The sequence below is a fragment of the Labeo rohita genome, chromosome 23 (genome assembly GCF_022985175.1).
Source record: "Labeo rohita strain BAU-BD-2019 chromosome 23, IGBB_LRoh.1.0, whole genome shotgun sequence".
Taxonomy (NCBI): Eukaryota; Metazoa; Chordata; class Actinopteri; order Cypriniformes; family Cyprinidae; genus Labeo; species Labeo rohita.
In genome coordinates, this window is record NC_066891.1 from 24508688 (window position 1) to 24961307 (window position 452620).

At 35.2% G+C, this 452620-nt stretch overlaps 10 protein-coding genes across 19 annotated transcripts in view; 5 read left to right on the top strand and 5 right to left on the bottom strand.

The window, feature by feature from the left end:
• Window positions 1-927: 927 nt before the first annotated feature.
• Window positions 928-80539, bottom strand: slc2a4rg (SLC2A4 regulator). 2 transcript variants are annotated; one of them, XM_051096310.1, is made up of 9 exons: window positions 80134-80539; window positions 77727-77947; window positions 33201-33301; window positions 20853-21088; window positions 11980-12080; window positions 11308-11563; window positions 8288-8395; window positions 6091-6212; window positions 928-5996 (listed from the first exon to the last, which is right to left on the bottom strand). In XM_051096310.1, exons 1-9 carry the CDS (start codon window positions 80338-80340, stop codon window positions 5885-5887), a joined length of 1464 nt encoding a protein of 487 aa, XP_050952267.1. In that variant the 5' UTR covers window positions 80341-80539; the 3' UTR covers window positions 928-5884. The 2 variants fall into 2 exon arrangements, with proteins under 2 accessions (XP_050952267.1, XP_050952268.1); XM_051096311.1 differs by lacking the exon at window positions 8288-8395.
• Window positions 80540-83275: 2736 nt separating this feature from the next.
• Window positions 83276-162202, bottom strand: LOC127154642 (uncharacterized). The gene is made up of 7 exons (XM_051096312.1): window positions 161917-162202; window positions 116745-116909; window positions 106397-106451; window positions 106215-106302; window positions 102288-102829; window positions 97222-97341; window positions 83276-88201 (listed from the first exon to the last, which is right to left on the bottom strand). The coding sequence occupies exons 2-7, from the start codon at window positions 116846-116848 to the stop codon at window positions 87737-87739; spliced, it is 1374 nt and encodes a 457-aa protein (XP_050952269.1). The 5' UTR covers window positions 116849-116909; window positions 161917-162202; the 3' UTR covers window positions 83276-87736.
• Window positions 162203-174747: 12545 nt separating this feature from the next.
• Window positions 174748-260909, top strand: nkain4 (sodium/potassium transporting ATPase interacting 4). Of its 2 annotated transcripts, XM_051096314.1 has the most exons (7): window positions 174749-175062; window positions 203927-204064; window positions 211535-211615; window positions 219660-219857; window positions 238053-238113; window positions 251503-251587; window positions 256531-260909. In XM_051096314.1, the coding sequence occupies exons 1-7, from the start codon at window positions 175009-175011 to the stop codon at window positions 256538-256540; spliced, it is 627 nt and encodes a 208-aa protein (XP_050952271.1). In that variant the 5' UTR covers window positions 174749-175008; the 3' UTR covers window positions 256541-260909. The 2 variants fall into 2 exon arrangements, with proteins under 2 accessions (XP_050952272.1, XP_050952271.1); XM_051096315.1 differs by lacking the exon at window positions 251503-251587 and having other exon boundaries at window positions 174748-175062.
• A 455-nt stretch (window positions 260910-261364) lies between these two features.
• Window positions 261365-277397, bottom strand: birc7 (baculoviral IAP repeat containing 7). The gene is made up of 8 exons (XM_051096313.1): window positions 277332-277397; window positions 274581-275150; window positions 271832-271931; window positions 268221-268302; window positions 268095-268134; window positions 265759-265971; window positions 262450-262503; window positions 261365-262257 (listed from the first exon to the last, which is right to left on the bottom strand). Exons 2-8 carry the CDS (start codon window positions 275143-275145, stop codon window positions 262055-262057), a joined length of 1257 nt encoding a protein of 418 aa, XP_050952270.1. The 5' UTR covers window positions 275146-275150; window positions 277332-277397; the 3' UTR covers window positions 261365-262054.
• ddx23 (DEAD (Asp-Glu-Ala-Asp) box polypeptide 23) lies at window positions 276677-289096 on the top strand. The gene is made up of 17 exons (XM_051096304.1): window positions 276677-276814; window positions 277354-277535; window positions 277623-277736; window positions 279125-279218; window positions 279303-279368; window positions 279448-279586; window positions 279754-279887; window positions 282852-282964; window positions 283193-283336; window positions 284604-284829; window positions 284989-285134; window positions 285231-285408; window positions 287403-287645; window positions 287752-287903; window positions 288001-288109; window positions 288202-288376; window positions 288481-289096. Exons 2-17 carry the CDS (start codon window positions 277354-277356, stop codon window positions 288702-288704), a joined length of 2439 nt encoding a protein of 812 aa, XP_050952261.1. The 5' UTR covers window positions 276677-276814; the 3' UTR covers window positions 288705-289096.
• A 5228-nt stretch (window positions 289097-294324) lies between these two features.
• cacnb3a (calcium channel, voltage-dependent, beta 3a) lies at window positions 294325-341645 on the bottom strand. 5 transcript variants are annotated; one of them, XM_051096308.1, is made up of 15 exons: window positions 341169-341641; window positions 338980-339072; window positions 312489-312608; window positions 312183-312305; window positions 311925-312043; window positions 310877-310956; window positions 310558-310577; window positions 309437-309517; window positions 309302-309360; window positions 307460-307560; window positions 307089-307240; window positions 306856-306951; window positions 303617-303787; window positions 302719-302765; window positions 297699-297764 (listed from the first exon to the last, which is right to left on the bottom strand). In XM_051096308.1, the coding sequence occupies exons 1-14, from the start codon at window positions 341247-341249 to the stop codon at window positions 302736-302738; spliced, it is 1326 nt and encodes a 441-aa protein (XP_050952265.1). In that variant the 5' UTR covers window positions 341250-341641; the 3' UTR covers window positions 297699-297764; window positions 302719-302735. The 5 variants fall into 5 exon arrangements, with proteins under 5 accessions (XP_050952262.1, XP_050952263.1, XP_050952264.1 ...); XM_051096305.1 differs by lacking the exon at window positions 302719-302765 and having other exon boundaries at window positions 294325-297764; window positions 341169-341645; XM_051096306.1 differs by lacking the exon at window positions 302719-302765 and having other exon boundaries at window positions 294325-297764; window positions 310883-310956; window positions 341169-341643.
• Window positions 341646-354718: 13073 nt separating this feature from the next.
• On the top strand, window positions 354719-423321 carry adcy6a (adenylate cyclase 6a). The gene is made up of 24 exons (XM_051096302.1): window positions 354719-355009; window positions 360279-360486; window positions 364061-364988; window positions 400589-400738; window positions 406608-406729; window positions 407691-407802; window positions 410266-410393; window positions 410855-411013; window positions 411107-411248; window positions 413114-413242; window positions 413410-413438; window positions 413529-413676; window positions 415012-415109; window positions 415487-415574; window positions 415666-415782; window positions 416357-416515; window positions 416600-416775; window positions 417727-417750; window positions 417849-417878; window positions 418790-418922; window positions 419053-419316; window positions 419432-419636; window positions 420789-420913; window positions 420996-423321. The coding sequence occupies exons 3-24, from the start codon at window positions 364062-364064 to the stop codon at window positions 421122-421124; spliced, it is 3594 nt and encodes a 1197-aa protein (XP_050952259.1). The 5' UTR covers window positions 354719-355009; window positions 360279-360486; window position 364061; the 3' UTR covers window positions 421125-423321.
• A 1817-nt stretch (window positions 423322-425138) lies between these two features.
• On the bottom strand, window positions 425139-427096 carry LOC127154269 (testis-expressed protein 49). The gene is made up of 4 exons (XM_051095691.1): window positions 426965-427096; window positions 426803-426868; window positions 425714-425849; window positions 425139-425623 (listed from the first exon to the last, which is right to left on the bottom strand). The coding sequence occupies exons 1-4, from the start codon at window positions 427044-427046 to the stop codon at window positions 425575-425577; spliced, it is 333 nt and encodes a 110-aa protein (XP_050951648.1). The 5' UTR covers window positions 427047-427096; the 3' UTR covers window positions 425139-425574.
• Window positions 427097-427102: 6 nt separating this feature from the next.
• On the top strand, window positions 427103-435790 carry LOC127154268 (polypeptide N-acetylgalactosaminyltransferase 6-like). Of its 2 annotated transcripts, none has more exons than XM_051095689.1 (11): window positions 427103-427488; window positions 428539-429024; window positions 429114-429286; window positions 431502-431651; window positions 431934-432168; window positions 432269-432386; window positions 432608-432808; window positions 432912-433043; window positions 433132-433233; window positions 434973-435143; window positions 435290-435790. In XM_051095689.1, the coding sequence occupies exons 1-11, from the start codon at window positions 427361-427363 to the stop codon at window positions 435401-435403; spliced, it is 2010 nt and encodes a 669-aa protein (XP_050951646.1). In that variant the 5' UTR covers window positions 427103-427360; the 3' UTR covers window positions 435404-435790. The 2 variants fall into 2 exon arrangements, with proteins under 2 accessions (XP_050951646.1, XP_050951647.1); XM_051095690.1 differs by having other exon boundaries at window positions 428640-429024.
• Window positions 435791-436070: 280 nt separating this feature from the next.
• g6pd (glucose-6-phosphate dehydrogenase) overlaps window positions 436071-452620 on the top strand; it is a 17185-nt gene continuing 635 nt past the window's right edge. The window contains exons 1-14 of one of the 3 annotated variants that reach the window (XM_051096621.1): window positions 436163-436301; window positions 436617-436649; window positions 437770-437888; window positions 445564-445601; window positions 446624-446732; window positions 446822-447039; window positions 447154-447312; window positions 447492-447617; window positions 447961-448054; window positions 449318-449504; window positions 449918-450153; window positions 451751-451827; window positions 451929-452021; window positions 452111-452620. The exon at window positions 452111-452620 is cut by the window's right edge and continues 635 nt beyond it. In XM_051096621.1, coding sequence (XP_050952578.1) covers window positions 437775-437888; window positions 445564-445601; window positions 446624-446732; window positions 446822-447039; window positions 447154-447312; window positions 447492-447617; window positions 447961-448054; window positions 449318-449504; window positions 449918-450153; window positions 451751-451827; window positions 451929-452021; window positions 452111-452201 — 1542 coding nt within the window. In that variant the 5' untranslated portion in view covers window positions 436163-436301; window positions 436617-436649; window positions 437770-437774 and the 3' untranslated portion in view covers window positions 452202-452620. Of the gene's footprint in view, window positions 436106-436162; window positions 436302-436616; window positions 436650-437769; window positions 437889-445563; window positions 445602-446623; window positions 446733-446821; window positions 447040-447153; window positions 447313-447491; window positions 447618-447960; window positions 448055-449317; window positions 449505-449917; window positions 450154-451750; window positions 451828-451928; window positions 452022-452110 lie in introns of those variants that run through there. The other 2 variants (XM_051096618.1, XM_051096619.1) reach the window with 2 other exon arrangements.

A 452620-nucleotide genomic window follows, 5' to 3' on the forward strand; every position in this document is an offset into this window, starting at 1 on the left:
TGAGGAAGAAGGGTCTTGTATAGCGAAACGGTCGGTCATTTTTAAAAAAAAATTGTTTTAGTAGTGATTCGTAGTAGTGATGGGAAGTTCGGATCATTTTACCGACTCGGACCTTTGAGTCTCGTTCAGCAAAACGAACAAATCAGTCATTTAGATCATTTTAGCAAAATATAATTAAAATGTTACGTGTTGCTTCCCTAACACATGTACTGCTTACACAAACGCTGATCACACTACAAACAAGACAAAACTATAATGCTATAAGAAACAGAAAAGATTAATTCATTGTTTACCTGGGTCTTTAGTCTATGATTAGCTCACCTCACCTCTTATCTGACAAGTTTTCGTGTTTGAGTCGTTCATTCATCACGTAAGATGAATGAACGACTCGAAAAACCCAAAGACACAAAATATGTGAACTAATTCCAGTACAGAACCTAACAGGATGTTGCGCATGCGTGACTGAACCAATCACTCCCTGAGACGACTCGTTCTTCCGAGTCACATTAAAGATCCGTTCAAAATGAATGAATCATTCAAGAACGCGCATCCCAGGGTCTGTGCTACAGGTGCTTAAAATGTATACACATTTTTAGTTTTCAAAATGACCGATCGTTTCACCAGATAAGACCCTTCTTTCTCAGCTGGGATCGTTTAGAGCCTTTTGAAGCTGCATTTAAACTACATTTTGGAAGTTTAAAATCGGGGGCACGATTGAAGTCCATTATATGAAGAAAAATCCTGAAATGTTTTCCTTAAAAACCATAATTTCGTTACGACTGAAGACAGAAAGACATGAACATCTCGGATGATAAGGGGGTGAGTGAATTATTTGTACATTGTTGTTCTGGAAGTGCAGCTCTCCTTTAAAATAAAACATAAGTCTGCACAAATAAATAAGAAAAAAAATATCATTCCAATCAAACATCTTTTTGAAATCCATGTTTATTTCAATCTCCACATTACAGCCACAGAAATCACACTCTCATCACCAACCAACCAACCAACCAACTAAAAGTCAACACCAGAAACACCTCCATCCTCTCGTTCATTCACTCAACTCTAGACACGTCACTGTCAACTTCTGAAAAACAATAATGGTTCCAATAAAGCAAGATAGTACAAAGATGATACAAGACATGCATCAAATTTCAACCAAAGAAGAACAATGAAAAAAAAAAGAAAGAAACGGCTTGACACAATGACAAGACCTCAACAGTTAAACAAGGCTGAAAGAGTTCTGAAAAGAGAGTCGTATGATGGTTACAGCTGTACTGAATAGTAGGATTATTATGATGATGATGATGCTTTATGAACACTGAAACATTCCGAAAATGTTACAAAGAAAGAAAGTGGAGTTTTTACACATTTTCTTGGGTGTTTAGCTTAATATCCTGGCCGAAAAAGCAACAGGCAGTCAGTGAAGTATATCGAATAGCGGGGAACGGATAGACAAAGGCTCAGACGAACTAACGTAAAATCATCTATCGGAATGTGCAGGGCAGAATGACGCAATGATCCACATAGTAACGTCCCTCCTGCCTCACTATAGTACATACGCCTTGATGTACACACTCTCTTATCCACAAAACAATGAAAACGCATCAATGCAAGCGCCAAATGAAAATGAAACGAAAGAAAAAAAACACTGAGTGGTTCTAACTACTTGATATGAAAGAAAACTGAGAAAGAAATTTGTCTGAGACAGCCGATAAAACAAACTCAGATTACAGGCGTTTCATTTTGTAGATTTTACATTCGTTGATGCTTCTTTTTTCTCCCCCGTTTCCCCTCAGCCCAAAATATACAATGAATATATACACGTTATATTCACTACAGTGAACTTTAAAAACAAAAAGGCATTCTGGATTTGAATTCGTATTATCAAAGCCATGAAATTGATAAACGCATCACTGCCTGATTTTTTGACGGCTAAAATCCAACTCTTTTCCTATGGATAAAAACACACTGTTGCACATAGGAAATGATCTTTATTTGAAATCGAGACAGTGACGTTCCCTAAAAAAAACAAGCCTGAATGATAGTCACCTGCAGTCACGTGACCGTCGGCGAGAAAGTCAACGTCACCGTCGCCGTCACGCACTGCGAGGCCCAAACCAGCACGACGCTGCAAAGTACCGCCACGTAAGCTTATAGTTGCAGGGTCAGCGAAAAGACCCCATCCCTGACCCGACGAGAGACCCATGGCGGTCGCCAGACAACCATTAAGCATTTGCTTTTTAAAAACTTCAATTTCTGCGTTAAAAAAAAGGTACATAAAAATATACGTTTTGTGCAGTACAAGTTAGTGCAATTATATTTTTTCCCTCTTGTTCTTCTCATTGGCACTTAGTGAAAGTTATGATTATGAGAGGGACGCTCTTTCCTTTCTGACCACTGCTAAAGAGAAGACAAACCTGCTCTAAGCTGTGATTGGATAATATTTGATTGGCAATTACGCACTTGCCAGACTGTTTCTTTGATTGCCATTGTTAATAGTTAAACTGCTACATTTTTTTTTTTTTTTTTTTTTTTTTTGGGAGCTACAGTTCGATTGGCAGTTTTGTTTGGTTTGATGAAAGCTGAAACATGGTTTTATTACTGTAAAATATTTGGAAACTAAATGCTATCAGTTTGGGTTGGAATTAGAGTTTTTTTTTTAAGGAATAATTAAATGTTGTAGAAGAAAAATGGCATGTTTGAACGACTGCTTTATACATACCTTAAAGGGAAGGTATTTTGTTAGCACAAATTCTCATCATTCCTCAATACCTGTGTGACTTTTTGACATTTGTGAAACACAAATACAGCATCTCTGGTATTTTTGTCTGGTGATTTTCGAGTGTTGTTTGTAAACCCCTCTGACTTCAAATGTATAGACAAAAAACATTATTATAATATCTTTCCATGTTTCACACAAGTCAAGCAGGTTTGAGATGATTTGAGGGAGAGTAGATGATGTCAGAAAGCTCATTTTGGGGTGAACTGTCCCTTTAAGGTACAGATCACATTCAAACATCCAATGACAGTGTTTCATGGGTTCACTGCAAGTCTTGTTTTCCAGTGCAAATATTCAAACATTCTTAAATTAAGATACATTTACTTAGATTTTATGAAAACATGTAACAAAAGTAAGTGAGTATATGCTTAAAACCAGAAAAAAAAACCTGTCAGTGGGCTAATTTAAAATTGTACATTTTAATTTAAATTTGACATTTAAAATTTTAAATCTAAAATTTAAATCATTTAATTCTGTTACATTTTTTCAGAAAACAAGTCATATAGTAGATATACCTTGATTTAAATGTAAAAAATAATTTAAATAATTTGTACATTTTTAAATTAGATTTTTGACATTTTTGTAACAAAAGTGAGTATATGCTTATAACAAGAAAAAATATAATTACGAATTAATTTAAAATTGACGTTTGAAATTTAAAATTTCAAAATTTTACATTAGAAATTTAAATAATTTAAATTTGAATTTTGAAATTTGAAATTTAAAATTTTAAACAATTCAAAACAGTCTTGTTTTAAGCATAGTCGCTTAATTTTGTTACATTTTTTTGGAAAACAAGTCATTTTCATTCTCAAGTAGATACATTTTGATTTAAATGTAAGAAAAATAATTTTACATTTTAAATTTAATTTTAATAATTTTAATAATTTTTATTTTTTAAAGTTTAAATTTGAATTTTTTCCATTTTTGTAACAAAAGCAAGTGAGTATATGCTTACAACAAGAAAAAATATCTGTCAGTGGACTAATTTTAATTTTTACATTTTAATTTTGACATTTGAAAGTTTAAAATTGAGTTTAGAATTTAAACTTTGGATTTTGAAATTTTAAACTGAATTCAAAACGTTATTGTTTTAAGCATAAAGTGACTTAATCCGTTACATTTTTTCAGAAAAAAAAACATTTTTTCATTCTCAAGTGGATATATCATGATTTAAATGCAAAAAATAGTTTTAAAATTTAAATAATTTCAAAACATTTTACATTTTAAATTTGAATTTTTACATTTTAAATTTTAAACTCAATTCAAAAAGTTATTGTTTTAAGCATAAAGTAACTTAATTTTGTTACTTTATTCAAGTCATTTTCATTCAAGTAGATATATCTTTATTTAAATGTAAAAAAAAAATTACATACATTTTAAAATTGAAAAATTGAATTTTGAAATACATTTAGTCATTTAATTTTGTTACATTTTTTCAGAAAACAAGACATTTTTATTCTCAAGTACATACATTTTGATTTAAATGTAAAAAAAAATACATTTGAAATTTAAATAATTTAAATATTTTAAATATGAATTTTGCAATTTTAAACAATTCAAAATGTTCTTGCTTTAAGCAAAAAGTCACTTAATTTTGTTACATTTTTTCAGAAAACAAGTCATTTTTATTCTCAAGTAGACACATGTACATTTAAATGTAAAAAAATGACGTTTTAAATGTAAATAATTTAAATATTTTAAATTTGAATTTTGAAATTTGAAACAATTCAAAATGTTCTTGTTTTAAGCATAAAGTCACTTAATTTTGTTACACTGTTTCAGAAAACAAGTCATTTTCCTTCTCAAGTAGATGTACCTTGATCTAAGCATGTTTAAATATTTGTATACAGGACAAAAATATACAATAAATCACAATTTGCAGTGTAACAGCTCAGAGCTCCTTCGCGCATACTGATAGGGTCAGACAGCACAGTGCACACCAGCCGCGTGTGTCTGTTTACATGAAGACATCACAAGATCACCTCGATACGACAAGAAAGCACAGTGGAAGACCTGTACACGTTATCAGAGCAAGCGTTTCCTTTACGTGAGTAATATCCAGAAGCAAATAATTCCTTAGGAAGCATAATGCGGCCTGAATTTGCGTTTGTGTGGAAAACACTCGATTTATGGATCACATTAGACTGGGATGTCCTGTTGGGATGACAGCAGATTGTCGGTTAAATCTAAAGTGTGGCCGGTTAAAGTGCCTGCCGTTGAATTAATACTGCGGACTGACGGGAATAAACCTCATAGCTTATGAAGAGGCAGTTGATCTGTGAGGGACAGAATAGTTTGGGTGCGTTAGCGCAGAGAGAGGCCATTTTTACATTCCTGCACTACAACTACTCGCGCTGAAGTGCACTAAAGGCTCTCTCTGAAAGGCTCATTCTTGTTTAGAGGTATTACTTTAGCAAAGTGTGTTGAAACAGTTCTTGACTACTTGCTAAAAAGATTCGACGCGCTAAACTGCACTCTGCTTGATCAAAATATAGAAATGGCTGTTAAAAAGTGCTTGTAGGCAAAACGAAGCGCCAAGTCCAAAAACGCTTAAATGATGTCTGTATAAGTGAATTTGAGTCGCTCGGTAAGCGCAACCAGGTTTAGGAGGGTTAACTGTTTAAAATACTCAATAATACCCATCAAAAATAGCTTACAGAATTTTTTTAACAGTAAAAACTGCTATGTATAAAGTCTGCCACACTTAAAATCATGGAAAATCGTAAGCTGCATTCCAGAGAACGCACACAAAACATGAAAGCATAATAGACTGCCTGAAAAATCTGCTTTGAATGTTTTGTTTCTGGATTACTTAAGAAAACAACTTCTCTTTGCCTTAATACGCAATGCAGCGAAAGCTTTTTTTCTAAATCTTTTTCTCTTTTTTGCTTTTTATCAGGTTTTTATTTTTCTGAATAAAAGTCTCAGTGTTCCACTATGAAAGCGGTAGGAAAAGAGCACCCCTTGTGGCCTAGAGGAATCAGCGACATTGAAAATGCCACGTGCCTCAGCTCATGAAGTTCACTCCGGAGACGTCGGCGCTCGGTCCGTGGAACACCCGCGATAAAAGAGCACGTTTTGAAGTGGGTTAAAGGATAGAGCTCAGTCAGTGAAGCGCTGGCAGGCCTTCTTCCAACGGCACGCTGTGCACCACAGGTCCCTCTTCTCCATGCCGTACACCTTTCGGCACTTCTTGGCTTCGCCACGCGGTTTCCTGAGAAAAAATGTCACGTAGTTTCGGTTTTAGCTGTGATGCGAGGCTTCAAAATGTCATTAGACATAGAACCAAAAGCATCCGGACAGCTTACCTGGTTCCAGTAGTGGGTTTGGAAGTGGAGGTGGTGTTGGTGTGTGTTTTGCTGACAGTGGTGTGGTTAACAGGCTGTCTCTTCTCACCGATGCTAACAGTGCGGATTTGAGTCATCGGGCCCTGCAAAAGCATTTCAGACGTGTTCACATCTCAGCTGACACTTGTACTGTTTAAAAGTTTGGAGTCAGGTTCTTAAGTGTCACATGATCCTTCAGAAATCATTCTAATATGCTGATTTGCTGCTCAAGAAACATTATTATTATCAGTGGTATAAAACAGTGCTGCTTAATATTTTTTGTTGTGTGTTTTTCAGGATTATTTCATGAATAAAAAGTTCAAAATAACAGTATTTACTTTATAAATATAAAGACATTATAAATGTCTTTACTGTTACTTTTGATCAATTTAATGCATCTTTGCTAAAGAAAAGTATTCATTTCTTACACACACACAAAAAACGTATTGACTCCAAACTTTTGAACAGTATTATCACAATTAGTTATAAAATTTAATTGTTGTTGTTTATGCTTTATTTTTCACTCTTGAGTGTTTTATGCCTGATTTCACACCATTCTATTCTATTCTATTCTATTAGAAAAATAAAGTGATTTTCTGCAAAAAAACATAGTCAAACATAGTCAAACTGTGAAAAAAAAATCTTGTTCTTCAATCAAATCTCACATGAAGTTTTGGTTTTTGCAACTATAATAATATATAATAATAAAAAAAATACTGCTTAATTGTTCATAGTTTTTTTTTTTACTCTCCTGTGTTTTTATATTATATTAAAATATATTAAAATATATTATGTTATAATATATTTTATATTAGAAAAATAATGTGATTTACATTTTCTGCACAAAAAAAAAAAAAAAAAAAAAACGAAAGTCAAATGTAGTCATACTGAAAAAAAAAAAATCTATAGTTTTGAAAAAGATATATAGTTTTGGTTTTTGCAACTATAATAATATATAATAATAAAAAAATAAAAAATGTAATTGTTCATAGTTTCTTTTTTACTCTCAAGTGTTTTTATGCCTGATTCCACACCATTATATTATATTAAATATATTAAAATATATTATATTATAAGTCAAATGTAGTTAAACTGAAAAAAATCTTGTTCTTCACTCATATCTCACATATTTTGTAAGATATGAAGTTTTCGCAACTATTTTTGCAACTATAATAATATTTAATATAAAAAAAAAAAAAAATACTATTTAATTGTTCATAGTTTATTTTTTACTCTCAAGTGTTTTTATGCCTGATTCCACACCATTATATTATATTAAAATATATTCTATTATATTATATTATATTAGAAAAATAATGTGATTTACACACACACACACACAAAAAAAAAACAACAACAAAAAAGTCAAATGTAGTCAAACTGAAAAAATATATTGTTCTTCAATCAATTGTAACAGATTTTGTAAGATATGAAGTTTTGGTTTTGCAACTATTAATAAAAAAAATTACTTTGGAATAATATAGTCTGTATATTTATCACAATTAGTTACACAATTTAATTGTTGTTGTTTATACTTTATTTTTTACTCTCAATTGTATTTATGCCTGATTAACACCATACTATATTATATTATAAAAATAATGTGATTTTTACATTTTCTGCAAACAACAACAACAAAAAAATGCAAATGCTGTTTGTGCAAAAAATGTTAGTGTGTTGTGGGTGGTAGCTATGGTGTTGTTATGCAGTTGCTAGGGCATCTAGGTGGTTGCTAGGGTGTTTCGGGCGATTCATTTTCATGCCGACTTTCCAAGGCAAAATAACAGTAACAGTGATGCTTTCTTAGCAAAAACAGCAAATTATTGGTCTGTAACAGCATTTCCTGATTACAATATATATTCATAACTAGTTCATAATAAACACTTTCTGACAGGCACTAGATGTCTGCAGCTCCTTTGCTGTCAACCTGTAACAAGGGTTTGGAAGCTACGATCTTTGTTTTGCAAAAGCATCTGAGACAGGAAACCAAAAGTCATGCAAGTGCAACTTCTGAAAGACCCCAAGAGACAGAGAAAGACAAGCTGGGAGTGACAAATGAGACTCAACCAGGCTTACAGCATCACTGCCCTTTCAACATTTAGTGAGCCCAGTGTTTTACAAGGTGATAAACGCTGTCGACTACAGAAGAAAAGAAGAAAGAAAGAAGTAGCCATCTCACCGGTAGACCTTTATATATGACAGGGGGCGACTGCCAGGATACACTAATCCTATCCTCACTGTGAGGCGGTTCAGAGGGCATGCTGGGAATGCTGACAGGGGTTGTAGCCTGAAAAACACAGTGTGTGTAAGAAGCGGTATTAGCAAAGCCAGCAGAGGGAGAAAGAGAAAACACTGTTAAATGCAACCGCAACCCACCCATAGCCAAGAAGAGCTGCTTCAAAATCATCGCAAGCCAGTGACCTCACATTAGAAATGTCTGAGCAGCAGAGGGCAGATGCTCAACCTATCCAACCGGCTCCTGAAATCACGGCCTTCGCCGACCTCGTCACACCAACCCATAAATACTTCAACAAAATGCACTCCAGCAATTAAAGAGACACATGTGTATGCAGTAGTCTGGCTTTGATATTGAACAGAACCCTCAATCTGGTGAACCCTACATATAAATCTCTGGCTGTTTGAAAGATTTCAGAAACATCATTCATTCCATTTGGGACAAAATTTCTCACAAAACACCAAATATAGTCAAACTGCAAAAAATTCTTGCTCTTCAATAAAATCTAATAGATTTTGCAAGGTATGAAGTTTTAGTTTTGCAAAAGAATACATACTGAATTAGGTTTTTCTATCTACAGTTGAGGTCAAAAGTTTACACCCCCTTTGAGAATCTTTAAAAATGTTAATTATTTTACCAAATTAAGAAGGATCAAATGATCATTGTTTATTTAGTACTGACCTGAATAAGATATTTCACATTAAAGTTGTTTACATATAGTCCACAAGAAAAAATAATAGCTGAATTTATAAAAATATAACCCTGTTCAAAAGTTTACATACACTTGATTCTTAATACTGTTGTTACTGAATGATCTACAGCTGTGTTTTTTTGTTTAGTGATAGTTGTTTATGAGTCCCTTGTTTGTCCTGAACAGTTAAACTGCCCGTTGTTCTTCAGAAAAATCCTTCAGGTCCCACAAATTCTTTGGTTTTTCAGCATTTTTGTGTATTTTAACCCTTTCCAGCAATGATTCACAATGATGGTTTTGAGATCCATCTTTTCACACTGAGGACAACTGAGGAACTCATATGCAACTATTACAGAAGGTTCAAACGCTCACTGATGCTCCAAAATGGGAAAATTATGCATTAGGAGCTGGGGGCGAAAACTTTTGAACCGAATGAAGATGTGTACATTTTTCTTATTTTGCCCAAATATCTTTTTTTTTCATTTAGTACTGTCCTTATGAAGTTACAGAAGATACTAACATGTTTCCCAGAAGACAAAATAAGTTCAATGTACCCTAATCTTCAAATTCAAAAAGTTTTCACCCTCTTAATCCATCTATTAATACATAGTGTTTCCTTCTGGAGAAACAATGAACAACTATCACTAAACAAAAAATCACAGCTGTGGATCATTCAGTAACAACACAGTATTAAGAATCAAGTGTATGTAAACTTTTGAACCAAGTCATTTTTATACATTCAGCTATTATTTTCTCTTGTGGACTATGTGTAAATGTGTTTATGTGGAATATCTTACATCTTATTTTGGTAAAATAATTGTCATGCAATTGTCTCTGCAAGGTGTAGGTAAACTTTTGACTTCAACTGTATATCTATCTATATATCTATATATCTATCTATATCTATATCTATGTCTATATCTATCTATAAAACATTATAGCTTCATTTAAAGAAAATGAATCCTGTTTTTAAGGTCATAAATAGTTTCCTATATCATTGCCAACAATTAAGCAAATTACAAATTATATATTATTTAAATAGTAAAGTATTATTAAAGTATAGTATATGGTTTAGTATATTGATGGTAGTATTTATGCTTTAGTTTTACTTTAAGAAAAATAAATAAATCACTGCATTCTAGTATTTTTGTATTGTTTAAAGTGGGAAGTTGTAATACAGTAGTACATGTTGCTACAGTAGTAGAAATCTAATAAGAATCCTCAAGAATGAAAATTACAGTTAAAAAACCTTTCTTAAACACAAATGAAGAAATTTTGAATACACTCTCATAATTCTGCCCATTCATCGTAAGTGCACACAACCACAAATCTGGATGCTTTCTATTTGAATAAACTCCATTCATCATACAAAGTGGTTGTTTCTCTTCAGATGACTTGAGATAAACCGTTTGTTTAATATGAATTAGATTTCATTGGATTGTCTTTTTGTTAAAGTTTTGGTTGCATATGAATGATTGATTTAATGAATGATGAGAGAATCTTATAAATATCTTATGTTTATAAGATTAAAAGATAAGGTCTCATAGGTTTGAAACGACACGAGAGTGAGTAAATAATAACAAAAGTTGTTTTAATTCTGGAGTAAACTACCTTTTTAACACATTATGCTAATGACAGTTTTGGGGGAACTGCAATTAACTGTCATTAAAATAATGTCATAATGGCAAAATAATGCAAAATGCTTCTAAAATTGGATTTAGCTTCTTCATAACAAATATTTTTCTTTTGATTTTGAATTAATAGTCATGCAAATTAAAAGCACAGTTCACCCAAAAATTTCCCCTTAAGTTGTTTCAAACCCAAATGAATTTCTATCTTCTTCTAAGCACTGAAAAATAATGGTAACTGAGCAGTTGATGGTCCCCAATGACTTCCATGGTGTTCTTTCCATTCATTTTGCTTTCCATTCATCATTGTGTTTTCAGCAGAGGACAGAAATTCCTACAGATTTGCAACAAGGGTTAAATAAAGAGAGAATTTAAAATTTTTGGGTGAACGGCCCCTTAAGCTCAGTTGGCTCTGATGGGGAGACATTTGAGTCGCGTTAATGACTAAAACAGCCTTGCGTGGGAGATTTGAAAGAATAAGATGTTTCCAAAGTATAAACATGCACCCACACACGCAGACAAAAACACTGTTCGAATGTGTCCACCTCAAACCCATAATACGATACACACACTCCACTGTCTGCAGCCAAAACTGAACCCGGGTAGTGAGTAAGACATGTAGATGCATTAAAGAGTGATGTTACCTGGTAAGCGTGGTCAGTGCGGATATGGCACAGCGCCGATGGTGCTGACTGGCTGAGTGGGGTGTGAATCATGTGGGTGGGCTCAGATCGAGACACATCACAAGTCAAGACGGGGAAGACGGGGGCCGGGCCGGATGTAGTAGGAGAGGTGGGCGTGAGGTTGGACAGCCCCTCCGAAAGAGTGTCCATGTTCACCTCGATTTCAGAGTAGTAGAAATCCTCCTCGCCATCGCTGTAGTCCGAATCTCCATTTCGCCTGAAAACACAGAATACTAAACTCAGGCCGGACCTCTGACTCTGGGATCAGTATGCTTGTGTGCAGGCGGCCAGCAGGGGGCAGCGGTGCCAACACATTAACAGAGTTTACATGGGAAGGTCAGGTAGCAACAAGAGGCTATAAAAACACTCTTACTACATCCATCAGAATGTGGTTCCCTCGTTAACTCCTGTTATGGTGCTCAGAAAGGGAGTGAGCTCCCTGAGCTGCCCCATCTTTAGAGACTGACAGGCAGTCCGGGCCCCTTTAGATTAATCTCCAGTCCAAACTTCCATTTGAAAGTTAACACTACATTTCTCTTTTAAAAAGAGAGCCAATCTGTAATTTGTGTGTTGAAGACTACAGAACAAACGTGTGCACCTGTCCCAGGTGTGATGTGTCTGAGTGATACTTACCCCAGGTGGACGGTGCGGATGTGGCGCTGGATCCCTGAGGAAGTGCTGAGGACTTTTTCACAGTTCTTCCACAGACACTTAAACATCACCTTCATGGAGTTCTGGAACAAACAAACACATGATTTACATTTTATAAAGTTTGCAAAAAATAGTGCTCAAGCTTTAGAGAAGTTTCGCTTTCAGGTTTTGTTTCAGTCTTTGGACTGTGACCGCAGCCAATTATCAAACAGAGAATTTTTCAGTGACATTTTTTGAGTATTTAATGAAGGCAGTGGAAGTTTTTTAATATGTAATCTTACATTTTAGCTTATAAACAATAGACAGCACACCTAAGTCTGAATCTTGTTGGTGTACAAAGCGATTTAACCTGAATTAATTGAAGAAATTTGATATGAAGACAAACAGGATGTCCAAAAAAATATCAATATAGTCCTATGTAAGTGCTATAAATATAAAAGGCACTTTATAGACAAAATATGTGAGAATAATAAATAGTAAGTGCATCTTTAAGTGTTTGGAATAAATATCTGAGATATTTTTTAGCAATGTTATTTTAGTATTACAGTATTTATACACTTTTTTTTATTATTTTTGAATTAGCATTTATTTTATATTTTCATTTTAGTCATTTTGTTATCTACTTTTGTCATTTATATTCATTTTTAATATTTCTATTTAGCTTCAATTTATATTTTATGTCATTAAAAAAAAAAATGCTATAAATATCATATAAAACCCACTTTAAAGATGAATTATTAATTATTAATTAGATTAATAATTAGTAAGTGCATCTTTAAGTGTTCGTAATAAATATGTTCTGTAGCAACATTATTTTTGCATTACTTATAGTACTTATTTTTTAAATTAGCATTTATTTTATATTTTCATTTTCATTTTAGTCATTTTGTTATCTACTTTTGTCATTTTTATTCATTTTTAATATTTCTATTTAGCTTCAATTTATATTTTATGTCAGTTTTAGTTTTAGTAATCAGTATAGTCCTGTCTTATTGCTATAAATATCATATAAAATCCACTTTAAACGAATTATTAGAGATTAATAATTAGTAAGTTCATCTTTAAGTGTTCAAAAATAAATATGTTTTGTAGCAATGTTAGTTTTGCATTATTTATAGCATTTATTATTATTATTTTAATTAGCATTTATTTTATATTTTCATTTTTATTTTAGTTTACATTTTTGTTATATATTTTTATCAGTTTTATTCATTTGTAATATTTCTATTTAGCTTCAATTTATATTTAATTTAGTTTTAGAAGATGAATTATGAGAGAATAAAAATTAGCAAATGCATCTTTAAGTGTTTGGAATAAACATATTTTGTAGTAATGTTATTTTAGTATCATTTATAGTATATTTTTTATTATTAGAATTATTAGAATTAGAATTAGAATTCATTATTATTTTTCTGAATTAGTAATTATTTTATATTTTCATTTTTATTCATTTGTAATGTTTCTATTTAGCTTTAATTTACATTTTATTTCAGGTTTAGTTTTAGCAATCAGTATAGTACTGCCTTATTGCTATAAATATACAACTTACTTTATAGATGATAATTAGTAAGTGCATCTTTAAGTATTCTGAATATAAGATATTTTGTAGCAACGTTACTTTAGTATTATTTATATTATTTAGTATTATTTATACACCTATAGTATTTACTATTATTAACATTTCTGTTATCTACTTTTGTCATTTGTATTCATATTCAATATTTCTATTTACTTTTAATTTATATTTTATTTCATTTTTAGTTTTAGTAATCAGTTCCTGTAATTAGTAATCCTGCCTTATTGCTATAAATATAATATAAGCCCACTTTAAAGATGAGTTATGAGTTATTCTGTAACAATATTTAAGTATTATTTATACCCCTGTAGTACTTATTATTATTTTTGAATTAGCATTTATTTTAGATTTTCTTTTTAGTTTATATTTTAGTAATTTTGTTATGTACTAGTCATTTTTATTCATTTTAAATATTTCTATTTAGCTTTAATTTTAGATTTGATTTCAGTTTTAGTTTCAGTAACCAGTATAGTCCTGCTTTATTGCTATAGAATTTCAGATTTGCAATTTTAAATTTATTTTTTTTATTTGATTTCATTTTTATTTAAATGAACAACAACAACAAAAAAATGAATTAAGAATAACAGCCCTGTTTTGTAGGGTAAGTAAACCATCAAAGAGCCGTATATAGCAAGCAGGGAAGTGACAGATCAAATCAAGTGTGGTATATAAAGAGTAACAACAAGGTATAAGGCGATCTGCTGTATTTGCAGAGTCTGTGATCGGCAGTGATTCAGAGGTCTGATTGCATAAGTCTCGTGTGTACATGCACTAGAAATTCCCTTCAGCCCACTGCTGCCCCAAAGGCACAAAGGCTTTTCACTGCCGCAGTGAAAGAACGATTAAAACACTTCAAAACAACAGTGACATTACCAGGTGACAGCATGCGAGTCGTGTGTGGGAGATTCACACCTCCTGCGCTGTTCTGTCACTTTCACCAGCGCTCGCTTCACCTCTCGCTCTAAATCTCATCTTTGTTTATCTAACAGATTTTTGACTTTCTACAGGTGATTCAAACGATGAATCAGACTCTCACATACTTTACCACAATACACTGTATATTTATAGCCAATGTCTAAAATTACACTCAACAAGCATCAAAATACAGCAAAAACTTGCTTTAGAAAGTACATGAAATAAAATTACTCAGTTACATAATTTTGGCTTGACAATAAAAAAGAAAGAAAAGAATATATATAAAATAAAAACAGTCATGTTGTGACTTTTTTAAATACATATTTAAAGGATATAAAATTATTAAAATATATTAAAAATTATACATTTTTTTTTACATTATAGTGGTGTTTTTACATTGCAGAAATTTATTCCTGTGATGCAAAGCTGAATTTTCAGCATCATTAATCCAATATTCAGTGTCACATGATCCATTCAAACATGCTGATTTGCGGCTCAAAAAATGAAATAAAAAAATAAATAAATAAACAAACAAACAAATAAATAAGTAAATTAATAACAGTTGTTCATAACTGGTAATGGTAATGATTTAAACACTTCAAATAATGAAACAGTTTTTCTTTTTATGAAAGCTTTTGATCCATTGAAAATTCAGCATTTGAAAGAGAAATCTTTTGCAACATTAATGTATTTAGTGTCACTATCAATTTATTAAATCTACTTTAGTTTGTCAAAAACAAAACAAAAAAAACCCTACTGACCGTACATAAATTTTTGCTTGATAATAAAAATAAAGAAAATAAAATATATATAAAAAACAGTCATATTGTGAAATATTATTAGAATTTAAAAGTTTTTTTTCTTTTTAAAATACATATTTAAATTATATTAAATTATTCAAATATATTTAAAAAAAAAAATTCGCATTATAGTGGTGTTTTTTTACATTATAAAATTTATGCCTGTGATGCAAAGATTAATTTTCAGCATCACTACTCCAATATTCAGTGTCACATGATCCTTCAGAAATCATTCAAACATAGTGATTTGCTGCTCAAAAAACGAAATTAAAACATAAATAAACAAACAAACAAATAAATAAGTAAATTAATAACAGTTGTTCATAATTGGTAATGGTAATGATTTAAACACTTCAAATAATAGAACAGTTGTTTTTTTTTATTAAAGCTTTTGATCCATAGAAAACTCAGCATTTGACAGAGAAATCTGTTGCAACATTAATGTATTTAGTGTCACTATCAATTTATTAAATCCTACTTTAATTTGTCAAAAACAAAACAAAAAAAATCCCACTGACCGTACATACATTTTTGCTTGATAATAAAAAATAAAGAAAATAAAATGTATAAAATAAAAACAGTCATATTGTGAAATATTATTAGAATTTAAAATGTTTCTTTTTAAAATACATATTTAAATTATATAAAATTATTTAAAAAATTATAGATTTTTTTTTTCACATTATTGTGGTGTTTTTTTACATTATAGAAATGTATTCCTCTGATGCAAAGATTAATTTTCATTACTCCAATATTCAGTGTCACGTGATCCTTCATTGCTGCTCAAAAAAAAAAAAAAAAAAAAATATATATATATATAACTAATTAATAAATTAATTAATTACCATTACCGATTATGAACACTTCAAATAATGAAACAGTTGTTTTATGTTATTTGTTGTTGTTTTTTTTAATTAAAGTTTTTGATGCATAGAAGATTCAGCATTTGAAAGAGAAATCTTTTGCAACATTAACGTATTTAGTGTCACTATCAATTTATTAAATCCTACTTTAATTTGTGAAAAACAAAACAAAAAAGTCCTACTGACCCCAAACTATATATTATATTTAGTTTTTTTTTAAATAATAATAAATATAAAAAATAATAACCATAACAATACAGTATATAATTACACAATATTATAATTATTATAGAAAATAATAATAATTTAAACTAATATTTTGTAAAACAGAATGTAAACACAATGCCAACAATGCCAATGACCACAGTTTTCTCAAAAGTTAAATTTGAACCCTGATTATAGTTGATATCCTGGAGAGCGTGCGTAAATGTTTAATAGGTTATATAATGTGTCATATTCCCAGAGTTCAGACCAGTGTGAATGAACAGCCCTCCAGAACAAACCGAGATTATATTATCATTATAATTATAATTGCGATCGTTTCTTCTGATAAATCCAACCGGGGACTTAATTTGTGAGAAATATTAGCACATTAACTCTGAAACGTAAAACATGCCCGGACCTGTTCGCCGCTCTCATCAGAGTCAATGAGTGGGTGTGTGTCTGCTCACACACATACAAAAACAAGCAAACACTCCTGCTGTTCTCAAGGCCAGTCATATTAACCCTTTCGCAGATCACATGAGCCTTTTGAAACGCTTCCCATTAAAGCCTCGTCAAAGAAGAAGTGACAAGTATTAACCAAAACAGACTGAGAAAGCGAGCCAGATAACTGGCGAAGCGGGCTGGAAGTGTATGTTTCCATCTGTCTTTATGAATGAACAGCTAGTCCTCTTGTGTTACACTTCACCCAGCTGCTCAACATTTGGCTCGGCTCGCTTCAAAGAACTTTGTTGCTTTTTCTCGTCTCCTTCATTCGAAGTGGTTTTTATTGGCTATAGCAGGACATATAGGTATGCAGGGAGGCCTCTGGGTGAGCTGAAATAATAGAGGAGGTAGCCAGCGCTGTTGCCTAAGACAAGCACTAGCAGTATGGGACACATCCATCTGTCTCTGTACTCACTCAGAAGTGCCAAGAAATGAGCCCAAACAATATGAAACATTATGTAATGCGCACCAGTGTAAAATAAACAACTCTATTTGTTTTAACTCTTTCTTCAACATCTACTGGAAGATTTCACAATTTAGTATGTAATATTGACAGCTAGCAGTCAAAACGGGTACTGCAGACCAAATTAAAAATATTGGACAGAGTTTTTTTCTCCCGCTCCCTTTTCCAGGGTTGCCAGATTGAGGACACGCAATGGGAACGTGTGCAATTGACCCTTCACAAAGACCCGCCCCCTTTGTTACTTTTGCAATGTCCGACAATCCATGGCGCTCTCACGACACACATTATGTTCTCACGCAGTGAAAAACACATCGAGGAGCAAAGAGGAAACTGGCAACACACCTACAGCTTTCTAAATTTGTAAATTTTTTAGAAATTTAAACAATAAAATATTTTGTCTCTCTTTAATGTGTCATGACAGATCCCTGTAGCATCTGTTCAAGCGGTTTTACTACTAGTTATAGCACAAAATAAACATTAGGGCCCTATGAAATCCGTTTTATTTTTTCCTAATTTCTATTTTATTTTTTTCCAAATCCCGTTTATTCCATTTTTAATTTTTCTGGATTCCATTTTTTCCTGTATTAATTTTTCTCAACTCCTTTTTAATGGTTAGATTAAATTTTATTAATCAAAGAGCATGTCTAATTAATTAAAATCATGAAACGTATACAATTTCACATCAATTTAATAAAGGTTTAACAAAAATGACATGTTCAGGGCTCTATGAAATGTTTTATTTTTCTCACCATATGTTTTATTGTTATCAAATTCTGTGTTTTAGCATGTCTAATTATTTGAATGCATACTTCATTTATTCACATTTATTCTTAAAATAGCCTTATGAAAGGTTTTTTTCATAAGGCTCAGAAATTCTGTGTTGTATATTTAAAATGTTCTGGTTATCAAAATGAAGGCATAATTGATTCATTTTATTTATCTTTTAATTATTAAAAATTAAGTTTTCAATAATTTAAGTAAACTTTTTTTTTGGCAAACAAAGGGGAATTTACTATTAAAATTAAAACATGTAAAGAATGTTTCGTGATTATACCATAAAAAATAATGTTTGTTTCATTTTAGTAGTAGTAGTAATAGAAGTAATACAGTATATATCTGGCACAATGTCTTCCAGTTAAACTGGACTTTTATTTTGACGGGTTGCCGTATCTACCTTTACATTTCTGTGTGTATATTCTAGTCCATATTTAAGTGTTTTGATTTTTGATTTAAATGCAATGACCTACTTTTTACCATTAATTCATTCAAACTTTGACAAATTCCGTGACATTTTGAGCTTTTCAGTAAATTCCAACTGACAGTGAAAGGTCTTAAGCCTTAAACTGTAAGTTAATAAGCTGATTTAATCGTGTTTTAATATCATAGAAATGTTTAGGTGGATACCGAGGTGCCTTTTTAGGTGCGATCACTGACCTAGTTTCGTGTCCATGGCTGCAATACACTGTTTTCCACTAACTGGTAACATGGGGTGTCGAAACGCTATTGGGTAAACTGGCAGTGGGCGGAATCACACGGACCAAAATAAAAACATTCCGACATGGAACGCACATTTCAAGCAGAATAACTGGCAGTAGCATTGTTTTTTGGAGAAACATATGTGATGCATGTTATCTAAATACTATTATTATGCTTTAGTACAGTCAAAATTATATACAGCAACCTTTACTTATTACATGCTATATAATTATATTACTTAAAGGCACAACATGTAAGATTTTTTTAATAAAATTTCCAAAAACTACTAGAACTATATATTACTATATATTTTGCTGACTTGTGTACTTACGTTATCCCAGATGTTTTGAAGAATGTCTAAATCCAGAGAAATAAGCAGTTTTAACTAGTGTAACAGACCGTGTCATTGCCAATGACGTCATTTACCCTTGATTTTTCCAGTTTTATTTTGTAGAAAACATGGAAGCCCCAAAGACGCTTCAATATGTTATGCATTTTATTAGACAGGTGATGATATATAGCATTATAACAACACACTCAAATGTATCTATTATGATAAAACAGAGCTTTTTCCTACAGATGCATGACTGGAATGAGTGGAAGCTGTCGACTGTGGCATAACAAAAGCGCTGCTTTCAAGCCGCGTATTGTCTCTCATTAGCAATTGCTTCAACAGCCTCATTTCGCTTCCACGACTTTCAGCCCCACCCTGCTTCATACTACAGTGACCTTAATAAGTCTTTAATACATTAGCTCATCAGTGAACATGATTTCTGCCCGAGTCCTTTTGGATTGCATCGGCTGTGAGGATGAAGACTACAACTCCCATGATTCCACACTCAATCACAGCCTCACCAAACTACGCCTTTGTTTTTTTGTTTGTTTTTAATATGCGCCCTTTAGCGGCGAAAACTTACATATTGTGTCTTTAATTAAGTTACTCTATATTATGTGTAATTTTTGTATCTATATGACGTGTGATATTTGTATCTATACTACTGTTCAAAATTTGGGGTTAATAAGATTTTTTTTAAATAAATAATTTTATTTAGTAAGGAAGAATTATAATCATCAGAAGTATTGCCTGCAGTATGCACTTTTACTGATCCCAGAGCTAACATAAGACAACAAAAAGACAAAACAAAACTACCCACAATTAAAAAAGAACTAACAAAACAAAAGCAAAATAATATTTTTTTTTTAGTAAGGATGTATTATAATCATCAGAAATGCCTGTAAAGACAGTTCATAAATACAAAAACTGTTAAAAAACTGTTTCTAAAATCATTTTAATAGATGCAGCCTTGCTAAGCACAGACTTCCTTAATAAACATTTAAAAACAACCCCAAAAATGTTTTCTGTGCGAAACATCACAGATGTTCAGCTTAAGTTGTCCTGAATCCAGAAGATTCCTTTTAAATGTCTGATATCACTTATGAAAAGTTTTCTGTCCTGTTTCTGCCTTATTTATTTCTCTGTCTAATATGTGGAATTGCAAAATCAGAATTGAGAAATATTCAGCTTTAAAAAAAAAACCCTCATAAAAAGTAAACATATTTCACTTTTTTCTTTTCTTCAGGGAGAGGCGTGTAGTCGTGACAGGATCTGTTGTATACAATATTGTGCAATTGGGAATTGTGTGAAAACGTGCGTCACAGCGTGTATAGCGTTGAGAAAGGACAAGCCTGAGTGGATCTATAATGGAACACACACACACACACACACACACACACACACATCCTTGGCCTCTCCCAAAATAAGGTGAACGAGCAGAAAGACTAATGGCTTCCTGACATTGAAACCACATTCTGGAGTGAATCCACACTACAAAAAAAACTGAAAAGAAACAACAAACAACTAAAGTGGGAGAGCAAAAACATTCCGTCACTTTTTCAGGTGCAAGGGTGACAAGACTTGTTGGTCCAGAGCTTGTTAGAGGTCTTCAATTATTGAAGGCAAAGATGGGCAAATTCACTGAACAGTCAAGCCACATTTGTGCACAAAAACTAACCAGCAGATCTGTTTTCTCATATGCCACGACCTGACCCCCTACCTTTCTTTTTCGGGGGATGGGGTCTTCGAACAGGAAGTGTGTACTCTCGGTTTCCTCAATGTTGTCATCACTCTGGGAGGAAAGCAGGAAGCTCTTGCCGGCATCGTTGGAGAGGGGCGGGGACGGCGTGGAGGGCACTGATTGGTCGCTGGCGTCCCAGCTCCAGTTCCCACTGGTAGAGCTGCTGTAGCTGGCAGACAGGCTCTCCTTCCAGCCCTTACCAGCCAAATCTGCACCTGAAGTGAGAACATATCGATTTAAAGCAGGAAAAGACCTCTGACATTTACACAGGCCTGTTCGGCTATTGCCTGCAGTATGCACTATTCCCTATTCCACAGTACAATACAATGCAGAATTAGACATCCACAGCAACCACATCCATAGAATGAATGAATGAATGAATGAATGAATGAATGAATGAATGAATGAATGAATGAATGAATAAATAAAGAAAGAAAGAAAGAAAGAAATAGACAAAACAAAAACAAAATAGAGCAGAACAAATAGAGCAGAAAAAAACTAAAGACAACAAAAAATGAAATGAAACAAAAATGAAACAAAGAACAAAATAAAGACAACAAAAAGCAAGACAAAGTAAAACAAAATAAAAAAAAACAACAAAACAGAACAAAACAAAACAAAACAAAACACAAACAAACAAAACAAGTGAAAAACAAACCAAAAAACAAAAGACATAAAACAAAAAAAGAACAAAGCCAGTCACAAAAAAAACAGAACAAAACAAGACATAGCAAAACAAAACAGAGCAAAAATTCTAAACAAAACAAAAGCCAAAAAAAAACAAAGCAAAAAACAGAAGACATAAAACAAACACAAAATATAACAACACAAAAGACAAAACAAATCAAAATAAAACAACAATAGACATAAAACGAAGCAAAACAAAAAATAGAACAAAACACAAACAAAACAAAAACAAAAAATAAACCAAAAAAGGACATAAAACAAAGTAAAACAAAAAATAGAACAAAACAAAAGACAAAAAGGAAAACAAATCAAAACAGAACAAAATAAAAGAACAAACAAAACAAAAGCAAAAAAAACAGAAGACAAACAAAAAATAGAATGCAACAAAAGACATAAAACAAAACAAAGAAAAAAACAAAATAAGACAAAAACAAAACAAAAAGGTAAAAAACAAAGTAAAAAACAAAAGACATAAAATGAAGCAAAACAAAAAGGAAAAAATAAAAAACAAAAGACCTACAATGAAGAAAAACAAAAAATAGAACAAAATAAAAGACTAACAAAATGAAAAACAGAACAAAACAAGACATAGCAAAACAAAACAAAACGAAATAAAAAAAACTAAAAGCAAAAAACAAAAGATGTAAAACAAAAAAACAAAACAAAAGACAAACAAAACAAAGCAAAATGAAACAAAAAACAGAACAAAATATGACAACAAAACATAAAAAAAAAAAAAAAAAAAAAAAAACAATACAAAATACATAAAACAAAGCAAAACAAAAATAGAAAAAAAACAAAAGACAGCAAAACAAAACAGAACAACAAAAAACAAACCAACAATACAGAAAACTAATACAAAATAAAAGCAAAAAAACTGAAAAAAAAACAAGATACACAAAACAAAACAGAATAAAAACAAAAGACATAGCAAAACAAAACAGAGCAAAACAAACAAAAAAAAGAACAGAACAAAAAACAACTACTAAAGACAAAGAAAAGCAAAACAAAAAACAAAGAAAACCAACTTAAAATGAATGAAAACACAACAAAACAAAAAATATAACAAATATAAATATAACAAATATAAATATAACAAATATAAATAAAACAGGCATATTCAAACCAATGACCAATTAATAATTATACTGAATCCAAAGCCAAAATGGTATTAGTACAACCATGTACTTGTATGATTGATCACTTTTGTTGCATCCTAAGTTATTCACTATTCCAGGAGTGGCCCACTTCAGTCCTGCAGAGTTTTGCTCCAGTCTCAGACTCACCAGCCGATATCTTTCTAGTAACCCTTAGACCTTGATTAGCGTGTTCAGGTGTGTTTGATTAGGGTTGGATGGCACTCCAGGACTGAAGCTGGACACCGCTACACTGCTCCAAACTGATTTTCAGTTGAAATAGCGTGATTAGTGTTCTAAACATTCTAAATTGCACTTCAAATGCCCAGACGATGCCCACTTACACAACCGAAAACATAGTGTGGAATATTGGACACTTCATGCACTCAACTGTCACAGCTTCAATAAAGTATTAGAGGCCGTCAGACTCCGACGGTAAATGATAAAATAACCTTATAAAATTAAAAACATAGTGCATAGAATAAGTGCATAGTGCATAGTGTGTCATTTGGGACACAACTTTGGTTATTCGGAGGCTAGGTCAATTTCTGTGAAGAATCAGAATCAGATACACTTGAGCAGAATGCAGGAACTTTGGCATTAGACTCTGCGTGATAAATATCGATTTGTTTGTGCATATTTTATATTGCACGGCTCTCTGGAATACTTGATTGTGATTGGTCATTCACGGCATTCTGAGGTGTGTTATTCCCCGATAACAACCGTCGGCATTAGAAACGCAGAATAACACCGCTCATTCAGGTATTTGAGGCTGGGATTTCCTTCCTGTCTCTGATATCTCTCTCATTTCATTCAAACACAACTGCTGCAATCTTGTGCCTGTAATTACTGTGACATGTAAAGAGCTAATAAAATATTTCAACTCAATCAATACTGATGTCTAATTATTTACTTATGTGGCAAGTCGTGGTGAAATAAGCAGGATAATAAACATACAGGAGGTTGTTATCGCAAGATAAACCCCTTCAGGTTGATACATGCCCCTTATCGCTATTTATTCTGTGATAACAAGAGCCTGACTATATATTATTTCCATACTGTTTAGTCCCATTAGTTGGTGTGAACACACCACCACACACAAACATAATGACACGCAACACTGGGTAAAGATAAAAATAACACAGCAGCACTCAAACCTGTACAGGCATTGTTTTATTTCACTAACGCATGATAGAAATTTGTTTCACACCTTGTTTTGTTGCCTGTGGCATTTTTAGTCAAATAAATACTTTATAAATTGCAACACATGACCTAGTGTGCACTCTAATAGATGCAGAAATTAACAGCTCGCATAACTGCTTGATTAAATGTGTTTACATGAGTTTCATTTGTCAGTAGATCTATAAAAAATGCAATAGTTTAAATTTACACAAATGGACTGTTTAAAAAATGGTCTAATTAGCAAAAAGAAAAAACAGCTGCGCTAACTGATTCACTAAAAATCACATTACAACACGGTTTAATTCGTTAGTTTATGTGTGTGTTATAATAAACAATGACTAACAAATTTAAACAGCATTTATTAACACACTATAGTTCATTGCTAATTCATGTTGTTTATAATACATACATTAATTTAAACACCTTACTGTTAAAAATATATTAGTAAATATGCAGTTTTTATTATTACTATTATTAATTAATTATTAAATAAACTTTATTTTTTAGTTTTGGCTTTAGGCTGAATGAAAACATTATTTTCGGCTTCAAAAAAATATATATGCATACACGATTTTTATGTTTTTTGTTTTCTTATGCTCATCAAGGCTGCATTTATTTAATCAAAAATCCAGAAAAAAACTGTAATATTGTGAAATATTACTTCAAAGTAAAATAACTGCTTTCTAGGTGATTACATTTTAAAATGTAATTTATTCCTGTGATGCAAAGCTGAATTTTCAGCATCATTACTCCAGTCTTCAGTTTCACATAATCCTTTAGAAATCATTATAACATGCTGATTTATTATCAGTGTTGAAAACAGTTGTGTTGCTTAATATTTGATTTTTTTTTTCAGGACGTTACATAAATAAAAAAAAAAATTAAAAGGAACACCATTTATTTAAAACAGACTTACGTTTTAGAAATCTTATCTTAAACAATATAAACTTCCATTTTAAAGTTTGTGGATAGTACATTTTTAATTATTTATAGAATTTTTAAAGGAGTTAATACATTTATTTACCAAGGCTGTGTTAAATTGATAAAAAGTCATAGCAAAGACATTGTTAGAAAAGATTTCTGTTTTGAAAAAATGCTGTTCTTTTAAACTTTTTATTAATCAAAGAATCCTGAAAAAGAATCACAGGTTCCAAAAAAAATAAAATTAAAAAAAAATAAGCAGCACAACTGTTTCCAACATCTATAATAAATTTAATAAATCAGCATATCAGAATGATTTCTAAAGGATCATGTGACACTGGAGTAATGATGCTGAAAATTCAGCTTTGCATCACAGGAATAAATTGTATTTTAAAATATATTTAAATAGAAAACCATTATTTTAAACTGTAAAAATATTTCATTATATTAGTTTTTTCTGTATTTTTGAACAAGTACATGCAGCCTTGATGAGCATTAGAGACTTATGTAAAAACATTAATAAAAACTTACTGATCCCAAACGTTTGAACGGCAGTATATATATATTATAGACACACTGTCCAGCTGGCGTTAAGCAATAATAAACCTTGAACAAACTAACTTCTAACTTTCAAACTAAATCTCTAGACTTCAAGACATGTCACACAACCTTGAGCAACAGTACAAACTGTGCTGACCTTGCATGACCCCAAACAGGCAAATCACCCCCATTTCATAACCCTTGACCTCTCAGGATTACGGTCTGATTACGGTCTGGCTTCTTCAAGCATGTGCGCTCTTGCCGTTTAGCAGATGTTTTTCATTCAAAGTGACTTACAGTACACTAATTACAGGAACACACTCCCTGGAGTGGCATGATTTAGAGGTTAAGTGCTCGACTCAAGGGCACAAAAGCAACAGGAAAAAACTGTAATCTAAGTAGCCCTACAGTTTGAGCCCTAATCCTAACACACCAGTTTGACTCTTTTCCCAACATCAGTGTTTTATTGTGCTCAAATGTATTTCAGATAAACCCAGACCGTGGTTGGTCGCTTTACAAATCCATCAGACAGTCTCTTCCTGTCAAAGTGGGCAGTGCTTGGTGAGAACATGCTGTGGTGTACACCAGACCTCATGCTGTTAGTCATTAGGCTAATGAAACTACTGAGCTACAAGCAGCCCTTATTTATTCATTCTTTATCTATTTTCTAGCGGGGAGGAAAGGGACTGTTCTCTGTTATTTGTGCAGCCATGCTGATACTGTACAATAAGTCTTTAATTTCCCAGAAGGGCAATGCGTTTGCATTGAAGATATTAAAAAATGACAACACGCAAATGAAAAACACATAAAATCCAATCCCAAGGCCAATGTCCTAGATTAAATAGTAATGGAGAGTGGGGAAAGCTGTGCCACTTTTTATTTCAGTTGTCCTCTAGGCAAGAGTAATGAGATGTAATATTATTTAAGGACGTCTGCTATCAACCGAAAGCATCTATACCGAAGAGACATTGAAAAATAACGTACAAATGTGAACATGAGAAAAACAATTTACTAATGTCATTTCAAAAATTGATCTTGCCGCACATTCACTTTCCTAGAAGTGTTCCAGCTCACCAAGGCTGCATTTATTTGATCAGAAATACAATAAAAACTGTAATATTGTGAAATATTATTATCATTTAAAACAACTGTTTTTTATTTTAATAGATTTAAAAATATTATTTATTTCTGTGATGCAAAGCTAGACTTTTAGCATCATTACTCCAGTCTTCAGTGTCACATGATCGCTCAGAAATCATTTTAATATGCTGATTTACTACTCAAACATTTCGTATTATTATGAATATTGAAAACAGTTGTGGCGATTAGTACTTCTGCTAAAACTGTGATACATTTTTTTCAGAATTCTTTGATAAATAGAACATTCAGAACGTTATTTTGTAACATTCTAAATGTCTGTCACTTTTGATCAGTTTAATGTATCTTTTCTGAATAAAAGTATTTATTTCATTCAAAAATATCAAACTAAATCTCCAAACCTTTGAACACTCAATTGCACTCAATGACACTCCATTATCCCTTATATAATAATGAATAAATCCTTCATCCATAATTCAATGATGTAAACTTGGCTAACTAAAACAGCACAATATAAATCAAAGAAGGTTGTTTAAGATCACATCACGCAGCTGATCATTTGAGTTACTCAAAAACCGAAGTAACAAACGAGAGGGAAATCCTCCATGGAAAGAGTTCAGAGGATCCATTAAAACAGTCTGCTCCTTCCAAGACACAAATGTAAGGGACTGTGGAGGTACACTAGTTGTTTTGAGAAAAATCGCACTTTTCATTTTGTTCCAGAATCTCGGAAAAGGTCAGAACAAACGCAACACAAGAATGCTTTCACCACAGTTCAGTTCATTAAAAATCCTGCTCTTAAAAAGAACAATATTTGGTTACAGTTCTTAAAGAAGTAGTTCTGTTCAATGAATCACTTGATCTGGTTCACAAAAATGAATCATTGCATGGAAAATAGCATCCACTACATTACTCAAAATATTTTCTTTTATCTCATGCAAGTTTGGAATGACATAAGGGTGAGTCAATGATGAGAAAACCATTTTTATATTTGGGTAAGCTATTCATTTAAACACAAAATCTGTGTTTGATTCAGTCTAATAAAACATCAATGAGAGAGTTCAAGGACTTCTGTTGTTGCACAATGTCTATTGTCTTTTCTTCTGAAACTGTGAACGTTCTTTTGGTTTTGAAAGCCGTGAGCTGAAGGAAGGACCAGTCACTGCACTTACCCATTCAAATGTAAGTCTGGCTTTCCTTACATCATGCCAAAGGTGAAAGCAAATGGAAAACAGAGTTTGTCGTGCACTTCTGAAAAAAGATGACCATGTATATATGTGCTAATACAACAAGCTCATTAACATATGACATCCCATATTTACATATGCACCAATAATGCGACTATTTCCAATAATCAGAGTAAGGACTTAAAGGGATAGTTCACTCAAAAATAAAAATTCTGTCATTAATTACTCACCCTTATGTCATTCCAAACCCGTAAGACCTTCGTTCATCTTCAGAACACAAAATAAGATATTTTTGATGAAATTTGAGAGCTTTCTAACCCTGCATAGACAGCAGTTTAAAATCATCCATGTGACATCAGTGGTTCAACTGTAATTTATGAAGCTATGAGAACACTTTTTGTGCACAAAGAAAACAAAAATAATGACTTTATTTAACAATTTCTTCTCTTCTGTTCTGTGTCAGTCATGCATATGACCACATGCTGTAAAAATACAATTTAGGTATTTTACATGCCTGCGATTAAAATAGGCGTACGCCATATAGTTTAATACGATTATAAATACTATGATTATGAGCTTAAGCGCATTACGTTAATCAAAATATTAAGTTTAACCAAGGTAAAGTTTAATCGCAATATTGCCAAAATCCCATAATAATGGCATTATGAGGGTGTATGTAAACACACTCAGTTTCTTTGTTTTCATCACCCTGTTTTTATGTGCATTTGAAGTATTACATCAGAAACGATTGATGGAAAAGCAAAATTTCGGAGGAAAACAAACTTAATTTATGCTTGCTTGAGGTGCTTTTTGACTTGTGCGAAAAAGGGTTAAGACGTATCCACAAATTTCCTACGGCCCATGAGGCCTTGCGTCAAAAGTGGGAGCGTCTTCCGGTTCGTGGTAAACAGGCGGGACGTGACACGCATTCATTCAACAGTTGACAGTAGCGATGGGCAAATGAAGCACTGACATTTTGCTCTGACTGTTTCGGCAAAAGATTCAAAGCTTCGAGTGTGTCGAAAACAGTGCGATCTGGTGGTTAGTAAAAAATAAAGCAGTCAAAAGCCCGTGGAAGAAATACCGTTGGATGAAACATTCACGCATTCCACAGACTGACTCATGTTACCTACACAGATATAAGTCTAACAGTGTGTGTTTGTTTGTTGAAATTCTGTCTCTGATAAATTAAACTGTGGCATTAAATGCTAGTACGAATATCTGTATGATGTAATAGAAGAATAATGTACACATTAAGTGCACATGGCAAATATTTAATTTTCCTGAAATAATTTGTATTTTTCATATTACTTTTATGACTGTGTATTTTAAAATATAAATGAATAAGTAAGATCTGGGGGTTTGAACCAACACACAAAGTGAATCGCGCAAGGGACTGGAGAGGAAATGAGGCTTTGTTTGTTTCGTGATTTTTCTATGTTAACAACACAAGCCTCGAATCGAGGCTTCATCTTGCACACCCCCTTAAAACAAGCCCGATGCCTCAGTTCAAATGTCACATCACTAGTTAAAAGTCATTCAACTTTTGTTGGATTTAACAATCCAAACTTGCTGACGATGTGGGAGCACAGCTTCGAACAGCACATGTTGTCCCTGTGCACAGTAAGGAGATCTCTCATAACAGTTTGCAACTTTATGAAGTAAACAATGATTCGAAAAACACTTAGCCTCTTGCTAATTAGAACACAAAATACCATTGGTATACTACTACTGCCGCCTCACCGGAAGTTGTACCCACGTTCTTTTTTACAGTAGCGCCCCTCGGAAACTTGTGGATAATGAGAGATGGAAACGCATTTGCCAATTATTCAGCTGCTAATGAACAATTGTGTGAACTATGCTGGTCTGCTGCTGAGATTAGCCAGTTAAAGCAGAGGTCATTTACATCTAGAAGTCTTAAAGGTACGGTAGTAAAAACAGCCTGATTAATTGTACATGATGGAGTGTTAAAAAAATGCCATTTAAAAGTAATTCCAGACCATTTTTGAAGCAAGAACTTTGACTTATATTACAAGTGATAAAATTAAATATTTTTTAAAATACTAATGTGTTTGGGGGAAAAAGTCTCTTATGCTCATCCAGGCTGCATTTATTTGCATCATTTTATTGTGATTTTATTGTGATTATTGGTTATTGATTATAATATTGAGATTATTGTGATATTACAAAATAATACTAATAATATAGTAAAAACAGAATTACAATTTAAAAAGAGAACACGTTTTCTATGTTAATATATTTTAAAATGTAATTTATTCCTGTGATGCAAAGCTGAATTTTCAGCATCATTATTTCAGTCTTTAGTGTCACATGATCATTTTCTTAAATTATTCTAATATGCTGATTTGCTGCTCAAGAAGCATGTATTATTTTTATTAATGTGTATAGCTTTTTATTTTTGTTGAAATACTGATACTTTTTTCAGCATTCAGCAATTATCTGAAATATAACTTTTTTTGTAACATTCATTTTTAAAAATAAAGGTGCTTCACGATGCCATAGAAGAACGTTTTTTGTCTAAATGGTTCCATAAAGAATCTTTAACATCTGAGGAACCTTTCTGTTTTACCAAAGGTTCTTTGTGGTGAAAGAAGGTTCTTCAAATTATAAAAAGGTAAGAAAGAGATGTTTTTTTAAAGAACCTTTGACTGAATGGTTCTGTGTGGAACCAAAAATGATTCTTCTATAGCATCTGTGTGAAGAACCTTTTAAAGCACCTTTATTTTTAACCCTCTATGGTATGCATTATGTTCTAACCACGAAATATTTTTTCACATAAGTTTTTATTACATGAAATAGCTTCAAATATAATTATTTTTAGGAAAACATTGCCATATGGCAACAATGTACCACAATGGAAAATGGCCCGGAATTACTTTTTCTATTAAATTATGATTTACTTTTCAGTTCAAATGCACATTTCTTTTAGAAACTGATGTATCCAGTCTTAATTTCCATCAAATTTGTGTGCCACACACACACACAAACACATAAACACATGCACAAACACACTCATTATTACGGTCAGTGAAGGCTAACTCATCCTCATTGTCATCGCATGGAAGCGGCAACTCGGCACTCCTCCTATTGCCTTTTCCGTAAAATATTGTTGTATTCATTTTTTGCAAAGCCTAAATATTTTCCTTATTTATACATAAATACACATAAATTACAATAAACACTTCAAATAAATAAATAATTACAATCAAATTATTGATGTTACTATCTATAAAAAAATCCCAATGGGGAAATACATTACTTCAATTCCACTGTGGTACAGTGTTGCCATATGGCAACATTGATATTTTCTCATTTTACAGAAAAACTATGTTAGATAATATTGATTTCTGAATAAAAATATGTAATTAACTAACCAAGGATGATGCAAAAAAATCTCCCTTGAGAAGAGACATTCAGAAATTAGGTTTACAGAGCAATTTCTGGAGCACTTCAACAGGTGTCCTCCATGTTGGGGTGACAGTGGAAAAAAAGTGTTTGGAGGAACATTCAAATGTTATGTGGCTTAAAAACAGCATATCATTGACTACCTTAAGGCCGGCCTTTTAATTAAGATATTGCATTATATTGTATTTTAGAAATTAAGTAGAAGTACTTAAGTAGAAATATAAATTGTAAGTAGAAATTAATTGTTGCCATATGGCAACACCGTATCATAGAGGGTTAAGAGTGTAAATCTCTACTGCCACATTTGATCAATTAAATGCATTCTTGCTGAATAAAAGTGCTAGTTTCTTAAAAAAAAAAAACTGTTCCCAAACTTTTGAGCATTAGTGTAAGTAAAAAATTATGATATCAAAATCTCACGATACAATATTGCGATATGAAGTCCATGATACAATATTTATTTTGATATTTAAAAAAAAAGACAAATGAAGAATTAGAAAAAAATAAAAATTTTCAAATGCATTTTGAGAGTTCAAAATAAGAGCTCCAATACATGTTGTAAACTAAGAAAACTTCAGTCAGAAAAAAGTCAGTGAATTGACTTGTACCTGAACTTTAAAGGTGACTCAACCCTCTTCTTATTTGTGGTGTACTGTCTCAGTCTAATTTACATTCACACTGGTGATTTGGAAGCCAAACAAATTAGAACATAATAATAATAACAACAACAACAATGACAGTAATAGCCATATATTGTAAAACAACTGCACTGCAAAATAAAGTTATATTATATATACATATTTAGATATATTAGATATATTATTATTATATATATTATTTTGGGGAAATTACAATACTTCTTTCCTAATTTCTACACTTGAAAGAGATATCGTGAATTTGGACTGCAGAAACGTTACCCATTTTAACCGCTAGCTGTCAGCAATTCATACTGCATTTTATTTTTGCTTTTATTTTGACGGAAACGACAAGAGAGCTTTTATTTTGAAGAAAAAAACTCCAGCTTCAGTGAAAACAGGCTTACAAAAATGCACTAAAAATCTAGTGAAATGCTGTAATCATCTGCCGTGAAAATAAAGCATAACTGGTGGCCGTTGCGTTACCAAATGTGTGCTAAACTCACAGCACATGCAATAAACAAGTTCACGGCATTCATTCACTGTGAACGGAGCCGTTCTGAGGCGCAGAAAACACCGGATCATGCAAAAACAGACTTTATAAAGGGATTAAGCCATATTTTGCACTTTAAGTTTTAGTTAGTTTGACAGATACTGTGTCAGTATAAGCATAATGGCCCAAAACACATCGTTAAAGACCTTTTATGTTAGAATAAGACGTTTAAATATAGTTTAAAAACTACTAGGGCTGTCAAATGATTAATCGCAATTAATCGCGTACAAAATAAAAGTTTGAATTTGCGTAATATATGCTTTTGTACTGTGTGTAATTATTATCTATATATAAATATACACAAATTAATGTATATATTTAAGAGAAATATGTTATTTACGTACAAAAAATTATAATAAATACATATACTTGTGAATATTTCTTAAATATATACATGAATGTGTTTGTATTTATATATAGATAATAATTACACACAGTACAGACACATATATTAGGCAAACTCAAACTTTTATTTTGTATGCGATTAATCGCAATTAATAGTTTGGCAGCCCTAAAAACTACACTTTTTGCCCGGAAGACCTATCGTTTCATATTGCCATGTGACTACGATAATATCGACATAGTCATGAAATGACGATATTGATAATATTGTTACATCCCTATCTATCACACAACCATACACTATCATATCAAAACATTTGTTTGAGCAACCTCACATTGGCTCAACCAATGGAGTAAGTTTGGAGCGGGAATATGCGACTCGAAAACCACCATTACGTTTGCAACTTTGTTTGGCAGCAGAGAAATTACACACTTCATTACAGCCATTTTCTATATAAAACAAATAAAAATGGAGAAAGCCCGAGTTCCTTTTGGGCACTTATGGAGGTTTAGAGCCTGTTTGACAAGCTGTCATTCAACCGGAGCGCTCTGGGATCTGTCAGGTAACAGGGAAGCGGGCATTAGCATGGCAGCACAGGAGAAGTAGAGCGAAGTTAAACCTGAGGCACTGGAGGAAGGGTTGAGCACCAACGGGCTGGTGGACAGCGTGGTCAGGACGGTGGCGGCCAACACCTCTTTATCAGCAAGACCAGAAGGCCTCCTGTTAATAAAGAGAGAGAAAAATGAGGTTTACAATTCACTGACATCTTAAGACCTGGATCAACTAAAACCAATTACATCAAGTAGAGCCAGATGCTTAGCGCACTCTCACAACAACATAAAACAGCACACATTTGTTAGGTGGGCCGCCTGGCCTTCCTCTCTCTCTTTCTCTAGGCCAGAGCGCCCGTTCTCTCTGCATCCCACAGTAAACACTTCTCTCGGCCGTATCGCAGCTCCCTGCTGCACTGAACTCATCACGGGTAATGGAAAATTCCAGCGCAGTAATAAACACTAGTGCTCGGCCTCTGGTGTATGCCCACACAGCACAGCTCGATTATCAACTGTATTTATTCAGCGTGTGTGTGGGAGACAGTTTACTCGTGTTTGTAAATCAACACCGGGATTTAGTGTGCGGCTGAATGAAACACTCTGTTAACCGTTTGGTGTCTTGCTCACAGGTGAAATTCAGCTTTGAACTGTGTATTTATACTGCATGTACATGATTGATGGCTGTTATATTGGATTGCAGTGAAAGAGAGGGAAAAGGGGAGGGATTGTGGGAGATCAGAGAGAGGGGAGAATGAGTGAGTGTTGGCAGACCTTACATTTAAATATTTATGCAAATTAGAAATGTTTAAATAAGATTATGGCACATGGTGGGATTGATGTGAATGCAAAAGCGGCATGTTGATTCAACAAACACATCTACACAATATTAAACAAAAATTATGTTATAAATTCGTCTCTTGTCAAATGTAAATAATTTTGTTTCTAGATCAAAAGGATCATTCTCCAAAAACTTTATATCAATTTATTTATCTGTAAATTTGCATATGGTTTAATGAGGCACATTAAAATGTGGCAGTGCCTCCTCAAAATATTGGCTGAGAAAAAAAATCATAGTACAAACTCAAAACAACGCTAGTTGTGAGCAGTATGAACAATATAATAGCGTTAAAGTATACAACTCACACACTTTGATATAACCACTTTGTTACATCAAAAAAAGACTTAAAATGGCATGAAAACATGATCTGTAGGAGATTTTATTGAGTAATCAGCTTGGTGAAATATCTGTGACCAGTATTTACCAAACTCTGATGGCTGATGATCTGAAAAATTCAAAACTAGTTAAAAGTTAACATGTTATTTTTCATTTAGTACTGACCTAAATAAGATATTTCACATAGCTAGAAGACATTTATATATAGTCCACAAGAGAAAATAATAGTTGACCCTGTTCAAAACTTTACATACGCTTGGTTCTTAATACTGTGTTGTTACCTGAATGTTTTTTTTTGTTTAGTGATAGTTGTTCATGAGTCCCTTGTTTGTTCTGAACAGTTAAACTGCCTTCTGCTCTTCAGAAAAATCCTTCAGGTCCCACAAATTCTTTGGTTTTTCAACATTTTTGTGTATTTGAACCCTTTTCAGCAATGACTGAGGACAACTGAGGGACTCATATGCAACTATTACAGAAGATTCAAACACTCACTGATGCTCCAGAAGGAAACACAATGCATTAAGAGCCGGGGGGTGAAAACTTTTTGAATTTGAAGATCAGGGTAAATTTAGCTTTTGTCTTCTGGGAAACATGTAAGTATCTTCTGTAGCTTCTGAAGGGAGTTACTAAATGAAAAAAAAGTATGATATTTAGGCAAAATAAGAAAAATGTAACCATCTTCATTCTGTTCAAAAGTTTTCATCCCTCAACCTCTAATGCATCATTTTTCATTCTGGAGCATCAGTGAGTGTTTGAACCTTCTGTAATAGTTACATATGAGTCTCTCAGTTGGCCTCAGTGTGAAAATATGGATCTCATAATCACACAGTCATTTTTGGAAAGGGTTCAAATACACAAAATTGCTGAAAAACCAAAGAATTTGTGAGACCTGAAGGATTTTTCTGATGAATAGCAGCAGTTTAACTGTTCAGGACAAACAAGGGACTCATGAACAACTATCACTAAACAAAAAAACACAGCTGTGGATCATTCAGATAACAACACAGTATTAAAAATCAAGTGTATGTGTAACTTTTGAACAGGGTCATTTACAAAAAAAATCAACTATTATTTTCTCTTGTGGACTATATGTAAACGTCTTTTATGTGAAATATCTTATTCAGGTCAGTACTAAATAAAAAAGAACGCATTTTGTATGATCCCTTTTATTTTGGTAAAATAATTAACATTTTGCGGATTCTGCAAGGTGTATGTAAACTTTCGACCACAACTGTAAGTTCACAAATAAAATACGTTGTTTAAATTGTTACACTAACTTTTTGCACTGGTTGCACAGGTGCACCCAACTTTTTTTCTTAGGTGCACCACAACAAAAGTTAGGTGCACCCAAATTTTCGACCGTATCGCATTTAATCGCGATTGACATTATTCTAATTCTTATGTTTGCATGATGAATGGATGTTTTTTTTAACAGCAGATTCAGCTGGGTTTCACCCAGTTTAAGAAATTTCTGATCGTAAAGTCTTATTTTTATATTTTTAATGTATTGTTTTCGTTATAATGTACTGATTCAAATTAGTAATCAATAATAATTCTTATTTTAATACTCGGCATGCCTCCCCCACATTTTAGAAAATGTAGTTAATATTTGCGTCATTAATGATTTATCTCAACCACCCGCGACCCACCCGCAAATAATCAGAATGCATTTTTTTATTACCCGACCCACCCGACCCGCAAATTATCCGCAGCACCCACGGATATAACCGCCATCCGCCCATCACTAATTGCCGGCCATGTTCTTCCCACACTCCCTTCACTATCTCTGACTGGTTTAGACCACGATATGGGGCTAATGTGTGTCTGTTCAACCACAGTTGCGGAGACTTTTATTTTTTAATTTTTGCCCTCGAACGGCTGGTTGCACCGGTGTGACCTCAAATTTTTTTTAGTCGCACCATTGAGAAATTAGGTTGCACGTGCGACCAAATTGGTCGCACTCTAGAGCCCTGCTTGAGTTATTATTTTTGAATAAATGTAAAATGTTTAAAAACACTAATTTGATGAGGTTCATACTTGGCTTTAATAAATAAAATTTATTAAGACAGATTTTCCCCCCACTTTTTCTGACATTTTCTGATAACCAAGATGAGATATTATTAATAAAAATTACAACAGAACATAACAAAACCATTAACATTAAATTAAACGGAAAACTTTAAATAATTAACAAAAACTATAACAGTAAATAAAACTAAAATAACACTGGTATGGAAGCAATATGAAACATGATGGCCATATGCGAATGAAGATTATCAGTGAATAATGATTTAAATTTCGGTCTGTTTGTCACACAGTATCCCAAAAGTCATATGGACAACCTTTATTTATTTTCAAAATTTCAAAAGCCCTCTTGCCCATTCATTTCCATTGTATGGAAAAGCGCAGCCTGAACATTCTGCCAAACATCTTCTTTTTACCAGATTAGCAGAACAGCCTAGTTGTTGTTTTCGTTCAAAAACAAAGTCATACAGGTTTGGAATGAGATGAGAGTTTCACAATTTTTTAGTGGTGAACTACTCCTTAAAGTCAACTACCTATTTCAACATCCGTAATTATGTAATTTTTGAGCCATGCTAGAGAATCATGGGTTATAAGAAGCGTTCGGGTAATGAGATTCTTCCCCTCAACTGATCCTCTCCGCCCTGAACACAGCAGCACTGATCTAAGCACAGAAACCGACACAATGCTAAGCTGTGTCTCTGTGTTATATAATCAAAAAAATCCCACTCGCACTCCCTCATATTCCCTCATAATTTCATGAAATATGCTCCCTCTGCCTGACACACACACTCACACACACAGATGCCGGGTTTCTGCCCCCCCGCCTGCCTGCTTTGGCAACCCAACCAGAGCAAACTGGTTTGGAGTCGCTCTGAAAGCCAAGCCCAGAGACTTGGCAGGGCTGTCAAACTTTTTTCCTTTATCTGGGTCAACTTCCAAAAATCTTTCTATCGCTGAAAGAAAAAAGAAAAGAAAAGAAAAGCAAGCAGTGGATTAGAAGCAGACAGACTAAGGAACATAAATAAAATATGAAGTTCTGCCTCGTTTTTAGAGAGAACAGAGAGGAATGACAGAGACAGACTTTTGCAAAGAGAAAACGACACAGTTTTCGGGGGGAAAAAAGAAGAGAGGAGAGGAGAAGAGAGGAGAGGAGAAACTGTCTGCCTCTAGAGGCAAAGAAAATGACACAGATGACAGTACTATGTCTGTGTGTGTGTGTGTGTGTGTGTGGGTGTTGCTTTCAAATATGACTTGCTACATATATATTCTTATGCAATACTAAAAATACCAACATAATCCACCTCCAGGGAGTGTTTTGATCAAGACTGTCGGAAACAGAGAAATGCAAACATACACCTACATATTCACATTGACTGCATGTTCACACACACACACACACACACACACACACACACACACACACATATTTACCTAGATATACATTACCAGTCAAAAGTTTTTGAACAGTAAGAATTTTAAATGTTTTTTTAAAGAATTCTCTTCTCACCAACCCTGCATTTATTTGATCCAAAATACAGCAAAAGCGGAATATTGTGAAATATTTTTAATATTTAAAACAGCTGATTTTTATTTGAAAATATTTTAAAATGTAATTTATTTCTGTGATCACAACAACATTTTCAGCATTTATTACTCCAGTCTTTAGTGTCATATGATCCTTCAGAAATCATTTTTTTCATAATTCTTTGATGAATAGAAAGATCCAAAGATCAGCATTTATCTGAAATAAAAACCATTCAATAGTGAAATTAATACTTTAATTAAAAAATTAATACTTTTATTTAGCAGGGATGCTTTAAATTGACTAAAAGTGATGAAAAAGACATTTATAATGTCACAAAAGATTTCTGTTTCAGATAAATGACGTTCTCCTGAACTTTGTATTCATCACAGAAACCTGAAAAAATTCTACTCAGCGGTTTTCAACATAATAATAATGATAATAAATGTTTTTTGAGCAGCAAATCCAGCCATCATGTGACTGGGGTAATGATGCTAAAAATCCAGCTTTGAAATCAAAGAAATAAATTACATTATATTCAAAATATATACAAATAGAAAACAGTTATTTTAAAGAGTAAAAATATTTCACGATTTTACTGTTTTTGCTGTACTTTGGATCAAAAAACATTAAAACATTAAAAAAACATTAAAAATCTTACTTTCCAACTGGTAGTGTAAGTGAATCATAAAAATGTAAAATTAAAATAAATCATTATATTCATTACATTCATATATCTATCTTTGCTTTTGATACATTCCTTTTTGTTGTTGTGGTTACTGTTGTTATGGTTGTTGTCTACTGTCATTTCTCAATTTGTCACATTTTCAATGAAAAAATAAAATAATAAAATAAAATAAATCATTATAAAATAACATCCATCAATATATATATAAAAAAAAATAAATAAATAAAACCCTCACAAAAAAACCTGTGAATGTCCAAATGTTATACGCACTGTAAATATTAATATATTTATTTTAAAATTTCATGGGGCTTCAAGTAAATATATTAGGTAAAAGAGGTTTGGCTAACAAAAAAATATGGGAATGCCTCTATTACATGTAAATAAGAAATAGCATGAATTTGTGCATTTTAATGTGTTTGAAAGACAAATGCCTTCCAAAAACATAGTAATACATGGTTAAATAACCTACTGAGTGATAATTCAAATATAATAATTAATTACTACTACATATATTGTAAAAACGTTAATTTGGTATAAAGTTGCTTTGCAACGATATGTATCGTGAAAAGCGCTATACAAATAAATTTGAATTGAATTGAATTGAATTGTTCATCAGTGGTTGATGCAATGCTGAAACACTTTTAAACCTGAAAAGATTTTTGTAAATCCAGTGTTGAAATGTTGTGTCGCAAATGGCTAGACTATGTGTAAATGGCTTTCTGACTGTACATAAGCGACAGACTATTTTAGAAAGAAACACTGAAAAGACAAAAAACCGGACTTAGGCAGAATCAATAAATTATTCAGAATTTATTACTATTGTGTGAATATGTAATCATGTAATCCATCATGTAAAAAAGTAACTGTAGTCTGATTAGTTTATAGTACTTAAAAAAGCAATTTAATCTAATTACAAACACTTAATTTTTGTAATCTGATTATGTAATCCAGATTACATGTAATCCATTACCACCCAGCTCTACATAATTTTTTTTTTTTTTTTTTTTTTTCAGATTTAGCTAAGTACTACTGACTATTTTGTCATTTTAGTTCCCAAAGTAAATCCACAAAATGATTTGGGAAAGACTGTGAGGTTATCAGAGATTCTATCAAATTCTAACACCAGCACCGTTTTCTCTGACCGTTTCCCTCCCACTTTGTTTCTCTCACACTCACACACCGCCTGCTTTCCTGCCTTCCCGCTTCTCTGCGCTTTTCCCGAAAAAGCTCTTTATCACATTCAGCTGTATGATTCATTCGTTACCATATTCACACAAACACATTCATAAACGTGCCGAGGGGGGCTTAGCAAATCTGTGAATGTGTGTGTGAGAGATAAAATGAGACTTACTGGAATCTAAATTCCAGCATTAAAGTCAGATTTAACCGTGCGTGTAATGTTACACCACTAACTGTTAGTGGGATGAATTAACCCACATCCTCTAATCACTCTGGTCGACAGCATCTGCAGGCCTGTGTAACACAGTGTGTAGATTTTAAGTGAGCAGAACAACATAATCCAGCAGTCGACACTTGTTGATTGTAATGGGACTGATCTAGTTTTGTGCTCATTTGCAGACGGCGTGTAAATGCACAGTGGACTGCAAATGTAAAAAACGGTTTTGACCAAGTGAATTTAGCAACGGCTTGGCCAGAGGGCTTGTTTGTACTCCCGTCGGAAATAAACGTACACGTCTACGGTCACATTCCTCCAATCCGAGTCCCACAGCTCTAGTGAAATGAAGAAAAGATTATGATTGAAGAGCATCTCTGTTTGGGTTTTTCTCTCGGTTAGCTCTAGGTTATATTAGCTGAGAAACAGCAGTTGTGGTTTGTGCTGCGTTACAGCTATGTGCCATTGTTACGATGCTGCGATGACAGTTTTGTGTTGGCTCGTTGGAAACAGATTTTTTTAGCCAACTCTGGTAAGAGGCGGTCTGGAAACACAACCAAAGTTTTCTGTCTGATCCAAAAGCAAAATTGCCTAGAAAAAAAATTCTAAAACTCAAATTTCTTACACTTACGGCTATATTCACCCACATATGTGAATATCATTTACTCATACCCATGTCGTTCCAAACCTGTAAGACGTGTTTTCGTCTGTGGAACAAAAAAGATTAATTTCTGAAGAATATCGAAACTCTTCTCTTCGTTATAATTTATACGTGAATGGAGAGTGATGCTTTCAAGCTTCAAAAAAGAAGCATACGTATCTTAATAGTGGTTCATACAACTCATGTGCTGTATTTCCAAGCCTTTTGAAGTCATATGATAGCTTTGTGTGTGGAAGAGACTGAAATTTAAGTTGTATAGACCACCTAACACAGCACCAGTTTTCATTCACTTTCATTATGAAGAAAGCGGCCAGGATATTCTTCAAGAATCCATCTCTTGTGCTCTATGGAAGAAAATAAGTGAAGTGAGTGACTAAATGATGACTAACAAAAAATGAATCACGCTAGTTTGCAAATATCAATACAACATTTCAGTCATTCAACCTTGGTCAGGCATTGTTTACAAACTGGAAATCAAACAAACCCAAATTTAAATTTCAAAACAGCCAATGAGAACATTGTTACAATCAAGGGGCCAAGCACAAACAGAGGGAAAATAATTCAATTCAAATTCAAGTTTATTTGTATAGCACGTTTTACGATACAAATCGTTGCAAAGCAGCTTTACAGAAAATTAAAGTTTCTACAATATATTTTGTAGTATCTTACTAAAATTAGGAGCTAAGCATGGCATGGAGCGGCAGACCAACTGCAACAATGAGTAATTAAAGACATTTTAGGATGATTTTAGTCAAAATGGCTGAAAAATCATAAATACAACCTCTAGTAATATGATTTAATGAAATACCAATTTTGTTATCAAATCGATGTGTTGTGTACTGTTTGAGGTGACAATAGCACACAGAAAGTTTGGTGTCAATATATCAAAGCTTTGCAAAGATTTAGCCTCAGACGTAGTCTGGCATCATGCCTTAAATTTGTTGCATTGCTATACAAAAACGGTTTTGTCTATCAACATGAAATCCATAAATTTTCGTCAGAATAGTCTGAAGAAGATCTGATTTAATTAATGAATGGTTAATCGCTCTTGGCCGATAGGCGGCGCTGTTACCAAATTGATGTTGTGTGGTCAGTGTGAGGTGATAATGGCACACACTGGTGTTAATTGGTGTTAATATGTCAAAGTTTTGCAGAGATACAGCCTCAGACGCTGTTTGGCATAATTCCTGTAAATTCGTTGACGTGTTAAACAATAATTTATATATTGACACGAAATCCACAAGTTTTTGTCAGCATGGTCTGCAGATGATCTGAGGCAAATTTGGTGAAAATTGGACCAACGGTCTAGGAGGAGTTTGAAAAAGTATTTTCAACATGAATAAAAATGGCAGACAGGAAGTTTGGTTGACTATGGCCAAATTGGTATTGATGTTCTCAGCATGACCCAAGGAACATACTAAGATCACTTTCATTACAATATGCCAATTTTAATCTAATTTTATTAGCTTTTTAAAAATTTCTTTTTAACTTTTGAGCACAAGGTGGCGTTTCCCCCAAACTTTTTGAGTACTGTGAGAGCATGGTGCCGAACATACATACCAAGTTTTGTAGTGATAAGCTGATGTGTTCGTAAAATATAACATTTTACGACAAAATTGAGAATGGGCGACGCCCAAAATATGGGTATCTAAAAAATCTAAAGAGTTTTTGACTTTTGGCCAAACCATTCAGAAGTTATAAGCAAAAAGAGCCACTTTCCAAATTTCAGGGCCACTAGGTGGTGCTGTTCTGAAACTGTGCAGGTAGCCTCAGGTCATGGTTGTTATAATACACACCAAGTTTTGTGTCAATACGCCAAACTGTTGTGGAGACATAGCCTCGCATCCATTTTTGCGTGCTCTTCGTCAAATTTGTTCACACGTTATTCGACTAAACACCTGTCTTTCCATAACTTTTTGCCATCATGGTCTGATGATGATCTGAGCCAAATCTAGTGAAAATCAGACAAACTGTCTAGGACAGAAAAAGCTTTTCGAACCATTAAAAATAGCTAAACCGTACGATTTTTTGGAGCCAAGGAGCCAAGGATGCAGAGGGAAAAAGGGAATTTTCCTTCTAGACCTTATGGTTCAAAAGTTATTAGCATAAACTTAAGTGAAAATTTGGACAAGCGAGAGACTTCAAACTTGCTATGGTTAATGTTGAGACTGTCCTCTGTCTGTGTGCCAAATTTCATAACTTTCCCGCAAGTGGATCTATGGGCTGTCATAGACTCAAAAGTAGAAGAAACGAAAGAAGACGACAAAGAAGATATTGATATTGATTCTCAAATGATATTGATTCTTAAATCCCAAGAATCAATTAGTCTAGCCTGTTTTCAGTCAAAGAACAGAACACTGTAGTGCACCTTCCATCCAATAAATCGCAAAAAGCTTTGTGCTTTGTTACTTTTGATAGGAAACAAAGTCTCAGATTTCAAATTCTGTCCATTTTGTTACAGTATTCAAACAATAAATGTTTTGGCGCTGTTTAATGTGGAGTGACAGATTGCAGTAGGACCTCAAGAGACTACAACTCCCATGATTCCACACTTTGTTTTCTTGTTTGTTTTGAATAAGCGGCCTCTAGTGGTGAAAACGTACATATTGTGCCTTTAAACAGCCATTCAAAAAATTATAACTGCCAATATAAGAAGTAAATCAATTGTTATTTTCTCTCTTTTTTTTTTTTTTTTTTTTAATTTTTGTACGTATTTGTTTGTTTGCTATATAAAAACCTAATACTACATAAAGTAGTGCTGTCACTCCTGGAAGATAAAAATGCATGTGAGAGTCTGCAGACCAATTCCTAACGGACTCAGACTTATCAATGACTCCATGTGACTTAATCAGGTTTGGATGAAGCTTATTCAGAGCATGTCATGGGAAACTACGTGTGGTCATACAGATCAGTCTGAGCGTAAAGATATACAGACAACAGTTCATTTGTGTATAAGCTGTTTTGTCTGAATATGTCTTTAAATGTGTTTTGTGTGTGTGCAGGATGGAGCAGGCAGTGAGAAGCACAGCTATAACTCCCACGCCTCCAAGCTCCAGTCTCCGCCCTGCTGGCCTGCTCTGTGTGTATATGTGTGTGTTTTCTCCTCCCCTCTAAGCAGGGCCTGGCTGCACATGTTCACTGATAGAAGCTCAAGTAAACAGAACCGGCCCTGCCTGATAGCACTCCAGAGAGCAGCTCCATTACTGACGAACAGCCGCTATTGGCTGGAGCGAAGCCAGCAACTCACTGTGAGCGAGAGAGAGACGCACACAAGATCTCTGTTCCATCATGTTATACGATAATCATTTCAGTTACAATAATAAATCTGACTAAATTCTAATTTGCATGAACAACATGTTTTGCATTTTTAAAGTAAACACACTACTAGTCAAAAGTTTTTGAATATATCGTTTTTAATGTTTTTTTCAGCTCACCAAGCCTGCATTTATTTGATACAAAGTACAGCAAAAACAGTAAAAATTCTGAAATGTTTTTACTATTTAAAAAACTGTTTTCTGTTTAAATATATTTTAAAATGTAATTTATTCCTGTGATTTCAAAGCTGAATTTTTAGCATCATTACTCCAGTCACATAAGCCTTCAGAAATCATTCAATCAATTCCATTTATTATAATTATTATTATTATTATGTTTAAAACAGATGAGTAATTTGTTTCAGGTTCTTTGATGAATAGAAAGTTCAGAAGAACAGCATTTATCTGACTTATAAATTTTAACATCACTTTTGATCAATTTAAAGAATCCTTGCTAAATAAAAGTATTATTTCTATAATTTCTTTCCCAAAAAATGAATAAATAAATAAAATAAAAATACTGACTCCAGGCTTTTGATTGGTATGGTGTCTAATGTTACAAAAGCTTTTTATTTCAGATAAACGCTGATCTTTGGATCTTTCTATTCATTAAAGAATCCTGAAAAAAAATTACTCAACTGTTTTAAATATTGCTAATATTAATAAAAATGTTTCTTGAACAGCAAATCAGCATATTGTAATGATTTCTGAAGGATCATGTGACACTGAAGACTGGAGTAATGATGCTGAAAATTCAGCTTTGATTACAGGAATAAATGACATTTTAAAATATATTCAAATAGAAAACAGCTATTTTAAACAGTAAAAATATTTCAAAATTGTACTGTTTTTGCTGTACTTTGAATCAAATAAATGCAGGCTTGGTGAGCAGAAGAGACTTCCTTAAAAAACTTACTGTTCAAAAACTTTTGGTGGTTGTTTTTTAAATATCAAAAAGTTAACTATTCGATTAATTCAGTAATGCAGTAATATATTTGTGTGATGCAAAGCTGAATTCTGAAGGGACCTTCAAAAAAACACCCCAAACCTGCTCAGCTGTGTAGTATGAGAGAAGAGCAAAACAAAAGGAAAGAAATGTGAGAAGTATGAAGTGAATGAGTCTTCTGTGTTTGTGGTTAGATAGTAAACAGATAATATTTATCTGTGAGGACTGTCATACTCTCTCTGAGGGTCTGTTTACAGGACTGTGTGGATGTGGGTCACCTCACTATTTATAACCAACCTGTATGTGTGTGCGAGTGTGTGTGTTGGTGTGTGTGTAAATAAGGTAAGCGCTGTCACCCTGCATGACAGACACACATATATATACACACACACACACACACACGTATACAGCTGATCCCTGTCCTCAAATTGCTTGAGAGAGTTTTGACTGTCACTGTTTATCAATTTAATGCAACCTTTTTGGATAAAAGTATTAATTTCCTTTAAAAACTGTTCAAAATGCTTTTTTTAAAACTCAAGTTGTAATTATTTATTTAAACTTTCTTCTAATTGTAATGCTTTTAATATTTACTTGCGTTTTTATTTTTATTAAACAAAAAAAATGCAAAACAAAGCATTTTCACTAGTGGTCAGAGGTTTGGAGCCTTACTGCAGTTCATGCTTTCATTGCGCTGCCTCATGCATTGGTCTGGTTTTGTCTCTGTGTGTTTTTCAGGAAGCAGATATGTCACGCCGCTTGGCAGAGATCCAGACAGAGAAAAGCTATCTGGCCTGCAGAAAAGCGCACAATAAGCACTGAACATTGTGAGCGGTATGCTAAAGTTAGCACTGCAAACACACACACACACACACATCATTCTTCCTGTGGTGTGTCAAAGACACTCAACCCCTTGTGTGACATAGAAATGCAGTTTCTTCACAGTGTTGTCCTAACTGCTGATTTAGGACTCTTATATGACACGGTTTACTTAATAAAACAATTTTGACTTGTCCATCAGTTTGTAAATACAAGCTAAATTCCTATTAGCATGATCTGAAGTCATTTGTAAGATAATAATAAGAAACTTTTCTTGAGGAGAAAATCTGCATGTTAGAATGACACTGAAGACTGGAGTAATGATGCTGAAAATACAGATTTGCATCACAGAAATAAATAATATTTTAAAATATATTAGCATAGAAAACTTTTTAAATTGTAATAATATTTCACTTTAAACAGCTATTTAAAGTCATTTGATGCAGAAATATAATATAGTTAAAGTTATATATCTGTAATCTAAAAATCTATATTGCTAATAAAATATAATAAAATAAAAGTCTGCGTCAATAGCAGTTATTTATTTAAAATATAAAATATCTCAATATCTATATCTGTAATCTAAAAAAATGTATATTGCTAAAAAATAAAATAAAATAAAATAGTCTGCGTTGATAGCCTCGTGGGCAGCGCACCGACGTGCAGTTATTTAAAATATAAAATATCTAAATATCTATATCTGTAGTCTAAAAATCTATATTGCTAAAATTAAATAAAATTAAATAAAATTAAATATCTATATTGCTAAAAATAAAATTAAATAAAATAAAAAGTAAAATAAAATAAAATAGTTTGCGTCGATAGCTTCATGGGCAGCGCATCAATATAGTGCAGTTATTTAAAATATAAAAGATCTAAAAATCTACATTGCTAAAATAAAATAAAATAAAATAAAAAAATAAAACAAAATATCAATATTTCTAAAATATAAAATAAAATGAAATAAAATAAAAACAGTCTGCGTCGATAGCCTCGTAAGCAGTGTGCCGACATATGGCGCAGTTATTTAAAATATAAAATTACCTAAAAAGCTATATCTGTAATCTAAAAATCTATATTGCTAAAATAAAATAAAATAAAATAACAAAATAAAATTAAATATCTATATTGCTAAAAAAAAACAACAAAACAAAATAAATTAAAATTTTGTCCCGAGTTCGAATCCTGCCTCGTGGACCTTTCTCAGTCCCGTCTTCCTCTCTCTCTCTAACTCACTTCCTGTCAGATGTTCACTGTCCTATCAAGCATAAATTCCAATATCATACAGCCCTAATCTAGCAAATGTTTTGAGCATTTATGTGTGGTTAGGACCACATTTTAACAAACTGAAGAATGCTTTGACACTATTGGATATGGTAATCAACAGCATACCACAGATGCCATCAACCATATTCACTTGTAAATAACCCAAAATATTCCTTTGATACACACTGCTCCGGGCACGTCCACTGTTGGTTATCAGAAATACTTCAAAGCTGCTGTGAGAAGAGCGCATAAGGGTCAAAACTGCAGTACCACGGCCTGACCTCAGATTAAACTAAGTATGAGAAAAAAAACAGCACGCATGACAGAACCAATCATCTGAGCTAGTTATTAAAGTGGTGTGCCAGGGTACATCTGAATGCCCTTTCGACGAAATTGTGTGTTTATTTGTGCAATTTTTCCCAGAGGTTTTATGCATGTCGACCAGCCGTCCTTGTGGTGTCAACCAGACAAGGCCTTTGGATCTAGTGTGTGGGAAGCATGTTTGCTTCTTGCTCTAAAGTCCACTGCGTATGACCTTGGCAGAGTTAGAAAGCGTGGAGCATTCCTCCCTGTAGCTGGCCAGTGTTTTCTTTTATTCATTTCTTGAGCACATGTTAAGATTTGAAACGTTCGTAGCTCCACGTGAGCAGTGAGTGTTTCATACATGATCTCTCTCTCTCTGACATGTGTTTTCATTTGTCTCCCTCCCCCGCGACCCTTCTCTCCCATTCAGCCCCTCATTTTCACTCCATCCCTCGCTTTCGCCGGAGAGCGGAGCGGCGCTACACCTCCCCCATCCCCTCTTGCTCAATGATGATGGACGGATAGTCACGGATGAGATCCAGCAATGTGTTATGATCCATTAAGAGCCACTTAAACACAATAAGTTGTAGCAGAACTTATGGGTAAACCAGAGATGTACTATTCATTCGTCATTGTCATCAACATTGATTTTTTTGGAGTGCAGGTCTCGTTCTGTTTAACTTAGTCATGTTTTCTAAACGCTGTCAATTTAAAGGGATAGTTTTCTGAAAAATGAAAATTCCGTCATTAATTACTCACGTCATTCCAAACCCTTAAGACCTTTGTTAATCATCAAAACACAAATTAAGGTATTATATTAGATAGCAATGCAACTGACACATTCAAGGCCCAGAAAGATAGTAAGAACAGATACAACATATTTTCATAACATCACGCTTAAACCACTGATGTCACATGGACTGTTTTAACGATGTCCTTACTACCTTTTTGGACCTTAAATGTGTCTCTGCAGGGTCAGAAAGCTCTTCAGAAATTTCATCAAAAATATCTTAATTTGTGTTCTGAAGATAAACGAAGGTCTTACACACTGTAAAAAACTATTTGTTGAGTCAACTTAAAATAATTTGCTGCTTGGCTGCCTTAAAAATTTAAGTTCAGTCAACTCAAAAAAAAAGTTATTTCAACTTGAAATGTTAAATTATACTAAGTGACAACTTAGATATTTGAGTTGAATCAACTTAAAATTTTAAGGCAGCTGGGTTACTTACCCAGCTTTTAAGTTTAACAAACACAAATATCTAAGTTGTCACTTAGTGCAACTTAACATTTCAAGTTGACTAAACTTATTTGAGTTGACTGAACTTAAAATTTTAAGGCAGCAGGGTAACAAATTATTTTAAGCTGACTCAACAAAATGTGTTTTTGTTTTTTTACAGTGCAGGTTTGGAAATATTTGAGGGTGGGTAATTATTGACAAAATTTTAACTTTTGGGTGAACTATTGCTTTAAAAATTTGTCAATAACTAATGTAACATATAACATTAATTATTTACAGAGATGCACCAATACCTTTATCTGTCCAATACTGATGAGGTATGGCATGTGAGGTATGCATTTTTATTTTTTTCAGCAAGTATGCATTGAAATGATCAAAAGTGACTGTAAAAACATTTTACAAACATTCTACTTGAAACAGATGCTGTTCTCATTAACTTCCTGTTTATAAAATAATTCTAAAAACTACAGTTTTGTATTGCAGTTTACACAAAAATCAGCATAATGGTTTTCAACATTGATATTAATAAAAAAATATTTCTTGCACAGCAAATCAGCATATTAGACTGATTTCTTAAGGATCATATAACACTGAAAACTGAAGTAATGATGCTTTGCATCACAGAAATAAATTACATTTTACTATATATTTACATACAACATATTTCTTTTCAATTAAAGTAATATTTCACAATATCACTGTTTTTACTGTATTTTTCATTAAAAATCTTAAATTCCATTTGTGAACAATAAGTAAATACAATAATATACAAAACTAAATTTTGTCAATGCAACAACACTGTAAAAATTCAAATTTTAAGTTAAATCAACTTAAAAGTACAAGTCATTTCAACATGCTAGAAATAAATTAAGTTTAAATTACTTGTACTTTTTAGTTGATTTAACTTATTTTCAAGACAGCTGCTAAACTTAACTTTTTAAGTTGAAACTGGTAAAAACTTTTTACAGTGAAGTAAATTTAGGTATCACAACATTATAATGTAGAGAATATAAATAGGCTATTCATTTGACTAATTAATTGTTTTGGCAAAGATTGCAATTAACACTTATTAAATTATTCGTGATTTTAATCAGAATAATATGAAAATGGACATAACTGAATAAATATCCATTACTGGCCAATATATCCAATATCGACCAATAGTATTGCAATTAATATATTAATACAGTTGAGGTCAGAAGTTTACATACACCTTGCAGAATCTCCAAAATGTTAACTATTTAACCAAAATAAGAGGGATCATACAAAATGCATGTTATTGTTTATTTAGTACTGACCTGAATAAGATATTTCACATAAAAGACGTTTACATATAGTCCACAAGAGAAAATAATAGTTGAATTTATAAAAAATGACCCTGTTCAAAAGTTTACATACACTTGATTCTTACTACTGTGTTGTTACTGAATGATTTACAGCTGTGTTTTTTTGTTTAGTGACAGTTGTTCATGAGTCCCTTGTTTGTCCTGAACAGTTAAACTGTCTGCTGTTCATCAGAAAAATCCTTCAGGTCTCACAAATTCTTTCTGCATTTTTGTGTATTTGAACCCTTTCCAGCAATGACTGTATGATTTTGAGATCCATCTTTTCACACTGAGGACAACTGAGGGACTCATATGCAACTATTACAGAAGATTCAAACACTCACTGATGCCCCAAAAGGAAAAACTATCCATTAAGAGCTGTGGGGTCAAAACTTTCTGAATTTGAAGATCAGGGTAAATTTTACTTTTTTGTCTTCTGGGAAACATAAAATGTACACATCTTCATTCAGTTGATTAATTGATTTATTGACTGATTGATTCATTGTTAATATTGAGTGCAAAAAGTAATAATAAACCTTAAAATAAATAAACTTTATTTTAGGGGCTTTTCTCAACAAATACTGACATTAATCTGATTTTTCACTTTACAGCTGAGCAACTGTTTTTCCTCATTCTGTTTCATTTCTATCTTTCAGCTCTTTCACATGGCTCCTGTGTGATGTATATCAGCAGCAGAGCATGCTCCTATCTCTCTTTTCCATCTATATTTTCATCTCTTTTTCTCTCTCCGTGCAGTTCTCTAATTATAGCTGTCCCCACCCCCTCCCAGCACACCCAGTTAGTCTCCGCCTGTTTTCCACCACACTGTTATGTAATGCCTCGCACCAACTCCAGACCCACATGCACACACACACACACACACACACACACACACACTGGTAGGTGGGACAGTGTCCATGTTTACCAGAGGATAAGGCTCCAGCACAGCAATAGAATGATAGATGAGTCGACTTTAATAGCACACAACATTGTGATTTATAAAAGCCCTTCTTATGCAAGTTACTGTGTGTCTGACAAACTGCACTGCCTTTCAACCAGAGCACAATGCCAAACTCTCTCTCTGTCTCTCTCTCTCTCTTTCTAAATGCACACGGTCTCACACATACACTTATGTAAGTTACTACATAATAATGTAATACTATATAATAATAAAAACTGCTCTCTGCATAGTTCCACTATAATTTTCCCAAACAAAAAAGCTGGACTGTCTGCCAGTGTCTCTTCACATTTGATTTATTAAAAATAATTCTATTGTTTGGTTTATACTAGCATTCAAGTTTGGGGCGAGTATGTTTTTTAATGTTTCTGTCACTTATGCTCGCCAAGGCTGCATTTATGTGATAAAAAAAAACAGTAATATTGTGAAATATTATTACAATTTAAAATAACAGCTTTTTATATGAATATGTGGTGAAATTTTATTTAATTCTGTGATGCAAAGCTGAATTTTCAGGATCATTACTCCAGACTTCAATGCCACATGATCCTTCAGAAATCATTCTAATATGCTGATTTGCTGTTCAAGAAACATTTATTATTATTATCAATGCTGAAAACAATTAATATTTTTGTGGAAACCATAATTTCAGGATTCTTAAATTAACAGAAAGTTCAAAAGAACAGCATTTATTTGAAATAGAAGTTTTTTGTAACATTATAAGTGTCTTTACTGTCACTTTTGATTAATTTCATGCATCCTGGCTGACTAAAAATAATAATTTCCTTCCAAAAAAAAAAAAAAAAAAAAAACACATCAAACCAACATTTTAACAGTAGTGTATTTCTATATACAGTTGTATGTGACAATTTGGGAACGCTTTGCACAATCTGTGAAAATGTAAATAATTTTAACAAAATAAAAGAGATCATACAAAATGCATGTTATTTTTTTTAGTACTGTCCTGAGTAAGGTATTTTACATAAAAGTACATAATAGTCCACAACACCAAAAAATAGCTGAAATTATTAAAATAACCCCCTTCAAAAGTATTTGGTGTTTTTTTTGTTTTGTGACTCTCCAGAAGGAAAAATGATACATTAAGAGCTGGGGGGTGAAAACTTTTGAACAGGATGAAGATGTCCAAATTTTTCTTATTTTGTTGAAATATCAATTTTTTCTATTTAGTACTGCCCTTTGGAAGCAACAGAAGATACTTGCATGTTTCCCAGAAGACAAATTAAGTACATTTTTCCTTGATCTTCAAACTCAAAAAGTTTTCACCCCTAGCTCTTAAGGCATCGTGTTTCCTTCTGGAGCATCAGTGAATGTCTGAACCTTTTTTAATAGCTGTGTTTGAGTCCCTCAGTTGTCCTCAGTGTGAAAAGATGGCTCTCAAAATCATACAGTCACTGCTGGAAAGGGTTCAAATATGCAAAAGATGTTGGAAAACTGAAGAATCTGCAGGATCTGGAGGATTTTTCTGAAAAACAGTGCTCAGTTTAACTGTTCAGAACAAACAAGTTCATCCAGGTAACCACACACAGTATTAAGAACCAAGGTTCCCAAACTTTTGAAGCAGGTTATTTTAATAATTTCAGCTATTTTTTGTCCTGTGGACTATATGTAAACATGTAAAATATCTTACTCAGGACAGTACTAAATAAAAAATAACATGCATTTTGTATGATCTCTCTTATTTTGTTAAAATTATTTACATGTTCACAGATTCTGCAATGGGGATCCCAAACTTTAGTATAAAACTGTATAGAGCCATTTCAACAGTCAGCAACCACCTAACAACAACATGAGCAACAGGCTAAAACTACTAAAACATCCTGACAACAACAATTTCAACCCACATTTCTTCTGAAATGCAAAAATCTAGTTTATGCATTGTAAATTGCATTTAGTATTTGACATTGGTTTAAAAATAAGCTAGTCAGCCTGAGAGACCAGGCAGCTGACCAACTAAACCCACTGAACACCAGGCTAAGAGAGCAGCAAGCCAGATTAGTTTTCAGTACACAACAATAGACAAGCAGATACACCAGCAGTAAAGAACTTCACACCCGCATGACAAAACACCACTTCCTCACACGTCCAAATTTAGTTTGCCGAGTCTGAAGAGAAACATCCTCACATGCTTAAACTCGAGAAGCCTCTGAACTGCGCCATCAAAATAGTGCTAAAACATTCATATAGCGTGACAAAAAAAAAGCATCACAATAAAAAAAAAAATTTAATCAGCAGGCTGACTGAGCACATTGAGGCCGAGGAGACGCACTTTGCCATTTGAGTGTTGAAGCAAACCAAACAAAATGGAGGCTATCAAGTTGCGTAAACAAAGTTTGAGAGCAGTCCACTGAGGGACGATTAAATGAGTGTTTTGTTGGACATGGTACATAGAAACGTTTTCCATTTGAATCTGAATATCAAAGGAAAAGCCCTTGATAACACACACTACAGGGCAAAAACAAGCCTCATTTAATACCTCTGAGAGGAGACGTGCTTACTCTAACATACCTTACCTGACAACTCAGATGACGTCTAGAGCTACATTAATGCTGTAAAGTCCTGAGGGTTTAATCATACACACACACACACACACACACACAGACAAACACAGTTAGCATTAACGATGTGATAATTTAGTACATGTACTCTAGTTCATCTGGGTGCAGTATTATGCAGTACACAAGCCTTCACAGATTGGTGACCTTAAACACAGTTTCTGTGATGTTGTTGTCATTCTGCTGCACTAACTCCCAGCTGCGGCTTTAGCAACATGTTTGACAGCCTTAGAGGCAACTGTGTAATAAGCCATCTCTGAGTTTTTCATTTCCATCTGAGGGCGAGGGGAAACCCCACATCGGCTGTTGTTGAGAGTGTGTGTGTTCGTGTGAACTCATTTCACTACCGGTGAGGGCCAAATCAAGGGACTAAGTCATTAGTTCACATGTAAATATGCCAAGTTTATGGTTGGATTAGTTTATGGTTGGGTTATATTAATTTAAAGTCTTTAGTGGTCAACTCTTTTCATTGTTTGTGCACTGTGGGCGAATATGAGTGTTGCAGTACAGTTGCTAAGGTGTTCCATGTTGTTGTTCTAATGTTGCTAGGGTGTTCTGGAGGCTGTGAGTGTTAAATAACTAGATAAGTGGTTGTAACACTGTTAGAACGTTGTTTAAGTGTTGTGGACAAATACATGTTTTTTAGAGTGTTCTAAGTGTTTGTTAGAATGTTTCTAGGGTGTACTGAGCAGTTGTGAGTGTTGCTGACTTTTTCTAACTTGCTGTCAGAGCGTTGTTCGGGTGTTGTGGGCAAATGTGAATGTTTCTACAGTTGCTAAGGTGTTCCAAGCTGTTGTTATCATGTTCCTAAGGTGTTCTAAGTGTTTGTTAACATGCATTTTAGGGTGTACTGAGTAGTTGTGAGTGCTGATAAGTTGTTGTAACTTGCTGTTAAAACATTGTTAAGGTGTTGTGGGCAAATGTGAGTGTTGCTCACATCTTTGGGTGTTGCTATGCAGTTGCTAAGGTGTTCCAAGTTGTTGTTATTATGTTGCTAATGTGTTCTGGAGGCTGTGAGTGTTACTATGCAGTTGCTAAAGTGTTCCAAGTTGTTCTCATGTTGCTGGGGTATTTTGGAGGATGTGAGTGTTGCTGTGAAGTTGCTAGGGTGTTCCAAGTGGTTGTTCTAATGTCGCAAAGGTGTTTTGGAGGCTGCAGGTGTTACTATGCAGTTGCTAAGGTGTTCCAAATTGTTGTTCTCATGTTGCTAGGGTATTCTGGAGGATGTGAGTGTTACTATGCGGATGCTACGGTGTTCCAAGTTGTTTTTCTTATGTTGCTAGGGTATTTTGGAGGCTGCGAGTGTTACTATGCAGTTGCTAAGGTGTTTCAAGTTGTTGTTCTCATGTTGCTAGGGTGTTCTGGAGGATGTGAGTGTTACTCTGCAGTTGCTAAAGTGTTCCAAGTTGTTGTTCTAATGTCGCTAAGGTGATTTGGAGGCTGCAGGTGTTACTATGCAGTTGCTAAGGTGTTCCAAGTTGTTCTCATGTTGCTAGGGTGTTCTGGAGGATGTGAGTGTCACTATGTGGTTGCTAAGGTGTTCCAAATTGTTGTTCTCATGTTGCTAGGGTGTTGTTGGAGGCTGTGAATGTTACTATGCAGTTGCTAAGGTCATCTAAGTCGGTGTTATCATGTTGCTAGAGTGTTGTTAGTGGCTGAGAGGTTTGCTATGCAGTTTGTAAGGAGTTCCAAGTTGTTGGAGGCTGTGAATGTTGCTAAGTTATTCTAACTTGCAGTTAGAGCATTGTTCAGGTGTTGCTGGAGACAGACTCTGAGTGTTGCTATGCAGTTGCTAAGATGTTCTAAGTGGTTACAATGTTTCTAGGGTGTGTTGGATGGCTAGAAGTGCTGCTATGCAGGTTGTTCTCGGGTGTTGTTGGAGGATGTGAGTATTGGTTTGCACCTTCTAACTGGTTGTTAATGTACTATTGAGTGTTGTAGTCAGTTGTAACCATTTTTATGTGGTTGCTAAAGAGTTCCCAGTAGCATGTTGTTAGGGTTTTGCAAGTGTTGTGAGTCAAAATGTTTAATCATTTACCAGACAAATATAAGACATGTGATTGTTTAAAAAAGTAATATGTTCTGGTCCTCAGGTTATGAACTATATCAACAATAATAAACATGTGTCAAATTGGTTCTCGTCTCTGCTAGTGGGACGTTTCTCAATAGGCATCAAAAACAGTCACGGCTGGCTTTAAACATGGGAAAATATAAGAGAATCGGATGCATCCAAAATACATCTGCTCATAATAAGGAACACAGTTGTGTTCTGTGTTACAGTTTTAGTATCCGACCACAATGAAAAATGACCCTTTTTAATCCACCCATATGGGAATTATGTGAACATGTCTAATTCTGCTTTTAAATGTGTATTTGGGGCCCCACTCAGCGTCCCCAACTCAAGTGTGTAAACACAGCACAGGAATAAATAGTGATGAAAATATCTGAGACGAAACAGCTGAACTAATCAAACAAACAGGCCTTAAGCAAACCTCACCAACCACTTCCCGCAGAGAGAGAGACAGACCCGAACAGAGTGCTTTCAGCTACAGGGCGAATGTCTGCAAGAGAGCACTTTGTTCCTTTGTATAAACGGTTTCACAATTTTAAAAACTGTTTATTCCCGAAGCAAAATTCGAATTTTAGTTTCAGATTTTTAGTCTGGTGTCAGACTTTTTGAACTACACTGTATACGGAGCTATTCTTAAAGAGACAGGAATCTACAGGTGACCCATTTGATAGAGAAAAGCAGAGATTTGCTATATACAGCAAATAATAATGTAAAACAATTAGTGCTGTCAAACGATTAATCGCGATTAATCGCATCCAAAATAAAAGTGTTTGTTTACATAATATATGTGTGCGTACTACATATATTTATTATGTATATATAAAAATACACACACAACATAAAACATTAACATGTATTTACATGTATATAATTGTATTCATATAATTAATATTACATATAAATATATTTATTATATAAACATATTTTTACGTGTGTATTTATATATATTGTGGCGGGAGGAGCAAAACGACAGACACAGTGGGCGTGACGTCAGGCCTCGAGAGGCTTTTATTAAACAATATAAACAAAAGTGTCCAAAAAGGGGAATAAAAGTGTCCAAAATAAATGGGGGATCTGGTGTCCTCAACGTGCAGGGGTTCCGTGAAGGAGGGGCAGTGTTCAGAAGGGAAGGGTCCAGGTAAGGGGCGGAGTCCGGCGGCCGCACTCGCTGCCCGGCGAGGTCCGCGGCACAAGGGGTAGCGGCTTTCTTCAGCGGCTTCATCCACCTTTCATCGTGGCACTTCCTGAGGCGGGTAAATCGGCCCGGCATCCTAGCCCACAGCCGTCTGGGTGCGGCTTCACGTCCGGACCGCGGGTCCGGCAGCTCGTCCATCATGTTTCAGCGCCCCTCCTCTCTCGCACACCCACTCCCGTCGGGAGCCTGATGAAGGGCGGCGATTACGGACGGGGTGACGATGATAATTAGGGGAAGGGAGCTGACTCGTCACACATCCACCACCTCTGGTGTCCTCGACGTGCAGGGGTTCCGTGAAGGAGGGGCAGTGTTCAGAAGGGAAGGGTCCAGGTAAGGGGCTTCCTTAAGCGGCTTCATCCACCTTTCATCGCGGCACTTCCTGAGGTGGGTAAATCGGCCTGGCATCCTAGCCCGCAGCCGTCTGGGTGCGGCTTCATGTCCGGACCGCGGGTCCGGCAGCTCGTCCATCATTTTCGGCGGCGCTCGTCCCTCTACGCTCCCTTCCTGGACCCACGAGGACACCAGCGTGCATGCACGGGGAAGAGACCGGTCTCCCGAGGAGAGGCGCGCTCGGCATTTTAACAGCGGCGGTGATGAGGCTTCATTCACATCAGGTGTGCCTCATCACACGCCGCCAGACCTGGCTGTTTCCTCTCTCGCACACCCACTCCCGTCGGGAGCCTGGTGAAGGGCGGCGATTACAGACTGGGTGACGATGATAATTAGGGGGGAGGCAGCCACCTCGTCACAATATATATATATATATATATACACACAGTACACACACATATATTATGTAAACAAAAACCTTTATTTTGAATTTTAATCATGATTAATCGCTTGACAGCACTAAAAATAATGTAACAATTCAACACACTCAATATTATTGGGTTTTTAGATATTTTGAGCCAGCTGAGTATTGCAATAACATACATTCAAATCCAAATTTTGCCAAAGGAAAACTTTGTTTACATCTGTTTTATCTAACAGGATAAACTTCTCAGTCTGTTCATCTCCGATCTTCTTGTCTATCTCCATCTCCATCCTTTCCTTGTTAAAAATTTCCCTTCCTCGTATGTTTGCACACGCAGCTCAATGTAGTTTTTTAACGGGAAAAACCTTACAAACACCCTGAGGAAGACCAATGTGACACTGTTTATTTAGCACTGTTTATTTAGCTTTCTCTAAATGATCCAAGATCAGATATATGAGAGAATGTGCTTCCTTTCAACAGCTCAGAAAAAGAGAAAGATGCGGTAGAGTCTAACAGAAAGATTTTAGATCTGTTTATCTGCATTATAAGCGCTGAGCTTGCAGAATTAATACAATCCTGTGCTGAGGCCCTGATATAACATCAATACTTGGCATTTGTGTCCTGATACAAAATTGGCAGGCAAAACATTGTGAATGCAATGCCATAATGATTTTCTCCCACCTTTTAATATATAATAACATTACAATGTAACTGTAAAGTAAATATATATTGTGTAAAATTATAATGTCTGAGATGGCAGAAAAAAACTGACAAAAATATGATTACAATATGAGTCTTAAGAAGCACTAATCCTGCACATTAACCACAATACACATGAATAATGAGTCAGATTTAAAAATCACCGTTCATCACCTCCTACTCTTCAATATTACTTATATGTAAACTCATCATGTAAGAAGTTTATCATCACATTTCAGTGAGTAAAATGGCAACACTGACGTTATAAGATCTAAGGTCTAACACCTTGTCTTAACCAGGTGTGACACAGTTTTCACAACTCATGACTTGAAATATAGAGCATGTGTTGTATGGACTACTTTTATGGTGTTTTTTGTCCTTTTTTTTGCAGTATAAGCAATGGTTTGAATTATTGTTGTACAAAAAAGTGTTGAACAGCTTTTGTGTGAACTGTTCCTCTTCGATACACATGTTGCTGGTGAATTCACAGCCACATGCGAATCAAATGGCAAAAACGAATAACCTCACTCTGAACGTCTATTTAAAAATGTCACAAAAAAGGGCCTTAAAACTTTAGATACCTGTGGCAGCAGGCCTGAGAAGCAAAGCACAGTTTCCTAGAAACCAAAGCTTGGTTTCTCCAGTGGGACTTTGTAATTTCATTTTATTTCAAGCTAAATGTAACATGCAGTATTTTATGTTCTTTCACTTCCCTTCCCTATATCCCTTCCTTCCTTGAACTACACAATTATGCTGAACTGTACACACAATAAATATAGCTTTGCACTAAATATGAGCTGCAAAAACATCAACATGAAGGGCTTTTGTATGCACACAAAACACACAGCTGAGCTTTTCTGCCAATTGTTCATTTGGTTTCAGTTCACTGCACAAAATTATTGCTTTACATGCTTGCAATTACACCAATAAGCATCCGTGTGGATTTTTGTGGATTGTGCACTTAGATCCCATTCATTCATTTTATTCAGCAGAACATGAGCAAGAGAAAAGGGAACATTAGGCAGACTTACTTACTACTTAATGAAGAAAAGCACATAATACTTCTTAGAGCTGTTCATGACAGATGTCATACGAAGCTGCACTGTGTAAATAGATTTCATAATTTTAATCTAATGAACAGCATACACAAACATTTAAAATTGTTGTGTTCATGAAGGATAGTGCCAGTTGGGATGCTTGGCTCATTTCACACAGCTGGAGCGATAAACTTCTCTTTCATCGGGATGAATTCTGACTCGCTGTATACAGATTTAGATCAGTGCTCAGTTTGGGGAAGTGCAGAGGAAATCAAATCTGATGACAGAAACATGGACTAGCTGAAAACGTAGGACATCTGAGTATTGAGTGATTAATATCATGATAAACTTAGGCTTCTGGAGGGAAAGTCATGTGGATTTTTGTATTATTACAGCCATTACATTCCAGGTTCTGGGGACTTTTTCCAATGAAAAGCTACAGTATATGTGATGTACAAAAATTATTGAACAAAAATCCCCATATTCATAGCGGCTCACAATGAAAACTCCCAAAAGTGCTATGCAGACATTTCCCAGAGAGATTTCGCAACAATATGACAGCATTATTTACACTGCAAATTCATTAGTAATGCAGTAAACTGGAACAATCCTTACTGAGACTAGTAGAGAAGTGAAAACCAAAATATAAGTAGTCTATACCAACACGACTGAATATTTCATGGTTCTTAGTAACAATCTAATTCAAACAAGTTCAAGTAATTAATAAAGTAAACAGTACTAAAATAAAAAACAAAGATACAAGAAAAAGCACCCAGAGGCTTTAGGAAAACAAGCAATACGCATTCAGAGTGGTAAATATAGGTCTATGACGTATCCTGTTGCCAACAGGTGGCGCTACAATTATAACTGAGTAATGGCGTTTAGATGTCTTCAGGCCAGGACTCTTATCAAACATTTAAAGTCTAGTGCAGAATGGACATTGCATGTTTAAGTTAGTGTAAAACAAGTAATTTCCTGTTGCCAGGAGGTGGTGCTATGATTATAAAGGAGTATTGGCCTTTAGATGTGTTCAGGCCAGGACTCTTATCGAACAGGTAAAATTTGGTGCAGATTGGACCTTGTATGGCTGAGTCAGAACAACTTCTATTCCCATGGCGAGACATTGAACTTTGTCAGACCGCCACGGACACGCCCTTTAATGAAAACTTAAGATCTTTGCATTTTAACATTACAAAGGCCTTTAGAGTAGACTGATCAAATATAATGTTCATGTCATTAAATCTCTATAAAGAGTTTGTTAGAGCATAAAACTTGACATTTCCTCTTGGCAGCAGGTGGCGCTATGACTATAAGTCAATATGGGCATGGGCATGTGTTCACAACAGGACTCTTATTAAACATGCAAATTTTGGTGCAGATCGGACATTGTATGCCTGAATTTTAACAACTTCCTGTTTCACAGTGAAACAGTTTGTCAGGCCGCCACGGAAATGCCCTTCAATGGAAACTTAAGATCTTCACAATTTAAAATCACAAAGGGCTTTAGATAAGACTGACCAAATTTGGTGTTGATCTGTTTAAATCTCTAGGATGAGTTTGTTTAAATACGCCTGAAATGGCAAAAACGGCACAAAACTTGCTGAGAAAATTCAAAATAACAGACTTCCTGTTGGGTTTCGGACTTCATACCGGGGGACTTTTTTGTAGGTATTGGTGTGTTACATATGTCTACCGAATTTCGTACATGTAAGTGAAATGTAGCTCGAGGGGCACTTCGGTGAAATTTTATAGGTGGCGCTATTGAGCCAATTTGAAACACCCATTTCTAAAACCCATATCAGATGTAAATTTTCACCACTTTTAGCGCGCGTGCAAAGTTTCATGAGTTTTCAAGCACGTTCAGGCCCTCAAAAAGCGATTCATTTTGGAAAAGAAGAAGAAACTGAGCGATTACGGTGCTCGGGCCCTAACAACAGGGATTAGGATTTGAAGCTATTAAATATCAGTAAACAACAAAAGAACAAAAATCTGCTCAAATTACTAGAATAGTTTTCATGGTTATTATTATATGATACATCATTAGATATTAAAGCTTACTAAAACTTACCCATTTAAATATTTGTTACATTCTGGAATGTATTTTAATGTTTTTTTTTAACTTTAAACTACTGATTTCTGAAACTGAAAGAGTAAAAGCAGCTTTGAAGCAATTTTTTATTGCATAAAGTGCTATATAAATAAAATTGACCATCTGATTACATTCACTCATGACATAACTGGCTGCGTTTACATTAATATCCTGCCAAGACAAGCATTTTGACCGAGAAGTGCATTTGACCGTTCATGCGCACAGCCACATTACTGCTCTCACATGCAAGCAAGCACTCATGGGAGCTTAAAAGCAGTAGCTTTTTGCAAAATTAAAAAAGCTAATAAATTGCAAACAAAATGAAGATTATTAAAGTATGTTTTGTGCAAGAAAATTCAGTCTTTCTGCTAAATTTCATGTTTAATTCAGTGTGTTTCTTACTGCTCGTTTGTAAGTATTTAATGAATTTACTAGCATTTTCTAAGTGAAAATATTTTCAGAGTAAATCCTACACCAAGTGAGGTGACATTTCTACCAGTATTTTAAAATTAGCACCAAAGTGCCAGTACTTTTGACATCTTAGTAAGCCTAGTAGTGATGTGATTGGATCTGACCATGGTTGTGTTTGGCCCATACACTGATCTCCTGGAGTTGGGTCAATGATTATTGCTCACTGACTATATGTAAATCCAGACTGCCGTCTCACCCATTGTAATCCCATAATACTGTGGCAAATCAGATTATGGGGTAATCACAGTGAGTAGCCAAACCATGCTGAATCAACAGTTCAGAGAAACCACGCTAACTTAATCAAATTTGCAGCAGAGACGTGTTTCTTCAATCTCTGCACTGTGTAATTTCACAGTATCACACAGATGTGACACTAATTCATGTCATATTGGGATGAAACAGTCTTGTGATGTGGTTATGTGATAATAGAGGCCAAAAAAAACAAAGTGGTCATTCCACAAGTGAGTTGGTAGGTGTAGGTGTTAGTAAATACTAGATGATTTCAAGTAGTTCATTCATGGTTTGGTCCACCTACACAGTAGACCTTGACCCTCAATCCAAGTGCCCTGGCGTGCAAGTCACGCTGCAGTGTGGTCTAGTTTTGCTTTGGGTTTTTTTGGACCCTGTGGTTCAGACGAAGAGGCCGCGACTCAGCTTCTCTAAATCCACCACACTGGGTGTGGCCGTAAATACCGCTAACGTTTTCTAGGAACTCAGCAGAGAGTGTATTTAAGTGTGTTTGTGTGCATAATGTAGTTTGCCGGGATCACAAGACAGCAGTCTAATGTTTAGAGCGAATGCACACAGACAGGAGATAAAGCAAACGGTAGAAGCGGAAACCAGCAAAACCACCCTGACTTGTTCCAAACTCGACAATGGACCACAGTCTTAAAGGTGAGGGGGTCAGTGCTGAGCGAGCACAACAATGCACGTTCAATGCTAGAAGAAACAACATGAAGGAATTTTCCAGCTTCAGTACAAGTCAAGCTCAACCAACAGGATTTGTGGCATTAAAGGGATAGTTCACCCAAAAATTTAAATTACCCTCAATTTACTCACCCTCAAGCCATTCTAGGTGTATATGACTTTCAGAGCTATATTAAAAAAATGTTCTTGCTCTTCCAAGCTTTAAAATGGCAGTAAATAGCTGTTGAGTTCTTGAAGGGAAATAAAGTACATCCATCCATCATGAAAAGTGCTCCACATGGCCACAAAGTTTAAACATGGATATTTTTCTTACACAAACACATTGATTCACTTCAGAGGCCTTTATTAACCCCCTGGTGTTGTGTGAAGCACTTTCTATGATGGATGGATGCATTTTATTGGATTTTTAAATCTCAACACCCATTCACTACCATTATAAAGGTTGGAAGAGCAAGGACAGTTTGACAGCATAGCATTCAGTGCAGAATTCAAATGGATCCGATACATTTTATGGTCTGCACTGACTCGCACATGATCCATTCCGTATTATTGCGGTTCTGGACCACACTGTAAAAAATAAAAAACACAATTTGTTGAGTCAGCTTAAAATAATTTGTTACCCTGCTGCCTTAAAATTTTAAGTTCAGTCAACTAAAATAAGTTTATCCAACTTGAAATGTTAAGTTGTACTAAGTAACAACTTAGATATTTGTGTTTGCTAAACTTAACAGATGGGTAAGTAACCCAGCTGCCCTAACATTTTAACTTGACTCAACTCAAATATCTATGTTACCTATTATCTATGTTGTCACTTTGTATAATTTAACATTTCAAGTTGAATAAACTTGTTTTGAGTTGACTGAACTTAAAATTTTAAAGCAGCCAGGTTACAAATTATTTTAAGTTGACTCAACAAATTGTTTTTTACAGTGCAGAGCAGACTGTGCCCGCTGTGGCGGTTTGTGTGAAACAATGCGAAACCAGACTTCATTCGCCCCAGTGAAAAGCATATTTACACTGTCTGAATCATTCTCTGTACCTTATATAGTGCACTATGTGCCATTATTTGTCTGAAAGAAGAAAGTCATATACACCTAGGACAGATTGGGGGTAAGTAAATCAACAGGTAAATTTCATTTTTGGGTGAACTATTCCTTTAATACGACAAAAATGTGTTTACACTTGTTTCTTCTTTTCTTAAAAAAAAAATAGATTACTGTGAGGTACTTACAATCGAAATGATTAGGGTAAATTCATACATGTCCAAACACACACATGTATATTTTAACATGCATGTTAAATGATACATTATATTTTTCAGGCAGGATAATGAGCCATGAACTTACCACAATTAATTTTCATGTTGGTTTTAAAGACAATGAGTTACTGAGTGAGTTACTGAGCAAAACAGCCAAATTAATTTCCCTATCCTCAATGTGAGAAAAAAAAATGCATACTAACCTTTTGTGTAAAGTTATATCTAATTTTACATCTTTGTTGCATGAAAACATAATGCTGTAAACCCTAAAATACTGTCAACTGACCCAAAATATTTCTTTTAGTTTTAAAAAAAAAGCACAATATGTATTGCAAGAAATTAGTGCCAATAGTGTCAATTATTATTCAAGATAAAACTTAATCCTGGATTAATTTTGAAAGCGACATCTACAGTTAAAGGAATAGTTACCCAAAAATGAAAATCAACCCATTATTTACTCATTATTAACTCATTATTTACTAACTTGCATCCTATGTGTATATGACAATTCCAATCTGAGTTATTATTAAAAACTGGTATGGGTGGGTGTTTCTCTTCATCAGTCCAAAACAAGTCAAACAAAGTCACAAAGAGTGCCTCACAAGGCTCCAGGGAGTGAATAAAGGCCTCCTGTAGTGAATCGATGCATTTTTGTAAGAAAAATATCCATATTTAAAATGTAATCACTTTAATCTATCTTGCGCCAACTGGTCGTACACAGAAACCTTTCCGGGTAGATGACGTTGGCGTTGCGCATGCACCAGTGAGTCTCTCACAAACCAACGTTTGTTTACAGGAGCAAAGGAAGCAAATTTCTTCCAGTCTCCTCTTGGTTTATATCCAAATCCTCCAACATTTTTCTTCACGAATCCTTGTTTTGAACTTCGAATTTGAAACCAGTGCTGTGTTTACCTCGTCACATCTTAGTGACTTATGTGCAATGGCGACGTCCTATGTCATCTGCCTGGAAAGGCTTCTGTGTACAACCAGTTGGTGCAAGCTAGATTAAAGTGATTGTTATGTTTTAAATATCAATATTTCTCTTACAAAAATGCATCGATTCACTACAGGAGGCCTTTATTCACCCCCTGGAGCCGTGTCAGGCACTTTTTATTATTAATGGATGCACTTTATTGGACTTGTTTAGGACTGATGAAGAGAAACAAAGAGAAGTGCCAGGATCATTTTTATTATAACTCAGTCTGGATTCGTCTGAAAGAAGGAAGTCATATACACCTAGGATGCCTGGAGCGTGAGTAAATAATGGGCTAATTTTCATGTTTGGGTAAACTATCCCTTTAATGCTATAAGGTTCTGTCTGTTTGTTTCAGAAGTCAGAAGCCAGAAAGAGCTTTATTACCATGTATGTTTACACCCGCAAGGAAATTAACTTGATGACAAGAGCTTCCAGTGCAGAAGAAAGTATGGACATAGTGCAAACATACATGACATAGGAATTACACAGCAGATACAGTGTAATTCCTGCTTTATATTGAAGTGACTTACTGTTAAAAATTCTTTTTGAAAGCAGAAATTATTTTACTAGGATTAAAGTAATCTTTGTGCAAGTGTGTGGGTTTGAATTAATCATAGCGGCCTAAGACAGCAAAACGGCCTTGATCCTGGAACGGGGCTCTCATATTGTAGGGATTTGGAGCTGGATCTGGTGCCATGACCCGGAGCAAAGAGTAGAGGCCACTGGGTCACCGCGGCAAAGACAGAATTGAGGATAAAGCATAAAAACACTAAGATCTCTACAATTTTCTACAATATTTCCCCAAGACTAAACATATCAAAGAGCACATGATTTCCTGAGCGTCATGGAAAACCAAACTCAAATCGGCCGGGTTCTTTATGACCCTGCAGAGGTTTCGGAGAGAGGCTGCTGGAAGCATGACAGATTCATCTGGAAAAGGGGAAACTGAGAGAAAAGGGAGAGATCAAGCTGTTTTTAGAAGTCAGAGTAGGCTGCCATTTATTCCCAAGAAGAAGTCGGGAATTCTTCTAATGATTATGTAAGATGTGGGTGTGTGAATGGTAAAGAAGAGAAAGGGCCTCAACGGTGCTTTCCTCCACTTCTATTGTATCTATCAAGATTTTAAAAGCCAAGAATCATCATGCAATGACAATTTACAACTGGGCCGGGAGCAGTAAAATCAGTAAAGTAATCCACACATGCACATAATGGACTCATTTCATAGGAATAAATATTAGTAATACATATTCTGCGTGCCTCTTGAACTCATAAGAAAGACTCATAAACAACTTAAAATAAACGATAACATAAAAAACATAAATGATAACATAAAAAACATAAAATAATGATCAATGTGCCCAGGAGCAAGATACACACACAAGCTGTTGAACAGAGACGGAGGCTGAATTTCTTCACTCGGTGCGGCACACCACAATCTGCGAAGGAGCTATAATGACGAGTAAAATATGAGCAAAATAACAAATGAAAACTATAATCAAGAAAGTAAACAGCATAGCTTAGGGCAATCGAGGCAGTACAGCCAGTAAAAACATTTGATTAACCGGCTCTTCGTCTCCCTACAGACAAACAACGAGTCCACAACCAGCATTCCTCGACAAGAGTTCAGGTCTGGTAGAAAAAACAAACTTGTTTTCGGTTCTGTCGTTATTTCTTGCACGCTGCATTGGACGAACCATGCTGATGTCTGGGGTCAGAGTCGGCGTCTGGTGCTGAATTTATGGCTGCCAGAAATTTCACAATTGTGGCCACAGCCTCAATTTAGACCATAAAAGCTTCAAAGTTGCATTTGGTAAATTCAGTACCAGAAAACGTTGCTTTAAATGTACTGAGTGATTCCCTTGGGCAGCATAAATTGCGTAAATATCTGCTGTTATATAAAAACAAAAGGGCGATCCAGAGTTACAGAGTAATAGGGATTTTTCAGATGGTCTAGTTGAATGGCAACGGTTATAAAGCTCATGCTGCAAGCCTTTTTTTGTGCGTGTAGTGTAGGCATGCAACAAGGCTATCAAATCGCAGCAGGAAGCTTTGATGAACAGCTTCATCTCATTTGACTGAAGATTAAAACGGGCTTGTTTTGATGCCTATTTTAGTTAGACAAGAACTAAGGTTTAGTTAATTTCCATATTGTTGTATATTTAAAGGGTCATGAACTAAGAAACCAAAATTCCCTTGATCTTTTGACATATAAGAGGTCATTGTACTATAAAAACATCCTGTAAGTTTCAGAACTCAAAACTTTCTCATTAGTCTAAAAACAGCTCATATTAAAGACAATCTATGATGTAACGACTCTATGATGTAATACTGTGGCTAAATACCACCTCCGCAGAAAAAAGATCGACATTGCTGCCTGCTTAGCCCCGCTCACCAATTCACGTTTGGTCTACGTGGAAATCATACAATAAACACGGCTCCACAAGCAACAAGACGTGGTGCAGGGTCAAGTTGATGAAAAACAGCCTTCTGATCCCAGTGTTACGAAATTGTGGATGAACTTTTTTTTATAATGAAGTACCAGACCGGTTCATTTTACTCGTTTACAAACAAGGCACAATTCAATGTGGAATTTTCCGAAAGATTAAAACTAAGATGATGCTGTGCCAAATATATTGGATCCAACAGTAATGTTGCACTACACAAGTGTGAATAATCGTTTTTATTACGTGGTCACTATTGCTTTGTCTGTTATGACAGATACAGTATTTATCCATTTTTAACTCACAGCTGCTTCCATCTATGAAGGATGTAGGCTATCAAACATACACAAGTGTTAGCCAATCATAGCAGTGGGCGTTTACTTTCGAGTCTACAATCCACCACGGCTATTCACGGATGAGGGGGGTTAAAAATAGGACAGAAAATAGCCTATTACTCCTTAATTATGCTTTTGATGTAAAAAAAAAAAATAACATTACAAGTGGACCTCAGTACAAAATAATTTTAAAAAGTCAGTTCATGACCCCTTTAGAGGTAAACTAAATTGTTTTAACTAAATTCTGGAATAAGTGTTACATATCACATTCTCTTACAAGTAAAACTTCTATAGAAGAATAATTTTTATTTTACTTTAAGCATTCTGGTCAATACCAATTAGCAGTAACAAATGAATGCCATTAAACACCTGATATTAAAATGGTAAACTATTTTGTCTAAATAAATACAGAAAATGTCTCAAAAATTCTAAAAAATAATTTTGGCATGAAATTTGGCACATTTTTGTTTTATAAAATTATTCATCTATTTAAACTTTAAGTGAATGTTTGATAGTTTACATTTTAATGAAATGTAAATTCATGTCCCAGTCACATTTTCTTGGTTAAATAAACATAAACTTACACTACCATAAAAAGAAAAAAATCTATATTTTTACTAGGGCTGTCACACAATTAATCACAATAAATTGCAAACAAAATAAAAGTTTGAGTTTGACTATGTGTGTGTATTGCGTGTAATTAATATCTATATATAAATACATACAAATTAATGTATATATTTAAGAGAAATGTGTTACTTATAAACAAAACATTTTTATTTTTATATAATATAAATTCTATACAAATTATAATAAATACACATACTTGTAAATATTTCTTATATATATATATATAAATGAATATGTTTGTATTTATATATATATATATATATATATATATATATATAATAATTACACACAGTACACACACATATATTAGGGAAACTTAAACTTTTATTTTGTATGCGATTAATCGTTTGCCAGCCTTAATTTTTACATTAACAATGTAATCAGTATTCTATTTATTAAAGCCATGTATGAATCTCATCAGGTTAATGTTTTAAAGCATTTCATTTAATTCCAAAAGAATAACTCAAGACAGTAACATTTTAAACAATTTTATTTGTGAGCTTATGCTCAGCTATTGTTTTTAATACTTAACTATCATCAGTCATCAAAGCTCTGTAAATATTGGTCACAGACAAAGAGATTTACTTCAAATTTCACCAAGCTGATTACTCACTAAAAACTCACATAGATCAGTTTTCATGCCATTTCAAGTCTTATTTTGATGTAACAAAGTGGTTATATCTAAGTGTGTGAGTTGTTTACTTACTTTTTTTAAGTAAAAAACGCCATTAACGCCATTATATTGTTCATTTAGACTGATTTGCAAACATGGAACGCACACAAACACAAGAGGCGGGATTTATCGCATGAACCACATCGTCACACCCGATCATAACCAGTCATATCCAGTCATAACGTGATGGAGGCACTGCCTCCTCTCATGTGACTTTCCCCCATTCATTCTCAATTACCCCCCACCAAACTCACCGTTCGCTTTAAAACTCAATGGGCTCAGGGGAGACGAGAGAGACGCGGACTCCCGCTGTAACTTCACCTGCTAGTGTTGCAGTTGGACAATCTTTCCTTAGAAAAACAAGTGATTTATATACTTTTTAATGTTATATTTTGTAATACTGGCGTTGTTTTGATTTTTGTACTACGATTTTTTCTCATCTAATATTTTGAGAAGACACTGCCTCCCTTGCCTCCTCAGAGAAAACACCCCTGCTATATATATATATATATATATATATATATATATATATATATATATAAGACACAGTATATAGTCATGAAATCTGAGAGACCCTTCCCTAGAAAATCATGACGAAATCTAATCATGTGGTCACTACAGAGGCATCTGAAATAGACATCGTTGTAAACATCAGCCTGCTATGACTGATCATATGATATGAATCCTAAAGTCAAAGTTTAGTCACATAATCACAAGAACCACAAAGATTAAGAAGTAAAAAAGCCTGATTTCAAACTGACTTGTGTAAATGAGGCCTAAATGAGGTACTTTCTCAAGCACCAAAAATCCTTCGTAAGATCATGTCAAAGGGAAAGAGCTAAAAATATGACGAGTCCTCAATCTTCTGTTTCTCTTTTCCATATGCGGAACATAACAGCCAATTAAACTGCAAGCATCTGAAGCGCGTCCCCTCAAATATCATCTGAAAGTTTTGGTTCCTCTCTTCGGTTTCATAGACACTCATTCTCTGCTCCGTAACTCGAGCCATGATGAGCGCGCCGCCTGCACTGTTATCTGTTGTGGCTTCTGATAATATCAACACAACGAGTCATAACAGAAGTTAATTACAGCAAACGTATCAAATTGAGGCACAAGGGCATCCGTCGTTCTCAAGCGGTCACAGTTTCACCCTAAGCTTTATGTGCTTGGCCAAGCCAAAGGAACGCTGTAGGTGAGTTATAGATGGACAAAGAAATGCCGCCCACTCACCCTTTGGCTTCCTTCAGATGAACAGCTTGCTGGCCGGCAAGACGGGAGATACGTGCTGGTTGACGTGAACACATGAGTCATTCCTGTGTCTCTTATATGAGGGGGCCTTTGACCCCGTAGATTTCGAAAGCAGAGGTCATGACCCAGTGAGATGTTTCAGGGTGACACACTCAAGTCAGCTGCAACCACACATGCTGTAACCTCTTAAGTAAACACAACATGGCTATTAGTTTGATTAATTATAAAGAACTAATGATCGCAATTCACAACTCTCAGTTGTGTTATGTTACAGTCTTCAGTTTTAATTAAATACAGAACATACATTACATTAGTACACTAGTCTCTTATTTGATCAAAAACAAAGCAAAAACAGTAATATTGTGAAATATAATTAATTCAAAACAACTGTTTTCAATATGAATATATATATTTTTAAAAGTAATTTATTCCTGTGATGCAACGCTGAATTTTCAGCATTATTACTCCAGTCTTCAGTGTCACATGATCCTTCAGAAATCATTATAATATGCTGATTTGCTGCTCAAAAAAAAAAAAAAAAATCTTATAATCAATGTTAAAAACAGTCAAGCTGCTGACATTCGTTTTTGTGGAAACTGATATTTATACATTTTTCAAGATTCTTTGATTAATAGAAAGTTCAAAAGAGCAGCATTAATTTGACTTTTTTGTAATATTATCAATGCTTTTACTGTCACTTTTGATCAAGTTTATACTCATTTGCTTCATAAAACTATTAATTTATATTTAAAAAGCCTAAATGTTGAAGGTTAGTATATATAAAAATGCTATGTCAAACAATATTTATACATGTAACAGCATTTTATAACAAATGATATCCAATATTGTTGTCACATGCATCCAGATATCGCCTCAGAAATAAACATGTTTTAAATTTACCATCTTTTAGATTCAGTATTTGTATATATGTGTGTGTGTGTGTGGATATATATATATATATATATATATATATACACACTACCGTTCAAAAGTTTGGGGTCAGTAAGACTTGTAATAGTCTTTAAAGAAGTCTCTTATGCTCATCAAGGCTGCATTTATTTGATTAAAAATATAGAAAAAAACAGTAATATTGCAAAATGTTTTTACAATATAAAATAATGTTTTTTATTTTAACATACTTTAAAATAGAATTTATTCCTGTGATGAAAAGCTGAATTTTTATCAGCTGTTACTCCAGTCTTAAGTGTCACATGATCCTTCAGAAATCATTCTAATATGCGGATTTATTATTAGAATGATCAATGTTGGATAATATGAACAGTTGTGCTGCCAAATATTTTTTGGAACCTGTGATTTTTTTTTTCAGGATGCTTTCATGAATAACAAGTTTAAAAAGTATAGTGTTTATTCAAAATATAAATATTTTATAACAATGTAAATTATTTATTATTAACTTTTAATAAACTTTTAATTATTAACTTAATACATCCTTGGTGAATAAAAGTATTAATTTCTTAAAAAAAAAAAAAAAAAAAAAAAAAAAAAAGAAACAATAAAAATGTACTGACCCCAAACTTTTGAATATATATATATATATATATATATATATATATATATATATATATATATATATAAATAGTGGTCCAATCCAATAATTAGTCAAAGAAAAGGATCTGAAATCACTTCTGATTCATTACAGGATACAGTACTGTGTGAATCATTCTTCAACAATTTTCTATACATACACTTCCCTCCAGAAGTTTGAAAACACCCCTGGCAAAGTGTTGTTTTAGATGCTATCAACATAAATCCTTATCATTTTTTGGTGCAAATACATTAAAGTAACTTGATATTATCATTGAAGACCAGCAATAATATTTTTCATTTTGATTATATTTTTCTGCAACAGCTGCTAATGGTGGATATTTTGATGAATCGAAAATGTTTTTTCTATGTATAAACTGTTTATGTAATAAAATATGTTTTTGTAGTTTGCGTTGTCCCTTATCCGTGAAAAATTATCACAAATTAAAAAGGATTCATGCCAATATTGTCCAAAACCCCACTTTTCTAGGGCATTTCTAAACTTTTGGAGGGCAGTGTATATACACTACCAGTCAGAAGTTTTTGAACAGTAGGATTTTTAATGTTTTTTTTAAAGAAGTGTCTTCTGCTCACCAAGCCTGCATTTATTAGATCCAAAGTACAGCAAAAACAGCACAATTTTGACATATTTTTGCTATTTAAAATAACTGTTTTCTATTTGAATATATTTTAAAATATAATTTATTCCTGTGATTTCAAAGCTGATTTTTTAGCATCATTACTCCAGTCACATGATCCTTCAGAAATCATTCTAATATTCTGATTTGCTGCTCAAAAACATTTATTATTATTATGTTAAAAACAGCTGAGTAGAATTTTTCATGTTTCTTTGATGAACAGAACATTCAGAAGTAACATTATAAATGTCTTTATCATCACTTTTGATCAATTTAAAGCATCCTCGCTAAATAAAAAAAAAAATTCAATTCTATAATTTCTTTCCAGAAAACAAACTGACTCCAAGCTTTTGAAAAATGTACTCAACTGTTTTAAATATGGATAACAATAATAATAATAATAGCAAATATTTTGTGAACTGCAAATGAGAATATTAGAATGATTTTTGAAGGATCATGCAACACTGAAGACTGGAGTAATGATGCTGAAAATTAAGCTTTGATTACAGGTATAAATAGTAAAAATATTTCACAATATTACTGCTTTTGCTCTATTTTGGATCAAATAAATGCAGGCTTGGTGAACAGAAGAGACTTCTTTAAAAAACATTAAAATTCCAAAAACTTAACTGGTAGTGTATACATATTATATGTATATTATTAGATATATATCATTCTGTAGTACAGGTTGAAGACATACTTTAAAAATCCACAAGAAAAAGTATAGCAGCATCACGTTATTTTTAACGAACTCAGACTCTGGTACCATCATAGATAGAGGACAGCGAATATACAAAATTGTGAGTTTCTTCAGTTATAAAGGAACCGTTCAATAACGGATGTACAGGAAGTCCATGAAGCATTGTTCTTTCTGAATGCCGTCCAAGATCAAGATGACCACATGACTGGACGTGTTGATATAAAACCTCAATTTGCTGACTTCACCTTTTTATTGAAGTCTATTTCAAAGGCTTGCACAAGCACATACAAGACCATTTCAAAAAGCAAGGGATTTAGTCTGCTGGACTTTTTACCTTCCACCTTGACTTTTGTCTCTCTGTTTACTTTAGATGAATGCTGATAAGAGAAGAAAAGATTCAAGAGTAGACTTGCTGCCAGTGTGACCTATAAGCCACAGTGTAAAGCAGAGACTTTTCACGGATTTGTCAGGCAAGCCTAGACATGTCAACGAAAAACTAATGTGTGTGGAGCTATTCAACAAGTGTATGGTCACCAGTCCTTTTATCTCCTGAACACATGTGCAAACACACTAAATTATTGATGTATTTGCTTAGTGCACAACATACGGTCATGTATGAATCCATAACGCCCCAGATTTGAATGGTGAGGTTCATCATGTCTATTTCTCCAACTCAGTTCAAATGCAATCTTCCCTAAATGACCTAAGTCTAAATGCTAACAATGTCCAATTCTCAAACTACTAGTCTAGATGGCATCACATTTGCAAAAAGATGTTGCAGTTCCTGCACTCTAGAGAAATAACTCAGCATGAGCACAATGCATACTGACGGCTTTTTTTTTCCTGTCGTTTGCTTGAATAAAACCATTGTAAATCATGAACTGAACATTTCATATTATATTATGCATATAATAATAATAATTAAAAAGTGTACAGTTATGTACAGTAATTCCATCTAAAGCTCTGGATCATAAAACTCTGCTATAGCTGCCAACACACATATAAACACACATAAAAGACGGCAATGTGACAGACGTAAAGCAGAGAAAGAGCGCCGCAGGTGAATAAAAGAGTTATGGAGGGGTCATAAAATACAACAGGTAGAGTGTGTGCTGGATTTATCTGACAAACAGCTTTTCTCACTGGAACACTGCAGTGAAGAGACAAGCCATTTGCCTGCATATCAGAGAGTTTTGCATAAATTTACAAACCCTTAGGGAGTGTGAGATCCAGGTATCGTTTAAAATTAAAATCTAGGCCACACTGATGTAGAAACACAAAGTGACAACTGTAGCTTCACAGTTATTGCTGCAATACCATCAGTTGACAGAATAATTAGTGCAATACATAAAAGTATGCATACATAAGGGCATAAGTAGCACGGTCATATTTGTAGCAATAGCCAAAAATACATTGTATGTGTCAAAATTATAAATTTTTCTTTTATGCCAAAAATCTACAAGATATTAAGTAAAAATGACATTCCATGATGATAGTTTGCACATTTCCTACTGTAAATATATCAAAGCTTAATTTTTGATTAGTAACATGCATTGCTAAAAACTTCATTTGGACAACTTTAAAGGCGATTTTCTCAATATTTAAATTTTGCACCCTCAGATTTTCCAAATCCTAACACTGTCCAATCATAACAAACCATACATCTATGGAAAAGCTTATTTATTCAACTTTCAGATGTTGTATAAATTTCAATTTTAAAAAATTGACCCTTATGACTGGTCACATTTAAACTATTTTTTAAAAAATAAAAAACGTAAATTAAAAGTAACGTATCATTTTTTAATTTTAAAATACTTCTATCCTAGTTTAATATGCAGAGTTTGTGGTGCTATCAAAACAAGCTCTGTGTGTTTAAGTATCTCCACCACTCTGACACAGCAACAGCTCAACCAATGGTGTGAGTTTGGAGGCGGGGCTATCTGCTTAGCCAACCAATGGCTGAGAGGCGGAGTGTTCAGAAGACTTGTTTAAAAATGACTATATGAATATGTACTGAAGCACTAAGTCATAAATTCAGTGAGCATTATAAAAACCTTACTGTAAAGTCATTTGCCTGAACTTGCTATATCAGCACTTTTAGTTCAACACACACAAACACGTTGTCAATTCACACTCTGAGAAGCATCCCTCGCACCCACATTGAATTACAACTGACCTATTTATCTGTGCTGAAGATGGTTTGTGCACAAGAACAGATTACATATCTCTTAAACACCTTTCCGGGCCCAAGCCTCAGTTTCCTTTAATAATCAACCCTGGATTGGTAATGTGTCCTTGAATGGCGTAGTTCACCAAAAACCCGTTTGACTTTTGAATCGTTTGTTTGACGAGTAAATGATAACAGGGTTATTACGGGTAAACTATTCACATAGACGTATTTGTGATGAATATAATTTAAAAACCAAAAAATGATGAGAATGAGAGTACAAAAGATAGAGAAAGACAAAAACAGAGACAGAATGCTACATCTCATCAGACATTCCTCATAAACACGGCAAAAAAACGAAGGTTGCATAAACACTGACTGAACGCTGACCAAGCAGGCCGTCTGTCTCCTCCATGCCATCCTGTGCCATTACATTACTATTAGCCTCTGGTATGCTGAGGGTCATGTTAGCGGTGAAATAGCCACTGGCTACAAGACACTCAATGTAGCTTCTGTCTTAAGAATGATTACTAATGCAATTCACCATAAAGGCTTGTAAGCAATTGTACGCAAGCAAGCGGAATGACAGTTTAACCGAGGAACTGATTAAAACATGTCTGATCAAGCAACACTTCATTCCACTTAAACAGACTGAGCCATTAAACCTGAAGAAAAAAAACATGACAGTCAAATCAATGGGAGTACAAGTGAGATCTAGGAAGACTTGTGTAAGGCATGCCTTTGATGTTTCCCTCAAGGCCAGTTTGAATGAATTCAGCACAGCTTAACTTACTCTACTGCATGTGAATAACTATAAAACTACACTATTCATTAACGCAGTAGTGCCCACCCACTTTTTCAGTCTTTGGTAAGCATTATAAGCCTTGAACCAAATCAACTAACTACAAAGTTGAAACACAACATTTCAAACTTGCATCTGAAGCAAACATGTATTTGAAAATCAACCAAAACGACAACGGTACAAGACTGTGAACTTTAGTAAGGGAAAGAACTACAATCCCATGAAGCTTTGCAAATAATTCATAATAATGGAGAAATATAAAATTATTCAATTAAAGTTGTTGATTATACCTTATAGAAAATATATTTTAAGTTGACTGTAAAATGTGCTTATATATGCAGTATACTAATAATTACAGGGGTCATTGGATGCCCATTTTAATATGTTTCTTTAGGATCTTAGTGAAAAGTCTATAATATACTTTGGTTAAAAATTCTCAATGGTAGTGTAAAACAACACCCTTTTTTTTACCTTGCCAAAATGAGCTCTGCAAAAATCATCTCATTCTGAGGGATTGTTCCTTTAAATGTTAATGAGCTCTGTTCGCCCCGCCCCTCTCTTCTCTCTGTGGAGTGACGAGCCTGTTTACTTTAGCTGCATTTAGCCACGTTTAGGCGCTAAACTTGCTAACTAGCCACTGTTATTGGGAAAGATGATCGCAAAGATTCATAAAAAAACCCCTTATATTCACTTCTGCTGTAAGTGAGGCTGGATCACGAATGATTTGCGTGAACATAGACGGATATATGTAAATCGGAAGCTGCATTCCTTTCACAAACAAACGTAATCTACTGAATCTTCAGTGGCTCAGATGTCGGGAGTAAATGACGACCACTACGTTCATTATTACATCCAGCAACACAACACCTCAATCGCTCAATCGGAGATATTCTTGTCTAACTTACATCCCTGCTCCGGCATCGAAACAATGGAGGTCGGACTGTTACAGCTGATCTGAGGTAAAACGCTCATGTCAATCATGGGAGCGGCCTCTGTGGGTGTAACACCACACCGACAGGCATCTGAGAATGGCTCAATTCGAAAAAAGGGATATTATTTTTACAGATTAATTAAAAACCACTTTTTATCATTATAGGGTAGATTTGTACATACACTATCAATACACATTAATGTTCAAACAACATGAAAATGTGAACTTTGCATCCGATGACCCCTTTAAGTGTATTGACAGCATAGCTTTTTTCTGCAGAACATTTACCGCAATCTGCTCGTCAAGACTCTCCGATTGGTGGAATTTCTGCACAGCATCATGGGTAATGTAGTTTTTCACCACAAATTCAAATAAGTTGAAAATATGGGAATAAATGGCGTCAACAAAAGCATATACCATCAATTAACAACCCTGGAAATCACAGTAGGTCTGTCTCATAAGCTTTATGGGTTGTTGTAAAAAATCAATTTCCCTATGGAGAAAATGAAATGAGTTTTTACTTCCAAGATCCGACTGTTGCAATTATGCCTTTTTGAAATAATATAAAATTCATCATAACTATTCAAAAAAAAAAAAAAAACTAATAAAAATTTGTGAGGTATCGAGGTATGAAGTGACCAAAAAATATAAAGTTATTTAGGCTACTAATTTCACAAGGTGCAATATGGGAAGTTTTGGGGCATTAGTAATATAGACAGACAAATAGATATAGATAGACCCAAAATCCAAACTATGTCGGTCTGCACAGGGCTCAGATGAGTTTGGTGACAACTATCAGAACTGACCTGTCATGTGGGACGGGGATGATGGAGGACGTCTGCGGATGTGGTGTCTCAGGAGATGGCAGGCGACATCCTGGCTCTCCAGGCCCTCTCACTGGGCTCCGAGCCTCCATGTGGGTTTGGTCTTGTAGCCTGATGCCGTTCAGGATCAGGCGATGAGCAGGGCAGCCATGTTTAAGGACCCCACCTGAGATCTGTTCATCCTCTTCTCTGCCACATGCAAACTGAGAGCAAAAAAATTAAAGATATAATTTTGGTTTATCAGTTACAACATGTGTCCAAAACGACTGAAACAAGAATTCAACTCGTTTTTTAATTGCATAGTAATATTGTTTTGGTTATATTATTTACGATTGGTGTTTATAGATCTAAAGGCCTGAAGAAAATGTTTGACAAGCACAGTCTTTTCTCCATGTTGACCTCTTAAAATAGAAAAGCCAAATGTGAATCATGATTTGCTTATCAGCCAGAGGTGGTATTAGGGACATTCTTTTTTTGGAGAACATTTCACTGGATAAAAATTTGGAAAGTCCAAGATGAGTCATCAATACTTTTTATCCATTTTCCAGGGTTGTTATAGTTAACTAAAATCATTTAAAAACTGTTACTTGAAATAAAATAAACATATAAATAAATAAACAGATATAGTTTATATACACATTTTACAAGTTTTGGGACAGTAAAAATTACATTTTAATTTAAATCAAGTCTGCATTTATATGATCCAAAGTACAGCAAAAACAGTAACATTTTGAAATATTTTCACTATTTAAAACAACTATTTTCTATTTAACAGTTATTTTAAAATGTAATTTATTCCTGTAATCTGTGATTTCAAAGCTGATTTTTTTTTTGCATAATTACTCCAGTCACATGATCCTTCAGAAATCATTCTAATATTCTGATTTGCTGCTCAAAAAAAAAAATATATATATATATATATATATATATATATATATATATTATTATTATTATTATTATTATTATTACAAAACATTATGAACAAAATGTTTTGTTCAAAGAAACTGAACAAAAATTTAAATTAAAACATGGATGATCTATGGCAGGAAGTGTCAGCAGACTTCCAAGCTGGCTGCAAGATGACTGAAACCCATTTAAATTAATATGATTAATGATTAATGATTACTGATATAGGAATAATATATGAAGATCATATTTCACCCCTCACTAACCCTTTTTTACTGATAAACATGCAGATCTTGAGACCTCTGGAATCACCAAATTAATTGTGATTAATTTAAAATATCAGACTCCCAGTTCCAGTTAAAGCCACTGACTTATGTAAAAAAAATAATAAAATGCTCAAAGCTAACAAACATGGTCTAAAAGCAACAAAACTTTAAAACTGATTGTTCTTTATCTCAAATCGAGGACCAAGATTAAATTTAAAATGTATTCTTGCATTAATGATGCATCCTGTCAGTTTGAAATATAACTGTCTGATGATCCATATCAAATAATGAGATATTACTCATTTTAACTGCATACCTTTAATACCAAGTACTTCTTTTTTGACTTTAAAAAAATGTTGCACTTCCTAATCGCTTACATGGGATTGAATAAATGCACGCACACCCCCAAAACATTGCGATCATGCGTGCGCACAGTCAGACTGTGTACGTGCACAGTCAGGGTTGCACTGCGTTCACTGCACAGCTCGTATCGATCAAGTGCACGTTCGCCATGCGCTGCAACCCACTTCAGACCAGATACATTATTCTATGACGCGTCATCATGGAAGGGGGCGTGTCCCTCACTCCTACACTCTACTCAACGCAGGCAAATTAAACGCACTTCAACAGTGAACACTGAAACTTTTGAAGGAACTGAACGACGCTTATGGCTACTTCATCCATGTACGACGCATACACCAACTGTGAATGAAATAATGTAACTTTTTCCAAGCCACAACGTAAGTTGCATATAGAAACACTCGTTTTAAATCAGTAAATATCCTAGAAAGCCATCACGCACTGCTGAGAGGAAAAACTAAACGGTGTTCCTGTGAAAACAAACCTTTCCACCGGCTTCAGCTCGCGTTAGATACACCATGGGGGAGGGGAGAATCGGTTAAATGTACCAACCCCCTGCTTTTTTTTTCGTTTAAACTTTGAACATGCAAGTTAAGTCGCCATCTTAAACTACGTGCAAAACAGTTACCGCCTCGCTACATTAACGTAGACCCCAGTATAACTGCAAGCATTAAATGAGACTGCATTTACCCCACAAGCAATTTCTCCATGCAAACTTGAGTTTTCATCGACAGGCAGAACTGTCATCGTACAGATGCAGCAAAACTGTCGATTTGACTTGTTTGTGAATGCAGCGAACTGTCAAAAAGCAAAAAAAGTGAGCGTATGCAAAACTTAAATAAGTATGCACCACTTACTTTTTTATGAATGTAGTGCCTCTCTCTCGTTGAGGTATAATAATGTCCGTTTGGAGAGATTTCCTTGCCGAAATTCCTTAAAGCACCTTCATGCAGCGCGTTCGTTTTAAACGCTTTTCCAGTGACAGGCTCTCGTTGCCCGGCGCAGCCCCCCTCGTGCGTGCTGTCGCCGGCTCGAGGCTGCTCGAGAAGGCGTTTGGAAGTCATTTTCAACCTGGATCAAATGTAACTAAAGCAAAATCACCAGCTGTCGGTAGATTTTAGTGCTGAGCGGGATAAGATGCATTTAACAGTATTGTGTGGACTACGACTCCCTGCCGAGAGTGTATTTCACTACGGACCCTAAAAGCAGCCGGTAAAAAGGGATAAAAAGGATTGTTTTGCTTTTCTCTCTCGCCGAGCCCGATGCCACGCCCACTCTAGCCTGCGCGTGCAGCCAGGCGAGATTCGCTCGGCCCCGCCCCTCATTGATTCTGATTGGCTCTCGGCGTACATAAACATTCTATTTAGGCACGCGGCCATCGCAGGGCTGCAGCTGATTGGTCGTTTCTGAAACGTCGGAATGATTTTTTTCGAGAGTTTGGGAGGTGTGTCTCGATGGTTTGCCGGCCGGTACAGACAGAGAGGAAGAAAAAAAAAACACCGGTAAAAATTGACGCACTTTCTAAAAAGAATAGTTTCTAAGCTTGAACGGCGAAACAAATCATTGAATTACTTTATCGTCGACCGAATATGAATGCAAACATGACCAGGAAATACTTTTGATGAGATTTCATGCGAGCTTCGCTTGCTGAAAAAACGCATCTCAAACCAGCCCAAACTGGTTTGCTGGTTTTAGTTGGCCTGTCAGTCCAAACAGGCTGTTTTAAAGTTGTTTCAGCCACATTCAGATCGTCAGAGCCAGGCGACTTTCAAAATGTACTTAAAGTGCACTATTTTCACGCACTAATTTTATACTTAATATGCTAAAAATATTCTTTAGTACGTTTGTAGTACACTTGAACACACTAGTGTATGAAAGATATGTTTAAGTGTACTCCAAGAGCAAGTAAATGCCTTGGTAATGCAGAGATAGTATGTTAAAAGCACATTTAGTTCATATTCATGGTGTCCCAAAATAGCACACTTCAATACACTTACATTACCAGTCAAAAGTTTTTGAACAGTAAGATTTTTAATGTTTTTAAAGAAGTCTGATCATTTGTTTGATCCAAAATACAGTAATATTACAGTAATAATGTGAAATATTTTTATTAGTTAAAATTGCTTTCTATTTGAATGTATTTTGAAATGTAATTTATTCCTGTGATCAAAGCTAAACTTTCAGTATCATTATTCCAGCCTTCAGTGTCACATGCTCCTTTCAGAAATCATTCTAAAATGCTGATTTGCTGTTCAAGAAACATTATTATTGTTATTATTATCAATATTTAAAACAGTTGAGTACATTTTTCAGAATTCTTTGATAAATAGAAAGATCCAAAGATCAGCATTTATCTGAAATTAAAAAAAAAATTGTAACATTATACACTATACAATTCAAAAGCTTGGAGTCCGTAGAATTTATTTATTTTTAAAGAAATTATAGAAATGAATACTTTTATTAAGCAATGATGCTTTAAACTGAACAAAAGTGATGATAAAGACATGTATCATGTTACAAAAGATTTCTAATTCAGATAAATGCCGTTCTTATAAAGTTTCTATTCATCAAAGAAACCTGAAAAAGATCATACTCAGCTGTTTTCAGCATAGTAATAATAATAAATGTGTTTTGGCAGCATATCAAAATGACTTCTGAAGGATCATGTGACTGGAGTAACAATGCTAAAAATTCGGCTTTGAAATCACAGGAATAAATTACATTTTAAAATATATTCAAATGGAAATCAGTTATTTTAAATAGTAAAAATATTTCAAAATTGTACTGTTTTTGCTCTACTTTGTATCAAATAAAATGCAGGCTTAGTGAGCAGGAGAGACTTCTTTAAAAAACATTATAAATCCTACTGTTCAAAAACTTTTGACTGGGAGTGTAGATGTTCTTAAAATTATCTTAAGAAGTACTAAAGAATAACTTTTCGTACATTAAGCACAAAATTACTGCATGGAAATAGATCACTTTAAGTGTATAATGGAAGTGCACTTATTTTTTCACCTGGGCAGGCTGGGAGACCATCCTAAACCAGCCAAGACCAGCAAAGTCAAGCAAACCATTATTTATATATATTATAGCCTGTTTTTTCAGCTAGTTTTTAAAACCACCCTATATGCAATTCTCACATAAAACATTGATATCAAGCAGAGAGCTTAACATTTCATTTATTGCACATTTTGTGGACCTTTTAAAAATGTATGTATTTGTGCAATAGATAATCATTTAATAACCATTTCCAAAGACTTAATAATGTATTCTCTCACCTTATTAACAGATTACTACTGAAGCCTGTTTCCGCCACATCATAGGAAAACAAACCAGGTAATTGCAACTTTTTATCTCACATTTCCGACCTTTTCACACAATTCTGAGAAAAAAAGTCAGAATTGCAAGACATAAACTTATAATGCTGACTTTTTTTCTCTCAATCCTCACTTTTTTCCTCAGTATTCTCAGTTTTTTCACCACAGAATAAAAATAAAAATAAAAAAGGTAAGTTTTTATCTCACATTTCTGAGATGAACTCAGGTGAGACGTAAACTCAGAATTGTGAGATAAAAAGATCTTTTTCTATTCCAAGGCATGCATGCTATTTTGCAGTAGAATAACCAGCGTACAACCAGCCATAAGGTGCAACTTTATTAAAAAAGTAAAAACAAATATTTATATGAATGATTTTTTTATAGAAAACATTACAATCTTTTGCACAGAATTTTACTAAACAGATTTCTTTTTTTTATACACCACACTCTGTGTTACACTTTAGGTGGACCACACATAAATTCAGTTAAGCCAAGGACATATGCTGGGGAAGCAGTGTTACTATGTACACACTTCACAACATACAACCTAAAGAGCAGAAGTAGAAACCTTTCATTACTTTTTAAAACATCAACACCAGAGCTTTTCTTTTATAATATAGTTATGTTGCATTGCAGTATGCTCTATATACATGCGATTTGGTCTGTTTTGTTATGGTAGAAAGTTTAACCACACATGGTCGAGTGAACAAGAAGCATCACGTCAGTCGATACGTCTGTCGAACGCAAGCAGATGGATTTTTAATAGATTAATATTTACACACTTGCCAATAAATATCATACTTCGGGCATGTTATTTCCCTGCCTCTTTTAAGAACAAACATGGTTGAAAAACCAATAAACCCTTGTGCAATCACACCCCGAAAGATCTCGTTTTCATCAAAAACAATGCTAGGCCGGACGATCGGAGCTTTCAACCTCTCAACATCAAAAGCGCCGATCCGCCCTACAATACAAAGCGAGCCCTGTGCTAGACGGACAGATTCAGGAGTGGAAGGAACCGCCAAGCCAAAGCTAAAGTGGAGCACACTTCCTCCCTCAATATGGCAAACGTCAAATCTCAAGGACACATGTTAATAACGGCAGGGAGGGCCTACAGTTGCTTTGAGACCAGATCCCCGCTGTTTTGGACGAGTCCTGGACCAGATATGTGCTTTGTGCTCCCTGAGAAGATCCATAACCTCTCAGCAGCAGCAGCCACCTATGGCGTCTCCACTTCCCATTTGGTGACTGGTATTCCGTTTTTGGCACTATGTCTTATAGCGAGAGGCACGGGAATGAATTATACATTACATCTGATGCACCAGAAAGGATAAAGAAAAAAACTACAGCTTTTTTGTTTCCAGAAGCATGCATTGCGAGCAAGGAAATAGTTGCAGCCAACTCGAAAACTGGAACGGAACAGTGAAACACGTGAATGGCAGTGATAGTAGCTTTTTCAACCATTGCTACAAGTGGAAACGAGTTAACCAATACATTTTTATAAGAAAATAGAGTGCCATAAAAATCTTTCATCTTGGTATATATTAAAACTGACAGGACAAACCCAACGTTTCTCACCAGAGGTTGCATGTGACATGGATGAGGACAGTATATTGGTTATTTCTCCTTAAAGAACTCTATCTACCATCCCTGAGCTGATAATTTGGCCCTCTCAAATGCCGAAATCCCTTTCCTCCGGGCCTCTCCTGTAGCCCTCCAACAGACTTTAATGATCTGTATATGCAGTATACTTGGTACGGTAAAATCACCAACCATGCATCGGAGTTGTTTTGTATCATTTCGGAAGTCTTTGGGGATCATCCCGAATGGTTTCCCCCTGCAGAGGTTGCGTTATTGTGCTATTATTTTCTGTGATTCCTAATCCAAGCTCCCATAATGCATGTGGGAAAGGCATTGTTTACAATAGGATCAAGTCGCACAGACAGCCCAGAATATGAGACGTCCTTCCAAAAGACATTTACTAGCAACCATAAGCCTTGTGCTGTGTTTTCCTTGGACACCGTCTCCATGAAATGCTGCTGACGGCTAAGCCAGCCGGAGGCCCAGCGAGCCGGGGAGCGGTCCTGGCACACACTGACCTGAGAACAGTGGATCGAGAGCGGCCCAGGCCAAACTAGAAGCCTTTATTGCCCTCCGTATGCACACCGCAACGTTCCAGCACACTGACGCTACAAGCCTCATAAACTCGGATGTTAACAATGACATGTTAACTAGCTAGGCTGAGGCATCCCGAAAAATCCTGTTTCGCTTTTTTCCATTTCCTTTATGTTCGTATTGCAAAAATGTCAAATCTTGTGAGAAACGAGCGGTATATCACTAAAACTACCTGACACATCCAAAGATTGGGCAGAAGTGGCATGCTATAGACGAAATAATCAAAAATCAAAAGAAATTTTAGAGCTAATGCACTTACACAGCCATAAAGTGACCTTTAAGCAGGCCCACATGGAATCTGCACCCGCTAAACACAGAAAGCTCTGCAAAATAGTTTATTCATTTTTTTAATTATTATTTAAATAGAGAGAGATACCCACACCACTGTTCAAATGTTTGGGGTCAGATTAAATTTTTTTTTTATTATTATTATTATTTTATTCAGCTGATATAATGTTACAAAAGATTCCTGTTTAAAATAAATGCTGTTTTTTTTAATCTGTTATTCATTAAAAAATCCTATCAAACATTGATAATAATAAACAAATGTGTCTTAAAATTCTGTGTTTTTATAACAGGAATAAATGAAATTTTAAACAGTAAAGCTGTTTTGACTGTATTTTTGATTAAATAAATGCATCCTTGGTGAGCTTAAGAAACTTAAAGGATCAGAACAAAAATTTACAGGTAATGTACTCACCCCCTTGTCAGCCAAGATGTTCATGTCATTCTTTCTTCAGTAGTAAAGAAATTATGTTTTTTGAGGAAAACATTTCAGGAATTTTCTCTATATAGGCTTCTATGGTGCCTGTGAGTTTAAACATCCAAAATGCAGTTTAAATGCAGCTTCAAATGGCTCTAAATGACCCCAGCCGAGGAAAAGGGTCTACTTTTTAACCCCAAATGCCCGTTCTGTCTAGCTCTACGATGCACATGTGGACTCTGTGCACTCCGGTTCAATGCAGTTAGGGTATGTCAAAAAAACTCCCATCTTATTTTCTCCTCCAACTTCAAAATCTTCTTGCATCTTCTTACATCAACCCAGTGTTTACAAAGTGAACGTGCAAAGAAGATCAAACGCCCTTTACAAAAAAACAGTGATGTAGGCCGATTTTGAAGTTGGAGGAGAAAATGAGATTGGAGTTCCTAACTGTATTGAACCGGAAAAAAACGGAGTACACACAAAGCTAGACAAGATGAGCATTTGAGCTTAAAAAGTGTATAAATTCTAAATTTTTTAGAAAATAACCAATCGTTTCGCTAGTTATGACCCTTCTTCCTCGGCTGGGATCATTTAGAGCCCTTTGAAGCTGCATTTAAACTGCATTTTCGAAGTTTAAACTCGCAGAATGTTTTTCTTGAAAAACACAATTTCTTTATGACTGAAGAAAGAAAGACATGAACATCTGGATGACAAGGGGGTGAGTAAGCTATCTGTAATTTCTGTTCTGGAAGTGAACTACTCCTTTAATTATACCCGTTTTAACAACATTAAATCTATTAAATACAAGTCAGCAGATTCTTCTTCAAGATGCAGAAAAAAATGCAGATTCCACCTGGCCCTGACTGCGAGTTACATGCGTACTGAAAAATGACCAGACATACTGTATGTACACCACCTAAACTGTCGCACTGCATACATAATGTTTAAGGTGGAAAACAAGAGAAGTTAACTCTGTATTCTGTTATTTCAGCTAAACTAACACTGTGGTGGTGGCTGGCCGGCTCAAGCTGAGAGAACCAGTCAGGTGTGTTTTCGAAGCGGGAGGGGAGGGGACGGGACGGGGGTTTAGCTGACGACTCATGTGATCCCTGTGTTAATGTGCAGGTAGTGCTCACATGGCAGTGGGACTGACCGACAGTGTGTACATAGTGATTTTACACTACCTGTCAAAAGTTTGGAATTATGCTGACCAAGGCTGTACTATTGATCACAAATACGGTGAAATCAGTAATACTGTGAAATATTATTACAAATTAAAATAACTGTTTTCTGTTTGAATATATAGTAAAATGTAATTTATTTCTGTGATGCAAAGCTGAATTTTCAGCATCATTACTCCAGTCTCCAGTGACACATTATCCTTCAGAAATCAGTCTAATGTGCTGATTTGCTACACAGTTATTTATAATGACTCTTGTTATTATCCATGTTAAAAACAGTTGTGGTGCTTAATATTTATGTGAAAAACTGTGATAAAATTTTCTCAATTTTTTGATAATAGAAAGTTCAATGAACAGCATTTTATTTTAATTTATTTTTAAATAGTACATAAAAGCACAAAAATGTTTCACAAATGTACTAAGCACCTAAAGCTGTTTTCAACATTGATAATAATGTCTCCTGAGCAGCATATCTGAAGGTTCATGTGACACTGAAGACTGGAGTAATGATGCTGAAAATTCAGCTTTGCATCACAGGAATAAATTACATTTTAATATATATTAAAATAGAAAACTGTTATTTTAATATGTAATAATATTACACAGTTTTACTGTATTTATGGTATTTTAGATCAAATAATTTCAGTCTTGGTGAGAGACTTGTTACAAAAACATTAAAAATCTTAAACTTTTGGCTGGTAGTGTACATAATTATTTGCAAACTCTCCTGTGCTACAGTGAGTCTTAAAGTCATATTGATTTTAACCCTGCAGTAAACTATGATTAGTGACTGTAGCATGGTGGAAAAACCGGTTTAGATCCCTGGATTTGGTGAGCATGCCTGTCAGCTAAAAACAGCCGGGCTGCAGGCCTGGTTCTGCCAATTGAGTGTTGTTTTGTCTGCATGAGTGTTGCAGCTGATTGTGCACTCCTATGGTAAGAATAAATATATATTGGTTGTGTGGTTATGTAGGTTGGCGTGTGTTTGGCAGCTGTAGGCTGTGTATCTTTTTATTTGTCAGAGGGCTGAAGTTAGTTTTTTTCCCCTTTGTAGGTGTTTAATTCGACGGTTTAAGTCAGGCGTTTATAGCCCGGTAACGTACATTTCCATGCCGTCGTTAAAGGTAAAGATAGTGGTGGTGCTCGCTGCGTTTGCTCCCTGCTTCACATCACCGATAGTCTCGTAAAAGTTCTCGCAGGTCATAGCTCTGCCCGGACCCTGTACGGGTTTCTTTTTGGGCTTCAGCGTGTTGCTGGCCAGCTTCTCTCGCTTCCGGTGGGAATCGATGGTGGCGTAGGCCGGGTCTGACTCTTGCGCCAGGCCCCGGGGCCACGTCTTCTCGCCCACAGGTTCGTAGCAGGGCTCCTCCTGGGTGCTGCTTCTCCCCCATTGTTCCTCCCCTGAAGCCCCGGCAGCGGGCCAGCCAGCGCCGCCCCGATCCGCCTCTTGGGACGCAGCAGAGGCCGTCGGCCTGCTATCCTCCTGGCTTTGACCCTGCTGGTGTCTCCTCTTCAGGGTCTTACAAACAGTAGAGTACATGTCAGAGATCTGAGGACAGAGAGAGAGAGAACCACAGAATGAGAAACACTCAAGAGCCTGCCAAGGTTTAGCTTTGCCAAAGTGGATTTCGTAATAATAACCGTCCTGGAGCACATTCTCAGGTTACAGTTATAGTGCTGAAGGAGTTACAAAAAACACACAGATTTCAGAACTTGCAAAGTTAATTTCCACCAGCGAATGCTATCTACAACTTGCCTGTGCAAATACTAGGGTGTTCTGGATGGTTGCTAGATTGTTATAAGTAGTTACTACATTGTAATGAGTGGTCGGTTGTTCTTTGTGGTTGCTAGGGTGTTCTGTATGGTTGCTGGATTGTTATAAGTAGTTACTACACTGTTCTGAGTGGTCGGTTGTTCTTGGTGGTTGCTAGGGTGTTCTGGATGGCTGCTAGATTGGTATAGGTAGTTGCTATGCTGTTATGAGTGGTTAGATGTTCTTGGTGGTTGCTAGGGTGATCTGGATGGTTGCTAGGTTGTTATAGGTAGTTGCTATGCTGTTATGAGTGGTCGGTTGTTCTTGGTGGTTGCTAGAGTGTTCTGGATGGTTGCTAGGTTGTTTTAGGTAGTTGCTAGGCTGTTCTGAGCAGCCAGTTGTTCTTTGTGGTTGCTAGGTTTTTTTAAGGGAGTTGCTAGGCTGTTCCGAGTGGTTGGTTGTTCTTGGTGGTTGCTAGGGTGTTCTGGATGGTTGCTAGATTGGTATAGGTAGTTGCTATGCCGTTATGAGTGGTCAGATGTTCTTGATGGTTGCTAGGTTGTTATAGGTAGTTGCTAGGCTGTTATGAGTGGTCGGTTCTTGGTGGTTGCTAGGGTGTTCTGGATGGTTGCTAGATTGGTATAGGTAGTTGCTATGCCGTTATGAGTGGTCAGATGTTCTTGATGGTTGCTAGGTTGTTATAGGTAGTTGCTAGGCTGTTATGAGTGGTCGGTTCTTGGTGGTTGCTAGGGTGTTCTGGATGGTTGCTAGATTGGTATAGGTAGTTGCTATGCCGTTATGAGTGGTCAGATGTTCTTGATGGTTGCTAGGTTGTTATAGATAGTTGCTAGACTGTTATGAGTGGTTGGTGGTTCTTGTTGGGTGTTCTGGGTGGTTGCTAGGTTTTTCTTGGTCATTGCTAGGTTGTTTCAGGTAGTTGCTATGCTGTTAAGAGTGGTCAGTCATTCCTGGTGGTTGCTATGGTGTTCTGGGTGGTTGCTAGGTTTTTCTTGTCGTTGCTAGGTTGTTGTAGGTAGTTGCTAGGCTATTATGAGTGGTCAGTTGTTCTTGGTGGTTGCTAGGGTGATCTGGATGGTTGCTAGGTTGTTGTAGGTAGTTGCTAGGCTATTATGAGTGGTCAGTTGTTCTTGGTGGTTTCTAGGGGGATCTGGATGGTTGCTAGGTTGTTTTAGGTAGTTGCTGGGCTGTTATGAGTGGTTGGTTGTTCTTGCTGGTTGCTAGAGTATTATGGATGGTTGCTAGGTTTTTTCAGCATTGCTAGGTTGTTTTAAGTAGTTGCTAGGCTGTTATGCGTGGTCAGTTGTTCTTGGTGTCTGCTAGGGTGATCTGGATAGTTGCCAGGTTTTAGGTGACTGCTAGGCTCTTATGAGTGGTTGGTTGTTCTTGGTGGTTGCTAGGTTTTCTTGGTCATTGCTAGGTTGTTTTAGGTAGTTGCCAGGCTGTTATGAGTGGTCCGTTGTTTGTACTGGCTGCTAGGGTGTTATGTATGGTTGCTAGGTTTTTCTTGGCCATTGTTGTTAGGCTGTTATAAGTGGTTGGTTGTTCTTGATGGTAACTAGGATGTTCTGGATGGTTGCTAGGATTTTCTTGGTCATTGCTAGGTTATTTTAGGTAATGGCTAGGTTTTTATGAGTGTTTGGTTGCTAGGGCATTCTGGACGGTTGCTAGGTAATTTTAGGTAGTTAGTTCCTAGGCTGTTATGAGTGGTCAGTTGTTCTTGGTGGTTGCTATGGTGATCTGGATGGTTGCTAGGTTGTTTTAGGTAGTTGCTAGGATGTTCTGAGTGGTCGGTTGATCTTGGTGGTTGCTAGGGTGTTCTGGATAGTTGCTAGGCTGTTATGAGTGGTCGGTTGTTCATGCTGGTTGCAAGGGTGTTCTGGATGGTTGCTAGGTTTTCTTGGCCATTGCTGGGTTGTTTTAGGTAGTTGCTAGGATGTTATGAGTGGTTGGTTGTTCTTGGAGGTTGCTAGGGTGTTCTGAATGGTTGATAGGTTTTAGGTAGTTGCTAGGCTGTTATGAGTGGTTGGTTGTTCATGCTGGTTGCAGTGGTGTTCTGGATGGTTGCTAGGTTTTTCTTGGCCATTGCTGGGTTGTTTTAGGTAGTTGCTAGGATGTTTTGAGTGGTTGGTTGTTCTTGGTGGTTGCTGGGGGGTTCTGGATAGTTGCTAGGTTTTCCTTGGCCATTGCTAGGTTGTTTTAGGTAGTTGACAGGCTGTTTTGAGTGGTCAGTTCTTGGTGATTGCTACGGTGTTCTGGATGGTTTGTCTGGATGGGCAAAATTTAATAGTCAGATTTAATGGGTTGACCAAATAGTAATAGTGATGACTGGCTTAACAAGGAGACAAAAGAACAGATAAGAGTTAACACAACACAACCTCTAATATGCCTAAAGATGTAGCATACGCATTGCACAGATGCCCAGAGCGCTGAGTGTTTGACTCGTGTGTCATAGTGTGTGTGGTAACAGGACTCTGCTTGCACACAGCAGAAACATGACCCACTTTAGCCGTGATCGACAGAGCCAGTGTAAACGCTCTTATCTGTTACCTAACCTGCTGATAAGCCTGTTAAACTTTCACCACAGCAGCCCACTGAGACGTTGTTAACTTTGCTAACCAGACAGGAGGTAAATGGGAAGTTTTCCCACAATCCTCTTAATCATGTGTGGTCTACTATGAGTATGTGATTCAAGAAAATGTCTAACATACACTGATTAGGGGTGTGTAATATTTATCATCTACCATAATTGTTGTTTTAACGATGTGCAAGCTGAGATTAACAAGTCTGTCACACACTTTGCAAAAATCGTATGATTTATTATTTAATCATCCATTCATAAAAACAGTCACATGCTTCATTTCTAAATGAATCAGCTGTTTTAAACAAATCGTTTGAATTAATGAGTCAGTAAATCTCTCATTAAGATGTCCGAAATTAAATTTATTCATTATTTAAACATTATTCATATTACTCATATTCATACTATATAGAACTATCTGTATAAATTTTTTAATGCAAAGTAAATTCAAATTCGCTAAGTAAATTTCAATTCGAAAGTAGTACCATCATAGACTGTAAAAAAAAAAAAAGATGGGCGATGCATCTCCACTTCCTTCCATTATAGAAAAGTGAAGCCAAAACATCACAGTATGGCTGCTGTCATCTTAAGCCAATGACATCAGTAGTGATTCATTTGGAACCTGAGTTTGCGCAGTAGGGAATAATTTGGAGCCCAAGTCTATGCAGCAGTGATTCATTTGGAGCCTGAGTCTGTGCAAAAGTGATTCATTTGGAATCCGAGTCTGCAGCGATTCATTTGGAGCCTGAGTCTGTGCAGTAGTGATTCATTTGAAGCCTGAGTCTGTGCAAAAGTGATTTATTTGGAGCCTGAGTCTGCACAGTAGTGATTCATTTGGAGCCTGAGTCTGTGCAAAAGTGATTCATTTGGAGCCTGAGTCGGCACAGTAGTGATTCTTTTGGAGCCTGAGTCTGTGCAAAAGTGATTCTTTTGGAGCCCGAGTCTGCGCAATAGTGATTTATTTGGAGCCTGAGTCTGCACAGTAGTGATTCATTTGGAGCCTGAGTCTGTGCAAAAGTGATTCATTTGGAGCCTGAGTCGGCACAGTAGTGATTCTTTTGGAGCCTGAGTCTGCGCAATAGTGATTGTTTTGGAGCCTGAGTCTGCACAGTAGTGATTCATTTAGAATCCGAGTTTGTGCAGTAGCGATTCATTTAGAGCCCAAATCTTATGGAAATCATCTTTGGAAAAATTGTATTTTAAGTGTAATTAGATTATTTAGTTCGGCTTACGTCCCATTCGCGTACAGGGAGAGAGCGGGGTTTATGACCATCGAAATGTTTTGGCTTCACTTTTCATTGCATGCGCAGATGTACGCAATTTCAGATGCGCACAGGGATTTGCTGCCACCTATTGGCGATTTTAGTGTCATGTTTGTTTATCCATAACAGGCTTAAACCAACCAAGCTACCAGCACAAAAACACAGTAAAATATTGTTCAGTTATCATTTACTGAACAAATCCCAAATAATACTGAGATTTGTTTTGTCAATATCACACTCCTACCACTGTGTGTTTGTGTGTGTGTGTGTGTGTGTTCACCTCGCATACCCTCTCTGTGGTAGATGACATTTAGCACTTCCAGCTCAATGGCATGTGTAAAATCCCAGTCAAGAATTCAACTCAGCTCTCCAACTCACATAGTGACCTTTACGGCATCCATGCGTACAGGCAAAGGAGATGTTATTGCATTAATAGAGCTGCAGATACAACTGTTTTTGTCATGTTAACACCTCTAACTGGTCTGGAAAACAACAGTGCAGCGTTACCGTACTGTAATCTGCAGGCCGCGGCACGACGCATAGCATGCGTCTGAACGCAGGCATGACTGAACCAGCCGATTTCAAGAAAACCGCTGAGTTTCATGTTGTTTGAAACTCCCAAATGTGTATTTGTGTCTGCGCGCCCCGCTGATCTCTTCTCCTCCGTGTTGAGCATTGTTTACCGTGCTGTGCAGCACTTTGCAGAGAGAGAGGAAATCACAATGACGGGGGTTTCAAAACTCTCTGCAGCTGTTGAGAAAGCCTTGAGTTTTTTTTCTCCTTCCTCTTGCTCTCTCACTCTCTTTTTCTTTCCCCTTCGTATTGCTCTCTCTTTATCATTCCCTTGCAATCTCCCCCCCCAACACACACAGACACACACACATACTTTTTTCTCATTTCTCATCTTACAAATGCAAGTCTTCTGAGGCAACTCAATCTTACATGACTTGCAGCAAGTGTGCGTACACAGGTGTGTTGGCACTTGGACACAAAAGCAGTGGGAATTGTACCATTTGCAGATTATATTAGGTAATTACAATAGATGAATAAACAAGAATACAAATGAATAATGTGAAAATATAACAAATTGCATGCAGTTTTTATGAGCTCACAGAGAAACTACAGGGAACACTTTTAAAAATTATACTGTCACAATGCACAGCCACTGAAAGGCACTGCAAATATGATAAAAACTGTCTAAAAATGTTTTTAGAAGTCCAATGATTTTTCCTATGTTTAGTGTAATGTGTCAAGAGAAGTAGAGCAGAGGGCCATGCAGTGTCACGCCCACACACCTAATGACATGAAACTGGGCGTGTCTGGACAAGAGAAGGAATGAGCAGAGAAGTGAGAGAGACGGAGCGTGGAGAAGTGTATTCAGCTCACCGGTTACAACAGCCAACACTTCTATCTGAGCCAAAGACGTTCAGCTTACTGTCACACTGCTATGGAACAAAATAAGTGTAGAATGTCATTTTTAAAGTACATTAAATGCCACCCGAGGTGCAAATTGTAAAACCAAAGAACAGAATTGTTGTATAAAAATTTATAATCTAATATAAAAAAATTGCAAAATGCAAAAATGTACAAATATATTTGAAAATATACTCTAATATATAACTAAATTGCATATAAATTTGCATTATGTGATTTTATTTAAATAATCATATTTTTTAAAAAATGCATTTATTTAAATTGCTTAGAATCTGTTTATTAAAAAAAAGATAAATTAAAATAAATTACATTTAAAATATATTAAATATTAAAAACATATGATATATATATTATGGGCTCCAAACTATTAGTCTATTATTAGTCATGTTCATGTCTTTCTTTTAAGGAAAACATTGGACTTCAATGGGGATCGTGTTGAAGGTCCAAACTGCGAAGGGCTCTACACGATCCCAGCTGAGGAATATGGGTTTTATCTAATGAAACATTTTCTAAAAAAAAAACAAAAAACAAAAATAAAACAAAACAAAAAAACAAAACAAAACAAACAAACATACAAACAAACATACAAAAAAAAAAAAAAAATATATATATATATATATATATATATATATATATATGTCTATCAAAAACACAGAAAAAAAAAACAATAATACTGCAAAATGTTATTACAATATAAAATAATGTTTTTTATTTTAGTATACTTCAATATAATTCATTCCTGTGATGTTCCTGTGATCAGCTGTTACTAAAGTCTTCAGTGTCACATGATCCTTCAGAAATCATTCTAATTTGCTGATTTATTATTAGAATTATCCATGCTGAAAACAGTTGTGCTGCCAAATATTTTTTGGAACCTGTGATTTTTTGTTTTTTCATGATTATTTGATGAATAACAAGTTAAAAAGAACAGCATTTATTCAAAATATAAATCTGTTCTAACAATGTAAATCTATGCTATCACTTTTTATTAATTTAACACATCCTTGGTAAATAAAAGTATTAATTTCTTTAAAAAAAGAAAGAAAGAATACAAATTTACTGACCCCAATCTCTTGAACAGTAGTTTATATTGTTAGAAAAGATTTCTATTTTAAACAAATACTGTTATTTTTACTTTTTATTCATGAAAGAATCCTGAAAGAAAAGTATCACAGGTTCCAACAAACTATTTGGCAGCACAACTGTTTCCAGCACTGATAATAAATCAGCATATTAGAATCATTTCTGATCATGTGACACTGAAGACTAAGATGCTGAAAAATTCAATTTAGCTTTGATCACAGAAATAAATTAGATTTTTAACGTATATTAAAATAGAATAACATTGTTTTATGTTGTAATATTTCACAATATAACTTTTTTTTGTAATTTTATTTATTTGTAGATACATTGTATGGGTCAAAATTATAGATTTTTCTTTTATGGCAAAAATCACTAGTAAATTAAGTAAATCATGTTCCATGAAGATATTTTGTAAAATTCCTAATGTAAATATATCAAAACTTAATTTTTGATTAGTCATATATATTGTTAAGAACATTATTTGAAGAACTTTAAAGGCAATTTTCTCAATATTTTGATTTTTTTGAACCCTCACATTCCTGATTTTTAAATAGTTGTATCTCGGCCAAATATTGTCCTATCCTAACAAACCATACATCAACGAAAAGCTTATTTAGTCAGCTTTCATATGATGTATAAATCTCAATTTTGAAAAAATGACCCTTTGACTGTTTTTGTGATCCAGGGTCACATATATATATATACACACACACACAATGCCCTCCAAAAGTTTAGAAACACCCTACAACAGTGGGGTTTTGGACAATATTGGCATGAATCCTTTTTAATTTGTGATGATTTTGCACTGATAAGGGACAACACAAACTACGAAAACATATTTTATTACATAAACAGTTTATACATAGAAAAAACGTAAATTTTCGATTCATCAAAATATTCACCATTAGCAGCTATTACAGCTCTGCATAATCTGGACCTAAATTCAGTGTATTCTAAACTTAATTGGCAATCAGTTGTTGAAGCTATTAAGGTGTGCTGACCCAAAAATCTTATAAAAACCTGGGCCAAGTTTAAACCAGTAACCAGGCATCACAGCTGGCAAAGGGGCTTGTGTCTGACTTTGACATGTATATATTGCCATTATTATGTAATCAAAATGAAAATTATTATTGCTGCTCTTCAATGATAATGTCAAGTTACTTTAATGTATTTGCACCAAAAAAATGATAAGGATTTATGCTGATATCGTCCAAAACCACACATTGCCAGGGGTGTTTCCAAACTTTTGGAGGGCAGTGTATAAATCTTTTAACCACAAATGCTCATCTTGTGCTAGCTCTGTGATGCACGTCTACGACTCCACGCATAACATTATCATGTTGGAAAGGTCTCAGTGGTTAGTAGAGTAGGGCGAAAAACTCCATCTCATTTTCTCCTCCAACTTCAAAATCGTCCAACATTGTTGTTTTACCTTTTTTGCAAAAGACATTTGACTTTCTCTGCACGTTCGCTTTGTAAACACTAGGTCGGTACTTCTGCCTAAGTCACGTGTGACCTTTCCAACGTGACTACGTAATGTGTGAAGTCAAACTAGTGCAAGATGAGCATTTGTGGTTAAAAAGTATATACATTTTTATTTTTTTTAGAAAACAACCGATCATTTCACTAGATAAGACCCTTATTCTTCGGCTGGGATCGTGTAGTCCTTTGAAGCACTGAAATTTGGAATGTTTTCCTCAAAAACCTATTTTTTTTTTCGAGTGAAGAAAGAAAGACATGAACATCTTGGATGACACAGGGTTGAGTAAATTATCAGAAAATTTTAATTCTAGGAGTAAACCCTTTAAAGTATGATCTTACACAATTTAGCTTTTCTATTAAATCTTGATGACATTTAGTGCATTTTACCTAAAAAGGAGATAACATTGATTAAAAAAAAAACATTTTTGCACTTATAATGCAGCTGTTATCCTTTTAGAATCTGTATGTATTCTTCAAACGTAATCTACACTTGACATCTTTGCTGTAAATGCTTTAATCTGAATCCAAGTTGTAAGTTTTGATCGGCCACAGGAAGTGTGGTATTCCTTCTCTCCTCCCAACCCTGAACCGACAGTCAACAAGCCCAGTCTACAGACCTTTGACCTGCCTGTTAGTCATGCCATTCCAAACCCGCCACAGAGAGAGAGAGAGCAGGAAGAGAGACATGCGGGGGAGGGAGAAAAGGAGGCTCAAACTTTCTCTCTCACTCTCAAGCCACAATTTATCAGACTGCAGCCATCATTCCACTCGCTTCCTGCCCCAGAAAACACTCTTTGTTGACGTACGAGGGTCAGACCAAAGAGATCCGAAATGTATGCAAGTGGTCTTGGGATTTTGAGGTCAAATGTCAAAGTCTGAAACCTGATCCCTTCATGCAAACCTAGACAAATGTCGTGACCCCGTCTGCAGTGTTAAGATAGCTAGGCAGACATTACCTCCACGGCGGTGGGATGGCTGTGTCCGTTTTCCAGCTGAGGAACCCCTTGCATGATCATCTCATCCTCTTCTGGTGGTTTCCAAATGTACTGCTCTCCGTTGCCCATGAAGACTGCCTCCTGTTGGACACATAGGGAACATGCAGGCTGGTCAGATCTCCTCAAGCACTGCTAATGCAAACAGACCGAAGTTTATGTCATCTAAATTCTAGCTGAGTTCATGAGAGAAGCAGCAACCATCCGTTTTGTGAATGAATCAAGGTTTTTGTGTCAGATATTTTTAATGAATTATTAACTCTTGGTCAGGACAACATTCTAAATCATTCATCACCAATCAGACTGATTCTACAACCTGATTGATTAAACAACCATTTGAAGATATTAAAGGAATAGTTAACCCAAAAATGTCTAAGATGTAGAACAGTTTGCTTATTCATGAGAAATTTATGATTACATCACTTGCTCACCACTGGATCCTCTGCAGTGAATGGGTGCCGTCAGAATGAGAGTCGAAAACAGCTGATAAAAACATAACAATGTTTCACAAATAATAACTCCAGTCTATCAATTAACATCTTGCAAAGCGAAAAACTGTGTGTTCAATTCAGACAGGAAATGTTGTTATGAACAGAGATATTTTATATTTCATCTAGAAGTGACAGTTTAACATTAAAACATCTTAATGATGCATTTGTTACAAACATGCCACTTTTCACTTCACAAGATGTTAATTTATAGACTGGAGTGGTGTGGATTACTTGTGAATTACTGTGATGTTTTTATCAGCTGTTTGGACTCTCATTCTGACGGCACCCATTCACTGCAGAGGATCTATTGGTGAGCAAGTGATGTAATGATAAATTTCTCCAAATCTTTTCTCATGAATAAACAAACTCATCTACATCTTTTTTTGACGGCACCCATTCAGGCTAAGTACATTTTAGCAAATTTTCATTTCTGAGTGAACTATTCCTTCAATAGCAGGGTTATTATCATTAACTAAAACAAAAAATAAAAATAATAATAAAAAAAATAAATGTAACTGAAATAAATCTGAAATAAAATAAAGTATAAATATTAAATGAAAATCTTTAAATTACAATGAATAATTGTACTAATTAAAATAAGTTGAAGCACTAAAATCACTGACTGGAAATTAAAGCTAAAACTGAAAAAAGGGGAATAGAGACCTAAATTTTGGTCTTTTTGTCACAGAAAGCTATTATATGACACTTGGAACACTTGTATGAGCCACTTTTATGATTCTTCTTTGTCATTTTGTAGCTTAACAGAACCAGTTGTCATTCATATTTACTATAAAAATAAAACGGTGGCCAGTACATTCTTCAAAAGTTCACTGTTTGTGTCCCACAGAACAATGAAAGAAAGTCATGCTGGTCTGGAACGACATGAACTGTTCCTTTAATTTAGGACTGATTGGTGTTTGTTTCTACAATGGAAATGTTCTGTGAGTTAATCATTACACGAGCAGATATGTACGCTGCATAGAGAGTCAATGATTAAAGAGGGAAAGAAACACACCTCCTGTATGAATGATTAATACCAGCAGATGAATGGCTACAGTGTTTGCTGCTATTTATTTCCCTGGCTGAAGCAACTACCTGCTCTGTGGTTCCTCCCTGATGCCTTTAACACACAAAAAAAAAAAACACACATGGCGGGGCAGGCAGCCTGCCAACAGACCTTACATAATCCAGCACAGTGCACTGGAGTGACACATGTGCTGCACAACCGTACTGCATGCTCGCTTTCACGTAAACTCTAATAATATTTGCTCTAGATGCAGACTTGGATGCAATGCAGGTCAGACGCACAAACACAGACGCACATTATTTAGCCTTGCTTATGCATCAAATGGCACACTGTAAGTCAGATTTAGAAAGACAAGTATGCGCTGAATACAATACTGTGCCTGTGTAAACAAGCCATCAATCAACAAACCTGTGACAAAGAAGATTTTATCTCTATATGTGGGAAACAAACAGCACACACACACATAAAGACAAACAGAGCAGAGCTGAGCTAACAGGAAGACTGGATCATTATCCGATCATTGTCTGTGTGTTTTCCATTTTAAAGGCACCATCATTCCACATGGCTGTTCTGCTCTCTGCAAATCTTATCTGTCCTTGAAAGCCAAGCACAACACAAACAGGTATCAGCTGACAGGCGGACACGAATATGGGTGAAATGCGAACAGACGCTTAAACACACACACAAGCACACACACAAAGTATCAGCTAAAACAACTGACTTCAGTTTATTTTTAATTCTATGTCAATACAATGTTTTAGAATTTTAAATGATTTGATTATGTGGAAGGCAACATTTTAACATGTGCTAATGTTCATTTCTTGAATACCTTTAATCATGTAACATCTCAAATTCTAAAAGTTTAAAAATTGTAAAAATTAAAATAATATTAATAATAATAATAAATAAATAAAATGTACCATGTAAAAGTCACCAGTCACGTCAGTCTTGATTTCAGGTAAAGCTTTAGATTGGTGGATCCAGCGGATTTTTTTATATGAAACAGCACTCTCTAGTGTTCAAAACGTGTAACTGCACTAGCAGGATCTGCTTTAAGTGCTTACCATTTACATCAGTGCTAATGGCATAAAAACTCTTTTTTTTTCTCGCTTATTTTTTTCTGTTGCCTGGAAATAAAATGCAAGACCTTGACATTATTAAAGATGGGCCTATTAGATGAGCTAAAGGAACAACAACATTAAAGAGTAGTGCCAAAATACTGTATACCATAATGATGCTGGAGTGTTCTAAGTTGTTGCCATGGCATTGCAATGCCATGCTAAGATGTTCTAAGATGTGTTCAGTGCATTACTTTTTGGTTGCTGGTTGTTCTGGGTGGTTGCTAGTACATTGCCATGCAGCTGATAGGTTCTTTTGTGGTTTATGTGAGTTACGCCCTGTTGAAAAAAAACAGCATATGCAGGTTATGTTTTGAAGCATGGCAGCTGGTTTAATCTGGTCCTTAGTTGGTCACGAGCTGGTTATAAGCTGGTGCTGAGCTAGAGCTAGTTGCTTAGGACCAGCACATGATCATCCTAAACTAGCTCATAATAAGCTGTCATGCTCCAAAACATACACATGTTGGGGTTTTTTTTCAACAGGGTGGTGTTGCTAGGGTGTTCTGGAGGGTTGCTAGGGTGTTGCTATATGACGGCTAAATTGTTCTGAGGTTGTAGTGGCTGCTGTGGTATTCTAGGTGGTTGCAGCAGTGTTGCTATGTGGTTGCTAAGTTGTTCTGGATGTTTATCGTATTACTATTTTGTTGCTAGAGTGTTCTTGGTGGTTGTTACGGTGTTGTTATGCATCTGGTAACTGTTCTAAGGTTGTAGTGGTTGCTGGGGTATTCTAAGTGGTTGCTAGGGCATTGCTTTGTTGCTGCTTAGTTCTTCTGAGATTGTTATGAGGTTACAGTGGTTGCTGGGGTATTCTAAGTGATTGCTAGGGTGTTGCTATGCAGCTGCTAAGTTGTTCTGAGTGTTTAGTGAATTACTATGGGGTTTCTGGGGTGTTCTGGGTGGTTGTTAGGTGTTGCTATGTGGCTGCTAAGTTGTTCCAAAGGTTGTTGTGAGGTTGTAGTGGTTGCGGGGATGTTCTGGGTGGTTGTTGAGGTGTTGCTATGTGGCTGCTAAGTTGTTCTGAAGTTGAAGTGATTGTGGGGGTTTGCTGTGTGGTTGTTAGGGTGTTGCTATGCAGCTGTTAAGTTGTTGTGAGGTTGTAGTGGTTTTTGGGGTGTTCTGGGTGGTTGTTAGGGTGTTGCTGTGTGGCTGCTAAGTTGTTCTAAATGTTGTTGTGAGGTTGTAGTGATTACAGCGGTGTTCTGGATGGTTGTAAGGGTGTTGCTATGCAGCTGCTAAGTTGTTCTGAGGTTGTGTTGGTTGCTGGGGTGTTCTGGGTGATTGTTAGGGTGTTGCTGTGTGGCTGCTAAGTTGTTCTGAAGGTTGTTGTGAGGTTGTAGTGATTGTGGCGGTGTTCTGGGTGGTTGTTAGGGATGTGGCTGCTAAGTTGTTCTGAGGTTGCAGTGATTACAGTGGTGTTCTGTGTGGTTGTTAGGGCATTGCTATGCAGCTGTTAAGTTGTTCTGAGGTTGTAGTGGTTTCTAGGGTGTTCTGGGTGGTTGTTAGGGCATTGCTGTGCAGCTGCTAAGTTGTTCTAAGGATGTTATGAGTTTATAGTTGTTGCGGAGGTGTTCAGTGTCATTGTTAGGGCATTGCTATGTGGGTGCTAAGTTGTTCTAAAGGTTGCTGTGAGGTTGTAATGGTTGCCTGGGTGTTTTTGGTGGTTGTTAGAGTGTTGCTATGTGACAGCTAAGTTGTTCTGAGCTTGTAGTGGTTTCGGGGGTGATCTGGGTGGTTTTTAGGGCAGTGCTGTGGAGCTGCAAAGTTATTCTGAGGTTGTTTTGAGGTTGTAGTGGTTGTGGGGGTGTGCTAGGTGGTTGTTAGGGTGTTGCTATGCGGCTTCTGAGGTGTTCTGAGGTTGTAGTGGTTGCTGAGGTATTTTAAGTGAGTGTTAAGGCATTGCTATGCGGCTGCTAAGTTATTCTGAGGTTGTTCTGAGGTTGTAGTGGTTGCTGGTGTGTTCTGAGTGGTTGCTAGGGTGTTGCTATGTGGCTGTTAAGTTGCTCTGAGGTTGTAGTGGTTGCTGGGCTGTTCTGGTCGTTGTTAGGGTGTTGATATGCGCTGTTATGTTGTTCTGAGGTTGTTATGAGGTTGTAGTGGTTGCTGGGTTGTGCTGGTCGTTGTTAGGGTGTTGCTATGCACTGCTATGTTGTTCTGAGGTTGTTATGAGGTTGTAGTGGTTGCTGGGTTGATCTAGATGCTTCCTAATGTGTTCTAGATGGTTATTTAAAAGAGTCTATATGACATTCTGTTTTCCAGACATATATCAAGTCCCTTTTTAAGGTTTCTGTGACAGTTTGTTGCTCATTTTTGCCCCTGCAGGAAGAAATTATGACCTGAGTTTTTTTTTTACTATAACTATTCTGAACCTCTGTGGTTAATCTGTGTCATATTCACCTTTGGGAAATTGGGTAGGTGAAATGGTTCCACTGTTTTCCTTGGCAAGGTGCTGCTGGAGGACTCGCTGCTGGACACGCTCTGGTGCTCCCTATCTCCATCCTCCACCACTTCCTCCCTCCTGCTGCGCTCCAGCTTCTTCACCTTCCGTATGGAGGCGTACTCTGCCGTCACTGCATCTTGACTCACGCCGTTCACGCCTCCTCTGCTTCCACCTCGGCCGTTCCCATTGAGCGTCGGGCTGTGGGCACGACGCTGAGTAGGCGTGTTGGTTGACGTCGGGGCAGGGGCAGCAGGTGGGGCAGGTTTGTCAGACCCCGCCCCTTTGATCCCAACACTCTCGTACAGGCCGTCATCTGGCAGGTGGGGTGTGGGAGAGGAGCGGCGGCAAACTTCAGAGTAGGTGTGCTCACGCTCCTCATTGTCATTTTTACTAGGTGCACGAGGCAGTTGGCGACCTGAGGTGGGACGGAGGTCAGAATTGGAGCGGCGGGTATGCAGGAGCAGAAGGTCCATGCTGGCCGGGCGGCTCTTAGGGGCGCCTGTAAATCAGAGTAACACCGAATGATATGAGGGAGATGGAAAAGAGAGGATTAAGATTAAAGTTTGGAGTATTAATATCACACTGGATAAAATACTAAATACCTATATATACAAAGGGTCAGTAAAATACAAAGTGTCATTAAAATGTCACATTTGACATTACTCCAGGCAAACACAAGAGGGCAGACCATTACTATTTGATTATCTTTTATTTTGACCACACTTCCACAATTTTACATAGGTTTAAACCTGCACTACAATTTATTTAAAGATAACATGAGCCTACACTGGCAACAAAAAATGTGAATTTAGTTTGATACTTTGATACTACCAAAGATAAAAATAGTTAAATTAAACATTTACCTTTCCACTTTAACCTATTCTAGTTAGCAAGCTAATAGTTTAGCTGACTAGCTTAGCATACCTCTACCGATCTTGCATGACACTGGCACCTGTTTGTTCCCAACTAACAAGGAACATTCTCACAACTTTCAATAACATTTTAGGACAAAACATTCTTAAAGAGGTGTTTATGGAACATTCTTATCACTTTGTTAATATTTGAAATACGGTCTCACAAAGTTAAGAGACAACATTCTTAGAATGTCTTCATGATGTTTTACTTGATGAATGTTCTTATTAAAAAAATATCTTGGGATCAACATTCTTAGACAAATATATATTTGTACTTGTTATTTGTACTTGATAAACATTCTCAATCTTGACAGAAAATGTCATATTTTGGGTAAAAAATAAATGTATAGAACATTGTAAGAAATGTTTTTACAACCTTTAAAGGGGTCATCGGATGCCCATTTTTGACAAGTTAATATGATTCTTTAGGGTCTTAATGAAAAGTCTATAATATACTTCGATTAAAAATTCTCAGTGGTAGTGTAAAACAACACCCTTTTTACCTTGTCAAAATCAGCTCTGCAAAAATCATCCCATTCTGGTCGAGGCTGCTTTAAATGCAAATGAGCTCTGCTCGCCCCGCCCCTCTCTTCTCTCTGTGGAGTGACGAGCCTGTTTACTTTAGCCGCGTTTAGCCGCTAAACTTGCTAACTAGCATGTTATTAGGCGAGGTGATCGCAAATATTCATAAAAAACCCTTATACTCACTTCTGCTGTAAGTGAAGCTGGATCATGAATGATTCGTGTGAACATAGACGGATCTATGTATATTGGGGGGCGCATTCCCTTCACAGACAAACTTAATCCACTGCACCTTCAGCGGCTCAGATGTCGGGAGTAAATGACGACCACTATGTTCATTATTACATCCAGCAACACAACACCTCAATAGCTCAGTTCTTGTCTAACTTACATCCCTGCTCCAGCATCAAAACATGGAGGTTGGACTGTTACAGCTGATCTGAGGTAAGACGCTCATGTCAATCAACTGTTGTAGGAGCGGCGTCTGTTGGGGTGACGCCACAACGACAGGCATCTGAGAACGGCTCGATTTGAAAAAGGGGATATTATTTTTACAGATTAATTAAAAAACACTGCATGGATTTTTATCATTATAGGGTAGATTTGTACATACACTGCCAACACACACTAATGTTCAAACAACATGTTAAAGTGAACTTAGTATCCGATGACCCCTTTAACATTCTAATCATGACAAGAAAGCTGGACATTTTAATGTTCTTACAATATTAAATATAAATGTTCAAATAACATGATATTTTGGGTGAAAATAAAGTTAGTGGATCATTGTAAGAAACATTTCTATAATCTATATACACTACCAGTCAAAAGATTTTGAACAGTAAGATTTTTAATGTTTTTTAAAGAATTCTCTTCTGCTCACCAAACCTGCATTTATTTGATCCAAAGTACAGCAAATACAGTAAAAAATTCTGAAATAGTTTTACAATTTAAAATAACTGTTTTCAATTTGAATATATTTTAAAATGTTATTTATTCCTGTGATTTCAAAGCTGAATTTTAGAATTACTCCAGTCACATGATCTTTCAGAAATCATTCTAATATGCTGATTTGCTGTTCAAGAAACATTTATTATTATTAATATTATTATTATTATTATGTTGAAAACAGCTGAGTACAACCTCAGGTTTCTTTGATGAATAGAAAGTTACAGCATTATAGAAATCTTTTGTAACATTATAAATGTCTTTATCATCACTTTGAATCAATTTAAAGCATCCTTGCTAAATAAAAGTATTAATTTCTATAATTTATAGAAAAAAAATTATACAGACTTAGAGCTTTTGAATGGTATAGTGTATAATGTTACAAAAGGTTATTTCAGATAAATGCTGATTTTTTGGATTTCTATTCATCAAAGAATCCTGAAAAAATGTACTGAACTGTTTTAAATATTGATGATAATAATAATAAAAAAATGTTTCTTAAACAGCAAATCAGCATTTTAGTCTGATTTCTAAAGGATCATGTGACACTGAAGACTGTAATGATGCTGAAAATGTAGCTTTGATCACAGGAATAAATTACATTTTAAAACCTTTTTAAATAGTAAAAATATTTCACAATATTACTGCTTTTGCTGTATTTTGGATCAAATAAATGCAGGCTTGGTGAGCAGAAGAAACGTCTTTAAAAACATTAAAAATCTTACTGTTCAAAAACTAGGTAGTGTATAACGTTATAATCACAACAAGAAAACGTGGACATTTTAACGTTCTTAGAATATTAAAACTAAATGTTCAAATAACATGATATTTTGGGTGAAAAGAAAATTAGTAGAACATTGTAAGAAACAAATAACGTTATAATTACATAAAGAAAACTGGGCATATGAACGTTTTAGTAACATTTCAAAACAATGTTACCACAGCATTTTCATAACCTAAATTTGTTACCTGGGTTCAAACTTGTGTTCTTTGTACAGCAGTAAAATGATAGCTATGTCATAGTCAATGCAATATATATATATATATATATATATAATATTTGGAATAGTGTGGACTGATTATTTGTGGATATTACGACCAGGAGCATTTATTACAAAAATAAAAAAGGGTCAGTGTTGATTTTTTTTTATGTTGATCCATTCTTTTGTTATCCTTCTTATTGTGTATTTTATGTTTTACACATTAAATAAAGCTGAGTTCCCATTGGTCTGGATTTAAAAGATCAGAAGCCAGTGTATACAGGGCTTTGAGATGTGTGTTCTGCATCTCAGCTTGACAAGTGTCATTCTCAGCCTCGCAGATCACACGTCTGTGGCAGTGGGAACATGAGCTAGTAAACATCTTACCATGACAAGTCTCTGGAGACGTCAGCCTTTGCACGCACGTGCGTCGGCCAATGCATATGTGCGTTTGTGCGTGGTTAATGAGTCTTGTGAACGCATATTATAAAGACCAGTTTAATCTGTTTGTCTCTCTCACCATTGGCGTTGCAGGGCATCCTGTGCATGTCATGCAGGCGGGTGTCAGATTTACTCATTGAGTTCAGCTTGGACTGGCGCAGAGCAGCCTGAAATATGAAACATTATCATGTATATGTACATAACACCCATATCTAAAAATACACTGGGCGTGTCCATATATATATATTTTTTCGCACTCACTGTTTCCTTTTTCTGAGCCCCTCCGTTGGCGTGGCCATGTTTGCTTTTGCTTTTTCTGCAGATAAAATGAGAGACACTCTTGGTGAGGAGAATACAGCAAACATGCAAGTAAAGAACAACTGGAACATCCTATATTCCAAAATCTAGACAGCTCCTATCTAGATAACATTTAAAAGCTTCATAACATTGTGGTTGAACCACTGATGTCATTTGGAATATTTTAATGATGTTCTCACTACCTTTCTGGGCCTTGAAAGTGTCAGTTGTGTTGCTGTGTATGCAGGGTCAGAAAGCTCTCAGATTTCATCAAACATATCTTAATTTGTAATAATACTTACAGATTTGAAATGACATGAGGGTGAGTGATTAATGACAGAATTTTCATTTTTGGGTCCCTTTAAGAAAACATATATGATCTTCAGATGGAAAAGTTGTTCACAGGCAGTTAAAAACATTATGCTACCTTGAAAGATACCTTGTTTTGAACAAGTTATAAGCACAAGATTGTATGAATAAGAGTGTAAGGTATAAATAAATGTAACCCACTATTTGTTTGTGCTCTTTAAAATTAATAAGATGCTAATATACACAAAAACAGTGACCACTGACTTTTTTTGCAGGCTTGGTTCCAGTGCTTTTCACGTTTTTTTTGAATCATCAATATTTGTAAGTATTACATTTACGCAAAATGCTTATACAAACTGTGTATTTTATTATTTTTAAGGGCCCTTTTTAGGAAAAAAAAACTATGAAAAAATATGTATATACTACTGTTTAAAAGTTTGAGGTCAGAATGTTTTTGTAAAGAAATGAATACTTTTATTCAGCAAGATGCATACATTCATCAAAATTAACAGTAAAGATTTTTAGATGTTACAATTTCAAATAAATGTATTTGAACTTTTTATTCACATTTAAACACAAATTACCTATGTCTTGTGGCTTTTACAGAAGCATACAGTCATGGCCAAAAATATCGGCACCCTTGCAATTCTGTCAGAAAATGTAACACTTCTCGCAGAAAGATGTTGCAGTTGCAAATGTTTTAGTACTCACATGTTTATTTTTTTGTTTGCATTGGAACAACATAAAAAAACAGAGAAGAAAAGTAAAATCTGATACAATTCCACACAGAACCCAAAAAATGCACTGGAAAAAATTATTGGCACCCTTAACTTAATATTTGGTAGCACCCCCTTTGGAAAAAAATAACTGAAATCAGTTACTTCCTGTAAACATGAACGAGTTTCTTACACCTCTCTACTGGAATTCTGAACCACTCTTCTTTTGCAAACTGCTCCAGGTCACTCAGATTTGAAGGATGCCTTCTCCCAACTGCTGTTCTGAGATCTCTCCACAGGTGTTCTATGGGATTCAGATCTGGACTCATTGCTGGCCATTTCAGAACTCTCCAGCACTTTGTTTGCAACCATTTCTGAGTGCTTTTTGAAGTGTGTTTCGGGTCATTGTCCTGCTGGAAGACCCATGACCTCTGGTGGAGACGCAGCTTTCCGACACTGGCCACTACGTTGTGCCCCAAAATTCTTTGGTATTCATCAGATTTCATGATACCGTTCACACAGTCAAGACATCAAGTGCCAGAAGCAACAAAGCAACCCCAAAACATCTTTGAACCTCCACCATGTTTGACTGTAGGGACTGTGTTCTTTTCTTTGAAGGCCTCATTTCTTTTTCTGTAAACAGTGCCATGATGTCCTTTACCAAAAAGCTCTACTTTTGTCTCATCTGTCCACAGTACATTCTCCCAGAAGGATTGTGTTTTTGCCACATAAGTTTTGGCAAACTTCAGTCTTGCTTTTTTTATGCCTTTGTGTCAGCAGTGGTCTCTTACCATAGCGTCCCTTTTCATTCAGATGGCGATGAATAGTGCGAGCTGACACTGTTGTAACCTGTGTCTCCAGATCAGCTTGAATTTGTTTGGAAGTTAACAGGGTTCTTTATCCACCATTCAAACAATCCTTGTAATTTTTCATCTCTTTGCTCTTCCGTCCACATCCAGGGAGGTTAGCTACAGTGTCATGGACTGATATTGCGCACAATGGACACAGGAACATTAAGATCTCTGGAGATGGACCTGTAGCCTTGAGATTGTCCATGTATTTACACAATTTTTTCTCTCAAATCCACAGACAACTCTTTACACTTCTTACTTTTCTCCATGCTCAGTGTGACACACAACACAAAGGGTGAGTCAACTTTTTTCCATTTTAACTGGCTGCAAGTGTGATTACTATATTGCCCACACCTGGTGTGTCTAAATACAAATTACAGGAGCATCACATGCTTGAAAAGCAACTATTTCTTACAATTTTGACAAGGTGCCAATAATTTTGTCCAGTCCATTTTTGAGTTCTGTGTGAAATTTTAAGTTTGACTTTTCTTCTCTGTTTTTTTTTTTGTGTTGTTGCAGTGCAAACAAAAACAATAAGCATGTGAATACAAAAACAATTTTCTGAAAGAAGTGTTGCATTTTCGGACAGAATTGGAACGGTGCCGATATTTTTGGCCATGACTGTATATCATCACTGTAATGGTGTATCATAAAAGATTTACCCATTCATTATGAATAAAAATGACTGGAAGTGACTGGAATCATGTGTAAAAAATTAAAGTATGCAGTGTTCCAAATCAGTCACCTATGAGATTACATTCTGTTTAGAAAGCCGCAGCCTTTGAAGACACTAGACATGCAGCTCTCTGGGTTTTGTACCGGCGCTATTGTGCACTGTTGAATCGGACAGGAAGTAAAATTCCACTACAGCGAGTGTTTGTAATGGCTCTCTGTGGGATTGCCAGAGTCTGGTTTTATCTAGGGATGGCGTAATCATGAGGGACTAGAAGTGTTGCAGGTGTACTAGAGGAAGAGAGAGCGAGAGGATGGATAGGTAACCCTGACGATCCCTCGTCCCTTGCTTTTCTTCTCCTCTCATTCCCTATACACACCTGGTGTGACATCAATTATAGCTTCTCTCTCTCTCCACCAATCCAACAGCCTGTGAAATACACACATTTTTTTCACACACCTCTTTTTGTTCCTCTCACTCTCACCCCATTTTTAACATCCGCTGCTACACACATCTCTCACACCTACGCGAATCTGTGAAACAGAGGATTTTCTCTCTTCTCTCTCTCTTTTACTCCCTAAACTACAGTGTATGAATGTTTTATGGATGAATGGATAACAAGACATTAAAAAAGTAGAATAATGTAATGCATATGCCTTACATAAAGGCATAATAGCAGTGTCTCTGTCTCTGTTTGTTTGTAGTTGTGAGGGCTGTATCGCTCTGTTCCCCTGTGAAGGTCAGAATCTCAGAAGGCCAGAGGGACACATTTGCACCTGGGTATTAGTGACCCTGTGTCTACACACATGACTTGCAGAATGTACTGTTCATACTGCAAAACCTCACACAGCAAAATAACAGCTGCACTCGGCTACTGAGTATGCAATCATGAATGCAGCATTAGCATAGCCATGTTTTAAAGGAATATTCTAGGTTCAGAACAAGTTAAGCTCAGTACAATAATCCACAAGTAATCTACACAACTCCAGTCAATCAATTAATGTCTTGTGAAGTGAAAAGCTGCATGTTTTTAGAACAAATCCATGTATGAAAACAGTCCAAAATTTGATCTAAACAAATAAGTATTTAATAAAGTTAAAATGCCTTAAGAATTGATTTGAAAGATAGAAAGTTTCTCATTTTCCTGAGAAAGTTTCTCATTATTACGAGAAATATTTCATTATTATGAGAAATTTTCTCATTATTAAGAGATACTAAGTCATTAATTCAAAAAAGTTTCTCATTAGGAGAAAGTTTCTCATTATTAAGAGAAATTAAGTCATTATTACTAATAATTTTCTCATTATTACCAAAAAAGTCATTATGAGATACTTAGTCATTATTACGAGAACGTTTCTTATTATTACGAGAAATTTTCTTATTATTACAACAAATTAAGTCATTTTTCTGAGAACGTTTCTCATTATTATTAGAAATTAAGTCATTATTACTAGAAAGTTTTTCATTATTCCAAGATACTAAGTCATTACTACGAGAAAGTTTCTCAGTTTCTAAGTTCTAAGTTTCTTATTATTACAATAAATTAAGTCATTAAAACAATAAAGTTTTTCATTATTACGAAATACTAAGTCATTATTATGAGACAGTTTCTCATTATTACAACAAATTAAGTAATTTTTATGAGAACATTTTTATTATTACGAGATACTAAGTCATTATTACTAGAAAGTTTTTCATTATTACGAGAAAGTTTGTCATGAAAAAAAATTGTCATTACGAGATACTAAGTCATTTATTATGACAAAGTTTCTAATTTTTACGAGCTACTAAGTCATTATTACCAGAAAGTTTGTCATTATTACAACAAATTAAGTCATTTTTCTGAGAACGTTTTTCATTATTATGAAAAAGTTTCTCATTATTACGAGAAATTAAGTCATTATTACTAGAAAGTTTCTCAATATTACGAGAAATTAAGTCATTATGCCAAGAAACTAAGTCACTATTACAAGAAAGTTTCTTATTATTACGAGATACTGTCATTATTATGAGAAAGTTTCTCATTATTATGAGATGTTAAGTCATTATTATGACTTACAGAGTTATATTCTTTCTCAACTGTGGCGGGAACGGGCTTCCATAGATTATTGCTTTTTTAAAGAAAAGGAAAGACATTTAATTTTTGTAGTAGTTAACGTTATGTCACAAATGCAGGCAATTAAACTTGTATTGAAGCTAGAAAATTCTCTTGAAAATTCTCAATTATTTTTATGTTGAATACATAACAATGAATAAAAGTACTCATCCAGTCAAATCTCACCCAGTCAAACCTTCTGGAAAAGATCTATTTTAATATTATTTATGTGCTATTACAGTATTTATTAATATTTTGAATGAGCTTTTAATGTTTTCAGTTTTTGTCATGAATATTTTGTAAATATCGATATAGCTGAAATATGTTTTTCCTACAGCATTTCTAGTTTTCTGTTTTTAAAAAAATTTAAGGTTAAAAGGATAGTTCACCCAAAAATGAAAATTCTGTCATTAATTACTCACCCTCAAGACCTTCGTTCGTCAGAAACACGAATTCAGATATTTTTGATATTTTTACTCAAGTCATACAATGTCATGAAGTGAGACTTTGTGTAAGAAAAGGAATCAGAAAAGGTAAATCAGTATTTGCTACAAGTCTTTTCATTGCATTGAAAACAGCAGCATGTACATTCTTCAAAGTATCTTGTTTATGTTCCACAGAAAAAAGTCATACTAGTTGGGAATACATGAGAGTGAGTACATTTTAATTTTCTGCAACGGAAATGCGATGGAACATTTTAATTCTGAAACGGGTTTCATTCAATCATAATTTGTATATCTCAGAACAATGAGCTCAGTGTGTGTTTTCCATTAGGCATCTGGTGACTTTGCAGCAATAACAACCTGCTCTCTGAGCACTAAATATCAGTCGTCTACCATTAGGATGACACTAAAGCACAAACACACTTGGCTTCTGCACAACAATCTTGTGTAGAGAGCGAGTTGTTTTGCAGTACAGCAAAAACAAGACTTTGTGGTGAATATGCACAAATGAGTATAGTCCCTATTCATCTTTTCTGTGAAACGTTACATAAAAACAGAAATAGAACAACGCCTGAGAGTATGTGAAACTGATTTGTTGGAGGGTTTCGTTCCTTGTAATATCTCTAAGCAAAAGTCTTTGTCACAAATGAGCATCCGACGTAGAGCTTAACTTAAGGCATTTCCCAGCGAAACGGCTCCTACAGAGGGCACGCAATCTGCTGAAGGAGTGATATTAGCATTCATCAAGTCGCTCCACAGCGGGGAAGGAGAGATAGAGACGGAAAGAGAGATAGAACTAAAGAAGAAGAGGAGGAGGTGCCCTGACACAAGAGTGGGGGAGAGTTTTTAAGAAGCCGACGCATTCTTTCGACATATGAGTGGGGCGCGTCTGTGCAGAAACACTTTTATGTGCAAACGTACAAACAGCTCAGGAACAAAGCATTAGATATGGATGGGAACCGTAAGGAATTAACGACCCTGGTTTTGATTCTGATTGCTCTTAATGATTCCGGCTCCTCAACGATTCAATTAACGATTCTTTCAGTATCAGGAAGAACATTTTGGAAATGAGAAATTCAGTTCATTTTGCTGCTGCAGCCCTCAGCATATGATGAAGTCATTTCAGATAGTAAAGATCTAACAAATCTGAAGGAAATCTGATACAAGTTTTGCAAAAGGTATGTTAACGCAGACTTTTAGATGCAACATAAGGGATGGTTCACCTAAAAATGAAGATTGTGTCATTAATTACTTACCCTCATGTTGTTCCAAACCGGTAAGACCTTTGTTCATCTTCATAACACAAATTAAGATATTTTTGATGAAATCCAAGAGCTTTCTAAACCTTCATAGACAGCAATGAACTGATACATTCAAGGCCCAGAAAGGTGGTAAGTACGTTGTTAAAATAGTCCATGTGACATCAGTGGTTCAACCATAATGTTATGAAGCTGTGAGAATACTTTCTGTGCGCAAAGAAAACAAAAATAACAACTTTGCTTGTAAATTAATTTGACAAGGACTGTTTTAACAATTTCCTCACTACATTTCTGAATGCAGAATTGTCATTTTTGTGTGAACTGTCCCTTTAAGCAATCATAATTGAGCTTAAATAAGCAAATCATCTAGCAATCCAGTAATTAAGGCTTATGTACCTTATGAACAATGTACTGTTATGATGATGAATCTATATAAACCATTAAGAATATGCTATATATATATATATATATATATATATAACAAAAATAAAAGCTATATATATATATACACATATATACACACACACATCTATATTATAGTTTATAATATAGCTTATATATATATATATATATATATATATTATAGCTTATTTAGGACAGTGCTATGTAAAACAGCAAAATGAAATTTCTATGATCCCTTATTTTCTTTTCTTGAGTTTGTAACTGTGTAACAGTTATAGCTATTGGTTCATTTCCAAGTATAAAAAATAACTTGTGATTCAGTTAGTGAATCAGTAAATAATAAATACATGATTTTATTCACTAAAAAATTCAGTTAATGAGAGTAATTCCCTTGTGAATCAGACTACACTTGTTCAACTTTGGGTTTTTGATTCACATACAAGAATTGACACATAAGAGTTAACATTTTATTGTATTTTATTGTGATTATTCTATTCTGCATTTTTTAAAATTTATTATAAATATTTCTACTAATGTATTTGTTATTAATAATAATACTTTTTTATTTTAATTGTCTAATAAGAGTGCATTTTTTCTATTTTATTATGATTTTTCTATTTCGCTATTTTTTTTATTTTACAGTATTATAAATATTTCTTCTAATGTATTTATTTATTATTATTAATAATAATAATAATACTTTTTATTTTAATAGGCTCATAAGAGTTAATCTCTTTTATTATGATTATATTCAACTGTGAAATTTATTAGAAATATTTCTACTAATGTATTTATTTATGAATAACAATAATACTTTTTTATTTGAATTGGCTCATTAGAGTCAACATTTTATTCTATGTTATAATTCTTCTATTTTAATATTTTTTTAATTAATAAATATTTTTACTAATGTATTTATTTATAATAACACTTTTCAATTTATTATTATAATTTTTTGTGAATAATTTTTTGGTAACACTTGTACAGTGTACTTGTTACACATTACTTGAACTATTGTTACAGTAATAATGCTAAATTATGCATAATTACATGCAACCCTAAACCAGACCGTAAACTTAGTAACTACATGTAATTATTAATATTAAACAGTGCTTAATTGTATAATTACACTGTAAGAAGGACACCTTAAAATAAAGTCCAACCTTTTTTCCTTTAATATTATGAATTAAATATGAATGTTTATTTTTTTAAATATATGGAATATGATGAATAACTGGTTTTCGGATACCAGCACTACAGGTACAAGGTGTTTGCAGTTTGTGTACTGGTATTCACTAAGTTATAGGGACCAATTGTCCCCTCAAGTATAATTTGTGACCTTGTGGGGACATATTTTTCGGTACCTATAAGGAAACAAGCTTATCAATCATACAGAATTTATTTTGAATTATTTTGAAAATCTAAAAATACGGAAAGTTTCCTGTGAGGGATAAGTTTAGGTTTAGGGTTAGGGTAAGGGGATAGAAAATACAGTTTGTCCAGTATAAAAACCATTATGCCTAAAAAATGTCTCCATAATGATAGGAATACCAGTCTGGACACAAATACAGTTTGTCCAATATAAAACCATTACGCCTATGAAACGTCCCCATAATGATAGGAATACCAGTCTGGACACAAATACAGTTTGTCCAATATAAAAACCATTACGCCTATGAAACGTCCCCATAATGATAGGAATACCAGTGTGGACACAAATACAGTTTGTCCAGTATAACAACCATTACGCCTATGAAACGTCCCCATAATGGTAGGAATACCAGTGTGGACACAAATACAGTTTGTCCAGTATAACAACCATTACGCCTATGAAATGTCCCCATAATGGTAGGAATACCATTGTGGACACAAATACAGTTGTCCAGTATAACAACCATTACGCCTATGAAATGTCCCCATAATGGTAGGAATACCAGCGTGGACACAAATACAGTTTGTCCAGTATAACACCCATTACGCCTATGAAATGTCCCCATAATGATAGGAATACCACTGTGGACACAAATACAGTTGTCCAGTATAACAACCATTACGCCTATGAAATGTCCCCATAATGGTAGGAATACCAGCGTGGACCCAAATATAGTTTGTCCAGTATAACAACCATTACGCCTATGAAATGTCCCCATAATGATAGGAATACCACTGTGGACACAAATACAGTTGTCCAGTATAACAACCATTACGCCTATGAAATGTCCCCATAATGATAGGAATACCAGCGTGGACACAAATACAGTTTGTCCAGTATAACAACCATTACGCCTATGAAATGTCCCCATAATGATAGGAATACCACTGTGGACACAAATACAGTTTGTCCAGTATAACAACCATTACGCCTATGAAATGTCCCCATAATGGTAGGAATACCATTGTGGACACAAATACAGTTGTCCAGTATAACAACCATTACGCCTATGAAATGTCCCCATAATGGTAGGAATACCAGCGTGGACACAAATACAGTTTGTCCAGTATAACAACCATTACGCCTATGAAATGTCCCCATAATGGTAGGAATACCACTGTGGACACAAATACAGTTTGTCCAGTATAACAACCATTACAGTATAACAACCATTATGAAATGTCCCCATAATGGTAGGAATACCAGCGTGGACACAAATACAGTTTGTCCAGTATAACAACCATTACGCCTATGAAATGTCCCCATAATGGTAGGAATACCAGCGTGGACACAAATACAGTTTGTCCAGTATAACAACCATTACGCCTATGAAATGTCCCCATAATGGTAGGAATACCAGCGTGGACACAAATACAGTTTGTCCAGTATAACAACCATTACGCCTATGAAATGTCCCCATAATGGTAGGAATACCATTGTGGACACAAATACAGTTTGTCCAGTATAACAACCATTACGCCTATGAAATGTCCCCATAATGGTAGGAATACCAGCGTGGACACAAATACAGTTTGTCCAGTATAACAACCATTACGCCTATGAAATGTCCCCATAATGGTAGGAATACCAGCGTGGACACCATTATTGTGGACACAAATACAGTTGTCCAGTATAACAACCATTACGCCTAGGAAATGTCCCCATAATGGTAGGAATACCAGCGTGGACACAAATACAGTTTGTCCAGTATAACAACCATTACGCCTAGGAAATGTCCCCATAATGGTAGGAATACCAGCGTGGACACAAATACAGTTTGTCCAGTATAACACACCAGTTTGTCCAGTATAACAACCATTACGCCTATGAAATGTCCCCATAATGATAGGAATACCAGTGTGGACACAAATGTGTATAATGACATGGGTACTACAACATAAACGTGGTTTATGAGGACACTTCATGTGTCTCCGTGAACCAAATGGCTGAAACAACATACTAAACAGCGTTGAAATTCAAAAATTGCCAGTAGTTTTGTGTGAGGTGTAGCTTTAGGTGTTTGGAGTTAGTGTAGGGTGATAGAAAATACAGTTTGTACAGTATAAAAACCATTACGCCTATGGAGAGTCCTCATAAACCACATGCAAAAATGTGTGTGTGTGTTCACTTACCTCTGACACCCCACACACACCAAGACGATAAGGATGGTGACCACAAAGGCAGAGGCGGCGGCGATGGCCCCCAATATCAGCACCTTTGGGAGATTTGAAAACATTCCACTGAGCAGCAGACACACACATACACACAGGTCCTGCCGTACGGCTCGTCCAGGGCACCTACACACACAGAGATAACACAAACAAGATCAGATCATAAGTTATGACTACACCCACAGCACACAGAACTGATTTAACAATAAATAAATGACAACACAGAAAAATGGATATAAATAAATTATACAGAGGTACTGAATTATGCTAATAACTATTGACTCTTTGGATGCCCGCAGGAAGGACTGATTGAAATGATTAATTTAAGAGGGTTAAGGCATGTCAAGATGTTTCATATCAATATTTAGAGGAAACTTATCGAGCAAGAAACTTCTTTTTTGACACAGCAACCGAATGAATGCATATATGCGTCTAACATAATGTGAAACTGGTAAATGAAAACGTTTAACATATAAACAAGGTTTAACATATAAAATATAAATTAATTATTCATATGTTTTATCTAATTTAGCTTTTGATTCTTTTATTTATTTTACCCCACATGGTTCAAGTGCTCATACTTTGACCAATATACCTACAGCAAGTAGGAAAGTGAGCTTAAAGAAAGAATTGTTTTACAACCAGTATTCTGACTTAAATTAAAAAGTTTTTAAAAAGTAGCCTACCTCTGCCAGTTGCTTTTTACACTAGCTCAAAGTATCTCAAATCACCTGCGCTCTGTCATATTGCTTGCACACATGAGTGACAGTCATGGATGGCGTTTAATCTCTCTCTGTGTACAGTAATGCTTGGGATTAAATCTGAAAGTTTAATATTACTGCTGAGCCACATCTGTAGGGAAAATATGAAGACTAGCTACAAGCAAAGCTAAGCTAAAGTCTCAGTCGACATTCAGTCATAAAGATAAATACATGTATAAATACAAGTCACCGTGTTATCTATGATTCTCTCCTCTAGTTATGCTAATACCATGTTTTTTGAACATCTACTATGGTTTACTTTGAAGTACCACGAAAACACTATGGTACATGAACATAAACATCAACATTTAGTAATATTGGAATCCACCTTACTCTTCAATGCAGAAGTAAGCCTATGGATGAGACTTATGGTTTATTATCCACTATAGGGAAATAATGAGAAGAATAACAATGTGCAGTAAATGGTAAAACTGTGTGCACTACAAACAAATGTGTTCATAATTAAGATAAGACATTAAAATAATATGATAAGACACACCAATTTGCAATATCAAGCAGCAACACAAGCTGTTTTGTATAGTTTAAAATAGCTGGACGCGGATGAGACCGGATTCCAGACCAATACATTTTACAAATGGCAGGAAAAATAAGGTGGATATGGTATAAGTATTGTGATATTTTACTGTGTCCTAACCAGACACAATGCAACAAGATTCCAGCAGCAAGCAACTTGTCTGTCCACAACTACTGGGTCATTTGACAGAATCACAGAGAATCATAATATATGAGAGTCAAAGACGAGAGATGCCATTTTGGTGTCCACATCAAATTCAGTTTACGAATTATATTTTATATACATAGAAAGCATATTAAAGAAGTCCACTTCCAAAACAAAAATGTACAGATAATGTACTCACCCTCTTGTCATCCAAGATGTTCATGTCTTTCTTTCTTCAGTCGTAAAGAAATGATGGTTTTTGAGGAAAACATTTCAAGAATGTTCTCCATATAGTGGCGTTTGAACTTCCAAAATGCAGTTTAAATGCGGCTTCAAACGATCCCAAATGTGGTTGTAAATGTTCCCAGCCGAGGAAGAAGGGTCTTATCTAGCAAAACGATTGGTTATATTCATTAAAATAATACAATTTATAGACTTTTTAATGTCAAACGCTCGTCTTGTCTTGCTCTGCCTGAACTCTGTGTATTCTGGCTCAAGACAGTTAGGGTATGTCGAAAAACTCCCATCTCATGTTCTCCCTTAACTTCAAAATCGCCCTATATCACTGTTTTACCTTTTTAGTGTTTCGATCTTCTTTGCACATTTACTTTGCAAAGACTGGGTCGGTACTTCTGCAGCAATGTAGGATGAATTTAAAATGATTTTTGAGTTGAGGGAGAAAATACGATTGGAGTTTTTTGACATACCCTAACTGTCTTGAGCCAGAATACACAGAGTTCAGGGAGAGAAAGACCAGACGAGCGTTTGAAATTAAAAAGTGTTTAAATTGTATTTTAAATGAAAATAACCGATTGTTGCGCTAGATAAGACCCTTCTTCCTCGGCTAAGATCATTTACAACCGCATTTGGGATCATTTGAAGCCGCATTTAAACTGCATTTTGGAAGTTCAAATTCGGGGCACCATATCAGTCCATTGTATGAAGAAAAATGCTGAAATGTTTTCCTCTGAAGAAAGAAAGAAATTAACATCTTGGATGACAACGGGATGAGTACATTATCTGAAAATTTTTGTTCTGGAAGTAAAATACTCCTTTAATTAATTTGTTAATTAAAGTTGTGTTTGTTAACATTAGTTGATGCACTGTGAACTAACATGAACTAACAATGAATGACTGTATTTGCATTAACATTAATTAAGATTAGTAAATAGTGTAATAAGTATATAATTTGTTGTTCACTCATGTTAGTTAATACTTGAACTAATGTTCACAAATGACACCTTATTGTAAAGTGTTACCATTTTTTTATTATAAACTTTTTTTTGTATTATAAACTTGAATGGCAAAGATTTGAAATTACAATTAATTAATATTTTGTGGGCTGCACTGTGATGCTTAATGATTATCATTCCAAATATGCCTGAAAAGATTTTTTCTGTACAAACTGTGTGCTACAGTGAATAAAATTTTTCTGTAAATCATGGTAAAAATAATTTAAAAAAAAACTTAAATAAAGCAGAAATAAAGCATTATTGTTTTGATGCTTGGCCCATGACCCAGTAAGAAAATTAATAAATGTTTGACATAAATTAATACTTGTATTAAGAAAGAATGCATTAAGTGACAGAAAAGATATTTATAATGTTACAAAAAAATATTTCAATAAATGCTGTTCTTTTGAACATTCTATTAAGGCTGGGCGATTAAAATTAAAATCTCAATTTTTTTCAGAACGTTTGACCGTTTTTTGATTTTTTACAGTTTTTAACTAGTCAACTTAAAGTTTTAACTACAACATGATTCAAGTAACTTGTTTTTCATTCACCCTCTAGTTAAAAAAAATTCTATTCCAAGTGCAGCACACATGAAGTTGTCAACATGATGTAAATTTTAAACAAATCACTTGTTAAATATCTTTGCAGTTAAGATGCATGAACTGCAACTACATCTTGTAGTTCATGCAAGAATAATACACAGAAAATGCAAAAGTCAAGGTAATTCAAATTTAAACTGACTGAAGGTACAACACTGGTAGACTATTATTAACTATAAATGTTGTGTAAAAACAAAGAACAGCAGCTTTCAGTCTGTCACCATGATGCAAACATGAAATATCATATATACAGTAGTAGTTCTTTAACATTATAGTTTTCTTTTTTAATTGCGCAGCCTTCCCATTGTTTTTTCTATGTAACCATGGACACGTTGCCTGTCGCGTTGGCATCTCTTGCAACATCTCATGCGTGAAACGGCATTATAAAAATGTGGCACTCGAGTTAAAAGAAGTGCAACTTCCATCTTCTTGCATGTTTTTCCTATTCCACTGCCTGCGTCGCATCGTTTTTAACACAAAAGTGCAGTTTGTGTGAATGGCGCCCAGTGATATGAGCGCGTCACATGCGGTTGGATCGTTCTTTTCACTTTATCATTGGCACATTGTCATTGTGTGATAATAAATAAATGCTGCAGAAGAATTGTTCATTCTTAGTTCATGTTAACTAAAGTAGTTAACTAATGAACCTTATTGCACCCCAGAAATAAATGACATTTTAAAATATATTTAAATAGAAAAGAGTTATTTTAAATCAGATTTCAATGAGATTTCACAGTGGGCAGGGCTATCCAGCATGACAATAAAGTAATTTCTGCAAAGTACAGCTAACATTTCTCCCAAATAAATATCAAAATGATGAACTACTAAAATGTCATGTGCTTTATACACATAAAACAGCACCTGGTCTTGACATTTTTCATCACGTCATTAAAAATGCCAGCCTGACATATGAAGAAATCCATCACTTGCGTGCATGTTACTAAGCACATACATCACAGACTAAAGAGAGCAGTGATGACGTTTGGAGCGAAGCTAGCTGGACTCATTCCTCTCCTTTACACACGGGATCAAATATCAATTTTTCAAGATGGCCTGAGCTTTCCCCTCTAAACACACTCACACACACAAAACACAAAATGACACACATGCAGCCAGAGGAGAAATGTGGCCAAAGCTCAGGATTAGACTGAGAAACAGAGAACGAGGGAGAGAGAGAGAGAAAGCGGGATATGACAAAAGACCGACTCAGGAAAGGAGGTCATGGAAACCCAAAAGCGCTCACCATTTGTATGATTGGGGGTGTGAATCGCATGCGTGTGTGCGGATGGTTTATAAAACAAGAATCTGTGTGAGATAAACGCTAAAATATTAGTGCATCCTTCCACCACTCCAAAAAATTCAAAACCATCCATCCCTCCCTCCCTCTCTCCTCCGTCTGATGCTGCCGTCAGCACATTTCCAAAACATCCAGTCGGATCCAGAGAGAGAATCTGCAGCTAAACGACGAAAGAAAAGAAACGAGGAGAGTATTGATATAAATGGAGGTGTAGACAGTATTAAGCTTCGGACGAGTCTTTAAACAGGGCAAGTATTTGTTGGAGTGTGTTGCTCAGCGCTTCCCCATGGGAAGGTTTCTGTAGCAACAATTCGTACATCTCTGTTGTTCCCACCTCTCACCATAGCAGCGCTGATGAACGCACAAACGCAACATATATACGTGCGCACACACACTTTAATCTGAGCGTGTGTGATAAAGCTCGCATATCTTTGCACAGAGGAAATGGCAAGTTTGCAGTGTGTAGCAGGGCTACGTGCATTTTCTCTGCACTACCACAGAAGAAACAGCTTTCTTTATGCTTCAACCTGCACTTTCAAAGCATTACATGTGTCATCTAAAGAAATACAACCACAAAACAGGTCTGAACTGTGAACAACAACCAGCCATTTAGATGGAAATCAACTACAATGCTTCTCAATGATAAAAGTCTCCATTACTGTAAATGTACATTATATACATCGTTTCTGAGGCACACACCACTACTAAATAAAGTATGCGGTGTCGTTGCGTGCTGCCAGCTTAGTCTCTTAAGGTAAACAAGATCTAAATCCCATCATACGAATACGCACGCACTCGTGCTGTAATCACATTTGGAAGTAGACGAGCCGTTCCCTCCCTGCCCAAACCTGACCTCCCATCATCCTCTAATGGCCCGTGGAACGACCCAAAGCTTCTTTCAACTCTCGCCGCAGGATTACAGACCTGTTACAATTTCGCTAATTGTGGCTGGGAATTCATAAGCTGAATGAGGGGTTTGTCCTAGTCCAACTGTAAACATTCAATTTTACACATTTCTTTTGGAACAACCGGCTTTTCGCACAATATTTATGTAATGATATGCCAGATATGTTTTCTGTTCATGTAACTTGTGTTAAAGTCAGTATCAGATAAAAGTAGCAGTGTTGTGATTTCACATACACATTTGGATACTATATTGAACCTGTTGCTATGTGTGTGATGCTGAAATGTTGCTATTTTGATAACAGCATGTGTGTGATTCAGTAGAGTTGCTTGCAAATGTGTAAAAATGAAGTAGGCAAGAGGATAAATGACATATGTAAGATTTTAATTATATTAAACGTGTTTATTCAAATAAATGAATACAAATAAATGTAACTATGAAAAAAGTTAAACTGTATGTACATTTTTTCTTATTCTTTAAAAAACATTAACAAAAGTTTGGGGTCTGTAAAATTTATGCTTACTAAGGCTGCATATTTTTGATCAAAAATACAGTAGAAAGAAAAATACAGTAATATTGTGAAATATTATTACAATTTAAAATATCCGTTTTTTATTTGAATATATTGTAAAATGTAATTTATTCCTGTGATGTAAAGCTGAATTTTCAGCATCATTACTCCAGTCTTAAAGGAGAAGTCCACTTCCAAAACAAAGATTCACATATAATTCACCCCCTTGTCATCCAAGATGTTCATGTCTTTCTTTCTTCAGTCGTAAAGAAATTATGTTTTTTGAGGGGAACGTTTCTGCATTTTTCTCCATATAATGGACTGATATGTTGCCCCGATTTTAAACTTCCAAAATGCAGTTTAAATGCGGCTTCAAACGATCCCAAATGCGGTTGTAAACGATACCAGCCGAGGAAGAAGGGTCTTATCTAGCGAAATTATCCATTATTTTCATTAAAAAGATACAATTTAAATAATTTTTAATCTCAAACGCTCGTCTTGCCTTTCTCTTCCTGAACTCTGTGTATTCTGGCTCAAGACAGTTACATAAATATAATATAATATAATATAATATACATAAATATACATACATAAAAAGTCCAAAAGATCAGCATTTATTTGAAAAAAATATATATATTTATTAATGTCACTCTTCATCAAGTAAATGCATACTTTAAAATATTAAAGGGGTCCTATTATGCTCAAAGTCTTGATTTTGTTTTGGGGTTGTACAAGAACATGTTTTCATGCTTGGTGGTTCGAAAAACACATTATTTTTAACATAATTTACATTATTACAATACATTTCTCCCAGCCTGGCACAAATGGCTCGATTAGCTCCGGGTTTAATGAAGACCCGCCTTCCGAAAAACAAAATGTGTTGTGATTGGTTAGTTGTCCCACTGCGTTTGCGATTGGTGAACAGCTTAGACGGTGTTTCAGTACTGCCACGCCCCTTGTCAAAGAAGCAAGTTCTGTGTACAACTGTTTTAAATATGGATATTTTTCTTACAAAAATGCATGGATTCTCTACATGAGGCCTTTATTGAACCCCGGAGCCGTGTGAGGTGCTTTTTATTATGGATAGATGCACATTATTGGACTTAGTTTGGACTGATGAAGAGAAACATCCGTCTATGCCATTCTAAAGCTTGGGACTGCCAGGATTTTAATATAACTAAGATTGCATTCGTCTGGAAGAAGGAAGTCATATACACCTAGGATGCATGGAGGGTGAGTAAATAATACACTACAGTAGTGTTGGGTCCTGTCGTCAGCCTGCGATATCGCCAATACATGATATGATGGTGCTATTTTATTTAATTATTTACATACTTAGTTTTATTGCCAGAAACCTGCTCCAGCATAAGGCTAAAAGCAGCCTAACATTATCTATAAGTGAAGCTATCTACACGGTATGATGAATAAATCTCTTACCACACAATGCACACGTCTGCGGCGCGTTACGGCTCTGACGCAGCAACCGGAGTAGATCGCGACTTCGGTATGTGTTTCGACCCCCCTGTACTGCACACATCTGTGGCGCGTTACTTCTCTGAAGCGGCCTCTCTAGTCAGTGCTTGTGTTTATGTTGAAGCGGTTCTCCGCGCTGCATCTCTAAAGTTAGGCTAATCCCCCACCTCGTCCTTACCCTCCCCCCAACAATTTGAATCACCACAGGCGGGATTTAATTTAATGATATTATAATGGACCGCATTGTGACATCACTGCATGTGGAAAACAAACGCTGTAGTCCAAAGGAACCGTTCGTTGTAGTTCTTGAAACGAGATTTTTTAAAAACGAAATATCTCCCTCTGGAGTAGACTAGGATTTGTAACTTTGTAGATCTTTTTTATGCCCAAAAATACACACCACACACTGACTAAAATTCAAAAAGTGAAAAAGCATAATAGCACCCCTTTAATAAAAATATTAATTTGTTTAAAGAAAATCCTACTGAATGGAGATATGTATAAAATTGCACAAAATGTATTCTAACAAAACAAGAGCTTTGTTTCAAACTTCACTGCCAAACTAAAGTGCATTTTAAGGCCTCACAGGAAATCATACTTTTAATATCCCTCATTTTGGCCAAAGTCTAATGCAGAATTTTATGTATGCTTCACTTTCGAGGAATTACAAGACGCTCAAGACAAGAAATGTCCATTATAATATATAATTCATTCACCTTTAAAATGCACTATTTTGCCCCAATATACAGTATCATTGTAATATATTTATTATTATTAAAATAATGGTGTTAGCTTAGAAACATGCAAACAAAGATTTGAAATCAGAGCATTATTTATAACAAAAGGCAAACTTGTCCTGCATGTCTCAGCTTTGCCACACTTAGCCTATAGCAAATATTAGCACAAACTTCTGTTTTTTCTTGTGGTGCCATTAGCTAATCAGCGTTGCTATGACATAATTGCCCTCTGGCTCCATAGTAATTAGGCGGTTGGCTCAAAAACATTTCATACAATTAGCAACAGGACTGGTCACATCCTTCCATAGAAGTGAACACACAACTGCCATTGAGATAAATGCCAATGCTAACAGCTAGCTTTCTTCAGGTATCCCAGCTAACAGAACTTTCACTAATGTTCTTTCAAAGACTCATAACAACATAGTCCACTACATGGAGAAAAATGCTGGAATGTTTTCCTCAAAAACCTTCTGAATGACATGTGGGTGAATAAATTATCAGTAAACTTTCATTCTGGAGTGAACTAGGACAAAATGTAAAACATTTCAAAATGTAAAAACACTACCAAACAACATTCCCACAATGTTTTATTAACCTAAATATTTAACCTGAGATTTGGCCTCTATAAACAGTGAAGCATCAAATTAGTTTCTGTAACAGAGCAGTAGTGTTTGCAGTCTTTTCGCTGTGACATGAAATGTTCCACAGTGTTACAAAGCTCTTTCCGTCTCTCTTTCTACTTCAAAGCTGCTGTTGTTTTGGGGGGGGGTTCGGTGCGAAATCACGTGCAGCTCATCACACGCGCTCGACACCCTGCTAATATGACAGCTAAACTCCATCTGCGGCCATCATAACAGGCCCTCGTGAGAATGAGGGAGTTCAGCCTCCCACTGCTCTTCATACTTCCCTCATCCCTCTCTCCATCTTTCAGCTCACCATGCGGATAAATCCCATTATGAGAGCGGAAAACCCCTCAATCCATGTCCTCCGAGAGACTGCAGAACAAGTCCCCGACTGACCCCGGCATTTCAGAACTGGGTGAGTCGTTGCTGTTGGGTATAACGCAGACAGTTGAGCCATTTAACACCTCCCGACAATGGCCTGTGGGTTTACACTGTGGACTGTTTTACAAAGAGGACCATCTGGACACTTCATAACACTGTAGTTGACGGGTGGACAGGATGACTTTTGACCAGTGCAGTATGACGGTTTTTATGGTTAGACTAGGACCATGTGTGTGTGTGTTTACACTTACTGTATCAACAGATTTCATCATGCTGGCAGCAGTTATAGGTCATGGTTTTTCCTGCCAACAAGCTTCAGTATCACTATTGCTTAGTGCTAGTGATTCAAACAAACCCCATACTATGCATTAAAGGGATAGTTCATGCAAAAATGAAAATTTTGTCATTAATTACTCACCCTCATGTCATTCCAAACCTGTAAGACCTTAGTTTATCTTTGGAACACAAAATAAGATATTTCTGATGAAATTCAAGAGCTTTCTGACACATTCAAGTCCCAGAAAGGTAGTAAGGACATTGTTACAACAGTCCATGTGACATCAGTGGTTCAACCATTATTTTTATGTGTCAGTCCTAGATCCGCAATCGCAAAAGTGTTAAGTTCTTATGAGTTTGGAACGACATGAGGGTAATTAATGACAGTTTTTTTCATTTTTGGGTGAACTATCTCTTTAAATAACCCTCTATATTTAAATAATTATGTACCATTCTAAGCCATTAGAATTTAGAACTTTCGCCAGGCAGATGATAAAACTGGTGAAAAAATCCCAGACTTACAATGGAGTGATTTGAGCATTATTTAAAGGTCAGAATATCAGTATACATTTGGCTGCTCTGTTGAATGCAACACTAGTTTTTTTTTTGGCAATCTCTGTATCCATTCATTTTCCCCCAGGGATTTAAAAAAAAAGTCTTCATTAAAGAGTTCATTAAAAAGCCAAATCAACCAGCTATGGGGTGAATCAAAACATCACAAAAGTACTTAATGGCTTTAAAGTGGGAAGAACTACAATCCCATGAAGCATTATGAATGACATAACTGAAATAATGGTGTAGATTCTTTTGCAGAATCATGGGTAATGTAGTGTATCACTGTAGAATTCCACTGTTCATCACGATTATTTTAAAAATAAGTTGATAAATGAGGACTGACAACTTCGGCATAAGCACAGCATCAAATAACAACCTCACAAATCACAGGAGGTCTATCTGTGGTTGAAAATGGTAAAAAAACAAAACAAAACATTTCCCATATGAAGAAGATGAATAGGCGTTTATTTCCAGAACTACCTGACTGAGATAGCAGACAACCACCTAGAACCATATGTATAGGGATGCAACAATACAATTAGTCCACGGTTCAATACGTACCTTGGTTTTTAACCATGGTTTTTGGTTCGGTTCTGATATCTTGAAACTTCAGTGTGTTTTTTTTTTTTTTGCAACAAATTAACAAAATACTCCCGTAAAACCTCATGTCATTAGAATGAAAGATGCTCTGCATGTGTTGCTTTTTCAGATGTAAGCGGGGAAGCGTTTCCTCATTTCAGCACATGAAATCGCGGGCACACATACAGCAAATTCCGAGAGAAATAAAACAAGGAATTTATTTAAATGCAATTGTATTGAACCGTGGATGTCGTACAGAGCGGTTCCATATTATATTGAGAATTGTGACATCCCTATATATATATATATATATATATATATATATATACACACACACACACAGATGCATCATTAGAGGCTGTGTGCAAGCCTTCCAACTTCTGAGCGGTCTGGTCTATGAACTACCTGCAATAGACTTCAGCTGCTGATTCTCACAGGATTTAGTTTAGCATTAACTTTAGATAATTTTTCATAAGAATATTGCATATCGAGTTATAGCTACATACAAAAAAAACAACACATTCTCACCTGTGAAAGGTTATCCGATTTCATCAGGAATTTATAGCTGGGCGTTTATTACATCTTGGGCTGGGCGATATGGCCGAAAAAATTATGCTAAAAAATTTTCAAATTAGACAATAACGATAATTATCACAATAAATTTCAAATCATTGTTTCTTTCAAGTTTAAAGGCCGAAATATATATGTGTATATATGTGATGCAATCTAGGAAAACCCAACACGTGCTGAAATTTTACCTTTTTTAGGTTTTGATACCATATTCAAGCCCTTTCCAAATCTGTTTATATTTTGCCCATAGCTTGAACGTAACAAAAGTTATGGCTATCTTAATTTGGCTGACAGCTATAATTTTTAGGAATGGAATTTTGTGAAAAAAGGGGTTAAGGTAAGACAGGTTACACTTCACGGGTTTAACAAGAGCTGTCTGTCAGAGCGCTATACTGCATCATTACACAAACAGATTAACGGTACCCTGAAGAGGTTTTCCGTTGTTTATTATGGGCATAGTCTCTAAACTTTTTTTTATCACCCCTTGTTTGTTTAGGTAGCACGAATAGTGTATCTTGTAGTTTACATTTAGAAGAGCGAGCGCAGCGCAACTGTAAAACAGACTGTTATTGGACTCCTCCTCTTTAGTAACTTAATCATCCGATCCTTCATCTCGATGTGAAATAGTCTATTATTGTTTAGGGCACTGACATCACCAAGATTGAGCAGATTGAGACTATATATATATATCTATATCTATATCTATATCTATATATATATATATATTACGTTATCTGTTTTTGCAAATAAACTCATGAATTTCCTGGAGCAGATGTGTTCACTTGCTGATGAGCCTAGGTCATACAACCACTAAACAGCACTGTGAGATCCAGTGTGAAGCACTTGAATTCAGCGAGGAACACAAATGACTAGGTTTACAGCCATATGATACAGTGCTGACAAACAGAACACCGCTGTTTACACTGTTTTTGACTCAGTTATCCACCTTTTTTAAACTATTATGGGTCTGGCTTCCGGTCTCATCCACATTTGGCTATTTTTAGCTGTACAAAACAACTTGTTTTGCTGCTTGATATTGCAATCTGGTGTGTCTTACCATGTTATTTTGATGTATTATCTTAATTATGAACATACTGGTTTGTAGTGCACACAGTTTTACCGCTTACGGCACTTTGTTATTCTTCTCATAATTTCCTACAGCGGCTTATGAACAGGAAGTCTTGCACATTCAGAAAGAAACGCTTACTTCTGCATTGAAAAATATGGTGGATAGGCTTTATTGTTTCATTTCTATTTGTAATTAGTGTAAATAGTGCAAAAAACTTTTTTTTCCTCAAATTAAAGTTTGTAATTGTTGTGTTTTACCTCGTCATAGGTTGACTTGGTTCATGGCTTTAATGAATACTTTTTTAATATCCCTATAAAAAATACTTCCCAGACCAATGCTGCTGAAAACGTAGGCACTGTTGCTCTCTATTATGTACACTGTGCCTTGTCGGGACGAACACTGGACAAGCAATTTGGAAAATGGATGGACAGATGTATCTTGGCAAACTACAATGTTAAAAGAATGTCCCAAACACAGATGGTGGTAGGTTTTCCTGCTCTCTAGGCATGAAGAACTTCTTTACTACTACACCTCTGTTGAAGTTTTCAGCTCTCCAGCTATTTGAAGTTTACAGTCACTGTAGGCTTTATCACTGAACACTTAAGGCTTCTCAAAACAGTCTGAAGACAGTCTAAACGCCTCAAGTACACTGTAAAAACACCCAAATGGGATTTTTACGACGCTGGCTGAATTTGTCTCCACATGTCCTAATGTATCAAACGTCTGCTCAAAGCAGATTAAAATGATTTCGGTGCTTAACTCCTCATAAAGCGTCTTAACTCTAAACTAGTCAGACCTGCTGCTGCCGAGGGTTCGACGCCTCAGCACACTTCTACATAACGCTATTTCAGGCTGTGAGAAAGTCAAAGACATGGAAATGTTCTTTCCTTCTATCACAGCCGTCGTCTGAAGCATGTTGAGCGTGAGAGTGACAAATCCCTTCCCTATGCTTCAGTGTCAGTGATGCGTATGCGTGTGAGGGGTGGCAATCACTTTGATCCGTGACTAATCTCTGATTGTCCGTCCCAGTAGTCCCGTTTGGTATCCCGACATCATTACAGCAGCACTCAGAGTAACAGCCACAGGGAGGGTGTGTTTGCACTCTATAAGACACCGATATGAGTAGATAAATAATGAAAAAGTCATAACAATGGCCACTGGTAGTTTAAAATCCATCTGTCAGCACATGCTATGTATGTGTTAGGTGTTTTGGAGTAGAAAGGAAACCGTTTTAGAGTCAAAAAGTGTTTTAGTAAAGCAGAATCATGAGGAGATGTGGTGCCGTAGCTGAAACAATGAGCTGTAGTGCACAAATAGTGACAAAGGTTCAAATCCCAATCCCATTTGCCAATCTCACTTGCAATAATGCTCTGTTCACTCTTTAAAAAAAAGAATCAGAGGCAAAAAAGAAACTAAATTACAAATTTGAAAATCTTACAATTCAAAGTTTCAAAATTAAAAGCAGAAAATAAATGACATTTTAAACTTCGAAATAAATGCTTAAAATAAATGTAAAATATTATTAAGTGGATTTTTAAAATTTTCAAATTAATACATTTTAAAATAATTAATTAAAAAATAAAATTATTTTTAAAAATACAAAATAATTAATAAAAAATTATTAAAACTGTTATTTTTTTAATTAAAGTGTACAAAATACAAATAACAAACAAGAGATTTTGAAAATGTTATAGAAATGTTCACTTTTTAAAGTATTTCTCTCTAATAAAAAGCAGTAAATAAATTTTTTCTGAAATAAAAGCAAAACAACACATTTTAAGCGTGACATTGTAAAATCTGAAATAATAAATGAATTTACTTTGTTCATTTTAGAATTCATTCCTAAAATTCCTTTAAATTCATATGGTAAATTCATGCAAAAAAAAAATTCAAATTGTAAATATAAAATGCAAAAAATAACATTTAAAAATAAAGCATATAAATAAATTAAAACTTTAAACTTAATGTTTAAAATGGAAAAAGTATAAAATAAATGTAAGAGAATTTGACTGACAAATTAAAAGAATTAAAAATGAGAAAGAAAAAAAGTATCTTTTAAAGTGTCTCTCTGTAATAAAATGCAGTAAATCATTTTTTTAGATTTTAGAAATAAAAGCACAAAACATATTTTAAGTGTAACATTGTAAAATCAGAAATAATAAATTAATTTACTTTGCTCATTTTAGAATTCATTCCTAAAATTCCTTAAAGTCATAAATTCATGCAAAAAAACTCAAATTGTAAATATAAAATGTAAAAAATAAAATTGTAAAATAAAAAAAGCATATATATATTAAAACTTTAAACTTAATATTTTTTAAATAAAAATGCATAAAATAAAATAAGAGAATCTGACAGTGACAAATGAACAAAATAATTTGAAAATGTTATAGAAATGAGAAAGAAAAAGTTCTGTTCACTTTTTAAAATTCAGAATTAAAAGCAAAAAACACATTTTAAGGGTAACATCATAACAGAATAAATTTAATTTGTTTATTTATTTTATAATTCATTCATAAAATGTAAAAAATATATATTTTAAAATGAAAAATCATATAAATAAAAAAACTTTGAACTTAAAATTTTAAAATGAAAAGCATAAAATAAATGTAAGAAAAACTGTAACATTAAAGTTTACAAAATAGCATTTTAAATGAAAAATCACAAAAAATAAATAATATATATAGTATTTTTTTAATTCAAAAAGAAACTAGAGAATTGCATTTTTAAATTATTTGTATTATATAAATATTTTTAAATAAATAAATAAATAATATATCGATGATACGGATATATTAAACTTATCGAGATCACAATCACAAAACTACCAGAAAATGGATGGATCTTCATCAAAAACCTTTTGCACAAGCCCGTATTGTAGATTAGCAGCACAGAGTTTCTTACAAGACAATGCATCCTGTCCCCTTTTCCCTGTTGATGAGCAATATTTTCACACTTCTGAAGGCAGGTTTCTATTTCTGCTCAAACACTGCACATTTAATAATTCATTGCTCCTCCTCTGTACTCACAACTGCTGTGAAACAAGAAAGACCCAGCTCTCAGAAAATGGGTAAGAGAAACAGGAAGCTCAACAGATTTTGGACTACATCATCCATCATGCTCAGACCCACTGCTAGCTTCCGGGTTGGGAAGTTACAGGATTGGGATTATCAGAAGCACATTAACCCAGAATGCAGTATTTTAAGCAGCTGTACCATATGGTGCAAAGCACTCGATAACATAAAAGATGTATAAACCAATTAAGATGTGGAAAAATAAGGAATACGTAAATACTAAATGTGGTCACATTAGACACATCATGCCATATCTGACCTAGTTTTGGCCTCGGATGGCACGTCCATAGGCCGCCCACAAACCGTTCACTGACAGGCTGCAGATTGCACACATCAGTGGCAAGAGCGACTTCTGATCTGACTGACTGCTTTATGCAATATCCAGGAGTCAGGGAGCACAGGTTTTTATCAGTCCACCGGGAAATAAACTTCTGTTTACAAGGTGGCAGAAACTACAACATTTAGCGCTTCAAAAGAAGATCTAGTTGCTGAATTTGGCAACGCTTGCAAGGTTCATGCCGTCAAATTTTTGCAAGATTGTTCAACCAGTTTAGCATGAATCACCCGAGAGATTTTCTTGAGACGCTTCACATCAAATAAGATTGCAGAGACAATTTTTGAATGGCAGTGCAACAAACGACTGGCAAACGATTGATCGCGATTATGTGTGTAATTATTATGCATATATAAATACACACAAATTAATTTATATATTTAAAGGAGAACTCCACTTCCAGAATAACAAGTCACAAATAATTTACTCACCCCCTTGTCATCCAAGATGTTCATGTCTTTCTGTCTTCAGTCGTGAAGAAATTATGGTTTTTGAGGAAAACATTTCAGGATTTTTCTCCATATAATGGACTTCATTGGTGCCCCGATTTTGAACTTCCAAAATGCAGCTTCAAAGGGCTCTAAACGATCCCAGCCGAGGAAGAAGGGTCTTATCTAGCGTCATTTGTTTTCGGAAAAAAACATTTTTTATACTTTTTAAGCACAAAAGCTTGTGTATCACAGGCTCTGGGATGCACGTTCACGACGCTACGTACTATTGAATCAAGTCGAAATGTCACGCGGAACTACAGACCCGGTGTTTACAAAGCGAACGTGCAAAGACTAAAAAAGTGCAAGTAAGTCAAACGCTGTTTACAAACAAAAATGTACAACAACGTCCTCCTCTCAAGTTGTAGGAGAAAATAAGATGGAGTTTTTCACCATACTCAGTACACAGACGATGAACTTAGATGTGATTTGTAGTAGTGATGGGAAGTTTGGATCATTTTACCAACTCAGACCTTTGAGTCTTGTTCAGCAAAATGAACAAATCTTTTGTTCGAGTCATTTCGTTCATTTTAGCAAAATATAATTAAAATGTTATGTGTTACTTCCCTAACACATCTACTGCTTACACAAATGCTGATCACACTACAAACAAGACAAAACTATCCACAAGTTTCCTACGCCCCATGAGGCCTTGTGTCAAAAGTGGGAGCGTCTTCCGGTTCAAAGTAAACAAGCGGGATGTGACACTCGTTCATTAAACAGTTGACAGGAGTGACGGGCAAATGAAGACTCGTGAAGCACCGAGACTTTCCTCTGACTGTTTCGGGAAAAGATTCAAAGCTTCGAGAGTGTCGAAAACAGTGCGATCTGGTGGTTAGTCAAGTCAAGTCAAGTCAAGTCACCTTTATTTATATACCGCCTTTAACAATACAGAATTGTGACAAGGCGGCTGTACAGTATTAAATAGGAAACAGTACATCAACAATGCCAAAGGCAACATTAAACACTCACATTATAGGTAAAGGTAGTTAATCAAAAACAATAAAATAAAATGCAATACTGGTTAGTAAAAAATAAAGCAGCCAAAAGACTAAAGCTCCGTCAGAAGACGCATTCACCACAATTTCCATAGATCGGTCCATGTTATATTCACAAATAAAAGCCTAACCATGTGTGTTTGTTGGTTTGTTGAATTTCTGACTCTGATAAATTAATTTACCCATTGAACAGTGCCATTAAATGCCAGTATGAAAATCAATATGCTGTAATAGAAGAATAATGTACACATATATTAACTGCATATGGCAAATATTTAGTTTTCCTGTAATAATTTGTGTTCTTCATATTACTTTTATGACTGGGTATTTAAAAATGTAATTATTAAAATAGGTCCCAATGAAAATGTACTCGCAAAGTAAGATCTGGGGGTCGAACATTAGGACACGCAAAATGAATTGCACACATGACAGAAAGTGAGGTTTCTACAAAAGTGATTTCTACGTTAACAAGTCTCGAATCGAGGCTTCATCTGGCATGACCTTTAACACAAGCTCTGATGTCTCGGTTCAAATGTCATTTCATTCGAGATTTAGCGATCCAAACTTGCTAATGATGTGGGAACACAAATTCGAAAAGCATATGTTGTCCATAAGAACGTAATGGCATCTCTCACAAAGGTGTGCATCTTTACAAAGTAAACAATGGTCTAAAAAACACTTAGCCTCTTCGCTAATTAGCACACAAAATACCAGTGGAACACTACGTCCGCCGCCTCACTGGAAGTTGTACCCACGTTCTTTTTTACAGTAGCCCCCCCCCGGGAACTTGTGGATAATGCTATAGGAAACAGAAAAGATTAATTCATTGTTTACCTGGGTCTTTAGTCTATGATTAGCTCACCTCACCTCTTATCTGACAAGTTTTTGGGTTCGAGTCATTTGCTCATCACGTGACAGCCCCATAAGATGAACGAATGACTTGAAAAACCCGAAGACTCGAAACAGGTGAACTAATTCCACTACAGAACCTAATACTTCCTGAGACGACTCGTTCTTCCTGAGTCACATTGAAGATCTGTTCAAAATGAAAGAATCGTTCAAGAATGACCCATTACTAATTCGTAGCATCGTGGACGCACATCCCAGAGCCTGTGCTACACGAGCTTTTGTGCTTAAAAAGTACACAAATTTCTATTTATTTAAAAATCGATTCGCTAGGTAAGACACTTCTTCCTCAGCTGGGATCGTTTAGAGTCCTTTGAAGCTGCATTTAAACTACATTTTGGAAGTTCAAAATCGGGACACCAATAAAGTCCATTATATGGAGAAAAATCCTGAAATGTTTTCCTCAAAAACCATTATTTCTTAACGACTGAAGAAAGAAAGACATAAACATCTTGGATGACAAAGGGGTGAGTAAATTATTTGTAAATTGTTGTTCTGGAAGTGGAGCTTCTCCTTTAAGAGAAATATGTTATGTACAAAATATTTTAATTTATATATAATATAAATTCTATAAAAATTATAATAAATACATATACTTGTAAATATTAATAATATTAAATATATACATGAATGTGCTTGTATTTATATATACATAATAATTACACACAATAACGCAATTAATCGTTTGCCAGCCCTAATTTTTTGTAGTATTTAGGGTTTAGCAAATACTTTTTCAAAGACAAAGGCCCTTTTATCCAAAGAGACTTATGAGACAGATGTCCTAGAAAACCTATGATTGGGTTGCGTTGCTCAAGGGAACAGAGGTGATAAAAACTGTTGCGATCATTTTCCTGCTACTGGATTGGTCCTTCTTGAGGTTAGACACGCAACCCAGATCCCAAACCACCATCCTTGCCCACCCTTGTCTGATTTTCTACAGATCCCTTCATCCTATCTCATATCCTTAGTTTTTTTCTCTAAGATGCAACATGGCAGACTAAAGCAGGAAAGTTCTTTTTCATGTAATTGCAACAAATAGGTTCTAAAAGCTTTAAAAAGGATTCAAAATCACAGTAAAATGTCAAAAACCACTTGAGCGCTATATTCCAGGTCATCTGAAATAAACTTTTTGTGAGCCAAAACGAATGAAAGATTTCACTGAAATGAAAGAACCATTCACGTCATGAAAGAATCATTCTTTTGAGTCAGATTATGTGAAAGAAACAAAACTACTCTGAATTATATGTTCAGCTGAGTCAACTCACTGACACAGCTGATATGACAGCAATTAACAGATCAGTCATTTTCAGGGAACAACAACTTAAAGCGGTAGTTTATGAAGAAAAAATGAATCATTTATTCGCTCATATGTCGATCCAGACCCATAAACCTTTCAAGTTCACACATTTTAACTTCCGTGCAATCTTTGGAAAAAGGTGCAAAAGCTGTCACTGGGGCAGAACCCTCAGAAAAAAAGTACAAAATCTGTCGCTGGGGCAGCACCTTATCAAAAGGTACTTAAATGTACCATTTAGATACAAATGTAAACTTTTGAAGTACTAATATGTTCTTAGTTATACTCCCTATAAAATACAAGTTAATATACTCCCTTTAGGTGTAAGTAAGTACAAAAGTGTATCTTTTGAAAAGGTACTGCCCCAGTGACAGCTTTTGTACCTTTTGTACCCTTTCAAAAGGTATGTAAATATACCATTTACGTGCTGAAATGTACTCTTTAGGTATTCATATGTATCTTTAAGGTGCAAATAAGCATCTTTTAGGGGTAAATAAGGTACAAAACTGTACCTTTTAAAAAGGTACCACTTCAGTGACAGCTTTTGTACCTTTTTTCTTAGAGTGTACTTTTTTGAAAGTACTAATATGCACCATTTAGGTACTAAAACATACTCTTTAGGTATTAATATGTACCTTTAAGGTACTAATAAGCATCTTTTAGTGGTAAATAAGGTACAAAAGTGTACCTTTTAAAAACGTTACACTCCAGTGACAGCTTTTGTACCTTTTTTCTTAGAGCGTACCCATTGGAAAGTACTAATATGCACCATTTAGGCACTAAAATGTACTCTTTAGGTATTCATAAGTATCTTTAGGCGCTAATAAGCATCTTTTAGGGGTAAATAAAGTACAAAAGAGTACCTTTTGAAAATGTACTGCCCCAGTGACAGCTTTTGTACTTTTTTCTTAAAGTGTACCCTTTTGAAAGTACTAATATGCACCATTTAGGTACTAAAATGTACTCTTCAGGTATTAATATGTACCTTTACGATACTAATAAGCATCTTTTAGGGGTACATAAGGTACAAAAGTGTACCTTTTAATAAGGTACCACTTCAGTGACAGCTTTTGTACTTTTTTCTTAGAGCGTACCTGTTTGAAAGTACTAATATGCACAATTTAGGCACTAAAATGTACTCTTTAGGTATTAATACGCATCTTAAAGGTACTAATAAGCATCTTTTAGGGGTAAATAAAGTATAAAAGTGTAACCTTTGAAAAGATACTGCCCCAGTGACAGCTTTTGTACCTTTTTTCTTAGAGTGTACCCTTTTGAAAGTACTAATATGCACCATTTAGGTGCTAAAATGTACTCTTTAGGTATTAATATGCATCTTAAAGGTACTAATAAGCGTCTTTTAGAGGTAAATAAAGTAAAAAAAAGAGTACCTTTTAAAAAAGTTACCGTCCTAGTGACAGCTTTTGTACCTTTTTTCTTAGAGCGTACCTGTTTGAAAGTACTAATATACACCATTTAATTAATAAAATGTACTCTTTAGTTATTAATATGTGCCTTTAAGGCACTAATAGGCATCATTTAGGGGCAAATAAAGTATAAAAGTGTAACTTTTGAAAAGATACTGCCCCAGTGACAGCTTTTGTACCTTTTTTCTTAGAGTGTACCCTTTTGAAAGTACTAATATGCACCATTTAGCTGCTAAAATGTACTCTTTAGGTATTAATATGCATCTTAAAGGTACTAATAAGCATCTTTTAGGGGTAAATAAAGTACAAAAGAGTACCTTTTGAAAATGTACTGCCCCAGTGACAGCTTTTGTACTTTTTTCTTAAAGTGTACCCTTTTGAAAGTACTAATATGCACCATTTAGGTACTAAAATGTACTCTTCAGGTATTAATATGTACCTTTACGATACTAATAAGCATCTTTTAGGGGTACATAAGGTACAAAAGTGTACCTTTTAATAAGGTACCACTTCAGTGAAAGCTTTTGTACTTTTTTCTTAGAGCGTACCTGTTTGAAAGTACTAATATGCACAATTTAGGCACTAAAATGTACTCTTTAGGTATTAATATGCATCTTAAAGGTACTAATAAGCATCTTTTAGGGGTAAATAAAGTATAAAAGTGTAACTTTTGAAAAGATACTGCCCCAGTGACAGCTTTTGTACCTTTTTTCTTAGAGTGTACCCTTTTGAAAGTACTAATATGCACCATTTAGGTACTAAAATGTACTCTTTAGGTATTAATATGCATCTTAAAGGTACTAATAAGCATCTTTTAGGATACATAAGGTACAAAAGTGTACCTTTAAAAAAAGGTCACACTCCAGTGACAGCTTTTGTACTTTTTTTTCTGAGAGTGTGTTTACCGTATTTGATGAGCTCCATGTACGTGCAGTGATAAATATTTATTAGTAAATAAAAGTTTAAATGAAATCTGTCCGTCATATAATAATAGTAATCATGTCTCTACAGAAAGCTTGGGATTAAATCTCTCAATTCATTTTTAGAAACTCAAAGCTTTGGTGAAACAGACTTTCACTGGAGAGACAGAAACTTCTCATGTTTAGTTAAAAATATTTTCATTTGTGTTTCAAAGATGAACAGAAGTTATATAGGTTTGGAATGACGTAAATACTGTACAAAACATAAGTTATAAGTGAACTAATCTTTTAACCTGAGAGACATGTTTCACCGCTCACTAAAAATCTCTGTAGTATGCTTGCGACTTAACGACATTTTTCACAGCCTGACAATACCTCTGGGGTTTCAGAAACTCATATTGCTTTATAAACGTTAGTGGCCCGCCCCAGCTTCGCACACTTCCCCCTTCAAAGAGACAGTGAGACACATCTCACAAGCCAATCCATCAGACCGCTCAGTGTCCGCTCTGCCTTCATGCGCTGAATCTGCGTCCCCATATTTCCCTGAGGAGAGCTCAGACGTCGGAAAGCAATTTGAGTGCTAAAACAGCCATACATGCAGGGAGAAAGAACCAATCCCATGCTACAAATGCTCTTTTACCCATTTTATCTCTCGTTTTTGTCTCCATGGCCTGTATTTCAGACAGAGAAACACACCCTGCTCTTTTCCACTGGGCGACACTTCTCTTGATCAGCGCACAATCTCTCGGCAGCGTCAGAGAGGCAGACGGACTCCACCGGCCCCAGTGTGCAAACCAACAGCGGCGACTGACAGACGTGTCTTCTGTTCTGTGACTTTGACGGGGTCACCTCAGAAGATGACCGCATTTTCTCCACTCTCAGCTCTGAGACATGACAGAAAATAAGACGTCCTGTGAGGAACAAGAATCTGACGATAGTAAATGATTCAGTCATTTCTCAAACCGGTGATAAAAAATCCTACTAACTAACCTAGATAGATCTTAAAACTTTTAAATAATAAATCGTTTGTGTTTTACATAATATAATATAATATAACATTTTTATAGTTTCTAAAGTGTTTAGATGTAGTAGAATTTTTATTTTTAATATATATGTAATAGAAGTAACTATATACAATTTTTTACTGGTTATTTTAAATTATCCAGAAATATAAATATAAAAAATATACATTAAAATACTTGTGATTGTGTATATTTAATTATTAATATAACATTTTTTATACTTTTTAAAGTGTTTAGACATAGAATTTTTATTTTTAAAAATTAAAAATGCTAAAAACAATGATCATTATAAATAATTAATATAAAAGAATTTATATATATATATATATATATATATATATATATATATATACACTACCGTTCAAAAGTTTGGGGTCAGTACATTTTTATTGTTTCTTTTTTTTTTTTTTTTTTTTAAGAAATTAATACTTTTATTCACCAAGGATGTATTAAGTTAATAATTAAAAGTTTATTAAAAGTTAATAATAAATAATTTACATTGTTATAAAATATTTATATTTTGAATAAACACTGTACTTTTTAAACTTGTTATTCATGAAAGAATCCTGAAAAAAAAATTACAGGTACCAAAAAATATTTGGCAGCACAACTGTTGATATTATCCAACATTGATCATTCTAATAATAAATCCGCATATTAGAATGATTTCTGAAGGATCATGTGACACTTAAGACTGGAGTAACAGCTGATAAAAATTCAGCTTTTCACCACAGGAATAAATTCTATTTTAAAGTATGTTAAAATAAAAAACATTATTTTATATTGTAAAAACATTTTGCAATATTACTGTTTTTTTTTTGTATATTTTTAATCAAATAAATGCAGCCTTGATGAGCATAAGAGACTTCTTTAAAGACTATTACAAGTCTTACTGACCCCAAACTTTTGAACGGTAGTGTATATATATATATATATATATATATATATATATAATAGAAATATATATACAAAATAGACATAACTAAATGCATATTTTTATTGTTTATTTTAAATTATATTATTTCATTTCATTTTAATAAAAATTATACATTAAAATACTTGTGTGTGTGTGTATATTTAACTATTAATATAACATTTTTAATAGTTTTTAACGTGTTTAGATGTAGTACAATTTAAAAAAAAAAAAAAATAAAATACTAAAACTAATGATCATTATAAATAATTCATATAACAAAATAAAATTATATATGTGTCTCTGTGTGTGTGTGTGTGTGTGTATAACAGAAATATATATTTAAAATAGAAATACCTATATGCTCATTTTTATTCATAGAATTTTTATTTTTAAAAATGAAAAATGCTAAAAACAATGATCATTATAAATAATTAATATAAAATAATCAAAAAATATATATGTATATATGTGTAATAGAAATATATATATAAAATAGAAATAACTATATGCACATTTTTTGTTTATTTTAAATTATATATTTTAATTTCATTTTAATAAAATTATACATTAAAATACATGTGTGTATATTTAATTATTAATATAATTTTTTTATAGTTTTTAAAGTGTTTAGATGTATTACAATTTTTATTTTTAAAAATTAAAAATGCTAAAAATAATGATCATTATAATTTATATAAAACATTTAAAATTATATTATATAATAGAAATAAATAACTATATGCAAAATATTATTGTTTATTTTAAATTATATATTTCTATTTCATTTTAATAAAAAATATACACTAAAATTTACACTCAAACAAACTTGTGTGTATATTTAATTATAATTTAATTATAATTTATATATATATATATAATTTATATATATATATATATAAATTTTAATAAAAATGATACATTAAAATGTTTGTGTATGTATTTATAAATTATTTTTAATATAAACACACACATATATATATTAGTGTATATATTTAATTATTTTCTTATTTGAATAATTATATATATATATATATATATATATATACAAATTTCCATTTTACATTTTTTTCATTTTAATAAAAATTATACATTAAAATATTTGTGTGTGTGTATATTTATATATACATACAGACAAACACATATTTTTAGTTTTTATTTTAAATTATATATTTTTATTTAATTGTAATAAAATTATACATTAAAATATTTGTGTGTATATATTTAATTATTTTCTTATTTTAAATATTATGTGTTATAATAAATGTAATTTTTTTTTTTTTTAATTAAATAGCATTTTAAAAAGTTACTGAATCAGTGTGCTGTATACTTCACATTAAGTTGAATTGTCCTGGATAAAATACTGCTTTTGAATCAAGTCAAAAACAAATAAACAATCAAATCAATTTTTCTCTATTTGTTAGAGTGATCTGGGGTTAGCTGGACAGTCATCTGACATGTTTTATGACTATGAAGTTCTTAATTTAGGTAAATGCTATTTCATTATTGCATAAAATGGCAGGTTAATCATTAATTAACCCGCATTATGAGGTGCGCGTGTGCGTGTGTGTACAGAGACGGCCCCTGAGCGCGCAGCTCTGCTCTTGCTTTTGTGGTTTAATTTTGGATGACTCACCCACTTTCCACCTTCTTCTGCAAAGGTGCAGGCAACCTCCACCCTGCCTCCACATCGGCGCACGAACCCACACCCACGCACCACTGCAAGCGGGACACATCGTGATCAAACGCATAAAACACACCGAGGGCCTTTCAGCGCTCCACAACTCTTTCTCCGGCGGGAGAACAAAGCAGAATGACGCTTGATTGTCTATGGCAGTATAAAGTGTAACTGTCTTTTCCATCCACGATCAGATCTGTGAACCTGATGCCTAACAAACTCCTCTGAATCTTCTATGACATTTCACAACGTAGGCACCGTTACATAATTCTCACATGAATAATATATAACAGCCGTGTGAGACGTTTGAAGTGTACAGTATGCAGCAAAAAGACAAAGGGAGCTTCTTTAATAATCTCCCACTAAAATCCATCAAACCTCAACCCTCAAAAACATCCTGATTTTTGGAATAAAGCCTTGTTCTTAAAAGCAGATTCCAACCTCATGTTTATGCATACGTCTAACCAAAAGTTTCTCAGAGTACGGAAAGATGATTTAGACAACTTCACAGCTCAAATAACACTTAATTATTAACTGATTCATATAAGAGCTAGAGAACTCACAATTCTCCCTCTAAACCTCTAAACCCATAGACTACCATTGTGAGTGCATTTGTCTTAAAGAAATATTTAGGGTTCAAATCAATATAATCTATCTATCTATCTATCTATCATCTATATATACACACTGCCACTCAAAAGTTTGGGATCAGTAAGACTTATAATGTTTTTTAAAGAAGGCTGCATTTATTTGATCAAAATAGAGAACAAAAACAGTAATACTGCAAAATGTTTTTACAGTATAAAATAATGGTTTTTATTTGAATCTACTATAATTTATAATACTCCAGTCTTCAGTGTCACATGATCCTTCCGATAATAATTCTAATATGCTGATTTATTATTAAAAGGATCAATGTTGGAAACAGTTGTGCTGCCAAATATTGGAACCTGTGATTCTTTTTTTCAGGATTCTTTGATGAATAACAAGTTAAAAAGAACAGCATTTATTCAAAATTTAAATCTTTTCTAACAATGTAAATCTTTGCTATCACTTTTTATTAATTTAACATCCTTGGTGAATAAAAGTATTACTTTCTTTCAAAAAAGAAATTTTGAACAGTAGTGTGTATTGTTAGAAAACCTTTTTTATTTTTTATTTTTACCTTTAATTCACCAAAGAATCCTGAAAAAGTATCACAGGTTCCAAAAACATATTAAGCAGCACAACTGTTTTCAACACTGATAATAAATCCGCATATTAGAATGATTTCTGAATGATCATGTGACACTGAAGACTGGAGTAATGATGCTGAAAATTCAGCTTTGCATCACAGAAATAAATTATATTTTAAAGTATGTTAAAATAAAAAACATTATTTCATTTTGTAATTACATTTTGCAATATTACTGTTTTTTTTCTCAATTTTTGATCAAATAAATGCAGCCTTGATGAGCATAAGAGACTTCTTTAAAAAAAACATTACAAGTTACAAGTCTTACTGATCCTAAACTTTTGAGCAGCAGCAGTATATATATATATATATATATATTATAAAAATACATGTATATATATATATATATATATATATATACATTTATTTTTATTTTAAATATTATTTTTCTATACATTTTAAAAATGTTGATAGATATTTTTGTTTTTATTAATATATAGATAGATAGATAGATAGATAGATAGATAGAATATACAATTATATAATAGTATCACATAATACATAATTTTTTTAAATAAAAATAAACATTTTTATATTCATTTATAATCGATTGTATAGTTTAGAAATGTAAATGTTTGTCATTAAAAATACACTAAAAACTTATATATAAATACTTATGTATATATATTTTTTTATTAGATATTTTATAAGTGTAGATAAGTTGTTTAAATATTTAAGTGTATATATATACAGACATATATATTAACATTTTTTATATTTATTATATATTTTTTAGTAAAAAAAGTGATACTTTGTAATATTTTATTAATATAATATAATATAACTATTAAGAATTTGTTAATATAATTAATATTATCTAATATATATAATTATAAAAATATAACAGTATCACAATATTTTATAACAAATAAATGTCAATATTTTAATTATATTATTATTTTATATTTATTTTATATTTTATACTATAGAAATGTATATATTTTTATTTATCTAATAAAACTATACTAATAACTTATACAATTATACTAATAACTTAAATAGTGTGTGTGTGTGTGTGTGTGTGTAAAGGTTTAAATGTTTTATATGTCTCACCTAAAACCATAATTACCAGCTATTTTAAGGAAGTATTTTTAGAAATAAATATTAGCATTTTAGGACATTCTTTTTAAAAACATTCAAAACAACACTCAAAAAAGTGTATAAATCATTTTGTGTACTTTTTAAAAAAAATCAGATTAAAAAATGCTTTAGAATCAAATTAAAGTTTATACCATGAGCCTCTTACAATGGAAGTAATTGGGGTCAATTAGGGTTAAAACTATTAGTTAAAGGAGAAGTCCACTTCCAAAACAAAGATTGACATATAATGTACTCACCCCCTTGTCATCCAAGATGTTCATGTCTTTCTTTCTTCAGTCGTAAAGAAAAACATTTCAGCATTTTTCTCCATACAATGGACTGATATGGTGCCCCGCATTTGAACTTCCAAAATGCAGTTTAAATGTGGCTTCAAACGATCACAAATGCGGTTGTAAACAATCCCAGGCAAGGAAGAAGGGTCTTATCTAGCCAAACGATCGGTTATTTTCATTTTAAAAATACAATTTAAATACTTTTTAATCTCAAACGCTCGTCTTGCCTTGCTCTCCCTGAACTCTGTGTATTCTGACTCAGGACAGTTAGGGTATGTCGAAAAACTCTGATCATATTTTCTCCCTCAACTTCAAAAATCATTTCAAAATCATCCTACATCACTGCAGAAGTTCAGACTCAGTTTCTGCAAAGTGAACATGCAAAGAAGATCAAACAGTGATATAATGTGATTTCGAAGTTGAGGGAGAACATGAGTTGGGAGTTTTTCAACATACCCTGTCATGAACCGGAACAAAACAGTCCAGGCAAAGTAAGACAAGACGATAAAAAGTATATAAATTGTATTTTTTTAATGAAAATAACCGATCGTTATGCTAGATAAGACCCTTCTTCCTCGGCTGGGATCGTTTACAACCACATTTGGGATCGTTTGAAGCCGCATTTAAACTGAATTTTGGAAGTTCAGAATCGGGGCACCATATCAGTCCATTATATGGAGAAAAATGCTGAAATGTTTTCCTCAAAAAACATAATTTCTTTACGACTGAAGAAAGAAAGACATAAACATCTTGGATGACAAGGGGGTGAGTACATTATATGTGAATCTTTGTTTTGGAAGTGGACTTCTCCTTTAAGATGTAAATGAGCTCTTTTTCATTTTTATCCATTGCTTTTTGGCTTTATGTTGTTGTGGCAAGAACGTTTGGTTTAGGTTAGTCAGCATTTTCTTCAACATTAAAATCACGTTAACATACACACTGTGTCTTTTGCTTATAGAACTACACTAGCGCTAATGTTTTATTCAAGATGTGTATTTTTTTTAAGAAAAGAAAGGACAAGTCAAAACACGAATCAACATCACGCCACAAGTTCTGTCGATTGAGCTCAACTTGAATTCAACCCGGAGTATTCCTTTAGGAAACCAAGCAACCTGAAAAATGCTGTACATTGAAGTTTATATTTAAGACGCTGAAGCTGTAAATAGCCCAGAATATTCTTTAAGATCTATTTTCAGTGTACTGTGGGATTTCAAAACTGTACATTCTCACAGCAGTTTGCTACTAACAAGTAAGCATGCAGTATATTTATAGCTATAAGACATATCGAAAGCTATATCTTTGTTTCTACCATCGACATTTGTTACTGTACATCAACTTCTCTCGATCAGTTTATCTGTTTCACAGCAGTGTGAGGTGTTCGTATGCGGCCATGAACTATGGGGGGCAGCGCTGGAGTGAACCGGTGCAATCGTAGGTTAATGGTGCGCTCATTGATTTTATGCAGCTTGAAAGCCGAGGCAGGTTTACGCCTGACAGAGTTATGAAAAATGTAGTCCCAGTCGAATTTGACCAACCGCTCATCTGTCCATCCATCTTTCCTTAACCTCTTTTCTCACTCTGAAACGAATGCACTAAACAGTTGCACAACCTCATTTTATTCAATAACCAACTGCAAATTGGCAAACACGCATTCTTTCCATTTTAATAAAGAGCATTATATATTAAAAGTCAGGTCTATTTCAAATTACAAGTGATTTGAAGTCATCGACTGGACTGACAGAGTTTATATGTGGTTAGCTTAAAAAACAATGAAGGTCGAGCCACATTCGAAGTCATTAAGCTAATAACGAAGACTGACATTCATTGACCTTGCTCACCACTAATCAGGTTGATAATAATGTGTTTAGTTTATTTTTAATACGGCAGTCGAGCATAACGGCTTGCATAATTCATAAGCTGTTTTTTGCAGCTAATTGGGTTACTAACAATCTCATTAGAGTCCTCTGTAGTTTTCCAAACACTCCAGCTATTGATCAGAGGAATCGATACGACACGATCTATTCGTCACGTTCAATAAAGCGCAATCGCGTTGGGAATAAACACTTTAGTGACCTTTCCATTCATCTGCAAAGAAAGGGAGAAGGAAAAAAACAGGTAGAAAGAACAGAGAAGTGAATCAGACGGAGAGAGCGAGCGAGAAAGAAAGAAAGAGCTAAAACTCCTCTCATTCCACAACTCATCAGTTCCACCAGGGACCGCGGGATGCTTTCATGTGGAGGTGCATGCATAAATAAGCAAAATTAATTCAACAAAGAAAACTCCAGAAATAGACCGTTCTCATCCTCAAATCACTTTAGCAAACGCCTCACCTGCTATACTGGGGAATAAAAGAGCTTTCTTTGAGAGTCTAATACCCATCAGCTGTATTAGGCGCATTCCACGAATAGGGTGTAAAATATGACTGGAAAAAATAAAGAAATACAATAAAATAAAGTAGAACTCCTAAAATTGCTTAAACACCATGAAATGTTGATTTTTTCTTTTTTTTAACCACAGGTGGTCACGCTAAATATTTTATGAGCTGTTTTATTTTCTATTCATTATTCAGATTCATGGAATACAATTTGAATACCTGGTTTATGTTATGATTTGTTGTGATTTTGTCATGTTCTAGCAATACGCATTAAATATGCATTAAAATTAAATGGATACTAGTGAGAAAAATATGGAATTTAGTCAATTAAGATGTCAATCAGAACAGACTAGATATTTTGGGAACCAAATGCTTCTTTATAGCTGATATTAAACTAATATTTCCCAATAATCGTTCTTATAATAACTGTAATAACAGGGTTGACTTGTTGAGCTGTGTTGTAATCAACGCTACAATATTTCTAACAATTCCCGCCAAGATGAATCATGTTACTTCTTGGGTTTCAAAATTTTAAATGTTACATTTTTTTTGTAATAGTGGGAAATCATGACATAACAGTTGTACAGAATTTGCGGGCCACAGATAAATATTACTGAATATTTTTAGTACCTAAAATGAGCCCATATTTATTTTATTTTATTTTAGTATACTGAATAACCCTTGTTGTTACTGTTAACTGAAACAACAGTAATTTTGTTTTTATCAAATATAAATATTAGATAAATATTTGAAACTTAAAAACTTACTAAAATTAATATATTTAAGTTTAAGTAAAATTACTAAATATTTGCTAAATATTACTGAACATTTTTAGTACCTAAAATGAGCCAAAATTTAATTTAATTTAATTTAATTTATTTTATTTTATTTTAAGTATACTAAATAACCCTTAGTGTTAACTAACACTACAACAGTAATTTTGTTTTTCAGCAACTGAACTAAAGCGGGAATCAAATATAAATATTAGATAAAAATTGAAACTTAAAAACTTTTTAAAATTAATATATTTAAGTAAAATGACTAATACCTAGCAGTTAGAACAAATAGGGTGCAAAATGACTCAAAAAATAAAGTAAAATAAAATAAAATAAAATACAATAAAATAATAATAAAATAAAATGAAATGAAATGAAATGAAATGAAATGAAATGAAATAAAATAAAATAAAATAAAATAAAATAAAACAAAACAAAATAAGAATAGAATAAAATAAAATGTAAAAAAAAAAAGAATTCTTAAAATTGCTAAACCACCATAAAATGTTGATTTTCAACCTCAGGTGGTCAAGCTAAATATTTTATTAGGTGTTTTATTTTCTGTTTATTATTAAAATTCATTATAAAGTTTGGAACACAGTTAGAATCCCTGGTTTATGTTGTGATTTGTTGTGATTTTGTCATTTTCTAGTAATAAACTATGCATTATAAAAACATAAAATTTTATAAAATATAAAAATATGCATTAAAATTAAATGAATACTAGTTTTAAAAAATGACAGAATGAGTAACAGTTGCAAATTTACATGTCAGAAAGGACTAGATAATTTTGGGAGCAAATGATGGTTTATAGTTAATAAACTTATATTTCCCAATAAAAAGAAAATCTTTGCTTGATTATTTTTTATATAATAACTATAATAACAGGGTTAAATGGTTGAACAGTGTTGCAGTCAAAAATGTAATATTTGTCCAAAAAAAAAAAAAAAATCACAGGGTAGGAGTTGTATAGAAACTGCAAATCACTGCTACTGAAATAAAATAAATTAATATATATATAAAAATACTTTTACATTAATAAACATGACAAAAGCACATAACAAAATGACTAAACTGAAATACTATTACCTGAAAATATATAAAATAAAAGCAAATTTATAATATTACTAAGTACTATAATACTCAGCATAAAATAATTTTTTTTTAAGCTATAAATATAACAAAGATTCCTGGGATATGGTACTTCAGTCTTTTTATATCCAAATTTCAAGTTTATATTCAGTGTTACTTGCCTTTATATTTATTTATTTATTTTTTTGTAAAAATTTACTAGCATTTCTGAGTGAAAATTATTTCAGTGTAAGTCGTACACCATTTTTTTTTACTAAAAAAACACAGCACTGAATATTAATCCAACTTTTGGCATTTATTTTATGCGATGAATACAGTTCAGGACTTCTGGGAGACCAAAATCACCAAAATCATTGACTGCGTTTACTATCTACAGTTCACACTAGCTTAATTTTGTGTTACACAGTAGTTTGCCTAATAGTTATTACAACAGAAAACATAAAATTTGTCTTCTAATGCTAATTAAAAAACTAACAGGACACCAATTTGTAGAGCATTCATGAAAAGTGTCATTAGCATCACACACTAGCAGCATGGCTAAGTCAAAATCTCCATTCTGCACATTCTGCAAGTGCATAAAAAAGGCACGTTTCATGCAAAACATTCCTATTATGACTCAAAATATTGCGCTATATGGCACGTTCACGTCTCTTTTATGATAATACAACAAGATGCAAAGATAGCTAACACTGCTATTCCGCTGAGCGGCATTTTAACATATGTGCTTGCGTCTTGCAGGCGCTTGCTAAAAATAGACTTGCTCTGTCTGCCGTTGCTTCACATGACACACTGGTAAAAGGGGACAGAGGAGTAAGGGTGTGTGTGTGTGTGCATGTTCCTGCGCGTCAATGCGTGTTTCTTCATATGTAAGACCACAGATTCTTTGAACTACCACAACTGATTTCCTACCGCACTCTTTCACCTCCTGGCAAACTGCAGACTGTTGCGACTCGCAACAACATGTAGGTGTTGTTTTGATAAGGATGCTGTTGCCGTTTGCCAGGGCGACGACGGCACCGAGATTGTGATTGTAAATAAACTATAAATACACATTGCAATGTCTTGATCTGGGTCTCCACAGTTCCATTCAACTGCATTTTCATTACAAAAGACTCGATTTTGTTCATAGTCTGTTTCTAAGTCATACATCCTGTTGTTTTTGCACCCAATGAGCGGAACAGCTTTTATTAGTAATACAGTGGTTAAATGAAAGGGGTCGACATAATGACTGCCTTCCTTGAAGACCGCTGGCTTTCCAGTAACAGACTAGATCTGCTAAATTTACTGAAATGATTAAGCTGATCAAGTAATTCTGTCAATTTCTCTAACAATAGAGCAGTGCATTCTGGGACAATACAAAAATTAAAGAAGGTGCATGTCTTTTTGTCCAATTCTACCAGGAAACATATGCTGAACCACAATTTATAACGCAAATATAAGTTCAGCTGGTGTAAAGTTCTGGTCAGTTTTCTCCTTCAGGTCAACAACAACGCAACAGGTTACTTTTGGTATGAAATCTCTTTATAAGAAATTCAAACAATAAATAGCATTTTGTTGCTCTTTAATGTGTCGTGACAGATCGCTGTAGTGCCTCAGTTTAAGTGGTTCTTTACTAGTTATAGCACAAAATAAACATGAATGAACACCAGAAGGTATCTTGTTTCAGCTGCGGAAAAACGTAAATACACCATTTTTTAAGTTCATGTCCACCAACGTTATTCTATACTCCTGTCTGGTTTGTTTGTCAGACAAACTGTCAGATTCAGCGTTATGATTGGCCAGAAAACCTGTCAGTCAAACTCCCTGCAATGGGTCAATTATGAGTTGAACGCAGATGGACATCAACAGGCCCAGTGTTTCCAAGTTAGAGTTGTGTCAGTGAAAAAACATGTTGGACATTATATGTATATAGCATCTCTATTAATTGTAAATTTGTTAAAATTAGTGATTTTTTTTTTTCAGTTTACTTACTATAAAACTATCTAAATTGCATGTACAAAATACCACTGTATTGTACAATTACGATAGAAAATATTTATAATTCAATTTAAAGCACATTCACATTTGAATTAAACCAAAAAAAAAATCAAAAACTCACCCAATGTGCATTCTTAATGTATAGAGTTAACAAATTTTGTTGAATTAATGTAGAAAAGGTACATCTTGCCCTGACCAAAATGACATCATAATTACAACTTCCCAAACCGTAAACACAAACTTCCCAGGAGGAACTGAATGTACCATTAGGGGGCATTTACAACGTTTTACGCATTTTGACCGTTCATTTATATGACAACAGCGTTTTGTAGGCCTGAAAATGCAGTGCTTTCAAAGTGTGGATTTCAAAGTACAAGTTTTTGAAAATTATACATTTATCTGTGTAAACTACAAAAATGCTAATTTGTGAAAACTGTCGTCATGCATATTACATGTTCAGTCTGTAAGTATGTGCGCAGAAGCGTAGTGTTTTCTTTACAGTGACATCACCACCTCCTGTCATGCATAATGAAGACTTTTTACTTGTTTTCACCAATTCGTGTGAAAGGGAAGTCTGATGATGTTGTCGTCTTGCAACATGGTGGAGGAGGCGCTCATAGGGGCTGTGTTTGGATTATTTAACATTTCTTCAAGTGATTATCACAACTTGTTCTGTAAAAAAAGGAATTCTGCCATTTGCCTATTTGCCTGTTATTTCCACTATTGTTGTTATTGCATCATGTTTCAAAAGTGCGTCCAGAGACCCTCGCATTCCATTCCATTTTGTAAAAAACATTCCTGAGCGCTGCGTCTTGAGATGCAAAGACGCGTTCTGTGTGAATGGCCCCTGTGTACAAAAACAGTATGAACAAAAGCGAATGTGATGTGAAAATCACAAGCATGGCGTTTTAGCTTGTTTTTTGATCTCTCATCTTTCAGCTCTTTCATTGTGAGTCATGTTTTTCACAGGATTTGTACCCAAGGATTCTGCATCCTAAATCCAATTCCGAGCCGGCTGAGAACTGATCGCCTAATCTTAACCCCATGCCCACACCTAACCCTGAACCTACTAATACTAGGGGGGTATTAATCTGGATTGGGGTTAGAATTCGACACAACACCAGAAAGTGAAACATGAAACTGCAGTGATATGTATTTATTGGTACGTATTTCATGTCTTGCGAAAAAGTTCCCACACATATTTTTTTTTCTCATGAGATCAGGCAGAAAAAAAACTGCTAAAACCAGCCTAAGCTGGTTGGCTGGTTTTAGCTGTTTTTTCAGCAGGGCTAGCTGGTTTAATATGGAAATGGCTGGTTTTAGCTGGTCTCCCAGCCTGGCCAGGCTGGTCAGGCTGGTTTTAGCTGGTTGTTCCAGCTAGTTTCCCAGCCTGACCAGCTAAAACCAGCGTGGCCAGCTAAGAAAGTGACCAAAACTCTTCTAAATCCAGCCTGGTGACCAGCTATGACGAGCTAAGACCAGCCTTGATGACCAGCTAAAACCAGCCAACCAGTTTAGGCTGGTTTTAGCTGGTTGTTCCAGCTGGTCTCCCAGCCTGGCCAGCTAAGAAAGTGACCAAAACTCTTCTAAATCCAGCCTGGTGACCAGCTAATACCAGCCTGGATGACTAGCTAAAACCATCCTGGAAATGGATGAGCTGGAAATGGATGATTTTAGCTGGTTGTTAGCTAAGAAAGTGCTAAGAAAGTGACCAAAGCTAAGAAAGTGACCAAAACCCCTCTAAAACCAGCCTGCTGACCAGCTAAGACCAGCCTACCAGCTTAGGCTGGTTTTAGCTGTTTTTTGCAGCAGGGTTAGCTGGTTTGAGCTGGAAATGGCTGGTTTTAGCTGGTCTCCCATCCAAACACACGCATGTGTGTTTTGTGCACTAAACAATTTTGGTATTGGCGTTGGGTCTTGAAACAAAACCAGTTGATAACAAGTTTTTGGCCTAGTCAGCTGTGTTCCACAACCACCAAAATCTCTTCCTCTTTTTCACATCAACCTCTCTCTCAGATCTGTGGCTGAGTTCACTCTGTTTTCTAGGCGGATGCTCTGCAGCTCACAGGCATGCTGCACTTTTCCTGTTGCGCACTACCATAGCGAGCTAGAGAAACCAGGACTCAGCGTGGGCCAAAAGAGGACATGGAAAGCTGATCTCAGACCATCCTCAGAAAAAATAGGTCAATACGCGTTAGATGCGACCACTTGCAAAAATTCCTTCAGTCGGACTGGGGAAAACCCAGTGTCCTGTCTGCCTCTACCCAAGCCCACCGTTTCCTCTTTTGGTTAATAATCATCATATGGAGCATCACGACAACAAACGTCTGATTCAGAAGTAGGAATTATCATTTATGAACAGACTTCAATGACCTCTTTCACAGAGTGAAATGTTACTGAATCCATGTCGCTGTTACATCACAAACATCAAATACACTGCAAAAATGCTTTATCCCTTCACTGACAGAGTTTTCTACCCTTCGGAGATGATGGTGTTGGCATTTTAAGCACTTTAATGGCAGCAAACAGTCAAAGTGATTAGGCAACAAGGGTGATAAGGAGTGAAAACAGATAAAGGCTATTATGCCCTTCGCCCTGAGGAAATGAATCAATATTGTGTAGTGTTATGGATGAAGCCTGTTAGTCTAATGCGTATCACAACAGGCCCCGAAATACTCCTAAGTGCTTAAATGCCTATTGAGTTTGGTGCAGCCCACTCCTATTTCCTGACCATATGATAGCCAGTGATGAGAAATCGAGAGCGAGGGGGGTTCCTGTCTGCCTGGATGAGAGGAATAGCAACATGAATCTCACTTTCTGTCATCCTCGATGCAACCAGAGGATGTTCCTCGGGTCACCGCCTCTCCACCGAGCAGACGGAAGATGATGTCAGTGAACCAAATGCATGCGGGTCACTCTTGTTCAGCTGTGAATAACAACACTTTTGCACTCTTTACAATAAAGGTTCTTTTAGAGCCATAAAGGGCTTTTTGGCCTGATACCACAGGAGAAGTTTTTCAAAAGTTTCAGAAAGAAAACCATCTGTGTACTGGTGCTCTAAAAACCCAGAAACCAATAGGCTCTTATGAAAAATGGATTCTAAATGGCACCATATAAGGGCTCTTTTGCTTGTGGGATGCTTTTTGGAAGAATATAAACCTGCTTTTTGGAAAACAAGAGTAAAGAAGCGTCATTCAACACATTTTACTACCATAAAACTTTAGGTATACATTTATGAAGACATTTTTCTTTTTAAAACAAAGTCATGAATCATTCCCAATAAGAACAGAAACATGCATAAAAAAGTAAACATGGTCAATTTGGATTTAATGTTGACTATAAACCCTAAAACAAAAAATTATTTCACCATCAAATGGTTTTAATATGGTTGTAAATTATTAATAGCAAGATCATAACCGCCTGAGACAACAGAGGTGACACAACGCTAAGGCTTTTTTCAATGCTTTATTCATGAACTATTACATTAGGACATCTAAAATCCTAAATATGTGATTACTGCTTTTTTGATAAACATTATTATAGATCATTTAAAGGGATAGTTCACCCAAAATTAACACTTTTGTCATAATTTTACCCAGGGATATTAAGGTTAACTAAAACTAAAGCCATAAAAAAAATTAAATAAATAAAATAAATGTCATTAAAATCATTAAAAAAAACAAACAACAACCTAAAACTGAAATAAAAATGAATGAAAACTACAGATGTATTTTAAATAATAAATAAATATGATACAAATATGAATATATATATATGTAATAAAATGTAATAAATGTAATAAAAATAAATGTATATATATATACAGGGGTTGGACAATGAAACTGAAACACTGGCCAATATAGTGTTGGAGGTTTCATGGCTATATTTATGCAGCCTGGTGGCCAGTCTTTACTGATCGCACATTCCACCAATAAGAGCAGAGTGTGAAGGTTGACTATGTGCACCCAATAGCTCAAACATTGTACCCTGAAGGTGGTGCCGTGTATTAGGATGATAATGCACCAATACACACAGCAAGACTGGTGACAAGAGTGATTTGATGAACATGAAAGTAAAGTTAAACATCTCCCATGGCCTGCACAGTCACCAGATCTGAATATTATTGAGCCACTTTGGGGTGTTTTGGAGGAGCGAGTCAGGAAATATTTTCATACACCAACATCACATAGTGACCTGGCCACTGTTCTGCGAAAGGAATGGCTCAGAATCCTTCTGGCAACCCAGGTGTTTCAGTTTCACTGTCCAACCCCTGTATATATATATATATATATATATGTATACACATACATATACACACATACACACACAGACACACACATTTTTAAGCACTTTAAATAAAATAAATGTTCACTGAAATTAAAAAAAATAAATAAATAAAAAAAATATGTGTGATATATATATATATATACAGGGGTTGGACAGTGAAACTGAAACACCTGGGTTTAGACCACAATTAGTATGGTGTTTGGCCTCCTTTTGCAGCCAATACAGCATTATTTCATCTTGGGAATGACAAATACAAGTCCTGCACAGTAGCCAGAAGGATTTTGAGCCATTCCTTTCGCAGAACAGTGGCCAGGTCGCTATGTGATGTTGGTGTATGAAAACATTTCCTGACTCGCTCCTCCAAAACACCCCAAAGTGGCTCAATAATATTCAGATCTGGTGACTGTGCAGGCCATGGGAGATGTTTAACTTTACTTTCATGTTCATCAAATCACTCTTGTCACCAGTCTTGCTGTGTGTATTGGTGCATTATCATCCTAATACACGGCACCACCTTCAGGGTACAATGTTTGAGCTATTGGGTGCACATAGTCAACCTTCACACTCTGCTCTTATTGGTGGAATGTGCGATCAGTAAAGACTGGCCACCAGGCTGCATAAATATAGCCATGAAACCTCCAACACTATATTGGCCAGTGTTTCAGTTTCATTGTCCAACCCCTGTATATATATATATATATTTTTTTTTTTTTTTTTTTTTTTAATTTTATAGTTTTACTCAGGGTTATTATAGTTAAAACTAACTAATCAACTGGAAATTAAAAATACAATAAAAAAGTATAATAATACAAGTATATATACATAGAGAGAGAAAGAGAGAGAATTTTACTCAGAGTTATTATACTTAACTACAACTAAAATCATTAAAAAAAACAAAAACTAAGACTAAAATAACAATGAAGAAAAAACTACAGATATATTTTAAATACAGTTTTTCTCAGTCGCTTTGGTGCATTTCTCAAATCATCCTTAACATTTGCAAAGAAGTATGTGCATTTCTCAAAACAATTCGTACAAACAGCACAACACAATGGATTACCTGCAAAGTCTGTAACTTACTCAAAATCTTTAGTTCATCTGTCAAAAGTAAGTATGTCAATGAACATATCAGTGCCATCAGAATGAAAAGTCCTTGTGTCATTGTTCACAAACAAGATAGTCAAAATGCTTAGTCATGTTGTCAATCAAACAGTGTATTCTATTAGCATTACCTGATGTAAACTATAGCAATCGTTTGCATGACAGTTACTGTATTGAAATGCAGAAGGCTGCAATTCTTATGTGTGTCATATATCCATTTCAAAAGTACAAATGTACACATTACTGTATGTGAGATATTGATTGAAAGAGACTGGATAGGACAAAAAAAAGAAAAAAGAAAAGAAAAAAACACATTACAGAGTCATTGTGATAGACAAGAAAAAGAAATATCCCTGATAGTGCACGTACATCACTCAGACGTCTATTTCACGTTTACATTTACATCTGCAAAATTTATTTTTTAGAGTGTTTGCTCATCTACACGTTTCCTACCAGGTGTCAAACAGACTTTTATTAGATGTCTTTACTGTAAGATGTTTATGTTTTAGAATGTATGTAAAAATGAGTGTCTGTCAGATGTTTGTACATGGCAGATGCACAAAAGCGAAAATACAAAATTAGAAAGGCAAACACAGGAATCACGCCTTGATTTTGCATGCAGCACTGTATGAGGAATTTCAGAGAACTGGTTTGTTATTGGTGAATCTACATTTGATTTGAGAAATGCACCAAAGCGACTGAGAAAAACTGTAAAAAGAAGTTGCTTGAAATAAAATAAATGTTACCTGAAATTAAATTAAAAAAAAAAAATTACTAAAACTGAAATAAAATGAATAAAAACTATTATTAAAAAAATTATACAAAGCAAAATTACTAAAATTACAATTAAAAAGAAAACAAAAATTAAAAACTACTTCAAAATATTAGATAGATAGACAGACAGACAGACAGACAGACAGACAGACAGATAGATAGATAGATAGATAGATAGATAGATAGATAGATAGATAGATAGATAGATAGATAAGTACATTTTTCAGAGTGTACATCTGCAGAGCCTATGATGTAAAATCAAGAACTTTTTTTACACTACAATGAGCCTTTTGTGCTTTGGATGTTGAAGGTCTTTCACGGCACAACGCACCACAAACTCAACAGTGTAGTCCACTCAACAACCCTCAAGATGAATAAAATTGATTTTTCACTGAATAACAGTTAGCTCAAGAAGTGGTTTATCAAAAAACCTCATGTCATTCCAAACCTGTATGGCTTTCTTTCTTCAGAGTAACACAGAAAAAGAGACACTGAAAAATGTTAACCAATCTGTTTCGGAGATCATCTTACTTGACAAAAAGTCATTTCTCAAATCTCTCAAAATATCTTTTTCATGTTCCACAAGAACGTAAGCCATTTAGATTTACACCAACATGAAGTTTTCATTTTTGCTGTACTGTCCCTTTAAGGTGACACACTGAAGAATCTTTAAAAAGAACTTCATGCTTCATTCATTTTGGGAGATCCCCCAACACTTCTCAGTAGAATTCATTCTAGATAACATGTTGACCACCCTACGTAAGTGTCACGTACACAGCGGTTTTCCATCCGTTTGTACCCTTCCTCTGTCCTCGTGGCTTGTGTAGTGTTAATTATTAAGGGATTTTCATACAGTCAGTGCGTCTGGTGGCCTAAACCCTCCCTCTGCCCTCCGTCACACATATTCCACTCTAATCCATAGGGACTATTCATTTTTCCCTCCCTCCCTCTCTCTCAGCTCAGCTCATATCTGTCTTAAGATACAGAAGCGTATACGAGTGTTACTTGATCCCGAATCTACTTTGACATCAGCGGTGGCAGAAGTGCACGGCGTGCATATTAAACCCTGTCTGTGCGCTGCACATGTGGGAGAGCGTCTACTCGGAATGCATATATTGCGTACAAACTGACCCATTCGTGCACCTTACAAACACTTAGCTGAACCCACAGTGAGCGAGTTTCTGCATCCTGCTGTGACAGCATGACTGCCTGTCACGTCACACAACACAGACCCTGGTCATGTGGTTAAAGTGCAGCCACTGTAGCCTATCTGTAAGGATGTGGCATGTTTAATATATAAGAGGCAAGCAACAGAAGAAAGTTGCTGGTGGGCCTTTAAAAGGTCATGCCATATTTGCAGCTTGCATGTGGACTTGATTGCACATATGTGCAAAAGAGACAAAAACGTTTTCTAAAGCGTTATTTATTTGTTTGTTTGTTTGTTAGAGGCGGTGCTAGTGACATCTTACGTGGTGCCCTATGCGGCCAAAAACCTAATCAAAGAAAAAAAATGTACTAGTTTTTTAGTACTAGTATCCAGTATTTGATTTGAGAGCAAATAACCTTACATAATAATAATAATAATAATAAATAATAATAATACATTTTTTATTACATAAATTATTATTTCTATTGAAATACAAAAAAACTATCATTTTAATATTATTATTATTATTATTATTATTATTATTATTATTATTATTATTTACATATCATTGTTTGTATTTCACAAGACAACAGTACAAACTGCAATAATATATTAATTAATAATCATTATTTTTTCTTTACTAAATAAATTAAAATTTCTTGTGAAGTTATTATTATTATCATTATTATTACTACTACTACTATTGTTATTGTCCTCTATTAAACAAAGTACCATTTCTTGTGAAATACAAAATATAATAGTAATAATAATAATAATAATAATAATAATAATAATAATAATAATAATAATAAATGATTTATTCAATTTATTGATTTCTAGTGAAATGCAAAAAACAATATAATAATAATAATAATTATTATTATTATTATTATTAACATGTTGCTTGCATTGCACAAGTCAACAATACAAACTATATAATAATAATTAAAATATAATATGATAATAATAATGGTAATAATAATAATAATAATAATAATAGTTCATTAAACAAATTATGAATAATAAATTATGATTAACATATCATTGTATGTATTTCACAAGACAACAATACAACCTACAATATAATTAATGATAATAATATGTTATTATTCATTTAATTGTGATTTATAGTGAAATGCAAAAAAACTATATAATAATAAATTATTATTATTATTATTATAACTATGTTGTTTGCATTGCACAAGACAACAATACAAAATAAATAACAATATAATAATAATAATAACAATAATAATAATAATAATAATGATTTATTAAATAAATTCTGAAATTATGAATAATAATTATTATTACCATATTATTGTTTATATTTCACAAGACAACAATACAAACTACAATATAATAATAATAATAATAATAATAATAAATTATTTTGATTTATTAAATAAATATGATTTCTTGTGAAAAAACTATATTATTATATATTATATAATTATTATATATTATATATATTGTTATATTAATAACTTATTATTATTATTATTAACATATTATTGTTTGTATTTCTCAAGACAACAATACAGACTACAATATAATAGTGATGATGATGATGATGATGATATTTTTCCTTTATTAAATAAATTACAATATCTTGTGAAATACAAAAATATAATAATTATTATAATAATAATATTGTATACATATAATATTATTATTATTAACATATTGCTTGTATTTCACAAGACAACAATACAAACTACAATATAATAAGAACAATAATAATAATAATAATAATAATGATTTTGATTGATTAAATAAATTCAAACTGCGAAATACAAAAAATAAAATACAAACTACAAAATAATAATAATATTTTTCCTTTAATAAATAAATTTCATTTTTTTGTGAAATACAAAAAGCAATATAATAATAAGTATTTAATATTGATTTATTAAATAAATTCAGATTTAATGTGAAATACAAAAATTACAACAATACAAACTACAATATAATAATAGTATGTTTTCCTTTATTAAATAAATTACAATTTCTTGTAAATTACAAAAAACTATATAATAATATAATAATAATAATAATAATTATTATTATTATTATTATTATTATTACTTTATTGTTATTTGCATTTCACAACAAATCATTATTTAATAAATCAACAATATTTGCAGCTGAACATGACAACCAGTGATCACCTTCTATATTTTGCTAATAATTCTTTGTGTTCTACAGAAAAATAAGTTTTGAGCGACATACAGTAAGGCAGGGCGGTTGATGACAAATTTAAAGTAAATTATCTGTACAAGGTGTGACTCGACTAAACTGGCCAAAACTAAACATGCGAATGGGTGAATTATGTCCGTGCGCTTTAGACAAGCTTTTTTGAATCTATAATCCTGCAACTTAATTATCAAATGCACAAATATTTCTTTCTGCCAGTGACATTTAACTCATAACAGTGCTGCTTAAATCAACACAGCTGACACAATAAGGTGCAAAAGACAGTTGATCAGTCACTAAGCCCTCAGTAGAGAGCATATCTCTCTCATACACTCACACACAGTGAGTTTGAGCTGCAGAGTAAGAGGATTTCATTCATCCATATTCACTGTATCGGACAGACTCGCGCAGTTTCTCGGTCAGCGGGCACTGGGGGGCATAAGCTCTCTGTGTTAAGTCACTTTCTTGCTCGAATAAAGTCTATCCCGCTGGGCCAGGAGGAATAACTTAACACTTAGAGATCACACCATTAATTGCGCTCCCAAAACGTAGACAATATGAAGGAAGCTGCTTTACCACAGCTGCAAAAAAGAAACTAAACATACTGTAATAATATTAGAAACATTAAATAATATCCCTTACAAAAACAGTACTTTGTCAATAATCCCATCAAATATTAACACTAGTAGATATTAGTACAATTAATACTGATGACCATGCAAGATGTCCAAAAATGCAATGGCACTTCAACGGTTTTACCATTGGATGTAGCATATTTTTAACAAAATAAGTATAAATATTGGTATAAATACCATGGTACCGCCAAAGTATTTTTTGTAAGACATATCTGACTTGGACACTGGCTATTGGCTATTCAAAATACCATGGTAAATCTACATAAAACTATGGTGTTATGTCCAAAAAACATGGTCCCATCCCAAAAACATCAATGCAGCATATCCAACAAATTATAGTAGTACTTGTCCCAAAAAAAAGGCTTGGTAGAAGCATGGTATCCATAAGAACAGGTTACTTTTTGGTAGTTTTTTTAATCAGCAGAAGAGGACACACTTTAAAGCATCATTCAGGGCACACTTTAAAGCATCTTTACCTTATTAATTTACTCTCACTACTGTATCTTCCGCTTCGCCGCCCCTCTCAAGAAAATCCAGAATCAATAAGAGCATCAATATGAGCTCAGAATACCCATTCAGTGATCTCCAGTCTAGTGAAAAAGATCTCAGCACAGCCCTAATCGCGTTTTAGACCGACTAAGGCTGCTATTGTCTGTGAAACGTCTAGTGTCTGAAAGCAAACAGCATATTTAGGCTATACAGAAGCATAGTTATATAAAGTGACAAACCTAATAAGACTCTCAGAAAGTTCTGATCAACAACCCACCGAGCCAAACACATAAAGCGCCTCCAAATGACATACACAACAGCTGAAAGTTGAACATTTCGTGACACGGGGAGTGAGGGGAGATGAAGCGCGCTTACCGTGCGTTTCACAGAGCCAGAGAGAGTGATGCGGCGCGCAGCATCCCTGCCAGCCTCAGTGAGAAGACTTCTACTGTGCGCTCTTCTCCGGCATGATCGCGGCTCCTCAGCTCTCCTCCTCCGGCGCACACCGCTGCAGGCTGAGCATCATGGCTGGTCTTTTGCTCTCAGTTCATCTGCTGGGGAGCGCGCGCACTACCGCCTACTCTGATTGAGTTTAGAGAGCGCAGAGACTGCGATGATCGCTCACTTTCTCCGGGCATATGGACCATGTGATGAGACTCATCCCTCCAACTGCGAGAGCCCGATCAGCGCCACCCAATGGAAACACAACGCTATTCATCACTAATGCGATTGGGCCGCCCATTCGAAAATAATATCGCCCCAGTTTTGATTGAAGATGCTTTAAAATATTAGGTATTGCGCGGCTAGTTGCTAATTAGGCTAAAATACACACGTGTGTTTCCTTTAATTCAAAGCAAACCTTTAAACTTTAAACCTACAAATGTAAATTACAGTAGCCTATTGTTATTTTTTATAATAAAAATCAAACAAACATGCAGGCAAAAGCTGACTAATAGATTTAACCTGAAGGTTGAACTGTACACTTTGTGAACTGAATGTTTCATGATTGTCAAGTTGTCACACGTTTCAAAGTTTGTAATTTCATAAAATCATTATTTACAATATCTGTTGGCTAAACCAACAGTTTTCTCATAGCGGAAGTCGTCATAGTTGGGTAAAATCCGAAAGCATCCTGGTGAAAAAAACAGCATATGCTGGTAGATATGTTCTGATGCTGGTTTAAGCTGGTCCTTTGCTGGTTTATGCTGGTCCTTAGCTGGTTTAAGCTGGTCCTTTGCTGGTTTAAACTGGTCCTTTGCTGGTTTAAGATGGTCCTTTGCTGGTTTATGCTGGTCCTTTGCTGGTTTAAGCTGGTCCTTTGCTGGTTTATGCTGGTCCTTAGCTGGTTTAAGCTGGTCCTTTGCTGGTTTAAACTGGTCCTTTGCTGGTTTAAGATGGTCCTTTGCTGGTTTAAGCTGGTCCTTTGCTGGTTTAAGCTGGTCCTTTGCTGGTTTATGCTGGTCCTTAGCTGGTTTAAGCTGGTCCTTTGCTGGTTTAAGCTGGTCCTTTGCTGGTTTAAGATGGTCCTTTGCTGGTTTATGCTGGTCCTTTGCTGGTTTATGCTGGTCCTTAGCTGGTTTAAGATGGTCCTTTGCTGGTTTAAGATGGTCCTTTGCTGGTTTAAGCAGGTCCTTAGCTGGTTTATGCTGGTCCTTTGCTGGTTTAAGATGGTCCTTTGGTGGTTTAAGATGGTCCTTTGCTGGTTTATGCTGGTCCTTAGCTGGTTTAAGCTGGTCCTTTGCTGGTTTAAGCTGGTCCTTTGCTCGTTTAAGCTGGTCCTTTGCTGGTTTATGCTGGTCCTTAGCTGGTTTAAGCTGGTCCTTTGCTGGTTTAAGCTGGTCCTTTGCTGGTTTATGCTGGTCCTTAGCTGGTTTAAGCAGGTCCTTTGCTGGTTTATGCTGGTCCTTTGCTGGTTTTTGCTGGTCATGTTGATGGTCATGGACCAGCATAAACCAGCAAAGGACCAGCTTAAACCAGCATCAAAACGTACCTACCAGCATATGCTGTTTTTTTCACCAGGGCAGTATGGGAGAGTACCACAAATATATTTTTTGCATTCCCATTTGCTTAAACAGCCAAAGAAAAACTATGAGATACTGTTTTCGCGACTTTCAAACAAAGGAAAAAAATTGAGAGAGACTGATATCGGCAGTCAGAAGAGAGAACAACGTCAAATTTACCGTTCCTCCCATAGACCCAGCATTAGAAACACCCTCACATAGCGTTAATTCGTTTTTTGTAACTTGATAAAAATGTGATATAATACAAAGTATTATGTTATAAATGTACGTACATATTTTTAAAAATCTAAATATAAAAAACTTTAAAGGATTTATGATGACGATGACCGTTGAAACGCATCATCACAGGCTTGTGAAAAGAGTCCACTGGCGAGACTTCCGGTTCATTGGCCGCTATTTTGATGACGCTTCGTCACTCGGCCATATAATGCCACTGAACAAATTTTGCTGATTATTGCTGCTGAAAATGGTCATTAATTGTCATGTTGTGGGCTGTGCTAATCAGTCGGAATGGGAAAAACATTTGGAGTACAACAGACTGCCAAAAGCTATAATAAATCAAGGAGAAGAGTGTAAAAAAAACTGTCTAAGAAGGCGTTTGTGGTTGACCGAACTGAACCAGGATTTCCGGGCAAGAATAGGCCTATTAATAACATTTGAGTCTGTTCTCATAATTTCCTGTCAGGTAGTTAAAACATTAGGCTAATATCTTAGTTAATATTCCTTGTACGTATCTTTACCATCTATTTAGTTTGGCCAAACTAAACTTTAGTTTGTCAAACTATGCCATTTCCTGCTTACTAAGTCCTTCTTTATATGATTTAACAGCTTCCACATTTTTTCTCCAGTGGTTTAGACAGCATAAATTAGCAGAACAATTCAGTAGTACATTAACCGTGCAATCCATGCTGTTGTTTATATCTGAGTATCTCCAATATGGCCGCACATCCGGGGAACTGACCAAACCATGACGTAAGTGCAAACCCCAAAAGTGGGAGCGTCTTCCGGATCAAAGTAAACAAGCGACACAACATTCAATAGTTGACAGTAGTGATGGGCAATGAAGTGTCGTGAAGCATTGACACTTTCCTGTGACTGTTTCGGTAAAAGATAAAAAAAAAAAAAGATTAAAGCTGTAGGTTAGTAAAAAATAAAGCAGCCAAAACCCTGTGAAAAAAGCTCCGTCGGATGAAACATTCACCACACATTCCACAGACTGACTCAAGTTACGTGCACTAACAAACAAATAAAAGCCTAACATTGTGTGTTTGTTTGTTAAATTTCTGTCTCTGATAAATTAATTTACCCATTAAACTGTGGCATTAAATGTAATAGAAGAATATTGTACACATACAGGGGTTGGACAGTGAAACTGAAACACCTGGGTTTAGACCACAATTAGTATGCCGTTTGGCCTCCTTTTGCAGCCAATACAGCATTATTTCATCTTGGGAATGACAAATACAAGTCCTGCACAGTAGCCAGAAGGATTCTGAGCCATTCCTTTCGCAGAACAGTGGCCAGGTCACTATGTGATGTTGGTGTATGAAAACATTTCCTGACTCGCTCCTCCAAAACACCCCAAAGTGGCTCAATAATATTCAGATCTGGTGACTGTGCAGGCCATGGGAGATGTTTAACTTTACTTTCATGTTCATCAAATCACTCTTGTCACCAGTCTTGCTGTGTGTATTGGTGCATTATCATCCTAATACACGGCACCACCTTCAGGGTACAATGTTTGAGCTATTGGGTGCACAAAGTCAACCTTCACACTCTGCTCTTATTGGTTGAATGTGCGATCAGTAAAGACTGGCCACCAGGCTGCATAAATATAGCCATGAAACCTCCAACACTATATTGGCCAGTGTTTCAGTTTCATTGTCCAACCCCTGTATATGAATTGCATATGGCAAATATTCAGTTTTCCTGAAATAATTTGTATTCTTCATGTGAGTTGTATAACTGGGTATTTAAAAATGTAATGAAATAAGTCAGAATGAAAATGTAGACTAAGTTACTCGTAAAGTAAGATTTGGGGGTTGGAACATTCCGACACTCAAGTGAATCACGCACATGACCAAACAGAAAGTGAAGCTTCGTTTGTCATTGGTCATATCATTTCTACATTAACAGAATGCCTCAGAACGCAATTTTTAGTGGAGGACCCCCTCGAAACAAGACAGCTAATTTTGGGCTAGTAGCAATTGGGTGGGTTTTGTTGTGAAAACCTGGCAACCCTGTCTGGCACACCCCTTAACACAAGCTCCACAAATTAACCATGGTTTTACTACACTAACCATAGTTTAACCATGCTGTTTGTAGTGAAACTGTGGTTAATCAAGTAGTAAACAGTATGCCAAACAACAGTGGTTACTACACTTTTACTATAATAAAACTATATTTTCCGTAAAGGTATGTAATACTGTTTTTATACAACAGTTTGATAATCAAGAAGTTAATATATAGCTTACATTTTAGACTAAATATTACAGTTTAGTCTGTTTTTGCCAATAAATACATAGTAGAGGTGTTTTGTTGGAGGATTCTGTGTTTTGAACAAAGCGACTCATGACTTACAAATTGTTTTCATACTAAATGAATCAGTGTTTTTGAACAAATCGGTTGAATAAATGATTCAATGACTCACTCTAAAGTCATTCGTTTTGATCATATATACATAAGTGTTTCTAAAGAAATTGGGTTGAGCAAATCATTAAATGACTCACTCACAGTCACCACCTACTGGTGGCTCATGAATGGGTTGTTTTGACCTACACTCTTAAAAATAAAGGTGCTTCAAAAGGTTCTTCAAGCGATGCCAGAGGAACCATTTTTGGTTCCACAAAGAACCATCCAGTCAAAGGTTGTTAAAGAACCATCTCTTTTCTACCTTTTTATAATCTGAAGAACCTTCTTTCGCTACAAAGAAACTTTTGTGAAACAGAAAGGTTCTTTGGATGTTAAAGGTTCTTTATGGAACCATTTAAACAAAAAAGGTTCCTCTATGGCATCGTGAAGCAAATTTATTTTTAAGAGTGTAGCAGTTGGGTTAAATGTTTAAACCAACCTTATGAGTAGTTTAACTCTTGATCTAACTATTGATTAAATGACTATATGGCTGGCCTAAAATGAGCCCAAAACAGTTTGTAAATTTAAAATTAGATGCATAATTACAAGAGGCATAGCAATAATCAAAAGGTGAACATTTATTAATAAGCAATTTAAAAAATATTTATTCCACTTATTAATAAATGCCATTTTTAGGTTCCTTTTAAGCAATAAATATAGTAATTTTTAAGCAATAGTTAAACATTTAACCCAGCCTTTAGGTCAAAACAACATAATAGCTGGGTTTGTCCATATTTCAACTGGCAGAAAGGGTCGCTTAAAAAACATTGTCCCCACCGCTATACAGACAGGATTTGAGAAGCAGAACTTTTAACGCACATATATATTATATGATACCTTATTCTTGTTCTGGTTGTTTTTCCTCTTTACATTGTTGTATATTTAACATTGTATAGGCCTATTTCATAGAATATTATTTTATTTATTAGTAATTATCTCCCTTACTCTTACCATATGACTTTTAGATCTTCAATTGCACGTCTGTGAGTGTCTGCTTCAGTGTTCTGTATGCCTGAAACTAAATTGCACCTCTGGGATTAATAAAGTTGTATTGTATTGTGCTGCCTCCACTGGACTATATAACCCTTTCTTGTAATGTGCACTGTAGAAATCAATAGTTTTAATCAAATAATAGCTGCCACACTTTACACAAGTGTTCATGTTTCGATGTAATTACAGCATTAATCAGTACAAATTAGTGGGTAAGACTAATGAGAAATGTGCTTATTTTCTGAAAGCTTTTAACTACAAATTGCTATTGTGATGTATTGACTTTAGTGTAAATAACATGGTAACTGAAACGTAAAGTGATACCTAAATAGCTCTAAAATATTTATTATCATATTTCTTTATAAGCTTGTTTTATTTCCTTCGGATTACACAGATAGTGATGATTTGGGCAACATCCACTAAAATAGACATGGCTGTGTTTAAAGTTGGCCCAGATATAGGCAACACTTACTGTCTGTCAGCTCTTTTATGACTGTGGGTCTTCACCAAAACAATCAATGAGGAACTCACTTTCTCTGAGTGCTCTTGTGCTTGTGTGTGTGTGTGTGGGCAGGTTTTATACTCCTCCGTCTTTGTTGGAGTCTGATTGTGGTCCTTATTTATGTCTGGCTCATAGCACAGGTCTCGTCTGCTAACTGGCCTGTCAGTCTGCATTAGGTCTTGCGGTTTGAAAAGTATACAATAGAAAGGCCCGAGCCTCCTTTTAGAAGAGCACACATCAACACACTTTAACTGGAGGGAGGTGTTGAGCTGTGGACCCCTAGGATCGCATCAGATACTCTTACTGATATAACCCAATGTGACCTTCTTTCCATTGCTGGTTTGTGTGAGTCACATTTTGCCCACATTCTGGGGACCAGCACAGCTAGCGAGCAAGAAGATGTGCACAAGCAACTGTTTGAAAGTAAAGCTAAAAAAAAAAAAACACTTCACAAAAGCATGGATAAATAAAATGTAAATAAATAAACTAATAAATATATTTAAAAAAAACTAAAATTTCTCATCAAAATGTAAACGTCATTGTTAATATTAATAAAGAATCTTTGTACATTAAAATTTAATTTTGATTGTGTTCTTAAAGAAAATAAACTGAACCAAAACCAAACAAAAATTAATGAATAAAACTGAAATAAATACACCATGATAACAAACAAAGAAACAAACAGACAAATAAAATAAACAAAGAAAGTGTACAAATATCTCGTCAAATTTGACAAAACATCAATTTTATTAAATCATATATTTACCAAAGAATATTCTTTAATGAAAACAAATAAAAAACAAACAGACAAATAGACAGACAAATATAAATAATTAAATAAATAAAAGTGTACAAATATCTTATTAATTTTTTACAAAACATTAATATTACATAATATATTTACCAAAGAATATTCTTCAATGAAAACAAACAATCAACAACAACAACAACAGCAAACAAACAGACAGACAGGTAAATAAATAAATAGATATCTCATCCAATTTTACAAAACATTCATATTAATAAATAATATATTTACCGAAGAATATTCTTCAATGAAAACAAACAAAAAACAAACAGACAGCTAAATAAATAAATAAATAAAATGTGTACAAATTTCTCATCAAATTTTACAAAACATTAATACTATTACATAATACATTTACCAAAGAATATTCTTCAATGAAAACAAACAAACAAACAAACAACAACAACAACAGCAAACAAACAGACACATAAACAGGGAAACAAATAAGTAAATAAATAAATAAATAGTTAGTGCACAAATATCTCATCAAACTTTACAAAACATTCATATTATTAAATAATATATTTACCAAAGAATATTCTTCAATGAAAAACAAACAAACAACAACAACAAACAAACAGACAGATAGACAGGAAAATAAACAATCGTGCACAAATTTCTCATCAAATTTTACAAAACATTAATTTAATTAAATAATGTATTTACCAAAGAATATTCTTTAACAAAAACAAACAAACAACAACAACAGACAAATAGACAGGGAAATAAATAAATAAATAGTTAGTGAACAAATATCTCATAAAATTAAAAAACAACATTAATATTAATAAATAACATATTTACCAACAAATATTCTTCAATGAAAAACAAACAAACAACAACAACAAACAAACAGACAGATAGACAGGTAAATAAATACATTTATTTTACAAAATATTAATAATATTAAATAATATATTTACCAAAGAATATTCTTCAACAAACAAACCAAAAACAACAACAACAAACAAACAGACAGATAAAAAGGTAAATAAATAATAGTGCACACATTTCTCATCGAATTTTACAAAACATTAATTGTATTAAATAATGTGTTTACCAAAGAATATTTTAAATGAAAACAAACAAAAACATCAACAACAAACAAACAGACAGTTATACAAATGAATGAATAAATATGTAAACAAACAAATAATAGTGCACAAATATCTCATCAAATTTTGACAAAATTATTTTATTAAATATTTATCAGAGAATATTTGTCAGTGAAAACAAATAACAACAAACAACCAGACATATAGACAGATAAATAAATAAATAATAGTGCACAGATGTCTTATCAAATTTTGCAAGTCACTGATACATTACATAAATATTAAAGTATTTACAAGAGAATAGTGTTTTCAATGAAAACAAAAACAAAATAAACGTATAAAATTTAAACAAAATTAATAACAAGCAAGCAAACAAAGTGCACAAACATCTCGTAAAATTTGGCAAGTCATAATATTATAAATAACCTCTGTACAAATGAAATATTTACAGAAGAATAATGTTCTTCAAAGAACAGTATCTGCAGTTCTTGCATCCAAAAATATCACCAAAAACTATTTATAGCACTTTGTGTTTGAGCGTGTGTGTGTGTTTATGTGTGTGCGTGTGTGACAGGGAGGAGGGAAGCTTTTAAGAGAGGAAGCAGAGGCTACAGTGATGTAATGAGAAGTGATGTGTTCCATGGCAATACAGGCTCAACCTGTAAAAGATTCATCACTCTTCTTCATGTTCAGAGAGGAAGGAGCCGAGCAGCACGGGGGAGGAACCGCTTTTAACGGCTTTTCTATAATGGATCAGCACAGACAGAGCCACAGCTGTCATGGATAGAAGACAAGGGTTAGCAAAGAACAAGTGATATTATCAACATTAGCTTCATTATTAATATGTTTGTGCTATTTACAGAGGTTTGGCAATGGACGTCCTTGTTTATCATGTCAATAGATATGGATCTGAATATGAAGGGGAAAGAGCAATATAGCTTTAGGCAGTTGAATGTATCAGTACAGTCAATGCAGTATCTCTTTGAACAGACTGAACCTTTACAGTAGCTATGAATTGATTGAAAAAGTTATGTTTGTCACAGTGTATATTGCTACATAGTCTTCCACTGTATGTGCATCACTGCAACAGAACATTAGACCAGTCAAAGTAGCAAAGAATGAATCCTGCATTATGCTCTGCACTGACTGCATTTTCTCATGTATTTATCCATTTCATATAAAAAAGAAAAAAGTTAGAATAGCAAAATAGTTAGTAAAGAAAAATATGCTGAAAAGATTAAGTGTGAAAAATGAAGTAACAAATAGCACCAATTTACACCAGCTTAGATGTAGTTTTGATATGCGACCGGCAGATGGCGCCTTGGATTTGGTAATAGACTTCAATGAGGCGAACATTGGTTCCTGCTATCCAAAAATCAGTGCACACTTTAAATATAGCTGCAGAGACGCATCGTAAAATCGTGATGGCAAAATATCTCAGCCAATGCTATTCATCACTCAAAGTTCATTAATTAAAAGTACATTTTCTCTAAAATCCTGTAGTTACTACAGTCTGCACAATGTGGGAACATGGTGTTCACCAGAACTGTCAAATAAATCAATAAACAAATAAATAATGATAAAGTACAATCGCATAAAAGGTATCTTTAGTCATAATAAGAATCTAAAAATATTCTGTAAACCCCTGCTAAAGCCTAATGCTGATTTATTTGTCAGATTGCAAAACTATGCTAAGCTAAGACCAATACACCACTGTAGGCGGTTTATGTTTTTGTTGGTCTCTAGATATGGCTTCTATGCTTGTTTGCTAGTCATAGGTGGTCTCCAGGCCTGGTTAGAGTTTTTTTTTTTTGCACTTTTACCCCCGGTTTCACAGAAAAGACTTAAGCCTTTGTAAGTCTAAGCTGTTTCAGCTAAAAGAAATTTGCACTGATTGATCTTGAAACATGTCAGTGCTCTTGTTTTGTCTCAAGATGCACACCAGTAATGTCTTTTCTAAGGCATGTTTAAAAAAAATACTTTAATGTCCTAATTGAACTGTGGCTTAATTCAGCTTCTCAGTCTAGGAGACCATCTTAAACCAGGTAAGACCAGCACACCATTGTAGGTTGTTTATTTTTTCAGCAGAGATGTTGTCTCTAGATATGGTTTCTAAGCTTGCTTCCTGGTCTTAGGTGGTCTCCAGGCCTGGATATGCAGGCTGGTTTTAGAGGGGCTTGGGGCAGTTTCAGATTTTTAGGCTAGGAGACCATCTTAAACCAGGTAAGACCAGCACACCGTTGTAGGCTGGTTTTTTTTCAGCAGAGATGTTGTCTCTAGATATGGTTTCTAAGCTTGCTTCCTGGTCTTAGGTGGTCTCCAGGCCTGCATATGCAGGCTGGTTTTAGAGGAGTTTTGGGCACTTTCAGCTTCTTAGGCTAGGAGACCATTTTAAACCAGGTAAGACCATCACACCATTGTAGGCTGTTTTTTCAGCAGAGATGTTGTCTCTAGATATGGTTTCTAAACTTATTTCCTGGTCTTAGGTGTTCTCTCAGCCTGGTTATGTATACTGTAAAAAACAATTTGTTGAGTCAACTTAATTAAGACAAGTTGGCTGCTTTAAAATTTTAAGTTCAGTCAACTCCAAAAAGTTTATTTAACTTGAAATGTAAACTTACCCAGCTTTTAAGTTTAACAAACACAAATATCTAAGTTGTTATTAGTACAACTTAACATTTCAAGTTGACTAAACTTATTTGAGTTGACTGAACTTAAAATTTTAAGGGAGCAGGGTAACATTATTTTAAGCTGACTCAACAAAATGTGTTTTTTGTTTTTTACAGTGTAGGCTGATTTTAGGGTTTTGGCACTGCACTTTCAGTTCTTCTTAGCTTAGGAGACCATTTTAAAACCAGCTAAGACCAGCACATCATTGTAGGCTGGTTTATGTTTTTCCTCCCAGCAGAGATGTGGTATTTAGATACCGTTTCTGTGCTTGTTTGCTAGTCTAAGGTAGGCTGGTTTTAGGGTTTTGTGTTTTGTCATTCTTCTTAGCCTAGGAGACCATTTTAAACCAGGTCTGGCGAGCACACCATTATAGGCTGGTTTATGTTTTTTTTTCTTCCAGCAGATATGTTGTCCCTAGATATGGTTTCTGCATGTTTGCTAGTCAGAGGTGCTCTCCCAGCTTGGCTATGTAGGCTGGTTTTAGGGTTTTGGCACTTTCAGTTCTTCTTACCGTAGGAGACAGTTTTAAAAACCAGCTAATACCAGCACACCATTGTAGGATGGTTTATGTTTTTGTTGTTGTTGTTTTTTCCAGCAGAGATGTGATCTTTAGATATGGTTTCTGTGCTTGTTTGTTAGTCAGAGGTGGTCTCCCAGCTTGGCTATGTAGGCTGGTTTTAGGGTTTTGGCACTTCAGTTCTTCTTAGCCTAGGAGACCATTTTAAACTAGGTAAGACCAGCACACCACTGTAGGCTGGTTTATATATATACTTTTTTTTTTTTTCGTTTTTGTTTTTTACAGCAGAGATGTTGTCTCTAGATATGGTTTCTGTGCTTGTTTGTTAGTCAAAGGTGGTCTCCCAGCTTGGTTATGTAGGCTGGTTTTAGCCTTTGTCATTCTTCTGTCATTCTTCTGGTTTATGTTTTTGTTGTTGTTCTGTGCTTGTTTGCTAGTCTAAGGTAGGCTGGTTTTAGGGTTTTGTCATTCTTCTTAGCCTAGGAGACCATTTTAAACCAGGTATGGCCAGCACACCACTGTAGGCTGGTTTATGTTTTTTTTTTTCCAGCAAATATGTTGTCTCTAGATATGGTTTCTGCTTATTTGTTAGTCAGAGGTGCTCTCCCAGCTTGGCTATGTAGGCTGGTTTTAGGGTTTTGGCACTTTCAGTTCTTCTTACCGTAGGAGACCAGTTTTAAAAACCAGCTGATACCAGCACACCATTGTAGGATGGCTTATGTTTTTGTTGTTGTTGTTTTTTTCCAGCAGAGATGTGATCTTTAGATATGGTTTCTGTGCTTGTTTGCTAGCCTAAGGTTGTCTCCCATCTTGGTTATGTAGGCTGGTTTTAGGGTTTTGGCCTTTGTCATTCTTCTTAGCCTAGGAGACCATTTTAAACTAGGTAAGACCAGCACACCACTGTAGGCTGGTTTATATATATACTTTTTTTTTTTCGTTTTTGTTTTTTCCAGCACAGATGTTGTCTTTAGATATGGTTTCTGTGCTTGTTTGTTAGTCAAAGGTGGTCTCCCTGCTTGGTTATGTAGGCTGGTTTTAGGGTTATGGCACTTTCAGTTCTTCTTACCGTAGGAGACCATTTTAAAAACCAGCTGATACCAGCACACCATTGTAGGATGGCTTATGTTTTTGTTGTTGTTGTTTTTTTCCAGCAGAGAGGCACACCATTGTAGGATGGCTTATGTTTTTGTTGTTGTTGTTTTTTTCCAGCAGAGATGTGATCTTTAGATATGGTTTTTGTGCTTGTTTGCTAGCCTAAGGTTGTCTCCCATCTTGGTTATGTAGGCTGGTTTTAGGGTTTTGGCCTTTGTCATTCTTCTTAGCCTAGGAGACCATTTTAAACTAGGTAAGACCAGCACACCACTGTAGGCTGGTTTATATATATACATTTTTTTTTCTTTTTTGTTTTTTCCAGCACAGATGTTGTCTTTAGATATGGTTTCTGTGCTTGTTTGTTAGTCAAAGGTGGTCTCCCAGCTTGGTTATGTAGGCTGGTTTTAGGGTTTTGGCACTTTCAGTTCTTCTTACCGTAGGAGACCATTTTAAAAACCAGCTAATACCAGCACACCATTGTAGGATGGTTTATGTTTTTGTTGTTGTTGTTTTTTCCAGCACAGATGTGATCTTTAGATATGGTTTCTGTGCTTGTTTGCCAGTTTAAGGTGGTCTCCCAGCTTGGTTATGTAGGCTGGTTTTAGAGGAGTTTGGGCACTTTCCAGATGGTCAGGCAATGATATCAGCTGCCCAACCAGCTAAAACAGCTGACTGACCAGTCTGTGAGACCAGAATAAACCAGACAACAACCATTTGCTTGGTTTAAGTTTTTATTTTCAGGAATGCCGTGGTTCTTGGATGTTTCTTCTGCTCTTTTCTTGGGTTCGAATCAACAACACACACGCACCGTGGTTTATTCACACAGCCGTGTCCGTGTTTGTGCGAACAAGCCATTGTGATTTACATACACCCCCTCCGGCTACTACCCCCGCCCCCTTACCCCGTCTACCCCCTTGTTCTTCCTCTGCTTCTCCCTCTTTCTTCGCACTTCACTCACTCACACCCGAGTCTCACACACTCCTCCCGCTAGCTACACTCTTGCGACGCGCAGCCCGTGATCAGCTTCACACTTCCACGCGTGTTTCACTGAGCGCCGCCGGAAACAATGGGAACGGAGCCGCTTTGTGTCGGACAGAGACTGACGCGCTCCTCTGTGTTTGTTTAGGACTTTCTGCTGATAGACTCATATATTCTGGACCTCATTATCAAGCTTTAACACAATGGGCTGCTGCAGCGGACGGTGCACCCTTATATTTCTGTGCACGTTTCAGTTGGTGAGTTTGTTTTGTGTTTAATGTGCATTTCACACCGATTATTATGAGGTTTATGTGAGCTGGTTAGTTTATAATGCGTTGCCTTTTGCTTTGTTGTTGGAATGGATACATAATTAATTCATTGTTTAAACACTGTGTTCTTGAACTCTTTTGTCTTGATTGTGAGTTAAGGTTGAACATGTGTTTAAGTAGTTGGTTCCTGCGTAAAATAAGCCAGAGTTGTAAAACACTTTTATGGGCAGTTTAATGCTTTTGCTTTTGCACTACTTAAGTCAACCCAGATGAACTTTTCTCATGCTGTTATACTGTGTTTTTTTTTTAAAAAAATACTAGGACAACACAGGATACAGGACTAAAAACAAGTCTACATACCAAGAAATGGTTTTGGACAGGTTCAACACTGTCAGATTTTGACATGTCAAAAGTGTAGTAAATAAATATTACAGAATACTATTAAATGTTATATTAAAATAGGAAATGTACACACTAAAATATTGTTAAATTGTGTATAATTATGATAATTATTATTAATAATATAAAAAAATCTAGTGTGATTTTTTTTTTTTTTTTTTTTTTTTTTTTTCTTTTTTTCCCAACATCATCTGTTGAACTGTCACCACCATTAGACAAGGCAATCCAAAAAATCAGCTGACATATGTGACCCTGGACAACAAAATAAGTCATAAGGGTCAATTTTTTTGAAATTGAGATTTATACATCATCTGAATAAATAAGCTTTCCATTGATGTATGGTTTGTTAGGACAGGACAATATTCGGTCAAGATACAACTATATGAAAATCTGGAATCTGAGGATGGAAAAAAAATCTAAATATTGAGAAAATCGCCTTTAAAGTTGTCCAAATTAAGTTCCTAGCAATGCACATCACTAATAAAAAATTAAGTTTTGATATATTTACAGTTGGAAGTTTACGAAATATTTTCATGGAACATGGTCTTTACCTAATATCCCAATGATTTTTGGCATAAAAGAAAAATGTATGGTTTTGACCCATACAATGAAATGTTGGCTATTGCTACAAATATACCCATGCTACCTAAGACTGGGTTTGTGATCCAGGATCACATACTGACAATATAACTACATTTTGCATGTCAGGCATGAATTAAAAACAGAAATCTTTTTTTGTGTGTGTTGCTAGTTTAATTATCTAAAACAATTTCTTCCCAATTTGAGTCGACATGTCATATTTGTGACATCAAAATATATGCATCTTTACTTAAGTCAGCATGAAATGAAAATCCCACCAAATGTATTTTCTATACGCATGTTATAGATCTTATTATGAATGCTTACTGGGTTTTTTTTACCTCATAATTTTTTAATCAAAATCAGTGTACGTCAAAACTTCTCAAGGACTTCTGTCTTTTATTCCACTTAAACTTTCTTACAATCGACTGCAGGCTCCTTTCAATGGATTGAAACAAGTCCTGGTCTACATTTGTTTTGATTGTCTATTTCATAACACTGAAGAAAAGATCTGCCACTATTAGAGTTTCACAGATAATTAGTATACCATTAAAAACCTTCGAAACTACCAACTTTGTGGCCTTGAAACCATGACAGGTGAAAATTGAAAAGAAGACCTTCAGGATGAAGTTTCCTTTAATACCTGACTGTGTTGACGCAGAGGAAGCTGTATTTACATGCTTTTGAACAATATTTTAGCATGTGAAAGTGCATAACGACGACTCTATAGACCCCACGGCATGCCCCTCGGCACTAAATTGATTTGTTTACACTCCAGATCGAGTTGGCAGTAGCTTTCAGTGGTTAGTCATTAGTTAAATCTACCCATGTTCCTGTCAAAGAGAGAGATGTTCGTCTCTCCAAGAAGCTATTATACCGTAATTGTCGCTTAATCTTTATTGCAGCCCGCTTTGGTTCATCGGATACTCTATCCTAGCTTAAGTGTTTGTAGAAGTTGTTTGTCAGTGAAATGTTATATTGGCTTCAAACTCTGCCATCATCGTTCTGCAGTGAGTTGCTGGTGTCCTCATTTCCATGTGGAAAGTCTTGCAGCTGCTTTTTGCATTGTTTCAGTCAGCCTCCCCCATTCACAATCCCAGTCTTAACAACTAAACAGATCCCACAGCGAAGTAAACAGGCGCTGTACGCCTACACCGGTAAACAGCTGCTGGAGACTGATTGCACGTTATTCAAATTTGACCCCGTAGCCACCTCTTTTATTTCTGGTACCTGTGGCAGTGCCTGTGTAATGCTGTCCATTCTTCCTACAATCCTTTCTGACAGGGGCATTAAAGAAATGCTGACACCTGCTGCCCCCTAAAGACAGACGTGTAATACACCTCGGGCCACATGCATGTTTGCACGTCACGCACTCGGCTACTGTCAGACCTCCGGCCCTTCCTGAGCTTGACAGGGTCCGTCTTCCTTTCATTTTAGGCACCTTAGGGAAACATTGCTGCGCTTTGATGTAGTTCTGCTTTCTGTCTTGCTATGAGGTCTTATTATCTTGATGTCACAGAGTTTCAGAGCAGTTACGACTGTTCCCATGCATGCTGTTCTCATTGGAAAGATGTCACAGAACTCTCTTAGGCCAGCTGAGAATATTAGTCATTTATTGGATGACTAGTAGATTGATTCTGTTATGTATTAGTGGTGCTTGAGAAGACAAACTTCTCCATTTCTCTTACTTAAGGTTAGAGATTTGAAGAAATCCCTAACGCTATGTAATAAACTTAGTTCCTCGCTGTGGCTTGTTGAGGAGATTTGTGGTATTACTTTCAAGTGATCAAATGAATTTTGCCTTGCGGACTATAAAACAGATGAAAAATTTCATCGATTTTCACTGAAGAAAGCAATTGAGTCTTATCTGGAGACCAACAATTTAGGGATATGCAATATGTCAGTACTATATTGGATACTGGACAATGTTAGAGCTTTTTAAATAAATCGCTATTAGTATAATTAGTTCATGCCTATATTTCAATTTATATAATGACAATGTAAAACATAGCTGGCTCAAATTTTTGATTTTGTTATTTGTTTCTGTAGAAAGACAAACATATATAGTGTAGTAAATATATATATATAGAGGGTGTCAAAATGACAAGTTTCACCTGAGATTTGGAGCCAACTTGGAGGGGTGTAAAAATGATTTTAGAAAGCTGGCAGCATCATTATTTCATTTTTACGCCGAGATTGGTAGGTCTATTAGTAAAATCTGTTGACTTGAGTATTTTTTTTTCATTATCTGCCAATGGTTAAAAGTTTAAAAATGGCTAAAAGCACTTCTTGTGTTTATTTGCCTCAAGTTTGCATGCCTGTAAATTTAAAGGAGACGTCCACTTCCAGAACAACAGTTTACAAATAATTACTCACCCCCTTGTCATCCAAGATGTTCATGTCTGTCTGTCTTGAGTCGTAAAGAAATTATGGTTTCTGAGGAAAACATTTCAGGATTTTTCTTCATATCATGGACTTCAATTGTGCCCCCGATTTTTAACTTCCAAAATGTAGTTTGAATGCGGCTTCAAAAGGCTCTAAACGATCCCAGCTGAGGAAGAAGGGTCTTATCTAGCGAAACGATCGTCAATTTTTTTTTTTTTTTGAAAAATAAAAATTTGATACTTGTTAAGCACAAAAACTCTTGTAGCAGGCTCTAGGATCATTTTACCAACTCTGACCTTTGAGTCTCGTTCAGCAAAATAAATGAACCTTTTTTGTCATTTTGTTCATTTTAGCAAAATATAATTAAAATGTTACGTGTTACTTCCCTAACACATCTACTGCTTACACAAACATTGATCACACTACAAACAAGACAAAACTATAATGCTATAAGAAACAGAAAAGATTAATTCATTGTTTACCTGGGTCTTTAGTCTATGATTAGTTCACCTCACCTCTTATCTGACAAGTTTTCGGGTTTGAGTCGTTTGTTCATCATGCGACAGCCCCATAAGATGAACGAACGACTCGAAAAACCTGAAGACTCGAAACAGCTGAACTAATTCCACTACAGAACCTAATAGGATGTTGTGCATGCGCGACTGAACGAATCACTCCCCGAGACGACTCGTTCTTCCCGAGTCACATTAAAGATTCGTTCAAAATGAATGAATCATTCAAGAACGCGCATCCCAGAGCTTGTGCTACATAAGCTTTTGTGCTTTAAAAGTATACAAATTTTTATTTTTCGAAGAAAATTATGATAATTTCACTAGATAAGACCTTTCTTCCTTGGCTGGGATCATTTAGAGCCTTTTGAAGCTGCATTTAAACTATATTTTGGAAGTTCAAAATTGGGGCACCAATCAAGTCCATTATATGGAGAAAAATCCTGAAATGTTTTCCTCAGAAACCATAATTTCTTTACGACTGAAGACAGAAAGACATGAACATCTTGGATGACAAGGTGGTGAGTAAATTATTTGTAAATTGTTGTTCTGGAAGTGGACTTCTCCTTTAATATCCTTTTATATTCTGGTTCTTAAGAAACGTTTTTTTTGGTATCTTTGTTTTAAAGGCCCTCGATGGTTTAGTCTCAGACATATGGAGATCTTAATGCAGCTCCATGAGTAAACTGGTAACATTTTCACATTTTCAGTGGTCAAAAACCATTCAGCTGATACTTTTGTTTTAAAAAAGGAATATCTGAAGAACAAATAATGTTGAAATTAGAAATGTATCTCGTAATATTTCTATCAACACAGTTGCATAGAACATGCCTGTCTGAGTGCCATAAATATTCTTTTTTTAAAGCTTGCATGCCTATAACTGTGAAAGTATTTAAGATATTTTAATATCATTCTAGATTCTCATTTTTTTTTGAAAGATTTCCTTTCAAAATCGTAATATTCAAGGCCCCATATACTGTAGTTCATTCCCATAGATATGGGAGAGATCTGTCGCTACTAACTGTAATATTTTTTCTATAGAAAGACAAACACATATAGTGCTAAAAGCAATTTACTAATTAATCCACTATTTTGTAGAGGGTGTTCAAAATGAGGTTTCACCTGAGATTTGGAGCCAAGTTAAAGGGCTGTAAAAATGATTTTAGAAAGCTGGCAGCATCATTTTATTTTTACACAGAGATTGCTAGGTCTATTACTAAAATCTGTTGACTGTAATCATTTTTGTTTCATTATCCACCAATGGTGACACTTCAAAAATGCCAAAAAGCACTTCTTGTGTTTTTTTTGCCTCAAGTTTGCATGCCTGTAAGTATATAAGATATCTTAATATCCTTTTATATTCTGGTTCATAAGAAACTTTCCTTTTGGTTTCTTTGTTTTAAAGGCCCTTGATGGTTCAATCTCAGAGATATGGAGATCGTAATGCGGCTCCATGAGCCTCTTTTTTTAAAAGGGGAATATCCGAAGAACAAATAATGTTGAAACTAGAAATGTATCTTATAATTTTTCTATCAGCACAGTTGCATAGAACATACCTGTCTGAGAGCCATAAAAAGTTTACATGCCTATAACTCTAAAAGTATTCAGTATATTTTAATATCCCTCTAGATTCTTATTGCTTATAAACTTTCCTTTACAAATTTTAATATTCAAGGCCCCATGTAGTTAATTCCCATAGATATGGGAGAGATCTGTTGCTACTTCCTTTTGTTTTTCATTTCCTTTCTTTAATATTGGTGAATATTATTAATATTATTCCAACCAGAATATCATATAGACAGAAGTGCGAGTCCAATAAGCAAACTACCCAGAAAACCTTAGCCGCCACGTAGCAATGCCCTAGCATCATGGCGGAGAAGTTTTCGTGGATAAATTAAGCTAAAGAGCTTTCATTGAATGGCTTCTCTTTATTGAGTTCCACACACTGGAGATGATTCCATTGAAGTAATGTTGTTTGTGAGAGCTGAACACACCTGTTTGTGCCAGATAAAGGAAAGTAGCGGAGCATGGGAAACACAGGTAGACACACACATGGAAACCGTTTTGAACTTTACCTTTTGTAGCTCTTGAGGAACATCTGGTTCGGTTCCTCCTCCTCCATATCTCTGCTCTAGCAGTAATAGACGAGGAGTTTGTTTAAAAGCACATGAAACTGTCAGCAGCTGGTTTAAAAACTCCCTTGTGCTGAGTTAATCTGGCTTTTTCTTATAGACATTCTCTACATAGACTTGGAAATCACTATGTTTGAAATACATTGGACAGTTGTCAAGTTTATTGTAATTCTGAGACGTTCTCCTCCATGAACCATCTCTCATTACCACTTCTCTCGCATGACTGGGCCGTGTAGGGATTCATGGTTAACCTGGGAGGAATTTAATCAGTATCCAGGCAAAGCCTAATAATGAGGTTTTCTTGATTAAAAATTCTTTCTTTTGTTAACAAGCAGCTTGAATTTTTATCTTTGACTTAAAGGAATAATTCACCAAAGAATTAAACTCTCGTTCTAAACCATTATGACTCACTCACTTCTGTCGAACACAAAAGGAGCAATTTTAAAAATTTATCATCTTATTTATCATATAGACTATTATTATGGTGTTTTATTTCTTTGTAAAAAAGAATTTTTTATTTTATTTTATTTATTTTTTTTTACATCAAACAAAGTTAGTTATGGATTTGGAATGACATGACTGAAAGTAAATTTCATTTTTGTGTGAAGTAATCCTTTAAGAATGTTAGAGGTGGAGATTATGTCTGAAAGTGCACGCACATACACAAAACACTGCCTCGTGCAATAAATTTCCTCTGCAGTATCTCGTTTCTTAAGAGACGAGACAAACTAGGACAGAAATCGAGAGACGCTTTGAAGCGAGCCAGAAAAGGAGGACTAATCAGTCAGAGAAAGAGAGTTGTACTTGCGGTGTTGTACACGCTGTTGACTAGAGAAAAAAAGACACACTTAATGGTATGTGTGTGTTTGACAACCCCTAAATAGAGAAAGTGACTGATGGACTGTGGGTAATAAATGGCAGTGGCTTTGACCTCTTTATGGCAGAGAGGCTTGTGGAGAGATACGGTAATGAGGTCAGGAGGAGGATACTCTCTGACTTCTGACCCATAAACGCACACACACGGAAAATCCGGGACTGAATGTTGAATAGATATGTGTATATGACCGTATATGACCTCTTTGACCTTTTTACATATACATTAAAGGAATGTTCTTCAGAAACCTTAATTGATGGTGTTATAATCTTGATTTGTCCAAACACTGTTTACATTAATGTACACACATTTGAAGTCTATGGTGTAAGGCACCAAAAATATAGGCCTTTTTTGTTGTTCAAACACTTATATTCTTCTAAATTATCTTCAGTGGCAGCACTACTGTTCTTGGTAGGTAATGTCTAATTACTGGATTTTTGTATTTTTCGTCTATGAGTTCCTTTTTTGCATTACAAAAAGTAACAAGTTATGTAATCAGATTACTTTTTTTCCAAGTAACTAGGAAAGTAGCACATGAATTTTACATTTAGAAAATATCTAATTTTTTGTTATTAAAAACAAATAAGCAAGACCATCCCAGGTGACAAAAAGTAACATAATGCATTACTTTCCTTAAAAAGTAACTAAGTAACGCAGTTAGTAGTTACTTTTTTATGGAGTAATGCAATATTGTAATGCATTACGTATAAAAGTAACTTTCCCCAACACTGGCTTGTATTTATCATGCAAAAGTTACAGGTTTTAATATAACTTTGGACAGATTAGCACAAATAATGTTAAAGTCTTGTGGCTAGGGAAATATTTTAAGAACAGAATGCTTCCAACTCAACCGTGATACATTTATGTACATAATTAACAGTATAAACAATCTATCTTATATCTTGGTAAGATATATGTCAACGTTTAAACTGCTTTAAAGCGTTTTTAAATGTTTGTTTTGTTAGATACAGTTGAGGTCAAAAGTTAACATACACCTTGCAGAATCTGCAAAATATTAATTATTTTTACAAAATTAGAGGGATCATACAACATGCATGTTACTTTTTATTTAGTACTGACCTGAATAAGATATTTCACATAAAGAACATTTAAATATAGTCTACAAGAGAAAATAATAGTTTCATAATGAATCAATTTATAAAAATGACTGATTCAAAAGTTTGCATACACTTGATTCTTAATACTGTGTTGTTACCTGAATGATCCACAGCTGTGTTTTTTTGTTTAGTAATAGTTGTTCATGAGTCCCTTGCTTGTCCTGAACAGTTAAACTGCCCACTGTTCTTCAGAAAAATCCTTCAGGTCCCACAAATTCTTTGGTTTTTCAGCATTTTTGTGTATTTGAACCCTTTCCAACAATGACTGTATGATTTTGAGATCCATCTTTTCACACTGAAGACAACTGAGGGACTCATATGCAACTATTACAGAAGATTCAAACGCTCACTGATGCTTCAGACGGAAACACGATGTATTAAGAGCCAGGGGGTGAAAACTTTTGGAATTTGAAGATCAGGGTAAATTTAACTTATTTTGTCTTTTGGGAAACATGTAAGTATCTTCTGTAACTTCTGAAGGGCAGTACTAAATGGGAAAAAAAACATGATATTTAGGGAAAATACAAAAAATGTACACATCTTCATTCTGTTCAAAAGTTTTCACCCCCTGGCTCCTAATGCACTGTGTTTCATTCTGAAGCATCAGTGAGTGTTTGCACCTTCTGTAATAGTTGCATATGAGTCCCTCAGTTGTCCTCAGTGTGAAAAGATGGATCTCAAAATCATACAGTCATTGTTGGAAAGTGTTCAAATACACAAAAATGCTGAAAAACCATCACTATCACTTAAAAAAAAACACACAGCTGTGGATCATTCAGGTAATAAATTATTTTTAAGAATTATTAAGAATCAAGCGTATGTAAACTTTTGAACAGGGTCATTTTTATGAATTCAACTATTATTTTTTTCTTGTGGACTATTTGTAAATGTATTTTATGTGAAATATCTTATTCAGGTCAGTACTAAATAAAAAATAACATGCATTTTCAACGTCCTTCTTATTTTGTTAAAATAATTAATGTTTTGCAGATTCTTCAAGGTGTATGTAAATTTTTGACCTCAACTGTATTTAAATATGTTGAAACCCAGTAACCCACTTAAAATCCAGCATTTTATTCTCAAAAGAATTCTGCTGTCATCGACGCGCAATGAATCTTGGGATTGTATGGGCTGCAAAGGATCCATTAGTTGTACCATGCATGGCCTGGAAATCAAAGGATGCATTTAGAGGCAGCATTTGAAGGAGGCTTTGAAATGGGACAGTCTTTGACGTGCCTTTGTGATGACATCGGTCTTGGAATGCAGCCTTTGAAGGGTGCAGCCTCTGAATTGGGACACAGCTAAGGACATCCTAACACTGACTGACCATTGGGTTGGTGCGTCATGACCTTAGGGGTCATGTGTTAAACTTTTGCTCTGGTTTTCACCATTTGTGTTGCGTGACTCTTGAAAATAGTGTAGGAAATATTTATTAGTATTTCATTTTTATAGTAGTATTTCAGAATGGTGTTCCATTTGGTTCTAGTATATTTACAAATTAAACAATTTCACAGTTCTCAACCCTGCTTATGGTTATACTACTAAAACAATGTATTTTAACTTCAGGTCAGGCATCTTGCCTTATAGCCTTATTATGTAAGTGCATTTCTGTAAATGCAATTTGCTTGGTTTTACAAACTGACAGATGAGATTAAATGATTTTCTGAGGTAATCGACAGCATGTCGTAGATTAACACGTATTGAACCCATACTGACCCAAACGTTCCTTAAATGTACACACAAGCTCAATAAAGGTCCAGTCTGCATGCCTTTCCTCTTGCTCCATCTGTAAGAACAAGTAAAGTTGACATGTCATGTGTTTTTACTCTTTTAACTCCCCACTGAGAGCCAGATTATCTAAACAAACAGCGCTCCCTGTGGAAACAAGAAGCTGCAAAAACATGCACCAGCACCAGCTGACTTCACAAAGTCAAAGACCCTCACGGGAGGGCAGAAAAAACGTGGGGACGGGGTAATTTGTGGTTTAATTTGCTCGCGAGGTGTCATTACGGGGCTACAGGGGTTCACTGGTTATGTTGATGGAACCTTTTGCCCTCCTGTAAAGGTTAATTTGCCCCTGTTGGCTATTTCACGACAGCCAGGGGAGACAGAAACGCCCGGCGGTTTTACGAGAGCTGACGGCAGCCTCTATCTCCCAGACAAATGAAGGCAGGGATGTGCGGCGCTGTTTATCAGCTGATTTGCATATGATTCAGCCCAACACCCAATGTGTATCCCCCAGCCAGACAAGCAGATGAATATTTATAAAACAAAGGATGCCACCCCCTCTGTTCTCTCTCACTGACACACAGTCTATGCACTCTGATTTAACAACTTTTCATTAATGCACTCAGGCTGTTATTAAGGGTAATTAGTGGAATGAATCAGAATGAGACGGCAGAAAGAGACGGGAAAGTACACACACAAGCACTTTCCCACCTAATGCTTCTGCGTAACTCAGGAAGGCCTGGTGTGGGTTGATGGACAACATGCATGATGAGGGAACCAGCAGATCTAGACCAAAAGAATTTCATTATAGTACCAGTGGTATTATAGTTAAAGGGATAGTTCACCTAAAAATGACAATACTGTCATTCCAAACCTGTAAGATCTGCGTTCATCTTCAGAACACAAATTAAGATATTTCTGATGAAATCAAAGAGCTTTCTGACCCTGCACAGACAGCACGCAACTACCACGTTCAAGGCCCAGAAAGGTAGTAAGGACATCAATAAAATAGTCCATGTGACATCAGCGGTTCAACCGTAATATTATAAAGCTACGAGAATACTTTTTTTGCTCAAAGAGAACAAAAATAACAACTTCAAAAAGAAGCAACAAAAAACTACTGGAGACGCTAGTTTGAACAAATACGAAAACTTTTTTTATCATGATAAATTCTCAATGGATAAGGCACAGACACTTGACAAAGAAACTTTCTAGTGTGCATGTTGCCAAACACCTGTGCAAATTTAGTATATTTTGAAAGGCTATGCATTTGGCTGTATGCAAACGCTAAGCTTTTGTGTCAAACTGAAAAATACTTTGGGCTTAGGGCAGCATCGATACTATGTACCATGGGGGGCAGCCGTGGCCTAATAGTTAGAGAGTTGGGCTCGTAACCGAAAGGTTGAAGGTGGTGGGAGTGAATAACCAGCGCTCTCTCCACCCTCAATACCACGACTGAGGTGAGTCCCTTGAGCAAGGCACCAAACCCCCAACTGCTCCCCGGGCGCCGTAGCAATAGCAATATGGCTGCCCACTGCTCCGGGTGTGTGTTCACTACTGTGTGTGTGCACTTGGATGGGTTAAATGCAGAGCACAAATTCCGAGTATGGGTCACCATACTTGGCCACCCGTCACTTCCTTTCCTTTCCTTTTCCTTTTTAAGCTTGTAGGGGACTGGGCTGTGAATCACAAGCTGAATCGAGCGCTCTGAATCATCATTAAGCTGAAGAAGTGCTTTGTTTCTTTCTCTCAATCTTGACATCCCAGACTGTGGCAAACTAGTAATTAGTATTTACTTGTACTGCACAAAAAGTGATTCAGTAACATTGAATGGTTTGCATATGGTTGTGTGTTCTTAATTACAGCTTTCCTAAAATTATGATCTATTCATAAAATAAGAAATATCCCAATATTGTTTACAATATTGCGATATAACGCAACATATCGTATCGCAACCCCTGTATCGTGATATGCATCGTATCGCCAGATTCCTGGCAATACACAGCCCTACATGTTCAAGGCCCAGAAAGGTAGTAAGGACATCAATAAAATAGGCCATGTGACATCAGCGGTTCAATCGTAATATTATAAAGCTACGAGAATACTTTTTTTTGCATGAAAGACAACATAAAATAAACTTTTTTTAAAAAGAAAACAAAAAACTACTGGAGATGCTATTTTAAACGAATACGAAAACTTTTTTTTATCATGATAAATTCTCAATGGATAAGGCACAGACACTTGACAAAGAAACTTTCTAGTGTGCATGTTGCCAAACACCTGTGCAAATTTAGTATATTTTGAATTGCTATGCATTTGGCTGTATGCAAACGCTAAGCTTTTGTGTCAAACTGAAAAATACTTTGGGCTTAGGGCAGCATTGATACTATGTAAGCTTGTAAGGGACTGAGCTGTGAATCATACGCTGAATCAAGCAGTCTGAATCATTATAGTTCATTAAATATATGAAATGTATCTTGAATGCACTGTTGCTTTGGATCTTAATCAAAATGCATAAATGTAAATATAGAGCAAATGTTGTGTTGAGTTGCAGATTAAATGCTTTGTTTCTTACTCTGAATCTTGACATCCCAGACTGTGGCAAACTGATTGTGTCAGGCCTTTGACTGTGAAGATCGGCCAGTTGACAAACAAGAGTGTTTCTCGAAGAACGTTGACATTGATTGTAATGCCAACAAACAGCATCTTCAGGACAAGAACGGGCTAAATGGAAGTAAAAAACACTGACTGATAAATCATGTGCGCAACTGCTGATATCAGCGATATGAAGCGTATATTTAGAATTAGATGAATCAGGTTAACTTTGGCTGCTTTGTGAATAATGCATTGTGGCTAAGCTAGCAGCCTTGGCTAAGTGGTGCATTTGGTCTTTTTGGATCATTAATCAGCCATGACAACTGATTTAGACCACCTGTGTGCTGAGTCCACAATAAGATGTTCCTGAATAGGGTCGATTGATGCCTTGAGTATGAATATTGAGCGCAGTCTGAAAAACTGAAGCCCCTGTATTGAGTGCAACAGCAGGCCAGTCATTCACCCAGATGCTGATCAATAGCTCTGAGGGGAAAGGTGACTGATCATATGATAGTCTAAAAAAGTGAAGGAGACGGAGACAACGAGCACATGGTGGAGAGTTACATCTGTTTTACAATTTCCCACAATACCTGTGTGCTAGATGTATTTGTGGCTATTGGGAAGTCAAGCAGTTAGCTTAGCAATGTTAGCAGTAGACTGAAGTGTAATCTGTCAATCATGTTAGCAAAAATGAAAATTCTGTCATTAATTACTCACCCTCGTGTCGTTCCAAACCTGTAAGATGTTTGTTCATCTTTGGAACATAAATTAAAATATTTTTTAAATCCGAGAGCCTTCTGACCCTGCACAGACAACAACGCAACTGACATGTTCAAGGACCAGAAAGGTAGTAAGGACGTCATTAAAATAGTCCATGTGACATCAGTGGTTCAACCTTAATTTCATGAAGCTATAAGAATACTTTTTGTGCGCAAAGAAAACAAAAAATAATCACTTTTTTCAACAATTTCTTTTCTTGTGTGTCAGTCTTTGACATGCATTCACAAGAGTACACAACGCATGTCCTTTAAAACCCTTAAAAATATAATCAAATGGAACAGTTATAGCTGGTGGTGATATGACTATAACTGGATATTGGCATGTAGATGTCCTCAAGCCAGGACTGTGATCAAACAAAGAAAGTTTGGCGCAGAGTAAACATGGTATGTTTGAGTTAGTGTAAAACGTGTCATAACCTGCTGCCAGCAGGTGGCACTATGACTAAAACCACATGTCGTCATATAGATGTGTTCATGCCAGGACTCTTTCCAAACATGCAAAGTTTGGGGCAGAATGGACATTGTATGTCTGAGTTATAGCAACTTCCTTTTACATGGTGAAACATCGAATTTGTCAGGCCGCCACAGACACACCCTTTAACAAACTCAAGATCTTCGCAATTTAACATTGCAAAGCCCTTTAGATTAGACTGACCAAATATAATGTTGATGTCATTAAATCTCTAGGAGGAGTTTGTTAGAGCATAAAACATGCCATTTCCTTTTCCCAGAAGGTGGTGCTATAACTAATTATGACCATGTATTCAGGACAGGACTCTTTTCAAACGTGAATTTTGGTGCAGATCAGACATTGTATGCCTGAATTATAACAACTTCCTCTTTCATGGTGAAACATCGAAGTTTGTTTGTTACATTGAAGTTTGCCACGTACATGCCCTTCAACAAAAACTCGAAGATCTTCAACAGAAGATCTTCACAATTTAACATCACAAAGTCCTTTAGATTACAGTGACCAAACTTGGTATTGATCTGTTTAAATCTCTAGGAGGAGTTCGTTTAAATACGCCTGAAAATGGCAAAAATGGCACAAAACTTGCAGAGAAAATTCAAAATAATGACTTCCTATGAGTTTTGGACTTCATACCAAAGGACTTTTTTATAGGAATTGGTGTGTTACATGTGTCTACCAAATTTTGTGCATGTACGTAAAATGTAGTTTGAGGGGCACTTCGTTAAAATGTTATAGGTGGCGCTATCGAGCCATTTTGACACCCACTTTTAAAACCCATATTAGATGTAAATTCTCACCACTTTTAGTGCGTGTGCAAAGTTTCATGAGTTTTCAAGCATGTTCAGGTTCTCAAAAATGCAGTTCATTTTGTAGAAGCAGCAGAAACTGAGCAATTCCAGTAATAATTTCTTCAAGTAAAACCAAGTTTTTATTTTGGCAGTTGTAGTGAAGACCTTTGATTTTGTGTGTGTTTTCAGCAAATGGTGAAATGCTGATGAAGTGAGACTCAGAGCAGCTCTGGAGATGAAGTTTGTGTCCTACTGGCTTCTTTAAATAGGGTGTGCCCTATTACCTGTCCAAACTTCCTGTTTCAAGAGAAAATGGCTCACATGGGTTTTTAAATGGTAGAAAGTTCTTCAGAATGGAGATATTGAGAGACAGAGTTGAGTGGTTATGCGATCCCCTGGTCACCGTTGTCTCTCCACATGCTCCTTTCTTTATCTAAGTCTGTCTCTAATTGTCTCTTTGACCTCCTCCCCCTCCTTGCGCATGTGTGAATTATTGATTGTAGAGTGTGATTTATCATATGCGCCAGGGGCATAGAGAGGGACGGAGGGTGGAGTGTGCTGACTTCCGCTCCTCCTCATCTCACCTTCACTGTTGAAGGACCAATTATGAATCTGAATGCAGAGATCAGAGTGCTCTCTCTCCATGTAAGCACCTTCTGTGAACTGGCCAGTGGAGTGGTTCCCATAGCAACACCCCAAAATTATACAGCACAAATCAAGTTATTGTTAGGGATATGGTTTTAATATGCAAAAACGAGAAGGAGGAGGAGTTAAGTGAAGGGATGATGATAAAAAAGAATATTCAAATCAGATTGTTGAACTGCTGAAAAAAATTGATATACTCAAAAAAATTATTCTAGAACTTCTAACGATTTTAGAAATTCTAGAACTTCTTGTTTCCCATTTATAATTTTAGGTAATCAGTTTGTGTTGAGACTGCTGCTTGCAATATTTTTAAGGTAACTTTGTTGAATCCACAAAAAAGGGATTTCTAGTTCCCAGCATGCATTGCATGAAACTAGATGAGGAGAGTAAAAAATAAATGAGGTGTTATTTAATTTAAGGTGTTATTTTTTGAGAAAGATATTTGTCTGAGGCACTTGGTAGCACATAAACTAGATATTTGTGAGCAGAACTGTCATGGTACTCTCGTGAACATGCGTCGAAATATTGAATGAAGTCATTTTTTTTTTGTTTTCTTTGCACACAAAATGTATTTTTGTAGCTTTATAACATTACGGTTGAAGCACTGATGTCACATGGACTATTTTAACAATGTCGTTACTGCTTTTCTCGGCCTTAAACGTGTCAGTTGCGTTGCTGTACTATCGTCCCTTAGTGTGGATGCCAATATAGTTTTTGTTTTTTTGCTGTGAATGGACCTTTGCATGTCACATTGTCTTTTCCTTAAATGCACAGGTTTTGTTTACAATGTGGACCAGACCTTATGCTGATAGTCAAAGGTCTGGTTATGTGAAACTGAACAGCCTGTGGACATCTCCAGACCTCCAGATGCACGTGCATTATCATTTCAGCTCGTTCAGTTCTTCATTGATTTCCTGCTGACCCTGAGATCACCGGACTGTGTAAATCCTCCATGTGTTTGGGCTTGAGAGACAGAGAGAGTATTTGTATATGCAATGCACATCGTGGATAGATGGCTTTACTAACAGCAATAAACAAGCCCCCACCATGTTTCTGTTACTGGACGTATGTGTTAGTCTTTTATATGCAAAACTCCTCAGCGCGGAGATGTTTGTCAGTATGTCATTAACTCAGAGTTCACAGGTCTGAACGCAATTCACTGGCTGAAAGCTGCCGGCTATGTTGTACAAGCTGTAATCGCACGTTGTGATGTTCTAATTAACGGCTTTATCAACTGGACAGCTGACTGTGATTGGAGCAGTTAATTACCACAAATAAAGATGAATTATGATGGATTTTACAATGATGAATGCCACAGGGACTTAATTACAGCACATGTTGATGAAAAACATCCTGGCAGCTGTTACAGTTTTGCTGTGGCTTGGAAAAAAATGCAATTGTAGCATTTAGCTTCAAAGGGAATGCATTACAATATTTTTTTTTCAGTGTTATCACAGTCTGAAATAAAATTAATTTTGTCGTTTTCTTTGTGTTTAAAGTAATTCCCACAGATCTAGTTCAGAACAACAAAATTAGTGTATAAAATGAAAGTAGTCACTGTTCAAGTGCTCTCTGGTTTTTCATTCATTTCATTTATTTATTCTCTTTTCATGGTAATGCAACACAAAATACCACAACAATCCAGCAACACAACAAAAAATACAATCCATGACAAAAAGAACAGGAGTAGGATGAAGATAAAATCTTATAAGCTCCTACCCCATTCTAGTATTATAAAATTTACAAATTAAATTAGATGACCTCACAGACATGAAGAGAAAAGGAAAAATCCTTCCAATATTATTAATTAACTTACACAGCATTAAACAAACAAAAACAACAAGTTTACAATGATAATAATTCTGACAACAAAGAAAAAAAAATATTTTTAAAGGCATCTGATTGACATTTGTGATATGAAAAACCAAAGCTAATCTCTACTGTTGTTAAATAGTTCATAGTTCAACCAAAAATGTAAAATCTGTAATTTTTTTTTTTACTCTTAATGTTGTTTTAAATCTGTGTGTTTCTTTCATCTGCTCAACACAAAAGAATATAGGTTTGAATGTTTGGTTTTTTTCCAACCTTTTTCAAAATATCTTCTTTTGTGCTTAGCTGAAGAAAGGAATATACAGCAACTCATACATGTTTGGAAAATCTTGGTGAGTAAATGATGACAGAATTTTCATTTTTGGGTGAACTATACCTTAAAGGAGATTTACAGATAATGTACTCACCCTCTTGTCACCCAAGATGTTCATGTCTTTCTTTGTTCAGTTGTAAAGAAATTATATTTTTGAGGGAAAACATTTCAGCATTTTTCTCCATATAATGGACTGATATGGTGCCCTGAGTTTGAACTTCCAAAATGCGGTTGTAAACGACCCCAGCCGAGGAAGAAGTGTCTTATCTAGCGAAATGATTGGTTATTTTCATTAAAATAATACAGTTTATATACTTGCTCTCCCTTGTTCCGGTTCATGACAGTTAGGGTATGGCGAAAAACTCCCATCCCATGTTCTCCCTCATCTTCAAAACTGCCCTTTATTATATTGCCTAAATGTATTTAAATCATATTTAAAAAAAAAAATAAAAATAAAAAACTCCCATCCCATAAGCCCCTTCTTCCTCGGCCGCATTTTGGATCGTTTGAAGCTGCATTTAAACTACATTTTGGAAGTTCAAAATCGGGGCACCATATCAGTCCATTATATGGAGAAAATTCCTGAAATGTTTTCCCTCAAAAATATAATTTCTTTACGACTGAAGAAAGAAAGACATGAACATCTTGGATGACAAGGGGGTGAGTACATTATATGTGAATCATTGTTCTGGAAGTGGACTTTTCCTTTAAGATGTAATTTATTTTGACCCAAAACCACAGAGACTGTAAAGCAACCAACTACAGTTCAGATAAATGTCACTTCCAGAATGAAAATTTCTTGATTTACTTACCCCATGTCATCCAAGATGTTCATGTTTTTCTTTTTTTCAGTCAAAAAGAAATTAAGGTTTTCAAGGAAAACATTCCAGGATTTTTCTCCATATGAGATGACCTCAATGGTGACCAACAGTTTTTTTTTATTTATTTATATTTTTTGGAAAATGACCGATCGTGTCACTAGATATGATCCTCAATCCAGCTGGGATCGTGTAGAGTCCTTTGAAGCTGCATGGAAACTGCAACTTGGATCTTCAGTCCGTTGATTCTCATTAAAGTCCACTATATGGAGAAAAATCCTGGAATGTTTTTCTCAAAAACCTTAATTTCTCTTCGACTGAAGAAAGAAAGACATGAACATCTTGGATGACAAGGGGGTGAGTAAATCATCAGTATATTTTTATTCTGGAAGTGAACTAATCCTTTAAAAAAAAATTTAAATGGAGGGTCATGGAAAGACTACGAATAGTTTAGATGTTCTGCTTTAGCTTTCATCTGTGATGTTTATACAGCAGGCTTGTTATCAAGGATGGAAAACAGCCACCTCTTTATCAGTAGGAAGAATGGGGTAGAAAAAGAGGTGACCTCCCCAAGGGTTTGGCTGATCTCTCTGATGTGGGTCAGGAAGAAGGGAGAGGGGAATGGATGGATGGATAGATGGATGCCGTCATGGGTCACGGGCCGGAAATCACACCCTCACTATCATTCAAAAACACAGAGGGTGGTGTGTGTGCATGAATAGCTTTGATGTGGAATAGTATACAACTATACTATGCTATTTACACAATGAAATGCGTTCGATATCCATTTAGTCTGCGTGAAAGCGTGAAAGCAATATGTGATTGGTAGATCACAGTGTCAAAGTTGTTTTGACACTAAAAACAATGAAATATTATTGCAACTTAAAGTAAATGTTTTCTATTTGAATATATTTTAAAATGTAATTTATTCCTGTGATGCAATCATTACTTCAGTCTTCAGTGTCACATGATCATCAGAAATTATTCTAATATGCTAATATGCAGCTCAAGAAACATTTATTATTATTATCAATAGATTTTCTCAGGATTCTTTGAATAGAAAGTTAAAAAACAGCATTTATTTGAAACATAAATCTTTTGTCACATTATAAATGTGTTTACTGTCACTTTTGATGAATTTAATGCATCCTTGCTGTATAAAATAAGGTTATATAATACGTTTTTTCTCCCCAATGTTTACTAAGCAGCTGTGCGGATTTATTAACGATGAACAAAAGCTCATTTGATTGCTACTTAAGCTTTAGAGAAATGGAAAACTTCTTTCCTTCTCTTATTGGACTTTATTCCCAACTTCACCCCCGCTGACACGCCCGTAACATCTTCTCCGAATGATTTTGAAGGATTACACACACACTTTATGGGATTAGCTCCAATTTAAACAGATGATTACCGCAGCGGAGCACGGCCTCATGGTAATCGATCAGGGACAAAAAAGGTGCATTACACAAGTTGATTTGTGGGCTAGCTGAAGCTAATCTAGGGGAAATGGCTGGTTTAAGGAGCGGGAGTGAATCTGATATGATGGAGATCGGAATACTTTGCCAGGAACCTCTGCTTCATCTTTCAGCCTCTAAAAGCATTCCGCCATTCCTGCACGTGCTAATGAGTCCCACAAGTCAAGGAGAAAGAGAGAGTGTGTGTTCTCCTTCATCATTAGCTGTTTGCTGCATGTGTGAAACATTAAACATGCCATCTCTCCACTTATATTACTTTCACACTTTCTAGAGATTTGTTTAGCCATTAAAGTTGGTTAGATATAGTGAGAAGAGTAAAACGTACGTTCACAACAATCAAGTATTGTTACAGCCCTTGGAACAATGTATTATGTAGTGTATTTACTACACAGTTGTCAACATTGGCAAACAATTAGCATATGACAGTTTTTAAATTCTTAAATGAAGATATTTTTGTTACACGAACACGTTGATTTAATTCAGAAGGCCTTTATTAACCCGTGTGGAGTACTTTCTGTGATGGATGGATGCACTTTTTTGGGTTTCAAAATCTCAACAGCTAATCACAGAGCCAGGACATTTTTTAATATAACTTTTTATACAGCTGAAGTCAAAAGTTTACACCTTGCAGAATCTGCAAAATGTTAATTATTTACCAAAATAAGAGGGATCATACAAAATTCATTCAAAATTCATCCATTTTTTATTTAGCACTGACCCGAATAAGATATTTCACATAAAAGATATTTACATATAGTCAACAAGAGAAAAAAATAGTAGAATTTATAAAAATTACCCTGTTCAAAAGTTTACATACACTTGATTCTTAGCACTGTGTTGTTCCCTGAATGATACACAGCTGTGTTTTTTTTTTAGTGATAGTTGTTCATGAGTCCCTTGTTTGTCCTGAACAGTTAAACTGCCTGCTGTTCTTCAGAAATGTCCTTCAGGTCCCACAAATTCATTGGTTTTTCAGCATTTTTTTTATTTTATTTTTTTTTTTTGTAATTGAATCCTTTCCAACAATGACTGTATGATTTCTGAGATCCATCTTTTCACACTGAGGACAACTGAGGGACTCATATGCAACTATTACAGAAGGTTTAAACACTCACTGATGCTTCAGAAGGGAAAACGATGCATTAAGAAAACTTTTAATTTGTAAATTGAACTTATTTGGTCTTTTGGGAAACAGTAGCTTCTGAAGGGCAGTACTAAATGGAAGAAAAAAAATGTGATATTTAGGCAAAATAAGAAGATGTACATGTATCTTCATTCTGTTCAAAAGTTTTCACCCCCCGGGTCTTAATACATCGTGTTTCCTTCTGAAGCATCAGCGAGCGTTTGAACCTTCTGTAATAGTTGCATATGAGTCGCTCAGTTGTCCTCAATGTGAAAAGATGGATCTCAAAATCATACAGTCATTGTTGGAAAGGGTTCAAATACACAAAAATGTTGAAAAACCAACAGAATTCGTGGAACCCGAAGGATTTTTCAGGACAAACAAGGCACTCATGAACAACTATCACTAAAAAATAAATAAAATAAAAAACACAGTTGTGGATTCAGGTAACAACAAAGTATTAAGAATCTGTGTAAGTGTATGTAACCTTTTGAACGGGGTCATTTTTATAAATTCAAGTATTATTTTTTCTTGTGGACTATGTAAACGTCTTTTATGTGAAATATCTTATTCAGGTCAGTACTAAATAAAAATAACATGTATTTTGGTTAATTAATATTTTGCAGATTCTGCAAGGTGTATATAAACTTTTGACTTCAACTGTACACCTAGGATGGCTTCAGGGTGAGTAAATTCTATGGGGGCTTTCATTTTTGGATGAACTATCCCTTTAAGAGCTTTACATCTTGAAGATTTTATAGTGCAGTGAAGTCAAAACCCCTGCCTGAAGCTCTCCAATCTGACATCTCAATTAGTTTGAGATCTGTGCCCTCAGCCCCAGCTGACCTGACCACATTTTCTCCCATTAATCTGTTCATACTCCGGGACGACCCCAAAACTCAACCCAGCGCACTTCCCAACAGCCTGGATAGAAATCACAGTCCAACACTGAGCCGTTCCAAAACACCACAAGCACAATCACACCACCTGCCAAATTCCTGATTAGCCTAATTCCAGCACTGACCAATAACAGTCTTTCCCAATTCTGGCTTCTCAAACAGTTACTAAAGCTATCAGTAGTCTGGTTGTGTTATCCTCCTGTGTGTCGTTAGAGTTGATTTGATTTCTCTTTCTCTGGTGGGAAACTTGGACGCCATTAGCTTGTGAATGTTACAGTTGGATGGTGGTCAATATTCAGTGTTTCTCACTGGCGGGTCACTAAAACCGTGCGATAGTGGAACCTACAGTAGTCAACGTGAAGTGAAAATTGGATTGGGAAAATAGGGTTTTTAATTGCTTTCTTAATACATGTTCCTGGTCTTGTTGTGCAAGATGTAACAACTTGCGCCATATCTTAATTTTTCTTTTTGGCTAATGTCACTAAGGCTTTCAACCGTCCAGTGCTGCTTGGTCTTTTGTAACTTTGTCCACTTAAAGAGCTTAAAAATTACACTGGTAGACTTTTCAGGGTTTTTCGTCAGATACATTAAGTATGTGCTAAAACATGGAGCTGACCCAGAAGCAGCTTGATAATGCAGTACTGATAGAAATATGAGGTGACTGCTGAAATAGCCATACTGTGTGACTAAACTTATGCCTTTTAATGGAACAAGACAAATCCTTCCAATGAATCAAATGAGGCAAATAGATGATGATTTTGTTTTATGCTGAATACATGTGACTTATCTCAGACAGATAAATCAAACAAAGACGTGCAATATTTAAGCCCAGAAACAAATGGGGGAAAAAAAAAAGTTTTCGGTGTAAAGAAAAATGAACGCTTTCTCTTTTTTTGGATTTTTTTTTTTTTTTTTTTTTTTTTTTTTTGCTTTTTGTGCAGTTACATTTTTCCACTCTCATTTAATTTTTTTGTTACTATCCTAAAATACTGAAAATAATCCTCCCAATATATATGTATATATTTTAATTAAAATCAACAAATTAAATTTATTTAATTACTAAAATTTATTTTATTTTATTATTTTATGACCGCGCTCTTTGTATTAAAATACAAGACATTTGTACTTAAATTATTTTGCCACACCACATGACTATTAAAACGCAAAAAAGACAACCTGGTCTTATAACGAAAACGTACCTGTGGAAACTCTTTTGCTGAAGTTTCCAACAGAAATGGCCACTAGAGGCGGTAAAACAGTGAGCACTTGTGATTGTTTTCATACACAGTTACGATTACAGCTCCATATGTTTTGGTTTCCAGATGAAAAAGCTTGCTCGAGAGCTCATCCAGCACGGAATTGGACTTAGGGTGCAAAATCCTTGAACACGAATCCCATGACAACATGACTTAAGATGAAATCATGCTAAAACGGCATGCTTGCGATTGTTTTTATGTCACATTTGCTTTTGTTCATACTATCGTGTAGGTTTAGGTATAATGCAGATGGTACATTGTTTTAAAGGGGTCATCAGATGCAAACTTCAGTTTTACATGTTGTTTGAACATTAGTGTGTGTTGGCAGTGTATGTACAAATCTACCCTATAATGATAAAAATCCATGCAGTGGTTTTTAATTAATCTGTAAAAATAATATCCCCTTTTTCAAATCGAGCCATTCTCAGATGCCTGTTGTTGTGGCGTCACACCCACAGAGGCCGCTCCCACGATAGTTGATTGACATGAACGTCTTACCTCAGATCAGCTGTAACAGTCCAACCTCCACTGTTTTGATGCCGTAAGTTAGACAAGAATATCTCCGATTGAGCGATTGAGGTGTTGTGTTGCTGGATGTAATAATAAACATAGTGGTCATCATTTACTCTCGACATCTGAGCCACTGAAGATGCAGTAGATTATCTTTGTTTGTGAAGGGAATGCACCTCCCGATCTACATAAATGCGTCTATGTTCGCGCAAATCATTCATGATCCAGCTTCACTTACAGCAGACGTGAGTATAAGGTTTTATTTTATGAATCTCTGCAATCACCTTTCCTAATAACGTGCTAGTTAGCAAGTTTTGCGAAAACAATCTCTCAGAGCAGCAGAGAGAAGAGAGGGGCGGGGCGAGCAGAGCTCATTTGCATTTAAAGGAACAATTCCTCAGAATGGGATGATTTTTGCAGAGCTTATTTTGACAAGGAAAAAGGGTGTTGTTTTACACAACCATTGAGAATTTTTAACCAAAGTATATTATAGACTTTTCATTAAGACCCTAAAGAATCATATCAACTTCGGAAAAATGAGCATCCGATGACCCCTTTAAAACGTCATGGAGCATTAAAGTTATAGTGCCACTCAATGGCCATTTCATCCACACAAAACCAACATCACATAAAACGTACTATATAAAAAAACAACAACACTCTTTTAGCACCACTCAGTGGGCATTTCACATTGATTATGTCATGAAATGTACTTGGGACTACGCATTTCCAATATACTTGCCATATTTATTTTATTTTTTTGTTTATTTATAGTCTATGAAAGTATTATTTATCTGTTTTGCGTTGTTTAGACGTGGGTGTAAACTTTCGACTTGGAAGTCATCACTTTCCCACTCCCTGATTCGAATGGGACAGACTTTTGTTTTGCCTGTCAGTTTCACTACTCTTCTCCTTTATTCTCTCTCTCCCTCTCTCTGTCATTTGTCACTTGTTTTCAATGACGTCCCACCCGTCTGTTTCCCTATCACTTCATCTTCCTCACTGTATCCTTTCTTCCACTCTCATCTGTACTCATTCTCTCGTCATCCATCACCTACTCCCTTTCTTTTTTGTCACAACCCACCCCCACCGCACTCCTGTCTGTGTGTGTGTGTGTGTGTGATCTACTCCTGCTGTCTGCTCCACACATTGTCCAAGATGTTCAGCTCTGATCAAGCCATCATGGCAGATGCTTAATTGTGTCTGCCAGGTCTGTGATGTGCCCACAATCCCCTGGCACTCGTGCTCATATAGGCCGCTGGTCTTTGTCAGGCGGGATGCTGTGTTTCCTGGCATTTAGCTCTGAAATGTCAGCAGGACAGACAGGATGTAAATAGAAGGAGACTAGTTTCTAAGTGCGAAATCCAAGCTTTCAGGTTTATTTATTAAATTACTGACTTTGGATGGTGTCTGAGGACACAGTGTCTGTTTTGATAATTCTGCACCACTTTGGCTAAAGAGTTTTTTTTTCAGTCTTACTGATTGACTTTGTGTTCTACTAAAAATGTGGATTTAATACAGTGATTTCCTGCAGCGCTACTTCATAAAAATAAGCATTTTGTCATTATTTGCTTACTCTCATGTCATTTTAAATCTGTGTTTAGCAATGATGCCATAGAAGAACTATTTCAGCGAACGTTTCTTCTTAAAGGAACCCATCTTTCTTTGTGTGAAGAGTTTTGTTAATCGAAACAACCTTTTGCCACAGAAGAACCTTTAGCTGAAACCATTGATGCTAACAAGGAACTTTAATTTTATAAGACATTCTTAAAGGGGTCATCGGATGCCCATTTTCCACAAGTTGATATGATTCTTTAGGGTCTTAATGAAAAGTCTATAATATACTTTGGTTAAAAATTCTTAATGGTTGTGTAAAACAACACACTTTTAACCTTGTCAAAATCAGCTCTGCAAAAATCATCCCATTCTGAGGTTGCTTTAAATGCAAATGAGCTCTGCTCGCCCCGCCCCTCTCTTCTCTCTGTGGAGAGACGAGCCTGTTTACTTTAGCCACATTTAGCTGCGTTTAGCCGAAAAGTGAACTTTGCATCCGATGACTCCTTTAAGACTGTAGAACACAAAATATTTTGATGAATGTCCATGCTGCTTTTTTCCATACAATAAAAGCAGAAAATGACCCAGCGACCCAATATGACTTGTGCACTGTATATTTCATGTCTTGTGATATCAGACAATAGCTTTGTTTTGAAGAACAGACTGAAATATAAATCTTACTGTTAGATGTGGGTCTCAAATTTACATTTACATTTTCACATATTCAAACTTGGCACATCATGATCGGTTATAATACAGCTTGCTGCATCTTCACACCATGTTTCAGTGTGTAAAGGCACAAGAGGGTTAGTAAATGATGACAGAATTTTCATCTATGTGTGAACTATCCACTTAAACCCAAAAATATAGCTTTAAAATAGTTGGCAAACTCACTGAAGTTACTGTAGTCATTTCTATTTCTCATACACTCTTAAAAGCCAAGAGTGTTTTTCTCAGTGAAAGCCATAGAAGAACCGTTTTTGGTTCTCCAAATAACTTTTCAGTGAACAGTTCAGTTTTTCTTAGCGTGACGAACAAATTAATAATCTAAATAATTTTTTACACTATAAAGAACCTTTTTGTGGAAGGGAAAAATTCCATAAATGTTAAAGGCTCAGATGTCAATAAAGGACCTTTATTTTTAACACAAATGAATCACTATGATGAATTAGATCATATTTTAATCTCCGTCATTCTATTTCGCAATTAACTGACATTCATGAGTGCAGAAACATTGGAATTCAATAAAGGTGTGAAACGATTGTTTAATTAGACTGACATTGACATTTCCATTTCATTGCCATCTATCACAAAAGTATTTCCTTTTGCGAGCAGCGCAGGTTTCCATGTCTTTTCCTCTTTCATCATCTCACAGCATGCAGTCGTCGGCCCGCCAGCTCACAACAAGCGCCACACTCTCACTGAATTCTCATTAAATGGCCCTTTACGGCGAGTCTCACAGGAGGAGGTGGCGGGAGAGGGGACATGTCGGCGAATCGCCACCATTGTGTTCCACGCATTAGCGGACTATGTCGATACACTCTTGAGTAAATACGTGCTAGAATGATAAAAACACGCTGTTTGATGTGTGAGGACTTTCAAGAGCCACTTAGAGATGCTTGGTGATAAAACAAGTGTTTTTTCTCTTTTAGAGAACATCCTTTAGAATCAGGTAAACTGCGTTTAGAGGGAGTTCTCTTAGGAAATAGTCGATGCGAAAATGTTTTTAATCTAAATCTCTCTTCTGAACCATCTCTATGATGAGATTTGCCCATATCTCTGCATTAACATCCTTATTTGCATATTTAAACGTTTAATAATGTTAAATGGACAAGCACAGCACATTACAGGTTTTTATGAGATTAACCTTATCAGAATGTTCTCTATCAAGAATGCTTGCGTTTTTATAACCTATTAACCACCTCCTTTTTAAACTCCTTTTAAAGTAAGCTATTTTATGTGAATGCGGGTTGTGGCTAGATACAGATACAAACTAACAATGAAATGCATAGTTCTACCTACTGGATTGTGTTTTTTAACGTCTACACCTACCCCAACCCTAAACTTAGCCCTTACTATAATGCAAAAACAGTTTTATTGTTGTACAGTGTGACAAAAAATAACGTTAGATTGATGTGCGCATGCCCAGTAGCTAGAGGGGTAACCGTGGTCTTAACCATGAATGTGCAAGACCAGGGTTGCCAGATTTTCACAACAAAACCCGGCCAATTGCTACTCAAAACCCAATCGCGTTTCGAGGAGTGTCCCCCATTAAAAATCGCGTTCCGGGGTGAAAATACACGTTGTCGGGGTTCCCCTAGTAAGTTCGTATTTCAGGGGCTAAATATGATGTTATTTGGTTCGCTTCAACCCGCGGCAACAGTGTTACAGTAGCCCAATTCTGCGGGAAAACCGCGGACTTGGCAACACTGACTCGGCCTGTTAAGTGATGACGTAATGCGTCCATTGAATGCACCAATGCTGTTTCCGCCCCGACTGTATGTGTATTTTGCATACATATTTAGTATTTTATATACATGTTTTTTTGTATATGTTTTACTGTTTGAACGTGCACTGTTTATTCATATTAAACATTTAAGCTAAACGTTTTCAAATTTACGGTGTACATGGTGTATGTGCTCACAGCATCCCAAACACCATTTTTATATTTACTGATATTTATATTTTCATTGTATGCCTGTTTTGGTATGGAGTTAAAGAGTAGGATTAAAATTTTTTGGTAGGATTATATTACATTGTGAGTGTATAATTAGTACCGTTTTCTTATGTCATCTGATTGGACCCGGAAGTCACGGAAGAGGTGACGCTTGACGTCAGACTTAGCAAGCGAATAGGGAAATGAAGAAAAGAATAACGAAGTGCAGTAAACTGTAAAAATGTTTGCACTACAAACCAGTGTGTTCATAATTATGATATAATATAGTAAGACACACCAGTTTGCAATATCAAGACCGGAAGCCTCTCACATAAAATTTACAAATTCAAAAATACATCAGTCTGTCATATTGGCGGCACTAAATGTAAACAATGCAACTGAACCGAATAAATCTTTAATATTTTTCCACTTGTTGCTAAAAACGGTTAGATATTGTCATGTTTTGGGCTGTAACATTACTAATTGGTAAAACTGGAAAAAAAAACAAAAAACATTTGGAGTACTATAGACTGCCAAAAGGAGAAGAGTGCAAAAACTGTCTGAGGAACAAAAGGTGTTCGCGGTTGGCCAAACTGAACCAGGATTATTGGGAATGACAACATTTGTGTTTGTTCTTATTTCCGGTCAGGTAGGTGAAATATTAGGTTAATATCTTAATTTATTACTGCACGTATGTATCTTTACCACCTAGTTTGTCAAAATATTGTGCCCTTATCTGGTTACTAAGTCGTTCTCTATATGATTTAGTAGCTTCCACACGTTTTTTCCATGGTTTAGACAGCATAAATTAGCAGAACAAGTATTCAGTAGTACTTTAATCGTACAATCAATGCTGTTGTTTACATCTGAGTATCTCCAATATGGAGATACGGAACTGACCAAACTGACGTAAGTGCAATTCAACATAGCATCCTACCTGACTAAACTGCAGGAATATATGAATAATTCTAGGTTAAAAAGCCTGTAAGATGCAGATGCAATTATACATACACGGTTTTTAATATATCAGGTTTTCCACTGATTCCAAATGTGTGCCAATAAGGATTATGTTCTGTTGAAGTTTTGAATGGTGTTTGATGTTGCGTCTGAACAGCAGATGTTTCCGCAGTATCGTTATTTCACAGATCATCTGAGTTTGAAAGAATCATTACTGAGATGTTCTGTTGTTCTAGTTTTTGCAAAAAAGTGTTTTGCAGTTTAAGAGTTTGATACATAAAGAAGTCTCTTGTGTCAAAAATCCTTTGATAGTCATCCAACCAAATGATCAAAGACTAAAAGGAAAAATGATCATGCAAATTAGTTGTCACAACATGCTTTAAACTTTTACTCCAAACCAACCCGCATCTGAATCATTCATCTAAATTCATGTCCGAACATCTGTTTCTTTCTCTCAGATGGTGGCTTTAGAAAGGCAGGTGTTTGATTTCTTGGGCTACCAGTGGGCTCCTATCCTTGCAAACTTCTTCCACATCCTGGTTGTCATCCTGGGTCTGTTTGGCACCATTCAATACAGACCTCGCTACATTGTGGTGGTAAGTGCTGCTTTTAATTTATCTTTACTACGATGACCATGTAAATTTCACAAACACTGTTTGGGTTGCTTTTAATCAAAATTTAAATTTGGTGAATTTGCTTTCAGTTTTGATGATTCTCAGTTGTCATTCTCATTAGATTCTAATCTATGGATCTATGGAAGCTTGTTTCTGCCATGGAATAAAAAACAAAGTAATTGCTATTCTGACTTTTTCTTACAGTTCTGAGGAAATAAAGAATTGAGATGTTGACTTGCAATTGCGAGTTTCTTACTCATAACTGTGAGATATAAACTGACATTTGAGTGCAAAAAAGTAATATTTGTGAAATAAAAAGTCGCAATTACCTTTATTTTTTCTTCCATACATTACAATAAATCCTGTAATATAAATAAAATAAATAAATATTAATTAAAGGAACTACAATAATGAAAACGTGTTTTTTTTGTTTTTTTTTTTTGCATTAAGGTAATAGGAAGAAAGAAAAAAAAATCATGCTCCAAAAAAAGGCTTCATTTTCATCAAAATGTTATTTTTTATATTATTCTGTTCTGAATATGACCCAGACATGTTCTTGACAGGTTTTGTGAGATTCCCCAAAAAATCTGTTTAATAACACTGTCAGTTTGGATCTGTTTCCTTTATGACAGACCGTTTTATAAATGCTTATATGCAAATACTGTTTGCGGCATATGCAAATCTGCTTACTGTTGATCAAAGACAGCACGCCTCTGAAGCAGAATTGAACACAGCTCTTTGCTGATAATGGACTCTGCAAAGACTGGACTAGCCTTATACTTTGACACATTGTATGGCATTTTAATCCCCTAAATCTGCAACTAATTACCATGAATTAAATGATTAGAGTCCAGCTCTCTTCAGTTCCTCAATGGGTCGGGTCAATCCATGATGCAGCTTCACTTCAAGTTCAACAGGATTATCAAGCCTTTAGTTCAGTTGATGAGAGGGGAAGCAAACTATTTTTGGAATTTGAACAGAATTCAAACTGAATTTTTTTTTGATAACCAATAGTCTTCTGTTACATTATAGCTCAGTGAATCCATGCCTATGTTTGAAATAGCATAACAGACTGTTCTCACTATTGCTATGTTATAATTTATCATTAAAGAGACAGTTCATCCAAAAATGAAAATTCTGTCATTAATTACTCACTGACATGTCGTTCCAAACCTGTAAGCCCTTTGTTCATCTTCAGAACACAAATTAAGATATTTTTGTTAAAATCCAAGAGCTTTCTGTCTCTGCATAGACAGCAACACAACTGACACGTTCAAGGCCTAGAATGGTAGTAAGGGCATTAATAAAATAGTCCATGTGACATCAGTGGTTCGACTGTAATTTTACAAATCTACAAGAATGCAAACAAAAATAATGACTTTATTCAACAATTTCTTCTCTTTTGTGTCTGCATGACAAATGAGCTAGAAGTAACATTAGCCACAGTAAATTATCTATTTTAATTTCTTATTTAATCAGACTGACAGTAGTCAAGTGTTTTTTAAACTAAATGGAATTAGATGTGGTTATTTTTTTTTTTTTGTTCAAAGATGGTAACTAGATGTTGTGAGAAACATGAAGTCATGCTATATCAATGTAGGATACTGTTTGAAACTTTCATCATTGCAAAATTCTACTTACTAGTAGAAGATATATTGTGTATTGCTCATTATGCTGTAAATGCTAAATTAGTATTGCATTCTAATTCTTATTTGCATTATTTGCTATGCATTTTGCTAGTGTTTTCCTGATATTAGCTGGCATTTTCATTCTGGGTAGCATTGAATCCGATATAAAGACATAAATATAACATATATAAACATATATAAAGATAAAAGATTGAAAAGATTTTGTATTTAGTAAACTTAAAGTATATGAGCATATAAATTTAAATTAAAGGATTAGTTCACTTCCAGAGTTAAAATTTCCTGATAATTTACTGACCCCCATGTCATCCAAGATGTTAATGTCTTTTTTTAAGTCGAAATGAAATAAAGGTTTTTGTGGAAAACATTCCAGGATTTTTCTCCATATAGTGGTCTTCAATGGGGATCAGCAGTTTGAAGGTCCCAATTGCAGTTTCAATGCAGCTTCAAAGGGCTCTACACAGCCGAGGAATATATAGCAAGACGATCTGTCGTTTTTTGTTTTTTTTCTTCACTTTTTTACCACACATACTCATATTAAACTACCTCAGTGATGCACGTCTACAACTTTACGCATTATGTTATCACGTTGGAAGGCTCAAAAAGGTAGGGTAGGGTGAGTAACGCCATCTCATTTTCTCCTCCAACTTCAAAATCGTCTGACATTGTTTTACCTTTTTTTTTTTTTAAATTTATTTTTTTTTTGTAAAGGGCGTTTGACTTTCTTTGCACATTCTTTGTGTGAAGTCGAGCTAAAGCAAGACGAGCATTTGTGGTTAAAAAGTATAGAATATATATATATAATTTTTTATTTTTTTTTTGTAGAAAATAGCTGATCGTTTTACTATGCAAGACCCTTATTCCTTGGCTGGAGTCGTGGAGAGCCCATTTGAAGCTGCATTTAAACTGCAATTTGGACATTTATATGTGTCCATTATATGGTGAAAAATCCTGGAATGTTTTCCTCAAAAACTTTAATTTCTTTGCGACTGAAGTAAGAAAGACATGAACATTGACATGGGAATAAGTAAATTATCAGAAAGTTTCTATCCTGGAAGTGAACTAATCCTTTAAATGTATGCATTTGGCAGACACTTTGCATTCAAAAGACATTTAATCAGTTCTTGCTTTCCCTGAGAATCAAACCCATGACTCTGTTTTTTCTAGTGCCGTGATCTACAGTTACAAGCATAGCCTCAAAATATAACCAACATGGATTACAAGCCACATAATGAAGTCTTTAAAGGAGAACTCTACTTTCAGAACAACAATTTACAAATAATTTACTCACCCCCTTGTCATCCAAGATGTTAATGTCTTTCTGTCTTCAGTCAAAGAAATTATGGTTTTGAGGAAAACATTTTCAGGATTGTTCTCTATATAATGGACTGATATGGTGCCCCGATTTTAAACATCCAAAATGCAGTTTAAATGCAGCTTCAAAGGACTCTAAACAATCCCAGCTGAGGAAGAAGGGTCTTATCTAGCGAAAAGATCAGTCATTTTTTTTTTGAAAAATAAAAATTTGTATACTTTTTAAGCACAAAAGCTTGTGTAGCACAGGCTCTGGGAAGCGCATCCATGATGCTACGAATTAGTGAAGGGTCGTTCTTGAACGATTCGTTCATTTTGAACTAATCTTTAATGTGACTCGGGAAGAACGAGTCGTCTCGGGGGAGTGATTCATTCAGTCGTGCATGCGCAACATCCTATTAGGTTCTGTACTGAAATTAGTTCACCTGTTTCGAGTCTTCGGGATTTTCAAGTCATTCGTTCATCTTATGGGGCTGTCACGTGATGAACGAAAGACTCAAACCCGAAAACTTGTCAGATAAGAGGTGAGGTGAACTAATCATAGACTAAAGACCCAGGTAAACAATGAATTAATCTTTTCTGTTCCTTATAGCATTATAGTTTTGTCTTGTTGGTCAGAGTTGGTAAAATGATCTGGTAAAAGTTCATCATACCTTTTTGTCTGTAAACGGCGTTTGACTTACTTTTACTTTCTTAGTCTTTGCGCGTTCACTTTGTAAACACTGGGTCTGTAGTTCCGCGTGACATTTCAGCGTAATTCTGTAGTATGTAGCGTCATGAACGTGCATCCCAGAGCCTGTGCTACACAAGCTTTTGTGCTTAAAAAGTATACAAATTTTTATTTTTGTGAAAAAAATGACAGATCGTTTCGTTAGATAAGACCCTTCTTAAGCTGCATTTAAACTGCATTTTGGAAGTTCAAAATCGAGGCACCAATAAAGTCCATTATATGGAGAAAATTCCTGAAATGTTTCCTGAAAAACCATAAGTTCTTCATGACTGAAGACAGAAAGACATGAACATCTTGGATGACAAGGGGGTGAGTAAATTATTTGTGAATTGTTGTTCTGACTTTTGTCCTCACAAACATTTAAATCATTTTACCTCTAATGTGTCTAAAATTCTGGAGCCGTTGAATTGGAGTACACAGCAAAATCTTAATTAGCAATTATTTTGCACTGAACGTTATAAATAATACTCTTGACAACACTGAGTTACTCATCATACATTAGATTTGCACATTTGATTACACCAAAATATGATGATAATTAATTTCAAACACAAAATTCTCCCATGGTGAGTACAAACACCAAGTTAATCAAAGTGACAAAGTTGAGAAGCAAAGAATAGAACAAAGGCGTGAGAAAGTGTTGGAGACCGATGGAAACAACACTGGCGGTGCTGAGACTCCTGGGAATGGTGAGGAGTGTTGCTCAGGCTTGTGTCCCTGTCATGTGTTATAAAGCCTCATTCTGCTTCACAACAGGCTAAAATTACACCAGTCACCATATAATAGAGATTTGACATGTGAATCATGCTGTCTGAGGTGCATCATTTCCTTTCAAGACATTCATCTCCTGAGAGATAGACATATTAAAGCCTTAGTTTTGCTGACCTGTATTTTGAGTCATACATGGATACGGTTTCCTGTCAAACAAACTGTTTTAGGAGTGTTCTGAGTGAAACACAACTTGACTTGTCTCTTAAATTACACAGTAATGTACTTACAATGGAAGTCAATGGGTTAATTGAATCTTGGAGTTTATGAACAGAAGTATGAAGCTCATGTTGTTGTTAAAGCACATGCATTTTCTAGTTAAAAAAGTTTATTTGATGTGTAAAGTTGTCTGTTGAGGTAGGACTGCTTTTCTCTATGAATATATGAATCTTAATTGCTGTGGATGGAGTTTGCCTCATGTAAACTTTTGCAACTTTGCTTCATTTCAACTTTGTGAGAAACTCAGATAAACTATCCAAAATAGAAAAATCCTCAGACAAAGTAGTCTTTTGATCTTTGTATATCAGTGGAGGAAATCCCAGTAGAGGGAGTTTTGAAAAACTCTTTTGCAGTTTGGAGAAAATTGCTCTATAAAGTCATCTCAAGCTGGTCTTCAGTAAGGGACTCCATTTTTACTCTTGTGCGGCATAAATGTCTGTATTCTCTTTAAACTCCCCATGAGCACTATCTGCTTCATTCTGTTGACAAAAATGAACACACGGATCTTATTCTGTGTCTGGGAGTTTAATATACCAGCCGGCTCAGGTTGGAGCGCTAATTCAGATTAGCATTTCAATGGGATTTATAGGCTCGTAAAATCCTAATTGATTGTGTTTGTGTGTGGTAAACAACAGTACAAATGAGCAGGAAGACAAAAGGCTTGGTGTTCAAATGAGATGTTCTGCTATAAAAAGAAGATAAAATCAGAACAAAGAAAGATACGAATCTGGAGATAAAAGATAAGAGCCTGTGTAAAAGAAAGGTGCTTTCCTCAAGACTGAGCTCTAAATCCAAACAAGCTCACTGCAGATGTTTTCAAGCATCTACTTGACTTCGGTTTGCCATATACAACAGCTCTAATGGTCCTGATACTGGAACATGTTGAATTTTAGTGAGTTATAGATGGGTAGTTGCCAGCTGTCCCTTGCATAAAAGCAATCCAATGTGGTAGAGTGATGGTAATACCATGCTACTTTGATGTACTATTGTAATGAATGATTTTACCAGGATTGTCTTTACTATGAAAGTCAGTGTGGTCCAAAAGTACTTTTAGATCTCTTTCATTGTATGGACAACAACAGAATAAAAAAAAATCTTAAAGGATGTTGAGTAAATAATAACAAAATTTTTATTTTTCGGTGAACTATCTCTTTAAGACTGTATGTTATTAATGGAAACCCATTTTCGCTGAAAAAAATGGTAATTGTGACTTTTATCTCACAATTCTGACTTTTTTTCGCAATTGCAAGTTTACATCTCACAATTTAGACTTTTTTTCTCAGATCTGCGTAATACAAACTCACAATTCTGACTTTTTTTTTAGAATTGTGTGAAACTTAGAATTGCAGATTATAATATAAGAATTGCAAGATATAAACTTGCAATTTTGAATTTTTTTCTCTGGATTGCATGATATAAACTCTCAATTCTGACTTTTTTTTTTCTCAGAATTGCATGAAACTCACAATTGTGAGTTATGAAGTCTGAATTGCAAGATATAAACTCACAATTGACTTTTTTTTTCTCTGAATTGCATGATATAAATTCACACTTCTGACTATTTTTCAGAATTGCATGAAACAATTGCAAGATATAAACACGCAAGTCTGACTGTTCTCTCAGAATTGCATTATATAAACACACAATTCTGACTTTTTTTCCTCAGAATTGCTTGATACAACTTCACAATTCTGACTTTTTTCTCAAAATTGCATGGAACTCACACCTGCGAGTTATAAACTCTCAATCCTGACTTTTTTTTTTTTTAGAATTGCGTGAAACTCACAATTGCAAGTTATAAAGTCAGAATATCTAGATACAAACTCGCAATTCTGACTTTTTTCTCAAAATTGTGTGGAACGCACACAACTGTGAGTTAAGTCAGAAATGCTAGACATAAACTCTGAATTCTGAAGTTTTTCTCAGATTTGCGTGAAATTCACAACTGCGAGTTATAAAGTCCAGTTTTCAGGGGAAAAAAGACAGATAGGACAGGAAAAAAGTCACAATTATGAGTTTATATCTCGCAATTCTGACTTTTTCTTAGAATTGCTATTCTCACAACTGAAATTTTGTTTCTTGTTTCTGACTTAATTTCTCAAAGTTGCGAGTTTATGTCTTGCTATTCTGACTTTATAGCTGACAATTGCGAGTTTGTCAAAATTTAGAGGAAAAAAGTCAGAATTGTGATTTGTTTTTTGTTTTGATTTTTTTTATCTTTTGTTTTTTTTCTTTTATTTAGTGGCGGAAACAGACTTCCATAGTTATTTATCATAACATGCAGTATAAGAAAAAAATCCATAGAAAAATGGATAATGTCTTAGGCATTTCCTTCAATCCTAAAACACAATGCAATGAAATGCATAATTCAAAATGTGGATAAAATATATGTGAAAAATCTATACAGATTTTTTTTGTACACAGTGCACATGTGTCATTTTTAACAGAATTTCCTTTGGTGCTTTGGTCACATTCAGCAAAATTTTGTGGCAAACGAAATGCATTGTCAATGGCGTTAAGATGTATAAAGCACAGCTCACACAGAAGTCACTGTCAAATAAAGCAGTTTTGGAGTTGGTCAGCACTGCAAATTCATTTGAACATGCGCAAAATCTGCTTTGGGATGTTTTCACCCTCACGCAAAACTCTCAAAAGTGCAAATCTCTATTGAATTGACTGTTTTTTTTCCCTCTGAAGTTTCATCAAGCAGCACTAGCCTGTGTTTGAATGTTGGAATGAATTGTTGGAGTAATAAATTGTCCATGTTTTTGACAGTATATTGTGTGGACAGCGCTGTGGGTGGCCTGGAATGTCTTTATCATCTGCTTCTACCTGGAGGTTGGAGGTCTATCAAAGGTAAGAGAGATTCCCACCTAAAGTTACACATGGGTCAGCCGTCGTGTTTGGGAGTACGAGGCATTTTAATAACCCTATTTTACAGATAAATGGGGCCATTTATGGTGTTTTTACACACTGTCTAAAACTTTGTTTGAAAGCGCTTATAGCTACAGTGTGCTTTGTGTGTTTGGTTACGAAGAGTCTTGCATTGAACACACCAGAAACTGGTACATAAAACAACACTGTCTTTGTAGAGGATCAGATGAAAGCCTTTTGGAAAACAGAAGTTATAGCAGTAGTTGTGTTATCCCCAACCCATCTTATGATGCACTTCTGTCTGCATGTGCTGACAGGTCATGGACTCCAACACTTAGCCCCTAGTGTGTTAGCAGTGAGAAACAAGCTCGCTGTATAATTTACACATTCTCCTCTCTGTGTGTGTGCTTGTTTATGACTCCTGCTTGGCCAGTTTCCTGGACTCAGATTTCTTATTCCCACAATGAAAAGCTCTTATCCGCTTTCAGGAGGTGGCGTGAGATTGGACGAGAACATCTTAAAGTCTCGTAGATGCAGGCAGAGTAAATCTGGTACAAGTATAATGAGCTTCTGTTATTTCAGAATGAACCTTTTTTTACTGTTGTCACAGCTGCATGGGACACAATAGCCCAGGACAAAGGAAATATTTGAGTGAAATTAATACGGAATTCATACATAGCTAAATATTGGGTTTGGGTGATCGTGATTTTTACCAAATAGAACATGTTCCTAGATTGGCATACTTGTTTTCTTGGAACTAACCAATCAGATTTCAGGGTTAGGTTTAGAGTTAAGTTAGGGCTAAGTTTGCAGTTTGAACGTTGTTTTAATTTCCCTTTAATTTTAAGAAAAGCTAATAGTTGTGCTAGGGGATAGGGGATAGGGTTAGGATGGCTTATTTGACAGAAAGGTCCAAGAAAAGAGGTTAATTACATCCTCCTTGGTAAATTGACGGTCACTATTGGGTTGCGTGGGAATGTTTTGCATACTTGCTTAGATGATGTTTCTATGCCGGTTTTGCTTTATAACCCAGATTTTATTGGTGAGACAGCCCATATCAAAATTGTTTATAATACAAAATTCTATACTTAAAATTCTTAATTCAGCAAGAAGCGTTAAATTGATCAAAAGTGATCGTAAAGACATTTGCAATGTTACAAAAGCTTGCTATTTCAAATAAATGCTCTTATTTTAAACATATATAATGTATAGGATGTATAATAATCATCAGAGAATCATGAAAAAAATATCATGGTTTCCACAAAAATATGAAGTAACACAACTGTTTTCAAAGTATTTTTACTGTATTGTTTATCAAATAACCATAGTGCAGCCTTGATGAACATAAGAGTCTTCTTTCAAAAACATTAAAAAAAAATCTTACGACCCCAAACTTTTAAACAGCAGTTTATTTATATATGTCTTATACATCTTACTTTGAGAAATCTCAACAGGCTTGTTCTTAGAGTTTGAGTCTTTGGTGTCTTAGTGTCTATTGAATTTCAATGGCTTCATGCTCTTAGCAGCCAATAATTCATCCCACAAAGCATAATGTATTCAGCACAAACCATCCTTATATATGTATCAGATATTTAATGTTGTCTGATTCATATATTTTTCTAAAAGTTTTTGCTCATAAGAGAGTTGTGTAATTAGACTCATGGCCTTGGACATTAACAAGAAAAGAGATTCTGCACTTATTTATTAAATTATTATATGCGCATGTGCTCAGTTACATTTTATCCCACTTTGATTTTGGTGTTTTTCCTTTCATCCTCGTCCTCTTCTTCCTCTGTCTCACACAGTCACGCTCCGTCACTCCTTCCCTTTCCTTACTGTGCTGTCACAGGTAGGACGCCCTTCCCCCAAAACCCCCCTCACCTCTATAAAGTCAATGCATGAATATTCATGAGCTGATTCAGACAGATCTGCTGTCCAGAAAGCGGCGAGTTTGCACATTGATCTTTTCTTTTCTGTCTTTGTGTGTTTATATGTGTGTGTGTTTTGTCCATTAGCCGCTTGTCCTCCTGCTGTCCATATGTAGCAGTGAGGGAGCGCTGTGTGTCCATCTGTTGGGTTAATGCCTGAGTCCGTCCCTTTACCACCTGCTCCCCATAACACCCCATTATTCAGCCCGTTTCATGCACCCTCTGCATAAATATGGCCCACCACAACCCTCAATGAAACACCTCGAAATATGACTGTCTCACTGCTGTCTCTACTGTCATACGGCAAATGACACACCATATGATAAAATCATGCTGCACTGAGGACCCCCTACTGTAAGACTGATTATGATTAGACTGTGCTGAGAAGAATTGCAAACAGTCTATCATTAGATTCTTTCCATCTATCTGTCTTTCTGCCGTCTCGCAGTGTTTATCATATCTATCTGTCTGTCTTGTAATGAGTTTGTCAATTTGTCCTTCATTGTGTTTATCATGTCTGTCTGTGATGCAGTGTTTATTAAGTCTGTCTTTCTGTGTGTTTTAACCATGTCTGTCTGTCTTGCATTATGTTTACCTTGTCTGTCTGTCTCTGTGTTCTATCATGTCTGTCTCGCTTTGTGTTTATCACCTACAGTGTCTATAGAAAATCATCATACCTCTTTGAAATAGTTACTTTGTTTATCATACTGCCTGAAATCAAACCCCATTTCAAATAACTTTTCCTGCTTTATTTACAATTTTGGTCTTACAACAGTTCTGTAAATTAATAAAACAACAACAAAAGAAATATAATAACAAGGTTGGAAAAGTCATCAGTCCCTTGATTTAATAACTTTGTAGAGCCAGCCTTTGCTTTAATTACAGTCATCAGTCTTTTTGGATATGTCTGTACTAGCGTTGCACACCTTGATTGGGGAATATTTGCCCATTCTTTCTTGCAGAATTGCTCAAGTTCAGTCAAATTATGTGGTGGTCTCTTAAAATCTATCCACAGATTTTCAATTAGATTTAAGCACTTTCCCAACAATGGTGAATTCTTTGCCGTACCATGCAATATTAACGGTGGAGTCTTCAAGAAACAGCACATTTTATTCTAAAGTAATCAACACCACTACTATTGATCTCAGGTGGGGCAGTTAGCCTGGTGTTTAATCTGGAAGTTGATTGCTGGCACCAGAGCAAGTTTATAACCATATGTACATCAAACTACTGCTACATATATTATAAAAATGTTAATTTGGTGTAAAGTTGCTTTGCAGTGATATGCATCGTGAAAAGCGCTATACAAATAAATTTGAATTGAATTGAATTGAATTTATAATGGTATACTCTAAGGGGCTGATCACTTTACCAAACCAGGCATTTCACTGATTGATTTTGAGGGTTTTCACAGGGTATGATGATTTTCTATAGGCGCTATATGCTGGTCTGTCTTGCAGTATTTATTTTTCTGTCTGTTTGTCTGTCTCGTAATGTGTTTGTCATATCTATCTGTCTGTCAGTCCGTCAACGTGTGTATCATGTCTGTCTGTCTGTCAGTCTTGAAGTGTTCATGTCTCTCGGCCTCTCTGTTTATTTTTCTGTCTGTCTCTCTTATGGTGTTTATCATATCTGTGTGCCTGTCTTTGTTTATTATGTCGCATTATCTCGCATTGTTTATCACGTCTGTCTGTGTCGCAGTGTTTTTCATGTCTGTCTCTGTCTGTCTTGCAGTGTTTTGCATGTCTGTCTGTCTGTCTGTCTGTGTCTTACAGTGTTTATCATGTCTGTCTGTCTTGCAGTTTATTTTTCTGTTCGTCTCTCATAGTGTTTATCATGTCTGTCTGTCTGTCTTGCAGTGTTTATTATGTCTGTCTGTCTGTCTGTCTTACAGTGTTTATCATGTCTGTCTGTTTTGCAGTTTATTTTTCTGTTCGTCTCTCATAGTGTTTGCCATGTCTGTCTGTCTGTCTGTCTGTCTTGCAGTGTTTATTTTTCTTTCTATCTGTCTGTCTGTCTGTCTGTCACTCTTGTAATGCATTTATCATGTTTGCCTGTCTCGCAGTGTTTATCATGTCTGTCTGTCTGTCTGTCTGTCTGTCAGTGTCTTACAGTGTTTATCATGTCTGTCTGTCTTGCAGTTTATTTTTCAGTTGTCTCTCATAGTGTTTGCCATGTCATGTCTGTCTGTCTTACAGTGTTTATCATGTCTGTCTGTCTTGCAGTTTATTTTTCTGTTCGTCTCTCATAGTGTTTGCCATGTCTGTCTGTCTGTCTGTCTCTCTTGTAATGCATTTATCATGTCTGCCTGTCTCACAGTGTTTATCATGTCTGTCTGTCTTGCATTGTTTATGTCTGTGTTTATCATGTCTGTCTGTCTGTCTGTCTGTCTTGCAGTGTTAATCATGTCTGTCTGTCTTGCAGTTTATTTTTTGTCTCTCTCATAGTGTTTATCGTGTGTTCTGTTTTATAGTGTTTCTGTCTGTCTGTCTGTCTGTCTCGCAGTGTGTTCATCACTTCTTTCTGTTGGTCTGTCTCATAGTGTTTGTCTGTCTAACTCAGTGTGTTCATCATGTCTGTTTCACATTGTATTTATCATGTCTGTGTCTTGCAGTATGTTTATTAGGTCTGTCTGTCTGTCTCTCTGTCTTGCAGTGTTGATCATATCTGTCTTTCTACGCCTCGTAAAGTGTTTATTATGTCTGAGTCTCGCAATGTTTAAGTAGGGGGTTTTAACTATTAATTGTAGTTCTATTTGCTTGAATTGCAATTCTACTTCCTGTTTGCTATATAAATTCAAATTTATATTGCGCTGGGTTTTTATGAAGTGCAGGCAAAATGTAATGTTAGATGAAGCAGTGCTTCCACATTCCTGTCTTTAACTGATCATATTGTCAACTTGATAGTGTCCAACTGATGTAAACAGACAAGCAAATTAAATAAACATGTCACCCACTCAAAGATCATGTCACATATGAATTGAATAGTATTTAAAAGATATATGATAAAATCCACCTTCATGCCTGCCAGAGTAAATACACTGCAGTGTTTATGGATTTTAATTATTAATGATCCAGGAACAAAAAAACCTGACTGCTAATAATAATAATAATAATATAAATTTTAGAAGTCTACCACAGTGCTTACTTGATCTTTAATCTTTAAATAAGGTGGCTTAAAGTATTTTGCTGTCATCAACAACAAAACCGCACATGAATTTGTGTTGGCTTTGAGCGCTGCCATGGAAACAAATAATTCAGAAGACGCAAACCGCTCAGAGAAGAACTTCTGAGTTGTCATCTCATAATTACGATAATTCTGACACAACATGAACGTGGATTTAATCTCTCACGTTCAGATAATGGAGAACCATATTAACTATCTAAACATGAGACATGTACTTTCACTGAAAAGGAAAGGCATATTAAGTGGCTGGGCACTTTATGAAACACACACACACACACACTCTCTCTCTCTGTCTGCTTGATTGAGGTGTTTTGGTGGGGTTGTCCTCTCATGCATGGCCGCAGGCTGTGGCTGTCAGTCTCACACTGTGGCTGTGATTAAATACGGGACGGGACGGTCTGTATCGACCCCCTCCCTGAACACGCAAACACGCGCTCTTCTCAATGACATATAGTGACGCGTACAATGATAATGCCTGCTGATGATGAAAGGGACAAACGCCTCTGTGCCTCCATTAGCCAGAAAGAGGTCAAGGACGAGTTCCTCTCTAATAAGCATACGAAAGTCCATAAGTTTTCGTTTTGACATGTGTCATTCATCTCATATAGCCTGAGAACTGTGTGGATTGACAGAATCCATTACATCTGATGTACACGTATCCGTGAGCATATGAGGAACAACACAGACGCATAACTCTAAGGTGACACTCGTACTTCAGCACTTTCACAAATGCAGCATTCAGTTTAAGGACTGTGTGAATAGATGCCTACAGAAGTATTCCCTTTATTTGCAGAAATATGTGAATTGGGAATCAGAAATCCTGATTTTAAAGGAAAAGAGAGTATTGCTGAATAAATGGCACAAAATTATAGTAGGGCTGGGCCATATAGCTTAGCTAGAAATATATTTTTCAACACTTATGATGTTTGATATATTTCTTAATTTCTATGTTTATGTATCTGCATTTATTTTTTTGATATTCAGTCCACAGCCTGTTAGATACTCTGTGTGTGTGTGTGTGTGTGTGTGTGTGTGTACTTGTTTTTGCTACATTGTGGGGACCAAATGTCCCCACAAGGATAGTAAAACCTGAAATTTTTGACATTGTGGGGACTGGCCTGTGGTCCCCACAGTGTTAAAAAAAAAAATGCTTAAAATAGTAAATGATGTTTATCTGAAAGTGTAACGATGCAAACATGTTTTCTGTGAGGGCTAGGTTTAGGGTTAGGGTTGGGTTAGGGGATAGACAATATCATTTGGTCAGTATAAAATCTATAGAAGTCTATGGAAAGTCCCCACAATTCACAAAAACAAACATGTGTATGTGTGTGTATATATATTTATATATTTAAAAAAAAAAAAATCTATCTATCTATCTATCTATCTATCTATATATATATATATATATGTATATATGTGTATATATATATATATATATATATACATATATATATATATATATATATATACTGTGTATGTAGTATTTAACAGGTTTTATATATATATATAACCTGTTAGATACTACATACACACACATGCTATTAAAAAAAAATACAAATATTAATCACTGGTAGTTAAAAAAAAAAAAAAAATTTATGCATCACATTAATAAATAACATTTTTTAATATATTTAAAATATATTACAATAGCAAACATTAAAATTAATTACAATTATTTTGTTATTTTAAATTGTAGAATTTTTTTGCAATCTTAAAAAAAAAGTATTGTAATATTGTAAAATATTACAATTTACTAATATGTCACAATATTGCCGTTTTCACTGTATACATTTTAAAATATATTCAAATTGAAAACAGTTCTTCTTAATTTTAATACTATTTCACAATATTACTGTTTTATAATATTACTGTATCGTATTTTTGGTTAAATAAATGCTTGGTGGGCATAAGAGACTTCCTTCAAAAACGTATTTTATTATTATGTTATATTGTATTCTATTGTATTATGTTATATTATATTATATTATATCATATTATATTAGGCTATATTAGGCTATATTATATTATATTATATTTTAAAATGTAAAAAGATTTTGCAATATTAAAACATAATATTTAGTAATATGTCAAAATATTACTGTTTTACTGTATTTTTCCTCAAATACCTGCATTTTTGATTAGCAAAGACTATATTCCAGCTTTATTAACTTTCTTTTTCTTCAATAAAATGTTTTTTTTATTTGCATTGTTTCTATATGATTTATTTGATATAAATTATTTTATTTATTTAGACCAGTAAAAAGCATGTATAAAAACCAATAAGGGACTTCCTTAAGCTAATTTTTTTATTTGATGCACTGTAATAAACGTTTTGAAAGAAAGAAATATCAGAAATAGATGTGACCTACTGACATGTTTTTAATGAAACTTAAGTGCTAAATAAAAATAAAAATGTTTATTATCATAAAATATGTTTGAATAAAATATGTTTAATTTTAGATTGTCAAACACACAGGGACATAAATTGTCTGGTATTTCTGCCACAGCTGGATAAAAGTGATTTCAGGAAAATAATGTGAGAGATTTAACCGCATACTGAAATAGTGTGTAAATGCAACATGTAACCACAGGAAACAATTGCTTGTGTAAATAACTAATGCATAATGCAATACAATTTTACCTAATTTAATAAGTTTTCATGTGTAAAATCAGTCATAAATATGACCACAACAAATAAACATTGAACGCATTTTGAAAGCGATCGTGTGTTTCCTCCGTCTTTTGTATGTATACATGTCTTTCCTCCCTCTCTCATGTCTATGGAACAGATTCTTTGTCAGCTCCGTGTTAAATTATGCATGCGTGCTTTACGGCCCTCCGTCATTCACTCCCTCATCCTTTATATTGACATGTGGCTGAGGCTGACGACAGCTTGCTCTCTCTCGTTTTAGGACAGCGATCTCTTGACCTTTAACATCTCGGCACACCACTCCTGGTGGAGCGAGCACGGGCCAGGCTGTGTCCGAAGAGAGATCCCCGCTAGCGCAGACCGCAGTGCAGACGCACAGTCCTATATATCCATCATGGGCTGCCTGCTGGAGTACCAGTACATTGAAGTCCTGCACAGCGGCTTCCAAATCCTTATCTCTGTAAGTGACTTCACACACACACACACATGCACAAACAAATTATATGCATGGCATGCATCCTTCAGTAGTCCCAAAACCTTGTTTTTACACCCAGGTTTTAGTCTCCACACACTATATTTAGACTTACTATACGTGTATGTCTGCTACACAGCATAACTAAAAGTGTCCCATAATACACATTTTTCCAGATGCGCTTTCCTCCTAATGCTTTTTAGTTATCGCAGGAAATCATTGGCTGTCTCTCTACACTTAACCAGTCCTTTAAAACCACAGCGGTCTAAAATGTAGCCTGCACACACCGTACATGTGTAAAACGCCCCTGACTGAGTCCTGAAGCTCTCCTGTTGTGCTGAAGTGGCCCCTTGAGTTGAGATCTGGCTCGACTCCAGGGTTAGTTGGGCAAACTCAGTGGATTATAAACAGCAGGCAGCAAGCAGAAGGACTGTGAGCTCATTTTCTGAAAAGGGATTTGTTTTATTGACTTGCATGCACTGCGGACAATGGCCTCCAAAAGCGTTTGGATTTAAGCCACGTTTATTATGTGTGAATTATTGCATTAGATGCACAAAGTGAAATTATTAAAAGAAGTGGCACCTGCAAACACACATGCAATATATAATATAATAAGGGATGCACATGCGTGACCAAAATAAAAAATGTTCTGTATACTGTACAAGATTTCCATTCAAAGTGAATGCATAAATCTAGGCTGTGCGCTAAACCCAGTAGGGCTGTTAAACGATTAATCATGATTAATCGCTTTCAAAATAAAAGTTTGTGTTTACATAATATGTGTGTGTGTACTGTGTATATTTACATCTACATACGTGTTTGTATTTTATATATAAACATAGACACACACACACACACACACACACACACCTATATATATATATATATATATATATATATATATACACACACATGTAAATATTTTATATATAGATATAACTATTTAATTAAATGTATAGATAATACAAATATATAAATATGATAATACATAAATATACACAGTACTCAGACATATATTATGTAAACACAAAACTTTATTTTTTATGCGATTAATCGTTTGACAGCCCTAAAACCCAGCAGTGCATATACATACTTGCAAGCAACCTGCCAAAATAAAAGATAGCTGATTTTAGGTTTGAAAATGTTGAAAATTTATATAAACAATTAAAAAACATAAAAATAAATAAATAATAATAATAATGAAAAACATGAAAATGCATATATTAGCAATGTATTTTTTTAAGTGTACCATAAAATAATTGTATTTTTATTTACTCATTTTAAAAAAAAAATAATAGTGTTATCAAAATTTATTTATTTATTTTATTTAAAAAAACAACAACTAAATAATACTATTCTAGTATTCTAGTATTATAGCAATATTATTACTATTAATAATTATTTTATTTATTTATAGTTATATTTAATGAGTCACACTGTGAAGTGTGAGCACCCAACCAAATTACCAGGTGCTGAAAAACATATGTGCATTATAATATTATATATTTAAATATATAATATAATATAATATAATATAATATAGTATAATATAATATAATATAATATAATATAATATAATAATATTATTATTATTATTATTATAGTTATAATAATGTACTAATAATAATAATAATAATAATAATAATAATAATAATAATAATAATATTATAGTTATATATTATTATTATTATTATTATTATTATTATTATTATGTTATATTTAATGTCACACTGTGAAGTGTGAGCACCAAACCAAATTACCAGGTGCTGAAAAACATATGTGCAATATAATATATTAATAGAATAGAATAGAATAGATTAGAATAGAATTAAAAGTTTTGGGTCGGAAGTTTTTTCTTAAGAAAATATTATTAAAATATTTATTTGAGTAAAGATGCATTCAATTGATCAAAAGTGACAGTAAAGGAATTTTTACATTTACCAAATATTTATATTTCAAATGAATGCTGTTTTTAACTTTCTCAAAAAGAAAAAAAAAAAACGGAATTTTCACAGAAATATGAAGCAGCACAACTGTTTTTAACATTGATAATTAGAAAAGTTTATTGAACATCAAATCATCATATTAGACTGATTTCTGAAGGATCATGTGACACTAACGACTGGGGTAATGATGCTGGAAATTCAGCTTTGATCACAGGAATAAATTACATTTAAAATATATTTAAATAAACAGTTATTTTAAATTTTAACAATATTTCAAAAACATATTATATTTACATTACATTACATTACACTAGTTTATAGTCTGTATGTCATTCTGTATTTTCATACTCATTGACTGAAGGCTTTTATATCGTATACCATCACATATAAGCTGTATCTGTTCATGCTTGTTATCGAGTGTTTGTCAGAGGACTGAATATGTGTGTAAATGAAGGCTGTGTGTTAGTGGAGGTGGTGGGGGTGTTACAGTGTAGTGTTAAGAGTGCCGGAAGCTTCTTCAGAGCGATGATTATCTGCTCATGCTCCAACAATGAACTGCTAACTTCACGGTGAGAGTTGAACAAAGTGTCCCGCAGGAAGCGGGAGCTTAAACACACACTCCAGTCAAGTTCCTACAGGCTTCTTCAATGGGAATGCAGAGATTAGTGAGAGGGATACAGATTTTTATCTCCATTGCCCAAAGTGCTCAGCTTGTGGTCTTGTCATCACAGTTGAAGTATGAAAATGAAGTATGAAAATGCTCAAACGAATAGGAAGATAGCTAGAGGGCCAAGTAAATGCCTCACAGAGAGTTGAATAAAATTACACCACAAAATCAAGGAAAAAAATAAGTATTATAAATAATTTTATTCTTGACTTCTTTTTTTTATATATAAAAATTCACCCACACAACAAGACATGTTTGTGTTGGTGGGCAAGATTGTGAGAGAGAGGGATTTATCACCTGTGTGACAAATTGTTTTGTGGCTCAGGATTGAGAGGGTAAACCATAGAGCAAGCAAGTATGGCCTGATGCTTCAGAAACATTTCTGAGACCTGTCTGTGTGCGTGTCTGTGTGCGTAACTGCAGACTTTAAACTAGGTCACTATCAAAACCACTTCTGCTGTAGTGAATAGTCATGTTCTTGCGCGTCTGAGAATTGTATCACAGAAGTCACAAGAGGACAGTCAGAGAGTAGAGCAGGACACACACCAGTGATGACGGTGAACAACTGAAAGAGTCATTAGCAGAGCTTCATGTAAATCCCTCCCTCTGTGACAACTGAGAGGTGTGTATATGAAAGCGCCATCTGTTTTTCTCATTAGTGTAACTCATAAGGGAGCTACCTGTGTAGAGAACTCATAAACATCGCCCTTCAGATGCGACCCACCTTATTTTTCATCCTTCATCAAGTTTCTGGAATTACACTTTTAGCCCTCAATGACTGATTTAGCAGATTTTTTATTTTACCATTTTGGTCTGCCGTGATTGTTTTTCTTTAAATGTTTGTGCACAAATGATTTATTTGTTTATGAGGACTAGTTTGGCATTATATTATATTATATTATATTGTATTATATTGTATTATATTATATTATATTATATTATATTATATTATATTATACAGGGCTTGAAATTAACTTTTTTAATTGGTAAGCACTGGTGCTACCAAATTCAAAAAGTTATGAAATCAAATTTAGGAGCACCCAATGAATATTAAGGAGCACCACAACTGCCAGTTGAGAGGAATGGCCAGCAACATCCCGATGATTAAAGGAGAAGTCCATTTCCAAAACAACAATTCACAAATAATGTACTCACCCCCTTGTCATCCAAGATGTTCATGTCTTTATTTCTTCAGTCGTAAAGAAATTATGTTTCTTGAGGAAAACATTTCAGGATTTTTCTTCATATAATGGACTTCAGTTGTGCCCCTGATTTTGTTCTTCCAAAATGTAGTTTAAATGCAGCTTCAACGGGCTCTGAATGATCCCAGCCAAGGAAGAAGGGTCTTATCTAGTGAAATGATCGTTCGTTTTTTTCTAAAATAAGAATTTGTATAATTTTTAAGCACAAAAGCTTGCGTAGCACAGGCTCTCGGATTCGCGTCCACAGGTCATTCTTGAACGATTCGTTAATTTTGAATGTTTACACTTTAATATGACTCACGAAGAACGAGTCGGGGAGTGATTCGTTCAGTCGTGCATGTGCAACATCCTGTTAGGTTCTGTACTGGAATTAGTTCAACTGTTTTGAGTCTTCAGGTTTTCGAGTCGTTCGTTCATCTTATGGAGCTGTCACGTGATGCTGATTTTGCTAAAATTAACAAAGTGATTTGAAAAAAGATTCATTCATTTTGCTGAATGAGACTCAAAGGTCAGAGTCTGTAAAATGATCCGAACTTCCCATCACTACTATGAATCACGTATAAGTTCATCGTCTGTGTACTTCCGGCTAAAAAAGGTAGAGTATGGCGAAAAACTCCATCTTATTTTCTCCTGCAACTTCAGAATCGTCCGACATTGTTGTACCTTTTGTAAAAAGTTTGTAAACCGCGTTTGACTTACTTGCACTTTCTCAGTCTGTGCGCGTTCGCTTTGTAAACACTGGGTCTGTAGATCCACCTACGTTTGGCGTGACCTTTCGACATGATTCAATAGTACGTTGTGAACGCACATCCCAGAACCTGTGCTACACGAGCTTTTGTGCTTAAAAAGTATACAAATTTTTATTTTCCAAAAAAAATGACTGATCGTTTCGCTAGATAAGACCCTTCTTCCTTGGCTGGGATCGTTTAGAGCCCTTTGAAGCCGCATTTAAACTACATTTTGGAAGTTCAAAATCGGGGGCACAATTGAAGTCCATTATATGAAGAAAAATCCTGATATGCTTTCCTCAAAAACCATAATTTCTTTATGACTGAAGACAGAAAGACATGAACATCTTGGATGACAAGTGAGTAAATTATTTGTGAATTATTGTTCTGGAAGTGGACTTCTCCTTTAATAGCTTCAAATATAACTTACTCCAGTAACCAGGCGCTGTTTGACGGGCTTTTTTTGGGGGGTTTTTTGTTTATTTATTTTTTTGAGTGTACACACTTCAAATGTAAGCGCATGTCAGAACAGCACGCAAATGAAATGTTTAAGCGGCAAGGTTTAAAGCACATGCAAATAATGTACTTGTGTGATTGCAAATAAGTGCAGTGTTTAGTGAGTGGAATTCTGCTGCTGAGTAAACATTTGGTGTGAATCTGTGCCACGTGAGACGGAGGCACCAGAACTGCAACTGAATGTGCGCTGTAGCGCGATAGGCTTCTTCAATAATAGCAGATCGTAGGGATATTTTAATCGTCAAGAATAAAAAATGTTCATATCGCACACCCCTAATTGCAATGCAGTGCAAATCCGGAACAGAGACTGGTTAAAAGAAAATGTTTGGAGCAAAAAAGCCGGTTCCGAGTTCCGGAGCGCAATGTAAGTGATTGACAGCTAATATCTAAAATCTGCATGCTAAAAATGTAAAGATGAAGTTTAATTGGTTACGTAAGCTAATGTTGGATAGAACGGCTCACTGTATCAGCTCACATCAGTCATATACTGTGCAATACTTAGCCAAAGTTTTGTAAAGAAATGATAACAAGTCGCACCAATCAATTACTCGCAAAAATGCTCCCAAATATATTTTGAGGTCGCGCAGATTAAATTCCAGGAGCATATTTCAAGCCCTGTTTTATTATATTATATTATATTATATTATATTATACATTTTTCAATTTAATTGTGGTTTGTATATGTGACTCAGGGCTACAAAACCAGTCATAAGGGTCAATTTTTTTAAATTGAGATTTATACATCATCTAAAAGCTGAATAAATAAGCTTTCCATTGATGTATGGTTTGTTAGGATTAAACAATATTTGTTTGAGATAAAAAATCTGAGGGTGCAAAAAATCTAAATAGTAGAGAAAAATAATTCAGAATAGTTCAGAAAATCACTTTTAAAGTTGTCCAAATGAATTTCTTAGCAATGCATATTTCTAATCAGAAATTAAGTTTTGATATATTTATGGTAGAACATTTACAAAATATCTTATGGAGCATGATCTTTATTTAATATCCTAATGATTTTTTGGCATAAATGAAAAATCGGTAATTTTGACCCATACAGTGTATTTTTGGCTACCCATGCTACTTAAGACTGGTTTTGTGGGTCACATATGAACAAATTCATCTTCTGAATGGGTTGCAAAATAAAATTAAAATTAAATCATATCACATTTTAGTTGGAGCTATAATATTTAGTTTGACCTCCTGAGGTGGACAGTCAACATATTTTAAAGGTTAAGCACCTTCTTTCACTCACCTTTTTTTCAAAGAAAAAAAAAAACTCTACTGCTGTCATAACTAGTATGCGTTTCAGTTTTCACTCTGCTGTACTTTTTCCATTTGTGTTTTATCAGTATAAGTGGGTGAATGAGTTCATTCCTTTTCCATCTCTGTCTGTCACTGTTTTCCCATTTTTTTTTTTTTCGTCTGACATCTCTTCCTCTCATATCTCAGTTGCTTTTCTCTTCAGTAAAACACTGAAGTCAAGATAAGGCAGATGCTTCAGACGGAGAGGAATATCTTGTCAGGATGGTATGGGAATTCATCACTTCCTTTCCTATCATGCTCTCTGCCCCAGGGAGCGACAATAGATGGCTGTAAATTCAAGGAACTTTTTACCCAAAATCCAATCCTCACTGAAAATCCACTAGGTATCAAAAACGTTTTTGTTGTTGTAGCAAAGTTTTATATGATCTATTGCGGTCACAAAGCGAAACAGGTGTGACCTTGTGTTTTGTTGTTTTTTTGGCGTTTTGAAACAATGTAAGCCCATTTCCGCCACTAAATAAAATTTTTTAAAAAAGGTAATTGTGACTTTTTGAGAAAAAGACGTCAGAACTGTGAGATATAAACTTGCAATTCTGAGACATTAAATCAGAAATCGCAATTCTGAAAATAGTTGCAATTCTGTGAAATAAACTTACAAGTGTAACTTTTATTTTTTATCAGAATTGCAAGTTTATATCTGAGTGAGTGAGATGTAAACTCTCAATTCTGAGAACATATCAGTGTTTTTCCCCTCAAAAGTGGATTTTATAACTCACAATTGTGAGTTTATATCATGCAGTTCTAAGAAAAAGTCAGAACTGCGACTTCATATCTTTTTTCCACTAAAAAATCAAATTTTGTCAATTTTAGGTCTCACAATTTTGAGAAAAATATAACGAGATATAAACTCGCATTTGCAAGGAAAAAGTCCAAATTTGCAATTTATATCATTATAACTCACATTATAACTGACATTATAACTCACAATTGTGAGGTTATGTTACGCGATTCTTCAATTTATATCATGCATTTTTGAGAGAAAAAAACTGAATTGCGAGATATAAAATCACAATTGCAAGAAAAAAGTCCGAATTGTGACTTTACATCTTTTTCCCCTCACAATTCAACTTTATAACTTGCAATTGCGAGTTTAGATCTCACAGTTCTTAGAAAAAAATGTCAGAATTGCAAGAGAAAAGTCATAATTGCACGTTTTTTTTTTCTCACAATTCTGACTTTATAACTCGCAGTTTTGGGTTTATATCATGCATTTCTGAGAAAAAAGTCAGAATTGCAAGATATAAACTCATAATTGCCAGAAAAAAAAGTTAGAATTTTCCCCGCAAAATTCAACCTTATAACTTGCATTTGCGAGATTACATCTCACAATTCTAAGAAAAAATGTCAGAATTGCTATAAAAAAAAAACAGAATTGCGAGATAGAAACTCACTTTTGTAAGAAAAAAGTCAGAATTGCATGTTTTTATCTCACAATTCTAACTTTATAACTCAAAATTGTGTTTATATCATGCATTTATGAGAAAAAAGTCAGAATTCCGAGATATATTTTCGCATTCGTGAGAAAAAGTCAGAATTCTGACTTTATATCCTTTTTTTAACCTCAAAACTCAACTTTAAAACTAGAAATTACAAGTTTAGATCTCACAATTCTGAGAAAAGTCAAAATTGGCAGAAAAAATCAGAATTGCGAGATATAGACTTGCAATTGTGAGAAAAAAGTCAGAATTGCGAGATGTAAACTCGCATTTGCAGGAAAAAAGTCAGAATTGCAAGTTTTTATCTCTCAATTCTGATGCAATTGTGAGTTTTTAATCATGCAGTTCTAAGAAAAAGTCATAATTGCGACTTTATAGCTTTTTTCCACTCAAAATTCGACTTTCGACAAAATTTGACTCGCAATTATGAGTTTAGGTCTCACAATTCTGAGAAAAATATAACAAGATATAAACTCACGTATGCAGGAAAAGTCAAAATTCCAAGTTATCTCACAATTCTGACATTATTACTCAATATTGTGAGGTTATGTTACACAAATCTGAGAAAAAATGTCAGAATTGTGGGTTTATATTACGCATTTCTGACTTTGTAACTCACAATTGTGAATTTATATCATGCATTTTTGAGAGAAAAACTGAATTGCGAGATATAACCTCACAATTGTGAGTAAAAAGTCAGAATTGTGACTATATCTTTTCCCCACAAAATTCAACTTTATAACTTGCAATTGCAAGTTTAGATCTCACAATTCTTAGAAAAAAATGTCAGAATTGCTAGAAAACAGATTTTACGAGATATTTTACGAGAATTACGAGATATAAACTCACAGTTGTAAGAAAAAAGTCAGAATTGCATGTTTTTCCTGACAATTCTGACTTTATAATTCACAGTTGTAGGTTAATATCATGCATTTCTGAGAAAAAAGTCAATTGCGAGATATAAACTCACAATTGCGAGAAAAAAAAGTCAGAATTGCATCTTTATACCTTTTTCCCCACAAAAATCAACCTTATAACTTGCATTTGTGATATTAAATCTCACAATTCTAAAAAAAAATTAGATAGAAACTCACAATTGTGAGAAGTCAGAATTACATGTTTTTATCTCACAATTCAAACTCAAAATTGTGTTTATATCATGCATTTCTGAGAAAAAAGTCAGAATTGCGACTTTATATCTTTTTTCCGTTCAGAATTCAACTTTATAACTAGAAATTACGAATTCAGATCTCACAATTCTGAGAAAAGTCAAAATGCTAGAAAAAGTCAGAACTGTGAGATTTAAACTCACATTTGCAAGAGAAAAGTCAGAACTGTGATTCATATATTTTTTTCCCCTCAAAATTCAACTGTATAATTTGCAATTGTGAGTTTAGATCTCACAATTCTGAGAAAGTCAGTTGCTACAAAAAGTCATAATTGCGAGATATAAACTTGCATTTGCAAGAAAAAATTGCAATTCTAACTTGTAATTGTGAGTTTATATCATGCAGTTCTGAGAAAAAAATCTGAATTACGAAATATAAACTTGTGAGAAAAAAGTCTGAATTGTGACTTTTTTCCCCTCAAAATTAAACTTTATAACTTACAGTTGTTTAGATCTCAGTTCTGAGAAAAAATGACAATTGCTAGAAAAAGGTCTGAATTGCAAGTTTTTATCTCGTAATTGTGTGTAATAACTTTAATAACATTTAATTTTTTACTCAGTGGCAGAAGCAGGCTTCCATATGAAACAGCACAAATATTGCACACTTTAAAAAAAAAAACCTGCTGTTAATCACGTTTTAACTGCCACTGGTCAGTAGATATGTGTGACCTGCAGCGCCATCTAATTTTATGCAAGCATATTCTGATCCATTTCTTCACTCAGTCACATAATCACATATTTATGAAGGAGATGTTCAGCAGAATGTCCAGGCTGCTCTATACAATGAAAATGAAGGTCAATAAATTTGAAGAATATATAGATAGAATAAAATAGCAGACTTTGCATTTTTGTGATTTTTGTAAAATGTATTAATTTGAATTACTACTGCTACTATTATTAATTACTACTAGTACTACTACTACAACTACTACTAATAAATTGTTCTCTAGCTATTGGCAAAAGATAGGGCTTTAATTATTTAAGTGCAGCATTTTTAAAGTGTTAAAAACGTTAAGAAATCAACAGTTTAAAAATGTATGATTCCTGGGTAAATTCCCGCTCAATTTCCTTCAGCACCCAAACATAATTTTAAAAAACAGTCACGTTCAAACTCTGCAGCGTTATCACAAATTCAGCTTGTTTTATGCCCATCCAGACTGCATGTCTGAGAACATGATTAAGAAAAGTTTCACTTCAAAGTGTCTCCCTTCGTTCCCTGCGGTGGTTTAATCACTTTTCATGTACACACAAATGTAAGTGGATTTTTGATTAGACGTGGCCAGTCGCAAACATCTGAGAGCCATTTGTTTAGCCGTTCGGCAGCCACGACAGGTGGAATATTTTCGTCTGGTTTCTAGTCTGGTGGGTGTGAAGTGCTGTAAGTGTGTTGTGGCGAGAGCACTTTTGTGAAGAGTTGTTGAGAGTGCTCTGATTCAGATGTGATACGGCTATAAAATCTGCCTCCGGCCAACTGAAGGATAGAGAGAGACATCAGAAGTGCTGTTTATGGAGTCTGTAAGTATGTGTGTGCACATATGGAGAGGCACAGCCATACACCATACACGCACATTCAATCAGCTGGACTAATTTCTGTCACAGCGGGGTGACATTGGCACATAATTAACCTGTCAAACAACATGTTTATATGGTGGGTCTAAGCATTAGATTTTTATGATGGTGTCTGTCTTTTAGGCATGTGTATTCACAGTTTCTGGGTGTGTATTACTGCAGTCTCTCTTATTATTTTTTTCTCTTCCTCTGCTTCAGCCAGCGGAAACTAAGGTAGATAACGCTACTTGAGAGCAGATGAGATATGGAAGTGGAGATTTAGGACTAATGCTCCAGCTGGTGGTATACTTTAACTTACTTTTACAGAAGGACTCAGAAGTACTTACTATGGAAATAATATACACTACCAGTCAAAAGTTTTTGAACAGTAGGATTTTTAATGTTTATTCTGCTCACCAAGCCTGCATTTATTTGATACAAAATACAGCAAAAGCGGTAATATTGTGAAATATTGTTTCCTATTTGAATATATTTTAAAATGTAATTTATTCCTGTGATCAAAGCTAAATTTTCAACATCATTACTCAAGTCCTCAGTGTCACATGATCCTTCAGAAATCATTCTAATATGCTGATTTGCTGTTCAAGAAACATTTTTATTATTATTATCAATATTTAAAACAGTTAAGTACTTTTTTTTTTCAGGATTCTTTGAATAGAAAGATCCAAAAATCAGCATTTATCTGAAATAAAAATCTTTTGTAACCTTATACACTATACCAATCAAAATTTTGATGATAGAATGATATAAATTAATACTTTGATTTACCCAACCGAGGAAGAAGGGACTTATCTAGCAAAACGATTGGTTATTTTAATAAAAATAATACAATTCATATACTTTTTTAATGCCAAACGCTCGTGTTGTCTTACTCTGCTTGGACTGTTTTTGTTCCGGTTCATGACAGTTAGGGTATGTCGAAAAACTCCCATCTCATGTTCTCCCTCAACTTCAAAATCGTCCTATATCGCTGTTTTACCTTTTTTGTTAAGGGTGTTTGATCTTCTTTGCATGTTCACTTTGCAAAGACTGGATCAGTACTTCTGCAGCGATGTAGGATGATTTTGAAATGATTTTTGAAGTTAAGGGAGAAAATACGATTTTTCGACATACCCTAACTGTCTTGAGTCAGAATACACAGAGTTCAGGGACAGAAAGACAAGACGAGCATTTGAGCTTAAAAGTATTTAAATTGTATTTTCTTAATGAAAATAACCAATTGTTTCGCTAGATAAGACCCTTCTTCTTTGGCTGAGATCGTTTACAACCACATTTGGGATCGTTTGAAGCCGCATTTAAACTGCATTTTGGAAGTTCAAAATCAGGGCACCATATCAGTCCATTATATGGAGAAAAATGCTGAAATGTTTTCTTCAGAAAACAATTTCTTTACGACTAAAGAAAGAAAGACATGAACATCTTGGATGACAAGGGGGTGAGTACATTATATGTGAGTCTTTGTTTTAGAAGTGGACTTCTCCTTTAATCCCACCTAACATTATTTTTAGATGTTCTTTTATATTGCAAATATTTAACATTCAATCTTCAAATAACTGTAGAAACAACGAAGTGTTGTGCTGTTATTGTGCCGTTATTAGATGCAATTCATTATGAGTTAGGATTATGAGTTGTGTGTTAGGATTGCGTTTTGTCTTTATATGGCATGAAAGTTCTTGCAAGCGATCTTTCTCTGTTATCTTTGAAACTGAAATTCAGGCCTTCCTAATATAGATTTTATTTCCAGGGGAACTCAGACTCGAGCATTATTTAGGTGTGTAGTATCAGAGCCCAGATCAAACAGAAGTGCTATATAACTGCTGAGATGACAGAACCAGGTCGTGTGCATAGAGCCGGCGTTTGATCTGTCACTCATACAGACAGAACATCTCCCACTCTCTGAGTCTTTCTGAATCATATAATTGCTAATAAACTTGTAAATAATTCCCATCCAATGCAGCAAATATAGTTAAATTTGCAGGGAGTCATCACAAGCAACTTCTTTTTACTTAGAGCCAATTAATAGTCAGCTTCTGAATTAAATTGTAAATGAAATAAACTTCCTGAGATAAAGAGAAGAGTGAAAGTCTAAGATTCTTGAAAATAAGGTTTTCAGGGAGTTTGACATAATAAGTAGTGAAGCGGTTTTGTGTAAACAGTCTTTAATTGCACAATTATATCACTTGTTTTAACGAGACTTTGCCTTTTGTACTGGCTGAAATCCCAGGCTCAAAAATTTGCAGAGACAAGTTTACTTTCATTTTTTATTACATTTTTTTAATGAGTTTTAAGGATTAGTTCTTAAGGCAGATTCCACAATGATTTCAAACACAATTTAGGGATAATTCTGTTCATATTAAAGGCATTATAAAGACTAGACAGAGAGATTGAAATCTGAATTAGCTGGCATGAGAAACACCCTGAGGGAGTTGAAGGCCACTGACCCAGAAACCTTGTCTCTCTACAGCAGCTTTACCCTTTGACCTGAATGATCAGTGCATGAAACACTTAACCTGCCAGATCTGTCGCTTTATATTTCAGAGGAGAGAGAATAGGTTAGATCTGCATCACTTTGCACCACTTCACCAGACAGTTGAAGGAAACTATGAAATTCATCAGAGGAGGATGATTATGCAGGCCTGAAACTGTGAAACAGAGGGTCCTGGCTTTAAGACCTTGACTTTTAAATAGCTTATGTTTTTTTATGACGATAATTAACGAGATATCAAGTCATGCAGTAGATCTGAGCTTGAGTGGCCAGGTCTCAGGTGGAGAGTCGCTCCATCTGTCTGTTTCACTCTTCGCCTGAGATGCCCTGAGCAAGAATTAGTTTTGAATGTATTAAATTTGGGTTACATTTGTCTCATGATCTCAGAGTAAGAGAGCTCTTCAACAAAAGATTTAATATTTATAGATGAATAATAAAAAGCCTGTTCTGCAGTGTGATTTAGCCTGCACTTTTCCTGTATGGAATAAGAGATAATGTACAGTAAGCCAGTTATTATTACAATAGAAAATTACCAGGGCCCTGACACAAAGCAATTTGTATATAAAATTAATAAAAAAAAAATACAGTACTTGTTAAATGTTTGAGGTCTTTTTTTTTTTTTTTTTAATAAATGTATACATTTAATGAGCAAGGATACATTACAATGATTAAAATGTTAACATTTTTTAATGGAAAAGTTCTCAAAGATTTCTTTCTTTCTTTTTTTAATCAAATGTAAATTCATGTCCCAGTCACATTTTCTTGGTTGAATATACATTATTTACACTATTAGAAAATAAATAAATAAATAAAAAGTAAAAAAGAAAATAATAATAATAATAAAAAAAAAAAAAAAAACATGTACATAATAATTACACACAGTACACACACATATATTAGGTAAACTTTTATTTTGTATGCAATTAATCTAATTTTTACGTTAACAATGTAATCAATATTCTGTTTATTAAAACCAAATATGAATCTCATCAGGTTCGTGTTTTAAAGCATTTTACATTTATTCCAAAATAATAACTGTAACAGTAACAATTTAAACAATATATTTTATTTGTGAACTTATGTTCAGCTATTCTTTTTAATAGTTAACTTTTAACTATTTTTGCATTTTTCAGATCATCAGTCATCAAAGCTTGGTAAATATTGGTCACAGGCACAAGAGATTTACTTTAAATTTCACCAAGCTGATTACTTACTGTTTTCATGCTATTTTCAAGAATGTGAGGCAGGATTTATCGCATGAGCCAATCACATCTGATCATAACCAGGCATATCCAGTCATGTCGCGATGGAGGCATTGCCTCCTCTCATGTGACTTTCCCCCGTTCATTTTTCTATTACCCCCCCACCAAACTTACCGCATGCTTTAGGGCATCTGTTAAAACTTAATGAGCTCAGGGGAGGCGAGAGAGACACGGACTCCTGCTGTAAATTTACCTGTTGGTGGCACTGTTGGACAGTTTCTTTAGAAGAAGTTATACACTTATGTAATGGTTTTGTTTTGTAATATTGGTGTCTTTTTCTCTTTCAATATTTTGTGGAGGACTGCCTTCCTTGGAGGAAATGCTTCTGATTCAAACAGAAGAGAGTTATTTTACATTTCACAATATTACATTTCTATATTTCATTACTGGCTTAAAATAACCTCCACAACCTTCAGTGTACACACAGAACTGGAGCAACAGATTAAAGGTTAATACAACATACTAATCAAGCCAGCTCTCCTCTGGAGTCGGCAGTCTGGTTGTTGACATTTCCTCTGATGCAGTTGGTATTTCACAACTCCTTCAGTGTAATAGAAGCTGATTGGAGGTCTGAACAGCTTTGCACTGCATAGCAGTTGTGTGTTTCACCTGCACTGTGGCGTTCAGCTGTTCAGCCGCTCTATTACTGCCCTCACGGGCCTCATAGACTGTCATTTAGGCATTTAAGTTTTTGTCAGTATCTGTCTCTGTCTCTCTCCTTCATATGCAAACACACTGCATTCATTTTTTTCTTCAGGGTAGGTGTATGGCGGGCATTCTGCCCAATGACAGATTAATTGGTTTGGAATAGTGCCACTCTCTAGGACTTGAGTTTGCCCTGTGTGTGTTTTCATGCAGAGCTGTGCCATCTGCCTCTGTGGCACTGCCATACTCATCAATATGCCCGTCATCCACACACACTGACATACCGTCCCCTGTTCGCTTGGCACAGGACTTTGTAAAACTCTCTCTAATGTCTCTTTGAGTAATGTATTATCGGCCATGTGTTTCTCATAATAAATGCTTTATTAGATGTGCCTGCCATTCCAGTTGCACACACTTATGGTTAGGGACTTCAACAAACCCCTAATGCTGAGTATTAAAATTTGGCAAGTAACTAATCCCACACATGAATGATACTTCAGATCTTTACGTTTGCATATGCATTTACATTTATTCATTTAGTGGATGCTTTTGTTGAAAATAACAAATAAAGAACATCAGTAACAGTTCTTACCTTGGTGGACAGTATAAACCTATGGAAACATAATTTCCTTTATATGGTTTGGCTCTTTGGACTTGGGCCAATAGGCAACACCTTAGTAATTACCCAGAATACACTAGCAACTGTAAAGCGGCACACTAAATGACACCCAGAACACCAAACAACACCCTAGTCACCACTCACTACACCCTAGCATTCACCTGAGAGTGCCTTACCAAACATGTAACAGCATGTTAAAAAACACTTAGCAACTATATAGCTACACCATAGTAATCAGTCATCATACCTAACAACACAATAGCAATACCCTAGCAACTACTTAAAACAACACACCAAACCATCCAGAAAACCTAACAACTGCATAGCAACGCCCTTAGCAATTACTCGGAACACCTAGCAACTCCATAAAGCAGCACAGTAAAAAAAAACACACAGAAAACCTAACAACTCCATAGCAACACCCTAGCAATTACTGACAGCACCTAGAAACTCCCTAGCAGCACCCTAGCAATCAGTCAGAACACCTAGCAACTACATAAAACAGCACACTAAAAACACTCAGAAACCCGAACAACTCAGTAGCAACACCCTAGCAACTCCTTAAAACTAGAGGTCGACCGATATCAGATTTTACCGATACTGATAACTAGGTTGGACCACACTGGCCGATACAGATTAATCAACTGATAGTTTTTAAAATGAATACTGAACTGAAAATAAATAGTGCTCTACTATTTAGAAAAAAAAGTAGCTTACTGAACCATACTTTGTAAATGAATAAAAATATGAATATTAATTATATATTGATTATTACAGTTAGTACACTGTTCATTAATGTTAACAAAAGCAACTAAACATTTTAAAATATATCAGTAAATGCTGAAATTAACTCTCTCTAACTCTTCTACAGCTTTTATCAATCTTAATGTTACAAATGGACTCATATTGTAAAGTGTTACCATTACATCAACAATCAAGTTAAAGATGGCTGTCTTTAAATATCTACACAGGCCACAGTATTGAAATTGCATACATATGGATATTATGTACTTTCACAATTTAACTGGTTCTATTCTAGAACATTTGTGGTTATCTAATCAAAATATTAAAATATGTTAGTCACACATTGGGCAAAAGTGCAGTGTCGCATCTAGAAGAACTCGCAGCTCTCCGGTATCACGCACACTGGACGCATCACGTTCAATTCAAGCGGTGGTGTACAAGACTTTATTTCATCATCAAATGGGCAAAAGTATACTGCTGTCCTTTCTCCATTAATGCGGCATCTAGTCAACAAATTCATAGATTAGTAATGACATGAAAACATGCACTACAGTATACTGTACACACTGTTTTGTTGTCAGTGTTTTAAATCCGCCTTTGAAGTGTCCCGCTCTGTGCAGTGCGCAGTGTCACGTGCTGTCAGTGATTCCCACCACTAGAGGCCGTTCTTGTGCTGTATAACAAAGACTATAGGGACTTTTCTGTATAATGATGACCTTCTCAGCCGCTCCAGCAACAGACCCAACCCGGAAAAAAACATTGGCATGGATTTTTGCCGATAACCGATAGTTCCGCCGATCAACTATCGGTGCCGATTAATCGGTCGACCTCTACTTAAAACACACCAAACCATCCAGAAAACTTAACAACTGCATAGCAACACCCTAGCAATCACGACAATACTTAGCAACTCCATAGCAACACCCTAGCAGTCAATCAGAACACCTAGCAACTACATAAAACAGCACACTTAAAAATATCACTTAGAAAATCTAAAAACTCCATAGCAACGCCCTAGCAATTACTCAGAACACCTAGTAACTCCATAAAGCAGCACACTAAAAAGAACATCAGTTCTTTAACATCATAACTCCATAGCAACATCCTAACAGTCACTGGCAACACCTAGCAACTCCATAGCAACACCCTAGCAATCAATCAGAACACTAGCAACTACATAAAACAGTACACTAAAAAAACACCCAAAAACCTAGCAACGCCCTAGCTATCACTCAGAACACCTGGCAACTCCATAGCAATGCCCTAGCAATCACTGACAACACAAAAAAACAACAACAGAAAAACTAGCAACACCTGAGCAATCACTCAGAACACCTAGCAACTCCATAGCAACACCCTAGCAATTACCCAGAACACCATATTAAAGCATGCTAAAACCAACCACATAGCAACGCCGTAGCAATCACCCATAATACCTTGGCAACCATAGAAAAAAAATGCTGAAATTGACTCTTTTAACTTTTAGCATTAGCAGCCACAGACCAAATGCTGTAACAATTACTCAAAATACCATAGTAACCACTAAAACAACTGAGAATGCCTACCAACTGCATAGCAACACCCTAGCAACATAAAATGCCCAAGCAACCACCCAAAACATGAAGTAAATTAAATACTCAGAACACCATAGCAACACACGTCACCATAGAATCACAGAGAATGTTTTTGCACAGGCAGTCACAGAAAATATATAAATCTCACTACAGAATCATGACGTATTGATGTAAGGTGAAGACAAGAGTTAAAAGTGAAAGGTGAAAAGAAGAGTCTGATGTCAGTCTGTCTGTTTTTTGCGCTCTTTGTGCTGTCAGTCTCTGTCGATACACTGACATGTTTTTGTTTGCCTCCTCAGCTGCTGGGTTTCATCTACGCCTGCTACGTCATCAGTGTCATCACAGAGGAGGAGGACAGCTGTGAGTATCTTCTCTTATCTCGTATCATGCCCATCTGTCTGCTTGGCGGTGATTCTGCTGGTGTGGAGGGCTGATGTCTGTCTCCTCAGGTCAAAAAGTGTGTGTGTCTGATAAGAGAAAAATGCCAGGTCTGTCCAAACAACACATTCTTTCCCTTGTTTATGTGTCCAAAACAGACACTATCTATTTTATTAAAGAAATCTGTCTGTCTGATTGTAGACTTACATAAACATTCTGGAGATGATGGCTCTGTGTCCTTCTGGCTTTGTCTTGTGAGAATATATCTAAACCATATGAATTATCAATGTTAAAGAATATGAAATATTGATGTAAAACCCATTTTTTTGATCCATGGGAAATGGAGCACACTGCTCACATTTTGTGAGAGACCCTGCATTACTCAACTCAGTTTGTAAAATGGTGTTTTTGTAAGTGTGAGTAGAAGTTTAAGTGGATTTCAATTTGTAAGTACTTTTTTGCCACAAATACACAATGGAAACACGTGCATCTACTTACATTTTGGCAAAACTCTAAAAACGCACCTATACATATAATTTACTATAGTTCTATCATGACAACTCTCTGAAGATTTTTAGCATGGAAATGGATATGACAATGTTAATGTATTTGGTCTTGGCGGAATAGATTTGCTACGCTGCTGTTGTTGGTTATTGCTGTTGTAAATTATTGCTGCTGCTGTAAAGCAAGTACAGGATCTCGCTACTCCCAATACATACATTGATACAGTGCAGTGAGTATTTAAGACATAATGCTGCTGCACAAATAGCATATACAATAACCCATAGCCAATCTATACAGGTGGAGCTGGGGAAGTGAAGGGCTTTAGAGGAACTCTAAAAGCGCACTGCGAAATGCTCTGGTGAATGCTAACCAGCCATGTAAAGCATTGAGCTCATTGGCTGCGTATGCAACATGAACCAATCAGCTTGTGGCAAGTAATTTAACGCTATGAATATTATCAGTTTATGTTAACGACCAAGCAGACGTTTACTGCCAAATGGCAAAACTTGCCATTTTTCATCTGAAATTAACTTTAGTGGCAGTAAAACAACTTTTAAAACACAACTTTTATTCCTTTTCACTAGGAATATCATGGTATATTGTCTTGATATTATCGTGGTCACATGGCAAAATGAAATGATAGGTCTTCCGGGCAAAAAGTGTAGTTTTTAACATATATATTTAAACTTCTTATTCTAACATAAAAGGTATTTAAAGTTGTGTTTTGGACCATTATGCTTTGGCATAGTGTCTGTCAAACGAACTAAAACCGAAAGCACAAAATGGCTTAATACCTTCATTAAGGCTGTGTTTCAAAGAGAAGCGTGTATTTTGTTCAGGTGACTAGCTCGTGATTTGTGTTTTCCACGTCTCAGAACATCTCCGTTCACAGTGAATGAATGCAGTGGACTCGTTATGCTTTTTTTTCATGGCAGATAATTAAAACATTTAACTAGATTTGTAGTGAGATGCATTTTTGTAAGCCTGTTTTCACTGAAGCTGGAGTTTTCTGTCAAATAAAAGCTCTACTGTCATTTCCGTCAAAATAAAAGCTTAAAAATGCTGTATGAATTGCTGACAGCTAGTGATTTAAGTGGGTAACATTACTGCAGGTCCAAATTCAAAATATCTCTTTCAAGTGTAGAAATTAGGAAAGAAGTATTGTAACTTACTGTGGTGTAAAGCTATTATAATATCTATATTCATTTTCATTTATTTTACAGTGCAATTGTTTTACAAATATATGGCTATTACTGTCATAGGAGTAACAATAATATAAAATTGTTATTATTATTATTTTCTAATTTATTTGGCTTCCTAAAACACCATTGTGAATGTAATTTAGACGGAGACAGTATACCACAAATAAAAAGAGGGTTTAGTCCCTGTAAAAGTTCAGGGTACAAATCAATTCACTAAATTTTTCTGACTTAAATTTTCTTAAGAACATGAATTGGAGCTCTTATTTTGAACTCTCAAAGTGCATTAGATAGAAGGATTCAACTTCAAAATGTACAGTTTTTTTTTTCAAGTCTTCATTTATCTTTTTTTTTTAAATATCACAATAATATTATATCATGGACTTTATATTATGATATTATCATATCGTGAGATTTTGATATTGTTACATCCCTACTTTTCACACAAATTTTGATTACATTGGCTTTATTGATTAATAAAGACTTGTTTTGCACATTTACCGTAGTGCATGATTGGCAAAATTATATATTTTGATGTATGCATCATATAACCAGTCCATATGAATGGCTTTTCTGACATGGTAAACTTGCTCTGTAGGGCACCCGGTACAGCGAAGCCCTTGTGATGCTGTGTGGCTTTTCGAAATCTGTAAAACACGAGTTATAATAAAATACCTCAAAGACTTGTAGAAGCAAGCTCAAATAGCATGTTTGCACCCGCAAATGAATTTTTTATCCCAAGTTTGCTTTTTTAACATTATCAGTTAGATTTAAGGTCAGGTTTAGTGTTGGTGGTAACTTTTATGTTCAAAGTTGACAGAGCATTACCTTTCAGTGCCATTCACCCAGACATTTTATTTCAAAACTGCCCCGATAACATACAAGAAGCAGTGTAATAAAATGTTGCCACACTCATCAGTTACATTCATCTGTTTTAAATGAAAGCGAAAGCACTTTTAGTGCCAATCAAAGGATATTTCAGTTTGAAAATGTCATAAAACTTGCAAGAAGCAACCTAATATTATTTTTTAGAACTATCACCACAGGCACATTTTTCCAGTGAGCCTGGGTTGTGTGTTTGTGTGGGAAATCTGAATGTACGTGTATAAGATTCTTGGAAGATGCCAGTAGGAACAAAGTCAGCCAATCAGATTAGAGTTTGCCAGATTAAGAAAGCACTTGCCAGTGTTGTGTAGATAATGTTAGCAGTAATTGGTGGCTGTTTTATTTTGGAATTCTTACTTCTTTGGAATTTCGTTCTTGAATTTAATAGGTCCAAAGGAATTCACTTGAGTTTCAAAATATTGTTCAGAGTTCATATACACAGCAATTATTTGCTCTCGGCGGAATAGGCTTTAACAATCTTACTAAATTGGGAGCGTACCAGAGTGAAGCCCAAGGGATGAGATAAGCCATTGCCATGTTTGTATAGGTCAAACACCACTCCGCTGACTGTTAATGTTTTCCCCTCTTCCAAAAAAGTAGGGAATGCTGTTTTTACATTTACTACTGCTCAACATTCCCTGGAGGAAAGCAGGAGGGATTAGATTGCAGAAAATTGTTCAGCTTTTATCTTTCATCCTTTACTGTCATTTCTTATTTGCCTTTGTTTTCTGATGCCCTTAGAGTGCCGACGGTCATGTAGGATGGGCGGTGTGTTCGTGTTTTATAGTGTACATGTGCTCGGATGAACTCTATATTTATGCTCTGTATCAATTTACCAACATCAAAGTGATTGTAAGTGCGCAGAGAGAAAGTTTTATTGCTCCGAGGTTGCTTCATAGCCCAGGAGATTTAAAGAGCGCATGAAATCAAAATGTCCGTTTGGTGGCTTTCATGCCTGTTAACTTTTAGCACATTAAAACCTTTGGAAATTATAATCTTCTCTTCTGGATTGAAGATATATAAAGACACAGTCTTAAATTTTTGTCCAATTAAATGCTTTCTAGAATGGGAACACTTTTTAACTGATCAGCAATAGCAAGTAGCGAAACATAGTTTACCTTAACAGTTTAGTTCATTCAAAAATGCAAGTTCTGTCGTTAATTACTCACCTTCGTATCGTTTAAAACCTTTAAAAACCTTTGTTCTTCTTCAGAACACAAATTAAGATATTTTTAATGATGCCAGAGCAGGGCTGTAAGTTAGACAAGAATATCTCCGATTGAGCGATTGAGGTGTTGTGTTGCTGGATGTAATAATGAACATAGTGGTCGTCATTTACTCCCGACATCTGAGCTGCTGAAGATGCAGTGGATTACATTTGTTTGTGAAGGGAATGCGCCTCCCGATCTACATATATCCGTTTATGTTCACGCGAATCATTCGTGATCCAGCTTCACTTACAGCAGAAATGATTATAAGGGTTTTTTTAGGAATCTTTGCGATTGCCTTTCCTAATAAAGTGCTAGTTAGCAAGATCAGCGGCTAAATGCAGCTAAAGTAAACAGGCTCGTCTTTCCACAGAGAGTAGAGAGGGGCGGGGCGAGCAGAGCTCATTTGCATTTAAAGCAGCCTCGACCAGAATGAGATGATTTTTGCAGAGCTGATTTTGGCAAGGTAAAAAGGGTGTTGTTTTACACAACCATTGAGAATTTTTAACCAAAGTATATTATAGACTTTTCATTAAGACCCTAAAGAATCATATCAACTTGTGGAAAATGGGCATCTGATGACCCCTTTAAAGCATTATTTAATGAAATATGCACTAATTTGCATACTTTCTAGTACAAAAATCAAAACACTGGATGAAGCCAGTTTCAAAATTCTTTTTTTTTTTTTTTTTTTTTTTTTTGACCAATATATTTTTCACAATTTTTTGGAATAAAATGTATATAATCAAGCAAATTATATATGAACAAATCCCTCTGTAAAAACCTTCAGAATATAGACAGGAATAAAAATGTTAAGTTTGGTCTGTGTAAGTGCTACTGAAGTGGCTCAGTAAAAAAAAAAAAGAAAAAGCTCATTTTGTGGAAAAAGCCTTTAAAAATGTGTATTATAATTGAAATCTATTGACCCAAAATATAAAGTGCTATAAAATAAACACTTAACTGTGTCTTTAGGATGTTTTCTTTCCACTAGTCTGAAAAAACACTTTCTACTTTTCCACACTTTCCATGTTTTCTTTCCACTAGTCATGAAAAACCAAAAAGCCCAAAATCTCAAACTTGACAGGTACATGAAAAAAAATGTTTTTGACTGCATTGTCTTCCCTTAAACACCAGCTTCACCTCAGACACCGTACTTCTCCTAAAATATGTATTTAGGTATCTAAGGAGATGATTGTTGACTTGTGGTTGAATTTGTAGGCTAAAGCACTTTTTTCTTTCCTCGTGTTGCATTGCCATTGGATGTACAGAGATGTGTTTTGTGTGTGTGTGTGTGTGTGTGTGTGTAAGCAGCCCAGTGGGTCTATTTTCTATCATGCAAAGCTGTGTGTGGTTCATTTACACGCTCATTTGAAGTGGAGGATTTAATTTCTCCACTGCTCTTCTTAGCCTCTGAAGTTTCCCTCTGTCTGTCTCTTTTTCCTACTCACTCTCTCTTTCTCTCTCTCTCTCTACAGGTGATTTGAATAATAATGTGTCAGGCTTCATTTTTATCCATGAATTCTTCTTCTGCCTTGTCCGCCCTTCCTTCTCATCTCTCTGGCTCTTTCTTTCTGTTTTAAATGACTTGCATCCATAATTAGTTTGTAGTCGCGGTCCCACTGTTATCGCTGGCTCATTAAAAGCAGCAGCAGTCACTTCGCTGCGGTGTGAATCTAATCTAATCACAGCGGACAGACCGGCCCCACCACCAGCTCCGGGGATGCGTGGGCTCTTGGGTTCTGATCTAAGCTCGGATTCTCTCTCAGACCTGTCTTTACCAAACGCAAACCGCAAACCTGGCTTCACATCAGAGACGGGAACGGCAGAGAGAGAATGTGTGTGGGACCTCGAGTGTCTGGTTGGTTATCAGCGCTGAGCAGATTCCTATGCAGACTCAAAAAAGAGCTGCTTTTTATGAAAGTGGGTCAAAATAGTCTAGAGCTGAATGTTAGCGTGAGCGTTTCCCAAATGTATGTGTCTTACATTATGCAGGGAGAGAGACAGGTAAAAGCAGAGGAGAGAGACGGGGGCATCAGAGAGGCGCACACACACGGTTTAGAGGCAAAGAGAATTTTTAATGTGAGCTCGAGTCGTTTTATTGCGTGAGCTCTGTGATTTCTACCTGTGATGCAAGGCCAAGCTGACACTGTTTAGACTCCTCTGCTGTACACTATATATTACAGACACCTGTTATTTTTATATAAAGATGATTCAAGTTACCTCAGACTAACTCTAACCTAAAAAAGTCTTTTTCAGGGGCTTTAGTCAGAGTAGATGCTATATTTAATTTAAAGTGAGTGAAAAGATGGTTATAAGAGATGGACATCTAGTTTGTTCAGTAGGTTCTGTGGTGGATCCATTCATTGGTGAATATTTTAGTGCCATCTATCCAGGGCCCAATGATTTCCACGACGCGGAAAAGTCATAAAAATAGAATTTACTGTATAGCATGGAATGTCACTGAATTTGACAAATTTTGGATGAATAAATCAAAAGTAGACGACGCTAGGGACGCTATTTTAGAGTATTTTAGTTATTATTTTTAGTTTTATTATTTAGAGTTAGAGTATTTTACATATTTTTTGAGGAAAAAAAACCTACTGTCATATCATACACACACAAACAAAACTCTTCATGCCAACCTGTCAAAATAAAATTATGTTATTAAATATATTACTTTTGTACAATAGGAATTTTTTTAGGAATCTTTGCGATTGCCTTTCCTAATAAAGTGCTAGTTAGCAAGATTAGCGGCTAAATGCAGCTAAAGTAAACAGGCTCGTCTTTCCACAGAGAGAAGAGAGGGGTGGGGCGAGCAGAGCTCATTTGCATTTAAAGCAGCCTCGACCAGAATGAGATGATTTTTGCAGAGCTGATTTTGACATGATAAAAAGGGTGTTGTTTTACACTACCACTGAGAATTTTTAACCAAAGTATATTGTAGACTTTTCATTAAGACCCTAAAGAATCATATCAACTTGTGGAAAATGGGCATCCGATGACCCCTTTAAGGCATTATTTAATGAAATATGCACTAATTTGCATACTTTCTAGTACAAAAATCAAAACACACACAAACAAAACTCTTCATGCCAACCTGTCAAAAATAAAATTATGTTATTAAATATATTACTTTTGTACAATAGAATGCACGTCTTAATCTAAAGGTGCGTTCACACCAGACACGAATGAAGTGTTAAGCGCAAGTGATTTACATGTTAAGTCAATGCAAAGACGCAATAGACATCCTGCGGCGCGATTCACGCAAATGAGGTGGCACAAATTGAGCGTTTCATGCAAGCTGAAAAATCTGAACTTTGGCGAATATTCGCGCTACGTTTAACCAATCAGGAGCTTGCTCTAGTAGTGACGTGATTACGACGTAGCGAGCGGAGGCAGAAATCCGAAACAACAATGGAGGACAAGAAACAGGAATAAAAATTTTATAGAAACAGGAATAAAAAGGATCTTGCTTGGAAGAAAGTGAGTGAGGAGGTCGGACAATCTTTACTCAATTTGAGCTAACGTTATATATATACATATTGAGACTACAAGCTAGCTAAAGCCAGCAAATTGAGCTTATTCGTTGTGTTTTACAACTACTGTCCCGCTGACAAAATCCATGTCTGCCATTTTGCAACGAGATTGGAGCCGCCTGGCAGAAGCCCCTCTGTTGACGTGAATTTGCGTCTGTTGTGAAGTGAATTTCACGCGTGAATGAAGCGAGTAAACTCCAAATGTTCAAGCGTCCAACTATGCACGAATAGCGCAATTTATTCGCGCAATTCACATCTGGTGTGAACGCACCACAATAATACTACTAATAAAATTATGAAAACCTTTTTTTTTTTAAGGAATAATCACCATTTTTCTTCCATATTTTAACATGCCATCAATTTGTTTGGCACAAAATATTAAAGGTTTAATTTTGGATTACCATTGGATTACAAGATAAATTAATGGTTTATGACTTTATACATCGTAAAATAAAAGGTATTTCATAGGGGTCTAAAAAATGTTAATTAAACTGCTGTTAAATTGTATAAGGTTCATGATTTCAAGACATGATTTTAATGAATAAACTTTAACCATTAAAATGTATGGAAGCCCATTTCCGCCACTGAATATAAAATAAAAAAGGAAATTGCGACTTTTTATCTCACAATTCTGACATTTTTTTCTTGCAATTTTAAGTTTACATCTCACAAGTCTGACTTTTTTCTCAGACTGTGAGATATAAACACAATTGCGAGTTATAAAGTCAGAATTGATAGATATAAAATCAGAATTGCAGGATATAAACTGCGAGAAATAAGGTCACAATTGCGAGATATGAACTGGGAATTCTGACTTTTTTTCTCAGAATTATGAGATACAAACTCGCAATTGCGAGTTATAAAGTCCAGTTCTGAGGACAAAAAAAGACTGGTATGTTCACAGAGTTGCAAGTTTATATCTCAGTATATCAATTCTGACTTAACAACTAGCAATTGCGAGTTTATATCACACAATTCTGACTTCATTTCTCAGAATTACAACTTTATGTCTCGGAATTCTGATTTATAACTTGAATTGCGACTTTATATTATGCAGTTGCGACTTTATTTTTCAGAATTGCAAGTTTATATCACACAATTCTGAGAAAAAAGTCAGAATTGTGAAAAAAGTCGCAATAACCTTTTTTTTAATTGTTTTATTCTGTGGCGGAAACGGGCTTCCATAAAAATGGGAAAAAACTGGGAAAAAATGTAATGGAAAAAAAATGGAATTCTGTTCTTATATAACATTGGCTGATATACTGTAGTTTGGATTCAGTAAGATTATTTGCAAAGAAGGTAATACTTTCATTAAGTAAGGATGCATTCAGCTGATAAACAGTGACAAAGAGTTTTTATATTTGTTGGCTGATATTTGCTTATCTACTGTTTTCCCGTCCCCTCAGTTCAAGTTCATCTTTAATATAAGCATATAATTTTAATTAATTACTTTTTCATGCTGTACATTATAATCTTCTGATGCCTAAATTCAAATATAATGTTATAAATATAAATATATAATATTTATAGTTTTTAGTGTTTCATTGTTTTCATCTCTTTCTCCAAACTAGTTTAAAAAGTATACATTTTAATATCATTTAGCAATTACTTGCCATAACATGAAAATCCTATATCCCTGGACAATATAGGCAGCTGACTACTGCAAAAGCGTTCTCTGGGGCGACACAGGGCTCAGATCTGCATACATTGAGACATACACTCAACTTCTCTCACCCAACTGAGGCATTTTTACAGCATTGTGACTGCTATTCGTTCCACCCACCTCTCTTTTGAGAATGAATTGCGTCCTAACGGGTAACTACTTCTGAAACAGTTGTACTACAGTTCCCTGCCTCCTCTCACTTCAGATTAATTTGTCTATATGGCACATTCTCCACCACAGAAGCAGTCTGCACATGAAAAGAAGTCCTTTAGCCAATATAGTTAATCATGTCTCGCAATTTTCCCTAGCTGCTAGAATGTATGCAGTGACAGTTTGCAAATGTTGCTTTTAATTATTAAAAATTTAAATGAATTCATTTTCTCATTAATTTAATTCTGTTATTAAATTTTTGTAGTGTAGTACATTTTCTTATTTGAAATTAATAATTAATATTTATTAGGTCATTTTAAATTAATGTTTTAGTGTTTTGGGCTGATGCTGAAAGGTGGATGTAGATGAGCAGAATCTTATAGATGAGTGGTTTGGTTCTTTAAGAATCTGCTGAAAACACATCTCTTCTATCATTATTTGACCCTCTAACTTTAGCACTCTCTTCTAATTCTATACTTTATGTATATAAAAAAAAACTTGCTCTTTTAGACTTATACTCATTTACTTACTGCTTTTCTTTAAAAAAAACACTAGCCTCTGTTCTTTTTGTATTCTATTTTTTTCTCTTTATTTATTATAAAATTAACAAAAAGAAAAAAAAGAATACCTTTAACACTAGCTTGCTTTTTCTTTTTTTATTCCATCAGTTTTCTTTTTATTTATTATATAATTTAAAAAAAAAACCTTGCTACATGTACTGGCTAACTGAGACTTGTATTAGCGCTTGCATATTATTGCTCTTTTGTTGATATTGATTGCTTCCATTGTCCTCTTTTGTAAGTCGCTTTGGATAAAAGCGTCAGCTAAACGTCTAAATGTAAATGCTCTGGAAGTGTTTCATACTTCAAAATTTACTTAAAGGAACAGTTCACCCAAAAATGAAAATTCTGTTATCAGTTTCTCACCCTCATGTCGTTCCAAACCCATTACATTTTTAAGACCTGTTTGAGCTTCCGTGTTTACTGTATATGATTTGCTGTATGTATGCACTCTAAAAGCTGCTGGGTTAAAAACAACCTAGCGCTGGATAAAATATGGACATACCCAGTGATTGGGTTGTTTTGACCCAGCGGTTGGGTTAAATGTTTAACCCAACCTTCTGGGTAGTAACCCAATCGCTGGGTCCATATTTTACCCAGCGCTAGGTTGTTTTTAACCCAGCTGTTTTTAGTGTGTGTGTAGATCATTGTTTAAATGTAAATAAAACTAAATTTATTCATTATATAAAGAGATTGTGTCTCTTCACAAGATTTGAATCAAACCATTTGATTCACATTTAAATAATGCATTTATGATCTTTTTGCATCTGGAAGTTTTGGTTATTTGAAATTTAAATAGAAGAACAAGAAACCTCTTAGGTTATATTAAAAATATCTGAATTTGTGTTTTGAAGATTAACAAAAGTCTTATGAGTTTGGAACGACATGAGGTTAAGTAAATGATGATCGTTTCATTTATGGGTGAACCCAGTAAACAAGTCTTAAAGGGGACATAGGATGCAAAATTCACTTTTACATGTTGTTTGCATATAAATTAGTAGTGTGTAGACACAACCACCCTACAATGATGATAAATCCATTTGCTGCTTTTTTTTAATCCCCAAAAACTTAAACAGTCTCAATTATCAAGCCATTTTTATTGTCTGTGCAGTATGATGTCATATTGCTCAGGCCCCGCCCACAATCGCTGTCAGACTGTCCCATATTAGCATATTTATGCCTTTAGCTAGATGTACTCTATCCACCATTTTCTCTGTGCTCGAGCAGCTGTAGCATCAATGTCTCGTATGCAATGCAGGTGTTTTGCAGTTGGATGTAAAAGTGTACATAAGAGTCTTCATTTTCTCCCAACATTGGAGTCAAGCAGCAGATTAGATTTGTTCTTGATCAGTGTTAATTTCGTTGACGAAGACTATGACGAAAAATATTCGTCAACGAACATTTTTTACAGACGAAAACTAAATAAAAACTAAATAAAAAGTCAGATATGATGACAAAGACGATGACGAAATTCAACTGACACTTTAGTCAACGAATAAAAACGAGAGGAAAATGTTGGGGCGGGACGAATGGAGAAGAGATCCAATAAGAACTACCCTTTTGTGGGGAAATCCAATCAGAGCGAATCTTTTGAGGGCAGGTTGATCTTGGCAAAGCCATTTTCAAAAGCCGCGGTTTTCAAGTTATGAGGACGTTTGTTATACATTATATTTAGTTATACATTATACTTGGTTGCACAGTCTTGGTTACAAAGCTTTGGTTAATTTAAGCTGACTTTTCTCGTTAGCAACACGCTAACGTTTTGTGCACGCGGTCCGAGGGCAGCGGTATGTCTCATGAACAGACAGACAGACAGACAGAAATGTCAGAGCTTGGTCTAGGATGTCATATGCGTTTCATATAATTCAGGGACAATGCATATCTTTTTCAGGGAGCATGTATATTTTTGTGAAAAAGACTCATGTTTTTGACATTTAATAAAATAAATGTTTTTTATTACAACAATTAGATATTGCCTGTATTCTCTATATGCTTCCGTATATTGTAATATACTTACAATTACGTGAATTATGGAGAAAAATCTGCTAATATTTGGTCTACTAAAACTAGACTAAGACTAAAAGACTTAAGACTAAACTAAGACTAAAACTCTTATGATATTTAGTCAACTAAACTAGACTAAGACTAAAAGATTTCAGATGACTAAAATAGGACTAAAACTAAATGGTGTATTATTCCAAAGACTAAGACTAAATCAGAATTTGCTGTCAAAATTAACACTGTTCTTGATGATAATGTGTCACCGAATACACAAAAAAATGGAAGAGGGGGTGGAGTGAGCGGTAGCTCATTATCATTTAAAGAGACATGCAATGAAACAGGTCTTTGTGAACAGAGCTTTTTTTAATAAGGTAAAAAGTTGTTTTACACGACCATTGATGAATTTTAATTTAAGTATTAACCAGACATTTCATGAAGACCCTAAAAAAGCATACCAACATGTGGAAAATGGGCATCCGATGTCCCCTTTAAAGTATGAAGTATGTGTGAAGTTGTCCATTTACTCACATTAGGAATACCTTCCTTCCCAGCATTCCACACATAGCAGCGCCTCTCATGGTCTCTGGAGCTCTACGGATCCTGCAAACACTAATGACACATTATGAGCTCAGAGCCTGTTGTTTGATAAACAAACCAGCCCTGCTATTTTCAGGCCTGCTGTATGTTTAATGTGCGTGAACATGGAGGTGAAATTGCTCCTGAGATTGTAGTCTGTTGCGGTTTTATGGATTGACTGAAAGGTTTGTTTGTGCTTTCACAGCTAAAACACATGTTCGCTTACAGCAACTATACGCTAAAATAAGTGCTGCAAGCCATTTTTATTAGCGTCTAGCTAAAGCCATTACCTTCATTATTGAACAAATTTCTTTGTATAGAAAACAATGACCATTTGTGTTCACAATAGAAAGTAAGTAAAATGAGATCGGGTGAATAAAAGATGGCAATTTCAGTTTATGAGTAAACTATCTTTAACTCACATAGTGGAATGGGTTGTAAGTAACACAGCTGCATGTTTCAAAACTCCCAGTAGAAATCATACACCACTTGGGCACATTTGCACATGTATTTTCAACATACTGTGCTTTGGGGCTCAGACTAATCTCACATACTTATTTATATTTAAAATAGGTGGTATTGGAATTGGGACGCAGGGACAGGCTATCCCTCTTTTTTTGTTGTATATAAGTTAGGAATGAGAGAGTGTGTGTGTGTCTGTATTCTCGGTGTGTGGAGTCTATCACACTGGGCTGAATGAGGCCAGACATCTGATAATGAAAATCACTCATTCAGAAACCTGTTATTCATTCCTCTGTGTGTGTCTGTGAGAGTAAAGTCGAACAGAGCTTTGTACAGATACAGAGAAAAAACTTGCCAAACTTGGATGAATGTGTGAATGTGTTTTTACGTCTCATACGTACACACTGTTCATTGTTAATAATTATGTCTGATTTGTGTAATGAAAAGTGTCATAGTCAATGTTCCAGTGTTAATGTTCACATTATTTATATTTCTGTCATGCATTATGTCTGTTCGTGGTTTTTACATCTAGTGATTATCATTTCATGTTTCATTTGTACTCTTCATGGCTCATTTTCTTGTTTCATTTCTTTCATTCTTTAATTTCATCTTTTGTTTGGTTTTCAGTTGATTTTATTGGTGGATTTGACCCATTCCCACTCTACCATGTCAATGAGAAACCATCTCATCTTCTGTTAAAGCCCGTGCATCAGTAAGTACCTGTGTGTGTGTGTGTGTGTGTGTGTGTGTGTGTCTGTATATATGTGTGGGAACAGGTATGTGCCATTTGCAAGCAAAATTTGACAAAATCTCCCATTGGGGACATTCAGATTCGTTCACTTCCAGAATTAAAAAAGGGCATGTCTGACATGTATATATTGCCATTATTATGTAATCAAAATGAAAATTATTATTGCTGGTCTTCAATGATAATGTCAAGTCACTTTAATGTATTTGCACCAAAAAATGATAAGAATTTATGCTGATATCGTCCAAAACCACACTTTGCCAGGGGTGTTTCTAAACTTTTGGAGGGCAGTGTACTTTTTAACCACAAATGATCTTGCACTAGCTCGACTTCACGTGTTACTTACTGACCCAGTGTTTACAAAGCAAATGTGCAAAGACATTCAGACTCCCTTTAAAAAAAGGGTAAAACAATTAGAGCTCTGCATTTCAGCCCGGGCCTGACAGGGCCAATTTTGATTTTTTTTTTATTTACGCCCCTAGGGCCAGGCTTCGGGCCAGTTTTCACATCATAACTCAGAGGCGGGCCAGGCATCAGGCCTGTTTTAGGCTTCTCCTTATTTTTACATTTTGAACATCCATCAGTTATGGTAATGAAACATTTTTGGTACCTCGACTGTCAAGAGCGACTCAGACTGGAGCTGGAAGAGATCCACATTTAAGTGCACACAACAGGTTAAAGCTTGCTGCAAAGTACCAGTAAAAGTAAATACCATGAATGTGCCGGGGGGAAATAGTAAGGAGATATTTTAATTATTTATTAATAAACTAGTGTTTTTGGAGTCAGTATCGCAAAGGAATTTGACGATCCTGACTCACTATCTCCTTGTTAGACACGTCTTTAAAAGAAATGCATAATGAAAGATTACATAATGAAAGTGTTTCTGATTTAATTATTATTTCTTTTTAAAGTAGTAATTCAGATCTTTCTACAGATATATTTATCAAGTCTATGAGGTAAGTATTCGCTTTTTAAGGCAAATTTTTGAGCACTCCTGCTCAAGACTAGAACTGCAGAAAGCGCATCTTTTTTTTATTTTATAAAAGCACAACATTTTGTTGATATTGTGAGCGCACACAAATAAAAGTAGACTCTTTACAGTTCCGAACGATGTATTACTTTTACCTTTATAAGCAAAAATGATGGCGTATTTTAAGATGTTTCCAGTGCAAGTGATTGCGCTGGCCTCCATGTCCTATTTATATAAAATTTATTATGCACATTTATATAAGTTGAACGTTTAAACGAACATTGTGATATGCTTGAGCTGTTTTATGTCTGTAGATTTTATTTTTGGCAAGTCGTGATGATTTGAGAAGAGTAAATTGATTAAACATAGTGTGATCAACTCACTGTCTGCCGCTGGCCGCTTGGTCGGTAATTTAAAAAAACAAAAACGGACATTTAAGGAACAAAACATTCTCCAAACATTTATCTAAATTAAAAAGCAACCTCGACCACAACAGATGATTTTTGCAGAGCTGATTTTGGCAAGGTAAAAAGGGTGTGGTTTTACACAACCATTGAGAATTTTTAACCAAAGTATATTATAGACTTTTCATTAAAACCCTAAAGAATCATATCAACTTGTGGAAAATGGGCATCTGATGACCCCTTTAATTAAAAGGTTATATTCAAAGCTTTAATAAAAACAATTTAGATGTCTATGGTATATCCTAATTCAAAAGTAAAATGTGTGTGTAAATGAGAATCCAATCAAACACATTCTGTGTGTGTGAGTGAAGTAAAATAGATCCTCTTACGCGTGTCCCTGCCTGCCCCTTATCTGAAGCATTAATTAAAGTTAGTTTTATTTTAATTAGTGTAAGTTCTTAATTAGTCCATTCATTAAGCATTCTGATCTCGTCCAGTGAGGGATTAGTTAAACTCTGAGAAGCTCAATCAAACAAAAGGAGCTTTTATATCAACCAGGACAATATTTGTATTGTTACTGTTAAATGCTACATGTGACTATTTGTTTAAGCTCTCTAGTTGAACATGGAAAAAGTCCAGTTCATTTTCACTCTTAACATAAAAACTATGCCAGCACTGTAATTGTTTATGTACCGCAGAACCAGTTAAGGTCAGATCTCGTTTTAAAGACTGGCACTCGGAAGCGGCACAACGTTTGGCCACATTTCCTCGCTTTTATCATTAGTTATGTGCCAAATAGAATATCAGCATCTTTTGGAGAATAAAAGTCTGCCGTTTTTGCCAGACTGCTGAAAACTGAACAGGGTTATTGACGTGTAAATGTGTCTGGCTATGTGACGCTAGAACATTTTGGAGTTCAGAATAACTCATATTTGTGATTTAGTTTGAATAATACATTTAGTAATAAAACGTAAAACATAAAACATGGAAACCAGTGTGTGAGTGTGTGCGCTTGTGGAATTATCAACCAATCAGTGTTGTCAGGATGTCATTTTCCTGTGGCTCCTGAGTGATTAGTCACATGACAGTAATAGCTCAGGTGATTGGCTAAAAGAAATGATCTCAGAAGCATCAAGTGCCCTCAAGCAAAGACGGAAATACGTGGGTCAAACGCTTCCAGAGGCCCATTTGAGCAACAGCCACTGATATTAATGTGAATGCCCAAGGTATTATAGACCTACTTGTGTTTTATTCCAAAGATGAAAGTTCTGACAGACCTGTTCATTTCTTAGAGGGGAACTATAAATCTCTGTTTAAATGATTTTTGGACTGAAAGGGTCTTAATCTCGTGCTACCTGCTGCTATATACCCTTGATCGTACAGTATGAGTTTTTATCTTGGTTTTTGATGTGGAATATGGATCAGTGGAGTGGTTCCTCTGAGACCGGTCCTGGCCTCATTTCAATAAGCCTTAAATTATGCAGGCTCTGTAATGAGTGTGTGCAGAAGAAGCCTTTTTTAATATGTGCACATGGAGGTGCTAAACACATTATATTTGCCCCAGGGACATTTTTCATGACAGTTTAATCAGACTAGTTGCAAATGAGCGAAAGTACTTGTCCTGTCTCTAGATACACAAGCATTTCACAATCACGGGGACTTTAATAAATCACCCAGCAGGTGTCCGTGTGTGTGTGTGTTAACAAGTAAGTTTTAACTTTTAGTAGTGTAATTAGAGGTTAATTGAAAGTGGATTTTGCCAATACCAATATTTAAAGTGGGAAAACAGGCCAATAAGTCAATTAATAAGCTGATGACAGTCAAAACTATGAATGAAACTTTCTGCTTAATGTAAAACGGTGCTAAACTTTATTACACATTTAACAAATGTGATTCATCCATGAAAATGTTTTGTAATTAATAAATCAAATTAAAAATAAATAGATAAACTACTGTGCAAAGGTTCAGGGTTATAAGACCAAGGCTGCATTTATTTGATCAAAAAAACAGAAAACCGTAATATTGTGAAATATTACTATTCAAAATAACTGTTTTTTTTAAAAAAAAAAAAAAAATTGTTAATTTATGTCTAAGCCAATACTGTGCTTAGATCAAAAATATGAATGAGAACTTTCCACTTAATGTAAAATTGTGCTAAAATGTATTACACATTTAACAAAGAGTGATTGATCCGTGAAAACGTTTTGTAATTATTAAATAAAAGTAGGTACACTACTGCTGCATTTATTTAATCAAAAATACATTAACACAGCAATATTGTGAAATATTATTACTATTAAAAATCACTCTTTAAAAAAAAATTTAAAAAAAAAATTAAAAAATATTTAAAAATGTAATTAATTCATGTGATGCAAAGCTGAATTTTCAGCAGCCATTACTGTGCTTAGATAAAAAAAATATGAATGAAAACTTTCCACCAAATGTAAAACTGTGCTAAAATTTATTACACATTTAACAAAAAGTGATTTATCTGTGAAAATGTTTTGTAATTAATAAATAAAAAAGAGGTATACTACTGCTGCATTTATTTAATCAAAAATACATTAAAACAGTAATATTGTGAAATATTATTACTATTCAAAATAACTGTCCTTTATTTAAAAATATTTAAAAATGTAATTAATTCACGTGATGCAAAGCTGAATTTTCAGCAGCCATTACTGTGCTTAGATTAAAAAAAAAAAAAAGAATGAAAACTTTCCACTTAATGTAAAACGACCGTTACACATTTAACAAAGAGTGATTTATCCATGAAAATGTCATTATTAAATAATTTAAAAAAATAGGTACACTACTGCTGCATTTATTTAATCAGTTTATTCCTGTTATGCAATATTGAATTTTTAGCAGCCATTACTATGCTGAGATCAATGCTGAAAAGAGTTGTGCTACTTAATAATTTTGTGGAAACCTATTTAATTTAATTTATTTTTTATTTTATTTTATTTTAAGTGTTTTGAGAAAAATAAAATAAACACACACACAAATAATAATAATATGAATATATGAAATGTGCTAGGATCTCTGAGTAAACATCAGAAGAAAATATTGGCATAATTGTTTTTTATTATACTTTCTAAAGACTGGTTGGAAAAAGTTCATTATAATCATAATTATTTATAATTTTTTTTTTACTTTGTTGAATAAGTTCAAAAGAACAGCATTTATTTGAAATAAAAAATAATGTTTTGTACCATGTATTTTTTTTTGCATCCTTACTAAATAAGAGTATCTCTCTCTCTCTCTCTCTCTCTCTCTCTCTCTTTTTTTTTACAAATCTTTTTGATCCTGGTCTTTTGATATAAACATTATATATAAACTAAACCAAAAATTGCCACTTAAAATAATATAAACTAAATAAAACTAAAACAAATAAAATGAAATAAGCTACATACAATATTAACCAAACAACACTCCAAATTACAACCAAAAAAGCAACTGTCTCTGCCAAAATGATCTGTTAAACTGATATATTGGTTAACTCTAATAACATTTCTCTCTTTGTTTTTCAGGTCTTCGTAAATGAAAGAGTCTCGTGAAGAAGAGCCGCTCTGCCCATTCCTCCTCTCAGCTCCTCACTTCCTGCCTCTCCTCTGTTTAAAACGCCTCCTAATCGTCCTAAATCAGCCCCTTCTGGAGTATTGGAGAACTGGCTCTCTGATTCCCAGCTCTGGACAAAACACAGTCTCTCCATCAGACGCTCTGGCACATTGTTCCAGCTGGCTCATTTAGACACTCTTACACAAGTGGCTGTAAAACATATCTAAACAAAAAAGTCCAGTATTATGTTGGTGCGGTGTGTGGTCCATGTGTTTGAGTTATTCAAGGGGAGTTCAAGGCAGATGTTGAGGTTCACCGAGTTCCAGCTCTGTTTGTGTGTGTGTGTTTGTGTGTGAGGAGGGCCATTGTATGCTGTTTACCTTCACACAGGATCTGCACAGTAAATCCGAGGAGGGAGCCGTGAGGAGGAAAACGGGCGCGGCCCAAAAAATAAGACAAAGCAAGCTGACCTCCTGTGGCAGTCAAAAATAGAAGCAAAGGAAGCGTAAAATATAAATACAAGACACAATTAGAGCTTTTCTGAGTTGTTTTAAGTCATAGTGTGATGTACAATTCTCATGATTCAGTTTTAGTCTTTTTTTCTAGTTTAAAGTCTTGATTTATATGCAGTGAACCTAAAATCACTGTACTTAGATACTCAAATCATACTAAATAATGTATAAAAGTCATTACATTAGATCAAATATACATTTGGCTGAAAAATCACACGTGAGAAGTGGTTTATTTGTTTTCAAATGCATATTCGTTTCATATTTGCATCTAATGCAATGAAAATTGTTCATTTTAAGTGTGACTCGAGAGTTTTGGGGTCACTGTGCATGCTGTCAGTATTTTTAATGTTAATAATCATCTATTATTGCACAATCTGTTTGCATTAAAACTATTTTGGGCTTCCTCTGGTAGTCGGTTAGTAGGGGTCGACCGATATGTGTTTTTCAGGGCCGATGCCGATACCGATTATTACAGATCAAATGCACCGATAAACGATATTTTGAACCGATATGTGTCAAAATACAAATGTCACATTTTTTGTCAACACAGTAGCTTAGGAAAAGCTGAAAACAAAAATTACATTTGCCATTTAAAATTATAAGCAAAAGAACAAATCCGTTGGCTTGTAGCCATGACGAAATTAAATAACTTTTAACGAAAAAATGTCCCGACGTCGATTTCAGCGTCTCTCCCACAAAGGAAAATATATATAAATACAACAACAAGTAGTAATAGACTAAATGATAGATGTCGGTTTCTTAACAGTAAACTGACCATTTTCTAGTCCAAGCTGAACGTCCTTCAAGGACAGCGCATCCACACTTTGCTCGGCCATGTGCCATCCTCTGTCTGTACAGCCCGCTCTGATGACCGTTATGCAAATCCTGCGTGCACAGACCTTGCCAATAAAATGCGCCGCAGTCCATGCGTGCATAACAGTCATGAGCGCAGGCCGTACAGGTGCTCTATAAGAATGAGTAAAGCCAAAGACTAAAGGACAGACATGCTGTTCAGAAAGGACGTCGGGAAAAGGAGATTATTACACCGCCTGCTCCCGTCCAAATTACACCAGAGTTACCGACCGCTACCGCGTTTTGTTTGTAAATTTATTCCCGCGTCGCAAAAAATCTGGTCGAGTCCCGCGGGAATGCAGACCTCTAGTATACGGTCCTACTTTTGATTAATTCATCCAAACTTTGATGACTCATCCAAACTTTGAAAAATTCCGTGGCATTTAGTGTTAACAGTATACAGTACATTCCATTTATATGACTGGATTCCGCGATTCCGTCCGTGTTTTCCGCATCCGGGAAATCAAGATAACATTGAGGTGTTTTTGCAACTTCACCGTAAAGGATTGTGAATTACTAAAACACAATCAACTTCTGCTGCTGACATACCTTTGAGAGACAAGTGATTACTGCCGCACGCTGCACGCAGCTCCAGCAAGCGCGTTCTGTCTGTTTCTTCACTTCCTTCAGCCTTGGAGTTGATTGGTCGGACTCGCGACTTCCAACAAATCTGATGCGCGGTGGGCGGAGACTGCTCTAGGGCACAGAGTGGTGAGCTCTGACAGGCTGCGTCGGAGCCAAAGAGCGCATTTCGAAAATAAATTATTTTTATCGGCAAATCGGTTTTGAAAATAACCGATTCCGATAATCGTGAAAATGCTTAATATCGGCGCCAATAATCGGTAGGGCCGATAATCGGTCGACCTCTATCGGTTAGTACTGGCAGTACAATTACATAACCTCATACTGTTTTCATAATTAATACTACAGTAGGACTGGCTGATATTATGAAACAGAAACGGTTCTTTCATCTAAACGGTGCTTGTAATCAACTATTAGTTTGTGAACAAATCGTCAGCATGTCTTTTTATGAATATGAGTAACGGTTGAGTGGCTGTCAATGTCTTTCACTGTAGATGCAGAGCTACTGTAACTGTTTACTGAAAACATAAACCTCAAAGCACAAATGACTGACCTGACATGTATCGTAGTGTGTATGACATGTTTTGAAGAGACGGACTGTGTATTTCTTTTCGAATTGAGATGTGAAGGCCAAAGGTCAGTATGTATTTTCTAACTTTCATAGTTGCTTGTAATCCCAGCTGTTTCATATCATAAGACTTGTGTACTGTATTGTCAGCATTTTGAGTGCTTGTGGTCTGGCGGTAAAGAAACCGGGCATGTTGTGCTCTTAAAGGAATAGTTCACCCTTGCTCTTGCCTATATGTCATTGTTTTTACAGTTATTAAAGTATGCAAAAAGGTCTAACAAAGCATAAAAGTGGTCACTCTTAAAGTTTCCATGAAATTAAAATGGAATTTTTTGGCTTTTAGTATAAATATGTTAACTTTAAGATCATCTATAAGCTACTGTGCTCCAAAACAACAACAAAATTCGCATTTCGAAGACATAAACATTCAAAACTTAACATCTCTAACTTCCGCCAATATGAATCAACGATTTTGATGATGTCACCCTGCACTTCAGTTTCTCATCAAACGTTCTGTCCAATCAAATGCTGTCTAGCATCGGAAGCGTCCCGCCCCCTAGACTATAAATAGAAGGTGAAGCTCCAGCAGAGTCGGTCTCGTACACAAAATTGGTATTTTCTCTACCGTTTATGGCACGTAGTGCACTATATAGGGGATAGGGAATGATTCACAGTCTACATATGCTTTCTATTTGGGGTGAAAGAAGTTTGGTTTCGCGTTGTGTTAATACAACTTTATTTTTCCCGTAAGAGTGGGCGTGGTCATTTTGTATGGTTCTGGCTTCCGGTCTCATCCACATCCGGATATTTTTAGCTGTACAAAACTCGTTTCGTTGCTTGAATTTGCAAATTGGTGTCTAACTATATTATTTTAATGTATTGTTTTATTTTAAACACACTGGTTTGTAGTGCAAACAGTTTTACCATGTACTGCGCATTGTTATTCATCTCGTTATGCGGCTAATGAACCGGAAGTCTCGCTCATAGGCTTACCTTCACGTTGAAGAATAAGGTGGATGCAGTGTTGCCAGATCGGGTTGACGATTTTCAGCCCAAAAGCTCACTAAAACCTGCCCACTTCAACAAAAACCAGACTGAAATTTTAACTGCCAAAATAATGTGGTAGAAAAAGTGAAATAAAAGCAAAGAAAAAGCAGCTGGTTGGGTGGCTTTTAATTTTTTAAAAGCTGCCCAAATTTTGTCTACCCACCCAAAGTGTTTTTCTCTGGTCCAAGCCGATCAAAAAAAGCCCAATTGGGCGGCAACCCGCCCAATCTGGCAACACTGGGTGGATGATGATATGAGGGTGAGTAAATGCTAAATAACTTTTTTTTCTGGTGAACTACTCCTTTAAACATTATAAGGGTTCAGGAAAGGTTTTAGCAAATCTATTAACTAACTGGCAAAAACTAACATGTTCAGCTTAATATTAGCTTACAGTTATCTTGTACAATATTCTGTTAAATCCTCATATTGGTCACGAATCTCTTCTGCCCCCTAGTGTTCAGTGTCTTTCTGTACATTTCAACAGGAAAACTGCATTTTGTATCATCTGAAAATACTCATGTACATTTGTAATTGTAGCGTTTAGGATATTCAACAATGATAGTCTGCTGCATAAGTGTTATGAGGAGAAAAAGAATGATATAGATTTATATCACACCTCCCTTTGTCTTTATCGCTCTCTTTTTACAGGTGTTTTTTGTAAGCACTTTTTGTATCTCTTTCCTGTGTTTGGTCTCTTCTCCATAGTTCTTCATTGACTGCCTGTCCATCAACACGTGTTTGCTGACCAGAGTGTAAATAGATGTTTGTTAATAAAAGTATGCTTTTCATCTACCGATTACAGGTCGTGTTTAGGTTTGGATTGCTGCTTCTGTCTATGTGCCTTTGGTCATGAAACATAAATAAACAGACACACATCCTACAAAAACCGCCTCTGTGTATATAAGAGGTCAAAAATAACTGGCCTTTTGAAAACTGCTTGTAAATTCTATATTATCTTATGGTATATTAACACCAAATCATTTACCAAAGGTTTTGTGCCACATTGTTCTAAACTTATGCACCTCATTTTTGAGTTTAAAAGAAAAAAGATAATTTTCACAATATTCCCTCAAAAACTTCTCTCAAAAAATTCCAAAACAGTACAAAAAATTACCAAATTGTGAGTAAAGTCAGTAGGCTTTAGTTTAATATGATACAAGTAAGTATCATTTTCAGTAACTATCATTTTTTTTATATTTAACAGTAAAGTAGAGCTTTGACAAAGATGTGCAATGCAAACTCTTTTATTAATGAAAATAGAAGTGCAATGTGTTAATACAGTAATAAAATATTATTATACAATATGACCTCTTGTAAATTGCATCTGAAATTCATTTTATATGTTTTAAATCATTGCATATGATTTAAAATTCACAAAATCATATTTGGTTTTGTCCAAAACTTACAAGCATGCAAAACATTTAAAGTACAGTGAGGTCCAAAAGTCCACATAAATAAATCTGAGATTTAAAATCTCCAGGAATTAACAATTAACAGTTTTTATGATTTTTTTGTACATAACGTCATTAATATCCTGTACTTTTTTTAGGTGACTAATGAACATTTTTGTATAATGACATTGTGAAATTTTAGTGGCAACATCTCCCTAAAATAGTATATAAATATATAAATAATGATATAAATAATCTTATATAGCTATAAGATAAATGTATATATATATATATATATATATATATATGTGTGTGTATAATTAGACTTTGAATGTGTGAATGCGAAGTGGACTTTTAGACTCCTGTAGCTTTAATGTATAGCCAAGTATCAAGCAATATGGTCACTTTTGCTGATTTGGAAGCTATTTATAACATTTGTTGAGTATTTTTTTTCACTATATATTCCTACTACAGTATAAATCCTACTAATTACACAGTTTTGCAACAGTATGTTGTTGTGTATGTATGTGTATGTGTGTGTGCTTTAGGACATGAATGCTCGCACACTCCCCCGGATGACTGCCCTGCATATGGGGCAGTGGCGCAGACTGGCTGCGCAGTCGGTGCAGACGACCAGATGGCCACAGGGGATGAAGACCATGGAGACAAGTTTGTCCATACAGACCTTACAGGTCCTCTCTTCCTGAAGCTGTCGCAGCTGTTCCTCTGGAGTCAGGTTTGATCGCACTGAAAAACACACATAAACACACAAGTCAGGACATTTCAGATCAGTCTGGGTCAGTTGAGATGACTGATAGTATGTTCTGTATCTGTTTCATCCCAGAGGCTACTAGATGGAGAGAAGATTAAGATATACCCAAACACACACACACACACACACACACATTACAAGTGGAATGAGAGCATGTTAATATGGACCTTTCTCCCTGTCTGAGACCTGCGTTCTCGGCGTTCTCTGCCTCTCCACAGTCTCTGAGGGAACAAACCATGCACATGTTAGAGGAGGGAATGGCACACATTATCACTTTATTTATTAACAACATGGCTTTCAAAATATAGGTGACATTAAAACACAAAAATTAAAAGTCTGTCATTATTTACTAACACTCAAATCATTTTAGATTTTAGGGGGGTGCTCATAGAAAACACGTCTACAAACGCAAGACCAAACAGGAAGGATAAGAATGCGGGGTCTCGAGTGTATTTAAAACTTTATTTTGATGTTGTTGATGGCAACTTCAAAACATGTCACTCATGTGCCAGAAAAAGCAGTGAGGTGCAGAGAGACTAAATCATCTACTGCTTGTTTATATGGAATGTGGAAAAAATACAAAAAATAGTGCAGTGGAATGCAAAAAATGTTGATGCAAATCTTGGCCTGTTATTTATTCTGTGGAACACAAAAAAAACTGAATGTTGTGTTCCATGGAATAAAGCTCCATAAAATGACAAACTGCCAAGGTCAGTTATTTTTTTTTTATCTAAACTCTATCGCATGCTTTCAGAACATTTGAAATACTCAGCACAAGTTGCATTAAGTATTTTGATGAGACATTTGCATCCTTTTTTAAAGGGGTCATCAGATGCAAAACTTACTTTTACATGTTTGAACATTAATGTGTGTTGGCAGTGTGTGTACACAACCACCCTATTATGATAAAAATCCACCCAGTGGTAATTTTTTAAACTTTATAAGTAAAATCTCCTTTTTTAAATCAAGCCATTCTCACCATTCTCAGACCAAGGTCACTCCCACGATAGTTGATTGACATGGCCGTCTTACCTTAGACCCGCCCTGAGTGAGCTGTAAACACTCCGACTCCGGTGCAGGGGAAGACAAGAATGTCTCTGATTGAGCGATTGAGGTTTTTGTTGTTGGATGTGATAATGAACATAACAATCATCATTAACTCTCAATATCTGAGCTGCTGAAGATGCAGCAGATTAACATTAATGTTACTTTCGTTTTTGAAGGAAATGCGCCGTTCCCCAATCTGCCTAAATGTGTCATGTTCACGCAAATCATTCATTTCATCGTGATGCACAAGAAAAAATTAACTCAGATATTTTACTGTAAATTTAAAAAGTAATGCGTTACTTTACTAGTTACTTAAAAAAAGTTATCTGATTACGTAAATCAAGTTACCCCCAACACTGTTCACCTACAGCAGGGTTTTTATGCATCTTTGCAAATCGTATTTCCTAATAATGTGCTAGTTAGCAAGTTTTGCGGCTAAACGTGACTAAAGTAAACAGGTCGTCTCATCAGCCCACAGAGGAGAGGGGCGGGGTGAGCAGAGCTTATTAGCATTTAAAGGCAAATGCAACAAAACAGCTTGCTCTGAAAAGGGCTGATTTTGACAAAGTAAAAAGGGTGTTTTTTACACTACCACTAAGAAATTTTAACCAAAGTATGTTATAGACTCATTAAGACCCCAATGAATCATATCAACTTGTGGATAATGGGCATCCTTTTAACCCCTTCTTCAAAAAAGTTTGAAGGTGGTTCTTAGCTAGCATAAATATGTTCTATGAACATTTTTCTAATGTTCCCATTAAGTTATTAAAAGTTAGTAAGTACTAATAAACTTAAATTAAAAGGACATTATACCCAAAAATGGAAATTACCCCATCAAGCCATCCTAGGTGTATATGACTTTCTTCTTTCAGACTATTACAATCAGAGTTATTAAAAAAATGTCCCGGCTCTTCCAAGCTTTATAATGGCAGTGAATGGGTGTTGAGATTTTGAAGCCCAATGAAGTGCATCCATCCATCATAAAAAGTACTCCACACAACTCTAGGGGTTAGTAAAGGCTTTCTGAAGTGAATTGATGCATTTGTGTAAAAAAAAAAATCCATTTCAGTGCTGATAGCCTTGTGGGCAGTGTGCCGACATAAGGAGCAGTTGCACCTCGGGTGTCCCGAGCTGGAATCCTGCCTCGTGGACCCTTCCCGATCCCAACCCCACTCTCTCTCTCCCACTCACTTCCTGTCATATCTCCACTGTTCTGTGGAAATAAATTGGAAAAACACCACAAAAAAAAGAAAAATATCCATATTTAAAACATAAATAAACTCTAATCTCTAGCTTCTGCTAACTGCTTTACACACATTTACGAGAGAGTGGTGTTCCAGTGGATGACAAAGGACTTGGCTTATATCAAAATCCTTGAACATTCTTCTTTACAAATCCTTGTTTTGTAATTTGTGACTGGTGTTTTGTTTTGCTCTTTCCTCTGCACTTCTGCATTCGTCACCACGTTCATCTACATCTGTCGGATCTCGCATATGACAGTTAGCGGAAACTAGAGATAATAGTTAAAAAATTTATATTTTTCTTACACAAATGCATCGATTCACATCAGATGGCCTTTATTACCCCCAGAGTCATGTGGCAAAAAGTTTAAAATTTCAACACCCATTCACTGCCATTATAAAACTTGGAAGAGCCAGGACATTTTTAATAGAACTCTGATTGTATTTGTCTGAAAGAAGAAAGTCATATACACCTAGGACAGCATGAGGATGAGTAAATCATGGGGTAATTTTCATTTTTTGGTAAACTATCCCTTTATGGGAATGTTGTGTAAATAATATTTCTGTGCTAAAGTTTTGATAATGTTATTAAAAGCCAGATAACGTTAAACAAACATTGCATTAACATTACTGGAAAGAACTTTACCAGAACATTCTGAGAACATTCCCTGTTAGCCGAGTCGCAGTTTGTTGCCATTATATGGACAAGTGTAAATAGGACACTTTTTTTTTCCTTTTGTGGTTTAAAAAAAAAAAGGGTGTGATACATTATAACAACACCAGGAAGAGTAAATGATGACTGACTTTTAATTTTAGGCTAATTTTAATTTTATCTCTTTAAGTGTCTCCTTCTGTACCTAGTCAGGGTAGCACCATATTGCATTTTTGACAGGCTGTGAGGGATAGAAGTACAGCATGTTCAATGGATTGTACTGTTGTTTAACAACATAAAAATTGTTCAGCTAATGAAATGTCTTTTTAGACAAAAAAAAATCAGTACAATAAAACCTCATAAAACATGTGAAAGTTGTGAAAATGATGTTCTTTATGCAGTACCTGTAAGTCTACCCCTCAGCCTAATTATCATCCAATGGTCAATAGCACCATTTAAATAATGTAAATATAGAGTTATGTAATTGAGATTTGTTTTATATTGATAGAGATTTGGAAACAGAAGGTGCTCCACACCTGGTCTGGGCTCCCCCGTCTGCCTCTCCTCCTCTTCGGCCTGCAGGACGTCGGTCACCAGGTCAGAGACTGAGGTGTAGTGTGAGCCCGTGAGCAGGTAGCGTGACTGCACCAGGCTCTCCACTAGCGAGTGCTGGAAACCCATCTGCAGCACCGCCTGCACCACAGGGGACAACATGGCTGCCGCCACTGAGTTCTGCCCACCTAGCACCTCTGCCAGCGGGACAGCACACAGGAACATGAGTGTATGCATAAGGGAGACTGTGCACTTCACTTGTGATGGCCACGTAGTTAGAAAAGTCATCACTAAGGTCCATAAATGGGACAAATGGGTTTTAATTAAAATCTAAAAATGCCAAAGGAGTCTTTAAAGCATTAGTTCACCCAAAAAAAATTTTTGCTTAAAGTTTACTTGACCCTCAGGCCATCCAAGATGTAGATGTGTTTGTTTCTTCATGTGGACAAATATGGAGAAATTGAGCATTACAGCTCACCAGTGGATCCATCCTCAGTGAATGGGTGCCGTCAGAATGAAAGTCCAAACAGCGTTTTCACTGCAGAAAGCAATATTATGGAAAGAGGATCTGTATTTTAGCCAGAAGCAACGGTTGGACATCTTAACGATGGATTTCTTTCTTTCAAACATGCAGCTTTTCCTTTCACAAGATATTAATTGATGGACTGGAGTGGTGTGGATTATTGTGATGTTTTTATCAGCTGTTTGGATTCTCATTCTGACGGCACCCATTCACTGTAGAGGATTCGCGGGTGAGCAAGTAATGTAATGCTAAATTTCTCCAAATCTGTGTACATGAAGGAACAAACTCATTTACATCTTGAATAAGTATGTTCTCAGCGAATGTTCATTTTTGGGTAAACTGTTTCTTTAAAGGAGAAGTCCACTTTCAAAATATATATAATACATATAATGTTATATATATTATATGTAATTATATGTAATATACATACATATAATGTACTCACCCCCTTGTCATCCAAGATGTTCATGTCTTTCTTTCTTCAGTCGTAAAGAAATTATGTTTTTTGAGGAAAAGCATTGAAGCCGCATTTAAACTGCATATTGGAAGTTCAAACTCAGGGCACCGTAGCAGTCCATTATATGGAGAAAAATGCTGAAATGTTTTCCTCAAAAACATAATTTCTTTACGACTGAAGAAAGAAAGACATGAACATCTTGGATGACAAGGGGGTGAGTACATTATATGTGAATCTTTGTTTTGGAAGTGGACTTTTCCTTTAAGAGCGTAGTAATTTGCTTAATTTAAAAACAACAAAATATTTCTAGGTCCTCACAAGCAGAAGTATAAATAGAGCTTGTGTGTATGAACTGTTATGCAGAGCAAGATATTGTTGCGGGTAATTTATTCTGTGATTAAGGCAAAGAATTAGTACAGGTATGTTTGTTTCCCAGCAGCGTACATTAATTTAAAACTGCAAAAGACAAGACTGAAAGTTAGAGTAACACTGATCATCATCATTGTTAGTGAGGACAGGGAAGAAGAGAAGATCCTTTGCCTGGGTGAAAAGTAAGTTGAGAGAGCTGGAACAATTATAACAACTCCAGAGAAACATAAAATGCATGGCAGCATAAAATGCTGCCTGAAATTTTCTGCTTATTACACAGCTTTTTTAAAGCCGTTAAAATAAATACAGTAAATACTGAGTTTATGTGATTGTTTAAGAGACAAAACGCAATTACAGCTATGTAGAATACTGTGTATACTGTATACTGTGTTGTCATAGACAATGTTATTATTCAGAAATATCTGAGTGCTGAATGCTGTGAGTGACCAATCAAAATCAAGTATTCTACAGAGCCGTGGAATAAGCACACATAAGAGTCTGTTTATCCATATAACACAAGCACCGACAACAATGGAACATTTTACAGGACATAAGAATAGCAGGGAATATGTAAAGTCAGGGGTTTTCAAATTGGGGCCTGTGAACTAAGAGGAAAATTTGAGATAAAATAACTTTACTAAATGTATTTAAACAGAAGTAAGAAACAAATTTGTATACAGTTTTGTGAAAAATTATTATTTTTATTCATTACCAGTTGTATGGCTCTATTTTGAATGAAGCTAGTTTTAATCTACAAATAAATGTGAAATTAATTTAAAATATATTTGTATTTTTTGCATGCTTTTGTACACAGAATTAATTGTTCTATACATAAAAATGTCAAACTGCCTTTATATTTTTTGTGAGGAGCCCCTTGCATGGGAACATCATATTTGGAAGCTCTTATTTAAATGTATGAAAACCCCTGCACTGTGTTACACCTTTAAAACAAGTTGTTTCGATTGCCTTACCTGATGTAATGTTTCCTGCAGTTGATGACGGAGATCCACCCTTTAAAACAAAGAAAAACATTTAAAATCTATAGCAATCTTGCAAACATACTTAGCTGCTAAATTAACTGTAACTGTATTGCTTACCACGCTCTCATTCATGTTGAAGTAAGACCGCTGGATATTGCTCACATATTCTCGTCCTCTGGATTGAAGCAAATATTCACATCTTTGGAAACACAAACAATATTAATAATGAGCATACATGCACTAAAAACACTAAAACAACATAGATTTGGTATTAAACAATTTAGATTTGTCTTTAGTATTCATTGATTACATTATATTGTTCTTAGCTGTTATATTGTGGGATAAAAAAAATCTTCAATGCAACTGTGTATTTTTGTGTATTTTGTGACTTTGGATCCCCCTACTGTTAAGTGAGTGGAATTATACCAGTAAATGTACCAGTGTATAATATGGAAGCTGTTTCCACCATGGGATAAAAGAAAAAAAAATTAAATAATTGCAACTTTTTCATTTCACAAGTCAGACTTTTGTTCCCTCAGATCTAAGAAAAAATAATAATTGTGAGATATAAAGTCATAAATGGTAGATATAAAGTCAGAATTGTGAAATATAAGCAGAACTGTGAGATATAAACTCTAAATTCTAAGAAAAAAGTAAGATGCAACCCACACTGCTGTAACATGCATACATATGATAATATATGTACAATTTATACTTGAATAAACAAAGTCAAATGCTGCAAATGAACCCACAAGAGGGGACGGCTGCAACAGTCCACAGGCTGTTGCAACATTCATTAAAATGTAATTAAAATTATCCTTAATAATCATTTAGCAATTTCTTTATTTTTTTTTGTGCACAGACAGGGTCTTCAATCAGTTAAACTGGCTGTATAAAACAAGGAATAGTAAATATCAGAATACCTGTCATTGTCATTTTCATATTTGAGTTAGAATAACACATTTAATTGCTTTTATTTTTGTTCACATTTTCATTTTTAATCATAGACCTACAGGGCGAGACGTAGTGTTTAAAAACAACAAAATACGCTGGGTTTAAAAAAAATACATTTCTCAATTTTAATAGATTTTCATTTTAATAAACCAATATTGATTCTTAAATCACAGTCGATCTTTTAGTGTATGCTGTTTTCAGCTGATGGATGAACAGTACATAGACTGTCTTCCTTCTAGGCTTTGTGTTACTTTTGATATGAAACAAAGTCTCAGATTTTAAATTCTGTCGATTTCATTAGGAAATTCAAGCAATAAATACCGTTGTGGCGCTCTTTAATGTGGTGTGATAGATTGTTGTAGCTTCTGTGTACTCGCCTATGCGTAATCAAACGCATAGGAAAACATTCGCAAAGTTGGGGGTAACGCATTACACACAAGTTACTAATATTATTACTTTTAACTAGTAAATAATAAAGTGACGCATTACTTTTTAATTGACAAGAAAATATTTGAAAAAGTTTTTTCAAATAAGTAACGCCAGTTACTTTTCTCCCCATTTATTGATTAAAAGCTCTCCTTTCCCCATGTTGAGAGAAATCGGGAGTAAGATGTTAGTTATACAATAAATGTGAACATGCATTAATTCATCTCACTCACACAAAAAAAAAACAGATTCAGTATTCCTCAAAATGAATAAAAACAGTGAAATTCAACTCAGAAATTAGGCAAACCTGCAATAATTAAATATGTTTAATTAAATATTTACTTTTCTCAAAGCCTGAGGCTTTTGGTGTGAAAAGGCTTTTACATTTGCCAAAAATAGAACTTTTTATATTAAAAACAAACAAGCAAGCCCTGTCCAGATTTATAAAGTAATGCAAAAGTAAAGTAACGCATTACTTTCCATAAAAAAGTAACTAAGTAACGTAATTAGTTACTTTTTTAGGGAGTAACTCAATATTGTAATTCATTACTTTTAAAAGTAACTTTCCCCAACACTAAACGTTTGTGACAGTTTCGTTTTTGTTCTGGATCCCCTGCTCTGCAGCCACACTGGAGCGCACTCGCCACCAACTGGACAGGGGTGGGGACCGACAGTGTTTGAGCCATTATTTGTCAATATAGTGACACCTGCTGGTGAAGGAGTGTCACTAAATATTGTTTAAATATCGCGTCCCTAGTAAATGACATGGATGAGCTCGTGGAACTGTGGAAGACGCCAGCAGATGTAAGGTTTCAATTGATGCTTAAAGTTTTGTTTGTGGATAACGCCCATACTAATTGTTTATTACCTTTTCTTTTCTTCTTCTTCTTCTTGAGAATAAACTAAGTCATCATGCTTCAAAGCACTACTTTTCAAGACTAGAAAAGAAACAACTATGATTTCAGTCAATGACAGAATAATTATTTTTTAGCAAGAAACAACTATGTTTTGGTTAATTATTACAATACATTTGAACTACAAAATAATAATTTCATCAAAAGACACTGAAATTAAATAATAGCCTAAGTCTGTTAACTTCTGTGAAAGTTTATTCAACTAGGGCCAGTTGAATAAACATAGCCACTATGTTAAGACTGTCTTATAAACTAATTTGACCAACTAGCAGTTAACCAGGTGGTAATCAGTCTTACTTTTCAAATTCAAATTAGACATTTGATGCAACTGACTTTATAAGTAAGTGTTTGTGTCTGACAAAGAGAGGGTGAGAGTGAAGGAAATTACTCCAACTTTGACTCAAACTGATTTTCAACCCATTTACTGAAATAAAAAACGAGATATACCTAACTATTGAAAGGGGCTCTTTATTAATCCATAAAATTACAATTATGTAATATTATGTAATGTTATGGCAAGCTTTTACATCAATGTTGTGGTAAATGACAGCATGTTGGGACAGTAGCAACAGCTGTGATAAAACCTGGTACATAGCTTTATGCAATATCTGTGAAACATGCTATCTATTTCTATTAGAGGCTAAAAAAAAAAAAAACTTTTTATCATGAAAAGTATTTTTTGTAGAAGGAATGATTACATGTGGCTGATTTGTTCCAGGAAGGATGAGGGGTTATTTGACCATGTGCAGTAAGAATATCATCACTGTAGTTCATTCCTGACTGAAGAAATAAGCCATGTTGCAACTGCACCTTGTTGCAACTGTCCCCTCTCTCTCCCTTTTCATCTCGCAATTCTGATTTTTCTCTTTTTGCGAGTCCATATGTCGCAATTCTGACTGTTTTCCCTCAGAACTGTGAGGGGGAAAGACTGAATTTTGCATTATTGTAAGGGGTAGGTTTAGAGTTACGGCAGGTGTAGACATTAATAAAACACATCTAATAGGTAGAAAATATAATTTATTGTTAGTTACTTACTGCAGCTGTAGGGAAAAGATGGAATTGTGAGATACAATTATAATTACCTTTTTTTTTTTTTTTTTTTTTTTTTCCTAGGAATTGTGAGGGGAAATGACTGCATTGTTAGATAAAATCGCCATTACCATTTTATTTAACCCATGGCAGAAATAACCTTAGGATAGCTGCACGTGTAAGTGTGTTGCTTTCGTAAAGCAATCCGTCATTTTCGTGGAATTTCGTCCCCGCTAATTAAACTTACTCCCAGAACAGACATTTGTAGAGGAGCATGGGAAAGAAACAGAAGCCATGTGCACTCCTTATTCGAAATCAGTGTACCAACAGGAGGACTTTGAAACCGATATTTCAGGGTCCAAAAAACATACATACAGTTGCTTTAAGGTAGAAACATAAACTCACTGTGGAAACCATTTGGCGTGTTCCTGCCAGGGGTCATCTCCTGGTTCCCAGTTCCTCAGACCACCGTCGCAGAAGAAACACTTTACATTGTCACCATGACCTAAGAAACAGACACTTATTAATAGGGATGGACAATGCCTCTTATTTTATTTTCGATCCGATACCGATATTTTCAGGCCCCGGTATCATCGATATCAATACCGATACCGATACTGATACCGATACCTCTAAGCTAAACTGATCTTTTAAATTATTAAAAGAATAAAATTTGTAATTATACTCACTTTAACATTATATTTGAAAGTCATGTGTTTTAAACATTTCATAAGCCCTTTTTTTGTGTACACTGTCAGAAATACAATGTACTAAAATTGTATTTTAGCTCTTTACTGGGGCAGTAACCTCAAAGGTGCACCCTTCCCTAAAAGTCAGAAAGCATACTAGTACTATACAAGTACACACGCATTAAGGGTAGATAAGGTAGAAAGGTGTATTTTTGAGGGTACCTGATGAAAAACAACCATGGTGTTACATAAGTACTAAAATGTATAATAATAATAATAATTATTATTATTAATTATTGTTACCATGGTTTTTGCTACAAATATTATGGTTAAAATAATAACCTGTAGTGTTAATGGTGGTAAAAGGAAGCAAGCTGAAAAAGAGCTATGGTAAATTTGTTGTTACTGCAGTTTACCACAAATATGTGGAAAACTGTGGTTACTGTAGTAAAACCATGGTTATTTTTTGTACATGGCTGCCAGACTGTTGTACCCCTAAAGGTTAAACTTTAGCACAAATAGTTAACTAATTAAATAAATATTTAATGTACACTACACTGTTCAAAGTTTGAGGTCAGTATGATTTTGTAATGTGTCTTTAACTATGCTAGCCAAGGCTGCACTTATTTGAACAAAAATACAGTAAAAACAGCAATATTGGGAAATATAACAATTAAAATAACTATTTTCTATTTTGATATTTTGAAAAATGTCATTTAAAAAGCATCTGTGATCAAAGCTGAATTTTCAGCATCATTATTCTTCAGTGTCATATGATTCTTCAGAAATCATTCTAATATAATTTGCTACTTAAGAAACATAATTTCTCATTACTATCGATGTTGAAAATAGCTGCTTCTGTTGCTCTACTTTAACAAGCACTGTAAAGTGTCAGCAGCGAACGCTATCTGTGATTGATTGGTTCTGTCTTTCAGCATTTGATGAGCAGGAGAAATAGTTCTATCCTACACAATAATTATAATAATGGTCTATAGCTAATAGTCTATTGTTCCTCGTAGAGGCTTATTTTATGCACCAAATTTCTTGCTAAATAAATAAAATTAATGGTTAAAAATGCACTTTAGAATCAATATTTTTATGTGAGGATCGATCCTTTCGATACAACAACGAAAGTATCCATACTTCAGGATCGATCCGCCCATTATTAACATCTTCTAAATAACACATTATAATTAACAGATACAGTGCAGAATATATGCATATCAAAAGTAATTTCTAATCACTTTTTAGAAAGTTCCAAGTTAATTTTTTCATCAGTAATCCACCTTTTTCTTTAACACAGAAGTAAGCTTATAGGTGAGACTTCTGGTTTATTATTCACTATAGACCATTTCGCTAGATGTAAACAACACTGGTCCAGAAGTGCTTCCTGTTTTTTTTTTTTTTTTTTTTAAATCACATACACAAATACATCGTAAAGGTGCTAATGTAACATTTTCATCCAGTCAAATGTTATGTTGGTTGTATTTTTTGTGATGTTTGTGTAAAGTAAAAAAAAGAAACAGGAAGTGTATCGGGACCAGTATGTTTACATCCAGCGAAATGGTCTATAGGGAAATAACAGGAAGAATAACAACGTGCCGTAAATGGTAAAACTGTTTGCACTACAAACCACTGTGCTCATAGTTAAGGTAATACATTAAAATAATATGGTAAGACACACCAATTTGCAATATCAAGCGGTAAAATAAGCTGTTTTGTACAGCTAAAAATAGCTGGACGCTGAGACCGGAAGTCACACCCATAGAATTTACAAATGGCCACGCCCACTCTTACCGGAAGAAAAAGGTGGATAGCCTCAATTTAAAGTGGTCAAAAAAAGTAGAATGTTTTCATAAATAAAGGTGACGTTTTATATTAATTTATATAATTGTATTGTTCTTTAATTAAAGCTGCAGGCCCTAATTTTTGGCGCTCTAACGGTTAATAAACAGAACTGCATGCGTCTTGCGGAAGAACATTGTAGCCGGAGCTACTTCTCTCTGTTTATGTTTATGACGAGTCACGCAGGTACTGAGCTACTACGCACTACCAGAACCTAAAATAGTCCGAATATAAAAACTTATTAGTGATTCAGAAGGATAAGCGAAAAACACGGTTTGGAAAATGGATTTATGATGTACTCACTTATTATGTGCATTTTGTAAATTATGAACAGACAAAAAAGTCACGGACTGCAAGTGATATGCAATTTCTGAATGCATATCAGAATAATAAGAGGCACACGCTGGACAGCGCTGTGCTCGCGGCTTCTCTCGTTCATTCCGCTCATTCACAGTGCGCGTGACTGCCGGGCGCGTGACTGAGAGCGCACAAAACAGAAGCAAGAAAGTTTCGTTTCCTCGCCGAATGTAAACCACCTAAACCCCCGATTATAATTTCGTTTGGAATTTCATTTTAAGTACTTTGCTTTGCTCCCAATAATTGAAATATCCTTGCTTTACCCGTGTAGAAGAAGCCAGCTCGCGCCAGTGCCTCGGCCTGCACTGATGCTCCCGTGGGCCAGTTGTGGTAGGTGGACAGCCTGTTGTCCTCCGACTCCATCTCCGGATACACCGCCTGCCCGGACAACACCTGCTCGTCCACGGTCAGCCGCTGCAGTTGACTCAAGAGCTGCCCGTCCACAGAGTCAGACGAACCCAGCGGGACATTGCCCACATCCCTGCCCATCATTAAGCCGCACGTGGGGAAGTGCCTCTCATGCTCCCCCCGCGGAGTATCTCCATGAACCCAGTGCCTCAGGATCCCAAAGCAGCAGAAGCACTGCACCGTGTCACCGTACCCCAGATAGTGAAATCCAGCCCGGGCCAGTTCCGCAGGGCTCACGGGCGCGTCTCTGGGCCAGTTTTGGAAAGTCTGGAGTCTTTCCTCCTCACTCCGCATCCCGAGTCGAACCCCCGCCTCCATTGGCGTGCTCCTCTCGCTCTCATGTCCACGATCTCCCCTCATCCTGCTGCCCTTCCATAGTGGACTGTTCAAGTGTGCTTCAGCCCCCCCTCCGCTGGCCATATAGCCTATTATTGACAGTAACAGAGCAGCGTTTACTAAAGCGCACACATTTCCAGAATAGGCAGTTGTTAAAATGATCTGCGCTGTGGCCAAACCCTGAATAGCATTTATACAATAGACGCCTTTCACGGTGATTTTCTCTACTTTTCACATGAGCAAACCTATCGCATATACATACTTATATTTTATATAGTTATTTGTGGAGGACCAAAGTACTCGAAATGAAACAATGAATTAATTGAATTAAATAAAACAACAAATGTACCATTTATTTCTAAATAATTACATAATTACTAAAACATTCCATGAAAACACAACTTTAATTTTTTAATATTTCCTCTTTTACACAGCACTGCTGTGTTTAAATATCCTTTTCATAATAAAATGTGCTTTTTCAAAAAGCCGTTTTGCGTAATAATAAGCTGAATTTACGTCCATGACGAATCATATATTTCCAAAGCACGATTTACAAGATTTATACACAGCAGTAGCGTGTGAAAGGATATTGTGAAATATTTTGAACAACAAAGGTTGTGTATTCGTGGAATTTTACCAAATAAATGTATTTATTTATTTAATAATTGAATTAATTATTTATTAATTCTATAATTATTATGTATTTATTCATGTATTGAATTATTTTTTAATAATTTAATAATAATATAATTATTTCAGAATAAACTGCTACATAGTTTTTTTTGTTTTATTTTAGTAATTATTTCATTTTGAGTACTTTGGTCCTCCATTTATATATTTATATATTTTTTCATAGCTTTTAGCTTTTTATTTTATTATTATTATTATTATTATTATTATTTTATTTTTTTATTTATTTTTTTTTACAAAAAACGGTGCCTTGTTAATTAAAACTATTATTATTATTATTATTATTGTTGCTGTTGTTATCATTATCAATAATATCGTTTTTTTAGATTATTTTTGATAAATTCTTTTTGATTAAGCCTATATTTCCCATAAACCTTTCAGTCATCCAGAGTAATCAGTCAAGCACTGTTAACATCAAATACTTCCAACTTCTTTTTTGTAAACAAAAAACGGTGCCTAGCTAATTAAAAAAGCAAATTAATCAAAAAATATAATAATAATAATGATAATAATTATTATTATATTATAGTGTAGTTTTTTTATTATTTTGATTAAACCTACATTTTTTTTACAAAAACAGTGTCTAGCTAATATAAAAAAACCAAATAATAATAAATAAATAAATAAACAATAAAATAAATAAAAAAATAAATAAAATATTTTTGATTAAACCTACATTTCCCATAAACCTTTCACAAAGTAATCAGCCAAGCACTGTTAACAAACTACTTCCAACTACTTTTTATATATAAAAAAAACAGTGCCTAGTTAATTTGAAAAAACAATAATAATAATAATAATAATTATTATTATTATTATTATTATCAATAATAGTTTTTTTTAGATTGTTTTTGATAAATTCTGTTTGATTAATAATATTTAAAATTTATTTTTATAATAATATATTTATTTTTATTAGTATTATCAATAATACGGTGGTCTGTAGACTACATTTCCCACAATCCCTCACAGGAAGTTCGTCATATGTTGACGACAAACGTAATGGCGGCTCAGTGAAACGCACAGGCTTCGTTCGCAAGGGACTTGATTTTGAGATTTAAAGGCAAGTAAATGCATGAAATTTCTTCTGTTTTTAATTGCAGTCCAGTTGAGTGTTTTCTTAATAACTTGGTTTTACTCGTTACAGTAAGTTTCTGGTTTCTAAAGAGTTTGTTTATTGGAGCGAGCAGGCCATTGCTGTGCTCACTGTGCAGTTTAACGATATTAAAACACATGTGCAATCAGTGTAATTAAAACATCACATTGCTACATCATCCCGCGGCTGGATATTATTGCACATGTATTGTTCTAGCTACATTATTTAGCTGTGTTTAATGATAACAATTGGACTAAAATGTGACTAAATATTTTTCCTAAAACAAAACAAAATGATTTCCTGTTCAGTAAGTCTATATAATAATCTGTTAAATCCTGATAAATAAATGTTGCACAGTTTTGGGAAGCAAAAAGATCTCTAAAATGTAAGTGCGTATGATACAAGCCAGTTAATCTTATACTTATAAAAGGCCTTGGTGTAAACATAAACAAAAAGTGTCAACAATCAACGTAATGCATCTGACCTTGCTTTCTCCCTCTTTCCAGATGGCGGGTGACTCCACTGATAAGAAGGATCTGGACACCGCAGGGAAGGAGCGGGAGTCTCGTAAGCGCAGTCGTTCTCGCTCCAGGGATCGTGATCGGAAAGGATCTCCTGGCAGAGAACGCAAACGGCATCGATCCCGTGAACGCAAGCGTTCCCGCAGCAGATCCAAATCTCCTGAGCGGTGTGTAGCGTCATATATTGTTCTTTTCATATCAGTGATATAATGTATTTGTACTCTAACCCTTGAATGCATCTTCTCTGTGTGTAGAGATCGGCGTCAAAAAGATAAAGAAAGAGAGAGAGACAAGGACAGAGACAGGAGCCGCAAAGACAGAGAAAGAGACAGGGACAGACGGGACAAAGACCGGTCCAAGAAATCAAGGTTTGAATCATGCTTTCCTTTTTGGGGTGAATTTTACAGATGACAACAGTACTTTGTCACCACAAAACCAGTCATAAGAGTCAGGTTTTTTTTAGTTGAAATTCTTAAAATAATAATTAATAAGTAAGCTTTCCATTGATGTATGGTTTGTTAGTATAGGACAATATTTGGCCGAGATACAACTATTTGAAAATCTGGAATCTGAGGGTGCAAAAAAATCTAAATACTGATAAAATTGCTTATAAAGTTGTCCACATGAAGTTCTTAGCAATGCATACTACTAATCAAAAATTACATTTTGATATAATTGTAGTAGGTAATTTACAAAATATATTCCTGGAACATGATCTTTACTTAATATCCTAATGATTTTTTGGTAGGGCTGTCAACGATTAATCGCAATTAATCGCATACAAAATAAAAGTTTAAGTTTGCCTAATATATGTGTGTGTACTGTGTGTAATTATTATGTATATATAAATATACACAAATTAATGTGTATATATATATATATGAGAAATATGTTATTAATATACAAAATGATTTTATTTATATGTAATATAAAATTATAAAAATTATAATAAATATATATACTTGTAAATATTTCTTAAATATATACATAAATGTGTTTGTATTTATATATACATAATAATTATACACAGTACACACACATATATTAGGCAAACTCAAACTTTTATTTTGTATGCGATTAATCACGATTAATCGTTGACAGCCCTATTTTTTGGCATTAATAAATCAATAATTTTTACCCATACAATGTATTGTTGGCTACTTCTACAAATATACTCGTGCAACTTAAGACTGGTTTTGTGTTTATTGATCATATCAATACACTTTTTGATCATGTTTTGTGATGTACTGGACAATGTTGTTGCAAATTATTTGGAAAACTATTTGATGTTTTAATCTTACACCTAAGGTAACATAATATTATGACATTGATACTATAACAAGGCTTCTAACATGCAAAATCTGATGCTGAAAAATGTTAAATTCATTGTGGTGGAGCTGGTGAAAGTAAAAAATCTAGCAGTAAATAAAAATCTAAGCAAATGGACCAGGAAGAGAAAAATCCTTACTGTTGAGAGAGTTGCTTATATTGAATTGCACTGTGTATGTATATTGAGATGTTTTAAGTATTTAAATAAAAACTATAATATATAAATGTATTAAAATCATGTGACATGGAAGTTTTGTGACATATATCCAAGTGAAACAGCTTCTCAAATGAGGAAAAAAAAATTAGAGAAAGAAAAATTAATGATGCACAGATAAATTCAAAAACTGCAATATTCCATTAAAAAAATACCAATTACCAATGTTGATTTCATGGAGATTTTAATACTCCGTTTGCTTTTTCCTTCCAGGAGCACTTCTCCCAAATCCAAGGATTTGAAAATAAAGAGGGAGAAGGATTTGAAGAAAGAAGAAGAGGAGGAAGATGAGAAGAAGAAAGAGAAGGTACTCTATTAGAAGTCTTTCAAGTTTGGAGGTTGCATACTGTGTACTTTTCTGACACTGTTTCTTGTTTCTGCACTGTTTTAGGTGCAGCCCCTCTCTCTTGAAGAGCTGCTTGCTAAGAAGAAAGCAGAAGAAGAGGCAGAATCTAAGGTGAATAGATTTTACTTTAATTATTATGCAGATGCATTCCACTGTTGTTGTTTTTTCTAAACATGTGTTCCTGTTGCAGCCCAAGTTCTTGTCTAAAGCAGAGCGAGAAGCTGAAGCCATCAAACGAAGGGAGCAGGTGGCAGAGGAACGCCGCAGACAACTGGATGAGGAGAGGAAGAAACGAAGAGTATTTCAGGACATCGGCAGGAAGATGCTAGGTGAGAGGCAGGGCAGATAGTAGGGTCTATCGAAACTCGATTATAGTTTTAAAATTGCTTGAGTTTTGTTGCTTTTAGTCTGTCTATTATTTTTGAGGCAATCTATATGCTAGTTAATGTTGGCTAAATCAACTTCTCTTTTCTTCTCTTATTTTATCTAATTGCAGAGGATCCTCAGGAAAGAGAACGGCGGGAAAGAAGAGAGCGGATGGAAAGAGAAAATAATGGGAATGATGAAGATGATGGGAGACAGAAGATTAGAGAAGAAAAAGACAAAGGAAAAGAGCTGCAGGCCATAAAGGTGAAGAGTCCTACACTGTCTTTACTTACTGGAGAAAATACTAACCACTCATTTAGATCATCGTCTTGACTGAGAGAGTATTTGTTAAAAAAAAATTAAAATTAGTGTTAAGCATTTAATTTATTGTCAAACATACAGGGAAAAACATGGAAATATGACATTATAGAGTTTTGACACAAATTTCAGGATTCGATTAGATTCTCATTCACAAGCTTGCGATTCGATTACAGATTCAATTCAGTATAAATTATTTTATATATATATATTTCAGGTACAGTACATGCCAAGTTTTCTCAAGGAACAAAAATCTCTCAACTAATGCTAATAAACACACTATAGCTTGATCTCAGCCAGTTGATCTTGTAAGTAAACCACCGCTCTGCACATTTTGTCTGTATCTCAGATGTCTGTTCTATTCAAAAGTAAGTGCCCTGCGAACTCAAAATATATCGCCCTGATTACAGTTCGAAGACAACGTATCCACAAGTTTCCGGGGGGGGGCTACTGTAAAAAAAGAACGTGGGTACAACTTCTGGTGAGGCGGCGGACGTAGTATACCAGTGGTATTTGTATGCTAATTAGCGAAGAGGCTAAGTGTTTTTTTTTTTTGGACCATTGTTTACTTTGTAAAGATGCACATCTTTGTGAGAGATGCCATTACATTCTTATGGGCAACATATGCTTTTCGAATTTGTGTTCCCACATCATTAGCAAGTTTGGATCGCTAAATCTTGATCTTAAAAGAATGACTGTCAACTAGTGAAATGACATTTGAACCGAGACATCAGAGCTTGTGTTAAAGGGCATGCCTCGATTCGATGCTTGTTAACGTAGAAATCACTTTCGTAAAAGCCTCACTTTCTGTCCAGTCATGTGCGCGATTCACTTTGCGTGTCCTAATGTTCGACCCCCAGATCTTACTTTGCCAGTACATTTTCACTGGGAAATACATAATAATTACATTTTTAAATACCCAGTCATACAAGTAATATGAAGAACACAAATTATTTTAGGAAAATTAAATATATGTCATATATATGCAGTTAATATATGTGTACATTATTCTTCTATTACGTCATATTGATATTCTTACTGACATTAATGGCACTATTCAGTGGGTACATTAATTTATAGTCAGAAATTCAACCAACAAACACACACATGGTTAGGCTTTTATTTGTGCATATAACATGGACCGATCTATGGAAATTGTGGTGAATGCATCTTCCGACGGAGCTTTAGTCTTTTGGCTGCTTTATTTTTTACTAACCACCAGATCGCGCTGTTTTTCGACACTCTTGAAGCTTTAAATCTTTTCCCGAAACAGTCAGAGGAAAGTCTTGGTGCTTCACGAGGCTTCGTTTGCCCGTCACTCCTGTCAACTGTTGAATGAATGAGTGTCACATCCCGCTTGTTTACTTTGAACCGGAGGACGCTCTCACTTTTGACGCAAGGCCTCATGGGGCGTAGGAAACTTGTGGATATGTTCCATTCAACGAACATTAAAGTGTGAAGACATGAATTTAAATTGCATTTATTTACAGAGGTATATTATGTCACTTCTCTAGTAAGTTTCGTCTGTGTTTGCAGACGATACAGGCTGATGGCGTAGCGCAAATCCATGAATGAATATTCCTAAGGAAAATAAACTTCAACTGATTTCCACTGCTTAGAGAGTAGGAAGCAGTGAACATTGGGTAGGGACCATGTTAATCGGTTCAGTCATGAAGCTCTCTTTGAACTAGCTGGTTATCTGAATCAGGTTAAATAAGAGAGGCATGCAATATATGCAGAGCGAGGGTACGTGAGGACTGTAGTTGAGAAATGCTGATGTATTTAATCATACAGTATATGATATGATATGATATATATATATATATATATCGCCCTAATTTTCTTAAGGGATGAAGTACAGTAAGTTTTGCTGTACTTAAATTGAACAAATACACAAATTCTTACAAAGAGCTGCTGAACAGTGAATCAGATGAGTTGCTTTATGAACAAGGAGAGTGATCGCAACGAGTCATATCACAGATTAAATTACATTTCCAGTCGTGTTATTCATAGTGTGAGCACTTACAAATTCAAGTGGATCGGAAATTATGAATCTGTAATTAATAATAAATACAAACGACAAAGCCAGATTTTGAAGTTTTTATTGAGCTGCTTTCACCATTGTGTTGTTTCAAGCTGAAAAGCATAAAATTGCGCTTCATTTTAGATCCGTTCTCCACTCCGGTCATGACAGCAGATATGGCAGTTCATGTCACAGCAAGCTTCTCCATTGTAATGTGTTTTTAAATGTACAATATAAATTTTATCATCTATCTTCACTATTATCCAGTCTAGACTGTAGTGTCCGTGTCTGAAAGTGCCGTGTGTTGCTGATGTGTTCTCTATTTGAAGTCTGAGACTTTGTTTCATATTGGATGTTCCATCCATTAACTGAAAACAGGCTGGACTAATCGATTCTTGGGACTTAAGAATCAATATTGTTTCCTAAAAATGAAAATCGATTAAAATTGAGATATCAATATTTTTTTACCCAGCCCTAATAAATTACAGAAAAATTGGTATTGGATTTGCTTTGAAACCATTTTTATGCAGAAGTTGCTAATTTCACGAATATTTAAAAACAAACAGTATTAAGAAACACTTTGAATTAAAAGTGAAATTTTGAAGCAAAAAGACTAAAACAGCATTTTCTTGTAAAACGTTTTTCCAATAATATTACAAAAAGCATTAAGACGTAGAAGTTTCTAAATATCCCTTTGGGAGTAAGCAAAGGAAATCTTGGCTGCAGAAAAATCTATGAAATTAATTTGCAGATGTAGTTTCTGCCAGCAGAATAATCATCTTTCCATTTATTTTTACGGCTGTCCATGCTGTGCATTGAAGTGTGTCGGGTGGTTATGTGTCTTTTTGATGAATGGTGAACCAAAAACGTATTTATTTTCTCTTCAGGAGCGCTATCTTGGCGGGATGAAGAAACGGCGGCGTACACGCCATCTAAATGACAGGAAGTTTGTCTTTGAGTGGGATGCGTCTGAAGACACATCAACTGACTACAATCCAATGTGAGCATCTCATGAGACACCATAAATAACTGCGCTGCTTTGCTATTTGCACATAAAAGTCCAGATTATTTTGTGTATTTTACTGCATTGCATTTAGGTCACCCTTGTTAGGTCTGCAAATGTTTAGCCAGTTGGATTGTACATATTTATATAGTATATATGATATAGGAGCTAAAGCGTTACTTAACAGCACTAAAACACAGGTTTGACTTTTTTTTATGTGTTTAGCTATAAAGAAAAGCATCAGGTTCAGCTGTACGGCCGAGGCTTCATTGCCGGCATTGACCTTAAGCAGCAGAAGAGAGATCAGTCTCGATTCTACGGAGACTTGATGGAGAAGAGACGGACCCTTGAAGAGAAGGAGCAAGAGGAGTAAGTCCCACACACTGCATTTGATATTGATAGATTGTATGTATACTACCATTCAAGTGTTTAGGGTCAATACATTTTGTTTTTTTTGTTCAGTAAGGATGCAATAAATTGGTTAAAAATGACAGTAAAGACATTTATAATATTACCAAGATTTTTAAATATATATATTTTTCTGCACTACCAGTCAAAAGTTTTTGAACTGTAAGATTCTTCTGCTCACCAAGGCTGCATTTATTTAATCCAAAGTACAGCAAAAACAGTACATTTTTGAAATATTTTTACTATTTAAAAGAACTGCTTACTATTTGAAAACGTTTTAAAATGTAATTTATTCCTGTGATCAAAGCTGAATTTTCAGCATCATTACTCCAGTCTTCAGTGTCACATGATCCTTCAGTAATCATTCTAATATGCTGATTTGCTGCTCAAGAAACATTTATTATTATTATTATTATTATCATCAATATTTAAAACAGCTGAGTACATTTTTCTTCAAGATTCTTTGAATAGAAAGAGCCAAAGATCAGCTTTTGTCTGAAATGAAAAGCTTTTGTAACATAGAAATTACATTATAGTGAATTATAGAAATTAATACTTTTATTTAGTAAGGATGCTTTAAATTGATCAAAAGTGATGATAAAGACATTTATAATGTTAAGGATTTCTATTTCAGATTAATGCTGTTGAGCAGCAAATCAGGATAGTAGAACGATTTCTGAAGAATCATGTGACTGGACTAATGATGCTTAAAATGCACTTTAAAATCACAGGAATAAATTGCATGTTAAATTATATTCAAATAGAAAACAGTTATTTTACATAGTAAAAATATTTCAAAATTGTTTTTGCTGTACTTTGGATCAAAGAAATGCAGGCTTGGAAAAAAAGAGAAGAACTTAAAACAAGAAAAAAAACTTCAAAAACTTTTGACTGGTAGTGTATATTTAAAGCAACTATTTTCAACATTGATGGTATTTCTTGTGCACCAAATCAGCATATTAGAATGATTTCTGATGGATCATGTGACACAAAAGACTAATAATGATGCTGAAAATTGAAATTTACATCACAGGAATAAATTACATGTTAAAATGTATTCAAATAAAAAAATGCTCATTTTAAAATTGTAATAATTTCACACTCTTATTGTTTTTACTGAAACTTTGGTGAGCATAAGAGAAAAATGTTTGTATGTATGCATAATTAGCACAATCACATTTTTTATAGTTTTAATGGATATGCTATTCAATGTTTCTGCGTTTCACAGACTGAGGCTGAAGAAGGTCCGAAAGAAGGAGGCCAAGCAGCGCTGGGACGACCGGCACTGGTCTCAGAAGAAGATGGATGAGATGACAGACAGAGACTGGAGAATCTTCAGAGAGGACTACAGCATCACGACCAAAGGAGGAAAGATTCCCAACCCCATCCGCAACTGGAAGGAGTATTCACTGCCGCCACACATTCTGGAGGTCATCGAGAAGTGTGGATATAAGGTCAGTGTGTTTTTGTTTGGTGTGCTTCTCAGTTGACATGATTAAACAGATTTAGGTAGTTTGTAAGTGTTTAAAATGGCTAAGTTGCATATGGCATCCATTTAAAGGTTTTGAGTATATTAAAAATGTTTTATTCTATACATTTTTATTCTTTGTCAGGATCCCACACCTATCCAGAGGCAGGCCATTCCTATTGGTTTACAGAACCGTGACATCATTGGTGTGGCCGAGACTGGTAGCGGTAAAACCGCCGCCTTCCTCATTCCATTATTGGTCTGGATCACCACTCTACCTAAGATTGACAGGTGAAAGCTCACTTTTATTTGTCACACTTTTATATGCCAACCTGTTCTGTAGAATCAGATTAAATGTGGAAACTCTGTATGTGTTTGTGACTGTAGGATCGAGGACTCTGATCAGGGACCTTATGCCATCATTCTGGCCCCCACTCGTGAGCTGGCACAGCAGATAGAGGAGGAAACAATTAAATTTGGCAAACCGCTGGGAATCCGGACAGTGGCTGTGATCGGTGGAATATCCAGAGAGGATCAAGGGTTTAGACTCAGGATGGGTTGTGAGGTGAGAGTAAAATCCCTTCTTCTATATTACGCGCTTGAACCCCTATTGTAATTGTTAGAATGGCCAAGGATCAGTGATCTTCACGTGAAACTGATCGTGTTGATCAAACCACAAGAAACGCCTACAACATCAACAAGGCTTGCCCCATTCGGCCTGACGGGGGGCGCCACAGCGATCAAAAGTATGAAATCACAAAACTCGAAAACCTCTCAAGTGTCTTATGTCGTTGGAATCCTTTGCTCACGGACACAACGCATTCCTCAAATTGAAGCATGAGCCTGCTGATTTCGGGTATTCTTTTTGAAAAAAATACTTTTGCGAACTAGTCCTAAGTTTTTTGCCTGATCAGAACCAAACCAGTGCAGAAAGATTCTCTGGAGAGTGATTACCAATAATTATCAACAAAAAAAAAAAAAACTTTTGACTTGTTGTTCCAAAGGGGCAGGGCCACTTTTAGTAAAATCCCTATAGCTCCTGAAGAGAATGAGATATCTTTGCCAAGCTCAGAACACCTATGTAAGAGCTCGATCTGAGGTCACAGGAAAAAAATTGCAGGGCTTGGCCACTTGGTGGTGCTATAAGAGGGGAAAAACATAAATGGCTATAACTACGCAACCATTTGTCCAAACAACATGAAAACCACTGTGCACGGTCATGGTTCAAAGAGCCACAAGTGTCTATAAAGATATTTGTACATCTCAAAAAAACATCAAAACAATGATAAAGTTGAAGCACCTATTAGACAAGGTTAACAGAGGCTGATCTGAGCCATCTAGCCATTCTCAGATGCCTGTCGTTGTTGCGTCACACCCACAGAGGCCGCTCCCACAATAGTTGATTGACATGAGCGTCTTACCTCAGACCTGTCAGCTGTAACAGTCCGACCTCCATTGTTTCAAAGCTGGAGCAGGGATGTAAGTTAGACAAGAATACCTGCGATTGAGGTGTTGTGTTGCTGGATGTAATAATGAACATAGTGGTCATCATTTACCCCTGACATCTGAGCTGCTGAAGATGCAGTGGATTGTTTGTTTGTGAATGGAATGTGCCTCCTGATCTACATATATCCGTCTGTGTTCACACAAATCATTCGTGATCCAGCTTCACTTACAGCAGAATTATTAATCTTTGCGATCGCCTTTCCTAATAACGTGCTAGTTAGCAAGTTTAGCAGCTAAATGCGGCTAAAGTAAACAGGCTCATCACTCCACAGAGAGAAGAGAGGGGCGGAGCGAGCAGAGCTCATTAACATTTAAAGCAGCCTCGACCACAACAGGATGATTTTTGCAGAGCTGATTTTGACAAGGTAAAAAAGGTGTTATATACACTACCATTGAGAAATTTTAACCAAAGTATGTTATAGACCTTTCATTAAAACCCTAAAAAATCATATCAACTTATGGAAAATGGGCATCCGATGACCCCTTTAAACAATTGTACATTTGCGAACTAGTCCAAGGTTTTTCGCTCAATCTGGAAAAAACTTCTCTGGACTCTCTAGGCTAATAATTATCAAAAAATGTTGAAATTTACCATTTGGGAAGCTATAATAGGGTCGTTTAGAAAAGGGGCTTGTCCAAATTTACCCAAAATCTTATAAAGCCTAAAGGAAAACTCAAAACGTCACAAAATCTGGTGAGCACATGTGACAAGTGATTCTAAACAAGCATGCAAAGTTTTAAGGAGATCTGACCACAGCTAGTGCTACAACAATCATAAACATAAAAAAAAAAAACAATATTTCTATATTAAATTACCTGGATTTGCCAGAAATGCTTTTTTTAAGTACTTGATTTAGGTGGTTAGAGGCTTGCTAAATAATGTCTTTTTTTGTATGTGCTTAATGTCTTAAAGTGCTTGCACCCCAATAGTCACTGCTTGCAGCTATATTTTCTAAATTATTGATTGGACACTGGTTGGTGTCTATAATTGTATATATATATATATATATATATATATAGGTATATCTAATGTGTTTTCCTCTTTATTCTCAGATTGTCATAGCCACACCCGGTCGTTTGATCGACGTGTTGGAAAACCGATACCTTGTCCTGAGCAGATGCACGTATGTGGTACTAGACGAAGCCGACAGAATGATTGACATGGGCTTTGAACCCGACGTCCAGAAGATTCTGGAGTACATTCCTGTAACCAATCAGAAGCCAGACACAGATGATGCGGAGGACCCTGAAAAAATGATGCAGAACTTTGAATCGGGCAAACACAAATACAGACAGGTAACAGATATCATGAGCTAGGAATTATAAAGGAAATACCTGACTATAAATGAAATCACATTTAGTTTTGCTCCTTTAAATTCCTCCTCCTCTCATGTTTGTTCAGACGGTCATGTTTACGGCCACTATGCCTCCTGCGGTGGAGCGTTTGGCCAGAAGTTACCTCCGAAGGCCTGCAGTGGTGTACATCGGCTCTGCAGGCAAACCTCACGAGAGGGTGGAACAGAAGGTCATCCTCATGTCCGAGGGTGAAAAGAGGTCAGAGTGCACATTAACTGTAACCAATCATATTCAAATAAAAGTTGTTGTCAAATTGACTTACCATTTTTTGCAAACGTTCTCGTGTGGTAAACAGGAAGAAGCTGCTGGACGTTTTGGCAAGTGGCTTCGAGCCGCCCATCATCATCTTCGTTAACCAGAAGAAGGGTTGTGATGTGCTGGCTAAGTCTTTGGAGAAGATTGGAGTGAGTACACAGTGTTTATTAATGTCTGTGATGAAATCTAGAAACAGATTTCAGTCATTAACTCTCAATCTTTCTTTTACTCTGTCCTGCAGTACAATGCTTGTACGCTCCACGGTGGTAAAGGTCAGGAACAGAGAGAGTTCGCTCTGTCCAACCTAAAGGCTGGAGCTAAGGACATCCTGGTGGCCACAGATGTGGCAGGCAGAGGTATCGACATCCAGGACGTCTCCATGGTCATCAACTACGACATGGCCAAGAACATTGAGGGTGAGTCCAACATCATCTTTGTCATTTATATATTATATCAAGGGACTTACTGTTTTCCATTCCTATTTTTGAGGATTAATCTTTAACTTTACTTCTTTTCTCAGACTATATCCATCGTATTGGCCGAACGGGTCGTGCTGGAAAGAGTGGTGTGGCGATGACTTTCCTGACCAAAGAAGACTCTTCTGTGTTCTACGACCTGAAACAGGCCATCTTAGAAAGTCCTGTGTCTACCTGTCCGCCCGAGCTGGCCAATCACCCAGACGCCCAGCACAAGCCCGGCACCATCCTTACCAAGAAGAGGAGAGAGGAGACCATCTTTGCTTGAGCTGAACCATTTACACATGTTGTTTGTTTTTTTGTTGTACATCTTGTGAGTGTGCCGTTTCTTCTCACCAGATTTTTTGCAACCAAGTTCATAAGAGACCACCAGTAAACCAAGGGATCAGTTTTCTGGCAGATAAACCAATGACAAGTGTAGAAATCTGTAGTAGAGAGAAGTCATTTTCTCCTTTGACATCCTAAGATGGACAGTTAGTCAAACATGAAATTTTAGAACGGCACACAGCTTTTCTTTTTTACACATTACATGTAACTGTGTTTGATTTTTAAATTGTGTAAAAATACCAATTCATGAATGCATCTGTAGATACTCCATTTCAGTCAAAGGATGAGTAAAACTGTTCTTTCACTCTGTGGATAAATAATAAAGTCCTTTAGACTGAGTAGTTTGTCGTTTGAAATTCATTTGATTATATGTATATGAGTGTCAAAGTCTTTTACAATAATCTGTTCTGCAGTTACTTGAAGTCCACTTCCAGAACAAAAATCTACAGATAATTTACTCACCTCGTTGTCATCCAAGATGTTCATGTCTTTCTTTCGTCGTTAAGAAATTGTTTCTTGAGGAAAACATTTCAGGATTTCTCTCCATATAGTGGACTTCAATGGTCGCCAAAGTTTGATCAGTCATTTTCAAAACAAACTGACAATTTATATACCTTTTAACCTCAATTTTTTTTTTTTTTTTTTAAAGGGCATTTGATGATCTTTGCATGTTCACTTTGTAAACACTGGTACTTCTGCAGCAATGTAGGATGATTTTGAAGTTGGGGAGGAAAACGAGAAAACTGTTGACCGTATTGAACCGGAGTTTTAAAAAAAAAAAACAGTTCACGCAGACTTAGACAAGATAAGCCTTTGAGGTTAAAAAGCATATAAATTGTTAATTTGTTTTGAAAATGGCCGATCATTTTACTAGATAAGACCCTTCTTCCTCGGCTGGGATCATTTAGAGCCATTTGAAGCTGCATTTAAACTACATTTTGGAAGTTCAAACTTGGGGGCACCATTGAAGTCCATGATATGGAGATAATTCCTGATTTTCTTTCCTCAAGAAACATAATTTCTTATCAACTGAAGAAAGAAAGAAAGACATTAACATATCGGATGAAAGGGGGTGAGTAAATTACCTTTAAATTTTTTTCTGGAAGTGAACTTCAAGTTACACTGCCAAAATATAAGACTTTTTAAATGGGTTTCACAAGCAAACATAAAACGTAAATTTAAATTTGAGTTTTTTTTGTATTGTACTGAAAAATAAATAGAAACCAGGGTAGATTATATCCTTTGAGAACTGACCTGACTGTGAAAAGTGGTCTTCAAGGTGCATAGTTTGGTGACAATTTAAATAGTTTTACACATTAAATAAGCTGTTTTTTTTTTTATAAAAAGCCATCTGAATGCTGTACAATCGCTGTACAATGAGATCAAGACTGTACTCACTATTTAGATTAGATAATAGTTTCCTATAAAAACTGTTTTAACAATGTATGTTGTGGGTCGCCATTTTTAAAACGTGACCCGCAATGTCGTTGGTTGCGGCCTCGAGATATGCTATTTGTGTAGTGTTGTTTGGTGATGTAAAGAGCAAAAACTAGACATTTAAATGCTTATTATCCTAATTTACCAGCGGAGACGACGAGAGTCAGTAACTTACCTGTAGTATCGTAGAAACAAAAAAATCCGAACAGATCAACTGGCATATTTTGCTGATTATTGCTGCTGACAATGATCAATTATTGTCATGTTTTGGGCTGTACGAATTGGTCATACAGGGAAAAAACATTTGGAGTACTATAGACTGCCAAGAGTTATAAAAAAAAAAAAAAATCAAGGAGAAGAGTGAAAAAACCTCTCTGAGGAACAAAAGGTGTTTGTGGTTGGCCAAACTGAACGAGGATTTCTAGAGCCAGATTCTTGACAACATTTGTGTTTGTTCTTATCATTTCCGGTCAGGTAGGTGAAATATTAGGCTAATATCTCACTTAATGCTGCTTATACGTATCTTTACCACCTATTAACTTTAGTTTGTCAAAGCACTTGGCCACTAAGTCCTTCTCTATATGATTTAGCAACTTCCACACATTTTTTCCGTGGTTCAGACAACATAAATTAGCAGAACAACATATTCAGTAGTACATTAACCGTGCAATCCATGCTGTTGTTTACGTCTGAGTATCTCCAGTATGGCAGCGCATCCGGATAACTGAGCAAATTGTGACGTAAGTGCAAACTCTTTGTAGTGGACTTCAGTGGTGGCCAACGGATTGAAAGTCCAATTTGCTTTTTCAGTGCAGTTTTAAAGGGCTCCACACGATCCCAGCCAAGGAATAGGGGTCTTGTCTAGAGAAACAGTCGGCCATTATTTAAAAAAAATAAACATTTATATACTTTATAGCCACTAATGCGCATTGCATAACCACGTTGAAAAGGTCAGTTAGTTCTTTGTCTGTGTACTCTAGTTCAAAAAGGTAGAGTAGGGTGAAAAAAAACTCCATCTAATTTTCTCCTCCAATTTCAGAATCACCCGACATTGCTGTGTTACCTTTTTTTGTACAGACCGGTTGTCTTTCTTTGCATGTTCGCTTTGTAAACACTGGGTAATGCATGAGGTTGAGCTAGTGCAATACAAGCATTTGTGGTTAAAAAAGTATAAACATATTTTTTAGAAAATGATCATTTCACTAGATAAGACCATTATTCCTTGGCTGGGATCGTGTAGAGCTCTTTGAAGATGCATTGAAACTTCAGTTTGGACCTTCAACCCATTGAAGCCCACTATATGGAGAAAAATCCTAAAAAGTTTTCCTCAAAAACAATTTCTTTTCAACTGAGGAAAGAAAGACATGAACATCTTGGATGACATGAGTAAATTATAAGGAATTTTTTATTCTAAAAGTGAATTAATCCTTAAATGCCAAGGTAGCTATTTGAAGGGGAAGGGTGTAAAATTAAGACTTAGGTGACAGTATTAAGACATGGTTGAATATTGAATATTGTTGACAGGTTTGTATGATAAAACAGCAGTGATGCATAATTTTTTTCCATATTTCTAAAAGAAAAGAAAGAAAAACAGAACAAAAAAACATTGGTAATCAAATGTGAGCAATGATTAAACAATTGAGACACAACTGGAGTGTTAAAAGTACATAAAATGTTTTGTTTTTTATTATAACTAGTGACATTTTCTTTAAATAGAAAGCATATACAGCATCAGGCAGGATTTTATTTTTCATGTTGTCAGAAAGATGAAGGGGCGAGAGAGAGAAAGTGTGTACCTACATCACGCCTGAGGACCAATTAAGTGTCCATTGCAATTATTGTTCTACCTAGTGCATTTATTGCATTACAAAGCAGACATCAAAAAAGAAAAAAAATAGTGCAATATCTTTTTCTCTACTTACACAGAAGAGGAAGTGTTAATGTTCTAAGGCGTTTTCTTTCCATGTTTGTATTGCATACAGAATCGAAGACAAAGGACTCAAATTATACCCATTGTAAAAATTGTGCTTCTTAATACCTCAGAAAGAAAACATAAATAAATCAGTGTTTATGTATTCTGTATTGGTCCGCTATAAAACAATGTGATGCCATGACAGATAAGGGGGGAAAATGTTGTATCATGTACATTTACATGTATTAAAACATGCAAATCTTGTTTTTAGATCATTCTGACTAAACCTCGTACAGTTTATCACACAGTACACATGCTCTTTTACAGTGTGCATTGTGGATCATATAAATCATCTCTTTTCACAGTCTTAACATCAACTACAACAATGTATTTGATCAATGCTGTTTAAAGGAATGTTCCAGGTTAGAGTTCTGTTGACACAATAGAACAATTTGGACTTGTCTCTTTTAAATCACAATGGACTTACAATGGAAGTCTATGTGGCAAAACATTCTGGAGGGTTTAATAGCAGAAATGTGGAGCTTATATTTTTGTTAAAGCGCTTGTATCAATTCCAACAACTCGAAAGTTTAGATATAACTTCATATAGACTAGGTTTGTAAGTAACTTTATCTAATCAGTCAAATTATTATTTTTAATGTGTGTCTTGTGGTTTTCTTTGCATCGGATTCTGTCATTACAGCTTAACCTGGAACATTCCTTTATTACATCAGTCCAACTATGTGCTATGTTAAAGCGTTAAAAAAATAACAGTGGAGGTATTGAAGCCCATGAGACTGAAAAGGAGCTATTTAAAGAAAATGAACTTTGCGGCAGAAACCCCTTGTATGTGCTCAGTATAAAAGAGGGTGAACTGTCTTACTAAATAGAATAATACTTACAACAAGAATCAATGCAGTACTAAAGTAGATCAGAAACAATCGAAAGAAACGATCAGATCACATGCAACACTTGCATAGAATTTTTTTTCAGTCATGCTCTGATTTTCTTTTTTTTTTTCATTTTGTTTTTAAATATAGAACAATAGATTAAAGTGAGACATGTCGGTAGCAAATAAAGATGCAGTACACTAAAAGAGAGGATTGGTCAAGGCATTTGTTAGTGGACTTTTACCCTGACTTCCACATTCCAGAACATGTACATTTCCCATGACCCTCTAAATCTTACTTCAAGATCGGTGCTGTAAACACAATGTCTGTGACACACAATCTACACCAATTTAAACTTATGTTAGAAAGGCAAGAGCTGGGAAGATACAGTGACTTGTCTAATGACCTGAGATCAACGCACAATGTGGGTTGTTAACAGGTAATTGGGTGATTTTCTCAGTCTGACATGGAAAGGCTCTTATAGGCCTAGTTCTGAAATGTAGTCTACATACTCAGTACTGTACTCAGTACACCTTGCAGAATCTGTAGAATTTTACCAAAATAAAGAGTGATCATGCAAAATGCATGTTATTTTTTATTTAGTACTGACCTGAATAAGATATTTCACATAAAAGATGTTTACATATAGTCCACAAAAGAAAATAATAGTTGAATTTGTAAAAATGACCCTGTTCAAAAGTTTACATACATTTGATTCTTAATACTATGTTGTTACTTGAATGATACACAGCTGTGTTTTTTTGTTTGTTTGTTTGTTTGTTTTGTTTAGTGATAGTTGTTTATGAGTCCCTTGTTTGTCCTGAACAGTTAAACTGCCTGCTGTTCAGAAGAATTCTTCAGGTCCCACAAATTCTTTGGTTTTTCTTTTGGTTTTCTTTTGTGTATTTAAACCCTTTCCAAAAATAACTGTATGATTTTGAAATCCATCTTTTTACACTGAGGACAACTAAGGGACTTGTATGCAAATGAGCGTTTGAACCTTCTGTAATAGTTGCATATGAGTCCCTCAGTTGTCCTCAGTGTGAAAAGATGGATCTCAAAATCATACAGTCATTGATGGAAAGGGTTCAAATACACAACAATGCTAGAAAACCGAAGAATTTGTGGGACCTGAAAGGATTTTTCTGAAGAACAGCAGGCAGTTTAAGTTTCAGGACAAACAAGGGACTCATGAACAACTATCACTAAACAAAAAAAACAACAACAAAAAAAAAAACACAGCTGTGTATCATTCAGGTAACAACACAGTATTAAGAATCAAGTGTATGTAAACTTTTGAACGGGGTCATTTTTATAAATTAATATGGTATTTTCTCTTGTGGACTACATGTAAACGTCTTACGTGAAACATCTCATTCAGGTCAGTACTAAACAAGAAATATCATGCATTTTGTATGATCCCTTTTATTTTGGTAAAATAATAAACATTTTGTAGATTCTGCAAGGTGTATGTAAACTGTTGACCTCAACTGTACATAAACCTCTCCAGCATTAAGATGCTAACATACTATGGTAGTGATGTTGTCCTAATACTACGCTGGACACACTGATGGCTCAATCTTCATATCAGGCATCAATTTTGGTCGATAAGACAAGTTTTTACTATCTAAAATGAGGGAGGATGTTTCTGAAAGTGCATTCTGGGAGTGTACGGATCCAGTACAATCAATGCAACACAATCAATTAAGGGACAGTCAATTTAGCACCGTCCCTCTGGAGGACAATACATTAGTGCTTAGGACTAGAGGTGTTAAGGCATGCAACTATACATTCACTCAAGTCTCTGTGCATGTTTGGAAGGAACTGTGTAGTCTACATGAAATCATATTTAAATACACATCCTATGTATAAACATTGCATTACATCAGAAAGAGTGGTTTTTAAGAAAAATAAGGATTTCTCTTTCTGGATGGCGATTTTTGGATATGCACTGAAATCTAGAGGCCATCACAATCATGTATAATAGTTTAGATGTTAAGTGTTGGTTTTTTTTGCAAAAGAACCAAATCACTACAGCGCTACGTGAGAGTGTACTGCAACTTTATGTGACTTTACATAACCGTACGACAACTGACGTTACATATATTTCAATGCGTCTCACGTCAACGATCTCTGAGTGAGAGCAATCCTGACTTTGTAAACATCGCAACATTTCTTAAAAACGATACAGATCCGTAAATACAAAGTAAAGTAACGTTCTAAAGAATTATATTCAGGATCTGGTGGAATTTCATTCGATATATATGTACACTAGCTATTCTTAGATGCGTTACTAATATTCCGTTGCAGATTTGAAATTAAAAACAGAAAAACGGAGTAGATTTTTCTACTCTAATATACTTAAAGTTTTCTAAAGGTCCTGTTCCAACCCTAATGTGCAAATAGTCCTAAATAATTGTATTTGAGACATGCAGTGGTAAAGATATACAGGTAAGTATTAAGGCCAGTTTGAATGGTCCTACACTGGATAAACCTTAGCCTAAGCTGCTACAGGTAACATCCGAGTCTAGAGTCATGAGAAAAGGGAGAACTTGGATTTGGTTGTAACACAACCTGGTTGATTTATGCTAATGTAATCACCAATAAGGTCATTAAACTAGCTAGCAGTCGACGTGTCACCAAAGCAAGATGTGACGCTATGTTTTTAAGCAGGCCACGGTAACCGCCCCCTTAGACACCCAGAGTCTCGGAGAGGAAAGAGTGGCGAGAAACGGAGGACGGAGGAAGATCACTCACTTGTTAAAGCCACATTCTTCTTGGTAAAGACTAATTCTTTTTGAGGCAGTTTATTTAGTGGCCATTTTGGTAATGCTAGTTTCCAGTCATGCAAGTACAACTCCTATCTACTTAAACAGGGAAATCACCAAAACTTTGCCAACCTTTCAAAACCTTTAAAATCACCCAGAAACAATGATACAAAAATCTAAATTTAGCTTCTGTAGCTTTAAAAAATCAGATTAGTCTAGCTAACGTGCATGCAAGTTCAAAAACAGACCAGGATGCCTTAAGGCCATTGGCTCTTTTAACTGAAAGGCGGGACTTCCTGTCCTACAGACACCATTTTGAGTGTTATGAGATCTCAAATGTGAAAAATATATGAACCTAGACCAACTTTCTACTCATTTAGGTCACAGAGGAACAACATGACTATTCCAAAACTAGTGGTCAACGTCGGCCTGGCCGATTATCGGCACAGATAGTAGGCATTTTTATGGTTATTGGTCATTTTCAAAACTGATTTGTTGATAAAATAATTTAAAAGCATTTAAAGAAAGTTTTTCTTATTCTTAAGTTGATATTACATTTCATTTTTATCTGAGACGTATATGTCGGTTCAAAATATCGGTTATCTGTAAAAATCGGCCCTGAAAAACACATATCGATCGACCACTACTCTAAACAGACTTCAAAACTAGTGAGCTTCATCTGCTTCTATAAAAATCCAGTGTATGGGCACTGATCTACTGTTGGATGATAAAATAACTTCAGTTTTTAGTCCTTCTCATTTCCCAGAAAAAGAAACCAGTGACACTGACCTAATTAGGTTCTTTCTTTATGCGGCAGTACGGAAATGCAGGAAGATCGACTGCTTCTCTTCAGTCTGAAGTTGGAATTCACCTCATGTGCAAACCAAGACTGTAGTTCCAATAATATTTCACTCTACGACAGCAGAGCGTAACCCTGGATTCCTTTCCTACATACACCGCATTTACACGGTGCTTTGCAAATGGCAATGTGTGCTACATCTGTAAACGTGACCGTGAAAATGACTGTTCATGTCAGTTGCCTGAATGATGTGGAGAGGAGTACCAATAAACAACTCATAAGACAAGTGCATATGGGCTCCAATCAGGCAACATCATGACTGAGGGCTTGAACCAAAAATAGTGAGTCCTATTCACATTTACAAGAGCAATAGCAAAAAAGATGCCATTAAAGATGCAACAAAATGCTACAATGTTTTCTTTGTGACTCACATCCCATGCTATAAAAGTGCTATTCCTTTTCCCATAATGCCTTCTGTGCTCATTAGGTTCAGGGAGAGCGTATGATACGCAAAGTAATATTTGACGTGGGTGGGTTTCAGAGGAAGCTCAAATATTGTTTCGATATGAACATGCATGTGATCTTAAAGGAGAAAAGCTGCCCTGTCTTTTAAAAGCAAATGTAGTGCAATGCCTCAAACAATAATGACCACATAAGCTTAGAAAACAACAGGATTTTTTTGTCAACCATGGGCAGTTTTATCCACAAACACGCATACACACACACACTGTGCGTTTCCAGTTCCTCACCAGTTCCCATCACCCCTCACCCCAATTCACAACCCAACCCTCTCCTCCAGACTCCTGCAGGCAGGCGGTCAGTAGTTGTCTCTTGGCCAGGCTCTCGTGCGCTGGCGGTTGTTCCGTTGGTTGTGTCCATCCTGCGAGTCTCGCTGCTGCAGGAGTCGGTCCTGTGACTCGTGTCCGTTAGCGCTGTGGATGCCACCGGGGTGGTTACGGTTGGGTGGGTACACGTCCCGGTACGGGTGAGAGTGGCGGTGGGGTTCGTAATCATCTTCCTCCTCTTCCTCCTCCTCCTCTTCTTCCTCATCCTCCGGGGGGTGCAGGGAGCTAGAGCCTCCTCGGCGGAGGGAGCGAGAGTCACTGGCCTCGTCGGAGGGCATGAGGCTGTCCTGCTCCCCCTGCTCCTCCTCCTCCACTCCCCCTCCACCCCCGGCAGGCGACAGCTGCTGGTTCTGAGACAGAAAGAGAAAGATGACAACTCTGAACCACACTGAGGTCACATGTTTCCTCTTTCTGTTTCACTCCAAAGAAAAATGACTCATTTAGGAGATCCCGTAAAGACAAAAAACACAAATATAAAACATGTAATGTGCAGAGAGGTGGAAAGAAGATTTAGGAGACAAGTCTCACCAGTGAGGAAATTCAAAGTGACTGGTTACTATGGCTTTGTTCATACTGCACACAAATCGGACTTGGTTTTTTAATCCGATCTTTAGGACTTAGTGTCAAAACTGTCATAATCGATGAATCAGAAGTGCTTTAGCTGTTTAGAATAAGTGGATTTGAGTCACATGTGGCAAGAATCTCATTTTTGTTGCCTGTCTGAACAAAGCCTTTGGGTTCTAGGTCTAAGATCAAACGCTGTGGATTATAGATTTCTATGCATTTTCCTCTGGAGCAAAAAGATTCATGTTAGTTTCAGAAACAAGGAGGTTGCATTCAAAGGGAAGTTAGAAGGGTTGTCACATTCACAAAGCATTAGTCTGTGTGGTCAGATGTAGCCTCTTTTCCAAAGTCATAAAATCAACTTGTTTCTTTATAACATAGGAAAGCAGGCAGCTCTATCTGCTTTGTGAACTCACTTTATGGAGGTTCTACAGTGTTAATATCAATCAGCAAGGTGCATAAACAGAGCAGTCTGAGATAACTGTGTGTGCAGCTCACTCTAAGACTAGCAAATTAAGCAGAAAGTGTAAAGGGGTAAGTGCATAAACACGATAGAAATCATAGAAAAAGAAGGCCTTGTCAAATGGAAAGTTTGCACTGCCATATGGAGGTTTACATCATTTGACAGGAAAAAGTTTTAATAAGGAGTGAAATGAACAGCTAGAAAGTGCCAGAAAGCATGTGGCTATTGCCCTGAATTTAATCTAGTTCATTTCTAACCTCCAACCCATAGAAACGCTGCCTACACCTTTACAAACTTTGTCTACACCAGGGTTGCCCAAACTCGGTCCTGGAGGGCCGGTGTCCTGCAGAGTGTTGCTCCAACTTGCCTTAACACACCTGCCAGGAAGTTTCTAGTATGCCTAGAAAGAGATCAATTAGCAGGTTCAGGTGTGTCAAATTGGGGTTGAAGCTAAACTCCTGGACCTCCAGGACTGAATTTAGGCACCTCAGCCTACACCTTTAGAAATTCAGCCTAGACCCGGGGTAGGCAAGTTCGACCCTGGAGAGCTGCTGTCCTGCAGAGTTTAGCTCCAGCCCTAATCAACCGTACCTGAACAAGCTAAATAGTCTTCAGGATTACTAAGGCTATAGGCAGGTGAGGTTTTTTCAGAATTGGAGCTAAACTCTTCAGAATATCACCTCTCTAGGACTGAACTTGCCTACCTCTAGGCTAGACCTTTAGCAATGTTGCCTGCACCAAGGGTCTCCAACCCTACTGCAAATTTCAAAGCAAAGCTTCAACCCCAATCAAATGCACCTGGACAAGCTAATCAATTGGTGTGTTTGACTTGAAGTGGAACTGCGAGAACGATAAGAGTGTAGATGGCTCCTTATGTTTTTGAATCGCTCTCGTGGTACTTTGATGTCATACAACAATCGGTCTGCACAGCGTCACTTCAAGCTGAACACACCTAATGTCTTCAGGATAACTAAGGCAATAGGCAGGTGGGTTTTTTCCAGGGTTGGATCTAAACTCTGCAGGATAGCAACTCTCTAGGACTGAACTTGCCTGCCTTTGGTCTAGACTAGGGATGGGCAACTTCGGTCCTGGAAGTACACTGTCCTGCAGAGTTTGGCTCCAACCCTAATCAAACACACCTGAACAAGCTAATCAAGGCCTTTAAGATCACTAGAAAGCTACAAGCAGGTGTGTTTGATTAGGGTTGAAGCCAGACTCTGCAGGACAGTGGCCCTCCAGGAGCAAATTTGCCCATCCCTGGTCTAGACTTTTAGAAATGTTGTCTACACCAAGGGACTCCAACCCTGCTAACTGCAGCTTCAACCCCAATCAAACATACCTGAACTAGCTAATAAAATCTTTCAGGAATACTTGATAATTATAGACAAGTGTGTTGGAACAGGGTTGGTCTGCAAGATGGTAGCTCTCCAGGAGCAAGGTTGAAGATTTTTGGCCTATACTCTTAATCTGCCTACACCATTAGAAACATTGCCAACACCTTAAGACAAGCTTCCCACACCTTCAGAACTGTTGCCTAAACGATTATAAGCACTATCTACAGCTTTAGCTGAAGAAAAGCTGCCTACACCTTCAGATATGTTGCCAACACCTTCAGATATGTCTGCCTACACCTTTACAAACATTACCTACAACTTTACAAACATGGCCAAATATTTAGAAACATTTACACCTAAGCCGCACTGCCTATATAACATGTCAAACTCTGGTCCTGGGGGACCTCTGTCCTGCAGAGTGTAGCTCCAACCAGCTCTAAAACACCTGCTTCTCCACCTTATTTTTCCTGTAAGAGTGGGCGCAGCCATTTGTAAATTTTATGGGTCTGGCTTCCAGTCTCATTCACGTCCAGCTATTTTTAGCTGTACAAAATGGGTCATTTTGCTGCTTGATATTGCAGATTGGTGTGTCTTGCCATACTGTTTGAATGTATTGTCTTAATTATGAACACACTGGTTCGTAGTGCAAACAGTTTTAACATTTACTGCATGCTGTTATTCTTCTCGTTATTTCCCTATAGCGGCCTTACTTCCACATTGAAGTCTAAGGTGAATAAGTTTGTAGTAATCCTGAGAACCTTAACTAGCTGGTTCAAGTATGTTTGGGTTGGAGCTAATCTCTGCAGGACAGTGGCTCTCTTGAACCGAACTTGCATACACCTTTAAAAAAACAAAGGATCTCCAACCCTGCTTTTGGAGAGCTACTGTCCTGCAACCCTAATCACATACACCCAAACCAGCAAATCATCGTGTTCAGGGTAATTAGAAAATTACAGGCAGTGTGTTTGGGGTTGATTGGAGTTGGAACTGAAGTCTGCAAAAAGGTAGCTCTCCAGGAGCAGGGTTGGAGACCTCTGGCCTACATCTGTACCAGGGATAGGCAATGTCAGTCCTGGATTGCCAATGTCCTGCAGAGTTTAGCTCCAACCATAATCAAACACACCTGAACATGCTAAGCAATGTCTTTAGAATTACTAGGGCTACAGGCAGGTTTTTTTTCAAGGTTGGAGCTAAACTCTGCAGGACATTGGCACTCCGGGACCGACGCTGCCTATCTCTGATCTGAACAAATGCTGTCTACGCCAGGGCTTTTCAACTCTGACCCTCAAGGTCCACTTTTCTGGAGAGTTTAGCTCCAACCCTAATCAAACACACCTTAACAAGCTACTTAAGGTCTTCAGGATCACTAGAAACAAAGCCACTAGAAGGCAAGCCTGCAACCTTTAGCCAAAAAAGCATAACGACTAAAGCTAACGCTGTGCCACAGGGCAGGAAACCAGACGCCATTTGTTTTAAAGATTTATTTTTGCTATTTTTATGCTTTTATTTAGATAGGACAGTATAGTTGGCCAGGATGCAAAGTGGGAGAGAAAGGGGGGAGCAAAAGGTCTGCAAGCCGGGACTCGAACTCGGGATGCCCAAAGCACAACAGTGCTATATGTCGGTGTGCTGTCCACGAGGCTTTTGGTGCCAACCAGACGCTGTTTTTTTTAGAATGGATGTCAATGGAGGAAAGGCTTCTCTACACTGAATAAACAGCTTTTTTGAGGAAATGGCTTATCATTTACTGAATCGACAGCCTATCAGCTAATCTTCAACATGTTTTAAACTAAACTATTTTTATTTTAAATGTTTTTTTTATAAGTCACAGACTTTTTTCAACAGGTGGGATTCAGCTTACGGCACTTCCCATTTATTCCTATGAAATCCATAAGCAGTCGCACAACTCTGACTGAAATCCAATGACGCCAAGGCTGTAATGTGATTGGTTATCAAGGCACATGTGATCTAAGTTGACGATTACGCTTTCTCTAATAGCCTACAGACCCTCTCATCTCCCAGTACTGCCAACAGGAAGACAATTTCTGCTAGAAAGTTACTGACAGGAGAGTTTTACCAAGATTGGAGCTAAACTCTGCAGGATCTCGAGGGCCAGAGTTGAGAATCCCTGGTCTACACCTTTAGAAAAGCTGCCTACATCTTTACAAATACTGTCTGCACCAGGGGTTCTCAACTCTGGCCGTCGAGATCCATTTTCCTACAGAGTTTGGCTCAAAACTTTGATCAAACTCATCTGCCAGTAACTCTCTGGTAAACCTTGATTAACTAGTTCATGTGTTTGATCAGGTTTGGAGCTAAACTCTTTAGGAAAATGGATCTCGAGGGCCAGAGTTGAGAATCCCGGGTCTAAACCTTAAGACACACTGCCTACAGCTTTACAAATGCTTCAAGGTCTTAAACCCTGTTCCTGGGGAAAATACACAGGCAGGTGTGCTGAAGCAGGTTGGAAATAAACTTTTTCAAGGAGAGTGGGTCCCCAGGAGCAGGATTGAAGACCTCTGGCCTACACCTTTAGGGAAGCTGCTGACACATCTTTAAAAACATTACGTACATCTTAAAGATGCAATACCTACACCGCTAGGAACACTGACTACATACTAAGACGGACATTTCAATGTGCTTTTGAAGGAGTCATTTTTAAGGCCTGCATAATTTTAAACATAAAGCTTTTGTATTACTCCCTTTCCCCCACTGGGGAAATGCCATTGCCACATAAAAACTATGAATGGGCTACACCAACAACAGCATAACAAAATCATATATTGGCATATATGATTTTTTAAGTGCTTTTCCAATGGGGATACCAGATGGCCATTTCCATTTGGAGGGGTTGAAGGAATTGGAGGATGTAAAGAAGTATCAGGGTGGGGTTTGTTTTACAGTCTGAGTGGGAAAGGCAGACTGACCATCCCACCTACTCACCGCAGGTTTGTAAGCGTTCATTCAATTAATTCCTGTGTTTCAGAGAACTGCAAAGATGTCAGGCATGAATGAGACACAGAACAGACAGATTGAGACTTACAACATATCAGTATTACAAGCATCTGTGGACCCAAGACAACTTAAAAAGACAGAGTGAAAATATGGAGTAGAGGAAAGGACAAAACAGACAAATGTTTAATGACCACTTTCCTGTTGTCAAAAAGAACAAATATTATCAGTTTTAAAATGACACATCTGTTTTGTTAAAAGCAATATAGGATTGGCCATTTATTGCTTAAAGTAGAACTCTATAATGGAGTGAGATATACGGGGGGGGCTCCTGTATAAGAAATGCTATGCCTAATTTTTCATTTACAAACAAGTTCCACAGTGCCTGTCTACTTCACAAACTGTGTCCCATATACTAGTGAGAATCAGTTATGACCTAAAACCATATTCTGTGAAACTGCAACTTTCTGACTTTTGAGGTCAGCTGTATAATTTAAATTCATTTGATAGGATCTTAAATAAAGTGGACGCAGACATGGATCTATACATCACAAATATAAGACATATTTCTCAAAGCTAATACATATACCATCTGTAGTCTGGATGATTATGTTTAGCACAGACTCTGGACTACTTTCCTGGCTGATCGATGAGGACACGTACTAAGTCTGGTGGCCTCTGGTCTAACTAGGTCAATGCATATGTGACCGCAAACCACAAACTTGTTCTTTTTAATAATGTAACTGCCTGAAAAAGGGCTATATATTGAATATTTATGATATATTCATAAATTTTGCTGAGTATTGTGAATATCATGATTTAATGTGCTATTTTATGTCCTACATATCTTCATATTAGAGCTCCGCCCATTCACACAAAGCAGCCTTACCTGTAGACTGGAGATTGCTGAGGGTGGCGTCATCAGATTTTGCTCCAATAGCGGGTTGAGTGGGGCGGTGCCAGGCAGATGAGTGGCACGCCAGTAGACCTCCAGATATTCAGCGAGGTGCTCACAGGCGTCCTCCAACTGGTTCTCATCCAAAATGACATCAAACATCTCCTGATGGGGAGACAGGGTGGAGGAGAAGATGACATGCGGGGGATGGAATTAGAAGATATTATATAAAATATCTTGTGATGGTGGTCAGGTGATGGGAGATGGCGTTGAGCGACAGGTAGGATAATGGCTCTATGGAACAACATGCAACATGACTTTTGTCAGAATGTGGTTTGGAAAAGCAAGCGTCTACATTACTAGAACTGTAGCAAGGCCAGTCAATCAAGTGAGAATGAAGAACAAACATTTAGAATTACACCAGTTTGCTAACAATGTGAGACTCAAATGTGCCTTCATTTCCAAATAACACAGAATAAAAGACAATTTGGACAAACAGACTTGCCCTAAATGAAATGCCTTTAAAACCTGCAGTTGTCATACTGACAGTCCTTAAAAGGATTAGTTCACTTCAAGAACAAATATTTTCTGATAATTGTACCCCATGTCATCCAAGATGTTCATGCCGTTATTTTGTCAGTTGAAAATTAAAGGAGAAGTCCACTTCCAAAACAACAATTTACAAATAATTTACTCACCCCCTTGTCGTCCAAGATGTTCATGCCTTTCTGTCTTCAGTCTTAAAGAAAATATGGTTTTTGAGGAAAACATTTCAGGAATTTTATATAATGGACTTCAATTGTGCCCCAGATTTTGAACTTCCAAAACGTAGTTAAAATGCAGCTTCAAAAGGCTCTAAACGATCCCAGCCGAGGAAGAAGGGTCTTACCTAGCGAAACGATCTGTCATTTTTTTCTAAAAATAAAAATTTGTATACTTTTTAAGCACAAATTCTCGCGTAGCACAGGCTCTGGGATGCGCGTCCACGGGTCGTTCTTGAAAGATTCGTTCATTTTGAATGAATCTTTAATGTGACTGGAATTAGTTCACCTGTTTCGAGTCTTCGGGTTTTTCTAATTTTCCTAAAATTAACGAAATGACTTGAAAAAAGATTAGTTCATTTTGTTGAACGAGACTCAAAGGGTCTGAGTCGATAAAATGATTCGAACTTCCCATCACTACTACGAATCATGTCTAAGTTCATCGTCTGTGTACTCCGGCTCAAAAAGTAGAGTATGGCGAAAAACTCCATCTTATTTTCTCCTACAAGTTCAGAATCATCCGACATCGTTGTAGCTTTTTGTTTGTAAACAGTGTTTGACTTACTTGCACTTTCTTAGTCTTTGCCCGTTCGCTTTGTAAACACTGGGTCTGTAGTTCAGTGTGACCTTTCGACGTGATTCAATAGTACGTCGTGAACGTGCATCCCAGAACCTGTGCTACACGACCAGCAAAATGAACAAATCTTTTTTCGTTAAGTCATTTCGTTAATTTTAGCAAAATCAGCATCACGTGACAGCCCCATAAGATGAATGAACGACTCGAAAAACCAGAAGACTCGAAACAGGTGAACTAACTCCAGTAAGAACCTAATAGGATGTTGCGCATGCGCGACTGAATGAATCACTCCCCAAGATGACTCGTTCTTCCCGAGTCACGTTAAAGATTCATTCAAAATGAAGAGCCTGTGCTATGCAAGCTTTTGTACTTAAAAAGTATACACATTTTTATTTTCCAAAAAAATGACTGATCGTTTCGCTAGACAAGACCCTTCTTCCTTGGCTGGGATTGTTTAGAGTCCTTTGAAGCTGCGTTTAAACTACATTTTGGAAGTTCAAAATCGGGGGCACAATTGAAGTCCATTATATGAAGAAAAATCCTGATATGCTTTCCTCAAAAACCATAATTTCTTTACGACTGAAGACAGAAAGACATGAACATCTTGGATGACAAGGGGGTGAGTAAATTATTTCTGAATTGTTGTTCTTTAAGGTTTTTTGGGAAACATTCCAGGATTTTTCTCCATATAGTGGTCTTCAATGGGGATTAGCGGGTTGAAGGTCCAAATTGCAGTTTCAATGCAGCTTCAAAAGACTCTACACGATCCCAGCCAAGGAATAAGGGTCTAATCTAGAAAAACGATCTGTCATGTTCTTAAAAAAAATGTATAGACTTTTTAACCACAAATGCTCATCTTGCACTAGCTCTGCAATGCACGTCTATGACTTCACGCATTAAGTAATCATGTTGGAAACGTCACATACGGTTGGTTCACACTTTGTGTACTTTGGTTTAAAAAGGTAGGGTAGGGTAATTTTTTAATAGAAAACGACTGACTGTTTTGCTAGATAAGACCCTTATTTCTCGGCTGGGAGTCCTTTGAAGCTGCACTGAAACTGCAATTTGGACCTTCAACCCACTGATTCCCTTTAAAGTTCAATATATGGAGAAAATCCTGGAATGTTTTCCTCAAGAACCTTAATACCTTAACATCTTGGATGACATAGGGGTAAGTAAATTATCAGGAAGTGAACTAATCCTTTAACAAATCAGCTCTATTTATATAAAGGACAAACAGTTAAATTATGTTTGATAAAACAATTCTGTGTCATTCACGCACCCTTCAAGTAATCCCAACATGGGAAAAAGTCACTATTTCCATGCAATTGCAATTAATAGGTACTTTCAGGCTTCAAAAAGGAAGCAAAAGCACTGTAAAAGTAATTTTTGTCATAAAAGTCATAAAATGTCTTTCTGAAACAATACAATAGCTTTTGCATGAGAAACAGACAACAATGGTTGTTATGAAAATAGTGACATGCACCCTAGCTCTTATTAGTGAAGCTTCATGAAAGAACATTCAGAACTGGTTTTGTAAACCAAATCAACCAGTTTATTACAAGCTTTTGTGTCCTTAAAACCTGAAAGCTTCAGTCCCCATTTCTTGTAATTGCATGAAAAAGCAATCATTACAAGCTCTCAAAATATCGTCTGTGTTCCAGAAAACAAAATGAGGATTTGGAACAAACTGGAAGGAAGTAAATAATTTTTTGGAAAAGTATTTTTTCTCTATCTTTTTCGGTATATAATGTAATACCATGGCAACCCTAAAGCTTTAGCCAAACTATGAGAATCTATGAGAAAAGGATGTTGACAACATTACCATACTAACACTAAAGTTGAATCTACAGTGTTCTAAAACACCTAAGGGATGTGTGTGTGTCTGAACTTACAGGAGGACATTGAGCCAGTTTATCTGCTGCCATCATCTGAACATTAAGGTGTTTGCTTTGTGATTTACCCCTCGACTTTATCAATCGCTGTAAAACCTGGCAAAAAAGAAGAGGAATGAGAATCAAAGAAATTGGGTTAGTTTTGTCTTTTGTCAATGTGAATTTTGCTATTGACAGAGTGGAATGTTTTAGCATATTCCGTTAAATAGTCTAAATGTGATCATAAGACTCACCTTTGGAGAGGTGACCTTAACATACACTATGATAGGAGCTAATGAGGTTTTAGCCAGCTGTGCTGGATGGTTAATGGTGTCCGCATCTAGAATCACCAGCTGAAGGGTTTTGGCCAACTCAAATATTCTCTCGATCTCACTCTGTACTTCCGCTGAGTGGGAAAAACAGACAAATAGCATCCACAAAACATGTTTAATTTGGTAACATGTTTGAATCAGCAGAATTTGCAACATCAAGGTTTAGTACATCACATAAAACCAGTTGTTTAAGTATCTAAGACTAACAAATGGGCAGCTGATGTTCTGGGTGACTTTACAGCCTTGGGCCATCTCTATTGTTGAGCTCTGAATGGTGTGTGTGATGCGCTCACCCAAACTGGTTCGTGTGTTAGACCTCTCCATTATGGGTCTCTTGTTGAGAACCGATCTCTTGGCCAAAGAAAGGTCAGCGGTCACCCGGGTTATAGAAATCCTGTCAGCATAACAATACATTAGTAAACTAGTTCACTTTTAGAACAAAAATGTACAGATTATGTACTTACCCCCTTGTCATCCCAGATGTTCATGTCTTTCTTTCTTCAGTTGTAAAGAAATATGTTTTTTGAGGAAAACATTTCAGGAATGCTCCCCATACAGTGGACTTCTATGGTGCCCACAAGTTTGAACTTCCAAAATGTAGTTTAAATGCAGCATCAAAGGGTCTTAATGAAAAGTCTGTAACATGCTTTGGTTAAAATTTCTTAGTGGTAGTGTAAATAACACCTTTTTTACCTTGCCAAAATCAGCTCTGCAAAAATCATCCTGTTGTGGTCGAGGCTGCTTTAAATGTTAATGAGCTCTGCTTCCCCCGCCCCTCTCTTCTCTCTGTGGAGTGATAAGCCTGTTTACTTTAGCCGCATTTAGCCACTAAACTTGCTAACTAGCACATTATTAGGAAAGGCGATCCCAAAGATTCATAAAAAAAACCCTTATACTCACTTCTGCTGTAAGTGATGGATCATGAATAATTTGCATGAACATAGATGCATTTATGTAGATCGAGAGATGCATTCCCTTTACAAACAAACGTAATCTACTGCATCTTCAGCGGCTCAGATGTCGGGAGTAAATAATGACCACTATGTTCATTATTACATCTAGCAACACAACACCTCAATCTGAGATATTCTTGTCTAACTTACATCCCTGCTCCGGCATCAAAACAATGGAGGTTGGACTGTTACAGCTGATCTGAGGTAAGACGCTCCTGTCAATCAACTATTGTGGGAGCGGCCTCTGTGGGTGTGACGGCACACCAACAGGCATCTGAGAATGGCTTGATTTAAAAAAGGGGATATTATTTTTACAGATTAATTAAAAAACCACTGCATGAATTTTTATCATTATAGGGTAGATTTGTACATACACTGCCAACACACATTAATGTTCAAACAACATGTAAAAGTGAACTTTGACCCCTGACCCCTTTAAGACTGGTCTACATTTTTAAAGTTCGGTTACATAAAAACGTATATAAGTTGAATCCAAAATATAACACTGATTACCCATTGGTTAACTGCTAGTTGGTCAAACTAGTTCTTAAGACACTGTCTTAACACAGATGCAACTGGTCCCTGAAATGTTTTCCTCAAAAAAATGTAATTACTTTACAACTGAAGAAAGAAAGACATGAACATCTTGGATGACAAGGGGGTGAGTACATTATCTGTAAATTTTTGCTCTGGAAGTAAACTTTTACTTTAAAGGTTTAGTTCACCCAAAAAATGTAAATGTGTCGTTATTTTGTCATTATAAAAATGTAAAAAAAAGTTATTTTTGTTTTCTTTGCACACAAAAAGTATTCTCATGTCACTGACTACTGACTAGTCAAATGGACTACTTTTTCATATTTTACTACATTTCTGAGCCTTGAACATGTTAGCTGCATTGCTTCCTTTCCAGGGTCAGAAAGGTCTCGGATTTAATCAAAAGTATCTTAATTTGTGTTCCAAAAATGAATGAAGGTCTCACGGATTTAAAACGACATGAGAGTGAGTTACTAATGACAGAATTTTCACTTTTGAGTTTCATTTTTGTGAACTTCTTGAAGCTTGACAGACCCTGTCACCATTACTTTTCATTGTAATGACATAAGAATGAGTAAATGTTCATAGAATGTTCTTTCTTATTCGTATACAGACAAGAAATGTTTTAAGATGTCTTTTAAAACTCACCGTCCATCAAAGCGATGTTTGAGAAAGTCAAACAGGGCTTTCTGCATCATATCTGTCACCTGTTGACAGACACTACACATTAGACAACAAATTTCAAAGACAAATTTAGAGGGCTGTATAATGTTTAGCACTCACCTCGTAACCCTTCAGTGAAGGACCAACCAGAACCACAGGCCTCATGGACGGCACCACATCATACGGAGGAATGTGTTCAGTCTAAATGAGAAAGACAAGAGTGCCAATGTCACACAGAACTACAGCAGCAAGTACAACTATAATAAACTGATTTTGAATCGGTTTCCATAATGTATCTACACAGACTGCCAACAATCTTAGTACAAACTGCTATATTTTCTGCTATGCATGAGATATTGTCAAATAATGTTTTACTGTTGAGAGCATATAGGGCTACAAAAGCCATTTTTGTTTACTGAAATCAGCATGGTACTCCAAAAAAAGACAACAGCCATTCAATAAATAGACTATTTATTCCAGAATACACTACTGTTTAAAGGTTTGGGGCCAGTAAGGTTTTTTTTATTTACAAAAATATATTTGTGACCCTGGACCACTAAGGTTCAAGTTATGGAAATTGAGATTATACATCATCTGAAAGTTGAATAAATAAGCTTTCCATTGATGTGTTAAGATAGGTCAATATTTGACCAAGATACAACTATTTAAAAATCTGGAACCAGAGGGTACAAAAAAAATCAAAATATTGAGAAAATCGCCTTTAAAGTTGTTAGCAATGCATATTACTAATCAAAAACTATGTTTTGATATATTTACAGTAGAAAATGTACAAAATATATTTATGGAATATGATCTTTACTTAATATCCTAATGATTTTTGGCATAAAAAAAAATCAATAATTTTGACCCATACAATGTATTTTTGTCTATTGGTACAAATGTGCTACTTATGACTGGTTTTGTGGTCCAGGGTCACATTTACTTTTATTCAGCAAAAATGCATTCAACTGTAATAATATTTCACAATATTATGGATTACTATACTGTTACGCAAATAAATGCAGTCTTGGTAAGCATAAAACACGACATAAACCATCTGTAAAAAATCTTATCAAACCCAAACGCAGTAGTATTTTTGGCTGTTTTATGTGTATTTTGGGCAAAGATTTCAGAAGCCATAAGCAATAAGTACCTCAATAAATGATTTGCTCAAATATGACCAATCACAAGGACAGATTATCATACAACATCTAATACAAATCCATATCCAACACACCTACCTGCTTTAGCTTCTGTTTGGCTTTTGAAAATAAGAGAACACATCAGAATCAGCATTTAGATGTTAGAAGTAAAATTGCTAACATTTACTCTATTCTATACTTTTACAAGTGTTATCCTACTGTATTTGACAGTGAAAGCTCATCCTGTGAGAGGACATGCATTACGTTAAGAAAAGGAGCAAAGAATAAGAACAAAAGCAAGGGATGGATAAACTCACTGATCTTCAGCCCTACTGATATTTTGCTCAATTGGGGCAGCATTCCCAGCCACACACATCTCCTGCAAAGCACCGTGGCGCCCAGGCCCTGTCATACTCACTCTCACCTGCAGATGGCGGCGTTGATCTCCAACCTCCTGATACCATGTCGCCCAGGCTTGAGGAGGAGTTGCCACCTTTCCTGCGGAGAAAGAAAAAACGATATCACCACCACAGAGCAACAGCAAATGCCTTCACAGAGCTGGTAAGCCACCTAGACATTACTAGAATTGTCAGCTTTGTTAAAACTAAAACTATATTACCTTTGAGACATATTTTGGCATTTTGTAGTTGGACAATCTCAATTTGCCATGTAGATGTAGATCAGTTTACGAACAGATTTGAAGAAATTTAGCATCACTTATATTACTTGCTCACCAATGGATCCTCTGCAGTGAATGGGTGCCGTCAGAATGAGACTCCAAACAGCTGACAAAAACATCACATTAATACACAAGTAATCCACACCACTCCAGTCCATCACTTAATGTTTTGTGAAGCAAAAAACTGCATGTTTATAATAAACAAATCCATCATTAAAATGTTTTTTAACCTTAAATCATTTCTTCTGGCTAAAATTTTAGATCTATAATATTGCTTTCTCTAGTAAAAAGTCGCCTTGTCTGAATCAGGAAAGAAATATGTACAGATCAAACACTGTTTACAATAAAAACAGTCCAAAACAGCTCTAAACAAATATGCCTGTGGGTTTTGACGTGAGAGGATTAACATTAGATGTATTTGTTTAAAGTGAAAAAGCATTATTGTGCATTACGGAGCTCTATTTTGTAAGTTAAAATGTCTTGATGGCTTTGTTTCTTACAAACACGCAGCTTTTCACTTCACAAGATGTTAATTGATGGACTGGAGTGGTGTGGATTACTTGTGGATTATTGTGATGTTTTCATCAGCTGTTTGGACTCTCATTCTGACGGCACCCATTCACTGCAGAGGATCCACTGGTGAGCAAGTGATGCTACCTTTCTCTACACCTGTTCTGATGAAGAAGCAAACTCATCTACATCTTGGATGAACAGTTAAGTTTGTTTTCATGGGTTAAACTTCTGAAATATACACAGTTGTGTGCAGTCCTGACAGAAAAAGAGAGACCTCTGTTGTTTTTGCTCCTGTTTGAGTCTCATGGCCTCCAGTCGGAGGGGGCTGGGAATGAAGCTGATGTCTGCCCCCTCTTTCACCAGCCTTCCAATCCACCAGTCATTATTGTACTTCTGCAACACAAACACAGGGGAAAACATGCTCAGTGCTATTATGATGAGTTATTATGCTATTATGGCCACTGTTAGCAAGGAGGACTGACCTGCAGAACCTTTTACACATTTGTCTGCATGTACTGTACATGCAACTCACCTCTTTAATGTGCAGAAAGTCTTTGGCTTCAAAGTTTATGGCAGCACCCTGAACAGGACAGTCCTCATCTAGAGCCCCGCAATAATTCACATTCGTCTTCACTGCGAACGCTACAGGTTTGGACTGCCAGAGAAACCATTTTTATAATATCATTTTTTTAACATAAGCAACTATCAAGAACCAATGAAAGCTTACAATATTGACCTACATGCTAATAATCCCCTGTCCCAACTTATTTCTAAATTTACACGCAGACTGACACAAAAAAAAAATAGAAAAAGCCCATTAAAGAAGAGTTTGAGGAACCTTGGCTCTCTCGAGCTGTAGCTGGGCCTGGCGTTCGGCTTCACGCCGATACGCCTCGCGGTCCTCCTCCGCTGACAGGTCGGAATCCGAAGGTCTGCTCGTGTACGAATCGGCTGAACCCTGCGGGACGGGGAACAAGGGAAGCCAAGTACGTTTGCCGTAATGGAGAATTGAAAAGGCACAGGAAATAGCCCATGACTTGTAGTGTAAACATAGCTTAGCTAGTCATAACACTCATCAATCACCACTAAACGTAGCTACAGGAAGACAGAAATCATAAAAAATAAAATAATGATGGCCCGTAAACCACTGAAATCACAAAAGTCTTTTGGATTTTAGAAAATGGCTAAAAGTTTACAATAAAGAAGTGACACAAGAAACATGCAGAAACGCAAACAGTGACAGTCTGACATGTTCTGCTTTATATGTAAAACACATTTTTGGCATAAGTGCTACTTGAAAGTATTTGTAACTGAATGAGAACCTCAGAGCTCACTCCACACATAAAACCATCTGTGTGCACAACAACAAAGACATAGTCTTTTAAAATAAACCTTTATAAATAAACAACTTATAAAGCAGATACTATATTGTCTACTAAATAATGTCGCTTAATGAATGTACAATAGGTACTATATTGAAATGTACACTCACTGGCCAGTTTATTAGGTACACCTGTTTAACTGTTTGTTAAAAATCTAATCCAGCAATATGATGGTAGCAACTCAAAACACTCAAAGCCAAAGTATACTTGTCCAATGTCTGCTCTGTTTTTCTTCGTCAGTTATGACCGATAAAATTGTCTTTGAACTCTTTTGAGATAAAGTTGCTGATATTTACAGCATTAGGTGAGATTATTTTCCTTAAAGGGATAGTTTACCCAAAAAGCAACGGAAGTACCACATTCAAGGCCCAGAAAGGTGGGTCCATGTGACATGAGTGGTGCAACCGCAATTTTATGAAGCTACGTGAATACTTTTTGTGTGCAAAAAACAAAAATAATGACAACACGTTAAAGATTGACACGGAAGAGAAGAAATTGTTGAATAAAGTCATTATTTTGGGGTTTTTTTGTGCACAAAAAGTACTCTCGTAGCTTCATAACACTACAGCTGAACCACTGATGTCACATGGACTATTTTATCGATGTCTTTACTACCTTTCTGGGCCTTCAACATGTCAATTGTGTTGCTGTCTATGCAGGGTCAGAAAGCTCTCAGATTTCATCATCAATATCTTAATTCTGAAGTCTTCTGAAGAGGAACAAAGGTCTTACAGGTTTGGAATGACATGACGGTGAGTAATTAATGACAGAATTTTCATTTACAGGTGAACTATGCCTTTAAGAAAACCAAACTATCAGTATCGATATTGGCAGATATCATTCTGAATAATTGGTATCGGCTAAGAAAAAAATCAGTAGGTGCGTACTATTCTGATGACGAAATTTGCATCACACGCACTGTATAAGACCACTTGTCTACACTTAAAAAATGTATAGTTTGGCCTTTAGGCATGTAGATTTGATCAAGACAATCTGCTGAAGTTCAAACGTCAGAATGGGGAACAAAGGCGATTTAAGTACCTCTAAATGTGACAGGGTTGTTTGCGCTAGACAGGCTGGTCTAAGTATTTCAGAAACTGCTAATCTACTGGGATTTTCACACCTAACCATCTCTAGGGTTTACAGAGGATGGTTCAAAAAATATCTAGGGAGCGTCAGTTTTGTGTGTGGAAACAGTAACCCAAATAACCACAACTGAGGCTTCCAGAAGAGCACCTCAGAATGTACATGTCGAACCTTAAAGCAGATGGGCTCAGAAGACAACGAGTGCCAACCGGAAACTGAGGCTACAGTTGACCTATAGGTAAACCCCTCCCCTCGAACACAGATGAGCCTATTACAGTTGAGTATCAGTTGCACAGGGAACGGAACTCGGACATCTTTAGGTTTCCGTGCCATAGTGCAACATTTGAAGGTCCGAAGCTATCATCGGTTTGATGGTGTTATGCTACAAAAATGGAAAAATGATGTGCCTGGGGTATTTGTAACTCTGATTTCACGTGTCCTGAGATGATAGGGAATGGAATTTATTTTGTTCCATTTCCTAAACCCAACCAAAACAGACCAAAATGTCCCTTGGCATTCAACCCCAAACCCAATAAAGACGAAAATGTTCATTTTCTGGTTGTCATACACTCATCAAGTTACCATTTTCATCTGCTCAAGCGGAACGGTAATGTCATCTTGTCATCCAGGTATCTCTGGCTAAAACTTTAACTAACGTTAAAGTTAACAAGTTTAAGCTAATGTACAAACCTAAATTGCAAACTGTTTTCACAGGGTCAAAAACACATAAACAAACGTCTACATTTTAGTGTCTCTCCATATTAAATGGTTAAATGTAAATTAATTTAATCTAATTTTACTAATTTTACACTAATTTTAATTTTACACTGTGGTACATAAACAGTGTTAATCCGGGATATTTCATTGAGATTGTGATCTGTATTTTTACATATTTATTTTAATATTTTTTTCCACGGCATATTTAAGTCCCATTTGCATGATGGTCCTTCTGTGTTTAAAATGTAACATAAACACACTGACAGCTGCCATTGTAAGACAGTTAGCAACTATGTTTGTTTCTCTGAGTGAGCGACAGGCTTATCGATAGGTCAATTCACACAGGATCACCAAAACCGGACAACAGAAGTTTGGGAGTCGGAGCCAGTAGCCTTGTAGGCAGCGTACCGATATATAGCACCGTTTGTGGACCTTTCTGAATCCCATCTCTTCCTGTCTAAATTACTGTCCTGTCCTAATGAAGGCAAAAAAAACTAAAAAAACGGAAGATTGGAAAAAGGTTGTCTGGTCTGATAAGTCTTGATTTCTGTTGCAACATTCGGATGGTAGGATCAGAATTTGGCATGAACAACATGAAAGCGTTGATCCATTCTGCCTTGTATCAACAGTTAAGGCTGCTGTTGGTGTAATTGTGTGGGGATACTTTCCTAGCACATTTTGGGCCCCTTAGCATCATTTAAACACCACAGCCTACCTGAATATTGTTGCTGACCATGTTCATTCCTTGAACACAGTGTACCAATCTTGTGATCTTGTGATCTCAAACTGGTTTACTAAACATGACAGTGAGTTCACTAAACTCAAATGGCTTCTACAGTCAGTCCCAGTGCCCGGACACGTGACCTGGGGGGGCTTGGATGATTCTCGGGGGGGCTAATGCGGAGGGGTGAATAAAATACGTTGTCAGATTTTTATTGAAAGGTTTATTATTACTATTATTGCTGCTTTCCTTACACACCAGTGCATTAACAAACTCACAAACGTCAGTGTGTATTTAACAAATGTCTTTTTTTTTCTAGTAATTATTTTTAAATGTCTGAAACATTATTTTTATGTGGTTGAAAACACTGAATTGTTGTGATATGGGCTAAAAGCACAGAGCGCATCTATTTGGTTCAGTGCCAGACAAGGCGTAAAAGCACGTTGGAATTTAGCAGTTAAAGTTTAAATACACTGGTGACTGTCTGCATCGAATGGTTAAAATGGATCAGTTTTAGGGGGTTGGAGTGGGTCAAATAGAATCTGAGGTGGCACAAATCAGATCGGAAAGGGGTACCCCTCGGTTGAAATTGCATTCGGTTTAGCTTTTCACGTTTAATATCGTATTCCAGAGGTGAAGGGGTCAGTCCTTCAGATCATTGCAGGGGGGGCTTCAGGACGTCATGGGGGGGCTAAGCCCCCCCTTGACGCCAGGCCTGTCTACAGCCACCAGATCCCAATCCAATAGAGCACCTTTGGGATGTGGTGGAATGAGAGATTCATTTCATGGATGTGCAGCCAACAAATTGCACATATAATTTGACGAGCGTTTGAAATTAAAAAGTATTTAAATTGTATTTTTTTTAATGAAAATAACCAGTCGTTTCGCTAGATAAGACCCTTCTTCCTCGGCTGGGATCACATACAACCGCATTTTGATCATTTAAGCCCAATTAAACTGCATTTTGGAAGTTCAAAATCGGGGCACCATATCAGTCCATTATATGGAGAAAAATCCTGAAATGTTTTCCTCAAAAAACATAATTTCTTTACAACTGAAGAAAGAAAGACATGAACATTTTGGATGACAAGGGGGTGAGTACATTATATGTCAATCTTAGTTTTGGAAATTGACCTCTCCTTTAAGTGTAAATCTACTGTATTGAAATGTATATTTAAACACTGTGTGGTTTACAGCATTACATAGTAAAATTGGATGAGTATTTGTGTTTTAGTGTGAGAAAATGTGAATGTTCATAAAACTCTTGTTGCAGTATATCCTCATTTAAAGATCTGTAAAAAGCATAAAACGCTGTTCTTTTTTCTGTACAACGACTGGGACAACACTATAGCTAAAAAGCTTATGGTCAGTGAGTCATCAAATGCTTTTCCAATGGTCTGTACAGTCCTAATAGGCACAGCCAGCTTCAAACAATTCAAAGAAATGTATAACTAACAGATTCCACAAGGCTAAAAACGGAGCAGGTACACTACAAATGTTGGTAATTCATTAACACAACAGTGATCTGTGGCATAGTGATCGTAACACCCTCAGATTTCATCTGTACGGCCTCTAAGGTGACAGATTACTACAGCATTAGAGCGGTGAGCCCGAGGCAGTCATGTAACGATCAGAACAACGATTTGTCTATAATAAATGAAACAAAAAAACACTGAAATATGCCAATAACAGCAGAACTTGCTTTTGAAAAGCGATGCCAACAACTTCCATAACCATGATGATAACGACGTGAAATCCAGCTCTAAAATCCAAGCATCCCGACCAACACCCTCACAAAACTTAATTCCTATTAATCATACAAAACAATAAAAACAGTCTCTCAGACATTAAAATTCACTGTTAACAAATTCTCAACCAGGTAAATTCCACTTACCTTCTTCAGGAGAATGGTTAGTGGTTTGTTTGTAACGCTATCTCATTCTCTCTGAGCTCAAGAGTGACCCCAATACCCTCAAAGCATAGTCCTTTGGTTAGTGGCCTTTTACTTGTCCACTTTTTCCTAGTCCATGAGTGATCAAACGGTGCTCAATGGCAGTCAAAAACAACACAGAGATCCAGCACCCAAAACAGAGCAGTCATGACTGCCCTCAGAACCTCACAGCGGGGAGGGAGAAGACGAGAGAGAGAGAGAGAGAGAGAGAGAGAGAGAGAGTGGAACTCAGGAGACAAATGAAAATGCAAGCGGGTGGTACAAGCTGTTAGAAGAAGGAAAAATGGAGGGAGGGATGAAAATGTGCACCTCAGGACTAGCCAAGCTGCAGCGAGCAGAATGCTTTGGGGGGAAAATGACTGAATCTCACTGTGGACGAGAATAAGGAAGCTTAAGAAAACACTGTACTAGCATCAACACCACCAACAACTTTTTCAGCTGTGTCCGCATCTATACTGAAAACTTGTGTCAGTATTTCCTCTTTCCACCATAACATCGGATTCCTATTTTGCACAAGTTGATATGATTCTTTAGGTTCTTAATGAAAAGTCTATAATATACTTTGGTTAAAAATTCTCAATGGTTGTGTAAAACAACACCCTTTTTACCTTGTCAAAATCAGCTCTGCAAAAATCATCCCATTCTGACGGATTGTTCGTTTAAATGCAAATAAGCTCTGCTTGCCCTGCCCCTCTCTTCTCTCTGTGGAGTGACGAGCTGCTTTTAGAGATTGTTTACTTTAGCTGTGTAACTTGCTAACTAACACGTTATTAGGAAAGACTGCAGAGATTCATAAAATAAACTTATACTCACTTCTGCTGTAGATGAAGCTGGATCACGAATGACCTGCGCGAACATAGACGGATATATGTAGATCGGGAGGTTGCATTCTCTTCACAAACAAATGTAATCCACTGCATCTTCAGTGGCTCAGATGTCGGGAGTAAATGACGACCACTATGTTCATTATTACATCCAGCAACACAACACCTCAGTCGCTCAATCTGAGATATTCTTGTCTAATTTACATCCCTGCTCCGGCATCGAAACAAGGAGGGCGGACTGTTACAACTGGTCTGAGGTAAGACGTTCATGTCAATCAACTATCGTGGGAGCGGCCTCTGTTTGTGTGACGCCACAACGACAGGCATCTGAGAATGACTCGATTTGAAAAAGGGGATATTATTTTTACAGATTAATTAAAAACCACTGCATGGATTTTTATCATTATAGGGTAGATTTGTACATACACTGCCAACACACATTAATGTTCAAACAACATGAAAAAGTGACCTTTGCATGACCCCTTTAAAAGAGGACCATTTATAACAAAAATGTAAAATGAATATAATATTACAGATTATAATATAATACCTGCACTCCAAAAAATGCTGGGTTAGAAACAACCAAGTGCTTTTCCAAACCCAGCAATTCGGTTGTTTTGACCCAGCGGTTGTGTTATATATGTTGTGTTATATACATTATATGGTCAATGCATTTGTAATATTGAGCATTTGGCTCCTTTGTGCAAAAGGACAGACGTTCTTGCATCCATTGATGACATTAATGTAGGGCTGTTATGATTCCTTGATTCAATTCGAGTACTCGATTTAAAAAAATGCTTGATTTGTATGCGAATGATATGGAGTAACAATTTGATGATTTCATGTTAAATTAGTAAATAAAAGATTGCTCTGATCTGTCATATAATCCGTTAGAGCTTAAACGGATCACAGGTGATCCATGATAGTACGAACCAGGTCCAGACCTCACCGTTCGGCATGTGATTTGCAGATTAATTTGACAATTTACACGTTCAAGCTATTTAAAACCACAAGAAGAAGAAATGAAACAAAACTCAATTCGTTACTTACGCTCTGTTCTTGCACACACCCAAAGCGCGCACAACCATAGAGACGTGTTTCAGACAGCGCGGCATACCGAGTTGATTCCTCTTTCATGTCTCCCCGCATTTAAGATACATACGCATGGGGGGGATATCACACAAGAAACGTGAAAACTTTGCGCATTAGTTATGCCAGTGAATGTCTTAACTTCAGTCAATTCACTATACAGAAAGCGAAAGTTAAAAAAAACTGACGAAGACAAGAGACTCTGAATCTGCTTCAACATATGCTGAAAACACTGTGTAATGAATATATGCATGCATATTTAAAATAAAAAAGAAAACGTGCACTATGCACTGGACTATTTTAACAATGTTCTTACTACCTTTCTGGGTCTTGAACGTGTCAGTTGTGTTGTTGTCTACGCAGGGTTAGAAAGCTCTCGGATTTTATCAAAGATATCTTAATTTGTGTCCTGAAGATGACTGAAGGTCTTATGTGTTTGGAACGACATGAGGGTGACTAATTAACGACACAATTTTCATTTTTGGGTCAACTATCCCTTTAATCTGCTCCATAACGCATGCTAGTGAAAATCAGTGCCATATACCCAGCGTTCTACCATTTTGTTTGAACAATACCACATTGATGAGGGATGAGGTAAAGCACACACACACTCACACCCTTATCGACTATATTCACGACAGCTGACGGAAGAAGAAAAAGGCGAGAAAGTGCAGACATTAGCATATTTAACTCTCTCCAGCTCTGAACAGAAGGCTTGTTTTTGCAGATTCAGCTCTTTCATTGTGAGCGCCGTGTCATCGCGTACTGTCTCTGCGTAGCATTCTTCCACAATAGTAATTAATCTTCCTCATAACAAATACATAATTGAGCATTTCAAGAACCACTGTACTATTCTCTGTCTTATTGATGAAGGATATTGATTTGATGGAGATATATTGGCACACGAAAACAATACAAAGAAAATATGTCATGTGTTTGTACATTTCAATTTGTAATGTGTATTCAGTTCTGAGATTAAGATTTCAGCACACTGCTTTGTGGTTGCTGGGGAGTTCTGAGTGATTTTTTTAGCACATTGCTAAGTGTTTGCCAAGGTGTTAAGAGTGATTTATGTGGTTGCTAGGGTGTTTTAGGTTGTTGCTAGGTTTTTGCTTACTGGGCCGTTTCTCTTGATATCACTTAATGTTAGACCTAAATAGACCAAGGCTATTTGTTTGGCTATTTTATCATGCAAATAAAGAATGACTTGGATGCTAAGGGTAACTCAGTGTTAAGGGTTCGTTCTAAAAATAAAGAACAATAATTCTTTGCTATATAGACTAAGGGTGGGCGATATATCGGAAGACGTGATTAACCGGAAGAAATTTGTCAATCGGTAGAAATTTTGGACTGTCGTCTCTTGTTGTCTTCTGTTGTCCGGTTTGTATTGAATAAAGGTATGATCTGAATAAACCAAATCCTTCCTGTCTACTGATATTTGTCATGACATTGGCTTAAAACACTACAATGCTCATGACAACAAGAATTTTCAACTTTAGGTAAAATGTAACACTCATCACTGTAATTTTTTAGTCAGCTAACCAGTCACAGCGGAGGAGGGGTGGGACTAATATCACACCGACCAACCGCCACACCCTGCTTGCGTTACATCTAAACAACAATGAAAAAGTTAATATTGCTTATCTGCGAATATTCATGTCTTCACCAAAGAAAAAAGTTTTCAGCAGAGTGCATGGCATTTTTAGCTGGCTAAAAACTAGGGCTGCCCTCGACTAAAGATTTTTCTGGTCTACTAGCAGTCGTTCATTTTAAGCTTTAGTTGACTATTAGTCACTCGTTTATGAACAAACCATATAAATCATAATAATGAGCCTTTAAAGGGGTCATCGGATGCAAAGCTCACTTTTACATGTTGTTTGAATATAGATGTGGGTTGGCAGTGTGTGTACACAACCACCCTATAATGATAAAAATCCATCTAGTGATATTTTTTTAATCTTTATAAGTAATATCCCCTTTTTCAAATCAGGCCATTCTCAGCTTCTTGTTGGTGTGACCAAGGCCGCTCCCAAGATAGTTGATTAACACAGCCATCTTACCTTAAAGGGGTCATCGGATGCCCATTTTCCACAAGTTGATATGATTCTTTAGGGTCTTAATGAAAAGTCTATAATATACTTTGATTAAAAATTCTCAATGGTAGTGTTAAACAAGACCCTTTTTACCTTGCCAAAATCAGCTCTGCAAAAATCATCTCATTCTGGTCGAGGCTGCTTTAAATGCAAATAAACTCTGCTCGCCCCGCCCCTCTCTTCTCTCTGTGGAGTGACGAGCCTGTTTACTTTAGCCGCGTTTAGCCGCTAAACTTGCTAACTAGCACATTATTATGAAAGGCGATCGCAAAGATTTACAAAAAAACTCTTATACTCACTTCTGCTGTAAGTGAAGCTGGATCATGAATGATTCGCGTGAACATAGACGCATTTATGTAGATCGGGAGGTGCATTCCCTTCACAAACAAATGTAATCCACTGCATCTTTAATGGCTCAGATGTCGGGAGTAAACAATGACCACTATGTTCATTATTACATCCAGCAACACAACACCTCAATTGCGCAATCTGAGATATTCTTGTCTAACTTACATCCCTGCTTCAGCATCGAAACAGTGGTCGGACTGTTACAGCTGATCTGAGGTAAGACGCTCATGTCAATCAACTATCGTGGGAGCGGCCTCTGTTGGTGTGACGCCCCAACGACAGGCATCTGAGAATGGCTCGATTTAAAAAAGGGAATATTATTGTTACAGATTAATTAAAAACCACTGCATGGATTTTTATCATTATAGGGTACATTTGTACATACACTGCCAACACACATTAATGTTCAAACAACATGTAAAAGTGAACTCAGCATCCAATGACCCATTAAACTCGCCCTAAATGAGCTGAGAACAGTCCGACCGCCATTGTCATCATTTACTCACGACACCTGAGCCGCTGAAGACGCAGAGGATTAACGCTACTTTAGTTTTTGAAGGAAATACGCTGATTGATCTTCATAAATGCGTCTATGTTCACAAAAATAATTCGTGATCTACCTTCACCTACAGCAGAAGTGAATATAAAGGGGTTTTATGCATCTTTGCAAATCACCTTTCTTAATAATGTGCTAGTTAACAAGTTTCACGGCTAAATGTGGCTAAAGTAAACATTACGGCTCGTCACATCACAGAAGAGAGGGGCGGGGTGAGTAAAGCTCATTAGCATTTAAAGGAACATGCAACTGAACGCTCGCTCTAAAAAGGGCTGATTTTGACAAGGTAAAAAGTTTTTTTTTACACTACCACTGAGAAATTTTAACCAAACCCCTTGACCCCTTTAATTGCCTACATAATAAACGCTCAAGCACACGCAAAAAATCTTGATATATCAATTCTAAATGTATCAGGGAAAAAGAGCAAGGAGACTGCATTAATGTTTTAATAATTTATTGATAAACTAGCACTTTCTTTGTTTTCAGCTTTAGAGATGAAGTCGGTGACACAGACTCCTCATCTCCACAGTAGTCAAAGAAGACATTTCACTCTCTATAGATATATTTTTCATGTCTGTAAGGCAAGTGTACACGGAGTTTTGTGCTCAAGTTCACAGAGACGGCAGAAAGCGCATCCTATTTGCTTTAAAAGTGCAACTTTCATTGTTATTCTGAGTGCACACAAACAAACATAGAGTCTTTACAGATTCAAAAGATGTATTACTTTGATCTGTATGACCAAAAATGACGGAATATTTTAAGTGCAAGCGTGCGCACTGGCGCCTCAATCTGTAATGCAGTGAGCACGCTACTATTCCGCTTCCACACTTCGCACAGACACTTCAATAGCGCATATTTTTCTAGGTTAAAATTAGATTGAGTGGCCATATAAATTTGCTACTATATACATCTTTCAGATGAAAAGCCATATTTGAGGTCAACTAATGATAGGTGATCGTTTGAATTGTGTGATTTCGCCGCTTCTTGTGGATTTTTACTTTTTTTTCTGCAACTAAGTGACTTGTAAAATTTTGGTCGACCAAGCCTCTTCCCGTCGACTTACAGTTAGTCAACTATTAACAGGCAGCCCTACTAAAAACACTTTGGTGGACACACGACCATAACGTCTATAACTTCTCATTTTTGAATCATCGTCATACTCGTCTGCTACCATTATGACATCACCATTGTTTTGGAAAAGAACAGAACTTGATTTGCTCTGCAAAAAAAAGCCCACACCCTCTTTTTCCTCCCGTGTCCAAAGCCCCAACTCAGCTGCGTGCAGATGTTTACCCCTCACCCCCTTTCTTAGCGAGCCTCTGATGGCAGATGAAGTTGGTTCACACCCACTCCTGCTTTCACTGCAACACCAAATATAGCACATAATCCCTCCCCCCCACCCCGCGGCTTCTCCTTTCCCCTTACAGCACATAGATCATCTCGCTCTCCGTGCGTAATCTTCATAGATTCACTGCATCATGGATATCATTTATCCATCAGACACCTTCATATTTTAACATCAAGATACGCCCGAGGTTATCAAACAACAGCACCTCGTTGTGAGGCGGCCGGGAATAATAAGACATAGACATGGCATAACACTGTAAAGATAAGCAAATGCCTCCGTGCGTAAAAACCACATTGCCGTGGGTGGAATGATGAAGGTGGTCGCTGAAATCGATGTTGTTGAAGAAAAAACAGAGGAGAGAATGAATGGAAGCTCTGGGCTGATGGGAGACGTTCTTCTGGTTGGTGAGGCTATGGCGATGCTTCCTCCTATATTTGAAACTCAGCCCTGATTCTGTCAGCTCCAAATAACAGCCTCAAACAAAGCGAGCGGTACACATGGGAGGGAGGAGAGGAAGACACAGGGAAAAAGAGAGAGAGACAGGTATGGGAAGAGAGAGAAAGACCAACGTGAACAAAAGTCCCATGAAAAAAGGACGAGTCTCTTGAGACGCTCCCATACAACCCAAACAACAACTGTAACTCAAATACAAATTAAGCTGAGCAATATTTTCCATCTAAATGTCTCACTTGGTTTGTCTGTTTAAATAGGTTTAAACAAAACACTTCCCTGCATATAGTTAGATTTATACCTGAAACATAAAAAAAAACATTCAAGAGATTCATACCAAGAATGATAACTATAAAGATAACTATAGCATCCATAATGGATGATATTATAAGCACATTCCACAGTTTTGTTGACTGATGCTTTAAAGGCATGAGCTCTTTGAAGTCGGTGGATTGTGACTGGCTGTCAGTGTTTTTAAAATTCATCTACTGGAAAATCATTTGAACTTCACTATTCTCATAAAATTTGAAATATTATTAAAACCTTGTAGTTATTGCCCATTGTCCCTAAAGGGACAGTTCACCCAAAAATGAAAATTCTGCCATTAATTACTCACCCTCATGTTGTTTCAAACTCGTAAGACCTTTGTTCATCTTTAAAACACACATTAAGATATTTTTGATGAAATCCGAGAGTCTAGTAAATTTGGTTAAACTAGTGCACGTATGTTGCATGATTCAGTCTATTAAAATGCATTTAGAATGATCACATAATTCAAGATATGGGGGCAGAAAATGTATATATTTATATCATTTCATATAGTAATCAATATCACACGAAGAGTGCTGTTTTTTTCTCCAAAAGTTAGCATGATTACAAATGTGATATTGATTTTATACAACAGTTCAACAAACAAGAACTTAATATTAAGAGACTACGTTTTAGTCTCAGTAATTCCTGTTTTTGCTCTATTTCACCAACAAAAATAATTTAGAACACAGCCACAGCACTGTATAGACTAATTCAGAGTGGACGTCACAGTTACGTCACTTGGCAGCTGGGAGGTAAATGGGTAAAATCCATGGAATAAGAGAAACATTTTTTTTGTGCTTTTTGATGTCAAAATCGGAATGTAAATAATTTTTATAGAATATGATCATCAAATATGCCATTTGAAGCTAAACACAGATGTTTAAACGGACAGACTATAGATGAAAACTGCTATGATTACTCTACTTTTAAAGCATAAATTTGATTTAAACAATAGGTCTACATAATATTCATATATGCCGTTCATAGGGAACGGATTGTATTAGCCAGTATCAGTATTTCATTGTATTACAGCATGAAATATTTTTTAAACCTATTACTATTAACATTTTTACATAACATTTATTTTTCTCACAATTATGACTTTTTTTCTGGCAAATGCAAGTTTATATCTCCTAACTTTATAACTTTATTTAACTCAAAAATAGTGAGTTTGTCAATTCTGAAGGAAAAAAGCCAGAAGTGTGGGATATAAACGATGATTGTTTTACCTTATCAGAATTGTGAGATATAATCTCGGAATTGCGAGAATAAAGTCAGAATTTTGAAATATAAAATCCAATTTACCTTTTTTATTCTTTTATTCCATGGCTCCATAGACTGCCACTTGAAAACTGTCATTTTCTGTCACCAGATATGCTCTGCCCACAAATAGCGTCATCCCTGTTTCGGGTCTGTAAGACTATACCACTATCTAACATCAATTTCACTGAATAACAGTGCTTATCACTGAGTGACAAGCTCTTGTAATATGACATCTAATCAATATAATCTATAATCTTTTTAAATCTAACTATTTTGTACCGTATCCGTGTAATTCTCTAGCTGTAAAGGCTATCTCTCCTGTGTTTTCTTCAACCATGATGTGCACATCCCGAATGTTTAGAAACCTATAATTGGTCTATTGCGTTTTACAGTGTGTAAATACATCTAAACGCCACTTCAGATGCAGCTTCTGAGTTTCCTCTGAATTTAGTTAATACTGATTTCATTTGCTTGGTAACAGCCCAAATGTAAGAATTTGACTCAAAAGATGATACACACTTTTAGAAAAAGAAATGGCTTTATTAAGTAAATAATCTCCATAAAAGTATAAAAATCAATTCAAACTTATTGGAAAAGATTAATTTATATCACTGCTGTGAACTGACCACACAGAATATGAAAAATATCAAAAAATTCAGAAGTCAGCTGTCCATGGTAGTCCTTAAGATATCAGCACATAACACAGTCCACAAAATATGGTCTATCATTATCAATAAAATCCCATGAAATATCAAGATATCTTTTTTTTTTGTTTGCATTTTTTAATTGCATACCCCTAGTTGAACTACTGATGTCAAATGGACTATTTTAACAACATCCTTACTACATAATATATTTTTTGGTTCTTAAGGAAATGTATCATGTTGACAACGGATTAATATACTGATTATGAAAATTATTTTTGCACTATTTTCCAATTGAGGACATCCCTCGATGTCCCTAAAGAGATGTTTTATTTTATTTAGCCCTCTTCTGGGAATAAATTTGTCCCCAAACTATGACTAAATAAACTCACACACACACACACACCATCTGTAGGCAGCTCTGCAGTGGAGATGTAACATAACAGGCCAAGTGAGAGCAAATGATCTTGGTAACATCACCTCAGCTCACTGCAGCAACCATCACACATACATTTTGATGTTTGCTAGGCAAATTCGTAGCTTCATAAAATGAATATTGAACCACTGATGTGACATGGACTATTTTAATGATGTCCTTACTGTCTTTCTAGACCTTGAATGTGACAGCTGTGTTGCTGTCTATGCAGGGTCAGAAAGCTTGGATTTCATCAAAAATATCTTAATTTGTGTTTGGAAGATGAACAAAGGTCATACGGATTTGGAAAGACTAGTTTATCTAACCACAAAACAAGATGTAATCGATGTCTCTTATGCCTAGCACAACAATATATACTGTATTTGTGGAATATGCCAAAAAAAAAAAGCCAAAGGACTATTGAGTTATTGGGGACTGCATACACTGCCAGAAACAATACATGGAAACAGAAATACATGGGACAAACTCTTGGTTTACTGAGAGGAGCAGGAGGCAGACACAGGAATGAAGCATCCCATACATCTCCACATCAGCCCTTCCTGTGTTTATGGGCTGTGCGTGGCGCAAGCGGGAAAAGTGCTCCTGCTAAGTGATCCTTAATGATGTTACGGCCGTTTGTGAACTGTCAGAGCGGCCATTTCCCATCCATTATTAATGCGATGGATTTCAACACCGCTCTCGGTGCTACACACCCTAATATCTCAGCCTTCCTTCTCATTTCACTCTGAGAAAACACCACCATCATCAGTATTTTGTTTCAATAGTGAGGAATTGTGTGAGTGTGTTTGTGTTCAGGAGATGCTGTAAGTCTTTTTGTCTGTCAGATATAACGATGGTTCTTCTGCCTAAATTTAGCCTATTCCCGTCTGATTATTAGTCAGCAGAACTACAGCTGGACAGACACAGGCTTAGTCAAAACTTTACACTAACCAGGCTTTGGATTTGGAGAGAAAACAAAACTTGCAGGATAGTTAGCAGGTAACTTTAAAAATAAGTAAATAAATACATTTCTACACAATCAAAGATATTCAAATTATATTATTTTACTGATATACCAAGGTTATTATAGTTAACTAAAAATAAACTATAAAAAACATTACCATTACTTGAAAAAAACTGAAATAAAATATAAAAAGCATGTTAGTTAACAAGTCAACGTATCTCATTTTCATTTAGTTTCACTTAATGTACTAAAATAACTAAAACCAACATAAAAATGAATTAAAGCTATACAGACATAAAAATATAAATATAAACAAAAAAAAAACATAAAAATTACAAAACACACAATAACATGCTAGAACTTTAACTAAAATTTGCATAAAAGCAGAAAATATAAAAGTAAAAAATATTAACAAAAATTATTATACTTTATAATTATGTCATACTTTAACTTCCAAACATTTAAAGACACTCTGGATAGTTTCACCAAAAACAAATAGTCAAATAATTGTATAAAAATACAGTGAAGTAATATAATATATGATCAAAAATGAATACAAATCACACTTTGGTGGCTGATGAGCAATGTTTACGGCAGTTTCTAAATTCAGCTACAGGACCTTCTTATGCCCTAGATGAAGGATCATAAAAAAAAAACTTTTGCTCTCCTAAGAAATATGAATATGTACTGACCTAGTCAAACTGGAAACAACAAGAACATCCTGTTCATAAAACATAAAGTCTTTAATATGGCAACTGCATGTTCCTTTGATATATGTACACGTAAATTAAAATGACAGCAAGCACAATTAAAAAAGAACACTGATCAATATTATTCATAATAATATCCATAAAACACCTTTTGCATTATTAAACACAGTGAATAGCCAGACCATAATTAATAGTTCTTATTCATAAACCAAATAACAGATCAACTGATTTGATGACCCAACAAGAGTAAAACAGTGGGTGAGAAAGCAAAGCAAAGAAAAGGATTTACCTTGACTAATGTATGTTGGAGGTGTTGTCTATAAATTCATTTTCCATCAGCAGTTCTCACGCATGTGCTGCTCTGCCGTATGTTCAGACTCACTCTAAATATCTGTTTCTCTGACCTTCATCGCCATCTAACATCACAGATCCCGCCCTCTTTTTATGCTAATGACATCACAAAATCAACCTGCTCTCTCGTGTGTTTGTGTCTAGTCTAGTAGACTACATCCATCCATTCCGCATCAAGCCAATGGTCAATCAGCAAATAAAAAACTTAAAATATTGCAGATATTAACTTTTTTTCAAAAGATTATAAAAATATATATATACAGTACTGTGCAAAAGTCTTAGGCCACTAGTATTTTCACCAGCTAAAAAATGGTTTAAAGTAAATTATTTCTATCTTTTGCTGTAGTGTGTCAGTAAAAAATATTGGTTTACATTTCCAAACATTCTGTTTGCCATTAATTGTAATAATCTAGTGAGATTTTTGTTTGCACAAGGAGTCTGACAACAGCCAGTGCTCCACACAGAGATCTGATCTCACCATCATCCAGTCTGTCTCTGGAATGACATGAAGACACAGAAAAACTGAGACAGACTAAATCCAGAAGAACTGTTTCAACATCTTCAAGATGTTTCAAGTAACCTACCTGTAAAGCTACCTGAAAAACTATGCACAAGTGCACATAGGGCAAAAGCTACTTTAAACGCAAAGGATGGTCACATCAAATGCTTATTTATTTTAGTTAATAGAAGTTCTTTGATAAAGAAAATCTATTTATGATATTGTTTTTGACAGCATCCTCATTTTATGTGCCTAACTGCCTAAAAATGTTAACAGTACTATAGCTTTGTAGGTGTAGGTCTCTTAAAGCATCTTGGAGATGTTGCCACAGTTCTTCTGGATTTAGTCTGTCTCCGTTTTTTCTGTTTCTTAAAACAGACTGGATTGAATGATGGAGAGATCACATCTCTGTTTGAACAGCCTGTGCTCCACACAAAAATCTCACTGGATTATTACGATTAATGGCAAAATTAATGTTTAGAAATGTAAACTGATATTTCCTGATATTGTTTTTTTTGACAATTAAGTGGTTAATCTGGTTATAATATTTATTTTTATCATTTAATTCAATTGGCCAGAAATAGAAATATATAAAGACGTACTTTATACTGTAAAAAAAAATAATACAAGAGTAATATATTTCTGTTACACGTTCAGTGTTGCCAACTTAGTGACTTTGTCGCTAGATTTAGCATATATGACGTCATGGATATGCTAATTAGCGCGTGACGTCATCTAGCGACATTTGGCGGCTTTTCAAGTGGGGTTTTGCTATTTTCCACTGAAAGAAGTTGGCAACACTGTACACATTAAACCGTACTTTTATTTTGCCATGTTGCCGGGAAGTTTCTGTGTGTATACAGTATGATATGATGCTAGTTTTCTCAAATGAAATGGTAAAATTCCCATGAAATGACTCTCACAGCAGCTCTGGAGATGAAGTTCATGTGTCATATCATCATATAATGAGACGCAGAGGCAGAAAATCACCACGAGCCTCACGTGTGCTTCAGTATTTGTGTAGTAAACAAAAAAACGTGTTTCCGCCATTCATACATACAGAGCCAAGCGGAACATGCAGGATTCATATCTAAACCATCTTTTTGCGTTTTAATATTCACACACATTAGTCCATATCGCGATTCGATTTAAGTGACAGACCCAATTTTGATTTACTCATCCAAAAACTGACGAATTCCGTGATATTCCGTGCTAAAGAGTAAATTCTGTTTTTATGAACGGACTCCGCGATCCCGTCCGCGTTTTCGCAGAGGAGAAATTGTAGACGCGCATCCAGAGACAGAAATGACATGCCGTCGTATGACCATTTAGTTTGTTTAATAAAAGAACAAGGTGTAAACCTGTTCTATAGGAAATGTAACCTTAAATTACTTTTGTTGTGATCTGGCGCAATATAGAAAATAAAATAAAATTAAATTAAATTAACTTGACCTTCAAGGGGGATGAGCCACCCCCCTAATATAATTGCAGAGGAAACACTGAAAAAAATGACAGCAAACTTGACGAAAAAAATTCTAAATAAAAGACTTCCTGTTGGGTTTCGGACTTCATACCAGGAGAATTTTTTGTAGGTATTGGTGTGTTACATCTGTCTAGTGAACTTGGTATATGTATGTGAAACAAAGCACAAGAGCCTCTTTGTTGAAACTTTACAGGTGGCGCTATCAAGCCATTTTGCCACACCACTTCTAAAACCAATATCAGATGTAAATTTTGACCACTTCTGCAGTGCGTGCAAAGTTTAGGGCCTCAAAAATAGGGCCTTGTGTCAGAGGAATGTCCGGAGCATTTTATTTTATAAACAAGGCACAGTGTGATGGAGAGTTCACAAAGAAGCATTTGTTGAAAGATGAAGTGGTACTAGATCTGACTGCAGCTGCATCACAAACTGTAAGTAAATTATTTCATAATGCTTTGTCTGGAAATTACAGTTTTTTAAATCTTTTTGTCAAAACACTTACACGCAATAGCGAAGGGGTGTTGATACTGTTTCCTATGCAGTGTCATTAGCCAATCATGACAGTGGCGAATACTAACAAGCCTTAAAGAACCCACTTCTTAAAACAGCTAGTTTTAGACAGAGGATCAGAATGAAGGTTGAAAATCAGTTTTTTAACATTATAATTAAACCTCAAGGAATGTTAAAATAATACAAAAATACACATCATGACCCCTTTAAAGGGGTCATCGGATGCCCATTTTCCACAAGTTGATATGATTCTTTAGGGTCTTAATAAAAAGTCTATAATGTACTTTGGTTAAAAACTCTCAATGGTTGTGTAAAACAACACCCTTTTTACCTTGTCAAAATCAGCTCTGCAAAAATCATCCCATTCTGGTCGAGGCTGCTTTAAATGCAAATGAGCTATGTTCGCCCCGCCCCTCTCTTCTCTCTGTGGAGTGACGAGCCTGTTTAATTTAGCCGTGTTTAGCCGCTAAACTTGCTAACTAGCACATTGTTAGGAAAGGCGATCACAAAGATTCATAAAAAAACCCTTATACTCACTTCTGCTGTAAGTGAAGTGTTACTATTGCTATACTGCATTATGTGCTACATGAATAGAATCTCAAATCCTGCAGGTAGTTTTGGAGAGGTGTACTGTTACTTTTTGAAATTATCAGACTTACGTTATTTTCCCATGTTGGATCATCGTCTACATCCACTGTACTTCATATTCTAAATTCACATATTAAAGTGGGACAGTAGAAATGTAGCGGCACGCTTTTTAAATATCTGTATTTAAAAACCTGATTTCCACTCTGTGTGCCCAAACTGGGACACCTGAGAGTACTTGAGAGTTTGTTATGCAATGTCTGTTTAGCAAGGTGTCAGAAAGATAATGAGTAGCACAGCAGCGCACTCAATGCCTTTCTCGTCCCAGAGTGTCCTGAAGTGCTCTGGAGTGGGAGGGGCTGGAGGACGTATGGACGTGTGTGTTATGTAAGCCTTCACATCAAGAGTCCTCCTTCACACAAAAACAACGTGCAGCTACCATGATACAATAATCCTAGAATACTGTGGTACATTGATACATATTGCAGTAATATTCCTCATATTTTGATCTGCTGCCTTAAGACTCATTTAAGAGAGCAGAGGAGGAATGAAATGATGCACAGAAATGATCAAATGCAAGCAAACCAGAGAGTGAGGGAGTGAGAGGCTTATACTCGCAGTTCTCTAAGGCTGTATACGCTTTTAATCAATATTAATTTCCATGTAAAAATGAACACCCCTAGAAGCTGCCCCGAGTCCACGTATGAGAGACGGTTTACGTGGGGTGCCTTTTTTATACGATAAAAAAGCAGATGGGATCGGATAGAGTCTTGAAATAGATCCACTCAACAGCAGCAGGTAAATGCCACTGTTTTTCCTGCAGAGATGAGTCACAATCCAGCAAGACAACCCCACCCGAGTCAGAGCAAAGATTTCTGTAAGTCAGTGCAAGGAAACAAAAACAAAGCCACAGCTACAGCTCCATAAATGGGTACCGTCAAAAAAAAAAAAAAACACAAGAAGATCGAACCCTTGTATTTTAAGGTCCTGAAAACAGAGATTGCTCAAACAATCTAAAAACAAAAAGTGTTTATAATGCTTAAAATATTTTATGCTTATCATTACGATGCAGTGCATTGCAACAGAAGTGCAAAAATATAAGTAATATTAACATAGATACAATTAAAAAATATGTTAACCATTACATTGTATAATAGTATAAGTTAGTGTTGTCACGATACCAAAATTTGACTTGACTAAAATATCATGATACTACATAGTAGTAATTGACAAGTAATTGAATAATAGATTATCCAAATGGAGACCATAGTTATTTTATCTATTAAAACAAAGCATTTCATCCCCCCTTTAAAAAAAATGTAACACATGCCAGTTCCACTACACAGGATTATGGTAAATAACTACCGAGCTTACAGGTATGCAGAGATCTTTGCTATGTTGGTAAATTAGCTTAAAGGATAAAGCCAAATCTTATTTCATGATATAGTAATTTTATTTCACAACAACAATTTATATCATGACAGTCATTTTTTATTCTATCTTTGTTATTAATAATAACAACCCAGACGCAAGTGACAAACTAAAGGACAACTACAATAAAACAAAGAAACAAATAAAATAAAGAGAGCCCTATGAAATGTTTTATTTTTTCCCAAATTCCATTTAAACTTTTCGAGACTTTATTTTAATGGTTACATAAAAAAAGTATTTATCAAAAAGCATGTCTAATTAATTGAAATCATGAAACTTGCAGAATTTAACTGTAATTTATTATTATTATTATTTATTTATTTTTAAATTACATGTTTTTAAGGCCCTATGAAATAACGTTTTATTATTTTTCTAAAATTCAGTTTTGTTCGTGAATTTCTGTTTTCCATTATTGTTCTGGATTCTATTTTAATCGTTTCATTACTTTTTAATAATCAAAAGCATGTCTAATGAATTTATAAAGGATAATTAGATTTGATAAAGAATTAATTTATTATAGGATATTTATTTCTTCTTTTTTTTTCAGAAATACTGTGTTGTGTATTTACAATTTTCTGGTAAATAAATTCAGGTATTTTTTTTTCCTGGTAAATTTTCCTTAAACGTTGTTTTAATAATATTTTTATTATTATTAATATTAATTCAGTAAGGATAATTGTAATTGATCGAAAAGAGAAATTAAAATCGACACAAAAGATTTCTATGTCAAAAAAATTGTTATTTTACTTTATATTCATCAGAGACTCCTGAAGCAGGACAAATTTTTCTATCATTGATAAAAAGATAATAAGAAATGCCTTTTAATCATCAAATCATCATATTAAAATGTGACCCTGGACCACAAAACCAGTCTTAAGTCGCTGGGGTTTATTTGTAGCAATAGCCGAAAAAATACATTGTATGGGTCAAAATTATTGATTTTTCTTTTATGGCAAAAATCATTAGGATATTAAGTAAAGATCATGTTCCATGAAGATATTTTGTAAAATATATACTGTAAATATATCAAAACTTAATTTTTGATTAGTGATATGCAAACTTCTTTTGACAACTTTAAAGGCAGTTTTCTCAATATTTTGATTTTTTTGCACCCTCAAATTCCAGGTTTTCAAATACTTATATCTCGGCCAAATATTGATCTATTATAGCAAACCATACATCAATGGAAAGCTTATTTATTCAGCTTTCAGATTATTTATAAATCTCAATTTGGACAAATTGACCCTCATGACTGGTTTTGTGGTCCAGGGTCACAAATGATTTCTGAAGGATCATGTGACACTGAAGACTGGAGTAATGATGCTGAAAATTCAGCTTTGCATCACAGAAATAAATTGCATTTTACAATATATTCAAACAGAAAACAGTTATTTTAAATAATATTTCACAATATTACTGTATATCCCTTATTTTTTTATCAAATAAATGTAGGCTTAGTGAGCATTAGAGATTTTTTTTTTTTAAAAAACATAAAATAATCTTACCACCCTCATTTCTGCATCAAACAGAATTAAAAAAATAAAGACAGTTTAGTTAATAAATATTTAATTCTATACTAGTAATATAATATAGATATAATTAAAATTTTAATAAATATTTTACCATATAATAGTAGAAGTTTTACAAGTGTCCGACAACCCAGAAACTTCAATTACACTGCCATTTAAAAGTTAGGTCTAAGTTTTTTTTTTTTAAGAAATTAATATTTTTATTCAGCAAGAACAAATTGAATTGGCCGAAAACATCAATTAAATTGATACCAAAATATATAAAAAAAAAAAGTAAAAATATTTTTTAAAATTCTATTTCAAATAAATGATTTTAACTTTATATTCATCAAAGATTCCAAGGAAAAAAAATATATTAAGCAGGACAAATGTTTCCGTCATTGATAATAAGATAATAATTAAGCTTCTTGAGCATCAAATCAACATATCAGAATGATTTCTAAAGGATCATGTGACACTGAAGACTGGAGTGATGATGCTGAAAATATAGCTTTGCATCACAGGAATAAATTACATTTTAAAAATGTATTCAAATTGTAATAATACGACTTTTTATCAAATAAATACAGCCTTGGTGAGCATAAGAGATTTCTTTCAAAAACATTCAACAATCTTCCCAACTTCAAACTTGGTAGTGTAAATGTGAACTGGCAATTGCAACCCATTTTACCTCCATAATCCGTTGTTTCATACTTAACAATGCCTTTAGCCATGACTTTATTCATAGTACAACACAGTCCCAACCAAACCCCTTTATGAATTACAGGACAGTCTCCTCTTCTATGCATGTAAGGTTTCCATGATGTACGTCACAGATGCTTATTTTCAGGTACGCCATCACGGCACAGTTTTTACGAACATAAAACGAGCGTGAGGATTTAACATTCACCAGCAGGCTCCACTCCAAATGAGCTCCATTAATATTTTACTATTTTAATATTTTAGGAACTGTGATATTTTGGGAGAAAATTGAAACTGCCACGACCTCCTGGTCATGAAAATTAACAACCCGCTCAATATGCCGTCTCTTCTTTCCCCACACACACATACACAAACTCTCTGTTAACACATTAAATGCCACTGGCAGATGGACGCCCAGATAGTCAATGTCCCTGTTAATGGCCTTTAAACCTTGTCTGTAAACTTGGCTGTTCTTGTGCACAGATGGATTTGGAGTAGGTATCTAAGGGTGTCACATTTCACAGGCCGAATATAAAGACAAATGAGCTTACATGGTGTGCGCAGAACAAACCGAAGAATTTGGGTCACTCATTACAGAGGAAATTAATTGATGTAACGAGGCTGACATAGATGCTGAAGTGTGCCATGGAGAAATTCAGTGCGCTTGTCATAACCCATTTTTTCCTTTTGGTGTTTTCAAAAGATTCTCTTAAATAACATATTGAAGATGCTGCAGGACAGTAATAGAGCTGGCTCCTTCTAGCGGCCAAGTCTTGAATTACAGCACAAGTGAGACTGACATATTAGTGTAGGCTGCATAATTACACATAACACATTACACAAGATTTTGAAGATATGTCAAAGAAATCCATGGACACCTTACGCTCACTCTGATACAAAGACTCTTTTCCTAAACGTTTAGTGAAACTTACAATGCAACAGCCAACAGTCAACTGGTAATAGTTTAGAGTGGATAACTTAGTTTTTTTATTATGTAATTATGTAACCTGGCAACAACCTTTCATAACACCTAAACAATGAAGTTCGGTTTTTATTAAAGATGAAATACACCGCAAATACACCATACTCCAATGCTAACTGAATGTTTCAGAAAATGCGCAAGAAACAAATTCAAAACAGTAGTGTAATTGGTAACACTTTACAATACAGTTCATTAGTTAACATTAATTAACTACATTTGTTAACATGAACTAAGAATGAACAATTTCTTCTAGAGCATTTATTAATCTTAGTTAATGCTAATTTCAGCATTTACTAATGCATTATTAAAATCACAAGTTGTTTGTTAATATTAGTTACTGCACTGTGAACTAACAATCAACAGCTGTATTTTTATTAACTACCATTAACAAAGATTAATAAATAGTCTAATAAATGTACTGTTCATTGTTCATGTTAACACATTAACTATTGTTAACAAATGACACTACTGTAAATTGTACTATCTAATTTGACGTAATTTGATCAAGTATCAACATCTGATTTAAATTATTATAATATATTTATATAAACTTTATTATATATATATAAAATTTATATATACTTCATATATATATATATATATATATATATATATATATATAAACAAAGGCTAAATAGGTTTGAAATAAACATGGCATCTTTATATCTATCTATATATATATCTATATCTATCTATCTATCTATCTATCTATCTATCTATATATATATATATATATATTTATATGAGTTCATTTGCAAAAACAGGTAACTGCATTTTTATTCATTTTCATAAATCATGTTTTTTTTTTAGCTTTATTTTTTGAGTTTTATTATTTCATCAAAACAACCCAACTGCAGTTTTATTGATATTACTTGGAAGGCAAAATAAAAAAGACGATTTCTAAAAAGAAATTAAAAACGGAGTTGTCATATATATAAGTATTATATATATATTATATAAGTATAATAAAAAATGTATCATTATTGATTTTTATAATAAGGATTATTGTATATTTTAATATGAATTAAAATTGTAATAAATTATGAAACATTACAAAATGTATGTGACCCGGGACCACAAAACCAGTCATAAGGGTCAATTTTTCCAAATTGAGATTTATACATCATCTGAAAGCTGAATAAATAATCTTTCCACTGATGTATGGTTTGTTAGGATAGGACAATATTTGGTCGAGATACAACTTGAGATATTTGGTCGAAATATTTGAATATCTAGAATTTGAGGGTGCCAAAAAATCAAAATACTCAGAAAATCAACTTTAAAGTTGTCCAAATACAGTTCTTAACAATGCATATTATTAATCAAAAATTATGTTTTGATATATTTATAATAGGAATTTTACAAAATATCTTCATGGAACATGATCTTCACTTAATTTCCTAATGATTTTTGGCATAAAACAAAAATCAAAAATCAATAGTTTTGACCCATACAATGTATTTTTGGCTATTGCTACAAATATACCCCAGCGACTTAAGACTGGTTTTGTGGTCAAGGGTCACATATAATATACAATAAAAATGTGATTTGATTTATAACATAAGATAGAAAAATGTGACTTTATTTGATGTACAAAAGATTCAAAATGTCATCAAACTAGCAAAGTTTTAAGATATATATATATATATTTTTTTTTTATTTTATTTTTTTTTTTTGTTTTTGTTTTGTAAATTCATAGCACTGTGTTTTCCTAACTTGGCATTAAATTAGAGTGTTTTTCATACAACGGCTGAGGGAATTATGCAAAGTCCGTCTTTTTTTTCTTTCGCAAAGTCATAAAAATGCTATCTTGGATATTTACTTTTGCAATTGGGAATTACACATTATACAAGATTTTGAAGATATGTCAAAACTGAATGAATTAAAAAGAAATCTATGAACATTCTATGGATATTTACTTTTGCAATAGGGGCAAATTTTAAAAAATGTTGCAGTTTCCATACACCGCTATAGAAGTTCACCCAACTATGACGACTTCTGCTTCTGAAGGTGATGATACACAAGGCAATGTTGCCGTGCAATTTTGGTTGGGCACTTTCCCACTGAGAATGGGCAACAGATTTCTATCTGGATACTTTAGATCGGCCATGGGCCCTGTGTCTCACCTGGTTGCCCTTTGATGGCGACACTGCCCAGCAAAATTGCTCAAAAAGTTGCCCCGTGTATCATCACCTTGAGAGCCCTGAAAATGTTAAAAAGAATCTTAAGTCACCTGCTGATTCCAGCCTCCAGTGAGTCACTTCACCTGGTCAAACTAACAACCTCTCTAACTACTAAGTTAGTGATGAACACAGTGTAACCACTCAAACAATCCAACATGAAATCTCAACGACCAAAACAATATGTAGCATCTGTACAATTAACAATACGATTAAGCGGAGTCTTACCTGTCGTTTGATGAAGCTGGAGGTGGTGTCAGAGGAGGTGCTGCCATCTGAGCGTTTAAAACGACCCTTGCGCTTCGGCAACTTTCGTGGTAGCTATATGGAGACGACCACATCAAAACAAACATTAACCCACTTAACTTGCAGTAACATCAGACACAAGACGCCTTATAAATAAGATGCACTTTGTCTGCTCTTTATTTGCTCTTTACAAAACAGGTGCTGTTGTCTTAAGTTGGTAAACTGGGCTAGGACACCAGATGTAAGTGTTTCTGGAGCTCTAGCAGCAGCTAGATGAATGTTCACATTATAGGAAATGGGTCTGGAGTAACTGTAAGGTCTTTAAATAGTTGAAAGTACTAGCAAAGTCTTAAAATATGACATAGATATAAAGTTTGTAACTGTTCTAGTCAACAGTGCCTATATGGGAACACGTTGGTCGCATAAACTGCTTAGACTAGTCTTAAAAGTATGTTCTTTAGGACTGATCTTAACTTTTCTATAGAAAAAAAATGGTCTAATTTGAATCTGAAAAGCAAGACTGAAACTCCTTCACTAACTGCTAGTTGGTCAGACTAGCTTTTAAGACAGTTTTAAAATAATGGCTGTGTTTATGCAACTAGCAGCTAACTTTAGTCTACTCTACTTAAGGTACATTACCTTATAAGCAAATGTTTTTTTCATTTTTAGTATTAGACAATATTCCTGTTGGCAAATCCAATCTGATCTCACAAGAAAACAGCTTTTTTATGAGGTGGTGATTTTGTATGAATTTGTATGAAAACATACAACTTTAAACAGCCCTAAACATAATCGCCATTGGAGCGTAAGTAGCCTAAATCACAAAAAACATATAAAGGAGATTATACAAATTAATACAAATTAGCCACATGTAGAGGGTTTGCACTTACGTCACGATTTGTCCATATTGGCAATACTTTGTTCTGCAAATTTATGCTGTCTAAACCATAGGAAAAAAAACGTGTGGAAGCTGCTAAATCATATAGAAAAGGACTTAGTAAGCAGGGAAGAGTGCAATATTTTGAAAAACTAAAATTAATAGGTGGTAAAGATACGTACAAGCAGTATTAATTAAGATATCAGCCTAATATTTCACCTACCTGACTGGAAATTATAAGAACAAACACGAATGTTGTCAAAATTGTCTTGGAAATCCTGGTTCAGTTTGGCCAACCACAAACGCGTTTTGTTCCTCAGACAGTTTTTTGCACTCTCCTCCTTGATTTGTTATAACTTTTGGGAGACTATAGTACTCCAAATGTTTTTCCTGGTACGACCGATTAGTACAGCCCAAAACATGACAATAATTGACCCTTTTCAGCAGGAATAATCAGCAAAATATGCGAGTTTCGTTCAGTTCAGTGGCATTGTTTACATTCAGTCCCGCCAATATAAACTCTCTTTTAAGCAAAATGTAAAACAAATACAAATTGCCATGAGATCATGTCGAAAAATCCAGGTTAAGATGGTAGTTGTGTTTGTAAAGATGGTCTAAGATGGTCATTAAATGACACAAGCTGGCTATTAGATGATTGCCCAGTCACAATTTCCCTAAAAATCCTCTTGACCAACTTAAACTGGTATGACAGCTAATATTTGGTCCGTGATGGTTTACGAGCTACTGACCATATTGGACCAACTGATATGCAACCTGCTACCATCGTCTAAAACACAGCTATTAGCTTAATATAGTAGCAGTGATAGGGCAGGTGGCTATGAGACTTGGCTACAGGTGAGACCCATGACTAGTGAAGGTTCACCATTAGGGAATTCTGGGAGATTTAAATCCGTTTATCCGTACTAAGCAGTAGAAACTGACAGAAAACAAGTGTTTGGACTGTTAAATGAACCCTGTGTCTACAGATGCCCGGCCTGAAGGACGAGGCCTTGGTTGCGGAGGGAAATCTCAGGGCGGAGGAAAAACAGGAATTGGGGAGTTTCGCGGATGGTGGAGGAGCATCAAAACATCTTATCAACATCTCGCCTCCGCTCATTAAAAACAACAGCGCGTGACTGATTAAAAGCGCGATAAAGGCGATATTACACGGGCAGATTGTGTAGCTGTAGCGCTCTGCGGATATATGAAGCGCTTCAATGCACGACTGCTCAACAACAAGTAGCAAGAAATTAACCATTTATGAGATCGTATTCAAATGCCCTAAAAGTCTTACCTGAAAATAGTGCGACTGAGAAGCGCTTTGTACACCAGACAGAGGGTCTGCGGAAGATTTGGACATCTTTACTTGCACCATCTATTTGAGAGCGCAGGGAGGCGGGTGCATGCATGCATTGGTGCTTACTGGAAGAAACGGCGATACCAAATACATATGCCTGCCGAGGAAGAAGAGGGCATCACGATTGAACAGTAAAGCCTCTGTTTGAGATGCATACGCAGAGATCCTAAGATATATATCCCCTCGCACGAGTTATTATAGATCGAGATGTTGTAATACAGGTGTACACATGCAATGGGTCTGTCTCTTGTGCATGCGCCTTTTGTAATGATTTGTCTCGCGCTACCGTGTGCTGCGCTCTCTCTCTCTCTCTCTCTTTCTCTCTCTACCCAAATCATGCTATATTTGCCTCTCTTGTACAGTACATGCACGGAGATTAGTCTTTAGGCAATACAAATTTAGATAAACGAGTAAAAGAATTGATTTAAAGATCTTAACCTTAGTGGAATACAGTTCATGTTTGTATTCTAAACTTTGTGCATGTCTGAGATTTCTCATGTAAGTACACTGCAGTGGTTTACTTCACAACAACTCATGTAATGCCAATCAGAAAACAATAGAGTGACTCAGTCTCAGCCAGTGGCGTGAGTACAGGGTGCGGCTGTCAGATTGATCGCATAATGGCAAACGGAATAATGTTTGGAAACCTGTTTGAAAACAGTCATAGTTTGCAAATGCAAATCCGTTTGGTGATGCTAAATTTAGCAACTTTTCAGACTACCCTTGGAACGTTTTTCTTCCAAAGCACCTAGCAACAAATAGCTATTTTTAAAATTTATTTGGCAACTAGCAACTTTTTCTAAGTGACTCAAACGATAAAAAGGCACATATTTTCCATCTAACTTACACGAAAAGAGGAAACCAAAGATGCCTAGTAGTACACACATCACATGAATTAAGTTAGCTGATATTTGCAATTGTTCAATTTAATGCTACTACTAATAATAATTGAATAATTGATTATTTATGATTCACCTTTTTAGTAACTTGTACATGTGATTGTTGATCAGTTAGTACACTGTAACAGAGCTGGGTAATAACTGATTACATGTGGATTATGTAATTAATTTTCAAAAATTAAGTACTTGTAATTAGATTAAATCTCATTTTTAAAATACTCATAATCAGAATACATTTACTTTTTTATGGATTACATGATTGCACTTTATTTACACAACAGCAATAAATTATTCATAATTTTATTGATTCTTCCTAATTCCTCTTTTTCTTCTTTCATCAAATGTTCCTTTCTAAAATGGCCTAATGCTTAAACATTCAAAAAGTCACACAAAGACCAATCATTGCTCAGGTGGCGACATAGCTTTTGACCATTGTATTTTCAAAAACCATTTCAGGTTTAAGAAGTGTTTCAATATTGCATCAACTACTGATTGAACACATTAATTTTTATTTTAATTATCACTCAGGTTTTTTAACCACGCATTTCTATGCCTTTAAAAGACTTTTGACTTTCAAGCACATTAAAATTCATGAATTCACAAACTTTTTTCTCATCTGATCCTCCTTCACCTAATATATATTTAGTACCCCTGAAATTTTAAAATAAATATTTTAATAATTAAATATCACGTTTGCATATTTGTGGTTTTCTGATGTTGGTTAAGGGTTATATGACATGCGGGTAAACAAATAAATATTTATTTTTTTATTTAAATCAATGTAATATACGAGATAGGGGAAAAAATCTAAAAGTAATCTAAAAGTAGCCTGATTACATAACCTAAAATGTGTAATGTAATGGAGTACGTTACTAACTACAATTTTTGTCATGTAATTTGGAATCAGTAACAGATTACAATTTGTAAGTAATCTACCCAGCTTTGCACTGTAAGAAAAATATCTACAAAAAATGGAAAAGGTACTAGTCATTTTGCAGGACACATTATTCTTTATCCATTGTAACCCCACAACACAAAATGCAATGCATATTTTAAAATGCAAGGAAAAAAAAAAAAAAACCTGTGCAAAATAAATACAGAAAATTCCTTCATATTAACATAGTAGATTGTGCCCTATTTTTACAGAGTCTTCTTAAAGTTTAACTAACTTCTAATACACTGCTTAAAATTATAATTGGACAGAATGCATAGTTTTACTAGCTGATAAAAAACTGATTGTTCAAAATGTGTAAGTGTTCAATAATTAATTGTTGTATTTAAAAATACTGTTGTTTATATTTTAATATTATGTTATGCATTTATATTATTTTACAAACACATCTAAATTAACATATATAAAATATATTTTTTGCTTAGATTTGATACAGTAAAACAATTTTGCATCGTGATCATGTAATGACATCATCACGCAATATCAATTTAGCAACATTTAGCAACAAATCGACCTTCTATTAGCAACTTCCCCCTTAAAAATAGTTGGCAACATTTCTAATGGTACCGATCCAGTGGTGCAAACTTCTCAACTTTTTTCCCCCTCCAATTTCACCATTTTGAATGGAAAATGTATGATTTACATGCTTTATGTAATTCCTAACAGAATGTGACACTACAAGAAACAGCTTTTTCGATATATAAATGAAAGTGAATTCAGTGTGTGACAATTGGTAATAACTGAACTATTACTTCCCCACTAGAATTACACCTAAAATTTTGTTTGTTTGTATTTTATTTATTTATTTATTTTTGCTTAAATATATACCCCCCAATGTTCAAGACCTGGTAACTGCCTGGGCATAAGTAATGTACTTTATTTTTAATCTTTATTAATAAATAAATCATGTGAAATTGTAAATTAATGACATTAATAGGGGCTGGATCTTAGTTTCTTCTAATGAAAGGTGCGTTATTAATCATCATATTTTTTCAAAATGATTTTCTCTAAATGGGTAATTTTTTAAGTTCAAGTAACCCTGAACCAGAGGGATGCCTTCATTACAATTAAATCCTAATCTATTTATGACAAACTATATATCGTTGGACAGGTCTAAGACTGCTAAATAAATATTTTACCACTGTTACAAATTATATAGGAACAGTAATAAATTGATTTACAACAAGAGTGCACCTCAAAAAATCTACATCATAACAGGAGGCTTTTATTTATAGCAATTTTGGATTAAAAACTATTTTGTAAATTATTTATTTTATATAAAAATAAAAAGAAATATTACTGTACATTTTCTTTGCAGTAAATTTAAACTTCTATAACATCGTTATACTTTCATTTTTGATTTGAAATGATTTCACTTCTGCTGTAATCTGCTAATTGTCTCCTTTAAAAAGAGAATTAAAACTATTTAAATTTGGATAGTGCACATTCACGTCTATGTTCAAAAATGGGGGGGGATGGTGACAGTTAAGGGGTTAAAAAATAAATAAAAAGATCCATATCATCAATATCTATAACTATTTAACTTATTGCTGACACTAAAGCTTACTTTATCTTTATAAGGAAGTAAACTACAATGCCCTCTTCTGGCACTTTGGAGCATATATGCCTTATAACTTAGATAAGATCAAGAGTGTTTTCTCTTGTAATACATTATTTCACTATATTTATATGATGTTACAATCCCCTATAACTGTAAAATCATACATTTTGCTACATCATACATGTGCTTTGATTTCATATCTTTAGCTAGTTTTATGTGCCCAAACTAGATTATGAATAATGTCACAATGGAAGTACTTTCAAAATTTTAAAAAGGGGAATTTATAATTACAGCCTGGAAGAGAGAACAGGAATGTGCCTCTAGTGGGAAGAGTGTTATCTATAAGTAACTACACTGTGTGCAGAATTATTAGGCATGTTGATATTCTGGTCATATTTTTTTTCCAAACACATTTTACCAATTCCAAACCACATCAGTCTTAGTAACTACTGTTAATTTTGTATTTAATCATTTATATGTGATATATAACTGTCCGTGAAGGCTGGAAGTGAAAAACTCCTTATATTCAGGTGTGCAGGATTATTAGGCATGGTCAGAAAAAACAGGTGGAGAAGAAAAGATGCATGTTAACTGCAAAAGAACAGCTAAAATGAGTGTGACAAAAAGATATTTAACCCAGACTGAAAAGTCCAAATTATTAAATGCCCAAATTCCTAAAAAATGCCCCTTACTTAATAAGAATAACAAGCTGACGTGTTGTGAAATACATGAAGACAGTTTTTTTATATGCTTTAGAGACAGATAAGTTGAGAGTGACTCTTGAAGGACAAGCATCACATCCTCTTGTGCCTCTGATTCAAGAATTTATCTTCCAAAATCTGGCAGTAAGTTTTGGGAGTTCATGTTTAGTCTCTTATCCTGAAAAGTCTGACTTGCAGAGATGGACTAAAATGAACTCCCAAAACTTACTGCCAGATTTTAGAAGATAAATTCTTGAATCAGAATCAGAGTTAACATGCATCTTTTCTTCTCCACCTGTTTTTTCTGACCATGCAGACTCAACAAGCATTTCACTGTCCAATGGTCAAGCCTTAACTTTGCAAATTCTTGTAATGCATTAGTATTGCATTCTTCTCATGGGCATTTAATAATTTGGACTTTTCAGTCTGGGTTAAATCTCTTTTTTGGCTCATTTTAGCTGTAAACGAAAACATGCCTAATAATTCTGCACACCTGAATATAAGGAGTTTTTCACTTCCAGCCTTCACGGACAATTATATATCACATATAAATGATTAAACACAAAATTAACAGTAGTTATTAAGACTGATGTGGTTTGGAATTGGTAAAATGTGTTTGGAAAAAAAATATGACCAGAATATCAACATGCCTAATAATTCTGCACACAGTGTATTTCGAAACTCTATGGTGTGGTTTTTCAACATAAATCCACATACACACACACCCACTTTAAGTGCTGTCATTTATGACAGCAGTTTTGAAGCACTGATCCAAGAGTAACTTCATACTCCCAAAACATAGCCCACAATGGACAGGAAAATTGATCTCAAAACAATACAATACCCAAACATTTACCGAAACATTTATCCTTAATAATAATAATAATAATAATAATAATACAAAAAATTTAATAACAGTAAAAAACTAAACAAGAACTAACAATAGTATATTCATGACCTTGTAGATCCCTTCATCATACCTAAACTTAACTATCTTAATAAGCAGCAAATCAGGACTTTACTGAGGCAAAAGTTGTAGTTAACGGTTAGTTAATAGTGAGAATAAAGAAACGTTTCTTTTTACAAGTGTGTTCAAAATCACTTTATAAAACGGTTAGTTCTAGTTCTAGATTTTGATTGGTCAGCAGCTATGTTTAATTCACGAGCTATGATCGCTTCAAGGTTTTGTGTATCACTGCGCAACACCCTTTAGCAACGTAAACAATTAAAGCGTCAAAACTGTTCCATATATTATGTATTTCAGTAATATAACTGTTTTAATTTATTTAATGAAGTATGAGAGACCCCTACTGGAAAGTTGCTTCATTCATCTTTAATTTTGAAACTAAGGCTTTTCCGTCAAACTCTTCTCATACGGGAGATACAGTGGTTGATGCGTCCGCGTTTATGAGGAAGCCCACAGTTTCCGAAGAGTGGAGGGTATGTTACTGTTTTTAGTAGTTTTCAGTATCAGGTATCATTTTATGTCAATATGCCAATCAGTTTACACTGTAATGACGCTTGCAAACTAGCGTTGCAAAACAGACGTCTTCTCATGCGATAAGCAGATGTGACGTTATGTGAGAAAATACCATATATGGTTTTAAAATATGACATAGCGAATGACAACAGATCTATTTTATGTTTATCTGAGCTCCATAAAATTAGGCACGTTACACCAGAACATTCATTCTGTTGCCATATACTGTCACTGTCAGGAACTACTTTTAGCGGAAGGAAAGAAATTTACCTCAAAAAAGTAACGGATGCTGTGGCCATGTGTAAATTGTATGCGTCTGACTTACGGTCTCAACCGCGTCCAGCCATTTTTAGCTGTAAAACAGCTTTTTTGCTGCTTGATATTGTAAATTGGTGTGTCTTATCATACCATGAACACACTGGTTTGTAGTGCAGAGAATTGTACCATTTACTGGGCATTGTTATTCTTCCCTGGTGAAAAAAACAGCATATGCTGGTAGGTATGTTTTGATGCTGGAATGCTGATTAGGTAGGTTTTGATGCTGGTTTAAGTTGGTCCTTTGCTGGTTTATGTTGGTTCATGCTGGTCCATGACCAGCAACATGACCAGCAAAAACCAGCTAAGGACCAGCTTAAACCAGCAAAGGACCAGCATAAACCAGCAAAGGACCAGCTTAAACCAGCATCAAAACCTACCTAACCAGCATATGCTGTTTTTTTCACCAGGGTTCTCATGATTTCCCTATCCACCTTTTTCTTGAGAAACTGATGAGCGGCACCATGAAGGATTCTAACTTCCGTTTGGGTGCTTTTGTGTTCTGGTCTCCATAAAAATCCATGTTAAAACGAGGTAAAAAAAAGGTTCGACTGAATTGAAACTTTTTCAATATAACTTGACTAAATATAAAAATGTGCGCAGGTTTAACATTATATTATCGGCTCGGAAAATATGTTAGTTTGACTGGAAACACCAGGGACCGGAAATGTAAAGCACCTCTCCAGTCGGGCGAGGCTTCTGTTCAGAAAAAGGTAGATAGCAGGTAATGAACCAGAAGTTTCGCCCCTAGGTTTACTTTCACGTTGTAGAATAAGGTGGATTAATACATCTTTTGGTTTTAATATTTTTAGTGTGACAACCAGCTTATAAAAGCAATAAAGTATTTGAGGCGTGCTGTATTGTGAATAAGTCAGGGCTGAAGGACGTTGTATTTAAATTTGACTGGCTGATTGACATTCTGGGACTTTTCCATGCTTTGTCTGCGTTTCTGTGTTTCATTCAGACTCTGTTCATTAGTGGTGGGGATTTTTCAGTGACTCTTTCTGCATAGTACATAAATGAGCCAGTAGATGGTAACATGTCACTGAATCATTAATTCAACAGATTCATTCAAAAACATTGATTCATTCAAGAACGAAACACTTTTATGTTGTAAAACTTGGTTTCCATACAGCTGGAGCAGAGTATAAGTTAGAGTACACACCAGATTAATTTCTTGTTTATTAAATTGTTGTATATAACACACTTGTGAGTCACATGCTGGTAATCTTAATATTCGGAACAACAGCACTTCCTCCTTCAAACAACAGGTACTTTAATTTCCTCATTTCCACATAAAAGATAGTGGCTGAAAATATAATGATATGGTTTAATAAATAGTAAGAGTAGCAGGCTAATATTCCGCCGGTGATTGGTAACCAGAGTTGTGATCCAAAGTGTCTTATGTTTTGTGCATGTCCAAGGGCTCTTCCTTCCTGTTTACGCCGTCACGCTGAAGCGATCGTGCTGTCAATCACATAAATGTAAACTCCTCTGGCAGCCACTAATCGTCAGACACTAAAATCATGTGGCCAGTGTTGGGAGCTGATGTGACAAGTGATGCACTGCTGACAGCTGGACCCTGATTTGACTATGAAACAGCAGGGTGCTGTCTCTGTGTAATTACAGGTGAGAAAGAGCATTATTTGTGCTGTTTTAATTGCAACGATTGTTTTGCATATGGTTTCTACTGCCATGACTTAAACATAAACGCCCTGTTAACTGGCACAACTGTTATGTAATGGGTTGTTTATAATAGTATGCAGGTTATGTCACATAAGACAAGTGCTGATATATTTGAACAGCTGGCTGTGTGCTTAACCCTGTAAAGCCTGGGCCCTGACATCTAAATTTCTAATCTAATAAAATCTAATCTAATAACTTTAGATAAAATATAAATAAAATCGAAAAGAAAAAAATGAATACACTACCAGTCAAAAGTATGATTCTTTATGTTTTTTTTTTAAAGACATCTCTTCTGCTCACAAAGCCTGCATTTATTTAATCTAAAATACAGCAAAAGCAGTGATATTGTGAAACATTTTTATTATTTAAAATAACTGCTTTCTATTTGAATATATTTTAAAATGTAATTTATCTGTATGATCAAAGCTAAATTTTCAGCATCATTACTCCAGTCTTCAGTGTCACATGATCCTTCAGCAATCATTCTAATATGCTAATTTGCTGTTCAAGAAACATTTTTTTTAAAATTATTATTAGCAATATTTAAAACAGAAAGACAGAAAGATCCAAAGATCAGCATTTATCTGAAATAAAAAGCTTTTGTAACATTATACAGTATACCAATGAAAAGCTTGGAGTCAGTGATGATAAAGACATTTATAATGTTACAAAAGATATCTATTTCAGATAAATGCTGTTCTTCTGAACTATTCATCAAAGAAACCTGAAAAAAATTCTACTGTTTTCAACATATATATATATATATATATATATATATATATATAATATTAGAATGATTTCTGAAGGATCATGTGACTGGAGTAATAATGCTAAAAATTCAGCTTTGAAATCACAGGAATAAATTACATTTTAAAATACATTCAAATAGAAAGCAATTAAAAATATTTCACAATTTTACTATTTTTGGTGTACTTTGGATCAAATAAATGGAGGCTTGGTGAGCAGAAGAGACTTTAAAAAACATTAAAAATCTTATTGTTTCAAAAACTACCATTTTTGTTTTTCTAGTGTTTGTGCTTTAGGTGTTTGTTCATCATATTTGATACATCAGGCTTTTATGACTCATACAGTACACTGTAAACCCATGATTTTATTTTTTTTGTTTGTTTTTGTTTTTGTAAAAATGTATTTAGGTTGATTCAGTGATGCCTTTTTATTAAATGTATTTATTTACTTGTATTCATTACTTTTTTTTTATTAAATAAAAGCAGTAATTTAGATCTTAACATTTTTTCAGTGTATAAAAAACACCTCCATTTTTTTTTAAATAAAATAAAATAATAAAATAAAAACATAAATATCAGTGTCACTGTATACCTCCCAATTAAATATATAAAAATGCTTACATTATATGATTAGAGCTCTGTAGTTTTATTATGGGGGGCAAAACATGCATGCATAATGTAATACAGTACAACGATGATATCATGTCTGAGACTAAACAATATTTATGGATAATAAAGTAAACCATCGCTTCAGTCCAGTGATCATCTTGAAATATTGCTAATATAAAAGTTTTACTTTTATATTTACTTTATAAGAAAATCAGTATTTCGCAGCAAAAATACATGTGAACCACAACGTGAAGAATTATAATACTTGCTAAAAAAAGTATAAACTACACTGTAAAAAGTTTTCACCAGTTTTAACTTAAAAACTTAAGGTTAGCAGCTGCCTTAAAATTTTAAGTTAAATCAACTTAAAAGTACAAGCCATTTCAACTCACTTTATTGTAGTTGATTTAACTTAAAATTTTAGGGCAGCTGCTGAACTTAAGCTTTTAAGTTGAAATTTGTGAAAACTTTTTACAGTATATTAATAGGAAGACAGAAGGCACACAGCAGGTTGTTCCAGCTAAATTTTAATCATGTTGATAGTTTAGAGGCTTTAGAAATTTGCATTTGATCAAATATGATAAAATAGGCTTTATAGGGTTAATGAGTACACTTCAATACTCACGAGCACGGCCTACTGATAGCAGCAGAGCTTTTAAAAGTATATTATGTTAAAGTTTCACTATTACAGTTCTCCGATACACAAGCTGCCCTCAGCGGCTGAATCAAACAAATGCCAGTGCTGGTTCAAATAGCAACAGTGTTTCCCCAGAGAGCACAGCCCTACCTTAAGGCAGTGAGGAACCTATGAAGGGCAAAGATCTGGCAGTCTATCCAGACCTATTTGTCAGCTGAGCATTAGACAAATAATCCTGTATTTACCTTACCCTTTTTCATGTCTACCGTCACGACAGAACAGTAAAGCAATAAGCGCTGTACAACGGCGCAGAATTACAATTGTGTAAACACAGCAGATGGAAATCATTCCAAGCTTTTGTGTAAATAAAAAAACAGGCCGAACATGTTTGTGTGCTAGTGTGTGTTTAGATGTTTTAATCAACATCATTTAATGCTTGCAAGATACACATCCATCTGTGCTTCATAAGCAGTGGGTGTGCTACTGTGTTAAAATGAAACAGGTTTGTCTTCACTAGGTAGTCTTTAGTATACTTACTAGCTGTATTTGTCTTGGCTTGTTCCCTGTCTATTCAAATGTGTGTGGAAGTATGTATACCAAACATTTACACAATAACCATTCATAGTTTTATATTTTGCTCTCCAGCATTTTGCATAACTACACAGCACAGTGCAGAGGAAAATTTGTTGACTAGAATGCATTGTCCAGTGTTTTTTTTTTTTTTTTGCAGTGCATCATGCAAACCGTTCATTTGGGCACTGAAAGAGTTAACTACGAATGGTTTATCTTAAATATGTTTTTATGAGACCGTCGTATAGTTGCATAATTCAGTATGGCCTATATGAGTTTGAGTCACTGCAGCAGTTTGACCTGAAGTTGATGTTGTTGACAACATAGTGATATGACATCACTTTCTTAGAATGATAAAAGCAAGTCATAATTCAGAGAAATCATGCTTTTATTTGATCCAAAATACAGTAAAACTGTAATATTGTGAAATAATATTACAGTTTAAAATAATTTTGATCAAAGCTGAATTTTTAGCATCATTACTCCAGTCTTCAGTGTCATGTGATCCTATAGAAATCATTCTAATATGCTGATTGATCAATTTAATGCATCCTTGCTGAATTAAAAAAAAAAAAAACACTTTTGAACAGTATATACTGTAAACTTGTACTGTAAGTTACTTTGATAATTACTTTGATGTTTTGTTGATCTGAAAGAGTTCGGTTAAGGTTTATTTGTTTTTTAGAAACTGGTTCTTCCTGCTCATAATGGCCTTGTTTAGTTGGCAGGATATGTAATATGGGTCTGGGGTTTTTTGGGTTGGGTGTTTCTGTGGAGTGCCACCCTAACCTTTTTTTATAGCACACAGAAATGCCTAAACTCAACTGTGGCAACAGATTTGCAAGTTATCACGTGAATCACTAATATCTGATAACCCACCACATTTTCATAGAGCCACAGTTTCCTCTTGCTCTTCTATCCAGCATTATCTTCTTTAAATATATTAGACTTAATTGAAAGCACGTCTGTATAGGTGCAGCAGACAATAGTGATGGTGACTGACTATCTGTTATCTGATATGTTAAAGAGGCTGATATGAATGCTATAAAATGTCACCACTGGCAGACGGGAAATCATACAGCGTTGGCAACTGACTGTGCAATATATTTTATATAACTAATGTATTAATTGCATGAGCCATTTTGTTTTTCTGATTATGGTATCAGCTAACAAGACCAATACTTAAAGGGACAGTTCACCCAAAAATGAAAATTCTGTCATTAATTACTCACCCTGATGTCGTTCCAAACCCGTAAGACCTTCATTCGTATTTAGAACACAAATAGATATTTTTGATGAAATCCGAGAACTTTCTGACCCTGCATAGACAGCAACACAACTGACATGTTCAGGGCCCAGAAAAATAGTTAAAATAGTCCATGTGACATCAGTGGTTCAACTGTGATGTTATGAAGCTACGAAATTTTGAAATATTTTACTATTTAAAATAACTGCTTTTAATTTGAATATATTATAAAATGTCATTTATTCATGTGATTTCAAACTTGAATTTTTAGCATCATTACTCCAGTCACAATCATTCTAATATTCTGATATTAATATTTATTATTATGATTATTATTATTATTATGTTGAAACAGCTGATTAGGACTTTTTCAGGTTTCTTTGATGAATAGAAACTTCAGAAGAACAGCATTTATCTGAAATCTTTTGTAACATTAGAAATGTCTTTATAATGTCTCTCGTTCTTACTAAATAAATGATTAATTTCTATAATTTCTTTTCAAAAAATATAGTGTATATTGTTACAAAAGCTTTTTATTTCAGATAAACACTGATTTTATTCGGATCTTTCTATTCAAGAATCCTGAAAAAATGTACCCAACTGTTTTGAATGTACTGATAATAGTAACACTTTTTTGAACAGCAAATTAGAATATTAGAAGGATCATGTGACACTGAAGACTGGAGAAATAATGCTGAAAAATTAGCTTTGATCACAGGAATAAATTACATTTAAAAAAAAAAAAAAAATATATATATATATATGTATATACACTACCGTTCAAAAGTTTGGGGTCAGTACATTTTTATTGTTTCTTTTCTTTTTTTTTTTTTTTTTTTTTTTTTTAAGAAATTAATACTTTTATTCACCAAGGATGTATTAAGTTAATAATTAAAAGTTTATTAAAAGTTAATAATAAATAATTTACATTGTTATAAAATATTTATATTTTGAATAAACACTGTACTTTTTAAACTTGTTATTCATGAAAGAATCCTGAAAAAAAAAATCACAGGTTCCAAAAAATAATTGGCAGCACAACTGTTGATATTATCCAACATTGATCATTCTAATAATAAATCCGCATATTAAAATGATTTCTGAAGGATCATGTGACACTTAAGACTGGAGTAACAGCTGATAAAAATTCAGCTTTTCATCACAGGAATAAATTCTATTAAAATAAAAAACATTATTTTATATTGTAAAAACATTTTGCAATATTACTGTTTTTTTCTATATTTTTAATCATATAAATGCAGCCTTGATGAGCATAAGAGACTTCTTCAAAGACTATTACAAGTCTTACTGACCCCAAACTTTTGAACGGTAGTGTATATATATATATATATATGTGTGTGTGTGTGTGTGAATATATATATATATATATATATATAATATTTCACATTTTTTACTGTTTTTGCTGTATTTTAGATGATTTTTTAAAATAAACATCCTTCTGTCAGGAATGTTTATTTTATATTATCTATATTTCTGTGTATCTTAACTTTGATATTTCCGTCTTAAATATTGGTTTGAGAAGTTAGTTCACCCCAAAATGAAAGGTTTTAATCATTGTTTCACCTTCATGTTGTTCCAAACCTGTATGACTTTCTTACTTTCTTTCTTCTTACTTGGTGATATTTTGCACCGTACCCATTGACTTCCATAGTACGAACAGGAAAAAACACGCATATAAACTATCTTGAAACAAGAATGTCACACAGGTTTGAAATGACATGGTAAACAGTAGACAGTATATGATGGTAAACTATCCATTAAGGGTTAGTGAGTGATAATGCAATATGTGGGATCCCAAATGCAAGTGTCTTATTTTGATTACTATATCTATCATTTAAAAACATAAAAATATATATATTTTTAAAAGTTCTGCTTTAAGAGTATGCTTATGGTATGTGGATTTCAAATAAATGTCATTGGTTTTGACATTTTGCTATGTAATGTATTGGTTAGATAGATAGATGTCACCTGTTTGAGCGTCTGCTGTTATGCCGCACGTCCAAGTCTGTGGGTCTGTCTCCATATGAGAGCAGAGGAGGAGGAGGAGGAGGAGGAGGAGGAGGACAGGTGAAAGCAGCTGGCAGTGAGGAGCTGCTTGTTCGCAGGCCTTTAGGGGGAGTGTTGAGACGCGTGGAGACTGAGACTGGCACCGCGTCTGTGTGAAGGGGGAGAGGCTGGGAAACGACGGGAGCACAAGCGAGGCAGAGCTTCACCGTCTGTGGCCCTCTGTCCCCTCGTCCTCGATGCCTGCAGAAAACACATCGCCCTACCGATAACAAGGACACGGAGCGATCGAAGGACCGCGCACTATCGAGACGCCACCGCTGTAGCGCCCGAACGGGAGAGATGTCCACGGTGAGTCAGATCTTTTTCTAGGGTGATCAGTCATGTTTTATGTAGGGCTGCTTTCTAGTGTGCTTTCTGATGGACAAACGTTATACAAGCGTTTGCCTCGTATAGAGGACATTTGGAAGAGTCGGATGCGTGCGTGTGGACGGCTTTAATGCAGCATTAGCTCTGAGTTTTGACATGGCGAATAAGCAACGGCCAAATGCAACACCCCTCTCTCCATTCACACCAGCGAGATATCCAAGATTAAACGTCCCGATGCAATGCACTGCTGATGTTGCCCTAAAGGTCGAAGTGTCCCACAGAAAAATGTGAAATAACGCGCAAAACCGCAGCTGCCGGTCTAAATAGATGTCATGCGTGAGGCTTGAGGCATAAGGCTTGATGTTCATCTGATGGCTGAGTTGTGCGTGTTTGTCTCTGTAAAACAAGGCGATGATGACTGATGCGTTGGAATGTGATCTCTATAACGTGTCCACCGCAGAAACGGACACAGTGGACGTGTTCACGGCCTGTAGCGCGCTATAATTCGGCTCTTTGGGTGAAGGACGGGGCTGTATAGCCCACACTTGGCGGTCGGGTGTGACATGCTGTGTTGCACAAGTATCCGCACACTGTTACTGTAACAGCCTCGACACGGTCACTGCTGCGAATATGGTACACGCACACGCACACACACACTGAACACTGAACACACACTCAGTGTTATGTAACGAAACATCTCCAAACGGCCTATGGGAGAAATGCTGCATAGTTCTTCTGGCAACATGAGCCATCGATGAAGCGCTGAAATTATGCAGCATGCATATGTTATGGCGATGGCGAACAGTCGCTGATGTTTATACGTGCACGCGTCGATGCTTTCTGCCAAAAACAGGCGTTTTATCCTCCTTTTTTATAAGTGCAAGCACAGTTTTATTGATGCAGCTGTCTGCCATAAGAGGAAATGGGGATTTGGATTAATAACAAATAGCGCTGAGACTGATGCGACACTGCGATCTCTATATTTGCATTATGTAACATCAGTGCGCGGCTGTTGAAATGTCGTGCAAATGTCCCGGAGGGAATACAGCACGATACGAGCGCCAGCGAGGATGCACATTACAGATACAACTACATATTTGTGCAGTGCTCATCTTCAGTGTGGCCTCAGAATGTGACTGAGAATAGATTCGTTATAAGACGTAATGCATATTGTATATTTGTTAGTGCGTTCTGTCATTAAAATGAGCGGTGTTCGATTCTTGAATGAATCACTCATTTGGGTTGGAGCTTATCGATGAATCGGTTCTCAGAACCGAGTGATTCCTTCGTAAATCGAACTGAATCGTTCCAAAGCGGCTCCCGAGTGAACTTGAATTAGAAATAGCATCTTAGCTACTCTTACTATTTCTGTCATACTTCATATCGTATTTCTGTTGAGTTGACAACCAGTGTGGTAAAAAGTGAGTTACTTTAATGTACCCTTTTCACATTTATGAGGAAAAAAGGATTGTTTATACTGATCAGAAGAGAGAAAGATGTCAACTTGCCATCATTCCCCCAGTTGTTAGAAATACCAGATTTGTAAAATAAAATGATAAAATGATAAAAATGATTTATATTGTTATTAACAGTGGAAACGCATTGAAAATGGTACATAGCAATACTTTAATAGGCATAAATGCTGCTGGAAATAGTTTTATGATTTGGTTGACAGTTTTATTATTAACATTAAAACATTGGCAACGCATTACAATAAGTTTCATTAGTTAACCATAGTTAACTACATTAGTTAACCTGATCTAAATATGAATACTTCTACAGCATTTATTAAGCTTAGTTCATGCATTTTAATGCGTTATTAAAATCACAAGTTGTGTTTGTTAACATTAGTTGATGTACTGTGAACTAACATGAACAAACAATGAACAACTGTGTTTTTATTAACTAATATGAACAAAGATGAATAAATAGTGCAATAAATGTATAGTTCACTGTTTGTTCAAGTTTCTTAATGCATTAACTAATGTTAACAAATGACACCTTACTGTAAAGTGTTACCAATTTTATTAAGAGTTATTATTATTACTAAAAATTGCAAAAATGCAAGATGTACATTCATTTAACCATTGTTTGATGTAAATGTAAATTTATGTTCCAAGTGATTGTACTGCGGATTAATGCATTCTTTTGTCAGAATTATCGATGTTCGGTTTGTGAATGAAATACTGTTTGAGTTGCTACTTATCAATGAATCGGTTCTCAGGACCAAGTGATTTGTTCATAAATCGTGAATCATTCCAGAGTGGTTCTCGAGTGAACTTGCTGAATTAGAAATAGCATACTAGCAATGTACTCTTACTTTTTCTGTCATACTTCATGTTGTATTTCTGCAGTGTGGTAAAAAGTAAGTTACTCTAATGGACCCTTTTCATATTTTTAAGGAAAAAAAAATATTGATAGATTGTTTATACTGATCAGACGAGAGAAAGATGTCAACTTGCCATCATTCCCTCAGTTATTAGAAACACCAGTTATGTAAACGTACATAAAAAAATGTAAAAAGAAAATGCTAGATTTATATTGTTATTAACAGTGGAAGCGCATTGAAAATGGTACATAGCAATACTTTAATAGACATAAATGCTACTGGAAAGAGATTTATGATTTCCCTTACGAAAATTAACCATGGTTTTACTACAAATAAAACCAAAAAAACATGGTTAAACCATGGTAATCACAGATTAACCATGGTCTTGCTACACTAACCACAGTTTAACCAGGGTATTTGTAGTAAAAAAAAAAAAAGTATGGTTATACAAATGGTAATCAATGCGCCAAAAACATTACTATAATAAAACCATGGTTAATTTTCGTAAGGATTGGTTGACAGTTTTATCAACGTACATATTAAAATATCAGTAGCACTTTACAATAAGGTTCATTAGTTAACTACATTAGTTAACAAAAACTAAGAATGAACAGCATTTATTAAGCTTAGTTCATGCTAATTTCAGCCTTTAATGGATTATTACAATCACAAGTTGTGTTTGTTAACATTAGTTAATGCACTGTGAACTGACATGAACAAACAATGGATGTGTTTTTATTAAAGGAGAAGTCCACTTCCAAAACAAAGATTCACACATAATGTACTCACCCCCTTGTCATCCAAGATGTTCTTTCTTTCTTCAGTTGTAAAGAAATTGTTTTTTGAGGAAAACATTTCTGCATTTTTCTCCATATAATGACCTGGTATGGTGCACCTGAATTTCCAAAACGCAGTTTAAATGTGGCTTCAAACGATCCCAAATGCGGTTGTAAACGATCCCAGCCGAGAAAAAAGGGTCTTATCTAGCGTAACGATCGGAACAAAAACAGTCCAGGCAGAGCAAGACAAGACGGGTGTTTGGCATTAAAAGTATATAAATTCTATTATTTTTTACTAAAATAACCAATCGTTACGCTAGATAAGACCCTTCTTTCTCGGCTGAGATTGTTTACAACCGCATTTGGGATCGTTTGAAGTCGCATTTAAACTGCATTATGGAAGTTCAAATATCAGTCCATTATATGGAGAAAAATGCTGAAATGTTTTCCTCAAAAAACATAATTTTTTTATGACTGACGAAAAAAAGACATGAACATCTTGGATGACAAGGGGGTGAGTAAATCATTTGTAAATTGTTGTTCTGAAAGTGGAGTTATCCTTTAACACCTTTTTGTAAAGTGTTACCAAAATATCCAATTTTATTGAGAGTTATTATTATTATTACTAAAAAGTGCAAAAATGAGAAATGTACATTTTACATTTTTAACCATTGTTTAATATAAAAACTTTAATTTAGGTTCCAAATGACTTTTTTGTGAGGTGATTCAGCTGCAACAAACTGAACTAGGATGCATGACATAAACACACATATTAATAAAATGTAAATTTTTAATGTTAAAAAAAATCAATTTGTGCCTATATTTGTCTTTACTGGAACATTTTAGACTATTTAATTTGCCATGCTAGGATGTCAGGCACCAAATCATGATGTAAAGAACCACTGAATCCTTTTTTGAATCTGTTTGAATTGAACTGTTCGGATGAGCCGATTCAGTGAGTCAGAATTCCCAATACAAGTGAATATGTACCAGTAAATGGTTGAAGACAGACGCTAACAAATTCCTGTTATGCTCAGTTCGCTTAATTTTATATTAATTTTTATTCTTTCTTGTGTCATTCTGCTGGTTTAGGCCTGCTAGGACTGCGGGTGAATCCGTTCAAGATGATCACTTCTTATCTCTGATAATCTGTCATTGTCTGATTAGGCAGGATATACCGGGACTGTTGCTTAAACAAACAATTATCATTAATAGGAAGTGGCATGTCCTGCAATATGTTTTGTCCTCTAAATTCGATATGCAATACTAAAAAAAAAAAACAAGCGAGTCCAAAGTCTTTGAAAAATTAGACAGCGTGGATTAATGCAAAGTCATAAATTAATGTTAAGCAGTCAGTTGCCCTGGACAACTGTCATTACTTGGAAATATTTGTCCAATGCAAATCAAGTGTTCCAGAGAACAGTGTATTAATATCTGCTTTTTGCAGTAATACTTTGCATATGCAGTACTGGAGTCAATAAAGATTTATTTGAACGATTCTGAAGACTGGCAATATTGAGAAAGCCTATAAAGCCCTTACATTACATAAAATACACTAAACAATCAGTAAGGGTAAAAAATGGATTAAACTGAAAGGACCCTAGATTTAAATGAACCTTTATTACAATGTACAATTTAAAGTTGAATCTTTAGCAGAACCTCTCATCCCTCCAGCCTTGTGACCCACTGCCATGCTAAAATAACATTTAGAGCTCAGAATATCTGAAAATGGCAAAGATTAAAAGTGAAACTTACATCTAATGTTACTGTTATGAACTTGTTTACCTTGGCGTATTGTTATTAATCATTACTGGTAAGGAAGTTCTGCGTATATTGATTTAAGAGCTGCCTCTAGTTGATCAGAAATACAGTGACAGTTTAGGGAAATTAACCTGGTGCTTTCCATATTTGTTGCAGACGTTTTTATTGCTTAGTTTATGTGCCGTGTAATTTCAGCCTGTTAAATAGTGTACCTGTCAGAGGAAGGGAATTTTAGACTGTGTGAAAGCATGTAGTGCAATAACTCTCTACTAGAAAATGCTGAGTTTTAAATCATCCAACAGTGAAATTGTCCAGATGGATCGATTGTTAATGAATGTTATTTGTCTTACACTGTTTCTATTGGTTGGTTTATTGTCAACAGATCCAGACGTTATGAAGACACAGTTGAACAAAGTATCAGATCTTCAGATCCATCAGGCCAGTCTGCAGTAACTAAACGAAACTGGACTCCCTGATAGCCGTCACTCACTTGTCTGTAGTCTACATTTTTGCTTTCGCTCATCCACCGCTCTAAATGAGTGTCTCGGACAGCAAGATCAGGGCTGGGGCGCACACCAGAACCCACACAGGTAAAGAGATTCACAAAACATGCATTATTTCATCCATGTGTTCTACCATGTACATCTGTTCATTTTTTATTAAAAAATACATTAAAATGCAGTTCATATGCTGGGGTTAAGATTTTTAAAATATATTTGGAAGTGGCCTCCATTATTTGATTAAAAATACAGAAACAGTAATGTAGAAAAAATATTCAAATTTTTGAAATAATTGTTTTCTATTTGAATATGTTTTAAAATATCTGTAAAATCAATGAAGATTTAAAAACCCTCATTACAACATTGAAATTCATAAACATGAAACCTTGATGGGTAGTTGAAAAATAATAGCTGTTTCAGTGCTATGCATATTAAAGTGCCCCTATTATGGATTATGAAAAGTTCATATTTTGGTTTTGGGAGTCCCCAACAACAGGTTGACATGCATGCAAGGTCAAAAAATACTTTCATTGTCTCATAATATGCATTTATTTTTACCTTACTTGCCCAAACGGTTTGTTCAACGATTAATTTCCTCTTTTGCGTGACGCTAATCTATGGTGATTGGTCCGATGGCCCAGTCTGTTGTGATTGGTCTACTGAGCGCAGAGCATTTCAGAAATGGAACACCCATCACCATTAGATCAAACAGCCATAGTATTTGCGTTAGCCCAACGCAAAAACGTATTGATAAAGCACTGCAGTTTGTACACTATTGTTCTAATTTTTACCACAAATCCAAGTAATAACAACAACAAATATTCACTATTCAACGACACATTTCTAGACAATTGTGAGAGAACAGATTTTGCTGTCAGCTGGTTAGCCTGAGACCTACAAGCTGCGGAGCGAACAGTCGTAAAAAAATTACATTTTTTGAGGAAAATTCCAGGACTTTTCTCCATATAGGACTTCAGTGGTGCTCAATGGATTGAAGGTTAAAGGAGAAGTCCACTTCCAAAACAAAGATTCACATATAATGTACTCACCGCTGTTCTGGAAGTGGAGATTATATTTATACACTTTTTAACCACAAATGCTCATCTTGATCCAGCTCTGCGATGCGCGTGCGTACTCTGTGCAATCCATTTCAAAACAGTTTTCCCAGGTCTGTGTGTGCAACAAGTGGTTGGGCAATATGCTACTGTTTCATGTTGACATCAACTTGCAACAGCTTAAGATTTGTTTTAAAAACGACTCGTTTACATGACTCAGAATCTACTTTTTCTTTTGAAAGACAATAACTTTATACAGGGAGCACTTTCAGAGCTTGGCAGGATGTTTTCATTCACTTAGAGCTGTGTTACACACTGCATGAAAGGTCATTTTAAAAATCCATTATAGGGGCACTTTAAAATTCTTTTGTCCACTCTCTAAAAAATATTTATGAATGGATAATTTTTGATGCTTGTAAAAGCCAAAAAATGTTTTTATACAGCATATTTTTAAAATATTTAAAAATAAAATACAATTTGTGGCCACATCTTTGAAATTTCAGGGGAATTTTGAGTGAAAAAAACAAGTCCATTGTCAATAGTATTGAGATGTATGAAGCACAGAAGGCTATTTTAAACTAAGTAGTGTTTAATCAGTGCAGCAGCTTCACATGACCAGTTTTAACAAAAGTGAAATTTGCATGTGGAACATTTTCACTCCCTCATGTGAATCCTATTGGAATGACTGGATTTCAGCCACAAAATTTAGCAGAGAAACAATAAATTTGAGCGTACTTTAAAGGATTAGTTGACTCCTGAAAGAAAATTTCCTGATAATGTACTCACCCCAATGTCATCCCAGATATTCATGTCTTTCTTTCTTCAGTCACAAAGAAATTACGTATTTGAGGAAAATGTTCCAGGATTTTTCTCCATATAGTGGACTTCAGTGGGGATTAACGGGTTGAAGGTCCAAATTGCAGCTTCAGTACTTCAGGACTCTACACGATCCCAGCTGAGGAATAAGAGTCTTATGTAGCGAAACGACTGGTCATTTTCTAAAAAATAAACAAAAAATTGTATACTTTGTAACAGATCTGCATGATTCTGGATAAATTGAGAATCAAATGTTTTTGTCTCAAATAGAGATCACGATTCTCCTATGATTCTGAACTAAACAAAATATTGTGTGACAAAATATTAATTGCTGCAGTTTATTAAAAAGTGCTTAATTGTTTTAAATTAAGCATTAAACATTTAAATATATATGTATTTAAAATACAGTATATTTAATACACCAATTTTTAATTTAATTTTTTTTTTTAAAAAGTGGTTTGAATAAATGATTCAGTGACTCACTCATAAATAGTTCACTTGTTTCATTACTGGATGAATCAGCGTTTTTGATCGAATCTTTTGAACGAATGATTCAATGACAAATACATTTTTAACAGTCACTTGTTGACTGTTGACGAAACAACGCAGTTGACACAAACGTTTTTTGAAGCACATTTTCAGACTGGTGCAAGCATTATGGTACGAGCATTTGTGGTTAAAAAGTATCTAAATTTTTATTGTTTTTAGAGAATGACAGATTGTTTCGCTAGATAAGACCATTATTCCTTGGCTGGGATTGTGTAGAGTCCTTTGAAGCTGCATTGAAACTGCAATTTGGACCTTCAACCTGTTGATCCCCATTGAAGTCCACTATATGGAGAAAATGGAAAGTTTTCCTCAAAAACCTTAATTTTTTTTTGACTGAAGAAACATGGGGGTGAATAAATGTCAGGAAACTTATTCCTTAAGGCATATGGAATGTACCTTATTGCATTTTACTTAAAGGAGAAGTCCACTTCAAGAGCAAAAATGTACAGATAATGTACTCACCCCCTTGTCATCCAAGATGTTTGTATCATGTCTTTCTTTCTTCAGTTGCAAAGAAATTGTTTTTTGATGAAAACATTTCAGCATTTTTCTCCATATAATGGACTGATATGGTGCCCTGATTTTGAACTTCCAAAATACAGTTTAAATGCGGCTTGAAACAATCCCAAATGCTCTGCCTGAACTCTGAAAAACAGCGATATAGGACGATTTTGAAGTTGAGGGAGAACATGAGATGGGAGTTTTTCGACATAACCTAACTGTCATGAACCGGAACAAAACAGAGTTCAGGCAGAGCAAGACAAGATGAGCGTTTGACATTAAAAAGCATATAAATTGTATTATTTTTTATGAAAATAATCGTTTCGCTAGATAAGACCCTTCTTCCTCAGCTGGGATCGTTTACAATCGCATTTGGGATCGTTTAAAGCCGTATTTAAAATACATTTTGGAAGTTCAAACTCGGGGCACCATACCAGTCCATTGTATGGAGAAAAATCCTGAAATTTTTTTCTCAAGAAACATAATTTCTTTACGACTGAAGAAAGAAAGACATGAACATCTTGGATGACAAGGGGGTGAGTACATTATCTGTAAATTGTTGTTCTGAAAGTGGACTTCTCCTTTAATGATCACACCACTTGAGATTTTAGGATCGTTAAATGTTAACTTTTCTACAAAAAATGTAGTCGTTTAAACATTTTTAATCTGTCGTTGACTCGCATAAACATGGTACAGTGCCATCATACACTGTCATGACGTGCACGTTTCTGGTTTTCCTACAGAATGTCCTGGATCAACGGCTTCCTAGTGGCCAGAGTGGATGACCGTAAGACTGCGTGGGGCGAGCGCAATGGCAAGAAGTCCAAGCGCAAGGTTGGCTCCTCTCTCTGCAACCCACGCTACATGAGCTGCCTGCGGGACGTGGAAGCCATGGAGCCTCCTCCCCAGCCGCCCCACGCTCAGCCCACCCGGTCCGGAGGAGGAGGCGGTACGGGCGGGGGCAACTTCGGCGTGCGCTGCGGATGGCAGGAAGACCACTACGGGAAAGTGGGGGGTGGGGGGGAGGGGGTGGGGCTTAAATCTGTGGACCTGGGTTTTGAGGACGGCGACGTCAAGGGGCGGAAAGGGGACGGTTCGGGGTGCGACGGCTCCAGCGATGACACGGCCAGCGGCGCGGGGTCGGTGACGGCGGCGGACTGCTGGCAGAGAGTGGTTCGCGTGTTCCAATCCAAGAAGTTCCAGTCGCGCAAACTGGAGCGTCTCTACCAGCGCTACTTCTTTAGGCTCAACCAGAGCTCACTCACGATGCTGATGGGCGTCTTGGTGATCGTTTGTGGGGTCATGCTCACCTTCCACTGCATCCACGGGCCGCCCGACGTGGTCTACGCCTCCGTTCTCTCCGTGGCCATGGCTCTGTTCTTGGCGCTGATGGTGGTGTGCAACCGAAACGGGTTCCACCAGGACTACATGTGGATGGTCAGCTACCTTGTGATTGGAGTGCTAATCGTGGTGCAGGTGTTCGGGGTGCTGATGGTGGCCCCTCGCAGCGCCTCCGAGGGGATCTGGTGGTCCGTCTTCTTCATCTACATTATCTACACGCTGCTGCCTGTGCGGATGAGGGCGGCAGTGCTCAGCGGAGGAGTGCTGTCCTCCATACACCTCCTCACCACGTGGAGGATCAATCAGGATGATGAGTTCCTCTGGAAACAGGTAGGTCATTTTATCCCAGCTAAGCTTCAGATTTCACATTTATCTAGTCCTTCATTATATTTGAGTAAGGCAAGGGTTGGGAATTGAGAATGAAAAAGTACTTCCTTTGAAAAGTTTCGTGCTATTTAAAGCATCACTGCTAGAGTCATAAAAATGCAGATGCATGTGTTTGGCTTGCACTGTTTTTTTTTTGAGCATCCCATTACAAAATGTGCCTTTTCAAGTTAAAAATAGACCAAATGAGCGTGATCTGCTGATTTCTGTTCCATTCTGTTGCTCTCAAGATCACGTTTTATGCAAAAGCTAAAAAATGTGAATTGTGTAGGGCTTCCAGTTAAGGGGTCAATGACATAATCTTTTAAGTCATAGTCGTCATATATTTGTGTATACTGTGTATATTTATTATGTATATATAAATACAAACACATGCATATATATATTTAAGAAAAATAAGTTATGTTTATATATTAAAAATATTTATATATAACATAAAATATAAGAATATAAACATATAATATAAATATAAATAAATATTTTCAAAATATATACTGTGTGTGTGTGTGTGTATATTTATATACATAATAAATATACACAGTACACAAACATGTATTATGTAAACAAGAACTTATTTTGGATGCGATTAATTGTGATTAATCGTTTGACAGCATTAATAGTAATACAATGACTTTCTGTAGTTTCTGAATTGAAATAAAAAATATCTTTATATCATAATAAAGCCTCTTTAAAAGAAAAGAAAACTTGAAACAAAAAGCCTATTAAGTAATTATTTTTTATATTATTAAATCTTTTATTGTTATTATTTCTTTTCAAATCAAAGCCACTTTGCAGGCAACATTCTGAATCTTGCAGATGAAAAAGAAAACAGGAAATGATATAAAAAAAGAGCCCTTGCAGACTCTCATGACTGTGCGCCAAGGTCACTAAGTCCTTAAAATATTAGATAACTTGATTATTTTTTATGAAAAAGCTCAGGGTTTAAAATGAAGTGTTGTGTCTCTCCCTAGAAATGTAATATTTATGAAGTAGTACTTTATAGATATATAAAGATACTTTTTAACCTAGAATAATACACATTTAAAATAAAGGTATTTTAAAATCTTGACAATGGTTTAAAAAATCCACATAAAACTAACAGAACTTGGATTTTGCTCATGTTTAAACTAGATTTAACTAGTTTTTCCTTTTCTTTATAGTGGAGATTATTACTTGTCATTTACCCCAAGACTGATTAGTTGGTTATTAGTTTACTAGTTGCTAGTTGCTTTTGAAAATATGTAAATATGCAACATATAGGGATATTAATCAGAACTAGAACTAGTAAATTCTTAGGACCCTGTGAAATCCATTTTATTTTTTCCCAAATTCTGTTTTATTTTTCTAAATTCCATTTTTTTCTGTTTTAATTTTTCTGGATTCCGTTTTTTTCCATTTTCATTTTCCTAGACTTTGCTTAAATAGTTAGATTTAAAAATATAAATCACAAAGCATGTCTAATTAATTTAAATCATGAAACTTACACAATTTAACAGCAATTTATCAAAATTACATTTTTGAATCCTATGGAATACATTTTCTTTTCTTTTTTTTCCAAATTCAGTTTTATTTTTTACCAAATTATGTGCTTTCCATTAATTTTCTGGATTCCATCTTAATGGTTTCATAAAATTTTAGTACTCAAAAGTATTTCTAATTAGTTGAATTTATAAAAAAAAAAAATATTTATTTTCTTTTTTCAGAAAAACTGTGTTGTGTATTTGCCTTTTTTATGTTAAAAATGCCTTAAAAATAATGCATAATTATTTTAATTCTAATAAATTAATAATAATTGTATTATTAGTAGTAGTGCTATCATTAGGTAAATTAAGTAATATATTTCTGTCACAGTTTCAAGTTAAACTGAACATTTATTTTGACGTTGCTTTGAAAACCTATAAGTTTCTGTTTGTACATGATATGATGATAGTTTTTCTCAAAAGAAACGGTAAAATGCTCATGAAGTGACTCTCAGAGTGGTTCTACAGATTATGTTTGTGTTCACATACTCATATATTGAGGCGGCAGAGACTGAAAACACCGCAAGTGTCATGCCCTCTTCATATGTGTGTAGTAAACGAAACCGCACTTCAGCAGCATTCATTCACACAGAGACACAAAATGTGTACCTAATGTATTTGCAAGCTTACACAGCACTTCCATCATTTTAACAGAGATAATTTTTTAGTTATCTACAATTCTAGTAGGTTAAATGAGGTTTGACTGCTTCCACCCGTCTATAAGTATGCTTCTGTTCTCATATCTGTATTTACTGCCCTTGTCCTGGATGTGTTTAAGTGTAAAGACATGCTATACTGTAGAGCGTCAATTATGCAAACACTCAGAATTGAATTCCACCATTGTAATCAGTCACCAGATCATATGTACACTTCCACCCACAGTGCTGACATTCGTGAGTTTGTTTGAGTTACTGTTAGTGTCTTTGCTGCATTAGCACAATTGAGAGGCATGGATGTTTCTCTTCCTTTGGAGTTGGTGGCACTGTATCCCACAGTCAATTAGTCACAGTTGTCGTTTGGTTTTGCATACTTAAATGCAATTCACTATATAAAATAAAAGTTGCAGCGCCATTTTGAATACCCTTTTGTTTTTGTCTACTAATAATGATCTCTTGTCAGTGCGGTTTACAGTGCAGTGTTATTTTATCTGTTAATTGGTAACCTGTTGCTGAGGTAGCCATTCATTTAGTGAATGGATTCTGTCAAAGCTGAGATAGGACATGGCAGGAGTCAGTGACTGGTCAACATCATGTGAACACACTCGCCTATAAACGCTTCTGCTTTCACGGTATTGACTTAACTTGGTTAACAATCTGTGGATGATCAATGGCTGTAAAAGTCATTTTAGAAGAATGTAGAATAAACAAAAAGGTTTTTTTCAATATGTACAGACCAGGAATGTGTTTCCGAAAGCACTGTAAGTTTAAAGGGGTCCTATTATGCTCTTTTACAAAGTCTTGATTTTGTTTTGGGGGTGTACTAGAACATGTTTTCATGCTTGGTGGTTTAAAAAACGCATTATTTTTATCATAATTTACATTATTACAATACACTTCTCCCAGCCTGGCACAAATGGCTCGATTATCTCCGGGTTTAATGAAGACCCGCCTTCCGAAAAACTAAATGTGTTATTAGTTGGTTAGCTGTCCCACTGCGTTGCGATTGGCGAACAGCTTAGACGGTGTTTCAGTACTGCCACGTCCCTTGTCAAAGAAGCAAGTTCCATGTACAACTGCTAGCGCAAGCTTGATTAAAGTGATTCTTACGTTTTAAATATGGATATTTTTATACTTTTTATTATGGATAGATGCACATTATTGGACTTGTTTTGGACTGATGAAGAGAAACACCTGTCAATGCATTCTAAAGCTTGGGAGTGCCAGGATAAATTTTAATATAACTCTGAACGCATTCATCTGAAAGAAGGAAGACATATACACCTAGGATGCATGGAGGGTGAGTAAATAATACGCTATAGTGTTGGGTCCTGTGAGATCTGATGATGATATTATCGTGCTAATGTATTTAATTATTTACATACTTAGTTTCGTTGCCCGAAACTAGCTCTAGCATAAGGCTAAAAGCAGCCTAACATTATCAGAGAACATCATCACTGATCAGGCTAGCCTATTCTAATGCAAGTTTATGCATTTTAAAAAACACTTGTGTTATAAGTGAAGCTATCTACATGGTATGATGAATAAATCTCTTACCACATACTGCACACATCTGTGGTGCGTTACGGCTCCGACGCAGCAACCGGAGTAGATCGCGGCTTCGGTATGTGTTTCGGCCCCCTGTACTGCACACGTCTGCGACGCATTACTGCTCTGAAGCGGCCACTCTAGTCAGTGCTTGTGTTTATACCTGCTGTGCTGCGGCTCATTGAAGCAGCTCTCCACGCTGCATCGCTAAAATTCGGCTAGTCCCCCACCTCATCCCTACCCACCCCTCAACAATTTGAATATCCGTAGGTGGGATTTAATTGAATGATATTCTAATGGACCGTGTTGTGACATCATTGCATGTGGAAAACAAATGCTGTAGTCCAAAGGAGCCGTTCATTGTAGTTCTTGAAAAGAAATTTTTTAAAAACGAAATATCTCCTTTTGGAGTGGACTTTGAGATTTGTAGCTTTGTAAATCTTTTTCATGCCCAAAGATACACACCACACACTGACTAAAATTCAAAAAGTGTAAAAGCATAATAGCACCCCTTCAAGTAGATTGTAGAGACCACTGGTGCCAATGGTTTGTAAGATCAACTTGACTTTTGAAGCTTTTGGGAAACAGAGCCAAGGATGGCTGATATAATGCGGATGAACAAATAAGATATATATAAAACTGAAATTAAAGTGATAGTTCACCCGAAATTGAAAATTCTTTGATTAATTCTATCCCTCATATCGTTCCATACCTGTAAGACCTTTGTTCACAAATTAAGCTATTTTTGATGAAATCCGAGAGCTTTCTGACCCTGCATAGACAGCAACGAGACTACCATGTTCAAGGCTCAGAAAGGTAATAAGGACATTTTTAAAATAGTCTGTGTGACATCCCCTGGAACACCACTGTCTCATGAACGTGCATATGGCAGTTAGCGGAAACTAGAGATTACACTTTATGAAGTTTTAAACAAGGATATTTTTCTTACACAAGCGCATTGATTCAGAAGGCCTTTATTAACCCACTGGAGTCATGTGGGGCACTTTTTATGTTGGATGGATGCACTTATTTTTTTGGTATAACTCCGATTGTATTTGTCTGAAAAAAGAAAGCCATATACATCTAGGATGGCTTGAGGGTGAGTAAATCATAGGGTAATTTTCATTTTTGGGTGAACTATCCAAGAGCATCAAAATTCCATTATCAACTGAAAACAGATTAGACTAAAATATTGATATTGTCCACACCGCTGACATGTTTACATGTTGCACTTTGTCTGCATAATTAAACGTCAGTGGTTTTGGCCCTCCAAATTTTGCCTAAAAATGTAAAAATTATTTTTTGCCATTTTAACTAAATATGTTCTGTTGCCAAAATGTCAGTGCATCACTAATGAAAATGGTAGCATGGTAACAAAAAATGACGTTTTAGGATCTCCAGTCCAAAATGTTTTTGCTTGTGAATAATTTTGCACTTACTGAACTGCTGACATCTGGTTGGCTGAGATGTCTTTGGAGGGCGGGATTTTATTTGATGAGTGTGTCGTTTGAAAGCAATTTCCAAACTGGCTTACAGCAAAAAATATCAATGAATTTGGTCTCAGCAGGCCTTTGGTGCTCTTGTGTGCTCATCTCTAGAGTTATGATGTATTTGTTAGTATTAGCATGTATCATCTGTATGGCTTGTGTAGTGCTAGCATGTTTGAAACCGTTGTGCCAGGCTTTGGCTGCACTATCTGTGGCCGCAGTGTGTTGTTGTGAGTCAAGCCAAGGACCTCGGGGGTAGGATGAAGGTCAGGCAGCGTGGTTGAATGAGCCGCCCCGGCAGAAGAGATCCTTTTCTCTCCTTGCGCTCCTCCCATGAAAATATCAGCATCATGTTAAGCGCTGTCACCCAGGCCTCTGTGCTCCCACACAAGGGACGCTTTGTACATTTCTCCAGGGTGTGTGTGTGTGTTTGTGTGTGTGTGTGTGAGGAGTTTTGGGGGACAGGGGGAGGTCGGCGTGTATGAAGGGAGGGAGGGTGAGGTCTTGACCTGCGGGTCACTGTACGACCATAGCGCGTTGTGAAACTATTTGCTTCTACTGTACAAAGTAGCGGGAGAGAATGGGAACAGGAGGTCACTTCATTATAAACAATCAGGAAGACAAAGCAGAATGCTTTGAACGCTTGGTCCCATTATTGCAGGAAGGAACCGTTGCTTACAACATATTTCCATCTTTTAATTAAAGGGTTAGCAGATCTCTTGGTGTAGTGGAACACTATGTAGTACACTAGCTGGATTATTATGTTTGCAGGATGTCTGTGGCGTTTATCAGAAGCCTTAACATTTGATTAGGTCAACACATTAAAATGACTCTCTTTTATTTTTTTAGAGATAAACTATGTGTTTCTGGGCAAGTTGGTCTTGGATATTAGTATCAAGACATTAAGCAGAGACCTCAATTATTAAACTGGATTTGTCAAGAGAGGATCATGGAATGTAAAATGAATAGTTTTGGTTAAGCTTGATTGATTAACAGAGAAAATAATTTAAACTTAGCCCTGTGTTTATATAAAAACAAACAAAATATGTGCTAACAGCCTGGAACTTACAATAGTCAATGGGGCAATAATAATGGAGTGAGTCATTTGTGTAAACAAGCCCTTTTGTTTGTGTTTCTGAGGTAAAGAGTCAAAATTGTTTTCTGTGCTAATCACTAGAGCTTAGCTTGTATTTTATTCACTATAATCCTTCAAGGTTTTGATATGCAGTGGCCTTGTCAAAGGCGCTGTTGGTTGTCGTTTTTTTAAGCTATCAATATTCTAGTTGACCATGTAATGTTTAGACTCCTTGAAACCCAAAACACATTTTCTTATTTTATGTTTTGATTTCATGGAGGACAAACATGAAAAAATACAAGATGAGTTAGGATGCCGGGATTTGTAGTTATTCATAATTTTTTAAGACATGCTATCATTTGTCAACCTTCATGTTGTTGTTTTAAACCTGTATGACCTTTCGTGGGAGACAAAAGAAGATGTTTTATTGAATGTCCAAGCTGCTATTTTCCATTTAAAAGAATAGTTAACCCAAAAATTAGCTAAAATTTTACTCAACCTCAGGCCATGCAATATGCAGATGAGTTTGTTTGTTCATCAGAACAGATTTGGAGAAATTTTTATTATTATCACTTGCTCACCAACGGATCCCCTGCAGTAAATGGGTGCCGTCAGAATGAGAGTCCAAACAGCTGATAAAAACATCACAATAATCCACAAGTAATCCACACCACTCCAGTCCATCAGTTTATGTCTTGCAAAGTGAAAAGCTGCATGTTTGTAATAAACAACTCCATCATTAAGATGTTTTTAATCCATTAGTTTCACCTAAAATATGCACCCATAATCCATAATATTGATTTCCGCATTATGTTCTGACATCAGACATATTTGTTTAGTACTTTTTAAAGTTTGTAAACAGTACTTGATCTGTGCAGATTTCTCCCCTGATTCAGATGAGACATTTTTTTTTTATTAAATAATACGAGAACACTATTTGTATTTCATCTATTTGTAAATCCAGGTTCGCTGTGCTTTGTTTGTATAAGACGGCTCATAAGAATTTTATGTATGTATTCGTATGAATTATTACTATATATTTTATTCATATTCATACAACCTACTCATGCCCCACTAATGGTTATGTTTAGCAGTGAAGATTCGTGCTTAGTTTTTTTTTTTTGTAAATAATTAACTCATTTTCTATATAGTATGAGTTTTATTTTATTTTATTTTATTTATTTATTTATTTTTTAATATTTCCATGAGACTGGGTTGGATATTAAACTGAAATGAAGGTTCTCCATGAAAATTAACAATAAATGTTTTGTTTTTTCAATATTTTTATGTAAATTTGTTTTTGTAAAATAAGATTCTTTGTGGACAACACAACAATCTTTTGCACTCAGTGTAAAAATACAGTAAAAATCAATCAGAATGACTTTAGTTAGCTGTTAGTTAGGAAAGAAAATGACCCACATAGTTCTCAAAACGCTTTAATTAAAAAGCTGTATATGATTTTACTTACCAGAATGGCTACAAGGAAGTGTTTAAATAGGCAATGATAAATTCCCTATAAAATGTGTCATGTAAATCTGAAACTACCACCTTGTTCCTTCATAAATCCTTTCAACGTGACCTTTGTTGTCAGTCATTTTTTTAGGAAGAGCGAGCGAGCTGATGACACGAGCACTTATCTCTAATAGGCTGAAGCGGATCTGTGTGTAGATTTCTCAGAAAGCTGCAGTGTTATACAGGCCAATTTATCCTGCAGTGTGGACACTGCATCCAGGCATTTCCCCTTTCCTCTGTGACTCATTAAACCAGCACACCATCACTGCTGGTTCTGCTGGTGTGCGTCTAAGTATGCCCACCCTCAATAATCTGCGTGATCTGAGACTTACCGTCGGTTTGCAGACTCCGAGAGGAGTTAAAACTGACCACAAGAATTACAACTGGGTGTTGGGCCATAGATAGGTCCTATTTATAGAACAATTCATATAGCCGTAAAGCTATTTTTAAGCTGTGCACGTGCACACCCTCCCTCGCTCTCGTACAGATTAATTGTAGTACACTGATGCGGAAGGGTTGTTTGGATTGTGGGCTGATGACTCAGAAATCTACTTTCAAGTCTTATGTTAGTGTGTACATTTCCCATAATCAGGCACGGCGTTTCACGCCTTGTTTGCTGCTTTGTTCTGTCTATACATATGTGCGTATTTGCATGCGCGTGTGTTGGTGCCAGCCGAACAATGTTTTTGAGGGGGTGTGTGTGATCTTGAATGCATTAGTCTTTTTTTAAAGGGATAGTTCACCTAAAAATAACAATCCTGTCATTATATTCATTCATGAGTCAAAGTCCATAAGAAAAGCAGCAGTGTCTCACGATTTATGAGCAAATCATTTTTTTCCTTACGAAACATAACAAGAAAAATATGCAATTTATTAAATAATATATTTCCACATATAGAAAAGTAGTGCTTATATTTTCCAAAACACTGTCTGAATGGACTTTTTTCCCATTTTTTCCCATTTTCACATCTCTTAACTCTTTTATGAGTTTACATAAAACTAAACATGTTCATACACTTTTATCTCACTTCATTGTTTGCATTGTACACATTTCATATATGAAAATGTCAAACAGTCTCATATTTTATCACATGTGCATCTACTGTATATATTATGAAGTACATTATTGAATATAAAATTACATGCATTACTATATAGAAGTAAATATTAGAGGTTGAGCGATATTGGACTTTACTGATACCGATAACTAGGTTGGACCACGCTGACTGATACCGATTAACTGACCAGTAGTTTTTAAAATGGATACTGAACAGAAAATAAATAGTGCTCTACTATTTAAAAAAAAAAAATTAGCTTACTGAACCATACTTTGAAAATTAATAAAAATATTAATATTAATTATATATTGATCCTTACAGTTAGTTCATTGTTCATTAATGTTAACAAAAGCAACTAAAATTTTTAAAATATACCAGTAAATGCTGAAATTAACACACTCTAACGAGGAACAATACTTATATTCCACAGCTTTTATCAATTTTAATGTTACAAATGGACTATTGTATGTCAATGGATATTGTAAAGTGTTACCATTACATCAACAATCAAGCTAAAGATGGCCATCTATACAAAGGCCACAGTATTGAAATTGTATACATATGGATATTGTCTACTTTCACAATTTAACTGCTTCAATTCTAGAACATCTGTGGTTATCAAAATATCAAAATATTAAAATATGTTAGTCACACAACGGGCAAAAGTGCAGCGCCGCATCTAGAAGAACTCGCAGCTATCCAGTATCACACACAAGGACGCGTCGCGTTCAATTCAAGCGGCGGTGTACAAGACTTTATTTGATCACCAAACGGGCAGAAGTATACTGCTGTATTTTCTCCACTAATGCAGCATCTAGTCATCAAATTCATCACTTAGCAATGATATGAAAACATGCACTACAGTATACTGTACACACTGTTTCGTTGTCGATGTTTTAAATCCGGCTTTGAAGTGTCCCGCTCTGTGCAGCGCACTGTCACGTGCCTAAACGAACCGTATGTGCTGTCAGTGATTTCTGCCACTAGAGGCCGTTCTCCTGCTGTATAACAGAGACTATAGGGACTTTGCTGTATAATGACGACATTCTCAGCCGCTCCAGCAACAGACCCAACCCGGAAAAAAACATCGGCATGGATTTTTGCAGATAGCGGATAGTTCCGCCAATCAACTATCGGTGCCGATTAATTGGCAAAACCGATACATCGCTCAACCTCTAGTAAATATATTGTCATATTTTTTAATATAATGAAAAGTGGCAATATGCATGAAATTATATAATATATTGATCATTAATATATAAAGAAATATAGTTTCTTTGCATAAGGATTGAGTCAATGAATGGTTTGAGCAGATTCAAAAACCCATCTGAATAATTTAATATTGAATTCAGTTCAGCAACAAATAACAGTTCAGAGTAAATAATGACAGAATTTCTCTTTAATGATTTTTTCACAGTTAATGTGAAAAAAAGGAAACTGGTGAGCGAGTAGGTCAGACTCTGGCGTCTGAGTCATCTGTGTCTAAATATTGGTTGTCCAGTAGCGATTTTATTCTTAGCCTGTTTTATTCTGAGATAATGATGTTAGAGAAGCTCCAGCATCTGCACATGTCTGTTCCACCCAGTTTTTAATGTTGTTACAGTACATGCACTGAAATTGGCTTTTTATTGATATAATGATGGTCATCCTCATATAAAAAGCATGAATTGAAAGATTTAAAGCAGTGGTTGTCAATCAGGTATCTGGGGCCCATGAGCTCACCACAGCCACAGGATGACTTAAAGAGAAAATAAAAATTCTGTTACTGATTACTCATTCTTATATTGTTCCAAACCCATAAGAGCTTTGTTCATCTTCAGAACACAAATTAAGATATTTCTAAATGAAATCCTTTCAGCAGTGTTAATTATGACAGCAGATTTTGATTTAGTCTTAGTCACAGTCTTTTGACTAAAATGCTACTCATATTTTAGTCATCTGAATTGTTTTAGGTTTAGTCTAGTTTTAGTCAACTAAATAACAATAATAAATCTGCTGTAGATTTAGTCTGCTAAAATCTAATGGGTTTAGTTACAGTGTAATGCATTTATTAAGCATTTCTCTAAAATTTCCAAACTCATTATAACTCATTATATCTCATTATATCCAAAACTCATTATTTCCAATACTCATTATATTCATTATATACTCATTACTGGTTTGATATTAAGGTTTTATCATGATAGACACAGATTTAACTGCTGTCACACTTAACATGCCTTTATATTAAAATTAAATGGAACCACTTTTCCTAAAGAAACAAGACCATGGTCTTCTTTTCCGTGAAATACCAATGGTTATATAGACTAATTATGCATTCTTCATTCTTTCAAGCAGACATGTTTATTTATATAAGTAAATTTAGATTAATGTATATTAGGGCTACCACAGTGATTCAGTCAAGAGCAGTGAGTGATTTTCTATCTTTCTTTTGTTGCTTGATTAACATCAATGCCACAGACAATAGGAACTAAATTAGACTGCTGTCCCTTTAAAACCGAATTCACATGTGTGTTTACATGAATATTTGCCAAAACAGACAATTTTGTGTGTATTTCTCCGTTCATGCAACGCGAAAGAGTAAACATGTGCTGTGTGAGAGCCGCTGCTTCGGTGTCTGAACTCAGAAAACCAGACAGAATTGAGTTCTCTTTTGCGTCGTCAAATTTATCCATATGTCTGCTCTTCTCTTTCTTCCAGATATTGATATTTTTGAACGTTTTATTCAAATTGCCCTTCCCTAACAAATTTAGTCTTGTTTTTATTCATTGGTGAAAATATCAGATTTTCGTCATAGTTTTTGTCATTCAAAACAAGTTTTAGTTTGTTATCATCATTTTCGTCTGTGAAAAAAATGTTGTTGACAAAAATTATGACGAAAATTATTTGTCAGTGTAATTAACACTGGTGGTAAGGACATCGTTAAAATAGTCCATGTGACATCAGTGGTTCAACTAATTTTATGAAGCTGTGAGAATACTTTTTGTGCACAAAGAAAACAAAAATGATGCATGTGTGCACCATGGTACTTTCGTGAACACGTGACGCTTTTAAGTCAAAAATGTTGAGACACTTTTTTTTAGAGTCCGTTGAGTCCAACTATATATTTAAAATAATAAAATAAAAACTCTACTATTTGTCCAGGTTCCTGTCGCCTTCAGAATTCCCGTCTGTTTTGAGCTGGTTTACTTTGGGGAACTTTCTTTCTTTTCCTAGGACTAGGTCATGAATACACTCTGATTGGAGACTAGTGGGACAGATCTTAAATCTAAATCTGATCAGTTTCACATTGTGATCTATAGGACACATTTTCTATAATGAAATGTGAGAAAATTTCTGATTTAATCTACAATTCAGCATTGAAAGCCGGTCACACACTGGACACTGTCCTATATTTTGTATTTCTCAAGTTCAAGGCAGAACAAAAAGACAAACATACTACTGAAAAATACCCGGGTGAAGTCATTATGTATATTAAAGGGGATCATCGGATGCCCATTTTCCACAAGTTGATATGATTCTTCAGGGTCTTGATGAAAAGTCTATAATATACTTTGGTTAAAAATTCTCAATGGTAGTGTAAAACAACACCCTTTTTACCTTGCCAAAATCAGCTCTGCAAAAATCATCCCATTCTGGTCGAGGCTGCTTTAAATGCAAATGAGCTCTGCTCGCCCCGCCCCTCTCTTCTCTCTGTGGAGAGACGAGCCTGTTTACTTTAGCCGCGTTTAACAGCCGCTAAACTTGCTAACTAGCACATTATTAGGAAAGACGATCGCATTCATAAAAAAACCCTTATACTCACTTCTGCTGTAAGTGAAGCTGGATCACGAATGATTCGCACGAACATAGACGGATATATGTAGATCAGGAGGTGCATTCCCTTCACAAACAAACGTAATCCACTGCATCTTCAGCGGCTCAGATGTCGGGAGTAAATGACGACCACTATGTTCATTATTACATCCAGCAACACAACACCTCAATCTGAGATATTCTTGTCTAACTTACATCCCTGCTCCAGCATCAAAACAAAGAGGTTGGACTGTTACAGCTGATCTGAGGTAAGACGCTCATGTCAGTCAACTATCATGGGAGCGGCCTCTGCGGGTGTGACGCCACAATGACAGGCATCTGAGAACGGCTCGATTTGAAAAAGGGGATATTATTTTTACAGATTAATTAAAAACCACTGCATGGATTTTTATTATTATAGGGTAGATTTGTACATACACTGCCAACAAACATTAATGTTCAAACAACATGTAAAAGTGAACTTTGCATCCGACGACCGCTTTAACAACCATTTGGGACAGATATTATGTAATTGAATGGAAAATGATGTGAGTGGCGCTCTGTGAGTGACGTGACACTTCTCTTCCAGTACAAGAGCCCTTTCTCGTGAGCAGTAAGAGCTGTCACACTGTAGAAGTGCGACCCAAATTTTCTGACACTGCCAGATCTTTGTCGGAGGCTAAGATTCATCGCGAAGACCATTAATTTGCCATCTGTGAACATGTCACACTAGGTGATCAAAGACCCTAGACAACCGAAATTTGTGCACCGGGTTTTTACATTGCAAGCCATATCTAGAGACCACAATATCACAGAGACAGGCATCACTCTCGCTTTCTTTAAAAAATGTTTAAAAAAATCTATTTAGAGCGGTTGACTTTTGTCACTTTAGTTGATGTGGTTACTCCAGTGTAACAGTGAACAATTTTGTCTGAAAACATGGCCATGATTCAGTTAGATTTTATTTTAGTTATTTTGAAAGAATTTTTTTAGTTGGTTTTATTGTTGGGTTATTTGTTTATTAGTATGTATTTATTTATTTGTAAAATACCAGTGTTGTTATCGTTAACTACAATTATTAAATATCATTTTTGTTCACTGAAATAAAATAAAATATAAATATTATATGGAAAATCTTAAATATAAAAAACGTAATAACTAAAATAAGTTTATGCTGAACTAACTATATGTTGAATAATGTAAAAATGAAAATATCTATATACTTTAATAAATAGTACTTTCTAATAGTCAATACTGTAATCATAAATGCTAAAATATATATATTAGGTCTGTCAAATGATTAATCGCATACAAAATAAATGTTTGAGTTTGCCTAATATATGTGTGTGTACTGTGTGTAATTATGTATATATAAATACAAACACAATAATGTATATATTTAAGAAATATTTACAAGTATATGTATTTATTATAATTTTTATATAATTTCTGTTATATATAAATAAATACATAACATATTTCTCTTAAATATATACATTAATTTGTGTGCATTTATATATACATAATAATTACACACAGAACATATTAGACAAACTCAAACTTTTATTTTGTTTGCGGAATTAATCACGGAATCACGGAATTAGAAAATCTAAATTACTTTTTCAAAAAAGTAACATCAGTTACTTTTGTTTGCTTTATGTATTTAATTGCATTTTATGTATGTATGTAGTTTTTATATTATTTGTAGTGCTGGACAACAATTAATCGCATCCAAAATAAAAGTTTTTGTTTATAAAATATATGTGTGTGTATTTATGTATACATAATAAATATACACAGTACACACACATGTATTATGTACACAAAAACTTTTATTTTGAGTGTGATTAATCGTGATTAGTTGTTGCCCAGCACTAATCATTTATTGTTTATTTATATGAATATTTATATATATTCAAGTAATAAAAACTAAAATAACACTGCAGAATACAAATTTATTATTAGAATGTCCAGCTTAAGGCTGTTTTTGTCTCTTTTTTATTTATATATTTATTTTTGGAAAGACAAATTAGAGCAAGGAAACAGAGATGGTGAAAGACAGGAAATAAAAGCAAAAGAAGACAAAAGTAAAGCGTGAAAGAGCTCGTGTTAGATCACCTGCTCGGATCACGCTATTTTACTTCCTGAGGGAATAAAGTCATACTTTTCTTTCTTTCTCTCACTTTCGCTGTCTTTCAGTCTCTTTGCTCTTTGCATCCATCTTCTGCTTCTGAACCTATGAGTCGGTGTCCTCTCTCTGAAACCAATTAGCACACAAAATCCACGAGGCCCAAACAAACACGTTCGCACATACACAATAGAATCTCCTGTTTCCTCCAGCCAACACCCTCCCTCAGGGCTCTCCTCTTCGAAATCTTTCTCCTCGCTCTCGAACACAACAGACATCAGCCGCTGTGTGTGAGAGTGTGTGTGTGTGTGTGTGTGTGTGTGTGTGAGCTGGCAAAACTGAATTACATTTCTCAGTTCAGACCTTTTATTAATTACAAATCATGTTAGCAGTTTAAATGAATTATGTGGGAAATGTTTTCCACAACGCACTGACCACAGCACTCAAAAATGCCTGCTTGTATTCTCCGGGGAAGAATTGCTAGTTTCTTGCCTTTTCTCAGTCTTTCTGTTTGCAATTTGCTGCTTTTGAGTTCATATTTACTAGATGGTGTCATGTTTGGTTGGTTATTTAGTAAGTCAAAATACCAGTGTTGTTATTGTTAACTAAAACTAAATCTACAACGAAATAATAGTATAATATAATATAATATAATATAATGTAATTTAATCTAATATAATATAATAGTGCTGCAAATGATTATTCACAATTGATCACCTCCAAAATAAAAGTTTTTGTTTACATAATATATATATATATATATATATATATATATATATGTGTGTGTGTGTGTGTGTGTGTGTATTTATATATACATAATATATATGCATATATGTGTGTGTGTGTGTACTTGTTTTTGCTACATTGTGGGGACCAAATGTCCCCACAAGGATAGTAAAACCTGAAATTTTTGACATTGTGGGGACTGGCTTGAGGTCCCCATGGCTTATAAATCATACAGAATGAGTTTTTTTGAGAAAGTGAAAGTGTGCACACTCTCCTGTGATGGCTAGGTTTAGGTGTAGGGTAGGTGCAGGGCGATAGAAAATACGGTTTGTACAGTATAAAAACCATTACGCCTATGGAATGTCCCCATAAAACATGTAAACACAACGTGTGTGTGTGTGTGTGTGTGTATACAGAAAGAAGTTTATGCTGAAAAACAGAAATATCTTTAAAAAAACGAATAATTACAATAAATAATTACAAAAGCACATAACAAAATGAATAAAATAAAAAAAATAAAAAATTAACATTACTACAATAGTATATAAATATTAATATTTATATGATTTATTATTTATTTATTTATTTGTTTATATGTATAGAAATAATGTGCTATCAAATGATTATTTGTGATTAATTACATCCAAAATAAATGTTTTTGTTTACATAATATGTGTATACTGTGTATATTTATTATGTATCTATAAATAAAGAAAATACAGCATATATTGTATGTATTCACATGTATATTTATGTTCATATAATTTATATTATATATAAATATTTTTAATATATAAACATTGCATATTTTTCTTAAATATATACATGCATGTGTGTATTTATATATATACATAACAAATATAAAGTACACACAAATATATTATGTAAACAAAAACTTTTTTAAAAAAGATCGTTTGACAGCACTAAAAAATAATAAAAGCTAAAGTAACACTGAAAAATACAAATTTATTCCTAAAATGTCCAACTTTAGGCTGTTTTTGGCTCTCTTAATCACCTGATATATTATTTTGACAGTCTATATAATTTTATTTGATTAATTTATGACTTTCTATTTTTTTTTTTACGAACAGTATATAGTTAATAAGTACATAATATAGCTAAACACCACAGCATACAGTATTTAATAATATATTAAATATATAATAATATATTTAATAATAATAGTATTTAATAATATAAACAGTATTTAATAAAAATACTATGAAAAATAACTTATTAACCCTCTGGCGCTGCTCAGTTTTTTTTTTTTTTTCAATTTCCATTAAATTAAGTTACTATATTTTAGTTAAATTATGATCTTATTTAATTTTTATGATTTTATGGTGCTACGTTATATTTATGGAATAGTTATGATCAATTTATTAGCTGTTTATAAAGCTGTAAAAAATATAAGTTTAAAAATGCACAAAAATACTATTTAAATACTTATATTTTATATGAAATATATGTATTTTGACGTCATGGCTTTGAGGTACTTGTGAAAATGAAAGCCATAAATTTAAATAAGTTGTGTTCCATATTTGAGGTTGATATCTCAAAAAAATTTGCTTTTAGTAAGATTTTGTTTGGGCGCACTACCGGACACATCCACTAGATGAAATTAGTTTCCATTCTTTTTCAATTCGGCCATATTTGATTGCAAACAGTACAAGTTCCATTTTTACTGAAGTAAAAATTCAGAAAAAAAACCCCTAAAACTTACATTTTTCAGTCAAAAATGACCAAACTGATAACCATTTCTAACAGGGGGCAGTTGTGCCCTAATGGTTGGAGAGTCGGGCTTGTAACCCAAAGGTCACTGGTTCGATTCCCACACCAGCATGAATTAAAGTTGGGGGTTGTGAATGAACAGCGCACTTTCCACCTTCAATACCATGACTGAAGTGCCCTTGAGCAAGGCACCAAACCCCCAATTGCTCCGGGGTGTGTGTGTGTGCACTTGTGATGGGTTAAATGCAGAGGACCAATTTTGAGTATGGGTCACCATATTTGACAATACGTTGTCGCTTTCACTTTCACTTTTTCAGAAGTACGCAACATCTGGTCACATGATCTAGCAGTTGGTCATCTGGGAAGCAGAATTTGCATACTTTGTCTGTACTCTATACTGCAGAAATAGTAGTATTGCAGTATGCATCCATGCAGTACAAGTGTTTTCCGGAGCAGGGGATGCTGGGAGCTGTAGTCTGCAGTGTGCTTTCAGTCTGAGGTGAATGTGATACTCTCTTTGGCGCTTCTGTAATGAATAATTACTATCTCCAGCACGATATCGACTGCTTGCTAACAAGGCCAATGATATGTCTGCCCAGAATCCACTGTGGATATGAGGAATGTTTCAGCTGTTGATACTAGATGATTTACATTTAGTTCACGCCTTAGTCTTGGATCATTTCATCCAAAAGTTGTTTGACCCTCTCAGTCCCCTTTATATAGATAGAGTGTCGAAAGCTAATGTAAAAACCTGAGCTCCACTGCAGTTTAGAGGAGGATTATGGGATGGGTGTGATGCCATGGCAGCTGTACACATTTTGACCCGCCTACCTTTGAGACTGTAAGGAAATACCTCTGATACAGGATAAGTAAATGTAAATGAACTAATATGTGTATAAAGTGTTTTAAAAGGTGTTTTAAAAAAGTTCTATCAGAAATCACACTTTTTTCATTTTTGCAAAAGCCATCAACTGACAGCTCTAAAACTTAGAGCTTAGCTGATGAAGGTAACAGCTTCAGTTTCTGGATATCTGCACTGTCCAAATGTTTGTCAAGCTTCATGTAATTATCTTTTTTCTGGCCCAACGTGAGCAGAACATGAGGAAATAAACTTAACTTCTAAATAAAAATACTGTGACGGTGTCAAGGTGAAACCCTCACCCTTCTTAAATCCCGCTCTGGTGTCTTTCAGCTGTTTTGGTCAACATTTTCACCACACAGGCTTATCTACTGACCAGCAGGCCGGGGTTTCTCTGACTCTGCACTTTACTATCATGGAAGTTGTTTTATTTTGTCCCATATGCAGGATAAGAGATTCCAGAGAGGTGTAGCGCTCTGGTTGCTTCAGCCAGTCAAATATAGTCTTATGTTGAGTAACATACAAGTAAAGCTACAATTTAGTTAGAAACTATTTAATTTAGTTGCACTATTTGTCCATAACACACTATTTAGTTGCTCTGTTTGTCCTTTGTTGAAAGCTTTCCATAATTTAATTGATTTTTATTTATGATATTGTCATATATGATAAGTTTTATTTTAATTATTGTGGACAAAGTAGTATAGATTTCCGGTTATAGGCCATAACGTGATAGATTTTCGGTTATAGGCCATAATGTGAAAATAATTATTTGATTATCAAGGCCTGTATCCATTGTTTGCCCAATATTAGTGTTTTTTTGGGGGGTCAGTATTGGTCTATATTACATATTTATATTTAAAAATATTAAATTATAAATTTTATTTTTTTAAATAATTGATGTTATATTTTATATTATATTTATAATGTTATATATATATTCATTTTTTTTTTTTTTTAATAAAATTATATAGATTTTTATTTGTCAGTTTATATAGATTTTTATTTGTCAGTTTTTTAAAATTTGTTGGATTTTTTTCTAGTGTAGATTGTTTAATTTTGCCATTTATTGAGCAGTTATTGGCCATAACATGAAAAAAGCAGCTTACTGAATATAGGGATAGATCACCCAAAAATTTACTCACTCTCAAGCCATCCTAAGTGTATATGATTTTTGACTGAGTTATATTAAATAATGTTCTGGCTCTTTTAAAGACTTATAATGGCAGTGAATGGCTTTTGAGATTTTGAAGTCCACTTATTTCAAACGACCCGCCTTCCATCTAAAACCCCGCCCTCCAAAGACATCTCAACAAACCAGATGTCAGCAATTAAACACCATTGACATTTAGTTATGCAGACAAAGTACAACAGATAACATGTCAGCAGTGTGGACAACATCAGTATTTTTAGTCTATGCTGTTTTCAGTTGATAATGGCATTTTGATGCTCTTAAAGGGATAGTTCACCCTAAAATGAAAATGACCCCATGTTTTACTCACTCTCAAGCCATCCTAGGTGTATATGACTTTCTTCTTTTAGACGAATACGATCAGAGTTATATTAAAAAATGTTCTGTCAAGATTTATAATGGCAGTGAATGGCTGTTGAGAGTTTAAAGTCCAATAAAGTGCATCCATCCACCATAAAAAGTGCTCCACACAGCTCCAGGGGGTTAATAAAGGCCTTCTGAAGTGAATTGATGCGTTTGTGTAAGAAAAATACTCATATTTAAAACTTTATGAACGGTAATCTCTAGCTTTCGCTAACTGTCATAGTGTGTTCACGAGGGAGTGGCGTTCTAGTGGATGACGTAGGACGTAGGCGAACGCGGAAGTGATAAATGTGAAGAAAACTTGTCTTTATGTAAAGATTTTGATATAAGCCAAGAAGAGAGTGGTTTTACTAGAATATTCTCATCAGAACGCCACTCTTGCGTGAACCCACTTACGACAGTTAGTGGAAGTTTAAAATATGGGTATTTTTCTTACACAGATGCATTGATTCACTTCAGAAGGCCTTTATTAACTACCTGGAGCTGTGTGGAGTACTTTTTATGATGGATTTATGTACTTTATTGAATTTCAAAATCTCAACACCCATTCACTGCCATTAAAAAGCTTGGAAAAGCCAGGACATTTTTTTAATATAACTCCGACTGTATTCCTCTGAAAGAACAAAGTCATATACACCTACAATGGCTTGAGGGTGAGTAAATCATGGGGTAATTTTCATTTTTGGGTGAACTATCCCTTTAAAAGCTTGTACATAATGTAAGTAATTTGTGCCCATTTCTGATAAATCTAGCTGAAGCTTGTGCACGGCTGGACACAGCATGACTTGTGCACCATGATCCTTAAATATAAACTATGCTTCGTTTGTGAAATAATAATGCTGGCTTTAGTGTGTCTGGGTTTTTTTGTGTCTGATTAAACAAAGGTTTACTCGTGGTGGCTGAGCTCGTTAGGCTGAAATATGGAATAAGAGGGTGGGACAGTGGGAATGTCGTTCTCTCACGCGCTCTCGCAGAAGAATAAAGAATATGAATGGTGCGCATTGTTGCTTTTGCTCATGTTTGTGAGGGGGTGGCGGTTCGGGGGGTCGGGGGGGTGAGGTGGGACTTTTTTTTTGAATGAAGACAAAGCATGTGGTTCACTGAAACCACATTATCCATGAGGAATTAAAGTTGGCATCCTGAATCCGTCTGACCATCATTGTGTGCGTTAGTCTCAGAAGAAGAATGCAAAGTAACAGCAGATGACAGAAAAATGAAAATTCGGTCATTAGTTACTCACCCTCATTCTGTTCCAAACCCATAAGACCTTTGTTCATCTTTGGAACACAAATTAAGATATTTTTGCTGAAATCCAAGGGCTTTCTGACCCTGCATAGACAGCAATGCATGTTCAAGGCCCAGAAAGATAGTAAGAACATCGTTAAAATGTGTCATTAGTGGTTCAACCTTGATTTTATGAGCTACGAGGATACTTTTTGTGTGCAAAGAAAACAACAATAACTTTGTTCAACAATTTCTTCTCTTCCATGTCTTGTTTGTTATTAATTGTGATATTTACTATTAGGTTGTGACCGAAATAGTTCTTCAGAAATATTTTTTTTAATTTTATGAAGCTACAAGAATACTTTTTGTGTGCAAAAAAAAGAAAACAAAAATAACTTTATTCAACAATTTCTTCTCTTCCATGTCTGCTTTGTTATTAATTGTGAAATTTACTAGTAGATTGTGACAGAAATAGTTTTTTAATTTTTTTAAAGCTATGAGAATACTTTTTGTGTGCAAAAAAGAAAACAAAAATAACAACTTTTTTTTAACAATTTCTTCTCTTCCGTGTCTTCTTTGTTACTAATTGTGAAATTTACTAGTAGATTGTGACAGAAATAGTTTTTCAGAAATAGATTTTTAATTTTATGAAGCTATGAGAATACTTTTTGTGTGCAAAGAAAACAAAAATAACTTTATTCAACAATTTCTTCTCTTCCGTGTCAGCTTTGTTATTAATTGTAAAATTTAGTAGTAGATCGTGACAGAAATAATTTTTCAGAAAGTGTTTTTTATTTTTATAAAGCTACACAAAAATACTTTTTTTGTGCAAAGAAAAAAAAAATAATAATTTTATGCAACAATTTCTTCTCTTTTGTCAGCTTTGTTATTAATTGTGAAATTTACTAGTAGATTGTGACAGAAAATGTTTTTCAGAAATTGTTTTTTTAATTTTATGAAGCTACGAGAATACTTTTTGTGTGCAAAGAAAACAAAAATAACAACTTTATTCAACAATTTCTTCTCTTTCATGTATTCTTTGTTATTAATTGTGAAATTTACTAGTAGATTCTGACAGAAAATGTTTTCAGTGTGCCATTATGCATAATGAACCTTTCCACCATATTTGCCAGTACAGACATTGCGGATGAAGTGAATCCTTTGTCTTTCTCTAATTGTATCTGAAATCCTAAATTTAGCAAAAGGGAAACGATGACTCATCAGCCCATATTACTCTTTTTCCATTGCTCAAGTGTCAAGGTTTTGCAGCCCTTGTACTGGGTTATGCATCTCTATGTGTTGTCGTTGGATACACATTGTTTCTGAATAGCAGTCCTGTCATAAATTACAGCTTTGACATGCAGGTTTTGTTGATGCAGGGTCACAGAGGTGCCAATTCAATTCTCTGCTGATTTCCAAGGCAATCACCTTATTGAAAGTCTGTCAATCCCTGGTGCTGGTTGCCAGTTTGTCGGTGTCCACGTTAAGCCATGTTTTGCATGTGTTTGTCCCCCCTTTGCTACATAATTTAGCATTTTCTGTGAAAGATCCTTCTGCAGTTTGGACCGTTGGTTGTTGTTTTGGAAAGTCACGCAACAAAATGTTAATTGTCAGACCTCTTTTATAGCTGTCAGCATTAATCAACCTAATGTGACTCACCTTTGCAGCTGCATTGGTAATTGAGGTTTAATTACTTCTGGAATAAGCTCTTTTTCCTGCAGCATTGCTGTTTGTTTGTCCGTCCCCTGTATGTTCGAAACGAGTTAAAGGGATAGTTCACTGAAAAATGAAAATTCGGTCATCATTTACTGACTGTAATTTAATTCAAACCTGTGTGACGCTCTTTCTTATGTGAAACCCAAAAAGAGATGTTTAGCAGAATGTTCATGCTGCCCTTTTCCACACAGTGTAAGCATTTGAAACTTTTTCCAAAAATGACTGATTCTTTTACTAGAGAAGACCCTTAGTTGTCGACTGGGGTCATGTAGATTACTTTGAAGTTGTCTAAATATGGGTTTTGCGGTTGAATGTTCTGTAGGAAAGTAAATATTTTATCCTGTTCACCTCGTAGTATTTGTGTTTAAGTTAGAACCTGAAAGGCCTGTTCTAGTTAACTTCATTAGCTGAAGGCTATCATACTGTCTGCTTTAGTGTATCTGTGTACTGGGTGTCTGTGTTTTTTTTCCCATGAAGGCTTAACTTGGATGTGAGTGTCAGTTATTTCCGTAATCTCGCTGAACATTTAGATGATAAGAGACTAGTTGTGGTGGAGTCTCATCACTTAGTTCTGTTTGACTCTGACTGATAAGACAAACTAAAAAAAAAGAAAGAAATAAGGGAGATGCCTTGCTCATTCCAGGGTATGAAGGGAAGAGTGTGCGTATTTTTAAAAGAGACACATGATTTCAGACATTAAAGCTCCAGATGCTCTTACAGAGTCATTGCCCGAAACAGGAAGCAGCTCAGACCTGTTTCAGAAACAGTGTCCCATCAGTCATTGCCCTAGGAGGAAATGACTTAAACACTTTCCCATCTTTCATAGTTGCAAAATGTTAGTTATTTTACAAAAATAAGAGGGATTATACAAAATGCATGTTATGTTTTATTAGTAGTGACCTGAATAAGATATTTCACATAAAAGATGTTTACATATAGTCTGTATGTAAAAATAGTTGAATTTATAAAAATGACCCCGCTCAGAAGTTTACATATACTTGATTCTTAATACTGTGTTGTTACCTGAATGATCCACGGCTGTGTTTTTATAGTTGTTCATGAGTCCCTTGCTTGTCCTGAACAGTTCATCTGCCTGCTGTTCTTCAGAAAAATCCTTCAGATCCCACAAATTCTTTGGTTTTTCAGCATTTTTGTTTATTTGAACCCTTTCCAACAATGGCTGTATGATTCTGAGATCCATCTTTTCACACTGAGGACAACTGAGGGACTCATATGCAGCTATTACAGAAGGTTCAAATGCTCTCTGATGCTTCAGAAAGGAAAAACAATGCATTAAGTGGGGGTGAAAACTTTTGAACAATGATAATGTGCACATTTTTCTAATTTTGCCTACATATCATATTTTTTTTCATTTAGTACTGCCCTTCAGAGTCTACAGAAGATACTAACATGTTACCCAGAAGACAAAATAAATGATATTCAAATTCAAAAAGTTTTCACCCCCCCGGCTCTTAATGCATTGTGTTTCCTTCTGACACATCAGTGAGCGTTTGAACCTTCTGTAACCTTCCTGTGATGCAAATCTGAATTTTCAGAATCATTACTCCAGTGTCACATAATCATTCAGAAATCATTCTAATATCCTGGTTTGATTATTCTTTTGGCAAGAAAATAGTATTTATTTGGAATGGTTTAACACTGTAAAAGTCTTTAATGACACTTGTAATTAATTTTAATACATCATTGTTTAGTAAAAGTATATTTTTTTCTAAATTAATAAATTCAATAAATAGAATGTCACTGACCACAAAATTCTGAACAAAAAAAAAAAAAAAATGCTGTTTATTAGATGCCATGTTGGTTTATGGGTCAGTGACAAATAAAAGTAACAATAAAAAATAAAAATCTAGTTTGAAAAAAGTGTTTTTAGAAAGGTAATTATTTATGTTAGTTTTTAAAAACATTTATACTATTTTCAGTAAGTGTTACAGTGTCATGTGGTGTAACCATAAATCAAAAATGACATACATTCCTTTATACCTGGAATACATGTGAAAGCACATCCCAATTATTTTTTTAAAAACGTTTTTAAAAATATTTTTAAGGTCATTTTATGTTAGAAATATCATGAATTTTATAATTCCTGAATATCATTTTATCATTTTACAACCTGAACTAACCTTTACTTGTCATAAAAAGATCAAATTATCTTTGTTTTAGACCTTGTCATCTCTAGAATATATTTAATATGTAGTTTTCATGTTTTTTTCTTCTTCATTCATAATGACTTAGATCTGGCAAACAAAAAAAATTACATTATAATTCAGAAATTAAAAACATGCTTATTTTAGAGGTGCACTCTAGTCATTGTACTGAATGTACAAATTGCATTTTTGATGTATTGAATGAATCAGTAGTTCCAGAGAAAAATTGAGCATCATGTTCTTAGCCTTTATGTGATGCTTGTGGCCTTGTGCACACCAGCATATAAAATTTCAGATGAATGTAATGCATTTCTTGACAGAATAGCAGAGCTGTTACTGCTTGCTAAAAACTCTTGGTTTGACCACGTTTCTCCAGTGAGAGGACCTTATTATCTTGTTTTTTTGTGACATTGATACTCTGATGAAAACAGTGAGGCATTGCCAGTTAGCAAACTGCGTTTCAGTTCATTGCCTGTTTCATAAAACTGATCTCAGTGATGTACATGTGCTTCATTTTACACCTTTTTCTGGCCAAGAACCGCCCACTTAACAGGAAGAGACCATCTCTGCATGTAAAGCATGTGACCAGCCACAATTTGTTTTGCGTTTATGTGAAATGCATGAATCCACAATAATAATATCCCCATAAATGTGCAGATACAAACCTGCCAATCAGAGCTTAGCTTGAGATTTTGGCAAGTGCTTTGTGGTAATCATCAGACGCTCACTGAACGGACTATAGGCTGAGAGTAGTACATATTCATCCTGACGATGTGCTCTTAGGTCATGTGAGTCTTTGGAAGGACGTTGTGGAATTTGGGCTGGAGTCGCTGAAAGAAAGTCACAGTCGTGACAGCTCGTGGACAGCTTGCTATCCTCACGGCCCTATTACAGAAGCTTTGCTTGATGACACTATTGCCTTCTCGTGCTGATTTAAGGATCACTTTGGCAGTTCGATTAGCTTTTTTGGGGGACGTTTTGGGAAAGTTGGGTTTCTCTGTATCCCTCAGCCAACTTTGACATTTGAATTGCTGCAACAGAAGGTCTCGAAGGCATTAGCTCTGTGTTAAATATTCTCGCCGCTCGACTGCAGAGGTAGCACATAGTCACTAACCTCTCACATGTGTAGAAGATCACAGTTCAGGTAGACAATAGCTCAGTTACCAAACCGGTCTATCGCCTTAAATCAGCACACGATAAAAGAAATTCTTGAGAAATGCTTAAAACTTCAATGCAACATGATGCATTCAGACTTGTTTCTCAGAAAAATCCGCTTTATTTGGTCAGTTTGAATTTGTTTGTTCATTAAATGTAAAATGCCTCATTCAGCCAGTAAATACATGAAGTCAACTATAGATTTCTTTTTCAGAAAATTTTCAATAACACTGTAAAAAAATGATTATGGAGTACATTTTACAAGAAAATACTATTGCAGTCTTTCTGCTTTAAAATTTTACGTTTGATTCAATGTGTTACACGCTGTTTCTTTTTACGTATTTATGAGTTTTCTTAGCAATTTCTGAGTGAAGAATGTTTGAAAGTAAATCCTACATCATTTTTTTTCATTGTAGTAACAATGAATTGATCTAACATTTTTTAGTCTTAAATATTTAGTTTTATGGAATGTTTAATATGATATTTTTTTAAAATGCATATTTATTTATTTATTTATTTATTTATTTGCTTGTCCTCGAATCTGATTGGCTGAGAGGAGTGTGATATTCTAGTGATATCGGAACTCCTACCACTGTTTGCATCTCTTCATTTCCGGTATTTCTCACACCGATTGTCGTGACGGACACCCAAATCCACTAATTTGATAAATAATACTGTTTTTGTGTCACGGTATGTAGTTTTTAAGAGTTTCATAGGCATGAATGTAGACTTCAGATATGCGGTTTGTTAATAAAGATTTTTTCAAAAATTGTCTCGGAGATGTGAGCTCCAGGGCAGCAGCGGGCATTCAGTGCTCACGAACCTGCCGAGAGCAGCCTTACCTTGGCCGGTTCTTCTAGAATTTGCTGCCAGCTCTGATGTCTCTATAGTGGTTAAACACGGGATATAATTAGATTTGGGTAAATCTAATAGGCAGTCTTTGGTCTCATTAATATATAATTTGTTCCAGAGCAAATAGTTTTGGCTGAGGGCAAAATCTCATCACATTATATTTTATGGAAATGTAATGCTGTATATCAGAGTGCTGCCTTTATACTTGTGACTGAATTGCCTATAGCAACTTATATGATGTCTGTTGTTGTTTATTAAATATTATTTTTATATATTAAGTAATATTTTATATAATTAATAGTATTTAATAATAGCATTTAGTATTGAGAAACAATGTGTGTTAATGATGGTGATTTTAATTACATTATTCTGCCATTAGATGGCGACGAGACTGTTTTTATGAGTGAGTCAGCAGTAAAGACTTTTATATTGAAAGAGAAATAGGATTGTAAACAAGGAAGTTATTTTTACTTTGAACAACACCTTTTAAGACACAGCCAGCAAATGCACTGAGCAGCGCCGTCATCGGAAATCACCCTTAACAGATGAAAGGATAGTATGACAAAGATATCGCTTTCCTCAGCAGACATTTAAACTAGGGATGCTCATTTTAACTGATTTTTTGACTGATTAATACAATCAGTTAAACAGTTTAAAAGGTCAGTAATTTATCAAAATATTTTAAAACGTTTGCTGGACAGTTAAAATAAAATAAAATTGAATTTTTTAGAGAGAATAAATGATAAATCAAGTTAGCAATGCTTAACTGCGTGTGCATGTGCGGCGCCGGCGCAATCACTTGATTTTTTTTTTTCCTTCAGTGGAAAAACAGTGGATACAACTCCTAGTCATACAGGTAATTGAAACTGTAAGCAGTTTCGTTTTGTTTGTGTACATTCACAGTAAAAACAAATCTTTGTGCTTTTATAAAATAAAGAAAAATAGGATGCCGCTTTCAGTCGTGCACAGCTTGCACAGCACAAAAATGAATCAAAACTCTGCATACTAGCTACTTGTTGCACAGTTTTTTCTTTCATTTTGTTAAGTAAAACTATTTATCGTATAGGCCTATTCATTCATTATGCATATAGCCTAGCTTTATTATGTTTTTCTCCAATAGCAGAAGCGCTGCAGGTGCGTGATGTGATGTGAATCCTCATGTTCGTTTTTTTGCTGCTTTTTGCACATGTAAAATTAATCCCTGGAAAACAAATGTTGGTATTTTTAATGGGTCACAGACACTTATCCTTTCTGAAATAATTAAATTCTAATTTAAAATAATCTTGTTGGTTAACAGTTAATTATCAGTTAACGAGTGCCAGCTGTCGGTTAGGAAAAAAAACGAATGTTTTGTTGTGAATATGAGATTGAGCTGAAGAATGAATGCTGTATCAGATGCATGTAATCACACTCGCTCAGTCCATTTCTCTCTCATAATATTCTACATAATACAGTGAGCTTTTAATACAGTAATACAATAAGCATTCAATGAAGCAACTCACCTTGTCTTTCGTTACTAGTTCTAAAATTATGTTTTCGAATTAGTAACAGAGGCCTGGGTTCAGCTGTTAAACTGTCAAATGTAGATTTGAATTTGTGGCAGAAAGAAGTAGTTCTGCACAAAGGAAGGTTTTTAAAGACACTGTTGTTGTTTCTTATGTGTTTATGTATTATGTAATATGTATTTACACACTTGTGCTGTCAAACTGTTGTATAAACACAATATCACACTTGTAGCTGTGCGATATGGATGTATATTGCACTGGTGCTCGTGTTTTGCTCATGTATTTATTTATTTACTTTCAAGTAATTCACAACTCAGTATTTGTGACTCAAAACAGCCCATACACTGTAAAATATGTACTTGCTTTTTACAGTGTTTAGCAAGGAATAGTACCTGGATTGACCAATATATCATTTCTGATGATAGTTCATACTATGTAAATCAATCTAATGCAGTGGCGGCTACTGGTCTGTCAAATAGGGGGAAGCTCATTTTCGGCCTACATCATAAAATTGTCTATTTATTTATTCACAAGAATGTGCCTTATTGTCATAAGTAAGTCACAATGCAAACAATCGTAAAAAAAAAAAGCTTTAGTTTTATTATGCAAAATATGATGTATTTTTTCTTTTAGTCAGATGCTACTATATAGTATAAATATTTTGCAGTTTAAATAAGGTTATTATGGAGATTTATTTATTTATTTATTTATAAAGTATTTTAATAGAAATATAAGGTTTCATTATGTTATGTTAAAATTTTTCAAGATTACTATATATATATATATATATATATATATATTAATTTATAGTCATCCTCCATGTTAATATTTAATGTAGTAATCTATATATATATATATTGATTACTACATTAAATATTAACATGAATGAATGAATGAACGATCTAAAAAAAATATTAAACTCTGTAAAAGTGAAACAAGGAATGTGGTGTATAATTGTGTGAAATGTATGATGAAAATCAAGCAATTTCGCCAAGCAAATATAAAGAAATAGGTTGCAGCAGTTGTTTATTTCGACTGAACTTGAGAAATCCGCGATGGGACTGAGCGCGAATAGCTTCAGCGATTCCTTATAGTACAAAATCGCTGTCAGTTAAAAGGAGATGCAATCTTTCGACAGACCCTCCAATCATCATGCAGAAGCTCGGAGTCCAGGCCAGCCCACTCCTCATTTGCTCCTCATTCACCCCCAGAGACGCTGAGCGTCCGTGGGCGGGACATAATCGCAGCGTTTATCCAATGACCGTCTAGTTTCAAAGCACTGAAAAAACGTTCAAAGCAGCCGCATTGAAGTCAATGGACGCTGGGCTTCAACGGGGAAATGCACTGTGACGCTACGGGAATGTATGAGAAGTTAGATAGTTAGATATAGCAAGTCAGCCGACCTGCTATATCTAACTGATTCTGAACGAACTCGTCTTTGAGATGAACGTTTTCTAACGCATTTTTAGTCAATAAAATGTTAATACAACAGTACATAATTTGACCATTAATTTTGTGACATTATAGGGGAAGCTGAGCTTCCCTTGCAGTCTTAAAGAAATCGCCACTGATCTAATGCCACATTAAGCTCTTGTTCAAAGTCGTATCTTTTAAGAACGGTACAGTATGTACCTTTTTTGATGCCATCTGTCTTTTAAGGTTGTCATTGTGTTTCCATCACTGTCCCACTGTTCTTTCATAATCTATTTCTGTCCCTCTCACTTCATCCTCATACTGTAAGTCCCATCCAGATATCCAAAGCTCTGGTTTTCTGCACGTGGGAACGTACTCTTTGTCAAAGCCAAGCAGTTTCATATTTCCACAGGTTTCATTTCCGAAGCGAGGCGTATTGTCCCACCCCACCCCCTTTAGTGGCATCACAGAGGATGTGAAAGCTGGACATAATCTGCAATGATCATAATGGCTTTATATAATATCTGGAGCAGCCACAGGTAGATAAACACAGACCAGCACTTAGAAAAGAGGACGAGTGGGTCTACAAACATGATCCAAAAAAAAATAAAAAAATCACAAATACCCGGAAGTGGTAAATTAATGAATGAACAGAAGTACAAGCAGATGCACTTAAAGCAAAATTGTACTTATATAGACCAAATTTTTCTGGGATCTGGTTTGTGTTTTCACGTTGCCAAACATAGAAAGATACAATCTGGCATTTCTATAGCTTTGGTTTCTATGGGTCTTAAAGGGACAGTTCACTCAAAAATGAAAGTTCTGTCATAATTACTCACCCTGATGTTGTTCCAAACCCGTAAGATGTTCGAAAACACAAATTAAGATATTTTTGATTAATTCAAAGACCTTCTGACCCTGCATAAACAGCAGCAACTGACAGGTTCAAGGCCCCGAAAAGGTAGTAAGGACATCATTAAAATAGTCCATGTGACATCAGTGCTTCAAATGTCATTTTATGAAGCTACAAGAAAAAACAAAACCAAAACTAACAATGCTGTTCATAGAGCTTAAGTCGTTTTACCCCCGGAACATTCCTAAGATGTTCTCTGTCTCACCACTCTGAGCAATAAACACACTGTACTCGACGTTCAGAGTGAGCTGTAATCATAGTATAATTTTTATGACAGTTTCTACACGTCGCTTGTTGACTTTTACTGAAAAAAACTGGCAGACACAAGGAGGATCTCTAAACATGGGCTTTTAAGGGGAGAGATGTTCTCAGTGTCAGCGAATATGTCACTTTTGAAGCTGGTGTGTGAGAACACACTGCGAGGGAGTCAGGAAAATATATTTATTTGATGATTTGTGAGTGAAAGGCAAAGAAAAAGAGACAGAGGAGAAGATTGACAGAGATTAAAGGAGTGAACGGTGTCTCTCTCTCTGTGTCCCAGCACTTGTGATGGTTATTGCTAATAAATCTTGAGCGTGAAGGAGAGAGGTGTCAAGTTGCGCAAACAGAACGGCCAAGTGTGTGTAAACCCACTGACCTCGCCCTCTTGTGAAGAGCGAGCAATTAGGAACTGCCTGTGATATGAACACACAGCTGATAATACACACAGATCATAACCAATACTCAGTCAAAAGAATCAGCACATTTTGCATGTCATGAATAAATAAGCTTTCCATTGATGTAATGAACAACTATTTGAAAATCTGAATCTGAGGGTGCAAAAAAAATCAAAATACTGAGAAAATCACCTTTAAAGTTGTCCAAATGAAGTTCTTAGCAATGCATATTACTAATCAGAAATTAAGTTTTGATATATTTACGATAGGAAATTTACAAAATGTCTTTATGGATCATGAGCTGTACTTAATATCCCCATGATTTGTGGCATAAAAGAAAAATCAATAATTTTGATGTATTTTGTATTTTTGGCTATTGCTACAAATATACCCGTGCTATTTAAGACTGGTTTTGTGGTCCAGGGTCACAAATGGATTACACATATTAGGTAATGTAGTCTGACTACTCTATCAATACTTTTAAATTACTCTTGACCTAACTTGCTTATTACATAGACTTGAATGTTATTGTTGTGAACCATAAAAAAATTTCCATTCTTTATCAACAGCCAAAACTTTCCAAAATATAAGTGCTAGGTTCATTTAGTTAGGAAAATATTTAAAATAAAAAAATAAAAAGAAATGATTAAATTAATTCATTAATTAATAAGTATATAAATAAACAGGCAAGAATCAATAAATTATGAATAATTTACTGCCATTGTAAATAATATGTAATCATGTAATCCATAAAAAGTAACTGTAATCTGATTATGAGCATAAAATGTAATATTCTCTAATTACAAGTACTTTACTTTTGGAATGTGATTATGTAATACATTTTCTTTAATAAATTCTATTAATTTTGCATGATAAACTGACAACTCTAACTTAGATATAATGCTGTTGTTGATGTCACTTGTCAAAACACTAAAAGCGTCCATTTGCACGTGCACACATGCACACACACACAAACCAGGCCTGGTTTTGCTTGAACAGAAACTCTAATGTAAACAGAGCTCACAGCCATCTGCCTACTGTCAGTGTGGCCAGCAGGCTCGGCCTCACACACACACACACACGGCATTGCCTTTTCGCCTGTCCCTTTGCTTTCTCATTTCGCATGCTGTGTGCTGGAGCAAACAATTGTTTATCATATCTATTGTTTTATCTCATGTAGAGCAGCATACAGTACAAGATTGTCTCTGCCATCACTTCAGATAAATCCTCGGTAGTTTTCGAAACAGCTCAGACATAAACTATCTAGTCAGCTATGAGAGGCTATCAGATTAATATAGCTGCTAATAAACCTGCCTGTTTGTAAAATGGGAGTGAAAAATTATTTTACAGTTCATAGCTTACTTAATATCAGATGGCCATGGTTCATCTAAGCATTGATTGGTCCATGAAAGTGGAAGAAGGGTTATCGACTGATTACTTTTCCATCATTATCAACTCCATCATTATCAACTTAACAATTTAGTGCCGATTGACCTCTGCCTGCCTTCACACTCACAGTTAAAGGGATAGTTCACCCAAAAAGGAAAATTACCCCATGATTTACTCATCCTCAAGCCGTCCTAGGCGTATATGACTTTCTTCTTTCAGACGAATACAATCTGAGTAATATATCAAAAAATGGTTCTTCCAAGCTTTATAATGGCAGTAAATGGCTGTTGAGATTTTGAAGCCATTTTGATCATTTTTGAAGCCATTTTAGTATATTTTAGGGATGCAAAAATACAGTTAGTGGTTTTTTAACCACGGTTTTCGGTTTGGTTCTGATATCTTGCCACTTCAGTGTGGTTTTTTTGGTAACAAATTAACAAATTACTCCCGTAAACATCTGTACACTGGAAAAAGTGTGGTTTAGTATATGTCTGCTTAATTTTTCTTTTGAGAGAGGTTTTATTTATTCAATTTTTGCGCAAAATAGAATCGGTTTCATTCATACTGGACACCAGAGGGTGCCCTCGTGCAGAAAATCCACATATGCGCAAAGAAGTATCACTGATGACATTCCGTTCCAGCTTCTCTAGTATTGCATAAAGGCATCGCTATTGCTGTAACTGAATAAAATCAAGATATAACATTAAACGCTTTTAATGATGAAGTGTAAGGACAATAAACACTCGTCTGCAGTAATATATGGTTTATCTGTGTTCTTCAAGCCATCTTGTCTGTTTTCATAAGCCATTGCTAATCGACACACATAGAATATGAGTGTAGAATTTATTGTCTGCCTCATTCTGTTAAAGAATCCACATCAGATCACATAAGGAAGTTATTTCAAACTCTCAATAGGGCTGCACGATAATTCGATAACGATAAATATTGCGTTATAATTTTCCTCGATAAAACGATATGAAGAGTTCAGTAAATGTTCGATTTAATTTTATGCGCGGACGCACCTGGAAAACCGAGCGTGTTGCACCGCATGCGCGTCGCTTCCGTATGAGCGCAGCTGCCGCACGCCTACATTTGAAATAACAAACTTGAGCGTGCAAAAGACCCGAACGGCTGCGTCACGTGAGCACTAAACAGCGCTGTGAGATCCAGTGTGAAACACTTGAATTCAGCGATGAACACAAATGACTCTGTGATTCAAACTAGTTTAAAGCTGTGTGGCTTTTCAATTTACACATCCCTATCATTTACCATGGATTTACTGTAGTAACACTCACTGCACCATGGTATTGTGGCAGCAATGTGGGATATTCACATTGAATTTTATTACAGGAGTAATGGTATATTTGTAGTATGTATGTATTTGTGATTAAGCTATAGCATGTGTGCATTTATACTAAATGTTTTTAGACTACCGTTTTTCATACAAATACCTATAAAACCATGTAGTTATATTTTTACATGGTATTGAGGTACCATTATGTGTGGTTTTACCTGTGTTTATAAAGATTTAAAATGTATGCTTGCTACTATGGGAGACTAATGCTTAAAAAAAAACTAGGCTAGAATAAATGTAACCATATAAAACTGAGGTTGCTATAATTTTTACAGATGTTACTGATTGATAATGAACAAAAATTTACCTGTGCATCCTCAAGCTACTATCAAATGTGCATTTCTAAGAGACAAAAAGTCATATTATTATTATTATTATTATCATTATTATCAGACAACCCAAACCTCATTAGAACATGCAGAAATTAATTTTCTATTTATATATTTATTTTGTTAGGGAAAATTAGTGGTCTGGTTTCTACAACTTTCACTTTGGAGCAAAAATCTGACTTTAAACTTGAAAGAAAAAAGATTTGACATTTATCGTGATAATTTTTTTGCTCATATCGCCCAGCCCTAACACTCGACTGATGTTGTGAATTAAAAACAAGTTATAATGTTTTTATAACTTTTGTTTTTATAACTCTTTTATTGGACAACAGGTTTAGAAAGGCTTATCATTGCATGTCATTAGAATGGAAGTTGCTCTGCGTGTGTTGCTTTTTCAAATATAAGCGGGGAGGCGTTTCCTCATCTCAGCATGTGAAATCATGGGCACACACAGAAAATTCTGAGAGAAATAAAATAAGAAAGTTCACAAGCACGTGTTGAACCGTGGATGTCGTACCTAACAGTTTGATACTATATTGGGAATTGTGAAATCCCTAGTATATATTAAGACATTTTTAAAATAAAACTTGTAAAATATTGGCTAAAAAATAAACAAAATATAATTTTTAAACATATTGCCCAGCTCTTCATGCACTAAAATATCTGAAGTGTATAGAATCTGCTTTAGCAATATGAATTTTACTGTCTTGCCTACTATTTTGGTTATATTTTCTCAATCAAATATAGTAATGAGCTTCGCATCTCAACAGCCACGTAATATCTCCTCTGGTGTGACGTGGAAGTACTTATTTAGCATACATTTTAAGATAGGCTTTTTAGGAAATAGGCCAACAAGTGTTTCATAGTGATTCTGCAGTGCTTTTAGCCGAACGTAATGGTGTGAACCGTGTGACCTGAAGTAACCCCCATCACTCTCCCATTACCCCCTCCTCTCATTCACCCAAAGGAAGTTACAGTGTTGGCTCTGCTTCAGGCTCCATTTTTAGCTCTGTACTGGCTCCCCTAGTGTAAACTTCTCTACAGGAAGTAGCCTCTCCGGGTCAGAGGTTGGCTTTTTTTCCCATACTGCAGTCGAGTAAAGCCCTGGAGTACGACAGATGTCCCAGGATTCCAGAGCGCTGAGCTAAAGCCGTTTGTGTTGAAAGGTTCAAATGATTACTTGAGAGACACTGAATGAGTCTGCTTTTCTCTTCTCTTCCCCCCTCAGCTGAGCGCAAACGTGCTGATCTTCCTGTGCACCAACATCATTGGGATCTGCACTCACTACCCAGCAGAGGTCTCTCAGAGACAAGCCTTTCAGGAGACGCGAGGCTACATCCAGGCCCGACTGCACCTGCAAAGAGAAAACCAGCAGCAGGTCAGTTCAGCGTTGAGGCCGTGGCCATTGACTGGCACAGTTTACTAACTACACTACTGTTCAAAAGAGATTTTTTTCTTCTTCAAGAAATCAATACTTTTAGCAAAGATGCATTAAATTGAGTAAAGAGTAAAGCCATTCATAATGCCATAATGTTTCTATTTCAATGAAATGCATTTTTCTGACTTTATATTCATTAAAGAATCATGTGGAAAAAATATATAATATTTCCACAAAAATATTAAATTGCTGTTCTTTAGCATCAAATCAGCATATTAAAATAATTTCTGAATGATCATGTGACACTGAAGACTGGTGTAAAGATGCTGAAAATTCAGCTTTGTCAACACAGGAATAGATTACATTTTCAAATATTTTACAAATAGAAAACAGTAATTTTTCTTCATTTTTCAAAAAATCTTACCAACCCCAACATATTGAACAGTAGTATTGTTTCCCTTTGGAAAAGATGTCTTCCTTATTTGTGTCACTAGTGGTATGTGTATAATCATTTAACCTTTAAATGCACACCTCGGGTCTTTAGTGACCCGGGACATCATTCACTACCCTCTCACTTCTTCATTTTTTAAAGTTAGACTTTATTTTTATTCCTCAATCTATTCATTATAAACAATATAACAAGAAAAAAAAATATGTACATATATATATGTGTGTGTGTATATATATGTATATATATATATATATATATATACACTGCCCTCCAAAAGTTTGGAAATGCCCTAGAAAAGTGGGGTTTTGGACAATATTGGCATGAATACTGATAAGGGACAACACAAACTATGAAAACATATTTTATTACATAAACAGTTTATACTTGTACATAATATATGTACATTTTCGAATCATCAAAATATCCACTATTGGCAGCTATTACAGCTCTGCATAATCTGGGCCTAAATTCATTGTATTCTAAACATAATTGGCAATCAATTGTTGAAGCTATTAAGGTGTACTGACCCAAAAATCTTATAAAAACCTGGGCCAATTTTAAAGACTAAATGATTTTCTTAGTCACTGAAAAAAAAAATTCAAAACAAGGGGCGAAGTCACAAAGACAGATCATTAACAGCAGGTCTATGTGGCAATACAGTAATCATCTGTAAAAACTATGTTTATTTGTGTGCACTCAGAATAACAACGACACGTTGCGCTTTTGTATAACAATTAAAGAAAACAGGATGCCATCTCGGTCTCTGAACCTGAGCACGAAATTTCGAAACTCTGTGTAAACTTGCCTTACAGGCATGAAAAATATATCTATTGAGAGTAAAATGTCTACTTTTAAATGATCCAATTCAAATATAAATTAAATATTCTCAGATTATGTAATCCATATGAAACCATATGCATACAGGCGCATCACTACTATGGAGACGACGAGTCAGTGCCGCCGACTTCATCTCTTAAACTGAAAACAAAGAAAGCGCTAGTAGAAATGTATAAAATCACCCCAAAAATTTGCATTCCAAAAGTTATCATTCAGTGTAGACGATTAAAGTGATAAATAATAATATTAAAAAAAGTATATATTAGGTTGTGTTTTAATGATCTAAGTGCATGGTCAGAAGTGCATGGCACAGGTGCACTTTCACTTTTGCTAGTTTAACAATGAAAAAATGGTCGGCGTGCCAGGCGCATGGTCTAAAAGAGTTGTACCTGTTCTCTTAATGAGTCATGGGTGTGTTTTCCCATTCCCTTTAAAGGAGAAGTCCACTTCCAGAACAACAATTTACATATAATCTACTCACCCCCTTGTCATCTAAGATGTTCATGTCTTTCTTCAGTCGTAAAGAAACTGTTTTTTGAGGAAAACATTTCAGCATTTTTCTCCATATGATATGGACTGATGGTGCCCCGAGTTTGAACTTCCAAAATGCAGTTTAAATGCAGCTTTAAACGATCACAAATGCGGTTGTAAACAATCCCAGCTGAGAAAGAAGGGTCTTATCTAGCGAAACAATTGGTTATTTTTATTAAAAAAATAGAATTTAAATACTTAATCTCAAACGCTCATCTTGTCTTACTCTCCCTGAACTCTGTGTATTCTGACTCAAGACAGTTAGGGTATGTCGAAAAAACAATTTTTTTCTTCAAAAATAATTTCAAAATCATCCTATATCGCTGCAGAAGTACCGACCCAGTCTTTGCAAAGTGAACGTGCAAAGAAGATCAAACACCCATCACTAAAAAGGTAAAACAGTGATATAGGTACGATTTTGAAGTTCAAACTCGGGGCGCCATATCAGTCCATTACATGGAGAAAAATGCTGAAATGTTTTCCTCAAAAAACATAATTTCTTTACGACTGAAAAAAGAAAGACATGAACATCTTGGATGAAAAGGGGTGAGTACATTATCTGTAAATTGTTGCTCTGGAAGTAAATTTCTCCTTTAAAAGCCAGTTGTTGCACCATGGCAGAATTTGCAAGAGCTCCAGAGAGGAAACAGATTTGCACGAGGTTAAAGTGTACACAATAACAATCTTTTACATTGTAATCCTTTCCATTTTAATATTTGGCATGTTTGTGTGCTGCTGCACATCCCTGTGTGTGTAAGAAGCGTTGTGCACCCACCTACAGGTGCATATTACTAACGCCTTTAAATAAATAATAAAAAAAAAATACTGTGCTATTGACTTCAGACCAGGTTTTATTTAGTTAATGGCGCAGTCGTTAGTTGACTCAAAATAGCAATGCACCAACAATGCACCTGAACACACCTCGTTTTCAGACCAGCATGCCTATGGGCGAGCAGATGGGTGCAAGTGTATTTGCTATTTAAACAACGTGGCACTGGATGTGAAAATAATAACTGCGTCGGGCTAAAACTAGCAATAAACACTTGCGTCACACCATGTCTGTGTATATTTTGTTTATGTTTCATGTTAAGAGTTCTTGTCTTTTATTATGAAGATTAGTCTTGTTTGTAGTATTTATCACTGTTTCCTGTCCCTCGTGTTTCTTTTTCCTGTCTTAATTGTTTTCAGCTTTTCCTTTTTAACTCATTAGCCGATGTATATTTGTAGCTCTCATGTTTTCCTTGTCTCTTGTTGAGCTTTGATCAATGTAACCCGTTGTTATGATTTCTTGTCAAGTTTGTTCAAGTAAAGTTCAAGTCATCATTTGGTTCTGTTTATTTTTTGTTGGTTTGATGGTTTTTGAAATGGGTTCAACTCTCATTCAGTGGACTCATTACGCTAACAGTCTCTCTCCAGCTCTGTATTTATTTTTTAAGTGTGATATGGCTCATTTTATAATTGTAGGTACATCTCATGTCAGTGAAGTATATTTTTAATATATTTTCATCAATATAAAGCCCCGATGCTTAATTTTCTAGTACACAATTATATTTTTCCCAGTCACACTACTATATGTTAAGAAAGCCATATCTTTTGTTCAAAAATGATGTTCATATCACACAACCCTGGTATTCAGCTGTCTGATTTTGTTGCTCATTCTACTCTGCATTTAAACATGAAAATTGCCTCAAATATAAATTTATTTCATAGTTTTGCCTTCAGTTAGATTAGGTTATCAAGACATTTAAATGTGCGCTTCAAAAATAATAAGTGTTTATTGTGATCTAACTTGTTTGATTTGTGTCCGAAAACCTTTGTCAACTAAGTTACCCCCTAGAAAACCCCCCTCAAAAGAAATTGTCCCAGTGTCACATAATTTGCACAGTATGATCATATTTCCTCTAGAAGCACATGGGTGAAACACTAGAAGTTATGTTCTCTCTCTTTCCCCTAATATTTGTTAAACTAGTAAACCTGTGTCAAGAGTGGATTAATTGACCGTCAACAGTGTTACACAAGTACTATTGCTGCAAATTTTAACAAGACAGTTTAGCTAAAACTTATGTTTTGTTTATGAAAATATATTTCTAAACATACCATATGCTCAGTAGTTCTAGGTTTTCATGTTGAGTAAAGGCCCAAAACACTAAAAATGTCAACTAAGTTACCTGTTAACCGTGTTACCCAGTAAAGATATTTTAAGCACATATTTCTACAGATCATCTTTATTTCTATAGCACTTTATACAGTATAGATTGTTTCAAAGCAGCTATGTAAGGTCATGTTTGGGTTTTTGGGAAAAAGGAAAACTCTTTTCTTTACATTGTCAAATGTACCCCTAATTATAGAATGACCCATATATTGGTTAAAAAATATATATTGGTCAAAAAGAAACCAAAACAATGTTAAAGTTTAATACTTTACAATAAAGTTCCATTTGCCAACATTAGTAAACTACATTAGTTAACAAACTAACAATGAAAAAATACTTTCAAAGTATTTGTTAATTTTGAGTTCATGTTAATTTCAACATTTACCAATGCATTATTAAAATCAAAAGTTGTATTTGTCAAAGGAGAAATCCACTTCCAGAACAAAAATTTACAGATAATGTACTCACCCCCTTGTCATCCAAGATGTTCGTGTCTTTCTTTCTTCAGTTGCAAAGAAATTATGTTTTTGAGGAAAACATTTCAGGACTGCTATGGTGCCCCAAGTTTGAACTTCCAAAATGCAGTTTAAATGTGGCTTCAAAGCATCCCAAAAGAAGGGTCTTATCTAGTGGAATGGTCGGTTATTTTCATTTTTTAAAAATCAGTTTAAATACTTTTTAATCTCAAACACTCGTCTTGTCTTGCTCTGCCTGAACTCCGATCGTATTTTCTCCCTCAACTTCAAAAATCATTTCAAAATCATCCTACATCGCTGCAAAAGTGCCGACCCTGTCTTTGCAAAGTGAACATGGAAAGAAGATCGAACACCCTTAAAAAAAAAAGGTAAAACAGTGATATAGGACGATTTTGAAGTTGAGGAGATCTGAGTTTTTTGACATACCCTAACTGTCATGAACCGGAAAAAAACAGAATTCAGGCAGAGCAAGACAAGATGAGCATTTGACATTAAAAAGTATATATCGTTTTTCTAGATAAGACCCTTCTTCCTCGGCTGGGATCGTTTACAACCACATTTGGGATCGTTTGAAGCCGCATTTAAACTACATTTTGGAAGTTCAAACTTGGGGCACCATATCAGTCCATTATATGGAGAAAAAATGCTGAAATGTTTTCCTCAAAAAACATAATTTCTTTACGACTGAAGAAAGAAAGACATGAACATCTTGGATGACAAGGGGGTGAGTACATTATCTGTAAATTTTTGTTCTGAAAGTGGACTTCTTTAATATTGTGTACTGAGCCAGAGTTAACATCAGGTAACAATGAACAGTATTTTTATTATTTTCAGTATATACTGTAACAAATTTATTGCTCTTCGTTCATTAGTGAATGCATTTGACTTAGTGTATGTATGTATTTATTTTTATTTCATGAATTCTTTTGGCCATGACAATCATCTGATATTGTGACAGTCCTAATTAAATCAAATTCCATGAACATTCTATCTTTGACACTCTGAGAATTCCATACAATCTTGTTTCATGAGATTAAATAAAATTCTATAAAAATTTCATACCATTCTATGAAAATTCAAAGGCTACTGTGCATATTTTCAACGTTTTTAACAGATAAATGATTAACAAAAAGGTATACACCAGTACAACCCACCAAACAGATTTTTTCTTCACAAAATGTGCTCATTTTGAAAGCCCCATTAATTGCCATTCTATTCTATATATGTAATTCTAATAGAGATATAATAAAATAAACACTGTCATCAGTGGACAAGCAAACTAAATATATGCACTGGGATGCTGATGTTTGACAGGCTATGTAAAGAAAGGATTTTTGATCTTCAGTGAGAAGAATTGCAGGGTAATCTTTCTTTCTTTCTCTCAACACATTCCCTCTCTTCTCTCCTCTCTACAATTTTCAGGAACGCCTGTTGCTGTCTGTTTTGCCAAGACATGTCGCCATGGAAATGAAGGCTGACATCAACGCTAAAAAAGAAGACATGATGTTTCACAAAATCTACATCCAGAAGCACGACAATGTCAGGTGAGCATTACTGTTACGTGTCAATCTATGCCACATTAACTATGACTGGATTTGATTAGATCGTTCAAAGAAAAGCATGCTACAGTGGTTTAGGATATTATTAGTTTATATTATTTTTCCCACCCTCAAGGCCTTAACATTAACATTTAATAATAAATTTAGCACAATTCCTAAGTGACTTACCATTATTTTATTTAGAAAGAAAATAGAGTTATCTGTAAAACCATATGGAATAATAATTTGTCTCAGTCATTTTTAAAATTCTTTGGAAGTGCATTATGTCCTGCTGACCTTTTGGCTATTGCTTTTTACCATTTCCTGTGGCACTGTGGTCTTTTCTATGTTTATTTTCACTCTTTCCATTGATCTCTCCTGCCTCTTTTACTCTTTTCTTCTTTGCCTCAGCCCTGGGAGCTGGTAATAGGAGCAGTGGGACTTTTCTTTTGAAATGTGGTCAGCTAATTATGGCGAGAGAGGGAATAGTTAATTATCAGTCACTAGACTAGCGCTAACCCCAGAAGATACTGAAATGAAGCCATGATTCAATTAAAGCGCTCCAGAGCGCCTGCTCCGACACAGCCTCACAGTGAATTTCCCCTCAGCTCAAGGGATTCACACACTCATACTATGTACTTTTCTACCTAGCTGTTATGGTATTGACCTCTGTGCTTCTAAACATTAAAATTAAAGCTTATTTGTGTCTTAATTCATTGTGTTTTATTGGCATGACTGTTTTCTGTTAAAAAGTTAACAAAGCATTCAATCAATACAGGAACATTTTAGTTAAAGAGGTATGATTCTTTAGGGTCTTCATGGAAATGTATGCATCCTTCGGTTAAAATTACCTTGCCACAAAAAGAAACACATTTATATGCAACAACCGATTTTGATGAATGTTGTAAAAGACAAAGCACGATTCATACAGTTTAAATCTCTCTTTCTCTCTGTGTGTGTTTGTCAGTATTTTGTTTGCAGACATCGAGGGTTTCACTAGTCTGGCATCACAGTGCACTGCTCAGGAGCTGGTTATGACTCTAAACGAGCTGTTTGCCCGCTTTGACAAGCTGGCTTCGGTAAGGACATCTATTAACACATGCCTAAAAGATGCTTTTTAACTGGATCATTGTTTCAGCATAGTCTGTTTACTATAGTGACAACTTGAAGTTTGTGTTTAATAAATTAAACAGCTGTTTTCAACATTGAATTAGGGATGCACAATGTTATCGGACTGATATCAAAATAATGGCCAGTCAGAATAAGTTTACAGTAATAGTATGTACTGTGGCAGCAGCGGCAGATTCCCCCGGATCCTAATGCCTTTCGGTAAGGAGTTTTAATATGTAGGGGGCGCTGTTGGCCTACTTCTAATAGAATTAAAGTAAAACACACAAATAACATTTAGACTGTGTTTCTGATTAAATAAAGCAGTAATTGATGTCATAAAATTATGAGTATGTTTTTATTTAAAGGTCAGAAGCTATAGCTTACATGACATAAACATAACACTTGTTAAATAAAACCATCTACAAATGTTAAATCTTAAAATAAAATGTTAAGGATACCACTGCATCTTTCTGAAAAAAAAGAAAAGAAGCAGTGTTTGATATATAGTTTATTTGTAGGTATTTTCAAAGCTTCAGTGTACTGTCATTATAAAAGAACTTCATTATTGTTTATTTAATTCTAACAAATAAGTTCTTGTTAATAATTTCCGCACAGGGGAAACTTGGTGTTGTTTCCAAATAAAAGAAAATATATCAGCATCGGCTGATATGAGTTGAAAAATATCGGCATATCAGATATTGGCAAAAATCCAATATTGTGCATTCCTGTTAATAATAATAATAAATGTTTCTTGAGCAGCAAATCAGCATATTAGACTGATTTCTGAAGGATAATGTGACACTGAAGACTGGAGTCATGATGCTGAAAATTCAGCTTTGATCACAGGAATAAATTACATTTTAAAATATATTAAAATATAAACGTTATTTGGAATAATTCTGTAATTACTGTATTTTAGTCAAATAAATGCAACTTTGGATTTCTTTCAGAAACATTAAACAAATTCTACTGACCTAAAACTTTTGAATAGTAGTGTAAATATTTTAAAATAAATAATTGGTTTGATTTTGCACTTTGTTGTCAACTACAATGCCATTATCATTAACTAATCTTATATGCCAGTTAGAGTAAAACTGACTAAAACTCAGTCACACTTTATTTTAATATATCGCTGTTAACAAACCATTAACTACGACTTTTGCCACAGTAAACTCTGCTTATTAATAGTTACTCATGTGCAACTATTACAGAAGGTTCAAACACTCACTGATGCTTCAGAAGGAAACACAATGCATTAAGAGCCGGGGGTGAAAACTTTTGAACAGAATGAATGTGTCTATATTTTTCTTATTTTGCCTAAATATCGTATTTTTTTCAATTAGTAAGATACGTACGTGTTTCCCAGAAGACAAAATAAGTTACATTTACCCTGATCTTCAAATTCAAAAAGTTTTCACCCCCCCGGCACTTAATGCATTGTGTTTCCTTCTGGAGCATTAGTTAGCGTTTGAACCTTCTGTAATAGTCCCTCAGTTGTTCTCAGTGGAACTCAGTGCTTTGTTGGAAAGGGTTCAAATACACAAAAATGCTGAAAAACCAAAGAATTTATGGGACCTGACGGATTTTTCTGAAGAACAGCAGGCAGTTTAGATTAATTGCAGTTAATCGTTTGACAGCTCTACTAAGATTATGAGTGGAACAAATTCATATTATATGATATGACTCCTTTTATCATTATTAGCAAAAATGTAGTTTCATTTAAAAGCTGACAAATCTATAGCAATACACTGAAAACAATTAACCTTTATTAAAATAACTATATGCAATATATACATGCTGCTGTTGCAGTCAGTAGTGGGACTTCTGTTTGGGGTTCACCAGTGGGGTCCACATAATCCCCAAGCGTTAGTAGTCTCAGCTCCAGGCTGTGAGAATGAGGCTTCCCAGAGGGCATCCTCAGCATGGGCTCCACCACAGCGCAGGTGTTTTGATAACTCACCATGGTGCAGCCGAGGATAAAAACAGGCCCATGTCCTCTAAAAGATCTGAAGGGAGCCCTGATGGGTGCTGGACAAAAGGTTGAATGACAGCAGCATTTCTAATGGAGCATTCTTCTAACCATTGCATCATTCACTGATTAGTTTAAAAACACATATTCATTCAGAAACAAAACATTACTATATTGCTCTGCTTTGATTTCTTTTAAACCCTGTTACTTGACGTGACATACGTCCTTTGTCGAAATGCATTGTCAAAGGTATTCTGATCTCCCGATGAAGTTTTATCAGTATTGACACGTGTTTACGCATGGTGTCACATGCACACACAAAAATCACACACTCTGTCTGCATCACACTCTAAGCAGAATGACTACCCTCTTTTTACACCTCAGCGTGAAGCTGCCATCTCCCCAGCTTGAACTTTCTAATTAACTTCTGTTCCCTTCTGTGTGCGTGTTTGTGTGTCCGCAGGAGAACCACTGCTTACGGATCAAGATCCTGGGGGATTGTTACTACTGCGTGTCAGGGTTACCTGAGCCCAGAGCGGACCACGCTCACTGCTGCGTGGAAATGGGGGTGGACATGATTGAAGCCATTTCGTAAGTCTCACTTAGCCATCAGTTCATCTGAACATCAACATTTGTGAGATGTATTTCATATGTTGTGAGGTTAAATTATCTCACGTCTCAATTAGATGTAAATTCATAGACTTGCATTGTAGCCAGTGTTATTATTTCAATTTCTGTTAATTGAAATAAAGCAAATTATTTCAAACATTAAATAAATAGTAATATTAGATGAAAAACTTAAAATGTAAACAAAAATGTGAAATTCTTTAGCAATTAACTGAAATAATGTCAAAACTGAAATAAGAAAAAAAAGTGAAATAGGTGCAGTAAAACTGAAATAAAAATAAAAATTAATAGAAAATAAAACAAAAATGAAAAAAGCACATAAAATTAAAAAAACAAACTAAACGTAAATTCTAAAACTGCTAATAAAAGCTAAAAATAATACAAAAATAATTGATTGCAGCATGTTTTATTTGTTTGTGTCGTAGGTTGGTGCGAGAGGTCACAGGGGTCAATGTAAACATGCGGGTCGGTATCCACAGTGGTCGTGTGCACTGTGGAGTCCTTGGATTGAGAAAGTGGCAATTCGACGTGTGGTCCAACGACGTCACGCTAGCCAACCACATGGAGGCTGGAGGCAAAGCCGGGTGAGAATCATATATGTATACACAGCTAAACATAGCACTGTACAGACTGTAAACAAGATTACTGACACAGGTGAACTTGATTTTGTTCCTCAGGAGGATCCATATCACTAAAGCTACTCTGCAGTACCTGAATGGAGACTATGAAGTGGAGCCAGGATTTGGAGGGGAGAGAAACGCCTATTTGAAAGAGAACAGCATTGAGACATTCCTAGTGCTGGGATGCAGTCAGAAGCGGGTTAGACATGTTTTGTGCTGAGTTCAGGCTATAACATTTTAAAGATGCTTGTACTGTAACCTTCAGCATTTTCAAATGCCACCATTTAGCAACATCTCTGAAGTTTGGGATCAGTAAGATTTTTTATGTTTTTTTTTAAGAAGTTTCTTATGCACATTAGATCTGCATTTATTTGATCAAAAATACAGAAAAAATGTAAAATAATGTTTGTCTATTTTAATATACTTTAAAAAATTTATTTATATGATGCAAAACTTTTAAGCATCATTACTCCAATCTTCAGTGTCACATGATCCTTCTAATATTCTGATTTATTATAAATGTTGGAAAATGTTGTGCTGCTTATTTATTTATTTATTTTTATTTTTATTTTTTGGAACCTGTGATACTTTCCCAAGATTCTTCTATGAATAAAACCTTAAAAAGAACAGCATTTATTTAAAATAGAAATCTTTTTTAACAATATACACTACTGTTCAAAAGTTTGGGATCAGTACTTTTTTTTTTTTTTTTTTTTTTTTTTTTTGATAAAAAATGTATACTTTTATTCAGCATAGATGTTAAATTGATTTAAAACTTTGTACTTTTAAACTTTTTATTCATCAAAGAACCCTAAAAAAAAAGAATCACAGGTTCCATAAAAATATTAAGCTATTAACTGATTTCAATATTAATAATAAATCAGCATATTAGAATGATTTCTGAAGGATCATGTGACACTCAAGCCTGGAGTAATGATGCTTAAAATTCAGCTTTGCAGCACAGAAATAAATTATATTTTTAAATATATTTATCTTGTTACTGTACATTGTAATGTTATGATTTGAGATGCATAAATTCATTTGTAACATTTAAAACACTGGAATATTAATCTTTATTGTTTTTTTATATAACACTTTTTTTTATCAATTTAGACAAAACATAGAATTTTAGTATTTGCCGTTATTGGTCATATCTGGCATTTCTAAAAATAATAATAATAAAAAACATTTTAATATTTGTTTTAGTGTGGTATTTAGCCTTATTTAGTCTTTTTTTGGTTTGTTTATTTAATCTATTTAGATTAAAAATATAATTTTAATATTGGCTATTATTGGTTAGATGCCATTGATCAGTTCTCTAGCATAACATGAAAATCATTTTACTGTTTTTATTTAGTATGTAGGTGTACTTAGACTAAAAATAGAATTTAAATTTGACTGCCATTTATCAGTTACAGTCAAACCAATTATTCAGACACCAGATATAATTTTTGAGATTATTTTACTAGTGGGTGCAGGACACTATATTTCATTTATGTAAGTGAGGATAGCAAATTAAAGTAAACTATAACATATTATACCCAGAAATTCTTCATACAGTGGACTACCAGTAAAATTGATAAAAATTTGGGACCAAAAATTTGATTTGACACTTTGACCTGACCATGTTTTGCTTAAGTGTTTTTTTCTGTAATTGCTAATGCGACCTTTTTACACCACAGACTGAACAAAATTAAGCATCGCTTGGTAATTGGTCAACAAAGTATTGATAATTGTGTAAATATTGTCATACTAACAGTTGTCCGAATTTTTGGTTTTATTGTAATCCATTACATACCTTTCTATCAAAGTTATCTGACATTATTAAGATGAATTTGTTCTGGCACAGTTTAGTTCTTGTCATATTTTATTACCATTTTCTATACTATAGTGAATAAACTGTGATAATCTGAGAAATGTTTAAGGTGTCTGAATAAATTTTGATTTGACTGTATATGGCATATAATGAAAATCATCTTCATGTTGGTGCATCTTCATACTGTTAATGCTTCTCGTTTATTCAAGATTCCTAACTACAAAACTTTTTGCCCTTGACTGTTTCAGAAAGAGGAGAAGGCCATGATGGCTAAGATGCAGCGCACGCGGACAAACTCTAATGAGGGTCTGGTACCGCGATGGGTGCCTGACAGATCCTTCTCCAGGACTAAAGACTCCAAAGTCTTCAGACAGATGGTGAGACCCCACATGACCCGTCGGTCAATCTGTCACCCACTCCCTACGACACTCGCCTGATCTCTCTCTCCTGTTCCTTTAGCCAATTTCTACCTTTACTCTGTTCTCCCACATTGTAGACCTTTCTAATCTTCTTTGGCTAACATTTGTTTCTTCTCTTCAATCAGGGCATTGATGAAACATCCAGCAAAGACAAGTGAGTGGCTTTTCTAGTCTTTTTGACAGGAACACAAAAGGCACAATTGGAAATATGATTTTCTAACTGTTCTTTTGCTCATAAACGCAGCCGTGGTGCACAGGAGGCGCTGAACCCCGAAGACGAGGTGGATGAGTTTTTGGGCCGCGCCATTGATGCGCGCAGTATTGACCAGCTCCGCAAAGACCACGTGAAGAAGTTCCTCCTCACCTTCCAAACCTCCAGCCTGGAGAAAAAGGTCAGACTCAAAGACACTGGCTGAGTTCCAGCTTCCCGTCCAGATCTCTCCACCCTTTTCAGTTTAATTTAGTAGTGCTGATCATCTGGCAGACTAACAGGATGGATGAGATCATGTGAGATCAGATGTCCTCTAATTTCCTGTTTGGTATATACTAAGAAGAAAAGTAGAAGATTGAATTCTTCAGAGTTGTTTGAAGTGGTTTATAACATGCCATTAGGTTAACAGGGTCTTCTGGGTGGTTGTTAGTAATTAGAAATCAACAATACAGTTGAGGTCAAAAGTTTACATCCCCCTTTTGGAATCTGCAAAATGTTAATTATTTTACCAAAATAAGAGGGATCAAACAAAATCCATGTGATTGTTTATTTAGTACTGACCTGAATAAGATATTTCACATAAAATATGTTTACATATAGTCCACAAGAGAAAATAATTGTTGAATTTATAAAAAAAAAATAACCCCGTTCAAAAGTTTACATCCCCATGCTTCCTAATACTGTTGTTACCTGAATGATCCACAGCTGTTTTTGTTTAGTGATAGTTGTTCATGAATCACTTGTTTGTCCTGAACAGTTAAACTGCCCGCTGTTCGTCAGAAAAATCTTCAGGTCCCACAAATTCTCTGGTTTTTTAGTATTTTTGTGTATTTGAACAATGACTGCATGATTTTGAAATCCATCTTTTCACACTGAGGACAACTGAGGGACTCATATGCAACTATTACAGAAGGTTCAGAAACTCACTGATGCTTTAGAAGGAAAAAAAACGATGCATTAAGAGCCAGGGGTGAAAACTTTTGAATAGAATGGAGATGTGTACATTTTCCTTATTTTGCCTAAATATCTTTTTTTTTCATTTAGAAATGCCCTTCAGAAGCAACAGAAGGTACTTACATGTTTTCCAGAAGACAAAATATGTTAAATTTACCCTGATCTTCAAATGCAAAAAGTTTTCACCCACCGGCTCTTAATGCATCGTTTTTTTTTCCTTCTGAAGCATTAGTGAGCGTTTGAACCTTCTGTAATAGTTGCATATGAGTCCCTCAGTTGTCCTCAGTGTGAAAAGATGGATCTCAAAATCATACAGTCATTGTTGGAAAGGGTTCAAGTACACAAAATTGCTGAAAAACCAAAGAATTTGTGGGACCTGAAGGATTTTTCTGAAGAACAGCAGACAGTTTAACTGTTCAGGACAAACAAGGGACTCATGAACAACTATCACCAAACAAACATGTGACCTCAACTGTAACTCATACAGCAGTCAAATTCTGACACAGATTGGCAAGTCAACATATTTTGATTATATTTTATATTTTTTTTGTCTTGTTTCTAGTATGCTAAGAAAGTAGATGATCGCTTCGGCGGTTATGTGGCCTGTACTCTGCTGGTCTTCTGTTTCATCTCTTTTATCCAGATCGTCGTATTCCCTCAGTGAGTGATCAACACACACACACACACACACACACTCTCTCACTCTTTTCTTTAAAATTTTGTCATTATTACTTCCTTCATGTCGTTCCAAACCTGTAATATCTTTATTCATCTTCGACACAAATTAAGGTATTTTTGATTAAATCCATGATACACAGCAATGCAACTGACACGTTCAAGCCCCAGAAAGATAGTAAAGACATCGTTAAAATAGTCCATGTGACATCAGTGGTTCAACCATAATGTTATGAAGCTACGAGAATACGTTTTGTTATGGGTTTGGAACGACATGAGGGTGAGTAATTAATGACAGAATTTTCATTTAGGATAGAATTTTCTATCCTAAACATGAATCTGAAACCTTCTGTGTTTTGCAGTACTCTGGTCATGCTGGGAATATACGTCAGTATTTTCATCATTCTTGCCAACATCCTCTTCATCTGTGCCATTTACTCCTGTGTAAAGGTAAGCGGCCTACAAACACAGTTTTTCATTTTCCTGCATTTTCTTTTGTACAAATGTGTACAATTGGCCTTTCTTTCGCTCTGTCTTGCAGCTCTTCCCCGCTGCTATGCAGACTGTATCCAAGAAGATTGTTCAGTCTCGCACCAACAGCACACTTGTGGGAGTTTTCACCATCATCCTCGTCTTCATCTCTGCCTTTGTCAATATGGTAAGCAGAGCTGCCAAATCACTTCACACATAACATTAGTGTGTCTAACACTTTAGTTAACAATCGTATTTCTTCCAGCGAAACTGTATGGTCACAAATCTTACTTAAAATACCAATTCTGTCACCATTTACTCACTTGCATGTCGTTCCAAACTTGTATGACTTTTTTTCCTTCTAAGATGCAGATGAGTTCACTCATCGGAACAGATTTGGAGAAATGGATCCTCTGGAGTGAATGGGTGCCGTCAGAATGAGAGTCCAAACAGCTGATAAAAACATCACACCACACCACTCCAGTCCAACAGTTAACATACTGTGAAGCAATAAGATGCGTGTGGATTATTGTGATGTTTTTATCAGCTGTATGGACTCTCATTCTGACGGCACCCATTCACTGCAGATGATTCGTTGGTGAGCAAATGATGTAATGCTACATTTCTCCAAATCTGTTCTGAAGAATAAACAATCTTGGATGGCCTGAGGGTGAATAAATCTTCAGCAAATTGTAATTTTTGTGGTGAAATATTTTTATAAATGCTTGTAGGCCTAAATTCTGTATTTTTGTTTCCTGCAGTTTTCCTGTGATACACAGAAGCTTGTGGACTGTGTAGCAGAGCAGTTTAACTGGTCGTCAGAGATGGTGACTCCCTGTGTCATTCATAACTTGTCCCGCTCTGCAGCTGACGGCCTGAATATCTGTCCTAGCAACACTCCCTCCTGCCCCTTCCCTGAGGTAAAACATGTATAACCACTATAAGATCAAATCTTTGCTGCAAATGCAAGCAGATTTATGTTTTATCCCTCATGTCTCTTTCAGTATTTCAGCTACAGTGTGCTGCTGACCCTGTTGGCCTGCTCAGTGTTCCTTCAGATCAGTAGTATAGGGAAGCTGGCTTTAATGCTGCTCATCCAGCTCACTTTCCTGCTGCTTGTGGAGTGGCCAGAGGTGGCGCTGTTTGACAACGCAGACCTCTTCGTTACTGCCAATGCTCTGTGAGTAATGCTGCCAGACACTAGAGGGCGTCAGTACAGCTCAAACGCCACAGAGAGAAGTCACTTTGTAGTTTGTGATTATACTTAATAATATAATGACATTTTATTACATTAATTTAGCATTAAAGTATTAAATACTGGGGTCTTTGGTTTGCAACAATGTTATGCAAGTGTATTTTATATACTATTATATTGTGATTCATTATTTGATATTTTAAACTAGCTTTGATTTTTATTTTTTCAATTTTTGTTTAAATTCTATCTATCTATCTACAGTTCAAGTCAAAAGTTTACATACACCTTGCAGAATCTGCAAATTGTTATTTTACCAAAACAAGAGTTATCATACAAAATGTATGTTATTTTTTATTTAGTACTGACCTGAATAAGATATTTCACAAAAAACAAGAGAAAATAATAGTTGAATTTATAAAATTACTCCATTCAAAAGTTTATATACACTTGATTCTTAATACTGTGTTGTTACCTGAATGATCCACAGTGGTGTTTGTTTGTTTAGTGACAGTTGTTCATGAGTCACTTGTTTGTCCTGAACAGTTCCCTGCTGTTCTTCAGAAAAATCCTTCAGGTCCCACAAATTATTTGTTTTTTCAGCATTTTTGTGTATTTGAACCCTTTACAACAATGACTGTATGATTTTGAGATTCATCTTTTCACACTGAGGACAACTGAGGGACTCATATGCAACTGTTACAGAAGGTTCAAACACTCACTGATGCTCCAAAAGGAAAAACATTGCATTAAGAGCCAGGGGTGTATACTTTTGAACATAATGAAGATTAAATAATAAATACTAAATATAATATATTTTTTTCCTATCTATCCATCTCATCTTTATTTAAATTAATAAAAATGATTTTTTATTCATTTTAATAGTTTCAGTTTTCATTTAACAAATTTCATTTTTTGCTGTTCTTTTTTTTTTTTTAGTGTTTTCAATGAAACTCTACAATGGTGAGACCTATTCATCTGTTATACTTCCCATTATTTGTGATTTCTAATTTATTGTTTTTGTAAATGCAAACTTTTTTATGTTCTTGGTTTTCCCACAGGTCCAATCTCAATACAACTACTGAGCAGTGGTATGTACCATTAATACTGTCTTTTTTCCCCACGTTGTCTTGGTTTTTTTTAATGATTTTAAATGGAACCCTGGGTATTAAGACTTGTGTGGCTTAATGTAACATAAGTGGTGTCTCTTATTGAAATATGTAGTAGAAAACCCATGAAAGATTTGTGTCATTTAAATAATCCACATTGTTTTATACATATTTTTTACACATATATACTATGAGGGTGCCATTATTTCGATGATGTCAAATGGTTGCACTACTGGCGCTACCTGTTGCTAGTTTTACAGCAACACAGCAACACTTTGAGGCTTTTAGCAGAGCACAGCTACTAAAAGAGCTTACAAATGGCAGAGACAAGAAACGCTAGATGCCATCCTGGCAGAACGTAAACATGCTGATGCTTGTCATGACACAGCAGCCACTGAAGGAGTTTCTCAGAGTGGATTCCACTCGATATCTGGGGGTGTATAGACTCCTTGTGGGGAAAAATCTATGGTATGGCATTTGGTTTAAGTCTGTGCTTACATCTATCGCCACCTGTAAGCTCTTCCAGTAACTGTGGTCATCGCATCAGTATGTTATTTTCCAAGTCGTGTTGCTGTAAAAATAGCAACAGGTAGCTCCAGCAGCTCAATCATTTGACTTCATTAAAATAATGGCGCCCCCCACAGTCCAAAATATGTATAAAACAGTGTGTATCATTTAAATAATGTAATCTTTCATGGGTTTTCAACTACATATTTCATTGAGAGACATCATTTATGTTATATTAAGCCATACAAGTCTTAATACCCCGGGTTCCCTGTAATATTTACTTGTAGACACTAAATCTTTGTTGTGGCTGTGTGCTGTATTGTGTTACATCCATGCTGTGATGTAAATAATTTATCCTGTGGCTGACCTGATCTCTCTCGTTTCAGTACTTACAGGGTGACTAAAGTATCCCTAAAGGTCATGACCCCAGTGATCCTCACTGTATTTGTACTTGCACTGTACCTACATGCCCAGCAAGTGGAGTCAACGGCTCGTCTAGACTTCCTTTGGAAACTTCAGGTCAGGATTTGAACCTTTTAATATTTCGGTCAACACAAAATTTTAACCACTAAGCTACAGCTCTAAATAATTAGGTCATAAAATACATTGAGAATTTCATGAAATACATCATTTGACTCTTCCTTTACAGGCCACAGAAGAGAAGGAGGAGATGGAGGAGCTTCAAGCCTACAACCGCCGACTCCTCCACAACATCCTGCCCAAAGATGTGGCCGCCCACTTCCTAGCCAGAGAGAGGAGGAATGATGAGCTGTACTACCAGTCGTGTGAGTGTGTGGCTGTCATGTTCGCCTCCATCAGCAACTTTTCTGAGTTCTACGTGGAGCTGGAGGCTAACAATGAGGGAGTGGAGTGTCTGAGGCTCCTCAATGAGATCATCGCTGATTTTGATGAGGTTAGAGATTGTGTCTGAAAATGCCATTCTGTCTGACCAGTTAGAAAGCATCTAACTTTTGAATAGTAGTGTATATTTATGAAAACCACCCCTCTATATCTCATTACTTTTGCAGATCATCAGTGAGGAGAAATACAGGCAGCTGGAGAAAATAAAGACCATTGGCAGCACCTACATGGCCGCATCTGGTCTTAACGACTCCACCTATGACAAAGAAGGCCGCTCGCATATAACCGCCCTGGCTGACTATGCCATGCACCTCCGCGAACAGATGAAATACATCAATGAGCATTCCTTCAACAACTTCCAGATGAAGATCGGTGAGATTCAAAACCTGCAGGGTCACATAGATCCCATTGTTCGCTGATTTTTTTTTTTTTTTTAAACATTTGAAAAGTTTTGTCTGCCAAATCAAACTCATGTGGTGTATGATTGTGTGTCAAGGTCAGTAAGTCTCTTAAAATGTGACATAATTTGACATTTTTTAATGACAGGACAAAGTTAGTTCATAGGATTCATATAAACAGAACTTTTAGAAGCTGAAATCAGATTTTTTTATTATTATTATTATTATTAAGATGTGTATGCATATTGACATGACTTGATAGCTCGACCCAATGTTGTTTTTGTTTATTGAAACAATAAAATTTGTATTTAATATTGTATATTAATATTTAAAAAATTAGAAATTATGCTTTGGCAACTAACTGAAATCAATTAGATATTTAATTAAAATAAAGCAAATAATGATGATAATAATAATAATAATAATAAATCGGTTTATAATATTAGACAAAAAAAGAAATGAGAAACAATGATTTGGCAACTAACTGAAATCAATTATATATTTAATTATAATAAAGCAAATAATAATGATACTAATAATAATAATAATAATAAATAGATTTATAATGTCAGACTAAAATAAATGAGAAATGATGCTTTGGCAACTAACTGAAATCAATTTTATATTTAATTATAAAAAAAGCAAATGATGATGATTATAATAATAATAATAATAATAATAATAATAGTAATAATAATAATAATATTTGTAATTTTATACCAATGAGAAAAAATGAAATGAGAAATTATGCCTTGGCAACTGACTATAATAAATTATATATTTAATTTAAAATAAAGTGCAGAAGAAGAAATAAATACCTTTATAATATTAGACCAAAAGAACTGAAAATAAAAAATGCCTTGGCAACTGAAATAAAATAAGTACTAAAATGACTCAAATTAAAAATAAAAATATAAAAAATAATAATTAATAAAATATAAAAGCAAATTCACAATATTAATAAATACTACAAGAGTATATAATGATACAAAAATACACTGGTCACACTACATGACATCACATGGCATTAAATAACCATTTTTTTTTACCTTTTATTTTAATATTTAAAACATAAATACTAAGAATGCATTTCTAAAATGGCATATGCATGTGTGTGTGTGTGCAGGACTAAACATTGGGCCAGTGGTCGCAGGAGTTATTGGTGCCAGAAAGCCCCAGTATGATATCTGGGGAAACACAGTAAACGTGGCCAGTCGGATGGACAGTACAGGGGTCCCAGACCGTATTCAGGTAAACCTTCAATCCTTTATTAAATGCCACTTTAAGTCATTTAGACATGCTTTTCTGATATTTTACCTTGGATATTCTGCAGGTGACCACAGACTTGCACCAGGTGTTAGCCAGTAAAGGTTACCAGCTGGAGTGTCGAGGGGTCATAAAGGTGAAGGGAAAGGGTGAGATGACCACTTACTTCCTGAATGACGGACCTCCCAACAGTTAGCAGCGCACTGGAGTTCCTTCGGATTCCCACAGTTCCCCAGAGAGGAGGATTTCTCGAGGCAAGCTGAAGACAAACAAGTAGCCATCGCCATCACTTGAAGAAAAAACAAACAAAAAAGGAAGATTATTAAAAAAACACAAAACAAACAAAGCAGACTCCAGACCGGAGAGTCATGGCGCTCGTGGATACGGCTGTGCACCTTGAAGGACGATTGTTTTTAAGCCTCTCCCTCAGGCTGCTTGAAAGATGCAAAGTCTGTTTATTTAATAAAGGCCTTTATTTGCCGAAGAAAAACGCTGTACATAAGGCATTTTCTCCAGTTTTATTTTTGTGTGACTTTTTTTTTCCTCTGTTATTTTTTATTTCAGGAGAATATAAATACAGGTACTCATGTTTTTGTTCGCGATTCCTTATTTATTTTGATCTTGATGTTTTTGTGCAAAAAGTCCTTTATGGAACAAGTGTGAAAAACGCATACACATTTATACCGTACATAAACACGTACGCTCGTATATCTGTGTGTGTACGAATACAGTATCTGTATAAATTAAGAAGAGAACTATTGACCAAAGACCAAAGTATTTAATAGAAAAGAAGTTTGCGGAAGTTTTGAATATCATATAATGCTCTGACGTCCTCACCCCTCCACTTTTTTCCTGTTTTTACGACGTTTTATTATTTGAAGTAAATTACACTGATCGACTGACCAGCAATGCGGGTGACTGACAGAGCGCTGTACGGCGGATCATGAAGGACTGAATGATTTCATTTAAAGTCATGCTTTTTCTTCAGAATGACAAAGTGTTTGGAAAAGCTCTGGAACAATAGTTTTTTTTTTTTTTTTTTTTGAGTTTTTTTGAGTTTTTTTGGAAAAACGACCAGGTCTGGGCCTTCAACGAGTCCTCAAGGAAGACTTCGGTTTTGTTTTGTGCGTCCCGTCAACCATTTCTTCTTTTTTCAAAGAAGTATTTTTGGTACAAAATGAAATAAAAGGAAAAAAAGATTTTTCGGAGGCATCTGGGGAAAAGCCACGGCATTGGATACCACGGTACAAGACAGTTTATCGCGATCCAATTCATTCTAGAAGGACTTTTTTAAAAACGAAAGAAATATATCTATAAATTATGACTGAATACTGTGCTTTGTAATCTCGAAGGGGCATAACTCTTTTCACTGTGAGGTTTCTATGATACAACTAGCTGCTTTCTTGCCAAACTAAACAGCTCAAAAGCATGTCTGATTGTGGTATCTTCTCTACGATTTTTGTTTGTTCGTTTGTTTGATTCCCTGGAGTTCTAATGTTTGGGTATTTTGTATCACCTCTGTATCCATTTTTTTAATTCCTATTCTGGTTGTTCTTATCTATTCGATTATGATTCCATTCCAGCTGAGGAGAGGGAACAAAGACCTGAGACGTTCAAGCGAGTTGGTACTAACTGATCAACTGCACTCAGTGACGTATAATCGGATAAACAATATTCCCTCCAGCGCTTCATCTCAGCCACATGGGAAAATACATATTTCAAACCGCAAACTTGAGGTAAACAGTTGCTAGCCGGCTAATTGCTAACCTAGAACACTTCCCGTACACTGCATGCGTGCAGTGCGAATTGCAGTGCATTTGCCTTAATTGAACCAATTTCAGCATATGATAACAGTGCCTCTTTGTATCACACGTCTACGACGCAAACCGCTCAATTCACCCGCGACGGAACGCAACTGCGGCCGCGTTCGTTAACTCGGTCACCTCTTTCAGCGTATTGACTTGCATGACGGCCAAAGCACTGTCTTTTTCCTGCTATGTGTTCTTAACTTGCTGTGAGCGTAGCTTGGTCATTGCATGTCAGTTGATCACGTTCGTACCAAAGGCAGGGCGCCCTGTTGTTCCGTCCAGTATGTGCAATAAAAGCGTACACGGATGGAGATTTAGCGTGAGGGAAGCTGCGGACAAGCAGGAGTGTGTTTTAGTACTACTGACTCTCACACTGGGGCCTCTGTCTAGATCAGGGCTGAACGACTCCTGATCGTCTCTTATTTCCGTTTACCTTTTCGTTCGTTTGTTTCATTCTTGTTTTTACTTTAGTCGAAGGATTAGAAAAGGGACGAGCTTTTCAACTTTGCAAAGGAAAGTTGAGAAAAGACTCTTGATGAATATAGACAAACTTTTCCCCTCTAAAAATAAAAAATGTCTGTTTTATTTGGTTTTTGTGATTGATTTTTATTGTGGGTTTTAGTTTAAATTCCTTTTAAATTTTATTTTCGTATCCACCTTTTTCTTCTCGAAACAACTGTTGTAAATTTTATGGGTGTGGCTTCAGGTCTCCTCCACCCCCAGTTATTTTTAGCTGTATGAAACAGCTCGTTTTGCTGCTTGATATTGAAAATGAGTGTCTTACCATATTATTTTAATGTATTGTCTTAATTATGAGCTATAGCGGCTAATAAATTAGAAGTCTCACCCATAGGCTTACTTTTGCATTAAAGAAAAAGGTGGATATATTAGGCATTGTGTTTGTGTAAACCATTGCATAAGGGTTTGCTTCAAATTATTGATAGGTACATTGTAGATTTCACGTTTTATCACCACTACTGGGCAAAAAATTGGATCAGATTTTCATTTGTTTTCAATTATTGATAATCACTTATATAATCAACCTAGTATCACTATCACTATTTCAAAACTCTATGTGAGAGTTGCGTAAATCAAGACGCCTTGCTCAGTAAATATTTTATGCATTTGGTGAGTTGAGACATTTTGTAACTCAAATACCACTGTTAACTGTTAAGGTAACTTAACATCTGATCCGAGATCAGCTATTTCATCCTGTAGTAGTTGGTTTCTATGGAAGCCTGTTTCCGCCATAAAAATTAAAATAGGTAAACTTTTTATCTCACAATTCTGACTTTTTCTCACAAATGTGAGTTTATATATTAAAATACTGATTTTTATTTCAGAATAGTAAGGTTATAAAGTCAGATTTTTCTATTTTGACATTTTTCTCAGAATTGTGAGATAAAAACTCGCAATTGCAAGTTATAAAATTTTGAGAAGAAATAAGACTGATTTTTATTTCAGAATAGTGAGGTTATAAAGTCAGAATTGTGTATTTTGACTTTTTTCTCAGTATTGTGAGATAGAAACTCGCAATTGTAGTCAGAACTGTGAGAAACAATTTTGAGAATATAAATCGCAATTGCGAATTTATATCTCACATTTCTGACTTTTTTTCCCTCCGAATTGTGAGAAACTCAAGTTATAAAGTCAGAATTCCCAGATTTGATTTTTTTCAGAATTGCGTGATATAAACTAACAATTGCGAGAAATTAAGTCAGAATTGCAAGATAAAAACTCACAATTCTGACTTTTCTTCCTCACAATTGCGAGTTTATATCTCACATTTCTGACTTTTTTTTTCCTCCGAATTGTGAGAAACTCAAGTCGCAATTCTGACTTTTTCTCGCAGTTGTTTATCTTGCAATTCTGAGTTTTCTTTCTCGCAATTGCGAGTTTAAATCTCACAATTCTGACTTTTTTGTCAGTATTGTGAGATAGAAACTCGCAATTGCATTTTATAGTCAGAAATGTGAGAAACAATTGCGAGAAATTAAGTCACAATTGAAATGAAGTGAGTGAAAACTCACAATTCTGACTTTTCTTCCTCACAATCGCAGGTTTATATCTTGCATTTCTGACTTTTTTCCTCCGAATTGTGAGAAATGTGTGATATTAACTAACAATTGCAAAAAATTAAGTCAGAATTTCAAAAAAAAAAAAAAAAAAAAAAAAAAAAAAAAAAAATCACAATTCTGACTTTTTCTCACAATTGTTTTTATCTTGCAATTCTGACTTTTTTTCCTTGTAATTGCGAGTTTGTTTCTCACAATTGTGAAAAAAAAACAAAAAAAAAAAATCAGAATTTTAAGTTTGTATCACAATTATGAGAAAAAAAAAAAAAAAAAAAAATCACAATTGCCTTTATTTTTGTATTTTTTAATTTATTAAAATGTATTTATTCAAATATTATTCATGGCAGAAACAGGCTTCCATAGGTTTGTGATTCTAAAGAAGAGTCACAACATTAAGGGATCTACTATAAACTTAAAATCAGGCAGATGTTTCAGAATGGAAACTGCTTCAGGTAAAATGTCAACTTGTCAATAGTCACAAATAGTTCATTGTTTTTTTTTAATACTGGCCACCATAATGACATGCATACGCAATGAACAACATTTAGAACAGAGTATGGGACTAAATTTATTGCACTAAATTCCATCAACAATATGGCACAGTCATATATGTGTAGTGGATATTTTACACTTGAATCAATGAAAGTTGTGTGTTCTCTGCACCTCCTGTTCTGCAAAGCGAACTGACACACTGCAGTGTTGAAGTAGGCTATTATGGGATTGTGATCACCATGTGAACGTGTACAGATTCATGGACCAGGAATCAAAACAAGCTGAAGTCTGGGCAGGTCATTGACATCTCATTCACAAACCTGGGAAAATAAGTGAAATGTGCATTAAAGCATTAGACATTTTTTGTCAGTTGACACGCTTTGGACTGCATAGCTTAAGATTTTGCATACTTTGTCATTTCGCTGTTTTTGCGTGGGAAGCGACGGGTTTGAGTCCAAGTCTCCTGGTTCTTCAGGCCACCAGTGGAAACCCACCAGCCATACTGCTGGTTGTCCGTCACAGGTACACGATACAGTTCTTTGGGAGCTGAAAGTGAAACAAGATCTCATTAATGTCACACTGACCACCAGAAATGTAGCCGATGAAGATCTAAGGAACCACCTAATTATCATGAACTAGTCTGAGCATGATATACATCACTAATCCCTCAATTTTAAGCAAGCAAAATTAAATGCTATATGTGACCCTGGACCACAAAACCAGTCTTAAGTAGCATGGATATATTTTAAGCAATAGTCAACAATACACTGCATGGTTTAAAATTATCTTTTTTTTTACGCCAAAAATTATTAGGATATTATGTAAAAAGCATGTTCCATTAAGATATTTTGTAAATTTCCTACCATAAATGTATCAAAACTCAATTTTTTTATTAGTAATATGCATTGCTAAGAACTTCATTTGGACAAGTTTAAAAGCAATTTTCTCAATATTTTGATTATTATTATTATTATCATTATTATGCACCCTCCAGATTCCAGATTTTCAAATAGTTGTATCTCAGAGGCAAATATTGTCCTTTCCTAACAAACCATAAATCAATGGAAAACATTTTTATTTTCAGCATTCAGATGATGTATAAATCTTAATTTCAGAAATTTAACCCTTATGGTTTTGTGGCCCTGGGTCTCATATTACATGCTATATACCTAAATAAAAGTTTTTTTAGTGAATAATTCAGTTTGTCAAACATAATGAAATGTGTGATGATCTTATCAATGTCACACTGACCACCAAAAGGGTATCCAAATAAATTTAGGTTTATGATCAATTATTAAAACACATGCATTTAAAAAAAAAAAAAAAAAAAAAAAAAAAAAATCTATACTGTCATGAACATGATGAATATCACTTATTAACAGAGAATGTTGAGCAAGCATAATTACATGAATTAAGTTATACAGAAACACAAAGTCCCCTCTCTTTATTAAGTCATATATTCAGTATGTGGGTGTTTGATGTATTTAGTGTGAACTTACACCTCTGAAGGCGTCTGCTGAAGTCCTGATATCTGCTCTGGATGCCGAAATGCAGGTCTGATGAGTCTGAAAGGAAAAACCAAACGAGCTGGACCTCACTTACTCAATACTGCAGGTAAACAGACGTGTTTGTCGAAAGAGCTTGTGTGAAAGCAACCATACCTCGTTGATCTAGTTTGTTATGGGTCATCCTGTCCCCAAAAGGGTTCTGATAGCCCATATATGTGAGTCCGAAGAAAGCCATAATCACAACTATATTTTGAGAACTAGCAAAACAACGGCTGAAAACGAGCTGAACCGCTGAACCGAACGAGCACCGAAAGGAGTCGAACACGAGATTCAAACGTGTTTGAGTTTCATGTGTTGCCATGGATACTCGCTCTGCCCCCCGTTTCCTCTATTTATTTATTAGCACTTTTATTACCTAAAGCATTTCGATGTTATAAATATGTACCTCGCTTCATAAAAATCCTCTCCGTCCTCTTGCTAGTTCGCTGCCCTTTAGTTAACGACTTGTTTGTTAAAGAAAATAAACCCAGAGTTAAATGGTCCAATGAGATGCACCTGACACGACGGCGTAGTAATCTTACTGCTTCAAGAAAACTGAATACGAGCCATTTTCTAAATATTTTTCTGGTGTGTATGTTTACAACTGAAAAGTGGTTACACGCTTCGCTTTGTTTCAGGTAAGTACATACTTAAGTTGAAGCACCACTTTTTGAGCCACTTCAGTCCTTCATGAAATACATTTTATCATGCAAATTAGCGTTCGTATCAGTCCATGGTTGTGGTTTTGCAAATACTGATATTTTCTCCTATTTATGTAGCTTCGTTTTGCCAGTTAGGTTATTTAAGATATTAAAATAGATATTTAGAGAGACGTTTGTCTTTCTCATTGTTCAAAATGTATTTTTATGTTTGATAAGATGTCTGTATATGTATATTTATACACCGGTGCTTCGAAACAGATTCATCCGCGCAGAGGAGTAGAGCCGAAGCACTAACAAATCAGTGTTCTTCCGCGAGACGCGCAGTTTTATTAAGGGCTAAAGGTTACATAGTGTAGCTTTAAAATGGTTGTGCTGTGTGAATGAATCTAAATGTTCCATGTTTCACTTATTATTCCCTCAATTTATATGTGACCATGGATCACAAAACCAGTCATAAGGGTCAGTTTTTCAAAATTGAGATTTATACATCATCTGAATAAATAAGCTTTCCATTGATGTATGGTTTGTTAGAATAGGACAATATTTGGTCGAGATACAACTATTTGAAAACCTGGAATCTGAGGGTGCAAAAAAATCAAAATATTGAGAAAATTGCCTTTAAAGTCGTCCAAATGAAGTTCCTAACAATTAATTAAGTTTTCATATATTTACAATAAGAATTTTGCAAAATATCTTCATGGAACATGATCTTTACTTAATTTCCTAATGATTTTTGCCTTAAAAGAAAAATCAATAATTTTGACCCATACAATGTATTTTTGGCTATTGCTGCAAATAAACCCCAGCGACTTAAGACTGGTTTTGTGGTCCAGGGTCACATATGAGCTCATAAAAATGTCACACGGAAGAACACTGTTGCCACTTTTTGACATTGCAAGTCAACTACTCGAAAATAGCACAAACTATTTTACACTGCAGACATTTTCTGATGCTACAATTGGCTGACGTGAGATAAAGTTCTTGTTGAAACAGAAATGTGCTCAAGTTTGGTTTGTTTTCTTGTAGGATGTGCTTACAAAGTTCTCAATGTACACTACCCATAAAATTGAGCTTCTTGGGACTGACCCTTTTAATCACCATTTTATGGGTATTACTGCTGAATATAGGATGGTGGTGGTCTGCCAGCTACCGGTTCCAAGGTCTTTCCTTAAAGCCAAGATACAGAGGCAGTGTGGTTAGGAATTCCAGTGGGATCTGGCATTTTCAGATGGATACCTCGAAACCACCCTTTGAAGAGGCTTCTGTGTTATCTGGAGATGCCAGATGTCCTTCTGGGTTCTACAGCATGGAGGAGCTCAGACCTCACATAGAGAGACCTCAGGAGGATCCTGAAGGACCTGGAGCTGATGGAAAGCCCTTCATCACTGGCATCTTGACACCTGCAGAGCTCAGGGAGAAGCAGGAGGGTCTTTCTAGAAATGGTTTTAACCAGTTTGCCAGTGACCGCATCTCCTTCCACCGCAGTCTTGGTGTCGACACGCGACCCCCCGAGTGAGTACCACAGGAGGCAGACTGAGCAAAGTTATTGTTAATTTATCTTTTGATCATGAGCACGTCTTGTTCACTGTTACTCTTCCAAGATGCATTGAGCAAAAGTTCAGCAGATGTCCGAGGTTACCCACTACCAGTGTGATCATTGTGTTCCACAACGAGGCATGGTCCACTCTTCTCCGCACCATCTGCAGTGTCTTACACACTTCACCAGCTGTTTTACTTAAAGAAATCATACTGGTAGATGATGCAAGTACTCAAGGTGAGTAAAGGCAAATATGCATTGCTTTTTTAGGTACCTGCTTTGAATAAGGTAGACAATAAAACAAGCAAACAAATTCTGTGTAGTTATGTTGAAGGAAGGAGCCAAGTCATATCCAGAGACCAGAATATCATAAAGACCTGGTGGTGGGAACTTTTGACCTGAGCCAGTAAACATTCACCCAGAAGCAATGGCTTAGTAACCACTCAGAACACTCTTGCAACAACCTAGCAACCACCTAGGACAGCTCAGCAATGCTTTAGCAACCAGCCAGGACACTAGTAACACCTTAGCAACCACCCAGGACACACTAGAAATGCCTTAGCAACCACTTAGAAACATCTAAACAACAACCCAAAACATGATAGCAACACAGTTGTGCTCTGGGTGGTTGTTAAGGCATTGCTAGGGTATTCAAAGTGGTTGTTAAGGCATTACTGGGTGTTAAGGCATAATTCAGAACACAATAGCAACGCAACCACTCAAAACAGCCTAGTAACACCTTAAAAACCACCCAGAACACCATAGCAACACCTAAGCAACAACCCAGAACATGATGTGAAATGTAGTTGTGTTCTGAGTGGTTGCCAAGGCATTGGTAGTTTGCTAAGGCATTACCCCAAACAAAATAGCATTTCAACCACCCAGAACACCACAATAACACCTTAGAAACTACCCAGAACACAATAGCGTTAACAACAACCCAGAACATGACCACAATGCATTTGTGTTCTGGGTGGTTCTAAGGCATTGCTAAGGTATTTAAAGTGGTTGTTATGGCATTACTAGAGTGCTAAGACATTATCCAGAACACAGTAGCAATGTGACCACTCAAAACACCCTAGTAACACCTTAGAAACCACCCAGAACCCAATAGCAATGCCTTAGCAACAACCCAGAACACCATAGCAACACATTAGCAACAACCCAGAACATGATATGAACACACATGTGTTCTGGGTAGTTGCTGAGATGTTGCTACTGTGTTCTGAGTGGTTGCTAAAGCATTGCTAGGGTGCTAAGGCATTACCCAAAACACAATAGCAATGCAACCACCTGGAATACCATAGTAACACCCTAGAAACCACAGAGAACACAATAGCAGTTAGCAGCAGCCCTGAACACTGTAGCAACATCTTAGCAACAATCCAGAACATTATATCAATGCATTTGTGTTTTGGGTGGTTGCTAAGGTGTTGCTAGGGTGTTCTGAGAGGTTGCTAAGGCATTACTAGGGTGCTAAGGTATTATCCAGAACACACTAATAACACCTTAAAAACAACCTATAACACAATAGCAATGCCTTAGCAACAACACCGAGCACTGTAGCAACACTTTAGCAACAACCCTGAACATGATAGCAACACAGTTGTGTTGTGGGTAGTTGCTAAGATGTTGCTACGGTGTTCTGAGTGGTTGCTAAAGCATTACTAGGGTCCTAAGGCATTACCCAAAACACAATAGCAATGCAACCACCCAGAATACCCTAGTAACCCCTTAGAAACCACAGAGAACACAATAGCAGTTAGCAGCAGCCCTGAACACTGTAGCAACTTGATAGCAACCCAGTTGTGTTTTGAGTTGTTGCTAAAGCGTTACTATGGTGTTCTGAGCAGTTGCTAAGGCATTACTAGGGTGCTAAGGCATTACCCCGAACCACAATACAACACCTCAGTAACACCTTAGAAACCACCCAGAACCCAACAGTAATGCCTTAGCAACAAACCAGAACATCATAGCAACACATTAGCAACAACCCAGAACATGATATGAACACACATGTGTTCTGGGTAGTTAGCAAGACACGATAGCAATGCCTTTGCAACAACCCAGAACATTGTAGCAACACCTAACAACAACCCAGAATGTGATAGCAACGCAGTTGTGTTCTGGGTGGTTGCTAAGGTGTTGCTTGGGTGTTCTGAGTTGTTATTAAGGCATTACCTTAATTGGAGTCATTACATCATTACCATCAATTGGCATTACACAATAGCAATGCAACCACCCAGAATACCCTACTAACATCTTGGAAACCACCCAGAACACGACAGCAATGCCTTAGCAAAAACCCAAAACATCCTAGCAATGCCTTGGCAACCACTCAGCTTTATATGTGTTGAGATGCACAAAATACATTAGAAAATACATACTTCATTGAAATGTTGACATTGAGTTCTTGTAGTTTATAACTTTTAGTATATTGTTTTCTTTTCAGATCATCTTAAAGCCCCATTAGAGCAGTATGTCCAGTCTCTTGAGATTGTGCGTGTCCTGAGGCAGCGTGAGAGAAGAGGTCTAATTGCCGCCAGACTGATGGGTGCACGTGAGGCTGGAGGAGAGGTGCTTGCCTTCCTGGACTCCCACTGTGAGTACATACTATTGGGGTAATATAGTGCAACCCAGCCTATGGCTTTCAGACAAACTGAATTGCTCACGCTGCTTCACCTGTCCATTCAGATGAGCCTCGGCTGCACAAATCTTAGTCCTCTTAAAGGTAAACATATATTCATATAGCCATGAGGTTTCGAGTGTTTTATTACAGTTGAGAGTGGAAAACAGAGAGAATGATAAACATGGTCTAGCCAAAGTTGTTTTTTTAAAGTAGACATTCAAAATCAACTTGCTGATTTTGTGTGTGTTTTCTCAGGTGAGTGTTTCTATGGTTGGTTGGAGCCCCTGTTGGCCCGGTTAGTTCAGGAACCTACCACAGTTGTGAGCCCAAGAATTGCTGTCATCAACAAGAACAATCTACAGTTCATGAAGCCAGTGATGTCGACCCGCACACATACTCGTGGGAACTTTGACTGGATCCTGAACTTTGGCTGGGAGACTATTCCTGAAGAAGAGAGGGTGAAACGCAAGGGTGAAACCTATCCTGTCAGGCAAATGATCTGCAAAACACACACAGAGACACCTTTCACATGACCACATCGCTGCTGAATATAAGACACCAGTTTTCAAGTAGTTTAATTTTTCATTTAGGACACCCACTATTGCCGGCGGGCTTTTTGCCATTTACAAGCAGTTCTTTGAACACATTGGAGCTTATGATGACAAGATGGAGTTTTGGGGAGGAGAGAACATAGAAATGTCATTTAGGGTAAGACCCTCTCACAGTGTGTATCTTTTGCATCCATTGAGTGAACTTTTGCAAACAAAAATACAAGATTTTGACATTTGACAACTATTATTCAGTTTCTGGTACAGTTTTGTTATTGTTAACTAAAAATAAAACTCTTAAAAATAATTTTCTTCAATTCAAATGAAGCCAAAATAAATCACACTGTTCTGGTGTCATACATTTTGTATTGGCTCTTGCAGGTATGGCTGTGTGGAGGCAGTCTAGAGATCATTCCCTGTTCTGTGGTCGGCCACATCTTTCGCACCAAAAGTCCGCATTCCTTCCCAAAAGGCATAGATGCGATTGCATGCAACCAGGTTCGCCTCGCAGAAGTCTGGATGGATGATTACAAGAAGATTTTCTACAACAGAAATAAAAAAGCTGCTGCCATTGCAGCAGAGGTGAGAGAAGTGGATAATATACAGTTATGTAATATTTTAAATGATTATAAAGTCTTCATTGCACAGCTCACATATTTCTCTTCTACCTTACTGTGGAGGACAGAAATCATATGGGGACATCAGTGAGCGCCTGAAGCTCAAAGAGAGGCTGCACTGCAAAAATTTCTCCTGGTACCTAGAAAACATTTACAACAAGGTCTTTGTGCCCGATTTGAACCCTGTGCTGTTTGGATCGGTAATGTAGTGTTATAAATTGGGATGTATTACAATAATAGCTATTACCAGCAAAATCTGTAAATTTTTTCTGCATATTGTGTCTATAGTTGCAGAACATTGCCACAAACACTTGTCTTGATATTGGTGAGAAGAATCTTGGAGGGAAGTCAGTGATTTTATTCATTTGCCACAACATGGGAATAAATCAGGTACTTTAAGACCACTGCTGTCATATATTATATACACTGCCCTCCGAAAGTTTGGAAATACCCTAGAAAAGTGGGAGTTTGGACAATATTGGCATGAATAATTTTTAATTTGTGATAATTTTGCACTGATGAGGAACAACAGAAACTGCGAAAACATATTTTATTACATAAAGAGTTTTTTTTTTACATAGAAAAAAACATTTTCAATTCATCAAAATATCCACCATTAGCAGCTTTTACAGCTCTGCATAATCTGGGCCTAAATTCATTGTATTCTGAACTTAATTGGCAATAAATTGTTGAAGCTATTAAGGTGTGCTGACCCAAAAATCTTTTAAAAACCTGGACCAAGTTTAAACTAGTATCCAGGCATCACAGCTGGCAAAGGGGCATGTCTGACTTTGACATGTATATATTGCCATTATTATGTAATCAAAATGAAAATTATTATTGCTGCTCTTCAATGATAATGTCAAGTTACTTTAATGTATTTGCACCAAAAAATGATTTATGCTGATATCGTCCAAAACCACATTTTGCCAGGGGTGTTTCCAAACTTTTGGAGGGTAGTATATATTATAATATATATATATATATATATATATATATATTATCGCGGCCATACATGCTGCTCTTCAAAAGTTTGGGATCGGTAAGATATGAAATGTTTTTTAAAGGAATCTCTTTTGCTCATCAAAGTTGGATTTATTTGATCAAAAGAACAGAGAAAAACTGTAATATTGTGAAAAATAATTGAAATTTAAAATAGTATACTTTAAAATATAATTTATTTCTGTGATGCAAAGCTAAATTTTCAGCATCAGTACTACAGTCTTCAGTGTCACATGATCATACAGAAATCTAATATGCTGATTTATTGTCAATGTTGGAAACATTGGTGATTCTTTGATGAATAATTGTTCGATGAATTCTTTGATGAATAAAAAGTACAGACTTCTTTTCTAACAATATAAGTATTTACTATCACTTTTTTTGGATCCATTTAACATATACTTGCTGAATAAAAGTATTAATTTATATCAAGAAAAGAAAGGGAAAAAATTACTGACCCCAAACATTTGAACAGTAGTGTATATTGTTAAAAAAGATTTCTATTGTAAATAAATGCTGTTCTTTTTAACGTTTTATTCATAAAAGAATCCTGAAAAAGTATCACAGGTTCTAAAAAACTATTAAGCAGCACAACTGCTTTCAACATTGATAATAAATTAGCATATTAGAATGATTTCTGAAGGATCATGTGACACTGAAGACTGGAGTAATGATGCTGAAAATTCAGCTTTGCATCACAGAAATAAATTACATTTTAAAGTATATATATATAGAAAACCATTATTTTAAATTGCAATAATATTTCACAATATTATAATATTTTTTCTGTGTTTTTGATCAAATACATGCTGCCTTCTTTAATACGCATCTAAAAATCTTACTGATCTCAAACTTTTGAATCGCAGTGTATATATAATATAAAACAGACAAAAAAGTATATAAGCTGATTATAAATAAATAAATAAATACGAATACTAACACTAACTAATACTAATAGTAGCTAATACTATTCAATAAATATTATAATAGTATTTAAGTAACACTGAGTTTGACTACTAAGAAACAGATGAAAAAGAAGTGGTGCAAGTAAACAGAAGCTCACTGCATTTGCTAAATTAGTATTTTTGATATTGTATTTCCTTTTCTGTCTTATTGTTCCTTTGTAGTACTTTGAGTACACGTCACAGCTGGAGCTGAGGCATAATATTGATAAGCAGCTGTGTCTGCATGCAACAATCGAGCCTGAACCCGTGCGAGTGGAGCTGTGCAACTTTCAAGGTGTTGGAACCATCCCAGCTCCACAGCAGACATGGAGTTTCATTCTTGTTTCCCAACAGGTACATATCCCAACATCCCTCTGGCTGCATGATGTCACAAATAATATACTATTTTAGCACAAAATTATCTTTATGCTTTTAGAGATTTAAATTTGGTCTTTAAAGTGTGTTATCTTACTTTTATATATATTTGTAATTGTTTGCAGATATATCTTCTCCACAATGCTCTTTTTAGTAAGTGTTTAATGGTGGAGTATGGCAACATCATCATGAAAAACTGTGACCCTGCCAACAATTACCAGCATTGGTCTTTCATCTGATCTCAAGTCAGATTATCTGATTCTTTTTTTGCAATACTCCACAAAACAGACGTGCAACGAATAGTTCAACAAATGCAGCATTGCTGTTTTGCACCAATGTAAAGCTGTGCAATATATCTAATGTTCTTAATTGATTTGTTGATCTCAGTCAAATGAAACTGAAATGATCAAATGCACTAAAATCATTGTACACTTTTAATGAACAATTTTGTTATTTACATTGAACGCTGTTCAGTTGTAGCATTTGACTGATGTATTTATTACATGAAAGATGATGAATTAAAATGCATTTTTGTAAGCAACTTGTGCAATGACTTGATGGAATTGTCTACTTTAAAATCCAATTAAGTATGTACATTAACGCACGGTGGCGCTAATGTAATAGAATAGAATAAAGTTTTCTTGCCAGTGTCATCTGCAGTGTCATGCTGACATTCTTTCAGAGCTCTACGCTCGACTTCTTTTCTAGATCTTATGAGCATTACTCATTAGACATTCCGCATGCGCGCTGTCGATTGGACCGAAGAGCGTTCAGCATGTTCGTCATTGCAGCGTTTAGCTGTCAATCACCGCCCTGCGTGTGTTGTTATCCACAAGCGCCTCCCCTCCTGCGGTCTGGCCCCGCCCACTTCCCTTAACCTCAGCGCAGTTGCGCGGTGACATCATGTGCTACAGCAATGATGGGCAGTCGAGCGAGCGCTGGTGAGTTTCTCTCTACACCAATAAAATCACAGAACACCGCCGTGTCATTTTAATAGGGAAGGAGGAAACAGTATTAAAGAATGACAGTGTAGTCGGCATTGTAACATTTTTGCCCTGAGTTCGCTACAGCTCCTTAATTTTAGCCTTTAAGTCCTGCTTTCTTTGTTTTGTTAAGTAAACAGCCCTGACGTTACATGTAAGTAGCACGTTGTCATGCAGTGAGTGAAGAGTTTGATTTTGCACTGTATATTTTCCTGTCTACTAACTTCATCTTTTCTCTCACCAGCTTCACCTTGTAGAAATTGATGTTAAATGTATTCCAGATATCTGTGTTTAAGGCATTTGTTGTGAATGCGATGCACTGCATAAAATTATTAGCTAGCGTTAAGTCCAGTCAGACAGTGCCAGGCTGAGCCCTGTTAAATAAGGGATTGTGCTAATAACATTATGGTAAGTTCAGAGTGTGGGTTTATGGGAGGCTGTGTTTTTGTGTGTATCTTTCCTGTCACAGAGAGAAAACGCACTACAGCCCCTGAACGCAGTGGTAGGACTATATGTTTGTCATCCCATTGCAAGTAGTTATGTGATGTGACTTGTCAAATTACTAGACTAGTCAGTTGGTGGAACAGTGGAAGTGACTCAGGATTGGCAAGAAATTATTCAATTATCAAATGCATATCATTTCGTAGATTACGTTCTTTGCAAGTGGCATGTATGTCTTCATAATCAGGCCATTTAGATAACATGCTTGCTCTGTGGTTGATCTGTTGTGTTAGGCAGCTTTAGCAAGTGTTCTTTGGAAAGCTTTTGTTTGTGAATTTACCTGCCATATTTTCAGTAATTGCAGGCCTATTTATTTATTTGGCCATTTTGAGTTTGATGGCTGATTAACATATACATTGTTGTTTTGCTTTAAGTTTCTAATTTGTTATCAAGTTGCATTATGTATTGTGTATATATCAACATTATCGTCTACCCTAATATATCTGCCGTCTTCTATATTAACTGCCCTGGGAACATTTTCACTTACCTAAAGGTTGTTTTTATTTATTTGTTTATTTAATTTAGTGCTGTCAAGCGATTAAAGCTGTCAAGCATCCAAAATAAGTTTTTGTTTACATAATATGTGTGTGTGCTGTGTTTATTTATGTATATATAAATACACACACATACAGTGTATATTTTTAAAATATTTACATGTATATATTTTTTATTTATATCATTAATATTATATATAACTACTATATTTAATATATAAACAACATATTTTTCTTAAATATATTCATGTGTGTGTATTTATATACAGATAATAAATATACACAGTACACACATTATGTAAAAAAAAAAAAAAAAAAAAAACTTTTAATTTGGATTAATCACGATTAATCGTTTGACAGCATTAATTCATTTTATTTATTTTTTAAATTTAAATATGATGTTTTAACATTTATTTTAGAAATATTTTCATATGTGCCAGCATATTTTTCATTTACCATTATTCTTCTTAAATTAAAGAAAGTTATTTTTTAAATATGCAATATTTAATGATACAGCTGATAGCTCTAGATAGCTAAAAAAAATCATAAACGTACTTTTGATATGACTGTATGAACAGAAGGACAACATGAAATCTGTGCTTTAATCATTTTATGACCTTTTGGCAGACAAGATGAGCCTTCCCCTCTCACGCTCTGAAGTGTTTGGGCAGCTGAGGAAAGAACTACATGATGATGTGGAATTTCACCAGTCTGACGTTCATATCTTTATCATCATGGGTGCTTCGGTGAGTCTGTATATTTTAATATCTCTACTAATGAGGAATTGATACAGTCTCATCTGGAGCCATGAATTGTCACTAATTTTGTATACTTTGCATCTATTGATGAACCAAAAATGTGTACATTTTTTGCATTTGGGCTGCTTTTTTTTTTGTTTTTTCCTCTCTTTACAGTGACTATATTTACATGCCTTCTGTATTCTGATATTAATCCAAAACTAACAATGTTCTGTTTAGTACTGAATCAGGTAAACTCCTCAATCCAATTGCCTGATTCAGTTTAAGACCATGAACGTAATCTCAAATTCAGATTCTCCCACCCCTGTAATATCACAAATTTATTACATGTACATACCTTATTCAGAAAATGGTAATATTTTAGATTAGGGAATGCTATTTACTATTAACCAGTAGCTTATTAGTATGCATATTACTAGCATATTGGCTTTTTTTTTAGCACTTATAAATCACATATTAATGCTTTATTCTGCATGACCATATTCTAGATCCCTTAACCCTACCCTGTACCTAAATATAACTACAACAGCTACCTTGCTTACCATCAATAACAAGCAATTTGAGAGTTTACTGAGGGAGAACTCGTAGTTAAATGTAATTATGTGTTCTCCAATTTAAATTGTTAGCTAGAAAATTAACTGAAAAGGGATGCACATGCTCTCCACAACTTACCAGTTTGTAAAGCACGATGAAACGTGCATTACTACTGGCATAGGTGCACATACAATTTCATCACCGGCTTTCATCACACTTTCCAAGATTGCACATAGTTTGTGGAGTGAGTGTTTCCACATTCTAAAGTTCTGTCGCCATTCTGTAAGCTCTAACGTCACGCCTCTGCCACCAGTTTTTGCTGCAAACCTTTTGTCTGCATCCCCTCGCTTTCCTTCTGTTACTGAGCTACATATTATTGCATGTGTTTATTAATGATTGTGCCATGATTGTGCTATGCTTTTCATTTCATGGTGGTGTTTTTGGGATTGTTGGAGGTAAGAAGTGTTAGAGTCCTAATTAAATTATTTTGAAAACTAGGGATGTAGCGATTTACTCAACTAGTGATGCGATAGGATTTACAATACTTATTTGACAATATGATTTTCTCACTATTTTTTTTTTTTTTTTTACAAAATAAGATTTAAAAGGAAATGTCCTTTAATTATTTCTCAGATAAAATACTACACATTTCTTTTTTAAATGTTTAAATGTTAAAATGATGTTACACAACAAATTAAAATTTAAAACAAATCCCAAATCAAATAAATAATACAAATAAAAGAAATCTCTTCATATTTCATTATTGAGTAACGTTAGAGACAACCACTGCATTTTAATCATGATCCAAAAATGCTGCATACATGCAACATGAGCAGTTTTTAATATAAATGAGATTGTATAATTTTGAAATTTGAAGAAATAACAGAATGGTCTGGCTTTGTGAAATAATATTACATAAAACACATCAGACCGCAACGTAAACAGCAGACGGGCTGAATGAAAACGAAACTGTAAGCAAAGCACAAAACAACGTTTATATACAGGAGTACACACAAGTTTTTCTCATAAGAGCAACTGGAGGTTTGGTTTGGTCCTCACACTACATATAGTGTGACCTATAATATAAAATATATAATTTTTTGAATAATTAATTAAAAAATTAATAATAGTGATAATAATATTATTGTACTTTTTTTTTTTTTTTTTTTTTTTTTTTTTTTTTTTTTTTTTAAATGAACAAAATAATAATAAAATGTGAAAATATTATAATTTAAAATAAAAAAAATGAGTATTAAATAAAATTACAGTTATTTTATAGGAGTAAGTATTTTATAGTAAATAAAATGCTAATATTTACTTGTGTCAGTGAATGAAATGTCACAGTTTAACATTGTGCCTTGAAAACTGCAGCAGATAGCCTAGATTAATGCTTTCAGCTTGAATAGAAATCTTATACAGTATTACAGTTTGTCGATTTATGAACTGAACTTATTAACAAAGTGGACTTTTTTTAATTTTATTTTGGTCATGCATGTGCACTTGCGTACTACTTATGTGCACCCCTGCATATAAATACTACTTTATTATTAGGTAAATTCATATACACACATACCCACACCCAGTTGCGATTGCGATTTTTTTTTTTTTTTTTTTTTTTTTTTTTTTTTTTTTTTTTTTTAATATATATATATTTATATTTATATTTATATTTATATTTATATTTATATTTATTCTGATGCCTGTGCACATGTAAACATCAAATTCAGAATATGATGGCATCCAGAATATAGACCCAAACTATGCATACTGTGCACTCCATGAAGAGCCTTTAACATTGGTTCTTTAGATTATTAAAAATGTCCTTTTATCTATTTATCCTTTTATTAAAAAGAACTGTTTATCTAAAGGTTCTTTGGGGAACCAAAATTAGTTTTTCTATGGCATCATTGTGAAAACCCCCTTTGGAAAGCTTTATTTTTAAGTCTGGTCATTAAAATGACTGTCAAAAAGTGGTCCAAAATCATACTACAATGCGTACAATGTATAATTTATTTCCTGTTTCATGTTTTTTCTTGTACATGGTAGTTTCTTTGGTTACACAACTTGTAGTTTTACAGCACAGCCTGTAAACTGCTTATCCAATGACGGAAGAAAATCTCAGATTGTTCTGAATTAATAAAATGACTTGGTGTTTTGTTTAAGGAAGTATAGCAGAAATTATGCAACCGTGAAAGGACATTACCAACATAGGGCTTCTTTTTATCATCGAGACAGAAAGGGGCAGTTAAGTAATTCAGCGGTTCAGTTCACAGCCCTTGAACACTTGTGGCCTTGAAAGGTGATTGGACCAGTGAGGTGACAGAAGATCTAGATTTGATGAAAGACTTATTTTATCTAGACAGCCTTGATTAGATTCGGCATGATTTAAACTGTGGTGAATGCTGACAGAAGTATTTAGAATATCAAAAGTGAAGTTTGAAGTAGGTCAAGCTTTTACACACTGGACTGTTTCTTTTAACGTTCAGTGATGAAATTTAAACCTCCTTCCTCCTTTTTCTGGCTAGATTTTCCTTGTTCCTCCTTATTTTGTTCAACGTTTTTCTAGTCGGTTTTTGCACAACTGCTTTGTAAAAGAATCTTTGTTACTGTTGGCTTTTCCTGTCCTTATTGTTTGTGTATTTAAATAGGTGCTAGTGAGCTGGATTGTGCAATATCACTCTCTGTCAGCACTATCCTTTCAGCTGGTTTGGAGAGAGAGCGAGAGAGAGAGAGAGAGGTGAAAGCGTTGGTTTGTGTGTTTGGGATGAGGGTGTGGTCAGAAAGGATTGTTGGTTGGTGTGGTGTTCCACAGGTTAGTGGTATTAGTTTATTCAGATGCAACATCACCTCATTTGTCTAACCTTGGGCCACTTACACTCAGTGCATTGACCCCCAGCCAGTATCACATTACCAAATTTGTATGTAACTTAATTTTAAAGACAGTTTGTGAGTACTCAGATGTAAATAGTTATCTAACTTTGCAAACGACACTTTATTATAATTAAAAACACATGATGATCATTTTTAATAAAGAAATCTGTGCTATAGAAATTCTGCTTTATTTATATGTGGAGTCTGCTCATTAGTCACCGTTGTATAACAATGGAAAAACTTCCTCTTTAAGACATTTTACACAAATCAGATGAAGTAACAGAGTTAACCTGGCCTTTAATTATTTGCTTGATTGAAATACAAATAGATAAAGCAAATGTACCAAAAAACGTGTTTAGAAATTGGACAGGAATGCCTCAAAATATTTATTTTATTTTGTAAGTGTGAATTAGATTACACATTTGTGAATTATATGGAGTATTTAGAAGTTAAAAAAAGTCTCTTATGCTCAAAAAGGCTTCCCTCATTTAAAAAAAACGTAAAAACAGCAATATTGTGAAATAATATTACAAAAATGTTTTTTGTTTTTATGTTAAAATGTCATTTATTTTTGTGATCAAAGCTGAATTTTCAGCATCATTATTCCAGTCTTTAGTGTCACATGATCTTCAGAAATCATTTTAATATGCTTGATGATCAAGGAACATTTATTATTATTATCAATGTTGAAAATACTTTTGCTCCTTAATAATTTTGTGGATAATTTTTTAACCTGATATGCTTATTCATCAAAATTTGTTGTCCGACTACCTCAGGAAAAATTGGCATTAAAAATTGTATAGTGGGTTTAATATTGAGTAAGTGAATAAATGAATGCTATTTTTAAATGTATTATCTGTTTCCACCACCAACTGTTTAATATGTTTTAGGACACATGTCTGACTCTGTCATGACTCATGAAAATAGGCTGCTTAAGTGGTTGAAAAAGAAACTTCTTGCATCAAATCCATTACTGTATGGCTTGCGTTCTATTTACCATGTACCTTTTTATCATTTTATGTGCTTTCCTGTAAATCAATCCCATGGTCTAAGCTCAATGCGCTACTCTTCATGCAATGGCTTAATTGAGATGCACATTCCTCAGTTATGAACAAAAAATGTCACTTCTTTTTTAGAAACATTGTAGTCACTATCAGAACAAATACATACAGTTTCTCTGGCTGCTTAGTTCATGTGTGTTTGTTTTAGTATGATTATTCTTCATGCAAAAAGTTCATGGATAAATTTGTGTCAAGTCATTGTTACTGAGTGTTTTTTCCAATGGCAAAGGAGCAGGAGCGACTAATAGATTAAATAGTGAACTGATATGTTTACTAATAACTAATATAATGCATATCTGGAGAGATGGGACTCTCCCACATTGCCATAAATCAGCCAGTACAAACAGAATAATGCTGTCTCACCATGCGCAGAGTGTTTTCTCATGTGTCTGATTGGGTGTGGAGCAGATCTGTTGAGTTCAATGACCTTTGCGTTGAAAAGATTGAATTGCATAGAGCAGGGATGGGTTGGCTGTTATTTTAAGCTAAGTTCTGTCTTGTTATTGTGTATTTTGCATTTATTAGTCATTTTTATAATCAGATTTTTTTGTAAACTTAGTCACTGTGCTCCACTGAAATTATGGCAGTTTCCAAGGTTTTGATTCATAGTGACAGTTGACTATAATCAAACTATACCTTATTAAAGAAAAGCTGCTTGGGTTGACAAATATTTAATATTTGGAAGATTTTTTTTTTTTAGGTAGCCAGTAGGCAGTAGCCTTTAGATTTCAACCCTGAAAAATTACACAATAAAAGCAATGAAGTCACTTTAAAAATGAATGTATGTCAGTAACTTCCTTCTTAATCAATTGATGTTGTAACTTTATATTGCTTGTCAGTGGCCAGTGATATTAAAGGGGTATTATTACCCTAGACAGAATTTGGACAAAATTGGCATACAATTTTCGTATACAAAATTGTATACCAGTGCAAACAATATAAGTCATAAGCATTTGTGTCATGCTTTCGCAAAAAGAATTTTAAATGCACATTTGTTGTTTTATTTTGTAAAGTAGGTTTAAAAATAGAAGCACACATTGCAAAAAAATAGAAAAACAAAGTGTACCATTGATCAAATGTAAAAATGTGAGCTATAAATATTTCTACAGATCCATTTATTCATGATATTATAAAAACATCATGACGTTTCTCTATGATTTCCGCCATGCGGAAAATGTAGATGCAGTTGCGGAATTCAGTCCATGGAATTTACTGTATATTACAAAACCAAATTTTGGATGGATAAATCAAAAGTAGGTCTGTAGAAAAAGTAGACCTGCTCTGAGAGGCCTACAAACAGAAGCTTGAAGGTCTTCACAGCAAAATAAAAGTTTGAATTAACTTGAAACGGTGACAAAAGAAATAAAATGAAAGTAAATTCAATTCAATTCAATTAAATAATAATAAAAATAAATAAATTACTAAATGTAATGGTAGTACTACTACTATAATACACTGACCAAAATTATAAGCACTTTTGTTTTTGCCCCCATTTTTCATGAGCTGAACTCAAAGATCTAAGACTTTTTCTATGTACACAAAAGGCCTATTTCACTCAAATGTTGTTCACAAATGTGTCTAAATCTGTGTTTTTGAGCACTTCTCTGAGATAATCCATCCACCTCACAGGTGTGGCATATCAAGATGCTGATTAGACAGCATGACAGGTGTGCCTTAAGCCGGGCTCACACTACAGGATTTTTAAAATCCTAACCGATTATGAAAAACACAAGGAGAATATTTGCAGATTATATTCTCTGAAATCTTAAACATGCACACACAACAAGATTTGAAAATTGTGGCGCATCTCACACTACAAGATATTATTAGGATTATCATGATGGAGGGAGCGCATCACGTGATCTTACGCAACAGATTGTCATTTCAGCAACTAATGTTTACATATGTAAAAAATAAAAAAATGTTTCAATAAAAAATGTTTTTTTTTTTAAGCCGATATGATCTATATTTCATATATTTATGTAATGTATTCTACATTAAAATACATTTAGAATTAACAATGACTGCTGTACAAAGAGTAAAAAGAGTGTGGTCAGGTGAAACCGACAAGACAATGGTGGAAGATTTAGTTTAGAAACGAAACGCAAAAGCTCATGTTTGGCAATGCAGTATTCAAAATCATGTTATTCTTCCTCTCTCGGCAGTGCGGCAGAAACATTCCCTTCATATTACTGCTATTAAAATGAATATAGCAAAACTCTTGCCTCATTCAAATTTAATTAATATTTGTTTGTTTGAAATGCAAGTGCAAAAATCATGTGACCAAAGCTAAACTGGAGCTTTCATGTTTACTCTGTATCACATCTTAGGTATGTGCGTTCATTAGTTGTTAATAAAAGTTAATTAAAACTGAATTGATGAATGATGAATGATGCACTCACCTGTAAATTTGCATTAAAGATCAGGATGAGTAAGTGACAAATGTCAAATGCTTGGCAAGATTTGATGTGTTGCCTCATGTGGTTTAAGAGATGAAGTCGGCAACACTGATTTGTAATCTCCACAGTAGTGATGCGCTTGTATGTTTGATATGGATTACAAAATCTGAGAATATTTGATTTCTCTATGAATTTGTTTATTTGAAAGTAGACATTTCAGTCTCAATAGATGTATTTTTCATGGTAAGTATATAGTTTTAAAGTTTTGCGCTCAAGTTCACAGATACCGTGATGGCAGAAAAGCATATCCTGTTTGCTTTATTTTACAGAAGCGCAACGTTTTGTTATTGTGAGTGCACACAAATAAACATAGAGTGTTTAAAGGTTCAAAAGATGTATTGCTTTTATATGTATGACCAAAAATGACAGAGTATTTTTAAGAGCAAGTGAGCACACCGGCGCCTCCATCTGTCACGCAGTGAGTGTGCTACTATTCAGCTTCCACACTCGGTCGACCGAGCCTCTGCTCATCGACTATTAGGGGCAGCCCTAGTAGGTTGCCACTTTTTTACAAGACTTGTTTTGAGATGTTTTTAGGCAATTGTAGTTTTTGGTTGAGGCATTCATCATTTACCCTTTAAGATCATCTAATCACTGATCCGCTTTTCTCTTTAAAATTCTCTGATGTGATTTTTAAAATGTTGCACTAAACACAGTAAAAACAGTAAATGGCTTTTGTGTAATTTAGCCTACGTTAATAAATTCTACTATGATGTAACAAATGTGTTCTTTTTGTAGGGAGATTTGGCCAAAAAGAAAATCTACCCAACTTTGTGGTAAGTAGTCTGACATAACATGCTTTTACACACATTGATATTCACTAGTACAATACCGTTCAACGTTATTTTTTTTTAAATGATAAACAAGGCAGAATTTATTTAATAATATTGTAAAACGTACAATTTAATATTTATTAAAATATCCAAAAAACACTAGAACAGTGTTATATATTTTGCTGACTTGTGTACTTACATTATCCCAAATGTTTTGAAGAATGTTTAAATCCAGAGAAATAAGCAATTTTAACTAGTGTAACATCATCATGTCACTGTGTCGTCTGCCAGTGACTTCATACACCCTCGGTTTTCCTGTTTTATTTTGTAGAAAACATGGAAACCCCAGATACTTTAATATGTAGTGCATTTTATTAGACAGCTGACGAACGCACAGAGTTGAACACACTTAAATGTATCCAGTATGTTAAAACAGCGCTTTTTTCTACATACACATGACCAGAAGGAGCGAAAGCACTCGACTTTGGTGTAATAATAGCTCTGCTGCTTTCGAGTCTTGTATCGCACTCTTCTTTCATTAGCAGTCGCTTCAGCGTCCTTGTTTCACTTCCACGACTTTCAGCCCCACCCTGCTTCATAATACAGTGTCCTTAATAAGTCTTTAATACATTAGCTCATTAATGAACATGACGTCTGCACGAGTCCCGATGGATTGCATCGGCTGTGGGGATGAAGACTAAACTCCCATGATTCCACACACAATCACAGTGTCATCAAACTAAGCCTTTGTTTCTTTGTTTGTTTTGAATATGCGCCCTCTAGCGGCAAAAACATACATATTGTGCCTTTAATGTTTTAATATATTTTTTCAGGGTCATTTGAATTGAAAGTTCTTAAGAACAGCATTGATTTGAAATCAAAATATTAAAATATAAAAGTTTTTACTGTCAGTTTGATCAAATTTAATGTGTTCTTGCTGAATAAAAAGAGTAATTTCTTTCAGAAAATAATATTGACACCTAAACCTTTGAACAGTATGAAGTATTTCTGTTTGTCACTTGTAGGTGGTTGTTCCGAGACGGTCTTCTCCCTGAACAGACATATTTTGTGGGTTTTGCACGTTCTGATCTGACCGTGGATGCCATTCGCACAGCTTGCATGCCACACATGAAGGTCACAGCTCAGAGAGTTTCTCCATATGCATTTTATAGATTTATCTCACAGGTATGTTAACCTGTCCTCTCTGTTTTTCCTTCCTTCAGGTGGCAGACTCTGAGGCAGATCGCTGCGCTGCATTCTTCAGTAGAAACTCTTACATCAGCGGGAAATATGTAGATGAATCCTCTTTTGCTAACCTGAACACTTACCTGCTGTCCCTGCCTGGAGGAGCTGAGGCCAACCGCCTTTTCTACCTGGCCTTGCCGCCCAGCGTCTACCACGACGTCACCAAAAACATCAAACATCAGTGCATGAGCACCAGGTGAGAAGTAAACGCATGCAGTTTCTGTTCAATTTTCTAATTGTCGGTGTATGTGAGTTTACCCAAGCGAGGTCTTTTGTCAAAAACAGCATATTTCCTGTGTATGTTTGGTAGAGGTTGGAACAGGATAATCGTGGAGAAGCCTTTTGGACGTGACCTGCAAAGCTCAGAGGAGTTAACCAGTCATCTCTCTTCTCTTTTCACTGAGGACCAGATTTACCGTATAGACCATTACCTAGGCAAAGAGATGGTCCAGAACCTCATGGTTCTCAGGTGTGGCTCTTTCCTGTTGTCTCTACCACTCTTTTAATCCCTCGGTGCCTGCTGCTTTTCACTGGCTGTCACACACAGTTGTCATTTATGCATAATTAAAGGTTAAAATCCACTAGGAAGCTTTTTTTCTCTGTGTCTGTGTCTCATTAGTCATAGTTTTCTCTCATATTTCCTTAAAGGTTTGGAAACAGGATATTTGGTCCCATATGGAACCGGGACAGCGTGGCATGTGTGGTTCTGACCTTCAAAGAGCCGTTTGGAACCCAGGGCCGGGGAGGATATTTTGACGATTTTGGTATCATTCGGTTAGTTTTTTTAATTTGAGATGATTTTTGCATCTGTTAAATGCATGTTATGAAAGTATAGTCTACCAAAAACTGAATCTGTTTGATTCATTTAACCTGTACGATTTTCTCCTGTGGAACACAAAATAATTTTTTAATGCTTGCACAATGAAAGTAAAAAAAAAAGAGACAAAAACCATGATGGGAAAATACACATAATGAAAACTGTGTTTAAAAAACATCGCGCTTTCTGTGCATGAGGATTCCCTTCAAAGGCTGAGAGGATTTTGATATTCTAATCGAGCTTGATTAGTAAATGAATGTGTCTGTGTCTGTCTTTATGTCCTCTCTTTTCTGTCTCTAGTGATGTGATGCAGAACCACCTGCTGCAGATGCTCTGTCTGGTTGCCATGGAGAAGCCTGCATCCACCAACTCTGATGATGTTAGAGATGAGAAGGTAACGAGCCGGTCAGCCAATGAACTGTGTGCAGCTGGCCCTTGCAGCACTCTTGTCTGGCACTTATCCAAAATGATCCTGAATTTAGCCTTGAGGAGCAAATGTATCAAATATATCCATCCATCACCACTGTCTTACAGTTAACCATTAGCATAAAAGGTTGGCGGACTGTAGAACGCATAAATTAAGGTCTTGGTTCCAAGATTACGCTTCAGGGTAGTGTCATTTTGGGTTTGTACTACAGAATAATTAAACTGTACATTATGGTAATAATTATGTGTAGTACCCAAGGGGTCAGGGTTTATTTTTTCATTCATTTTTCATGTCATTTTTTTTTTTTTAAGTCTTTTAATAGTGTGAAGTAGTGCTTTTCACTGTCCCTGTTTATTTTTTTTTTGTTTTTGCAGATTTTTTATTTTCTTTTTGTTTTTGTGCTTTTTTTTTATTATTATTATTTTTATTTTCTGAAGGATTTTAACATTGTAAAGTAGACTTGCATTTTTCCTTTACATGTTTAATTATTTTGTTGAGCTATATATATATTTTTTCTGTTTATTTATTTATTTATTTATTTATTTATTTATGGGGGTATTTTTGTGTGGTTTTTGATGAGTTTTAACACTGTGAAGTAGACTTGCATTTTCCCTTTCTCTGCTTTTTTTTTTTATTATTCATTTTCATTTTGTTCAAAGTTATTTAATAGTGTGAAGTAGGCTTGTGCTTTTCACTGCCCCTGTTTTTTTGTTGTTGATTTGTGCAGATTTTTTGTTTATTTACTTTTTGTTTTTTTGAAGGATTTTAATAGTGTGAAGTAGACTTGTGAAGTTTACTGTTTATTTATTTTGAAGACTTATAACAGTATTAAAGTAGACTTGTGTTTTTGTTTTGTTTTTTTTGTTTTTTTCCCTGTTTGTGTATTTATTCATTTTTATTTTTTGTTTTAAGGCTTTTCACAGTACGAAGACTTTTTTTGTTGTTGTTGTTGTTGTTGTTGTTGTTGTTGTTGTTGTTGTTGTTGTTGTTGTTGTTGTTGTTTTTCCTGTCTACTGCAAAGAGTTTTTTTTTTTTTTCTGTGTGTGTTCAATCGCATGTCATTCACAGCTTGGCTTACTGGTTAAAATCCAGAAATCCATGCTCAAGAAGCATCCAACTGAAGCTTTTGTTGAGATGAATAGGAATTATTCTGGATAGCTCTCCATAGCCACTATAGACATCCTTTCTAATACATTTTTTTTTTCATATGCTCTCTGTGTCCCTCTACAGGTGAAGGTTCTGAAGTGCATTAAGCCAGTCTCTCTTTCTGATGTGGTCTTGGGTCAGTATGTTGGAGATCCAGATGGAGAAGGAGAGGCAAAATTGGGTTATCTAGATGACAAAACTGTCCCTAAAGGCTCCACTCAGGCTACATTTGCCACAGCAGTGCTTTATGTAAAGAACGAACGCTGGGATGGTAAGTGATAGCTAATTAACCAATATTTACAGTCTGGCCAAGGATCTAAAATTTTGACCTCTCTGATACTGTGGCTTTATCTGAAATCAAGAGCAGCCTTGGCACTGCTTAAATAGCTTAAATAAATTAGTTAAATGAGAAGCATTACTAACCCTTTGGTCTAAACAATTAACTTTTAGCATGTACGTAATATGTAATTTATTATGTATGTCCTAAATATGTAATCTATTCCTATGATCAAAGCTAAATTTTCAGCATCATTGCTCGAGTCTTCAGTGTCACATGATCCTTCAGAAATCATCCTAATATGCTGTATTGCTGCTCATATAGCATATATCAGTATATAGTCCCTGCCTTTTTCTTCCTGAATGTACTGAAATTTTATTAAATAATTTGATGACTTCTCTCTCCAGGCGTTCCCTTCATCCTCCGGTGTGGAAAGGCTCTGAATGAGAGGAAGGCAGAGGTGCGGCTGCAGTTCACTGATGTTCCTGGAGACATCTTTGATTCTCAGTGCAGGCGGAATGAGTTGGTGGTCCGTGTGCAGCCCAACGAGGCCATCTACGCCAAGATGATGAGCAAGAAACCTGGAGTCTATTTTAGCCCTGAGGAGACAGAGCTGGACCTGACCTACCACAGCAGATACAAGGTAAAACACACTTTTGAATCATTCATACTGTATGTTTCTCTGTCCTGTTAGGCAACTATGACTATATGATATTAGAAAAGAGTTAATTTCCTAAAGGGAACCCCAGGTATTAAGACATGTGTGGTTTAATGTAACATAAATGATGTCTATTACTGAAATATGTAGTTGAAAACCCATGAAAGATTTGTGTCATTAAAAAAAAAACACATTGTTTTTAACATATTTTGCACTATGGGGGGTGCCATTATTTCAATGAAGTCAAATGGTTGCACTCTGGCACTACCTGTTGCTATTTTTACCACAACACAACTCGGAAAATAAAATACTGATACGATGCCACATTGATGCTGTTGGCTGTAATTGTCAGTCGAAGGGCAACAAGAGAAGCGATATAAGTCTTCACTGCTTTCCTAGCAATAAGAAGAGGAGAAAAGAATGGGAAGATGCCTGTGGACGAATAAAACTTCATAAAGACCTGCGTCTTTGTTCTCTCCACTTTCGGTCTGATACCTGTAAGGCTTTTAGTAGATCACAGCTATTGAAAGAGCTTACAAATGGCAGAGACAAGAAACGCTAGATGCCATCCTGACGCTTGTCATGACGCCGCAGCCACTGAAGGAGTTTCTCAGAATGGATTTCACTCGATATCCAGGGGCATTTAGACTTTGTGTGGGGGAAAATCGATGGTACGGCATTTGGTTTAAATCTACGTTTATATCCATCTTTAAGCTCTTTCAGTAGCTGTGGTCATCGTATCAGTACTTTATTTTCCGAGTTGTGTTGCGGTAAAAATAATAACAGTAGGGCCCTATAAAAATCCATTTAATTTGTTCCCAAATTCTGCCCCCCTCCCCCCCCCATTCCATTTTTTCCATTTTAATTTTTCTGGACTATTTTTTTTTTTAAATGATTAAATTACATTTTATTAATCAAAAAGCAAGTCTAATTAATTACAATTATGAAAAAAAAAAAAAAATTGTTAATGTTTTATTTTTTCTCACCTTCTGTTTTATTGTTACCAAATTCTGTTTAAGCATGTCTAATTATTTGAATGCGTAAAAACAACGTAATTTATTTATTTATTTTCACAATATCTACATTTATCTGGTTATCAAATGAAGGCATAAAATAAAATCATTTATCTTTTAATCAAATGAAAATTAAAGAAACGTTTGTTTAATTCATCCAAAATGACAAATTCCGTGACATTCCGTGTTATAAAGTAAATTCTGTTTTTACGACTGAATTCTGTGATTCCGTCAGCGTTTTCCACATTGTGGAAATCATAGGGCCTTACAACAGGTAGCGCCAGTAGCTCACCGAATGCAACCGTTTCATGTCATCAAAATAATGGCGCCCCCCATAGTCCAACATATGTATAAAACAATGTTTTTTTTTTTTTGTTGTTTTTTTTTTAAGTAAAGCCTTTCAGGGGTTTTCTACCACATATTTCAGTAAGAGACATCATTTATGTTATATTAAGTCATGCAAGTCTTAATACCCCGGGTTGCCTTTACTAAAAGCACTGACAATCTTTATTAAAGTTACTTCCTTTTCGCTTTATAAATGTGCATTTCTTTGTTCTCCCTTTCCAAAGGACGTTAAGCTGCCTGATGCCTATGAACGTCTGATTTTGGACGTCTTTTGTGGCAGTCAGATGCATTTTGTACGAAGGTGCGTATTTCTACAATGACTGGCACACTAATGTAAATGAAATATGTTGTTATAGTAATTCTGAAACAAACCATTTCTGAATTTGCCTTGTTTTATTAAAGTGATGAGTTGAGGGAAGCCTGGAGAATCTTCACTCCTCTTCTTCATCAGATAGAGAAGGAAAAGACACCACCCATCAAATACAAATATGGAAGGTAAAACATGCTTTTTTTTGTTAAGTGAGTAACTTTTTTATGAAATGATGTGCAGTGTATCTCACATTCTCTCTGGCTCTCTCTCATAGTCGTGGACCTGCAGAGGCCGATGAGCTGGTGCAGAAAGTGGGCTTCCGCTATGAGGGTACATATAAATGGGTGAACCCACACAAACTGTGAAAGAGACGAGGAGCCTGATTACAAAAAAAGCCCAAGATGAGTGCCTGAAGTAAAAGAAAGAAAAGGGCACTTTAAAAGTATTTGAAGATGCACTATGTTTCAGCACTGCATTTAAAGAAGAACCAACAAGATTAGCAAACCCTTTTTTTTTTTTGGATATTATGAATTATAACAAGCTTACTATATGATGCTTTATATGGCATTCCTCATATTATTTAGTTCTATATTCCATTGGACTGAACAACATTTACAATTTTTGCTTATGCACTTAAGCATCATGATTTTCATACAAATTTTATACTGCACTGTCATTCCCTTGGTTCTTTATTCTTAAAGAAAAACAAAGCTTCTGTTATGCATTCCTTTTCACACAAGCAGAAGTCTTAACATTAAATGCTGCTCAGATTTCAGAAGTGTTT

Bases quoted from the DNA above. Each gene is read 5' to 3' on its own strand.
- LOC127154642 (XM_051096312.1), bottom strand. From the start codon at position 116,848: ATGTTTTCAAATCTCCCAAAGGTGCTGATATTGGGGGCCATCGCCGCC. The intron at 106,452-116,744 runs GTAAGTGAACAC...TTTTATCTGCAG, and splicing joins GTGTGTGTGGGGTGTCAGAG to AAAAAGCAAAAGCAAACATG. The intron at 88,202-97,221 runs GTAATGTCTGCC...CTCTGTCCTCAG, and splicing joins GCCATCCCACCGCCGTGGAG to ATCTCTGACATGTACTCTAC.
- adcy6a (XM_051096302.1), top strand. From the start codon at position 364,062: ATGTCCTGGATCAACGGCTTCCTAGTGGCCAGAGTGGATGACCGTAAG. The intron at 400,739-406,607 runs GTCAGTTCAGCG...TACAATTTTCAG, and splicing joins AAAGAGAAAACCAGCAGCAG to GAACGCCTGTTGCTGTCTGT. The intron at 420,914-420,995 runs GTAAACCTTCAA...GATATTCTGCAG, and splicing joins GGGTCCCAGACCGTATTCAG to GTGACCACAGACTTGCACCA.
- LOC127154269 (XM_051095691.1), bottom strand. From the start codon at position 427,046: ATGGCTTTCTTCGGACTCACATATATGGGCTATCAGAACCCTTTTGGG. The intron at 425,850-426,802 runs GTAAGTTCACAC...TTTCACTTTCAG, and splicing joins CAGCAGACGCCTTCAGAGGT to CTCCCAAAGAACTGTATCGT. The intron at 425,624-425,713 runs GTATGCAAAATC...TTATTTTCCCAG, and splicing joins AAAAACAGCGAAATGACAAA to GTTTGTGAATGAGATGTCAA.
- LOC127154268 (XM_051095689.1), top strand. From the start codon at position 427,361: ATGCACCTGACACGACGGCGTAGTAATCTTACTGCTTCAAGAAAACTG. The intron at 427,489-428,538 runs GTAAGTACATAC...GTTTTCTTGTAG, and splicing joins CACGCTTCGCTTTGTTTCAG to GATGTGCTTACAAAGTTCTC. The intron at 432,387-432,607 runs GTAAGACCCTCT...TGGCTCTTGCAG, and splicing joins ACATAGAAATGTCATTTAGG to GTATGGCTGTGTGGAGGCAG.
- cacnb3a (XM_051096305.1), bottom strand. From the start codon at position 341,249: ATGGTGCAAGTAAAGATGTCCAAATCTTCCGCAGACCCTCTGTCTGGT. The intron at 312,306-312,488 runs GTTCCTCAAACT...TTTCTCTGGCAG, and splicing joins TACAGCTCGAGAGAGCCAAG to TCCAAACCTGTAGCGTTCGC. The intron at 312,044-312,182 runs GTGAGTTGCATG...TTTGTGTTGCAG, and splicing joins ACTTTCTGCACATTAAAGAG to AAGTACAATAATGACTGGTG.
- nkain4 (XM_051096314.1), top strand. From the start codon at position 175,009: ATGGGCTGCTGCAGCGGACGGTGCACCCTTATATTTCTGTGCACGTTT. The intron at 175,063-203,926 runs GTGAGTTTGTTT...TCTTTCTCTCAG, and splicing joins TTCTGTGCACGTTTCAGTTG to ATGGTGGCTTTAGAAAGGCA. The intron at 219,858-238,052 runs GTAAGTGACTTC...TTGCCTCCTCAG, and splicing joins GCTTCCAAATCCTTATCTCT to CTGCTGGGTTTCATCTACGC.
- slc2a4rg (XM_051096310.1), bottom strand. From the start codon at position 80,340: ATGACTTCCAAACGCCTTCTCGAGCAGCCTCGAGCCGGCGACAGCACG. The intron at 12,081-20,852 runs GTAGGGGGTCAG...TGTTTGTTCCAG, and splicing joins CCATCCCCCGAAAAAGAAAG to AACTCCATGAAGGTGATGTT. The intron at 6,213-8,287 runs GTGAGATGGCTA...ATGCTTTTGCAG, and splicing joins TCATATATAAAGGTCTACCG to GGCCCGATGACTCAAATCCG.
- birc7 (XM_051096313.1), bottom strand. From the start codon at position 275,145: ATGGCCAGCGGAGGGGGGGCTGAAGCACACTTGAACAGTCCACTATGG. The intron at 268,135-268,220 runs GTAAGCAATACA...TTTGTTTTAAAG, and splicing joins TCAACATGAATGAGAGCGTG to GGTGGATCTCCGTCATCAAC. The intron at 262,504-265,758 runs GTGTGGAGCACC...TTGTTCCCTCAG, and splicing joins GACGGGGGAGCCCAGACCAG to AGACTGTGGAGAGGCAGAGA.
- ddx23 (XM_051096304.1), top strand. From the start codon at position 277,354: ATGGCGGGTGACTCCACTGATAAGAAGGATCTGGACACCGCAGGGAAG. The intron at 284,830-284,988 runs GTCAGTGTGTTT...ATTCTTTGTCAG, and splicing joins TCGAGAAGTGTGGATATAAG to GATCCCACACCTATCCAGAG. The intron at 287,646-287,751 runs GTAACAGATATC...ATGTTTGTTCAG, and splicing joins GCAAACACAAATACAGACAG to ACGGTCATGTTTACGGCCAC.